Here is a 576716-nt window from a genome sequence, read left to right as displayed (position 1 = left end):
GCAATGAATGCATTGTTCAATAAATTGATATTCTTGAGAGCTCGAACCTTTGTTTCCACAGTCATTTCATCTTTCACCCACCATATTATATAAATTGTAATCACTTTTACTTTGCATCATTTCATTCAGATTCTTCTAGTATCCACTAAAATTGACCATTCCATCATTTCTTAATATTCCAATATATTTAAATGAGATAATAATTGTAAAGCACTTAACAGAATGCTTGGTACCTAGTACATACTAGAAAAAATTAGCTATTATATGCCACAATTTGTCCAGTCATTCTTGAAGAAATGGTTTCTACCTTAATTTCCAGTTTAGAGCAATTAAAAAAGATCTGTTATTAATATTTTTGTACATACAGGTCATTTTCAACTTTGTTTAATTTCTTTGGGGTATAGGTACTTCTTTGCAGTACAACTAAGTAGTCATTGGTCAAAGTGAATGTGCAGTTCAGTAACTTTGAGTTTAATTCCAACCTACTTTATAGAATGGCTAGATCAATTCACAGTACCACCAACAGTTTTCCTGTTTTCTTGTAGACCCTCCAAGATTCATCATATTCCTTTTTTGTCAAGCCAGTGAATGTGAAGTTATTTTTATTTGCATATCTCTAATTATTAGTGATTGGGAGTATTTTTATATAGTTTTGAGATTTTGGATTTATTCCTTTGAAAATCACCTATACATACCCTTTGACTATTTACTGGGAGATGGCTCTTAATCTAATAAATTTGAATTAGCTCCTCATATCTTGGATACGAGACCATTATCAGATAAATTTGCTGTAAATATCTTTCCCGTTACCTGTTTTTCTTCTCAGTTTGTGCAAAATCTTTTAATTTTAAATAATACAAGTTGTTCATTTTATCTTCTACTGATCTCATTTTCTTTTTTATTCCCATATTCAAAAGTCAATCATCCTTCCAAAAATCTTTGTTCTCCATGTTTTTATTCATTATTTTAAGAATTTCTTCCATTCTTCCTGACTTGGCTCTTCTATTTTTCCAGTCTTAATTGCAATGCATTAGCAACTGCAGTTTTGTTCTGATGTCAGAGCTTGTTTCAAACTCCATCTGTAACCTGGCTTTTCATTTTCTTGGCACCATCAAGTGGTGAAACTGTGAATCACTATTGAAAGCTTGCAGCTGGCCAGATGACTCAGATGTCTATACAGAAGTTTCACATTGAAATTTCCTCAGAATTTTTGGAAAATGTGAACATTACCCCTCCCCAAGGTGTCACAGAAATAGAATGAAGTAAAAATTATGAAACATGTGCAATTTAAGGAAACACAAGAGTGACAAAGATTAAGGAAAGTAGAATCAGTATTATAATCTATATAATGATTATAATGATATGGGAAGATTAATATCACTAAAAGCACCAGAACTCCAAAGCAATCTGGGTCCCTGAGAATGATAACTGAGGTTTCTTTCTCAATGAAGAAGAATGTGTTTGTGTGTGTGTGTATGTGTGTGCATGGTGTGTTTGTGTGTGTGTGTGTGTGTGTGTGTGTGTGTGTTGTGCATGTATGTCTATGGCAGTAGATGAAACAGCCCACCTTATGTGGTTAGCTTTGCTTAAATATTTTTCTTTATAATGAGAAAGGATTCAATGTGATAGAGAAGAGAGCATAACTTGAGGGTAGAAGGATATTAATGAGTATGGTGTAAAAATAAAAGGTGATAATAAAACTTTTTAATTATGATAAAAGAAGCTTTATGAGTTAACAGTCAGGGAAATTTATGAATCCCAGAAAATCACTTATACTTATTCTATATGGTGGAAAAAATTTCCAATTTCCATTAGAATAGTTAAATGAATAGAGTATTTGAAGCAAGTCAGATTTGGTGGGCTGCTCTATGTTTGTGGGTGTCTATATGGTTGTCTGTGTCTTCATGTGTCTTCATTACATGGAAGAATTAGAGATTTAGTTTTATAACTATCCCACAGGAACACAGCCTTGTTCCATGAATCTATGAGGGCATTATGCTAATTCAACCCACTTTCATTATCTTTCCACTTATTAAATTGATCCAGAGTTGTCCAGGAACAGCTTTTCTATTTTGTCAACTACATCCCAGCCTTGTTCTTGGATATCTCACCAGAGTTTCAAGACATAGGGGAGTGGAAGTGAGCAATGGAAAAAAAAGCTTATGAATTTTAAATGGGTTTTGAGACCGTGAGACTGTAGCTTCACACATTTGACTTCTCCGGGTGGTTGTTCTCAACCTTATTTTAGAGGATAGTGGCAGGTTAGCTCATTGGATTCTTTTTTTTTTTTTTTGAGATATTATATTTTAAAATTTATTTATTTTTTCATCATATGTACATATATATATATATTTTGACGTTACAAAATTTCTTTCTACCCCACCCCCCTTCCCTCAGCAGTGAATTGTCAGGTTAGCATTATACATACATATTTTGGATAAACATGTTTACAGATTAGTCATTTTGGTATGAGGAATTAGGATTAAGGGAAAGAGATACATAAGAGATAATTTTTATAAAGTGCTCATCAGATTCTGAAGGGTTGTTTTGTTTTTCTTCCTCTGGATGGGAACAACACTGTCCATAGCCAGTCTAATTGGTTGTCCGAGCTCTCTGAACTGCTGAGAGGAGCTGCTTCCATCAAGGTCAATCATCTCACAATGTTGTTGTTAATGTGTACATTGTTCTCTTGGTTCTGCTCCTTTCTCTCAGCATCAGAACCTGTAACTCATTCCATGTTTCTCTAGAGTCTACCTTTTATGATTTCTTAAAGAATAATAATATTCCATAAGTATTCATGTACCATACCTTCTTTAGCCATTCCCCAATTGATGGGCAGCCCCTCAATTTCCAATTCTTTGCCACTACAAAGAAGGCTGCTCTGAATATTTTGGAACATGTAGGAATTTTCTCATTTTTTATAATTTCTTCTGGAAATAGACCTAGAATTGAAATTGCTGGGTCAACAGGTATGAACAGTTTTATTGCTCTTTGGGCATAGTTCCATATTGCTCTTCATAATGCTTGGATCTGTTCACAACTCCACCAGCAATGCATCAATGACCCAATCCTCCCATAATCTCTCTAACATTGATCATTTCCCCCATTTCTCATCTTGGCCAATCTGATAGGCATGAGGTAAACAACCTCATGGTTGTTTTAATTTGCATTTCTCTAATCAATAATGATTTGGAGCATTGTTTCATATGATTATATATATATCTATATATATATATATCTTTAATTTCTTTATTTGAAAATTGTCTATTCATATCCCTTGACCATTTATCAATTGGGGAATGACTTGTAACCTTATGAATTTGTTTCAATTCTCTATATATTTTAGAAATTAGATCTTTATCAGAACTTCTGGTTGTGAAGATTGTTTCCCAGTTTTCTGCTTTTCTTTTAATTTTGGTAGCCATGATTTGATTAGTGCAAACATTTTTAAATTTAATATAGTCAAAATCATTCATTTTGTATAATATACTCTAATTCTTGTTTGGTCATAAATTTATTCCCTTTCCATGGATCTGATAATTTCTTGGTCTATTAATTTATCTACGGTGTCACCCTTTATGTCTAAATCCTGTACCCATTTTTACTTTATTTTGATATAGGGTGTGAGATGTGGGTCTATGCCTAGTTTTTGCCATACTATTTTCCAGTTTTCCCAACAATTTTTGTCAAATAGTGAGTTCTTATCCAGGAAGCTGATATCTTTAGGTTTGTCAAATAGTAGATTGCTGTTAGTCATTTACTGTGGTTTCTTTTGAACCTATCCTTATCCACTGATCCATTACTCTATTTCTTAACCAGTACAAGGAAGTTTTGATGACTGCCACTTTATAGTATAGTTTTAGATCTGGTAGAGCTAAGTCACCTTTCTTTACATTTTTTCTCATCAATTCCCTTGCTATCCTTGACCTTTTATTGCTCCAGATGAATTTTGTTACTATTTTTCCCTATCTTGGCAAAGTAGCTATTTGGTAGTTTTATTGTTATGGCACTGAATAAGTAATTTAATTTGAGTAGAATTGTCATTTTTATTATATTAGCTTGACCTAACCATGAGCAATTGACATTTTTCTAATTATTTAGATTTGACTTTATTTGGGTGAGAGCTCATTGGATTCTAATGAGACCACAGCTAGTCTTTAAATGAATCACTGTACTTGAAACAAAGGAACAATTATTCAATGGCCACAGAGAAGTCTTGCAAACCTGTGCTTTTAGTTATGCATAGATTTCATCCTGTTACTCAGTTTGAAACCCTTCGATGGCTCTCTATTGGCTTCTAAGTGTTAAGTTCTTAGCCAAGTGTTCAAAGTCCTACAAAATCTAGCATGCCCTTTTATTTCCATATCTTTGCATCTTTCATTTGTTGTCCCAGTGTCTGACATAGTCTCCTTTTCTTTAGCACTCTCCACCTCTCAACCTGTTGAATTCCTATTCCCTCCTTTAAAGTTCAGCTGAAATGCACCATTTTCCAGGAAGTCATTCCAAAAATATGTGTATAATACATTTTCAATGAAATAATCTCTCTTATAAATTAATTGAATTTGTCTATATGCAATAAAAGCATCCAATCTTAATTTTATTCTATATCCTCAATGTATTTTAGGGGGACTTTTTATAACTTTACATTAGGTGATTAATTTTGTGAGGCAATTTTTGTAAGAACTTTGAATTTTTATAGTTATTGTTATGTTTTTCTAACTTTTAGAATTTAAAAAGGCTATCTTTTATTTTTTTATATAATTTTTATTTCTAATATATCCCTCTCCTTCTCCTACCTGACAAGTTATGCACCAAAGTATTCAATTGAGTCTTATGGTATATGAAATATTCTACCCCATTGTCTGCCATCTTCACAAAGATGGAGAGAGGTCGAGAGGATTTTCTCTACATTGCTTCTTTAGAACTAAGCTCTACATTCAAAGTGTATGACTTTTTTTTTTTAAATAAGCATAGGTGGGTTAAAGTATTACCATTGATTGTAGTTATATATAGATGTAGTTGTATATATTCATTCATTTGAGTTTATATATAATGTTTTTGCTGGTGAGTTCAAATACTATATAATCTTGCAAGCATTTTGACTACTGAATTTGACCTAGGATTTCATTTTAGTATATTTTTACTGATGGTTTTATTTTTATTTTACTTAAATTTCCCTTTGTACCTTTCCTCCTCTTCCTTCCTAGAGAACCATCATACATTATAATAAAAATATGCTTTTTTCTTTTATTATCAATCTTTATTCACTTATCTTGACTTACTATGGCTAGATAATTCATTAACCCAACAGTCTGTCTCTGTGATTGTATTTCTTTACCACCCACCTCTAATTTATTAATTTTTTATTTTTAGCATTAAATTTTTTTTGAGTTTCAAATTCTCTTCTTCCTTCCATCTCCTCCCCCACTCACTGAGAAGGCAAACAATATATCAATTATCCTTGTGTACCTATTTTTTCTCATCCCATGCAGCATATGTCATTTCAGATAGCTGTTGAAGTGGTACCTCAGAGTGGTTTTAATTTATATTTCTCTAATAAATAGTGATTTAGAGAACTTTTTCATGACTTTTCACGTGATTTCTTCCCCTGAAAACTCCTTGTTCTTGTCTTTTGACTATTGATTGGAAAATGTTTATTTTTGTTTAATAAATTTGGTTCAATTTCCTACATATTTGAGAAATGAGGCCTTTATTAGAGAAAATTGCTTAAAATGCTTGGTAGTACTTCATTATTTATGGTACCTTTTGGCAAAATTAGTTTACTTCATCATATCTTTTAATTAGATCTATTCTAGGAATATATGATTGCTATTCCTGCCTTTTTTTCCTTTAGCTAAAACATTGCAGATTCTGCTCCAGTCCCTTATTTTAATTTTGTATGAGTCTTTCTGTTTCAAGTATGTCTTTAATAAACAACATATTGCTGCATTCTAATTTCCAATTCATTCTGCAATCCATTTAGTTTTTTAGGTGAGCTCATCTCATTCACATTCACAGTCTTGATTACTAACTTTGTATTTCCTTTCATCCTCTTTTCTTCTGTTCATCCTTCTCTCTCCCTCTTTATCCTGCCTCTCCTAAAAGTCTGTTTTGTTTCTGACCGCTAGCTCCTTTTATCCACTGTCCTTTTCATCATCCTTCTACCCTTTCTTGTTATCTCCTACTCCTATTTCCCTGTTGTGTAAGATAGAGTTCTATACACAACTGAGTGGACATGCATTCATACACACATATGTGTTTGTGTATATAATATGAGATAGATATTATAAATATGTGCATTATATAATATATGATATACTTCCTTCTTTGAACCAATGCAGATGAGAGTGAGGTTCAAGCATTGATCATCATCACCCTTTCCATTTTTTCTTTCCATTGTAAAAGCTCTTTCTTGCAAGCTTTTTTTCATGTGAGATAATTTTCCCCATTCTACCTCTCTCTTCCCCATTCTTTCAGTGCCTCCCTATTTTTCTTACCTTCATTTGTTTTTTTAGGTCATCCCAACATAATTCACTCATATTCATGTCCTGTCCATGAGGCTGCTTTCTAACTGCTACAATAATGTTAAAGTCCTTAGGAATTATATTTCACACATAGAAATGATAACAGTTTAATTTTGTTGAGTTCCATATTTCTTTTTCATATTTATATTTTTTCATGCTTCTCTTGAGTTTTATGTTTGAATGTCAAATTTTGTATTCTTTTTTTAATCAGGAATACTTTATTCCATTTCTTTAAATATCCATTTTTTTCCCCTGAAGAATAATACTCATTTTTACTGGGTAGATTATTCTTGGTTGGATTCCTAGCTTCTTTGTGTTCCAAAATATCTCATTCTAAGCCATTCATTCTATAATATGAAAGGTGCTATATTTTGTGTAATCTGACTGTGGCTCAGTGATATATGAATTCTTTCTTTCTGGCTGTTTGCAATATTTTCTTTTTTGACTTGGGAAATCTGCAATTTAACTGCAATATTTTTAAGTTTTCATTTTGGAATTTCTTTCAAGAGGTTATCAGTGGATTATTTCTATTTGATCCAATGGATCTAAGATATCAGGGCAATTTTCCTTTATAATTTCCTGAAAGATGATATCTAAGAGACTCTTTTTTAAAAATATTATGATTTTAGGGAGACCAATTATCTCTTTTCCATCTATTTTCCTGGTCAGTTGTTCTTCCAATGAGATATTTCACATTTTCTTTAATTTTTTTTTTATTTCTTTGACTTTGTTTTATTGTTTCTTGAAGTCTGATAGAAACATTAACTTCCACTTGCACAATTCTAATTTTTTAGGAATTATTTTCCCCAGTGAGCTTTTTTTGTCCCTTTTTTTCAATTTGGTCAGTTCTATTTTTTACATAGTTCTTTTCTTAGGTGAATTTTGTGCCTCTTTTTCCATTAGGCTAATTTTGTTTTTTAAGGTATTATTTTCTTGAGTATTTATTTTGCTCCAGTTTTAGCAAGTGTTAATTGCCCTTTAATAATTTTCTTGCATCTCTCTAATTTCTCTTCTCAATTTTTCTTCCACCACTCTTATATCTTACTTTAATGCTTCTGGGAATTTTTGTTGAGCTTGTATCCAATTAATATTTTTCTTTGAGGCTTTGGTTTATACATCGCTTTCTTCTGATTTTGTCTTGTCTTGTTTTCCCTACCTCTATAGTAGCTTTTATGGTTAATTGTATTGTTGTTGTTATTTGTTCACTTTCCCAGTCTATTTCCCAGCTAAAGTTGGACTCTGCTCACCGGTTGGAGAGGCACTGTCCCAAATCTTAGGTTTTTTAATTGCTATTTTCAGAGCTTGTTCTGGAGGTCTGCAAGTGTTCAGTGCTTCCAAGATATTATGATCTGGGAAGACATGTGATCCCTGTTCTCCTGATCTATGCTCTGATATTTTCCCAGGAAGTACTCCTATTCTTTTGAAACTGTAAGTACTAGTTCTCCGCTTGTCTCTGAAACTGTGACCAGGTCCCCTGCTTTTCTGCAGCTGCAAATGTTAATGTTCCTTCTATCTTGGAACTATGACCAGAGCCTATGCAACCACAAATGCTCTTCTCTACTCTGGAACTGTGTATGTCAATCAATACCTATGGCATCTAGTGACAACAAAGGATCTTCTGTAATCTCTTTTTGACCAGTTGTCCAATCCCCTTATCATTTCTGGGCTGAGAGGTCCCACCCAAAGTTGATATTGCTGCTATCCTTGAGGCCCCTTGCTGAAACTGCCTCCACATCTGTTGTTGCCCAGTTCCTACCATGTTTCTGATGGCCTCCTAAATTGTTTTAAGCTGAAAAAATGTCTCACTTTGACCTTCTGTTAGCACTGCTGCTTCAAAATTTAATTTGAGGCATTATTTTAAAGTTGTTGGGAAGGGGAATATTGAGAGAATTCTGTTGGGTTTTTGCCTCTATTCTAGCATATTGATTCTGCCTAAACAAGTTTTTCTTTTAAGAAAAAGAGAAAGAAGCAAAAAAAATCATTAAATCAACCAATAAGTTGGAAAAAATCTGAAAATACTTATAATGCTCATGGGGAAATATATTTTCTCATATTTCCTTTGGAACTATGTTTATATTTTGCATATTTATTTTCAAATATTTTGTGGTGGTTATTCTTTTCTTTTACATTGTTGCAGTCATGGTGCATATTATTTCCTTAGATTTGCTTCTTTTACTTTGCATCAATTTACAAATAACTTCTTATATATATCTGTATTCATCATACAATTCATTTATACAGTTTGTTTACAATTTCCTACTAGATTTTCAATCAGCAAGTTTCTGAAGTGTAAAAGAATGGTTTGTTTTTAAAAGTGAAGACAAGAATGCCATGTTAGAGATACCCTCCAAAGGAACATCATTTAAACTGGAACCATAGTGAGAATTTGAGAGGTCCTAAAAATTCTTCTTCTACTGTAATGGATCTACCTAAAATGCTCTGCTCTCCTAATTCATTTTCCCCCTAATTGCTGCATAAACCAAGCACTAGAAGATAAGTACAACTAGTCCCTATAGTAAGAACATCTAATTTAGGAACATTCTGTACATATGAATGGACAACAGAAGTCTGCTTTCTGATACCCACCACTTCTCCAGTTACCTAATAGGGTCACTGCCCTTTGATTATAATTCTAAACACCTTTTGTAAGTTGAAAATCCTCTCTTTATTGTACTTTCATTTATGTCTTTTCTTATGATGAAAGAATGAATCTGCTTAAAAAAGTCATTGTTCTTTTTAATAATAATACTGCCAATAATGCCAATAAATGTGCAACTTCCAGCTCTTTCAGAAGTCCTTGGCATTTTATGTGTGTATGTATGTATGTATGTATGTATGTATGTATCTATCTATCTATCTATCTATCTATCTATCTGTATATATGATAGTTAATAAGGAAGGAACCATTCAATGCAAATTTTGAACAAAAGTTCTAGCTTCAAAGGTCGAAAAACTAGTGTTTGGAGTTGGGAGATTTCACTCCAGTGTGGCAACATGGTAGAGGAGGAAAAAACTGGGAATTAAGAGACCTTTGTCAAAAAAACAAATTAACATGTGGCTGAGTTCTGCTACTAACTAGCTGATGTACATTCCCCTACCCCAACTTGTCCTGTTACTGCAGGGTGGGGCTAGGGTGCTGATTGAATTCTTTCTGATTTGGAGGAGATTTTGCCAAGCCAAGTTTGGAAAAATTGTGATAAAAGAGCCAGAATTGAGAACAAGTTTAATGAGTTGACCAGTTATAAGGGACAATGGCGGGAATCACAGGTCCAAATTTCTGGTTTCAAAGACTTGATACTAGCCAAGAAGAAAGGGTTTCAGCTAGATCATATGTGGAGCTGGGTGAATTTGGGAAATGACCTCATCCCTCTGTGACCTCTCAGTCTCCTCTTCTGTAAAATGAGAAAGTTCTTCAGTATCAAAATAGGGGAATGATCTCACTCTTGATTCTTTCTCTTCAAGATTGAGTTCAGTTTCTACCTCCTACCATAAAGTTTTTCCCTGGGGCTACCAGTTATTAATACTCTCTTCACTGAATTATACTTGTGCATGTAATAGAGATCTATATTTTGTATGTTTGGCATGGTTGACCACCTTTGTGGCATTTCTCATATTTTCTTGTAGCTTTTCCAAACCATTTGTATCTTCATTATCTTAGTAAGGGATGGAACTGAATACATGGGAGAGATGACAATAGTTAAAATTTGGAAAGGGTAAATGGAAGGGAGTGAGAGTGTCTCCTCTGACTTAAGAAGTCTCAGCGATAGAAACTTTGAGTTCGTAGATCATGCTATCTGAAAATCGAGAGACAAGGATGTAAGTGGAATTTAGTCATACAACTCAGCTATAACTGAAGGCTGGGGAATCTTCTGAGAAGTCTTAGATCTTCATAACTGTCCAAGCAGTCCATTTATGTGTTGAGTGGTACTGTAGTTCTAACAAAAGAGATGGACACTGGTTGATTGGGTCTGGTGGTCTTGTTTTAAAAGAACTGACATAAGCAGCTAAAATACTAGTGAGTGAATGTTGACTGAAGAGACAGTGGAGTAAGAGAAATAGGGGGTTTTAAACCTAGATGGGAATCAGAGCATGTGTAATACAAAGTTGAAAGAAGAAAGAGAAATGCTGGGTCTAGTGGCTGAAGTAATGGAGCAACAGAGCCCTAAAGGAGGAAAAAAATATGGATAAAAAAAATTCTGGACCCAAGGACTTAAGACAAGGGCTGAAATTTAAGAACAATGAGGCACAAAAGCATGAAGAGGAGATTGTTGTAAAAAAGCAGTATTTGCCAAATAGGGCAAGCTAGTCTTTAATATTGCACTGAGGGTCTGGTGCCTCAAGTGATATCTCTATGAGGAGGCTAACAGTGAGAAGATAGTATTTCTCCACATGGAGGATGATGTTTGTCAGGAAATGATAATGTGTAAGGAAAATGCCTTTGAGAGATTGCAACTGGTTCTGGTCAACCAATCACATGATGCAAAGAAAGCTTTGTCATCAGAGTCATTAAAAATGCCTGTCAGGTTCAGAGTCTTCTTTGTCCCTCAGTGTTCTTGTAGGTGCTTAACAGTAGGTGAAGGGACTTGAGTCTTTGACCTTGTGAGTCTGAAAGGTCCTGAGGATTCCTTGATATACATACAGTCTTCTGGAGGTTTCAAGATCAGAAGAGGATGAGGAGCAAAAATGACTTTTTGGAATGATCTTTAGCAACTCAGCAGTCAGCAGACTACTAAAGATGAAATTGATGGGACCAATGCCATATATAGGAATTAAATTGAGATTATGCCACCTGCTATTGAAAATATCTGTATGTTCTTGTGATGTATTTGAAATAAATGTATCTTTGTAAAAGTTAATCCAATATTAAATGGAACTGGGAGTGCCAATTGGAGGACCCAAACAAATGGAAGAATTAAGGTCAGTATAGATTGGAGCCAATAGCAGAAAACAGTGACATCCGAAACTCAGGGTGCTTGAGAACCCTAAGGGGTGAGATGTTGTTTGGCTTGAGTGCTATGACAGTATTGAAACTAACCTCTATATTTAATTGGTTTAGGAAGACTGAGGTTCCATTTGTTCATTTAGCTTCCTGGTAGATTTAGTACAAAAGTCCACCCATGAAAAGACCCTTTTGCTCTCATTGAAGTTAATGTTTATGCTAGCATTTTCAACACAGAAGAAGGGAACCTTATCAATGTAGTATCCTTGCTGATGTCCCTGACAAATACAAGCTTTATATTTAACTGGTTGTGTGAGTCATGTGGAGAAAGGGATTGATTCTCTACCATTTCTGGGTTCTTTCTCCATTTGAATGGGGATGGCAGATCAGTTCTAGGCTGATACTAATATAACTTTGGGGAAAGTGGGGCTCACTGTAGGGATGAACTGTTTGACTCTTTAGTAACCCTAAGTTTTATTTTACATAGGGATTTTCAATCACATGACAGAATCAGACTCTGGGAAAGTCACTTAAAATTATTTGTCTCAGTTTCCTCATCTGTAAAATGAACTGGAGAAGGAAATGGAAAGATTCTCAATTCACCATGTTAGTCAATACAGTATGGATAATAGTTATCCAATTAAGGTAAGCTTAATGCAATACTAATTAAAATATCAAAGAACTACTTAATAGAAGAGAAATGAAGTTGGAGAAAATCCTTACTTGAAACATTCTTAATAAAAAAAAATTCATCTCCTACATCTATGAGGAATTGACATAATTAATAATCAATGAAAAAGTCTTTTTTTTTTAAAGGTTTTTGCAAGGCAAACAGGATTAAGTGGCTTGCCCAAGGCCACACAGCTAGGTAATTATTAAGTGTCTGAGACTGTATTTGAACCCAGGTACTCCTGACTCCAGGGCCTGTGCTTTATCCACTACACCACCTAGCTGCCCTGAAAAAGTCTTTCTTAATCAATTACTATGTTCCAGGAAATAAGAATATGGTATACTCCTTAACAGAGAATTAGTTAAAGAAACAAATACTTTTCATAAGATAAACCACAGGTAACAGCACCTCAAAAACTGTTCACATTTGCTAATAATCAGAGTATTGCAAATTAAAACTCTAATATACCCTCTTGCATTTGGCAAAGATAACTTAAAAATGCTAACATTTAATAGTAGAAGAATTGTAAGCGAAACAGGCAAATAATATGCTGTTGATGGAGTTGTTTACATACTCTTTAGAGAAAGGAATATATAATTATATAAGAACTACAAAATTATTCATACCTGTTGAATCAGTGATCACACTAGGATGATGGCCTAAAATCTGTGTACAGAAATATTTCTAGTAGCTTTAACTACTAGTAACAACAAAAACTCATGTCTGGGAAATGGCTAAACAAATTATAGTTTATGAATGCAACGGAATTTTATTGCACACATAAAAAATGACAAATAGGAAGAATACAATGAAACAAATGGAAGATCTATGAAATGCTGCAGAACAAAGAGGGAAGAACCAAAATAACAATAGATACACATCTACAACAAAGTTTGGGGAAATACACAGAAGAAAAAAATTTGAAGTGATATAAAAACAAATAAGATGTTTTTTATTACTATCTCATTAATTTCAACATTTAAAAAAAGCCATCAAATATAAAATTTGCAGCAATTTATGCTCATTCATAAAACTCTATTCATTTGAATGCTTCTGTTAATGGCTACTAAGGTATATAATTTTTTTAAAGTTTTTTGCTAAAATCTCTTGTTTTTGGGGCAGCTAAATGTTGCAGGGATCAGAGAGCTGACCCTGGAGTCCAAAGAACCTGAGTTCAAGTCCAGCCTCAGATGCTTGATACTAACTCTGTGACCTTGGGCAAATCCCATTTACAAATATATCCCAATTCCTTCCTCTATACACTGAGTCATCCCTTGTAACAAAAGATAGAAGGGGAAAAAAGCAACTCAGCAAAGTTAACCAAAATGATAGAACACATTTTCTACAAGATAAAATTTAGCCTTGAAAACAAACATTTAAAGACAATCACATTTCATGACTGCAAGCTTCATTAGAAATAATTTTGAAAAGGGGAAAGCAGCAAAAGAGCAAATTAATAGGTTAACTGTGGCCCAGTCTTAGAAATTATTAATAATGAATGACAAATAAACAGGCATAAATAGACCTTATTATTAAGGCACATCAGCTAGGATTATAATTGTTATTTATCCACATTATTATTGACTACAATAACTCCTTTACAAGGTGTAGAGGTTTTGCTGATGTGCTGCAGTGGTGGTGAGTCCACTATGATGAAAGAAGTGAGAGTCATGTATCTTTGCTTGGGAACTCAGGGAGAAAAATTAGCAAATAGGAGCAAAATTATTATGTACTATTCATTTCAGTCCCAGAAGCAGAACATAACCACTAAGTTGTTTTGAAAAGGAAGAGTTAAGAACTTCCCCTCATTCAGACAATCACTCTTCTTGTTCTTCTAATTAGGAGAGGCTACAAGTACCCCTTTAATTTCCCAAACATTTAGCAAATTTAAATTGTTTTACCTATTTTGTATTGATTTGCTGCCACCTGCTGGGAGGTAGGGGTGGTCTTTGAGTTTCTTAGTGTAGGTGACTGCAAAACTTTGCTTTCCCCATAAAACAAGTCATCATAATTCTGAAAAACCCTCTACCTGGGTAACAGTTTACTGCTGGTGGAGCTGTGAAGTAGCCCAACACTTTTATGAAATAATTTGCAATTAGGCAAGAAAACTTACAAAATTGTTCTTAGCCCTTGACCCAAAGATCTAACTTCTGGGTCTGTGCCCCAAAGGTCATGATAGTGAGAAAAAACAGAGCAGCACTTGCAAAAAGTTAGAAAAAAGGAATGTTTGCACAGATTGAGGCATATGAATGTAATGGAATAGAAAACTTCAAAGAAAATATTTGAAGCCCCATAAAGGAAGCAGAATCAAAAGAATAGTATACACAAAGACATTAACCAGAAACTAAACTCTGGCTCAAAGATAGACAAAATTAGTACTAACTTATTAAAATTAAAGCACACAGCCTCCCTTTTTTTTATTCATTCCTTGATTCTTCCTTCTTTCCCCTCCCCAATGAACAAAAGAAAGAAAAAAATTTTAAAAAACAATTTCCCTTATTTGTCCTGTCCCAAGATGAATATCTTATTCTACATTTTAAGCCCATAACCTTTCTGGTAGGAAGTAGGCAATAAGCTTGATCTTTCATTGTTTTGACTTGTGGATTAGGGGTCTAAAGAAAAATTATTTTCTTATAAATTGTTCTCCTGGTTCTATTCACTTTACTCTGAGTCAATTTACATTGGTCCTTCCAGTTTTCTTAGAAAATTATCTGTTGTGACATTCATTATTCCATTACATGAATATACTACAATTTGTTCACCACCTTAGTTTCCAGTTCTTGGATAAAGCTTCCCATGTCTGTTGAAGAGTATCAATTCTCTGTCATTCCTTTTCCCCCACTTTTCCATTTTTTCTTTTTATCTTTTCCTTCATTCATCTAGGTGCTCATGAAATCCCTGTGGTCTGGACATTTTATCCCCTCATGCTCTAATTGGACTTTAGAATTTCTCTTTTCCTTTGGGTTTACCCCTTGAGCATAATCCAAGGGATACCTAGGTCTGGCTAAATAGTGAAGTGGTTGCATTATTTGAATTTACTCTGCACTTTTCCATTAGATTAGAACCAATTAGCAAAGTGGGCAATTACTTTGCATAGTGTGAATTTGAATGCATGTGACAACTTTATGGGAGTCATCTTTTGAACTAATTAGAATTTAACTTTTTTTTTTTAAGGTTTTTGCAAGGCAATGGGGTTAAGTGGCTTGCCCAAGGCCCCATAGCTAGGTAATTATTAAGTGTCTGAGGCTGGTTTTGAACTCAGGTAATCCAGACTCCAGGGCCAGTGTTTTATCCATTTTGCCACCCAGCTGCCCCTAGAATTTAACTTATTTCTTTACTGCTTTTAGCATTTCCATAGATTTACTTAAATTATCAGCCTCAGGATCTGGATTAGAGTTTTGTATTTGTGAATGGTGTTGGGCAAACCCTGACTGGTCATGAGTGTGATGTCTGTGGTATCTTCTGGGTAGTGTAAGTCCACATGCTGCTCTGGTCTTTCTCTTACAGGGAAGGGGCAACTTCTTTTACCAAAGGCAAAATTACCAAAGTGTAAATTCCAGTCACTCTTTTGTATTGTTTTATTAACTTTTCATGGGGGGATAGCACCATTCCAGTTGTGAATTTGAATACTATGTTGAAATGAAATTTATCAATTTAAAAAATTAGTTTGGAAATATTGGAATGGGGAAAAGGGAATATCAAATTTGAATGAAAGTGGATAAATTGGGATTGGTTATTCCATTTATCGAAAGTTTTACAGCAAGATTCTTGAAAATGGGAGGGAACATATGAATATTCTTACAATATTTATTCAGTGATTATTATCCACTTGATTAGAGTCAGCCAAGGGGAATGATTTGAGTTCCTGGTTCTGGAGCAAGAAAACTTAGGCTCAGTTCTGCCTCTTATGGGTCCCTAGGCAAGTAAATTTATCTCTCACTAAGAGAACTGTGGAAAAAGAAACTTTTGAGCTAAAGAACATTTATAATTGAAGGACAATTAGCCTTCTGAAATGATCATATAAATCAAGTGGAGTGGAAGAGTTGGAAATAGGTTTGTACACAAAGGACCTAGGGTAGGGCAGTAAGTGTGAGGAGAACAGTTTGGATGAGTTCATAGACAGGAATAGTGAAGGATAAATCTGAGAAGAAAACAACAATTTGTAAAGGATTTTAACTGAGGGAATCATTGAAGTGATTTGGGTCAGAACTTTGAGCAGGAGCAGAAGGCACTCCTATGCTTTAGGAAGATTATTGGGCAGTTGGTGTAGGATGGGTAGGTTAGGAAGAGATTAGAAGCAGGAAGCCAAAATCAGTAACCCAGTAAGTGATGGGGACTGTAACTAGTGTGGTGGCTTTATAATTGCAGAGGATGGAATGAGGGGGAAAGCTACTTAAAAAGCAGGCAGGTACCTCAAAGAGGCACACAGAATATAGGGAAAGGATCCATCCCCCAAAAAACATTTTATACTGACACTTTTTGGAATTTAAATGGGTATTCATCAGTTGTGGAAAGGCTGAACAAATTATGGCATGTAAATGTAATGGAATATTATTTCATCAAAAGAAGTGGTACTGGGGTGGCTAGAGCACTGGCTCTGGAGTCAGGATTACCTGAATTCAAATCTGGTCTTGGACACTTAATAATTACCTAGCTGTGTGGCCTTGGGCAAGTCACTTAACCCCATTTGCCTTGCAAAAAAAAATGAAACTTAAAAAAAAAATGGTACAACCTGAGAAGACTTATATAAACTGATACAGAGTGAAGTGAGTAGAACCAGGAGAAAAATCTGTACAATGACAACAATAATATAAAAGAAAACAATGGCCAATCACAACTCCAGAAAACTGAGCATAAATTATGCTTCCTTATTTCAGGGGGACATTAGATTAGCAAAGCAGAATGAGACACATATTTTCAGACATGGTCAGAGTATGAATGATTTTGCCTGACTATATGAAGCCAAACACTTTTCAAAGAAAAAAAGGAAATATTCTGATTTCAAGACACCCCCACTCTAAATAGTGAAGAATACATTTAGGAGAGTAGAGCTACAAGATGGATGGAAATACCTGGAGCCCCTAAGGGTAGAACTATAGTGCAGCTGGTCAAATCCAGGAGTCCTTGGGATGCATGGGGATGTCTGTCCCAAAAGAAGAGTCATTGGAATTATCCACGATGTTGACATTTTTGGTGTGAGTCTAAGGGTCAGAGTGAAGGGGGGATTTTTGGCAGGGAAGATGACATGGGTTCAATTTCAGGCCAGGAATTAAAAAGGGGAAGGGGACCTTGACAGGAAAAGTTGGGAGGGGTGGTCTGGGTAGGGGAAGGAGGAAATGGGATCTTTGTAGGTCCTAGTTCCAGATGAAGCCTTCCAATTTGGGATTTTTTTTTTTTGTTGGTTTTTTTGCAAGGCAATGGGCTTAAAGTGGCTTGCCCAAGGCCACACAGCTAGATTTTTAAGTGTCTGAGGCAGGTTTGAACTGAGGTACTCCTGACTCCAGGACTGGTGCTCTATCCACTGCACCACCTAGCCGCCCCCTATTTGGGAATGTTTTAATTTTCTGGGGAAGAGTTTGAAAGGTATTTATAATGATGATGAAAAAAGAAGGGGGAAAAAAAAGCATAGTCAATGAAACATTAAAAAAATACACAGAAGAGAACAGAACATAATTCAGAAGGAGACAAAGACAACTTTTGGAACCATTGTGATGGATTTAATATGGAACATTTCTGTCCATGTTAGCCTGGGTAATTTGAAGGACTGCTCTGGGACACTGTATATATTAAAATGACTTCAAACTCTACTTAATAAAGGTTCATTTTGAAAAATATAGTCTTTTTTCTATTCTTTATAGTGGGTATATTTATTTCTAACTTCTTAATAAAATAAAATGTATAAATAAGCATTTATTAAGTGAGTGCCAAGCCTGGAGTGAGGAAAACCTGAGTTCAAATCCAGTCTCAGATACTTAGCATCCTGTTTGCCTCAGTTTCCTCATCTATAAAATGAATTGGAGAAGGAGATGGCAAACCACTTCAGTATATGGCAAACCACTTCAGTATCTCTGCCAAGAAAAATCACAAATGGGATCAGAAAGAGTCTAGACAACAGCAATTACAGCCAAGTGCTTTTATACAGATATTCTGTCATTTGATCCTCACAACAATCCTATGAAGTATTATTATCTCTATTTTACAGATGGAGCAAATGAGACAAACAGGGTTAAGTGACTTGCCCAGGGTCACACAGCTAGTAAGTATCTTGAGACTGAATTTGAACTCAGGTCTGTCCTAACTCCAACTCCAGCTATCTACTAGCTATTTTAAAAGTAAGGAGAACTTCCTTTCTTCCCTCCCTTCTTTGTAAAGGGAAGGGACTATGAGTGTGAAATATGAAATAATGTCAGATTTAGTTGATCTAGTCTCTTTGCTGTAGAGTTGTTTCCCCTTCTTCCTTAAAAAAAATTATTTTTCTATAAGGGAGAGTTCTTTGGAAGGGAAAGGAGAAGGAATATATTGAGGAACAAAGGTGAGGTAAAAACAAAGATCAATAAAATTTTTTTTTAAAATAATAGGTGGAAAGTTCAAATCCAGAAAAATAAATCTGTCTTTGGAGGGCTTCCTAATTCCTTCTCCTGACTTGGGTTAATTCTTATTTAAATGATTAACTATAGCCTAGGGACTGTTTCTTTTTTTTTTTGAATAATGGTTTCATCCTAATCCAAGTGATTATAATAATAATATTGATTTGAAGGGAACTGGTAGTGCTTCTATGTTCCTGTGCTATCTTTGGCAAGAATCAAGGGTAAAAATTCAGGAGTGTACTATACCCTCTATATGAAGTTGAATCTTGCACGTAGGGTACCATAAAGATGTGTCTTTTCCCTCCTAGATGGTCATTGAACTCTGCTTGTTGAGAAGGGAGATTGCTGTTTATTCTCATTTGATCCTTGATGCTAACTATCTAGAGGACCCTGGTCTTTATTCATACTCTGTAGCATTTAATCCATTTAGGGAATTAAATAGGCTTTTCTCTAAATATCCTGCAGTGGTAAGTCCTGTGAGTTGATTAAATATTTCATAAGCTAGTATCCTTTTAATTATTTTTCTGTACTCCTTCATAACTTCAGTAACTGATTTAGGATGAAGGGATTCCCTAATTTAGTCTTTTTTGGCTCCTAGCTGGGCTATTTTATTCCTTTAACAATCCAAAGTTAAGGGGCAAATTCAGGACCTCTTGAACCATAAAAGCAACTAGTTTTAAAGTATAATCTACTAGCATGATCATTTGTCCTTGATTTTACTGTTCAAGTTTAAAGCATTAGTCTTAGACCCTTTAAGTGAATATGATAAAAAAAAATCACAAGTAAATCTCACATGATCCTTCTTTCCTACAACTATTATCTAATGGTGGGATCATCATCATTTAACTTAAATGTCCAAATTTTAGTAATAAATCCTGAATTTCTTGACTGAACTTAAAAGAGAAAACTGGAAGGAGGTCTCACTTAACTCTATTATTATGAGATTTAAAAATCTAAAACATATTGTAGCTAAGCCATGGAGAATGGGTCATAATTTGGTTGTTCAATCATTTTCATTTTGTATCCAACTCTTTATGATCCCATCTGTTGTGTTCTTGGCAAAGATACTAGAGTGGTTTGCCATTTCCTTCTCCAGCTCATTTCACAGAAGCAAAAACTGAGGCAAACAGGCTTAAGTAACATGTCCAGAATCGAATAGCTCCTGAGTGTTTGAGGCCACATTTGAACCCAGGTCTTCCTAACTCCAGGCTCTGCCATATATCTACTGCCCCACCTAGGTGTTTATGATTTATAATCACTATATTTAATTTGCTTTATCTTATGTGCTTCTTCTATGTCAGGTAATATATTTGTCTAATATATGCTCGATTTCTTGACTTTTTAGTTTGTATATGTTGTATATTTAATTTTCTTTATTCTTTTAGATGATACATGTACAATTATGTTAAGGATATTCTCACGTTAGTCATGTTGTTAAAAAGTATCAGAACAAAAGGGGAAACCATGAGAAAGAAAAAACAAAAAACAAAGCAAATGAAAATAGTATACTTCCATCTGCATTCAGACTCCACAATTCTTTCTCTGAATGTGAATAGCAATTTCCATCATAAGTCTTTTGGAATTATCTTGGATCATTGTATTGCTGAGAAGAACTAAGTCTATCATAGTTGATCATTGCACAATGTTGATGTTACAGTATACAATGTTCCCCTGGTCACTATGCAATTCACTCAGCATCAGTTCATCTTTCTAGATTTTTCTGAATTCAGCCTGCTCATCTGTAGAATAGTATTCTATTACATTCATATACCCAATTGATAGACATTCCTTCAATTCTTTGACACCACAAAAAGAGCTGCTACAAATATTTTTGTACATGTGTGTCCTTTTCCCTTTTTTATGATCTCTTTGGGATACAGAGCTAGTAGTGGTACTGCTGGATCAAAGGGTATGCACAGTTTGATTATCCTTTGGGTATATTTGGGTATAGTTTCAAATTACTCTCCAGAATGGTTGGATCAGTTTGAAAGTCCCCTATTTCATTGAATGTTGACCTTTTCCCCTTATTGAGTATTCTCAAATTTGCTGGGTAATTGAATCTTAGTTGTATTCCGAGTTCCTTTGCCTTCTGGAATGCATTCAAAGCCTTCCATGACTGTTTGCAGTATTTCCTTCTTGACCTGATAATTCTGGAGTTTGGCTACAATATTCTTAGAGCTTGCATTTTGGGATCTCTTTCAGCAGGTGATTACCATTTACAATTTTACTCTCTGGTTCTAGGATATTGAGGTAGCTTTCCTTGATAATTTCTTGAAAGATACTGACCATGCTCTTTTTTTTTTTAATCATGGCTTTCAGATAGTCCAATAATTCTTTTTTTTTTAATTTTTGCAAGGCAAAAGTCAAGGTCACATAGCTAAGGAAGTATTAAGTGTCTGAGGCTGGATTTGAAAGCAGGTCCTCTTGACTATAGTGCCAGTGCTCTCTATCCACTAAGCTACCTAGCTACCCACTAGGCAATAATTCTTCAATTATCTTTTCACATCTATTTTTACAGGTCAATTCCCTTTCCAATGAAACATTTTATATTTTCTCTCATTTTTTTCATTTAGAATTTTATTTTACTCATTCTCTCATAGAGTCATTCACTTTGCTCGCTCAATTCTAATTTTTAAGGAATTATTTTCATCAGTTAGCTTTTGTATCTCCTTTTCCATTGACCAATTCTACTTTTTTTTTTTTTTTTTTTAGGTTTTTCAAGACAAATGGGGTTAAGTGGCTTGCTCAAGGCCACCCAGCTAGGTAATTATTAAGTGTCTGAGGTTGGATTTGAATTCAGGTACTCCTGACTCCAGGGTTGGTGTTTTATTCACTGCACCACCTAGCTGCCCCATCCAATTCTACTTTTAAAGGAACATTTTCTTCAGTGCATTTTTTCACCCATTTGGTCAATTGTATTTTTTTTTTTTTAGGTTTTTGCAAGGCAAGTGGGGTTAAGTGGCTTGCCCAAGGCCACACAGCTAGGTAATTATTAAGTGTCTGAGACCGGATTTGAACCCAGGTACTCCTGACTCCAGGGCCGGTGCTTTATCCACTACGCCACCTAGCCACCCTTCAATTGTATTTTTTAAGGAATTTTTTTTCAGTCAGTTTTTGTTCCAAGTCTTTGTCTCTCTGTTGCATAACTCTCATTTCTTTTCCCAATTTTTCTTTTACCTCTCTTGTCTTCTTTTAAAATCTTATTTGAGCTTTCAAGAAAGTTTGAGTTTGATACCAGTTCATTTTCCCCTTTGAAGCTCTTCTGAGTTTGTGTTTTTGAACTTTCCTGTCACCATAGTTGCTTTCTAAGGTCAGGGCTCTTTTTCTAGCTTTTTGTTAAATTTTTTAAGTCTATTTTGTGACTTTTAAAGATGAGCTCCTGTGGCACAGGGGCACAAGCTTCTTACACTGAGGGTCAGGGGTCTAGTCACTGGCTTTCTGTGCTAGGGCCTCAGAAGCTGCCAGCATACCTACCATACTGAGGTGACTCAGCCTAATTGCACCAGCTGACTTGGGGTCCTGAAGCTGGCAGTTTGCCTTCTGGGCTGAGGTTGCAGCTGTCCAGTTGGCCTGCTATGGCACTGGCCTCCTGAGCCAGGACCATGGGGCTTAAGTTGCTGATTGGTGCAGTGACTAAGGGCCAGGCCAGCTTGCTTGGACCCCATCTGCACTAGGCTGGATTCCTGTTTAATACAAGTGAGACAGACTTTTTCCAAGCTCCTTCTAAATTATCTTAAGCTAGAAAATTGTTTCACTCCATCTCCATCTCCAGAATCTGTTTAGAGGCTTGATTTAATGTTGTTTCCTAGGTAAACTTGGGAGAGCTCAGGCAACTTCCTGACTTCTTCACTATCTAGGTCCTGTGTATTTATTTTTCAAAGGACATGTTTCCTGGGACAGAATTAAACTTGCTCTTCTTCCACATAGGAGGAACTTAGTAAATGTTTCTTGAATTAAAAGGGGGGCTTTATAATGCTCCTTCTCACAATATCTTGTCGATCTTGACTTTTGCATTTTTTTTTTGCAAGGTAATGGGTTAAGTGGCTTGCTCAAGGCCACACAGCTAGGTCATTATTATTAAGTGTCTGAGGCTGAATTTGAACTCAGGTACTCCTGACTCCAGGGCCGGTGATCTATCCACTGTGACACCAAGCTGCCCCTGACTTTTGCATTTTAATAATTTATGACAAGGGCAGCTAGGTGGCATTGTATCTTGTATCTGGAGTCAGGAAGATCTGAGTTCAAACCAGCCTTTGCTACTACTAGTTGTGTGAGCCTGGACAAATCACTTAACCATATTTGACTCAGCTTCTTCATGTGTGTAATATGAACTGGAGGAGGAAAGGGCAAACCTCTCCAGTATCTCTGCCAAACAGAGACACAAAGCCTTGGAAATGACTGAACACCAATAAATTCACATGATGTCATACTTAAGAGATGGAAGATAATTTAGGTATTATCTAATCAAAATCCTTAGAGATGGAAGACAATTTAAGTATTAGCTAATCAAAATCCTTCATTTTAGAGCTGAGGAAACTAAAGTCCAGAGTAAAGTGCCCGTCAAACAGGTTTATAAATATAGTAGAATGTGGATTCAGAATATGTGCATATATCAAAGGCATAATTCTTTAATATTTTATGTGTGATCTTCAGCAAATAATTTCCCTTCTGGATTCCGGTTTTTTCACCAATAAATAAGGGGTTGGAATTAGTTGACCTCAGAGGTCTTTTTTAAAAAAATGTTTTCTTTTTTTTAAAATTATTTTTCTTTTTTAAATTTTGTTATTATTATTATTAAGATTTATTATTTTTTCAATCCCTAAATCACATGGGGGCTTTAGGCATCTTGTCTGGTGTCTGCCCAGTATATTTTGGAAAGGTTTGAGTCCTGACTCTGATCTGACAAGATGACTTCACCCCAGCCTCAGTTTCTCCCCTTAAAAGGAAGTAGAGAGAATACTTGCAGACCCTCCCCCCAAGTTCTCTGGGAGCTACTTTTATCATTTTTATGTCCAAGTACAATTCACGTGGGTGTAATACTAGACAATCCTGGACAGTCTGTGCTCATATGGCACTTTAAGCCAGCTCATCGGAAGGATGGGCACCCATCACGCCCCTCTCCAGCCTTCCAGGATGGGCTGGGGGTCAGGCGGCCTCCAGCAGGAGTTAATGAGGGATTAACTCAGGCCAGAGTACTACCCAGAGCCCAGAAAGGAATTATTGGTCCCTTGGGGATGTTTGCTTCCAAAATCATTGTTCCTAGCCGCCACAGCCAAGGATAACGCACCACGCTGCTTCTTTTCCCCCGGCCGCACAGACCCTCCCTCGCCCACCAGGGGCCTGGCTCCCTCCAACCAGTCCCCGCCCCCGCGCTGCCCAAAGCCAGCCTCGGCCAGCGCGAGCTGCTTTCTGCGCATGTGCGCGCTGCCGGTGCCACGAGCCACGTCCGCAGGGACGGAGGCCACGCCCCTCTCGCCTCGCCCTCTCACCCCTCCGGCGCGCTTCGGAGGCCCCGCCCCCTCGCGGAAAGGAACTTCCCGGAGGAGTGGCGCCTGCGCCTGCGCGGAGGGGCGGGGCGGGGCGGGGCGGGGCGGAAGAGGCGCGGCTTCGGCGTCTATGACAGCTGCCCCGTGTGAGTAAAAGGGGCCGGCGGTGCGCGGGCTCTGTGGCCTCCGGGGCCGCCCTCCCCTGTCTGTGGCGGCGGGGCGCCCGCGGGTTGGGGATGGGCTTCGATTGGAAAGGGAAAGGGCCGCTCCGTGGCGCCCTCCCTCAGCCCCGGCCTTGGGGGGCGGGGGAGGTGCGCGTGCGCGCTCCGGGGCCTGGGGAAGGGGGGGGTGGGGAGAGGGGGAAAGGAAGTGGGGCCAAGGTTAGGTCACTGCCGGGCTTTCGGGCGCGGCCCCGCGGAAGGGAGACATTTTAAAGCAAACATTTAAAAAAAGCTGAAGTCCCGCCGGGGTCTTCCGGGTCGGCCCCCCCTGACCCCGGGGCACCCGCTTCGGGCCTCCGCCCCGCGAACTCTGCCCTTGGGCCTGGGCCGCGCGAGGGGCCCGGCGGGAAGAGCCGCGGCCTGGGCGGCGCCGGGGGCGGGGGCTGCGCCGGGTCGCGCCGCCGCCCTCTGCGCATGTGCGCAGGGCGGGGGGGGGGCGCCAGTCCCCTCATTCCCGACTTCCTTCCCACACGCCTTCATCATCATCATCATGAATTATAACTGTTTTTAACAGGAAAAGCTCAAATTAGGGACTTGCAGGAGTTGGATTTCAACCCGCTTCATCCATCCGTCCACATCCACCCATCCATCTGGCCTCTGGGGGGGGACACGAGGGACCCCTATGAGCAGGTACAAAGGAAGCCGGAGAGGGAGATCAGAAAAGGCTTGTGTTGTGTTCTCAGAAGGAAGCTAGGGATGGGGCGGGAGTTCGAATCCAACCTCAGACACTTGATTCTCACCAGCCCTGTGACCTTGGGCCAGTCACTTACCCCACTGCTCCCTCCAGGACCACCCCCAGCCCTTCTGAATTCTACCTGGCCCCCGACCCAGAGGAGTAAAGCGGACTCACTCCAGATGTCATGGTCTAAGAGGCAGAGGTACATTCCTGCTTTCAGACGGGTTATCCTCCCATCACAAGAGGATTAGCTTTGGGAAGAGTACTAGAACTTTTTTTTTAGGTTTTTGCAAGGCAATGGGGTTAAGTGACTGGCCCAAGGCCACACAGCTAGGTCTTTATTAAGTGAGGCCGGATGTGAACTCTGCACCACCTAGCCGCCCCTGCTTGAACTTTTTTTAATTTAATATTTATTCTCATTTTGTACAAATTTTTTTTATACATTAATAAAATATTCTTGTTTAAGAGTAAACAAAATACTCCCTCCTCCCAAAAAATATAGGCTCGCTTGAGCGATAAAGTAAAGGGGAAAGAAAAAAATATTAAAATTAAAAAAATAATAGTAATAATTGTAGGTATGGCCAGGTGGTGCAGTGGACGGAGCACCAGCCCTGGAGGCAGGAGCCCATATCTGCCCCGTACACCCGACAATTACCCAACTGTGTGACATGCAAGCCACCCCAACGCCACTGCTCTGCAAAAACCATAAAAAGAAAAAAAAAGACCTAAAATAAAATAGTAATAATAGTAGGGGCAGCTGGATGGCAGACAGAGCATTGGCCCTTGAGCCAGGAGCACCCAGATCCAAATCCGGCCTCAGACACCCAACGATTACCCTGCTATGCGGCCCCAGGCAGGCCACCCAGCCCCATTTGCCCTGCATCCTCCCCAAATAATAATAATAAAAAATGTGCTTTAGTCTGTGTTCCAACACCAATTCTGTTGCAGGTGGATCATATTCTTTATAATAAGTCAATCACAAAAGTTACTTCCATATTTTTCCACCGTTGCCATTGCTTATCGCAACTCCTTCCTTTCGTATTTCTCCACTACCATGTACTATATTTTCTCTCTCCTTTCACTCTGACTCTGCTGTAGGGTAGCTGAGTGGCGCAGCAGACAGATCCCTGGTCCTGGGGCCAAGAGGCCCCGGCCCCCATACCACCCCTTAGGCCCAACATCCACCTGGCCCTATGGTCCCAGACAGGCCATCCAACCCAGCCCCTTGCAAGAAGTAAAAAAGAAAATGTGTTATATTTGACCACTTTACCCCCATGGTCCATCCTCTCCTCCATCACTCACATCACCCACCCCTTCCCCCTGCTCCCCCCCTCCTTCTTACTCCAGATGCCTATACCCCATTGAGTATATATGCTGTTTCTTCTCCTAGCCACCTCTGATGAGAGCGAAGATTCCCTCATTCCCCCTTGGCTTCCCCCCTTCCATATCATTGCAATAGTTCATTGTAATACAGAAAAATCTTATTATATGAAATATCTTGGCCTATTCCCTCTCTCCTTTTTCTTTCTCCCATTACATTTCCCTTTTTTCTATTGACTCCATTTTTATACCATAATTTATCTTCAAATTCAGCTTTCTCCTGTGCTTCATCTATAAAAGCTTCTTCTACCTGCTCTATTAACTGAGAAGGTTCATAATGAGTATTATCAGTGTCATTCTTCTATACAGGAATACATGCAGTTCATCATCATTAAGTCCCTCATATTTTCCCCTTCTCTTCCACTCTCTATGCTTCACCTGAGTCCTGTATTTGAAGATCAAACCTTCTGTTCGTTCAGCTCTGGCCATTCCAACAGGAACATTTGAAATTCCCCTGGTTCATTGAAAGTCCATCTTTTTCCCTGGAAGAATGATTCTTGGCTGCATTCTAAGCTCTTTTGCCTTCTGCTATAATATATTCCAAGCCCTACGAGCTTCCAATGTAGTTGCTGCTAAGTCCTGTGTGATCCTGACTGCAGCTCCACGATATTTGAATTGGATATTTTCTCTTTGACTTGTGAGTTCTGGAACTTGGCTATAATATTCCTAGGGGTTGGTTTTTTGGGATCTCTTTCTCGGGGGGATCGGTGGATTCTCTCCATTTCTATTTTGCCCTCTGCTTCTAGGATATCAGGGCAATTTTCCTGTAGTAATTCTTTGAAAATGATGTCAAGGCTCTTTTCCTGATCATTACTTTCAGGTATTCCAATAACTTTTAAATTGTCTTTCCTAAATCTGTTTTCCATATCAGTTGTTTTTTCAGTGAGATGTTTCACATTTTCTTCTAATTTTTCATCCTTTTGGTTTTGAAGTAATGAGTCCTGATTTCTTGTAAATTCATCAATCTCCCTGAGTTCTATTCTTTGTCTGAAGGATTTGTTCTCCTCAGAGAGTTTTCTTATCTCTTTTTCCATCTGACCAATTCTGCTTTTTAAAGCATTTTTCTCAGTAACTTTTTGAACTCTTTTATCCATTTGACCTAAGCTGGTTTTTAGCATGCTATTTTCTTCAGCAATTTTTGGATTTCCTTGACTAAGCTGCTGACTTCATTTTCATGTTTTTCCTGCATCTCTCTCCTTTCTTTTCCCAGGTTTTCTTCCAACTCCCTTATTTGATTTTCAAAGTCTTTTTTGAGCTCTGTCATAGCCTGAGCCCAATTTCTGTTTTCCTTGGAGTCTTTAGATGCAGGAGCGTGTGCTTCCTCATCTTCAGACTGAATATTTTGATCCTTCTTGGGCTCACAGGCAAAATATTTCTCAATGGTGTTCCTCTTGTTTCTCTGCTTGCTCATTTTCCCAGACTGAGCCTGGTTTTGGGGTGCTTCCTGAGCTTTTGGGACAGCCCCACAAGGGTCTCAGTGTGTGAGGCTCTGTCCTCCCTCCTGGTCTGTGAATGACCATAAACGCCCCCCTCTGCCATGGGGCTGAGGTGGGGGAGGCCTGCTGTTCTGTGGGGGGCCTAGACTGGGATCAGGATCGGAATGTGGTCAGAGCCCCAGAGTCCTGTTCCAGAGGCAGAGGACAGAGCTCTGCAGTCTCTCTCTTCACTCCCCTCCTTCAGCTCAATGGACTCATGCCCTGGGGGCTCCTGCTTACCGCCTCCGCCTGCTTCTGTTCCTGGATCTGGGCTGTGGAAAGACTCTCTGTGTGCCCTGAGGGCTGGACTTCACATGCTCGCTCTGGCAGAGGTCCCCCGCTGTTCCCCCACTTTGTGCCTGGTGCTCCCCAGGGTGCAGCTCAGGAGACTCCCCCGCTGCTGTGACCTGGGGCTGCCTCTGGGAGGCTGAAGTTCTTTGGCTCTGGCGGGCCACCCCTCTGGCGGGCTGCCCCTCTGACCCCGGGGAGCAGAGCCTTTCTGCTCTTTTCCAGGTTACCTTGAGTAGGAGAACTGCCTCATTGGGTCCCTTTGTGGGTTCTGTCTCTCGAAAATTTAGTTAAAAATCCTTAGTTTAGAAGTTTTATGAGACAGTGCCTAAGAGAGGATCCTCTCTTGTTGCCATCTTGGCTCCACCCCTCTCCTGCCTGAACTTTAAAAGGAGCTGTTGTTCAGTCATTTCAATTGTGTCTGATGCTTTTTGAACCCATTTGGGGTTTTCTTGACAAAGATCTGAAATGCATTGCCATTTCCTTCTCTGGATCATTTTACAGATGAGGAAACTGAGGCAAACCATTATGTGACTTGCACCCCTGATCATACAAGTTTTTTGAGGAAATCTGATGACAGATTCTGTAATAGAGTGTGAAGAAAGGAGAATTTAAAATAGTTACAATTGGAAGGAAAGTCTGATGCATTCTAGCACTGCTAGGTAGAGACAAAAATGAAATTCAAAGTTCCCAAGAAGTCTACACTGTTGAGGAAGTCAATGTGTATATATGTAAACATGTGTTAAACTTATACAAAACATATGAGGTATTTTTTTTTAGTTGAGGAAGGCATCAGCTAGCTACTAGGAGGATCAGAAAAGATTTCATGGAGAACTGAGATTCTTTTTTTTTTTTTAAGGTTTTTGCAAGTCAAATGGGCTTAAGTGACTTGCCCAAAGCCACAGAGCTAGGTAATTATTAAGTGTGTGAGGCCAGATTTGAACCCAGGCACTCCTGATTCCAGGGCCAGTGCTCTGTCCACTGCACCACCTAGCTGCCCAAGAACTGAGATTCTTAATTTTTTCCTTTTTCTTTTGTGACAATAATGATGAGACTTTCAAATCTGTTCTCAAAATACTGTTGAATACTGTGCATAAAGTAAAATACATAGGATTACAAAAGAAGCCTTTAATCAAAATTATAAAAGTTCATAAGACTCTGGGTTAAGAACTCCTGATGTAAAGAGCATAAACTGAATAAGGAGAGGAAATATATGAAGATTGATAAGTGAGGAGGGATTGCCTTCCAAGCAAAACCACAAAGATGAAAGATGAAATCCGCTGTGTAGGGAACAGAAGAGAGCTTGTTTGACTGGACCATAAAGGATTGTAGGAGGAATAATGTTTAATAATTTTGGATAGACAGATTGAGGCCAAGGTATGAAAATCTTTAAAAGTCAGAGTTGGGAGCAGCTAGGTGGCACAGTAGATAGAGCACCAACCCTGGAGTCAGGAGTACCTGAGTTCAAATTGTGGCCTCAGACACTTAATAATTACCTAGCCGTGTGGCCTTGGGCAAGCCACTTAACCCCATTGGCTTGCAAAAACCTAAAAAAAAACAACTCAGAGTTGATACTAGTAGCAATAGAAAGAAATAGAAGATTATTAAGTAAAGGAATGACATGGTCAGACCTGTACAATAGAAATATACATGTACACATGTGTGTGTGTGTGTGTATATTTATATATATATGTATATATAATGTAAAGCCAATATGTCTTTTACTGTTATATGTTGTGATGTGTATATATATATCCAATTTATATTGACTTTTTAAAAAGTTGCACAATTACACAAAAACAATGAGATTATTCTATTAAGAATTAAGTATATTAAGTGTAAAAGATTATTTTGTAAAGAATAAATATTCTTTAAAGTGGAGAAATATACAGCAAATAGTAAATCCCGGTATTAGGCAATTTATCTCTAAATTGCAAGGGGTTAGCATTCAGAAATTATAACACATGATGTAAAATCATATTACCTTTGTGGATACCGCAGTTCTGTAATCATTGACCTAATGTATTGATTTTGGAAATCCCATACACTTTTTCATGCTTGAGGAGTTATTGAAATTGAGAATATTCAGTGTATCAATTTTAGTCACATATTAACAAAAAGCCAAACTAGTTTTTAAGAGAAAAATACATATCCATACATTGGCATGGAATTAACAAGTTTAAAAACATACCTTTACTAGAAAATCTAGAAAAATGTAAGTTTTTAAAACATTGATTCTGTACTTATTCTGTATGATGAAGACACCAAGCCAAGTTAAACTGTTGAGCATGTGGATATTTAAAAACAGATTCCTTCTGCCAAACCAATAGAATACTTTTGTTTAAGAGTGCTGTTTGCTAGATGAATCAAATGGAGGGGAATTTCTGTCTTGAGTTTTTCTTGATTTCACTTGTCATTTAAGAGAGCTTTAGTTTACTAGTAAAAGGATCCCAATCTCTTTAGTGAATATGAGAATAGGTTGAAGTATTCTGATTTTATAAGTGGTATACCTTTTCTGTCTTTACATAAAAAGGCAAGATACTTGTATTTGTATAACAGTTGTGTACTCCTTCTCTTTTGCATCTTTGATGATCTCATTAATTATGTCCTGCCTGTAAGCCATATGATAGGATCTAAAATTTGGAATGGCAGTACTGAACCTGTCTTTTTTTTTTTAAATGGACTCCTTTTAGGTTGATTTTGAATATGTTAAGTATTCTTGGGTATCTGCATAAACTATCATTCATTAATTACATAATAAAATGTTACTATCAAGAGGTCACTCAACATTTATTTATTTATTTAATTTTAGGTTTTTGCAAGGCAAATGGGGTTAAGTGGATTGCCCAAGGCCACACGGCTAGGTAATTATTAAGTGTCTGAGACTGGATTTGAACCCAGGTACTCCTGACTCCAGGGCCGGTGCTTTATCCACTACGCCACCTAGCCACCCCTCAACCTTTTTTTAAATGCTAGTTGCCAACATGTGATGACATGATGTAAATTAATCCTTATAATAGCCTAAGCAAAAACATAGTTAAGAATGTAGTTTTCTTCCTCCTTCAATTTATATAGCATATTTCAAATTTAAATATAAAGTAAGTTATACTGGAAAGGGTTTTGAATTTGAAATCAGAAGCCTGAGTTCATATCTTGATTTACCTACTAACCACTTCTGAACCTTGGATGAGTCATTGAACTCTCTTTGGGCTTCAGGTTCATTATTTGTAAATTTGAAGGAGATAGACATAAGATTGGATAGAGACTTGATGATTATTAAAGTAACTCTCAGCTTTAAATCATTGATCCTAGTATCCCTTTCAGTGTTTTTTAACTCTTAAATCTATATATAAATGAGTTACCATTTATGAATATGAAATGATGCTCAGAAGAGGAGGTGTAGGCTAGGCATGTGGCAAAGAGCCATATGTGGAGGAAGGCCTCTTTTTGGAATGTATACAGAAGAACAGGAATAGGAGTCATATGGATGGGTGGCAATCTTAATTGTTGAAGGAAATACCCAAATTGATGAGCTCACAGATTCCCTCCCCACTTCATTTCACATAGAATGGCTTCATCTATCCCAGGGACACATCTATGAATATTTCCCTCACTAAAAACCTTATATGTTACATTTATCCTCTTTATATTTTCCAAATATATCTACATTTGTATTTCTTAAACTCCCTATTAGAATGTAAGATCCTTGAGAATAGGTATTGGTTCATTGTTTGTATTTGTAGCCCCCTTGCCTAGCATAGGATAACTCATAGTAGATATTTACTAATTGCTTGTTGATTGATCAGTCTATTCATTGAAGCAGCTAAGTATTCAACTCTCCATACCATACTCTTACCACACTGTGTCTAAAAACCATTGAAAATACAAGATTCCAGTATGCTTACAGTTTATGGATTATAGAAAAGCATATGGTTTGGCATGGCAAAATTTCATTTAAAAAACTTTTCCTATGAGATGTCTGTCATATGCATACTAAATTCTACAAGATTCCTTGAAAGATCCAACAATGGGTGGCTAGGTGGCGTAGTGGATAAAGCACCGGCCCTGGAGTCAGGAGTACCTGGGTTCAAATCCAGTCTCAGACATTTAATAATTACCTAGCCGTGTGGCCTTGGGCAAGCCACTTAACCCCGTTTGCCTTGCAAAAATCTAAAAAAAAAAAAAAAGAAAGAAAGAAAGATCTAACAACAAAACTTTGTTTAGTGATTCTTTGATCATTAATATGAACGTAACTCACTAGAGATATTTGCTGCTGTAAGGAAAATGTTCAGTGAAAAGACCAAATGGAAGAAGGATTTTCAATGGATTGTGAGAGCCTTCATATTCTCCTGTTTGTAGATGGCATTGTATAGCATCAAGCCCTAGAATCTGTAGAGCTTTCAAGATGAGATCCATAATCACTCAAGGGAGTTTTCATAGAGGGGGAAAAAAAAGAAAACAAGCCTATCGTTCAGAACATTAATTGAAGTTAGAGGGATAGTTCTTAGAATTGGTCCATCATAGGTTTAGCTTTTTAAGGGGCCATACAGACAATCTAATCCAACACCCTCATTTTTTACAAAGAAGAAAGTGATTTACCCAAGACCATAGAATAACATAACTAAGATTTGAATGCAGGTCTTCTGCCTCAACATTTGGTATTATTTTTACTGTAGCACTTAAATCTCACTGCAGATGGATGATAAGTGGAGTCCAAAATTAATAAGAACAGAGTATGTTGGGCAGTGCTTTCAATCATCTAAAGATTCTGAAACAAAACCCTAGCTTTTAAAAACCAGTACTCTTAAAGGAATGGTATATGTCAGTAAATCAGAATACTGCAGTTTGCAAAGAATTACACCAAAAGCCCTTGGAGAGAGAGGAGTAATGGGTATGAATAGGCTGCAATATATTAGCAATGATAAATTGGTTATCAAAAGCAATATAAAAGTTATAAAAGAGATTTATGACCAAAAGACAAGATAAACTCGTCAAAATAGTGAGAGCAAGAGACAACAAATGACAAGTCTGTGTGCTTCTTTGGTACCAACATAATGTTAAGAAATCTAAAGGAAAATTCTTAACTAGATAATAGGTTCATATGATAAGAAGGCATGATGGCTGTGCCATTTATGGGAACTCTTATATCAGTGGGCTCACAAGTCTGTTGAAGTATTTTAATTTGCATCCTGACACTCTGTATGTCACTTGGGACTAGGAAGCTAGTACTCAGGAAGTAAGAGAGGAGGTTCTGGAGAGTAGAGGTAGGTAAAATATTGTGTGTAGAACTCATTCCATAATTAGTTGTATCTTCTACTCTCTTGCCTTTTAGTCTACTTTCTGATATTAAAACTCTTCAGTGACAGACCTGGAGTCAGGAAGACTCATCTTCTTGAGTTCAAATATGGCCTCAGGCACTTCATAGCTCTGTGATGCTGAGCAAGTCACATAACCCTGGTTACCTCAATTCCTTATCTATAAAATGAGCTAAAGAAGGAGATGGCAAACTATCCCAGTATCTTTGCCAAGAATACCCCAAATGGGATATGAAGAGTTGGACATGAGTGAATAACAACAACAAAGGCTCTTTAATGCCTAAAAGGGACAGTGAGGTGAAATAAAGTTTGTGGATTTTTATTAGCTTAAATGGGCATTGTATTGTGTCTACTAGTCTTGTAGTTTTGTCTGACTGCTAAATAAATTTGAGCTTGAATCTTAAATGGTGGCAGAATGCCTGGTATTCAGGAAAGTAGGAGGAATCTGGAGATGAGACCCAAAATAAAATAAGGATTCTAATTATATTTGTATCTCATTCTGCATTGTTCACATATATACAGTTTGTCATTTTGATCATAGGGGATTAACTATGGGATCAAACTGGAAGTAGACAAAAGACTGGAGTTTTCTTCAAGAAAGTATGGAAAGCAAGGAAAATTTTTTGTGTCATGTGATATACTTCTTTTTGTGCCATGTAATGCTTTTATATTTCTCAAATTCAAGTGTGTTTCTAGAAGAGAAGGTGAAAGGATTGGAGGAGCATATTTCTATTCTTTAGATTATCAAAGGAAATTTAAGTGTTCCTTGAAAGAAAGGAAGATATGCTTCAAGGCAGAAACAAGAATAAGGATAGAAAGATTTGAGGATTGAAAAATGGCAGAGAAGAAAGGGAATGATCAGGGGAGATATAATAGGTATAATAACAATAATAATAATAATAATAATAATAATAATGATGATGATGATGATGATGTAGGTATTTGGAGAAGGGGAAACTAGACTATAACTGGAGGAAGTAACTTTGTTTGGGCTCTAGAGAATGTTGATGTCCATCAAGTAAGATGTCATTCAGTAATAGAGGGAAAGTGGAGTAGTGATGGATGGAGACTCCTTGTGAAGAGTGTCTAACCAAGGAAATTGTTTGTGGACGTGATAGAAACAACAGAGATCTCTCATTCCAGGATGTAATGGATTGTAATGGAGAGCATTCTGAGAATTGCTAAACCCTATGACCATGACTTATTTTTTATGATTCGTGCAGGAAGAAATTGTGACCCCCAAAGGAACCTAAAAAGTATAGTTTAGCATTATAAAGAATTGAACAAAAAAACTAAAGCTCTTGGAGCCCAGCTGGTGTTTATATCACTACTGCTGATGTATGGCAGAGGATTCCCATAAGAAGGGAAAGCAGAAATGGGAAACGAACAGTTGACTAAGAAAACATGTGAGAACTCAATTTAGATATTTGAATCAAGACTTTTACTATTGCAAAGGTGAAGAATTGACAAGGGATGAGGTATATCTAACACATGTCAGTAAAATGTATTATCTGAATAATAAGTCTTAGAAAGCTTATTAAAAAGTATTTAAAATGAAAATGAAGTAGGGAGGGGAAAACTACTCACATATATCTGATAAGCATGTTACCAAGGAGTATCAGGTACAGTATTAGAAGGAAGAAGAAAGGTACAAGAACTAATAGACTTCTGGCCAAGATGGTGGAGAGAAGCTTGAACTATTTTAAGCTCTCCTGGTTTTTCCTCAGAGCCAACATGAATCTGCCTCTTAACAGATATTAGATTAGCAGAATCCACAAAAGAACAGAGGAGATCATTTTCCAGCAGGGTCTGTCACAGAGGGAACATGGGCATACCCAGGGCAGAGATCAGAGACCCAATGCCTGGGTGGCAAGGTGAGGTGAAGGACTAACCTGAGTGGGAGCAGAAGTCTTTGTGGATGTGTGGTGGGTGGACTGGGAGAGCTCCAGCACAGCTTCTCAGGATATCCATGCAACCAGCACAGCTGGTCTAGATGGCCCCAACCACAGAGTCCCAGTATTCCCAGAGAAGCCGCCAGCAATTCTGTGGGAGGGCCTGACTTTCTCCAGTACAAACACAGAAACAGCCCCAGGTGTTTGTACTTTTCCCCAAAGTCTGGGTATTGGTAGCAGGGCTTTACCGTCCCTGACTATCTAGAAAGACCCTCTGGCATTTCCAACCCTGAGGGCCTAGCCTAGCAACTGGGTTGTATGAGGACTGGGTTGAGTTGGCCAGCTGACATCCCCTTCACAGACAATCCAAAGAAAGCTTCTGGCATTCTTTACTGGTTGGTCCACTGTGTTACCTCCCTGGAGTTCCTAATCCCAGTGAGCAAGGCCCTCTAGGGTTCTCAGTCAAAGGTCTGTGAACCAGCTTCCCCCCCCCCCCCAACACAAGACCCTAGAGAAAGTTAACATCCCAAAATGAAAAAAAGGCCAGTGCAAAGCAAAATCTGTTGAATATTACCATGGAGATAAGGATATTAGCTCAGAAAAGGAGGACAGAAAGATGCTATATGTGAAGCTTCAGAGGAGAATATAAATTGATCTCCAGCCCAGAAAGTCTTCTCAGAAGAGATCAGAAAGTAGTTAAAAATCAAATGGAAAAATTGGGAAAAGAAATACAAGAGAAAATTAGCATCTTACAACAAAACAATTACAGAAGAAAACAAATCCTTTAAAAAATACAATTGGACAAATGCAAAAAGAAAATAATTCCTTTTAAAAATAAAATTAATTAAATGGAAAAGGAGATGCAAAAGCTAAATGGAGAAAGTATCTCTCTGAAAAATAGATCGGGATTAGTAGAAGCTAATGATTTCACGAAATAACCAAGAATATTAAATAAAATCAAAAGTTAAAAAAATAGAAAATGTAAAAAAACCTCATTGGTAAAACAGCTGACCTAGAAAATAGATCCAGGACAGACAATTTAAGAATCATAGGACTACTTGAAAACCTTGATCAAAAAAAAGAACCTGGACTCCATTCTTCTAGATTTAGTTAAGAACTTCCCTGATATTAGAACCAGAGGGCAAAATAGTTATTGAAAGAATTTATCAATCCCCTCCTGTAAGGAATCCCAAAATGAAAATACCAAGGAATATCACGACTAAACTCCAGAAGAAGCAATTCAAATACCAAGGAGCCAGAGTCAGGATTATTCAGGACCTTGCTATATCCATATTAAAAGATCAAAGGGCCTGGGAGATGATATTCCAGAGATCAAGGGAACTTGGTTTATAACCAAGAATCCACAATCCAGCAAAAATGAGCCTTTTTTCCCAGGAGAAAAGATGGACATTTAATGAAATAGGTGGCTTTCAAACTTTCCTGATGAAAGACCAAAGTTGAACAGAAAGTTTGATTTTCAAACAGGAAATTCAAAAGATACATGAAAAGGTAAATGGGAAAAGAAAAGAATGCTTTTCAATAAGATTAAACTGGTTACATCCTTACTTGGGAGGAAGATTCTAATAACTCTTCAGAATTGTAACTCTATTAAAGAGAATATACTTAGGCTGAAGGTATGGACCTTCATGTCTATGACTTTGATGGAATGATTTTTAAAAAGTGGGAGAATGCAAAGAGACTTTAGGAAGGGAGAATTTGAATAGGGTAAATTACATCACACGAAAAGGTACAAAGGACCTATTGCAGTAGAGGGAAAGAAGGGATCCTAATCTCATTGGATTTGACTCAAAGAGGAATTAACACACACACACACACTGTTGAATTTAGAAATTTATCTTACCTTTCAAGTATTAGGAGGGGGGAATTGGGGGCAGGGGAAGGAAGAAGGAGAAAAAGGCAAAGGGGAAAGAAAAGAGGGTGGTGGATAGAAGGGGGAACACATTGAGGGAGGTGGTTTGCAGAAGCAAAACATTGGGGAGGAGGGAGAAGGTGATAGAAAAATATAAATGGAAGGGAGATAGCATGGAGGGCAGTAAAGAGTAATTATAACTAACTGTGAATGGAAGGAACCAGATAGAGTGAGTTAGAAACAAGAATCCTAAAATATATGCTTACAAGAAACACATTTGAAGGAGAGAGATATACACAGAGTGAAGGTAAAAGGCTAGAGCAGAATATATTATGCTTCAGCTAAAAAGCATAAAAACAGGGGTAGCAATTCTTATCTCAGAGAAAGTAGTTGCAAAAATAGATCTCTTTAAAAGAGATAAGGAAGGAAACTATATCTACCTAAAAGATACCATTGACAGTGAGGTAATTGCAATACTAACTGTGTCTGTACCATACAGTATAGCATTCAAATTCTTAGAGGAGAAGCTTAATGAATTATGGAAGACATAGCAAAACTCTACTGGTAGGGGACCTCAACCTCCCTCTCTCAGAATTAGATAGATCTAATCATAAAATAAACAAGAAGTAAGTTAAGGAGGTGAATAGAAAGTTAGAAAATTTAGATATGATAGATTTTTGGAGAAAATTGAATGGGGATAGAAAGGAATGGGCATAAAAACCCATAAGCAAATGCAGAAAGGCAGAATCCTTTTCAGATCACAATATAATAAAAAACACATGTAATAAAGGGCCATGGAGAGTTAGACCTAAAAATAATTGGAAACTAAATGACCTCATTTTAAATAATGAGTGAATGTGAATCAAGCAACAAATTATAGAAAGAATTAATGATTTCATCCAGGACAATGACAATAATGAGACATTACCAAAACTTATGGTATACAGCCAAAGCAGTTATTAGGGGAAATATTATATCTCTCAATGTTTATATGAATAAAATAGAGAAAGAGGAGATCAATGAACTAAAAAAGAGAAAGAACAAATTAAAAATTCCCAAATAAATTCCAAATTAGAAATTCTGAAAATTAAAGGTGGAATTAATAAAATTGAAAGCAAGAAAACTGTTGTACTAATAAATAAAATGAAGAATGAATTTTGTGAAAAAACCAAGGTTTTTTTGGTTAATTTGATTTAAAAAAAGAAAGAAAAAACTAATTACTACTGTAAAAATGAAAAAAGTAAATTTGTCACTAATGAGTAGGATATTAAAGTAATAATTTAGAACTATTTTGCTGAAATGGATGAGTATTTACAAAACTATAATTTGTCCAGGTTAAAAGAAGAGGAAATTAGATACTTAAATAATCCTATCTCAGAAGAAAAAAATTGAACAAGCCATCAATGAACTCCCTAAGAAAAAATCTCCAGGGCCAGGTGGATTCACAAGAGAATTCTACCCAAATATTCAAGAACAAATAGTTTTAATTCTGTATAAACTATGTGAAAAAAATAGGTGAAGAAGTAGACCTGCCAAAATCCTTCTATGATACCAGAATGGTGCTGATACCTAAACCAGGAAGAATTAAAATAAAGAAAATTTTAAATAAAATTATTAGGAAAGTGTTTACAACAAGTTTTCACACCATGATCAAGCAGGATTTTATACCAGGAATGCAGGGTTAGTTCAATATTAGGAAAACTATTAGCATAATTGACCATTGCAAACTGAACAGAAATCATATGATTATCTAAATACATCCTGAAAAAGCTTTTGACAAAATACAGCATTCCTTCTTAAAACACTAGAGATCATGGGAATAAACGTGGAATGTTCCTTAAAATGCTAAGTGGTGTCTATCTGAAACCATCAACACGTATTATATGCAATGGGGATAGGCTAGAAGGTTTCCAGTAAGATCAGGGATGCCCATTATCATCATTATTATTCAATTTTATATTAGAAATGTTAGCTTTAGCAATAAGAGAAGAAGATTCAATTTTAAACAATAAAGAACAATTGGTTACTGAAATAGAAATGACAGGAATTTGGAAAACAAGTGACCACTCTAAAATAGAGTTCATCATTGCGTAAGAGTGAAAACCTGGGGATTGAGGGAAAGGATATGTAGCATCCAATGACTCCTAATTTTTTTGGATCATTGGATATAACCTTGGATTTGTAACAAAGAAATTGGTTTCCAGGATAGAGGGTCCTGGAAAGCTTTTAATTAAATTTTGATGATCATACATGACTCACTCCAATGAGGGAAAAAAGGGGGAAACTGGTTAAAGTGTAGACTGATAGGTAATTTAGCAAAAACTAAGATAAAAAATATTTGTAGAAGAATTTTTGTTTTATACCACCTTCATTTCCACATGTCTCCTTCTCTATGTCCCTAATAAATGAGCAGCAAAGAATAAAGAAAGAAGGGGAAAAAGTAGTTTAGCAAAATTTATCAACATATCAAATCTGAAAGTAATTTCAAGGTACCATGCTTAGAGTCAGGGCAGAGAACTGGAGCAGAAGAAACTGTTACAAGTGCTCCAGAAGGGCACCAGGAATTGACTATATTGCATATGTCTGTCTTTGTAGTCCATTGTATTTGTCATTCAATGTAAAATCAATGCATTTCAAAGAAAATAATGTACAAAATTTTGTCAATTATTGACCAAGAGAGTCTCTAATCAATAAAAACTACTCATTACACATTAAGAACAAAAGTATAATTATGAATTAATTAATTCTTTACTATTTCTTTGTCCATATCCATCCTTCCATCTACATATCTCATATTTAGTGTAGGCAAAATTTTGAGCATTGACTTGTGAACTTGTGCCATGAACTGAGCATTTCTAGGTATTTCTGACTTTATTGGAACATTTGCTTCTCAGCTTTGACAAGATGAAAACGCAGTATCATTATATATAATGACAATTTCCTGAATCATTTGTTTTTAAAATATAGCTTTTTATGAACAAAGTTGAAATTTGGGAACTTGGAGTATAATTTTATTTTTTAATAAAATATTTATATATGAGAGGATAGTATTTTACATTATAAAATGTCTTTAATAAAAATTTGTTTTCTTAAAAGGTTAAAGCAGTTTTTTTGAAGATATTTCTAATTATATTTTCATTTTTGAGTAAGATTATCAAAATTGTTATAATATGTAATATTACAATAATACTACAATATTTAAAATTCTAGTGAAATACAAGACAGTTTCAGTTTTGAGTAGGTAATTTTAAATATACAAATATATAATAAACATCGTGTTGTACAAATTTAATTGTATTTAATGTGTACAAATATACATCTTATTTAGTTTTACAAGGATTTAAATTTAAGAGGATACATTTCTTTTTCCACTTAATAACTATAATTTTGGGAAGTCAACCTCTCAGGGCCTCAGTTTCCTTATTTGTAAAATGAGGATCTTGATCTAAATAGTCTTAAAAGTTCTTTGGAAATCTAAATTTGTGATCCAATTTTCCTATGAACTAATTGTCAGTCATTCATTAATTGTCAGCTATTCACTAGATACTGGAAATACAAAGAAAAAAACAAAACTGCAGTGAGTTATAATAAATTGTGATTTTTGGCTTTAGAATTTTCTTGTGTTTAATTTTTTATATTTATAAGTTCTTTAAGAATAAACGTTTTATTCTATATTTCATTTGTATATGAGGCAGGGAATGTTTTTCTTTATTTGGTTTGTCAATATAAATCCCTTGTAAAGATTTTTACCTTGTCTGCAGCCCCTCCTCCCCCTCTTTACTTCTCTCTTTTCATTACCTGTCCCTTCTTTTTCATCATGGATAGAGGTTTTGAAATTTTTTTCTCTACTTCCCTTCTCAAGTGTGCAAAGAAGGGAATGAGGTGTATTCTCTCCATTTTTCTTTAATGCCAAGCTTGGACATTATGATTATAGCTTTCTGTTTTGATTTTAAAGACATATAAGGGACATAGAAGAAAGATTAAACTCAGGAATAAAAAAGGATAACATGATCTAATAAAAATGGCAACATATAAATATTAACTCAGACTGATCAGAAGCTGATAATAAATGCAAAGGATATGAAAATGAAATTTTTAAAAGTTTTTTTGGAGGGGAGAAAAGGATCTCAGAAAAGGCAGGATTGCTGCTTGGAAGCAGAGACTAGGAATGATGGTAAGACTGAACTACTAAACTATTTCCTTTGCTAAGTAGAGATTGTTGGGTTGAGAAGAATATATCAAAAATGGTTAGCAGGGAGTAGAAACTAAAGATATTGAGTAAGATGGCCCAGTAATATCCCACATGGGTTAATGAAACAAACACTGGGTTTTGAGTCAGAGAACCAGGGTTCAGATGCCAGCATTTCCACTTGCTAACTTTGTGACTTTGGGCAAGACTCTTAACCTCCTTCTGTAATAAGGGAGAGGGAGGAAGGACCTGTGGTTCTCAATCTAGGACCCTAATATTGATCTGTGCTTCCTCTATGTCTGGGCACCTGCCAAGAGCTGGAACACAAAGACAAAAGTGGAATAGCCCTTGTCTTCAAAGAGCATTTGGTCTATAGGGGAAACTAGTGCCCATGTGGGCAGGTGTGAATGTATATAGGAATCCAAGTCATGCAGCTGAGATGCTCTCCACCATATAGTAATGAATGAAAGGATGTGATTGCTGAGCCATTGCTAAGTGATTTTTTAAAAATCAAATGGAAGATGCTTTCCTAATGAGGGGGGAAGTGAGTAGGAAGAAAGGAGAGAATTCAAAACTTGGTTTAAAAAATGAATGTTAAAACTTTTACATGTAACTGGGGAAAAATAAAGTAAAAAGCAAAAGGAAAAGATGCTGTAGGTTTGGGGAAGGGTAATCATCAGTACTGTTTTAAACTGGGAAGAAGGTGAAGGAGCAATATGTTTGAATAACAAAAATCTTGAGTATTTTTTAAAATGATATTTTCCCATGAATGAAAATTATTGCTTCTTGTTTCCCTTCCCCCATGGGACAACAACCAAAAAAAAAAAAAGGAAAATGAGATCTTTGTAATAAATATTTATTGTCAAACATAACAAATTCCTGCATTAGTTATAGCCAAAAAATGCATGTCTCAGTCTTCATTGGAACATTTACAAGCTATTATATTATATTTAGATTTTATCAACAGTTGGCAAAATTTCTCATCCTGTGCTTTTGGGTATGATGAAGACATTATTTGTTAGATAATTATACAGTTGGATACATTAAGAACTGGTTGCATGCCAAGATCTATATATGGTAGTTATCATTGGGATAACATAATGATTTTAAGGGAGAAAATAGCCCAGAGATCTAATTTTGGCTCTGCTATGGTTAACTTTTTATTCATTGATTTGAATGAAAGCTTAGGAAGCATTTTGGTCAAATTTGCAAATGATGTGTCATGAAGAAATAGATAATGTATCGGATGACAATCTGAATGAAGCCAAACAGGGCTTCACAAACTAGAATATGGGAGTGAATGAATAAACTGAAAATTTTCAAGGATTGATGTAAAATTCTACATTGGAATACAAAAAAAAATCAACTCATAACTACAGAATGGAGGAAATGTGACTAAACTATAGGCTTCCTGGAGATTTTGAGTTTATTTGCAATAAATAGTGATATTACAGTTCTTCTAGGCTATATTAAGAGGAGAATAGTATCAAAAGGAAGAAAATATTCAGATCATAAATCATGCACGGAGTATTATTTTGAGTTCTAGGCACTCCATTTTAGGAAAGACATAGGAAGATTAGAACTTTTCCAGAAGGGATTGACCAGGACTTTGAGGTCTGAAGACCCTGCCTTATGAGGATCAGTTGAAAGAATTGTGGATGTTGAGAAGAAAAAATGTAGAAGGGATATATTGACATTCATAAGATTTTCTTGGGGGCAGCTAGGTGGCGCAGTAGATAGAGCACCTGCCCTGAAATCAAGAGGACCTGAGTTCAAATTTGACCTCAGACACTTGATAATTACCTAGCTGTGTGACCTTGGGCAAGTCACTTTGCCCCATTGTCTTGCAAAAACAAAAACAAACAAATATAAGACTTTCTTGTGGAAGGAGGGATTAGAATTGTTTGGTCTCAGAGGGCAAAACTAAGAGCAATATTGGAAATTGTAGAGGGAAGAAATTCACCTTGATTTAAGGAAAAACTTCATTATAACAATTAGGGGGGCAGCTAGGTGGCACAGTGGATAGAGCACCAACCCTGGAGTCAGGAGTACCCGAGTTCAGATGTGGCCTCAGATACTTAATAATTACCTAGCTGTGGCCTTGGGCAAGCCACTTAACCCCGTTGCCTTGCAAAAATCTAAAAAAAACCCCAACCAACCAACCAAACAAAAAAATATTAGGGAATATCAGAAAGTACATTGAACTGCCTCATTTGGGAAGTGGCTTCCTCCTCTCTGAATGTATAAAAGCAATGGTGGGGCAGCTGCTTATTGGTAATGTTGTAAAGGGTATATTTGTATGGAAGTCTAAAAAGCTTCAAAATTCTCTTCCAACTCTTAGATTCTGTGATCCTGCCCTTATCTGATAAAGAAGTGGCTTGTTAGTCTCATGTGACTGGTATTTAACAAGATTATATAATTTTATGTGAGAATCCTTTAACCCAGTTTGCTTTCAAGAAACTTGTTTTGAATGGCTTCTTAAATAACAGAAGCCAGATTAAGTGAGTGGTTTGTTTGAAATGATTGCACATTTGCTTTTTTCATATTGTGATTTACTGTGTTTAGTAAAGTAAAAAAAAAATTACCCCTCTCTCTCTCTCTCTCTTCTCTAGGAAAGTCACAAATCAAGTGGAACAAAAACTTCAGTATACTTTTCAATTCAAAGTGAAATGAAAATATCCATGTTGCTACTGTTTCCTCATCATCATTTTCTCAGGAGCTTTTCAAAAGCATCTTTCCAAAAATACCAATTCATCTTTCACTCAGGCGCTTGTTTTGGATCTGGATTCCAACGTACCCAATCACTTAATTCTGTTGGATTGTATTGTGCAAAGTGGAAGCTACCATCATGTGATTTCAAGAGAAAACTAGGCATCCAGACTACTGCAAAGCTGTACACAGAAGGACTTTCTGAAAAGGATCAAAGATTTGTGAATAAACTTTACAACGGTTTAATCCAAGGGCAAAGGGCCTCCCTAGCAGAATCTATTACTCTTATAGAGTCAACTCATATCAAGAAAAGGGAGTTAGCCCAGGTGCTGCTTCAGATGGTTTTAAACTACCACAGAGAACAAGAGCAATTAAAAGGAAAACCACTGGCATTTAGAGTGGGTCAGTCTTTTTTATCCTGTAAATAAATCTGCATTTCCTTTTATGCTATTAAAATGATCCCTAGATATTTAATCTTAATAGTAAAAAAAAAAACAACCTTTCAACTCAGAATTTTTGATGAATTTTAGATGCCTTTTCTTTGACAATCAGCTTTAGTTCATTGGATCATAGGTATTAATAAATTAAAAGATTTTGCCTTGGTCATATGAGTCATAGCTTTGCTAAAAGAATAATAAAAAAAATTTTCCTTGTTCAGAGTTAGAAGCCTAATATGTAAAATATTATTATTATTTTTTAGATTTTTCAAGGCAACGGGGTTAAGTGGCTTGCCCAAGGCCACGTGGCTAGGTAATTATTAAGTGTCTGAGGTCAGATTTGAACCCAGGTACTCCTGACTCCAAGGCCAGTGCGCTATTCACTGCGCCACCTAACCTCCCCTAAAATATTACTTTTGAGAAAAGGAATATATACTGGAAAAAATATGAACATTATTTTCTGAGAGTCCTTCATTTTCTTAAGAGCCATGAGAGGTTTGTCCAATTTCTGTTTTTGTCTTAGGTAATTACTTTTTAAGAATAACATTTTCATAGTTTCCATTTTCTTCAGCAGGCAGAGTATGTCCTTTTTGGACCCCTTCTATTACATGTGTCTGGGGCAGCTTTAAAATCTAGTCATTTTGAATTAAATACATTTTAAAGGATGTACTACCCTTTTTGTTTATCAGCTTATAACACCTGAAAAGCCTGTTTGATTTCTGGAAATAATAATTTTTTCTGAAACTGCAAAATCACTGCTTAAGTCTATATGTCTGACCAAATAAAGGAAATTAAGTCATATTTCTGACCATGTGGAATGATCAAATAATTAAAATTGTGAATAAAGCACCAAGGAATCCTGCCTTAAGTGGCCTAAAGTTACTTAAAATTTATACCATTCCATTCCATTTCATTGAAGATTTAGTTTAATGTATAATTTTTAGTTTTCAGTTTGGTAGTCATTTGATAGAGATACTTTAGAAATAATTTCTAAACAGTAACTTATCTACTGTATTTAGAATAGCCCATGATTTTTTTACTCATCTGTATCCTAATCCCAAATTGGCATATTTTACTGTTGTGTATGTAGTTATTTTGAGAGAGCACAGTGATCCATAATAATCACCTTTATATAATTAGCAGCAAACACGGTAAACTACTTATTTACAAAAGCAAATTCTAGATGAATGAAAGACTTTAGTTGTTAGACTGAATATATTTCTTAAAAAAAAAGTCCTAGAAATAATTTGTCTGAGCACAGAATCAGAACTGGTTAGCAGCTTAATCCAAGTTTTCACCTTAATCCAAGTTTGCACCTTTTTTTCCCCGATAACTTCCACTTATTTTAGTTATATTAAACCTGAGAGAGCAGTATCTCTATTGTAGAGTTCCTAGATTATCATCATCAGCATCGATATACATTGAACTACTAAGAATGGTGGGGACAGAAAAAAACTGCTTATGACTTTTACAAATCACTTTACCTTTCTTGGCCTTTATTGTCTTCATCTTTAAAAATCAGAATTGGACTGATGAACTTTAAGGTCCATTCCAGATATAAATTAATGATCATATGTATCCTTAGGGTAAAGAAGCATTTACTCTTTGTCATTGTATTCCTAGCACCTCAGCACAGTGTATAACATATAGTAGTCATTTAAATGCTTGTTTGGTCATATAAAAGGTTAATAATTAAAATGCTTGCCATAATTATTTTTGTTCAGGATAATTTTCTGGCCTTAATGGGAAAATTAGAATTTTGTTTAGTTGATGCTTTTAGACTTAGATACATTTTGTTCTTTTGAGAAATGTCTTGTAATTGTATTAGAGCATGCTTTGGTAGATTGATTCAGATATTTTAGACTGATTCAGATATTTTATATATTTTGTTATTTTGAATCAAATCTTTCTAATATGTTCTGAATTTTTGTTGTATGAAAACACTAGTGAATTTTTTTTGGGGGACTATTATTTGTATTTTGCTACTTTTGAATTTGTCTCATTTAGTTTCTTTGGTGACTGGGATTTTCTAAGAGAATCATCTTGTCATCAGCAAATGGGGATTGTTGTGTCACAGTGTGGTCTGTCATTGTGTATTTAATTTGTCTCTTATTGCTATCATTAACAATTCTAGATAATTTTAGGGAAAAGAAGCATCTTTGCTTTTTGCCTGAGTTTACCAGGAAAACTTCTAGTATTTTCTCATTGTAAATAATGCTAGCTATTGATTTTTGATATGTTCTTTTTGTCACATTAAAATGACTTTGATATACTTTGACTTTGTAGTGTTTTGAGGATTTTCAAAGACTTTTTATGCACTTTTATAATCATGTACTTTGGGGCATTTTTGTTTTTAATGTTATGTTAATTGTTTTCTTAATGTTAAACCATGTTTACACATCTGATATATAAATTCAGTTTTTTCATAGTGAATAATTTTTGAGATACATTGCTGTATCTTTTTTGATACTATTTAATTTAAAATTTTGAACTGAGACATACATTTTGAATAAAAGAAGAAGAGGGGTTGTTTTCTTAAATAAACACACTTTTTTAAAAGTACACATTTTTAAAATACACATCTTTAATTATCTGAAATGTTCAGATTTATAAGTTGTTTACCATCAGGAAGACTGAAGGCAAGCTTAGTATGACTGCTTACCATGCTTCACAGGAAATGATGGTGATGCTTATGTATTTATTTATTTGGAGTGAGAAATGGGTATAAATTTGGGGAAATCACCATTAACCACTTAGAAATTAAATGGGATTGAGTAAAAAAAGATCTATATTAGAAAAATATTTGCATATGTTTTATTGGATAATAGTATTTGATAATTATTTTAATTATTGAATTTTATTTGAAGATAATATAAAAAGTTTTATGTAATTTGTTATACAGGAATTAACCAAAGAAATCTTTCCTTTTAGTAAAGTTTGGAAGTAATAAAGTGGATAAATAGAAGTCCTAATAAATCATGAAATATAGGGGCAATATTAACGTTGGACTTAATAGAATGATGTTATTTATTGCACTGAATTATAGGGTTTCTTTGTACCCTAGGATTATCTGGTCCCCCAGGTGCTGGGAAATCAACATTTATAGAATATTTGGGGAAGATGCTTACTGGGAATGGACACAAAGTATCTGTACTGGCTGTGGACCCTTCCTCCTCTACAAGTGGTGGTAAGAATCATATTAACCTTTACATTTTAATAAAGTTGTGAATAAATACAAAAATGAAAAAAAACCTGTCAAAACTGAATATGAAGTTCTCAGTTTTTTATCCAAGTTTTGTTATCTTTGACAATACTTTCTGAGTTTCTTTTGGAAGTTAGATTTTTGCCCCTGTGAATAACCAGAAATGGGTAATAGTCCTTTGTTTTCTTAAGTCTTGGAAAGTTCTCTATTAGGCAGGAGGATTACTGTTGTGTTATGAGGGCCACAAATAGGTGGCTCACTCACTACTCTTTAGTAAGGAGACTCCACTATTCAGTATTCACTTTCACTTCCTTTGAGTCTTCTGGAAGAACCAACACAATACCAACATGATTCTGTATATCCTTCCTAGAGAACAAGCATATGCTCCTGCTTCAGAGCAGCATCTAGTTCTTTCCTCTTAGTTCTCACTGCTTAGTGATATTTCTTCCTTTTTTTTCATGTGTGTGATATTTGTCTACCTAACCTCCTTTATAGGTCAGGAATCCCTCTTTTTCTTTACATATTTTTTCTTTGTTTGATATTTCAATGCCTTTTCTTTGTTTGGTTTTAAAATAATTTTTATTGGTGGTTTTTGTTTTATATCACAGTAATTTCTGAATACATACTCCCATCTTTTCTCTTCCACTCCAACCCCATGAATTGAATCTTCTCTTATAACAAAGAAAAATGATTTGACAAAACAGCCAAAATAGTGGGCATTATCTGACAGTGTAGACAACATTTTGCCCGAGTTGATGAGAGAAAGAGAGGAGTTATACTTCATTATTTGTTCTTCTCTGGCATCATCATTGACTTTAATTACTCAGAGTTCAACTTCTTAATGTTTTTTTCATTTACATTGTCATGATTACTATTCATATTGTTCTAGTTCTGCTTATTTCTCTTTCTAGCAATTTATATAAATCTCACATATCTCTGAATTCCTCATTTGTCATTTCTTTTACTGTACAACAATAATTCATTATATTCATATACTCCAGTTTATTCAGCCATTTCCCCATTGATGGGTACTCTCTTTGTTTCCAGTTCTTTTCTACCACAAAAGAGGGCTGATTTAAGCATTTTGTTATATATTGGGCCTTTGTTTCTATCTTTGAGCTCCATTAGATATGTATTCATACCATTGTGGTATGAGCATGATCATTGGGTCAAAGGATATGGAGAGTTCAGTTACTTTTCTTGTACAATGCTGAATCGTTTTCTAGAATGGCTAGACTCATTCAGAGCTCTCTTATCAGTGCATTAGTGAGCCTGTCTCACTACTGTCCATTTAACTTTAACCATTCCCATTTGTGTCATCTTTGCCAATTTATAGTGTATGAGGTGAAACCTCAGAATTGTTTCTGTTTGCATTTCTATGATTATTCATGATTTAGAACACATTTTCATATTGTTGTTTATAGTTTACATTTAGGGCTAGTTGGTGTTTGGATGGTTCTTGTCCTTCATTATCGAAGAAGACCAAAATGATATCACTATGTTCGAGACAAATTACAGAGTGTCCAACTATGGTTGATCAGACCAATACAAGCTTGGAATGCTCTACCACAGGTTGGGCACAAATAGTCCATATGAGCACCTGGGGTGGGTACTCTAAACTTGTGTATCTCACATTTCCTTTGAGCTGCTTCAATTTTGCCTTCCTCATAGAGTGCAGCACCCTCAATGATGAGGGTATGCCTTGCTGGACAGTCCTGTGCCAGTGTCTCCCATGATGTACAATCATTTCTAAAGTTCTTCAGTGAGACCTTCAGGGTGTCTTGGTATTGCTTCTCCTGACCCCCTTGTGAGTCCTTGCACCTATGTGAGTTTTCCATAAAATAGTTTTTCTGGCAAGTGTATGTCTGGCATTCTAACAATGTGCCCAACCCATCATAGTTTTGCTCTCTGTAGTAATGTTAGAATTCCTGGCAGCTGAGCTTCCAAAAGGACCTCAGTGTTTGGTATCTTCTCCTGCCGGGTGATCTTCAGAATCTTCCTAAGATAATTTAAATGGAAGCAATTCAGTTTCCTGACATGGCACTGGTAGATAGTCCAGGTTTCACAGGCATACAGCAACGAGGTCACCACAATGGCTTGGTAGACCTTCAGTTTGGTAGTCAGTCTAATACTTCTCTCCTACATTTTCTTTTGGAGCCTCTCATACTTAGCTAGCGCAATGAGAATGTCAACCTCATTGTCAATGTGTACCTCCCTGGAAAGTCCACTGCCAAGGTAAGTGAACTTGTCCACAGTACTCAAAATTTCTCCATGTGCTATAATCAATGGTTCCACATATGGATGGTATGGTGCTGGCTGACGGAGCATCTGTGTTTTCTTAGTGTTGATTGTTAGACCAAAGTAAGCACAAGCAGAGAATCAATCCATACCTTGTTACATTTCAGCTTCAGAGGCTGCATTGAGTGGACAATCATCTGCAAATAGAAGATCATGCACCAATGTTCCCTCCACTTTGATCTTAGCTTATAGCCTTTTCAAGTGGATAGAGCACTAGGTCTGTAATCAGGAGGATCTGGGTTCAAATCTGGTCTCAGACATTACTAGTAGTATGATCCTGGGCAAGTCACTAACCTTATTTGCTTCAATTTTCTCATCTGTAAAATGATCTATAGAAGGAAATGGCAGACTGCGCTATTGTCTTGCTAAGAAAAGTCAGATATGATTGAAAATAAATGTTTGCATTTATTCTTTTGGAAACTTTTCTTATCTTTTAACTTGTTTTTTTCTTAATTTCATTTTCCTGATAACCTATGAATGGAAAAGTTATTCCTTGAGTCTCTTAACCCTCTCTTCTAAGAAGGGGCCTAGTCTGCACTTAGAGCATAGATGTCTGTGATTTGATTGGGATGGAAATGTAAAATGTCACATTCTTAAGGTATGTCCCTACAAAATTCTCCCTTTTCTCCATACTTGATAGAAGTGAGACCTTTACCCTTGCCTTTCTTACTAGTATTTCCTACTGATATTTTTGCAATTTAGTGAATATAAGTGATAGTTTAAGATTGTCTTGATTTACATTTTTTCTTATTATTGGAGAATTTTAGCGTCTTTTTAAGGAGACTTGTTTGTCTTTATTTTAAAATTTTTTTGTTCTTGTATTGCTTTAAAGATGTGTATCAATTCCTTTTGATATTTGGTTTTCTTAACTTAATTGATAGTTTTTTAAAATTTACATTTTTATTTATAAACATATTACTAAAATAGTCTTGTTATAAGAGTAAACATAATCCCCCACCCCCAACAAAAATAAAAAAAATCTCACAAGAAATTAAGTGAAGGAAAGAGGGAAAAAAATGTGCTTCAGAATATGTTCCGATACTATCAGCTCTGTTGCTAGGGTGGACCGCATTCTTTATCATAAACCCATCATAGCAGTTACTTCCATATTTTTCCACAGTTGCTATTGCTGATTGTAATTTCCTCCATCCATCCCACCCCTCTACCATTTATTATATTTTCTTTCTCCTTTCACTCTGTCCCTCTTCAAAAGTGTGCTGTGGGGTAACCGAGTGGTGCCATGGACAGAGCACTGGTCCTGGAGGCCCCAAGACTACATCCCAACCCAGAGACCTAGTAACCACCCTGCTCTGTGGTCCTAGACAGGTCACCCAATCCCACCACCTTGCAAAAAGTAAAAAAGAAAATGTGTTATATCTGACTATCCTCTCCCATGATCTACCTTCTCCTCTATCATCTACATCCCCCTCCCCTCCCATCCCCTTTGTCCCATCCCTTTTCTCTCCTTTTTCCTCTAGATTTCTATGCCCTATTATGTGTTGTTTCCTTTCTGAGCCATTTCTGATGAAAATGAAGGCTCCCTCAATTCCCCTCACCTTCCCCCCTTCCACTCCATTACAAACATCTTTTTCTTGACTCTTTTACATGAAACATCTTAGTCTATTCTACCTCTCCTTTCCCTTTCTCCCAATACATTTCCTTTTTCCCCATTGACTCCATTTTTACAATATATTATACCTTCAAATTAGGCTCTCCTGTGACTCGTCTATAAAAGCTCTTTCTAACTGTTCTATTAAATGAGAAGGTTCATATGAATATTATCAGTATCATCTTCATATGCAGAAATACATGCAGTTCATCATCAGTTCCCTCATAATTTACCCTTCTCATCACCCTCTCTATGCTTCACCTGAATCCTGTACTTGAAGATCAAACTTTCTGTTCAGCTCTGGTCTTTTCAACAGGAACATTTGGAATTCCCCTGTTTCATTGAATGTCCATCTTTTCTCCTGGAAGAGGATGCTCAGTTTTGCTGGGTGGTTGATTCTAGGTTGCATTCCAAGCTCTTTTGCCTTCCAGAATATTACATTCCAAGTCCTACAAGCCCTTAATGGGGATGCTGCCAAGTCCTGTGTGGTCCTGACTGTAGTTCCACAATATTTGAATTGTTTTTTTCTGGTACTTGTAATATTTTCTCTTTGACTTGGGAGTTCTGGAACTTGGCTATGATATTCCTGTTTTTTTTTTTTTTGGATCTCTTTCAGTAGATTGGTGGATAACTCTCAATTTCTATTTTGCCCTCTGCTTCTGGGATATCAAAACAATTTTCCTTTAGAAATTCTTTAAAAATGAAGTCAAGGTTTTTTTTTCCTGCTCATGACTTTCAGGTAGCCTAATAATTTTAAAATTATCTTTTCTAGATCTGTTTTTCCAGATCCATTGTTTTTTTCAATGAGATATTTCACGTTTTCTTCTAGTTTTTCATTCTTTTGATATTGCATTATTGTGTCTTTATTCCTCACAAAGTTATCATCTTCCTTTAGCTCCATTCTACATCTGAGGGATTTGTTTTCCTCAGAGAACTTTCTTATCTCCTTTTCCATCTGGCCAGTTTTACTTTTTAAGGTATTTTTCTCCTCATTAACTTTTTGAACTATTTTTTCCATTTGACCTAAACTGGTTTTTTAACATGTTGTTTTCTTCAGCATTTTTTGGATCTCCTTGACTAAGCTGCTGACTTGGTTTTCATATTTTTCTTGCATCTCCCTCATTTCCTTTTCCAATTTTTCCTCTACCTCTCTTACTTGATTTTCAAAATCTTTTTTGAGTTCTGAAATAGTTCGAGATCAACTCCTATATTTTTTGGAGGATTTATATGCAAAAACTGTAACTTTCTCATCTTCTGATTGTGTGTTTTGGTTCTCCATGGGGCCAAAGTAGTTGTCTATGGTCAGGTCCCTTTTTTTCTGTTTACTCATTTCCCCAGCCTGTCCCCTGGTTTTGGGGTGTTTCCTGAGCTTTTGAGTATTATTGGGACACCCTCACAAGAACTTCAGTTCCTTCTTGGTCTCATGGGAGGTTCTGACTGCTCTCCTGCCTGTGCTCTGGTCTGTGGATGACCACAAGCACACCTCTCTACCCTGGGGCTGTGAGGAGGGTCCCTGCTCTATGACAGTATGGGGGCCCAGACTGTGACTAGGGTCTGAATATGTATAAAGCCCCAAAGTCTGGTCCCAGGAACAGAGTAGACACCTGGACAGTCTTCCCCCATCTCCTTACCTTCCGTGAGCTAAGAGCTCTGGGAGTAGCCGTGGGACCTTACCCTGCTGTGGCTCTGTGGGCCTACTTCCATTTCCTGGGATCTGGACTATGCTGATGGCTGGGGCTGTGCTGACGATCAAGTTGGCCTGGGCTTCCTGCTCGCTCTGGCAGAGATTTCCCTGCTGATCTTCCAAGTTGTGCTTGATGTTCCCTGGGTTGGCAGATCAGGAAACTATGCCATGAGCAGGTGCTCCTTGGGACCCAGGTCCCTGGGCTGTTTCTGGAAGGCTGGAGCTCCTTTGCTCCGACGTGGTGATTCCTCTCCAGCCCCATGGAACAGAGCCTTCCTACGATCTTCCAGGTTACTTTGGGCTAGAGAATTTCCCTCATTGGATTTTTTTGTGGATTCTGTCTCTTGAAAATTTAGTTAGAGTCATAATTTTAATATTTTTTGAAATATTTTGGAGAGAGCTCCTAGGAAAGGCTGTTCTCATGCTGCCATTTGGCCTCTGCCCCCCTCACTGCTTTTTTTTAAAGTATAGAACAATTTTATAATTATTGCCTTATAAAACATTGAAATCTGGCAAAACGAGTTCTACTCTAGCTGTTTTTTTAAAGTTCTTTTACAGTCTTGTCTGAATAGTAATGCTTTTTAAAAACATACTTGATGCTTCCCAATGATATCCCACCCTAGAATCCTCTCTTGTAACAAAGAAGTATCGTCAAACAAAAAAGCCAACAAAATGAATATTTTTTAACCTCTGAGAGGTCCTGTGAAATTAAGATTGGTCACCACAATTAGTCACCACCAAAATTTTCCTGAATAATATAATTTTCATTGTTCTCCTGGTTCTGCTTACTTTGCTCAGCCTTCATTTCATTCAAGTCTTCCAAACTTTCAACAGATTCATATTTGTATTTTCTTATGTTATGCAACTTATATACCACAGTTCATATTTCTTCAGTCAGTGAGTTTTGCTTCTGATTTTGTCTGCTAACATAAAATGCACTGCTGTGAATATTTTTCAAGTATATTCTTTTAACTCTGTTTTTGACTTTCTTGGGATATATGATTCAAAGGGCATTTCTACAAACTAAATGATTTTAAACATAGCTTCAGCTTGTTGTTTTTTAAATTTTCTTTTGGTTTTTGAACTTAATAAACACACATGAATACTTCAGAATACAAAGAACAAAAAGGATTATATGGAACCATGAACTTCTTTTAGATGCACTTTGCTTTTTTTTAGCCTCTTTTGAAAGTTGATGCTAAATTTAATACAATTGCATAATTTGTTTATGTTCCCTTCTGAATTTTTTTGTATTTTTCTTTGTTTTATTGATTTTTTTTGCATCTTTATCACTAACCTGTGAATTCAGCTTCTCAAAAGAAACTGCTCTTATGATAAGTATAGTTGAATAAAACAAATCAATTTATTGACCATGTATGAAAACGTATGTTATTTGACATCTCTTATCCTAGGGTTTAGACTTAATGATCCAGGTACAAAAGCATCACTTACCTCAAGGCCAGGCAGTTCAGGGCTATTGACACCAAGATCTTAAAGGTTGTAACACTGAACTTTTTAATCACCTTCCTGGATTCATTCCTTAGTGGTTTAACATAATCCTCTCCCCTCTTTCACTTCCTAGTCCAGGTGTTCTGATCTCCAAATAAAGCTCCCTCCCCAACTTATGAGTCTCCTTTTGATTTCTGTTTCCATTGAACCTGTTCACTCTTCCCACTGTGCCCTCTAGAGCTTATCTTTTGTGGTAAAACATTTCATTTCACTTAAGGATTTCCTCTCTTGCTCTGTGTTTTGGCCCTCACTGAGACTTGACTTTTCCCAGGTGACACTGCTTTCCTGGTCATTCCTTCTAATTGGTTGCACCTTCTCTCGTACTCTAGTTGGAATGCTTCTTTCTTCCCACCTATACTTCCAGACTGTCCTACCACAATTACTCAGTAGCATCTCCTCCTTTGAGGCTAGGGGCCATTATCTCCTTAGCTAACCCACTATCCTCTGAAACTTTCACCTTCCTTGCTTGTGATTTCACTACACAATTCCTTGTTTTTGTTTCCACTCAAAGTCATGCTATTATCATTCTAGAAGGCGTGTGTGTGTGTGTGTGTGTGTGTGTTGATATTTCCTTAAAAACCTAATTTCCCAGTTTCTCAATCTACTCAATTTCAGATCTATACAACTTTCTCCATACTTCCTCAGCTACACAAAATAGTGTTCATCTTGTCTTTATTCACAAATGTTCCATTTTAATCTTCAAGAACTCCTTCATTAACTGATCATAATTTTTAAAACTCATTTCACATATTCCTACTCATTATATTCCTAAACCCAAGTCTGTCTTCGCTGTGCTCTCCATTTCCTCTATGCCATAGTACTTTCCCAGGTCATAACTCATGTTCTGCCTAAAACTTTTCTTCCCTATCTCTTGTTTGATCATAAATTCTTCCCTTATCCATAGAAGTGAGAGGTAAATTTTTCCATGCTCCCCTAATTCACTTGTGATATCATCTTTTATGTCTAAATAATGTACCTGTTTTGACCTTATCTTGATCTATGGTATGAGATGTTGGTCTATGCTTAGTTTCTGCCAAACTGCTTTTCAGTTTTCCCAGCAATTTTTTTCAGATGAGTTCTTATCCCAAAGCTTTCAGTTTTGGAGTTTATAAAACATTAAATTATATGGTCATTTTACTACTGTGTACCTGATCTATTCTACTGATCCACCATTCTACTTCTCAAAATGGAGTTGTGAACTAGTTCAACCATTTTGAAGAATAGCTTATACTACTCCAAAATTGTGATAAAACTCTTTGACCCAGCATCCTAGATCAGTATTCCAAAGAAATCAAAGGTAAAGGAAAATGATCTATTTGTACAAAAAATATTTTTAGGAACTCTTTGTTGTGGCAAAGAATTGGAAAGTCAAGGGCAACTCATCAGTTGGGGAATGGCTGAAATAGTTGTGATATATGATTGTGATGGAATCTTATTTTACTATAGGAAATGATGAGCAAGTTTCAGAAAAATCTAGGAAGACTTATACGAACTGATGCAGAATGAAATGAGCACAACCAGAAGAGCATTGCACATAGTAATGGTAATAGTGTAAAGATGATAAGAAATAAAATATTTAGCTACTCTGATCAATACAGTGATCAAAGACAATTCCAAAAGCCTCATGATGAAAAAGGCTATCTACTTCCAAAGGGAACTGATTGACTTTGAGTGCAGATTGAAACATACTTTTTTCATTTTATTTTTATTGCCTTTTTTTTTTTGCAACATGGCTAACATGAAAATATGTTTTGCATAACTTCACATGTATAAGTGATATCATATTGCTTACCTTTTCAATGGATGTGGTAGAGGCTGGAAGAAGGGAAAGACTTTAGAATTCAAAATTTTTTAAAAATGTTAAAAAATAAAAATTTAGGAAAAAATCATTCTGGCTTTGCTTATATTACTCTGTATTACTTTAAACAAGTTTCCTAGAATTCCTGGATCCATCATATTATTTTTTCCCCTGGTGTTGCAATGTTCCTTTAGCACATTTTGTTTAGCAGTTTGCCACTTGATGACCACCCAGTTTGTTTCCAGTTCTTTGTAATGGCAAAAAGTGCTACTTAAAAATATTTTTTTGGTGTGTGATTGTTTTTGCTATCTTTGACTTCTGTGATATAATGGTATTGCTGAATGAAAAGATATGCAGAATTTAGTGGCTTTATGGGTATTGTTTCAAATTGTTTTCCAGAAAACCGGATCACTCTACACCTCTGCCTGAAATGTATTAATGCATGTATTGTTTCACAGAACCTCCAACAATTGTAATTTTAACCTTTTGTCATCTTTGCTAATCTGGTAATTGTGAAGAGGAACCCTCAGGCTTGTTTTTATTTGCATTTCCTCTTATTATTACATATTTGGAGGATTTTATCTTATAAATAAAATATAAAAAAATAACTTTTAAAAAATTATCTTCATATCTTTTGACTCTTTTTACATTAGGGAGTGTACCTTGAAAAAATCTTGGCTTCATATGTTTGTATAAATTTGTATTTATTCCATATAAATCTTAGATATCAAATCTTTACCACAGATATTTATTGTGGTACATTGTTACAATCATTACAGTTGTTACAATTCATAGCTTATCTTTTGATTTTGTTAATTCAAAACATTGTTAACATCTTCTACTCAAAGTTGTCTTATTTTATCTTTTATAGTTGATGATGGCTCTCTTGTATGTTTAAGAATTCTCCACCTTTCCCTAGTTATAAGAGACCATCTACCATTCTCCTTTCTATATTTAATGATGGGATCTTTTACATTTAAATACCATTTACAGTTTATTGTGGTATATAATTTAGTATTGGTCCAAACCTAATTTCTTTCAAACTTTTTCTAGTTTCATTAGCAGTTCCCTTTGAATTAGGATTTTCTTAGCCAATAACTTTGTGATATTGTGTTTATTCAATACTAGACTAGACTGTTCATTAACTTCAGGTCTTGCTTACTTTATATGTATCATTGATCAATTTTTTTTCTTTTGATTTTTACAAGGTTATGGGGTTAAGTGACTTGCCCAAGGTCACACAGCTAATGAGTATTAAGTGTCTGAGGCTGGATTTGAACTCCAGGGTTGTTGCTCTATCCACTGTACCACCTTGCCTTCCCCCTATTGATCAATTTTTTAACCAGATCAAATAGTTTTGTTGATTAATGAGTTATAGTATGTTTGAGATCTAGTGATGCTAGGCTCCCTTAATTCCTACTTAAAAAAATATCTTCCTTGAAATTCTTGATCTTTTGCCTCCATTTGAATTCTGTTGTTATTTTAACTAGTTATAGTTAGTTTGGTGAAATATAGTACTAAAACTGTAAATGAATTTAGGTAGTATTCTTTTTACCTAATTAGCATAACTCAACCATTAACTATAAAATAGCTCTACAATTATTTAACTTTCTTTAACTCTGAATGAATTTGATTCTATGTAATAGTCTCTAATTCACTAACTCGCCTTTCTTAACAGACTAGATTCAGTTTTGGAAGCTTTTTAAAAATAAAACTTATGAAGTTTGTTTTGCTCCCAACGTAATATTTCCTTTGAAATATTAACACTTGACTCACATCTCTCCATAGGTACTGGTTCCTGTTAACTGAGGTTAACAAAAACAGTGTACATATATAAAACAAGTTTGTGAAAGGCAGTGTGGAACTATTTATAAAATGGCTACAACATTGTAAAGAAACAATTTTGAAAGACTTAAGAAGTCTGATCAATTCAATGACCAACTATGACTCCAGAAAACTAGAGGTAGTAGTTAGAATAAGACCTAACTGTGATTCTTGTCTTGTTTTAATTCTTTTGTGGGGAGCAGGGGGATAAGAGAAAGAAAATACAGTGATAGTATTACAAAAAGAAAAGAATGCTTAGAGCATCATGAAGCAGTTAGAATGCACAGAGAAACCAGAAGGAGGTTCAAAGGGGAACAGAGAAACAGAGAAAATTTTTATTTATCTAGCTGAAATTATTATGTACTCAAAAACAAGCCATATGTAATTCAGATTTGTGATTTCATAGATAATCCTCTTTTTCCTATTCTGTATACTTTGAAACATTCATTTTTGTTGGTACTTGTCACATTCACCATAGAAAAATGTCAAAGTGTAGCAATATTAGAGACAGACAGAAACCCCATTTTTTGAAAAAAAAGAAGGAAAGAGAGTGCTTTCAGCACATTAAAAGAATAGTGAACCTTCCTAGAACACGTTTGTGTTTATGAGTTCTGAGTAGCTAGGGAAACTTCTTGGGAAGTTTTCGGCTTCATTGAAAACAGGTTGTGGCAATAGACTAACAATTTTTTTTAAGTTAATTCAACTAAAATTGTAAATATACACTTAGCATATAAAAGCATACATACATACATACATACATATATATACATATATATATATATATATACACACTTAGATTTCAGTAAAACATCTCATAAAACTTCTCATGCGTTACTTTTGAATGTTATAGTGAGAAAGGAACTGGGCAATAACATAGGAGATTTATGAAGGAGTTAAATGGCAGAACTCAGAGAGTAGTCATTAATGGGACAATATCAACTTGGAAGGAGGCCTCTACAAGAGTGCCCCATGGAGTTTATTTTTATCCATGACTTATTTATTCATTTATTGACTGACTATACCATGTTACCTCTCAAGCTCAACTGTAGTTTTTACCTAGTATTATATTCAGTTCTGGATATTATATTTTAGGAAAGACATAGATAAACTGGAGTTTGTCCAGAAAAATCAACAAAGATGATGGGAAATACTCTATATAAAGATCAGTTAAGTGATTGTGATGGTGGATTTTTAGCTTAGAGAAGATACTTAGCTGGGACATAGCTTTCTCCAGGCATTGGAAGAGCCAACATGATAGAGATTAGATATGTCCTCTTTAATCCTTAGTACTGAACAAGGATCTATGAGTGGAAGTCAGGGAGTTATTTCTTTTTTGTGCAGAAAAACATCCCAACAATTACAGCTATATAAAAATGGAATAAGCTGCCTTAGAAGGCTCCACCTCACTTTCAGTCTTCAAACAAAGGTTGTATGACACTTTGTTGGGATTATGGGGGCCCATATAGAGGGGTTTCTTTTTTTGACCTTTGAGGTCCCTTTTAGATTCTATGTGGAAAGTAAATAACAGTAAAAGTTACAACAAGAGAGTCTATGATTGTCAAGTAAAGTGTTGTAGATTTTTGCTGTAGGAGAAAACTTTTGCTTTTACTACATAAAATGATTCCTTTCTTTATATTAAAGTCTATAGATAAATGATTTAAAGTAAAACTTGGGTAGTCTATTCAGGAAATATTTCATAGAAAAAAACAATGTTTAATTAATACTACCGACAGGTATTTGACATGGTGAAATTGGAGGGGAGATGATAAAAAAAGATGTCTCAATTTTTATCCATCTATCTGTTTATTTGCCTGTTTATCTAGCTATCTATCCATTCATCCATTCATCCACCCTGTTTCTGGAGTGTCTCTATCACCTATCAGTTTGAATCCCCAGATCAAGGCTACTACTTCCTTTAGGATTCTAAGCATAACCTGGAAGGAAGGGGGGGTTATTTTTCTCTAGTACAATACTTCATGGTCCTCAAAACAGTATATTTCTCCCATTATTGTTGCCAGTTTATGTCTCTCATAACATGTGACCAATTGACCACTTGATTTTTCCTCAGTACCAATTAGCCAATTCATATCAGTGAGCTTTTACAAAGGAATATTTATTGAGAAATAGTGAGGACAGAAATATTAAGCATCACCCAGACTGGTATACATTTTCCATTTTACATGTCCACTTGTAAGATGGGGAAAGTGGGCTCAAACTTAAAGTATCTGGTACACAGCCTTCCCTTCCCCAAGTTCACTTATGGTTCTAACCTGACTGCTAGTAGGCAGAATCTCAGCTACTAGGTTAGGTCTGGCAAGTTGCTCCTCAGGGCTGACTCTTGACTGAACTTGGCTACAGAGACTTCTATGAATCTGCAAGACTTTTAGTGGTTCTGCAACCTTCTGAAGTTCACAAGGTCATATTACAGTCCATCTAGTCTCAAATACTTCTTCACTTAAGACTATGAAAGAATAAGTACAAGAGGGACAAAACCAATATGGGCATCATGGTTTCTGGACTGCGTGGTGACTGGGGATAAGGACCTTTTCATCAGGGGACTTGGGCATCAAAAACCACTAGAAAGAGATTTTGTCTTATACTTTTTCTCATGCTCACTGACTCCTGGTTTAACTATCAATTAAATGACTTTTCATCACCACTTAGACTTTGGAGAAACACCGAATGCCTATGGATACACTATAGTTGAGAGGTGAGGAGCTGCGCAGTGGTCAGCTTCTTGTGAAGCAGGCTGATCATCCTCATGGATGCATGCTCTGAGCACTGGGCCTTCATTGGGCAGTGTCCCTAGTACATATCACCAAGCCCTCTTAAGTTAGGAATACCTGAGAACTTAGGACAGAGCTTTCCCTTGAGTGTTCAACTATCTTCAAGCTAAGAATCTAAAAGCAGACCTCAGCATCTAAGGTTAGCAAAAGTCGGTGGACTAAAGTGAAATTCCAAATTGAATTCACTTCAGCAGTGAATGCATACACTTTAATTCTTATGTTAGAGAATATGACAGTCCTTGTCCTCTAGCAGTTAAGAATTTCTTAAGGGAAATAAGACTTACAGGATAAAATATGATTACTTTCTATATCTTGAAGTGCAGCAGTATTTGTTGTACATCCAAGGCTTTATGGAAGCTATTAGACTTCATCTCATCTTTGAGGAATTCCTTGGATTTGGATAATTGGAGAGAAGTGAGCATTTCAGGTTTGAAGACAGAGAGGAAAATGAAGATGGAGTGTGTGGAAGGGTTTCTGAGATCAGCCTGATGGTTTGCTAGAGAAGAATGGAGCAGGTAGGATTGAACTGGAGGGCAGGATTATGGAAGGGTTTGAATGCAAAGTGCTTAGCTGATGTGATTTCATTAGTTTATAGAGAATTGCTGATGAGGAAACAGTTTGTCATGAAGATGAGCTTCTGGTTTGTAACTTACTGTCTTAGTTGCCTTACTTAACTGAGAAATTAAGGTGATTTTTCTGGAGTCATTCAAAGCCAGTTTGTGCCAGATCCAGGTTTTCTTATCTCTAAGACTAGCTATCTGCTCTGATATACTATGTCGTAGGGATGGAGAACTCTTCCTGTATATTTCTCTAAAGGGTAGTTTCGTGTTTGGGATGAATTGGAGCACAATCATAATGAAGGAAACGTGATTTTGAGCAAAATGTCACAAAGTAATACACTTGGGAACTGATTAGCTATTTAGTTTTTTAAATTTAGTTTTTAATTTCTGTGCAAATTTTAAAAAAATGTATATTTTAGGTTCACTTTTGGGTGATAAAACACGGATGATTGAGTTGTCAAAAGACATGAATGCATACATCAGACCATCTCCAAGTAGAGGAACTTTAGGAGGTGTGACAAGGACTACAAATGAAGCTGTTCTTCTATGTGAAGGAGGAGGATATGATATCATTCTTATTGAAACTGTAGGTAAGTACATTTTTTCTGTCTATTTTATAAAAGACAAATCTTATTAAATCTCATGTAAAGACAGGTTCTAGATAATAAAGTTATTTATATATAATTTTCTTATTTGGGCCAAGCACTGTGGAATATAAAAAAAAATCTATTAGGCATTGTTCTTGCCTTTAAGGAGCTTAAACACTAGGAGGTGCGGCTAGGTGGAACAGTGAATAGAGTCCCAGGCCTGGAGTCAGGAAGACTCATCTCTCTAAATCCAGCTTCAGTAGCTGTGTGACTCTGGGCAAGTCACTCAGCCCTGTTTGCCTCAGTTTCTTCATCTGTAAAATGATCTGGAGAAGGAAATGGCAAAATACTACAGTATCTCTGCCAAGAAAACACCAAATGGGGTCATGAGGAGTTGTACATGACTGAAATGACTGAAGAACAATATATTCTTCTTTTTTTCATCTTTTTAGGTTTTTACAAGGCAATGGGGTTGAGTGGCTTGCCCAAGGCCACACAGCTAGGTAATTATTAAGTGTCTGAGGTCGGATTTGAACTCAGGTACTCCTGATTCCAGGGCTGGTGCTCTATCCACTGTGCCACCTAGCCCCCCCCCACAGTATTCTTAATAGGCAAAATGCAACATGTTCATGAGCAACTATAACACAAACTAAGGTTATAAATATAAGTGGTTCAAGCAAAAAGGGTCATTAGAGCTGTGCTTTAAATAATAGGCATCTTTTACAAAGACTTTGATTTCCTCTTCTTGTAATATGCTAGAAAGAAATGAATGTGATTATATTGTTTGCACTGTAGGTGAAAAAAAGGAGATTTCATCAAAAGGATAGTTGAATCTTATGTAGTAGAAAGAACAATGATTTAGGAGTCAGAAGCCCAGGTTTCTAGTGTTGTTGTCCTGTGATTCTGGGAAATCACTTAATCTTTCTTAGCTTCATTTCTTTAACTATAAAATAAGAAACTTAGATTAAAATAATTTCTAAGGTCCTTTTCAGTCCAAAGATTCTGATTCTTTTATTTTTTGTCCTTTGGTCAAAAAGCAATTTTTCTTTACTATTTCTTTCCTTTTTCTTTCTTTCCTTATTACTCCCAATGAAGACTTAGCAATTCTTTCAAAACTATCCATAAAAAAAAAAAAATACAGAAAGTAAAAAGTGTGAGGACAACTTATTCATGGCTTCTTTCCCTATTATGTTCAAAGCAGTTGTTTTTTTTTCTAACTTTATTTTATTTTATTCTACCCCCCCAGTTAGTTGCAAAATCAAGTTTTAACATTCACTTCCAAAACCTCAAGTTTCAAATTCTCTCCCTTCCTCCTACCCTTTTCCTCCCTATTGAGAAAAAAGTTACTTGGTGTAGGTTAAAAATGTGTAGTTATGAAAAATATTACTACAACAGTCATGTTGTAAAAGTAAACATACTCCCCAAAAAGAAAAAGGGAAACCTTAAGAAAAATAAAATAAAAAAAAAGTATGCTTCAGGTGTATTAGACACCATCAACTCTATCTTTGGGTTGGATGATGAGTGATGATGATGATTGGAATGGATGATGATGAAGATGAAGATGAAGATGAAGATGATGATGATTGGAATGGATGATGATTGGGATGGATGATGATGATTGGGATGGATGATATGATGATTGGGATGGATGATGGTGATTGGGATAGATGATGATGATGATTGGGATGCATGATGATGATTGGAATGGATGATGATGATGATGATTGGGATGATGATGACAATGATTGGGATGGATGATGATGATGATTGGGATGGATAATGATGATTTGTCTTTAGTTCTTTTTTAAAATTAATTTATTCTTATTTTGTACAAATGATTTTTTATACATTACTAAAATATTCTTATTTAAGAGTAAATGTAATACCCCCTCCCCCCAAAAAATATAGACCCACATAAGCAATAAAGTAAAGAGAAAAATTTAATAATAATAATAATAATAATAATAATAATAATAATAATAAGTGCAGCCAGGTAGTGCAGTGGACAGAGCACCAGCCCTAGAGCCACACCTGAGCCCAAATCTGGCCCTAGACACTCAACAATCATCCAGCTGTGTGACCCCATGGAAACCACCCCAACCCCATTGCCCTGCAAAATCCAAAAAAGAAAAAGACCCAAAATAAAATAAAATTATAATAATAATCATAGTGGCCGGGTGGCACAGTGGACAGAGCACCAACCCTGGAGCCCGGAGCACCCAGGTACAAATCTGGCTCCAGACACCCAACAATCATCAAGCTGTGTGGCCCCAGGCAAGCCACCCAGCCCCATTTGCCCTGCAACCCCCTAAATAATAATAATAATAATAACAACAACAACAACAACAACAACAACAACAATAATAATAATAATAATAATAAAATAATAAAATGTGCTTCAGTCTATGTTCCAACACCTCCAGCTCTGTTGCAGGTGGATCACATTCTTTATGATAAGTCCATCACAAAAGCTACTTCCATATTTTTCCACCATTGCCATTGCTGATGGCAATTCCCTCCATTCATACTTCCCCACTACCATATACTATATTTTCTGTCTCCTTTCACTCTGTCCCTCTTCTTAAATGTGCTGTAGGGTAGCTGAGTGGTACACCAGATAGATCCCCAGCCCTGATCTCACATACCACCCCTTAGGCCCAGCATCTACCCAGCCCTATGGTCCTGGACAGGCCATCCAATCCCAGCCCCTTGCAAGAAGTAAAAAAGAAAATGAGTTATATCTGACCACTCTTCCCCCACAGTCCATCCTCTCCTCTATCACTCATATCCCTCCTCCTCCCCCTGTCCTCTTCTCTCCTTCTTACTCTAGATGTCTGTACCCTATTGAGTATATATGCTGTTTCCTCTCCTAGCCACCTCTAATGAGAGTGAAGGTTCCCTCATTCCCCCTTGCCTTCCCCCCTTCCATATCATTGCAATAGCTCTTTGTAATAAAACAATCTTATTATATGAAATATCTTAGACTATTCTACCTCTCCTTTTACTTTCTCCCATTACGTTTCCTTTTAGCCATTGACTCCATTTTTACACTATATTATGTCTTCAAATTCAGCTCTCAGTCCTGTGCTTCATCTATAAAAGCTCCTTCTACCTGCTCTATTAAATGAGCAGGTTCATATGATTATCAGTGTCATTTTTCTATGCAGGAATACATGCAGTTCATCATCATTAAGTCCCTCACATTTTCCCCTTTTTCTCCAATCTCTATGCTTCACCTGAGTCCTGTATTTGAAGATCAAACCTTCTGTTCATTCAGCTCTGGTCATTCCAACAGAAACATTTGAAATTCCCCTGGTTCATTGAAAGTCCATCTTTTTCCCTGGAAGAGGACATTCAGTTTTGCTAGGTAGTTGATTCTTGGTTGCATTCTGAGCTCTTTTGCCTTCTGGAATATTATATTCCAAGCCCTACGAGCTTTTAATATAGTTGCTACTAAGTCCTGTGTAATCCTGACTGCAACTCCACGATATTTGAATTGTGTCCTTATGTCTGCTTGTAATATTTTCTGACTTGGTAGTTCTGGAACTTGGCTGTAATATTCCTGGGGGTTGATTTATTTTGTATGTCTTTCTGGGGGAGATCGGTGGATTTTCTCAATTTCTATTTAGTCCTCTGCTTCTAGGATATCAGGGAAGTTTTCCTGTAATAATTCTTTGAAAATGATGTCAAGGCTCTTTTCCTGATCATGACTTTCCGGTATTCCCATAATTTTTAAATTATCTTTCCTAAATCTGTTTTCCATATCAGTTGTTTATTCAATGAGATGTTTCACATGTTCTCCTAATTTTTCATTCTTTTGGTTTTGAAGTATTGTGTTTGTAAAATCAGCAGCCTCCCTCAGTTCCATTCTACATCTGAAGGATTTGTTTTCCTCAGAGAGCTTTCTTATCTCTTTTTTCCATCTGGACAATTCTGCTTTTTAAAGCATTCTTCTCAATAACTTTGAACTATTTTATCCATTTGACCTAAGCTGGTTTTTTACATGGTATTTTCTTCAGCATTTGGATCTCCTTGACTAAGGTAATGACTTCTTTTTCATGTTTTTCCTGCATCTCTCTCATTTCTTTTCCCAATTTTTATCTCCCTCACTTGATTTTCAAAGTCTTTTTTGAGCTCTGCCATAGTTGGAGCCCAATTTCTGTTTTTCTTGTAGTCTTTAGAGGCAGGAGCTTGTACTTCCTCATCTTCAGATTGAGTATTTTGATTCTTCTTGGAATCATGGACAAAGTCTTTCTCAATGGTGTTCCTCTTTTTTCTCTGCTTACTCATTTTTCCAGCCTGTGCCTGGTTTTGGTGTGCTTCCTGAGCTTTTGAGTATTATTGGGACTCCCCCCCCCGCAAAGGATCTCCGTGTGTGAGGCTCTGTCTTCCCTCACAGTCTGTGAATGACCACAAGTGTACCCTTCTGCCATGGGGCTGAGATGGGGGGACCCCTGCTGTTCTATAGGGGGCCTAGACTGCGATCAGTATCTGAATGTGGTCAGAGCCCCAGAGTCCTGTTCCAGGGGCAGAGGACAGAGCTCTGCAGTCTCTCTTCACTCCCCTACCTAGGCTCAGCACTCACACCTGGGGGCTCCTGCTTACCTACTCCGACTGCTTCCATTTGCTGGATCTGGGCTGCCAAGGCCATGCTACTTGCTGAGTGCCCTGAGGGCTGGGCTTTATGAGCTTACTCTGGCAGAGGTCACCCCTGCTGATCCCCCAAGTTGTGCCCAGTGCTCCCTGGGGTGTAGGTCAGGAAACTGTCCCCGCTGCTGGGAGCCTTAGCTCCCAGCGCCCTGGGGCTGCCTCTGGAGGCTGAAGTTCCTTCACTCTGGCATGCCACCCCTCTAACCCTGTGAAGTAGAGCCTTTCCACTATTTTCCAGGTTACCTTGGGCTGGATAATTGCCTCACTGGATCCCTCTGTGGATTCTGTCTCTCAAAAATTCAGTTAGTATCATAATTTTATGAGTTTTGAGAGAGAGCACCTAAGACAATCCTCTCTTGTCACCATCTTGGCTCCACCCCTGTCCTTTGTTCTTGAGGAAGACTATGGCATTAGGGGATGTGATGCCATGACAAACATATGAATTAGATTTGAGTGAGTGGGGCACTGTGCTCACTTTTTCCTCCAGAACCATCTGGGTCCAGGGGCTCGATATAAATCAGGATGACTGGAGATGGCCCTGGATGTGAGGCAGTCAGGGTTAAGTGATTTGCCAAGGTTACACAGCTAGTAAATATCAAATGTCTCAGACCAGATTCCAACTCCTGTCCTCCTGACTCCAAGATCATTGCTCTATCATCTGCGCCACCTAGCTGCTGTGGGGTGGATAGTATTCTTTATCATAAGTCCTTCAAAGTTCTTTTGGGTCACAGCACTGCTGAGAAAAGGTGGGTCATTCACAGATGATCACCCTGCAATATTGCTATTATTTTGTATATAGTGCATTTCCCCTTGCATCATAAGTTTTTTACTGAGAGCATCCTATTTATCATTTCCCATAATAGAACAGCATTTCAACTCAATCACACACTACAATTTGTTTAGCTATTCCCTAACCACAGGGCATCCCCTCAATTTCTAACTCCCTGCCACCACAAAATAACAGCTTTAAATATCCCTATACATGTAGATTCTTTCCTTCCTATATTTCATCTCTTCTGGAATATAGCTAGCAGTAGCACTGCTGGACCAAAGGGTAGACATGATTTTATAATTCTTTGTGCTTAGTTCCAAATTGCTCTATAGAATTGTTGCATCATTTCATAACTCCTCCAGCAGTACATCAATGTCTCAATTCCCCTGCTTCCCTTCCAACATTTGTCATTTCTCCTTCTGTCCTATTAACCATTAACCAAACCTCAGAATTGTTCCAATTTGCATTTCTCCTGTCAATAGCAAATTAGGATTTTTTTAAAAAAAAATTTAAATTGATTGCATTGATAATCACATCTAAAAACTTCATATCTCTTGATCATTTATTAATTGGGAAATGGATCTTATTTTTTATAAATTTGAGTCAGTTCTGTATGTTTGAGAAGTGAGGTCTTTAATAGAGAAATTTGTTTCAATATTTTCCCCCCACAATTGTTAACGCTAACTGCATTTCCCTCCTTCCTATTCCCCTCAATCCCCATTTATTCTGTTCTCTCGCCTTTCTTCCTGTCCCTCATCAAAAGATATTTTATCTGACCACCCCCTCCCAGGATCTTCCTTCTCTTCTATCACTTATAACCCCCTTCCCTCTTCTCACCTCCTGTTTCTCTCATTCCTTTTCTCTCCTGTTTTTCTTCTAGGGTAAGATAGATTTCTATACCTAATTGAGTGTGTATGTTTTTCCCTCTCTGAGCCAGTTACAATGAGGGTAAGGCTCACTCACTCCCCCTCATCTTCCTCCTCTTCTACTCCACTGCAAAATTATCAGTATCATCCTCCCATGCAGGAATACAAGCAGTTCAACACATTAAATCCCTCATACATTGCCCTTCCTGTCTACCCTCTCTACATTTCACCTGAATCCTGTACTTGAAGATCAAACTTTCTATTCAGTTCTGGTCATTTCATCAGGAAAATTTGAAAGACCCCTGTTTCATTGAATTTTCATATTTTCCCTGAACGACTATGTTCAGTTTTTCTGGGTAGTTGATTCTTGCTTGTAATCTAAGCTCTTTGCCCTCCAGAATATCATATTCCAAGCCCTATGAACCCTTAATGCAGAAGCTGCTAAATCTTGTGTTATCTTGACTGTAGCTTCATGATATTTGAATTGTTTCCTTCTGCCTGCTTGTAATATTTTCTCCTTGACTTGGGAGTTATGGAATTTGGCTAAAATATTACTGGGAGTTTTTTTTTGAGGGATCTCTTTCAGGAGGTGATTGGTAAATTCCCTCAATTTCTATTTTCCCCTCTGCTTCGAGGATATCAGGGCAGTTTGCCTGGGGAATTTCTTGAAAAATGAGGTCTAGGCCCTCTTTTTGGTCATGACTTTCAGGTAATTCAATAATTTTTAAATTATCTCTTCTGGAGCTGTTTTCCAGTGTAGTTGTTTTTCCAAAAAGATATTTCACATGTTCTAGTTTTTCATTCTTTTGGTTTTGTTTTATCATGTCTTGATTTCTCATAAAGTCATCAACTTCCCTTTGCTCCATTCTTTGTTTTAAGGAATTATTTTCTTCAAAGAGCTTTTATATTTCATTTTCCATTTGTCCACTTCTGCTTCTTAAAGCATTCTAATCCTTATTGGTCTTTTGGACCAGTTTTTCCATTTGGCTCAAACTGGTGATAAAGATGGTATTTTCGTAAGTATTTTTTCATATCTCCTTCACCAAGCTGCTGACTCAGTTTTCATGATTTTCCTTTATCATTCTCATTTCTCTTCCCAATTTTTCCTCTACTTACTTGATTTTCAAGATCTTTTTTGGGCTCTTCCATGACCCGAGACTAACTCATATTTTTCTTGGAGACTTTGAATGCAAAAGCTTTGACTTTGTATTATTCTGAACCTCCATAGGACCAAATTGTCTTCTGTTGTATGCTCATTTCCCCAGCCTTTTGACTTGATTTTAACTCTTTTTAAGGTGGACTCTGCTTCCAGGGTGGAGGACACACTCCCAAGCTTTTGAGGGTTGTTGTAGCTGTTTTCAGGGATACTCCCCAAGGATCTGCAAGTTCTCAGTTCCTCCAAATTCTTATGAGAGGCTCTGACTTCTCTCCTGACCTATGCTCTGATTTGTGGATGACCACAAGCACTCCCCTCTGCCCTGGAACCCTGAGGAGAGTCCCGGCTCCACTTGCAGGCAATAAGCTCTGTTGTGCTTCTGCTTCTTTTCTTGAAACTGGGACCCCCCAGGTATGGGCAAAGCAACAGAATCCTGCCTCAGGGAAATCAAAGAGACTTCTGCAAGCTACCCTGACCTCCTTACCATCTGTGAACTGAGCACTCTGAAGTAGCTGCTGGAGGCTCCCCACTGAGGCCAGTACTGGACTGCCCTCCACTCCTACCCCAGTGTGGCAGAGTTTTCCTGCTGACCTTCCAAGCTGTCCTTGGCAATCCTGAGGCTGAGAGGTCTGGAAATCCCCACCGCTGCTACAGATCCAGGCTCCCTGAAGTCTGTTCCTTTATGGCTGGAGCTGGATGCTGCTGGCCCTTTCTAACTCAGAATGATTAGTTGCCTTGGGCTAGGAAATTGTTTTCACTCAGTTGTTTTGTGGATCCTAATACAATAGAATTTGGTTAGAGTCATTATTGAAAGGTATTTGGAGTGGTTTGGGAGAGAGCTCTGGGGAATCTCTACCATGTCTCCACCCAAAGCAGTTCTTTTAATTTGGTTCAGTCTTGATTATTTTCCCTCTCACCCCACATGCAATCAATTGCTAAACCTGCTGATTCTACCTCCACAGCATCTCTTTCTTTCCATTTACACAGTTGCTAACCATTCTAGTTCAGGTTCTCATCACAGACTATGCTAATATACTTGTAATAAGTCTTTCTTTTTTTGAGCTCTCCCTTCATCTGTATCATTTCTATATAACTACCAAAATTATACTCCTAAGACACAGGTGGAAACATCCCTGTGATCCAATATATTTAATGACTAACTGCTGTTTGCTTGAGGGCTCGATATGTATGTCTTAGTCTGACATTTATGGCCTTCCATGATATGGTGTCAACCTTTGCAGCCTTAGTTCATGAACTCTACAGTTCAGCCAAACTGGACTATTGACCATTCCCTTCACTCAGTACTTCATTATCCAAGGACTTTATGAATTTGAAGAAGCTATTTCACATACCTAGATTGCACCGTGTTTTCATTTTCATTTCTAGAATGCTTGATTTCATTCAAGGTTCAACTTGGGTGAGACTTCTTAAATGAAACCATTCTCCCCACACTTCCAAATTGTTAGTATTCTTTTTTCTCCATTTTGTTTGTGTATGACTAATTTGTGTATCTGTAGCTTCCATCCCAATCTCTAAGAAAATGTTGTTTTTTCTTCATTCTTGAAGAAGACCAGGTCATCAGGGAGGTGATGTCATGGTAAGCACATGATTTGGTTTTGAGAGAGGAGGTGCTGTGCTAAATCACCAACCTCAATTTTTCTTCCAGAGCCATTTGGGTCCAGTGACCAGATGTAAATCAGGACGACTGGAGACAGCCCTGGATGTGAGGCAGTCAGGGTTAAGTGACTTGCCCAAGGTTATACAGTTAGAAAGTATCTGAGATCAGATTTAAGCTTAGGGGCTCCTAACCCCAGAGTCAACACTCTATCTATAAGGGTAGTCCTAAGAGAAAACTTTCTAAAAAGCAAGGATTGTTTGCACATACATAAGGATATAGTAAGGGTTGAATTGGAAGTTAACATAGTTAACACACATTATGTAGGTCTGCTTTGTTTTATCTTTTAATCATGCATACCAGAATTATAATTTCTGCATGTATAAATTTTTTTTCAACAAACATTCATTTATTTTCTCTCCCCAGGTCCCCACTCTCAACCCCACTGAAATTAACAGAAAAACAACCCTTCTAACAAATCAGAGAACTACAAATGCCCACAATGGCCATGCCAAACGTACCTCATTCTGCATCTTGAGTGTATCAGCTTTTCTGTCAGGAGAAATGTATTAATTTTAATGAATTTCTCTGAAACTAAATAATTGAAGTTATATGTTATGGAATTTTATAGTTAGGTATGTATTTGGTTTCCTCAAACTTGACTTTCTTTATTTCAGCATAAAGACATCATGAAGTTTCCTTATGGGTTTCTGCTTTTGCTTTTAAAATAAAGTTTAAGGAACATATTTTGAATGTACACTTATGATTAACATTTTTCAGGTGTGGGCCAGTCAGAGTTTGCTGTTGCAGATATGGTTGATATGTTTGTTTTATTACTACCACCAGCAGGAGGAGATGAATTGCAGGTAATTGGTTTCTCTTTCTTAATTAGAATAATGTGGTACATATCTCTAAAATCCATATTTTCATTATTGCCTACCTAACTTTACATATTGAGTCTATAAAAGATTATAAGCAAGTTAGTGCTATAGTTTTTGTTCAGTTTTTATCTTAGGCAGTTTCTTTTAATATTTTGGGAGTTTTGTTTATAATTTATTGTAAGGTAACTTTATTGATGATAAACCTTGTAAATTAAAAATATGGTTTAAAACGATAAAAATGTGTGGGCAGAGAAGCATAGTGGGTAGAATACTTAGTAGTTTATTTTTTTGTTCATAACTTCCCTCTGTCTACTTTTTGACCTTAAAACAAATCATAAGACCTACTTTCTCCATTAAATAATGTGGGTTAAAATAGAATATCTCTGTCCAACAGGGACAGTTGAAGTCTTGCTACTTATACTATTCTTACTTCAAAACTTTTATTTGTTAGATATATATAATTCTTTAAATGAATTGATTATGTATTTTTTTGGAAACTAGAATTCTACTTTAAAAAATACAATTCTATCCTTACTTTCAGGAATCATGAATAGTTTAAATTTCTTTTTGTTATTAGTAACTATATTGCTATAGTGAATGTAAAATTATGAGCCATTAAATTTTATTAATGAAAGCTGTTTGAAAAATTGCCACTTTTTATTGTTATTTTAAAACTAGCACTTTCTCACTATTTCCCACAATTATGACCTTACACACCATTGGGTTTCCTCTTTTGACATTAACATTTCATCACCTACCATAATTTAGATCAAAAGACTGGTATGATATCTTTAAATATTTCAGACCTCAGTTTATTTTTAAATTAAATGTCTACCTATGTATATATTAGTGGAATATTTCAGAGAGGAAAGATTTCTTCTCCAGAAACATACTGTATCAACAATTATAAGTGTTAGACTTGCATAAAATAGCTACCTGGTATTAATAGTATATGAAATATCTTTCTTGGCAATATAATGATGGGCAACTGCAAATCCAAGAGAGATCCGGTATTCAGAGAACACTGATTCTGTGCCAGACACACTATGATAAATGTTGGGGATACAAATACAGAGGAGGTCAATGACAGGTTGTTCAGGGAAGGAAGCCTGAACAGAAGGGAGAATTCTTTGACTGAGCCTTGATGAGAAGGAGCACAAAGTGTGAGAACAGGAGGAGATATGTTTCAGGTATAGAAGGAGAACCTCATATGACATGGTAGTCCAGCTTGGTTAGACTATAGAAAGCAGAAAGAGAGTTAATACTTCCCCCCCCCCCATGTTCTCATTCCTAAAAAGTTCTGGGTTGGAAGTAAATTATTGGAGAGCCTTAAACAGGAACTTTGTATTTTATTCTGTGGGTAGCACAGTCACTTAAAGTTTTTGAATGGGGCTGTGACATCAGAATTGTGCATTAAGAGGCTTATTTTGGAAATTATATATGGATAAGAGAGTTGGGAGACTAGAGTCAAGGAGATAAATTACTAATTAGTCCAGTTAATGACCACACAAGTGTAAAAGGTTATGAGAGGCTATGTGATGTTGGTCCTGGGGAAGTGTAGTCTTGGCCGACTGACTATATTTTAGTGGGGAAGTGAAGTAAAAGAAGAGGGAAGAGTCAAAGAAATTCCAAGGAGTTAAATCATATGTGACTGTGAGTATCGTGGTCTTAATGGTGATACTTTCACCCACTGTCTCTCCCATTTGTCTCTTCTTCATTCATACAGCTACCACCTGAGTTTTGGTATCCATCACTTTTCACCTGCACTATTACTGTAGCCTATGAGTCTGTCTTCTTTTAACCTCTCTTTCTCCAATCCATCTTCCCCATTACTGCCAAACTGATATTTCTAAAGCATAGATATAATTATATCATTTAAATTAAATTATTAAAGTTATTAAAAATTTTGAACTTAAACATGGAAGATCTTTATTTATATAAAGGTGAATTTCAAAAGAGAATTTTTAAAAAAGTTCGTGAATTATTGGGGCAAGTAGGTAGCATAGTGGTTGGAGCACCGGCTCTAGAGTAAGGAGTACCTGAGTTCAAATCTGGCCTCAGACACTCTCTAGCTGTGTGGCCTTGGGCAAGCCACTTAACCCTATTGTCTTGCCAAAAAAAAAAAAAGTATGTGAGAACTTTAACTTGTTCTCCTAGTTCAAAACTCATCCGTTTATATGTGCTTAGTTCTAAACTTCCTTCTATTCTTCTCTAAGTACTTTTAAAGTTTTCCAGCAGGTCTCTTTTCTTCTTCTTTTGACATCACTATCCCATAGTCATACAAAATAAATCCACACAATGACCATGCTCAAAAATAATTACCTCCCTTCCACATTTTGAGACCTCTTTATCGAGTTGTGGTAGCATTTTTATCATAGGTCCTTTGGAAATGTGATTTTTCATTGCTTTGATCATAATTCTTAAGGAAGTCTTTTAAAGTTTTAGTAAAAATTGAAAGGGAAACAGGTAACTGGGGGGAAGTCTTGGCAAAAACTTGCTCAGATAAAAGTCTCATTTTCAAGATATTTAAGGAACTGATTCATATTTATAAGACTAAGAATCATTTCCCAATTAATGATCAAATAGAAAGTCAGTTTTCAGAGGAAGGAATCTCAGCTATTTATAATCATGTGAAAAAAATACTCTAAATTCCTAATAATGAGAGGAATTCACATTAAAGTAACTTTGAAATTCCACCTCATACCAATCAAACTGGCAGAGATAACAAAAGAGAAAAATGACAGCTATGGAGATGTAGGAAAATTGATCTACTATTGCCCTGTTGATGGACTGTGAATCACTTCAATCCTTCTAGAAAGCTATTTGGAACTATTCCAATAAAGTTATCAAACTTTGCATATTCTCTGACCCAGCTATCACTGCTAGGCCTGTACCCAAAGGAACTCAAAGAAATAGGAAATATCTGTAAAAATTATAACAACTTTTTTTGTGATAACCTCAAACTGGAAACCAGGAGATATCTTCCAGTTGGAGAATGTCTAAGCAAAATTTGGTATATGGATATAACAGTATTTCATCACAAATGGAATGAATAAATTCAGAAAAAACTGGGAATAGCTTTATAGACCAAAACATAGTGGAGTGAATTAGGAGAACAATTTATAAATGGCAGATATCTTCCAGTTGCTTGAGAAGAGAGATGATTATTCTTTTTCTGTTTTTTTTTTTATCCTGTACACCTTGAACAGTGGTCTGACACTGCTAGCCACTTCCTTTGTTCTGTGTCACTAGAGCCCTTGTATATGTTGTTTACCCCCAATAGAATATAAGCAATTTGAGGACAGAGACTGTTCTATTTGTATCTTCCCATAGAATATGAGCAATTTGAGGATAGAGACTGTTCTATTTGTGTCTTTCCAATGTGTCTTAAGCATTTCTCCAAATAAATAATTTTGTGTGGTATAGAATAGCATTAAGGATATAGGTACCTCACACGCAATAGTCCCTTGATAAATAAGTTTTTAATAAATGGTGTTATCAGTAATGATAAGGAATCTTAGTAGTTTGGCCATGTCAGTGAGCCATCAAGATGAAGGGATTCAGTAGATAGCTAACAGGCCTGGGGACTCCTGTATCAGTTCAGAAGAAGTCTTTAGTCTTCTGCATGGAAATGATCATTGAATCTGAGCAGAGAAGGTCAGCAAGCAAGAGAGAAAAGTCTGGGGCATAAGCTAGAGCCTGGGAGCATTTTCACATCTAAGGTGAAAGGATAAGTTAATGAAACATCTTGCCTTATGAGCAGCACAACATTGACCAGTTGGCCAATGTTAATACTTAAGTTTTATTTCCTCCTTTTTTTCTTCAGGGCATCAAACGGGGTATAATTGAAGTGGCTGATCTGGTAGCTGTAACTAAAGCTGATGGGGACTTGGTTGTGCCAGCTCGAAGGATACAAGCAGAGTATGTGAGTGCTTTAAAGTTACTCCGCAAGCGCTCAAAAGTCTGGAGACCAAAGGTGAATAATCTTGAATGGACTGTGGACCTTTTATAAGAAGGTGTAATTCTAAGCAAGACTTATAATCAATCTTAGCTTTTATGTGAAGATTAGTTTTAAAAATTATGACAAAGATAGAGTCTGTAGTAGGGATACTGAAATTATCATCAGCTTACTACATATCAAAAAGTAGATTTATAGATATTAAATGACAGATTAAGTTACTTAACTCTTGATTTTGAACATTTTGAAATGATAGATCCATCCTGAAAACACACCTATTCCCAAGATTATAGAGCTATTGATGATTAATTTCTCTACATTGTAAAAAAAGTGAAGGCTTTTATAAAAATGGTGCTTTCCTTCTTGTTCAGCATGTTATGAAGTTGGGAGCAAGAGAAGGTAGTAGTAAAAAATGATATAATCCTGTACCTATTAATGTCATAATTCTGACTTCTCCAGCTTTACTTGTAAGATTATTGCATTTTTAAAGAAAGAAACCACAGACATGAAAACTATAAGAAAGTGAAAGCATGTTTCTTAGATTCAGCTTCCAGTCCCATTCATTCCTCACTGTTTAACTATTGTGCTGACCTATTCCCCGATCAGGGATATTTACCCCTATTAAGGAGGCTGTAGTCCCTAAACCAATATGAATGTGGAAACCCTACCTAGATTTATAGTTTTTATCTTTATGACCACCTCATCCTTCTTCCCCAAGTTTGGTTTTGCATAAATTCTCAAACTGGGATTGGATCTACAATCATTTCTTGGCTCTACAGCAAATTTACTGAGTAATTGTAGTTAAGATATTCTTTATACTTATATTCTATATTTTAAAAATGCAGTTTGACTTTGTTGTTTACCCATATAATGAGACATTATGGATGAACCCCTCAAGGGAATGCTTACTATTCCTTCAATCTGAAATGAGACAGATCACTCTTCGTCTTTCCTTAGGTCGTACGGATTTCTTCCAGAACTGGAGAAGGCATCACTGAGATGTGGGACAGAATGAAAGAATTCCGGGACCTCATGCTTGCCAGTCAGGAGCTTATTGCCAGGAGACAGAAGCAGCAGAAGATCTGGATGTGGAACCTGATCCAGGAAAGTGTGTTAGAACGTTTCCGAAGCTGCTCAGCAGTGAAGGACCAAATTCCACTTCTGGAAGAAAAGGTTGCCAGGGGGGATCTGTCTCCAGGACTGGCAGCAGATATATTGTTGAAAGCTTTCCAAACCTGATCCTTCAGTATGTTAAAATAGTTTAATATTAAAATTCTCTTGTGATAGTTATACTTTGTCATTCATTTTTATGACTAAATTGATGACACACACACACCCTGGATAAACTTAAGGAGTTAGTGGAAAAGATGAGGCATTCTTACAACCCTGGAAAGTTCCTAACTCTATTCTTTGTCTGCCTTTCCTGGCACACGAAGTGACTTGACGCACTCTTGTCCACGAGTGCAGAGTTGATGTGGGCTTGGCTTTTCTCCTTAGTCAGGAACAAAGGGAACTGAAGGAGGCAGAAAGGAGATTCTGGCCCAGAAATATTTTCTTCATTCCAGGCAAAAAAAAATGTGTAGTGACCACATTTTTAAAGTTCTGTTGGTGCTAATAAAAGAGGCATTTTTGAAAACCCTAAAAGTATGATTGACATTTAGTGAGCATCAGATTCATTGAGGAACTTTTGAAATGGTTACATATGGTATAAAGTAACAAAAGAGTTGGGGAAAATATATGATGGCCAATTATAGGTCTAGCCACTCATATTTTTGAATACTAATCTCAAAAGGGTTATAGAACCATACCAAAGACCAGGAAATCCATTGTAACCTCAATGGGTCAGGTGATCCACCAGTTCCAATTAATTCCCCAAAGGACTGCCCTACCTAGATTTACTAGATTTATGGGCACTCCCCCCATGTAGCTAATCCTTAATTAGTTAAGGATTAATTATCTAATTTGTAGCAATTTACATTTTTTATTCCTTTCTCCTATTTGCCTTTTAGAAGTTAGCTACATCTGTTAGAAACTTAAAACAATATTCTATGATGTAAAGATTATTGGTAGAAAAAATTAAATTTTCAATTCTTTTTGTTTTAAAGATAACATTTGAAGTTTAGTTTTGAGATTTAAATCATCTAAGTTATTAAACATAAATGACCTTGTTTTCCTGTTTCCATTTCTTTGCTACTGTCCTTTTACTGCTGAAATAAGGCTCTCACTTCTTTCTTGTAGTTGATAAACATTTGTGGTGGTTTTTCTGTAGTTAATGCTTTGAATAGATTTTGCACAGATAGACACAGTGACACGTCATTGGAGATCCAGCTTAGTTGAGTCTGCAGAAGTGCATCACCAGAGGTTTCACCTTATGAGAAGCATTAGGAGAAGGAAGGCCCACACAAATGAAAACATGAATCTTGAAAATAATGAAGTCAGTGTGTATATTTCAGTAAGCCAATTTCTGTGACCTATAAGCTATCTTCATCACATAAATTATTTTCCCAGGAACCTCTTTGAATGTCCTATTTTCAAATCTGTTAGAATATTTAAAGCAGAATCTTACTTCCTAACTTGCTGAAGTTAATTTCTTCAAGTTTTATTTTAATCAACATTTCTTTCAAATTTTCTCAATATTAATGGTATTAGAATATCTATTTCATAAAATCATAAAGTGCAGAAGTATTTTGAAAGGTTTATCTTGCTTTTCACATTTTTTTGAGAAAAGATCAAGCTTAAACAATTCTGCCACATGGAACTCTGTTATATTTTTAAAGATACTTAGGGGGCAGCTAGTTGACACAGTGGATAGAGCACTGGCCCTGGAGTCAGTAGGACCTGAGTTCAAATCCAGAATCAGACACTTAATAGTTACATATATGTGTGAGCCTTGGCAAGTCACTTAACTCCATTGCTTGCAAAAACCAAAATTAAAAAAAAAAGATGCCTAATGTTCTTCTGTCAGAGACAGTAGAGCATATATTGAAGAAGGGTCTGGTCCTAGGGTCATGAAGACCTGAATTCAAATCCTCTCTCTGACACATCTTATAAGACAATGGTAAACTAATTAACCTCTCTGTGACCCAGACAACTTCAAGTTAGTATTAAATTAGCAGTTACTCTGTACTGGTAGAGGAAATTTCCATCAATAGCTCCTCCATAATGATGAAAACACAGATTCAGATAAAAAATTTAGTTCAAAAATCCATTTTAGAAAAATAATTTAAAAAATTAAATTATGGGACAACTAGATAGCACAGTGGAATAGAGCACCAGCTGCCCTGGAGTCAGGAGGAACTGAATTCAAATCTCACCTCAGACTTTTTATTACTTTCTAGCTGTATGACCTTGGCTAAGTCACTTAACCCTACTGCCTTGCAAAAAAGCAAAAAAAAATTATGAAAAAAATTTTTAACATCAAGCCCTTAGAGGTTGGGTTAATTTTTTGTTTTCTTCAGGTTTAGTTATGTATTCATTTTCATTTTGAAAGTTTTTTAATATTGTAAATATTCTAAAGTGTCTTTATTCTCTCCTTAACAACTTGTATCATTATTGAACTACTAGTTATATAATGGAATACTATTTAAAAGATACTTTACCTTTAATGAACTAATTTGTGAAGCTTAATCTTATATACAAACCCTTATATATGTTATTTGAATTTGTCAGTGAAATGACAATTTTTTGGTTTGTGGCACAATTAGCCATAATTTAATTTCAGACAAGTCATTGGAAATGATGGATAGTCCAAGAACAATCAGAAACAACATTTAGCCTCATTTCCCTGTTCCCCTTTTGCACTAAGGATTTCTGGTTAGTTAATTATTATAATTCATGGACAGGTCATTTTTTTTTCACTTGAAACATATACTTATAGTAGATGATAGTGAGGCATCCTCCTTCCCCAAAGTATTTGTAATTACTGTGCTAACTACTATTGTACCTTTAGAAAATAGTGCAATTTTACCATTCAAGTACTATGTTTGATAACAAAATATTATGGTGGTAAATGAATGACTTCTATGGAAAGATTTCTCAAGAGAAAAAAAATTAATTTTGAGCTGCTTTAATTCATGAAAATTTAGACAATATAAATTTTCTAAGTGAGCCATAGGACATTTAAAGTTTCTTATGAGAGCATATGATATTTATAAAACATTTGGTATATGTGAGGTCAGGGAACATCTTTTAGGATGCTATTATTTGAATCGGTGGTGATTTATAAAGGTATTGGGAATTGTGTGATTGCACAATACTTTTTTTTTTGTTAAGGCAATCGGGATTAAAGAACTTGCCCAAGGTCACACAGCTAGTAAGTATCAAGTGTCTAAGTCTGGATTTGAACTCAGTCCCAGTGCTCTATCCCCTTCAACAACTAGTTGATCTCAAGTTAGAATGATAATAAGTTGAGATTCTTAGGAGGTAAATACTTTATGTTGTGTACATGACTTTAATGCCTTGAAATTGAAATTATTTTATTTTTTCATATATTTACATCAACAATTTCAATTTATGAAATATATTTCATATATTTATTTTAGCAAACCTTATTTTATTCTTTCCAAAAGATAATTTGATAGAAAATGTTAGTCTTAGCTTAAAGGTAGAATATCTAGGTATAAGGAGAATAAGTGAATTGTATAGACTATTAGTAGAGCAACTGTTCAATTCAGAAAACATATATGCCAGTCCTTTAACTCAAGAGTCCATTCTTTTTCTCTTTGAATTTTCTGGTAAGTTTTGAGTATTATCTATTTAGAAATGTCTCAATACATTGTTAACTACAGAGATGTGTAAGTATTAAATGTATAATATACAATTATTAAATATAGCATAATATTACATTAAACCTATATTACATGTGGGCAGCTAGGTGGGACAATGGATAGAATGTTGACTCTAGAGTCAGGGAGACTTATCTTCCTGAGTTCAAATCAGGCTTCAGATTCTTACTGGTTGTGTGACCCCAGGTAAGTCACTGGACCTTGTTTGTCTTGGTTTTCTCCTCTGTAAATTGAGCTAGAGAAGGAAATGGTAAACCATCCCAGTAACTTTGTCAAGAAAACCTCAAGTAGGTTCTTAAAGAGTTAGTCAAGGTTGAAGTGAGCGAACAAAAATACACACACACACACACACACACACAGTTACAATCATCCTTGGCTTTATAACAAAGGACACTACTTAGCATTCCATTATTTGAAAGTAGTATGATGATAACAAATTATTCAAGTCTAGAGAAGTGATATTCTTATTCTTTTTGTTTTGTTTTTTTGTTTTTTTAGGTTTTTGCAAGGCAAATGGGGTTAAGTGGCTTGCCCAAGGCCACATAGCTAGGTAATTATTAAGTGTCTGAGATCAGATTTGAACCCAGGTACTACTAACTCCAAGGCTGGTGCTTTATCCACTACACCACCTAGCTGCCCCAACTTTTTTTGTTTTGTTTTTTTTGTTTTTTGATATTCTTATTCTTATGTAAGATGTCTACTGTTGGTTATAGAATTAATTATATTTCCTGTATCCAGCTTTGTAACCAGAGAAATATAGATAGTTCCCTCTCCAAATTTTCAGCTGTTTTTTTCTACATTTATTGTCAGAGATACCATATTGTGTAGGATGGAAATGGAAGCTTTGAATCAGAATGAAACTCAAATTCTTAATTTAGTCAGAATCTAATTTCTTTAGGTCACAGCTTAATTGTTGTTTATTTTCAAAGCAATGGGGTTAAGTGACTTGCCCAAGGTCACATAGCTAGTAATTAATAAGTATCTGAGGAAGGATTTGAACTCATGTTGTCTTGACTCCAGGGCCATTGCTCTATACCCTGCACCACCTAGCTGCCCCCACAACTTAATTTTTTAAAAGTGGAGCCTGGTTGTTTGTCTGTTTTAACTCTGGGCTTCTGCTAATCTTTGAGGCTTTCTTTTAATCATATAAAGATCCACAAGACTAACAATTTTATTAATAAAGGCATCCGGTTCCTGTTATCATTTAGTTAATATTGACTCTTCTTAAATTATCATAAATTTTTTTTGTATTTTTTTTAGGGTATCATTCAATTTAATATTAAAAATTCCCTGATTTGATGTCTTGGATGATAATAGATATTCATCCTACTTTTCTTTAGGTGATTGGAGATGAAAACTAATAAAATAAGCACCATGATTTCTCTCCAGTATGGTATAGTGAAATGCATTTGGGCCAAAGTTAATTTTTTCCAAATTCACACTCTGTATTTTAATTTCCTGACTAAAAATTAGAGGTATGACAAATAGAATCCCATGCTGTAGAGGACAATTGTAAGAGCACTCAAGAATCAATTTTCAAAATATTAAAAGACAGTATAAAAGAATCAAATAGAAACAATCAGAAATGGCCCTCTGTTGGCCTACTCCCCATCTTGATAAAAAAAAAAAAAAGAACAATGTAATAAACACTAGAAATTACTTGTACTACAGAGTCTTTATGAGAGAGTAGCATATGGGTCCCTCAGGTATTATAGAGTAAAACATGAGAAGGGAATAAACAAGTTTTTATATATATATATATATATATATATATATATATATATTTAATTTTAATATCATCCTTATTTCCAAATATATTTTTTCTTTTCTCACCCTTATACCTTGCTACAAAGAAATTTTTTAAAAGTGGAGTAAGTAGGGGGAGAAAAACAGATCAACCAAACTAACCAATACATTGAGTCTGATAGTAAATTCAGTGCTCTGCAGTCATAATCACCTCTCTGCCATCCCCCTATCCCAACCATCTTGAAAATAAAAGAAGAAATCATATTCTCTTATCTCTTTTTTGGACCAAGCTTGGCCATTATAATCACACAGCATTCCTTTTCTGTTTTTTATTACTGTATTTTCCATTTATAGATCATTGTTTTTGTTTAGTTTTTGCAAGGTGGTGGGGTTAAGTGATTTGTCCAAGGTCACACAGCTAGGTAATTATTAGGTATCTGAGACTGGATTTGAACTCAGGACCTCCTGACTCCAGGACTGGTGCTGTATCCACTGTGCCACCTAGCTGCCCCTAGATCATTGTTCATAGCTTTGTTTGGTTCTATTTGCTTTGTATCGGTTCATAGAAGTCTTAGCACACATCTCTGTAGTCTTTATATTCATCATCTTTTGTTGTAATACAATTTTATTACATTTGTGTATAACAATTTGTTTAACCAATCCAGAGTTGGTGGGTAGCTCCAGTGTTTTCAGTTCTTTGCTACTACCAAAATATGTGATTTTTATTTTTATCCAAAAAAAAAATTCTCAAGGAGTTCATAATTTCCAATCAGACTTCTAATTAAGAATTGTAAAGAGTGCAAGATTCTTCTCTGTTTATTGTTGAATTTCAAAAACTAATTTTAAGACTATCTTTGAAATGAGATGTTTTGAAATATATATGTTAAAGTCATGTAAACTTCTATGACAGATATGATCATGGAGACAATTCTGTTCTAGCATCCATTCAGAGTTAACATGTGAAACTAGGCTCATATAAAAGAAATGTGCTTACTTAAGTGTTTATCAACTTTATGGGAGAGAACTTTTGTAAAGTTCAAATAGATAAATTTTCTGCTTGCAAAGATCTTTAGGTGTACTTTGAAGTTTAGTGACTTGCCCATTTTTGCTCAGGGAGTACAATTAAAGTGGGATTTGAAGTCAAGACATTCTGACTACAAGTTTGGCGCCTTCTCTCGGTGTTTATATCCATAAATATATAGATATTTATAGCTCATGTGCTGTGGTTGGAAAATGACCTGGGTCCAAAATTGAATAGGAAGAGATCAGGTAGGATCAAATTTGGAAAACTGGCATTTTCTATTATCATACTCACTGCTGTGACTGACCATTTAAAAAATTTTAAAATTCAATTTTCAGTTCCAAACTCTTTCCCTCTCCTCGACTCATTGAGAAGGCAAGAAAATCACAAGACATTAGAAGTATGAAGTCATGAAGAATAGATTTCTACATTAGTCATTTAAAAAAAAAGGTGAGAAAAATATTCTTGATTCTGCACTAAGTCCATCAGTTCTCTAGAAGAATTTTTCATTATGAGTTCTTTGGAGGGTCATTATGTTCAATAGGTTCACTAAGTCTTTTACAGTTGATTATCTTTGCTGTTCATTACATCTTTTAAAGCAATATTATTTCAACAGTATTTTGTCACAGTGAATCGTAGAACCTCAATATCTCTGAAAGGTCACAATTTTCTATAACTCAAACACTAGTGGAAAGATGCAGGTCCTTGTTAGTAATATGTTATAAACCTACTTAGACCCATTCTACATGAAAGACAACATCATGGCTTTACTAGGACCAGAAAAAGAGGTGGGATAGTCATGTAGCAAGAATTTGGGTTAAGAGATGATTAACTCTTCAGAGTGTATCACTAGTATCTATGAAATATCCAAAGAATGGAAAGAAGCCCTATAATGTATTCAGTAAAATCTTGAAAGATGATTTATGGAAATCACAGATGCTAATCATAGGTGGGATGAAAGAGCCTGGAGGACTTAGTTACAACCTGTATTTGTGGAGGAAACACTCATTTAAATAATTGAAGTCTGTCTCAAAAAATAAATAACTTACATTGATACAGTTGGTTTCTTTACTAATACAAGAAAGCAAAAAAATTATTTGTGTTTTAAAATGATTATGTAAGATGTTCTGTAATTTTACTTTCCTGTCTCAGCAGCTGCTCTATGATGAACAGAGTGTCAGAGAAGTGTTGCAAGTTTATAGTCAGGCTCACAAAACATTCAAAAAGATTTTTTTTGTTGATGCCTTTTGTTTTTACATCAGTAATTTTTGGAAATACTCAGTGTCATATCCTTCCCCCTTGAAATGGAACCTTCCCTAACATGAAGGAAAGCATTTCAACAAAAAAAAAGAACATCCTTTGGAGTGGCCCTGTTGGATAATGTCTGTGATATTTTCCTCCCAAGTGGTCCTGCACCACTCTGCCAAGAGAAGGTAGGTTATGTTTTGTTATCTGTTCTTTGGGACCATTATTGATTTTTCAGTTACTTAGATTCTGGTTTCCTTTAGTGATTTTTTCCCATCATGTTGTAATCCACACACAAACAATATAGCACAGAAATATATAAGAAAGACTCATAAGTTGTTTATCATTTTTGTAAAAAATTATTTAAGACAATGGGGGTAAGTGATTTGCCCACTAGGCAATAATTGAGTGTCTGAGGCTAGATTTGAACTGAGGTCCTCCTGACTCCAGGGCTGGTGCTCTAACCACTGCACCACTTAGCTGCCCCTGTTTATCATTTTTTTTTTATAAGGCAAATGGGGTTAAGTGGCTTGCCCAAGGCCACACAGCTAGGTAATTATTATTAAGTGTCTGAGGCCAGATTTGAACTCGGGTACTCCTGACTCCAGGGTCGGTGCTCTATCCACTGCGACATCTAGCCACCCCTATCTTTTTTTTTTTTTTAAAGATCTATGACAGTATGGCTGATGTCTTGACTTCCTCATTCATTGGATTTAAGTAAGTCAGGGTTATACATAGTTGTCAGCCTCAATCTTTTGAGTCATCAAATTCCAGTGACAAGACAAAAGTAAAATAGTCTCATGGGTAGAAAAATAATGGACAATATAGTTCATTTTGAGCAAATTTGTTGTAAATTTCCTGAGACAGAAAAACCCCACAGCAACAGGTCCAACTACATCTAATGTAATTGAGTTCTACGTGTGAAGTCAGGTTTCTTAGCTTTGTGGGGTGAAATGATAAATGGGAAACTATGGGGTGGTGAGTGTATTTGCATCTCAGCATGTTTGCATTTCTCAAAATACCCTGGAAAATAGCAGAAAACTTGTGTAAATCACAAAATCAGAAATCTCTTTTTATGCATCTTGCCATAAGGAGTCAGAGTTAGAACTTGAAGTGGTGACCTAGATCATTGGTGATTTTCCTTTCTGAAAACATTTTATATCCAAAATCAGTGCACATAGAAATTTTTACCACTTATAAATTCCCTAGGATCATAACAGGACATTGAGAAATCCATCCAACTAAACCACCAGCATCAGCCTCCAACTATTGGGGAAATGACTGAAAAAATTACATATATGATGAAATATATTACATCACTTTTAGAAATTGCAAACTACTAGGCATGTGCCTCCCAAGGAATTCAAAGACAGGGAAAAAAGTTTCCATATGTACAAACATATAGGTGCATTTTTTGTGGCAGCACAGTTTTGTAAACAAAGTGGGTACCAATAGATTAAGAAATGATTAAAAATTAAAATATAGCCAAATAGAGGCAAAATAAATGATGAATATGAAGAATTTGGGGGAAACTTGGTGCCAAGGAAAAGTTCTCATATCAGCACCCTCTTTGTTCAAGTTAGATATTGGGACAAAATGAGGCACCTGAAAACAATTGAGTATTTAACACAAGGGCTAGGTGGAGTCAGGAAGATTCATATTCTGGAGTTCAAATCAGATGCATCAAATGAGAGACCCTGGGCAGGTCACTTAACCATCTTTGCCTCAATTTCCTCACCTGTAAAATGAGGTGGGAAAGGAAATGGCAAACTGTTCCAGTATTTCTGCCAAGAAAACCCAACATGCAATCATGACAAGTCGGACTGAACTGAACAAAAATAATAGCACATGTAGATGCCTCAAGAACATAGTGGCACTTGGGTGTGTCACCACCATATGGAAATGGGCTGCAGCGCTACAGAACAATGCTACTCTATGACACTGAGACCTGACTTGTCCAGTTAGTATCTGTGATTGGATTTGAACTCTAGTCCTCCTGACTCCAGGGTTGATGCTCTATCCACTGCATGAGAAAGCCATGCTATGGAAGGTAGTGCCAATTAAATTCCAGTGGCAGCTTTGTCCCAGACTTCTCCCAGGAGACTCAGGGAGAGGGTCAGATCAAAGAAGGAAAAAGCTTCATGAGAAAACCTGGGACCAATCATGTAGTTCATTCAGGTCCATGCAGTTTTTTCTTCTTTTAGCTAAAGACCCAGCCTTGTGGGTGGGAAGAAAGAGGATGTATAGGGGAAATCCCAGTCCTATCACACTTGGGAAGACAAATAAATTGAGCAAACAAAGTAATCAGACCTGGGAAAACAATGTCAATGATTATCACAATAACAAAAAGGAAAACATGGAAAGCTATCAGAATTCTGACGGATGCAATGACCAGTGCTGATGATATTATAGCCCCTCTTTATAGGGATGGAAGGCTATGGATGTGGAATGGAGCATGTATTGTCAGATAATACCAGTGATTGGTACACACCATTTTTTATTATTTGTCTTAGTTGGATTTCCTTATTACAAGGAAAGGTTCTGTTGGTGAGTGGGCAGTTGCAAGGAAGTAACAGCTTTGTAAAAAATAAAGCATAAACTCATAAATAAAACATTTAATTTAAAAGATGAATGGCAAGTACAAAGAAAACAGAGAAATATGGGAAAACATTCAAAGTGGTATAGATTGAAGGCAAAACCAAAAGTACAATCTGTACACTGTACACTGTGAATAATAAAAATAACAGCAAAGCCCATATATAAATTTGCAGAAAAGTTTAGAAGAAGACATGGAAACAAATGACAAGAACAATAGACTTGAAACCAAAAGGTCCTGGATTGAAGACCTTGGCTAAGTCACATCAGCCCTTTGGACCTCAGCTTTCTCAACCACAGAATAAGGGGAGTCTGAACAAGATGAGGAAACTGAGACAAATAGGGTTAAATGACTTGCCCTGGGTCTACCACAATTAGTAAGTGTTTGAGACTAGATTTAAATTCAGGGAGATGAGTCGACATCAGACCTGGCACTTTATCCATTGCACCATCTAACTGCCCTGGCTCAAAGAGTATGAACAGTTTCTTTTATTTATTATTATTTTTAATTTTTTTCCACATTCATCCATTTGGAAATTCATAAATTACACATGTTACCCCCTTTCCCAGTCCCCATGGCAATGAACAGCCTGATAAAACTTGTACACAATCATTTGTGTTTAACATATATACAAATTAGTCATTTTGAGTGAGAGGAATTAGGACTATGGGGAAAGAAAGAAAATCATGAGATAGGAAGGAAAAACATGAGAAGTTTCAGAAAAATAAATGATATACATAATATATAATTCAAATTCTGTGTTTTTTTCTTTTGGATGTGGATGGCAATATCCATAACAGGTCTTCTAGAGTTGTCCTTGATCTCTGAACTGCTGAGAGATGCTGCATTTTGCATTGATCAGCTCACAACGTTGTTGTTAATGTGTTCAATGTTCTCTTCGTTATGTTACCTTCACTCAGTGTCAGTTCATATTTCCAAATTGCTTTCCAGAATGATCAGATCAGTTCATAAATCCACCAACAATGCATAAAAGTAATTGTTTTCCCATAGGCCCACCAGTTGTTTTCTTTTTGGTCAGTTTGCAAGTTTTTTGAGAATTCTTTGTTCATATCTTTGACCTTGTATACATTTCCATTATTTCCTCTATGTCTTAGATAGATTCTTTTTTTGGGGGGGGGGTTATTTGCAAGGCAATGGGGTTAAGTGATTGCCCAGGGTCACACAGCTAGGTAATTATTATTAAATGTCTGAGGCTGCATTTGAACTCAGGTCCTCCTGACTCCAGGGCCGGTGCTCTATCCACTGCACCACCTAGCTGCCCCAGATAGATTCTTATTAGAAATGCTTGATATTAAGGTTCCCCCCCTCATTTTCTTTATTATCTTGGTTGCATTAATTTTGTTCATGCAAAAGCTTTTCAATCCATAGGATTGTAATAGTTAATTTTATCTCCTGTAATTGCATCCATCCCTCACTTAATTAAGAAAACACTCCCTAATCATAGCTGTGAAAAGCACTTAATCTAATTCTCTTCTAATTTTTTATGTAATGATCTTTAATATTTAGGTCATATATCCATTTTGAGTTTATTCTCTTTTGTAGTATAATATATTTATTTAAGGTTAATTTTTACCCAGTTACTTTCTAGTTTTTCAAATAAAATTCCTTCCTAGGTAATTAGTGTGTTTGTGTTTATTTGAAACTGCTTTATTGGGTTTAATTATTTGTGATTTAAGTAAAGTCAATCAATATTAAATACCGATTGGGGCAACTAGGATGTGTAGGGGATAGGCAGGAATCATAAATCAAATCATAAAACACTTAAATATTATGCAATAACAAAGTAAGGAACAGAGAAAATCAAGAAATTACAATTATTCATAGCTTTCTTCCCCACCTCCTCTTGTCTACTTCATCCCCTCACCTCTGACACAGTCTGTTTTCCTTTGATTTATCTTTATTTTTTAACTAATCAAACACTAAAAGTTATATAACACTGGGTGTCCCAAAAATCTTAGTACAATTTAAGCTCCATTGCACTATAATTTTTGCAACACTCTTTATGTCAATTTTCAACAATGCTCTAAAATCTTGCAGGGAATTATTTTTTCCTCTTTAGTTTTATTTTCCTTTTCTCTCAAGAAATTTAAGAAAAACCAAGAGTAATACCATAGAATTTCATTCAATGAAACTCCTTCATATATAAAAAAAGCTAAAAGTAAATGTTCTGGCAATTATACTACTGAGGGAACACTTTTCAGAATTGAACAAAATAATTACAAAAGTCATTTGGAAAAATAAGAATTAAAAAATAAGAAAAAAGAATATTAATGGAAACTTTTAGTGCTCAATTAGTTATAAGCTAAAGTAAAGCAGACTGAAGCTACAAAAAAAAAAGCAGTAAAATGAAACTTTCTTTTTGGACATTTCTTAACAGCTTCCTTAAATTCCATTTTCCCTCTTCTTCAACCCTTCATTCCATATCCATATCCCTGTCTACCAAAATTGGATCTTAATTAGTTGCATTCTTCAGCTACTGTATAACTTGGTTTCTGACCAGTAAATCATGTAAAATCATGTATTTTACAATTTGCCTGAATTATGTATAGGATGACCTTTCATGACTTTGGAAACCTTTGTTATCCCAGGTTCCACAAAGGGGTGTTGAATAATTGTAACTAGGCAATCATAGTGTTAGGCTCTCATGTACTTTTCTACCAAAAGACTAGACAGGAATCATAAATCAAATCATAAAACAAATTTTAAAAATGTTACACAATAGCAAAGTGAGGAACAGAGAAAATCAAGAAATTGCAGTTATTCATAACTTTCTTCACCACCTCTTCTGCCTACCTCTTCCCCTTACCTCTGACACACACAAAATCTCCCATTCTGGACAACTCCAAGGTGAAGAGGAGTTATGTCATGGGTAGAAGCAGTGGGAAGTACATTTCTTATAGCTCTGTTTCCTGGCAAACCTGTTGTGTCTCAGTGCTTCTTGGATTCTTTGCTTAGATCTATCTTGGAATGATCCTGGATTTCTCCTTACTACTACTCTTCCACTCCACTTGAGAAGGTACCACTTGCTGCTTTTTCTAGAAAATCGCCACTGCCTACTGAAGCTATCATCTGCTGCTATAGTTTGGTGTTTTTTCTTCTTGGGGGTGTGGAGAAGAATGTAATCTCTTTTGTTAAGACTACTAGGACAGTAAACACACATTTAATTTTGCGTGTGTGTGAAAATCTCTACTATTGACAAAAGGATTCTCTTAAGCAGCTGTCAAGAAATTTTTCCCTTGATTCACCCACACTGCTTCCAAACCTTGTTCCTAATTGGGGGAGGACAATTTTCCCTTTCTTCTGGCAGCTAATGTCTGGACCACATTAATAGACTTGAAGGTTTAAAAAGTATTTTTTAAATTTAGACCTGATTTTTATTTGTGTGAATCGTATTTTATGGTTGATTTCTTTTTTAAATATTTTATTTCTTTTTCCAACTACATGCAATGAGTTTTCACCAATCTTCTTTTCTTTGCAAGGTAAAAAGTATTTTTAGGGGTGGCTAGGTGACACAGCACCGGCCCTGGAGTCAGTAGTACCTGAGTTCAAATCCAGCCCTCAGAGACTTAATAATTACCTAGTTGTGTGGCCTTGGGCAAGCCACTTAACCCCATTTGCTTGCAAAATCCTACAAAAAAAAAGTATTTTTCAAATGAATATCTTTTGTTTTTACATCACCTACCCTTCCCAAAGAGCTATCCTCTGTAACCAAGAATAATTTTTCTCTTCTAAATAGTCTTTTATTTGTCTAATAACATGTAAAAATAACATGTTAAAGCATTTTATTATAACATGTTATAACATGTAATAACATTTAAGATTCATTTTTTTTATATTCCAACTTTTCCATATTTATGTTCCACATTTTCTCTCTTCCCCTTCCTAAGATGCTAAGAAATTTGATATGTTATATATGTGCAATCATGTAAAACTTTTCCATACTAGCCATGTTGTGAAAGAAAAAATAGTACAAAAGGAAAAAATATGAAAAAAATGAAAATAGTATTCTTTGATCTGTATTCAAACTCCATCAGTTCTTTCTCTGGATGTGGATAATATTTTCCAATATGAGTCAAAGAATAATTTTTAAAAGAAGAGGAAGAAGAGAAAAAGCGATCAATAAACTGATGAATACATTAAAAAGATGCTGAAATATATTAAAAGTTTCTCACCTACCAGTAGGGGAGGTATCTTTTCATGTTTCTTCATTTTGTTTGTAAATTTGCAACATTCACTTTTGATTGTTTTACAGTTATCCTGAAGTAGTAATAACTCCAGACCCTTGCCCAGCCACAATCACAAAGTTTGTTGTCCCTCTTATGTACTGTTCAGTTACTCAACATTCATTAAGCAGTAATAAATTGGCAGATCCTGCTGGTAGTACAAAGAAACTAAACATCCTTAATGAGAGAGACAAGGTACAAGTAACTTAGAACCTACAAAATATCTATGCAGTAGATAGAAGGTAATCAAAGAAACAAAGTCTCTAGTAACATGATGGAGTAAGGGTCGAGGAAAACTGGGAAAGGTCTCTTGGAGAAAGTTGGATTTGAGCTGATTCTGGAAAAGAGTCCAAGGAAACCAAGAGATAGAGGTACAGAGGTAAAGCATTCTAAGCATAGAATATTATAAGACAAAAGTTGTCAAGTCTGTATAAGCACAAAACTCAAATTTGTCCTGATTTGTCCTACAAAGCACAATCTGGAACTGCTTATGATTAGATGCTAAGATAAGATACAAATGTTGAATTATTTGGAAATTTAGGATTTTATCAAATCAAGAGATTTAAAAAAAATAACACTGGGGCAGCTAGGTGGCGCAGTGGATAGAGCACCAGCCCTGGAGTCAGGAGTACCTGAGTTCAAATGTGACTTCACTTAATTACCTAGCTGTGTGGCCTTGGGCAAATCACTTAATCCCATTTGCCTTGCAAAAACCTTAAAAAAAAATTTAAATAACATCTAGTTCTCTGTATTTATGAAATAATTGATAAAAATCACAAAGTAATCAAATCTGAGAAAAGATATATAAATAATGTAGTGAATGGGATTCCTTGCTTTTAAACATAGATTATTTTATGAATTCCACAGCTGGCAGAAGAAGAATTAGGGAAGTACTAGAGGAGCTTCTCTCTGGTGACTCCCTAAAGAGTTCCTTTCAAGAAGACAAGATGTGACTGTGTGGTAAGGAGCAGGGAGGATGTGGTGAAAGAAGGATCCGTCCTTATTCTAGAGTCTAGATAATGATCCATGATGGAACCTGGATTAAATTTTGCTGTTTGTTAGTTGATTATTCAAGTCTGACTCTTTGTGATCCTATTTGGATTTTCCTGACAAAGACACAAGGGTAGTTTGCCATTTCCTTCTTAGTTTGTTTCACAGATGAGGAAACAGAGGCAAACAGGGTGAAGTAACTTTCCCAGGGTCACACAGCTATTATGTGTCAGAGGCTGAATTTGAACTCAGGTCTTCCTGATTCTAGGACTGGCACAGTGGTGTGCCTCCTAGCTATCTCTGAATTCAATTAAACAAGACTATCCCCAATTCCTCACCTCATATCAGGTCTCACCTTTTATATTTCCTCCATTGACAAAAGTAGCAGTTACCAGTGACTGTTGCAAGTAGCATTAGAAGAATTAAGTTTGTGATGAGGCTTGTTTCAGTATTGGAGAGGGATGTCTTCTTCCAATTTGGTGTTTGGACAATATTCAATGGAGAACAATTGTGAAGCAGCTAATCAGCAAAAGTTGAGTCTCAAGGAGTCTTCTCAACTAATTGCATCCATAGTGATCAATTATTGGATTCTATTTTAATCGTTTTATAAACCTTTATGACTTAACAGTTCCTTTATCTGTGCAGGAAATAAACTATTATTCCATACTTGATTCTTGTTTGTACTCTGAATGGGTACTTCTTTTTTTTCTTCCTCAGACTTTGAGCCCATAATCATTTTAACAAATAGAAATTTTTCTAAGTAGAATATTCCCCAGGGAGCTAGGATGGGGGTCAAGAGACAATGGATATGAGAAATAGGAACTCTTCCTTTCAGGAGGAAGCCAGGTAACTCCAGAGTAGTGAATCTAGGGTAAATTTCTTTGAGAAATTAAGGATAGAGATTACCAGCCTTTGTGGTCTCAGCCAAGTTTGGTCTGGTAATCAGTATGCTTCATGACAAATCAACTTTCATCATCTTCCCTACCATATTGGCTTATCTATTTTCTGTTACATATTCCTTTTGTCCTCATACATGTTCTAAGAATTGGATACATTTTGAATCATGAGAATAATAGTTTTTAAATTTTTTTCCCACCAAATGTCTCTTTATTACCATGAAACAACGCCACATGACCTTCTTAAAATAGAGAACGCTTTTAGAGAACGCTTTGTTCTCACCTGGAAGTTTTTAAGTTGCTCAATTGTTTAGTCACATCCAACCATATGGTCCACAGGGTTTTCTTGCAAAGATACTAGAAGGATGTTGATCTTCACCCTGTCACTTCACCCTTTTTGCCTCAGTTTCCTCATCTATAAAATGAACTGAGAAGGAAATGGCAAGCCACTCCACTATCTTTGCCATGATTGAATTGATTCAGTTATTCTGGATGGCTATTTGGAGTTCCCTGTTTACACCTAAAATCCACACCAGTCTCTTTCAGAGTTGCATAGTAGGTCACATAGGACCATTCCCCACTAGAGGTGTCTTTTGGTTTAGGTTTCTGAGAGGTTATGCCTCCTTCCTGGAGTCTTCCTATAATTTGACCCTATTGTTTCTTCCCTCCTACTTCTCTCAGGCTCCTCCTATTTCAAATTGGCTAGAGAAAGCAAGGATGATATTACCTCTAACAATGAGAATGTGTCAACAACTTGCCACAGTGGCAAGATCCTTTTTCCTGAAGACCAAATGTTCTTAAGTCTTATATAAAGCTCCAAAAGGAAGGAAAATCCAAATTCTAAACACACACTATCTGCAAATCATCTTCCTCTCCACAACCTTCAAAAAGAGAACCACTGATAAGGGCAGCCTAGCTTAAAAAAATCTTTTGTCCTTAGTAGCTAGGAATTATTAGAGGGGGATGGAGATGTGAACAGTACACAAATATAAGAATCAAAACTCAAAATGCTAATTTTTTTTCTGAGCTCCCTATGATAGAAAAATGGAATGATCAATTTGAGTTAATTAAATAGAAGTGTCTTTGGGGAAAAGACATCTTCCTCATAGAAACTGAAAAGAAAACACATGTTTTACCTTTTGCATTTTCTTCAGTGGCAAGGGTCACAGCAATAGCAGAATTAGGTTTGTGAGTGATAAAACTTGCCTCAGTATTGGAGAGGGAAGCCTCCTTCCCCCTTGGTATTTGATTATGAGAAGAGGAGGTAAAAATTTATGGGCAATAAATATAGAGGACCTGGCTTTGAAGAACAGTAAGAGTTTTTACCCTCAAGGAATTCATGGTTCAGTGGGGAAAAAAAACAGAATAAACTATATACACAGAGATAGACAAGAGCTTGGGGACCCGGAAGAGTGTACCTTGTGAACTCAAGTCAATATTTCAGTTTCATTTCAATGACCAGATTTTTTTTTTTTTTTTTTTTTAGTTTTTGCAAGGCAAATGGTGTTAAGTGGCTTGCCCAAGGCCATACAGATTTGAACCCAGGTACTCCTGACTCCAAGGCCGGTGCTTTATGCACTGCACCACCTAGCCACCCCTCAATGACCAGATTTAAAGATGTCTTAGCAAAGAACTTTTCTAGATGGACAAAGATGAAATTTGGTTTGCTTAGCCTTGGGGTGGGAATTGGGGGGCATAGAACAAATGACAAAGGTAGCTAAGAGAAAGATTCCAGTTGTCTTCAAGGAAAATCTTTTTAACATTTAGAACCTTCCCAAAGAAGAATGAGTTGCTTTTGGATATAATGGATTCCTCCTTGCTCAAGGTTCTTGCTGTTTGAACATTCCTTCTGGAAGAAGAGCACATCAGGAAGGTGGTGTCATGATAAGCACATGAACTGGATTTGAGTGAGGGGGTGCTGTGCTAAATCACCAGTCTCACTTTCTCTTCTATCTGGGTCCAGTGGCCAGATATGAATCAGGATGGATTCTACTTCACTTGAAATGTGGGGCAAACAGGGTTAAAGGATTTGCACAGGGTCACATAGCCAGTGAGTGTCAAGTGTCTGAGACCAAATTTGAACTTGGGTCCTTTTGACTTAAAATTAGTAGAGGCTTCAAAAACCTTTTTTAGAGGATTTTACCTCCAAAAGTAAATGAAAGTATGGGGTGAACTAGATGATTCCAAGATCTTTTCCACCTCTAAAACAAGAGGTAATCTAAATTTCAGTTGTTTATTTTTTCTTTTATTGATTCTTTGCTTTTAAGTCACATTTATTTTTTATGTCCCTCTTCCTCCCCTAGTCATTTGCCTCTTTTAACAAAGTTTCTTTTAAAGTTAGACAAAACCAGTAAAGATAGTGATATATCAAATTATATAGATTGTCTTCTACCTCCCTAAACTACCTTGTATTTATTTATTTATTGTGTGTATATATGTGGGCATGTATGCATATTATTCCAATAATCTTTAATTACAGGTTTTGTTTTATTTTTATTTTATTATTTATTATATTCTCAATATCTAGCCAATAATAGACACTTAATGCTTGCTGATTGATGGTACCCTCAAAGTCACCCAAAAGTTACAGCACCCCTTCACTTATATCCAAATCACTTGCTTATGAAGGCATCACTTCCCTGAAGTCATGGTCTTCTTCAAGAACAAAGGATAAACATCATTAAAAGGTGAATTTTTTTCATTTCTCTTCGAAGACCAAATCTGGTCATTTAAAATTACATAATTTTCAGTTTTATTTTATTGCTCTTTTCATTGTTTACTTTGTGTTGCTTACTTCACTGTGCATCAAGTCTTTCCATATTTCTCTGAATTCATTATGTTTTGAATCTTTCCATGTAAGAATATAGCATAATTCCATTTATTTAGCAATTTCCTAATCAGTGGACACCCACTTTGTTTTTAATTTTCTGCCATCAAAAAAAAGTGCTAAATAATAATGAATATTTTGGTATATGTAGGACTTTTCTATAACTAACTTCTTTCATTTCACCTAGTTGTGTGATCTCTGGAACAAATTCCAATCTGTTTTGTCAATGATCACAACCTAATTCTAGATGAAGTTATTGTGTATTACTAAGGAACGGACAGCTAGATGGCAGAGTGGATAGAATTCCAGGCCCGGAGTCAGGAACACTCACCTTTCTTACCTCAAATCTAGCCTCAGACATTTAGTAGCTATATGATCCTGGGCAGTTCACTTAACCCTATTTGCCTCAGTTTACTCATATGTAAAATGAGCTGGCAAATCACTCCAGTATCTTTAATAACAAAATCCCAAAAGTGGTCACGAAGCGCTAGACACAATTAAACAATAAATACTAAAGGAACCAAGAATTTTAAGAATTAGTAAAGGAGCTTTGCTGCACAGCTGTGCAGATTCCAAGTATAAATGTATATACTTTTTATCTGTGATTTATAGATAGTATTTGTGTAAAAGGATGTCATCAAAGAAATATATAAGCAAAAAATGAGTTGATCACATGGCCAGAGCAAGGAATAATTCATGAAAAAATCCTCATATGGTCAAGAGAAAATGGGGAAATTTCTAGTATATTGGTAGACTCTCTGTGATGACATGACAACATAGAGACATGAACGAATGTGACAAACATCACACAGGATAGGCAGACTTCAGTGAGTTGCTAACCACATCATTGGAAAGAACATTCACATTAATGAGCTCATAGAACCCACTGAATTATTAGAGTATCAAGATGACAGATAAAGAAATTGTCTGGGAAGATGCAGTACTGAATACTAATTGGTGGAGAACCACTGTAGGAAAAAAATGATGTATGTTTTTGTTTCATTATTTTTTTCTTTTTTGCAAGGGAGGATTTCATCTGGAGGGTGGAGGTCTTGAAATGATTGTGATGCACAGACAAAAGTCACTAATTTAAAATGCATATTTAAAAATATGATTTAGGAAACTTCTCTATGGCAACAATGGTAAAGCAGTCATGTTTCAATTGTATTTTTTTTCCTCTCCCTGTGACATAGGAGATGTCATTTGAGTCAGTTACTATTGTTGACATCACAAAAGTTTCTGTTTTCATCTTCTGGACAAATAAAGGCACTAGAAGCCCCAGGTGAAACCAATACTTAGCTCTCTCTCTTTCTACCTAGTCCTTTAACCCTTTTGCTGCCACTATTTGGAGCCACTATGTAATTAATTATTTGCATTTTAAAAAACATTTGACTAAAATTTCCTTACCATGAGTATTTAATAAAGTTCTATGTGATAAGAGAGACTTATGATGTTATAGTGCTCATAAACCTCTTTCTACTTAGTGGTTTGAATTTTTTTGTTTTTTGTTTTTTTGGTGGGTGTATTACTAGCAAACTTTTTTGTGACGTGTTGCTTAGCAACTGGCATCCGTGGGAAGTGTTTGCACTCTAGTAAGATATTCTAGTTAGGGATCTCGGTGGTCATACACCCTTTGCCACTCGAAGGAAATTAATTTTTAATCATGCAAAGAACTTGAAAAGCTGCCATTGAGAAAGAGATAACTGTGGCTATGGCAGACTTTTTTTTCTTGGCTCCAGAAATAGTATTACCCTTTAGCCCACTGTCTCCTGAACAGTTCAACAAGATTAGACGTGCTGCTGAAAAATCCTGGACGAATGAAACTCGATGGTCGAATAGTTGTCCAACAACATACAAGGCCCATTACCGGAGCAAAACATTGGATGAACCCCCACGTATCCAACCGTTCTCTGAAACGAGACTAAACAAGCCTCATCCAAATGAGTAAGAATTCTTTTTCATAGCAGCTGGATATATCAGATCAATTAAATAGAAAATTTAAAAATATCAGAGTGATCAGACTTGGGAGTGATTCAGCTTTTAATATGACTTTCTAGTTTAGGGTCTTGAAAAAGCAGTCCTGCAGATGATCTTGGAGTAAAAATTAAGTCCCTCAGTCCACAGACATAGCATTGTGTTGTGGTCATTGGCACAAGCTGTGGAGAATGCTAGTGTTCTCTTTAATTAGATGCTGGAGAATTTCACTTTGTTTTCTTGTCTTATTTTCTTTGCCATTAAGGGTTTGAAAAATATACTCTGTAGAAAAAATAGGTGGCATAGTTATAGTTGGACTGAAAAAGACTTTGACCCAAACTACATAATTTGGAGGAATCCAAATTTGGAGGAATCCAAATTTGGAATTTAGAGGACTCTAGTGGGGAATGGAAATGAGCAAGAATTAATGAAATGCCTATTATATTTCATTTACTATGTAAAAGCTAAATGTTTGCAAATATCTCATCTGATTCTGAGGACAACTCTGTACTGAATTCCAAACCTATCTCTTCTACCATTTTTGCTCTATGTGACTTTGAGTAAGTCACTCCCTTAATTAGGTACTAATATTATTCCCATTTTACAATTGAGGAAAATGAGGCAGACAGTGGTTGTGACTTGCTTGATAGGTTTGAGGTTAGATTTGAACTATGTTTTCCTGATTTAAGGCCTAATATTCTAGTCATGTCTTCACCTCGATGCCTGATGATACTTGTAATCTTTCAGAATAATTGGTTAAAATTGGAAGTTGATAGATGCGAACTGGGGATGTCCTGGATGCAAGATTTCTAGTCCTCACTTTAGGTGCAATAATTCCTAATTATGCCTGTGGTAAATGATATTCCTCTCTTCCCCATCCAATATTGTCTGCATATTTCAAGTTATATATATATATATATATATATATATATATGCATATACATATATATGTATACATATACATATATATTTATATATGTGGTTAGTAGCATGTCTATTGCTAATGGCTTGACCAGGCCTGGATAAATTAGGGAAAATTATTTTGGGCACCTTAATATCACTGGCCTATCAGGAATATTGGTTCTAGCTTAACATATGAAGAATAAACAAATCCCTATCCAAATAGAAACTGACATTGTGGTCTCCCTTTCCAGAGCAAGGTTTTTAGCCTTCAAAAGTTTCTTATGAGTTAGAGTTCTGTTAGTTCTGCTTAATCTATTTACACCAAGGGCTAATAACTTGATATATGCATGGCAAATAGTAATTTTTTGAAGGGATCGTGATTGAATTGAGTTAGTTTTGAATGATCCTTACTGCCCTCCATAAATTGGGGCTAGGCTATTTGTTAATTCTTTATGCTACCACTTATAGATTATAATAGAAACATTCATTAGCATGGAAAATGAGGGGAGTTTTTGTTTTCCTTCCTATCAGGGAAAAAATAACCATACTACTGTACAAAGTACAGAATTTCCAAATTGGTTTCCTAGAGAATGATCATATCATAGGAATCATTGTACTCTAAAGTTCTTGTGACAGCCTAAACCAAAAGAAAGCAAAAAAACACTAAGGTTTAACTATTTCTAGATTCCTGGGGAAGTTAATATATTTTCCTCATATACTACCTTTTTACCACAGTGGCAAGAGACCTAGATTTCGGTGTTAAGAGAATTGGATTCAAAGCCCATCTCTTCTACTATTTTGATCTATGTGACTTTGAGAGTGTCACTCTCTAGACCTCAGCTTTCTCATCTTTAAAATGAAGAGGTTGGATTCAAAGAGTACTAAGGTCCATTCCAACTCTAAATTCTATATGATCTTGCCCTCTTGAATGTCCTCTATGCCTTCCTCCCCAGTAGAAGTTATGTCACTTTAGATTTTTCATATCACTTTGCTGGTACCCCTCCCATGCACCTATTATAATTCTTTTTGAACTATCTACTCTAAATCCTAAGAAAAAGGCCTTCAGAGTCATCTGCCTCATTTTACAGATGAAGAAACTGAGCCTGGGAGGGAAGATGACTAGTCATAGAGGTACGAAACACAGAACCAGAATTTGACCCCAAGCTCTTGGACTATAAATCTCTTACTCTTTCTACTATGCCACATTGCTCATTTGCATTTTCCCCCCTCATTATTTGATAAGTTTCTTGAGAGCAAGGTCCATGTAATTTATATCTTTATTTCCTCAACTACCTAGCATAATGTTTTTCACAGACTAAGTACTTAATAAACATGAGTGTGTAGAATCAGCTCATTTTTTTCTCTTACTTTTGCTATTCCTTGCATTTCTAAAACTGTCAAATATTGGCAAGGAAAAGGGTCGTCATTGCTTTATTCCTTTACTTATTAGGAAAAATTCTAGTGCCCCATCACATAAAATGTTAGCTTTTGACTTTAGATATATACATTTTATCATATTTTAAAAGGTTCTTTTATGTCTATGTTGTGTAGAGATTTTTGAAATGAATAGTCTTTTGTTAAATGCTTTTTCTTTGTTTTCATTCCAAAGTAAAAAATGATAATCTTTTTATTTGTTATCAGATAAAATTTTTTCCCTGGTTGACTTTAGTCCCTTAAGCAGGCTCTTTCACAAGTCTTCTTTTCTTTTACTTCATTCTTTATCCTGCTAATCTCATTCACTTCTTTAACTTCAAGTTCTGTCCCTATGCAAATGACTCTTAAAAATATAAATCCCATCCATATCTCTTCCCTGAGATCCAATCCTACATCTCCAATTGCCTCTTGGACATCACTCATACTTCAAATGAAATATGTCAAAAATGGAATCAATATTTCCCCCGCCCCAAACCTGTCTTTACTCACTATTTTGGTTTATGGCATCACTGTTTTGTTGGAAACTGAATATGGGAAGGTCAGAGTCACTTCATATTCTTCATTTCTTCTTTGACTCTTCCATTCTACCCATCCATGGCAGTTTGTACTCATTCAAGGGGATGTTTTTATATATCTTATCTTTAATTGAAATGTTGGGAGACATCAAGAAAGTCAATTTGGCAAGAGCAGAGTGTGAAGGCAAATAATATAATAATTAATACTTTGAGCCTGGGTCTGTCTCCCACATTTCATCTAAAATAAGGTTAGAAGTCTTATAGCCATTCATGGTTGGTGTGGCAGTTTTGATTTGCTCTGTTTCTGACCTGAACCAGTTTGTTCTTCCTTAGGAAACTTGGTGGAACCTTATTCATGGAAATTCACCATTTTGATTTAGGCTACTGCAGCCCAGTCAAACCATCCATCTGTCTCAACTTTCTCTAGTTGCAATGAGAGATGCATCTATAGGCATCTGGATACACATCTAGATGGATATAGATAGAGATATGCATCATGTGTGCATAACCTTTCATTTGATATTACTGGTGATAATGAAGCTACTGAAGTGATGTGATCAGATCTGTGTTGTAGCAATATCAACTTGATGGGGCAGCTAGGTGGGACAATGAATAGAGCACTGGCCCTGAAGTCAGGAGGACCTGAGGTTAAATCCAGTCCCAGACACTTAATAATTACCTAGCTGTGTGAACTTGGGCAAGTCACTTAAACCACTTTGCCTTGCAAAAATTAAAAAAAAATCCACAGTAATATTGACTTAACACCTAGGGAGATGATGGGTTGGAGAAGAGAGAGACTTGAAGTTGGGAGACCAGTGAGGAGGCTATTGCAATATTCCAGATTAAAGGTAATGAGAAACATGGACTAGAATATTTGTGTTGGTGAGTAGAAAGAAGAGATTGTGCACAAGAGATGTTCAGGAAATTGAACTGAAAAGATGACACTTTATTAGAGGAGGAAGAAAGAAAATCTGAAGTGTCATACTTCCAAGTTGGGAACCTGCTGGAGTAGAAGGATGGTGCTATTCTTTTTAGAAATAAGGACATTGGGGAAAGAGATAGGTTTGATGGGGGGGGGGATACAATAATGAAGAGGAAGAAAAATCCTTGAACCCTGTCTTTGGTTTGGGACATTTTAGTACTTTTTCTATTAGATCTTTCACTTTTGTTGTCAAGGAAAAAAGGATGAGCCCTTAGGGGGGAAAACAAAACAAAATAACAACCAAATTTCATTCATTTTTCTTAGTAAGTCTCCCTTTCTTGTTGTTTTCTTTATTTTTAACCATCTTTTCTTTGACTGATTATGAACCAGGTGTGTGAGGGTGGCAGTTAAGACTTTAGGGAGATAAAGAACTTTCATTTCTCCTTGTATTCCATATTTCTTTCAGCTTGACCTGTGGTCAACAAGGCTCTTTATTTTTCCCTCAAGGAAAAGGTTATTGGAGTTTTAAGGAAATCCTGCTCATCTCCACAGACAGCCACTCTCCACAATAGGCACAGTGTCCCTGGGGAGCTTTCCTTGAACTTTTCTCTGACTTCAGCTTGCACCCCTTGAATAACCTGCTGTGTAGTTACAATACAGCAAGATATTAACTTGTTTTTACTGACTTAGATGCTTACCATTGAGGCTACTACCATGGATTATCAGTGTTGTCCCCTTAAAGAGTTATAATGAGCCACTCTGCTTGAACAAAAAAAGCTCAGGTTTTTTTTTCTTTTTATACTTTGTATTAATTTTGTTCATTTTTTAACTCAATGCTATTGTAGTTAAGTACTTAACTAAAAATACACAGAAAATTTAAATGAGTAAAAGAAATATGAAATAATACTTTTTTTAGAAACTAAGCTTAAGTAGCTTTAAAAATCTAATTTGTTTTGTTTTATTGGTATTAAATAGAGCATTTGAGGGTTATGTGGTATTTTATGGTGCCATTGGTATTAAATGACAAGATAAATGAATAAACATTTATTAAATGCTTACCATGTACCTTCCAGTTCCTGTGCTCTCCAGGACTAATTCCTGCCCTCGAGGAGTTTACATTCCCAAAGCAGGAGAAAGAAAGGGAAAGAATGGGGAGGGATATGGCACAGTGGAAAGGGAGATGTAAAGATGCTCCTTGAATAGTCCTTGGTATGTTTAGATGGATGGTCAGATGAGATGTGAAGCATAGTCTAGGGCTGGTTAGAAACAACAGATTAGCTGTGAGCTGACAATTCAATCCTATGATGCACTTCCAAAACTGAGTGAATTGTTGTGTCGAGAAGACTATGGGACACAATTTTGCATTTCAATTGTCATTGGGGGCAGCAATAGGAATGTGTTGCAGGAGAACTAGCATCCTGTATAGTTTAGAGCTCATACTAAAGTGACAATTTGACCTAGCCTGGGTAACATATTGTTTTTCATGTAGAGACAACTTCAATTTCCATTAGCAGGGTAGTCATCTACTAGGATTTGTGGGCCATGGAGCAGGGGGGAAGAATGAATAGATTCTATGAAGCTCCACTTCCATTGAACACTGTTATCCAAGTGAAATAGGATTACAATGAATAGCAAGAAACTCATTCCTGCCTATCAATGAAAAGTTGGGGACCACGGTTCTAAAATGTCACACCTAGCATTAATGTAGGTGTTATGGCAGTAGTTTTTTGTTAACTGGTGTTTTTTTGTTTCAGGGTGTGCTTGACTGGGGAGAGGGAAGAGTATATTGGGCAGTGGCTATGGTGTAGAATATATAAGATATCAATAAAACTTTGAAAAATATAAGGTAAATATCAAAAATGAATGAAAAGGAAGGAGAGAAAACCAGCACTAAGTCCTTGAGTAATGTGTGTATGTAAGGATGTATAAGTATACATATATCACTTTTATTGTAGGGGGGGGTATGAGTTAATGGGGAGTGATAGAGAACAATAAAAATGCAATAAAACAACAAAAGAAAAAAGAATTTAGATACAGACAAAATCAAGTTGATTTTAAAATCATTTAATATACTTAAAAACCTAAAGTTCTCTATAACTAAAACTCGTACTTCCATATGCAATTCTCCTTTATATGTCGAAATGTTTGCTTTGTTGATGGCTGGTAAGTTGTAATAAAAAAAAATTTACTTTAAAAAAAAGTGTGTGTGTGTGTGTGTGTGTGTGTGTGTGTGTGTGTGTGTCGGGGGTGGGGGGGAGAGATATCAGTCAGCAACCTACCTGATAACTGAGAATTGTGGAAAGGGAGAATTTCTACTTAGGTTGTATATATGACCATAGCTGTTTTTTTAATTTTTTTATTAAAGATTTTATTTATTTTGAGTTTTACAATTTTTCCCCTAATCATACTTTCCTCCCCCCACCCCCCCCCACACCCACAGAAGGCAGTTTGTCAGTCTTTACATTGTTTCCATGGTATACACTGATTCAAATTGAATGTGATGAGAGAGAAATCATATCCTTAAGGAAGAAACATAAAGTATAAGAGATAGCAAGATCAGACAATAAGATATCAGGTTTTTTTTTTCTAAATTTAAGGTAATAGCCCTTGGTCTTTGTTCAAACTCCGCAGTTCTTTCTCTGGATACAGATGGTATTCCCCATTGCAAACAGCCCCAAATTGTCCCTGATTGTTGCACTGATGGAATGAGCAAGTCCATCAAGGTTGAACATCACCCCCATGTTGCTGTTAGGGTATACAGTGTTTTTCTGGTTCTACTCATCTCGCTCAGCATCAGTTCATGCAGATCCCTCCAGGCTTCCCTGAATTCCCATCCCTCCTGGATTCAAATAGAAAAATAGTGTTCCATGACATATACCACAGTTTGCTAAGCCATTCCCCAATTGAAGGACATTTATCGAATTTCCAATTCTTTGCCACCACAAACAGTGCTGCTATGAATATTTTTGTACAAATGATGTTTTTACCCCTTTTCATCATCTCTTCAGGGTATAGATTGAGGAGTGGTATGCTGGATCAAAGGGTATGCACATTTGTTTTACAAATAATGTTTTTTATACATTAATAAAATATTCTTGTTTAAGAGTAAACAAAATACCCCCCCCAAAATATGGACTCGCTTGAGCGATAAAGTAAAGGGGAGAGAAAAAATTAAAATTAAAAAAATAGTAATAATTGTAGGTATGGCCAAGTGGCACAATGGACGGAGCACCAGCCCCGGAGCCAGGAGCACCCAAGCCCATATCCGGCCCTATAATCCAACAATCACCCAGTTGTGTGACATGCAAGCCACCCCAACCCCACTGCCCTGCAAAAACCAAAAAAAAGAAAAAAGAAAAAAAAGACCCAAAAGAAAAATAAAATAGTGATAATAGTAGGGGTAGCCAGAGCATTGGCCCTTGAGCCAGGAGCACCCAGGTCCAAATCTAGCCTCAGACACCCAACGATCACCCTGCTATGCAGCCCTAGGCAGGCCACCCAACCCATTTGCCCTGCACCCCCCAAAAATAATATTAACAAAAAATGTGCTTCAGTCTTTGTTCCAACACCAATAACTCTGTCGCAGGTGGATCACATTCTTTATGATAAGTCTGTCACAAAAGTTACTTCCATATTTTTCCACCATTGTCATTGCTGATAGCAACTCCCTCCTTTCGTATTTCTCCACTACCATGTACTATATTTTCTCTCTCCTTTCACTCTGAGTCTGCTGTAGGGTAGCTGAGTGGCACAGCAAGCAGATCCCCAGTCCTGGGGCCAAGAGGCCCTGAGCCCCCATACCACCCCTTAGGCCCAACATCCACCTGGCCCTATGGTCCCAGACAGGCCATCCAACCCAGCCCCTTGCAAGAAGTAAAAAAGAAAATGTGGTATATCTGACCACTCTCCCCACCATGGTCCATCCTCTCCTCCATCACTCACATCCCCACCCCTTCCCCCTGCTCCCCCCCTCCTTCTTACTCCAGATGCCTATACCCCATTGAGTATATATGCTGTTTCTTCTCCTAGCCACCTCTGATGAGAGCGAAGATTCCCTCATTCCCCCTTGGCTTCCCCCCTTCCATATCATTGCAATAGTTCATTGTAATACAGAAAAATCTTATTATATGAAATATCTTGGCCTATTCCCCCTCTCCTTTTTCTTTCTCCCATTACATTTCCCTTTTTTCTATCGACTCCATTTTTACACCACATTTTATCTTCAAATTCAGCTTTCTCCTGTGCTTCAACTATAAAAGCTCCTTCTACATGCTCTATTAACTGAGAAGGTTCATATGAGTATTATCAGTGTCATTTTTCTATGCAGGAATACATGCAGTTCATCATCATTAAGTCCCTCATATTTTCCCCTTCTCCTCCACTCTCTATGCTTCACCTGAGTCCTGTATTTGAAGATCAAACCTTCTGTTCGTTCAGCTCTGGCCATTCCAACAGGAACATTTGAAATTCTCCTGGTTCATTGAAAGTCCATCTTTTTCCCTGGAAGAGGACATTCATTTTTTCCAGGTAGTTGATTCTTGGTTGCATTCTAAGCTCTTTTGCCTTCTGGTATATTATATTCCAAGCCCTACGAGCTTCCAGTGTAGTTGCTGCTAAGTCCTGTGTGATCCTAACTGCAGCTCCATGATATTTGAACTGTGTCATTCTGGCTGCTTGTAATATTTTCTCTTTGACTTGTGAGTTCTGGAATTTGGCTATAATATTCCCGGGGGTTGGTTTTTTGAGATCTCTTTCTCAGGGGAATGGGTGGATTCTCTCCATTTCTATTTTGCCCTCTGCTTCTAGGATATCAGGGAAATTTTCCTGTAGTAATTCTTTGAAAGTGATGTCAAGGCTCTTTTCCTGATCATGACTTTCAGGTATTCCAATAATTTTTGAATTATCTTTCCTAAATCTGTTTTCCATATCAGTTGTTTTTTCAATGAGATATTTCACATTTTCTTCTAATTTTTCATTTTTTTGGTTTTGAAGTAATGCGTCCTGATTTCTCGTAAATTCATCAATCTCTCTGAGTTCTATTCTTTGTCTGAAAGACTTGTTTTCCTCAGAGAGCTTTCTTATCTCTTTTCCCACCTGGCCAATTTTGCTTTTTTAAAGCATTCTTCTCCTCAATAACTTTTTGAACTGTTTTATCCATTTGACCTAAGCTGGTTTTTAGCACGCTATTTTCTTCAGCATTTTTTTGGATCTCCTTGACCAAGCTGCTGACTTCATTTTCATGTTTTTCCTGCATCTCTCTCATTTCTTTTCCCAGTTTTTCTTCTAACTCCCTCATTTGATTTTCAAAGTCTTTTTTGAGCTCTGTCATAGCCTGAGCCCAATTTCTGTTTTTCTTGGAGTCTTTAGATGCAGGAGCTTGTGCTTCCTCATCTTCTGACTGAGTATATTGATCCTTCTTGGGATCATAGATACTGTATTTCTCAATGGTGCTTCTCTTTTTTCTCTGCCTGCTCATTTTCCCAGCCTAAGCCTGTTTTGGGGGTGCTTCCTGAGCTTTTGGGACACTCCCACAAGGGTCTCAGTGTGTGAGGCTCTGTCCTCCCTCCTGGTCTGTGAATGACCATAGGTGCCCCCCATGGGGCTGAGGTGGCAGGGGCCCCACTGTTCTGTGGGGGGGCCTAGACTGTGATCAGGATCTGAATGTATTCAGAGCTCCAGAGTCCTGAGCTAGGCAGTCTCTCTCTCTCTCTCTCTCTCTCTCTCTCTCTCTCTCTCTCTCTTTCTCTTCACTCCCCTCCCTCAGCTCAATGGGCTCATGCCCTGGGGGCTCCTGCTTACTGGCTCTGACTGCTTATGTTTCCTGGATCTGGAATGCAGTGGCCAAGCTGCTCGTTGTGTGCCCTGAAGGCTGGATTTCACATGCTTACTCTGGCAGAGGTCCCCCGGCTGTTCCCCCAATTTGTGCCTGATGCTTCCTGGGGCGTAACTCAGGAAATTCCCCTGCTGCTGTGAGCTGGCTCCCAGCGCCCTGGGGCTGCCTCCGGGAGGCTGAAGTTCTTTGGCTCTGGCGGGCCAACCCTCTGGCGGGCCACCCCTCCAACCCGGGGAGCAGAGCCTTTCTGCTCTTTTCCAGGTTACCTTGAGTAGGTGAACTGCCTCACTGGGTCCCTCTGTGGGTTCTATCTCTCGAAAATTTAGTTAAAGTCCTTAGTTTAGAAGACATGATCTGCTCTTGTCACCATCTTGGCTCCACCACCTCCTTTTTAAAATTAAAAAAAAAATTTTTGGCCCAAACTGGTCCACCATAGCATAGAAAGACTTCTCCAAGACATAATCCTTTCTAGGCATGGCTCTATCCTATACAGAATGAGAATGGTTTGTCCTGCTAGATTTCACACCTGGCTCCCTGTTCAATAACTATTGAGTACTCATCTACCTGATTGTCCATATTTTTGATGGAGATGACTAGGATCTAGAATCTTCAATGAATGAACTCTGGAAATCTTCTAAGGATTAGATTCCATACCTGTTAGCATTCTCATTTCCTCCAGAAGCCCAGAACTCTATGACTAATACGATTTACATGCATTTTTAAAAGTTGATCAGGGAGACGAACATAATTACTATAATCTTTCCTGATTCATTCTGAGCACTTATCTTATTTTGAAAACTTCTCTCTAGAGAGGCACTCACAAATCCTATTGAAAATGATTATAAATTTAATGTTTGTGTCCTTCATGCAATGTTCATAAGATTACCCCACATGGCAAATGAAGGAAAAAAACCAAGTCATTAATGAGTGAATGGGAAGGTCCAACTTAGCCTGATTTATTGGGGGAAAAAATGGGAAGACATGGAAGAATATTTTTAAAAAGTTATTTGAACTCCCAGTTATATTGAAATGCTTAATCCTTCATAATTAAAAAAGACATAACTTTTGTTCCATCTTGCTTTTTCCAGATTGTTCCTAATAAACAAAATCCATTATCTCCCTGGATACTACAACTCTAGACAACCAGAACCTGAAAAAAATAAAGGTAAATGTGAACATTTCTTTTGGGGACTATCCATTTAGTCAGTAAGGTTGTATTAATATTCAGTTAAGGTGACTCCTGAATCCTCATCTGTATATCATAAAGACAACAAGGAGGAAGAAGAAGCAGTCAATATGTCCCCTTTTCTTTTAAAGCTGACAGCTATTCAATTTACTTCAATAATTATTCAATAACTATTATTAAATATTAACAGATACAAAAACAAAAGAAAGAAAAATTTCCTGTTCTCACAGATTTCTGCATTCAACTGAGAGAAAAAACATGTACAAATTTAAAAATGGACAAAAATACAGAAATATTAGGGGAAGACATTAATAACTGTGAGCACAGGAAAGACTTCATACAGAAGGTGATCCTTAGAGGGACTTAAAACCTGCCTTCCTGGAATTTATGTTTTATGGAGGGAATAGGATGTAAACCAATAAGTTTCAGTATAATTATTGGAGTGGCTCCTGGTGGGTAAAAGACAAAATAACCAAAGAAAACAATGGTTCGATCTTTCGAACATGTTGATTTATTAAGCAATGCGTGTAGCTGACTAACAAAATAGGACCAGCATAGGGAAAGATATCCTATAAGGAGGGTGATGTACGAACTAAACCTTGAAGGAATCTAGGGTCCTGAGAGGTCCAGATAATGAGAGTGCATTTCAGTCTTGGGTAATCCCATAACATAGTGGGAGCTGAGTAAAGGAACAGTAAATTTGATGGAATTTACTCATCACATATACAATATTTATTTGCATGTTTTCTACTCCCTTATATTCTATTTTTTATCTCTCCATCTCTGCCAATTGTGAGCATGAGATGGATGGTTTATTTTTCTCCACATTTTCCCCTCCAGTGGGCTATTTCTCTCAAAAACATATTCTCAACCTGTGAAGCCTTGGGAGGACCAATCCCTTAAAAATTCAAGTTAAGATTTTTTGCATTTTATGGAACCAATTATTACCTTAACTTTTAACCATCTGTTGTGCCTAGTGGTTACAGTTTAGTGTTTCTGCTTCTTGGAGGGAACAACAGTTAGACTGCTTCCCCACAGGGCTTTTGTAAATAATAGAATGATATATAAATATATTATATATATATATTTATATATATACATATATTTACATATCATGGCATTAGTCCATTTGAAATTAATGTTTTTCTGTGCTTTTTTTCAGATCATAATGAGTTAAGAGAATTGCTCAGAGAGAATCCTAGCTCTAGTGCCTGAAAGGATTGTAGAGGTCATTTGTTCTAACCCCCTTAATTTATAGATTAGTAAACTGAGGTCCTGGGGAGGTTAAATAACCTGCCCCAGGTTGCACAGGTAATAAGAATAAGTGTCAGGATTGGAGTTTGAATGGAGGTTCTCTTGACAACAGAGCCAGTGGTTTTTGAATCTTCTGTACCATTATTTTTCATTTATTGCTAAGATTGTAGCTCTCTCTGATACCAATCAGAATTAGGTAATAGAATGTGAAACCTTCTGAAAGCTTTACTTTTGGACAGCAAATCTAGTCTAGGCACCAGAAGAGTATAATCCTATTAGATTTAACATGGCTATTAGCCCAGCTAATCACCTTGGACCCGTTCTGAGGTGGGATCCTGGTGCTGATAGCAAAATAGCTTTCCCGGGAACAGGGCCAAGAATGCTCTGAGCTCTAAGAAGCAGTCACAATTGTCCAAGCAGCAATCTTCTCATTGAACTACCCTTCTTCTCTTTAACAGTAAAAATATGTTGGAAAAAGGGAAGTTGTGAAGGAATTGAATTGCATTGAATGTTTTTTGATAATAATAATAATAATAACAATAAATTTCCAATTAGTCTTCAAAGAGGCAGCGCCCAGTGACTGATACCACCACCACCACCACTACTACTACTACTACTACTACTACTACTACTACTACTACTACTACTACTACTACTACTACTACTACTACTACTACTAACTAGTAGTAGCACCACCACCATTACTATCACTACTGCTGCTACTGTTATTACTATGGCTACTGCTGCTGGTTCTGGTTCTACTACTACTACTACTACTACTACTACTACTACTACTACTACTACTACTACTACTATTACTAACTACCACCCCCACCACTTATGACCAACACCATCACTACTATCACCATTACCCTACTACTTACTCCTACTCCTACTATTACTATTACTACTACTACTATTACTACTACTTCTTCTTCTTCTACCACCACCACTTACTACTATCACCACCACCACCACCACCACTACTACTAAAACTACTATTACTACTACTATTACTACTACTATGACTGCTGCTGCTATTTCCACTACCATTACCACTACTACCTAGTTAACTGCAGAGACTCAGGGGAAATCAGGAAGACAAAATAAGTGAAGATTATAAATGTGTAATTGAAAAAGAATAAAGCAAGTTGATTAGCTATGCAATTATGAAGACCCAGCTTGGCCTCAGAAAAGTTGAGTGTCAACTAGCTAGCACACATACACACACACACACACACACACACACACACACACAAAATCTCTCTCTCTCTCTCTCTCTCTCTCTATATATATATATATATATACATATATATATATGGATGTGTATGTATATATGTATATATAAACAGCCCAGTGTACTTTTCCTTGACCCAATCATAGTTGTGGCATACAATATCATAGGGACTACATTTTAGAAGAGACGTTGACAAATAAGGACTCTATGGAAGGGCTGGAAATAGTATCATAATCAATCAATAATAAGCATTTATTAATAACCTATAGCAAGTTAAGCCCTGTACTAAGTGCTGGGGATGGAATTACAACCAACCAAACAAATGGGACCAATCCCTGTCTTCAAGATGCTTACATTCCTGACAAGAGAGATAACCTGTACATGTCTAAGTCCATATAGGATATAAATAAAATGAACGTAATGTAACTTGGAAGGAAGGACACTAAGCTATTGGGGAGACCATGAATGGCTTCAGGTGGAAGGCAGTACTTGAGTTGATAGTTGAAAGAAACCAAATTCCAAGAGCCATCTGTGAAGAGCTGGGAGCTAGCCAGAGTATGGAGATGGAAGGAAGAGTGCATGATGTGTGTATACCACAATGATAATGGGTACTGGATCACATAGTTTGTGAAAAGGAGTGCCATGTAAGAAAAGGGGGAAATGTAGGAGGAAAGAATGTTGTGAAGAGATGTTAATACCAAAGAGGCATTTTTATTTGCTCCCAGACATAACAGGGAGCATTTGGGTTTACCAAGTGTCATGATCAGACCTGTGCTTTAAGAAAATCGCTTTGAGATCTGGTTGGAGGATGGATTAGGGTGAAGAAAGACTTGAGATAGGGAGAGTGGATGAGAGTCCCGAACAGAAGTCTAAAATTAGATGGTGGCTTTGAGAGTGGAAAGGAGGAAGGTGATTCCTCATCTCTTCAAGTAAAGGAGGAAGGTGACTTTCCTTCAATTTTACTTGAGACCAAGATGGTTTTTAATAATTACATAGTTAATCAGTTTGTTTTATTGTTCTTTTTTTCAGTTACACATTTATGGTCTTTGTATATTGTGTTTTCCTAATTCTCTGCAGCTCAGCAGCTTGATTTGGTTTTGAATGATTCTCAATGATGCTACAATTTGGGCTAAATAGTAACTAATTAGAGGTTTCCTACAATTGTCAGAACACAGAAGTCACTAATTTGTTTGGTATTTTCTCCATCCTCTATCTCAGTCAACTCTTGTTCTTGCAGATCTTAGGATGAATATTATACCATTATTTTAAAAATATAAAATAAAGAGGAAACAAAGTATGAATCAAAGATAGATTTAGAGTTAATAGGTACCTCAGAAATTGTTTTTATCATATTTCCTCATTTTACATGGGGAAAAATCTGAAACTCAGAGATGTTTAATGATTTACTCAAAATAAAATCACTAAGCATTTGTAATAAGTGGCAGAACTGAGATTTTGAACCCATTTCCTCAGACTTCAGATTCATTATTTTGTTCCCCCATGCCTCATTGCCTTAATATAGGATTTGACACAAATATGACATGACAACCTTTTTTTCTCTTTTCCTCTTCTCATCCTTCACCCACCATAATTAATATCAGATGGACTAGCTATGCCAATTGAAACAGCTTTATTTTAATTTTACTTTGAAATAAAAATTTTCATCCTATCTCTATTTTCTTTTCCTTATGAATTAAAAATGCCTACTATCAAATGATACAGCTTGGTCCTTTAAGATAGGTAGTCTTAAAATTTGACCCTTCTAGAGTTAAGGTGGGATATTTTCCATGTAAAGATACAGAGACATGTTCTTGAGAATACTGAGATGGTCTATATTGTGGACCATCAATGAGATAGTCTGCTTTGGTGTTCCACCTTCAAACTCAAATTTGAAAACAGGGGAAGCAATATCCCAGTGTCTACTGGGAAAAACAATTTCTTAGCCTAAGAAATTTCAAGGTTCTAATACAAAGCTCTGCTTTTATTATGTTGAGTCTTATACATGAAAGCAAATATTTAAGAGAGCATAGATAAGAATTGCTGAGAGCAGAATGTATAAATGTCCTGAAATTTAACTTCAAAGCTACTCTTGGCCATTCTCTATCATAGGGGTTGAGGATTATAGAAGCAAAGATTAGAGCTCAAAGTAATTGGACAAATGAGGAAGGATGTGGGCATGTGTGTGTGCATACATACATGTTTTCATATATAAACATACTTGTTTAGGAATAGCAAAATAAACATCTAAGATACTCAAAGAATTAGGTCAGTACCATTTTGTTATTTTATTTTATTTATTCTAATTACACACAAAGATTCAGCATTCATCCTTTTCCAAGTTTTCAAGTTCTACATTTTTCTAACACCACCTGACTGCTCATGTTCTAACAGAATAATAGTTCTCCATCACACTCATATGCCATAATTTGTTACCATTCCCCAATTGGTGGGCATCCCCTCAATTTCCATTCTTTCCCACTATAAAAAGAGCTGCTAGGAATATTTTTTTACACATAGATCTTTCACCTGTTTTTATGATCTCTTTAGCATACAGACCTGGCAGTGGTATTGCTGGATCAAAGGGTATATACAATTTTATTGCCCTTTGGGCATGGTTTCAAATTACTTTCCAGAAAGTTTAGATCAGTTCACAACTCCATTAACAATGTCTGAGTGGTTTTTTTCCCCACATCCTTTCCAACATTGATAATTTTTCCTTTTTTGTCATTTTAGTTAATCTGATAGGTATAAGATGGTACCTCAGAGTTGTTTTAATTTGCATTTCTCTAATCAATAGTGATTCAGAGTATCTCTCATAAGATTTAATTTTTTCATCTGAAAACTGAAAACTTTGGCTATTTTTTTAATTGGCAAATGACTTATAATCTTATAAATTTTACTCAGTTCTCTATATTTTAGAAATGAGTCCTTTATCAGAAGTACTAGCTATAAAATTGTTTCCCAGCTTTCTGTATTCATTTTAATCTTGGTTGCATTGGTTTTGTTTGTACAAAACCTTTTAAATTTAATGTAATCAAAATTATCCATTTTACAATTTATGATGTTTTCTATAATTTATTTTTTTTGTCACAGAGTCCTCTCCATTCTGTACCCATTTCGACAGTATCTTGATATAGGGTGAGAGATGTCGATCCAAATATTTTTTTCCATAAAATTATTAAAGCAACACCAGAGATGAATTTTAATGATATTTTTCATTTTAAGATCAAAGATATTTTTAAAAAAGGTACACACCAAATTAATCAATCAACAAGCATTTATTAAGTATTATTATGGTACCAGGCACTGGACTAAGTAAGGAGGATATAAACACAAAGAATAAACCAAAGCACTTGTGAAATGGTACTGCCATCTTAATCTAGTCCCCTGAATTTGTTACATTCTGGATGAAATTTTTTTTGGTGGTCTGGCTGTGAAATTTGATCAACAACAAAAGCTATTCTTATCATTTTATTTTATCATTTATAAAAAAGAAAGTTACATAATAACCTGAATATTTAATATATATCCTATTTGTACATAATTGATTTGCTGTTTCATGTGCATTTTTTTCCATTCTACTATGTTATGGAAACACTGTTTTTTAAGTTCAGAATAAAATAACAAAAAACTAAAAAAAATATTTCTAAGAAAATAGTTTTTGGATTTCAAAAAGAAACCCCACCACCACCAAAAACTCCAATTTCCAGATTATCTTTGGAAGCACCATCTCATTTAACTACACTATGGCAAAACAAAAGACCTTCTGTGACACAAAACCTATGTGGTAGTCAGTGTTGATTTTTACTGTTATCAGAGTTTTATAGCATTTCCAAAAGGCTTTAGATAAAGATATATTTAGGAAGAGGGATTGGAAGAAAAGCAAAGGACTCAAGTTCCAATTTGTAATTTATTGTCTTTGTGACCTTAGGGAAGTTTCTCCAACTCTTGGAGTTCAGTTCCTTCATCTATCTATTACAGTCATATTCATATGAATTTTAAAAATAATTTTAATTGACAGTTTTTGTAATTAAATCAATATTATATCCTTCTCTCCTTTTCCTCTCAGAGGGCCTATTTTTTTTAAAAGTACTATTAATTAAAAGTACTAGTATTTTAAAGAGGAAGAAGAGGGAAAAATCAGCAAATTTGGGCAAAAGTGCATCAAAAATGTTTTCTCTCTCCTCCCCTTTTCAACTCTGCAAAGGAGCAAAGTCATCTTGAATGCATATCTTTTATCTTTTCTTTGAGGTCAAGTTTGCTCTCTCTAATTTGGCAGCATCATCATTCCTTTAGCTTTAAGGTTTGCAAAACACTTTCATGGGAACAAACTTCTTATGAGGTCAGTACTGCAAATATTATTGTCATTTTTTTTACACATGGATCTGAACAGGGTTAGATTAAATCTCCAAGGTTCATTTCAGCTCTAAATGGGAATAATACTACTCCTATTATTTGATTTACACAAGCTATTGTAGGAAAAGTGCTCTGTAAATCTTAAAAGTATTGCCCCCAAAGTTATTATATAACATTTTTATTATATAAAGCTTAAAGCAGTGCAAAGATTTTTGGGACAACCCTGTGTTAGGATTGATTGGTTTTTAATTATTTTGTGTCCTTTGCCTTGATGTGAATAAAGATAAACATGCAGGTTTTTTTTTAAGATAGAGAATAGAACAATTATGTTAACATTCAAGTTCACTGTTCTCTGATCAACTGAGGTAGAAGAACTAATATTTGGACTTGAGTTGGGAAATTTTCAACCTTAATTGCCTAGAGGAAACCCAGTGCCCAGATTTCTTCCTCTGTGTACCTTATTTGAGATCAAAAAGCACCTAATGAACGGTTAAATGTTTCAAGAAAATATTTAAGTGAAAGGTAACTGTTTCTAAATTCTCTGCAAAGACAGGACCCAGGGGAACATTGGCAGCCCCAGCTGTTATTAAGGTCACAAGACATCATCTGTTACTGTGAGCATCTTAATAGGCAAGTCTCACATGGCAGGAGAAGGGATGGGGCTTGATTCCTCTCATCCACTTGGAAGATAGAATGACAGGATGGTTTTCCTGGGCTTGTGGACTTTGCATTTCTTCAAGCCACGGGGTATATTTAAATGAACAGAAGAGAGGAGCAAGTCTTTGAAGAAAGTTCTTGGATCTGCCCTTTGGCTCTTACCCTCATTTAATTTAGGATGTTGTCTGCCAGATTCCTTTGTAGTAATAACATGTTTCCTGCATTTAGTCTTTACAGGGGATTTTGAAATAATTACCTTGAACTTGAATATTTTCTTGCAACATTTAACTATTCTTTGGATGCTTTTCTATCTCTAATAAGTTGGGTCATTGGTTTTAGTGTAGGAAGGAATGGTAGATCTGGAACCATGTCCAAACAGAGCAATTAAAACTGATCATACCCTTTGACCCAGCAATACCAAAACTAGGTCTATATCCAAAAGAAATCATAAAAAAAGTTCCACATGCTCAAAATATTTATAGCAGCTTTTTTGTAGCAAAGAATTGGAAATTGAGGGGATGCCCATCATTTGAGAATGACTGAACAAGTTAATGGTACATGAATGTTATGGTGTACTAGTATTCTAGAAGGAAGCATGAGGGGTCTGACTTTAGAGAAGCATGGAAGAATTACATGAGTTGATGCTGAGCAAAGGAAGCCAGAATCAAGAGAACATTTTATACATTAACAATATTGTGAGTTAATCAACTCTGATGGATCAACAGTTTAGAGAGCTAGAAAAACTCAGGGAGACCTGCTATGGACAATGCCATCCATTTCCAGAGGGAGAAACAAACATACCACAGAATCTGAATGCATACTTTGTTCATTTTTTTAAACACTTCTCTTTGTCTTTCCTTCCTATCTCATGGGTTTTCTTTCTTTTCTTTTAGTTCTAATTCCTCTTACACAAATGACAAATATGTAAATATGTTAAATATAAGTGTAACTTGTACAATTTTTATCAGATTGTTTGCCACCAAGGGTAGGGGGGAGGGTAGGGAGGATGGTAGAAAAATGTGTAAGTTATAAATATGCAAATAGAAAAAATTAAAATTTTAAAAAAGAAAGGTATGATAGAGATGGATATAAACTTTTTTAGAATCTGCTGTGAAAGGAGGAGAAAGGAGGAGAAAGGTGGGGAGGAAGGGTAGGGAAGAGAAAGAGAGACAGAGAGACAGAAAGGCACAGAGAGAGAAAAGAAGAAGAAGAAGAAGAAGAAGAAGAAGAAGAAGAGGAGGAGGAGGAAGAAGAAGGAAGGAGGAGGAGGAGGAAGAAGGAGAAGAAGGAGAAAAAGGAGGAGGAGAAGGAGAAGGAGAAGAAGAAGAAGAGGAGGAGGAGGAGGAGGAGGAGGAAGAGGAGGAGGAGGAGAGGAAAGAAAACTTTAATTCAGACATGGTCAAGTCTTGGGCCAATTGGCCAAGACTTTTGTCTTTTCTCATGTGCCTGGTCCACCCCTATAGAACAAACACTAAAAAAATACAACAAAAGCCTGCTTATCTTTATCTGGAGAAAAAAAATTATAAAGTGCATGCAACAATTAAGCAAAGTTTAAATAAAGTATAGAAAACTTCAGCTGGTGATGCCAGTTCATCCTGGAGCAATGACAGATGTAAGGGGGAAAGTAGAGAAGGAGACAGATTTACCAGGTCCTTGGAGCAGCAGCAGCAGTCAAGGAAACTTCATGATTCTGTCCAGGATGTTTGTTCTTTAAATGGATGGGGGAGGCAAATAAACCTCCAAGTTCTTATGGATTACGCTGCATTTCCCCTGAAATTGGCTGGTCAGTGATTTCAGTGTCCTTTTCTACTCTCCCTCCCTCACCCCACTACTTTCTATAGGACTCTAAAGTTTCCAGTCTTCCTCCATCCCAGTGATTTCTGCCTCCTGTGTTTCTTCTTTCCAGAGGAAAAACCAAGTTCCCCACCTTTCTGATAAGAAGAGACTTTATGGGACTGCATGTCTGATGAGTATATGTGTGTGTGCACACATACACATACATATATACATATATATATATATATATACATACATACACACACAGAGAAAATTCCTGAGAAGAGAGCAAGAATTCTATATAACAGAAGATTTGAGAGTGATGCCTTAATTCATTCATTTTTGGTGTATTGCAACATATCATTATCTGGTCCCAAGATTAAGTGCATTAAAAAAAAAATTAACAAAAGTTCGTTGAAATGGATCTGAAACTTGTGGAATCAGAAGTTCTTTCTAGTGATCCATATTGCAACCCATACATGCCTATCATTCCTGTCCATGTTCTTCCAAAACTTTGTCAAGAGCCAATAACCCATGTCCATTCCATGAATTATATTATTAAGTTTTGCCAAATTAACCCTCTCAAACTGCTCAAGTTACTTTAAAAATTCCTTCAAAAGTTGCCATACTTAAAGATGAATTGTGTATTTTCCTTTTATAAAAAGATGAGGGTCTCAAATTTACTGACCTTTTCTGTGAATACAAATGAATGTTAATAGTATTCTACCTAACAGATATTAAACACACACACACACACACACACACACACACACACACACACACACAAAGACAAAATGTGTTTTTTTCAAGATAAAGGTGACTTTTTAAATAAGTGAGAAAACTCCTTTTCTTTTTTTTAAAGGTTTTTTTTTTTTTTGGTTTTTGCAAGGCATTGGGGTTAAGTGGCTTGCCCAAGGTCACACAGCTAGGTAATTATTAAGTGTCTGAGGCCAGATTTGAACTCAGGTACTCCTGACTCCAAGGCTGGTGCTCTATCCACTGTGCCACCTAGCTGCCCCCAAGTAACTCCTTTTCAAAAGACATTTTCTTTGAAGAAAGCATTTTGAAAATTGATGTTTTGAAGCATTTCCATCCTCATGTAATCTTGTTGCCAGAAGAATTTGTGTCAAAGTTTCACATTTAGAAAACTTGGAAACTGAAATTTTCTAACCTGTTTAAAAATCTTCTAAATAACTTCAGTGTGATTTGCCATATCTACCAAATAGTTTTCAAGAACAATTGATTGATATTAGGGAAGAAGTTTACTAGTCCATTTTCATCAAAAACTTTTTCTATAATTGGTGGATGGGATTGTAACATGTGTTTCTTGATTTAATTTACTAAGTACAATCAATGATTTACTACTTCCATGTAGTATTTTATATAAGCTATCTTTTCAATTATAAGAACCAACCATTTAAACTAAACTTAGAACCTGATCTTAAAATTGTTGCATTGCAAAGTATGAAACCAAAATTGTTTTAAAAAAATGAAGCATAGTCAATCATGTTGCTCTCATAAAAGTATCTCTGGACCATATTGCCTCCTCTCTGTACTTCATTCCTACCTACTCTCCCCTGGAGACTTGGATTCAGCTCTTAGGGGCTATGATCTTATGTTGCAAGGATCAAAGCTTTTATTTCATTCTCAGAGCATCTCCAGATCATGTAATCTCTACACTGGCCTTTATCACAACTGGCCAATTGGATTGAACCCCTGGTCTTTCCCTGGGCTCTGTCCCAGAAGGGTGAGTCTTTTCCTTATCTTGCTTGAATCCAGCCCCTTACCTCATTCTCTAGTTATCTCCACATATGATCTCCATTTATTGGCTTACTTTTTGGGGGGAGGCAATTGCCTAGGGTCACATAGCTTTCTGAGACTGGATTTGAACTCCGGTCCTCTTGACTCCAGGGCAATGCTCAATCTACTGTACCACCTATCTGTCCCCTATTGCTTACTTTTAAAATAAGTAAGTACAAAATAAATTTTTTTCCAACAAAGCTTTTATTTCATTTTTCCTAATGTGTTAAATATCGTCTTCAACATTCATCCTTTTGCAAGTTTTTGAGTTCACATTTTTCTACCATCTTCCCTTTCCTTCTCCCTCTCCCCCTGCCATGGCAGTGAGCAATTTGATTTTGGTTGTACATGTATAATTGTTTAACATATTTCCATATTAATCAGTACATAATAAATTTGACATTTATTTTCAAAGCTATTCTTCTTGTCTGTGCTTCCTTCTGAACTTCTCTTCTGTGCTTTTTTAAAAAAAAGTTATGGCATTTCCCCCCATCATTATTGTGTCCCTCTTCCCCTGAAGTCCCCATATTCCAAATAAAAAAAATAAAATTTAAAAATCCTTGCAACAAATTAAAATTCTGTAAGTTTCTTTGATAAGTTTCATTTTCAATATACAAAAAGAATTTATTCAAAATTGTAAGAACAAAATCTATTCCCCAGTTAACAAATGACCAAAGGATGTGAATATGTAGTTTTCTAAGGGGAAAAAAATCCAAGTTATTATTAACCAAATGGAAAAATTCCCCAAATCAGATAAAGTAACTTTCGGGCTCCACCACACACCCTTCAGGTTAGCAAATATGACAGAAAAGGTAAATGATAAATGTTGAAAGGCCTGAGGGAAAAGCACATAAATAAAGCACTGCTGGTGAAACTCTAAACTGATCTAATCATTCTAAATAGTATTTTACAACTATTCTAAAAGAATAAATGAGCTGTGTGTGCTATTTGCCCCATTTGACTAGCATTAGGTTTATATCCCAAGAAGATCAAAAGAAGAGATCAAAGATATGTGTACAAAAATATTTATAGTAGCTCTTTTTTGGATGTCAATGAACTGGAAACAGAGAGGCTGCTCATCAACTGGGTCATGGGTGAATAAATTATGGTACATGAATATACTGTAATATTACTTTACTGTAAGAAACTGAGAAATAGATGCATTTGGAGAAACTTCAGAAGACTTGTCTGAAGTGGTGCTGAATGACATTAACAGAGTAGTGGGCAATTTATACAATAAAAACAGTATAAAGGCAAACAATTTTGAAAGACTTAAGAACACTTTTTTAAATTTAATATTTATTCTCATTTTGTGCAAAAATTTTTTTATATATTAATAAAATATTCTTGTTTAAGAGCAAACAAAATACTCCCTCCCCCCATAAATATAGACTCACTTGAGTGATAAAGTAAAGGGGAGAGAAAAAAAATTAAAATTAAAAACAATAATAGTAATAATTGTAGGTATGGCCAAGTGGTGCAATGGATGGAGCACCAGCCCTGGAGCCATGAGCACCCGAGCCCACATCTGGCCCCGTACACCCAACATTCACCCAGACGTGTGACCTGCAAGCCACTTGAACCCCACTGCCCTGCAAAAAAACAAAAAAAAAAAGAAAAGAAAAAAGACCCAAAATAAAATAATGTAGTAATAATGGTAGGGGTGGTTGGGTGGCGGACAGAGCATTGGCCCTTGAGCCAGGAGCACCCAGGTCCAAATCCAGCCTCAGACACCCAACGATCACCCTGCTATGTGGCCACAGGCAGGCCACCCAGCCCCATTTGCCCTGCACCCCCCCAAAAAAAATAATATTAATAAAAAATGTTCTTGAGTCTTTGTTCCAACACCAACAACTCTGTTGTGGGTGGATCACATTCTTTATGATAAGTCCATCACCAACATTACTTCCATATTTTTCCACCATTGCCATTACTGATAGCAACTCCCTCTTTTTGTATTTCTCCACTACCATGTACTATATTTTCTCTCTCCTTTCACTCTGAGTCTGCTGTAGGGTAGCTGAGTGGCACAGCAGACAGATCCCTGGCCCTGGGGCCAAGAGGCCCTGAGCCCCCCTACCACCCCTTAGGCCCAACATCCACCTGGCCCTATGGTCCCAGACAGGCCATCCAATCCCAGCCCCTTGCAAGGAGTAGAAAAAGAAAATGTGGTATATCTGACCACTCTCCCCCATGGTCCATCCTCTCCTCCATCACTCACATCCCCCCCTTCCTCCTGTTCCCCCTCTCTCCTTCTTACTCCAGGTGCCTAAACCCCATTGAGTATATATGCTGTTTCCTCTCCTAACCACCTCTGATGAGAGCAAAGATTCCCTCATTCCCCCTTGCCTTCCCCCCTTCCATATCATTGCAATAGCTCATTGTAATAAAGAAAAATCTTATTATATGAAATATCTTGGCCTATCCCCCCCCTCTCCTTTTTCTTTCTTCCATTACATTTCCCTTTTTTTCTATTGTCTCCATTTTTACACCATATTTTATCTTCAAATTCAGCTTTCTCCTGTCCTTCAGCTATAAAAGCTCTCTCTACCTATTCTATTAACTGAGAAGGTTAATATGAGTATTATCAGTGTCATTTTTCTATGCAGGAATACATGCAATTCATCCTCATTAAGTCCCTCATATTTCCCCCCCTCCTCCAATCTCCATGCTTCACCTGAGTCCTGTATTTGAAGATCAAAACTTCTGTTCATCTCTGGCCATTCCAAAAGGAACATTTGAAAGTCCATCTTTTTCCCTGGAAGAGGACATTCAGCCTTGCTGGGTAGTTGATCCTTGGCTGCATTCTAAGCTCTTTTGTGTTCCGGTATATTATATTCCAAGTCCTACGAGCTTCCAGTGTAGTTGCTGTTAAGTCCTATGTGATCCTGACTGCAGCTCCACGATATTTGAACTGGGTCCTTCTGGCTGCTTGTAATATTTTCTCTTTGGCTTGGGAGTTCTAGAATTTGGCTATAATATTCCTAGGGGTTGGTTTTTTGGGATCTCTTTCTCGGGGGGATGGGTGGATTCTCTCCATTTCTATTTTGCCCTCTGTTTGTAGAATATCAGGGCAATTTTCCTGTAGTAATTCTTTGAAAATGATGTCAAGGCTCTTTTCCTGATCATGACTTTCAGTTATTCCAATAATTTTTAAATTATCTTTCCTAAATCTGTTTTCCATATCAGTTGTTTTTTCAATGAGATGTTTCACATTTTCTTCGAATTTTTCATTTTTTTGGTTTTCGAAGTATTGAGTCCTAGTTTCTCATAAATTCATCAATCTCTCTGAGTTCTATTCTTTGTCTGAAGGATTTGTTTCCCTCAGAGAGCTTTCTTATCTCTTTTTCCATCTGGCCAATTTTGCTTTTTAAAGCATTCTTTTCCTCAATAATATTTTGAACTGTTTTATCCAATTTGACCTAAGCTGGTTTTTAGCATGCTATTTTCTTCAGCATTTTTTTTTGATTTCCTTGACTAGGCTGCTGACTTCATTTTCATGTTTTTCCTGCATCTCTCTCATTTCTTTTCCCAGTTTTTCTTCTAACCCCCTCATTTGATTTTCAAAGTCTTTTTTGAGCTCTGTCATAGCCTGAGCCCAATTTCTGTTTTTCTTGGAGTCTTTAGATATAGGAACTTGTGCTTCCTCATCTTCAGACTGAGTATTTTGATCCTTCTTGGGCTCATATGCAAAATATTTCTCAATGGTGTTCCTCTTGTTTCTCTGCTTGCTCATTTTACCAGCCTGAGCCCGGTTTTGGGGGTGCTTCCTGAGCTTTTGGGACACTCCCACAAGGGTCTCAGTGTGTGAGGCTCTGTCCTCCCTCCTGGTCTGTGAATGACCATATGTGCCCCCTTCTGCCATGGGGCTGAGGTGGGGGGGGGGCTCTGTTGTTCTATGGGGGGGGCCTAGACTGGGATCAGGATCTGAATGTGGTCAGAACCACAGAGTCCTGTTCCAGGGACAGAGCTTGGCAGTCTCTCTCTTCACTCCCCTACCTAGGTGCAATGGGCTCATGCCCTGGGGGCTCCTGCTTACTGGCTCTGCCTGCTTCTGTTTTCTGGAACTCAGCTGCGCTGGAAATGCTACTTGCTGTGTGCCCTGAGGACTGGACTTCACATGCTCGCTCTGGCAGAGGTCCCCGGGCTGTTCCCCCAATTTGTGCCTGGTGCTCCTTGGGTAGTAGCTCAGGAAACTCTTCTGCTGCTGTGAGACACAGCTCCCAGTGCTCTGGGGCTGCCTCCGGGAGGCTGAAGTTCTTTCGCTCTGGTGAGCCCCCCCTCTGGTGGGCCTCCCCTCCAACCCCAGGCAATAGAGCCTTTCTGCTCTTTTCCATGTTACCTTGAGTAGGAGAACTGCCTCATTGGGTCCCTCTGTTGGTTCTGTCTCTCAAAATTTTAGTTAGAGTCCTTAGCTTATAAGTTTTATGAGAGAGCGCCTAAGACATGATCCGTTCTTGTTGCCATCTTGGCTCTGCCTCCGACTTAATAACTCTTTAGAACACAATGACTAACCATGATTATAGTGGTTCAGTGATTAAAATGCTACCCACTACCTGATTGTGTATAATGTGCTCTTGGTTCTGCTCATTTCACTCAAGATCAGTTCATGCAAATCTTTCCTTGCTTCTCTAAAATCTATCCACTCACAGAACAATAGTGTTCCATCACATTCATATATCATAACTTGGTCAACCATTCCCCAATTGATGGGTATCCCCTCAATTTCCAATTCTTTGCCACTACAAAAAGAGCTGCTATAAATATTTTTGAAAATGTGAGACTTTTTAAAAATGTTTTTAATGTTTTTTAATGATCTCTTTGGGATATAGACCTAATAGTGGTATTGCTGGATCAAAGAGTTTGCACAATTTTATTGCCCTTTGGGCATATTTCCAACTTGCTTTCCAGAATGGTTGGCTCGGTTTGCAACTCCTACATTCATCCTTTTCATCACTGATCATTTTCCTTGATCGTAATTTTAGGCAATCTGATTGGTATGAGGTGGTATCTCAAAGATGTTCTGATTTGCATTTCTCTAATCAATAGTAATTTAGACTATTTGGCTATTTATTTGACTATTAATATCTTTAATTTCTTTTTTTTAGGTTTTTTTTTTTGCAAGGCAAATGGGGTTAAGTGGCTTGCCCAAGGCCACACAGCTAGGTAATTATTAAGTGTCTGAGACCGGATTTGACTCCAGGGCCGGTGCTTTATCCACTATGCCACCTAGCTGCCCCTTTAATTTCTTTATCTGAAAACTGATTGTTCATATCCTTTGACCATTTATAAATTGGAGAATGACTTATAATCTTATATATTTGACTCAATTCTTTCTATATTTTAGAAATGAGTCCTTCATCAGAAACACTAGTTGTGAAAATTATTTCCTAGCATTCTGCATTCCTTCTAATCTTGGCATTTGTTTTATTTGTACAAAATCTTTTCAATTTAATATAGTCAGAATCATTCATTTTGCAATTTGTAAGGTTCTCTATCTCATTTGGTCATAAATTTCTCCTTTCTCCATAGATCTGATAGAGTATTTCTTGTTTTCTCAATTTTGATTCTAAATCCTGTACCCATGCTGACTTTATTTTAGGGTGTGAAATCTAAGACTATTCCTAGTTTTTCCCATACTATTTTCCAGAGTTTCCAGCAGTTTTTGTCAAATAGTGTCAGCTCTGGTCTTTTCACCAGAAATACATAAACTTCTTCTTTCCCTTAAAGGTCCATCTTTTCATCTGTGGGATTTCTCTTCATTTTTTTAGGTTGTTATTCTTAGTTGTATACCCATAACTTTGGTGCTTTAGATTATTGTATTTCAAGATCTCTCATTTATAGTGAAAGACAATTAAAGTCATTCACAAGCATTTATAAAGTGCTATTGTGTGCTAAATATTGAGGATATATAGAAAGGCAACAAATAAGCTCCTCAAGGAGCTCACAGTCTAATGGAGGAGACAACAGATAAATTATGTATATACAAGATATATTCAAAATTAATCAAGTTGAGGAAAGGCTTCTTGGAGAAGATAAGACTTTAATTAAGACTTGAATAAAGCTAAGGAAGCTAAAAGATAGAAAGTGGAACAAAGTTAAAAAATTTTTATGAAGACTTGGAGTCCCTTATCATCAATGTACCAAAAGAGTCAGCAATTCTGGGTGACTTTAATGCTAGAGTAGGTTCAGATTACTGGACATGGCAGGGAGTCCTTGAGAGGAATGGAGCTGGAAACAGCTATAGTAATGGTCACCTCCTGAAGGTGCATCTGCTGAAGACTTGAACATCTCATGACCTTCTCATCACAAACAGTCTTCCATTTACCTAAATGCAAGGAATCTTCCTGGATGTGTCCCCATAACAAACACTGACATCTTTTAGACTATGATTATAAGAGAGGAGACAGACAGGAAGTGAGAATGACAAAGGGAATGTGTGGTGCAGAGTACTGGGACTGATCACACACTCATTCTTTCTAAGCTAAATATTCATATTTAACCAAAGCAGTGGTCCCAAGGCAAAATGAATACTAGAAAAATTAATGTCAAGAGATTAGAGTGTCTCTCTGAGTGGGAACAGTTTGCTGGGCCAACACCCAGTTGATTCTGTCAAGCAGAAAATGAGTGGGTAGCTTTCATAGATCTGGTGTATAACACTGCATTTGCTCATCTGGGCCAGAACACTCACAAACACCAAGACTAGTTTGATGAAAATGATGGGGGAAATACTGAAGCTGCTAAATGAAAAACAAGAACTCCACAACGTTTGCCAGCAGGATAGTTCATCCATTTCTAAGAAGGCAGCATTTAATTCCATTAAATGTAAAGTCCAAGGGAAGTTTAGAAAGATGCAGGACTCCTGGCTCAGTAAGAAGGCAGATGAAGGTCAATTTTATGCAGATAGTAACAAACAAAATGCTTTATGATGACCTGAAGGCTACTTATGGGCCAAAGACTATGGTGCATCTCAACTACTCAGTGCTGATGGATCCACATTGATTAACAATAGGGACTTGATCCTAGAGAGATGGGCTGAACACTTCCATAATGTTTTTAATAGACCATCATCAATTAATTCAGAAGCCTTTGACCACTTACCTCAAGTTGAAGTCAATCAGTCCCTAGCTGAAGTTCCAATTGAAGAAGTAGTTTTGAATGCCATTAGTCTCCTTTCAAGTGGCAAAGTACCTGGTGCTGATTCTATTCCAACTGAGATTTACAAGGTGGGAGATCCATTGCTCATCCAAAATCTGACTAAAATTTTTCAGATTATGTGGTTTGAAGAGGTTATCCCCCAAGTATTCAAGGATGCCATCTCTATAAATGTAAAGGGAATAGATTGTCCTTTGACAATCATAGTGGTATTTTTTTGGTTATTACTGGTAAGATTCTTGTCAGAGTTCTTCTCAATAGGTTGATACTTGACCTGGAAGTTGGTCACCTTCCTGAGAGCCAGTGTGGCATCAGAAAGGGTAGAGGAACAGTGGATATGGTGTTTGCTGCTCAACAACTCCAGGAAAATTGCCAGGAACAGAGCAGAGATCTATATACAACATTTGTAGATCTGACCCAGGCCTTTGATACTGTCAGTCATGAGGGTTATGGAAAAATTATGTCAGAATTTGGTTGCCCAGAGAAGTTCAGCAGTATTGAATGTCACTTTAAATCAGCATGCTTGCCTGTGTTCAGAATAGTGGGCAATGCTCTCGAGATTTCTCAGTCACCAATAGAATAAAACAAGTATATAACTTTGCTCCAAAAGCATGGTTTTTCAAGTCATGTTATCAAATGCCTTCAATGGGAAGAAGTAGGACCTCAAAGTCAGCTACCACACTGATGGCAAATTCTTTAACTTGAAAAGGCTATAAGCCTAGACCAAAGTGGAGGGAGTGTTGGAGCATGTTCTTCTGTTTGCAGATGACTCTGTAGCTGAGATGCAACAAAGTATGGATGGATTCTCTGCTACTTGTGCTCATTTTGACCTAACAATTAACACCAAGAAAGCACTGGTGCTCCATCAACCAGAACCACACTATCTATATGTGGAACCAAGTTTCTAGTATTGTGGACAAGTTCATTTACCTTGGCAGTGTCCTTTCCAGGGATGTACACATTGATAATGAGATTGACACTTGCATTGCCAGAGCTAGCTCAGTATTTGGGAGGCTCTGAAAGTGTGGGAGAGAAGAGGTATTAGACTGACTACCAAACTGAAGTTCTATAACCATTATGCTCATCTCATTGCTATATGCCTGTGAAATCTGGACACTCTATCAGTGCCATGTAAGGAACCATTTAGACAGGAATTTTTGTCAGCATTTATCAGTTTTACATCTTCCATTTTTTTCAGTCTTTTGGTTTTGTTCTCATATTTCTTGCTGTCTCGTGGAATATTTGATATATTTCTATTTGATTTCTTCTAGTAGTTTCTTCATCAAGGATCCTGTTACTTGGGTAAAATTTTCCACTTTCTCTTCTAAGCTACTTAATTCTCTTTCAAATTATTTCCTCCAAACCTTTGCTTTGATTTTTAAAAATGATCTTTCATTTCCTTTAAATCACTATTTGCAGTTAAATGATTACCCTCTCCATCTTTCTGGGAATTTCTAAATCTATAACAATTTTTAATAATAGTGTTCTTTGGTTTAGTCATATCTCCACTTTAAGTTTTTGAGCTGGGCCTTTGTGCCTCAGGCCAAGTCTAAATCTTTCTGTGTTTGGGGTAAAAGTGCTTGACTATGCTTGCTTTCACCCCAGTCTGCTTCAGTTCCTATACTGACCTCTACCTACCAACATGCTACCAACAACCAGACTGCTGGATCTTGAGGCTTCTCTGACATCTCAGGACAGAATGCTAGAGACCTTACATTCCTTGGCCTCTTTTAAGCTGTCTTATTCTGAGCTCTGCAGGGAGGCTCTTGCTGTTACCATTCCCAAAGGTTTTCAAGGTCTTCCTTTTGGGGCTTTCCAACTCTCCACCCACTCCCATTCCCAGAGTTTTGTGGTCTCCCTAGCTCTTTCTCAGGGAAATCTTTCACTCTCACTGCCTCTGGAATGTCATTCCTGTTGGCATCCTCTTTGTGTATCTCTGATTAAAGATGCTTTAGAGTTATTTGTGCTCTCATTGACTTTTCTGGAAGGCTTTCTTTCTTGAATATGTGTATTTCTGGCTAACTTTTCATGAAGTTCTAGAGTGGAAGAATCATTTACTGTAATTTTTATTGGCTATCTTGGCCATTATTTGTAGTATGAGTTTCAGATCTTTCCTGGAGCGGGTATATGGAACCTGAATAGTTTGTCTCCTGTTGAGACAGTCATCTTGTGTTGCCTTTGATAGCTTGCTTGATAGTATATGAATATAATTTATAAAATCACAAATATTTTGGAGTATATGTATAAAGATCTTTTATGATAGAGGCATATAATCAAAAGAGTTTGAAGACATCTCTGCTCAAATGAATTAGGGTGTAATAGATCTACAACAGAATGTATAATGTAGGAGGACCTAGGAAAGAGGTCATTCCTGTCTCTGGGGAGTGGCATGAGGAAGGTCATACACGATTTCCAGGAGGAGGTGAAATTGGAATTAGGCTTTAAAGGACAATCTCTTATTTTTACAGATGAGGTAAGTGAGATCCAAAGAAATGAAGGGTTATACAAACAAGATTACGGAATTTTAGAGTTGGCACTCAGAGGTAACTTAGATTAGTCTTTATCTAAATTGTAAATCACTTAACTTTCGTTGTTGTTCAGTCATTTCATTCAGAGACTCTGTGAGACCTCATTTGAGGTCATCTTGGCAGAGATACTGGAGTATCTGAGAATGGGTTTGAGCTCAGATACTCCTGATTCTAGGGACTCCATTCACTCCAATATTCAGCTGTCCCTCCCCTTTGCTTTGGGGAATACATAAAATCACAATAAAGTTATTGCCTACACAGAATTTGAACCTGAGCGTCTTCTGACTTACTTTCAGTGGTCTTTTAGAATGTTGCAGTCCTTAGGTATATTCTTTGGCTTTTGCATATTTCTTCTGTTCATTCAAGACATACAGTGTTTCTCTGAAATCCTCATATTTATCATTCTGTACTACACATTACAGTTCTATGCCACAGCTTGTTTAGCCATTCCCAATGGATTGGCTCCCTCCCACTGCACCTCTACTCTACCCTAATCCCCAGCCCTACTTTGATCTCTATTTTCAGCTCTTGGCTACTACAAAAAGTGCTGCTATGAAAATGTGCTTTATTGTGAAAGACCTTTAAAGAAAAGAGATTTTTTACAACCTTCCTTAGTAAACTGTCCCAAGGGTTGTTAACAACTCTTACTCTAAAGCAGGTCCACTTTTAATGTCTTCTCTCAATTCTCTCCCACTTACAAATGAAACTCATTTCTCTTGTCTATTCCCCCAAAGAGGAAGAAAAGAACTAGTCCCTATCCTCCAATAATCAACTTTTGGGAATTACTTATTATTCTTGCAGAGTCTCTTTCCAAGGAGTTCAAAGCTGATCCCTAAGAAAAAGGGAAAAGTTAGAGAATATGATCCTTATTTTCTAAAATTATTATTTTTAATTTATGGACTAAAATAAGCATTTCCATAACAGAGTGTAACAAAATTGATTGTACATGAAACTGCAAATCTATAGGGTACAACTTTCTATTCTTTTTAAATATAAAATCATTATGTAAATTTCTTTCTTTTTTCTTCTCTCCCCTGACCCACCCTAATGATAGGTATGATTAGACACAACTATGTTTATATCTGTAAAATCATTCTATATATCCTTCTATTTATCCATTCTTTCTTTGGATGGTGTCTTCTTTTATATTTCTGTTGTAGTTAAGTTCAGTACTTCACTTTATCATTGCAAAATATCTGTTTCCTTGGTTAAAAGAGTTGGAATTCAGGAAGGGGAAGGGGAAAGGTCTCATATTTATATCATATGAAGATTTGTTTGGAAGAACTGGTATTTTTCACTTGAAGAAGAGAAGACTTTGGAAGAAGACTTGAGAGTTGACTCAAGGATGTTCATATGGAGGAGGAAAACAGGAACCAAAGAACTTGCAAAGAGGATAATTCAGGATTAAAGTTTGCAAAAAAAATTCCAAAGTAAAACTGTGCAAAAACGGAATGATTCATCTCTAGAAAGAGTGAATTCATACTCATTAGAATTCTCCAAGTTGAGAGAGTGGATGAGGTCTTGTCAGGTATACTATAGTGGAACTAGAGTGGAAGTATTGAATTGGATGGCCATGAAGGTCATGTCCAGTTCTCAAATTCTATGATTCTGTGATTTTGAATCCTGGTTCTGCTACGTAATCCCACTGTGCATTGAGCAAATTGTTTAACATCTCTAGGCAGTGTTTCTTTATCAGTACATTGAGATTAGTTGGATTTGGTGGTATCTAAAACTGACCCTATATCATCCTTAAAGATGTAGTAAATTATACTTGATGATTCCTCCTTCAGAAGTATCATAAAGTATTTCTGGAATGCACATTATCTACAAAATAGGTGGATCAGTTATGTCGCACAAATTGAGGGAAAGCAGATAGAAACTTCCATGCTATACTCATATCCAAGAATTATTGAAAGAACCAGGTGAAGGACTCCAGGGTCTTGGGTGGATCATCTATAGAAAGACAAGATTAGAAACCATGAATTGTGCGAAGGGGTGGATGGAGCCTAATCAGAGCTTGTGGAGGAAGTAGTCAGAAGTTCAAGACCTCATTGAAATACTGGAATAGTGCCATCTTTATTATATGTGCAATACTTTCTATTTTCATGAATGATGTCAGCCAATCTTATTTCTGTTCTTGGACTGGAAAGTGGAAGAAGGGAGGTAGAGAAATGCCAGTGTATTACATAAAATCTCATAAAAAAACCCACATAAAATGTCCTTAATGAAAAGCAAACTGAAATAAGGATACTTTTCAGGAAGACAACATTGAAGCTTTATTTTGGAAGCTGAATTTTTGAAGGAAAATTTTTTGTTAAAACACTAAATCTACTGGACAACCAAGTGATAGAGTAGGTAAAATGTTGGACTGAGTTCAAATCTAACCTTAAGTACTTACTAGCTATGTGACCCAATATTTTACTAGCTATGTGACACTTAATCTGCCTCAGTGTCCTCTTTTATAAAATGAGAATAATAATAATAATAGCATCTATCTTCAAGGACTGCCATGAGATAATACTTATAAAGTGCTTTGTAAACTTTAAAATGCTATCAAATACCAGTTATCATCATCATCTTCAACTTCATCATCATTGGTAATCAGGCAATTATGAACTCACTCTTTCTGGAAAAGTACTGAGCAAAAGGAGAGACAGTGAATTTGTCTTTTACTAGCTCTTTTGGAGAAATGACCAAGTTTGGTATATAGAAGGACCCAGACACCCAGACATTTAAATTCCCATTGTTCTTTTCAACTTGAGCCTGAGCACAAAATTGACAGTGAGAGTAGCAAGTTATTTCTGCCTTTCAGACCCATCTTAGAATCATTGCACTTACTGAATATTTCCTTATTGTTAGAATTTCCTAATGAAAATCTAGTTATCTAGGGAGTGTATTATTAGCTACATTTCACAGATAAAGGTGAAGAGATTTATCTAATGTCCTACAAACATTAAGTGTCTGAACTAGAATTTGGATCTAGACTGCTTGATTTCAATCTAATCAGTCAGCAAACATTTATTAAGTACCCACTATATATATCAGGCAAGTGCTAAGTGCTGGAAATACAAAGAAAGTGAAAAATTCATGAAGCTCACAGTCTTAATGGTAGAGACAACATTGACTAATGTACAAAAAAATCTGTATACAGGATAAATTGGAGATAATCAATAGAGAAAAGGTATTGTTAAGGAAGATTTGGAAAGGTTTCTTTTAGTGGGGTCCTACTGAAGGAAGTCAGGGAAGATAGGGGTGGAGGGAAGGAGAAGAGAGCATTACAGGCATTGTGGGCGGGGGAGGGGAACAAAATGTCCTGAGTTGAAACTGGAGTGCATCAGGAAGGAGATGTGTCATTGGAATGAAGAGTACCAGGCAATATATAAGGTGTAAGAAGACTGGAAAGGTGAATTGGAGTAGAGGGAGAAGATTTTGAAGGACTTTGAATGCCAGATGGAAAATTTTATATTTAATTCTGGAAATGCTCAAATAATTCAACATTAATTAATTAAAGATATGAAATGTGATGATAGTTCTTGAGGGAAACACAAATTTTAGATTAAATCATAGAGAAAATTTTAAATTAAATCATGGAGCAGCTTACATAGATTTCAAATGGCTATATGATCTCCTTCCCCAAATATAGATTCCCTATAAAGGGGAGTTTCTATTTAAGTTAGATTTTAAAGAATTGGTAGAAATGCCTAATCCCTTCCTGCCTATCCATCAATACTTATCTACACATATATGTTTGCAAATATGTATGTATATGTATACAGACATATGCACTATATGTATATGTATATATGTGTGTATCTATCTGTATCTATCATTTTTGTTTTGTTGAAATTGAATGGATAGTCATATCTCACATGCAGAATATCTATAATTCATATCATGCATACACATATATGTATGTGTAAATATGCACACACATATATAATATATAAAACATGTGTGTATATGTAAAAGTGGGAACACAAAATCTGTTATATAGCATGTGTTCTGTAAGTACTGTATATGTGGAGTTTACTAAACTCTACAAGCATCCCATTCCATTGCATGTCATAATCTCCATGTCACAATTCTGCATTCACTTATTTTTATCTGTGTCAGTAGTTGGTGGGAAATCATGAAATATCAACATTATAATATAATATGACACAATAAACTCATTAAGTTATCACAAAACAAATTCTTAGTGAAGTTAGAGGGAGAAAACTGGTACTGACCAGAGGGATGAGGAAGGCTACATGGGGAAGGGGGTTTGATTTGACCTTTAAATAACTGGAAGAATTCAGCAGGTGAAGATGATCAAGATTGAGTGGGGACATGGGTGGGGGGAAGGGTATATATCATGCATGGGGAACAATATTAATAAAGATGGAGGGAAAGCAGTGTTTGGGGGCAGAAAGTGATCTCTTTTTTATCTGAATCATGAAATTAGTGCTGGAGAGTAATTTATGAACATGCTAGAAAGACTGGAAAAGCTGGCTGTTGCCATGCTTTGGACCCTGAACACCAGGGAAGGGAGTTTGAACTTTCATTCATAAACAATAGAGATCTGCTGGTGAATTTGAGGCAGCTTGACTTATCAGTTGGTCAATGTGCATTAAAGAAGTTCTCCTGCCTCAGACACTTTGTAGCTGTGTGACCTTGCACAATTCATTCAACTTCTCTCATTTAGTTTCTTCTAATAATAATAATAATAACTACTTCCCAGGATTGTTGTAAAGATGGAACAGACCAAATAATCTATACATACACATACATATATATATATATATATATATATATATATATATATAAACACTTTACAACATTAAAGTGCTAAATAAACCCTAATTATCATTCTAAGGGGGGTGACAGCTTATAAATATATAGATTTATGCAAGATATATTCAGAGTTGATAAAGGTCATCTGAAAGGGGAAGGTATTAACTGCTGGAGAGGAAATCTATCTAGAAAGATCTTCTACAGAAGGTAAAGATTTGAGCTATGTCTTGGAGAAAGCCTGGGAAGTGAAGGGATAGAGTATGTCAGACATGACATGAGCCAGAAAGACATATTCTGAAGAAAGGATAGAGTATTTATAAGAAAAATGATTCTGGCAGTTATATAAAGGATGGTTTGGACATGGGAAAGAGTATAAAGGAGTTCAAAAAGTTATTGCAATAATCTAGGAAGGCACATTCTTTAGGTGGCAATGGAAACCAGAAGGGAGGAATACACAAGATAGGAACAAATGTGAAATCATAGAATCTAATACTTGATGGGATATGAAGGCTGAAGGTGAAGAAAGAACGTAAGAGCAGACCAACCCCCTTTCCCCCAAGGTTATGGACGTGGGAGATTGCGTGAAGACAAAAACAGGAGTCAGAAAGAAGAGCACGTAATTTTAGGGGGAAGATGAATTCAGTTGTGAATATGCTGCTTTGGCCCAGGGAGCATCCAGGGAAAGATGTCCTATAGGTGGTTGGAGATTTGGACTGGAGCCTCAGGGGAGAGGGTCACTACTTTAGAAATTGTGCTGCTCTGTTTCATGTTTTTCTATAGTAGAGTGATAAGCTAGTTAAAACATCTGCCAGTGCAGTGGAGCACGAGAGTCTTCTAATTCTTGAAAGATTGGATTGGAAAGCTGGAGGCCGCACTCATTGGAATCATGTGTAAATATGTTTTTTCCTTTGAATTTTTCAGATAATTGTGTCAGGCCTTCATCACCTTGACTAACGATAACTGGAAAAAAAATATTTTTTTCCCTTAATGAATAGAAAAAATTAAGAAAAAGGCAGAGAGTTGTAATAAAATTATAGGTGCTGTTCAATTTATATTCATTATTTTATTCACTGAAGATTGATTATATACCGACTATGTGGGCAGTACTGTCCTAGGCAATGGGCTGGGAAGAATCAATATTTACATAAGACACAGTCCTTTCTCTAATGGGTTTTATAGTGTAAAAAGGGAATAAGATGAAAACACATGCAATTATAATACCACAGTAGTGAAGAGTCACTACCCCATTTCCCTGACTCTTCTTACAGAAGTTTCTTCAGTGTTTGTCTTCACTTGCCCTCAATCCTTTTAATCATCTGACTCTCACCTTCAAAGCTGTGGTAGCATTCCAAATATCTTAAATCAGGAAGGTGGGATGTTCTAGTGGATAGCATGGGGGATTTGAAGTCAGGAAGACCTTTGTTCAGATTCTGCCTATGAGTCTTAGCAATGTTGCTGTGGGCAAATTCCTTTCCTCTCTAGGTTTCAGTTTCCTCACCCACTAAATGAAGGCTTTGAACCAGATTGCCTCTAAGGTTCCCCTCCTTCCAACTCTTAAATCTATGCTCCAATGACCTCAAAGCTTTCTCCCATTGATTCTAAGAATACAACTGAGGTGCAAGCTCTCAATATATCATTCATGTTAGAAGTTGGGCAATAATGTAATGCAAAGAGCAAAAACAAAATAGTGGAAACTTAATGTCACAAAACTATAATAAATCTTGGTCTGAAAGAAAGGATGTGCGAAGGCTTCTCCCCTTGTTCTTTGCAGGGCTGGTGGTTGATTATGGAATATAATGGCATTTTTTTAATACATTGGTTAGTTTTGCTTAACTTTTTTTTGCTCTCCTTTTTATTCATTTTTATGGGGAATGGCTCTCTGGGAGGGGGGAAAGGAAGAAAGATACATTGAAAAAAGTGACAAAAGCAAAATACAACAATAAAATTTGATTTAAAAAATGTCTATCATGGAATCACCTATTAGAATTTTTCTCTCCTTGGATTGTTAAGAGTTACACCAGAGTTTGTCATAAAAATATTTACCCTTTTTTCCTGCATCTTGTTTATCTTACAAAACCAATCATGTCTTTTGGTGATTATACCTTAAAACAGGGCAAATACTATGTAACACTAATTGGGAGGAGTCTCCGGGGGAACACTGGGCTTCATTGCCAGCCTCCTTTTTTCTTTTTTCATTTGTCTTCTAGTTCCCTATCCTGAGATTACGAGTTTCTTTAAAGATTCAATGAATATTAAACACCGAGTGGTAAGTGAAGCATTTTGTTACTCATTCTTTATGGGACAAATTAGAGAAGGAGCAGCCCCCCCCCAATTCTTTAATTGATTCAAGTGCTTGAAAAGAATATTGGAGGTATTTGTTGCTTTATGGGTATCAAGACTGGGTAGTTATTGAACTTATAATTTCATTGATATGGGGAACTCCAAGGTAAGGAAATCCCTTCTACCAACATAGATCAGTAACTTCTTTGCAATTTGTAGTCCCAGAGAGGTGCCTAGAGCATTGAAGTTAGGTGATTTATCCAATATCACCCAGCCAACATTTGCCAGAAGTTGAACTTCGAACCGAAGTCATCTCAGCCATTACCCCATGTTGCTTTTTTTGCTCATTTGATATGACAAAGAAAAAAATCTAATTTGATATGACAAAGAAAAAATCCAAACCAACATTCCAACCAAACCCAAACAACTTTAAGTATTAGAAGAGCATTTATTTTCATATTTTTTCTACTTTCTTAGTCTTCCTCTTCTTTCCATTCATACTAGGATATATCTGTGACATTTTCCATATAAATACTCCTGATCCTTTGGGAGTTTTATCTATGACTTCCAGTGAATCTTCCAAAGACCCTACATAGCAATGGTTCTGTCCAAACTAGTGGCAGTGGTTTGGAGCCTTAATAGCTTGATTCAACACAGCCCATGATTTGTTTTCTCAGTCTTTCTCTCAATGTTTTCTGGAACTATAACAACAAAGAATCAGCCATCTGCTAACTTTATTATCAACAAAAAATATTTATAACTTGGATTTTTTTATTTCAGTTCATTTCTTTAAGTATTTTTAAAAGCACTACCCTGTAATAGGAATGGCAATAGGTGCTAGGAATATAGAAACAAAAATAAAAACAAACAAAAGACCATCCTCCTCAAGGATCATATATTCTATTTGAGGGTGGTAAGGGTTTACAACATATACACAGATGAATACATGCAAAAATATATACAAATAAACAATAGGGGGTTTTATTGAGGGGGAGGTAGCAGGGAACACTGGTAGATGGGGGATCCTAAACAAAGCAAATGTCTACTGATAAAGGTAGTCTCCCTAGACATTACCCCATATTGGTTTTCTTAACATTTGATATGACTTTTTTTCATTTTTGTGGGGCAGTGGGGTTAAGTGACTTGCCCAAGATCACATAGCTTAGTATCTGAGGCTGGATTTGAATTCAGGTCCTCCTGACTCTAGAACCAGTGCTCTATTCACTAAGCCACCTAGCTGTCCATGATATGGTATTTTATATGATTTTCTTTATTTGATATGACAAAAATAAAAAAATCCAAACCCAACCAACTTTAAGTATCAGAAGAAATGTATTTTCAGATATTTTCCCCACTTTCTTGGTCCTCTTTTCTTTTCCATTCATATTTGGATGCATCTGTGACATTTTCTATATAAATACTCCTGCTCCTGTGTGAGTCTTATCCATGACCTTCAGTGAATCATGGAATTTCATGTTTATACAAGGAAAGGCTGAAGCAAATGATCCCTTAGTCAAGAAGGACTTCTTGGTGTGGTGGGTGATTTCCAGAGTTATACCTAGAATGCTGGTAGGACTTTGAAGGGTGATATCAGTTTGATCAGAAGGATGGGAAGCACTAAGTTTCCAAGAGAGGGTAAAGGACATAGAATGGTGATTAACTACTGATATTTAGAGTGTGAATGGAAGGAAATAAGTGAGGGAAATAAAATACTCTGGAGTAATTAGAGAAGACCTCTGAAGCAGAGAAACATTAGCCTAATGGGAAGAGCATTGGAATGGGTTTTAGAATATCAAGGTATTTATCCCAACTGTGGCACTGACTGTAAGTCACTTTCCTCTTTAATTCTCAATCTCCTCCTTTGTTAAATGAGGAAAACATTCTAGATGACCTTTAGAACCCTATTCTAGTTCTCAATCCTAGGATAAATTTGGATCTGGTACACAGAAGGACCTTGAGGTAAGGCAAACATAAGCGAAGATCTGCAAAGGTCATTCTGGTCAATTCAAATGGAATTCAAACTCATTCCTTTAGAGGATGATAAAAAAGGATGCTAATAGCTACTCTCATTTTACTTTAAAATGTGGTTTAAATCATTTTAATATTAATAAAACAACTGCTAAATAAGTTTGTAGAAGAAAATAAGATGATAAATAGAGTCAGTGTGTACTCATCAACCAAAACTAATTTGCTTATTTTTTTTCCTGTGATGGAAAAACAAATTCAGTGAGTAAAGAATTATAGCATGATTTATTTTGTATTAAATTTGATTTTTCTCAATTAACAAACATTTATTTTTTCTCTCTCACTTCTATACTGAAAGAAAAAAATGCACAAAAATAATTGTAAAACAAAAACAAAGCAGCACAAATTCTCTCTTTGGCCATCCAAAAATATGTGTCTCATTCATTGCAGTATAATTTGACATCAAGAGGTATGACATGACATTCTCACAAATACACTGGATCTATCTATCTATCTATCTATCTATCTATCTATCTATCTATCTATAGTACATAGATCAATATCATTCTAAGTTGAATTTTCAACTAGTTAAAACCAAATCCTAAGCCAACCTAATTATTACTGATTTAGTATCAGCTCAAGAGGAATGATTGAATGAATCTAATAATGACTTGGAAATTGAGTGAAGAGTCTTCTCATCAAATTCTGATCTTATTCTAAATTGAGAGACAAGATGGAAAATATTTTGGAGCTAGGTTCAAAAGGCATAAGAACTTGATGATATCTTTTGGGTTAAGATATTTTAGACAGCACAAAGGACACAGTTTTAAACATCTTCTAATATAGAACTGGGCTTCTTCATTTCTTTCTTTTTCCCTTTGCTGTGTCTCAGTCTTATTTCTCTAGAAGAAATGACAAAGAGTATAATTATGTAGCACTTTGCTACTTGGAAGGAACTCAAAAAGACTTCAGGCTCAATATCTTATTTTGCCTCTTGGTGCCCTTTTGAGATAGGTAGGAAGAGGAGATTATTCTCCCAAATATACGTGCAGAGAAATGGAAGCCCTTAGAGGTTAAGTGATTTACCCAAGGTCCAAGAACATTTTCACTTCAGACTCAGTTAAGCATTTCTAACAAAAACATTTATATTATTGCTCAGTAAAAGAAGTCTTTAGAGACTACAAGAATTTGAACAGAAATATTCCTTAAGGGTATTCTGGTCTAATCTCCTTACTTGGTAGATAAAAAAACAGGGGCTGTACAATATTTGCTGACCCAACTAGACTAAAGATTTCTTGACTTTGCCTTTTATTTGCAATGAGATTTCTTTTTTTAAAAAATTTATTTTTTTAAACAATGAATATCTGCCTTGTCTTCTCACTACTCTCAAGAAAGTGAAATAAAGTTCCTCTTCTAAAATATATGCAATAAAGCAAAACTAATTCCCTCACTGACTATGATCAAATATTGTCTTAACCTGCACTCTGAATGCATCACCTCTCTGTCAGGAAGTGGGTAACACAGTAGTAATATTTTAATTAGCTACAATGGTAAATGGCCAATTCAGGGCAACTGAATTTTCTGATTAATTGAAATACTTTTTTTTCCCCTACCTTGGATGTTGAACATCTCTTTGTTCTCATTCCCAATTTCCTTCCTATTCTTGGGGGTGGGATGGGGGCAGGGCTACAGGTAATCCAGATCCTCCCATAATCATGACCCATTGGAGATATCAAATGGACAGAAACAGTCTCTGTTCTAAGGTTTAAGAACCCTATTAAGTTTTGACCTATCCAGTCACTTTGTTTTATCTTTAGACTCATTTCTATGTCCTCCTTCAAAACCTTTATAGTTTTCTTGTTGCTATCGCCAAATCACAGAATCTCAGCTGTCGGAGAGGCCTCACTTGTTACTGAATTCCTTTTGTATAAATCCCCTAATATAATGCAAATTTCTCAGGGACAGTTATTGTCTCATTTTTGTCTTCATATTCCCAAATTTTTTTAGGGCTTTTTTTTTTTTTTTTTGCAAGGCAATGGGGTTAACTGGCTTGCCCAAGGCCACACAGCTAGGTAATTAAGTGTCTGAGTCTGGATTTGAACTCAGGTCCTCCTGATTCCAGGACTGATGCTCTAGCCACTGTGCTACCTAGTTACCCCCATATTTCCAAATTCTAACATAGTACCTGGTAGACCTTTATTGAATGTTTTCTGAATTGTAGTGAATTGCATCCCTAGCATCTGATAATTTAACCTTTTGCTTAGAAACCTATAATGAGAGGGAATCTACTATTTTCCAAGATGAGCCATTACATTTTTGAACACATAGGTGTTCACAGCACAGCTCAAAATCCTGAGTTCGTATCTGGCACTTACTGTGTGACCTTGGGCAAGTTCCTTCACCCTATTTAACTCAGTTTCCTCATCTGTAACATGAACTGAAGAAGGAAATGGCAAACCACTCCATTATCATTGCCAAAAAATCTCCAAATGGTGTCTTAAAGAGCTGGATATGACTGAAAAACAATGTTGAAAATTGTTTAGAAATCTTTTGTGACAAGAAAACATCTGCTTTCTTTGTAACTTGCACTGATTCCTCCTAATTTTCATTTCTCTATCATGGTTGATACCTTCACATATCTGAAGGCAGCTATAAAGTGGACCTAATAGAGATAATAATTTAACTCACAGGAGCTTAACAGGTTACCAAGGGAGAATGTGTAGAGAGAGAGAAAAGAAGATGGCTCAGGACAGAGCCTGAGGGTAACTTCTATCAGGAATGTTCTTTTTAAAATGAGAAATTGATGGAATAGGAATATGTAAGGTTTTCTTTCTGAGTTGGAATCCTTAAAGATTTTTATTCCTTTTTCCCTAGATGCACCAAGTTATAAATCCTGATAAAACCATTCCTGAACATGGGAGAGATTGGGGTAAGCTCAGACCTCAGACTTGACCATCTATTTCATTAGCATTCTCTGCTTTAATTTTAAGAATCACCTCAATTATTCTTTTATGCCTTTCATGACTGAGAATTCAGAAGTCGATCATTTATTTTAGGGGTAGTCTGGGACTTTCACTTTACTTCTTGTTCTTTCCTGTTGCCTGTCTTATAGCCCAAGGCTTATATCTAGGGTAGGAAGTCAGAGTTTATCCTTTGAGCTGAATTTTGTGATTGCCAATAACATTTGCAAATAACATCAACAAAGTAGAAAAACAACTAATTGACCAAGAATAATTCGTGTAGAATTCCACTAAATGGCACAGAATTCTTGCCTTCCCAACATTTTCACCCTGCACTACACGGATACTTCCTCAGTCAGGTGCCTGATTATTGCTGTTTCTGAGGAAAGTCTGGGAGAATTTAGGAAAGTTCTTTTGCCATTTTAGCTCCTCCTTCCACTCAGTCTAGTCCCATTACAAGTTCCTCCGAGGTTATGCTTTTAAAGGCTTTCCCAGGGCATAATTTGTGGAACTTGTCTAAGGGGCAAGACTTGTTATAACATTACATCTCAGGGTGGCTAGTGGAACAGAGGATAGAGCACTGGCCTTGGAGTCAGGAGTACCTGGGTTCAAATCGGACCTCAGACACTTAATAATTACCTAGCTGTGTGGCCTTGGACAAGCCACTTAACCCATTTGCTTTGCAAAACCTAAAAAACAAAATATTACATCTCTTCTTCCAGTAGACATGAGTGTTATGAATAAAAGTTTTGGGGGGAGGAAGTTTCATATTCATTAACTTCGTGGGAGAGGCAGTGTAAGTAGGGTGGAAAGAATTTGAATTCAACACCAGTTATAATCTGGGTTCTGCTATTTGCTCTAGCTTTGGGCAAATCATTCCCTATTCTATGAATCAGTTTTCCTCATATAAAATGGGAATGTTAATACACTATGTCCCTGCAAGGGCTGATGTGAGGATAAAATAGATATAATAGGCTCAACGTGCTTCATAACCTAGAAAGCAGAAATACTTGATGAAATCAAATTTTGGGTCCTGCATAGATTCCATTTGCTCATACAATTTCTGAATGTTTTCATAATAAATAGTCACATTTTATCTCCATTCTAGAAATACAATCAAGATCGGGAAGCTCAGTTAACAGATTGGGAAGCTCGTTTCCAAGAAATCAGGATTTTCCAAGCCAAGTAGGAATCCTTTCCTAGTCATGCTGTAATGTTTGAAGGTAGAAGGGGGGAATGTGGAAAAGGAGAAGAGGGGAGAGAGGTAATATGTGAACTAATCAAGGAGAAATTTGTGTCATCCTGCCTGAGCAATCAATCAACCAACCATAAGCATTTCTTAATTCCTTACTCTGGGCCAAGAATTTTGGTAAGGATTGACAATACAAATTAAAACTAATCCCTGCCTGCAAGAAACTTACTTTCTAATAATGGCATTGTAGGTCATTTCCCCATAAATCTTTAAAAAAAATTTATAGCTACCTTTATTTTTGTCATCTATATTTATTTCCCAATATAGTCTACCCTCTCCCATTCCTCCTAGGGAAGCCCTCCTTTATAACAAAGAATAAAAAGGAAGGGAAAAGACCAGTTTAGCAAAACTAACCATCATATCAAAAAAGTTTGAAACTATTGGAAGTTTCCATACCCCTAGGTCCTCACCTTAGCAGAGACTGGAGGGTGGTCCTTCTGATAATTTTTCTTTGGGAGAGAATCTTAAATCTTCTGATTTTCCAGAAATGAGGAATATAACATTTTAAATTTGTGATTATTAAAATGTCTATTATCCTGACAAAATTATTTTCATTCAGTGACTTCTTTGAGAGTTGTCTCATCGTCAACAGCATCTTAAAGTTGTGTTTTCGTTTTTTCCTATAATTAATTTTTCCAATTACATGCAAAGATAATGTTCAATATTCATTTTTGTACAATTTTATCCCTTCTATCTTTTCCCTCTCCTTGACCTAAGAAAGCAAGTAATCTGATATATATATATATATTATATAAACAAAAATCCTGCTACACATATTTCCATATGTAGACATGCTGTGAAGAATCAGAACAAAAAGAAAAAAACCTCAAGAAAGAAAAAACAAAAAAAAATTTTTAAGTGAAAATAGGTTGTTTTGATATGTATTCAAACTTCATAGTTCTTTATCTGTATATTAATGGCATTTTCACATCATTTAGAATTGTTTTTGATCACTGTATCACTGAGGAAAACTAAGTCTATCATAGTTGATCATCATACAATGTTGATGTTTCTATATACAATGTTGTCCTGGTTATGCTCACTTTATTCAACATCAGTTCATATAAGTGTTTCCAGGATTTTTAAAAATCTGCCTGCTCATCATTTCTTATAGAACAATCATATTCCATTACATTCATTATCATTACTTTTATATATGATATTATATTTATATATATTATATCATATATATCATAATCCAGCCATTTCTCAAGTGATGGGCATGCCTTCAATTACTAATTCTTTGCCATCACAAAAGAGTTGCTATGAATATTTTTGTATATGTGGTTCCTTTTACCATTTTTATAATCTCTTTGGGTAGTAGTGATTTTGCTGGATCAAAGGGCATACACAGTTTTTTAGCCCTTTGGGCAAAGTTGCAAATTACTCTCCAGAATGATGGGATTGGTTCACCACTCCATCAATAATGCACTAGTGTCTCAGTTTTCCCAAATTCTCTCCAACATTTATCATTTCCCTTATTAGTCAATCAAGTACATGTGAGGGGGTCACTCAGAAATGTTTTAATTTGCATAAAATAACATTTTCAGGATGTAAAACATCTAATTTGAGAAATTAATCAGTGATAATGTGCTAGTAAGAGAGGTTTTATTCAGTCTCTTTCTGGTCTCAGATAACAAGCGAATTTTTTCACAATTACTTTTTAGAGACAATATACCCATCTTTGAGTTCAAGTAGATAATTTTTTTCATGAGAAATTCAGCTTCAATTGGGAGTACAATATCATTGGTACTTGATAGAAAAAATGATTTGGAGCTTTTAACACTCTGCCTTGGTTCTCAAATCACAATACATAGGTGGCCACTTGCCTTGCTTGCTTGTAGGTCTGATATGGTTCATAGGGAGAAGAGAAGATTCTCCCAAAATAGTTATAATATTAGTATTCAGTGTGAGCTTTCTAGAGAAAGCTGGATCTAAAAATCCAATCTTAAAGGATGTTATTATATTGTTCCCTTACTTTGTAATAATATATTCCTGTTGATTATTTTTATTGATATTTATATATGTAAATACATATATTATATGTGTATAGATATATTTGGAAGAGAGCAAATAGATCATAATCTTCCACTTCTTTAGCATTAATAATATTGAGAAGTATGTCTTGAGAAAGGAATTTCTTCATTCATCATCACCATCACCACGATCATCATTAGCATTTGTGTAGGTCCCCATTATCTTTGTTTTTATTTTCTGGCCTGTAACTTTTGATTTTTCCTGGTGTAGGGATCTTGAAGGAACTTTTTTCTCTGATTCAGATAGTATGTCCCCATAACTTAGAGAGTTGCCTGGAAAGTTAAACAACTTGTTCACATACCTAATATATGTCAGAGGCAAGACTCTTTTCTTACATTCTTTTCTGGTCTTTAATTTATTGTATGATAATTTTGTTCTGTGTCTATCTACATCTACCATATCTCTTTCCATCACCTTTTGAATGATCTAAAATTTTGATTCTTAGAGACTGAGACATTCTATGATTCATAGATATAATGAATTACCCAGGATCATATTTTTATTAAAAGGTTGCCTTTTAGGGGTGGCTAGGTAGCACAGTAGATAGGGCACAGGCCCTGGAGTCAGGAGTACCTGAGTTCAAATCTGGTCTCAGACACTTAATAATTACCTAGCTGTGTGGCCTTGGGCAAGTCACTTAACCCCGAATGCCTTGCAAAAACCTAAAAAATAAAAAGCTTGTCTTTTTTGGGGGGGCTAGGTGGCTTAGTGGATAGAGCAGTGGCCCTGAAGGCAGGAGGACTTGAGTTCAAATCTGTCATCAGACACTTAATACTTAATTATGTGACCTTGGCCAAGTCATGAAACCCCATTACCTTGAAAAAATTAAAAAAAAAATAAGGGGATGCCTTTTGTTTCATGGAAAAGTTGGGAATCATTGAAAATTTGGCACAAGTTCTCAAAGATAACCCAGCCTCTCTCTTGATTCAGTTCATTATTTTCTTATAGTTCTGACATACCAATAGACTCCACTGAACTTTTTTTTTTAGTTTTTTTAAGTGATTTGCCCAAGATCATACAGCTAGGTAATTATTAAGTGTCCGAGGCTAGATTTGAACTCAGGTCCTCCTGACTCCAGGGCAGGTGCTCTATCCACTGTACCACCTTAGCTGCCCTCAACTCCATTGAACTTAATGATACAATTTGAACAGAAGATGCTCTTCATTCATTAGTGTTTTTTCTATGTGGATAGGTCAGAATCTTGAATAATATGGAATATCATTATTAGCTATAGTATAGTATAGTATAGTATAGTATAGTATAGTATAGTATAGTATAGTATAGTATAGTATAGCATGGTATAGTATAACATAACATAATATAACATAACATAATATAACATAATATAATATAATATAATATAAGATAATATAATATAATCTATGTATACATATATATTATCTATATAGAAAATCTCTATAATACCCCAAGGGTTGACACAGTATCATCCCCAAACAAGAGTCATACATTTTCAAATATTCTTGTGTTGATGATCCCTTAGGTCTTCTCATAATGACTTGTAGACTCTTTTGAGATTAACATTTTTAAAGGTATAAAATAAAATGAGTAAAATTACAAAATATGTCAACTATATTGAATGCAAATATCAAAATATTACATAAAACATTAGGAACAATTGAGCTTCCTACTCATAAGGTCAGGGTGTCAATGTCATTTTGGAATAGCATTTTAGAATCCAGGATCACCTCTGTACCATAATAAGGTATGGGAATAGTATTTTGTCTCAATAAAAATGTTGAAAACAATGGTGTTAATAATGATCATAGCTGAAAATTTTAAACTATTTTAGAGTTTTCCAAGAACATTACATAATTCATTTCAATTTTACAAAGTATCTCCTTTTTTCAGGATACTGTTTCTAGGTGCCTATATTCTAGGATTATAAAGGTAAAAATCAGTCCCTGCTAGCTTACATTCTGCTCAGGTATCTAACAAAATCAGAAGAATATAAGATAATTTGTGAAGTGAAAGAGAATTAACAAATGGAGAATTTGAATAAAACTTTAGAAGTGGAGCCCGAGGAAGCTTTCCTTGAGGAAAGCTAAGGAATCTTAGAAGAAAGATATGAGGAAGGAGTATATTTCAGCAATTGGGGACAATCTGTGCAAAGGCATGAAGGCAGGAAATAGAATACTGAGTTTGGGGAACAAGTTGTCAGGCTAACTGTAATGTTTTGCTGGGATCCAGTATCAAGAAGACAATCTTTTTTATGTTTTCTTTGATTATTAGTGAAGTTAAACTATTTTTTTCAAGGTTTCTTTCTGAGTTCTTTTTCCTTTTTCTCTAGGCCCATCTTCCATAAGTTTTACTCTTTGAACACTCAAAACTAGATATTGCCTTTGCAGAATACTATCAATTCATTTAGATTTTGAACTTTAGCTGACATTTTTTGTCACTTTCAGTCTATTAATTTTCTTATATCATAATGATCATTAATATTATTTTTTCACTGTAAAGAATTTTTAAAAAAATTATATGACCAAGTATTTCCATCTTGTTCCCAGTGATTTTTTTTTTTCATTTGAACTATAGACAAGAATTTCTGTCTCTTCCGCATTTGGGATAAATGGAATATAACAGTCTCTTTTTCTTTATGAACTTTGTGGAACTGAAAGCATGAAAAAAATCATATGCCATCTTAGATAGATTTGGGGTTCCTCTTTCAGGACTGTTCAGATGAATTTCTTGTAAACCAGACAATCTAATTGTTCCCTTCACTTAGCATGGTTTCAATTAAGATTTCTCCTCATATCACACATCAGATACAGAGGACTTTCTGCATGTGCCCCTCCCCCCAAACACCCTTGGCCCCAACTCTTACAGAGTCTCAGGCAGAGATATGAAACCTTATTCTTAATCGGTCACAGAGCTCAGTGTTAGACTGAGTGGTAATCAATCACCCTTTTCTAACCACAACCTTTCACATGCTCAGGAACGTGTCTGATCCTGCAAAGAAAATAAAGTCACAATGTTGAGGATAATTATTGGTTCATTCATTTGCCCAATCCCAATATCCAATAGATACTTATTGAGCCTCTGCTATTTACAAATTCTACCTCTGCAACTAAACTCTAGTCATAGTTTCAAGAAATCACTATTAATCACATCAATTTTAATGATCAATCTTAGTCTCAGAGAAAAGATAATTAAACACAATTCCCTTCTCTCAGTAGAGAAGTGGGTAGGTGGGTGGTCTGTAGGAGTGGAAGACTGCATATGCTATAAAATGAGGTAATTTTGATTTTGCTTAAACAGTTTTTCCTCAATAGACTATGTGAGGGGAGGGCAAGTCAGAAAATGATAGTGGTTATAAAAAACAAATGGTATCAATATAACTTTTTAAAAAGGGAGATCTCTGTTAAGAGATGTTAATTTTTGAATTTGGCCTTTATGGTCATTTTTCAGGACTATGTAGATAAATACAGGATTTATTTTTCCTTTGAAAAATATATTCATTGAGTATGAGCATATTGGAATGATTAATTTAAAATATTATTTGAGAAATAAAAATAACATAAATTTTCAACTTTCAGATGACATTTCTTATTTCAGCTACATATGATAAAACAATCTTTTAAAAATAGTTTTTAGCTTGTGAACCAAGAAACAAGAAATCTCCTAAAGAGTGCCTATTCCTTTCTCATAGAATCAGAGCTGGCACACAAATCTATAGAATCCCACCTCCTTATTTTACAGATAAGGAAACTGATGGCCCTGAAAGGTTAAGTGACTTTCCCTTATGGTCATACAGCTAGTAAGGAAAGATTTGAACTCTGGTTAGTCCTACTTAAAGGCCAGTGTCCTCAGCACTGAGGCATACAGCTTCTTAAATCGTATTTCCTAATTTGCGATGGGCAAGCCCACTACTCAAGATTTTATTTAAGACTTAGGAATTTTGTCCAAATTTCTATTCTAGAGGACTAAAAGGATTTCATTACTATTAGTCTGATTTATTTGTAATGTGTCTTCTCTTCTCTATTATCCCCTTTGTATCACTCTTCACTTTCTGTGCATTCACAGAAATACACACAATCCTTCTCCTTTCTTTCTAATTGAATTTTTTTCTCTTTGCTGGATGAGTTCCCACCCAACACCTCATCTTTCCCCTCCTATCTGGTAATGAGGTTTAGATGCCACATGGCATTTGGTTTTGCATCTTCCTGTACTATGGATCATTGTGTGTTAAGGATCCATTTGTTTCTCATTCCCCTACTGGACAATAAAAACTGTGATAGCAGAGATTTTTTTTTGTCTTTCCTAAAGTTTTTGTCTCATCAGAGCCCAGTGAAGTGTCTTACTCACAACTAATAAATGTATCTTACAGTAAAGTGAGTGTCTTACTCACAAATAAATGTTTGTTGAATGAATGAATCTAAGAATCTTTCATAATAACAGCTGACATTGATAGACAGCTTCGTTGTTTTGCAGTGAGGTCATAATGGAAAGAGAAGTGAATTTGGAGTGAGAGGACATCATTTGGAATCCTGGCTCTGACTTACAGCTTCTATGACCTCATTTAATCCTCACATCAACTCTGTGTAAAGGCACTCACAACACTTAGAATTGTCATTCTTATATTTTATTTTGAATTTTTTTGAAGGTAACAAGCATTTCTTTTCAATCTTTTCTACCACCCCAATTTGAAAGAAAAAGATGGAAAAAAAAGGAAAAGGAAAAGAAAAACAAACCACCTTCAGCAAATAAGGATAGTTAAAACAAATTCCTGTATTGTCCATGTCCAAAAGTATACAAATATTCTGCATTTTGAATTCATCATCTCTTAGCAGGAGATGGGTAGTCTAGAGCATCATGGGTTCTCTCATGCATGGTCACTGAATTGATGAGGAATCTGGGGTTCTTCAAATATCTTTGCAGTATTATCACTCTCCATTTGTGGGTGTGGAAACTGAGCCTGAGAGCTTAGATGGTTTGTGTGAGCTTATATACCTAATGGTTGTCAGAAATGGTGTTTGAACCCAAGACTTGATTCCAAGTCCAGCATTCTTTCTAGGAAAACTAGTGTAGATCCAGGCAATACTGAAACGGCCCTAGATGGAACTAAAATGTGCTCTATTCCATTAAAGTTGGTCAATTAATTCTTCTTACTCTGTCCATTAGGCCACACTGTTTCAAGAGATGTAGTAACCGCTTTTTACTTTATTTTTTTTATTCCTTCTCTAACCTAGACTCAGTCCATTTTTGGCTTCTTTTGTTGCTGGTTTTTGGCTCCCTGCTCCTTTTCCCCTCCCGGCCATAAGATTTAATTTGGGCTTTAAACTGAAACCAGGTGCTGCCTATAACAAAGGCAAAGTATTAATCAGGAGAGGCTGTGCAGCCCCTGTGGAATGTGCTGGGTTCATGACTCAGGCTCTCCTGGCAAAGACAGCTCACTGAGCAAATCACAGAAGTAGGCGGCAAAGAGCCCAGACCTAGCTGGTTTGGCCTTACCAGGCCAGACAGAGCTTGTTCTTCCGGGGGTGGGGAGGAGGGTAGCAAAGGGGGCTGATTGAAATAGACTAATTCAGCCTATATACCTGAAGCCTCACAGAGTTTGGAGTTTTTTGGTTCAATGCTGTTTATTCAGTTTTTAAAAATATATAATTTATTTTTCCCTAATTACATTTTTTTAACGATTCAACTAACAAGAATTTATTTTCACCCTTTCCTCGTCACCCCCAATTTAAAGGAAAAAAAAGAAAAGGAAAACCACTGTAGCAAAAATATGTAGTCAGAGTAAATTCCCAGTTGATCATGTCTAAAAAGGGCTGTCTCATTCTACATCTTTAATCCTTCACCTTTCTGTCAGGTTGAAGGGAGCAGAGTTCATTATCTGACCTCTGGAACTGGAATTGGTCACTGCCTCGAGCAGAGTTCTGAAGTCTTTCAAAATAGTCTGTCTTTACCATGTTCAAAGTAACTTTTGCTAAGTGGTCCTATTGCTTCCTTCCTGCCTGACTTCCCCTTCTTTCCTTCCTCCTTTCTTTCCTTTCTCCTCTTCCTCTCTCCCTTTCTTCCTTCTTCACTCTCCCTCCATCCTTCCATCCTCCCAATCTTTTCTTACTTCCTCCCTCCCTTCCTTCATCCTTTCTTTCTTCTCTCCCTCCTTCCCTTCCTTCCTTCCTGTCTCCCTATCTGCATGTCTTTTTGCCTTCTTCATTTCACTCTGCATCAATTTATACAAGTCCTTCCAGGTTTTTCTGAACCTATTCCATTCATCATTTATTATAGCACAATAGTATTACTTTACACAATTTATTCAACCATTCTCCAGCTGATGGGTACCTGCCAGTTAATTTTCATTTCTTTGTCACTACAAAAAAGAGTGATTATACTACAATATTTGAAATATGTTTTATACCTATGAGTCTGATAATTTTTGAAGGAAAAAATCCATTAGACTTATTCTGCTTTATCCTAAAGCTGTTACCACAGCTGGAACAAGGGGTAGAAGTGATAAAGAGATCCCTTCAGTCTTGATGTAAGAAAATCTTCCTAACAATCAGAATTGTCCCAAAGTGTCCTAGGAGGGCAGTAGCTTTCCCAGCATTGGAAGTCTTCCAGCAGTCTTTTGTCCTGATCACTTGACAAATGCATCATAGATTTATTGATTCTGGGTTGTACAAAATGGTTGGCTGTTGAGATCTATTCCTACAATGAGATTCTTTAATTTGATGACTCTAGGCTTAATAACTTAGCCAATTCAGTCTAATGCCCACCCAGGGGATGATTGGAAGAGAAAACTAGACATTAATGATAGTTCAAGAGACCAGGAAGGGGTGGAGAAGCCATTTTGATGAATTTTCCAAAGAATGAATAACATTATGTTATATGGAAAGTAACATGCAAATTAGCACCTATTTTTGAGACAACAGTTGGACATTTCTCTTAAATAGTCCTGGATATGGAATCAGAGAATTTAGCTCACAGTGTGATTTTGCTGTGGCACTTCTGGTGAGAGGGCTTGCCAAGGGGTTCTCAAGGCTGCTCATCCACCTTTGGTGTCTATTTGACACTCTATATGTGGCTCCAAGAAGCTGTAGCATGTGTAGAGGCCACTGTCTCAGCAGATGGACTTAATCAGGTTGAGTTTTGTAAACAGAGGACTTCATATTCGTTGGTGAGTTTGTGAGGTGTCTACTCCAAGCATGGGAAGAGTCCCCTTGACAGAAAAAGAGAATGAGAATAATTTGTTCCATTGACAACAGAAGCAGGTGCTATGGAATGCCTAGAGCTTGGTCAGACACCTTAAGACACCAAGGTCATTCACTACATCTGAGTTTTCCTGACTTTTGTCCTGCTACTGGACTTCAATGAAAAAGAGAGGGTGAAGCTGACAACTTTGTGCAATGCTGCCTCACTTGAATCCAATTCACAAAGGAGTCAAGACAATGCTCCCTGAATACCATCAATGGTTTTCAAAGATGAAGGACAAAGAACAATACTTTCAGAAGGAAAATGAATCTTAAATGGCATAAATGACTTCTCCACTGGGCAGATTTCTCCACTCCCCTTTTCCTTTTCTTATAATATCTGTTTGAAAAAAATCCTCTCCTATTGCCTATACCTCCCTTCCAACTGCTGTAACTATCCCTTAATTGCAGGAAAGTCTCTGCTTAACTTTTTCATTAACTTCTACTTATGTGGAAAAATGTGGTCTTTGAAGGTCTCATGACTTCATAAAGATTTATAATGTGAACAGGCAGCCCCCTGGTTATGGAAGAGAATGAACTCATTCAGTTTTTATTTATGACGAGCCATTTGTGTGAATGACACAAGTCATTGGGGTCTGCCTCACCCTTAGCTTGACTGTAGCAGGTTTGGAACAAATTCATGCCTGCCAACTAAACTGAGTTTTCTTTCTATACCCTTATCTCCAGATCCAACCTCTAAATTCTACAAAGCAAAATCCATCATCTTGTGACCTAAGAGCTTTCAGATCTGCTTCTCCATTCTTCTGTCTTTCCTGAACTCATTAGATTCTAAGGGTTCAATTAACAGGTTTATGCAAATGTCTCATAGACTTCTATACCCAACTTTAGTCAATCATCCAACTGCCAGTCCTGAATCAGCAACTGCCTACTCCTTGGATACCTTCATGTCCCAGAGGTATCATAAATGATCTATTCAAAATGGAAGTCATTCTCTTTCCCCTAACTTTCCAATTATTGTTAAAGGTATTCACATTCTTTCTATTACACAGATTTGAAACCTTGCAGTGACTCTTAGACTTTTCCCCTCTCTTTCCTTTCCTCCCTCCCTCCAATCCCATTCAATCTGTTGTCAAGTCCTATTGTTTCTGCCTCCATATCTCTTGTATCTGTTGCCTTCTGTCCACTCCATGGATAGGCTACCTCTGCTATCCAGGTCCTCATTGCATCTCACCTGAGTCATTGTAATAAACCTTAGGATTGTTTTTTCTTTTCTAGTTTATTTCTGATTCATCTCCAAATAGTTGCTAATTTGATATCCTTGTCACTGGTCATAATATGTCATTCCTCAAGAAATTCCAGAAATTCTTCAGTTGGATTCTTCATAATCTGTCTTTTGTTAGACACTTTTAGCTTTACTCTTCCCTAATGCACTCTATGATCCCAAACTGACCTACTAGCTCTCTTACATGCTATTCCTTCTTCCATATCCTTGCCTTTGAATAATCTGTCATTCATGCCTGGATAGTCTTCTCTCTTTACTTCAATGTTTTGCAATCCTTCACTTACTTGAAATCTTGACTCAATCATCGCATCCTACAGAGGTCTATTTGGTTCTCCAGTATTCCTTTCAAATTGACAGCACAAACTGTATTATAGATGAGGAAATAGGTTCTGAAATAGCAACTGTCTTGTGTAACCAGCTAACAAATATCAATTCTATGGTACTGTTGTTGTTGTTCAGTCATTTTGGTCATGTCTGACCCTTTGTGGTCCATTTAAGTGACTTGCTCAGGGTCACATAGCTAGTACATGTTTGAAGCCAGACTTGAACTCAAGGAGATGTCTCCCTGACTCCAAGTTTGGTGCTGTATCCATTATTTCACCTAGCTGCATTGGCTTACAAAGCTGATTCCTCACAGCTACCAGCAAGGTATAGGATCAAGGGACCTTCCAAACTATGAGGTTGGGACAAGTCACTTAGCCTCTCTGATGAGGAGTTGGATTAGTTGACTTCAAGGGACACCTTACAGATTTAAATTTATGATTTGGCTCTATGAGGAAAGTAGAAGTATCCTTAATCCCAATTTGCAAGTAGTATTAGTAAAGTTGGAGGACAATTAAAACAGAAGAAAACACTGAAGCTTTCACAGTTCCCTCTCTCCAGTCCAGTGAACCAATCAGACTAGTAGGGGTTTTGCTCATTGATAATAAGCATGGGATTTGAGTGATTGGTAGAGCAGACCCATGGAAGACTTCCTTAGGGTATTGTTACCATTGATCTATCATCTCATAGTTTCCTGTCTGGTCCTATATTTTGTGGGACTCAGGGTAAATGAGCTGGAATGGACTGAGGCTGTTGGTTAACTATATCTTGTAGTCTCCTGTCAGGTCCTATGTTTTGTGGGACTCAGGGTAAATGTGCTGTAATGGACTGTGAGAGGTTGGGGGTTAAACCTGGGTCAGAGTTTCTGATAGGTGATAGGTCATATGTGAGAGCTAGAAAGGATCTGAGTATCACTTAGCTTGAGTCCCTCATGTCACAGATGAGAAAACCCAGTTCCAGATTGATAATTTTCTTGCTCAAGAACACAGATGTAGTTAGTCTGAATTAAATTCAGGACCGTGGTTTTAAAAACAATATTTATTTCCCTGCTCTCCTTGGCTCTCTCCTCTCTCTGAATACTCTACCTGTGACCCAATGAGGAAAGGGGACGAGCCTGTCTGACAACCACCCTTTCATCAGCTGACTGGTTGTGGTAGAGGGCCACAATCTGCCTCCTTGTCTTTATAGCCCACTCAGGTCCAATGCAGGCCATGCTAGGCCAAGATGAGACCCATTGGGCCTCACTGCTTGGCTCGGATCGGCTTGGCCACCTACTGTTTATCCTGAGCAGTGGTAGGGCCTGGCACTGAGGCCTGAGTTTCTGCCAGCTCTTTATTTTTAGAGACAGGAAAACGTCTGCTTTTTGGCAGCGGCACTCTCTTGGCAAGCACTCGGGGGAAAAAAGTTCAAGTGAGAGATTCCAAGTCTTAAATTCATGGCATATGACATAGGCAATAGCTCTGTGAGCCTCTCAGTTGAATTCATGATGGAGTCTAAAACCTTTGAGCCACTGGTCCCTCTGCCGAGATTTGTGATTCTCCTGCCCTGGGGCTCTCCTTCATCTTCACACCAGTCCTCTCATTGGCTAAGAAATCTCAGGCAGGTTCCTTTGGAAGTCTGACCGCTCAGCAGGGCTGGATTCTCAGTCTTTGCATCCATCTGTCTGCCTGTCTACTGAACTATCTATTTATCTCAACTCTGTAGGCAGGGTAAAAAAAAACCCACTCTGCCAGAATTGTTGCTAGCCCACAACATTTCAGCAGCTCTCCTCAAACTGACTGGAGTCGTCATAGTGATGATAGGTGCCAGGCAGTGAGCATCTGGAGCTTAAAGACAGTTTTGTGTACTGTGTTATCAAGTTTTATTAGAAAGATCACTTGCTATACCAGCTTAATAATATGCTTTTATTTCATTTTTAAATGTTAATGTCTCTTATTTTTACATCACAGTTAATCTCCATCAAATTCTTTTAACAAAGAGAAGCAGTTAAGCAAACCAATTTTTGTCTTCTCTTTATTGATATTCAGACCTTGATTTTTGTTCTCTTACATTAGTTTTTATATCTATTTTTTAGGATTGTGGCAAATAAAAGTAGAGAGAAGAGGATATTTTTGTTTTATCCCTGTTTGTACTGGGAAAGCTTCTATAATTCTCCCTTGTAGGCAACACCAAGTTCTTGGTTTAAATATATGCTTTTGATCATATAGAAATTAGGTTCTTCCATGTCTATACTTCCTTTTCTAGAACAAAAATTGCTGGGGTGGGGTGGGCTGGAGAAGATTGTCTTTTGGTCTAGAACTTCTGGGTAAACTGTAAAGGAATGTAATAGCATGTATAATGTAGAATTAAAAGTACTTATGGTATGATTAATCTAAAATGGTCAATCTAAAATCATAAGTTTTGTGCAAATTGGACTACTTGGGAGAAACTTATGGGATTCACTTGTGGTACCCATGGAAGATCCATCCCTAACTCTGTATCAGATAGACTTACAAAAATAACAAAACCAAATAAATGCCTAATCTACCAGCCGAGGAGAAATTTCCTTCATTTTCATAAGGTTCTTAATCTTTACTGCTTATTACTTCTGCTTATCACCTTGATAATCTTTTAGTAAAGCAGCACCATCAGGTTTTTGATCTCCTAGGGAAACATTATTACTTTGCATCTTTTCCATCTTGTGCCTTGTATTAGGTGCTAGATGATGAGCCCTCTACTTTTATCCAGAACCCCTTGTTTCCCAAACTCTTATCATTATTAGTTGACATCAAACCTGAGACAAGACTCAGGGGCAGCAAATTTCTTTTTATAAAAATAGGAATAGGGGCAGCTAGGTGGCGTAGTGGATAAAGCACCAGCCCTGGAGTCAGGAGTACCTGGGTTCAAATCCGGTCTCAGACACTTAATAATTACCTAGTTGTGTGGCCTTGGGCAAGCCACTTAACCCCGTTTGCCTTGCAAAAACCGAAAAAAAAATAGGAATAAGCAGGAGCAGCAAGGGGATCAGCAGAAAATGAAGGGGCTAAAGTGTTTTCAGTTGGTTAGAAATAACAGCAGCTAATGATAAATGTTTTTGCTGCAATGACAGGACTGACTTTCCTGCTCTATCTCTTTCTTCTTTGTGGAGAAGAGAGCAAAGGGATTTTGGATGAATAGCTTAGTTAAAGGGGCAATATCCTTCCCAACTCTAAGACAAGTAGAGAATAACAGAGTCTGACTCATCTAATCATCATTCAGTCTGAGACTGGGTTTCAGCATGGTCAGGATCCTAAACCTGCCATTCTAGTAATCATGGTTTTGTGCAGTAGCTACCAGTTTTTGTAGATAGAGGCAGAGGAGTACAACTGTCTGCTATCTTCAGATGAACCCCCTTGACTCAGATTACTTTCTCCTTATATCTCATTGTTCCTAAACCTAGTCTCCATTTTTCACTATAACTTCACCTCTTCTTTCCTTCTTGCTGTCCCAGGCCATCATCTCTGCTCACTTTTCTTCCCTTCAAAATCTTGACCCTATAGTCAAGAAGTTCAGCTTTATTACCTTTCTTTGAGTATCATAGTCCCTTGTTCCTTGGTACTATTATTCCATATCTTGAATCTTTCACCTATCTGTACCCTTCATTATTGATCCTGTGGACCCATGGTTAGTCATTACATTGGAAAGAGTTCCTAAGTCTTCATAAATTATTTTTTCTAATAATATTGCTATTATATAAATTATTCTCTTGGTTCTATTCACTGTTCCAGTATATAGAAGTCTATCCAGTTTTCTTCGAACCCATCCCTTACATTATTTCTTATAGCCCATGTTACATGTATATAGCATAATTTGGCCAGTCATTCTCCTTTTGATGAACATCCTCTTAATTTCTTCTTTCCCCAATTTTTGACCTCTCCTTATCCAGTGCTTCTTTTCCTTCTCTTATAAGCCCCAAACTCTCTGGATCTCAGTTTCTGTTCTGTGAAATGAGGAAAGGGGCTTGGATTTGCCCTTTCAATTTCCTTTCAGATCTACATCTATGAATCTATGATGCTAAGCTCAGATTTCTTTTTTAAAGACAAACAAAAAAAACTCTACAAAAAACCCTTTAACTCTGCCATATTCAGTTATTATGCATTACTGGTTTTTTTCTCTGTTCCATAGTCAAACATTTGGAATAAGCTTCAGATTACTTGTTTATGTACTGCTTACTAACTTCTCAACCACTTGTTGCTATTCAGCTTCTGTTCTCATCACTCAACTGAAACTGCTTTTGTCAAGGTTACCAGTGATGATCTCATTGCCAAATCCAGGGACTTTCTCAAGAAGCTGCATTGGCTGCCTCTTGCTGCTAGTGAATACAAATTTTTTTCTGCATAGTTTCTAAAGCCCATCCTAATTTGGCCCTTAGCAAATTTCTTGCATGCTACTTTATGGCTACAGCCAAACTGTATTACTTGCTGCTTCCTCTATCTTCCAACTCCATGACTTTGATTGGGCTTCCTGGAATGTCCTTGCTTTCCACTTAAAATTTCTTCTTGTTTCAGTCGTGTCTGAATCTTTATGACCTGATCTGAGTCTTTCTTGGCAAAGATACTAGAATGGTTTGTCATTTTTCTCTCCAGCTTATTATATACATGGGGAAACTGAGGCAAACCAGGGTTAAGTGACTCATCCAGGGATGCACAGCTAATAAGTGCCTAAGGTCAGATTTGAACTCAGGACAATGAGTTTTCCTGACTCTAGACTCTATCCACTGTGCCATCTAGCTAGTTCCCTAGTTCATACTAAAGCTCAGTTTAACCAATTTTTCCCATCAGAAGCATTTCCTAGTTCTCCCAATGTCTATTTGTGTACATTTTGTATTGACCTTTTGGGGGCACATTTGCTTCCAATAGAACATAAGCACGTGACATTTGTGGCTGGTACATTAACACTTTCCACTTAACCTTTGCAAAATCATGAATATTTCTGGGCTTCAATTCTCTCATATATAAAGTGAAAGTTTGGGGATCAAATAGTGATACTAATTTCTCCCAAATTTTCCCTATGAGCTGAAAGAAGACTGTAAGTTCCCTGAAGGCAGGTATCTTGTTGTATAAACTTTATGTCTTACCATACAGTAGAGAAAGCATTGATTTGGCATCATTCATAGCCTCTAATCAAGCTTCTGGCTCTTTATAATTATCTCATTTGACCCCCCCAAAATAAATTTTTTTGGTTTTGGTTTTTACTTAGGTAAGTGACTTGCCCAAGGTCACACAGCATCTGAGATCAAATTTGAATTCAGGTCTCCTGACTCCGGATTTGGTGCCCTATTCACTGAAACACCTAGTTGCTTCACTTTGAAACAATTCTTGAAGCTAGCTGCTATTATTATTATCCCCATTTTACAGATGAGGAAAAATGGCTTGTCTAAGTTCCGCTAATATGTATCTAAGACTGGATTTGAACTTATCTTCCTGATTCTAGACCTGACCCTCTATTACCTGTTGTATGGCTTCACTGCCTGGTTGTGTGATCTTGAGCCAATCATTTAATCTGTTTTTTCATCTGTAAGACAAAGTTGTTGTTCTACATGGACTCTGACATTCCATCTAGCTCTAGCTCTATGACCTCATGCCTGAGCCTAAATCCTTTGCCTCTGACCTCATCAATATTTAATTAATGTTTGTTGAATTAAATGGCAGGCCTTAGTATAGACTTTCATAAATTTTCTCAATTTAAAAATTTAAAATTTAAAAATATTGATAATTTTAATTTGATTAAAAATTTAAAAAAACATGGTTCAGATACAGAGTAAAGTAAACAGAAGGCAGAAAAACATATATACAATGACACCAATAATGTAAGTGAAAAAAACTAAGTCCAACATTTGATAATTTTTAAAAAATTAATTTAATTTTTACAATGAATAAAAAAAATCTATTTTCTCTCCATCCGCCCTTCCATTGGGGAAAAAAAGACAAAATCCTTGAAATAAATGTCCATAGTCAAGGAAAATAAATTCCTACATTGTCATCATTTCTCTTGAAAAGTAGTTGATCATAGCTTTATCAAAGTTCTTTGAACTTATAATATTGCTGGTTTTAAAAAAAATTCTAAACTCATATTTTCTGAATGGAATGCTACATTTTGTGGAAAAAGTGAAGCTGTTCTCCCACTCAGAAATCCACATCCCAAACCTGGTGACCTTCACTTTAACTTGATTTGTTGCCTCAGTGTAATATCAAAAGATCATAGGTCTAGTGTGGAAAGGAGCCCCAGAGGACATCTACTTCAGCTTCTGTATTTTACAAATGAGAAAACTTAGACCTAGGGAGGTTAAGTTACTTGCCTACTCCAACACAGGAATTTAAGCACAAAGTCTTTGACTGTGGAGTAAATGTGTTCTTTTTCCTTTGTCCAATCCAAATTGCCTTCCTAGTTTTATCCCTATAGTTTATGCAGCCACCTCCATAAACTCCATCATAATGTGGCCTCTGAGTCTCCTCCAGATGGTCTTTGGGTGGTCTTCCCCAGGACAAATGCATTTAAGATGACAGCATTTATATTTTGTTTCTGGAATGAATTAATAATTTACTTATGAATCTTAATAAAAAACAGACATTATTTGGGCATCTCTTTCAATATTAGTGCCAGTGATTATTAGGAAGGACTGGAGGGGGGCACTGTTTTCTTGTGTGTGTGTGTGTGTGTGTGTGTGTGTGTGTGTGTGTGTGCACATGTGTGGTTGTGTGGATGGGTAAGTGGTTGTGCTAGATTGGTTTTTGCCTATTGAAATCGGTATCTGCTCACTGGAAAAAACTGAGAACTATTGCCCTATAGAAAACCACAAAATAGACTCCAACCCACAGTCTGAATTTTCATCTTGTTTTCATTTAAATCTGACTTTTCTAGAGGAGCTTTTTTAGTAGAATCAATTTTTTTGTTTTGTTTTGTTTTTTATTATATAAATATTTTATTTGTTTTCCAATTATATACAATAGCAGCTTCTACTTATCTTTTTGTGGGTAAGGTTTTGAATTTTATACTACCCCCCCCATCCTCCCTTCCCTCTCCCTCCCCCACCACACACAAGACAATCTAATAATCTTTACATTGTTTCCATTGCATTGATCGAAATTGAATGTTTCCTTGAGTAAAAGATAAAATATTAGAGATAGCAAAATTATGTAGTACATAAGATTCTATTTTTTAAAATATTAAAGGTAAACTACTGGCTCTATACCCTGAAGAGATGATGAAAATGGGTAAAAACATCACTTGTACAAAAATATTCATAGCAGCCCTGTTCGTAGTGGCAAAGAATTGGAAATCAAGTAAATGTCCTTCAGTTGGGGAATGGCTTAGCAAACTGTGGTATATGTATGTCATGGAACACTATTGTTCTATTAGAAACCAGGAGGGACAGGAATTCAGGGAAGCCTGGAGGGATTTGCATGAACTGATGCTGAGTGAGATGAGCAGAATCAGAAAAACACTGTACACCCTAACAGCAACACGGGGGTGATGGTCAACCTTGATGGACTCACTCATTCCATCAGTGCAACAATCAGGGACAATTTGGAGCTGTCTGTGATGGAGAATACCATCTGTATCCAGAGAAATAACTGGAGTTTGAATAAAGACCAAGGACTATTTACCTTTAATTTAGGAAAAAAACGTATCTTATTGTATGATATTGTTATCTCTTATACGTTATATTTCTTCCTTAAGGATATGATTTCTCTCTCATCCCATTCAATTTGGATCAATGTATACCATGGAAACAATGTAAAGACTGGTAAATTGCCTTTTGTGGGGGGTGGGGTGGGGGAGGGAAGTAAGGGAAAATTGTAAAACTCAAATAAAATCTTTAAAAAAAATTAAAGGTAATAAATAATCTTTAGTTTTTTAGATGATTTTTTTATCTGCAAAGAGTGAGAGAGTTTTGTTTCTTCGTTCCCAACTCTAATTTCTTCAATTTCCTTTTCTTCTCTTATTGCTAAAGCTAACATTTCTAATATAATATTGAATAATAGTGGTGATAACAGGTATCCTTGTTTCACCTATGATCTTATTGGGAATGCCACTAGCTTATCCCCATTGCATATAATGCTTGTTGTTGGTTTCAGATAGATACTGCTTATTGTTCTAAGGAACAATCCATTTATTCCTGTGCTCTCTAGTGTTTTTTGGTAGGAATGGGTGCTGTATTTTGTCAAACGCTTTTTCAGTATCTGTTGAGATACTCATATGATTTCTGTTAGGTTTGTTATTGATATAGTCAGTTATGCTGACAGTTTTCCTAATACTGAACCAACCCTGAATTCTTGGGATAAATCCTGCTTGGTCATAATGTATTATCCTAGTAATAACTTGTTGTAATTGATTTTCTAAGATTTTATTTAAGATTTTTGCATCCATATAGGGAAATTGGCCTATAATTTTCTTTCTCTATTTTAACCCTTCCTGGTTTAGGTATCAGCACCATATTGATGTTATAGAAGGTATTAGACAGAGTTCTGTCTTCACCTATTTTTCCAAAAAATGTTTATGTAGAGTTGGAACCAGTTGTTCCTTAATTCATTTGTGAATCCATCTGGCCATGGAAATTTTTTTTAAAGATTTTATTTATTTTGAGTTTTACAATTTGCCCCTGATCTTACTTCCCTCTCCCCACCCCCCACAGAAGTCAATTTATCAGTCTTGTTTCCATGGTATACATTGATCCAAATTGAATGGGATGAGAGAGAAATCATATCCTTAAGGGAGAAACAAAGTATAAGAGATAGCAAGATCAGACAATAAGCTATCAGGTTTTCCCCCCTAAATTAAAGGTAAATAGCCCTTGGTCTTTGTTCAAACTCCACAGTTCCTTCTCTGGATACAGATGGTATTCTCCATTGCAGACAGCCCCAAATTGTCCCTGATTGTTGCACTGATGTAATGAATGAGTCCATCAAGGTTGATCATCGCCCTCATGTTGCTGTTAGTATGTAAAGTGGTTCTGCTCATCTCACTCAGCATCAGTTCATGCAAATCCCTCCAGGCTTCTCTGAATTTCCATCCCTCATGGAGATTTTTTTTAGGGAGTTCAGTGATGACTTGTTGAATTTCTTTTTCTGAGATAGGGTTATTTAGGTATTTAATTTCCTCTTTATTTAACCTGGGCAACTTATATTTTTGTAAATATTCATTCATTTCACTTAGATTATCAAATTTTTTGGCATGCAGTTGGGCAAAATAATTCTGAATTATTACTTTAATTTCCTTCTTATTGGTGGGGAGTTCACCTTTTTCATTTATGATACTAGAAATTTGTTTTCTTTTTTCTTTTTTAATCAGATTAATCAAAGATTTATCTGTTTTATTTTTTTCATAAAACCAACTCTTGCTTTTATTAGTTCAATAGTTTTCTTGCATTTGATTTTATTAATTTCTCCTTTAATTTTTAGAATATCTAATTTGATATTTAATTAGGGGTCAATTTGTTCTTTCTCTAATTTTTTTAGTTGCATACTTAGTTCATTAATTTCCTCTTTCTCTATTTTATTCATGTAAGCATTAATAATAAGTCCCCTAATAAATTCCTTGTCTGTATCCCATAAGTTTTGGTATGTTGTCTCATTATTGTCATTGTTTAGGATGAAATCATTAATTCTATCTATAATTTGTTGTTTGATCCATTTATTCTTTAAAATAAGGCTATTTAGTTTCCAATTAGTTTTAGGTTCATCTCTCCATGGCCCATTATTGCATGTTATTTTTATTGCATTATGGTGTGAGAAGGAAGTATTCACTATTTCTGCCTTTCTGCATTTGATTATGAGGTTTTTATGCCCTAATACATGGTCAATCTTTGTGTAGGTGCCATGTACTGCAGAAAAAAAAGTGTATTCCTTTCTATCCCCATTAAATTTTCTCCAAATGTCTATCATGTCTAGCTTTTCTAACATTCTATTTACCTCCTTAACTTCCTTCTTGTTTATTTTATGGTTAGATTTATCTAATTCTGAGAGAGGCAAGTTGAGGTCTCTCATCAGCAGAGTTTTGTTGTCTATGCCTTCCTGCAACTCATTCAGCTTCTTCTCTAAGAATTTGGATGCTATAGTTCTTGGTGCATACATATTTAGTATTTAAATTACTGCATTGTCTATAGTACCATTTAGGAGGATATAGTTTCCTACCTTATGTCTTTTAATGAGACCTAATTTTGAAGCTGCTTTTGTCTGAGATAAGGATTGCTACCCCTGCCTTTTTCACTTCAGCTGAAGCATAATATAATTCTGCTCCAACCTTTTACCTTTACTCTATATGTGTCTCTCTCCTTCAAATGAGTTTGTATAAGCAGCATATCATAGGATTCTGTTTTTTTAATCCACTTTGCTATTTGCTTACCTTTTATGGAAGAGTTCATCCCATTCACATTCAAACTTATTGCCCTCCATGCTATCTTCCCTCTGTTGGTATTTTCCCCCTTTTCCCCCTTATCCATATTCCCCAGTATTTTGCTTCTAATTACCACCTCTTTCAGTGTGTTTGCCCCCTTATATCCTCTATAGTAGTGTTTCAATTCTCAAGAGTTATGAGAATCTTTTTCCCAGATGGGAATATAGCCAGTTTCATTTTATTGGATGGCAGTTTTTTCTTTTCCCTTTTTTCCTTTTTCTTGTATCTCTTGAGTCTCCTATTTAAAGTCCAACTATTTAACTCTGGTCTTTTCATCAAGAAAAGTTGGAAGTCTACTCTTTGCTTAAATGTTCATCTACTCCCCTGGAACAGAAGGCTCAGTTTTGTCAGATAGTGAATTCTTGACTGCATTCCAAGCTTCCTTGCTCTTTGGAATATCATATTCCAGGCAGCTTTGATCCCTTCAATGTAGCAGGTCCTGTGTAATACTTACTGTGGCTCCTTGGTATCTAGATTGTTTCTTTCTGGCTGTTTGCAGGATTTTCTTTTATCTGATAGCTCTGGAAGTTGGCCACAATGTTCCTTGGTGTTTTCATTTTGGGATCTCTTTCAGGAGGGGATCTCTGGTTCCATGCTATCAGGGGAGTTCTCCTTCATTATATCCTGAAGTATCTATCCAGACTTTTAAAAAAATCCTCAATTATTTCAGGAATCCCAATGATTATTAGGTTGTCTCTCTTGGATCTATTGTCCAGGTCAGTTTTGCTGATGAGATATTTTACATTTCTATTTTTAAAATTTTGTTGAACAGATTTTTTATGTCTCAGGAAGTCATTATTTTCCACGAAGAATTTTCTTCATTTTCCTTTTGCAACTCCTTTTCCAATTGATCAATTCTGTTTATTGAAGGAGTTTTCCATTTGCCCAATTGTGGTTTTGAGAGAATTAATTTCTTTTTGTACTTTTCCATTTTTATTTTCATTTTCTTGTTGCAAGATGATAATTTTCTCTTGTGTTTCTTTTCCCAGTTTTTCCAATTGATTTTTAAACTCTTTCCTGATTTCTTCTAAGAAGTCTTTCTGGGCTGGAGACCAATTCATATTCACCTCAGAAATTCTAGATCTCTCAGTTAGGATCTTGGTCTTTAAGGTAGCTTTTCAATGGACCCCCTTTTCTACTAGGATCTTGTGGGTGGGGAGGGTCTGGATCACAGATCTTTGGTGTTGAAATCCCCAGAGGCTTTGCTCACTAGGCTTGGTAACACCAACTGGGCCTATCAGTTGGGGGATGCTTAGATACTTTCTCTGGAGTGTCAGTGACCTTGATTATGTCTCCTTAATCCTCACTCAGCAGTGAGGGAGATATATTGCCCACACCTGAGCCTGGGATGTGGAGTGGTAGCTACTGTGTTTGTTGTGGGAAGTCACTTTCTCCCACAGGCCCGGGGTGGGGAGTACTTAACTGAAATACAGGAACTCCACTGAAAATATGGAGCTTGAATCCCTGGTCTTCCAAACCAGCTGAGCAACTTTCCTGCTTCTTGCTGCACTGGAACTCTCCCTCCAGCCTTGCTGGAACTCTCCTACTCACCATGCACACAGTCAAATCTTCTGCAGCTGATCTCAGGTTAGTTCCTTGCCCTCACCTCACTGCTCCTTCACTAGCTCTCTGCTCTCTGCTCCCAACTTGCCCACACTCCCCTGAGACAGACCTGTGGTAGATGCTATTCTCCTTCATTCTTCTCTGGGTTCTGTGGATCCAAAATCTGTTAAGAGGCTTGACTCATGTTAGTTCTTAGGGAAAGCCAGGAGAATTTAGGGCAATGCCTGGCTTCTCTCCACTGTCTTGGTCAGAAGTTGTGAATGAATTGTTCTAAAGTTGCTAGCTTCCTCGAATTTCATATGACAATAAAGTAGAAAATAGAAATTACTAGAGATTTAGAATTCATCCAACCTTCAAATCCCACTTCTGACAATTAGCTGCATGACTTTGGGCAAGTTATTTAGGCTCCCAGAGCCTTGATTTTCTCCCCATCTGTAAAATTAAGGGATTTGGAATAGTATGATTGAAATGTGATGAATGTCATCACTGTCTCAAGTAGCTTCAGGGTTGAGAGTTGTCTACAGAAGTAGGTGCCTCAATTCCATTCTTTCATCCTTTCTTACTTGTGCCTCATATCCAACCTCCAGTGGAAGAAGTACCTAGTTGGATATGTCAAGGATCAATCTATACTGACTTTGGAGAATGGAACCAAGGGTTGTCTGGGGGAAAGCCTCTCTGACACCCATTTCAATATACAATTCAATATATAATATACTATTCTTGATACATCTCTGGCTTTCTTGACCAAGCTATTATAAATCTTTGGATTTAGTTTAACCTACATTATCTATCTATCTATCCTATGTACTGAGGTGGGAGGAAGGGAGAAAGTGTGAAATTCAAAGTTTTGGAAGCAAATGTTGAAACTTACTCTTGCAGGTAGCTAGAGTTAAAAAAAATAAAACAAAATAGCTATCTCATGTACAAATAAAAATATCACCTGTGATATCATTGGTACTTTTAAAAAATGAAGGATGAACAACATTATCTATTGATCTATCTAGCTATTTGCATATATTTTTGTTTGTGCCATCTCATCAATATGAATTCAATAAATTGACTATACTGAGATCTTTAAACATTTTTAAAGATTAAATTGATGCAATGATACTTTTCAGCATTCATCCTTTTGCAATTTTTTGGAGTTCCACATTTTTCTAACTCTCCCTTCCCTCCCCTCTCCCCATGACAGAGAGCAATATTTCCATAGTAGTAATATTCTGAAAGAGGAATTAGAACTAAGGGATGAAAAAAACCAAGAAAATGAAAGAAAAAAACATAAAAGAAATTTTAAAGAATGAATGTGCTTTGCTCTACATTCAGACTCCATAGTTTTTCCCCCAATATGGATGACATTTTCCATAACAGATTCTCATGTTTTCCCTTGATCATTGAAATGATCCATCATAGTTGGTCATTTCACAATGTTGATGTTAATGTGTGCAATGTTATCATGGTTCTACTCTCCTCACTCAGTGTCAATTCATGAAATTCTTTCTATGCTTTTCTAAAGTCTAACTGTTCATGATTTCTTATAGAACAATAGTCCTCCATCACATTCATATGCCACAACTTGTTCAGTCATTCCCCAATTCAAGGACATCTGTTCAATTTCCACTTTTTGCCACTATAAAAAGTGCTGCTAGAAATATGTTTGTACATGTGAGTCTTTCTCCCTTTTTTATGATCTCTTTGGGATATAGGCCTAGTAGTAGTATTGCTAGATCCAAGGGTATGGAGTTTTATTGTCCTTTAGGGAGAGTTCAAAATTGCTCTCCAGAGTGGTTGAACCCATTCATAATTCCAATAGTTCATTAGCGACCCAATTTTCTCACATCCTCTCCCACATTAATCATTCTCCTTATTGTCATTTTACCAATCTGATAGGTGTGTGGTGTTACCTCAGAGTTTTTTAATGTGTATTTCTCTAATTAATAATTATTTGGAGCATTTTTATGATTACAGATAACTTTAATTTCTTCATCTGAAAATTGCCTGTTCATATCCTTTGACCATTTATCAATTGGAGAATGGCTTGTATTCTTATAAATATGACTGTTTTAGATATATTTTAGAAATGAATCCTTTATCAGAAACACTAGCTGTGAAAATTGCTTCTCAGCTTTCTGTATTCCTTCTAATCTTGGTTGCATTGCTTTTTTGGTGGAAAATCTTTTCAGTTTAATGTCATTGAAATTATCACTTTGCAATTTAAAATGTTTTCCATCTCTTGTTTGGTTATAAAATTCTCCCCTTTCCATAGATATGACGAACAACCTGTTCCTTGCTCTCCTAATTGACTTGTTGGTATCACCCTTTATATCTAAATCCTGAACCCATTTTGGCCTTATCTTGGTTTAGAGTGTGAGATGTTGGTTCATGCCTAATTTTTGCCATTATTATTTTCAAATTTTCCCAGTCAAATAGTGAGTTCTTATCTCAGAAGCTGGAATCTTTGGATTTAGAAAACAATGGTTTACTATAGTCATTTACTACTGTTTCTTTTATGCCTAATCTATTGTATTGATCCAGACAGTTTTGATAGCTACTACTTAATAATATAATTTTATATTTAGTATAGCTGGATCATATTCCTTTATAATTTTTTTCATTCATTCCCTTTATATTCTTGATCTTTTGTTGCTCCAGATGAATTTTGTTACTATTTTTTAGCTCTGTAAAAGAGTTTTTGGTAGTTTGATTGGTATGCCACTGAATAGGTAAATTGATATGGGTTGAATTGTCATTTGTATTTTATTAGTTTGGCCTAATTGTGAGCAACTGATATTTTTTCTCATTATTTAGATCTGACTTTATTTGATGAATAGTGTTTTGTAATTGTATTTATATAGTTTCTGGGTTTGTCTTGGGAGGTAGATTCCCAAGAGTTTTATGTGGTCTACTGTTACTTTAAATGGAATCCCTCTATCTTTTGCTGTTGGGCTTTGTTGGTCATATATAGAAAAACTGATAATTTATGTGGGTTTATTTTATATCCTGCTATTTTGCTAATGATGTTAATTGTTTCAGATTTTTTAGTTGATTTTCTAGGGTTCTGTTTAGTGTACCATCATCTACAAAGAGTGAGAATGTCTTTTTCTCATTGCCTATTTTAATTCCTTCCATTTCTCTTTCTTTTCTTATTGCTAAATCTAATATTTCTAATATAATATAATATCAAATAATAGAACTGATAATGGACATCCTTGTTTCAACCCTCATCTTACCCTATGATGCTTTTAGTTTATCCCCATTGCATACAATTCTTTTGATGGTTTTAGATAGAAACTAGTTATCAACTTAAGAAATATTCCATTTATTCCTATTAAAAAAACTTTAGAGAACATAGCAGAACATAGGTACTGTATTTTGTTAAAAGTTTTTCCAGCATCTGTTGAAATAATCATATGCTTTCTGTTAGGTTTGTTATTGATATGGTCAATTATGCTGATTGTTTTCCTAATATTGAACCAACCCTGCATACTTAGTATTAACCTTGTTGTAACTGGCTGTAATCCTTTTGCCAAATTAAAAAAAATTATATTAAAATTCATAGGGAGATTGGTTTATAAATTCGTTTGTTTAGATTTTCTGGTACATATGCACCATGTTGGGGTCATAAAAGGAATTTGGCAGAACTCCACCTAATTTTTCAAATAGTTTATGCATAATTGGATGCAATTGTATTTCAAATGTTTAGTAGAATTCATTTATAAATGCATCTGACCCCAGAGATTTTTTTCTTAGGGAGTTTATTGATGACTTGTTCAATATCTTTTTCCAAAATGGAGTTACTTAAGTATTTTATTTCCTCTTCTGTTTATCTTGGTAGATTATATATTTGTAATTATATTTCACTTATATTGTCAGATTCATTGGCATACAGTTGGGCAAAATAATTCCAAATTATTACTTTAATTTCCTCTTCATTGGTGGGGTGAGTTCATCCTTTTTTTGATACTAATAATTCAGTTTTCTTCCTTAAAATCAGATTAACCAATAGCATTACTTAGGCAGAGGGTGTGGGTAGAAAATTGACTGTGATATGATCAAACTTTTAACTGTAGAGATTGTATTTCTGTTGGAGATTCTTGGAAAGGTACTTAGAAATAGAGGATGGGTATAAATTGATTATAATTTTATCATGCATATATAATATGATGATGCTTCATTGTTTTTCATGGTACAGTTGAGGGGAGGGTACTTGGACAGAGGATGTTGGTATGGATTATGATATAATACTTATAAATAAAACAATCAATAAATTAAAAAGTCTTCTATTTTCCTGAAAAAAAAGTACTGAATTTTGCAATGTAGTTGATTCTTGGTTGTAATCCAAGCTCCTTTGCCCTCCAGAATATCATATTCCAGGCTCTCTGATTTTTTAATGTTGAAACTGATAAGTTTTGCATAATCCTGACAGTGGCTCCCTGGCATTTGAATTGCTTTGTTTTGACTTCTTGCAGTATTTTCTCTTTTAGCTGAGAATTATGAAATTTGATTGCCTTTTTTTGGAAGTTTTAATTTGGAATATCTTTCTGGAGGTGATTGATGGATTCTTTCAAGAACTATTTAATTTTCTTGATCTAGGATATTAGGGCAGTTTTTCATGATAATTTCCTAGAAGATAATTGATCAGGTTCTTTTTCTGATCATTACTTTCAGGTAGACCTATAATTCATAAATTATCTCTCCTGGATATATTTTCCAAGTCAGGCATTTCCCCCAAAATGTACTTTTAAGTTTTCTTCTATTTTTTTCAGCCTTTTGGTTTTATTTGATAGAAGTTTGGTGCCCCATAGATAGAGTCATTAGTTTCCCTTTGTTCATTTCTAATTTTTAGGGTTTTATTTTCTTTGGTTAACTTCACATTTACTTTTCCAGTTTGTAAATTTTACTTTTAGATGAGTTTATTTCTTTTTCCAATTGGTCAATTTTACTTTTAAAGCTGTTTTCTTCATTCAATTTTTCATAATTCTACATGACTCTCATTTACTTTATCAATTTTTCTTCTTCCTCTCTTTTTGGTTTTTAAAATCCTTTTCAAGCTCTTCCAAGAGGTCTTTTTGGATTTGAGACCCAATTAATAAACCTCTTTGAGACTTCATATGTAGACCTTTTTCACCACTTTCCTCGTCTGACATGATGGTTTTTATGACCTATCAGAATAAGGCAGGGACTTCATCATTACTTTGTATCTACAATGCTTTGTACAGAGTTGAACAGAGTTGTTAATAAAATAACAAAAATTCTTCATATACCACTTGTCTGGTTCTCTACCCTGGACCAGGAGTGCTGGCATAATCCAGAGGAAAAATTCCCATTGGTCCTTCCCTGCCCCCTAGGACAAGGTCAAATCAGGCCATTCCCCCAAGGTATATTAGAATAGCCAACTCAACCTCTATCCTCACTTGTGTTGCTTTCCTTTCCCTTTTTGAAGGGCAAGTATCTGGAACAATATATTTATGATAGAATGATCTTTCCAATTATTTTAGCTTCCATGTGTACAGTGCTTTGAAGTTTATAAAACAATTTCCTGTGAGGTTGGTAGTGTAGGTATTATTCTTTGTTTTTGACAGAAGAGGAAACAGAGCCAAGTGGCTTGCCAGGATTGGATATGACAGCCAAATAAGGGAATGTAATTTTAAGCTGTATTAAGAGAGACAGAGTGCTCAAGAATAGGGAGATGCTAGTTTTATTCTTCTCTCACCTGATCAGAACCTATATGGAGTCTGGTTAATTAGGGACTCAAAAGATATTGATAAGGAAAAGAGTTCCAAATTTCGACATCCAAAAAGGTAAAGGGTTTGAGTTGATGTCATGTGAGTTTGGCTTGCAGAAAGCAGGAGTGTTTAGACTAGGGAATAGAAAACTTAGGCAGGAAGTAATAAGTGTCTGAGTATTTGAAAGTCTATCAAAATGAAGAGGGATTACATTTCTTTTGCTTGACCTCAAGGTATAACTAGGAAAAATGGGTGAAAGTTACAAAGAGACAAATTTGTGCTTGATATTGGGACACACTTCCTAATTGAATTATACCCCAAGTGCAAAAAGTTGACTTTTCAAGGTAGTGGCTTTCCCCTTTAATGAAGTTCCATAAACCAAGATTGGATGACCACTTCTCAATATATTGTAAGGAGGTTTCTTTTTTATGTAAATCTGGACTTAGATGGCCACTGAAATAACATCTGATGCTGAAATCCTATTATTCTATCTCTTGAGACTAGGTTGTTTCATTTGATGTCTACTGCTATATCATGCTGCCTTCTTTGGTATGTTCAGGATTTTGTTAGCCTAGAGCCCTCAGTACATTGGGTCATTATCATAAGGGAAAAAATTTACAATGAATGGATTACTAGTTCAGATCTAATCTCATTATGAGGGTAAGTATTTAGAAAAGAGAGATGTAACATACAGAAGGCTTCATGAAGGAGTTATGACTTAAAATGAATCTTCAAGGGTGATAAGTATTTGAATAAGCAGAAAGAGGGAAGGGAATGAAGGAAGAGTAGCTTGAGGGAAGGGAAGGTAGGAGTCTTAAAATGAACCCCCGAGGTCATCTATTTCAGCTCTCTCATTTTATAGATGTGAAAATGAAACCCAGAAATGGGAAGTAACTTGAAAGAAAACAAGAATGAACAAGAGGAGTGGGAGGGACAACAAGGAGACAAACTTGATTGGAATAGAGAATTCATATGGGAATAAAAACTGGAGAGGCATGGTGACGTCAAATGATGGGAAACATTTTTAATAAGACGGTAGTTTAGATAATACCCAAAGGTAATGGGAAGTTGTAGATAATACCAAAAGTTGGAGAATCATAGAATTGTTGAGTGTTAGAGCTGGAAATGGCTTTAGAGATCACCTAGCATAACCATCTCAATTTACAGATAAGAAAACTATGGCTCACTGAGTTTAAGATCAATCACAAGCTTGAGAGAGAGAGAGAGAAAGAAACTTTCTTCATTCCAAGCTTGGTACTTATTCCTTTATACTGATGAACCAATCAAAAAACAATCATTTACTAAGCCTCACCTATGTGCCAGGCACTGTCCTAGAGCCCTGTTCTCAAGGAGCTTGCTTTCTTAGCCATTTTATAGCAATGTTATAGGTTATAGAAAACTTCATCTGACAGTAGCATTCAGGATGCCCTGAGCTTGGAAAACTGGATGTCTCCTAAAAGTAAAATAGAGAGAATAAAAAGAGGGGAGTGGTCTTGGCATGGGAATCTGGCAAAAAGAAGGAAGGAAAGAAGAAAGGAAAGAAGGGAAGAAAGTGAAAGATGGAGGAAGGAATGAAACTAAAAGTTCTAATATACAAGAATGGGTAGCTTTATTGGCAAGTTAATCATTACATTAAAGTAACATAATCTGATAATGCCATTGAGAACAAGTATAAATAAAGTAGAGAAATTTGGAAAGACTTTTATGAAATAAGATACAATGAAAAGGTGGAAGTAGATGCATCACACATACATGCACTTGTATAAATTCATATATAAATATATAAATTCAGACATGTATAAATTTAGACACATATGTGTATGCCTATGTATATAGATATATAAACATACATATACATATATGCATAGATATTCCTTTATACTGGTTAATATATATATATATAATGAAAATATTGGTTATAGTGAGAGAAAATGAAAAATCTGGATAAGGACAGAAAGAGCAACTGAAAAGTTCTTAAAATACTTAATATGTTGATAAAAATTGATTTAAATTTAAATAGTTACTAAGCAAGTTTAGCAAGCAAAGAAGCTAGGTGAACAATGGATAGCATGCTGGATTCAGACTCAGAAAGAGCAGAGTTAAAATCCTATCTCAGATATTGACTCCTGTGTGACTCTGAGAAACCACTTGACCATTCTCAGCCTGTTTCCTCATTTATCAGATGGACCTTGTAGCACTGTATTGATTAGTTGGATGCAATGATGCTCAATGTTTTTTTTTTTTAAGAAACATTTAATTTTTTAAAAAGATGATTCTAAGAGTTTTGATTCTGGAAGCTTGGAAGTATAGTGATGTCAATGATAGAAATGGAGAAGCTCAGGGTGGCTAGGTGGCGTAGTGGATAAAGCACTGGCCCTGGAGTCAGGAGTACCAGGGTTCAAATCCGGTCTCAGACACTTAATAATTACCTAGCTGTGTGGCCTTGGGCAAGCCACTTAACCCTGTTTGCCTTGCAAAAACCTAAAAAAAAAAAAAAGAAAAAGAAAAGAAATGGAGAAGCTGGAAAAGAAAATCAATTATGAGGGTGATAAGGAAGAGTGAAAAAATTGAGTTTAATTTTAGACATTATGAGTCTGAGGTAATAATGGAACACTCAAATAGAAATATCCTTAGGTGGGAAATATGAGATTGGAGCTTTGCTAAGAGGTTGTAGGTTTGGGATGCATCATCTTGGGAGTGACAAGAATTGAGATCAGCAGGAACCATAATTTCTCTAAAGCAGGCATTCCCAAAGTATGATCTGAGGACTTCTGAGGGACCAAGAGGTCAACTCTATTTTCCTCATAATATTGATGAGACTTTTACTTTCTAATTAGTACCCACATAAGACAGAGATCCTTGGAGTCCTCAATAATTTTTAATAGTATAAAAAGGTGCTGAGACTAAGACCTGCTCTTAAGGTTGAGTCTGAAGAGTGATAATCAAAGAGCCAAAGATTGTGTCTAGAAATGGAAAGAACTAGGAGAGGTTTTCAAAGAAAGGAGGTCAGAGAGGTAGAAGCTGATCCAAGGTAACATAAAAGTTAGATTTTCAAGAAGAGATTCAAAGGGAAGTGAGCAAAAACAAGAGAATGTTTTGCATAATGGCAGCAACGTTATGTTACCATCAACTATGAGTGACTTAGCTCTTCTCAGTCATACAATGGGCCAAGATGCTTCCACAAAGGACTCTAGACAGAAAATGTTATCCACCTCTAGAGAAAGAACTGATGAAATCTGAATCCGAATCAAAGCATACAATTTTCACTTTATTTTTTATTGTTTTTCTTATTTTAGACTGTTTCTTCTCTCACAGCATAACTAATATGAAATATATCCTACATGATTGCACATATATAATCTATAATAAATTGCTTACCATTTTAGGGAAGGAGGAGAGGGAGAAATTTTGGAACTCAAGATTATGAAAAATTAGTATCAAAAATACATTTTATTGAAAAATAAAATTCTATTTAAAAAGAATGAAAAGCTGGGTGAAATGATGAGAATTTGCAAACAGCTAGATTTTAATTATGCTTGAATTGTTAATCATTCCCATTGATTTGGAGCATATCCTAATGTATTTAAAAAACTAACTTCTAACCATTATAAAAAAAAGAAACAGAGGAGTGAGTTGCCTTAACAAATGTTGAAAAGAAATCAACAGAGGGAGAGTCTGATTTTGTTCAAACATGAGGCACAGGAGGAGAGTAATGGTGGTGATGAGTTTGGGAACATAAAGCTGAGTAGGATATGAACTCCAAAGATATGAGGTAACAAAGGTGAGAAGGGAAGGTATGGAGAACAACAAGAGAAAGAAATACTCAGGGATAGGTGAGAAAAAATGGTCTAGAAAATGTTCCTGTTACACTAAGACACAGTAAATCATTATTATCAATGATTTTTAAAATTTATCATCAATATTATTTCTTTACTTCCTTTCATGACCTCCACGATCCAGTATCGCTGGTCTCCTTGCCATTCTTCATACAGGACATGTCATCTCCTGCCCATTTTTCTTGGGCTTGCTCTCCTCATCTCTGTTTTTCCTGCCTTCTTTGACTTCCAATTCCCTTCTTTTGAAAAAACCTTCATTCCAATTTTCCTTTATTATAGTGCCTTTCTTCTTAGACTACCTCCAATTTATCCTGTATAACGGGATACATAGTTTTTTTGCATATTGTCTCTACACCTTCACTGGGAGCTCCTTGAGAGTGGGGACTGTCTTTTGCTTTTCTTTTTATCCCTAGCATTTAATAAGTCTGGCACATATTAGGCAAGTAATAAATAAATAAATACCATCCTCATCTTCATAGACATTTATAGAGCACTTTAAAGTTTGCAAAATGCTTTACATGAACAATAGCATAATATTTGATTCTCATAATAACTACATAAAGTAATAATGTTGAGTCAGATATCATTATCCCCTTTATTTATATGAGGAAGCTAAAGCAGAGAATGGCTTATAGTCTTGTCCAGGGTCTCATACTGATGTATATAATTTCTCACCCATAGACCCTAAAATTCTTTATCTAGAGGAAATGTTTATTTGACCATTTTGTAACAGAGAAATTTTGAAGCACAACTAGGGCAATAATACTGATGAATTATAAAATAGCCTAAAGAAAATCAAAAGCAAATCATATCTGATATCCTTCATATCCCACTGGAAGTTCATTGTCTCTCTTCTGAAAAGAGAGAGAAATAGTTTACATCATTAGTCCTCTGGAGTAAAGATTGGTCACTGACTTAGTAAATGGTTATTGAAATTGAAACTGGAGTAAAGCCATTCTGGAATCAGGGTGAAAATATCCAATTCTAAGATTATACTTAACAATCCAAAGAGTTCAAAGAGTCACCAACCTCTTAGCAAAGCTCCAATCTCCTATTTCCCACCTAAGGATATTTCTATTTGAATGTTCCATTATTACCTCAGCAGTACTAGAATAAACTAGATCTGGCAGTCTTAGATCTCAAGACACTGTAGGTCATAGTGAATGGTCTTGGTATCAGGAATACCAGACCCAAAGCCTACCTGTAGTGCTTATTAACTGTGTAATCCTGGGCAAGACACCTATTTTCTCTAAACCTCACCTGTTTCATCTTTTAAATGGGAATGATAATGCCCATAATACCAGTCTCACAAAGGTAGCAAAAGGCAAAATAAGTTGAAGTACATCATGTACTTGGCTGACTTTAAAGTGCCATACAAATGTGAGTTATTATTGCTATTGTCATGATCCTGGGGGTCATACCTTCCTGCTCACAACTCTTATAACATTCTTTGTATCTTCCATTCTTCCAGATGGGAGAGATTGTGAAATGGTCCTCCAGCTCGGAGGACAGCCAGAGCTCAACTCAGAGGAACCAAGAATAACCTCAGACCCTGTGGGTATAAGAACATGTACCAAGAATGTCAAGTTTATCAACTTCATTTTAACTTGAATTTAATATAGGATATCTATCCACAAGACATGTTTGTGGGGATTTGTTTCAAGCGCAAATGACGTTTTTCCACCCTTAAAATGACCACACTTTTCTCTAGGACCCATCTCCACTAAAGATCGTACTAAACTAAAAGTCATCTTCAGTCTTAGAGGAAACATGGAAGAAATCCTATAACAATAGCACTTATGTATAGAGCATTTTTAAGATTTGAAAAGCTCTTTACATGTTATCTCATTTGATACTCTTATAAATAGGACTTAAACCTGAAAGGGTATTATGTTCTCCCATGACTTTGATCATGGATGCTCAATTTCTATTTGAGGAGCTTCCAATCTTGTTTCCTTTGTCAGCCAGAAATTTGAGTTCAACCAATGACTTTGAGAAGAGATGTTGTCCCAGTCTTTCCTTCCATGCCTCCTTGCCATTTTGGGGTTTTTGCCCTGACTGATAACAGCATAGGATGAGATGCTGGGTGTAGTGGAAAGAAAACCGGTCTTAATATCACATGCTTTCAATTGTAATCTTGGCTTCATTCTTACTAGCTGTATTGTATGAATAGGGCAACTGCATGTCTTTGCAAACCTTAAAGCATTCTGCATAGAGATGAAATTTTATTATAATCTGTGTAAACAGAAAGAACATTGACAGGCTGGGTAGGTCTGGTGGAGATTGACCAGCAGGGTGAGGGAGATGATAGATGCTGAAGGAATTAAGAATATTCAACCTTCCTAAAAGATATGGGTGGTTCATGAATAGAGGTTTGCAAGGATCTGAAAGGCTGTCATGCTGATATCCTGGGTAGCTAGGGTCACAGTGGAGAGAAAGGGCTCTGGATCTAGAGTCAATTAAGATCTCAGTTAAAATCACCTCAGATCTTTAATAGCTGTGTGATCCTAGGGAAACCATTCTACCTCTAGCTACTTCCATTTCCTCATCTGTAAAATGGGAATGATAATAACAGAACCTTCCTCCCAGGTGGTGAGGGTAAAATGAGATCTTACTTGTCTAGCTATTATTAGTTCTGTAGGTCATAGAATCATTATTCAGCACCAGAAGGGACCTTGAGGTCATCTACCAAATTCAAACCTCTCATTTTATAGGTGTAGAAATTGAGGCCCAGATTAAATGAGTTACCCAAGGTTACATGACTAGCCAGTGGGTAGAATTAGGCATTGAATCCTGTTCTTCTAGAGAAAAGAGTGGTCAGTCTCCTAAGGGTTTATGCTGTGTAAGTGTTCCCAACTCTAGTCTTTGGTTATGTAATTCATCCCTCTCCATGCTCTTCCTTAATGCCTCCTGCCTTGCTTCACCATAATATTTCCTAGCCCTTATGTAAGCCTCTATATCCAATCCTCCTTTCCACTATTGGTCTTTGTATTTTATTTATTGCTTTTCCCCTTAACTGTAATTATTAAAGTGTTTTGCCATCTTATTCCCATTGCCAGTGGTCTTTCTCAGTGCATACCCAAAGAACCAACTGTGCCTTCCCCTGTTTCATGATTTCATACATTAATGATCAATTCAGCTATCTTAACCAAGCCCAAGTTCTTGGAGGAGAGGACATAAAGTCAGCTCTTGAATGGCATAAGTTATGGCAGCATTGTGCCAGTAGCACCCTTTGATGAGGACTTCAGTTGTGCCTTTTAGAGAAGACTTCATAGTCCTTGAGTTGCCTTTCACACCAATCTTATATACTCTGCCTGATCCTCACCTGGGGTGGTTAAAAGAATGCTGAGGTTGGGGTTAGAAATCCTGGGTTTGAGTCCTGACCTACTACTTATGTCATTACTTTGGGAAAGTCAGCCCATCTCTGTAAGCCTCAATTCTTTATCAGTAAAATGAAGGGGGTTGAACTCAGTGACCACTGAAGGTTCCTTTTAGTTCTAAATCTATGCTCCCATGTACCTTTTCTACTCCTGAGCATTGGCAAAGAACTGAATACCTTCCTCAAAATTCCATGACTAATGGACAAAGTCAGACATGAAAGTCAGGGCTGTAGATTCTCCCAATGCACAGAGAACAGATCTCTAGAGGAAAAAATCCATCAAACCCCCAAATCCATCAAATCCCAGAGCTTACTGCGAAGAAAGAAAAAAACTACTTGAAAGGGATTGGAAGAAATGGGTAGAGAAGGTGAGAGATGTGCTTTCCTAAATTAAATTATGCCCTTCACTTTGACAAGGGGTGTATATGTGTGTTTGTGTGTATATATGTCGGGGTGGAGGGGAAGTAGTTCTGCTAAAATTGATGATTTTACTGTCTCTCATCTCTAGAGCTTAGCACTGTCCTGGTATAGTAGGTGTCTAATAAATGTTTCTTGACCTAATTTGATTCCTTTGAGCTATTTTTAAAAGAAGCAGCATAACTTTTAGAAATTTAAAGGTGCTTAGAGATGATCAGATCCAACCAACATTTTCATTTTATGAATGAGGAAACTGAGACCCAGAGAGGTCATGCAACTTAAAGTGACCTTTGGGTAATTTTTATAGGAGGTAAAATGGAATGTGTCTATATACCAATGTTCCAATAGTGCAATTTGTCTCTGAAGTAGATATTATGCCTAGGCAGCTCATAACAGCTGCAGTCTTAGATAGGAGGGTGAGAGCCCTATGCATCCATCCATTCATCCAGGGACATTAAAGAATATTGAGGAGGGTTGTCTGAGCAAAGCCCCTTTGACCTCATGGCTTAGGCAAGGCAGCCTTTAAGACTAGCTTCTGCAAACTCAAAATTGACCTTACTAATTGATAGAAAAGCAGGAGCACATCAAATCTTTAGTCTGGGAGGATGTTTTTGGTCTGCTGTCCATAGGGAATGAACTTTGAATAATGATTTCCCAGTAGTAGCAATGGATTTGTGTTTAAGGCAGAGATGAGTCTTTTATTAGCTGGCACTGTAGAGGTCATTTAGTTCAATCCCTTTATTTAAAAAAAAATATTCTGAACTTAAACACCAAAAAAAGCATTTCCATACACATAGAGCACAAAAGCAGCTTCATATGAAACTGTGAATTTCCATTTCCTACTGCTAGCTTTATATATATATATATATATATATATATATATATATATATTATATATATATATATATATATATATATATATATATATATACACACACACACAATATAAAATTCTATACTCCAACTCTTTTTATTTTATGGATAAACTGAAGGCTAGATAACTTCTTTTTATGATCATTTTTGAGGTGGTCACAAAAGGTGAATTTGTGGTCAAAGAATAGAATTGATTTTATTAATATAATTTTTACTTAGTTACCACAAAGCAGTTACAGAAAGACTTGGGTCTTAAGTCTTCTATGAAAATTCACCTAAGATGACTGAGGAAAAAAGGAGATTTTCTTAGATCTAAAATAGACAACCTTAACAGAGAGTACTCCATTAGGAGGGACAAATCAGGATTCTCAAGTAAAAATACAAAGGTATGAGAAGTTGATCTATCAGCTGTAAGCTATTCACCAACCCTTCCTAAGATTTCATCTTAACACATGGAAGTGTAGCATCCATGGATGATTAATGTTAAAAAAAATAGGCCGTCCATGTACTTTTTCTTTCTGGTTCTTCTGAATCAAGGGAAAATGTAATCTAGTTTGTAGAGCCTAAGAAAATACCTGTTAAGGTCTGTCTGCATTTTATTATTTTGTGTATGTCAATTCACACTTACTAGTTACTATATGATTCTGGGCTAATCACTTATCCCTTATTTGCCTCAGTTTCCTCATCTGTAAAATGGTGATAACCTACCTCCCAGGGTTGTTGCAAATATTAAATGAAACAATGATTGTAATGCTCGGTGTGTAACAGAGCTATAGAAATGTCATCACTGTCATTTTTTACTTGTTATTTCTATATTAATATTTGTTTTAAGGGGTGGCTAGGTGGTGCAGTGGATAGAGCACCTGCCCTGGGGTCAGGAGAACCTGAGTTCAAATCCTGCCTCAGACACTTAATAATTACCTAGCTGTGTGGCTTTGGGCAAGCCACTTAACCCCATTTGCCTTGCAAAAAAAAAAAAGGAAAAAAATATTTGTTTTAAATATTTCCTTTCAGTAGGTGGTACAGTAGATAAAAGAATGGACATGGATAATGCTCAGATCTACCTATTCTGCCCCAGTCTCTCTGCTGACCTCCAATTTCACTTCTCCAACTACCTTTCAGACACCTTGAACTGAACGTCCAGTAGACATCAACTCAACATCTAAAACATCTTTGCCCCCCAATTTTTCCCTCTCCTTCCTTATTGTTGTTGAGGGTAACACCTTCCTCCTAGTGCCTCAGACTCACAGCTTGGATATCCCACTATCTCTTACCCCGCCATATCCAGGCTAGTTGTAGCTAAGAGCTGTCAATTTTACCTTTGCATTCTCTCTCCAATATGCCCCCTTCTCTTCTCTGATATGGTCACCATCTTGGTAAAGACCTTCATCCCCTCCACATGGATTATCCCAATAGCTGCTGGTGGGTTTGCCTGGCCCAAGTCACTCCTTACTCCAATCCATCCTCCATTCAGCTACCAAAGTGATCTTTCTAAAGTGCAGGTCTGATTGTATCACCCTCTACTTAATAAATTCTTGGGATTCCATTGTCTTCAGGAGCAAATATTCATTGATATTCAGTGTCCTTCAAAACATAACCTCCTTCTTCCTTTCTAATCACCTCACTCCCCAATGTTTACTTCTCAGTCCAGTGATGCCAGCCTCTAAACAAGACCTCTTCTCTTTGGTTCTCCCCATTCCTGGAATGCTTTCCCCACAATGACCTCTCTCTCTGGTTTCTTTTAAATTTTAACTAAAATCTCACATTCTACAAAGTCTTCAACACTTAATTCTAGTGTCTTCCTGTTAATCATCTCCTAGTTGTTCCATATATAGCTTACTTTGTATGATTTGTTTGCATATAATTTCCTCCGTTAGATGGTGAGTCCTTGATGGAAGTGATTGCATGTTGACTCTTTTTGTATCCCCAAGTCTTAGCACAATCCTAAAGACAGTAGGTGCTCAAAGTTTATTGATGGATAGTTATTGGAATGTACTAAGTGGGGGAGTAACATGGTCAGATCTGCTTTTATCAAGATCATTTTGGCAGCTGGGGGGAGGGTAGCCTGGAGTGGGAGAAAGTCTCACTGTCTTGTCTTCCAGGCAGGGGCCAGTCCAACTGGCTTACTTGCCACTCCTTGAAGGAGGCATTCATTCCGTCTCCTGCCTTCATTCCTTTGCCCAGGTTCTTCCTGTAGGAAGGCAGTCATCAGCTGGCTTTGTTTGCATGTTCTCTGCCCCTTAGATAGGAAGCTCCTTGAGGGCAAGGGCTCTTTTCTCTTTTTTTTTTTAAATTCCAGCCTGTTCATAATAGGCAGTTTAAAAATTCATTGATTAGACTCAGGAAGACCAAGGTCATATCTAGCTTCAGACACTTTAACAGTTGTGTGACCTTGGGCAAGTTACAACCTGTTTGCCTCAGTTTCCCCATCTGTTAAATGGGGATGATACCACCTCTTTCTCAGAGCTATTGTATGGATCAAATAAGATACTTTTAAAGCTCTTAGCCCACTGCTTTGCAATTGCTTACTATTTTTATTTAATAGTAGTAAAATAATTTATTTAATAGTAAATGCTACTATTATTAGTACAATTAGAGACTATAAGAAACCAAAATTAATCTATGGCCCAAATGAAAGTGATTGGTATAAGATGTGTGAAAAGTAACTATTTATCTGCTCAGTGATAAAAACCTCTTGCCTTACATTTCAAAGAATCATAAAATACCACATGGTAAGGCCAGATCCATCCAAGCAGAGACCATCAAGTGCAATAGGAACATGACCAAGAATTCTGGCTACACCATAGGATACAGGTGCTCAAGGCAGCTTGCCTCCAAGGGTGACCTTAGAGGCCATTCCATCTGTCCTCTCATTGTACAAATACAGGTGGCATCAGAGATAGGATTTGAATAACTTACCCAGATTCTGGACATCAAGCCCAAATTGTCACTTTGGAGCACTTACCATTTGAGGTTATATAGAATATAATTAATTCTTTTACATGATAGCCCTCAAAATGTTTGAAAACATCAAACATCTCAATATCTACCCCCCTCAAGCCTCTTTCAGGCTAAATAATCCTAATTTATTCAAGTACTTCTCATTGAAATGACTTCCTCTGGATATCTCCTAGCTTATTCTTGTATTTTCAGAGTGCTTTAATATTTGTGATCTCATTTGAGAAAACTGTTCATTTTTGAAATGGAAATATTTCCATCATTTGCTTTGACAAGAGGACAAAATTTAATATACTTGTGTGCTTCTAAATCAAGGTCACTTGGTTAAAAAATGAATGTCTTCTCTTGATTTCCAGAGTAATCACCAATAGACCTAGATCTGCAGGTTCTAACTGTAGTGCCCTTCAAAACACTAGATTTATGGATTTGTGGCATTCTAATACACATTTCCTAAAAAGCTATGGGCTTGAACTCCCATTTTCTAATTTTTTCCCTCAGGTATATGATACTATAGTTTGAATTTAGCTGTTTAGTCATTTTCAGTCATGTCTGATTCTTTTGGGATTTTCTTAGCAAAGATACTAGAGAGGTTTGCCATTCTTTCTCCTGCTCATTTTATACTTCAAGAAATTGAAGGCCAAAATTTAAACAGCTTGCCCTAGTTCAAGAAGATTCTGATTCCAAATCTAACATCCTATATACTACACTGTATACTACAGTTATTATGCCATAAGGGGTTGTTTGTACTTTGTTTTTGAAGAGGACCAGTGATGGTGTCTTGACATGAATTGGATTTAAGTGGGGCAGAGTTGCACAAAATTTTCACCCTCACTCTCTCTTCCTGAGTCATCAAAGTTCAGTGGCAAGACAAAAATCAGGACTGGTAATGACTTGGGATGCAGTGGATGTCCCTTGGTGTCTTTTGATACCTGAAGAAACTCTAAGCGGTCCACAGAACCTGTTTCACACACCTTTGTGGTTATTGGAACATTTTGTTCTCATCTACCCATTCTTCTGAAGAAAGTCTCGCATGCTTGGGATAGATACCCTCCTAACTCATCAAAGGGTTTTACACCTGTTGGTTAGCTCAGTCTGGCTTAGCCAATCTGCCAAGGTGGTTTCCCAGCGTGCAGTGTAATGTGGAGGCAAGGTACCAAGATTCAGACTAAAAGGACCTTTCCCTGAGAAAGTCTGCAAAGTGAGGGGATTTATAGAGTAAGACCTAAAATGGTCCCTCTGTCAGGGGGTAGAGGAGAGGGAGGAAAAAAGGGAATGATAGCAAACAAGCATTTAAGTGTCTACCATGTTCCAGCCACCCTGTTTAAGTGCTTTATGAACTTTAGGAAATTTTAAATTTTGAAATATCAAAAAGGGTAAAATTTTCAAACAAAATTAAGATATTGTAGAATACCAAAATTGTTGAAATTTTGGTTATTTCTGCATTATATATTTTTAAAAGGTACCAGGCACTGAATTCAAGACCCTTATTCAACATCCATCAAAATTTCTTTCCAGTTTTAAATTTAGGATTCCCTAATTCTTCCAAATAACTAAAAAGTTCAAGTCAAGGATTAGAAGAACCTAAGAAAGAAAAAGAAGCCAGAATATAGCCAACCTTTTTTAATTAGAGTATATTGTACTTCCAAACTGGATACACTATAAATTGGCAATGCAACATAAGATGCAACGTAGGAATATACCAGTTACTGTCAAAATGACCCTGTACAGCCTTAGAATGCAAAAAGCTTTATACAATACAAATTTTCAGCAATGTACACAAACCTCGACAGCGTGATCTTTTGAACATAATACAAGTTAAAAAAGGACTGAAGGAAGAAAGAAAGTGCTGAGAACTTTAACTGCATTACCGTATGGAAAAATAAGTTAGCCTTCATCAAAGAATGCATAGTGAAAACAGGGATGACATTAGTTGGTGGTTGGATTCCTCCCAAAAATGTTAGTGTTTTTGTTTTGCTTTTAATTTTTGTTTTGTTTTTTAATAGGGAAAGGATTCTCTGTGGGGACACAGCCTTCCCTGAGCTTCAAAATGCAAATCAAATCATGGGACGGCTCATCTAGGCGAATCCTGAAAATTTCTGTAAATACTCTCCTTTACTAATGATAACGACAACAATAACAATAACAATAATAATAATAATTAATAATAATAATATAAAAAACCAAACAAACTCCAAACACACCTTTTTTTTTTCTCACTCAGAAAACTTTTATAATTTATCAGAAATGGGTGGGGGAAATCTTTCCAAAGTGCTAGACAGAGTTGCCCAATTACATTAAGCATGACTAGGCCATTCAAAAATATGGGTTCCGTGGCAAATAGAGAAATGCACGGCATTCGAGTGTTGAGGTTGTCTCCTTCCCTTAGAGCTCTGCTCTGGCTATGCCTCTCGGCCTGATTTTCTTCTGCCCAACTGGGGTACCTGCTCCTAATGATCCCCACTAGCCGAGTCTACCCTTTTCAGGGTGTCCCTGATCTACCTCTGTGGAAAGGTCTCGGGCATGACCCATCCCTCTCTTATTAGCCTTGGCCATTGAATGGGGTCACTTTGAAAGCAGACTACTGCCCAGTGACAAGTTCTCCTCCATTAAATGGGGAATTCAAAGAATTGCTTCTTAAAAATAAGGCTTCCTCCACCTTCCTCCCTGCCCCCCACCCCCACCCAGCTCCCTGCCCCAGCACCCCGGGATTTCTTGGAGTGTATGTACTGCATCTTTGACTGAGAAACATCGCCCTGGCAAGGTCGAATTCCAGGCCTCCAATGACCACTTGCTAAGAACAAACTCTGAGGGAAATTGGTTGGGAGAAGTGGGGGGGGGGGGAGAGAAGCAGACAGGAACCTCCTCCTCCTTACCTTCTGAAGCCCTCCCTACTGCCCCTGTCCACCTTTCTCCTTAGTGTAAACAGGCTCATCTAGTGCACAGAACAGGCTTACCCCCTAGGGGAGTGGAACATGCCTGCCGGGGGTGGAAAAAGGTAAGAGATTGGGGAAGGGGAAGCCTACAGTGAGGATTAGACAGTACAGTCATCTGGCTCCCTGTAGAACTGTACCAAGTTCAAGGTGGCATTCAGGAAAGGGCATTGCCTGGAGGAGGAAAAATTAGAGCTACTTTATTTTTCCTGGTGAAACAGATGAAAAAACAAACAAACAAACCCAAACCAAGTCCCAATTCTAGGCTAGCACACTATGGGAAAACAGCAACACAATAAGAAAGCATCCCTCCTGTACATTAGCTCCTTTCAAGAGATAAATTATATATATATATATATATATATATATATATATATATATATATATAAAAATTCATTTTCTAGACTTCCCATTACTATACAAAGCACATTTCTTTCCTGCTCTTTAGGCCTGTTTCACACTGGAAATCCTGTTGTCTTAAAAATACAAAAGCAATGAAAATACTCAGCCAAAGATTTTCTTTTAAAATCACCCGTTGCCTTCCCAGATCAACAAAGGGTTCTGCAACCAATCCACATCTGCTTCTTGCTACAATAAAGTGCTGCGTATAAGTTTGTCATTTTAATGACCACAAAATAAGAGCTTTAAATAAGTCTAAAGTTAGCTTCCTAGCAGGGTAGACCTACCAGGTGTTAACAAAATGGAATACAGTTTTTACTGATAACATGGAGGAGAATATAAATACAGCCAGAAGGTCTGCAAATAGAACTGAGACTTTTTTTTTTTTGCTAGGGTTGGGGTGGGGAGGGACATAGAACTGAACAGTATGTTCAAACAGCACCTTTTGTTGTCTTTATAGTTTAAAGAAGTTGTAAATGAACTTTTCTAACATACACCGTTCATTTCAGAGAAGAGGTCCATTTTTTTCCCTTTCTTATCCTTTTCTTTTCTTTCCTTTTTCAGATGAGGAACTCAAGCTAGTGCAAGTCTAAAAGCACTGTGCAAACCTGCCTTTTTTTTTTAGTCTGAGCATTTGTACCCAGAATTTATCCAAACCCCATTTTACTCCCCTTGACTGGTTTTAACCAACATCCAATTTTTCATCAGATTAACGGTTCCTGCAAACAAAAAGATAACCATTGCATTAATGTGGGATGCATCTGATCGGTCCTTTCAAAAAGGTGCCCTCCCTGGAGCCCTGACCATAAAGATTGTGGACATGAGTGTCTGCCCGCGGGTGTGTGGGGGCACACCCCCGGGCAGTGCTCTGGGGTTCATCGGCCCCATCCCCTCACCCTCACACCCGGTGAAGATAAGAGGATAAGACTCGATGCTCCCTTAGAAATCTCAGGCAATTATTGAAGAGGTCGGCCATCCCTCTGTTGACTCAAGACCCCCCAACCCTATAGTTCTGTTGCTCAGAACCATAGAGGGAAAGATGTCGGAAGTAACTGGGAGGGTTACTGGGGAGGGCAATGTACCAACCCAGAGAGGAAAACGAGCTCTTCCTCAGGAAATAAGCCAGGACAAAGAACGGGCACCAGAACTGGCATGGCCCAGGAGCCAACACATTCTCTCTTTGCCAACAAGCTCTCACACTCACTCACGCGGCCAACTCACCCAAACAAAATGAAAATGCACCAGTACGTCGCCTTACAAGTGCTGATTGCCATTGAGGACACTCTCGTTAGGCTTTGACTAACGAGGCAAAATTTCTTCAAGATAAAAGCATGGGGCGAGGAAGGGGTGGGGTGGGGGGAAGACATGCCTCTGAAGGGAGAAGAATGCAACAGGTCACCTCTCTGAAGGCTGAGCCAAGCAGCTTCCACATCAATGTAATAAATACACTCAGAGAGCTACTTCTCTAAACCTCACGAATGACCGACAGTACACACGGTGCAGACCCTGGTCTGTCTCTGGGTTTTGCAGCAACATATATACCTGCTGGAGCTGTGTTTCGAGTGTGTGTGTGTGTGTGTGTGTGTGTGTGTGTGTGTGTGTGTGTGTGTGTTGGTTTTTGGTACAGAAACAAGGCTGCCCTCAGACAGTCTCTGCCCTTTCTGTTAATCCGAGATAGGCTAGGAAGGAGTGTTTGGGCGAGGTGATGCTAGGAGGTGCAGTCTGAGGTCGGGGAGGGTGGAATGTGAGATCCGAGTGGTTCTTGGGGTAAAGCATCGTCAAGGGAATAAGATGGGCAAAATCCGAGTTCCGATACTTATCAAAGCGCAAAGAGGAGCCATTGACGGCCAAGGCCTTGAACGCCAGATTGGGTTCTGAGCTGCTGCCGTGGGCAGCTGACAGTGCCACCGTTTGCAAGGCCTGCGAGGCGGACATGATCGAGAGGGGAGACAAAAGGTTCCGTGCCCTCCCCACCACGAGGAGGGGGCCCCCAGGAGCCGTCTCCTTGGGGGCTGGGCTCTGGCCCTTCTTCTCCTCCTCGAGGCAGTCCCCCCCACTCTGGTGTTTCTTCACGTGGCGGCTGAAGACAAAGGGGTGGGTGGTCTTGAACAGGCACTCGTCGCAGCTGAAGGTCTGGCGTGGGGCGTGTTTCAGCTTCTTGTGCAGGTTGAGATTGTCTTTGCGCTTGCAGCTGTAGCTGCACTGGTCACAGTGGAAGGGCCGCTCGCCGGTGTGGACGCGCACATGCTCAATGAGCTTGTTGGCTGTCTTGGACAGGTAGCCACACTGGTCGCACTTGTAGTGGTTGCCAAGGCGATGCTCCCGAATGTGCATCTCCAGCTCCAGCTGGTTGGCCTTGACCATCTGGCAGATCCGGCACTTGTACTCCATCTTGTAGTGGGTCTTCAGGTGGCACTCCATGGCTGCGGGGCGGTTGGTGGAGTAAATGCAGAATGGACACCTGCAAGGCATGAGATGACAGGGGAGGGTCAGCTCGGGACTGCCCCCACCTCCAGACCTCCCCAGCCTTTTTCTATAGACCCCCTTCCAGCCCCTTCAGCCCAGACCAGCTGTGTCTTGGGGAGAACTGTCTTTGGCTCCCTCTCTTCCTCTCTTCAACTTTCTCTGCAAATAAAGAAGCCCCTGACCTAGGAAAGTCAGCCTTAGTTGGGCCTCTTGGTTGGGTCACCCTCACCATCATGGTGGAGGGGGGAGAAAAGGAAGCACTGAAAATGGATGCAGGTAGCTTCCCTCCCTCACCTCTTCTCTGCTCTCCCCAAGCCCACCCCCCACAACAGGTGTCTTGACCCTCCTGCCCTTCTAGGTGGGGGGAATAACACAATATCGACTCATCATGCACCACACCAAGCACATAGAGGAGGGGACAGCTCGCAGCGGGAAAAGCTACTTCTAGCATTCCAAAAAGTCACACAAGGGCAGAATCGTGCTTATTACAGGGACAGTTAGAAGCAGAACGCTTTCTCTGAGCGTGCTCACAAAAACTCATGGGTTAGAGCCACAGCGTTCTCACAAGAAAGGAAGAGAAAAGAAGCAAGAAGTCTGGGAGGAAGGAGGAAAGAAGGGGAGCTGCCCTCTGCCCTGAGGGCTTGGGAGCCAAGAGGCAAACCTGCTGCTTGGGAAAATGTCAGCTAGACTGGGAGCTTTCCCAGGGCAGGGACCATAGATAATTTTTTAACTTCTTCAGTCTTTCCTTGCCTTGCCTTTCCACCCCAACAGATCTGACCATAGAGAAGTTACTATATATGTATATATGTATAGGTATCTATGTCTCTCATACACATATATATTCATATATATATATATGCAGAAAGGGGTCCCTGAAACCCTTTGACCTGGATGCTGGGAGAGAGAGATGAGATCCATGTCCTGAGATGTTATTTTCTATTCTCTGCAGATGTTTCCATTCTGTGTCTTGGCTTCCTCATCCTTTAAAACAGGTGTGTTCAACCCACAGCCCACGGATTACATGTGGCCCTCAAAGTCCATTCATGTGGTGGTATTATTATTACTCATTGGTAATATGGATTATATGACAATCATAAGTAAACTATAAACTTACTGTAATCATAGATAAATTTATGTGACCCTTGACAAGTTTTTGTTGGGCCACACAGCCCAAAAGAGCCAAAAAGTTGGACACCCATGCTTTAAAGTGAAGATCCTACCTGCTCCGACTCCTGCCTCTCTCCAAGAGACTCTACCTCACTGAGGGCTGAAGCCATGGTGAGGGCATCCTTTTATTCCCTCCTTTCAAATCTGCTGTGGGCAGTGAATGGTTTCTATGGCTGTATGGGATCAAACAAGATTTCAGAGATGAAGCCCAGAGTGTCATGTCTTGGACTTCTCATAGAAAATACAGCTAGTCAGTCTCTGCTCTGAGAAGTAAGTGGCATCAGGGGAATGGAAGCATCCTGAAGGCAGAGACTCTCTTGCTTTTGCCTTTGTATTCCCCAGTACTAGCACAATAAAAGAAAAGTCTATTCCACACTGAGGGGTCCATGTGATCCACATAGAACCACAGGAGCTAGAAACTCAGCATTGTTCTGAACTAGGTCCCTGCCCCTCTAAGAAAGGAATATCCTCAAATTTGATCTGTAAAAGTAATAAAATAATCTTATTGGATCTGTAACATGAATAACAGAAGACAGCAGCCCCATTTCTGAAAAAAACAATTTCAATGTTTGTATTATATTTTATCTTAAGGACGTTTCTATGACCTATAGCTCAATCTTTCTTTTGCAGCTCAAGCAAAGTAGTAAGGTTTTTAGAATTTTTTTTTCCTTCTGTGCTCCCATAATTAATTTTAAAGACTCCCTTCTCAGGCAAATTAATTCTCTGGCATGGCAAGGAAAAAAACAAAACAAAACAAAACCAAACAGAGACTCACTGTATAGCCAGAAGGCATTAGCAATTTTTTCAAAGAATTCTTCTACTTGGTCATCCTAGAACATAAACTATTACACAGGGGATTGTTAGCACCGCCTGGGAAGTGTCTGTACAACAGAAGAATCAAAACTGATTGTGCATTCTCCCCCATCAGATCCAGAGGCTCCTGATTTCTAGGCCTTTCTAAGAAGGCCAACTGGCAAAGCCACAAATATCAGGTGCCAACATGTTAATATGTATGATAGGGCTACTGAGAGAGGGCAGTGAACACTAACAGAAAAAAAGAGAAAGAGGAAAAAAAATTTTAAAAATTACTTGCATACCATATATATATATATGTATACTTACATATAAACGTGAGATGTGTATATGTGTATGCAAATGAAGGTCAATCCCTAGGCAAGCCTTGGGTAGAATCCTGCCAAGATGGCCAACCCATTCAACCCCCCACCAACTCTCTTGAAACATAAAATAAACTCAGAGTCCCTTTAAAATAACCCTCCCAACACCTCTCCCTCCCCAACTTCCTTCCCCATTCCAGCTTCAACACCCACCCCCACTGTAACAAAATCTTGCTTGAGAAAAAGCAAAAAAAAACATTGCACATCTTATGTGCTAACAGACAGGTGAGGTAACTGCTGAGAAGAAATAAGTTATTTATCCCAGGTTCTGCTTGAGCCATCCAGGCAGGTAAGAGAAAAGTCCCAAGTGTATGTGGAAAAGTGTGTACATGGGTATATGCCTGTGGGCAGGTGGGCAGAGCTCTGCTTGACCACTGATTCCCAACCTCACCAGGCCCCTTCTGTTCACCTGCTCTGCTCTTTATTCCTTCCTTTATACAATGAATCAATGGAGTCAGGTTGAATTTCAAAGAATGGTGGATTTTTTTTGTTGTTGTTGTGTGTTGTCACTTAAACCTTTTCCTAGGTTGTTTTCTAATTTGGGAGCATCATATGGGCAGGAACTATGTTTTTAGTATCAAAGTATAGATTTAGACCTTCTGATTCTAAGATGAGGGCTATCAATAGTCAGAATTTCTATGCCTTATTTCAGCAGCATTTGGCCCACTACAGGAAGGTCAGTCACATAGAAGACCTCAGAGTTATTTCTTGGTTTGACTGGCACACAGGAAATTATGGTTAATGATGATACATCTGACCAAGAACCCTTGGGAGGATGTGCCTGGAAGCAACCTCTCTTTGAATGCTTAAATCTCTAGACTTTTCTTTTCTTGGGGAAGGGTTGCAGAAATGTTATAATTGAATTTTATATTCATATACATATAATATACATACATTTATCTATATACACATATATTTAATTATTTCTTTAATAGATAATGACAGGAGAGATGCATTTAGGGATGGGACATGTGTGTGTGTGTGTGTGTGTGTGTGTGTGTGTGTGTGTGTGTGTCTGTGCGTGTGAATGTGTGATGATGAGATAGATAAGGTTGCTCACTGTCAGAAATGGGTAGGGGGGACTCTGCATCCTATAATCACTAAAATTTGATCCAAATAAAACTCCAGTAGGATAAGAGAGGCAGCTGGAGAATGACAAGGGCGTTGGATTTGGCATTGGAAAACCTGAACTGTCATCTCAGTTTTGCCTATAGGGTGATTGATCCTCTCTGGATCTCAGTTTCCTCATTGGTCAAATGGGAAGGGTTGGATTAGATGACCTCTGATGTTCCTTCCAGCTCTAAGTTAATGATTCTCTCAATGATTTCATTCTCATGAATGAAGGTCTGAAACAATCTCCCATACCTGCCCTGTCCAGCTATCCCTCATCTATCTGGCTGTAGGCTGAAATGGCCTCCCATAACTGTCCTGCCACTTTGCCCCTCATCTTTCTGGCTGTGGGCTGAAATGATCTAATATGCCTGTCCCTCTGTTCCTCATCTGGCCTGATCCTGGGACTTCTGCAGAAGCAAGACATTCAAAGGGGCCTCTGGCCACCTAGGGCCCCTCAGAGGACAGTCCCACCACCACCACCCACCACCAGGAAGAAAGGGCAGTGGGACCTGCTGCTGCCTCCCCTCTAGCCCTGTCTCTGCCCCCAGGGGAGGGGATTGAACAACGCAGTAAAAGGTTCGGTACTTGCTTTCCTTACTTGAGCCCACCAGTGGGGACAGTGTGGCATTTCTTGTGCTCCAGCAGCTGCTCGGGGGTCTTCATAAACTTGTGGCACACGTCACACTCAAACATCCGTGTGATCAGGTGGATCTGCAGGTGCCGTTCAAACATGTTCTTCGTCTTGCAGACGAAGTTGCAGAAAACACATTCGAACCCTAAAAGGACCAACGTGTGTGTAGGTCGGGGGGAGGTGCAGAGGGGTGGAGAGGAGAGCATGAGAAGGGTCTGGTCCCCCTATTATCCCCCCCAGCATCCCTCCTCCTGCCTGCTCTACACTGCCACCTCCACTTATACCTCCCTAGGTCACCAGACTGAGAGATGACTGTCATAAGCATGAACATTCTCCCTTGCCCTCAGACATTAGCTCACATAAGCATCAACCCAATTAGTAATTTTTAAAAACCCCAAAATAGTTCAAAACTGACTCTCAGAGCTGGAAAGGAATGAATTTGGAGGCCATCTATTCCGACCTGCTATTGGCCATTCAGCCTCCCAGGCCTGCTGCCTCTGCCCTAGGCCAGGCCTTATTTTCAAGTCTCTATTAATCTGCCAGATGGTGGTTGACAACAACAGGATGGGGAGAGAGAGGGCTCAGGGTGTCCCATCTCCCTTTACCTTTCTCTGACTTTTCTTCTGTGTTCAATAAGGGCTGACTTCCAGGCACGACGGAAATGACCAGTAGGTTGTTCCCTCCCTTGTTTTTCTGGGTGACATCCGAGTCATCTTTGCTGTTAGCTGAATCACTAAGTGCCGACAGAGAAGATGAAGAAGGACTGTTGGATTCACTGGGAGTCTTCCTCTCTTCCCCTGAAGGATAAGAAAAGCAGATCTATACTCACTCCTAGCTCACTACTGAAGATAAAAATGAGGCTGCATTTTGACTCTCATTGTTTCTTGTTTCTATCATATACATTGGTATTCATTTTTAACTCTGAACTTCACAAACACCAGCTGCCCAAAATGAATATTTTCAAATTCAAAGGAACACACAAAAAAGAGTATTATTTATGACATCACGAATTTTCACTCTGTACATAGTTTTTAAAAAGGATATAATAAATTCAACATATTACATTCAAAATTGATTCCTTTTGAACTTTTTCTCTTCTCTTCTCTTCTGTATAGATCTATGTATAAAAATAAGCTTTGTTGTTGTCTTTTGTTTTCCCTTCAGATAATTACTTCTAGATTATACACTCAGTCCATCTCAGTCCTACCAACAAGAGCTAAAACAAGAAAACCAAAAACAAACAAAAACCAGTTAAACAGAAGTAATGAATACCAAAACTGATCATGGAGGCAATGTTTCAAACCTGCATTCCCTTCCCCCACCCCTTTTTAACCATAACTTCTCTGATTCTCAATTCAGTAACTACTAGAGCATCTTGGGCCAGTCACATTAATCAGGGTTCATGAATGATAACTGATGGACTTTTGATCCAAGGAAATTGTGACTTGGGGCTTTTTTAAAGTATAGCTGTCCTCCCTCATGGGTCTTCTGGGCTTCTGGACTCCATTTTGCCCAATTAAAAACTTGTCAAGGGCTGCATATAGAATTTAATATTTATTTATGACTACACTGTAACTCATATTACTAATGAATATAATAAGAAAATGCAACAATGTTGCATGAATGGGCCTTGAAGGCTACAATCATTTGTTCTAAAGAATTACCCAAACTATATTTTCCAATGACAGAAGAAAGCATAGCTGGCATTTTAATTTTTAAAATTGGTTTCTATACTTTTGTTCTATTAGGAATCATAAGAGGGCAGATTTCAGAAAAAACCTAGAAAAACTTACATGAACTGAAGTTGAGTTAAGTGAGAAGAACCTTGTAAACATTAATAGCACATTATGTGATGATCAACTGTGACACTTAGCTCTTCTCAGATTACAGGGATCAAAAACAATTCCATAGGACTTGTTATAAAAGATACCATCCATATCCAGGGAAGAACTATGGACTCTGAATGCAGACCAACATACTATTTTCACTTAATTTTTTTGTTCTTTTCTTTCTCATGTTTTTCCCTTTTATGTCCTAGTACACGGTCAATTTTTGTATAAGTTCCATGTACTGCAGAGAAAAAGGTATATTCCTTTCTATCCCCATTCAATTTCCTCCACAAGTCTACCATATCTAGTTTTTCTAACAATCTATTTACCTCCTTAATCTGCTTTCTTGTTTATTTTATGATTCAATTTATCTAGATCTGAGAGCGGGAGGTTGAGGTCTCCCACTAGTAGAGTTTTAATTTGGGTGCTGTCCCACTGGGTGCATATATATTCAGTATGAAATAACTTTATTGTCTATGGTACCTTTTAGGAGGATAAAGTTTCCTTCCTTATCTCTTTTAACAACACTATCTATTTTTGCTGCTGCTTTGTCTGAGATAAGGAGCTACCCCTGCTTTTTTTACTTCAGGCTAAGCAAAATATATTTTGCTCCAACCTTTTACATGATTTTCCCTTTTATTCTGATTCTTCTTTCACAATAATGATTAATATGGAAATATGTTTAACTTGACTGTGTATGTATAGCCTAATCAGATTATTTGCTATATTGGGGAGGGAAGAGGGAAGGGGGGAGGGAGGGAGAAAAATTTAGAACTCAAAATCTTAGAAAAATGAATATTGAAAACTATCCTAACATGTAATTGGAAAAAAAATACAATTAACTAAAAGAAAGTTTCTAGAAATCTCCATTCCAGGCAAAATATTAGAAAACATGCCTTGTAGGAAGAGTGAGAAATGATGAATGGATGATGTAAATGTTGTGTAATAGCCACAACATTCAAGAGAACCCCAAGGAAGGTTTCCAATGCATTGAGTAGATAATCTATAAAGGATGTGGTTAAGAATCACATGTGTGAGGTACAGTAATAGTGATAACAAGTTAGCATTTAACTAGAAATGCACTTTACTTATATTATTTCATTTGTTCTTCACAAGAACCCCAAGAGGTGCTACTATTCCCATTTTATAGATAAAGAGACAGACTAGGAGAGAGGTTAAGTGATCAAAGTCCTAAAGTTCACTGTATAACCAAGATATGATTTGAACTCAGCTGTTTTGGCTTCAAGTCTACTTCTCTATCTGAGGGAGTATCCACAATATTGAGATCATAGATCCATGGAAGAACTAAATTGAAGTATGTTAAAGTTCAATTATTTGGTAACTTTCTGCAAGATGGTTTTCTCTTTAGTTTTCTTTCTGATATTCTGGATTAGACTAAGACTAAATTGTTCAATAGGAAACAAGGCTTCGGACTTGTCAGAATTCTCTAACAAAGTACCAATTGAGGGTGTGCTGTCCTCATAGGCTTTCTATTTCTGTTGGGATCTCTTTCCACTTCTTTCTCCTGGCCCCCTTGACTCCCATAATAACTTACCCTTCCTATAGTGTTTTTTTCTGCTGTAGAGTCTGATATTAGAAGGGTACTGTTTTCCTAGACACTCTTCCTATGAAGCATGGTGCATTAACAGGGAACCCTTGGAAATACCAAGGAGTAAAATCAATGGTGCTAAGCCAGGTACTGTGGTCAGCTGGTGAAAAAGTTATATGGGCCTATGAATTTATTAAGATCTCCTGAATCATACTACATTCAAGTGAGGGTAGTTTGGATGCTTTGTGGCAGCTCTGTGACAACGAAAATGTATTTTCATATTCTTAGGTACTTTGCAGTTCTGTTATAACATTATAACCTCAACCATTGACAGACAATGAGAAAGGGTAATTCCAAGGGACCTCTGATGCCGAATGAGGGCTTTTCCCAATGATCCTGATTGCCATCAATTCCTGCTCATCCCTCCTGTTGGACACGTGATGAATAAGAGGAAGAGATGGATAAGAGTTACACCCAACATGTTCCTCAGTCTTTTTTTTTTTTTTTGCCTTCTCCAGGAATCTTGAGGACACCAGTAAAACCCACAGCTGGTCATCTCTCAATCTTGCCATGGGCTAGTCTATCTTCTTTTTGGATCATTCAGTTCTTCTCTGTAGTTCCTTCTTTGTAATGAGTTACAGCCTGCTCACACCACAAATGAAACTCTTCCTTGTCCTCTGAGTGATATTCAATATTAATTCTTTGGAGAGTCTAGTATTATATTATATAGTCATTTACTAGCACTATTGGCCTTTCTTTAGATTCATTTCCATCTTTCAAAATACCAAGAATGTTCTAACTTTTTGTAAGATACTAGAGGAGGGGCCAGCTAGGTGGCACAGTAGCTAGAGAACCGGTCCTGGAATCAGTAGGACCTAAGTTCAAATCTGGTCTCACTTAATAATTACCTAGCTGTGTGATCTTGGGCTAGTCACTTAACCCCACTTCCTTGCAAAAACCAACAAAAAAAAACATACTAGAGGGGGCTCTAGGGTGATTTAAAAGCTAACTAATGTAATTTCAGTATTGCTAATCTATTATGGATTTTGTACTCTGAATTATGGATTCTGTATACTATTATATATATTTCTGTATTTTAGAAATGAACAGAATATTTTTTGTGAGGTGCTGAATGCATCTATAGAATTATTTTGCTAAATCCATTTTTTTGAAGCTAGCTTATCCAACAGGGCACAATGAATGATTAATTTAAATTGCTTTTGAGAACTAACTTTTTTTAACATTCCAATTACCATATTTAAAAATAGGTCAATATACCCTAAAACTTATTGACATTAGACACAGATACTAAATGATAACAAATCAATAAATATATAAAAATGCTGAGGCTAAATGTTATCAAAAGAAGGGAAAAGAATCCAGATTTTCCTTTTTCTTAACTCAATGAATCATTTTAATAGTTCTTTATGATTTATAAGGCTCTTTCTTCACAATCCTGGGAGGGAGATAGGATGAATATGATTTTCCCCATCTAATAGATGAGAATGCTGATTTTTGTTAAGTTAAATAATTAAATAATTGACCTCAGACTGGGTAGACATCAAGTGTTAGAACTCAAATCCAGAGCTTCCAAGAGCTTCTGATTCAAAACTGAATGTTTTTTCTTCAATGCTTTCATTTGTCAGGGGCAGATTTAAAGAGGAAGTCACATTTTAGTATATCCTTTAAAGTGGCACAATGTCTTAAGATCCTGCTATTCAGTTTGTAACTCACTGAATGCTGACCGTGTGCCAGGAAAGAGAGGGTGCTTAATGCCAACTAACCTCTTCCTTCTAAGCCAGCAGTGATATGTCACATCATTTCAGAGTGTAGGTATTATTCAGCACATGAGTCAGCGCCACCAAATATAAATTTGTATAATCAATCAACAAGAGCTTATTGAATGCCTTCTATGTACTGGACCAGAGATATAAAGACAAAAGTGAAGCAATCCTTGCCCTCAAGGTGCTTACATTAAAAAAAAAAAAGAGACAGGATCATAAGTACAGAATATACTTGTATGTATGTATGTATGTATGTATGTATGTATGTATGTACCTACATATAAATAGAATATATAGTGTTAGCATTTCAATTGAGGTCCTTGTTCCAAATGCAAGACTTTCTGCTTCACCATGCTGGTGAAAGTTTCTTTTTCTTTAAAATGCAGAGAATAAAGACAGCTCCAGTACCCACATCAGAGTAAAGTATTTTGTAAAAATCTTACAAGAACCAAATATATCTGTGTTGCCATTGAGAATACTGGTAGAGGTAACAGAAAATGACAATCATAAAGCCCCTGCTCAGTCAACAATACTACTGCCCCTTAATATCCTCCCTGAAGTGGGAGGCAGGGCTGAGAGAGATAGGGGAATGGGAGGGTTGGGACTTGGTGCTCAGGAAATGACCACATTTAAAACTGGTCACTGGTTGGTGACAGATGTCCTTTGTGGAGACAGGTTAAATTTGAAGCCAACTTTTCCTAAATACGTATCCTAGCCATAACAGATGGTAGGGTCCCCTGGGAGGTACATCCTGCTGGGTACAGTCATATTTGTGTGAGGGTACAAAAGAGGATGGAGAGAGGGCGACGAGCTGAAGAAAGGAAGCTGGGATGTTTAAGAGGCCCATTGCCAAGGAGAAAGTCTGGCTTTCTTCCACCAACACAGAAATGCTCACTTTAGTTTTCACACGGACATCCCAGCTCACTTGCTGTGCACAATACTAACATGGTTATGGTCAGAAAACTGCTTGAAAAGAATGACTCTCTCTCTGTCCACCCTATCCCTCCTACTCTCTCTTGCTCCCCTGTCTTCCTTCCTCTTGCATTTGTCTCTCCTTCCCCATCCCCTTTCCTGTATCTGTCTCTTGCTATCTCTCATGTATCTCTCCTCTCCCTCCCACTCTATCTTGTCTCTCCCTCTCCCTCCTGTATTTCTTTCTCTCTCCCCTAACCATCTCTCCCTCTTCCGATATCCTCCCCCTCCCCCACATTGCCCTCTGTCCTAGCTGTTTCTTCCTCTCCCTCCTCTCTTCTTTATCTTTCTGGGACTCCAAGTTTTATCTGCTCAATTTACTACCACAAATAAGCCTTTATTACCATTGCCACCATGGAGCCCATGTGGCCTCAGAAGCACAAGACAGATTCTTCTTGGCTCCACACATCATCTGCACAGCAATCAGGGAAATTCCAGCTCCAGGGTCTCCCTGATCCAGATGATGGGAACTAAAGGGGCTGACCCAAACCAGAAGGCCAGCAGTTAGCAAAATCGGGTTGTAGTGTGTGAACATTTCAAATGTGAGGGGAGATCATCTTCCTTCTCCCTTAATGACTTCCACGTCTGTGTCATTTGTTACCATCACTTCAGAGATGGTAATTGCATTGTGGAGTCAAAATGTTAAGATCATTAAATGGAGGAAGTTAAGCAGACTGGTAAGAGAGAAATGAAAGGCTATCTCTTTCTGGCCAACTCTTTGCCATGGCCTGCAGAGAAACAGAACAGTTACAGGAGGTTTGGGGTTTTCTTCTCCAACCCCTGACCTCACTGGCTTCATTAGAGGAAAGACTGCAGACAACACGGCTGACAATTCAGAGGGGAGGAGCAGGATGTCTCAGAACTAGAAGAAGCAGAACCGCAGAAACCTCAAAACAAGGAGTTTTGAACTCACCACTGACTGGAAGATTTCATATGAGCCTTAGCCAGCAAAGACCAGCCTGAGAGGAGGTCAGCAGCCTGGGAGCTGCTCTCCACCCAGGCTGGGCCTGGCGGCTTCTTTGACTTAACCATCTTTCAAACCAGCAAGGGGCAATGCATGCCTGGCAAGCAGCCCCTGGCTGCTGAAGTCACTTCTGCAAGGGGGTGGCAGTGAACTTGTCCTTCAAGCTTGTCATAGGGAACATGCAACATGACCCTTGACTTGGCATCTGGAGAGGTGAAGGCATTCAAGAGGAAGCAAATGCCAGTCTCTGGTGGAGAAGGGAAGGGCACAGCTGAAAAGTCAGAGGGGTCTGGTTTCCCCTTCATGAGATGAGAAGAGACTGGAGATGAGAGGGAAGAGACCCCCAGGGAAAGAAAAGAAGGAATTGCTTGGGATGTCAATTGGCAACTTTGCAATACTTGGTAGAAAGGTAGTAGACTACAGGTGAGGAATGAGGCATACTCATTTTTCAGATATGGCCATTACATTGCTTTGTTTCCCTTACTTGTACTTCTTTGTTCTATGAGAGTTCTATAAGGAAGGATGGGAGGTCATTGTGAAGTGATAGATATTTTAAAAAGAAAACATAAATAAAACAGTTTGGGGAGGAAAAAAATCAATGGTCACCTGTGTGCTTGGTGCTGATGTGAGCCTTAATATCCGCTTCTTCCATGGTGACAAAGTCGCAGGCAGTGCAGCAGATTGAAAACATCCACTGTTCCTTGTCCACGTGGAGGGACATGTGGCTGACAAACTGAACGTTGAGTTCAGTCTCAAAGCCACACACATGACAACTAAAGAGAGAATCAAAAAGAAGGGAGAGGAAGAGAGAAGACAGCAGGGAAAAAATAGAAAGAAGAGAGTAAGAAAAATCAATTTTTAAAGAACACATTCTCAATAAATCTTTTTTGTTTTTACATCACCTATATTTATTTGGCATTTGTCCCTTTTAGGTCAGTGATGGGAGTGGCCCTGTGATTTCAATGGTAGAGATAACTGTCAGAAGAGGAACCTCCCTCTGCCCATGCAAGCTGGTCACTTCTCTAAGACTTACAGAGAGCTGACCGTACAGGGACGTGAGGTACAGGGACGTGACCAGGGTCAAACAGTTACTAGGTGCTCAGGGTGAGTCTTGACCCCATCTCTTCCTGGTCTGAGACTCTTTCGCTGTCCACTACATTATGCTGCTCTCTTACCTTACAATGAAAAGTAAAAAAGGAAGAAAAAACAGAGTTTGTAAAAACTGATGTGTTAAAAAAAAATGCCTAAAGATATTACAAGCAGCATTCTACCCTGGGGCTCCTGATTTTAAGGAGTTGCTTTCTCACAGTTTTTCTTTGGGGCCAAACCTGACCATAATTTTGCAGCAGTGGATTTCTCTTGTTTTGTGGGGCTGCTCCACATGGTGTTGTGTTAACAAGAGCATCAGTTTCCATTTAGTGTGCTCAGAAGGTCCTGACTTTACAAATGACTTTTCTCCAAAAAAGATTTGAATTTTTCCACTGGAAACATTCTTTTTTTCTTCTCCACTGAAATGTCTCTGAAAAAGCAGTCACCCTGCCAAATGGATTACGTGCTGGTATAATACAACAATCCCATACATGCTATAATAACGCTAAATAATCATAAAGTTAATTAAAAAGTACAGATTCCAGATGCTGCCCATCACCTAGCAGATTCCTCTGGGCTGGAAGATATACGATAACCCTGCCAAGATGCTGAGCAGGGTGGGTATCCTGAGCAACCTGGAGGCCTGTGCCAGCCCCAGGAGCCTGCCCTGGTTCTGGACAGCTCCCCTGCGGCAGGATAGCATGCAGATCTGCACAGTGGGCCTCTCACGCCAACTAGGTCCATTATAGGACAACCACTCAGCTGTGAAAATTACTGGGAAAAAGACCTAGGGGCAGCCAGGTTCTTTGGTCTCCTCCCAGGGTTAAACGGAGAGAGGAAGGATCCAGAGACGTTGGTTTTGTCATAACCCAACTATCTGCCAGCTCCTGGACCTCTGTGAGCTTCCTTAGTGAGCATCCTCTCCTTAAGGGAGTATTTTTTGAGTTCCTGCTATGTGACAAGCTTGACAAACATTACCTCCACAATCTTGGGAGGCAGAGGATATTATTATCTCCATTTCAAAGTAGAGCAAACTGAGGCAGACAGAGGTGAAGCGACTTGGCCAAGGTCACACTAGGAGGTATCTAAGACCAAAAGTGATCTGAGATCTTCCTGACTTTAGTCCAAATGGATCACCTTGTTGCCTCTCTCAGTCTTAAGTGGGCTCAACTAAGAACCAAAGAGGAAAGTAAGATTGTACATGACATCCTCTCCTTTATCTGAGGATTTCAAGAATTATTTTTGCTAAGTGTTCTTCCCTCCCAACCTTAGAAGAAAAATCAAAATTGTCTTCAGCTCCACAGAGCTCCCACTTCATCACAAAGTCCTTGGAGTTTCTTCTTCCCCCAGGGCTTACTCTGGCTGCAATCCCTTAAAGCCAAAGTCTGGTACAGGTAGCCCCTTGGGGCTGACAGATCCCTCCTCTAACTCATCATTAGGTTGGCACATGGTTTTCCAGACAAGGAGAGAGGGCTCTATTTCTGGTGCTCACCTGTAATAATAAGGGTGCTTCCTGCCGTCGCTGCCTTCTGAGGTGACAGCGCTGACAATGTCCTCGGTGTCGGTGCTCACCAGCTTCACGGCATGGACAGTCAGGTGCTGGTTCAGGTTTGCGCGACATTTTGCCGCATAGGGGCACAAGTGGCATTTGAATTTTCTCTCCTCTGCAGGACAAGGAGCACAAAGAAAGCAGCCCCCCATCAGAAACTTAATCGCATCACCTTGAATGCCTTCCTACTAGAGTGAGCCCAAGGGAGAGCTTAAGTGTTGGTTCAAAGAAGAAACCAGAGCCCCCCCCCCCCCAATGGTGAATTTCTGAGAGTGCTGTGGAACAGGTAGACACAAGGGCATGGAAAGGAAGCACCGGGGCTCATAGATGAGCCATTTTTGTAGTCCTTTGGGACATTGCCTGGGCAGAATTTTGGTGGGGATGAGAATGGGGTGGGGATCTGGCTTCCTCGGTCACTCAGAGTATTATTTATGGCCATGCTTCTTAAGCTTAAAAGCCGAGGAAGGGGTAGAAAGGAAGGGTCAGTGCCTGCAGAGTAACAAACAACATAGGGCCAAGCTGGGTCATTTTCCAAGCTCTAGCTTAGGTCAGCCAAGAGAAATCGACATTGAATGGTATTAAAATAAAATGGCCTAATTTGTGGAACAATTTTATTTAAAATTTCCATTTTTCTTTTTCATTTTAAATATATAACGTAGTGGACAGAGAAAGAGTCTCAGACCAGGAAGAGATGGGGTCAAGACTCACCCTATATATAAATATATAAATGTATAAAATGCATAAAATGCAACATTTCAGTTGGTTTCTTAAAGGAGACCAGTATGTAAGAGGCAAAGGCTCCAGGCATGGGGAGGGTCATTCTGGATTCATTATTTCATCAAGCATCTGACAATGAAAATGATCCATTTGACTATCCCAAGGTTCAGAATAAAGTGTGCCTGAAGTGCAATTAAAGAACAAAGCCTTTCTTGAATTCTCCCCTTCTCCAACAGGTAAATCGGTGGATCTAACCAAGGAGAAAGTTCTGGCATTACTTGATTCTTAGGAGTGCCCAGTAAGTTGACAGAGGGAAAAAGTACTCTGAAAATCCTGGATGATTTATGCTTTCCATTATGGTTTCTAGAAGACTATCCCTGATTTAGAACTGGAAGGGATCTTAGAAGCCATTAGGTCGTAGTCCCTCATCTTACAGATAAGGAAACTGAGGCTAAGAAGTAGCAAGTATCTGGGGCAGAATTCAATCAGGTCTTCTGATGCTAAGTCCAGAACACTAGCTACTGAGACTATTAACATGAATAGAGAGGCAGCATGCAGATAGAGAGCTGGCCTGGAATCCAGGAAGATCAGGCTTTGAGCTGTACCTGTGACACAATACATTTCATCTCTTATTGTTCTAGGCAGCTTGGTTCTCTGTGTTGCATTGGTAGGAGTGCTTCCTGAAGGAAATCACTAGTTGAGATCCCTTCCCTATTTCTAATCTTACCAGCACTACAATGGTCCTGTAGGTGCCTCATTTACTTGTGGGGCATGTGCTCTGTTCTTTTTTGTTTGTTTGTTTGTTTTTTGTTTTCTTTGCAAGGCAATGGGCTTAAGTGGCTTGCTCAAGGTCTCACAGCTAGGTAATTATTAAGTGTCTGAGGCAAGATTTGAACTCAGGTTGTCCTGCCTTCAGGGCTGGTGCTCTATTCAATGAGCCACCTAACTGCTCTTCTGATTCACTTATATAGCATTGTCCCAAGGAAACTTGTCCAGGTGAATCTGGTTCACAAACCAACCTGTCCAACTAATGCACTGTACTAACAGAAACACAGAACTTAAGCTCCACATTTCACAGTGTTTCTATGGAAAAATGAACCAAAAATTTCTAATTCAGGACAATAGGAGAACTCATCTCCCCTGGATATAAAATTGTGGAACTAGGAGGTCTGGTGTCCAGAGACATAACCCCTGCAAAGTAGGAACCTGGAGATCAAGGATGAAGAGAAATGGGAATTCTATGGAAAATGAGGAAGGACTGTGGTCTAATGGGATTAATTCTCCCTTCCTCCCTCCCTGTCCTTGCCTCTCTTTTTCATTCTTCAGAGGATCTTGGGACAAAGAGATAAAAGGGAATTTAGAGATAATGTGCTCCAATCCTTTTAATTTTATTATTAAGAGAACTGAGGTCTCAAGAAAACAAGCCATTTATCCAAAATCAGAGCATAATTAGTTTTATCTACTAGGCCATAATTGTTTTCCTTAGCTGTTTCCTTCTCTACTGTCTCAAAGTTTTAGAAAAGTAGATGAAGGCTGAAGGTAAATTCTCTATCACTTAAAGTGGGTAAGGAAAAAAGGGGCTGGAAAGATAGAGGAGTGAGTCTAAGGTGATTCCATGGGAATAATGGAAGGAAGTGGTTTTTACTTTTTTGTTCTTCATTTCTTTCCAGTTTTATTCCCTTCCTATTCCTCTGTACCTGATGAACAGTTCCAAGTGTACTTGACTTTGATAGGATTGGGATGTTCTCTTATTCCTCTCTTCTCTCTAGCAACTAGGAAGTGAAAAACAATGACAGAAACTCCCCAACTCCTTCCTCTTGCAGTCCCTAGGGATTTAAATCTAAATGGGAAAACCTACAAAGAATAGAGCTGGGTCTTTGTTGTGATAACATTTCTCCTAGTCAAATCCATTGAATTTGATTCTGAGGTGGAACCCAAAGTATCCAGAAGAAAGAGGAATCCTTCAAAATAAGGCATAGATCATTTAGCTCTTTTAGTACCTTGTCCAAAAAATAATTAATTCCAAATGAGAAAGATGGGACATAGAAAATGAAAATGGGCTTTCATCAATTTTCCTAATTTATCCTGAAGAAATATGGTGCTAGAGTTTGGGGACAATGGAATGGCTTCAATAGGGACTGGAGTGGTGGTGATGGTGAGCATATGGGAGAAAAGCTCAAGGGATTCACTTTACCTGTGTGCAGCGAGAGATGGCGGGACAACGTCTGCTGTCGGCCAAACACCTTCCCACATACATCGCAGGGAAAAAGCTGGTCATTAAATTTCCAAGATGGTAATCCGTTTCCTGCCTCCAGTCCTATCTTTTCTGTTTCTGGGCCACAACATGAAACACAACAACAAACAAACAAAAACAACATAGAACAAATTCCATTTTAGTAACATTTAAGGCTTTGCAAAGAGTTCATCTTCTGGAAATATGATCAGGGATTTAGAGAACCACTGTCCCAAACCTATTCTATAGGACTATTTTCTACAAATGAAACCACTCCTGAAAGCAGATTTAATATTAAATCTATGTGAATTCCTAGTTGGATATAGGATCCACAACTGGAATGTAGGTTTGCTCAAAGGAAAAAAAAACTACTACTGTTCTTATAGGGGAATGGGTTCTGTCTTGGGAGGAAACAGGGTATTCTTTCAATGGAGGCCTTCAGACACTGAAAGAATGACTATCAGGCATCTTATACATGGATTCTTTTCCTAGAATGATTAGCATTATCTGGCTACTGAGGTGCCATATTGATTCTGAAATTTAGGGATCCTCTAAAATAGTTGGATAAATTAACCTTTTTTGTCTCAAGGAACCCTTTGGCAGTCTGATGAAGACAATAGACTCCTCAGAATCAAGTTTTTAAATGCATAAAATATAAAGGATTAGAAAAGAAAATTATATTGAAATATAAATTCATGAATCCATTCTTATATCATTTTATTATATTTATATATATTATTAATATTCTATATTAAAGAATTAAGTTTTTGTCTGTTTTTTTGTATTCAGATACCATCAGTTCTGTCTTTGGAATGGATAGCATTCTTTATCATAAGTCCATCATAGTAGTTGCTTCAATATTTTTTTCCACAGTTGCTATTGCCAGCTATATTTCCCTCCATCCTATTTCTCCCCAAGCCTATTTATTTTATTCTCTCTTTCTCTTTCCATCCTATCCCTCCTCAAAAATGAGCTGCATCTGATTATGCTCTCTCATAATCTTTCCTCTATTCTATCACCTACACCCCTCCTACCTTCCCTCTGTCCCCTTTCTCCCATCCCTTTCCTCTCCTTTTTTCCCTCTAGGGTAAGACAGATTTTTATACCCTATTGAGTGTATGTTATTCCCTCTTTTGAGTCACTTCTGATGAGAATGAAGGTTCACTCATTCCCCCTCAACCTTCCCCCACTTCCATTCCATTCCATTCCACTGCCTCTTTTTGTATAAAATATCTTAGTCCATTTTCTCTCTCCCTTTCTCCCGAGGACATTCTTTTCTTGCTCATTAATTACATATTTATAATATATTGTACCTCCATATTCAGCTCACTCTTGTGCCTTTCTATTTATTCTCCTTTTATCTCCCCTAATACATGAGAAGGTTCATATGAGTTATCAGTATCATCTTCCCATGCAGGAATACAAACAATTCAACATCATTAAGTCCCTCATACTTTGCCCTTATCATCCACCCTCTCTAAGTTTCACCTGAGTCCTATATTTGAAGATCAAACTTTCTGTTCAGTTCTGATTGTTTCAACAGAAAGTTTGAAAGTCCCCTGTTTCATTAAATAATTATCTTTTCCCCTGAACAAGTATATTCAGTTTTGTTGGGTAGTTGATTCTCAGTTGTAATCCAAGTATTTTTACCTTCAGGATCATATTCCAAGTCCTACAAAATCTTAACATAGACACTGTCAAATCCTGTGTAATCCTGACTGTAGCTTCATGATATTTTTAAATTGCTTGTTTCTGACTTTTTGTAATATTTTCTCTTTGACTTGGAAATTTTGGAATTTGGCTATAATATTCTTGGGAGTTTTTATTTTGGGATCTCTTTCAGGAGGTGATCAATAGATTCCCTCAATTTCTATTTTACCCTCAGCTTCTAGGATATCAGGGTAATTTTCCTGGAGAATTTCTTGAAAAATGAAATCTAGGCTCTTTTTCTGGTCATGATGTTCAGGTAGCCCAATAATTTTTTAATTATTTCTCCTGAATCTGTTTTCCAGTTCAATTATTTTTCAATGAGATATTTCACATTTTCTTCTAGTTTTTCATTCTTTTTCTTTGGTTTCCTGATTTCTCACAAAGTCATCAGCTTCCCTTAGCTCCATTCTACATTTGAAGGAATTATTTTCTTCAGCAAATTTTCTTATCTCCTTTTCATCTTTCCATTCTTCTCTTCATTGACCTTTTGGATTTTTATCATTTGACCTAAACTGGTTTTAAAGACGTAACTTTGAATAAAGTATTTTTGGTGTCTCATTCACCAAGCTGCTGACTTTGTTTTCATGATTTTCCTACATTGCTGTCATTTCTTTTCCTGAGCTTTTCTCTACCTCCCTTACTTGATTTTCAAAATCTCTTTTGAGTTCTTCCACATCCTGAGATCAATTCCTTTTTTTCTTGGAGGCTTAAGATACAGAATCTTTGACTTTGTCATCTTCTAAGCATGTTTTGATCCTCCACGAGACCAAAGTAATTGTTTATGGTCAGATTCTTTTTCTTTTAGTTGTTTACTCATTTCCCCAGTCTATGAGTTGATTTTAACTCTTTGGTAAGGTGGGGGCTCTACTTCCAGGGTGGAGGAAGCTCTTTCTCAAGCTTTTGAGGGGTTTTGCAGCTATTTTCAGGGACAGAGACCTCAATTCCTTCAAGATCTTATGAGAGGCTCTGACTGCTCTCCTGTCCTGTGCTCTGGCTATGGATGACCTCTGCTCTGGAACTATGGAGTTCCCTACTCTACTATGGAAGTGTGAGATCCCAGACTGTGACCTGGATCTGAGTATGGGCAAAGTAATAGAGTCTGCCCCAGGGATAGTGGAGAGACCTTTGCGTCTCCCTCAATTGTACATGTACTGAGCACTCTGGAAGCAACTTTTGGGTGGCTCTGCAGGCCTGCTTCTGGTTCTCAGGGTCAGAGCTGCACTGAGGTCTGCACTGACCTGGGCTCCACACTCACTCTAATAATGCAGAGTTTTCCTGCTGACCTTCCAACTTATCCTTGGCAACGGCTGTACTGAGAGGTCTGGAAACTGTCTCTGCTGCAATGCACCCAGGCTCCCCATTGGCTGTTTCTGGATTACTGGAGCTGAAGGCATTTGGAGGGGGTCTAGGGGAGAGCTTCTGGGATTTCCTGCCTCCATTCTGCCATCTTGGAATCCACCATCTGGGTTTTCTTATGCCAAATTCTGGGTACTGTGTTCTATACCATGCTGAATTTCTTTTCTTTGGCTCAAGGTCAATCGACCAACTCCTTACCCAATAGATATGCAGTGAATGAAAGAAGGCGCAGAGGGCTGTCAAAGCCCAGGTTCCCAATGGTGCCTCCAGAGAGCAATTCAACAAAAAAGTTATTAAACATTTATTGTATATAAGGCAGTGCTCTAGGGGATCAGAATCAAATGACAAAAATAAACTCTTCACTATCTCAAGAAACTTACATTCTATTAGTAAGAGAATTCAAAGGGATGACAAATCTCAAGTCCTAAGTTGCAATAAAGTGGTGACATGTCTAAAGGCAGCCTCATATATGAAAGCAGTGGAATAGACCAGATGGTCTTTAGTCCCTTCTAGTCCTAAGAGAATCTTTATCATTTTTTTTTTCTTTTTCATGATCTCCTGTCTTGGTACGCAGAGAGTAACCTAAATAATTTTGGACAAACATCCCTTCACTTCCCAAAGCCTCAGTTTCCTCCTATATTATACTAGTGGATAGGATCAGTCCTAAATTATATGAGTACTAAGTATCCAGAAATATAGGAAAGCTAAATAAGATAGTGAATAAAGCACTGGAGTCAGGAAGAATCATCTTTCTGAGTTCAAATCTGACTTCATATACTATCTGCATGACCACAGTCAAATCACTTAACCCTGTTTGCCTCAGTTTCATCTTCTGTAAATGAGTTGGAGAAGGAAATGGCAAACCACTCCAGTATCTTTGCCAAGAAAACTCTGAATGAGGTCACAAAAAATTAGACATGGCCAAAAAACAAATGAACAAAGAGAAGAATAGGGGCATCAGAGCGGACAAGAAACAAAGAATCACAAAGATTCACCAAGAGTTTTGTTTAGACTTTTAGGTTTTTGGACATTTATATCCAAAAATGCAGAGATGCTGTAACTGAGCAAAGAAGAAAACGACAGTGAATTGGGAGAATAGGTAATGTCACAATAGTGTTTGTGACTGGGCACCTATGACAACTTGCAAAACATATTTATTGATGTTGAACATGATTTTCAGGTTCCAGCCTGATGTGGTGACTCTCCCTTTATTAGACAAAGACTGAACAGCCAAAGAACTCCAAACTGCAGAGAGGAGCAAAGAGAGGGGTGTCCCTCCTTCACCCACTGGCCGGGGACAAACGGTATTGAGCTGTTTGTGACATTACTACACTCGAGTTCAAGCAGTGGGCATTTTAGCTGTGCTGTGATGAGAGATATTGTAGTGGTTCCTTTTAAGTATGTAATCAAAACACAGCTTCAAAGGAAGAATATGGTAATAATTATACGAGAAGGTCAAGAGGGTCCAGGGTCCTCCAATACACTCACAACAAGAATGAATTAATTGGGTCACATACCAAACTAGTCGACACAATTAAAAGTAAATAAGTCTTTTAACAATTCCTCTAAGTATTAGTCATTCAAGCTCTTCTGTGCACTCCAGAAATTGGAATGTTGCAAGAGAAAAGAAAAAGGTCTGATTTCCTTTACTGAACTCAGAAAAAAACAGCAGCACTATAAGACACCAATCTACCACAAAATAGTAAGGATAAAGTAGAAGCAAGCAGGAGACAAACAAGAGAAAACCAACTTGACTTTCAATTCTTCCACTGGACTCTTATGTAAACTGGCACAAATTACACACTCTCTCTATGCTTTCTGAAGACCTCAGTTCAAATTTGACTTCAGATACTTACCAGCTGAATGACCCTGGATAAGTCACTTAACATCTATCTGCTTCAGTTTCTCAAATGTAAAATGGGTATAATAGCAGCACACAATAATACAGAATAATAATAATAGTTTCAAGGGTTGTTATGGGATCAAATGTGGTATCTATAAAACATAACACAGTGCCTGTCTCTACAAGTGTCCTTGGAGTACATTCATCACAACCACATTTCATTTGATACGTAAGGATCCAAGTGTACAAGGGTAGTAATGGACAGAGGAAGGATCTGAACCTGGGTCCTCTTATGCTAGATCATCCAGTGCCTGTCCTGCTGTACCACACTTCCTCTTGTAGAGAAAGGTCAGTTATGATTCATGATTATTGGACATGATCTCTTCAAACTTCCCATTAACTCTTTCACCAGAATCTCTCCTTCATACTCAGTTCAGTTTCCCCTGGACAACACTGGAGTTATTGGTGAACTTATCTTTTGCCCACTGGAATGTAAGGAATCTCTTCCTAATTACCTGAGATGATGATTTAAAAATCATTTAAATCTTAATCATTTAAACTTAAAAGTTTAAAAAAAACCCAAAATGTCATAGAATTGGGTTCCTTTTACTCAAATTTAGAAACCATCAACTTAACAAACATCAGGGAAACACAGGGGAATAAGAAATGGAAATACATTGACAAAATTAGTACTGTGGCAATAGATTCTCCTCAACTCTGGGTCTGGAGAAAGGAAGTGATGATTCTTCCCCAGCTATTTAATCCTGGGAAAAGTATGCTGAGACTGCTTCAGAAAGGGAGAAAAGAACAAGCTTGCTATTAAGCACTTACTAGATCCCATGGTGGAAGAAGGAGAGCAGAGCACACACTAAAGTCAAAGCTTTTGTTTTGATTATGAATGAATTCCAATAGCATACACCTGAGATCAGGAGGAAATAGGCATTATTCCCATTTTACAATTAGAGAGACTGAGGTTTGGTGACCCAGTTATGGTTGAAATAAGAGTTGTCTAATTCACAAATGACTGTCTTTGCTCTAGTCTAGATAACAGCTTTGGTTTGTTGGGTTTTTTAAAAAAGCAAAAACAAATCATTTTGGGTTATGGTAATTCCTGTAGAGCCCCTGCTTCTTCTCTGTACCAGGGTGACCTTTTCACTCAAGAGAAGTCCTCTCTTGATAATTCTTTACTGTTATTTATTAAAGCTCTTGTTTTCCAGTTGACTTGCCTCACAAACTTCAGAATCCTATGATGAAAACTCCACTTTGGTTAAATGTCATCAAAGAATGCCCTACCAACTTGAACACATTCACTTCAGTGATATGCATCAAACTCTGAACATAAAGCAAAGACATCATTTCCATTTATCCCTTCTTTCCTTACTATTTTTTCTCAAAATTTTTTTTCTTCCCCACATAAAAGTGTTATAAAGGTTCATAAATTTAGAACTGGAATTAGAATTAGAATTTAGATGTAGTCCAATTCTCCCATTTTTCAGATGAGGAAGCTGAAGCCTGAGAGTACCATATTCAAGGGAATATGGTAGAAGTAATGATTAGAAGCTAGTTCTTTCTCCTCCAAATCTGGTACTCCATCCACTGCCTCATGCTGCTTTTCCTGTTTCATTTTTTTCCTTATTTTTCCAAGTGCATGTAATAGTAGTTTTCGACAATCATTTTTTCCCATTTCATCCTATCAATTTCATTACAAATCTCATTTCTAATATAAATCTCACACAATAAAAAACTTATATTTGGATAACATTTTATACTTTGTTCCCACTCAAAAGCAAGTTCTCCCACAGAGCTTTAATTTCTTTTCTTAAGTTCTTTTTCTTTACTTTTGAGATACTCAGAACTTGTTCCTACGAACTGTCTCCTGAACAGGCTATTAATCAGATTTTTTTCAACCTTCCTCTCTATTATTGTCCTTTGAATTGTATGTGAATTTTTCTCATATCTTTGTCCTACAATAGTACACACATGTGTACTTGTTCTGATGTTAACAAGTACACAGAGGGAAGTATATTTGATCTTTATTTTACAGAAGGGCAAATGGGCACTAAGAAGGTCATGCTTTGCCCAAGGACACAGCTAGATAGTAGCAGAGCTAAGCTGAGAACTTAGGCCTGGCCTAGCACTTTTCAAAAGACCCTAACCTGGCTTCTCATCTGTTCAGGTAGTCAAGTTCCTTGGTCAATCTTCTTAGAGAATTGTAATGGGTGCTAAATTTGGAATCAGGACTTGAGTTGGCACCCCAGCTTTGCCAAGCTATGTAATGGTCAGTTTGCTATCTCTTAAATAAGAGGGTTGATCTCTGAGGTACCACCTCACACCTCTCAGACTGGCCAATATGATCAGAAAGGACAATGATCAATGTTGGAAGGGATGTAGGAAATCTGGGACACCAATGCATTGTTGGTGGAGGTGTGAACTCATCCAACCTTTCTGGAGATCAATAAATATGCCCAAAAGGCAATAAAAATGTGCATACTCTTTGATCCAACAATACCACCACTGGGTCTATACCCTGAAGATATCATGAAAAAGGGTAAAAACAAAACAGCATTTGTACAAAAATATTCACAGCAGCCCTGTTTGTGGTGGCAAAGAATTGGAAATTGAGTGAATGTCCATCAACTGGGGAATGGCTGAAAAAATTGTGATATATGTACATTATGGGACACTATTGTTCTATTAGAAATCAGGAGAGATGGGATTCAGAGAAGCCTGGAAAGATTTGCATGAAGTAATGCTGAGTGAGCAATGAGCAGAACCAGAAGAACACTGTACACCCTAACAGCAACATGAGGGTGATGATTAACCTTGATGGACTTGCTTATTCCATCAATGCAACAAACAGGGACAATTTTAGAGTACCTGTGATGGAGAATGCCATCTGTATCCAGAGAAAGAACTGTGGAGTTAAAACAGAGACCAAAGACTACTGCCTTCAATTAAAAAAAAAAGTTGTCTTATGTACTTATTGAATTTTGCTATCTCTAATAATTTTTTTTCCTCAAGGATATGTTGTTTCAACACATTCAGTTTTGATCAATGTATAGCATAGAAGCAATGTAAGGATTATCAGACTGCCTTCTCTAGGGCAGGGCAAGGAGAGGGAAGGGAAGCTGGGGGGGAAATTGTAAAATTCAAGACCTTACAAAAATGATATAAACTACTATTGTATATAATTGGAAAACAAAATATTTTAAGAGGGTTGAAGTAGGTCACCTCTAGGGTCCCTGCTAGTTTCGTAAATATGTTCACTGAAGGGAATCCAAAGAACCTTATTCTGATGGTCCTAAAGGAAAGGCTAATGACTCAGATAAAATTAATCATTCTGCTTCTGTAGTCCAGGAAGGGAAGGTTCATTTTATAGAAAGAATTCAAGCCTCTCCTCTTCTACTCAATAGCCATATAGCCATGGACAAATCATGTAACTTCTCTCAGCATAGACACATACAACTTCTTTTTACCTTTTTTAAATTTAAATATTGTATTTATTTTTCCAACAACAAGCAACAGTACTTTTCAACAATCATTTCTTTTGCTAGGTTTTGAGTTTTACATTTTTTTCTCCCTCCCTCCTTTCCCTCCCCCACAGAAAGCAGTCTAATACAATCTAATATAGACTCTACATGTATAATCATGATAAAACAACTTCTCTCAAATCTGTCCCCTTCTCTCCCTTTCTTTTTTGTACTACAATCCTTCTAATTTAGATTCGAATGACCTTTTGTTTAGATGAGACATTTATTTCATTATCTTTCTAATCCAACCTTGATCCACAGTGTGTATGTGTGTGTGTGTGTGGGGGGCGGGGGTTCTGGCTAAAATAAAGAACTGCCTACTATTCCGCAGACTTAGAATTCCATCTCTACCTTCATCCCTTTGTACTCCAAGCCTGAAGATATAGTCTTTCCTCTGATCAGTCTCTTAGAATCCCTGATTGCCTCAGCTCATAGGTCAGTCCAAATAAGAAGCCTTCCTTTTCTTCCTAGTTTTTAGTGTTCCCCCCCCCCCCATCCTTAAAGTATCATGTATATTCACTTCTTGAGGGGAGGGAGTAATTTTTGTTTTAACTTCGTAACCCCAGGGGTGAGGATAGTGTCTTGACTATATTAGATACTTGATGCTTGTGGGATCGGAACAATGAATTATTAAAATTGAAAATCTTTGAAAATGAAATAACAAATGAACTTTAAAAATTGTTTATTAGCGAAAAAAAATCACTTGGAGAAGCTTTATACCTAATCGCTTTTTGAATTGCTGTAAGAGACTATTTGGCAGCAAGAAAATAAAAGCAAAAAAAATCAGTTGGTGTCTGGTCCAAGTCCTCTGGGGATGCAAAAGAACGTCCATGGTCACACTGATTAGATTTAATTCCTATGTTTTTATAAGATAATTATCATCATGCATTTCACAAAGCATTTCTCCTCCTTGGATGATCTGAACTGGATGGTTGCAGGGGTCCCTTCCATCTCTCACATTCTGTAGCTGATTCTGTGCCCATTCTTCAAAAGGACAGGATGGGGAAAAGACTGTGCTGGCATGGGTATAGGGAATGAGTTAGATGAAGAAAACCACTCTGTAAATACAGGGCAGTATTTTTTCTGCAACCTGGTCCTAGAAAGGCCTGGGTCATCGAGATGTTAAATGACATAGCCAGGATCATATGCCCAGAGGAAGGATTTGAAGCCAAGTCTTCTTGGCACAAAGGCCAACTTTCTTTCCCCTCTATTGCTTTGCCTCTCTTATCTTTAAATAAAATTTCTAAATATAGACTTGTATTTTAATTCATTGATAACAATGGATAGAGATTTTAAATGTCTTTGCAGTGATTTAGAATTTAATAAGCATAATTTAAATGATGAGCCTGTCACTTAACTGCTATGAGCTTTGGTAACTCTGAGATATAGTCCAATCCTCTTTGAGATTCTCTCTCTCTTTTCCAACCTTCCTCCCTCTGTCCCTCCTTCCACTCTTCTCCCTTTCTCTCACATAATTGCTTGCATGTGGTCCCTACCTTTTAGATGGTGAACTCCTTGAGGACAGGCTATTTTTACCTTTCTTTATATCCTCAACATTTAGTATAATGTCTGATCCAACTTGTGTTTAGGAGGAGCTGGGTGGCACAGTGAATAGAACACCCACCCTAAAGTCAGGAGGACCTGAGTCCAATTTGCATTTAATAAATACTTGCTAATTTTGTGTTGATGACACACAGATGAAATTAGAGATCTTTGAAATTTTGAGGCAATATTTATATGTATATAAATATCCACACAATTGTGGTAGTCTATTTGAATTTTTCTCATTATTTTATTTGACTATTATCCTCCTTCCAGTTTCAACCATGTTTAGATACCTTTGGCTGGTTTAGTTATATCTTTTATAATGCCTTTTCTTTTTCTTTATTCCCTCATTCATTTCAAATTTGCTGTTTAAAAATTGCTTTAAATTCTCTCTCCCCCCTTCCTATTGATAAGGCAAGCAATATGACATAAATTATAGTATATGAAATCATGACAAACATATTTCCATATTTGCTATGTCCTGCCCTGAAAAGAATGAAAAATAAAGTAAAAAATTATGCTTTAATTTGTATTCTAGTTCATGAGTTCTCTTCATGGAGGTGGATAAAATTTTTTTTTCCATCACGAGCGAGACCTATGAAATTGTCTTGGACCATTGTATTGATCACAGCAGTTAAATATTTCACAGTTGATTATCATTACAGTATTTCCTCCTTCTGATGCTTTTCCTCCCAGTCTTGGATCTCTTGCTCTGTGTTTGCAGTGAATTCATCCCTTTCCTCCTGGGACTTCTTGTTCAGTTGTAATGGTTATTCCTTTGCCTCCTAGGTTCCTTCTGGTTCTGGTGAAAAAGGCTGCTGAAGTCTGGACTCCATCACCTCAGAGGATGCCTTTTCTTTCCCCTGGCCTTGTTTACTAAGGTGGATCAGAAGCCTATGAGCATTTGGATGGCACAATGGATAGAGCACTGGCCTTTGAATCAGGAGGACAGAAGTTCAAATCTAACCTCAAATACTTGAACTTATTAGCTGAGTGACCTTGAGCAAGTCACAACCCTGATTGTCTCACATCCAGGGCATCTCCAATCATCCTTATTCAAATCCAGCTACTGGACTCAGATGACTCTGGAGGAGAAAGTGAGACCTGTAACATAGCACAACCTAATCCAATTCATGTGCTTGTCATGGCATCACCCCGATATCATGGTCTTCTTCAAGTACAAATGAGAAACATCACCATCGTTACAATATTGCTTTTATGGTGCACAATTTTTTCCTGGTTGTGCTCACTTCACTTTGCATCAATTACCACCTTCTCCTCATCATTTCTTATGGCACAATAGGACTCCATCAAAATTATATTCCACAACTTGTTTAGCCATTATCCAGATGATGGATATTGCCTCAATTTCCAGTTCTCTGACACCACAAAAAAAATTTTTTGTACTTATAAGTCCTTTTCCTTTTGATTTGATCTCTTTTCTTTGAATCTGGAGTAGTGCTGGGTCAAAAAGTATGTAGCTTTATAGCCCTTTGAGTATAGATCCAAATTGCTCTCCAGAATGGTGTGACCGGTCAGTGCATCAGTATCCTCTTTTTCCAAATCTGCTCCAGAATTTGTCTTTTCTTTTTTCTTTTTGTTTGGTCAGTCTGATAGACATGATTTGGTACAATACAGTTAAAGGATTTTAAAATGTAACTGTAGATAACTTTGATTTTTTTCCTTCTGAAAAATGATTCTTCCTGTTCATATCTTTTGACCAGTTATCAATTGGGGATTGATTTATTTCTATAAATTTGACTCAGTTCCCCATATATTTGAGAAAGAAGGCCTTTATCAGAGAAACCATGTAAATTTTTTTTATATTACTACATTGTCTATGATATCTTTTAGTATTACTAATTATCTCTTTTTAACTAGGTCAGTTTTTATTTGTGCTTTGTTTAATATTATGATTGCTACCTTTGTCTTTTTTTAACCTCATCTGAAGTATAACAGACCCTATTCCAGCCCCTTATTTTAACACTGCTTTTCAAGTATGTTTCTTGTAAACAACATATTTTTGTATTTTGGTTTCTAATCCATACTGCTATCAACTTCTCTTTTATGAGTGAACTCAGCTAATTCATATTCACTATGTGATCACTAATTGTGCATTTCTCTCCATTCTATTTTTTTCTATTTATTCTTCTCTCCTTTTACCCTATTCCTTCTCAAAAAATAAGTTTTGCTTCTGACCTCTGTCTCCCTTAATCTGCCCTGCCCTTATAAACCTTTCCCCCTTTCTCTTAGTCCCCTCCCCTCCTATTTCCTTGTTGGGTAAGAGATTTCTATACACAATTGAGGATTCATATATATATTCTTCCCACTTTGAATCAATCCCAGTGAGAGATTTTAGCATTATCTGCCACTCTTCCCCCCCCATAAAAGTTATTTTCCCATTCTTCCTCCTTCTTCCCCCTTCTCTCAGTGCATCCCACTTTCTCATACTTTTATTTTTTGAGATCACTCCAACAATAATTGACTCAATTGTCTATGTAGACTCCTTCTACCTGCTCTAATCATACAAGTTCTTAGAAGTTACATGTGTCTTCTTCCTAAAACAGGAATATAAACAGTTCAATCTTTTTGAGTCCCTTAAGTTTTCTCTTTCATTTTTATGCTTTTCTTGAATCTTGTGTTTGAATATCTAGATTTCTATTCAACTTAAGACATTTCATCAGGAATGCCTGAAAATCTTCTATTTCATTAAATATCCATCCCCCCCCCCGACCTAAGGGGTTATATACTCAGTTTTTCAGAGTAGTCTTTTCTTGGTTATAATCCTACAGTTTTGTCCTCATATACCAAAGCTCTCCATTCCTTTAACATTGAAGATGATAAATCTTCTGTAATCCTAACTGTGGTTCTACAATCTTGAATGGCATCTTTCTGTCTACTTGCAATAACTTTTTTCTTGACCTAGTAACTATGAATTTTGGCTAAATTATTTCTGAGAATTTTCATTTTGGTATCTCAGGATAAGATCAGTCTATTCTTTTCATTTCTATTTTATCCTCTGGTTCTAAGACATTGGGGGGGTTTCCTTTCTAATTTCTGGAAATATGATGTCTAAGTTTTTCAAAAAATTTTGAAAAATTCATGGTTTTCAAGTAGTTCAATAATTTAAAAATTATCTTCCTTAATATATTTCCCAAATAATTTTTTTCTGATAGGATATTTCATATTTTCTCATTTTTTTATTCCTTGACTGTTTTATTGTTTCTTAATGTCTCATGGAGTCATTAACTTCTATTTTCTATTTTTAAGAAATTATTTTCTTCAGTGAATCTTTGTGTTACTTTTCCCCTTTGGCTCATTTAGCTTTTTAGAGAGTCCTTATCTTCAGTGAATTTTTGTGCCATTTCTTTTTTTTTTTAAGGTATTATTTTCTTCAGTTATTTTTTGTGCCTCTTTTTACCAATCTTTAATTATCTCTTCATAATTTTCTTGTAGCACTTTTCTCAATTTTTCTTTTTCTCAATTTCTTCTCAATTTTTCCTCTTCCACTGTTACATCTTTAATTCATCCAGGAATTCTTATTAGACTTGTGTCCAATTTGCATGTTCCCCCTTTGAGGCTTTGCTAGTAGCTGTTTTTCTTTTACTGTCTCCAGTCTTGGTCTTCTCTGCCACCATAGTAGCTTTTTATGGTCAGGTTCTTTTTTGGTTGTTTACTCGATTTCCAACCTAAATTTAGACTTTCAACGTTAAGTTAAAATTGGACTCTATTCTCTTGAGGGTGAGAAAGCATGGTCCAAAGTTTCAGAATTTTTTGTGTTGCTGTTTTCAGAATTAGTTCTGGGGGTCTGCAAGCTTCCAAGATCATGTTATCCTGGGAGATGTGTGATGGTCACTGTCTTCTAGTTTACACTCTGCTCTTTAGCTAGAAAGAGTTCCTGTTGCCCTTCAATAGCAACTGCTAGTGCCCCTTTCTGCCCAGGAACTGTGACCAGGGCTCCTGCTTCCTTATTGACTGAAAGCACTCTTCTTCACCCTGGAACTACAACTAAGAACTGCCTATGGGCAATGGACAAGGCCAAAGAGAGCTGTATCCAGTATCAGCTCAGGGTCCCCTTTAATCTCTTTCTGACCAGATCATCTGCCCCCCCACCATCATCTCTGGGCTGAGAGTTCCTGAAGCTCTTGCTGCTATTTCTACTGCCTCCAAAGCCCATAGATGATATTCCAGCTCTGAACTGGCCCCCATCCTAGTGTCATAGACCTTTCCTTCTGACCTCCTAATTTGTCTCAGGTTGAAAAAAGTCTCACCCTGACCTTTTGTTGACTCTGCTACTGCAGAATTCTATTTGAGGAACTATTTTAAAGTTGTTTGAAAGGGAATGTTCAGACAGTTCAGTTGGGTTGTTTCCTCTACTTCATCATCTTGACTCCACCCTGGTAGTCTATGTTAGAAAACTGAGTTACTTTATCAATTCACAATACAGCAAGATCTATCTTCCCTAATTTACAGATAAGAAAAGTGGGTCAGATAGTTTAATGTCTTGTCTAAGGTCACACAGGTAATAGTAGAGTTTGGATGAGATTACAGGTATTATTTCAAGTCCTTCCCATCTTTCCTGAATATGGATAAATCTATAGTAAACCTTCTATGCCAACATAAAAAAAGGAATTTTTCCTCTCTTCACTTTTTTTCTCTATTGTAGATTTTTAATCCTGTTAGTTAAAAGAGGGCATAATTGGGGCGGCTAGGTGGTGCAGTGGATAGAGCACCGGCCCTGGAGTCAGGAGTACCTGAGTTCAAATCCAGCCTCAGACACTTAATAATTAACCTAGCTGTGTGGCCTTGGGCAAGCCACTTAACCCCATTGCCTTGCAAACAAAAAAATCTAAAAAAAAAGGGCATAATCTATCTTTGTTGCATAATTTTTAGAATACCTTTTAAAATCTCTTTCTGGTGACCAGTTCCAAGAGGTTTCATGCTAATAATCCAGGATCTGGGTTCAAATGTGATACATACTGGCTAGATGGCTTTGAGCAATTCACTTAAATCTCTCATTTAATCAGTTTCCTTATGTGTAAAAAAGGGAGCAATGGGGTTAGCACTGGATTACCTCTAAGTCTGTAATCTTAGGAGAGGGAAAAATAGGAAGAAGCTGATACAGTACAATCTCAAAAAGTTAGCACTCAATGGTACTTGTTTTATGTATTATTGGGAACTGTTCTCTGTAACTTTTCCAAATGATTGATATTTGGTAGTAGACAATTGGAATCAGAAGGAGGATATGGTTGAACTAAAGTTTTTCTTTTCTGAGGCTTGTGGAATTTGAATGATTTTTAACCTTTCTTCTGAAGCTGTTTGTATGCAGGATAGGTATATATGGCACAAGGTTTTCTGATTTGGGTTTTTCAACTTCAAATCAGTGTAGTTTGTCCTGAGAACAAATATTTCACCTTTGACTGCCAGAAAATGCCTTCACATCAGCCCCCCTCAACTTAACTTCAGCCCCAGAAATGCTGAATGAGGACACTTGATTTGGTAGAAGCTATAAGCAAAGATGAGGACAAAGTGTGACCCGAATACATAAATAACTGAGCAGATTCACTAAATCAGCATTAAAATTGCCAGCAGGTCAGTAAAGAGGATGCTCCAAAGAAAAGTAGCCTTTAGATTATGACACATGAGATACTGACTATTTTCCTCCTCTACCAAGCCTTGAGAGATTCAAGGAACAACTCAGGGATAGGCCTTTGCGTTTTTAAGAGGAGATATCCCAATGGTGATCACTGTGCACATACAGAAGTGTGACTCCTGACTCTGATGTGCTACTCCTCATCTTCCAGAGGGATGGTCATCATATTGGGTTTGTGTGAGGGAACTGGGGAGGCTTAGCCTGGAGAAGGCTCAAGGCGCATAGGATAATTATGCTCCAGTTTTTGAGGACCAGTCAGATGGAAGCAGGACAAATCTCTTCTGTTTGTCTTCAGAAAGCTGAAGCAGGAGCAAAGAATGGGAAATTGAAAATTTAGACTTATAGTTCTTTGACATGGGAAAAAAAAAATCTTCCTAGCAATTAAAGTTGTCCCAAAATGGAACAGACTTCCTTGAATAGTGCTGAGGTTTCCTCCTTGGAAGTCTTTAAGTGGAAACTGGATAATTATTTTTAATTTTTTTCAGTTAAAACAAGCATTTTTCCCTCTCTCCAGCCCCTCTCCCCCAGCTAGAAAAAAGTCACAAAACCCTTTTAACAAATATGCATAATCAAATAAAACCAAATGCCTATATTGGCCATGTCCAAAAACTGTTCATTCTGCAAATTTAGCCAGATGATAGTTTCTTAGATGTATTAGAATGGGAATTTCTTTAGGATAAGGCTTGGACTCCATGACCACAGTGATCTCTTCTAACACTAACATTCTGTGATTCTGCTTTCCAAGCACCAGCCCAGCTTGACAACTCAGAGATGAATTCTTTGACCATGGCAACCCATCCCTCAATGTCACATAATCATTAAAAGTCAGGGGCTCAATCTGACTTCTTTTTCTCTATTTTCCCCACCTACTCAAGAAAGAACTGAGGCCCCAGGGGTGAATTGACATAGCTGAATAGTGTCAAAATTGAGATTAGAACCCAGGTCTCCTAAATACCAAGCCAGGCCTTTCCTCCCCATGCCAGGCTGTACATTGGATATTTAGAATTGCAGAATGTTTTTGAGAATTAACAGGGACAATAGAATCCTCCCTATTGATCCTTCAGCAGATGTGCTCAGTCAGCCCTTCTGAAAGAACTCCTATGAGGGAGGAACTACTACTCCAGAGGCAGTCTTTCAATCACTTCTAATTAGGAGGAAGTTTTTCCTGCATCAAGGCTAAAGTGACCTCTAGGCAAAATAAAGGGAATCCAAACCCTTATCTATGAGTATCTCTCCCTTATCTATCCCTAATCCTTGGCTAACCATTCTTTGTAAATCCCTTTACTGCTGGTTCTACTCTTCAACCTCTTCACTCAAAATAAATCACCACTTCTCCCATGGCTGATCCTGGATTACAATGTCCTTGTGGGAAAGAGCTCTCCCAATATGTCCTAGCAAGCCATTTGTTAGCTGAACAGGACACACTGACCCTCTGTTTGTTTGTGGAAAGGGTGTGAAATGCATGATGAAATTTTCAGTGATAGTGTTTGGTTATGTCAGACTCCTTGTGCTCCCTATTGGGGATTTTCTTAGTGAAGATACTAGAGTGGGTTGCTCTTTCCTTCTCCAGCTCATTTTTCATATGAAGAAACTGAAGCAAATTGAGCAAAGTGACTTGCCCAGTGTCATAAAATGAGTCAGTGTCTGGGGTGGAATTTGAACAATGGAAGATGGGTTTTCCTGATTTCAAACATAGCACTTTGTCTACTGAGCTGCTGCTAGTGGCTCAAAGAGAGCCTGTTAATCTGGGTAAACTCTCAGTAGCTACTCAGCTCACCCTGTGGCTACCTGTGAGCAATGAAGGAGACTGTCCTAAGGAATACTGGACTCTGATCTGACCAGTATGAGTATAAACACGAATATTTTCCCCAAAGTCATTGCCAGCCCAATGACCCCGAACTAAGCACTCTAGGATTCAAGGATTCTTCCAGTTCAATAGCTCCTTGTGGCTACCATTGCCAGGCAATGGTGACAAATGGTTCTGAGGAGGAGCTTGGAACCAAGTCTACAGTGGTTTTTCTTCATCCTAAAAGGTCCTCTGGCTTTTTTTAGGAAAAACTTTCCTAGATGGGAGAGATGGAGGTCATTAGATCAGCCCTTCCTCTCTTCTCTGACAACAGTGTTCTCTAGGGGTTAATATATTTTTGCAGCACTGCTTTGTTAGAGTAGTGCATATTGGAAAACCAGGGTTTGAATTTTGTCTCAGATATAAATTTTGTGACCATAGGCAAGGTACTTAATTAGAAGTCTGCAATATTAACCTCTTTGGGCCTCAGTTTCCTCATCTGTTAAAAGAAGTAATAAAACCTTCAGAGGCTATCTTACAGGGCAGCTAGGTGGTCCATAGTGCAGGGTCTACAGTCAGGGCCACCTTGGGCAAGTTACAAACTTTATTTTCTTCAATTCACTATAGAAGAAAAGGATAATCTACTCTGGTATCTTTACAGACAATACTGGTATTCTGTGGTCCATGGGGTCACAAGACTCAGACACAACCAAATGACTGAACAACCACCACCTGCCTCATGAGGCTAAAAGGAGATCACTTATAAAAAGTACTTTGCAAATTTTAAAGGGCTACATAAATACTGAATAGCATTATTATTATTATTACTTGTTGGTTTATATCTCACTAATTTAGCTTTGCCTAGCAATGGCTATTAGGAAGGTCCACCATCATTTGTTCTTCTCATACTTCCAGCCCAGGTCACTCACTGAAAAAGTTCTATGAATGTTCCCATTTCTTTTATCTGATGTTTTATTATCTCATATTTTTTTCCCCTGTTTCATGATTCCCTGTAGTCAGCAACCATCAAGGAGAAGTTTCTGTGCTCATACAGCCTCAAAGGTGACCTTGCAGGGCAAAGCTAGGAGACCAGATGTTAGGTCTGACTGAGAGGTACCTTCAGAGTCCCCATTTTAAGGATGGCAACACTGAGGCTTACAGAGATGACTGAGGTGATGTACTTAGAGGCAGATCAGGGGTCAGGGCTCCTGAATGCCTCTAAACTGCTCTGGGTAGAAGGGCCCTGATGCTGACAGCTCCTATCTTGGCTCTCTGCCCTTTTTCCTTTCTTGTCTTTCTATGGGAGTCCCTTCAGGGGAGAGCCACAGAACAAACTCATGAACGCCAGCTGTGTCCATTTTAATCAGAGATGCCAGCTTCACTCAACGCCCCCCCACAGGCCCCCCTAGAAACTTGTTGGAGTTATCCATATACCTAGGAATAATCATAAAAGAGCTATACATAGGCATCTTTATCATAAAGATCTAAAAAATGTAGAAAAATTGAAGAAAAAATTTATAGATAGTTTCTGAGATAAAGTAACAGTAGTAACAGCATTTCTCCCTCAGGTGGATGAGTTGACTTGTGAGAAGCAGCTCACAGACAGAAAGAAAGCTGGTCTCTCACTCTCATTCTCACATTTTCTGTTTGTCTGTCTCTCACTCAGGAAGACCCAGGTTCAAATCCTTCCTTGGAACATGTACCTGCTGTCTAGACACAAGCAAATCCTTCCCCCAATTCTCTGAGCCTGCGTTTCCTCATCAGTAAAAAAGGGCTAAGGATACCCAAAGTCCCTCTCCACTAAGGTGGTTGTGAGGTCAGAGGAGAATCACACGAACAAGGGTTTCAAGCTGGAGGAGGTCTGGGAGGTTATTTAGCTCAAGTTCCTCATTCTAACAACTGAGGAAGCAGTGGAGAGACTGGCCTTCGGACAGTTGAGGAGGAATCAATCGTCCAGAGGTCCTTTGACTCCAAATCCAGATGCCAATAAGTTAAAGAATTTTGCATTCGTTAAATTACTCTGCCAAGAGTTAATATTACTAGAAGAGGCCTCTCCCTCCTCACATTTCGCTTAGTATATTATTACCCCAGCCTCTCCTTTGTGTTTATCTTGCTCTGAAGAGCTGCTTGTGATAGGAATGCTAGATCATTCCTATCAGACTGTAAGTTCCTTGAGAGCAAATATGACCAGGCCTTAGTCTAAGGAGTTTTTAATCTGATCTTTGATTTAATATTCTAATAATATATTTCCATGTATCTGTATCATTTCTGCTGTGGAATTTCCAGGGCCTTGCTCCCAATAAGTGCTTAATGAATGTTGTGAATTGAATAGAAGCAGCACCTGAAGAAAAGATATAATACTTATCCTTGTTGTCTTGGCAACCGGATGAAAGGCCTCCAAGTCCACACTGGGACAGTTGCCTTTTTTAAAATCAGAGAGCTTTAAGACATTAACACTCCAATAGCAATACACTGCATATTCCATGCCAAGGACTATTGTGGAATCAACTGACATTAATTGTTTTCTCTCACAGAAATCACAACCATCCTTTCCCAGGTCAATACCAGGAAAAATTTTGGTTTCCTTTACACAGACATGGATTTTAGCAATTATTTTTGTCCCCAGTGCTTACAGACAAACCTTGATGTTATCACATACTTCTGCATTTTTTCACTATTCTAAATTTTCTTAAAGCTCTTATCAGCTCCCAACTACTGTAATATTCATGTGACTACACATTCAGCCTTAAATCTTTGGTCCATTCCTTAGTCTTCTCTTGCCTATCTCCTTCCTCTGGTTCTATTTTACTCAATTCTATATTAATTCCTTCTAATAGCTCTTTCTACCTTTCCCTTCACCCTCATGTTTGACATGTGGCTGTCTATGGAGGGCTTAAAACTGGAGACAACTTCATTAATAAACACTCCTGTGCTCAACGTTCTTCCACTCAATAAAATAAAAATTACCAGTTTGTAGAATTCAACTTAAGCAGATGCACCAATACATTATTTTGGCTAATGGGCTTATGTGGAAGGTGCCGAGAGGTACTCTAATTGTGTCTATTGTGGGGAAAAAGGATGGCATTGGAAGTGAGGTTCTAGTCTGATCTTTGCCACCCACTGACTGTGTGACCAGTTATTTGAGGACCCAGGACCCAAAGCAGCACTAACTTAAGGCTTCAAATTGTGACACAGTTGCTACACTGACAAAAGGAATTTTCTTCACTGGGTTGCTATGAAATACCCATGAAATCATAACAGTTCCTCATCCAAATCAATCAATCTTTGCTCCTTTCTGGGCTCAGTCTAATGATCCACAGCTGCCTGGGCTCACTTGGTAGGATATGGTCTTAAAAAAGAACCTTTGAGGGCTTTAATTCTTATACATCCTAGTTAGTGTCACTGGGTTCCAAGGTTAGAGACTATTTTTCTATCATAATAAACTTTCTTGCAAATGCATGACATGGTTGATGGCATGGAAAAGTGTTTAAGACCCAGAGGCCTTCGTTATTATTAAACAAATCATTGCATCAGAAGATTTATCTTATATCTGGTAGATGGCAGTGCCATTGTGGATCCCCAAAGGATCCCTTTGAAGGACTGAATGATCCCTTCCTCTTAAATGAACCTCTTGCATTTGTGTAGATAGCTTAGTAAGGTAAGCCCTAGGGAGTGAAGTACACAAAGTTCTTCCTGACTCCTAGTTCCTTTATCCAGTGATCCTCTATGCCAAACACATGTTTGTACATGCACACACATGCATACACGTATTTGTCAGGAAAACCTGGTTCAAATCCCATCTCTGACCCTTACTAGTTATGAGGGCGGCACTGGTTCATTTGCCTTCTGTGGGCATTACTAAGTTAAGAAAAGAATGCTATTTGTATAAATGAAAGAAGTTTCCATACTCGGAGTTATCCATATACCTAGGAATAGTCATAAAAGAGCTATACATAGGAATCTTTATCATAAAGATCCAAAAAAAGGTAGAAAAATTGGGGAAAAAATTTATTTATTCTGAGATAAAGCTCTTATATAAAGAAGCTTGTAAAATCTATAAGAATACAAGTTATTAACCAATTGATAAAAGTCAAAGATAGAACGGGAAGTTTTCCAATGAAGAAATAAAAACAACTTATAATCATATCAAAAAAATGCTCTAAATTATTTTTGATTCACAAAATGCAAATTAAAACAACCTTGAGATATTTTACACCTATCAGTTTAGCTAAAATAATTGAAAGGAAAAGTGAAAAGTGAAAATTGGGACACTAATTTGCTAATGGTGGAGCTGAGAACTGATCCAACTATTTTGGAGAGCAATCTGGCATTATGCCCTAAGAGTTATTAAATTGCCTATTCCCCTTGACTAGATCTATTTCCAAAGGAAAATAACCTATATTTTCTAAAATATATGGAGAAATTGTCTTTATGATGACCTGGAAATTTCAGGGATGACTGTCAATTGAGAAATGGCTGAAAGAGCTATGGTATATGACTGTGATGAAATATTACTGTACAATATGAAATGATGAGCTCAATAATCTTAGAAAAAATAGAAATGAACATTGTGAGAACATTGTATACAATAAACAACAATATTGTTTCAAGAACAACTTTGAATAAGTCATTTCAACTATATAAATATACAAATTAACTACAAAGGAAGAAGTTATCTGCATCCAGAGAATGAACTGATAAATAGAAGTATATAGAATAATTTTACATATACATATTTGTGTCTAAAGGTAGCTATCTCTGGTATGGGGGGGAATGACATTAACTTAATTATATATTAAAAAGGAATAGCAAGTTTTATATAATGAATCTGTAGTTTCATGTGCAGTTATTTTCTTTTTACTTTACTATATTATGGAAATGCTTGTATTATTTCATAAATTAAAAAAGAAAAATCCTTCTGTAATAAGATTATTTTTAATGAGATTATTTTTCAGTTCTCAAAAAAAGAATGCTAACCCCCCCCCATTAAAAGTGGGTCTAGATAGGAGAGCATGTTGAGTTCTTATAATAGAGAATTACTCTATGATAGGAAAAAATCCAGTTTCCATGTATAATAAAATCTCTAAGTTTTAAAGAATATTTAAAAACATAAATAGTAATAGCTTTCACCTACGTATAAGTTATTTACCTGAAAAACTAATGACTATTTCCAGGTCTACAGAACATGGGAAAGATTACTAGTCCTCCAGATAGATCTGCTGACAAAGCCAGAAAGCAACCTAATGAGAAAGGGAGCACCCAAGATGACAGTATTTTCTTGAGGTCTATGGAGATCCACCTTCCCTGGTATGAAATGGGGAAATAGGGAATGTTAATGGTAGAGTAATGCTCTTTAAAATTCTCAGAACTTAGAGACAATGATACCACTCCATAGTGGATGAGGAGTGGGAAAGAAAATGTGAGCAGAAAGAAATTGTCCTTTCCCCTCACTTATACAAACCAGAAAAGAAATCAAGCACATTAAAATATCAAAATGTCAATGTAACATTTTAGTTACATATTGAACAATGAAAAAATCAAATCATAAATTTGTAAATACAAATTACCTTTGATCTGTGCTGAAAATGAAAAACAGCAGCTCTGGGAGTTCTGTTATCACTGTTTGGTTGTTTGGATGGGAGGTAGCAATGAAGAGAAAGCCAGCAGTGTGAACTTTGGCAAGTCACTTGATCTGACATGTCTGTCTTCCCATACAAACTATTTTAGGATTATGTTGAAGAACAGCAATTGTTCTGCACTGGTAGAGGGAGTTTCCTTAAATCAATGCAATCCCAGGTCTAGATTCTTTCCCTCCACAGCAAAAAAAAAAGTTTATTTGGATAGATGTATTTAAGGTATAGATTTCTCCATCATGTATTCAAACTCCCCAATGACCAATTTCTCCTCTTTCAATTAAGAGATATTGCACCAGGGGCAGCTAGGTGGCACAGTGGATAGAGCTCTGGCCCTGGGTCAGGACCTGAGTTCAAATTTGACCTCAGACACTTAATAATCACCTAGCTGTGTGATCTTGGGCAAGTCACTTAGCCCCAATGCTTTATAAAGAGAGAGAGAGAGAGAGATGTTGCACCAGCAGGCTCTTAATACATCTGCTAATGAGAAAAATTTTATTAAAGTCTAAGGAAAAAGGAGATGATTCATGCACAGTGGTACAAATCATTTGTATAATTTCAGGACATTATGCTATGTCATTCTCTCCTACCATTACCTTTATAACCAAAAGGTTCAATATACTTTAGATATATTATCTCTAATATTTACCTCCCTTCCTCATAGGTGGGGGTGAAGGTGGTATAATTACTTCTAGTTGCCAAAGAACTCAAAAGACATATAAGGAGGTACACTGCCTTCCTGAGAGGAGAAGCCCAGAAAGAATGTTGGAATTTGATGGAGAAGACTTGGGATTCCAGCTCTGGTAATGCCATTTATCAAATCACAGAATATCAGCTCTGAAAAGGACCTACCTCAATGTTCCTTCAGACCTAGTACTTGAAAGAGACTGAAGAGAATGCCTTCTACAACCCATGTGACAAGTAGTCTTAGAACAGTCCACTTCACTTTGAGGGAGTAGCTCTACTTCACTGTTAGGAAGTTTTTCCTCTCATCAAGTGTGATCAGCTTCTCTGCAACCACCAGCTCCCTGTTCCTCCTTCTGCTCTCTTGTTAGTTGCTCTGCCTTAAGAATACCACTTAATCTACCTCATCAGTTCACCAGTTTGATCAATGAAGACTAAATTCTACTGCAGCTCTAACGATCAATACTTCTGTATTTTAAGTCTCCATAGCGTTTAGCTTAGTCCTTTTCCAGCTCATTTCATAGATGAGGAAACTGAGATTAAAAAGGCTTAAATGTCTTGCCCAGGGTCACACAGTTATTATCCAAGGCTGGATCTGAACTCAAGTCTTCTTGACTGCGGGAATAGCACTCTCTCCACTGCATCACCAAAAGTGTCTTACTGTTTACCATATTCCAGTTCTGGGCAAGGACAAAATAAATATACTAGCTTAAAGAGGTGGCATGCCCAAATATTTCTGCATTTAATATTAATATGGATGATCACAATTCATTCTTCTAGCATTAAAATACTTCCACATTCTTATTTCAACAGCATACACTGCTCAAGGTCCTTTGAGTCTATCGTGATTAGAAATTGTAGTCACGTTCTAATCTTACAGGAGATAAAGTCAGGTAATACTCTTAAAGAGATGTATATACATTTTTTCATTTACAAATATACACACATATATGACACCCCCTTAAAGGTCAGTGGAAAAGTTCTTTATTTGCCAAGACCCAATTCAAGTGTCTTTTTCAACACCTGTTAATGATATCAATAACACCAAGGCTGAACAAGGAACTGAATACCAAATCTCAAAGACTGGACCTGGCGAGTGATCAAGTATAGAAAAAGGAAAAAAAATATATTTTTTTCAATGATCAACTTTACAAAAAGATCATTCACTCTTGCTTGGATTATTACAATAAATTTCTATTTTCCATATCTCTCATCTTCTCCACCCTCACTCCCCACATTGGTCTATAAATCTAGATAAATGAACCTTCCTAAAGAACAGCTCTGATCATGTCACACCCCTTACTCTAAATCTTTAATGGTTACCTGCTGTCTATTATGGAAAAAGTCAAAACGCAGAATCCTTCCACATTTTAGTGTGGGCAAATCTCCTACTCTGTCCTTACACCCTACCATCTATCCAGCCAGACTCCAACTCACCCTTCCATAAACAATACCATAATATAAGAACCAAACAAAAGTTCTCATGAATTCATATTCATTATATGTGGCAACATAACTATGACTTCATCAATATTTGCACTCTTTTCACTAGTACTGATTGAAACCAATTCACACCTCCTCATCCACTTAAGTTCTCATAAATCCTCTGTGGAGGATCAGCCCAACATGCTCCAGGGCAAGTCTTCACCTGACCCTTTTATATTATCAAAGATAACAGCATAGCTCCTATTTGTTCACTTGATGGTCCTTCATATTGGTCTTTTACATAATAGTGTTTTCCATCACCACATTCACAGTCCTATGCCATGTCATGGTGGGAAGATAACTCTTACATTCTCACATGCCACACCAATGAAACCCAGACACTGGTACTTCCTAAGAAGCTGGAAAGACTTGAGTTTGAATCCTAACTCTTACAATCATTGCCTGGGTAATGTCAAGTGAGTCTCTTCACCTCATGGAGTCTCAGTTTTCTCAACTATAAAAATGAAGGATTTGGACTAGATGTGTTCTGAGATCCATTTAAGAGCTAAATTTTATGTGATCTTATAATACTAAATACAGTCTTAAAGACAGATTGCTTCCAGAGATAGGTCCAGCTAAGTACAGGAAGGAAGCTTACCACTAAAAAGGTTGACCACCCCATCAGGGGAATGAAAGTCTTTAGGCAAGAAGACCCATGAAACAGATTAATTTAGTAAGCCCATAATATGGCAAGTAATTGTACGTTCAAATTTAATGCTACTAAAGAATTTCATTCTTCTTGACTTGAATAAATACATTTTTGAATTAAATTTTAAATTCAATAGGTGGCTCAGTGAATAGAGTTATGAACCTGGAGTCAGGAAGACTCCTTTTCGTGAGTTCAAATCTGACCTCGAAAATACTTACTAGCTGTGTGACTCTGGGCAGGAGTCACTCTTTGCCTCAGTTTCCTCATTTGTAATTGGCACACCATTCCAGTATCTGTCTAGAAAATCCCAAATGGGGTCCTGAAGAGTAGGACATGACTAAAAAAAAGAACTCAACAAATTTTAAATTATGCTTCAGAAGAAGCAGAGTGGAAAGAGCACTTATTCTTGTGTCAGGAGTACTGGGTTCAAGTTTCCCTCTTGCACCAATGACCAGTGAGACCTGAGCACATCACTTACTTCCTGAGACCTCAGCTTTCTCAATTACAGAATGGAGGAGCAAGATTAAATGGTCACAGAGGGCTCTTTCTGCTCCAGCTCTATGATCCTAGGATGAGAACTTTGAACGTGTCACTTTCTCAATCAGTCAAAAACCATTTATTGGAAAAAGTTTGTTGCTTACACAAGGTTTTATATCTCTTGTGCCAAGGTATTAATTCCCTTTACAATTCTTTTATAGTTTTCATTTCTTTTCCAATTTCTTCCTCAAGCAGTCTTATTCCATTTATAAAAGACATTTTAACTTTTTAAAATACTCCTGCTTCATCTCTTCCAGAAATTCTAGTGGTGCTTGCTCTAGTGGTCCAAACTACTGTTATTGTTTTTTTCCCCCTTCAGAGGCATTGCTTGTAGATGTCTTAGAGTCATTATTTTCTTCTGTTTGTGTTTTTGCATCTCTACCACTGCAATAGTGCCTTAGGGTGAGGTTCTTTTCTTGTTTGTCTATTCTTCCAGATTTCTTGCGGACTTCAGACTTAATGTTAGGATTAGGTTTTGCCTAACTTCTGAAGGGAAAAATCTAGGCTAGTCCTGTTGGTGCTTTCTAAGGGTATTGGGAGTTGTATTATTCTAGGATCTTAAGGCAACTTGGTAACCAACATGCCTTCAGGACTCCCAAAGAGGTCTCTGATCTAGGGCAAAGTCTGACTGCTTCCCCTGCTCTGAGTTCTGTTAGGAACCTATTCTGGGTTTGGATCTATGCAAGAGTGGACTAGTACTCGACAGCCCTCCTCCGCTTGGTTGAGTGGCAGAATGGAAGGATTTCCTTTGGCCAAGATTCTTGATTTGGATATTCTTTTGCAGACTGGGCTCAATGCTGGAAGTGAGAGACTGCTCTGAGTCTAGGTTCTGATATAGACCACTCATGCTGGCTTCTGTACTTCCTTCTTTCTTGGCACACACTCCAGAAACCCCCTCCCCATACCATCACCCTTGTACTCACATCTCCCTCTCGATCTACTCTGGATATGTACCCACAAGTGGATAATGAGTGACAATGTCCCAATACCCTGGTCTTGTGGGGGGGTATGACCCCATCTAGGTCTAGGCCACATGAGATACTAGCCTCTTCCCAGGGGCTGGAGAGTTTAGTATGTTCCTGTTCTCATCTGGCCACGGCCTCCAAGACCCTCCCTTTCTCTCTCCCTCCCTGGGTAGAGGACTCATTCTAACTTTTCTCAATTTCCCCATCAGTATTCAGTCTTATATATTTTCTAGATCTAATTGGAGGAGTTAGTATTCAGATGCTTACCACATCGCTTCTGAGCAGCTCAATAAGCATTTATGAAGCATCTACTTATACATGCTCAGCACTGTTCAGAAGCATGTGTACATATGAGGTAGCCTAGTGGGGAAATATGACAGTAATTCACAAACTTTTGCCAGGCAAAACACCTTTTAAAGTCAGAATTTCAGAACCTTTGATTGATCCTAATCCTTTCTTCTTCTTCTAGTTTCATGGTGTTGTTCAATTGTAGCTATTCTTTGGAGTTGCTGACTCAGTCTTTTCCCTGGGCCTGGAATGCCATCAAGTCAACCCAGGGACTCTCTTCCAATCTCTGATGAAATCCTGACCAATTTTCAAGGCACATCTCAAGCATTATTTTCTGAAGTTTCTCCTAGTTCCCCACCTGGAGGTGACCTTTCTCTGTCCTCGTAAATCCCAACACGATCATGGCTATTTGGGTATGTCTTCTTCTACTTTGATTCTGAGGTCTCATTAAGGAACAGGGGCTAAGAGCTGTGAAATAAAACATAGTTGATAGCAATCATACTTTCTAAAATTACATGGCACCTTTTCTTCTCACACCTGGGCTCTTTGATGACATGGTCAATGATACACGTTGTGCTAGCCCCGAATGTCAGAAGGTATTAGACTAAAATCTCTAGGGTGTTGTAGATGTTTTGTTAATCCATAATTGCAGCAGGACCACTACCTACCAGGTTCTACATTCTCTTCCCCTATACAGTTCAGACTTGGTGGATATTCCAAGGTCACATGTTCTACCACATCCTGACCTGCTCCTCAGATAGTAAAGAGACAAAGGGCCAGGCTTATCATAGATCAGTATTGAATCTTTGCAAAGTTAACCTCATTTTATTAGCTGTGGAATGATCTATGAGGGTCTCATGTAATCATAATATTGAACCTAAACTACTAGAGACTGGCCTTAGGTTATCTTATTTGTAAAACCCACTAAAATGGTTTTTCTTTTACAAATAAGTTATGTTTTATACAGATTGTTCTTTTTTGCTCTTCTTAAGATCTGTGGACAGAGATGATAAATATTAGATAAACAACATGTCTGCAAGACCAAAATTAAAATGTAATGGAAGGGAAGCAGCTAGGTGAATATAGCACCAACCCTGGAGTCGGGAGGACCTGAGTTCAAATTCATCCTTAGACACTTAATAATTACCTAGGTGTGTGACCTTGGGCAAGTCACTTAACCCTACTGCCTTGCCAAAAAAAAAATGTAATGGTAAATAGTAATAAAATAAATAAAATATAATAGAACATAGATAATATTATGATATTTTCTAAATCAATATGCATTCCATAATGATCCTTCTATATACAGTGTAGTAGTTCCTATTTTTATCTGAGTTTGACAGTACTGCTGCAGGGTATAGACTAACTAATTTTCCATGGCTTTAACAGAGTTTGAACATTTTTTTCAAGGAATTACTTATAATTTGTGCTTTTGCTTTTGAGAACTGCCTGTTCATAGCCTTTGAACATTTAGCCACTGGGGAAGGAACATTATGCTCATAAGTGTGAGTCAAGTCTTAATAAATTTTGGTTGTCATATTTTTCCTCAACTATATTTGCCAGAAAGACTTTTCCTCCATGTTTTTTTTTCTCTCTCCTGTATAATTTTTTGTTGTTTCTATGAAAAAACTTATTTTTATAAAATGAAAACTTTTCATTTTATCTCTTATAATTGCTCAACCTTTTGTGTGAGGTGATATTGCTCATAATTTTCTGTTATTTTCCTCTGCAATGCTTTGCAAATTAACTTGTACTCTACTCTAAAGCTGCCCTAGCCTGACATGTCTTGTTTCTTGGCAAAGACATCAACTATTTGCAGATCAGGTAGGCTGTGGGTGCTTAAAAAAATCCCCCTTTCCACTTCATTTTTTTTTTTGCAAATTTAATGACCAATGATAATGCAGAACACAAGAATAAAAATATTGTACATGAAACAATAAGCTTCTTATTTATTGTTTGATTGCAAATTATAAATTAACTATCATAAAGTAGCAATAGAATCCCCAATCATCCCCACTTTTAAACTTTTTTTCCTCTGAATGTTTTTCCTGGATTTTTTGCTGCTTTTATGTACAGAGCAGTAGCCAATGTATATATTTTTGTTTTTTTAATCCATATTACAAGATGTATTTCCTAATTACATATATCCCCAATCATTGAACACTTGGATTTTTTGCTATTACAAATGATAACAGTAGGAATATTTTTGTACAGATGGCTTTCTTTTTCCCTACCCGGCTTCCCCAAACAATAACTTCTTTAGTGGATTATATAATATACTCCTTGCCAAGAAGATTCATAATTCTATCAGCAAAGTTATAATGTACCTGGCTATGCTGTTTAAACTTCTCTAAGTAATGCTCATAATCAAAGTCAGTCTTGACTTTTATACATTTTTCAATTAACAGCTTATATATGAGGTTTATATAAAAAACTTTCTATAAAATATAAATATATTTATATAAAAGGTTAGTTTGAGGCTTTTAATTATAATATCTGCACATTTCTATCTTTTCTTTGTCTCTTTGAGGAGAATCCATAAGTTATCTTTCCATTTAATTGTAGAGCCTTTGTATCTACAGGTTTCTTTTGAAATGATGATGTCAATATGAATCAGTTCCTTTAGTAGTATACTAACTCTCATTAAGATGTGGTATTAAGAGTATAAACAATTGAGAATCAGTGTATTGCAATGAAAAAACTGCCAGATTTGGAATTTGGGGATCTAGTTTTACCACTTTCTACTTTATAACCTTGAACAAGTTATGACCAGTGTGGGACTTAGTTTCCTCATTTATAAAATGAAGGGGGATACTAAGTTCACTTCAAGCTCTAGCTTTCTAATGTCTTTAATTAAAATTAATGTTTATAAAGGATGTAAATCAAATATTTGTATACATAAAAAGATGGGCTGGTCACATGAGGAGAATAAAAGATAATCAATGAATAGCTCACAAGTTACAGCAATATCCTGAGATCAAGTGAAAGTGAGAAAGGTTTATACTGATTGCCCCAGGTTTCCCTGAATCCATCATTTTCAAAATTTGTTATGACACAATAATATTCTATTACATTCATACACTACAATTTGTTTAGTTGTTCTCCAATGAATGGAAACCAAATTTGTTTCCAGGACTACATTATAATAAAAAGTACTGCTAAAATAAAATTTAATTCTCTAAATAGTTCTTTCCCTCTGTCATTGACCTCTGTGGTATATGCCTGGTAGTGACATTTTTGGGTCAAAGGTATTCACAGTTCATTGACTTTTGTAGCATAGTTCCAAACTGATTCCCAGAATGGTTGAACCAGTTTACAGCTTCACCCACAGAGCATTAGTGTGCCTGTCCTACAGCCAAGTGTCTCCTTTTCTTTGTGTCTTTGCCAATTCAGTGGTTATGAGGTAGAACTGCAGAACTATTTACATTTTTATTCTTATTTATTAATCAGGAGTGTTACCATGTATGGTTATTAAGAGGATTGGATTTGGGGGACCTGAAGTTAGAGGACCTGAAGTAAAAATTGTAAGCTTTGTCATTTACTTCATGTTATAGATGGTCAATCACTTCCCTTCTCTGAGCCTCTATTTCTTTCTCTGTAAAATGAAGAAATTTAACAAGAGAGCTGCTAAGGTCACATCTAGCTTGCCATTTATGAGCATGTACCTCAGGGATCAGTGACTTGCAGCTCAATGATTCTGGAACCACCGAGCTCCTCTTGTTTGGGCTAGGGAGCATGCAATCTTTTCCTACAGAAATGATGAGTATTGGAGACAGTCCAGGGAAAGAACCAGAGAGGAGCACCCTTGCACTAGAGAAAAGGTGTTCCAAGAGAATGACATACAGTTTAGCAATCTGACTCTAAAACCTTTCACCAGTCAAATTTTATTCCAAAGCAGAGAGTTTATTTTTGAAAGCTTTGTGCTGACCTTTAAAGAAACTTCCTGTAGTGCAACTAATATAAGAATGGAAAGAGCTTTGTGTTGTATCAAATTACAACTGTCTGCCCAAAGTGCTGGAACATTTGACTAATACTTTGAATATGGTACTCAGTCAATGTATGGCTGGTCAATTGGGAGATGTGATATTTCTGTCATCCTTGTCCACTCCCAGATTATCCTTATTCCCCACTTCTCCCCACGCTGTCTTTTTGGAAACATGCTTTCATCACCTTGCCAGGGTGCCTGCTCACCAAGATGAGGTTATGAGTCTCCTTTTTCTATCTATGCCCTTGCAATTTCCATTAGTTTTATTTTTTAGATTAGAATCTTTCTTTTCTTTCACCAAGAACATTGTAGTTCAATTCAAGAAACATTTATTTATTGACTTCCATGAATTGTTCACTGGTGATACAGCCAAAATAAAACAGTCCCTGTCCTGATGGACTCCATGTTCTTTCTGAAGGATGCAAAATGTGCACAGAGAATGAAATATAAATTAATTTCAAGAGGAAAAGAACTAAGAGCTGTAGAGGATATGGGAGATCAGGAAAGGTCTCATAGAGGAGATGGCACCTAAAGTTTGTTTTGATAGGAGCTCCTGGGGATTCAAAGAACCAGACATGGTGGAACCATCCATTTAATGTTATGAAGACAAGAAATTGAATGTCACACATGGGGAAAACTAAGCAGACCAGTTTGATCAGAGTAGAGAATAAGGAAAGGGAACAAAAGGTGGGAATCAGACTGTGGAGGGCATCAGTGCCAGGTATATGAAGGGAAACAGGGAACAATGGAAGATTTTTGAATAGATGAGTGATCTGATCATAGGTATGTTTTAGGAATAATAATTAGATGTCAATGTGGAGGATCGGTTGTAGAGGGGAAGACTAGAAGCAAGAAGATCACTTTTAAAGACTATTGAAATGTCCAGGTTAAGATTGAGAAAATTTTGAATTAAGGAAGAGACTTGAGAGATATGGAGGGAAAAATCAACAAGACTTGGCAACTGAATAGATGTGGGAGCTGAGTGAAGGCTGAGGTATCACAGCAGTTTTGGGAGCTTGAGTTTGTGATCTTTCCTAATTCTCCAGATGCTATACCTCCCATGCTCTTCCCAGTTATGCTGCTTTTGTTTAGTATTTATTTATATAATATGTTTCTCCTCTAATAAAGGGACTATTACACTTTTATTTTTGTATCTTTAGTTTCTAGCACTGTGCCTGGTATGAAATCTGAAGTTGATAAATGCTTAGAGATTGATTAATTAGGAGACTAGAAAGACCATGGCACAGTCATGAGCCTGGCATCAGGAAGATGAGTTCAAATCTGGCCTCAGACACTACCTCTGTGATCCTGAGCAAGTCACTTAACAGTGTTTGCCTCAATTTCCTTATTTGTCAAATGTATTGGAGAAGAAAATGGCAGCATTTTTAAGAAAACCCCCAAATTGGGTCATGAATGGTTAGACATGACTGAAATGACTGAACAACAACAGAAAGATAATGGTACCCTTAAGAGGAACAGAAATGTTTGGAGAAGGGATAGTTCTTTGTGTGTGTGGGGGGGGTATTTCAAGACTTGTTTCTTAGGACAGATTTTTGCAAAACAGGACCTTTTGGAGCAGGAATGAAAATTATTTTTTCTGAGTATCTTTATGATGCTATTGTTAAATTAACATTTTACAGAAACATGATCTCTAATCCTGATTAAAATTTTAGCCAGGCTGGCAACTATTTTATAACATGTTATTCTAAGTTATATCTAATTAATTTCTAAATTTTTTCTAATTAATAATCTAAGTTATATCTAATTAATTTCATGTAAATCACAGAATCATAATCTTGTGACTTCTTTGTTTTATAACTTTCTAAAGCTAATATGGTAAAATAAGGAATGCTAGAATGAGTCACCATTGTTCAAACCCACTAGGTATAAGATGAGGTAGGAGTCACACTATTAATTATAATGTCCTAAGAATAGAGAGCTCTAGAAAAGGAGAGTGAGAGAACTCATGAATTTTACTAGAATTTTAAAAGTGATATGTGAACTTTTACTATATAATTGCATCCAACTTGATGCAGTGGATGGAGCTCAGAATTTGGAATCAGGAAAACCTTGAGTACAAATCCTATTGCAAACAGTTGCTATCTGCATGACCCTAGCCAAGTCATTTAATCTCTCTGTATTTCAAGTATCTCTTCTTTAAAATGGGGATCCTCATAGCACCTGCTTTCCTAACCTACTATTAGGATTAATATTTAAATATACAATAATATGTAAAGCATTTGAAAGCCTTAGAATGCTAAATAAATATTAGCTACTGACTCTGTCTTTACAGATTATTTTGTATCTAAAGAAGTTCCTTACATGATTCTGTCTACACTGAATGTGGAAACTACATTATGATGATTCTTGTCATATTTTTTTTTTTGAGCTGGAAGAAATATTAGACATCAGTTAGCCCAATCCCTCTTTTTTATAAATGAAGGAACTGAGACCTTGGGGGGTGAAGTCACATGGATATTAAATAGCAAATCTGGGATTTGAACCCAGATTCAATGCCTGCCACCTCATCCAGCATTCTTTCCATTCTCCTATGTGGTCTTTCATCCTATCATTTACTGTTTTCTAAATTTTGGGATTAGACCTATGAAGGAACATATGAGATTTGAGAAGTGAGATGACACAATAAACACTTCTGTATGATATAATCATGCTTTCTCTAGGATGAAAATTCCTTAAAAAGAGGGATAGTTTTATTCTGTATATTTGTATCCCCAACATCTGTCAAATGGTAGATTCTTAATAAATGCTTGTTGATTGATTACAATTTATTTTTATGCATATTTTACATGTTTTTAATGCAACTGTAGAGGGCATATTGCATTTAAATTTGTTTGATGTTTCATTCATATACATCTTATCTATCTCCTTTCAAAATTACTAAATCCTAAAACCAAATCTCTCTTACCCTCACTCTTCCTATCTCATACTTGTATTGCATTTCCAGTGCAGAATTACACAGTAGAAGCTTAAGAAATACTTTCTATGGTCTACTCTGAAGACTTGAGTTCTTTGTATATCACTTGGGGTCATCTTAGCCTGTAGAAATACTATCTTCAAAGACTCATTCCCCTGATAAGAGTGGAAAAGAGGAGTTCTTCACCCCCCCACCCCCCCCGTCAGGGCCATCACCTGTTTGGAGATGTGGTGCCATGGGTGAGGGATCTGTCAACTCCAATTCATTTCAGATCACTTCACTTGCTTGGGAAGGTCCTCAGCACCTTTGCCATAATTAATGACTTTCAAGGAGTGGGAGGCCAATCAATACCATGTTAATTTTCATCAATGCAGCAGAAGTAATGCCCCAGGGGTGGGATGGAAATTACATTATGTCTTAATGGAGAGAATTCTGTTGTTGCGATTTCTTGAGTGGGTGGAATCTATGACAAGGTTTCCTTCTCTCTCAACACATAAGCTTTTAAAATCTTAACTGATCACTGAAGACAGAGGTGAAAGTAATCTGTCATTTTTAAATAAGCAAAAAACCATTATTTCAATCCCTGAGTTCCATAATTCAGAGAAGAAAAACTTCCAACTATTCATAGGATGAGACCACATTATGTGATGCAAATCAAAGATGACACATGCTCAGGGGGGTCATCTTGTTCTTTATCAAATACATGGAATTGAAGTGGAGAGGCTGATGTTGGTGAATTGTTCTTTTCAGCTATACTTAGACATATAAGACATCACGGAGTCAAGAACATAATCTTTAGATACTAACAATGTCAAATGATCACAAAAGACAGACTTGAGAATTTTTGTTTCCATTTCCTCTTATGTAAGTCCATTTGGTCCTTATTTTGAAATTCTAAGAAGTAATTCAGAGGCATTTCCACTTTTAGAAGTTATGCTCAGAAAAATATACATCACTGTTTTACCCCTCACTTTGAGCTAAACAATGGGCTTATTTTTCAGGACTGGGAGAGAAGTATTTATCTCATTTGGTTGTATTTGTATTCTATAAAGTTAGTTGTTTTGTTTCAAGAATATTTTTCAGCAATGATAGACACACGGGAAGTAACATGAATGTTGCTGAGGAAATATAAGCTCAGAAAAGGAGATAAGCTAGTCATTCAGGAAGTCAGGAAGATAAAAGATGAGTAGTCTAAGTATTATACTGGTACCTATGATGAATAAAAAGAACAAATGAAGCCCCCTAACATACTGACAGAGCATCACTGGAAGCTCATTGAGAATGGGATAGGGGAAAAGATGGTACAGGATGAGAAAGAAAGCATGAATAGATTGCAATCTGCCCAGTTGGAGGAAATGACCACATTAATGAAACAACCCTTCCCCCTCAATGTAGTCACTGTATCACAGGATTATAATTTAAAGTTAGAAAGAAACTTAATGGTCATCCAGGCCAATACCTTCAATTTACAGATAAGGAAAGTGAGGTCCAGATATTTAGTGACTTGCCTTATAATAGTAGTAAACTATAGAGCTAGGTCCTCTGATTTCAGATGCAGCATGCTTTTTCATTGTACCTCTCTGAGGTTGCATGACATGCCAGATACTATTCTGTGTTCCAGGAATTCCCATTCAAAAAATAAATAGTTCTATTTGTGAGGGGTTTACCTGAGGGAGTTAAATATAAGGCACGGTTTGTCACTGTTTAAAAGGAGTTTAGTTTACATGGTCTCAGTCATTTTAGAGGGAAAGTAATCTGGTTCCAGAGAATTCCCAAGGAGTCGGGGGTAAACTATTTGGTAGAAATGACAGTTTCCCTTTCACAGCTGAATAGATGATTAGGAAAAAAAAAATAAGTCTTGGGAAGAAGAGAGGAGGAGCTAAGTGACTTGACTGATGACATTCCAAGACTGGTATCAGTATGAGAACCTGAATTTAAGCTCCAAATTTCTTTCTTTATGTAATAGCAAATCTAACCTTCTTCATTGGAGTAAGGGGATTTAAGATGCAGAGTACATCTATAAGAAGTAGTATCTTTTCCAAAGGCTGCTTTTCAAGTCTCTTCAGAGACTTTTCTTTGCACTTATGAAACTCAGGATTATAAAAATGTCACCTTAATGGTTCAACAAGGGGGGAGGAGAGTCATCTTTTTTGGGTGGAAAACTGTCATTTATCAGTATCATTCCTAGTTCTTCAATTGGCTCAAATAAAAGCAGGCCCAGTGAAAGGCAGCTATTTGAAAAAGTCTTAGAAAGACCATGGCAAGCTTTAAAAAAGAGTGGGTTAATATCAGCATCCTGATAACCATAGTCTGACCAGTCTGTGAATTGCTCATCTCCTCCTCTGCCCTCACTCGGAAAACACTTGAAAAGATTTTCAAATTGATCAGCAAGAAGTTTTTTATGAATCAATACATATAATAACACCCTCTACTTCAAGTACTTAATAGAGTCAGCAATATAATTTAGGTTGAGCAAGTCAAGTGATTTCCCAAAGGCATAACTGCTGGTTTACTTCAGTTAACCAATAAAAATACATTAAATACATTCAGTATGCTCTAAATATGCAGGGATGTCTTTGTTGGGCTATTTATGAGGACCCAAAACTCATCTCTGAGAAATAAGTTGTAGTACTACTTAGATTTATTTATCTTTGTTGCAATTTGCTTTAATAGATGTTGATTTTTTGAACAAAACTCAGTCAAAATTATATCACAGTGAGGTAAATGACAGAAAGTCCCCTTGGTCTCTAGTATATTAAAATATAAGCCCATTGCTTATAACATAGCTAAATAAACTATAGAATATAAATGTAGCAAAATAGTATTCCACTATTAAGTGGTAAATTGGAGGAATTCAGAGAAACATAGGAAAATCTGGATAAACTGAGGCATGATGATGAGAACAGAACTGGAAGAACAATACTCATAATGCTAAGTAAACTAGTGTATTGAAAGGTCCTTGAGAGCAGGTCCTTGAGGGCTTGTTTTTGTGGTTTTTCTATAACTAGTATATATACAAGAAATACTTGAATGACTTCAGTAATGTGAGAATGTGAGTGATACAATGGAAAAAAAATACTGGTAGAATTGAAGAATCAAGGTTCAAGTCCCCACCTTGATGTTTACTATCCATGGAACCATGAACAAATTATTCCACTTTTCTGGGACTCTATTTCCTCATTTGTAAAATTGTTGCCACTGGGATTTGGGGATCACCAATTAAAGATAAAATTTAAGTTCGAGAAATCCAGGGCCACTGAAAAGGATGAAAGAATTCGCACACTCTCTGGGATGTTATAACTGCTCAAGATTTTATTATGAAATATAGTAAAGTAAACTGGTTAACAAACTTTTCCTCTGGAAAGGGCAATAAGCACTTTAAGACAGGGTGAATAACAAAAGGCTAGGCATGGTTGCTTTGTAGACAAGAGGCTGAGATTGAGAGAGGGAAAAAGGTAAAGAGAGACAGAGATAAGGAACAGTCAAGCAGAGCTGATTGTCTGGGGGGGGGGTGCACCAGCTCCAATTGGAGGTTCAGTTCAGGTTTTATAGCTTTGCTCCTAGTCTGGGCACTGAGGGCAAAAGGAGAAATCCCTCCCCCGCCCCCCACCCTTGGGTAACTAAAACCAGGTGGAAGGTTGGAAGCTAGGAGTTGGGAAGGAGGAGACAGGATATAAATCCTACATTAAACAATGAAATAATAGGAATCAATTTACATCTTATTTATATCTTAAGAGCAAAGACCCTCTACCCATTTAACAAGATTTAACAGCATTTAAGATTACAGAATTTGTTTCCCTTACATTCACAATTATTTATATCAAAATGAGGTATTTTTAATAGTTTATTTATGTGTAATTTTATAAAACATTTTCCTATTAATCATGTCATGAAAGAAAAAAACAAAAAAAATCATGAAAAAACTGAAATGAACAATAGTATGCTTCAATCTCTATTTAAACTTCAGTTCTTTCTCTGGAAAAGTTTGAAGGTGAGTAACATTTTGCATCATTGATCCTTTGGAATTGTCTTGGATCATTGTATTACAATTTATCATCCTTACAATATTGCTGTGACCTGTGTACATTGTTCTCCTGGTTCTGCTCACTTCACTTTGAAACAGTTCGTGTAAGTCTTTTCAGATGAAAAATGAAGTATTAGTAGTCTCTGAAGTCCTCTCTAGCACCAGAGCTATAATTCTCTAAGTTATGTTATGAAATAATACTTAACTAAAAGATATCTGAACTTAGATGAAATGCAATGACCAAGACTGGTTCAGGATAGATAGCTCCTTCAGTTTTTAAAGGGTGAAGGGCTGTGGATGTAGATTTTACTTACCCTAACAATTGGGATCATTCTTTTTGCCAATATCTTTTCTTTATTATTAAGGGGGCTTCTTTAGGGGCAGTGGGTGAGGGTGTGGTGAAAAACAAAACTATAAGAATGGCATCAATGAAACCAACAAATCAGAAAAGTTTCATCAATGGAGAGCTGAGAGCTGCTACAGGACAAGCATTGATTTAGCCAAGCAAGGAATTTATGGTATTTATATGGAGTTTTTCTAAAAAGAAAAGATGTGAACTCCAAAGTCTTTTTTTTGAGATCAGGATCAGTTGGTTCTCAGAGACTCAAAGGAAATAGGACACAGAGGAGTGAAGGGAGTGTTGAGCTGGACCTGGTTAGTATTTTTCTTTCCTGTACCCCTCCTTGTACCTCCTCCCATCCCATTCTGGTAGTCTCATCCTATAGGCCAGATTTCTTATCTAGTTTCCATGTTAAGTGGTCAGCCTCATAGCTTGCCAACAAGGAATGACTTTTCTATTTTATCACTTAAATGCATTATCTCACCCCCTGACTATCTCAACAAACACTCAACCTCAGGCTGCCTGATCTGCTTAGTTCTAGTAAGATACAGTAATGAGTATAAACCAGACCACTCCATTCTACTGTAAAGCTACTTTGGAAAATGCCTACAAAAAGTTCTCACCTGTAACCAAGCAATGTCATGATATGATCAGGGATATGCCAAATCTCTGCTTCATTTCCATGGACTGAGCATGTTAAGCTGTCTCAAAGATTGCAAGAGTGTGTCTAATTAAACACATACATGGGGTGGCTAGGTGGTGTAGTGGATAAAGCACCAGCCCTGGAGTCAGGAGTACCTGGGTTCAAATCTGGTCTCAGACACTTAATAATTACCTAGCTGTGTGGCCTTGGGCAAGCCACTTAACCCCATTTGCCTTGTAAAAGAAAAAACCTAAAAAAAAATCAAATCATAAACACATACAAAAGTGATTTCAGTAAGGTTACTGGTTGGCAGGTCAGGAGGCAGTGGACTCAGGCCAAATGTTTCCTATGAACTTATGACTATTGTTGTTTATCCTCTAATTTAGCCTGGCAATTGATTGTTTGATACACTAGTCTGGACAGTCAGAAGTGTCAAACATCTGGGCATCAGAGACCAAGACATTTGCAAAGGTTCTACTCAAAACAATAAAAATCATATACCAACAAGTGCAGGACCTGGTGATCATCTTGCAAAATAGAAAGCAAGCATACCCAAAGATCATGTGATTTCATCTGTATAGGGAAATCCCTCTACCAAAGTAGACTGCAATAAATGCAGATATGAAAAGCATCCATAATTTCATCCTAGATGTGAAAAGCCCCTCCACTATCCACTAAAGTATGTAATTTTAGGATAAGGGAATCAAAAATAAAGCTAGAAGATCATCTGGTTCACTCCCTTCATTTAATTGTCGGAAAAAACTAAGGCCAATACAGTTAAGAAACTTGCCCAGGTCACACAGGACAGTAGCAGAATTGAGATTCAGATGCAGGATCTTTGGTTCCAAGGGAAGAGTTCTTTACCCTAGAATATAATTGAGCAGATAAATACTAAAGACCTATTTAAAATGCATGGGGATTAAGTGAATTGCCCAGGGCTACAACCTAGGGTCTTCCTATGGTCAGGCCCAGCAATCAAATCTGCAGCACCTTGTCTCATTTATAAGAGGCCATTCCGAGAAATTTTGGCATTGTAATCATTTTTTCCTACTAGTAGTGGCAGAAGACCCAAGACACACCAACAGCATAGTATCTAGGTTATTTTTGGGCTGCACTTGTACATTCAGTCATAGTTTTAAGTGGAATTTCCATTCTATGGTTCTTTATCAAGACTTGGCAATTATAATATGCAGATAAATGCACCTCTTTTTGCATTCATCCTCTTCTCAAATAATGGAATGTTCTTGGAATGTAGATCCTGATTTCATAGACTTTCATTTTCTGGGCCTTTTCAATTTTTTGAAATGAGCTATTTAGGTGCTTTACATATGTTGGAATGGTGTTGGCTTGATGAGACCTAAAAATTCTCAATTTCTACCAAAGTAAGTAAATACAATTCAGCCTTTATAACTTAATGGTAAGAAGCAGGATAGTATAATAGATGGTCTTTGAATCAGCACTATCTGGGGTTCAAATCCTAACTTTGATACACATTAACTGTAACCATGGGCAAATCCCTTAATCTCTCATGGGATGCCCCAGGCATCTTCTAAGACTAAAAGTTACAGATGAGTGGAAGGTCTGAATTAGCAGGGGGAATATTCACACTATGCGTTCCCTATATTGATGAAATCACAGGGTCAGATCTCCAAACAAAAAAAAAAAATTAATGGAAGGAAAAAATAATAAAGTAGGTAAAATCTTGGCTAGAATTCAATCAACATCAATAATGAAAGAATTATTAGATGGACCAGTACAAATTTCTGCTACTGATAATGCCTACAGAATAGAATTTATATTCCTTACTTTTGCTGTCTTTAGACATCCTTGTATCTATTAAATCAGTGGAGATATTTTATTAGGAATTTAAAGGTTAAAAAAAAGCCAGATTAACTTTCTTCCCATCTCAAATGGGGGTACATTTCATGGTCTTTCCCTCCCCCATATTGATCTTTTCCTTTTTAAGCCTTCTACTTTATAGCCTTTCAATAAATTCTGTAATTAATAGAGGTGAGGTAGAAGCACAATCCAAGGAAAAAATCTAACAAACTTGTATTTAGACATGAAAATAACTCCACTGATGTCTTCAGCCTAGGAAATGAAATGCAATAGAAATCAGTGTCCTTTAATGTTCTGGATATTACTATACTATATGGCTCCTAGCAGTAGCTAATGGGTATCTAATTACACAGAAGTGAGTGATACATAAGACTCTACAGTAATAGTGACTGATAATTCAATAGCAAAATAAGCTTTACAAAGCACACAATCCACAGCAGCCCTAGGAGGCAAATAACATAAGCATTATTACTCTCATTTTATAGAGGAGGGAATTGAAGTCCAGAGAGCTACTGAGTTTCATGATTGGGTTCCCTGGTTTCACATTTAGGCCTCATCCTGATACACTTTTGCTACCTATTATTAATAATTATCCAGAAGTAAATGATATGTGAAATTAAGCAGTAAAATGCTATTCAAGAACACAACTACTTGCTCTACTAAAAACTATGGGATTGATGCTCAAATCGAATAAAATATACTTTATTTCCTTAGACTAATCTGTGTCTCCTAAACATTTCTTAATTGTCCAGTTTCTGAGACCAAATTCCCAAATTCAAGAATGCCTTGGTTAAAATAAACAACTGTCTGACAATGAATGTGGTCACCACAAATTAACTGAGTTTTGACAGGTGATGGAGTCTAAAAACAATAAAAACTTAGAAAAAGTTTGCAAACAAAAGAGGACATTCTCTCCCAAGAATGTCACCAAGGCAGCATGGTACAATGGAAGACTATTGGATTTTGATTTTGATTCCTGGTTCTACCTCTTGAGAGACCCTGGTCAAGTCATATCCTCTCTTTGGAGGTTGGTTTAGAAGATCTCTGAGGTCCTTTCTCAATCTACATGTATGATGCTGGGAAGAGAACTTGGATTTCTTGACTCCTTATCTTGTGCTGGTCCATTGTACCAGTTTTGTTTATTTTTCACTTTTCAGAGCACAGAAAACCTTTTCTGAGTCCCTTCCAAGTACTGTCTTATTTCCCAAATATTCCAGGGCAGATAAAAGTATCTTACCCTCAACAAACTGCACTGATATGCCAATGAGGAGGTCCGAAATATTGCATTTTATTTCTATGAGAAACCAAAACAAACTTTGAGGTTTGAGAATTCTGAGGGAGGTCAAAAGCATTTTAAAAATTGCTAGCATTTTTTTCATAAAAAGTTCAAAAATCCTTCTCACTTTTAAACTACTTATGATTTCATCAGTGGAGGAACTTCTGCCAATTGTTGTTATGTTTCAGTCTTGTCTAACTCTTCATAATTCCATTTGGGGTTTTCTTGGTAGAGAAAGTTGAGTGATTTGTCATTTCCTTTTGCATTTTATGTTACAGATGAGGTCTGAGGCTGGGTTTGAACTTGAGAAAATGCCATTTTCCTGACACTAGGAACATCTCTCCATCCACTGTCCCATCTAGAGACCCCCTTGACTTTAAGGTTGACCACTAAATCATCCTGCCTCTCTTTTCTAAAAGTTGTAGCATCCAACAATGGCTTTCAGACACTGAAGGCATTTCTATAAGATAGACATATTTATGAGAATACTGAATTTTAAAAATATAAATGTGTGGGGTTTCCCCCTGTTGATATTATCTCTGGGACAGCTAGCTGGTACAGTGGTTAGAGCACTGGCCTTGGATTCAGGAGGACAGGAGTTCGAATCCGGTCTCAGACACTTGCCACTCCCTAGAAGTATGGCCTTGGGCAAGTCAATTAACCCCGATTGCCTTGCATCAAAGACCATCTCCGGTCATCCTGATTCACATCTGGCCACTGGACCCAGATGGCTCCAAAGGAGAAAGGGAGGCTGGTGACTTAGCACAGCCTTCCTCACTCAAATCCAATTCATGTGCTTGTCATGGCATCACCTGCCTGATGTGATGTCATGGTCTTCTTTGAAAATGAAAGACAAACCTTATAATATCTCTGACACAGATAAGTTATGTGAAGAAACAAATGACATACCTGGGTTACTTTATCTTTATGAATCAAACAATTCACAAATGTACACAATCCCTTTCTTGCTCCCCTTCTAGAAGCTATGATGGATGGTCACCATTTTAATCTAAGCATCTAACAAGGTTCTCTGTCACTTGCTTGGTCCTCCTCCAATTTTAGGTAAGAGGAGAGTCTTCCTAATATATCAATTCCTTTACAAATCTCATGGTGGATCTTCTATCTCTTCTGGGTCACTGTGCCTCAATCCTTCTTGTGCTTGCTTAGTCAGCCCCTGGGGGCTGAGTTTCTCTGAGTGGGTCATGATGTTAAGACCCAATCTCAAGGATTTATCCCAAAGCAATGTGCAAAGGTGCAAAGTAATGCTATACTTGGCCAAGGATTGCTCAACATCTTCACTGTTGGGGAAAAAAACTTCAGGTAGGCATACAGGAGCAAACTGGAAATTCAGGGCTGGTGGTAGTAAGCAAAGAAAGGACCAGGCCAGGCAGCATTAATTAGAAGAGGAGCATTAGGCATTCAGAAAGTTCAGAGGAAAATGATCACAGGTAGCAATGAAAAAATAAACATGGTGATTCATGAGTTGATAGAAAGCTACTCAAAATGTGGGATGAGGATGAGAGATAAGAGAAAAAGCCAGCTGCTTCTGCTGCTGAGCAATGCCCTTAAGGTGGACATCTTGGTACACAGTAGCTAGTTAATAAATGCCTGTTGAGGGGCAGGCAGCTAGGTGGCACAGTGGATAGAGCACCGGCCCTGAAGTCAGGAGTACCTGAGTTCAAATCCGGTCTCAGACACTTAATAATGACCTAGCTGTGTGGCCTTGGGCAAGCCACTTAACCCCATTGCCTTGCAAAAACCTTTAAAAAAAAGAATACTAATAAATGCCTGTTGTTAGGAGGTACCATCTCACACCCTTCAGATTGGCTAAGATGACAAAAAAGGAAAATAATGTTGGAGAGGTTGTGGGAGGATTACAACATTAATGCATTGCTGGTGAAGTTGTGAAAGAATGCAACCATTCTGGAGAGCAATATGGAACTATGTCCAAAGAGCAATAAAACTGATCATCCCCTTTGACCCAGAAATTACAATTCTAGGCTATACCCAGAAGAAATCATAAAAAATGGGAAAAATCTCACATGTTCAAAAATATTTATAGTAGTTTTTGTAGTGGCAAAGAATTTGGAAATTGAGGGGATATCTGTGAATTAGGGAATGGATGAACAAGTCATGGTATAGGAATGTTCTGGGGTACTACTGTAAGAAATCATGAATAGTTGGACTTTAAAGAGATCTGGAAAGAATGACACAAATTAATGCTGACTGCAGTGAGCAGACCCAAGAGAACATTGTGCACATTAACAGCAACATTGTGGTGGACACAGTTCTTCTCAACAGTTCAGAGATCAGTGTGAAAACAGGGGACCTGCTCTGGTCAATACCATCCACATCAAGGGGGGGGGGGAGAACCCACCATGGAATCTGAATGTATACTATATTCACTTTTTTAAAACTTCTCCTAATGTTTTTCCTTCCTATCTTAAGGTAGTCTTTCTTTCCTTTTAGCCTTAGTTCCTCTTAGACAAAATGACTAATATGTAAATATATTAAACCCAAATGTACATGTATAACTTTTACCAAACTGTCTGCTGACAAGGGGAGGGGGAAGGGAAAGGAGGCTGGTAGAAAAATGTGAAACTCATAAATTTGCAAATGGCTGAATGTTGAAAAACTATCATAGCATGTAATTGGAAAAATAAAATATCAATTTTTTAAACATGCTTGTTGTTGCGGTTGTTATTATTGGTGGTGGTGGTGGTAATGGTGGTGACATCTTTTTCAGAGCCTCTCAACAGAAACTTAGCAAGTAACATAGTATATAGAGAACTGTGGTCTCACTATTAGAAAGAGATGAGTTTAAATTGTATGGCCCTGGACAAGACATTTAATCTTTCTCAGATTTAGTTTCTTCACGGAAAATGAGGATAATAATGGTGCCTTTCTTACTGCTGTGAGGATTCAATACACAAAGTGCCTTGCAAGCATCAAAGCACTATATAAATGTTGATTTTTATTAGCAGTAGAAGTAAGCAGTAACTACAACAATAACAATGATGGTAGTAATAAAAAATAATAATGAGGAGGAGAATAGTGATGACGATGATGATGTGCCAGGAAGAAGGCCAGATGCAAGAAATAAAAAAGCTAAGTAGTAATAAGCCCTCGATTTCAGGATACTTACAATCTAACAGATTTCAGGCTAACTAGTCCAATGAAAATGTGCTTCACTCAAATGAGTTACCTAACAAAGAGAGATGTGAGAAGTGCAGGCCTCCCCAGCATCTTGCTGCAGTCTGAAGTGGTCAGAGCTAACCCGTGTTTACCCCCAGGTAAAATCCTGGATATACAGGCTGAATGGACATTAGAGCACTTGGTTACTTTGATAGAGAGTGACCGTGAATGGCATTTCCTGAGTAATATCGAGTTTTTCTAGAGTATGGAGCAGTGGAATAAACACTGGTCTCCAAAGGCCTGGGTTTGATCCTTTGGATCTCAGGTCCGCTCAGAGTGTGTTTCTCAGTTGTAAAATAGAAATGAGTGAATTTTGTATCACTGAAAGTTTTGTGAACCAAGTCCTGTGTACATCTTGAAACCCCGTTTGAACCAGTCAGTTCACATGCTGTAACAAGTACTGGGATCAGTGCTGGAGATACAGAGAAGGGCAACAGCAGCCCTCGCCCTCGAGAAGCTTGCAGGCTACTGAGGAAAGAAGATGAGTGTAACCAAGCACATGGAAGATGTCCACAAAATAGGTGGTCGGTAGTCTTGGAGAGGGAAGCACTAAAAACTGGGGAGACCAGGACAGTCTTCCTGCAGAATGCAAGAGCTGAGCTGAGTCTTAAAGAAAGCCAGGGCAGGTGGGGAGGGGGAGCACAGCAAGGATGGGGGCAGTCGGTGACAAGGCTGGGGGGGGCATGTGGTGCACAAGGATGCACAGGTAGGTCAATAGGGCTAGTTGGAGATGTTGCATCTGAATGGAGATGAGCGGGATCCAGGCACATCTATACTGGAGGCATAGATGCCACTTTGTCAGATGAGTGGAGAATGGATTAGAAAGAGGAGCGACAGGGAAACTAGTTAGAAGGTTGTTGCAATAGTCCAGGAGAGAGGTGAAGGGAGCCTGAGCAAAGACTGTGGCTGGTGAGTACAGACGAAGGAATGTAGCTATATAGGGGAAATGTTGTGAAGGTAGAAATAATAGGACTAAGCAACAGACTGGATATGTGGATGAGTGAGAATGAGGCATTAGGGAGAATACCATGTAAAATTTTTTACCTTTTTTCTCATTAAAAAAGTTTTATGTCTTTTTCTCTTTAAAAAGTGTATCATTTCTGGGAATACTCATTTCTTGTTCTTTGTTCCTCTGCTCTCAGGAAAAAATATTTAAGAAAAAATCTTATCTGATATGTACAAATCATTCTGTCCCACTAGAACCTCACTGTTTTAGAGAGGAAGATGGATAGAGATTATCATCTATTGTGAGATTTTTGCTTCAGGTTTCTTTTTCTTTTTACTGCTGTTGCAAATCTCCAATTTGTTGCCTAGGAATGCTATATAGTATCTATGCTTTGAGTGGATTATAATTAATTTAAGAAATTTAAAAACAAATATTTCTCAACAAACTTTGAAATAACTAGTACAAGTAGTATACTAAAACCAGGTTGAGAAATCATCACTTTTGAATTCTAATGCACTAAGAATGTGGGGAAATACATGATACTTGACTCATCATCTTTCTTCCCTCCATCTACTCCCAAATATCCTCTTTTTCTTGACTTCTCTCTGTCAGCTTCCCCAATATTACCACCATGCTCCCAGCACCCAGGATGGGAACTTCAGAGTCAGCTTTGACACTTCCTTCATTCAATTAAGCAGCTACAACCTCTTCATTTAACTTTAAATCCACAGTTGCATTTGCTACCATACAAACATAGGCTTTCAAAGCTTCTTGCCTGGACCACTGGACCTCCTACCTAGTTTCTCTCTTTCCAGTCTTTTGACCATTGCAATCCTGCCTACACAAGGACGTCAGATTAATTGGGTCCTCTTCCTGTGAACACTCCATAGTTCATAAATCTTCTATGGCTCCCCACTGAATACTAAAACAAATTCCAAACTCCTTAGTAGCTGAAGGACTGGCTCCAATAGGATCCTAATAAATATTTGTTGAGCAACTCACTTCTTTTCAGAAAGCTCCAAATCATGTTTTCAAGTGGTCACATACCTTTTCCTCTTTCAGATTCTACATGATTCTTTGAAGTAAGAGCTCTTTGTATGTCACTTTGACATAAGACTAGAAAGAGAGATTCTAACCTTTAAAGATCTCTCTCTCTCTCTCTCTCTCTCTCTCTCTCTCTCTCTCTCTCTCTGACACTCTCTCTTTCTGTGTCTGTCTCTTTCACCTTAGGAACTGACCAGATCTTGGGAGAGTCTTACCAGCTATTACACCCATCCTTGTCATTGCCTGGAAAATGTCTGGCAGGTGATTTCAGAAATTGTTGTGGCTGAGCTCTCACTTATAGGAGTCATTCACTGAGGGGAAATTGCTTTATATTATCTCTGCTAGAAAACTATGTTATGTTCAGTTGAAGGGTGTTTTCATTTTCAAATGTGAAGATAGAAAGTGATTTCTCCACATACACAAAGCATAGCTTTCCAGAAAAATAGTAAAGTTTTTTTTAATCGATTTTTAAAAAATTTCTTCTAATTGCTCTTGGTACAATGGGAAAAGTGTCAGCTCTGGGGTTAGAGAACCCTCTTCTTAGTCCTGCCTCTAATGATACTCCCTGGGTGACTTGGGCAGGTCCTTCCACCTCTTGACTCTCTATTTCCTCCCATGTAAAATGTCAGATTTGGACTTGGGGGCTGCAGATGTGACTTCTGGTTCTGGATCTATGGTCCTTTGATGCCCTGATTCTTAATAACATGCCTCCACCAAAGCTTTGCTTGGTTTTCTCAAACATCAAGCTTTTTGACAGGATAAGATCACCAGAAATCTTGGCACCCTGGAGATGGCTTTTGCTTTGGTGTCAACATCTCAGTCTCCTCTGATTACAGGGCTAGAGGGTGGACCAAAAAGCTCCTCCCAAAGTCTCCTTTTCTAAAGGATTCAGAGTTCTCTTTCAACTCTTCAAATTATTCACCAGAGGCTCTACTTGGTTTTGACTCCCTGAACACCATGCCTGCATAGTGTCCTCTCTCTCTCCCTTCCCTCCCTCCCTCTCTCCCTCCCTCCCTCCCTCCCTCCCAGTATTAGATTGTAGACTCCTTAAAGGCAAAGACTGTCTTTCTTTTTTCTTATTTGTATATATAGAGAGAGCTTAATCTGGGGCTTAGCAGGTGTTTAATAAATGGTGATTGATTACTGACTTTTGAGTCTATTTCAATGTGGGGGGGGCAGGGGGAGGCATAGAAGTGATCCTGGGTTCTTAGATATGCCAGAGGAGTCCAAGCTCTATATGGTCCTACCCAACTCAGCTGGAAAGACTTTTAGGATGAATCCAGTATAATGTGTCATTTGTGACTATTACACATGGAGTGTAATGTGTCATTTATTTGACAACCAAGAGAATTGCAGAACCTCAGGTACCATCTAGTATTCTATCCCCATCCTAGATAAGTACAGAGTGACTCATTACCAAGTCAGGATGGACCACCATGTAATACATTTATTTTGATCCATATTCAAGTATGGTCTCTGACTGATACTAGCTGTGTAACCTAAACACAGTCAATAAACTTCTTAGTGTCCCCCGGCTACTCTAAAGCTCTAAATTACAGAGGTGCTGCTGCATCATTACAGGGAGTTTTCACACTGATGAAATAAAAAGATCTTAAATTTTTGCATTGTTCCAGGCAGTATATATTTTATCCTGTCCTCACAACTACTCAGTGAGATGGTTAGTGAAGATAACTATGATCTCCAATTTCGTATGGAGAAACTGAAGTTCAAAATGCTCACATCTAGTAAGAAATTAAATCTTTCTTTCCTTATTTATAATCCTGGACATGGCATCACTAAGTCTACACTGGGTGTTACTTTTGCAAATCAATTGTCTAACCAAATATACTTTAAAGCCCTTTTAGCATTTGCAATTTTTTTGGTTGCAAACCCCATGTACTTAAATTTCTTTCAAGTACTGCCAATTTCTCTTGGGTCTCATTCTGCTCTAGTTAATCTATTAATTTAAAGCTTCAGTCTTATTATACAAGGCACTTTCAGTAGGTTGTGGGCAGTATGATTTTGATGAAATGAGTTCTAGGAATTTGCCTGACATCTCTTTATTAAAGAGATGGCAGCTTCTCTTAAGAGACAGTGGGCTAGGGTAGTTAGATGACACAGTGGATAGAGCACTAGCCCTGGAGTCAGGAGGAACTGAGTTCAAATTTGGTCTCAGGCACTTATTAGATATATGACCCTGGGCAAGTCACTTAACCTTGTTTGCCTCATTTTTAAAAAAATGCAGTGGGCTAGTGAAGGGAATTGGACCAGTTAACCCCCAAACTACATGAAGAATGGCAGAGAGAAAATGCTGCTACTTTTTTCAATAGTTACTAGTTCTCAAGACTATTTACTCCCATTTTTGTGGATGAGGTCCAGTGTTTTGCAAAAGTAAAAACAATATGATAAGAGAAAGAGAAGACCAGACTCTCCCTCAAACAATATGATCAAAGAAGAATCAGTTCTCTGTCTGATTTAATGTGTCTTTCCACATGGGCATGGACTCACTTGTTCTAGATGTAGGAAGAGAGTATAGACAGGTTTGAATGGAACTAGGGAGGTTTATGAGTAAAATGACTTAAAACTAATACCTTGTTACCTGAGGACATTTGCTGCCCTGGAAATGAATAAATATAGAAGAGGAATTAAAAGAACTGAGATGAGATGTATGTTTTACAATAAGGAGAGTAATAGCTCAGTATATAAAGGAGGAAGGCCTGGCAGAATCAATTAACCCTCCCCAGATGGGGACTAGGGTTACTATCTTGTGATTTCCAAACAAACATTTTTCATCAGTTATTATGCAATGAAAGAATTTGGCCTTTAAAGTCCCATTCATTTTCATGATATTGATTTAGTCACAAGCATTGCAAAGACCCTGGACATGCTGCTTGGGGCTTCTGAATAGGCTCCACACTTTTGTATATTAGCATCACTCTACTAAGAGGAAGGGCATCGATCAAGTTAAACACTGGTCAAGGCAGCAAGGTTACTTCACCTGAAAAGTCAAGTCCAAAGTTGAATTTAAAAGGAATCCTCCCTTCCATCTTTATCATTTCTAATGAAATAGTTGTGATAGAGGGCAGATTCCTCTTACTTGCTGAATGAGCTGGGCAACTTACTTTGTTCCTCTGGGTAACTATTAAACTACAGAGGGTGGAAATTCAATCATGAAATTAGGGAACCCACCAAGGCATGGACTAGAAAATGTTGATTACTCCTTGTAGTCTCAAGTTATCTGCTCATGAGTATTCTAGAATGGCAGAATCACAATTTAGGAGGGACCTCAGAAGACACCTGGTAGAATAGGGCAGCCAAGCAGAGACACCCTCTACAAAATTTCTGACAAGGTGTCAGCAGCCTTTACTCAAAGATCTCTGATAATGGGTTTGGGAGAGGGGTCATTATTGCTAATTTCATTTTGGGATGGCTTTTAACTATATGGCGTATATGGCCGAGAAGCATGGAGCCAAATATTCAAACTTCTAAATCATTCTTCTTTTTTCTTTTGACTATATGGGTTTATTTTTTTAGGTTTTTGCAAGGCAAATGGGGTTAAGTGGCTTGCCCCAAGGCCACACAGCTAGGTAATTATTAAGTGTCTGAGACCGGATTTGAACCCAGGTGCTCCTGACTCCAAGGCCAGTGCTTTATCTACTACACCACCTAGCCGCCCCTACTATATAGGTTTTTATCAGTAATACTTCAGGTTAAAGCATCTAAACCATCTAAATCTCCTTTTATTTTGGAAAGAATGGCAAAGCTTTTTGCTTTTATTTTAGACAGTAAAGTTAGCCTTTATTTTCTAAAGACTTGGAAGTGTGGAGACCTGGTTAGCTATATTTGTGGTAATGGATAATTAGGTCACAAAATCAGAACAAGTTAATATGAAGACAAAAAAGGTCATTTACTTAGAGTTGGCTGGGATTATAGAAGTCCCAGAACCATAAATCTGGAGCTGGAAGGGACAAAGGGTCTTAGTCTCATTCCCTCATTTTACAAAGGAAACTGAGACCTACAGAGGTTAACTGGACCAAAGTCATACAAGTAGTAAGAGTCAGATGTGAGATTTGAATTCATAATTTGGAATACAGCATCCTTTCCATTCTATCACTCTTGATTCCCATAAAAAAGTTTTTAGGGAATCCACTCCCTTGGGAGCATGGTTCTACTGACAATGAATCCTTGTTTTCTTTTTTTCTTTGTTTTTAGGTGTTTTGCAAGGCAATGGGGTTAAGTGGCTTGCCCAAGGCCACATAGCTAGTTAATTATTAAGTGTCTGAGGCTGGATTTGAACTCAGGTCCTCCTGACTCCAGGGCTGGTGCTCTATCCACTGTGTCACCTAGCTGCCCCCAATGAATCCTTGTTAAGCAGTTATGAACAAACTAGACAATACGAACAAAACCAAAGGACCCATATCACTGGCAGTGATATCATGGAACTTGGGGAGTTTCCAGTAACATCAATGGGGCCATGGAAGCCAATCAAATGAAGCTTTTTCAGTCTCTGTTTATTAATAGGGAAGAATCTGGTCATCCCATCCACAATCTCTTAGGAGAGGCTATGAAGGATAACTGTAGAATTTGAAAAATGCTCCAGAAAGAAAACAGACCCAGATGTCTGGTAGACCAAGACAAGGTGGCAGTTACTAGCAATCATGGCTACAAGTGTACTCCAGATGATGGGTCAGATGGGCTCCAAGTCTACAAAAGAGAGAGGGGAGGACGCAGGGTTATACTGCTTCCCATCACACACCAGAACGTCCACCCTGTCATGTTTAACAGTCCTGGTCTATCCAAAGTAGTCACCTCCTCTGTATGCAGGTAAGGCATACCTTTAAGTACAATAACTTCATATGAGAATCAGAGACAGTGTGGAATAGTCAACAGAATTCAACAAAGACTTAAGAGTTGGGAATCCCACTTGGGATATTTACTGGCTGGACAAGAAGTCACTCAATGCTCTAGTCATAGAAAGCAAACCTATACATGCATGCAGCAAACATATATGTAATGTGTATGATGCCATATATATGTATGTGTATATGTGCATACACAAATCAGGATGTGTATAAGTAATTTCATAAATCTAGGGGATGCCAGCTCTACAAACTTCTATCTTGTATGTAATCAGAAGGCATGTAACTTCTATTCTTTGAGAGCTGCTCGAAGTAGAATCAAATATGTGGCCCTCACGTCAAACATAGCTCTCAACATTCCTGAGTGTTGTCCAAGACTCGTTAAATGTGATTCAGGAATATATAATGAAATAAATATAAATTCAATACAATATGAATAATGTTAATCTGTGGTTTTTCTAAGTCATTATGATGCCTGCAAGGATGTTTCTATTTGAGTTTGTCATCATCAGGTTGTCCATGGTCTCACAATTAATGTAGATCAGATTTCAACCTAGGTTTTCCTGACTCAAAGGCTGGACCTTCTCTCAACTATCTGTGCTATCTTTTATACAGAAATAGAATGAAACATTATTGTTTCTTAAATGACAGCAAATATGAAGGATTCAGAGAAAAAGGAATTCTTATAGGAATGGATGAAAAGTGAAAAAAAAAAAGCAAAACCCAAAGAACTATACTCACAATGACTCTAATAGGAAAGATCAAAGAAAAGTTCAAAAAATTAATGGTCAATGTTGCTTCAGAATCATGTAAGGGAAAATACACATCCTTCCTTTTCACCAACAGATGGTAAATCACAAAATAGAAAGTAACTTGGATGACTGTTTGCAACTGTATTAGGCAATTTTTATTGGAAAGATTGTTGGAGTGAGTAGGGGGGGAAAGAATAGAAAGGCTCTGAAATGCCAAAATAAAATATATCAAAAAAACTATCCCATAAGAAGATAAGAAGTTCATGCATGAGCAATTGGTAGACAACAAAAATGTCACTAACCCTATATTATAATATATTATATTTATTATATTATAAAACTGTGAACCTTACATATTCAGATGCCACAATGAGGACATGTAAACAACACATACATTTATATTGTATTTTGAAAGATATTCATTGAGCATGTTGACTTGATTTATGTAGAATAAAATGAACTGAGGCAGAGTTAATAAATCAAGATATGTAAGGACTTTAATGAATATGAATATTAGGAAAAGATAAGAAACAAACTAAAGAAAGTGAATATCAGTTTAGAAATACTTCACTGATATCTTATCTTTAGAAATTAACTAACCTCAGAATGGTACTTCCATTTTTTAATCTTTAAATAAGAGGAAATAAGGCATTATTAACAAACATTATGAATTCAATAGCTATGAATCATTTTCCGTCTCTCACATAGTTGCAGTCTTTTTCTAAAACAATAACCACTACGATAATATAGAATTAAATTCACTAACTTATTTAGGTTACATTTTCTAGACATGCTACCATCCTTCTTCATCTATAATCCACTACCTGCTCCAGCAAAGAGGCTATGGTAGCTATATTAGAGATTTTGGCATCCTATCTCTTGAAAGACTTCATAGTAAGTGACAACATGGCAATATTGTCCAGCAGTGCTTTACGGATTCAGAGACACCAATGTTGTTAGGAACAACTCTTCAGAAGCACTAGAGAAAGCCAGCGAGCTGACATACTGAAGCTCTGTACTTTATACTGTCTCTAGGATGGCAATGGGTATCCAGAACTGGGTTACTCTGGATTTCATCATAATCTATATCCTCCACTAACTCAACTCATTGAGTAATTTCTTCTACTTTCTTCCTCACATTACCATTGTTATTATTTGGCCACAATTTAAGACAACTGTGTCTTCCAACTAAACAGGCTCTTTGGTTATTCTATACATTCTATTTCCAGGCTTTTTGCTATTCCACAAAGCATCCCACTTCACTGCAATGGAATCCCTGGCTCTCTCAAAACTCAGCTTGTGTATCTTTTCATGATCATAGTCTTCTCTCTCTCCTGAAATCACTTTGTGTTATTTTGCATTGATTTCACTGTTTATGTGTCTGTTCTTTCCTCCAGTAGAATGAAAGTCCTTGGACAGAAGGGACTCTTTCCTTTTTATCAAGTAGTAGGTAGTCACTAAGCAGTGAGGAATGAATGAATCTTATTCATTGAAATTATTCAAATACAGAACTCCTTGTCCATTGAGATTTGTTTATTCCAACTTAATCCTACTTTAATTTGTTTTAAGAATATTTTACTTCACAAAGGATACCCCCAAGTAATCTAGGGACCTTATCCAAAGTCCTTTTGAAAATAGAGTTTCATTCATAATTTTTTTCATTGCTGAAATGATATCATAGTTCTAGTATTTATTCCAATATGAGTAAGCATGGGACTTCTTCAACCCCAGAACATGACCCAAAAAAACCTCATTAATTGCAGTCTTCTCTAACTGGAAATTTGTGATAATGCCCTAGGATGAAGTTTACATTTGCATTATCTGTATAAGGAAATAGTCTGCTAAGTAACTAAGATTTTAGCAAAAAATCTTTAAACTACTTAACAGAATTATTTTTAAGTCCACCAGAAGCATCCATTAACACACAAATTAATCCTCCACAAAGGGCATACTCAACATCTGTAAAATTCTTATATATTTCAGTTGGCTTGTCCCTCCTCTCAACTGCTTCTTTTGTGGTTGATGCTGTTGTCAATGGATATTTCAGTCTTGACTTTCTTCTTTTGATATCATGTACTATTCTCATTGCCACCATCCTTCACAGTCTGGACATTTGTAACAACCTCCTAACTTGGCTTACTTCTTATCACTTTCTTCTCCATTCCTCTAAGCACACTCCTACCTGATTTTCTTCCTAAAATTATATTAAGACTTTATAAATAACTCCCTCCTTACTTCCCAAAAAGATGATAAGCTATTCAATGGTAGGGATCATATCTTCTATTTTTTTAAACCTATGGGTAGACCCCTATGGCGTTTTAATGCTTTCTGAATGATGAATGATCTACAGGGTAATACTAAACAGCCTTGAAAATTTAACAGCAGATTTCTTTAGATGCTTTCTGTTATTTCAGACCTTTCATTGATTCAGTGACATTTACCACAATTAGTCCAAGGAGTGAACTTTCTATCTATGTAGTTCCTATGCCTTAGTACCTTGCACATATGATAAAATTTCAAAGTGTCTGCCTAACAGTACCATTATAGTTTCCAATTTTAAGCTCCATTCTCCAAGACATTTCTATTTGTTAAACAAACTGAAACAAAACAGAACAAGACAACTTTTTCGTTTCCTTTTGCTATTTATAGAAGTATAAGTATAATTTCCTACTAGGTTATCAAAGTTCAAACTCTGGTGGGTCCCATCCATTTGGAAGGCCTGTTAAGTATGTTTGAGGGATATTATGTCTATCATCTGAAGATCTGCCCAGCCACACTCAGGGAAGCTTAGAATCACTTTGGTCATCAGGTGCCGAACTTTTTTGGCCAGAGCAATTCATGGAGATAATCAAGAAAAGACACCATCAGTGAATGGTGTATCCAGACTGAAGTATTCATTTGTCCTTGAACTCAATAATATATAATCAGTAATTTTAAAAAAATACATAATTTTTTTCAAAAGATAGCAAGTAAAGGATCCTAAACTTAGGAGAATTTATATTAAAAAAAATCTAAACAGATAAAAAACAAACAAAACCTGAGTCAATCTTTCATCCAATTCATAGCTCAAGTCCATCGAGTAACCCAGAAAGATGTGGATTCTGTATGCATGGCAACAAACATTCTGATATTCCACTTGGAGGTCTTGTTTTAACTTAACTAGTAAACAGCATCCATTAAATAGTGCCAGAACAAACACTGATGCAAGCCAAGTAATGTTTGCATGTATATATCATGTGGCTAGGCAGTATGGGTCATAGCACTACTGACAAACAATTCCTAAGCATTACTTTGACATTAGGAAGTCACAATCCATCAATTTAACAGCAGAGCAATAATCCTGGGAGTGCTGGGGGAGCTGGCCATTCAGAACTAAGTTGTGCGAAGAAGACAGCAGTTCAAATAGCCTCCCTTTGAAAATAAAGGCACAAACTAAGCAAAAATTCCTGTACACTTCTATAACAAGTTCAGAGAATCTATTTTCTCAGAGAGAGGCTCATCTGAAGTGTGTAAAATAGGGGAGAATATGGGAACTATCTGAAAAGCTAAAAGAACAACCAAGTAAATATACTTTGAGTCAAAGTTTCTTTGGCTTCTAATCCAGATGTCTGGGGAAAGAAGGTGCTTAATAACAGTTTAGAATTCAACTGAATTAAATAGTTGCCTCTTCCTTAGTGCTTGGTGAAAATTCCACTGCCTTCACTATCCATTCTGCTGCACTGCCCCACCCAACCCTGAACATTTTAGAAGGGGTCACTTTATTCTTTGTAAACTGCAAAATAACCCCGTCCAGTAAATCTAGAGTGCCATGAAGCTACTGAAGCACATGGGGAACTTGTAAATGCCTCCTAAAGGGACCAAAACTCGGGGGGGGGGGTAGTCCTGAACTGTGATTTTGTCATTCCAGGGCATTCTCCAAGGCAGCAGATTGGCAAAGTGCTTTTAAACTTGAAGCCTTAGAAAACAGTCCATGATCCTGAGAGGTTTATTGATTTACCCAGAGTTACAGTCAGTAGGATAACTAGACTGCAAATGGATAGAACACTGGGACCAGAGACAGGAAGACCTGAGTTCAAAAACAGCCTCAAATACTTAACTAGTTCTGTGACCCCAGGCAAATCACTTAACCCTGTTTGCCTCAGTTTCCTCTTATATAAAATGAGTTGGAGAAGAAAATGGCAAACTACTCCAGTATCTCTGCAAAAAAAAAACAAACCAAAACTTCAAATAGGATGATATAAAACTGGATATAACTGACCAATGACTCAACAAAGATAATATGTTCAGAGGCAGGATTTGAATCCAGGTTTTCCTAACTCTAAACATGGTCTTCCATTCCATTATGCTTTGAGACCAAGGTCATATGATCAATGAATGTTCAATTCAGGGGGTCTAGTAAAATCTACTTGCCTGGGATTCAGGAGCCTTTGATTCTGCTCTTGGCTCTACCAGCTATGTGACCTCTGATAAGACTCTCAATCTCTCTGAAAAATTACGAGCTTGTCCTTGCTGATCTCAAGTTTCCTTTCTAATTCTCAGAGTTTCCAGTTCTACATGGGGAGTTCTCAGGAATGTAGAAGACTTAGATAAAGTGGGTACTTCAGGAATATTCAGAGTTTCCTAGAACCTTTAATGTCATTGGTTAGATTTTTTTAAGTATTCCTTGTCAGGAAGTGAACCCTAAATTAGAAGCTTGGTGATTCTGCATCAGGACCATACAGTGATGTTGGTTTGATCTCCAGGAGGACCTGCCACTTGCTATTACTTTATACATTCCAAAGTGGTTTCCTCCTGTTTTGTATGTCCTGAGTCTTAGCATCTCCCTCTCCCATTCTCAAGCCTCATAGGGACAACTAGGGCATTAATCACAATTATGAATATATAGAAATGAGGCTTCAAACCTTCAAATACCTTCCCAAATCCCCAAACCAATGGTGATATCTCTTCTTGATTTTCTGCGCTCCTAGAGAATGAAATTGAGGTGCTGGTGCAGGGGAACCTGGACAAGACTTGACTGTCAGAAAATGCCATTATTAGACAGGTGGGATAATGGTCCTCAAGCTTTTCATTTAACTTCTTAGTGGAAGCTAAAAGAGAGACTTGATCTCAGTTTCCAAATCTACCAAATTGGAGAGTTAGACCAGATGACCTCTATGGTTACTTCTGACTCAGTATCTATCCTTCCCTGAGAGGCCTCATGGCACCTTGGATAGAGGGCTAGCCTCATTATCATGAAGTTTTGGGCTTAAGTCTTATCTAATACCTTAAATACACCTCTGGCAACTCTCTAAAACTACAAACACAAATGAGTTACTAATCTATGTTGATGGAGAAAGTTCTCCATGCCAAGGAAATTTCTCCAAAAGAAGAAATGGCTTCTACTGTCCCTTCGCACACATGGAACCATCCATATATTGCAGAGTCAGATTTCCATTTTTTGATCTGCTAGAAAGGTAAATCAGCACCTAGGCTTTGCTTTATTTCAGAGAGGAGAACTCAAGAGAATGGGATGGACTGGGAAGGCTTCTGATCTAGTCAATCTCTTTACTGTAAAACTTTCCATTGTTCCCTATTGTCTACCAAAATGAATTACAAACTCCTCAGTCTGGCATTTAAGGCTCTCCTCAACATGGTCCCAATTCATTTTGCCAACAGTATCTTCCTCTGCTTCTCAAAGAGGTCTCCATTGCTCCAGCTAGACTGGACTGCTCACTGTTTTCCAAGTACTCAGGATACTCTCCTGAGTTACAAATCTCTCTGGAATATGCTGTCACACCACTTGTGAAATTCCAACTCCAGTTATACCTTATACATCATGGGGGCTGGCGGCACATGTTGTCTGCAACGTCTGCAAAACTCCTCCAATATTCCCATTTAATTTCTTATATGGACCTGAGATAATCAAAACCATGATTCCCATCATGGGAAAGTTGCAGTGTAGAAGGGATAATTGTACTCTTCAAGGACCAGCTTATCAAATGTTACTTCTTTCAAGAGGCCTTTGCCAAAAATCATTTCTCTGACCACTAAATCAATCCCCTAAGCCTTTGCCCCTACTTCTTACTGCATAAACTAGATGTCAAACCCTTTGAAAAGACAGACTCACTTCTGTGTCCCCTTCCCCAGGAAATTAGTATAGTGATTCAATTAATATATGCCCAAGATATATTTTGATAAGAGGAACTGAATCATAAGTCCAGTAAATGAATCCAGTAAATGAAAGCCTTTTTAGAGGTAGTTGGCTTTTGGTTGGTTTTTATTTTTGATATTTCCAGCACCTCGTACATAGTACATTTTTCCTAATAAATAATTGTTTAATAAATATTTGTTGTGCTGAATTGAAGTAGGGATGAGGTAGTAAAGGGGGTAGATAGGCCAGGAAGTGAATAAATTTCATGGTGAGAAGGAAGGAAAATGGTGGTGAGAATGATGGAACAAGAAGGCAAGGTTCAGTGAATTACATGGGGGGTAAACACCCAACACTTTTCATCCCTTGGGACTGACCTGCTCAATAGCCTTGAGGAAGCCATCACCTTTCCCCATCAGGTCAACAACCCACCCAAAGTCATCACAATGGAAAGCATTTCTTTTTTTCTGCTTTGTGGCAAGTTATCTTTAAGGAAAGAGGAATTCACAGAAATGGATCATAGAGTAAAGAAAATGAATCATTGGGAATGGAAAAAAGGAGAGATGGCATTTCCTGAATTTTGTTTCATTAAGCTTTTGTGAGTATTTGCAGTTATTTTGTTTTGTCTGTGTGAGCCAGTGTATTTTGTTCTGAATCTGGCTAAGAGAAGCACTCCCCCCACCCCAATCAAGTGAACTACAAAGGATGACAGCGGCTGATAATCCTCACACCACAGAAGTCATTTCCCAAACAAACAATAGAAGCAAAGTTAAGACTGTTTCATACCTGGGGTAGATGTTCTGGTGTGGAGCACAGACTCGCTGGGCAGCAGATCTTTTGAATTGGAGGTGAATGGTGATTGTCTAAATGAATCTTCCGAAAAGAAAGGGCTGGGAGGGGGGAAAAAAAAGTAAGCTTTTGTAAATGGAGGTTGCTAGCAAATAAATGCAAAATGTGGTCCCAGACACATGCATAAACTTTGGTCAATGGGTTTGGAGGAGATGGCATTCCAGAGTATAGCAGGAAACCAGGTTCTGGGGCAGATAAATGACTGAAGTAAGTTTCATCAGGCAGACACCTCAAATAGGTAAATATAGTATATCCCCCAAAAGTCCAATGGTATGGTGCTCTCCTCATGGGTGGAGATCAATGCCCTATACTTGCATAATGGTCAAAGTAGAGTTAGAGTGGGAGAGAGAACTCCATTTCTTTCAGACTCCTTAAGTCTCTTCAAGTATTTTTAGTGTTTTGAATATTTTTCAAATATCTTGAGTTTTCTTTAGACTCTGCAGGTCACTTCAGCTACTTCTGGTTTTTAGTTTTGAGAGAAAAGATGGATGACATTAACACCATTTCAGGTAGTTGAAGGAAAAATAAAACTCTGGGAAGTAGTTGATGAGATGTGATAAGACTAAAGAAATTGAATTTTCACTCTTTCCCACTCTCACAAACTCTGCCTCATTCCCCATGCAGGCAGATGACATTTATCAACACCAATGAGGAGTGGGCTTTGGAATTTGGGTAACAATAGGTAATATCTATTCTGAAGTGTCTTCTTTAGCATGATATACTAAGTTACATGCTGGGACTATCTGTTTCTTTTTTGTGCAAAAAAATTTCACTTTTCCTTAGGATAAGTAGACAATTCTATCAAAGAACACATACTTTATTTTCTTCCCAGTGATGATGAATTTGTCCTGATTCACGTAGATTGGCACCTGATTCCTCTTGTGAGCAACAGACACACGAAAGATGGCTGAGTAGGGTCAGGGGTGGAATGTGCAGCCTTGGAGCTGAGGGAAACCAACTGATGTCCACAAAGCCTGAAAACATAGCCCTGGAACCTCTAGATAGCTGAACTGACTGGACATAACTAACAGAAAAGAGTGAGATCCTCTTTAATGAGAGAATTTTGATATAACTTTACCTTAAAGTTTATTGGAGCCAAGAGAATCTCAAGTTCATTACTAGACTCAAAAGATATTATTTTTAAGCTTGTCACATTATTTCTAGTTAGCAGAAGAAGACAGCAAAGGTGAAACTAGGTGAGGTCACATTCAAATTAATTTTTATAATTGGTGATGGGGAGAGAGCAATGATTTCATCAAAGTAGGAAATTGCCAGAATATAAAACTTCTTTCTATCCAGACTGACACCTCATCTGTAACTTGCATTCTTTGAGAGTTACCTGGGAGAGAGAATTACCTGGGGCAACAGAGATGACACAATCACAAGAATATGATGAGTCAGGGCTGTGGAAGAGAGGTCTTCCAAAGCTGACCAATTACTTTTCCCACTCCATCCCCACCCCCCCCCCGCCTTTCCATGAGTATAGTCATTTAATTATGAAATTTTGAGTATTATTAATACATAAAATATAAAATGCTACTTTTAAAAGTTTGAGTTAAAAGACTGGATATCAGTATATTTAAAAATTTTTATTAGCTGGAAGATTGATTTTTGAATACATTTATATGGGCAGAGGACTTCCTTATGTCAAAAAGATCCTAAAAATTATGTGGCTAACTTTTTCTGTAGGGAAGTTAAGCATTTCATTTGAGAGAGGATGGAAAGAGGGATTCTCTGGAATCAGAAAGGAGCAATTTTTCTCACCAGATGTGATAAATACACTTTTGGTGCAGAATAAGAGAATTTTCAAGTTAGAAGGCACCATACAGATAATATGGCACAAACCCATCATTTCACAGATGAGGATGCTGTGGCCCAGCGGGTTAAGTAATTTGCCTGAGGTCATCTATCTAGTTCTTTCCACAATTCTATCCTTTCTCCTTTGAGAGAGATCAGAAGAGATCTGCATCTTCAGACTCTGCAAGTATGGAGTAATAAAGTGTCACCCTAAGCTTCTGGGTGGGCATTTACCATGAGGATTACAAATTGTTAGCCTCGTGCATGACTGGCCACTCACCAGGTATTAGACAGATGCTAGCAATTAGTTCTGCCAGTGTTCCCTGGTGGGAAGAATTAAGCCTCATTCTTAAGGAGGGAGGAGAGAATGGAACTGGTGACTAAAATATGTGGTGGTGTCTTCCCTTTTGGCCAGGACAGGATTAATATGGAGCCCCTACCTCTCCAGGGACAGATTAGAAGAGAAGCATTTCTTACCTTGCCTCAATTCTATAGAAAATAGTAAAGGCATGGTAGATGTTAAAATGCTATATTTAAAAAAACAACGAAAAGAAATAGAGGAGTACAGAAATAAGAACTACCGATGACTAAGAGAAAATAGGAAATAAATGGTTGCTTAAAGATAATATCTGATCATGGATTTTTAATTTAAAAATCAAGGCTTAAGGGGGCAGCTGGGTGGATAGAGTACCAGCCCTGGAGTCAGGAGGACCTGAGTTCAAATGTGACCTCAGACACTCATGATTGCCTAGCTGTGAGACCTTGGACAAGTCACTTAACCTTATTGACTTAAATAAAAAAAATAAAATTTTAAAAATCAAGGCTTAGAATTAAGTATGAAAGGGTCTTCTTGGCCTGCCAGAGGGTGGGAAAAAAATTCTGGACTATTGCAAATATTATCAAAATTGCCCTATGTTTTAAGGAAGCAGAGGGTGGAATCTACCTACATCTATCTATCAAGCTAGGTATTAAGACAGTAGGCATAGAGATTATGATAGAGTATCATTAAAGATACTCAGATATTAATGGGATACCAAAAAGGAAGTGGCAACAAATCTCAAGGCCAACATATCTATACACAAATAAATAAAGATTGGGGGGATACTAAAGCAAGGAGTCAAATTTGAGCTCATGGGTATTTTGGAAACTTGGATCCAAGACTTTTAGAAAAGAAAGGAGTGATTTTGTGTGTGTGTGTGTGTGTGTGTGTGTGTGTGTGTGTGTGTGTGATAGCTAAAGGGAAGACAGATAGGTATGCAGACCAGCACTATATAATAAGAACATATTCTCATGTAACAACTTTCAGAAACCAGAGAGACAATGCATGGTGGAAAGCATTAAAGTGAGGAACAATAGGGGCGGCTAGGTGGCATAGTGGATAAAGCACAGGGCCTGGAGTCAGGAGTACCTGGGTTCAAATCCAGTGTCAGACACTTAATAATTACCTAGGTGTGGCCTTGGGCAAGCCACTTAACCCTGTTTGTCTTGAAAAAAAAACCCTAAAGTGAGGAACAATGGAGACAGTAGAAACTAATGTTATTAACTGAATACTAAAGACTGTTTGGCCAGAAGGAGGCCATAAAAGAAGAGTTGTGGAAATAGCATGAAGTTCAACAGAGAGACATGATATTGATATAAATATATATATGTGTGTGTGTGTGTGTGTGTGTATACATATATATATTGAGATATAACTATATATATGCTAATTTTTCAGACATCTGCAGGAACATGTTTGACTTGGCTAATATTTTTCAACTTGCCTTAAAGATATTTTGAGTCTTTAGAAGGTGGGAGAAACAGTGAGTGTAGGGAAATATTATGGATTGCTTTTGAGCAAAAGGAAGAAATAGATGCTGAAACTTGTGATAGAGGTGAGAAAAATCAGGCATAATGATATTCCACCCCTCCCCTCAACCATTACCAAAAAAAAATCCCGAGAGATAAGAAATTCTCAAGAATCAAATTCTGAAGACACAGTCAATTCTGATAAGAAGGAAAAGGGGAACTTGTCTCTAAAGAGAATGATATGAAAAAACAGGAAGACTATGGAGGTAATGTGGTCCAATGGAAAGCAATTAAATCTAGAATGAGTTAGGGGACCTAGATTTATATCTCACAGATATTACTTAATTTGTGTGAGTGGCTTTGGATGTGCTACTTCAACTCTTTAGACCTCAGTTTCCTCATCTGCAAAATGAAGGAATTAGAACCGATGACCTATGAGGTCCTTTACATCTCTAGCTCTATAATCAATAACCAATTTATATTTTTAAAAAAAGACAAGTACAGAAGTTGGAAGCCAGCACATGTTACCAGAATAGAGGGCTACAGGCTCTAGAATGAGGGTAGTGATATTTCACTTTCATATCACTCTGGTAAGATCACATTTAGATTCTGTATTTGGTTCTGGGTGTTACATTTTTGGAGAGATACTTTTAACTTCTTAAATTTCAGGAGGGTAATCAATGAGTATGCCAAAAGACTTAAGGATTATACCCTATGAAAATTAGGCAAGTTAAATGGGGATGCTTAATTTTATAAAAGACTTCTGCAGTATATGATAGCTATTTTCACATGCTTGTAGGGTTCTCGCATGGAAAAATAATTAAACCTATTCTAACTACCCTCAGAAGATTTCCAAGAGACAATGGAAGGCAAATATGCTGATGTTCACCTGGGGGGGGTGTTCTCTTTTACTTGAGGTCTCAAACCTGTCTTTAATGCATGTTCTGTCTCATATACAGTGACAATATCATAATGATGATCAACTGTGAAAGACTTAGCTGATGATTACAATGATTCATGACACTTCCAAAGGACTTATGATGAAAAATGCTATCCATCTCCAGAGAGAGAGAGAGAGAGAGAGAGAGAGAGCTGATGGACTCTTAAATGCAGATTGGAGCACATTTTGTTGTACTTTATTTTTCTTCCCCCTCTTTTGCATAACTTTACATGTATAATGAATATCATATTGCAATTCTCAATGGTGGGGGAAGGAGAGAATTTGGAACTCAAAATTTAAAAAAATAGTGTTCTGGTGCTCCTACAGTTTGGACTAGATGCCTACTCAAGTTAGAAGTTTTAAAGATAACTCTAAAGTTGCTAGAAGAGAATGTTTACGATACATACTAAGAATACTTCTTCAATATATTAATGACTTTTGATTTCATTGTTCTTTGTAGTCCTTTTAATAACACCGATAGTGACCTTTGAGAGTTATTGTGATAGAAAAATTTATCACCCTGTGGTCAAAGTGATGAATCTCTTTGAGCTTACCAAGGCTTGTCCTTAGATAGCAGACCATCACTGTGCATGTTTTAGTTTGATAGAACCTGGCAGAGCCTCTGCTCTACTGGCATAGCCTATATGAACCTAAGGTAAGAACCTCATTGTGATGCGATATTAAGGGTTGATCTTGACAGGAAAACATACTAGGGATAGTTCCTGGGAATAACTTATTTTTTTTTCATTTAATTGGCAAATAGGAATAGTATCCTCTAATAATTTATTTAAACCCAATATCCTCCTACCTTGCACTCAGATCCTTATTCTTAGCTACCCACAGGGTATCGTCTATGATGATCTGCTAGTGCAACAAACTAAACACATCTAAATCCAATCAGAATATCTTTCCCCCAATATCTGTCTTTTTTTTGTTCACTGGCACTGCTCAGTGGCACTTTGCTTTTTACCTCAATTACTAAGTCCAGTCAGTTCTAACTCAGCAATCTCTCTTTTATCTTCTTCTTTCTCCTGAGTTGTTCCTGACTTCATTCTCCTTGTCTTTTTACACCAGACTTATCTTCCTTATGGATGTATCTGGCCTATTACTCCTTTGCTCAGTTTTCAATGAGAATATGTAGCTAAAGTTCCAATTGTACAGAATGGCATCCAAGGACCCATCTAAACCAAAAGACTTTCCATCTTGATGCTTTTGTCCAAACTATTCCTTATATTTGGAATGCTACTTCCCTTTCTTCTGCCTATAGGATTCTTACTCAAGATGCAAATAAAACATACTTTCTTGGACATGGCTGATGTAAGAGTTTGTTTTGGCCAACTATGAATACTTCTTACATGGATTTTCTTTTTTTCTAATTGGGAGTGGAGAGAGAGAAAACAAATGTTTGTTAATTTTAAAAAGGTCAAAAACAATTCCTTCTCATGCCTTAAAACCAAATTTAAACACCATCTTTTCTCCATGAATCTTTTCTGATCTCTCCCTCATTTGGTAATAATCTTTCCCTGCTTCCTTCCAGCCCTGAACAGAACATTAGTTTGTACTTCCTTTGTACATATATCCATCATAGTAAGTGATGTATGTGTTATATTTTTCTTCTAGGCAGTAAGCTCCATGAGCACAGGAACCAAGTCTTGTATTCTCCAGTACTGGCATTGTGCTATGTACAAGGTAAGCACAGGAAAATGCTTACTGAATTACAAAGCAGATATTCTTTTTTAACTGATGTAAGAAACATGTTTTCTCTGAAATGATCAGGATAGATACTTTAAAAGGATTAATTGTTATATGAGGTTAAAATTTTGAAGAATAGAAATAAGATTTAAAAGGAGACATATATTCTGAAGATGCATCATGACAAAAGGGCCACCAATGTTCTATGTGGCTGAGAGTCAATGGGGAAAATTCCAGAAGCCCAGGAAGGCTTGAGTCTGACGTAAGGACACTCAGCACATCAGGGGATGATTAACAGAGCACCAGACAAGGCAAACCACTATATTCTGTCTTGTCAGAACCTTCTCCATCTGCTTCAAGTCTTTTACTATTGATGAAATCATAGACTTTATAGCATACAGAGTATTTCAGAGTCATTTGGTATCTGAAATAAATTCACCAAGGGAAAGGGGAAAATGTAGCTACTAGTGTGCTACCAATTAGGAAGCTATTCTGGACCCCTAATTGTTAGCAGTGTTCTCTCCCCATTCTATCATGTTCATAACTAGCTATAGACATGTTTTTTGCCCAAAAAAGAATATATGCTTCTTGAGGGCAGGGCTTTCTTTTTGGGGGGAGCTTTGTAGCCCCAGTTCCCAAGAAGTTTATAAATATTTACCAAATGCTCATTGGAATAGAGTAAATCAAAACTTTGCTACTTTGGAAATTTCATTATATAGGGGTAACCAGGTGGCACCACTGTGAGATAAACAGAGATACAGATAGATAGAGATTGGCCCTGGAGTCAGGAGGGCCTGAGTCCAAATCTGACCTCAGACACTTAATATTTACTTAACTGTGTGACCTTGGACAAATCACCTAACCCCACTGCTTTGCAAACCCCCCCCCAAAAAATTCATTTATATATATATATATTACATATATATATAATATATATATATATAAAATCTCCCTAGTAAATAATTCCTAGGATCTGGGCATTCTAGAGTGGTGTATTTCTAGACCAGGCCCTCTGCTATGGTTAAATCCATTCACAAACCTAATGGTAGACTGTCATTGATTCATGGATAGAGATAAGAGAGCATACTACCCAAAGCATTGAGCTCAAGGGAAGACAAGCAAACAAGAATGATGATTTCAGAAGGTCTATTTAGTGGTAATAATAGTAGTAGTAGTAGTAGTAGTAGTAGTAGTAGTAGTAGTAGTAGTAGTAGTAGTAGTAGTAGTAGTAGTAGGAAGAGGAGTAGGAATAGTAGTAGTAGTAGTAGTAGTACTCCTTAAGTATGGAAAAAGACCATGCATGGCACTAGAAAAGTGATATGACTTGCACATAAGATTGAATAAAATGAGGGGGCATCATACAAAGCTGCCATTCTTACTATCCCATATAAACCTAGTGGCCTGACATAGATCAGGGCTGTTTGGTGAACAGTGGAGACCTTGACATTTTACTATCAGGTCTTTTCCATATCACTGAGACTCCTTAGCAGCACAGTTATGGTCTCTCAAAGATCTAATCTTAGGCAGTGAAATATTAAGGCTGAGGCCCTTGAGGAAATTGAGGGTTTGAGGAGATTAGGACAGCAAGTGGTCAAATGTGGTTATTGAGGGAGACTGACTGATACAAGGAGTTTTCTCACAGCTGCACCATCTCAAGCAGCCCAAATGTCTTATCTGAAACTGGTCCCATATTGATCAATCAGTTTCTATTCCCATGTTTCTCTGACACTTTGGGGTAATGGGACACTGATTTTTCTGAATTCAAGGAATTTTTCCTTGCTATCCCTCTTCCAACTTGAAAAGTCCCTTTCATCCAATTAGAAATTAGATCATCTATTGTTGTTTTGTATCCTTTAAATTAATTGGCATTATTTGATTATTTGTAAAAGTCTGTTCCCCCTAAATAGTATAGCAGGGATCTAGGTTTAAGTTGAGAAGGTCTCATCTCTGTTCAGAAGCTGCCGTACATTGCTTAATAAATTGGGAATGCTCAGAAGATGGAAAATTTTTTTCCTTAATCATTTCATCTTTCACTCATCATACTCTCCATGGTCCATTTCTGGGGAGATGTTTCCTGTCCCCATTTTGAGCATGCCTATACTCATTTGATGACTGCATGCTAGGGTTAAATCTAAAGGAACTTTGGTTATCACGACCTGTGTTCATGTTTTGAGGGATCAGAAAAGGCTAACCTAACAATTCTGATATCAGATTAGCAATACCAGGCAATTTGACTTTTAAGATGATGTAGCAACATTTCTTAATCCTTTCTCCTTTTCACCTTCTAAGATATTGGGTATGATCTAGGAGGAAACACTTTTCAGTCTGTTCCAACCTTCAGAAATATTCTACATTCCATTTTCTAGAAGCAGGTTTAAAACTAGAACTTTTGCACCTGGAGCAAACAGGCATAAAAAAAGGGCTGGGAAACAGGAGACATATTCCAGTACAGCAGGGTGAGGTTACTGCTGGGACAGCTATGGTGGGGGGGCGAAGGGGAGGATGGATGGGAGGAGAGGGGAGGATCTCACTCCAAGCCTACCCCTGGTTTGCTTCCTATTTCAACTAATTGTTCTGTTGTTTTTTACATATTATTGCTTTTATTATGTTGAGGGGTGGTGAATGCTGTTAGCATCCTCCAAACTCAGTGGCCTGGACAAGGGTCCAGTCACTCTGCCCAAACTGTGACTCTACACAAAAGTTCTGATAGAGTTCTTCCCTTATTCAGGTCTTCACAGTGATGACCAGAAACAGAAGCAATACTGCCAGACGACAAGGTCAAATCAGCTTTGCAAATAACAGGGAAAGAATCAATGAATTAACTCAATATATGTTCACCAAAACACATGTGGACCATGTTCTGAAAAAACTGCAGGATTCCTCTGGAGGACTCAGATGATCCTGCCAATAGGCAAATTCAACTTTAAATTATCAAAAGAAAGCTTATCCATTGTCCTTGTTCTTTTACCCTTTAATTTTGTTTGTTGGTCATTTTCTTGTTAAAAGGAACTCCTTCCTAAATGTGAGTAAAAGAAAATGATAAAGGCGAAGAGTAAATCTACCAACTGAGATGCTCAGTAAAAGCTTTGGAAAAAAAAATTAAAAGGGTTAGGGGGGCAATGATGTTTATAACCAGGCACTTTCACACTTCTAGTTATAGATCTTAGTAAATAAAATCAACACTCAAAATCTTGGATTTTCCTTGACCCTGGACTATGGCTACCTGTAAGATTGAGTTAATTGGCATAAAAACTAGTCAATAATAAACAGTCCCTTCAAGCCATAGGGCTTCACCTTGGGCTCTCACCTCTCCTCTCTCTCTCTCTCTCTCTCTATCTATCTCTCTCTCTCTCTCTCTCTCCTTACTCTCCTCCATTCTCTTCTCCCTCCTCTCTTTTCAATTTGTCTTATATAAAACTCCTAACAATACGGAAATGCTTCTCGACAGGCTTATTTACTAATATTGATGGGAAATCTTTGTACATTTATCTGAAAAATTCTTGGTCACTATAGAATGCTGACTACAGGATCAGCAGATTTCAGTGATGTGAATGGAAAGAATTTATGACATTAAATAACAAAATGGTTTATAAGAGATCATAGCAAAATGAATCACTATTTTTTCCAAGTAGGACACATATAAGTGCCCTTTACCATGTAAATGCCCATATATATAATATATATATATGCATATATATATATATATATATATATGTATATATGTGTGTGTGTGTATGTATATATATGTATGTATGTATGTATGTATGTATGTCAGCCTTTTGTAGCCCTCTCTGCCCAAATGGAATTGTCTCATTCAACATACACCCCTGAACATACCCACAGTATGCAGACTGCTCCACTTGGTGATGGGAAAGGGGCAGTGTAAAATTTAGTTGAGATCTGATGCCTGCCCTCATAAAAGTTATGACCTAGTTGGGGGACATGACACAAGTGTAAAGAAAAAGAATAAAAATGACAAACATGAAGAAGAGCCTCTACTATATTCTTCCCCATATATTATAAATTCTACTTGTACTTTATAGAGCCCAGTTCCATCACTTTTTAAGGGACAAATCTGAACAAAATCAATATTTTTTTCCTTTCTAAAGATGACAACTTTCAGCAAAGTCTTAGTTTGATGGATATGAAGATGAAAAAAGTATTTATTTTTTATATTTTTCTATTTATTTCCTGACATACAGTTTAGGTTTAAGGAATGGTAGAAACCAAAGGCTTGTTTAGTGCTTAGGAAAAACACAACTGTATATTATGAAATCTTTCTTAAGGAAGAAGTTTGGAAGACTTCTTTGAACATGTTGAACACCAGATACAACAAAATATGAAATTGAATATATCTTAATGGATAGAAAATGCTGTTATCTAACATGGTTGTACATGTATAGCCTATATTGGAATGCTTGCTGTCAGGGGGAGGGGGAAAGAAGGAGAAAGATGTGGAGCTCAAGGTCTTACAAAAAAATAAATGTTGAAAACTATCTTTGCATATAGTTGGATAAAAATAATACTTAAAAAAAAGAAAATACTGCTATCAATGTGATATGAATAGAAGAATCAGTTATCTTGGTAAAGTTAGATCATTAAATAATCAGAACAAATGTCAAAATCAATATGACTGGAAAACAAGATAGGGACTAGAAGAAGACATCATGGGATAATTGCCATTGTGTTACCCAACCTATTAAAACAAGCTGTTGATGCTGAAAAATAGGAAACCAAAAAAGGAGAAATATTGATCCTGATCATTATCATTTCCTACAAAAGTTCAACTGATATAAATAAGTGTCCTGACAATTGATATTCATGCCAAGCAGAGGCACAATGGCAGTCAAGGATAACAAGGATTTAAAATACAAACTTATAAACACTACCACCTCATCAAAATATTGAAAAACAGTAAGGGGGGGGAAAAACGAGCTTATAGTAAGCTTGAGACGAGTTTCAACTAAAATACATTAACTCAAGAACATTCATAAGTGAAAATGGAATGATAGCAAGCATCTGCAACCCCCTTGATGACTACATGTATGAAGATATCCAGGGAATGTGATCACAAAAGGAGGTATAGTGATGATATAGCAAAAACTAGGGATAACAGTAAGACAGTCCAAAGTATATTGGGACCCATAGCATGTTTAGGATTTTTTTTTTTTGCAAGGCAAATGGGGTTAAGTGGCTTGCCCAAGGCCACACAGCTAGGTAATTATTAAGTGGCTGAGACCAGATTTGAACTCAGGTACTCCTGACTCCTGGGCCGGTGCTTTATCCACTACACCACCTAGCTGCCCCCCATAGCATGTTAAAGACCTAGAGAGAGGGCTCTGGCATGTTGGATAGGAGTAGAGGATCTATGAGATGGCATGAACAAGAAAGGCAAAAAGACATAGCTGGCTGGCAAACTGCACACACAGGTGGAAGGAATGTCTCCAGTGAGATCAAAAGTCTCTTGGGGTTTTTAACTATAAAAGACATCTATTATTCAACTGGCTACCCCAGGGTTGGGACATGATGGAGACACAGGTTTCAACCAGCAAAGTAGGATTAAAACTGATAGGAGGAGGGGGGAAGCAAAATGAAACTTGCATTTTAATCAATTTTTGTTTAACTCTAACATATTTTTGTTCAAGTCTGCCATGGTCTAGAATGTAGTATAAATCTATTGCAAGGAAGAGCTCAAGATGAGTGGTTTCTGCTACCTTTTAAGGCAAATCATCTAGAAATAATACACTAGTTTCTGACTGTTTTATCCACCAACAAAGCCCCCTTTCTCCTTTTTTTTATAGTAAGTGGAAAATTGGAAAATGATCTCTCTCATCTGGTGGGAGTAGCTGCTATCTTTCCATTTTAAACATATACACCAAATAATATACCTCAGCAGAGTCTCTCATACGTTTCAAATAGCTGGAGAAAATACAGGGATGGGGAAGGTAGTTTTATAGTATTAATTTAGGGAAGCTGCATTTGAAAAGAAAGAGAGAGAGAGAGAGAGAGAGAGAGAGAGAGAGAGAGAGAGAGAGAAGAAAGGAAGGAAAGATAGATAGAAAGAAAGAAAGAAAGAAAGAAAGAAAGAGAAAGGAAGGAACGAAAGGAAGAAAGAGAGAAAGAAAGAAAGAAAGAAAGAGAAAGGAAGGAAGAAAGAGAAAGAGAGAAAGGAGGAAAAGAAAGGAAGAAAGAGAAAGAAGGAAAGAAAGAGAAGGAGAAAAAGGAAGAAAGAAAGAAAGAGAAAGAGAAAGAGAGAGAGGAAGGAAGAAAGAAAGAAAGAGAAAGAGAGAAAGGAAGAAAGAGAGAAAGAGAAAGAAGGAAAGAAAGAGAAAGAGAGAAAGGAAGAAAGAAAGAAAGAAAGAGAAAGAGAGAAAGGAAGAAAAGAAAGGAAGAAAGAGAGAAAGGAAGAAAGAAAGAGAGAGAAAGAGAAAGGAAGGAAGAAAGAAAGAAAGGAAGACAGACAGGAAGAAAGAAAGAAAGGAAGACAGACAGAAAGAAAGAAAGGAAGGAAGAAAGAAAGAAAGAGAAGAAAGAAAAAGAGAGAAAGAGAGAGAAAGAAAGAAGGAGAAAGAAAGAAAGAAAGAAAGAAAGAAAGAAAGAAAGAAAGAAAGAAAGAAAGAAAGAAAGTGAGCTGATGCAGCTTTGTCTGTTTTTCCAAAAAGGAAGTGGCAGACCCAAGTTGGTGGTGGGAGCATTCCGTGATGGCTGCTCAGCCCTTCTTAATAGCTCCTTCCAGGGCGGCTGGGTGGCTCAGTGGATAGAGCACCGGCCCTGGAGTCAGGAGGACCTGAGTTCAAATCCAACCTCAGACACTTAATAATGACCTAGCCGTGTGGCCTTGGGCAAGTCACTTAACCCCATTGCCTTGCAAAAAAAAAAAGAACCCAATAGTTCTGTCCCTTCTAATTTTTTTCCAACTTAAATTGAGGGAGAGGAAGATACATTCAATAAAATAAGAGGAAAGCGACTACTATGGCCACTTTTTCCGAACTCCAAGGAGATTGGAGGATAAAGGGTCGGTGGGTACTTTGGTGTGGGAGTGAAGAAGGTCACAGAATAGGAGCAACTATGAACTCGGAAAAGCATGGGTCTGAGTCGGCCTGGCCAGACAATGCAGAGGTGGGAAGGGCCTCGGAAGTCCAGAGTTGTGACTTGTCCATGTTTGTCCTTGGTTTTTTTGGAAGAAGAAGACCACAACATGGGGGGGGGGGGTGATGCCCTGACAAGCACATGAACTGGATTTGAGTGGGGGGGGGGGGCTGTGGTAGGCCGCCGGCCTCCCTCTGGGGTTCGGGGACCAGATATCAGGCAGGGTTAAGTGACTTGTCCAGGGTCTCCGGGCTAGGAGTGTCTGAGGCTGGCTTGGAACTCCTATCCTGAGCCCAAGGCTGGTGCTGCCACGCGGCATCCTCCCGCGGGTTCTCCTCTGATGGTCTCAAGAGGTGGGGAAGGCAAGAGGCCGAGGGGGCCAGGAACTCCCGGTGTGGGGCTGCCCTCCCGGCCCGGGTCTTCCACATTTCCATTTGGCTGTTGGGGCCTTCTACTGGAGTGGAGACTGGGTCTCCCCTCTTCTTTTTTTTAGTTTCAATTGATTTTTTTAAAATTTATTTTACATTTTTATTCATTTATTCATCTATTTATTTGTTTGTTTGTTTGTTTGTTTATTTATTTGCAAGGCAAGTGCCCAAGGCCACACAGCTAGGGCACTGTTAAGTGTCGGAGGCCGGATTTGAACTCTTGGTACTCTTGAGGGAGTCGGGGCCTCCCCTTTAAGGAGGCGGTGGGTGACCTATGACCCCGGGCCAAGCCCTCCTCCCGGCCCGGGGGCGCGGCGCGGAGGGGGAGGGGCGCCTGGCGGCGGTTCCGCGGCGCGCCGCTGGGGGGCGGGCTCCCGGCGCCGTTTTCCTTCTGGAATCTTCGGCGGGCGGCCGGGGCAGGGGCGCCTGGCTTTTCTCTTTTCCTCCCGCTGACGTGGGAGGGAGGGAGGGAGGGAGGACGCTCAAACAGTGCGCGCATTTTTGTTGTTGTTGTTGTTGTTTTTAAAGAAAATAAGACGTTTTTTAAAAAAAATAAGCCTAATTTGCATTTAGGGCCTGCGAGCCCGCCCCCGCCGCTTCCGGCCCGCGCCGCGGGGGGAGGGGCGCGCCGCGGGGGGAGGGGCGCGCAGGTGGCGGCCAGGCCCGGGCCGGGCCCCGCTTCCGCGGGCGGCGAGGGGCAGGAGCAGGAGGAGCTTCACACGCCCCCACCAGGGGCCCGGGCCCGGGCACGGGCACGGGCGCGGACGGGGCGGCTGGCACCAGCCGGGGGCAGAGAACCGGCCTCCGGCGAGGGACGCCGCGCACCGGCCGGGGCGCCCTCCCTCCGGCCGCAGAAGCCACGGGCCTCATCCAAAACATGAGCAGGTCGGGGCTGGGTCGGCCCCCGGCCCCCGAGGGGCTTGGAGGAGAAGAGTGGGGGGCCGCGGCGCACCCCGCAGAGCAGGCGCGCTGTGCCGGGGCCACTTCTCTGGCTAGCACCGAGGCCCTTCGGGTCAGTCCCCATGCAATTAGTTGTGGGACCTCCAAAGAGAGAAGAGTCTCTAGTTCATAGAGACATAAATACAGAAGAAACAAAAATGTACGCGGCATAAGTTTGGATTCTTTTTACAAGTTAATAAAAGGAACTTCACTTTTAAACCTACCTCATTCATTTTTTTCTTAATTCTTTTTTTTTTTGAATTCAGTATCCACTACTGATTTCATTTTATCTTTCTCCACACCTCACCCCTACACTTTTCCTTTGTAGAAAGAATACAGAGATTTATTAACTACCTTAATCCTTACAACTTCCTTATTTTCCCCACTCAGGTAAAGTGCTAGAATCACTGTTCCTTCTACTTCCTAAGAGTATAAAGTGCACTTTATCAATTTCTTCTAGAACCACAATTGGTTACTTCATTTTTTTTTTCTTCTTTTAGGTTTTGGCAAAGCAAATGGGGTTAAGTGGCTTGCCCAAGGCCACACCAGCTAGGTAATTATTATGATTTGAACTCAGGTACTCCTGACTTCAGGGCTGGTTACTTCATTTTCAATTGAACATTTTTGACTCATAAGAAAATGAATCTGGAGAGAGAAATTGTCGCTCAAGATCTGTCCAATTCCAAAATTCTGCATCTGTGAATTAGACATTTTTTTTTTTTACCTTATTATCAGCATTAGAAAAGCTCAATCGAATCTAGGCCAGAGGAAGACATCATGGTTTGACCATCTCTCAGAAAATATTGACTTTTGATAATGTAGAGAGTATTATCCAAAGCTCAGAAAAACATTTTCTACTTCATTTTCTACAAATTGAGTAATTTAAATTTTGGTCTACAAAGTATAACACTTATTGATTTCTCCTTAACTGAACTATTTCCTTCATCTAACTGTACAGAGAAAAAAGAATCAGACAAACACCTAAGAGCTTAAGAAAAAAGCCAGCTAGGTGTGATAAGTTTTCTTAGAGGAATGCAATCTTATACACAAATTAATTGAATTATTAATGGGGAAAACGAAAACAAGTAACAAAGAGAGGGTTTTTGGCAGCCATCACTAGCTGTTCACAGTGTTACTCAACACTGTGCATGTCCATTCACCCGCCAGCAGCTATCTGATCGTATACTTACTCTAGAGTTCCATTTTCCTATTCTGATCTTATCCAGCATCTGCCTGGGTGATGGTCCATTTTTAAAAACTGTAGAACTTTTTATGACATCATCATATCATGTATTTCATCTATAATCCAACATAGGGTCTAGGCTTACATTGGGAAAGGAAACAAATTCAAGATGTGCTGATAGCCCTAAATTATGGACTTTGTTGGTGGTTTTCACTACAATAATTTCTCACTCCACCCCACCCTATCTCATTTGTCAGATAGAATGGCCTTATGGACACTCATCCTATTAACTCTAGCCTGTATAGTGTCTCAAAGGAAACTTGACTTTCTTTCTATTTGATTGGATTTTCTGGGCACTGACGTCAACTAGCAAAGGTTTTCACATTTACAGTGAGATCCTGACTAAATGGTTATTTCAGCTGTTGTGCCCCTTACCGGAACAAGAACATGGTGTTCTTGTACAGTATCACACATTTCAGTGATTCTTGTTGTTTGACTGACTTTATCACTCACTTGAGTGGTTCACTTTGCTCCTTTACTTTCAGTGAGGGAATCCTGTTTCTGCAAAAACTTTTCAAGGAGCAAAAAACCAGAATTTTTCAAAAGCAGTTCTCAGAACACTGTCCATTGAAAATGATGTACAACCAAATCAATTATCTGTGCTTAGAGAAGCCAGGAGTAAATAAAAGTCAAAGGTAATCCCTAAACTTAGTAGTTAATGGTTTCAATCTTCATCACTGCCAATATTAAAAAAGTAATTAAATCAAAGCTGTTATCAAGCAAGAGAATGAAACATTGGAATGAATTTCTTTTAACCTTTTCTCTAAGTGATGCTGGTGTTAATAAGCTACAAAATGGGAAGAGGGGAAGATCATCAGGAAGAGAAAAGATATAATGAAATGGACCATTTAAACAGTCCTCTTTTGAGCCTTCTTGTATCCCTGATGCCTGAATATGGAACTACAAAATGGGAAGAGGGGAAGATCATCAGGAAGAGAAAAGATATAATGAAATCAGAGGTGTGGTTGATCAACCCTTGGACAATGGACCATTTAAACAGCCCTCTTTTGAGCCTTCTTGTATCCCTTATGCCTGAATATGGAACTCCCTGGAGTTCTACTACTTTCAACCTAAACCATGTAACTTTGGACAATTCAGTTCAACTTTCTGAGCTTCAATTTCCTTATCTGTAAAATGAAGAAAATGTTAAACTTTTAAAAAAATGTTTTATAGATGCTTTGTTATAACAACTCAATGATTTCTAGATATAACCTCTTCAACTGCTCAGTGACCCTTCCAGTTAAGCAAAAATAACCAACACAGTGATTGGGTTTCACAAGGTATGTGTCATCCTAGAATTATAATCTTCCATATTAGCCTAGTACATTTTCTTTTCTTTTCTCAGGGAATGAGATTGGTTGTTAAAATATTAAGTGTTTTGCTTTGTTTTAATACTTGTTGAATTCAAGAGAGTTGGACCAGATGACCCAAAATGTGTCTTCCCGCTTTAAATCCTATGATCCTATGAAATCATTAGCACTTTGGTCATACTTCAGTATGACATCAATGGAAGACCAAGCTATGCACTGCACCATAAATTATTTCTTGTTCTTTTTTGGGGTGGCTAGAATAATAGGACAGTGCTAAACAATTGTAGAGGAAGAGAAATATTTATTAAGGTAGAAGGGAAAGATGCTCTGTCTTTTTTCAAAGACCCTTCTCATTTATACTCTTCCACATTTGGATTAAGAATTTACTAAAGCAAAGTTCAAGGTTTAACATCTTGTCAGGTTTTTGGACTCTGTTGAAGTCAAATTTCAGGGATTCACCTTAAAAACTACTCTCAAAATTTCATCTAGGAAATCTAATAACAAAATGGAAATCAAAACTAAATTACCAACTACCCCTGGGCAGTATTTCTAAACAGCTTCTTCTGAGAAACTGGAAAAAAAGAAGCCCTTTACCCAATCATTGGATTAAACACTGAAAAAAGTCAAGACATGGAAATTCTGATATTTGCTCAAGGTTCTTTTGGAAGGAATTATAAACTGTCCCTTAAGAGCTGGCATAGTCTAGTCAAGTGACAATCCCTGATCTTGATCAGAAATTGCGCGCAAAAGGCCCTCAGAATATCCCTACTTTTAATGACTGAGGCAAGATACTGTAAGGAACTTTTTTTTTCTTTGCTGATATTAGTTGACACAGGATAAAGAAAGCTTTTTGGTAGGGAGTGGCCTAATTATTCCATGTGGAAAAAAAAGGTGAAAATAAAGGAAGAGTATGAATGATGAGGGAGGAGAGAGAGTTCTGGGAATCAATTTAGCAATTAAAAGAAAAGTTGTAAAATGATTTTAAAAATGTACTGAAGATGTTGAGAAGTCAGTTCAATTCATTTATTGAGTCTTTCATATGTGTCAGAAGAGAGGTAATGTGGTATGGCAGATATGGTGGAATTAGACACCTGAGTTCAAGTCTAGTTTCTCATACATAAGAACTGCATGACCAGGCAAGTCATTTGAACTCTCAGTAATCCAAGTAATTCTTTAAGCCTGTAAGTTACAGAAGAGTTGCTGATTTGCATCAATGTATGAAATTTCCAAATTGGAGGAGGCCCCATGCACATAGGGAAAATCACATATCTGACCATATGTAAGGCTCACTGGATCAAGAATTCAGCTACATTTGAAATTTAAATCTGCTAGGTTTTCCCTTTTCTTTATTAGAATCTTTGGGGAAATGGATACTTTAGAGATACTCCTTATTCATAAACTTCTAGCAACAAAAGAATTTAAAGATTTCCTCAGCTTTGCAAACAAAAAAAAAGTCTAAAAAATATCTCTGGCAGCCCCAGGCAAAGCAATTCATTATATGGAGCTTATAGCATCTTCTCAGGGCCATTTACAGCTCCTTCTTTCCTTCCCCCAGGAGACATTCATTCCAATAACCATAAAACTGCACTGAGCTTTATGAATATCATGGTGCAGAGATATCAATAGTGCATGAATATCAGCAAATATGATTACAGAGTGAGGATGTAATCTTCCAGAATCATATGTAGGCAAATTAAAAGTAATTTTTTCTCCACTTGATCAACCAGTCTGGATAATTCCTTTGTTCTTTGGAGCTTATTTATCAGGAAGCTTTGAGATTGGGGGGGGGAAATGGCAGCTCATGGTGGCAAAGTGCCAGGTAGGAGCCTATTTACCATCCTCATCTTCCAACTACACATGATGACTAGTACCAGAACTATCTTTCACATGTGTGCTTCTCTACTGGAAATAGGCCATCACTATACTTTTATTGCATTAATACCTGGTTCTTTGCCCTGAAAAGCCCTGTGTTGTGCAAGTTGATTATGCTTTATTTGATTAGTTATCAAGTATCTGTTATTTAATACTAATCAAAAATTCCAATTAAAAGAAGAAAAAATAGAACATGAGCCAAGGCTTTTGAAAGAATACTAACCAACTTATTACCTGGGTGACCTTGACTGAGCAAACCCCATCTTTCTAGGCCTGTTTCCTAAAAGAGGGAGTTATATGAGATGACCTCATGTCCTTTTCAGCTCACAATCAACAAATGAACTTTTGTTGAGCACCTACTGTGTGCCAGCATTGTGTTAGGTGCCAGAGATACAAAGATGAAAACAGCATCTATGATGCCAGAGGACCTATGGGAAAAAGTATCATTCTCCAATCTGCCCTTCTTGAGAAAGGGAAGTTCATCTTTTCTTCCTGCTTGTTTACAGTTATGATGCTTGTACCTGGTTTTCAAAGAAGACCATGACTTCATGTTACTTCAAGTGTCTGAGAAGGAGACTTCTGGGTATTGTGAGAAAGAAGGGAGAGATTGGGACATTTTCTTTTAGCTTATTGACCTCCCAGTCTTCTCTCCAAAACAGAAACTGTGCACCAAAGATAAAGAAACTTCAGCTGTTCTTGATTTGGGACATCTTGGAATCCCTAAAAACTAAAAAACAAACCCACCAATCCATGAACTGACTTCTACAGGAAACTCACTTAGAACCCTTTCCCCACTCTACACTACATTCCCCATAAGGAAGCTGCCATTAACCCACCCACATGAGTCTGAAACAAAATTCAACCCTACACATCATCTCCTCTACCACTTTGCAGGGCCATGGGGATCTGCTTGGGCCAGCACAGATGTTCAACAGGCCTCTGCAGCCCTACAGACTAGGGGTGCTCACTTGGACCACCTAGCTAGCCCTGTGGTTTACAATGCTATGGGAGAGCCAGGAACTGAGTGGAAGAGGCAGGATGTGTGTACGGACTGGAAATAGAGCTCCCCACCATATCCCATTTCTGCTATTTTCATCCCTCTCAACCTCAGAGAACCAAACTATAAAAATCAGCACAACAATTAATGTAGAATTCTCTGAACTGCAAATCCTGGACCAAAGAACTGAAGAACACAGGGACACCTAGACAAGATACAGTGTATGGGGCGGGGGGAGGGTGAAGTGGTGCCACTATGTGGTACCCCACTAAACATGAGAGAAAACATTCAGCATCTAGTTGCAACCAATTCTGTCCACCCAAAAACCAAAGATCTAGGCTGGTCTTCTATGAATTGTCCACCATGGGGAAAAGGCTGAGGTGCTTGGAGATTTGGGGAGAGTCAAAGACTCAGATGGTGAGTAATTGGAGAAAATAAGGAAAAAAAAGTACTAAAATTACTAAAGATCTCAAGAAGAAGAAAACTCAAAGATCTTGAATAGAAGCAAATAAATCACCGAGGAAATCATTAAAGCAGAAAGAATAAATACTGCAAAACAAAAGAAAAGCATACAACACTTGAAGAGACAGGAAAAGTGGAATTTGAGGAGAACATGGAACCACAATACACTGTTAGAAATGGTGCAAAATAGAAATGAGAAGTGTAAGATTGGAATTTATGGCCTACATAGCAAAAATATCAGAAAAAAATGTAGAATAGAAAAACTGGAATTTGCAATAGCAAGTCTCTCCTAAAAAAACAAAATAGAAGAATACATTGGGTATGCAAATTTACAGAAGTGAAGGACAATCTAGAAGAAGAAGAAAAGAAAAAACAAGATTAGAAGAAAATATGTTTATTGTATAAGCAAAATATATTGATCTCAAAGATAGGATGCAGAGAGAAAACTAAAGGAAAATGAACCCCCAAGAATATCATGACAGGACAAAAACATTCCTATGATAAAACATGAAATAATATAAGAGAATTGTCTAGAACTTGTGAACATAGAAAATGAAATATCAATTTAAAAAATTTCATAGATTATTACCAAGAAAAGCCAAAGCCAAAACCAAAACCAAAACCAAGGCCTCAAACTCCAAGATACATAGTGCCCAAATTTAACAATTCAATTAAAAAATGACAAGTTCTTGCAGGCTATCAGAAGAAAAACCTTCAACTACAAATGAAAGGAAATTCAAGTAATATAGGACTATTCTGCACTCACCAAAAAATGTAGGAGGAAATGGAATGTGTTCTTAAGAGCAATTGAGCTCAGGCTACAACCCACGGTGATCTACTTGCAAGTGTGATCTCAACTAGAAGTGAAAAAAGAGATGTTGAGTGATAAAGAAGTGTTTGCAACATTTTTAAAAAGAAACCAGATCTGTAGAGATTATTTGTTTCTCAAACACCCCAAACCTCAGAAATTCAGGCAGAATGAAAACAGTAGCTGAGGACAGCTACAAGAATAGTAACAACAGAGAGAAGAAGAAACATGTTTCTAAATGTATACAGGGATAACAGGACAAGAGGTGACAGTGAAGAAGTAGGCCTGAAGTATCATGTACAGAACTGGGCAACACTCTGCCTAAAGGTGAATCCATGTTTTGTTTTGTTTATGATATGGGAGTATATATAAAAGGGAACCCAAGGGAGAAAAGGGACAGGGAGGAATGTGATGTGATGGGTCAAATTGAGGAACAACAGTGAAGAGAAGGTGACCAGCAAGGAATTAGAGGAAGAAGAAGGGGGGGAGGGGAAGACTGAAAAAAGGAAGAAATAAAGGGGAATTTGCTTTGGTGGTGGGAGGGAGTCCTATTAATGAATGCTCCTATAAATGAGAAGAGCTGATTTGTCAAGGGGAACTGGGGACCTTGGGGTTTGAGGCATTTGGTGCTTGAAAAGTCCACTTATCCTACCTTAAGAGGAAGGGAGGTAGAACTCGGGAGGGCAACTGGTAGTTACAGAATAAGAGGGGATGGACCCTGAGAAAGAAAGATCTTGAGGGAAATGGGGGAAAAAAGTAATGGGGGAAGGTAAAGATCGGAGGAGGGATACATAATTTGGGATATGGTAGAAAATAATCAGTACTGTTTTGAGAGTAAGACATAACAGAAAGGGAGAATCCATAGGGCAAACTCTAGAAGACTGGCAGAACATGGAGGAGAGGGTTTAGAAGGAATATCTTGAAAGTTTTGATTCCATGAGGAATACAGAAAATAGAGTCTAGATAATTATTGGAGTTATGAGTCAGAGAATGAGGACTTCTGAGAGGACCAATAATGAAGAGGTGAGAGAAATCCTTTTGGGAAAGTGGCACAAACAATTAATTAAAAAAACAAACTAGGGGTGGCTAGGTGGCGCAGTGGATAGAGCACTGGCCCTGGAGTCAGGAGTACCTGAGTTCAAATCCATCCTAAGACACCTAATAATTACCTAGCTGTGTGGCCTTGGGCAAGCCACTTTAACCCTATTTCCTTGCAAAACAAAACAAAACAAACAAAAAAAACCTAATGAACTGCATTAGTTAATGGAGAAAATAGGAAGAGGAAATCAACTTGATTGAGAAGGGCAAAAATGGGGAAGAATTCTATAACTAGATAAAAACAAGAAAGAAAAATGAATAAGTAAAACCTCAAAGGGAAAGAGTTTATAAATAATAGGAGGGAATCAGAGGTGAAAAAGAAGAGAACCAGTGGGAATGGGGTCACTTTAAAAAAAAAAAGATTAGGGCAAAGTAACATAAAATAGTACTGAAAGGGGGAAAAGTCATAATTAGAAAAAACTCTAATATTAAAGATGAATAGAAGGAAATATAAAGCTAACTTTCTTATCTTTAAAAGTGAATTGATTGAATAATCCAAAAAACCAGAAAAGTGTGATGGATTACTTAAAAAAAACCCCCAACAAAATGCTACAATATGTTACTCATAAGAAACACATTTAAAAAACAAAGATGGGGGTAAATCCAAGATGGTTTGGAAGTACAAGCAGCAAATCATCTAAACTCTCCCAATACTTCCCTACAAACAATTTTAAAACAGCTCTTTGAATCAAATTTTGGAGAGGCAAAACCAATAAAAGGTCAGAGTGAGACACTTTTCCAGCATAAGAAAATTTAGGAGGTTGGCAGGCAATGTTTGTGAAACTGGGGTGGGAGCCGTCCCACAGTATAGTAGGAATTGCCAGTAGTGGGGCTTGGAGGTGGCAGCTACATTGGTGGCAGCTTAGGAAGCTCTCAACTTAGAGATGGTAAGGAAATTAAAAATCTGCTCAGAAAGAAATTACAGGACTTTCTCAGCACTGGGGACAGCTACTGTGGATTGGCAATTCTATTGCCCACAAACAGTTCTGGGTCCCAGTTCCAGATTGGAGAAGAGTAACTGAGCTCAGGCTAACAACTCAGGGTTGGTAACAAGGGAGCAGGGGCCCTGATAGTTCCAATGTAGAGAGGAACACTAGCTTTATGATTGCAGGAGAGCAAGAAACCTGGTCACAGTTTCAGGATCAACAAGTGTGCTAACTGTTAGGACCACAAGGGAGCAGGGCCTTTCCTGGGTAAACACTAGAGTTCAAGACCTGGAAAGACCAGTATCCACACCCAACCTTTAATTACACCAGCTTGGAAGCACTGAAAACTTGAAGAACCCCAGAATGAACTCTGAAAACAGCAATACAAAGAAGTCTAATGCTTGGAACAATGCTACCCCACCCAGGGTAAGCAGAGCCCAACTTAACACAAAGTTCAAAGTCGATAACTAGTTTGGAAAAAAAGAGCAACCAAGAAAAAGACCCTGACCATGATAGTCACTAAAGTGACAGGGAAGATCAAGACATACCCAGGAGAAGACAATAATATGATAATAGTTACAAGCAAAATTCTCAAAGAAAAATGCCAATAGGACCCAAGCTCAATAAGAATTCCTAAAGACCTAAGAATGGTAAAGGAAAGATTGATAAAAGAAATGAGAATGATGCAAGAAAATTATGAAACAAAAATTAAAAGAGACACAAAAATACTAAAGAAAATAACACTTTAAATTGGCCTAATAGTTGAGGCACAAAAATTCACCGATGAAAAGATTTCTTAAATAGCAGAATTGGACAAATGGAAAAAAGAGGTACAAAAGTTCATTGAAGAAAATACTTCCTAAAAATTAGAATGGAGCAAGAGGAAACTAATGACTTCAGGAGACATCAAGAAACAATAAAAGAAAGGGAAAAAATGGGGGGGGGGGGGAGAAGAAAATGTGAACTATCACATCAGAAAAACAACTGACCTAGAAAAAAGATCCAAAAAACATGCACATCACATTTCAAGAAATTTTAAAGAAAAACTGCCAGGATGTCTTACACCCCAGAGTGTAAAACAGAAATGAAAAGAAGTCATGAATCACTTCCCTAATTGATAAATGGTCAAAGGATATAAATAGGCAGTTTTCAGAAGAAATCAAAGTTATCTATAGTTAAATACACACACACACACATACATACATATGAAAAACGCTCTAAATCACTATTAATTGGAGAAATGTAAATTAAAACAACTCTGAGATATCACCTCACTCCTATGCTGGAAGGGATGAGGGAAAAATAGGTATACAAATAAACTGTTGGTGAAATTATGAGTTGATTCAACCATTCTGTAGAACAATTTGTAACTCTGCTCAAGAGGCTATAAAATTATGCATGCAGTTTTTTTTTGTTTTTTTTTTTAGAATTTTACAAGGCAAATGGGGTTAAGTGGCTTGCCCAAGACCACAGGGTTAGGTAACTATTAAGTGTCTAAGGCCAGATTTGAACTCAGGTACTCTTGACTCCAAGGGCTGGTGCTCTATCCACACTGTGACACCTAGCCACCCCTATGCATGCATTTTGATCTGGCAATGTCACCTCTTGGTCTATATCTCAAAGTTATAAAAAAATTAAAAAAAAGGAAAAGTACAAAAATATAACTCTTTTTATGGTGGCAAAGAATTGGTAATCATAGGGATGCTCATCATTTGGGGATGGTTTCAGGAAAAACATGGCAAGATCTCTATGAAGAGCTGCAAAATAAAGTGAGAAGAAGCCAGATATATACAGTAACAGTAATGAGTAGTAATGATTAAATTAAAGAGTTAGTTACTCTGATCAAGACAATGATACAAGACAGTTCTTAAGGACTCTTGATCAAAAATTATACTTCCAGAGAGAATTGATGAACTCTGATTAAAAGTATATATTTTTACTTGATCTTTTTATTTTGCTTTTTTGTTTTATAGCTAATGTGGAAAGATTTTAGCATGATTTCACATGTATAATTATATCATTTTGCTTGACTTCCCAGTGGGTGAGGGAGGGTTGAAAGGAAGGGAGAGAATTTGGAACTCAACTAAAACAATGTTATAACATAAATAAATAATATTTTGGAAAACCAAAGATAAAACATACAATAAATTGAGATGATGGGAAAAAAATTTATGTGTATCCAAAAAAGTAGAAGTTTCAATCATGCAAAAACAAACTGAAAAAATAAACAAGGAAACAACATTATTCCAAAAGGAACTATAGACATCAAACTATCAGTAATAAACATTTGTACCCCAAATACCTTAGCATCCAAAATCATGAAGAAAACATCTGAGCTACAAGAAGACATAGACAGTAACACAACAATAACAAGTGACTTCAATATCCCTTTCTCAGTTTTGAATAAATTTAAAACAAAAAAGAAAGATCTCAAAAAGGAAAATATGGAACTGAGCAAATTGCTGGAGAAACTAGAATTAAAAAGATTTATAGCACCTTCTAGGTAAGGTAGCAAAAGTACATATGTGTGTATATATATATATATATATATATATATATATATATATATATACATACATATATATACATATATATGTCTATTTCTGAGCTCTACATGAAACTTTTATAAAACTTGATCATATACTAGGGTACAAAGATATGGCAAACAAATGTGAAAAGGCAGAAATAGTTAATACATCCTTTGCAGACCATTAACACAATAAAAATAATAATTAGTTCAGAGTTCACAAACAAAAGATACAGACCCAAATGGAGAGTTAACCATGAAATCCTATATAATGAGTAGGTCAAAGAACAAATCAAGGAATTAATTAAAGAAAATGAGTGATGGAACAACATATCAAAATTTCTGGGATGCACACAAAGCAAGCTTTAGGTGAAAAACTCAATGTGGCTGTGATCTTTTTTGTTAAGGAGCTCCCGTTCCTGGTACAGACCTCAACTCACCTATGTCTTCCAAGCCTTGTTGCCCAGTGCCATTTTTATCAATATCATTCCATTAAATTCTCCACAACTGCACTGGAGGCTTTCCTCCAGGTCACATAGTATTTTTTGGATACAGTGCAGCACTTGGAGTATACATCTGTTGTATTCCACTGTCACTGGGATATTAGCTATCTCTTTTCCCAGTTATACATGTTTCTGATGATGTATTTGATGATATAAAATTTTGATGATGTAAAATATGGAACCCACAATACTCCCAAGGGCAGTCCAAACCAGATTAAAATGTAATTGGGAAATATTTTTTTAAATAAAAGATAATAAAACAGATAGTATTACATTTTAAAACTAAGTGAATGTATAACCATGAGATGTTTATATTTGATAAGTGGCCCTAGTTTGATTTTAAGTTGGGTAAAACTTTTATACCATTTCTTTTGATTAGATCATCATTTATAATATGTATAGTCCCATTAAGACCAACAGTACATGTTTGTTATTACCCTCTGAACCATATATTATTTTGACTTTTCAGAGATCACAGTGCTCCATGATTTAGGTCATATCACATCAGTAAGAGGATGATCTCACTGATATGGATGTTTCTAAATTATCTAGAAGACTGTTTTCAGTTCTGCAAAGATTCAAAGAAGGAATATGAAGAGGATGAAGGGACTTGTGTCTACAATGTATAAGAATTCTGTAAAGGAACCTAACATGTTTAGCTTAGAGAAAAGAAGTCTCAAAAGGTATAGATGAGTTGTGTTCTAGTATTAGAAGGCTTTTATATGAAGGAATTAGACTTGTACTTTAAGCTCTAGAGGGTAGAACCAAGAGAAGTAGGTAGTTGTGAAGAGGAAAATTTTGACATGATTTCAGGAAAAAAATCCTACCATTTTATGGACTGCCTTGAGAGATGGTTAGACTCTCCAACTTTGGAGGTCTTCAGAGACTGGAAGACTACTGATTGGGCATACTAGCATGGAAATTCTTTTATATTTGAGTTAGACTAAATGACATAAAATCATATCTCTCTTTAAAGTTTGCTATAGGTAGCCTATCTAATGTGGTAAGGGTCTTCCTTGCTTTTCCCTTGATGTTGCAAGAATAGTGGAAAATGGACTGACCATCAGATAGCATTTACTTTCATCGTATGCTTAGAGCAGCATTGCTTTATATTAAATATTCCTTTGAAGCTATACTTTACTTGTGCTGGTTATAACTAGTCTTGAATCACTGCAGTCTCTTAAATAAAACCAGTGATCACTCAAAAGAGTCTAGGCCTTACAAATTATATAGGGAAATCCAAGTGGATGATTACCTAGTAGATTATGAAGTACAATGAGATGTATATGTGTAAATATATAAGTATATATATAAGTATATATATATATATATAATCCAGCATATATGTATGTGTGTATATACATCTCACTGTAAAGTTTAAAATATATATATATATATATATATATATATATATATATATATATATATATACATCTATCTGTCTATATACATCATCTATATATTTATATATGGCAGCAAGAGAATACTGGTATTAAGATGAAAGAAAATTGTTAGGATCATTGAAAGTGCTACAGTAATTTTCCAAAAGTGATCTAGCACTTTCTGATTGTATTTAGAAAAACAAATCCATTACTCCTGAGTGGCTTGGCTTATGGTCAGCTTCATTTGTTTTTGGCGCTTATTCCTATTTTAAATCAAGTTATCTTATGCCAATTTAGAAATTAGTGGGTTGATGTCAAGAATCAAATGGGCTTCTGGTTCAGTTTTCCATGGAGGCTTGTAGTAGTGCCTTCAGGAGGATTCTGCTTCCTTGCTTCCCTTGCTTCCTTCCTTCAAGTCTTACATTTTTAAGAAGCATTTCACAGTGTTCCTAAATCTTACTTCCTTCCCTCTGAGACTATAATAATTTATCTTGAATATGTCATATATATATATATATATATATATATATATATATATAATACACATACACACACAAATATATATATACATATATATATATATATATGTATATAATTATATATTTATATACTCTTCCTCCAGAATTGTTTAATGTTAGCCTCCATTAGACTGTTATCTCTGTAAGGTTAGTGGCTGTATTTTGCTTTTCTTTTTATTTCCAACCCTTAGTTCATTGCCCAGCATATAGTAGTCACCTAATGAATGATAGGTGAAAGTTTCCAGTGTTCAGGAACTAAATATATGTCCTATCTGTATGTAACTAGGCAATGAGGTAAAGGAAAATGACAGAAGCCCAACACCATTAGCTTCTTGATAGCTTGATGACTGCATGACAAAAGATCTCCACCTTTCCAGGAGATAGACTTAATTTGACACTGAATGAATTCCTCAAAGTTGAATATGACCTACATGAAGCCCCTGTCTCCAGAATTATTCATGATGATGACAATAATTCATTTGTAGTTATCTGCTTTCTGTGAGACAGGTCATTTTGGGTACAGGGCTAGTCTTGGAGTCAGGTAGGACATTGAGAAGCTGGAAAACAACAATGATGCAGCATAGCCTTAAGTCCTAGTCCCATGAAGGCTAACTGAAGGAACTGGGCATGTTTACTTTGACAAGAGAAGAGTCAAGGACATCATATTTTCAAATTTTTGAAAGAACATCACATGGAGAGTCTTTGTCTTTGTTCTCTTTGGTTCCAGAGGGCAGAACAAGGAAAGAAGCTAAGTGAAGTCTGGGAAAAGTTTCTAACAATTACATTGTCTAAAAGTGAGTTTCTTTTCCTTATAGGCCTTTAACCAGAGGTTGAACTTTTTCTGAGTATGTAATAATGGAGATTCCTTTCAAGTAAGCTGAGGAAGTCCCTTCCAAATCTCTGATTCTGCATTCAAGTCCCACAGCTGACATATTCATCTCTCAGTGACTCAAGTTTAGTCTCCCTCATCACCAAAACTACATTGAATTAGTTTTATATTTATTTAGTGTTTATTTTCTTTTTTTTCCCCTCCCATAGAGGACTGCAAGTTGTTTGAATGAAAGGACTACTCTCCCTAGGTCTGGCACAAAGCCTGGTAGGCACTGTATATCTGCCTGTTAAATTGAATTGAGGTGAAGTACCAGCCCTGAGGCCATGGCCCTGGACCTTGGTAGAGCAGTATTACAAGCACAATTCTTTAGACCTTTATTGCTCTGCTCTTTTCATCAGACTCCAGCACTGGTACTCAGACACAGCCTTAGATGTGGTAGGATAGAAGATTAATAATTAACCAGGGACCAGAGGGTTGGGCTACAACTGACATAAGAATCAAATGCTTAAATAAGCTAGCCATGGTCAGATGGGTATTGCCCCTGTGGGTAACCTACCTGGTGGTGGTCTGGATGGTGTTTTCCTTAGTATGATTGTGCTCTTTGCTCACCTTTTCTGTAAGAAGAAAGAGTGAGATAATTTTTTTTAAAAGAGTTTAACTCATTTTTTCCTCCTAGCCTTAGACAAAAATAAGAACGAAGTGTCCTGTTATCATAGTTCAGAACTGAAGGTGTCCTCAGACTATTTTGACCCACCACTCATTTTAAGATCAGAAAAACTAAGGCTGGGGAGGGATTTAGTAAGTTGCTTAGGGTTACAAAACTGATTTTAATGACAAAACTGGGATTTGAACCTAAGTCTTCTGATTTTAAATGCTCCACTATATCCACTAGACTATGACTGCTTCCCATATTGTCTTTTTTTGGTCATTTAAAAAAAATTCTTAAATACAGAATGAGAAAAGAAAAAGAAATTGTCATGTACATAGCAGATCATAAGAGAGGATTCAATATAAACAATATATTTTCCATTTCAAGTAAATCTATATAATAAATGCTATATACTGTTTTCAAAGTTGCTCAGCTTTTCTCTGCTTCCTTGTTGGTATTCTTTTGCTCTCTCTGCTATTCATTTTTTACTTGATGTTTCCCCAAGAAGGCTATGGGTAGATATATAAATCTATATAAAATGCATGAATATGTATATATGTATGTATGTAAGGATATTTATATATAGCTATCTATAATCATAAGTACGTACACATATACAAATATACACTCTTAATCATAATGTAAGACTGCATCATGTTTATTTCCTCCTATCTTTTGTTTCTCTGAAGGTGGATAGCATCTTCCTTTAGAAATCCAAGTATTTTCATGTTTTTCTAAATCAAATAACTCATTATTTCCTGTACCACAGCAATATTTCTTTCTGCATTCAAACAGTATTTTCCTCCATAGAATCGCTGAGGTTAATTTATGTTTTGCTAAGAATCAAAATGACTTGCTTGCTCAAAAATATTCTTAAAACAATACTATTGTTACCGTATACAATGTTCTCTTGGTTCTGCTCATTTTTGCTCTTCATCATTTCATAGTGTTCTCTCCATGCTTTTCTAAAATCATTGAGCTCATCATTTCTTATAGCAGAGTAATATTCCACCATGAACATACACCATTATTTGGTTAGCCATTCTCTAAATGACAGGCATCCCTGCAATTTCCAGTTCTTTGCCACCACAAAGAGAATTACTATAAATATTTTAGAATATGAAGGTTGTTTTCCATTTTCCCTAATTGTCTTAGGAAACAGACCTCATAGTGGTATTGCTGGATGAAAGGGTATAGACAGTTTAATAACTCTTTGGGCATAATTCCAAAACTCTCTCTAAAATGGTTGGATCAACTCACAGATCCACCAACAATGAATTAAGGGCTTAATTTTTCCATATCCCCTTCTATCATTTTAGCCAATCTGAAAGGTATAAAATGATGTCTCAAGCTTATTTTTAATTTCTCAAAGATTTAGAGCATTTTTTTCTCATATGAATTGTTTTGATTTCTTCATTGGAAAGTTGACTGTTCATATCCTTTGATAATTTATCGACTGGGGAATGACTTATTTTCTTATAGTTTTGACTAAGTTCTTTTTATATTTTAGATATGAGAATTTTATCTCTTTGTGAGATCTTTTCTATAAAAGTTATTCCCAGTTTTCTGCTTTTATCTGAGAAACTTTTGATAAAAGTTTTCTCTGGTTTTCTGCTTTCCTTCTGATCTTGGCGATATTAGTTTTATTTGTACAAAAATTTTAAAATTTAATGTAATCAAAATTATTCAATTTAAATCTCATAATACTCTCTAATTCCTATTTGTTCAGAAATTGTTCAACTATCTATAAAATATTACAGGCCATATGTTTGAATTTTCTTGTAATATTTCCTTTTATATCTAGGTCATGTACCTATTTTTACCTTTTTTTATGATTTTGGTAAATGGTGTTAAGATTCTGTCAGACATCTTTTCAACTTTCCCCATAATTTTTTTACCAAATAATAAATTCTTATTGCCAAAACTTAAGTCTTTACACTTGTCAAACACTGGGTAACTATATTTGTTTGCTGCTTCAGATTGCACATCTACTTTGTTCTGCTGATCTACCTTTTTATTTCATAGCCAGTACTAAATAGTTTTGATTATAATATAATTTAAAATCTGGTACTGCTTAGCCTCTTTCCTTTACATTTTTCCCCATTAGTTCCTTTTATTCTTGTCCTTTTGTTCTTTCAAATGAATTTTACTATTATATTTTTCTAGTTCCAAAAATAATTTTTTTGTAATTTAACTGGGATGCATGGATTGATTTTGGTAAAAATTGTCATTATCTTTTGACCCTGTCTATCCATGAACAATTAATATTTCTCCATTTAGTTAAATGTTTTTATTTATGCACAATTTTTTATGGTTTTGTTCATATAGATCCTGGGTTTGTTTTGATAGGTGTATTCCCAAGTATTTTATACTATCTAGAGTTATTTTAAATGGGGTAACTCTAGTTATCTTTTCTAGTAGGATCCTGTTGCTAAAAAGAGGAATGCTGATGGATTTATGTGGATTTACTTTATATCCTGCTACTTTGCTGAAATTATTTCAATTAACTTTTTAGTTGAATCTTTAGGATTTTCTGAGTATATCATCATCATATAAACTTCAAAAAAAGATAGTTTTATTATCCATTTCCTATTCTGATTCCCCTATTTCTTTTTCTTTTCTTATTGCTGTTCCTAGGATTTCCACTACAATATTGAATAATATTGGTAACAGTGGACATCCTGTCCTGATCCTACAGGGAGAGGCTTTTCCCCATAAACAAATCTAAAGCAGCAAACAGGCTTTTCCCCATAAACAAATAATGCTTGCTAATGGTTTTAGGTAAATGATTTTTATCAATTTAAGTCAAAGTCAATTTATATCAATACTTTCAAGTGTTTTCAATAAAAATGAGTGTTATACTTAAATGCTTTTTCTTCATTTTATATTATCAATATTATATTTTATTACTTTTATTAATGATAAAGTCAATTATTTAAAAGTTTTCTTTATGTTAAGCCATCCCTGTATTCCTGGTGTGAATTCTACTTGGTCATTATATATAATTTTTGCAATATATTGTTGTAATCTTTTAGACAGTATTTAATTTAGAATTTTTATATCCATATTCATTAATGAAATTGGTCTATAATTTTCTTTCTCTGTTTTTACTTTTCTTGTTTTAGGTATCTGTATCATATTTGTTTGGTAGGACCCATTCTTTGCCCATTATTCCAAATAATTTATTTAATATTGGAAGTAGCTGGTCTTTAAATGTTTGATACCATCATATATTAATGGTATCTCCACTGTCAGTGATGTCTGTAATTGGGAGGTACCACAGTCTGTTCTTTTTAAACACATGAATATATTATCCTGATAGGTTGACATGTCAATAGTCAAATAAAGTCAGAAACTAGCAGCCTAAACACACTCCCTTGAAAACCAAATCCAAAGGTAACAAAGAGCTTGTTTTAAAAAAAAAAAATTGGGGGGGGGCAGTGGAGAAACTCCACAATTTCATCTTAGGCAGATAAGGATGGTTTTGGCTAAATTTTTCTGGTTGAACATTTCTCAAATTGCTCTGATTCAGCAGGAAAATTGCCTTGGTAGCAACCCTTTCAGCACCAGACTTCAATGACTACAACCTTTAAGCATTCTGTATTGTCAGCCCTCTTTTGAGAGGGGATTTATTAAAAACAACAATCAAACCCCCCTAAAAAACAACAAAAATAAAACCAGCTACAAGACCTCTCGATGCTGTAGCCAAAGAGTGCTTATTCTAATAAATGTCACATGTGACAAAAAATAGCATTAGACAAGAAGGGGGTAAACCCTCCCTTACTTTGTCTTGAGGTCTGTATCTAGTGGCTGTCAGAAATTATTTAATTAGCTCTCTGGAACACAAAAGTTGAACTCTAGCCTTTCCAATCCAGTTCAAATGTTTGACCCCTGCCCCTACTTGTCACAGTATTCAATAGCTTCGTGGAAGTATCTATAGAAATTTCAGCTCATTCTATTAGGATTGCAAATTTCAAATGTAAAGCAAATTGAAAGTTGATCATTTTGTGAAATTTTCTATCACTTAAATAAAGATTTAGAATATCTGCCCCTCATTTATACAATGCTAGTCTGAAGATGCTGCTCCCCTGTTGACAAGTTTAATTCTGGCTGTTCAGCATGACAAGCAGGGAATTTAGCTTTTGGAACTCAGGGCTACTAGTTCTTTTAGAGAGGGGAAAAAAGTGAGGGGGACTAACTTGCTTGGGGTCACAGGGGCAAGTCTACATTAGAATTCATGGCCAGAGCTCCTAGTGACTGTTGGGAAACTGAAAACATTTATACACATACCAAGTATGAAAGATAAAATATAATGCATCACCTTTTATTTGCAGGTTTATATTGCTATTAAATCTTTGTCTTTTGGGGACAGGTCATTTTTTGTATGTGTGCTTGAAAAATACTTCTGTGTATGCAAGATCAATATTCTTTATTAGATTCTATTAAGGTTAAGTGAATTAACTAATTTTTCCTTAGCCAAGTGAATCTGTGAAAGTATAAGCTCTATTTGAGAGGACAAGTGGTAAACCTTTCAAGAGACTTTGATACTCACAGAACCATGGTTTGAGTAGCTGTGTCAGCGACCCATGAATTCCTTGGCTTTAGCTCTTCCCCCACCCTGACCCCTGCCTTGATTTCCCTCTTTGTCTCTCTTCTTTCCTCCCCTCTCCCCTCCTCTTTCTCTCTCTGCCTGTCTTTCTGTCTCTGTCTCTGGTTCTCTTGCTCTCTCTCAACCTCTCTCTCTCTCAACCTCTCTCTCTCTCTCTCTCTCTCTCTCTCTCTCTCTCTCTCTCTCTCTCTCTCTCTCTGTCTCTCTCTCCCCCCTCCCCCACTTCCCTCTCTCTCCTCCCAACAGGAAGGTTGGGAAGGAAAGGATAAGGAAAACTTCAGCAACATGGCTTGCTTTAAAATGGTCCCCTGAACAAACCACAATATAACTAACTTAAACACAGTGGCCAATGTGGATTTGAATTCTTCAGCCACTATGCTTGTATTTGTTTGAAAGGGCATTATCTGTTTAATGTGCGCAGGGTGTCCATACGAGGAAGAGTCTGCTGTGTTTATTTCTGGGCAAATCTGTGCCTCTTAGCACAGATGCTGTGTATCACACCATAATATGTGGCTGGGGTTCATATGCATACATGGGATTCAGTGAAGCTTTCTGTCTTGGAAAGGATATTAATTTCAGGGCAATTTTTTACTTCTATGTGGTAACTTTAGCTTGTGGTTCACAAGAGTTAACAATGCTTCCTTAAGATCTGACTTGTAACAAATGGCTATTGAAGGTTTGGGAGGATTATTTTTAATTTTTTTATATCCCCAACATTTAACAAAGTAACTGACACATAGAAGAAATTTAAAATAATGCTTAAAATAATTGGTTCATGGAAAGCAAGGTTTGTCTTTGGAGGCAGTTAAGCATGGTAGTGGACAGATCATTGTTCTGGAAGACCTGAGTTCAACTGTGGCCTCAGACATTTAATAGATCTTTGGCAAGTTACTTAAACTATTTACCAATTTCCTGATTTATAAAATGGAATAATAATAGCAATTACCTCCCAGGATTGTTGTAAGGATTAAATGAAATAACACTGTAAAATCCTTTGGAAAGTTTAAAGCACTGCATAAATACTAGCTATTATTGAATTTAACATTTTGTTCATTTTTAGATTAGATTTATGATTTCACTAGGATAGAGAACCCCATCTATCAAAACAGATTATCACCTGCTCTGAAGACTTAGGGTCTGCAGAGTTGCCTGACAACCCTCTGCCTGGAATTCCCATCCTGCCCCCCCCACCCCCCAGATGGAAGAGGAAAGACTTGTATTCTGAGGCTAGCTCTGTCCACTATATCATATGGTCTCTATTTTATTTTAAAAATTATTCGGTAACACTCTGCCTCTCCCCAACCTCCCCTCATTTTCCAAAGTATCATTAAATATCATTAATTCTGATCCTGGGAATTCAGACCTCATGGCACATTGTAACAGGAGACCAGGAACCATTTTCCATTCTGTCTTTGTACCCTTACAGTCTGACATGAGTGCTTAATAGACAATTCTTGCATTTGGGCTGATATCTTAAACTCTAAGCCAGGCTAGGCTGAAGCTGATTTTTACATTATCTATGAAGGAGAAAAAATGGTTTGTTGAGTTAACAAAGAGCATGAACCAGATTAAAAATAGGATGGTTAGCCTGTTCGCAAAGCAGTGATGTTTGCAAGGGAATAATTAATATTCTAATTTCAAATGATTCCTAACTATTAATTATAGTGATTTTGGCTAGACTTCTACTTGGCAAGACTTGTTAGCTGTTAGCCTGGGTCATTGAAAGGACCCAAAGTAATAAAACTGTGTAAAAATATTAGATAATTCAAAGTCTTCTCTGTTTGACTGGCTTTCTCCCAATTATTCTAGATCAGTGAGATTCCCCAGCAATGTATTGGCAGGAGTATTAAACATTTTTACCTGATAGTTGGAAGAGGAGTTCTGAAGCCATCTTCACAGAGATGTCCTGACTGAAGAGGTTTCTTTCGGGGCCCATTCTACCCTCTGGCAACTTTTGTAAGGGTTCAGTTTTCTCTCGCCCTAATAAAGTGCTATAGCCAACATTCCGGTTCGGTGATATTGAGGCCCTGGAGTCATGGATGTCAACTTCCATGGGTTCCTCTTTGATCTTCACTGCCTGTGTTTCCTTGTAGCTTTCAGCTACAAGAAAAAAAAGAAAGAAAAACAAAAACAGCACAATCTTGTAAATCTGAATGAGGTCCATTTTCTCATCACAGAGTCAGAATAGTCAAGGCTAGGGACCAGGACCATGAATCAAAACAAAGCTTCACAAGGGAGATTGGGTGCATTACTGTTAGCAGGACAAATCTAGGCATCCTTTAGCTTAACTTCTAAGGCTCAGATTATTGCCAAAAGATGCAGTGGAAAGAGGACTGACTTTGGAGTCAGAAGCTGAGTGTTTAAGTCTTGCCTTTGATATTACAGCTGTAATGACTTCAAGAAGTCACTTAATCTCCTTGGATTCAATTTCCTCATTTATATGATGAGGGAGCTTGGTGACATCTATATAACTCCTTTCTATATAGCTTATAATACTTTAACTGTGACCAATATCTCCACCAAAGGCACCCCAAACTCTTAAAGCATCAGTAATGTATTCCTCTTCCCTTTTTAAAAAAAAAAGACTTTATATAGGGTCTCCTCAAATTATCTTTGGAAGGCAGAGATGAAAACAGCTTCCTCAGATCTCTACTCCTCAGTGTCTTCTTCAGATTCTTACCAGCAATGACAGGAGGAACCTTCTCTCTAACTTCTCCCAAAATCTGACCCTCTCATGAAATCCCTCTCCATAGTTTAGCAAGTAAATCCTCGTAGATGTCAAAATGCATTTAACTCTTCAGAAAAAAGTAAAGCATGCATAGTACAAATTCTTCCTAGATCCTCATAGAAACATCTTCTTCTTGACTCCATTGAGAGACACATATTTCATATAATCTTTTTCAACTGTCATTCCCAACCACAAAGCCCACATTCCCCCAACATTCTATAGACTTTGAAAACCTCCCAACAGAAATATCTGTCATTCTATGATACTTTGTCTAAACAAGGATTAAATATATATACTTTAAAATAATTTGGGAAGGGAAGAGGGGGAGTTATAGACCTTTTGAGGACTTGGGGAAAATCCCTAAACTATTATTGAAAAGAAAAATTAATCCTTTGTCCATAATCCAAACCTGATTCTTCTCTGCATTTGAACACATCTTTTTAGCATGACATCATTTTATTTCTTGAGTTGGGAATGTAATATAAACAGCCACCAATAAAATGAGAGTCCTAAATTTTAAACTCCAGTGATCTCAAATCTGATCAGAATTGCGGACTCTTAGAAATTTAGGACTAGAAGGTACCTTGATACAAGTACCTGATTCAGTAAAGTGGCCTAAAGGACTTGTTCCTGATCATCTAATTAGGAGGAAGGCAGAATTGCAATACTCAAGTGCTCTGTCTATAATACCATGTAGCTTTAATATTTAACTCAAGTTATGGCAATGACCCCTTAACTGTTTCTGAACTCAATTTAGAACATATGCATGCATATACATATACAGTCATACATATATGTGTGTGTATATATATTTGGTATATATACAAATTTACATACATATAGATTTAGATATAAAACACTGTCTTCTCTTCACCTATTTAAATCCCATCTCTAGTTTGCAAATGGGCTCTAACAACTGAAGAAGCACAGTCCAGTTGAAACTATCTTTAATGAGAGATGGCTTGAAGAGGACCACAATACTGGTAACAGGCGAGGTGGTAGGTAACCTTTTTGGATTTGTGACAAGTGTAGAGAAGAGCTGGAACATAAGGAAGGCAGTGCCTATGAGTAGTAGAGTGGGGGGGGGGGGGAGAGGCAGGAGTAGCGAAGAAGGGTATGTTTTGGTAGGGATCCCTAGGCATTTGAATGTGCTTTTGAATCCTTTGGATAGAGATCCTCAGAGATTTTATAATTCATAGGATTTAGAAATGGAAAGAATCTTAGTCATATAATCCAGTTATATAGGCAAGAGGAATATGAGAAACTCAAGGAGGAAGTCACTTGTTTAAGTGGTAGAAAGCCATTTGGGTGATGTCTTAGACTGACTACCAGACTTAAGGTCTACAGAGCCATTGTGCTGACCTATTTGTTGTATGTCCTTGAAACCTAGACAGTCTACCAGCACCATGCCAGGAAACTGAATTGCTTCCATTTGAATTGTCTTAGGAAGATTCTGAAGATCACCTGGCAGGAGAAGATACCAGACACTGAGTTCCTTTCTTGAGCTAAACTACCAAGCACTCAAATGTTACTATAGAGAGCACAACTACAATGGACTGGCCTTGTACTTAGAATGCCAATGTTTGCTTGCCAAAAAGACTGTTTTATGGAGGCAAGCACTCAAAGCAGATCAGAAGTGATTCAGGGACACTCCAGAGGTCTCTCTTAAAACTTTTAGAATTAAAAAGAAAAAAAAAACAAAAAACAACATGGGAGACACTGGCATAACACCACCCAGTGTGGCATGCCCTCATCAGAGAGGGTGCTATTCTCTATGAGCAAGGCAGAATTGAATCAGCTCAAGAAAATGAGAAATGCTACCCTAGGTGCTCACAGGGGCTATCTGTGCCCAACCTGTGGTAGAGTATTACAAACTCCTACTGATCTGATCAGTCACACCGTAACTCATCTCTAACATAGTGATGTCATTTTGGTCTTTGATAATGAACCATGCAACCAATTCCAACCTAGGTCTTCTGACTCCAAACCCAGAAACCCTGTTTCTATACCCCACTGGAATGACCCTTCCAGTGAACTTCCATTTAGGGAATGACTCAGTCCTTCTGAGGAGATAAGCATCTTTTTCTTAGCTCGCAAGAATGAGGGCCCTTGGGTCCTAATGCTGATAGAGTGATTCTAGCAGTTAGGATGATGATGATGATGATGATGATGATGATGATGATGATGATGATGATGATGATGATAATAATAATAATAACTGGCATATGTAGGGTTTTAAAGCTTGAAAAATATTTTACATTTGTAATCTCATTTTATTTTTGCAACAACCCTGAGAGGTCGGTACTGTTATTGTCCTCAGTTTATGGATGAGTTTATGAATTACCCAGGAATCATAAAGCTAGTAACAGTATGAGTCAAGACTTATTCTCAGGAAGTCCAGTTCTCCCTACCATGCCACCCCTTAACTGACAAAGTCCTGGCATGTTTGAGACATTCAAGTGGCATAGTTCTGATTGTTTAGTAATCTCCAAATAAGCAAAGAATGTTTGGGTAGGACTCAAAACTGGAGGAGTTTCTGATCATATATGTGTGTGAATGTGCGTGCATAAGGTTTTGTGTTACTGTGCTTAAGATCTAAAAGGCAAGGAAGTCCATCACCTTATAGTAGTGTTACAATCAAATTCATCAGAGACAAGAATATTCTATTGGTAGTTAAGAATCTGAGCTCCAAGACCACCTAGAGCAAAATAAAGTGCAGGAGAGAGAGATTAATACTTGAAAAGACAATAATTATATACATTAATGTTGCAATTTGCTGCATATTTTCCCCTCAGCTAAGTATATTAGGGGTTTGGTCTTTAATCATGCACACATATGCACATATACATATATATATATATTTATTTATGCACATATGTTTATATATTTATATGTGTATATAAGGGACATATGTATATATTAAGCAGGATCAAAATCCAGATATATATATATATATATATATAGATATGTATATATATCTGTGTGTATGTGCTTAAGTGTGTATGTCTATATCTGGAAAAATTATACATGGTAGAACAATCAATGCATTCCTTTTTTTTTTTTAGGTGTTTTTTTTTTTGTAAGGCAAATGGGGTTAAGTGGCTTGCCCAAGGCCGTACAGCTAGGTAATTATTAAGTGTCTGAGACCGGATTTGAACCCAGGTACTCCTGGTTCCAGGGCCGGTGCTTTATCCACTACGCCACCTAGCCACCCCTCAATGCGTTCCTAAACTAGGAATCCTGGGTCCTGTTTTTAATCATATTTTAAGAAGCAGTAAGGTGTAGAAGGTAGGAGGGTCTAGTCTTAGAAATCTGAATCTCACCCCAAGAAGATTATAATGTTTGTGCTAGGTATCTCATAGGGTTATAGCAAAATTGAAGGTGGATCATTAATAAGATCGCTTGGTTTCAAGTCCACAAACATTTAAAAAATGCTTATTGCACACCTAGCACCTGTGCCAGAAATAATGTGGCAAGCATTTGGAGTAGAGTGAATTTTATGGAACAAGGAATTTAAAATTTGTTGGGAAGACATGAGGCAGTTGGGGGTGGGAAGAGAATAAACACTTGAATTGTATCTACTGTGTTATGTGCTTTACAAATATGGTACTGGGTGGTATAGAAGAGGAAACTGAGGTTAGAAGGATATAACTATCTTGACCAAGGCCATACAGATAGAATTTGACCACAGGTCATCCAACTTCAAACTCAGAACTCTTGGCCATCAAGGGAGGCTAACTCCCTAAGCATGAAGTAACTACAGTGGCCCCTTCAGATTCATCCTTAGAGAGCTGATAAAATGTCAATGATTCTTCTGAACCCTAGTTTGATTGTCAGTGGAAGTCTAGCCACCATGCTGGTTCTTCTTATGCATCTTCCCTTAAATTATTTAATATTTAAGGGAATAAACAACAGAAGCTTTTATCACAGAGCACTTAAATGATGTCATAGGATCCTGCATTATCCAGTCTTTATATGGCCCATGCAGAAATCTAAAGTATAGAGGGAAAGGGAATCATTTGATATATAATACAAAATCTCCCCCAAGTCAAAGAGTAAGACAGCAAAATGCCTTACCATTTGACTCTCTCTCTCTCTTTTTCTGTTTCCATTTCCTTTCCCCAGTTTTTTCCTATCTCGATGAAAAAGCACTCCTAGGTTTTGCTATTTGAAGCACGGCAAGACATGAAGCTAGCCTTAAAAGCTACTTGGGATGATTCCAAGAACGATTTACATGAAGTGCTTTCTGTCCTCTCTTATAACAACTCTTGACCTTTAAAAAAAAAAAGTACAAACACCGATAAAAATCTTCACCATTCACATTCTACCTGATTTAGTCCAGGCTCAAGAAAAGGGTTTTTCTATGATTGACTCAAAGAGCAAGTTGGACCTATTGCATTCTAAAAGCTTTCTCCACTCCAACCAGCAACCACGCCTTGATGGCCAGCCCCTTCCCTCTCCCCCTTTCCTCAAAGTTCTGGCCAAGATCTTATTATCGCCCAAAGAGTGTAGAATCAACATCAAAGGGGAGAAGAAAGAAAGCATTTCCTGTTAGTGTTGAGTCCGACCATTTCCAGAGGACTGCTCTAGGATCAGTGTGAATCTCAGGTGGTGGCCTATGGAGCAAGGAGTTCTGTCGCCCATCCCCCAGTTAGCCATCCAGCTCTGGAACAGGCCCCAAATTTAGGATTAGAGTCAGGCTGACCTTTGCTGCTCTGCCTTTTGTCTCAAACCTTCTATTTCTGTTTAAACTCTACCCCTCCCACTTAATCCTGCATCCTCCTGCCTCCTCCTTGCTTGGGCCAAGCTGACATAAGCTATGGTTGAATTAAGTCAGCTGTGTTACTACTCATTTACTCTCTCAGTTGAGGCTCCCACACCCCTAGGGTCACATCTACACATCCAGGGCCAGTTTGTTCTTTTCCCCTTATAAAAAACAAAAACAAATGAGTTCTTTTTTTTTAAAATAAATCAATCTTCTAAGAACTTCCTCTTGATTTTTAGGGGAAAAGAAAAAAAAAGAATTGCTATAACATAACCTGGTATAGGATTAAATATGCATGTAGAAAAGGATAGTGCAACAGAGAGTTTTCAAAAGACGAAACACAGATTGTTAATAATCACTTGAAAAAAAATTTAACCTCACTAAGAATTAAAGAAATGAAAACTAAAATAATCCAGAGGTAACTCACCACTCACCAATCAAATTGGCAAAAATAGTTAAAAGCAAAGAAAATCAATATTTACTGGAAGAGATACGGAAAAATTGTACATTCATTCATTGTTTGTGAAATTGGAAAATTGCAGAATCATTTTAAGAGCCATCTGGCAGTATCACATGGTAAAGGTTACAAAAATAATCATACCCTTTGAACTAATCATTTCATTGTTAGGAACTACTCTGAAAGGGTTATTATCAAAAACAAACAAACAAAAAATGGTCATCTGTTCAAAACTTTTCACAGGAGTTTTATTTGTAATTGCAAAGAAGTTGAAGCAACTTAAATGTGATAATAGAGGAATGGTTGAATAAACTGGAGCAAGTTAAAGTAATGGAATATTACAATACAATTAAGACCAACACATAAAGAAATCTAGAAAGACCTTTATCAAACAATGCCATATGGAAAAATCAGAGGCAGAAATATAGAGCACACCCAAGAATCATTGCAAAGATTTATAGTCAGTGCTTGAAAAGTTGGGAGGGCATTGCAGATATTCAAATTAATTGATTAAAATACAAATAATGAAAATAGCTAGCATTTACAAGGCACTCAAAGATTTGCAAAGTATTTTGCAAATTTTATCATTCAATCCTCACAACAACATTGGGAAGTAGATGCTATTTTACAGATGAGTAAACTGAGAGAGACATGAAATGACTTGCCCAGGATTATTTATGTAACCAGCACTAGAGGCTGAATTTTTATCTCATTTGATCTATACAGCGACCTTGAGAGGTAGGTGCTAATATTGTTCCTATTCTACAGTTAAGGAAATCGAGGTAAACAGAAGTTAAGTGATTTGTCCAGAGTTACTCAGCTAGTCAGTGTCATATAGTTCTTTAACCACTGTGCAACCTAGTCATCTCTCAATAAATCAAAGGTATGTTCAATTAGTTGTACTGTTTAATTTTAAGTCTGTTTTAAAGAAAAGGAATCAAGATTTAAGATAGTGATATGTAATGAAGTTTGGAAATACAATTTAATGCCACGGTTTCTTTGAAATAAGTAGTTTTGTGAGTCACAGACCCTATCTGATTTAAAAATCATCATCACCTCCAAGAAAAAAATAATATGAGGCTGCTTTAATAATGTTTTTCTCTCTTTATATGAACAAGAAAGTAAAAACTCATTAGACTACAAGTTCTCTAAGGAATTTCTTATTTTGTTCTTATATTCACTTAACAAATAAATATTCACGTACTATTAGAAATGAATTTTGCACTGTGTGGCATCATCATAGAGTTATATTTAACAGAGGATAAAAAGATAAAAGTGTTGCTGAAAATTAAATTCAATTCTGAATAAGTGGACAAACAGCAATAATATTGGACAGATTAGATATACCATAAGAGAAGTATAAATAAATCATTATAAAGAAAGATTATAGTCAAATGGTTTGGGAGAGGTGCCTTCTCCTACCTCTTCTTTGGGGTCAAGCTTTGCCCATTCTGATTGTTTTGTCCATATTTTATTTCCATGTAAAATGGCCCTAATCCTTGTGAATATTAACTTCTTGCTTCTGCTTATTCATAGTGCATCAGTTCATATAAATTTTCAACATGGAAAAACCTTGAAGATCTTCCAGGAAGGCTATCAATGAACTATTGCCATCTCAAGGGTAATCAGGGGCTGGAGAACACACTTGGCAAGGCTTCATAAAGCAGGTAACATTTGAGGTGGATCTTAAAATAGCTAAGATTTTGATGGTATTAGGACAGAGTGAAAAATAAACCAAATCCTAGAACTCAGATAGAGATACTTCTCACTTTTGTCACCCACTATGATCTATCCGATAAGCAGAAATTAGGGCACATGGTATTCCAATAGAAGAAACAAAACAGAGGAGACAAGAAAGTACAGGATGTGTTCAAGGAAGGAAGGGCAAGAAGTTCAATTCAACTGGAACAGAGTGGCTGGAAGAAGTAGAAAAATCAGTGAGAAAGAGTTGTAATGGTCAGAGTTGATATTATGTCATGATGAGGAATGCAAAGAGTGGGTGGTCAAAAAGGTATTATACAGCCCCTTGGGATAAAAGAGCCATTCCATAAATACTTCCAGAGAGAGTAAAGCATTTGAAATAGTAGGGAAGGACACCACAGTCGTTGTTCAGTCATTTCTATTTTTTCTGACTTTGTGAACCCATGTGAGGTTTTCTTATTGGGATGGTTTGGCATTTCCTTCTCCAGCTCATTTTAGAGAAGAGGAAACTGAGGCAAACAGAGCTAAGCTTGCCCAAGGTTACATAGTTATTAAGTGTCTGAGATCAGATTTAAATTCATATCTTCCTGATTCCAGACGAGGTATTCTATCCATTGCACCACCTAGCTAGCCCAGGAGACAACAGAGGGGGTGGTCTAAGCCCCAAAGAAATAATTCTCATTGTGAAATTGTAGAGAAACAGTATCCTGCGAAGTTGTATTTCTGATTGGGGAAAGTTTTTTTCTTTATCTTTTTTTTCCTTAGAAAATTTTAAAATGTCTTTTGCTTTTAAATCATCCCTATTTCCCAATTCATCCTTCCTTTTCCTCCTAAGGAGAACCAATCCTTTTAAATCAAAGAATAAAAATGTGTTCATCAAAAAAGTCAGGCCTTATAATTCAGTGTTTATACCCACAATCTTCTGGACCTCTGCAAGAAGCAGAAGTTCTTGGGAGGTCCTTTCTCCTATCTCTTGTTTGGGGCCAAGTTTTGTCCATTTTGACTGCTTTGTTCCTATTTTATTTCCAGTTAAATGACCATAATCCTTAGGAATATTGTCTTTCTGGTTCTGCTTATTCATCTGCTTTTTCACACATCAGTTCATATAAGTGCTCATCAGAAACCTTGAAAGATTTCTAGGTAAGCTATTGATGAACTATTATTGTCTTAGTAATCAGCTTTTTACTTGGATGACCTCAAAACCCTGAATATCCAATATGCCATCCCAGGAGACAATACAATTCTACATCAGACCCAGAAGGACTTTGCAGTATGAAACCTGATTCCTTCAGGTGTCTGAGTCACTGAATACTTAAAACTTACAGAGCAGCACTTATACATTAGAACCACTAGAATCACTGGAAATCAGACAGAAAGACTTCTAACTTTCATCATCCATCATGATACAAAAATTCAGTTGGACCGTGTGACTTCAGCTTAGGGGACTAATCCCCACCTCAACCCTGATCAGTTTCCCACAAAAATCATCATGTGGAAAATGGCAAGAACTTGTGGAAATCAATATAGGTTTCCAGTATGTTAGTAGCTTTTCCATTGTGAATCTTCCTGTTTCAGCAATCTATAAGTCCAAAGGTGTACAAAGTGTTTTCTTGGGAATTTGGCTACTGAAATCCTCAACTAGTCCTTTTGCCTTCCTAAAGGCAAAAGACATAAAAATCCTTCAGTTCTCACTGAAAAACCATTTATTTCTTAAGCTCAAACAACATGGAAGACACTGTTCTCTGGAGTTACAAAATTTTAAAAAAGAAAGGAAAAAAAGTCCTCCATGATGTGCAATTCTTGAATCAAAATAAGCAGATGAGGAAACTGAGGGAAACAGGGTTAAGTGACTTGCCCTAGTAAGTATTTGAATAAGGATTTGACTTCAGGTCTTCCTGACTCCAGGTCTGGTGCTCTAGCCATTATCCACTACCATAGATAGATAGATAGATAGATAGATAGATAGATAGATAGATAGATAGATAGATCGATACATACATACATACATACATACATACATCTCAAAGATCATGACATCAGGGAAGTGATATCATGACAAGTCCATGAATTGAATTTGAATGAGGGAATGCTCTGCTAAGTTACCAGCCTCACTTTCTCCTCTAGTCACCTGGGCCCAGTGGCCAGATATGAATCAGGATGACTGGAGATGGCTCTGAATGTGGCACAGTCAGGGTTAATTGACTTGCCCAAGGTCATACAGCTAGTGTCAATTGTCTGAGGCTGGATTCAAATTCCCATGCCAAACTCCAAGGACAGTGCTTTATTCACTACACCACCTTAATGGATAGATAGATAATGTCTTGTTCTGGTTATATTTAACGTATTTCCTAAAAAGCAGACTATGTTCAATAATTCATAATTTCTCGTGTAATTTTCTTTTTTTTCTTCTGTATATACTAAAATGGTTATTTGTTGATGATTTTAAGCTCCCCATAAAAAAGAAAATATAAAAATTATTTTTTAAAAGTGCTGTTGAGGGGCGGTTAGGTGGCATAATGGATAAAGCAACGGCCTTGGAGTCAGGAGTACCTGGGTCCAAATCTGGTCTCAGACACTTAATAATTACCTAGCTGTGTAGCCTTGGGCAAGTCACTTAACCCCATTTGCCTTGCAAAAAAAAAGTGCTGTTGATTTTTCTGCCCTTATGAAAAAAAAATTTGTTTTCATATGTGATCACCTTATATAGACAAAACTTACCAAAGCTGATTTCAAGCAGACTATTCTCCAATATGGAGGGGGTGGAGGGGAAGTAAATGAAAGGGGGTGGAGAGGAAGTGAACATATAGAAAGAGCTGTGTGTCCAATATGGACCAATGTGAGAAACAGGGGCAAAAACAATGGTATTGATTAAAGAGCACACTATTGGAAGTTGAGGAACTTGGTTCAGCTCTGACATTAACTAACTGACTGACTTTAAGTAAGTTACTCAAGTCTTTTAAGAGCCTGTTTCCTATTCTGTAAAAAAAGAAAGGGTTAACTTGATGACCTATAAGATCCCTTCCAGTGCTAACATTTTATGGCATTCTAAGTACAAAAAAAAATTCCCAACCAACCATGCAAAACTCAACCAACCCCAGAAGGTCAGAACAGAATTTCTGCCTCAAAGCAAATATTCAAAAAGAGAATTTGAAAGTGAAATATGTCTTCATAATAGTATGATCATGTTAAGATTTTTTTCTATAAAGACAAGCTGGTGTTTCCTTGACCCTACATTTATTTAAAAGGTAATTTACTATGTTTTAAAAGGTAATTTATTATGTTTTTCTAATATGATCAAAATTGTGAGTTATTTTCTCAAGGGAAAGGAAATAGGGAGAAAGGAAGAGAGAATGAAGGCCAAAAGGAAGAAAGGAACAAAGAAAAAAGGAAAATGAAGAAAAAAGAAAAGGAATGAGAGAAGAAAGCAATGAAAAAAGGAAAGAAAAAGGAAAGGAAAAGGAATTTGGAAGAAAAGCAAAGGAAGGGATAACAAAGAAAGGAATAGATGGAAGAAGAGAGGCAGGAAAAGAGGAAGGAAAAAAGAAAAGAAAAAGAGGAAAAGAGAGATAGAGAGAGAGAGGACACAGAGACAGAGACAGAGAGAGAGAGAGAGAGAGAGAGAAGAATATATTGAAAAGTAAGAAAAATTATTTTGTTCAGAGAACTTTACAAATGAAATAAACAGGCGTCAACTCCAAACCAAAAAAACCCAATTCAACCACAAAACCTCCTCCATGGGGAGAATCAGGTGTTTTGATATGGTTAATTCTTGGATTTGCCAAGACTGAATATGTCCCAAACTAGTTTAGCAAAAAATCTTAAAAGTAGATAACAGTTAGTGAGCCCTGGAGGTTCAACTTCCCAATCATAAGTAGTAACATATGATGTCCCCTAAGGCAATGTGATGGTTGCTTTAGTCTTCTCTATTTCTTTTTTTTTTAATTCCACTATTCCATGCATGATGAATGGAATTGAGTCAATAATAAATGCAACAGGTTTTTGCTAAAAAGAACTAAATTGGGTAATTGCTAATGTATTCTGCCCACAGAGTACCATGTTATTGCTGCAAGTTTGCCACTAGACCAAATACATGGATGCTGGCTTTGGATTCCAAGGAACCATGTTAAAATTCTGACTGTTCCATTTACAAATTTACATTGACCCAAATTTAAAATTCACTTTCCTCATCTGTGAATTGAAGAGATTGGTGTTGCCCAATGATGATCCAAGTGAGGCATGTAGGATGATCTACTTGGGGTGTGTGCATGAGGGGGATGGTGGTACTGTTAGCATTTTTAATTAAGTTTACTTTTTATTTAAAAAGGGAAAAAATTAATTTAACATAAAAATTGACAATAGGCAGTTTTCATTTCAGATGGTCATGTGTCATATGTACAACAGGAGTTCCAAAATATGGAGGTTAATACTTTCAGTATACTGCGACTTACTATACTTTACCTGTGCTTAGTCAAGTATTGTAAATAACATGTGTTATGTGTTATATGTGTTATCTAATTTTAACCAAGAAAACCTACCCAAAATGGACATGTGGCTTACATTTTGATGAAATTTCAAAATTAAAATCAATTTAAAATTTGAGTTTCAACAACAAAAAGTTTTTTTAATAAAATCAAAAACTGAAGAGAATATCAATAATGCCAAGCAAAAATAAACAAGAAAAATGACAACTCTACTTCTAGAATGAGCTTGTCCTCATCTATATTATAAAGCAAAAGATAATGATGATTGTATTTAATCTGGTATTTTATGACCTACACTAAAATTAATGACACATTTTTAGGAGCTCTTTTCAGATTTCTTAACAGCTAAAGACAAAAGGTCACATACATAGCATTGGAAAAACACTTGTTTGTCCAACCATAGCAAAAAAAAGCTGCAAAAGAAACTAAATGCATTCCTTTGTCAACAAACATCAGAAAGGGTAAAAACATCACTTGTACAAAGATATTCATAGCAGCCCTGTTTGTGGTGGCAAAGAATTGGAAATCAAGTAAATGTCCTTCAATTAAGGAATGGCTTAGCAAATTGTGGTATGTGTATGTCATGGAACACTATTGTTCTATTAGAAACAGGAGGGATGGGAACTCAGGGAAGCCTGGAGGGATTTGCATGAACTGATGCTGAGTGAGATGAGCAAAATCAGAAAAATACTGCACACCCTAACAGCAGCATGGGAGTGATGATTAACCTTGATGGGCTTGCTCATTCCATCAGTACAACATTCAGGGACAATTTGGGGCTGTCTGCGATGGAGAATACCATCAGTATGCAGAGAAAGATCTGTGAAGTTTGAACAAAGACCAAGAACTATTACCTTTAATTTAGGGGAAAAAAACCTAATATCTTATTGTCTGATCTTCCTATCTCTTTTACTTTTATGTTTCTTCCTTAAAGATGTGATTTCTCTCTCATCACATTCAATTTGGATCAATGTATACCATGGAAACAATTAAAGACTAGCAAATTGCCTTCTGTGGGGGGTGAGAGGGAGGGAAGTAAGATTAGGGGGAAAAACTGTAAAACTCAAAATAAATAAAATCTTAAAAAGCTCCAAATATCAGCACACACATAAAATGCTACTGAATATTTGAAGATAAAAATATTAGAAAAAATACACAATGTGAGAGGGTTGCTATAGAATTGTATGAAAATACAGATGTTTCTAACTTGTCTCAGTTTATGTTATTTGTTATATTCTGTTGCAGTAATGAAACAGATGCACATAAAACAATTTTTTTGTGAGCTGTTAAAGAATAGATGTCCTGGAGAAGATGTATTCTCAGTATTAAGTAGTTTCTTCAATAAAAATGATATTTTATGGAAAAACTCTACAAATCTATGTAAGCCGCTGATGGGAGTGGCAGCTTTGAATAGAATTTTATAAAAAGGATTATGCAAAACCTTAGTGAGATAGCACTAGCTATGAAATTCATTCATTGGAGGCAGCTGATGGCATGGTTAATAGAATACAGGACCTGGAGTCAAGGAAGAGTTGTATTCAAATTCAGCCTCAGATACTTACTACACACACACACACACACACACACACACACACACACACACACACACACACCTCTGTTTCCTCAGTTTCCTCACCTGCAAAATGTAGATAATGATAGCCTACTTTTCAGGGTTGTCATGACATCAAAGGAGATGTTTGTAAAATGCTTAGCACAGTTTCTGGAACATTAACAGACTTTTAATAAATTCTTGTTCTGCTTTGTCTTCCCTCTTCCTTTACTGTCACTCATAGAGAAAACATTGTGGGAACAAGTTGGAGACAGAGACATACAAGTGCCACAGGATGTCATCAAAGCGAGACCTTTAAGAAGCAGAATCTTTATAGTACTTTGTAGTGAGATGAGGACTAACCATGAAAGGTTTTATACCACAGAGACTCATTAGTCATCCTGTGGGAAAGTGCTTAGAAGAGCTGTTAAATGTGAAGAAGTTTTTTACAAGTTACTTTAAAAGAAAAAAGGAGAGAGAGAGAGAGAGAGAGAGAGAGAGAAAGAAAGAAGAAAGAAAGAAAGAAAGAAAGAAAGAAAGAAAGAAAGAAAGAAAGAAAGAAAGAAAGAAAGAAAGAAAGGTGGGCCAAACTTGCTGACCTTTATCTGGAGTGACAGACAGCTGTCAGCAGTATATTATTTAGTGAACAGTTTTTTTTTTTAAATCAACATACTTGATCTGTCTCTTCAAAGTAAAGGTGATTCTTTAACAATGAGTAAGAAAGAAATTGATCTTGGTTGTGGAAAGGATATTTTGAAAGTGGATATTGGAAACATTGCCATTGTTGCATGACTTTGTTGATGTCAATGATGTTAATATACTCCTATAGCTGTAAACTTTAAAAACTTGGAAACTGAGTATTCCAACCTGTTGAAAAAGAATTCCAAATAAAGAATTTCAAAAGAATTTTGAACTCATTTGTTAAAAACATAAACTTTTGGAGTATTTAGCATAAACTGAATGAAGGAAAAAAGGGAAATTTATTAATCAAATGGTAACAAAAATATTTGTATAATTGGTGGATGGTATTGAAAAATGATTGTGACTTAGTAAGCAGAGTACTTTCTTCCATTTGGATCAATGTGTCTTTTTCACCTATCATCACTAAAATAAAGACCTACAATAAATTTAGCTTAAAACCCAAAACTTTAAAATTACTGTATCATAAAATATTAAACAAAGATTTTAAAAATAGGAAGCACATTCAATTATAAAATGTTTTAGGAAGGGTAAAACATTTTTGAGTCATTAACAAAATAAAATAACATTTAAAAACATGGGGTGGCTAGGTGGCACAGTGGATAGAGCACTGGCCCTGAGTCAGGAGTACTTGAGTTCAAATCTGGCCTCAGAAACTTAATAATTACCTAGCTGTGTGGCCTTGGGCAGGCCACTTAACCCCACTGCCTAGCAAAAACCTAAAAAAAAAAAATCTTTATTTTTGTTTCATTTATTAAAATCTTTTTTGTGGATTTTTACTATATATAAAAAAAAGAAGGAAATATGTAGATAAAATTCACAAATAAATAGAGACTATTAGGATGAGCTCAAAATAATTTTACTGATTAGAAATGTATAATTAAGAAAGTTTAGGGTAGCTAGGTGGCACAGTGTCAGGAGTACCTGAGTTCAAATACGGCCTTAGACACTTAATAATTACCTATCTGTGTGGCCTTGGGCAAGCCACTTAACCCCATTGCCTTGAAAAAACCAAAAAAAAAAGTTTAGAAGTCACATTTATGAATGGGGTGAAACAAGATTAAAATTAATTGCGAAATATTCTAAAAATAAGGGAAAGTACAATACAATATATGTTATATTAAATTATAGTTTTCTAAGTCAATATGCAGCCAGCCAGCAGGAATCTCTATTTGAGTTTGATACAACTGGCCTTAATAACATCTAAGATGTCTTAATAATTCTATGTACTAGAATTAAATATTAAACGAAGAACCCAATGACCAGAGTTATAAAGATAAATCAAATTAAGTTTTGTCCAGGAGTATGGCATGAATTTGGAGGCAGGAAGACCTCATTGAAAATCTGACCCTTCCTGGTTAAGTGTCCCCTAGAAAAGTCAAAACCTATGTGAGTCTGCTTCTCCTCTTTAATAAGGGGACAATAGAGGTAGTGACTACTTCACAGTTTGTCATAAGACAAAAATAATATAATGTCTACATCATGCTTTGCATATGAGCTAGAGATAGAGGAATGGTGGCCTCGGGGTGAGGCAGACCTGGGTCTGTCTGTTTCTGACTAATAAAATGATTGTGAGACTCCATGCCTATCACTTAACTTTTCTGTCCTCCAGACAACTCTCTATGATCACAGGTTGCAGAGAAGATGTTTCCTGGTAGAATCAGTCCCTTCCTAGGAACACTCACTACCAAAGCAATCATAAATCCAATTATACAAAGTATTATATAAATGTCAGTTATTATTACTGTTATTATTATTTATATGGCTAAGTATAAGCTAAGTAGTGTATTTTATTGACTTGAAGATACAGATTCAGAGCTCTCAAATAACACCTCATTTTATAGATGAGAAAACAACAGTCAAGTGACCAACATCACTCTCTCAATGAGTGGGAAAGTAAGAATTTGGACTAGAATTACACAGAAGCTGAGAGTCCATGGGTGCAATTTATGCCCAATGCAGCTCCAAAGAGCTCCTTCCTGTAACCATCATAGTATATTTGACAAATGGCTCTTCCATTTCAACTTCCAATGAGAGAGAACCCAACCCTTCCCAAGGTAGTCCATTCTACTTTTGAACAGTTCCAGAGGTTAGAAACATTTTCCTAACATCAACCTAAATTTACTACTTTTCAGCTTTCATTTGTTTTTCCTGGATCTACTCTCTAGGGCCTAACACAACAAATTTAATCTCTCCTCCACACGACCATCTCTGAAGATGTTTGAAGATAACTATCTCCCTCTCCCCACCCCATATTTTCTTGTCTTTAGGCTAAACATTCCCAGTTCCCACAACCAATTCCTTCACATGACATGCACTCAAGGTACTTTTTCATCCTAGTCTTCGCCTTCTGGACATTTCCCAATTTATTAATGTCCTTTTTAAACTGTGGTCCACAGAACTGTATTGAATACTCCAAATATGGTCTGACCAGGGCAAAGGATATCTCTGGATGTCCTCATCTCTGGAAATGGGCAGCTCTAGATCCCATTAGAGAAACTAGGTGCCTTCACTCCGAGTCTAACATTCTTTCCACCACAGCACACTAATTAATGAAGATTATATTGGTTACTTCAGGAAGCTCCCCTTCCATTATTGTTTCACCTATAAATAATAAACTGTCAATTTCAAATAAATGAATGGATATACAAAGAAACCTCCAAAGTCGCCCGGGAAATTCTTGTTCTGTGGATTATCTTAAAGTAACACATGCTAGGGAATTTTGATGGTAGGATAGTAATTCAGTCCTCATCAGTTGTGAGTCTGAGTATCTTGCTGTTAATTTAAAATCTTAGCCAAGCATTTTGCTTTCTTTTCACTTACTGATTTCATTGGAAATTAGCTATGGAGATTCATTTAAACAGTAAATATGCCATTTGGTGTTATTCCAAATGAGCTCATTTTAAAAATTAACCTGCTTTTCATCTGATGGCTAAAGTATAGTGTTCTTGTCTTACATTAGAAGAAAAAAAAAGAGAAAAGGTCAATTAAAGCATCTGATCTAACCTTAAAGTGATTCACCATTTATTACCCTTTAGCATCCAATAAATCTCAGCTTCCCTCACTGTCACTTCGTTGTGATTAATGGGCCTTCACAAATCCTTCTATGGACCTGGCCATTATTTTCTTCCTCTAGTGCCTGTAGGCCTCTGAACAATTCCTGCTGATCTCACAAACTCCGGAAAGGCAAGGAAAACTAAGAACTACTTCTGTCAGGAGGTTTAGGAGGCAGGGATCTAGCTCAGCAGTCCCCAAACTGTTCTCCAAATAATGTGACAAGGGGATTGGTAAAGAAATGGTAATGCTAGCTATATTTCCCCTTCAAAAATATTAGATGTGAAATGATGTATATATCTAAAAAATTACTTACTATGGCTGACAAATTTTCTATTGGAAAATAAGCTTAATTTCCTTAAAAATGTTCTTAGGCTTCCTTTGTCCCAAAAGTCTTCAACCCTGCCCCTTTTCTCCACACTAGCATTTACTGGTTCTGTCAAAAGGGTTTTTGCCTAAGCTGCTCTGAGGTCACTTGGCTAATCTAACAAGACAGAATGAAGAGAAAATGCTGGAAGTGGAACCAGATCTAGGTTTGAATTTTGTCTCTGCCATGTATTTACTGTTGTGATCCTGAGCTAGTTACTTAATCTAATTTTTTTTTCCACCCATAAAATAAGGTGAACTAGATGGCCTCCAAGGCTACTTTTGGCTCTGAATTCATGATCTTTCATAGATTCTCCTAATTCCTGTGAAGGAAGGAAGGAATGAAAAGAGGAAAGAAGGAAGGGATGGAAGGAGACATACATTAGTTTCACATTCCCCAAAATAAGACACAAATTTGGAGTCCAAGAAATTTAAAGTTTTAGTTTGAGGGGTAGCACAAAGTGCAGTCCCTCCTGCAGAGGACCTCCATGATCAAAACTATTTTAATAAGACATTTTAATTGTCAACAGATAACATTATCAATAGATGCAATTCATAAACAAAAGTTATTTGTTGTGGGGGCATGGGGTAGTTCACAAACATTTTTAGAGTATAAAAGGGCCATGCGATCAAGAACTTAATAATCATAGATAAAGTAGATAGAGCTGGATGTGGGGTTAGTAAGAACTGAGTTTTAAATCCTATCTTAGACACCATAAACTGGGCATCCATGGAAATTTACTTACCTTAGTTTTCCCATCTGTGAGATGGGTATAAGAATAGCACCTATCTCACTGGATTACTGTGAGAATCAAAATAGATAAATGTTTATAAAAATGATATAAAACCTTTAAGTTCTATCAATTTGTCAACAAGAATTAAGTCCCTGCTTTGTGCTAGGCTTTGAGAGATATGAGTAAACTAAAGCAATTCTAACCTATGGTAGACTTATTTTTTAATGGGAGAAGCAAATATGTCCAAAATATATGCAGTATCTTCTTTTTTAAAAAAATCTATTTTATTGGGGAGGCTAGGTGGCACAGTGGATAGAGCACTAGCCCTGGAGTCAGGAGGATCTGAGTTCAAATCTGGCCTCAGACACTTAATAATTATCTAGCTGTGTGGCCTTGGGCAAGCCACTTAACCCCATTGCCTCACAAAAAACAAAAAAAATATACATATATATGTATATATATTATTTGGGATGGCTATCTGAAAGGGGCAAGTGGGCTGGATAGAAAAATTTAGGCAGTATTAAAACAAAAGATTAATATAATTAAAAAGATATAATGTAAATATAACATGAATATGTAAATACAAGGGAGTATGAGAGGGAGGACATTTAGAGGGAGATTAGGAGAGGGCTTTGATTAAAAGCTATATAAATGTGTTTGTAATGATAATTATAAGTATTTCAGGACCAGGTCATTGCTGCCAGAAATTACAAAAGGGTTATCTCTAAAGAATTCAAACTCAGTGATCAATGTGGATTTTTCAAGGAAATGAGATATATATCATTGAAGGATATAAAACTGTAGCACCTGTTAAATACCTGGCATGGCAAGCCCTGAGAGCTACAATGATACATGAGAAGGTATCCCTTTTTTCCCATTCAATAAACATTTATTAAATACTTACTATGTATTAGACACTGTGCTAAGCTCTGGGGATAAAAAAAGGGGATCCAGAGTGTCAGGGTATGTCGAGGTGGGTTGCAAGATGTCCTGAAAGTATTCAGTCTAGGCTATCTTCAAGTTCAAATGAAGGCATTTATCAGGGGGAATCCCATTCCCCAAGAGCGGGATAGACTCCCAAAGGTAGACAATCAGAAGCTCACTTTCTTTAATGGACTAACAAGTCAGAAATATCATTGTTAAACCTTTACTATTTGCTAGGCACTGTGAAGAGTACTGGGGATACAAAGAAAGGTAACAAACAAAGGAGCAAGGTAATCCCTACCATAATTAATAACTAAGATAACATGCAAACAATTATGTAAGAAATAGTTTGGTGTTGAACTACAGCACTATCATAGACCAAATTGCTGCCCAAAATCCCTGGGGCATAACACTGATCCACAAAAAACCAAGAGTAGTGGTTATAGATGTTTCAATGACAAACACATATAGTGTACAAGAGGTGATGAATGAAAATCTTTCAAAATATAGAATTCTCACAGAATAAATCAAAAACAAGTGGGGGTACATGTTGAGATGCACAAATGAACTGTGGTCAAGTCCCAATGATTTTGCCTCTGTAACATGTTTTGCATATTTTTCCTTTTCTCTTGACAGTCAAGTGGCACAGTGGATACAGGGCTAAACCTGGAGTCAGTAAGACCCGAGTTCCAATCAAGTCTCAGATACTCACTAGTTGTGTGACCTTGATCATATCACATAACTTTTGCCTACTTCAGTTTCCTTGACTGCAAAATGGAGATAACAACGCCTGCCACATAGAATTGTTGTAAGGATTTTTCTGGCATATAATAGACACTTAATTATTATTTCCATCTCTTCCCTCCTCTCATACTGCCACCATTCTAATGCTGGCCCTCATTTCAGCAATCTGCTTCAAATCTCAGACCATTCCAGGTCATCCAGTTACCAAAATGATCTTCCTAAAGTGAAGAATTCTGACCATATCATATTCCTCACCTCCTCCTAATCTCTACCTCAATATTTAACAAATATCAGGGGCTTGCTACTTGAGATTTGCTATGTTGCTATTGCCAAGATGCAATTTAAAATCCTATGTATGACTTTTAAAGTCCTCCATAACCTTGCCCCTTCCTTCTTACTCCCCCATGAAGTACTCCATGATCCAGTGACTTGGTTTTCCCTGCTCTTCCTCAAATAAGACACTCCACATCCTGATGCCAAGTGTTTCAACTGGCTGTCTGCCATGCTTGGAATGCTCTCCCTTCTCATTTCCACCTTCAGGTTTCTCTGACTTCCTTCAAGTCTTGGTCAAAATTTCACCTTCTACAAGAAGTTTTTCCTGGTCTCCCCAATGTGAGTCCCTTCCCTTTGAGACTACTTCCAATTTACCCCATATTTATCTTATCTGAACACAATTATTTACATGTAATCTCCACCATTCAAATACAAGTTCTTCAAGGGCAGGGGAGTTCCCCCCCCACAATATTCCCTTAATACAAGACTTGCCACATAGGAAATGCCTAAAAAATACTTGTTATTCTACTTCTTATAGAGGATTAGAAATAATCTCCAACAGGACTAAGAGAATATGAGAAGAAAATATGGGAAGAGAAAGCACAGAAAGAGGTTAGCAAAGAAATAGGTAAGGTCAGAAGCACAGGAAAGATGGGGGCAAGCCTTTCTCCACTACGTAATTGTGTTTCCTTATGTATATCCTTCCTCAACGAAAAGCAGTTAACAGCAAACACTCATAAAGCATTCACTGAGTTTCTAGAATCAGACCCAGATATCATGAGTTTGGGACCCTGGACCATTTTATATATAACCAAACTGTGGGAGATCACTGTCCTTATTTTTGATGCTAGGTTAATCTCCTCCTTTAAAATTTTAGAGAAATTCCAATTTCCCATATTACTCAGGGACAAGAAAACCACAGATTTCCCAAATATCATTTCAACATAGTTTCAATCTTCCTCATACCTTTTCATTTCAAAGCCTACAAAGCAGTCCAAGTGACTAATTGGGGTTTTCCCTTCCTCTTCTCACCTCTGTTATTTTCTCTGCAATAGGTGTGAATAAGAAAGGGATTTATAAATCAGCCAGCAGGAGGAAGGCATAGGGAGTAATGCCCAAAGCAGCTCCTGAATAATTGAGAATCGGTTTCTCTACCTGCTGGACTGATCTTTCAGTTTTGGGTGTCTCAGTAAATTGAGAATGAGATGGGCATCTTACTGTCCAACAACATCAGCAACACCTAAGTAGCACACATTTCAACGGGGCTGGGATAATGTGGCCAAAAGGACATACACCCGGACCACAGGAAGTTGGTAGTGAACTTGTATGGAAAGTTTGGCATTCACAGGCCCCTCTGAACTTCCCTCTTGGCCCGAAGAAGTTCATTTCTGCCCGAGAGAAAAGTGAAGCCACTTTGGTGGGGATAAAAAAGATATGGGGAGGAAGAGAGAAGAAAGTAGGCTAACCATTTTTCTTTTTATCACAGCAATGCTGCCACCTGATTCTGACCCTGGAATGAAACGAGAGGGTCACTCAGCAAAGCCCCTCATGTATTTTCCAGCTGGGCCAGTGACACAAAGCAACGAGGAATTCCACAGGAAACCAGGAAATGTGCTTGAACCCAGCTGCTCCCCTTATTTAGAAAGAAAAGGAAATAAATCAACATAAAAAACAAACCAGAGATGGTTTAGATGTGGAAAAAATTCTACATGGAAAAAAAAAAAGATTCTTTTTAAACCTTTTGAAGACAAAGGTTCATTCTGTGAGAATGTCAGGAGCCTACACAGGGATGAAAAGAGAGGCAGTTTGCAAGCATGAAGATCTTCCTGTAATAACAATAGAAGCCAGGGATAGAAATAATTCTTTTCATATAAAGAGGTTTATCCTTTGACTTGATTTTGAAATTTTCATTGCTGTGAGTGAAACAACAGCATGAAAATGGATGTGGTCATCTCTCGGTTATCTGTGCCCTGATTGTTCATCTTGGGGATCCCCAACATAAACTGGGAGCCTTGCCCTGCAGCTGAGTTAAACCAGGGAGACCTAGATGAGGAAGAGCTGGATTCAAGTCCAACCTCTGAAGGGCCTTGACCCTGAGACCTGGAAAAGCTATTTAATCTCTTAATGCCCCAAGGAAACAATCTGAGCCTCTAAGAAGCAGAACCGCCTGCTGCTTGATGGATGTTGGCAGAGGGAGTTTTCTCTACTCCAATGAAATCACAGGATAGGATAGAGGTTCTATTCCAACATTCTGTACCCTTAGAGACTTAATAATTTTTTTATGGTACCTCTAGGCAAAAAATGAAATCAAAAACCCAGGAAAAAAAAACCTCCTAATAGTTCTGTTCCTTAAGTTGCTGTTGAGGCATTCTGGTTGTGTCAGACTCTCTGTCGACTCCATTTAGGGTTTTCTTGGGACCGATACTAGAGTGGTTTGTCATTTCCTTCTTCAGTTCATTTTACAGTTGAGCAAACAGGCAACCAGAGATAAAAGACTTGCCAAGGTCATACAGATTTGAACTCAGATCTTTCTGACTCTCTTCAGTGCTATCTAACTAACCCATTCAATCAGTAGTTAATTGAAAATTTTAAGTGCCATTACCAGCTTAAAATTTAAAATTTCCTGAAAAGTCCTTCTATACTAACATGGGACAGTTTGGAAACTATGGTTTTGGTAAAAAAAAAGTGTCCAAAATAGAGTTATGTGGTAGGAATATAAATGCAGAAGAAACGATAAGCCCTGCCTTCCCAGAGACCACATTCTCCAGAGGGATGTAGCATGTAAATTGTTAAGTAGAGGCAAGAGAATTTCATGAAGGGGAGAACAGTAATTAAGGAGGCAGTATAGTAGCTGGCCATTCCAAGAGGCAGAGGTGAGGAGGGACCCAGGCAAGTAGCCCATTGTGGCCATGGTCCAGAGGGCATGGAGGCAGGATGGAGAAGTGGAATGTAAAAGAAATCTGGAAAGGTGGGCTGGACTCAGAATCTAAAGGCCCTTGCAAGCTGAAGGAATAGTCAGATTTATGCTCCAGATGAGGGACATGCTGACCAATAAGGGGAGATGGGGCAGTAAGAAAGCAGTTCTTTAATCAGTCCTATATTCCCTTCAACAAAGTCAACTAAGAGAGATAGCAGCATATACCCAGATGTCTGGAAAGGGTATGACACCATGCATCAAATGTTCCTCTTTCTTAGCACAGATCAGTGAAATAGAATTCTGGGAATTCAGGGATAATTATGACTCTGAGTCATTGCATTTGATAGATAATGGTCTTATCCTTCCTCATAAGGATATAACTAAAAGTTAAGAAATAACTAATAAGGAGGGGGAAGATTTTAAAGATTTGAAATATTTTAAGAAATTTTAATGAAATGATATCTAGGTGATACAGTGGATAGAGTCCCAGGCCTAAAATCAGAAAGACTCCTCTTCCAGAGTTCAAATCTGTTCTTAGAAACTCACTAGCTATGTGACTGGACAAGTCACTTAACCCTGTCTGCCTCAGTTTCCTCATATGTAAAATGAGCTGGAAAAAGAAATGGCAAACCACTCTAGTGTCTCTGCCAAGAAAACCCCAAATGGGGTCATGAAGAGTTAGACATAATTGAAAATGATGGAATAATAGAAATTCTAATGAAAAGACAGGATCCATGGTTTATATTCAGAGGGAAGTCTGTTTTATGAGCAAAAAATCTGAGTAGAATGTCTGGTCACTTTCTGACATGACATCTGAATGTCTCTGGGGGTAAAAGTTCTTCATAGTATTGTTTAATAATATTAATTGATAACCTATTTTTATAGTATTATTTGAGGTAAATATCTGTAGTAATATACATTTAACATAGATGATAGTTAAATGTAGTGAGACAGATAATGAAGGGGTAGATAGATGAAACATTTATTAAGAATTTACTATGTGTCTGGCACTGTGCCAAGCACTGAAGATTCAAATAAAAATAACACAGTCTCTGCTCTCAAGGAACTTCCTTCTAACTGAAGAAGAAAACACATATAAAGAGAAGCTGTAAGGGAAGGGAAGGAGAGTTCATATGTGGTGACATAACTGGAAACATCCACGAAGTACAGTGAAAGCCTAGAACTGAGTCCAAACTGTCCTATCAAAGCACAGGGTGTCTCTGGAGACCAAGACCCATTTTCAGGTGGGGAATGAGTGAAGATGATGAGGTCAGATAGCATGTTGTGAGAGATACAAGAAAAGAGAAAAATATGTAAGAAGTAGAATCAACTTCAGGAAGTACTCAGTAAGTGTCTATTGTCTGCAATCACTATATTCATACTTTAATGCTTAAAAGGTTCTGAAATATCATTGATGTGTACCCACCCTTCAGCAAAGGCAGACTGGAACCCATCTTGTTTAGCGTCTCCTGTCCATCCTCTACAGGGGGAACATCAAACAAGTTGATCTCCTTCTAGTTCCCCTGATCTTACATGAACACCAGTGGAACATAAAATACAGTTTTAGTTCATTCATTTTAGCCTTGCCCAACTCTTCATGAACCCATTAAGGATTTTCTTGGCAAAAACACTAGAGTGGTTTACCATTTCCTTCACCAACCCATTTAAAGATAAGAAATCTTGGGGCGGCTAGGTGGCCCAGTGGATAGTGCACCGGCCCTGGAGTCAGGAGGACCTGAGTTCAAATCTGGCCTCAGACACTTAATAATTACCTAGCTGTATGGCCTTGGGCAAAACCCCATTTGCCTTGCCAAAAAAAAAGCCAAATAAACAAACAAACAAACAAACAAACAAACAAACAAATACATAAAGATAAGGAATCTGAGACAAGCAGAGCTAAGTGACTTGTCCAGGGACACAAACTAGTGTCTGAGTCAACTTTGAACTTAGGTATTTAAGACTTCAGGTCCAGCACTATCCACTCTTCTCAATGACCAGTTCACCACACAGCTCTCTGATGGCATCCTTTGTTAGGATATTTCTCTTGCACAATTTTTTTTAGGTAATCTATTACAACCATCTCAAGCCCACCAAGATCTGTTCTGCCAATGCAACTCCCCATCTTCATTTTCCTGAGTGCCATTTTCCTCATTCTTTTACTCCATTGAGTGGCTAGTAGGGGGGTATTGGAGGCTTTTCTCACTGAAAGTAATCTCTCCTCCCGGCCAGTAGGGGATGATAGACACTCTGTAAGTCCCAGACTGTTAGTCCCCACGGCCAGGCCTCCCCACTCTCAAGTGGTTCCCACAGCCAAGTGCTCCCCACAGCACGCTGATTTAGATTAGTCCCGCTCTTGCCCCTTCCCCCAGCTGTCAGCACTCTGCACTCATCACACCCCTGATCCCCAAAGACAGACCTTGAGGTCCATGTTGTTCTCCTCACTTCTCTTTCTGGGTTTTGTCCATTGGATTTCCATTAAGAGATTTGTTTCATATTTTTTTATGAGGGAAGATCAGGAGACCTTAGCACAGGACCTGGCTTCTCTATGCCATCTTGACTGGAAGTCCTTCCTCATTCTTTTTTTTTTTTTTTTTTTTTAGCTTTTGCAAGGCAGTGGGTTTAAGTGACTTGCCCAAGGCCACACAGCTAATTATTAAATGTCTGTGAGGTCAGATTTGAACTCAGGTCCTCCTGACTCCAGGGCCAGTGCTCTATTCACTGCACCACCTAGCCATCCCTCTTCCTCATTCTTTTAAAAGGGGAGAACATATCTTCATACTATTGGACCAAAAGAGAGGGAACAAAGGGAAAAAAACAAGTCTTTCAGATTCCTTTTGGGATTCCTTGGTGTGGTCTCTGAAAAATAGACTTGGACCCATTTTTAACAGCCATGTTCCCACATGCTCATAAAGAACATCGAGCTCTGATGGACTTTGAATGGGGCAGGACAGAGGGATAGAGCAAAGAGGTAAGAGGCAAAGGGTCCTTTGAGATGTGAGAGGTCAGAAAGAAGACAGGATCTGAGTTTGAAGGGATCTTGGAGGTCAACTGGTCCCTTCCTTCCTTTAGAATTTACCTTCTAGGGGCAGCTAGGTGGTGCAGTGGACAGAGCCCTGGCCCTAGAGTCAGAAGTACCTGAGTTCAAATGCGGCCTCAGACACTTAATAATTACCTAGCTGTGTGGCCTTGGGCAAATCACTTAACCCCATTGCCTTGCCACAAAAAAAAACCCTAAAAAAAAAAGAATTTGCCTTCTATCTACACACTAGATATCTGTTTTGTATATACATAGTTGTTTCTGTTATTTACCCCATTAGACTGTGATTCCCTAAGAAGAAAAGCTGTTTTTGACTTTTCTTTACCTTTCCTCATATTCCCAGGGCTTAGCACAGTGCCTGCTGCATGATAAGCAATTAGTTAAGTTCTTGTTGACCTCCTCATTTTTACAAATTTGGAAATGAGCTCAGAGAAGGAAGGGAACCCTAGAACCACATACTCCAAGAGCCGTCATTGTACAGCTGTGGAAACTGAGTGGCTAAATGACCTGCCAGTCACACAGGTAGTAAGGGGTAGAAGTGCAGTCCTCTGACTCCCAATCTGGTATGATTTCCACTACTCCATGTAGTCTGGCATCCCCGCTTTGACTACTTTGCCAATGTGAGGGTGGGAGCCGGGGAGAAGTTCCTTAGATAGAGAGGCCTCAGGAGTGGATCAGCATTCACTTTTTATAGATAATATTCATCAATAAGTCACTGCTTGGCCATATGTATGTAGTTAAAAAAATGAAGGAGAAATTAAACTTGAGGAGTGTACCATGCAATAAAATAAAATAAACTGATGCCAGTGATTCTACCCCAAACAAGATCACCCTCGCTGTTGGGAAAGGGCAACCCTTCAAAGGTTGCATGTGAAGGCAAAACCCAGGTGGTCACTCAGTTCTCTCAATTTATGACTTTGCCACTGTGTATAGTCTTTCCTTTTAAAGGCAAGTTTATAAGTCCCTACATCCTCTGACTTTATATTAAGAAATCTTGACATTCACGGAGAAGACTCCCATGGGTGTGTGAGCATGCCAACCTTTCATTTCCTTCAAGAACTTGTATCTCAGGACTATGCTGTTATAGAACAGGATGAATATTCTAGGGGTGAGCATGTTAGATAACCTCTATTTTTTAACCTTTGAGTTTTCAGGTTGCAGAGAGGGAGCAGAACTTCTTAATTAGGATTACTTTTCTCTCCCTAATAAATTGTAAGCTGGTTGAAGGTAAGGACTGTTTGTACCCTCCAGTGCCCAGCAGATAGTGGGTACTTATTGAGCATTTGTTGATTCATTGATTAATTACAGATTGTCTTACTTCAGTTTTAGGGATCTATCTAACTGCTTAGTTATCTATCTATGTATCTATCTACCTACCTACCTATCTATGTATCAATCATAATAGAGTTATTAGTGAGAAAATGGAGGATCAGGAAGGTGATGGTGGCTAACCCAAGATCATGCAATGAATTAATGGTAAAATAAGCCAGGACTAAAATCCAGGGACTGTGATTGTGTAAGTACTATTTCTTTGACATCAATGATATCAAGGAAGCTGAATGGTGTAGTAGATAGAGTACCAGTACAGCAGTCAAGAAAACCTGAGCTCAAATATGGCCTCAGATACTTACTAGCTATATGACCCTTGGTAAGTCATTTAAATCTATCTGCTTCAGTTTCTTCATCTATAAAATAATCTGGAGAAGGAAATGATAAACCACTCTCATCTCTTTGCTAAGAAACTCCAGATGGGTCACAAAGAGTCAGGAATAACTGAAATAACTAAACAACAATACATTAAGGAATGTGACATAGCTCTTCATTGACTGTACCTCCATTGCCTTTTTTTTGCAGGACAGTGAGGTTAAGTGACTTGCCCAAGGTCACACAGCCAGGTAATTAAGTGTCTGAGACTGGATTTGAACTCAGGTCCTCCTGACTTCAGCACCAGTATTCTATCCACTGCGCAACCTAGTTGCCCCCTCCATTGTCTTTTAAGTTGCTCAAGAGTCATGCCATTACAGAAATAACTCTGTCATGACCATTTTCTGGTCATTTCTTGAAGCATACTATTTGTAGAAGTCACAGAATGCAATAGAGCTCTTATTTTATATTACAAAATTAATAAAGGCCATTAATGTGGGTTGATTATTACTGTATAATTAGATGACATGCTTCTTTTTCAGATTGATTATATGGGTTTTTGACTGAAAAAGAAGAATAGAAAATTTCCATCCTTAAAGATTTCCCATGGAGTCTTAATAAGTTTTCAAGGTGTCTGTTTTTTTAAGGTTAAAAAAATGCACGACAGAAAAATGGACAAAATAGTTCTATCTCGGAATCATCAAGCTGGAAATTCTAGTTCAGCTCAATAAACTTTGAAAAGATTATAATAGCATCTTCATCTGGAGATGCATATGAATCAAGAAGCCAAATTCTCATGTTACAGAAACTCCTTCCCCTAGTTAGGTACTAGAGTCATCATTAACTCTGAAGAAACTACATCTTCCCAACATGCTTTGTAATCAGAAACTACCTTTGAAAGTGTAGGAGACCTTTAGACTGAATTAGGATTGCACTCTAGCATGTTAGGAAAGAGTTTGGTATAGTATGAAAATAAACTCATATGGAGTAGTAATCCCAACACATACAACTTGGCAGAGACAGCTTAGAAATAATGGGGAAAGAAATTAATGGTGAGGTGGTGGAATGTTGAAAGGTCCAACTATTCTCCAGTAAGGAAGTTATAATAAGGGAAAAGGAAGGCGATATAGAGAAGGGACCTGTCAGACTTTTTCAATGACTGAACAATGCATAATTTTTCCAACTCTGAAAATTTTTCCTCAAGGGATTAGTTACTGTAGATGAAGGAAGATCTGAGTTTAAATCAGGTCTCAGATATTTACTTAGTTGTGGGACCCTGGGCAAATCACTTCACTCTATTTACCTCAGTTTCCTCATCTGTCAAATGAATTGGGGAAGGAAATGGCAAACTACTCAGGTATCTCTACCAAGAAAACTCCAAATTGGGTCATGAAGAGTTGGACACGACTGAAAATGACTAAATGACAACAAAAACAACAGACTAAAGAAAATTTCTTCCCCCCAAAATGGGGTCCACACAAAGTTCTGAATCAGACTATGGGCAATGTAATATTAGAGGGCTAACTGTCTTGTCCCACTTCCCCTATGTGATTTGTCTAACTTACTCAGGTGATTAAGTGGCAGAGCAGAATTTGAACACAGGTCCCCAGATGTAAAACTAGAGTATTTTTATAATTTGCAAAAACATTTCCCCAGGAGATCCACCTAAGGAAACTAGATAGATACTTTTGCATATGAATAGACTGAAATTTAAGTCTTTAGTAAGTGTTCTTTCAAAAAAATATATTTTTGAGTACTTCCCCATACAAATCAAAACAGGTCATCGACTTATTTAATATACATTTGGTCTCAATTCTATCACATCTTCAGGAGGAAGATAAAGGTGGTCAAGATTTCAAGGCTTGACTTCCTGGTAGTCATTTACAAAGCTTAGTTGAAAAATCACTTCTGAAGAGTTAATAATCCTTTTTTTTAAAATAGCCACAAAGGAGCATAGCAGAGTGACTTCATGAACTCTGAAAAGAGAAAGGAGGTTCAATATAGGGAAGAGCAGAATGCAAAAGGAGTAGATTGGGGACCCTGGGGACACTGAAGATAAATGAGTCATATCCTGATTGGTTAGTGAGAGATTAGAAAGAAAGACATCGGGTTCTTGGAGGGAAGAGAGGAGGAAGTAGGGACAGGCGTCTGTAAAACGTTACATAGCATAAGAATGGGAATAGACACCAGATCTGTAATTCCATTGTTATAAGGAAATCTTCTCCAGCACTGCAGGGTTGGCACCTTCTCTGCAATTTATAGATTTAGTATGTAAGATACTTAAATATAGGAGGGATTAGAGAGTCCATGAAATCCAACCCCTTCATTTCACAGATGAAACACTAAGGCTTTAGAGAGATTTCGTTCAAGGTCATATGGCTATTAAATGCCCAGAACAGAATTTGAACCTAGGTCTTCCTGACTTTCAATCTTGAGCTCAATAGTTTATATTATACTGCCTAACCTTAGAGATTCTACATAGTTTATGAATATTTGATTTTTACATAGCCTACTTTGCTCTCAAAATCTTTATCAATCCAACACTATAATATATGCTCTGTAGATATATAAAAGTTTACAAAGTCCTCTCCCCCTGAGAACCTGGGGAACACAGGAACTTCTGGTATTCTTCCCATTTTAAAAAGGTAGAAACAAGTTTAGAGAAAGATTAAGTGACACAAAGTAGGAAGTATTAAAATCTTATTTCAGGTCTACCAACTATAGACTCAGCACTCTTTCTAATATACTGTACTAAGTTCATGAAGTTTTCCAAATTTCCCCTGGAGTCTATGAAATTGATTTCTTTCATCTCTTCCTATTTCCTTTCCTTTCACCCTTCCTTCCTTCCTTTTTTCTTTTTAATATTTCAATAACCATATTTTAATATATTTGATCGCCTTCATATCCTATACATTTTATTTTGTCCATTTAAAAACATGATTCCAAGAAAGGATCAATCCTGTCCAAGACAGCCATGATACTTAAAAGATGAAGAATGTCTTCTGTATGGAGAGGCATTAGAGAAATCATAAACATGATATGTAATAATGGGTAAGTAGAAGTCAATTTGTTAAAAGGAAATTTTTAAGAAGTTTGACCACAGAAACATAAAAACAAAATAGAAATCCTAACTGTCCAGAGGCTAGGTGTTGAGCTTTGGGGATCAGAGGGGAAAATATCCCTAGGCCCACTGTGACAACGATTCACTTAAAACCAATTTTGTTGATTGGATCCCCCAAACCCAAGCCCTCTGCTACATACTACCTATTTCCTACTTAGCTTTAGAGTTTCAAGAAAGCAAAAATTTAAAAAGAAAAGGGCATGGGAAATATCAATAGTAATGAAAAACAAAAGGCAAGAGAACATCAACAAAACAATTAAAAAATAGTCAGAAGAAAGCAGAAAGAAGTTCAGCAGGGAAAGCAGGGCTATGTTGGTACCAACCTCATAAATACAAGGTGGACTTAAAAGAAAATCCAACTTTATGGAAGAGATTCATGCTTTCCCACACAATTCTCTTTCTAGATTTTGTACATAGAAATGTTCTTGATGATTTTCTAGCTCATGTCTTTTTTTTTTAAGAAAGTAGTTATTAAAAAAAAGTAGTTATACAGCTCCATCTAAGAAAATCTTATTTGAAAGTCTCTTACTTATTCTTATTTTCTTTTAATTCATCATTGCAACAGAGATAAGAAACACTCTGTAGACTTAGGTGCCTGCCCCACATCTCATTTTGGGCCTTTATTGACCAAGAGGAACAGCAGGATCGGTTTAATCAATTAAACAGACTTTTAATAGGTATCTCCTGTATGCTGAGTGCTCCAGCATGTTATTAAGTACCGACCTTGTGCCAGCTCAGGGAAGCTAGGTGGCACAGTGGGTAGAGTGCCAGGTTTGGAGTCAGGAAGACTGATCTTCCTGAGTTCAAATCTGGCCTCAAACACTTACTAGTATGTGACCCTGGGCAAGTCACTTCACCCTTTTTGCCTCTGTTTTCTCTTCTTTAAAATGAGCTGGAGAAGAAAACAGCCAACCATTCTAGTATCTATATCAAGAAGACCTCAGATGTGGTTATGAAGAGGCAGCTATGAGTTAACAACAAAATATGGCAGGTTACAAAGAAAGGCAAAAAACAGTCCCTCCTCAAGGAACTTTAAGTCTATCAGTGACAGTCCATTAAATTTGGACTACAAATATATACAATACACACATATAGGGTAGAGGAAAGGCAAACTCAAAGGGGGAGGAACTAACAACTAGAAATGATCTGAAAAGGCCTCCTGAATAATTTGGCATAAAAGCTGAGTCTTAAAGGAAGCCAGGAGATGGAGGTGAAGGGGCAAAGCCAAAAGCAAGACTCCTCAAAAACTGGAAATGGAGTATTCTGTGTGAAGAACAGCAAGTTAGTCAGGGTGTGTGAACCATAAAGTTCATGAAGGAGAGTCATGTGTAAGAAACTTAGAAAAGTAGGATGATGATCTGCTTTGAAGAGTTTTAAATGTCAGACAACTTGATATTTGATCCAGAAGAGAAAAGAAACCACTGGAATGGGTGCAGACTTGTGCTTTAGGAAAATCCTTCTGTTAGCTGAGGGGAAGAAGGTTTGGTGAGGGGAGAAACTTGAGGCAAGGAGACCAGTTGGAAGGTTATCACCATAGTTCAGGTGCAAGAATGGGGGGGGGGGGGCTACAGGAGAGCTGTGGCTATGTGGGCAGAGACAACAAAAACCATGTCCTAGAAGGTGAAGTACAAATGAAGATTTTGGAACAGATCGTAGATGTGGGTGGGTGAGGATAAAAGGGTAAGGGGAACACAGAGGTTTACAACTCTATGGTACCTGGGAGGATGATAGTGTCTTCATCACAGTTGAAGATACAGGATGATAGAGGACTCCATCAGCCAAGGCACTGACAGAAGACAAAAGAGGATTTGATTCTTTGCCTTGGGGTGAATTCTCCATTTTTATTATTTCATTTTCTTGCCTCAATTTGCCAGGCACTAAATAACTACCCCAATTCCAACTAATGTCTCCTTTAACTTTCCTCATAAAGCCATTTAACTCCCAGCTTAAGCTCCCTCCACCAAAGCTGGTTCTTACTGTTATTGTTCTAGGATTTGATCAGTGTAGAAATTCTCTCCAATAGCCAATGACCTGATTTGACTGATTTTCAGAGGGAAAAGCCAGCAAAGAATTGTGTCAGTTTTCTCATCTGTAAGAGGGGGAATCATAATGCTTACAAACTATTTGCCTCATAGGGTTGTACTTAAGGTAAATACTTTCACAAACTGGAACTCATCCCTTGTATCTTGGGGAAGCATTATGATAAAGGAAAGAGCACTGGCTTAGAGTCAGAATCTGAGTTCAAATCCCACGTCAGAAATTTACTGCCCTTAATACTGGTTCTTATTTTAACCTCTGTGAACTCAGTCAAAAGACTTAACCTTTTGGTTAAGTTTCCTGCTCTATAAATGAGGAAATTGGTCTTGGTGGCATCAAAGGTGCTTTCCAGCTCTAAAGTTATTATCCTAACCTGTATAGTTTTACAAAGAATCCTCAGGCACTGGGGTTAAGTGACTTACCCAAGGTCACACAGGTGCTAAGTTCAGAGGTAGCATTTGGACCCTGATTCCAAGACTGGCCATTTATTTGCTATCATACACTGTCCTCTCTTCCACAGAGTCTCTGATTCTAAATGTCTCCTATTTAAAACCCTTTCACTTCCTTACAGAGTCCTGAGTGACCTCCCTAATACTTATGCCAGTAATAACCGAGACTTCACAAGGACGAAAGTGATGCAGTACTTCCTATTAAGCCCCAAAGGAAAAGGGCAAATGGACTTGATTCAAAAGAATACCCAATGTGAAATTTTCTGATCAAGTTTGACAATTTAAAATATTTCACTTTTCATTTTTATTTTGATATCTGACTTTCTCAGCTACCAACTTTTATAGAATAGTCCATTACTTCGAAAGACTTGTCACTAGATCTTCCTAGGATCTAGGAGCTAACACATACTCCTGCAGAGGGTCTACAAAGGTGCCTCTCCCCACTAGGACATATCATGTCCCCCAATATTATGAGCTGATCATGTGTAATTCACAATCCGTTTTCACATTAAAACAAAGATTTAAAATGGAAGTTAGGTCTGCAGGTTACCACAAAACTCCCTTCAAATTCATATCCTAGGGGCAGCTAGGTGGCGTAGTGGATAAAGCACTGGACCTGGAGTCCAGTACCTGGATTCAAATCTGGTCTCAGACACTTAATAATTACTTAGCTGGGTGGCCTTGGGCAAGCCACTTAACCCCATTTGCCTTGCAAAAACCTAAAAAAATAACAAAACAACAAAACCCTAATATATACTCTAATGCCCTCCCACCCCACACAGAGGTACACAGAGACATCATGATCTTAATTGAATCATGTCTTCAATCCAAAATCTCATTCCTTTCCTGTAACTCTCATTATCTTTAGGGAAAAGTAAATGGAGTATACTAATTCACATCAATGTGACTGATTGTGACTACTTAACCAAAAGATCACATATTTAGATTTAGAAGAAACTTTAGAGATAGTGCAGCTGAGCAGTTCTTAATCTTTATGTCATGTACCCTTTAGGCAGTTTGAGGAAGCCTGTAGACCCTTTTTCAGAATAATATTTTTAGATGAATAAAATAAAATATACAGGATGGCAAAGGGAACTAAATTATACTGAAATTATTAAGATATTAATTATGAAATAAAAATATTGAGATATACAAGTTTGTATAGTCCAGATAAAGAAATTCTGAATTCTAGTTCAACTCTCTGACTTTATAGATTAAGAAACTGAAGTATAGCAAGGTAAAATGACATACTTCAGGTCATAATAAGTGGCAGGACTAGAATTTGAACCCAGTTCTTTGGATTCTAGGTTGAGCATTTGTTTTCAAGGAACTGTGCTCCCTCCCAGAGGTATATGTCTTTCAAAACTTCCATAGGGATTTCAAGCAAAGGCAATAATGAACTTAAAAAGCCAGATTGAAACAGATGACCTTTGAGGGTCACATTCAATTCTGAGAATCTGAGTCAGTGTAGGGGAAGATACTTTGGGACCACTATTAATAGAGAGGAGAGCCCTACAGGGAGTCTGCCCTAGAGCTGCTGCGATCTTAAGCTAGTCCTGCTTTTATTAATTTCTCCTCTTCCTCTTCTGAACTCACAAGGTCTCTAAAAGCTCACCTGGATTTTTCTATAATGGCTCCTGAGCAGCTGCCCATGGGCAGGGGGCAGGGCTTTAATAAGGTGAAGAGTGACTGTATTACTTAATAACCTCCAGGGACACATCTTCTGATGCTTTCTAGAGATAGAATTATGTCTGAGGGGCAAGTTCAGAGGAGATAGTAATTTCTCCCATTTTCCACAGAGATAACATACATTGGTTTCGAAAGGATGAACTGGAGATATTTGCTCTTAGAAGCTTCTTATGAGGCTGGGTCAAGTGACTATAATCTCTGTCACCCTTAGCCCAACTTAGAATAATACATCTAGTTCATTACTTCAAAAGAGGCTCAACTATCCCAATGACTAAGCCCTGGGCTACAAGAACCATATTTGTTGTCTAAAGCAGCAGGTAATGGTGTATATTCTTTATATTGGACTCTGGGAATTCATTTCTCAAAACTATGAGGATTCTCTTTGACGACTGAGAGCTAGGAAATGCCTTGTTAACTTGGCTGGGAGTGGGCTCAAATACTTCTAGGTTGCATCTGAAGCTTGCATCCCTGTAGAGAGAAGGGTGTTTTGCCCTGATCCAAGTCATTTCTTGACTAAACTTCCCAGCATCTGAAACTTTAAAACCATGGTGGATTTTTCTGAAAATACAGTGGAAAATTCAAGCTTTTATGTCATTTGTGCTTTACCAGAAAAACACTAATTTTAACTTGGAAAATTACATACCTGTATAGATTTCTCCACATAAAATATTTCCACATTATATTTGACTGGGGTATGTGCCAAATAACAGCCCTGGAAGGCATACACACATAAACTGATTTAAATTTGGCCAAGGACAAGTAAAAATGTGTTGAATAGGCTCCTTCTGTTCCCTAAGATGGCTCAATGAAAGGTTGGAAAGAACCTTAAACAGCTGGAGAGTTTGCTTTCTTTCTTTCTTTCTTTTTTAATTGAAGAACTAAGAAAATAGTAGGCAGAAAACCATTTTATTCCAATTTTTTTTTATTCCATTCATTTCCTATTTATCATGTACCTACTATGTTCCAAGAGCTATGCTGGACACTGAAGATACAAAAAGAAAACAAAAGTGTCCCTAAATTCTGGAGTTTGGGGGGGGGGGGAAAGAAGTTTGGGGATGAAAGGGAGAATGCACACCAACCTTTCCATGGGTCTCATTGCTACTAAAAAAAAATATTATAATACTTGGTACATCCTTTTCTTCCCTAACCCTTTCCAGCCAAAAGGATTTCTTCCCACGTGATAAAGAAGACTGTAAATGAAAATTAACAAGGCAGGTGGCATAGGAGACTAAAATGTACAAGAAATGCCTGCAGCAAGACACTGGGAGCACTCACGCCGAGGAGCGCAGTGCGCCACTTGGATAACCTAGTTAGACACATTGGGAGATGAATTGCTATTATTCTCTATGGAGGGACAGATATGATTGTGGAGAGAATGGTCTGGCTTCAGTGAGAGGGCCTTTATTTGGATCTCTCAGGACTTTGGTGGAACACCAGTGCAGGAATATCAGTGTTTCCATGAATTACACTAGGATTTGTGGGAAGATAGCATAGGACAGGTCTCACCCAGTACCCTTTTTACATAAGGCCATTGCTAATCCATGATTTTGCTTTGTTTTTTTTTAATGGTAGTAGATATATCTGCCAATTCAGATACCATCTCCTCAGTGAATAAGTCTTCTCTGACTTCCCCCAGCAAAAGTTCACAAGATTCCAGTTTTAGAGTTGAAAGGGATTTTAAAGGTCATCCACAGCATAAGGTCAGAGTTAATAGAGGCAGCTGGATTGCACAGTGCATAGGCTATTGATCCTGGGGTCAAGAAGACCTGAGTTCAAATCTGCCCTGAGTACTTACTAACTGTGTGAGCCTGAGTAAGTCATTTAACTTTTGTTTGCCTCAGTTTTCTCATGTGTAAAATGGCAAAATAATAGCCCCTATTTCCCAGGCTTGTTGTGAGGAGCAAATGGGATAATAAGTGCTTAGCATAGTGTCTGGTACATAAGTACTCTATAAATGTTAGCTATTATTATGCCTATTATTATTTACTTATATGTTTAGTATTTATTCTTTTTGTGTGGTTTATCTATTTATTATATCTGCTATTGATCTCTATATCTACTATTTATCTATATGCTATTGCTCTACTTATATCTGCTATTTATTTCTATATATGCTATTGATCTATTTATTATATATGCTATTAAACTATTATATTGCTATTATTTCTCTATATATGCTATTTATCTCTGTAGGTGCTATTTATGATATATATCTATTTATCTTTGTATATGCACTTTTTATCTATTTATTGTCTATGCTCTCTTTTTCTGAATGTACTATTCACCTCAAGAGCCTTAAGGGCAGGAAGCATTTTCATTTTTGTCTTGTATCCTCAGGGTCTGTTACCAGGTAAATGATAAAATAAACAAAAAAATTCTTATTGAATTGAATCAAAGAATTGCTCCTGAACAATATATAGGGATTAAAACATTTCTTTTAATGTTAAAAACACATCCCTATTCTGATCACTTAAAAAAAAAAAGAATCTCTCTCATTTTACTTCACCTATCAAATTGCCCTTTTTGCAATGTATGTCTACAGTATTCTAGAAAAGAATAAAACACAGTTGGAAGTGCCAGGAGGAAGTTTAAATGGATTCAAATCAATGCAAATATGAAAATCTCTTTGGGATGGAAAGTCATATATATGAACATGATAAGAAGAAGCATAAGGATATCACAAAATACAGGGAGATCAGAGGAAAAAGACATCATTTTCAGTATATAAAGGAAGGACTCACAATACAGGTAGCATTTGAGCTGGGCATTGAAGGATGGATCAGGTGTGAACAATAAGAGATGGAGGAGATGGGATTCCTGATTGTTTCAAATCTTTTTGCCCCCCCCAAATCCCACCATTCTCAGGGGCTTGAGAATAAACTGATGACTGAGAGAAGATAGGGAGAAAAGTGCCCCAGGGTATCACCTCAGAAATACAAAGTGATTTCAGTGGGTCCCTTGAAGGAAGAGGATAATAAGAAGGCATCAAGTAAGGCATCAGCTAACTTGCATTTGTGAAGCACCTAATGCATGTTGAACATTATGTAGTGGACTAAAGAAGATACATAGTTTAGAAAAGACACTATTCCAATATTTGCTAAGTTTATAGGCTAACATATATAAGACATTGTAGACATGTGAAGGGTGGAATAAAGGGAAAAGATTTCTCTGACTATTGTTTCCTCTGCAACAGAGATACACCTCAGACTTTTAAGTCAATTGTAATTGTAAATTTCTAATTCAAGGAATTCTTTCATTCAGTAAACATTTCACTCTTTACTAAGCAGAGCACATCATGTGGGGGGGAGAGATACAAAGATGAATGAGATAATACCATAGTGATTAGGATTTGTGAGTTTATGGTAGAGAGGTTGGGATGGTGGTAGGATGAGGGAGATTGCATTTGTGGGTAAGATGAGGGAAGGCTTCATTTAGGAAGGATTCCTTTATACTGACCAATACAGTCCTAGGTGATTCCTAAGCTGAAAGAGCAGACTCTGATAGACCCCCTCTTAGAATATGTTATTAACTACATAAAAATACAATACATGGGATTAAAAATTATATTGAAGTTATGGTACATGAATTCTATGGAATATTATTTTCTATAAGAAACCCTAAATGGTCAGACCAAACATGGAATGACTTAAGGGATCTGATGCTGAGTGAAGGGAATAGAGCCAAGAGAACATCAACAACATTATGAGATGAACAACCTTGATGGAAACAACTCCTCTCAATAGTCCAGAGAGCTAGGACAACTGTATTAGACTGGCAATGGTCTATATTATCCCCAACCAGAGAAAGAAAAACAAAACAGAACAAAACAAAGCACACAGAAAAAAAAACGCCTCTACCAAATCTGATGAACACTATAAAAATTATTTCTTATGCATCTCTTTCCCTTAATCCTAATTCCTCATGCCAAAAATTACTAATTTGTAAATATGTTTAACAAAATATGTATGTAAAATGCTAACCTGACTGTTCCTACTGGGAGATGGGAAGGAAGGGTAGAGGTAAATTTTGTAACTTGGAAATCTACATGTATGAATGGTTAAAAATTTAAAAATTAAATTAAAAAAGAAATACAATTATGAAAAAAATTATTTTTTTAAAATTCCCCAGCCCTGGATTAAGAACCCCCTGGTCTAGAGTGGAGAACTTTATAAAGTTATGAAACTTTATAAACTTTATAAAGAGACTGAATGAACCTAGTTTGTTTTACAGATAAAGAAAAGGAGACTTTGAAAAGCTAAATGATTGGCCCAAAGTCTCAAACATGGCAGAATCATGCTCAGAATCCAGGACAGACCACTTTGCCTTTATATTATGCTTCCTCCCTTGTAGGTTATCTGCTTAAATGCAGCCCAAATCTAACAGAAATGATTCTAAAACTGTGGTTTGTTTTAGGAAACAGACTATATTTCTCATGCTATTGTGCAGCAACCTCATATACTGAGCAAAAGACCTTTGAGGCAGAAGGGGGAGTATCTAATGAAGATTAGCTGGGTCCTGAATTTCAGAGCTGGTCTGAGGTACTACTACCTCAGACTTATCAGATCAGCTAATAAGAGAAAGAAAAGGAAAATGCCAAGTGCTGGATGGGATGTGGGAAAATAGGGACATAAATGGAGTTGCAAACTAGTCCAGCCATTCTGGAGAAGCATTTGGAACTTTGTCCAAAGGGCTATAAAACTGTGCATACCCTTTGACTCAGCAATACTATTACCAGGTCTATATCCTAAAGAAATCAAAGAAAAGGGGATTTTATTTGTACAAACATATTTATAGCAGCTCTTTAGGTAATGACAAAGAATAAGAAATCAAGAGGATGCCCATCAATTAGGGAAGGACTGAACAAGCTGTGGTGTTGTTTGTGAAAGAATACTATTGTTCTATAAAAAATTTATATCTTATGTATATGTGTGTATGTATATGTATGTGTGTGTGTGTGTGTGTGTGTGTGTGTGTGTATAAATGATGAGCTAGATAGTTTCAGAAAAATCTAGAAAGATTTACATGAACTCATGCAAAATGAAGTGAGCAGAACCAGGAGAAAACTGGACACAAGTAACAGCAATGCTGTAACAATAACCAGCAGTGAAATACTTAGCTACTCTGATCAATACAATGATCAAAGACAATTCCAAAGAACCCGTGATAAAAAATATTATCCAATGATTTCTCTCTCAACACATTCAATTTTGATTAATGTATAGCATGGAAACAATATAAAGACTATCAGACTGTGGAGAGTGGGGGGAAGGAAGCAAATTAGGGGAAAATTGTAAAATTGAAAAAACAATAAAAAAAAATTATCCACTTCCAGAGAGAAAACTGATAAACTCTGAGTGCAGATTTAAGCATACTTTTTTCACTTTATTTTTCTTCCTTTTTTTTTTGCTTTTTTTCCTTACAACATGGTTAATATGGAAATAATTTGTAGGACTTCACATAATTATCTCCTATTGTTTGCCTTCTCAATGTGTGGGAAAGGGAGAGAGAAAATTTGGAATTCTGGATTTAAATTTTTTTAAATGGATGTCAAAATGAAAAAAAGAAAAAGTTAAAATAATTGTACTTCACAAAAAGTGGGGTGGGGGGAGAATCTCAGAGTTAGAAAATGAGAGGCCATCTTGCACAAATTGCAAATGAACAAAATTTACAATATATCCAGGAAGTGGGCACCTAGGCTTTGCTCAAAAATTTCAAGTGGTACAAACAGAATATGTCAAGAATGTGGATTCTGAATGAATGAATGCACTGCGAGGTTTTAGAAGCTGTATGGTCAGCAAGGAAGAAGTTACAATAAGAATTTTTAAATAAAACTGTTGATCGTGTGTGCGTGTGTGTGTGTGTGTGTGTGTGTGTGTGTATGTGTGTATGTGTGTGGGTCTGTGTGCCTGTGTCTGTAGTGTGTATTGTGTGTGTGTGTGTGTGTGTGTGTGTGTGTGTGTGTGTGTGCCTGTGTGTATGTGAAAGAGAGAGAAAGAAAGAAAGAGAGAAAGAGAGCTTTTTAATCCCAGAGAAAGTGCCAAGTGGACAGATTTGGCAACTGTCTATGAAAGGGTCAGCAACTACTTAGGGATTTCATGACTGGGACTGAAGATAGGGAGAAAAATAATAGATATTTTACTACAGTGATAAAGAAATCGGTCAGTATTCCCAGCGGAAATTTGGTTAAAGGATAGGAATACAGAATCACAGAATGTGAGAACTGGAAGAGACTGCAAAGTCATCTAGTCCTACCCATGCCCAGATGTACTTGTCTATACAACATCTCTGACATCACATATCTATCACATACTGACAGTCATCATCTAGCCTCTGCTTAGGGCTCCAAAGAGGGGAAACCCACCACCTCTCAAGAAAATCCATTATATTTGGGCATAGCTCTAATCACTGAGAAGTTTTTCCTAATATCCTGCCTAATTTTGCCTCTTTGCACTTCTCCCAATTTTACCCTCTGAGGTTTAATAAAATACATTTCACACATGACAGTCCTTCAAGATGGTGTCAGATCAACCTCCTTTTCAGGCTAAATATTCTCATTTCCTTTAAGTAATCTTCATATGACATAGACTCAATACTTTTACTATTCTCATTGTCCTCTAAATACTTGCCAGTTTACCAATGCTCTTCTGAATTAACAAACCCTTCCAGAAGTCAACACAGTCCTCTAGATGAGATCTGATGAGGGTACAAGGTACAAGGGTGATTTCAAGAAGCTATGTCTCCCCTGTAGCCAAAGATGACATTAGGGGTTGCTTATTGGTGTTATTATTTTGGCTACTATTCAACCTGCTGACACATATTGAACTTGGGATCCACGAAAACCTCCAGATTTTTTTTCCAGGAAATCTGCCATGTCTCCCCCATCTAACAGACTTGAAATTGATTTTGGAAGTATTCTTTAATGGATGCTTTTTGGAGAACTCCCTGGAAGTACACTATAAGATATTTTTTTTATTCCCCCAACCTAGAAGAATATGTTCCCATTAGAATGTGAGTTCCATGAAGGGAAGAATTGTGATGTACTTTTTCAAACCACAGTGCTGAAAGCAGAATTTACCTAGTTAGTAACTGCTTCCATTACTGATACTATTAGGGAACTCGCTGTCCTCCAAAGCTTCTTACCTTTCTCAGTGTTCTCCTTGTTGGCATCCGAGCAGTTTTGAAGTTGAAATTAAGTAGTCCTCGGCTATGATACTATGAGTTCCCAGAGGGCATGAAGTTATCTTAAGAGTACTCTCTGGGGGTGGCTAGGTGGCTAGGTGGCACAGTGTATAGAGCACCGGCCTTGAAGTCAGGAGTACCTGGGTTCAAATCCAACCTCAGACACTTAATAATTACCTAGCTGTGTGGCCTTGGGCAAGCCACTTAACCCCACTGCCTTGAAAAATCTTAAAAAAAAAAAAGTACTCTCTGGCACACAGGAGGCATATGGTAAATGTGACTTAATAAGACTGACTGACTTATTCATTCTTTTATAAGGAAAAATACTTTGAAAATGTTACCTAAGAGAAAGAAAAAAATCCCTGTACAAAGACAGTAGCATTATTTGCAATCATAAAACTCTGGAAACAACCCAAATGTCCAACTGTTAGGGAATGGCTGAACAAACTATAGCATGGTAATGTTTTGTCAGAAAATATAGATTTAGAGCTAGAAAGACCTTGGAGATCATCTAGCCCAACCTCCTCATTTTACTGATCTTGAATTGGGCTTCACAAGGTAAACTGAGCTGCCCAAGGTCACAGCAAAAGTAAACAGCAGAATCGAGGTTCTCTGCTTCCAAGCCCAGCAGTCCCTCCAATGCAATTAAAAAGGACAAATAATGAGGAGATGTATAAGAAATAATGTGAAGTAAAGATAATACAACAAGAAGGCTGGTATATGTACCAATCACATAAAAGGAAAGCATGGGAACAAATTCAGAGGTGACTGACTAAACAAAGACAATGGAAGGGAATGGAGAGCAAGGGAGGGAGTTGTAAGTGATAGGTTCTTCTAAATCTCTACATATTGGAGGCCAACTTTTTAAGTTTAAAAATAGCTACAAATGAAAGCTTAATTGGTTTTGTTATTGTTTAAAGTTATGATTGTAATAAATTACTCATTTAAGAAAAAAAAAACAACATGGAAACTGTTCAGCAGACCAAGATGACCCAGGACAAGGCTGTACCTACTGAGACATTCCTCATGAAGTGAAAGGCTGAATGGATGGATTTCAGGGCCACATAGATATCTATCAATTCTCCACCAACACCATAATGGATCTAGCATTGAGTACTCTGGGAAAAGTCATCTCCTTCTATGTTATTCCCTGTCATCCCATACTTTATAGTAGAGAATTAAGGACCTGGGATTTATCAAATTAGGTATTTTCTTTTATCAGTATTGTTGTTTTCATAAGTGATATTGTTAGGGGACATTCTGCTCCCCCTCCATCCCTCAAAGCTTCTCAGTTTTCTCAGTGTGCTCCTTGTTGGCAATTGAGCAGTTTTGAAAAAGTTTAAAATAAGTGTTTCGAGGCTGTGGGGGTTCTCAGCAGACCAAGAAGTTATTTTAAGGATATTCCCAAACACAAGTGCACCAAACATTGAGATTTGTACAAGATCATTGCTTGAGAATTGCAAAGGATCTTTAAGTCTTCTAATTCACTCTCTACCCTTTCCTGTGGTGGTTGTTGTTGAAATGTTTTAGTTACAATGTTTGTCCGTCATTTTTGTAGAAGACCACAACATCAGGGAAGTGATACTAGGACAAGCAAGTGAACTGGATTTGACTGAGAGAGTCACCAGCCTCATTTTCTCCTCCAGAATCATCTGGGTCCAGTAGCTAGAAATGAATTAGAATGAGTGGAGATGGATCTGGATGGGAGGCAGTCAGCATTAAGTGACTGGCCCAAAGTCACACAGCTAGTGAGTAACAAGTGTCTGAGGCCAGATTCAAATTCCTGTCCTCCTGACTCTAAGGCCAGTGCTCTATCCACTGCACCATCTAGCCACTCCTTGTTCTCATTATATCTAACTTTCTGTGACCCCATTTGGGGTTTTCTTGGCTGTCAGACTGGAGTGGTTTTCCATTTCCTTCTCCAAATCATTTTATAAATGAGGAAACTGAGGTAAACCAGGTAAAGTGACTTGCCCTGGATCACTCAGCAAGTAAGTGTCTAAGACTGGATTTGGTCTCAGGTCATCTTGACTCCAGCATCAGCCCTCTATCCACTATGTCATCTAGCTGTCTCTCCTCCTATTGCAGATAAGTATACTGAAGCCCGGAGAAGTCAATTAACTTGTCCAGAATCCCACAGCTGATAAGTTTCAGAAACAATATTTGAACCAAATTCTTCCTGATTTCAAACCCAGCATTCTATCCATTATGCTAAACTGCTCCTTTAGTTCTAATACATTATATATGAGAATCATTTTAATGCATCTTACACTAATTATATAGTCTATTTTAATTTTTAACTTTTATATAAATGCTATTGCATTTAATAATACAAATGTACTAAAAAAAAGCCTCACTCAAATCAGAGTAGTATTTTGCTCTTAAATATTTTCTGAATCATTAAAGACCACTACCATTGTGTGGGGATCTGTGAAATGTTTTGATGTTAAAATAGGTTGAATCTGGCACTCATAAGTGGTTACTGTGCTTCTCTGACCAACAGGTATGGGGCCATATTGTCTCTTGCAAGAAGGGTGGCATCTGAAAACTACTCTTTTGGCTTTTAAGTTGTATTGAGAAATTTCAAACCCTAGTGCACTACAATACTTTTCTTTAAGAGGTCTATAAATCTGCAATACTGAGAACACCTGATATTTAGAGTAAATGGGAACAGTTGTCCTGTTCAGAATGATTTAGGATGCCCTAGAAGAATACATCTCTTAGATACATGTCCTTATACTGTGAAAGTTGCAATCTGGAATTTTTGTAAGTTAGATGTATCTTGGATTTGGGACTTAATGGACAAAAGCCTCATTTCAGTGTTTTGTCATAAGTGTTATAAGCTAAGTTGCCAATTTTTAATATCAGCGTATTTTATTATTTGAAAAGTACTTTATAATAAGCACCATCAATATTAAGCAGTTGCATAAATTTATAAGCATCTTTTTTGGGATAACTTTCCCATAGAAATTTGCAGAAAGTCATGGACAGAAACCATCCAGAATAAAAAATGAAGTCACTGGGTATGGTATACAGATATGAAGACCAACTCATGTTAGTCTGTAAAAGTTTTACATTTGTTATCTTATTAAAGTCTCAGAGCTAACTCATAAAGTAGCTGTAAGGTATTAGTGTGTCCACTTCAGAAATTATGAAAATCAGACTTAGGTGGGTTGAATGACTTATCCATAGTCATATATCCAAGAGTCTTTGAAGCATCATTCAAATACAGCTGTTCCCAGCTACTATTCCAGTGCTGGAACTACTATAAATTGCTGGAAAATGAGCTGGAGAGGAGATAAACTCAATTTTCCTCAACTACTTTCTAAAAACATTTTGTTTGCTGCCATATTTATCTCAGTATGACAATGACCAGTGGCTTCAACTTTTGCGATCCTGCAATATCTAATACCCTCCATTACCTCATCTTTAAAAGATAAACAGTCCACATTTCCATTCTGTCAGAAGGGAAAGTTTTATCAGGTTGGGGTTTTTTTGGTTTTCTTTACTTGTTAAGTTTAAGGATTAGGCTCTTGACTGCTATCTATGATTCATGAGAGAATCAAACTAGGGAAAAATTATAGCAATACAAAGGGGGGTAGAGGACAAGGTTTTTATTGGGGGAATTAAGGGGATCTGGAGGGAGAAAAGAACTAAAAGAAGCTAGCAGTAAGGTATATGTTGCTCCAGTTATTGAAGATTCATTGTCCTAATGAGCTACATTTGGCCTCCAAAAGGTTATGATGTCTGCTGAGAGAAAAACTAAAATAAAGTATTATTATTCTGAGGAGTTCAAATGGTCAATAAAATACACCTAAATATAAAGACCTTGCTCTGACTGGTTTTAGGTATGGTATAATTTTATTTTGATGGAATCTCAAGAGAGGCAGAATAATACAATGAGTAAGAAACCAGTCTTGGGAGTTAGAAGACTTCTCTCATACTTGCTGGATGACCCTGGACAAGTGACTTCATCTTTTGGTGCCCAAGCAAATGTTGCAGAATGGATAGAGATCTGTGTTGCTAGAGAGTTCTTCATCAGGGATTCCTCATATCTGTTCATCAGCCAAGTAATAAGTATTTATTAAGAACCTAGTATACATCAGTTTCTTCTTTCAATGAGTTTAGATTCTATTAAAGTCTGGGCAAAAAAAAAAAAGAAAATAGATTCCAGGTCATATGTCTACACTCTTCACCTCTCCCATTGAATATCTATAACATCCGATCCTTACTGTGCTCTCATATCTAAAGCAGCAATTCTGGGGTCCTATGGAGGTAGAAAGCCATAATTTCTGGGAAGATAGGGTTCTTTCCTCAAGTCATTATTCCTTTCCATGTGGTGGAAGCAGAAGGACTGTTGTTTCTGTAAAGATATGACCCAACTAATGCAAATCTTGGCTACCATCCAATATCACAACATGAAATATTTAGAAGTATCATCACCATCCTCTAATATTACTCAGTATACACAATTTAAATCAACTCAATTAAGCAGCCATCTATTATGGGCCTACATCAAGCCAAATATGGAGCTAGGCACAAAGGATACAAAAATGGGAAGAAAAAAGAAAGACCCAATCCCTGCCTTCAAGGACTTTCCTGCCTAGCTGGAAAAATACACTAAGCCCTACAACTTTTATGTGGTGGGATAAAGAGTACTGGACTTGTAGTCAGTTGACTGGTATTTAAATTGGAATCCCATCCCCTGTGTCACTGGAGAAGTCTCTTAACCTCTAGGGGCCTCAATTTCCTTATTTACTAAATGAAAAAGTAAGACTCAATGATCTTTAAGATTCCTTCCAATAATAAATGTGCACTATGTATAAGATAAGGTAGATTGTAAGAGAATTTAAGATCTTCAGCTAAACCCTTTAGGTAAACTTGATAGAAAAACTGCAATCAGTTGGGGTATGACTATGCTACCATGGAGATTGACTAAGAATTGATTAAAGGAAACTTTTCATATCTTTCAGTCTCAAGAAAATTTTAGGAGCAGCTAAGTAGCAGCCCTGGAGTCAGGAGGACTTAAGTTCAAATCCAACCTCAGACACTTAATAATTGCCTAGCTGTGTGACCTTGGCAAGTCACTTAACCCCATTGCCTTGCAAAAAAAACTAAAAAAAGAAAAAAGAAAAAAGATTTTAAAGAGTCTGTTAAGTGAGTCATCACTCATTTTAATGCAAACTTATTTTTTTCCAGTGTATTATTTATTTTTAATATTACTTTCTTTTAAAATTTTGTTCCAGAGACAGCTAGGTGGCACAGTAGATAGAGCACTGGCCCTGGAATCAGGAGGACCTGAGTTCAAACCCACCTCAGACAATAATTACCTAGCTGTGTGACTTTGGGCAAGTCACTTAACCTTGTTGCCTAGCAAAAGAACAAAAAAAAATTTGGTTCCAAATTTCCTCTCCCTCATTCCCATTTTACTTTCTCCCCCACACTGAAAATATAAGTAATATATCAATTATATTTGTGAAATCATGCAAAACATATTTCTGTACTAGCCATATTTATTTTTAAAAACAAGAAAATTAATACTTCAATTTAATGTGCCTCATTTTTGCATATTGTCTTTAAAACTGTACATACATATTTGGTTAAAGGTCAAATTTGGAAATGGAAATACTCAACACTAACACCAACAAACCCTTATTATAATATAATCCTAAGGACTGCAATGAGTTTTTCATGCATTGTCTCACCTGATCTTCATAATGACCCTAAGCAGCAAGACCAGTTACTATTCCCATTTTATAGAGATTAAACATTTGCCCAGGGTCACACAGGTCTTAAGTATCTGAAGTGTGATTCTAATCCAGGTTTCCTGACACCAAGTCCAGCACTACTTTATTAGCCTTGATTGTCTTAGAAAGTCAGAAAAGGGAGGGATGTACAAATGTTTCAGGGTCCCAGTCTGTCTACACAATGGGTGAAAAGGTGAGAGATTCTTCTTATCCATGGAACTATTATGGAAAAATCAAAGCAGATTTTTCTGGGTGACAGAACCTTCTGGTTACTAACATTTAGTTTCAAAATCATCTTTCTATTTTTTAAACATTTTAATCTCTCTTAGATGAATTCAGTCCTTCCAGACTTTCTACAGTGCTTTGCATAAAAGAGTTTGAAATGCTTTTTAGGAGGTTAAATTAAAACAGAGAACCAACAGAGCTGTACATAAAAGACAAAATTCCAAGTTGCAACAAAGCATTCAACGGAGACATTCTTGTGTGTGCTGTTACCATCAAGAGAAGGGAAGCCTTAGATAACCCAACCCACTGGCAAACAAAGGAACTCCAAATGTCTGGGCACACTATCCAACAAGTAAATCACTATTCATTTCTTCTTTGTAACCTATTGATCTGCTGGAAACACAGTCAGAATTGCTGATGGAATGACAGATCCCAGTAAGGGAGCTTGATTCATTCATTCCTCAGGACCAATTAAAGTTCCAAAGTGGAAGCTGTTTTACATTTGTGTAAGCATTTTAAAAATCACAAGATACTAAAAGACAACATACAGGGACTTCTTCCTCCAACCATCAATGACTCACTAGATAAATCTAGAGAGTTACTAGAGAGTAATAGGGAAATTCATAGATTTGCTCAAGATTCCTCAAGGTGGTTGGTTAGTAGATGAGACAGGATTTGAACCAAGTCTCCCTGACTCCTTCCCCAAAATTTTAATGTTATGCATTTTACATATGGAATCTAAAAATCTTCTCTCAATAACAGTGTATTATGATTGTTGTCATAAACCTGATGAGTATTTTTGTGTTTTTTTTAACCAGTTTGAATTTTCATTCATAATTTCAGAAGAAGGCAAAGAGATATTTGGGGTAAAATTAAGTAAGTTCAGTTAAATGTTTGTATGTAAGATGAACAAACTCCTGGGGTATGCATTTCACTTCAAGTTACTAAGATTTTGTTCTTGCATTTGCCAATAATTCTGTAATTCTGATATTTAAAACATACTACACATTCAGGTTGATAAAGAAATTTGTCTAGGCAGGTAATATCCATAAGGATATGGACAGATTAGTACAATGTCCCATGATATGATTTTCCATTCAGAAAATACCTTTTCTCTCCTTTGTTGGTGATTACTTAGGATTCTAGGTCTCAATATGGAAGTGACCATATAAGTTATTTCATCTACTACTCTAATTTTGGTAAATCATAACAGGTAAGACCAGGAAGGTTGTTACCCAAAGTCACAAAGGTAATTAGTATCAGTGACAGAATTTAAATTCAGCTTGTTTTCAGAGTATAAATTTTCAATGACCTTTTCCCCATTATGCTGACTGAGTCAAAAGATACTATTAAATAATTTAAAGAGGTAGCATGGCAGAGTATATAGAAGACTGGTTGTAGAGCCATGAAGACCTGGGTTCAAGTTCTGACTCAGATTCTCTGTAACATACAGGCTCTGTGAAGAATGCTAAGCTCTTAGTGTACTAAACTGCTCTCTGACATTAATGCTGAAGATATGTTAATAAGCATTCAGATTGGCAAAGAGACTTGTCACATCAGACACTTAGTGATTTAGAAAAAAGAAGAAAAAAGAAAGGAGGAAGGAAGAGATGGAGGAAAGAAGGAAAAGAGAGAGAGATGAAGGATGGAAGAAATGAAAAAAGGAAGGAAGGAAAGAAGGAAAAAAATGAAATAAAATAAGGAAAGAAAGAAGGAAATATTTAAATGCAAAATCCCCCAAATAAAAAAATAAAAGACTTTTTAAAAACAATGACTGATTTAAGTCCTTTGTTTGCAATTGGAATCCTAGTTCAGTTTCTAGTCATTTTCTCAAAGAGCAAACTTGTACACTGTACAAATATGCCTAGAACTGCATCAGCCTATACTGAGAACAACCCAAGAGCATATCCAAGTGAATATACATACACATCTCAAAGAGGAAAATGAAGGCAGTAATGGGATCATTCCTGAACCAAATACTACAATGTGATAATGAAGTGGCTGTTGAGCTAAATATAACTAATGCAGGAAGTTGATTTATTAGTTTAAATGTATGTATATGCATGTATGTATGCATGTATATATACATACCTGTAGTATGTGAAAGTAGATATATATTCATATATATACATATATACATATATATATATATATATATAAAACATACATATATGTATGATTAATTGTTGTTCTTTCTCAAAAAAGAAGCAAAATGACATCACTATGTCAGGGTCAAGGTACATCTTGCTCAGTTGTGATTGATCAGACCAATATGGAGCTCAGAAGGTCCTATTACAGTTTGAGCCCAAATAGTCCACATATATGCACATATATATATAATATATATTATGTATATATGTATAAATATATCTATATCTATATATCAGAATGTGATTATTTCAGACTAAATCAGATACCTGATAACTTCATAAGAAGCTCTGATGCTGCTTTGACAGACATATCCCTCCTCAGCCCTTCCTGTGACTTCATCGTGTCCTCGGGGAGGCTAGGGGCTGACACTTCAGATCCCGGCATGAATACATAACTGGACTGAGGCAACGTCGAACTTAGAACTTCCTCATCCTTGGGCTCCTCTTTCACTTTCAGTGTAAGAGTCATGGGTTCCTTCTGATTTGCCGCTGTCAAAGAAAAGGAGGAAAGTAAAGCCAACAAGTAAACACATAAAAAGGAAATCCTAGAACTGAATGGGTTGCAGAAAGTCTAAACATAGAGCAGTGAGGAACATTTGTTCAGGCACAAATAGATGAAACATTCCATTAATGAAGAGAAGTGAGGAGTGAGAGTGTTTTTTCATTCTTTGCTGATTTCCTAATTCCAGAAGTGTTGCCCACTCAAAACATATAGAAAAATTCTCTTTGGGACTCCAAATGGCTTCTTTCCTATGTATGCTATTAGACTTCCTTCTGGCTCTAACAGTCTAAATCTAGAAGTCAAAGACCATGTAGACAATAGTCCACACAAGCTGTTGTCTGCCTTAAAACATCTTAATGTATTAATGAAGAAGCATTACTACCAGCTACAAAGGGGAGGAGGGTAGTGACAGGATAGAATGATGAATAAATTAGCCAAACAGAAAAGGCAAAAGAAAACATTGTCTTTCTAAATCAGCAATAGGTCATACAGAATATGAACTGTTCTTCCAGAAGTCATGTTGGGATCTATTTCTCTGACTTGGGCCACTTTGTAGACAATAAAGATTTTCAAGATATTTGGCTAGGAAAAGTCTCATTACTCAAATGTATAGCCATTTCCCAACTGATAAATAGCCATGGAATAAGAATTGGCAGTTTTCAGAAGAAGAAACCAAAGCCATCAAATGCTGTAAAAGTATATATCATTATTGCTTAAAGAAATGCAACTTAACACAACTCTGAGGTATCACCTCACATTATCACCCTGTTGGCAAACATGACAGAAAAAGAAAATGACAAATAATAGATAAGTTGTGGAAGTATAGAATCACTAATTCACTGTTGATGGATTTATGAACTGGTCCAACCATTCTGGAGAACAATTTGGAATGATTCATACCCAGCAATACCCCACCAGATCTGAACACCAAAGAAATCAAAGAAAAGAGGATAAGATTTATATGAACAAATGAATTTACAGCAACTCTTTTTATTGTGTCAAAGAATTAGAGACTGATAGGATGTATATCAATTGAGGAATGGCTAAACAAATTGTGGTATTATGTTTGTCAGAATGTATACTATTGTGCTATAAAAAATGATGAGCAGGATGGCATCAGAAAAAACCAAGAAGACTTACATGAACTTTCACAAAGTGAAATGAGAAGAACCAGGAAAAGAACAAAAGTAAGTGAATAACTGAATGTGGCTCTGTAGTGTCAGAAATTCACCAACAGTCAATCTCAAACAGATTTTTAAAAGGAAAAAAAGGGTGAACAGATGAAATGCTAACAAATCTCTTTTAAACCTCATAATATCACAATATTTTCTTTTTTTCTTTTTTAAAGCTTTTGCAAGGCAATGGGGTTAGGGTCATGCCCAAGGCCACATAGCTAGGTAATTATTAAGTGCCTGAGGCTGGATTTGAACTCAAGTACTCCTTACTCCAGGACTGTGCAACCCAGGCAGCCCAATATCACATTATTTTATGGTTGGAAGTGAGGAAGATCTGACATAATGAATGAAAGGCCAGACTTAGAATAAATCAGACTTGTATCTAAATCCTTATTCTGACAAATAATAACTGCAGGATCATGAGCAAATCATCTTTGTACCAAATCTTACTACCTAGGCAACTCCCTAAGAATCTAAATTAATGAGAAGTTATCAATCTACTTTAATTAGGGAGTTTTCGTACTGAGACATCATAGGTCTGAACCTCCCAATTCCATCCCAAACACTTAAAATAGCTGTCAGATAATGTAGAAGCGACCTAGTCTAACTTGTGAGCATAAATATCCTTGATGATATCCCTGATAAGTGGTCAATTAGTTCCTGCTTGACTGACCCCTTGCTACATCAAAGATCCTTAAAACATCCCTGATGAGTTTTTAACTTCAATAGGGCTTGGTTTATTTTATTTTTTGAGGAAGAGGATTTTGATTTATTAAGACTTTGTTAGTTCCTGGTAGAATATTATCTAAGAGTCCCATTCCAGTTTAACAAATTAAGTAAATCATAAAAATGTTTTTTTAAGTCAGAAAGGGAAACAAACCCCTTTCTCAACCCCTAAAGTCTAAAGACAGGTCTGCAAACTTCTCTTTCTAGTTCCCTCTCCCAGACTCCCAACACACAGGAACAGAATGAATGTTTGTTAACTATCTACTTCTTAAGACCAGAGTTTCATGAAATAAATTTATTATCCTGAATGAAATATGAGTAACAGATTTCCAATCCTCCTGCAGGCAAATTCTGAAGATAACCTGAAACAACCAATGTATCATAGCAAGGATCATTGCAAATTTGTGGGGATGCCACTCTGGACATGATCAAAACTTTCATGAGAGGATCTTTCAAGATTAAGTTTGAAGTTTTGCAATGATGGACAACATAGGACACAACTCAACTGTCTTTGAAGCAACCACATTTCCCATTAGGTTATATTACTGCTAAAAGAAAAGATGCCAAGGAGGATGTACAGGCAATAATGTTATCAGGGACAGGACTAGAGGGAGCAATGTGTCCACGGAGATCAATCCTATATCTCTCAGAGGGGAGTGTTCCTTTTGCAGTTACTTTCTTTCTTGGCATTTTTGTTTTTTTGTCATGTAAAACTTCCAGCCTTTGTCAAAGAAAGTAACAACAATAACAATAACAATAGCTGGCATTTATTATATACTTAGCATTTTTATTAATTCATTTGATCCTCATAAAAAACTGGGGATAAGGGGCTATAATGATCTCCATATGAGGAAACTGAGGCAAACAGAAATTAAGTGACTTACCCAAGGTCACACAGCTAATAAATGTCTATGGTCATATCTGAATTCAGGTCTTCCTGATTCTGTATCTGGAACTTCATCCACTGTGCTACATAGCTAACTGACTACTACAATTTAGTACAGCAAATAGGGGACTGAGTCCAATATTCAAAGAACTTGAAATTGAAACCCAATTCTGTTACGTACTTATTGGTGTGACATTGGGCAAATCACTCAACCTCTCTGGGCCTTAGTTTTCTCAACTGTAAATTCAGGATGCTGGACTAGATGGTCTCGAGCATTCATTCCTTCTAGCTATAAATTCCTTCTAGCTAAAGCCATTACTTGGGTGAAGCATGACACATTCTATCTTAGGTTTTCCTTCTAAAATGGGATCTAGAGCTGGAAAGAACCTCCCTGCTAAGTCAGTCTGTCAATCAACAAGAATTAAGTGTTTACTATGTGTTGGACTCTGTACTAAGGGCTAGAGATATAAAGCAAAAACAGTCCTTGCCTTTGAGCTTACATTCTACTGGGGAAGACAATATAGTATACAAGCAAGATACACACAATGTAGACGGCAGGCATCCAGTATACCCCCTTCATTTTAGAAATGAGGAAACAGAGGAATGTATTGCTCAAAAAAACCAAAGCTCATATTTGCCTCCAAACTCATTGTCTTAAAAGTCAATATACTTTTAACTTGAATAACCTGCTTTTCCTAGTTCCTTCAAACTTTAGTAGAATTCCAATGAGTTAACTCTTAAAGGTAGAATGAAAATGCTTAAAATGAATATGTACTTTTATACTGTCACTTTATCTCACTCTTGGGGAAAGGGGTGGAGAAGAATAGTGGGAATAGGGAAAAGATAATATGTAACTTCAAGTCTAAACTCTGCTGTTTACTAGCTAGGTGACTGGTTAGGTTTTCCTTCTATGACCTAAGAAAGCTAGCAGTCCCAGAAAAATCTTTATTTCTTGTCTTGCATTTCTAAAAGTCATTTAGAGTCATTATACAATTCTGAACCTCATTTTAAAAAACAATAAAATTAACATTTTCATTTTTCTAGTTTCTATAACAACTTGATGTGGAGGTAATGTGGTGGTAAGAGAAGATCAACACTGAAACCTCTCAAGAAAGGCAATTTGTTTTTGGTTTTTGTTTGTTTGCCATATTTACCTAAAATTGGAGGAAACAATTTGTATCTAAGTACAAATCTTAGTAGAAGTTGGAAGTGTTGTACATCTGGGGAAACACTTCAACAACTAGATTTTTTAACTACTTAGGTCACTGTCATCATCAATCAATCACCCAGCACTTACTGTGTTCTAAACACTGTGCTAACTGAAGGGAAAGAAAGTCAAAATAAAAGTAAAATTGATCCTGCAGGGGCAGCTAGGTGGCGCAGTGGATAGAGCACCGGCCCTGGAGTCAGGAAGACCTAAGTTCAAATCCGACCTTACACACTTAATAATTACCTAGCTGGGTGGCCTTGGGCAAGCCACTTAACTCCATTTGCCTTGCAAAAACCTAAAAAAAAAAACCGCTACTGCCCCCAAGGAACTAACATTCTAACAAGGTAGACAACATATAAAATCAGTCATACAAGATACATTTGGATAGATGTTGGATAACCTTAGAGAGGATGGGACTAGCACCTGGAAGGACCAGAAAAGGCTTGCTGATGGGAAAATGCTTGAGTTGAGTCTGAAAGCAAGCTGAGGATCCTAAAAGTTGGATTGAGTGAGAACACTCCAACCATAGGAAAATGGCCAGTGCAAAGTCATCAAGATGAGGAAATGGAGCTTTGTAGGCAAAACCTCCCAAGTAGACTGATAGCATTCCTTTAAAGACTACAATACCCAGAGGAGGAAGTTTCTTGGATAAGGTAATAGAACAAAACTGGTCAAATTGTAAATTTGGAAGGCAGGAAGTACCTGGTTTTCATTCTGATCTGTCAAAGAATCCCCAGGCATAAAACTAGCAACCTACAGAAGAATGTATCTCATGATATATCAAGGAAGCATGCTGGTGACTTTTATTTGTCCAGCCTTTTTGCATTTAATTCACAATTAAAAGACTAGATGGAAAGTATGAAAATGCACATCTGAAGGCTACCATGCCTGCAAATAGATCTCTAAGTGATCAGAAATATTTGTACTGACAGCAGCACTATGAAACCAACACTTTAAAATTAATGACATGATTGCATAATTGTCAGCATTTTATTATCCTAGTGTAAAAAAATTCAAAAATCCAGAGATGCATAAATATGTGAACTGAAGAGCAATTTTCTCTATTTTTTCAGAATTTATGGAAATAGCTATAGACTGTAGCTCACTGAAACCGAACATTTCATTTATTCTTACAAATAACCCCCTCCCAATTCTTTAAGATGGTTAAAGATTGGTTGATAAGAGCACCTTAGAGCAGCTGCTTTGAGCAATTCCAGAGAGGATGGGAGGGGAGAGGTGTTCTCTCTCATCAAGAGAGGTTCCATTTTGCCATCTTTCCCCTACTTACTGAGCCAGATCCTCACAGCATTGAAAGCATTCTCTGGTCATAAATTGGGAAAATCACTAAGGCAGAACTACCATCTTAAAGAATAAGAATCAACTTTTTAAAATTATGGGAAGTTGTGCTAAAATAACAGGAGAATAAAAAATGGTGTAAAAGTTGGGAAAGGGGTATGGAGGAGAAAAATATTCCTTTTTTTTCAATTCTAAGAGGCTAATTAGTTGTAATTAAGAGACAAATAGACCCTACTTGCTACCATTTGTCACACTGTCCCTGGACACCAAACTCTTTAAGCTCTCTGTGAGGAAATCCCTGTAAACCTTGTTGAAAAACTGTTCTTTTTGCTCAGATGTGGTTTTTTGATTCCATTACAAAGCAGATTCTAACACTGAAGGACTGAGCAAAGAAGTAATTCAATGCTAACTGAGCACAGATAAAAGCATTGGGGGATAGGGGGTGAAGTTGAGGGAGTTGGTAAGTTGGTTGCTAAGGTAACTTCTTCCTGAAGGAAATAATCATTGGGTGACTGCAAACTTTACTGAAAGGAGGAGGGAGAAATGGAATAAAAGAACTGTGGCATGATTTCTTTTTCTCTATTTTTTTTAATAATATTTCTGACCTGGACTAGGAAAGAGCAAGGAATAAGAAATGAAGGGAAGTCTTCCTTGAGATGAACAAAGTAATTCTCATTGAGAAGAAATACCTATTTAGAAAGAATTAAGTATGAAGTAACTGTTCTATCAATAGTTCTGTCCATCTGGTGTCAATAGATGGTGAAGACTCCTATCACTCAAACTGAAGGCAGTTTTTTTTTTAATTCTCCCATATTTTTTTTTAAGGGTAGGTCAAGAGCCAAAGACTTGTTCGACACTTGAATGTGGTTTTTAGATGACAGAAAGTAAAAGGTCTCTCAGAATAGAAAAGTAAATCAAGATTTAATTAAGATTGGTAAAAGTTAAACAATAAAAAACAAAAGTTCCTTTCAAGTTGTACCTAGTTTTTTAATTTCTTTAAAAATCTTGCTTCATATTGTATTTTTCTTTTACTGTATTTATAATAATTAATGTTTAGTTAGATAACATGTTATTTTGATTTAAAATTATGGAAAAACCTAAGAAGTTAAATAGAAAGCCTTATCTTTTCTCTTTTTTTTAAAAAAAATCTTGCCTTACATTGAATTTGTCCTTTACTGTATTTATAATAAATAATGAATGTTTAGTTAGATAACATGCTATTTTGATTTAAAATCATAGAAAACCTAAGAAGCTAAATCGAAAGCCTTATCTTTTTTCTTTCAATAATTCATAATTAGGGTCAATCTTACTTGGGGTGATGGGAGGAGGAGGGCATCTATGAAATAAAACCTATAACATTCCAGATCACCAATAGTAGTTATCAGATAGACAAACTGCCAAGAGACAATGTGACTTCATGAGGCTGGCCTTCCATTTTTCAGACTTACAAAATGAAGACAAGTACACTTTAAAGGCTTGGGGTGGGGTCTGTAAAATGATTTCTATCAGGGAAAAAAAAGGGGGGAGAGCTCAAAGAATATTTGAAGACCAGGGAGCAGACTAATGTGGCTGAAGTTGAAATTGCATGTTAGGAAATAGTGGAAAAGAAGTTGGATAGGGATGGATTGGATTAGAGATAGGCTCAAAAAAACCCCCAAAAGACAGGCAGAAGAGTCTGGACTTGATCCCTATAGTTTGGGGCAAGGAAATAACAATGATAAGACTTTCAGGTAGACATAATATGGTGGTAGTATACAAGATTGATTGAAGTGGGTCTTCCCATTCCAATTAAGGTGTGAAAGGATTACTAGCACAGTAGTGGGAGGAACAGTTGGTATGAATTTGAGATAGGATTTGCAGGGAAAAAAGTAATAGGATTTAGTGACTGACTGGGAGAAATGAATCAAAATTGAGCCTGAGTAAAAAGGAGAATGAATATTAAACAAAAGGTGGGGGTAGGGGTGAAGAGGAAATCAGAATTAAATTTTATTTTATTCTGCCTTTTTAAATTAAACACAGCTGAGGGGCAGCTAGGTGGCGTAGTGGATAAAGCACTGGCCCTGGAGTCAGAAGTACCCGGGTTCAAATCAGGTCTCAGACACTTAATAATTACCTAGGTGTGTGGCCTTGGGCAAGCCACTTAACCCCCCCGTTTGCCTTGCAAAAAAAAAAAACCTAAAAAAAATTAAACACAGCTAAGATAAATAATTATTTTTCCTTCTTTTAAGTCTACTTTTCTTATTTAACAGGCTCATCTCATTGTCAGATCATCTCAGGAGGGACCTCACACTTGTCTGCTCCTAAGAGGAAGTTTTCCTGATCCTCTATACCGCCCCCCCCCCATTATCTGATATCTCAGGACTAAATATACAAATTGCAGTCAAGGGTGATTTTTCTTTTATTTTTGCATTCCCATTGAAGCTAGGTGGCACAAAGATTAGATAAGTGGAAGTAAGGAAGATCTGAATTCAAGTCTGACCTCAGGCCCTTATTAGTTCCATAACCTTGAGCTAGTCACTTAATCTGTCTCAATTACTTCAACTGAAAAAGAGGAATAATAACAGCATCTGCCTTCTAGGGTTGTTGAGAGGATCAAATGGAATGTTTGTAAAGTGACTGGGAGAGAGTGGTTCTCCATAAATGCTGGCTCCTTCCTGCTCAGTGGCTTGCATGTTGTCTTGTATGCAGGAGGTATGAGAGGCAGTGGAAAGAAGGGATGGATTTAAAACCTGAGGAAATGGGAGTGTCATTTAATTTCTCTTCAACTCAGTTTTTTAACTATAAAATGAGGGGCTCATGTGAAATTCATTAGACGAACATCAAGGTCCTTTCATGTCTAACTCCATGATCAAAAGTGATTAATCATTTGAATTATAAGATATTTCTATTCAGAAAACATACAAATAACTTAAAGAAAGTCAACAGATATTTTAAATACCTCTCTGGGGAGAAGAAGCAGCAACCTCCAGTTCTTTGCTCTATATTGGTATTTGAATGGATGATTGTATTTTGGACCTCACCTAGGTAAAAAGGTCCCAGAGAAGGGGAACTATGTACTTTTAAGGTGAAGGGCTACCCATGCTTGCAACTTAGAAATGTACAGAGCACAGAGAAGTTAAGTGACCTATTCAGGGTCACACAGCCAGGATATAGCAAGACTCACACCCGGGTCTTCCTGATTCAGAGAGCAGTTGTAGGGACAAAGATAGATTGCCTGCTGGACAGGACACATTATTAGCAAAATCCCTAGTAGCCCTAAAAGCATCCATGATGTTCTGAACCAAACAATATCAAAGAGGGTGCCTGCAAAATCTGCCTGGCTTTGTAACAACAGACCAAACAGCCAGAGCCAGAGCTCTGTTTACATGTTCTGCTCCTCCTTTGCTCTGGGAGTCTGGGAAAGGTGACAAAGATTCCATTCAACTCAGGTGTATAACTCCCACTTCACTCTCTATTTTAATTACCTCTGGCCCTGTATGCCTCAGCTGAGAGCCTTCTTCTTTGTGTTTCCCACTGTACTAGTACAGGGCTGATGCTTACACATAGCTGATGCTTAGAAAATCTTTGTTCAGTGAATGAATGAAATGTAGTATGATGTCTGTTGGGCAACTATGATACACTTCCCTGTGGGGAAGACTAAGAGAATGTTATAAATTCCTATTTTTAGGATATTTCAAAGGAAACTTAAAGGATCATAGATTAATTAATTAATCAGAGATTATAAAAGCAGCTAGCTGGTACAGTGAGTATTGGACTTGGAGTCTGAAGATCTGAGTTCAAGTTCAGCCTCAGATATTTACTAGTACAGGGAACCTGGACAAGTCATTTAACTTCTTCCTTGCCTCAGTTTCCTTAATTGCATAGATGCCGGCCTATAGTAGGTGTTTAATAAATTGTTGTTTCTTTCTGTTCTTCCTAGAGTTGGAAAAGATTTCATTTTATAGATGAAGAAAATGAGGCCCAGACTAGTTAAGTGCTTTGCTCAGGGTCACAAAGCCACTAAGTGTCTCAATCCGAATTTGAACTCAGACCTTCCTGACTCTAAGCCCAGCACACTACAACATGTATACTACATCATGCCACCTACACTGATAAAGTCACTAAATGCATTTTCTCACATCTTTTAGCCCTGTCATCAGCAAATGGCTATTACAGAACAGCCTCCTTCAGGAGAGCTGATCCATAGAAAGCCAGAGCATTTCATTGGTCAGCCAGATAGTGAATATTGTTTAATGAACCCATGGTGACATGACCACAATTTTGTGGGGGTTCTCTCTCTCTCTCTCTCTCTCTCTCTCTCTCTCTCTCTCTCTCTCGCTCTCTCTCCCCTCTAACACCCAAACCAAAGAAAAACCAAGATACTGGTATAGCCATATGCAGATTGATACTATTTTAAACTTTGAATTTAGATGTCTTTGAATTCTAGAAGGAAGAAATTCAAATGAAAGATGTATGTTCCACTCAAAGATTTCTGCATGGAACAAATACATTCAAAAAGGCCCACTAACTCTGAGTAAAGCTATAGCTGTGTTTAAAATTTAGCTAAATAGTTAAATTTTCCATTCAAGCAAAAAAAAATCTAATTTCCCAGCACAAGTTGGAGGAGGTCTGTCTAGGCAGCATCTGGTCTGATTTTAGTGGACCACAAACTCAATGACTCAACAACGTAACATGGTTGGGGAAAAAAAACAACCCAACTAATGTGATATTTGACTCCTCCATCACATGAAACAGTGTCCAGCATAAGGAAGGTCACAAGACCAGGGCAGTGCTCTGCCCTACAGGGTTACACTACATCTGGATTATTGTGATCACTTGGAGATCCAGAATTTAAGGAAAGTATTAAGCAAGAGAGCAGTCAGGGAATGGCTACCAAGATGGCAAGACAGCTAAGGGTATGAGGTAATGCTACAGTGAGGAAGTCCTCATAACAGTCAGTGTGGAGAAGCAAAAAAAAAAAGTTTATGGTGGATATTACTGTTACCTTAAGGCATCTGAAGGGCTCTCTTGTCAAACAGGTAGTAGATCTGTTCTGTTGGCTCTAGAGCGCCAAACAAGGAACAATGGATAAAAGACACAGAGGGGCTAATTTAGGCAAGGCATCAGGAAAAACTTCCTAACATTCATGATATCCCAAAATGGAAAGGAATGCCTCAGAAGGCAAGTCCCCTGGAGCAAGCAGAGCTAAATAGCCAATTGTTGCATCTTGTATGGGTACAAATTGTATTAAAAAGTTTCTTATTTGCTTTCCAATTCTAAAATTCTCTAACCGCCATTTTGCCAAGTCCTCGTTTATTTTGGAGTTGGGTTATATTGTTATTCTTGTTTTAAGAGACCTGTGATTTTCTTACTCCCCAGAACAACCTGAGGTTGGGGCAGTAGGAGCTACATGACTAACCCAGGGACACAGGGGTTTTGGACTTGAACAAGGTCTTCTGATATCCAAGGGCAATACTTTATTCCATAATACTCTAATCATTTGCTTTGAAAACACCTTGTTGCGGTTGAGTAATCAAATGTTTGCCCAAAAGAAAAAAGCCATCTTCCCAAATTAAGAAGATTTGGGTTTTCATTTTGTCAAAAACACACAACCTGGAAGATTCATTTTTTTTTCTTTGTGCCACTTTCCAGATTTAAAATAGCTGAAATCATTTGTAGCTTTCATTTCAGAAAACTGGGAACTAAAAAGTCATTCCAGCCTGACAGTTAATGTGCCAAGATTCTGTCAACTGCAATGATACAATTTGGAGAGTGAGAATAAAATTTTATGTCTTGAAAAGCACAGTTAACAAAAAAAGAGAGATGATAGAAGGTTTTCCAAACACAGTTCTAAATTGACCTCTGGTGATGCACTCAACAATTAGGATGCATTTCTCTACATCTTTTGAACTTTAAAAGCTCTTGAAGCTTATGATGGACCTTATAGTATCTGACATTTTCCTGAAGTCCATCCATGTTCTTCGAGCGTGTCTGGCCCAAGTTCATGCTTCTTGTCCCCCTAGACTCACTTTCATATGCATCAGCCTCACTAGACATCGCCCTGGCCTCTCCTTCAGTTGGGGATAGGGGACAGAAAAAAGCAGAACTGAATACACTATACTGTAAGAGTAATGGAAATATATAGGGCTTAGAAAGTAGAGCTTCCATTGCACTATTGGTAAAAACAGCAAATGATTTGGCCCTAGAAAGCACTGAGATTGAAGAATGGAGATGGAAATCAAACCTATTGATGACATTTCAAGAATGATGTAGTTATGGAATATTCTAGGCTCAAAGATAGGTTGGGGAAATTTTCAAGCAAAATAGAGAAAATGAAGTCCATTTTCATACTCAAAGTTGGCCATATCTACCAAATATATTTTCCTATTTAATATCTTACTGTAGAGGAGAAAATAACTAGAAGCACAGAAAGATTTCTTCAGAGACTTCATTCACATGAATGCTATGAACTAGTAAAGAAAACATTGCTTTACAAGAAAGAGCAGAAGCGTTTGGGTAGCAAAAAACTATGGTAATGACTTGCTTTAAATCTAACCAGTCACTCACCTCAGGGAGAAGTCTCTTCCTACCTTGTCCTTGCTCTTGTGCTCCTAAGGTAGATTCCAGATGAAGTAGATGGGAAGACAGTGTTGAATTAGTAAGACAGGTCAAAAATCTCAAAGACTCCAACCCTTATTTCAAGCCAACAGTTCAATTTTCCCCAAACCTAGAGAACTGGGGGTGGGGGAAGGGCAGCAATGTGGTGCATCATCAATTCTAACAAACACCATTCCTCTTCCAAGGATGCAAGAAGATTAAAAGGAAAATAACTCCATGGGGGTCCAGTTGGAAGAAAGGGGAACTGATGCTGATATTCAGGGAAGGAATTTGTCTTGTCACTGAAGCTAAGAAATCTAAAAACATGGGAGTCTGGGATCAATTTGGAACAGCTTCCCATGGTGCAATTTTAACCTTATGTGCCATCATTAGGTGATTTTTTCTTTTTTGACTTCAGTTTACATCTGAGGAATAAGATTTCTGCTAATTACGAGAGATCCTCTCCCTTTGGTTCTGGGGTGCTCCTCCTCTCACACCCTTTTAATGGAACAAGTAGGTATCCGCATGTTTGAATTTGTCACTGTTTTCCACTGTGCACGGACAGTGGTCTGACTGGCACAGCCACTCACAGACTTCGGGCAAGCAAACAGCTGCACCCTATCGTCGCAGCAGGTGCACTGGGGGAGCCCAGCTGAAAATTCGGCAGGAGAACAATAGTGCCGTTATGAGGCCAAGAGATGGGGCCCCTGCAGAAGGAACAAGCAGTCTACTACTTCTGATGGCAGGAAGAGCTGAAGACTTGGGCGGTGAGCCAGGGAAATTTAGCCTCCCGGTCTGGGAAACAGACATTCACAGAAACTGCCAGGTACCACTCACTGCATTCCACACCTCAATCAAAGCCCTATCGGGAGGCAAAGCACCACCAACTATGTGGCTGGATGCAAATCCCTCCAGAAAAAACATATTCCTTTCCTTTTAAAGGAACACCACCTCCCCTGGGTAGCACTGCCACATTCACCAAGTTTCCATTTACATCCAAATATGCGCAAGAAAAAAAATATTACAGATGCATCTCACTCCCCCAGTGACTTTATAACATGTTGCTAGGTAACAGTGCATACAAGTCAGGTTCCTGGACCTCTAGAAAGTCACCATAAAAGAATTGCATGGGTCTTTTGCATAAATAGTGAGGATTTCTATCTGTTTTCTGGTGCCAATAGATCAGTGGCTGCCAAACTGTAAACAGCTCCTGGTCTGCTACTAATCAAACAACATTAGCACAGGATACGGAGGTTTGGTAACAGCTCTTCCCCTTCTCCTTCCCCTTGCCTCCTTCTCTTCTGACTTCATGGAGGCTGCTTCCCCTTCTGAATCTTGCCACTTAAGTCTATGCTCCAAGCAGCCATAACAAGCCCTCTTATCGGCTGTTGGCCCCAGCCGAGGTCTGGAGCCACTTATGGCATGACGTCGTGGAGCACCTCTTTGAGAAAAACATAGCTCAGCTCAGTCTGAGCATCACTATGCATCAGTTTTTCATTTCTAGGGATTAGGCCTCCCAAATATAACTCTGCCTTTCATGGAGTTAGCCACCCCTAAATTTTTTACTCTTTCATCTTTGGTCTCAGGCCCCATGGAGTCTTCTAAGAAAAGCAAATTTTTGCCTTTTTTTCTATGTTGAATGGATAAAAAGGTATTTTCATCAGAATCAATGTTAGTCCAGCTTTTTTTTTTATGGGTGAAAAAACTGAAGTCAAGGTAGGGTTAAATGGCATGCAGGATTAACAGATTTCTGAAGGAGGGTTTGAATCCAAATCCTCAAATCCAATGCTCTCTGGATTTGTACCAGTGGGGTCAAACTCAGATAGAAACAGAGAGAAACAAGAGGCATATGAATTTAGAAAATCACAAACTGACATTATTCATATCTTATTGTATTTTAATTTATTTTGTTAAACAGTTCACAATAATTCTTTAATCTGATTCTTAACATCTAATGTGATATACTTGACATCTGTGTGACATATCTCTCTATCTTTCCCTTGGAATTAGACTAAGTGAAACCAAAGAGAAACCCTTCTCATGTTTCATCAAGTGAGATTATTGAATTGGAAAACTGGATCTTCTGGGGTGGGGGAGTTGATAGAGCAACCAGAGAAGACTATAAAAGAAGGGCATAACAGAGAGGTATAAAAAAATGACTACAAAAATAATGGCTAAGATTCTGACCTTGGAATGAGGATTGGAATGAGGAAGATCTATGTTCGAGTCCTTCCTCTGACACATACTAGTTGTAGTTCTATGAATATTTAATCTCTCAATGTTCCAGAAAATAAAGATTAAATTATATGGTGATCCACATCAGTGGTGTGAACTTCCATACCAGGAATTACAAACACTGATGAAAACACAGGTCTAGGCACCCTCCCCACCAAAAAAAAAAAGATACTACTCTTTTCAAATCTGGATGAATTAAAACAGCATAGCCTTTTTTTTTTTGGTTTGTTTTTGCAAGGCAGTAGGGTTAAATGACTTGCCCAAGGTCACACAGCTAGGTAATTATAAGTGTCTGAGGTCGGATTTGAAGGTCCTCCTGACTCCAGGGCTGACAGCCTTTTAAACAGTACAGCAACTGATTTTTTTTAATTCTCTGAGAAGATTTTATGATATTAAAAGACTACAAACAGAACAAAGTAATATATCTGCCTTCATTTACTTTCTTCAACTTTCTTCAACACCTTATACTCTATCTCCCACATCTTCTCATTCCTTTCAGGGTAATCTCAGCACCCCTTTATGAGCAAAGATCAGCAGCCATGAAGACAAGAAGGCATTTCACAAAAACTGACTAAAGTCTCAATGAGCAAAGGGACGAGCAGGTGAAACAGAACCTCAAATTCACCTGGCAGTGACATTTAGTGAAATGCAAGTCACATCCTGCCTAAAGGAAGGCGGTGACCAATTATTCTCCACTTAAAAGGGTATTGTCAATCTCCAAAGAGCTGGAGTGGCATTTGGAAATCATCTTGGGGACTGCCATCTTCCTTGAAAGACAGAACCAATTCTCAGTCGACCTTTCCCCACCCTCCACATTGCCTTTAAAATTTAAAATCCTACTTAAAAAAAAAACAACAACTTCCTAAGCTGCCAAGAAACCCCACCACGTGTTCCATTGAACCAACGATGTAGTCAGCAAAAATACTCCCCCTTTCTCCATCTTGGTGCCACTGCTTAACCTCTGAATAATCACAAAAACAGGCTGAAGGGGAGAAAAAAAAAGATGGTGACAAAGAGAAAAAGAAACCCTTGTATAACTGCTACAGGCCAAGGGAGTCAACAAAAAAAAAGAGTTACATACTCTCAGAATTTCTTTGGAATCCTTTCTGGTGTAACCACATTTAAAAAAAAAATCTACGCTACCTAACACTAATCTGTGTTTCTTTGTCCTAAGATGCCTTTAAAACTGAGATAGCAAAGAACAGATGAAATCAGATACATTCCACCCAGGCATTTTAGAGAACCCAAAGCAGGGAGAAGGTAAATGGGAAACCCAAGGTCACAATGAGCATCTGGCAAGGGACCAAGGCAAAGCTTTGACTCCAATGTCATTATGTTCACCTGAAATACATATGCACAAATACATATATACACACATCAAGAACAGATAAAGAACATACAAAAAGGAAAGAAAAATGGAAAGAGAAACTAAACCCTTTCATTACCTGACTAGGTCCAAACAACTGGAGCACATAGAAGGGAGAGCATCTCAGAAAGGAGGGAGGAAGAGAGAAAGAGGATGAGCACCACCCTACCCACTTACCTGACAGCTTCATGAGAAAGTCTGATGCCATCTTCACAGAGATGTCTTGGCTGAACAAGGCTGATGCAGTGTTGGCTACATAGTCTGAGGTGTCTTTCAACTTCGTGTTGTTCATGGGTCTCTCAGCAACATTCAAGGTAAAAGAAGGGGACAGGCTATTATCATCCTTGGGCTCTTCCTTGACCAACAAGGGTGGAATACCAGCACTGCTCTGGCTAGTTCTTTCTGGAGTTCTAGACATGATTGGTGTCCCCACTAACTCTGTGCCTGCTCCTTCTCTTTGCTGTCCCAGACAGATGCTCTCACTGAGCTGTGGTGACCCCTTCACGTCCGTTTCTGGGATCTCCTCCTTCACTTTGGCTTCTGTCCTCAGGAAGTGCTGATGGCATCGCATGTGGAGCTTCAGGCTAAAGTGACGGGAGGAGGTAAAAGGGCATAGCTGGCACTGGAAGGTCTCACCTCGGTCCTGGTGTTGATGAACCTAAGGAATGGGAGTAGGGAGGAAACACCCAAGACACATTTATAAACTAGGTCTCATTGCATATTTCTAAAACATCTATAAATCATTTTTCTACAGTAGAATCAGGAAGAGAAAAACCTGAAGCATGTCATAGCTATGATCTTAAAAAGAACAATAATCCCTAAGTATAAAGTGAGCCCATAGAAGTTATAGAGCTCTTTCATATAGTCTCGGGGATAGGTTTTCAGCAAACAATTCATTAGGAGAAGCACCTTATTGTTCAGTCATTTCATTCAAGTTCAACTCTTCATGACCCCAATTGGGTTTTCTTGGCAAAGATACTTGAATGATTTGCCATTTCCTTCTCCAGCTCATTTAACAGATGAGGAAACTAAGGTAAATAGGTTAACTGACTTGCCCAGGGTCACACAGGTAGTTAAGTGGTTCAGGTTAGATCTGAATTCCTGATTCCAGGTCCAGTTCTCTAGCCCCTGAGTCACCTAGCTGCCCTAGAAGTACAATGAAATAGTGGAAAAAACCTTGGATTTAAAATCCAGTGACCTGAGTTCAAAGGATCATAAGATTTAGAAGTGAAGGAACCTCAATCTGTTCAGTTTTCAGATGAGAAAACTGATGACTAAAGAGATTAAGAGACTTATTCAAGGTAATACAGGTTAGTAACATCAGAAGTATTTGAACTAAGGTCTTCACCTAATTCAGGAACAAGTATATATACATATTCTCCATCTCTCTGATTAAATTCCAATCTGCCACTATATGACCTTGGACAAGTAACTCATCTGTAAGATGAAGAAGTTGGGCTAAATTATTTCTAAGGTTCTTTATAGTTTCAAATCTACTGTTTTAAATCCCACCCTTTTTCAACTAGATCTGCTCAACCTTCTAATCAACTAATCCCAGTTGATAATCTTAAAGCAATAAATAATCATAAATCCAACAAACTATCCAATTTGCATAATAATTATGTAGGGTCAACATAGGTACCTTGTCAATTAATTTCCCTGACAACAATAATACTTTGCATTTATGAAATACCTTTCACCTAGAGACTAATGTGTACTATGCAAATATAGTCTCATCAATTTTCAAAACATTGCTCATAGTTAACAGCATTGGACCAGAGTTAAAAGAGCTAGGTTCTAGCCCCAGTTCCCTCCCTAGCTTTTCACAGTTCCATAGGTAAATCACTTTATGTGTCTGGGAGTCCACTTTTGCTTCTATAAAATCAAGGAGTTTAAAAATTCTGTTAAAAGGGAAAGAATTTGTTGGAAATAAGTAAATGCAAAAGGCATCAATTAAACTTTAAATAAAATAAAAATAAATTAAAGATCCAGATTAGATGATAAATGACCTTAAAGCAATCTACAGGAAAATGAAGTAGGCAAGTCACTAAACCTATGAAGGAACTTTCCATAACTTGAAGAGGAGGGAGGGAAGAAAGGAAAGAGAAGGGAGGAAGGGAAGGAAAGAAGAGAAGGGAAATAAGGAAGAAAAAAGGAAGAAAGAAAAGAAAAAAGAGCCTCAGTTTCTTCACATGTAAAATGAGGAATTGGAGTAGATGGTCTTCTAGTCTTAAATTTCTGAGTCTATGATCTATCACACCTTTCAAGGATATGAAAAAGAGAAGCAACACAGTATGGAGGATGGAGAGAACAGCCCATGAGTTAAGAACATCTGGGTTCAAGTACTGACATGTATGACCATGGACAAATTACTAAAGTGTCCTGGGTAGCTCTGGGTGACTTTAAGTCACTCATTAAGTGTCAATCTGCAGGATCTATAAAAGAACTTTTTCCATACCTTTATTTCTCCATTTGGAGGAAGGAAGGAAGGAAGGAAGGAAGGAAGGGAGGGAAGGAGGGACAGAGGGAGAAATGAAGGAAAGAAGGAAAAGAGGGGAGGGAGGAGAAATTCAGACACTAACACTAGTGTTTTACACCAAAATTACTCACACAAAAATCCATGAAGAATGAAACTAAAAAACTGGGATTTCTGACTCAGTCTGTCTCTATCCATTTATTTCAAATCTCTCCCAGAAGCAGACTTTTCCAAATGGAATAGAACTAAGTCTCAGACTGCAATGTATGGCATATGAATAGAATGTAAACGGCTGAATCTGATTCTCATCCACCATGCATATACCTGCAAAGATTCCAGGGAACTTTCCCCTCCCTCTTGTTGTGGATAAATTTAGTGCTTGAGAAAGTGAGGAAATAATTGCATTGGCCTGAACCAGGCTTAATGCTGGCAGGTGCCATGTAAGCTTGTAGGCTGCCCCATTCATCTTTGCCAATGTACTTCAGTCCTGACCTGTAACACCCTTGCTATTTCAGTACTGGCCCTCCCTTGAGCAGAAACTGCCAATCGTGGAGATTTGGGCCAAATTGTTTGGGTAGTTGTGTGATCTAGACAAACAAGCAATAGATTGGAATTCAAAAAAAAAAACACCAAACCCAAACCAAAACAAAAAAATAACCCAAAACCCTTTTATTTTAAATTTCTGAGCAAAAGGGATTTGAACTTGGGTTTGCAAAGGTTAAAGGCTTGTTCATTAACCCACTCCACTACCTGGCCCCTCTGCAGAGATTTTCTTTCCAAGAGGGCAAGTTTTACTACAGCTGTTTACACATTCTGAATGCAGTCCAAAAGCATTATTCACCAGCCAAAACATACTTCTAAATAATGTTAAATGACCAACAAAAGCAAAGGAATTAAAAGTTAATGGTGAGATCCTGTCGCTACAGCACCCCACTGTGGCTTTTGGAAAAAAACAGCGGAGGACGCCCAAGTTCCCCCAAACAGGAGTTTAATAACAGAAATAACCCATCAACAGCCATCACCGGTAGTAGCAATGTTCTGCTAATTAAATGACAGACTTTTTCAAGCCCCCCCCCCAGCCTTTTTTTTTTGGTGGGAGGGGCAGCAGCATCTGTCAGAGGCTGTTCAAACCATCTCTCTTTTATTTTGTGACAATGAACACTAAATCCCGATAATTTCCATTTGGTGTCTAACAACGTCTTGAGAATCCAATTCAATTTTCTCCACCTCATTCTTGCTGCACCATCCTCCTCTGAGGCCCCTCAGAACCGCCCCCCAAAGGGCTCTGACAAAGACTGCTAGAATCAGGGCCTGAAACCAAGTGGTTAAAGGTCAGGCCACAGAAAGCTCGCAGCCCCCGGGGGAGTGCCCAGTGGGGCAGATTCCATTGCAGCCGCGTCCGGAGGAGAGGAAAGGAGAAGTGAGCTAATGCAGGAACCCAGCTCCGAAATCTGCTTCGAGTTGAGGGGAAAACAATCTAGAATATAGAGCTGCTGCAGGTTGGGAAGGCTGGACTGAAAATAGCCAGAGGATATGCATTTTCTAAAAATGGGCTCTTGAGTTTCCGAAGTATAAGCCACGTTTTGCCTTCCTCTACTCAGACTTGGAAAATAAATGTGTGACTTAGTATGACTTCAGTGAATTGCTGGTTAAAAAAAAAAACTGAAACAAAACAACTGTCCTTGCCATGGAGAGGTGGAAGACCACAGATGTGGAATGAGGCATGCCCTCTGTTAGGTTTAGCCCTACCTCTCTTCCAAGAGAGGGTTCGATTACCAGAGAGCAAGAGCCATGGATATGAAAAATGGGGTGTCCATAAAGCACTCATTTAATGATTTGACCAAGGGAATGCCTTCTAAAAAGTGTGAAGAAAATACAACTGATACTGCTTTGACTTTCTGAGCTGCCTATAGTCACTTATTAAGCCTTTCATTCCTTCTTGAACTAGCTTTGTATTATTCTGTACCTTTGTATTATTCTATGCTACTTCCCTGTGTCCACGTTTTATTTCTTTCTCAAGCTCTCCGCCACAGAAGGCAAGTTCTTGGAGTGCTCTTGGGAGCTCCATCATTTGGCCTAGGGCCATCACTCACTAGGTAGAAGCTGGCTGGGCTGAACTTCTCCCAAAGTGGGGGGGAACAGAGAAGGGTGGGGTCAGGGAGCCCAGATAGTGCTTGGCCTTTGACGTAAAGGAATAGCTCACTGCTTCTAAAGCTCTCTAAGCTTGTCGCTGCAAAGCAGAGCCTAACGAAAACTCTTTTCTTCCTACTGACTCACTACGTACAGCCTCTTTTTCTTTCTTCAGTTTGCTGGTCATTTTTCTGAACAGCAAATACCACACATCAAAAGGGGTTAGGAACAAGAGAGACCTCTGCAATCAATGAGTCCACCTCCTGGCCAAGACACGGCTTCATAGCTTTCAGCTGCTATGGCCAGAGACTCATACAGTGGGAAAGTTGAAAGGGACCTCGGAGATCATCTAATCCAACTGCCTCGTTTTACCAGTGAGGAAAACTGACATATGGAGAGGTTAAGTGACTGTGACTTTGCTTGGCCATAAAGGCTGTCTATCTTCAAGTGCCTAAAGAGCCATAGCGTGAAAAGAAATTGGATGTGTTCTGGGCTCTGGGATGATGAAGTTGTAATAACATCAAGAATAACAACTCATGTTCGCAGATTGTTTTAGAACTTACAAACACATTAACTCAGTTGATTTTCACAGCATACTATTATCCCCATTTTATAGATTTAAAGGAAACAAAGACTCAGAGGAGTAAAATTACTTACTCAGGGTCAAACTGCTAGTTTGGTGACAGAGCTAAGTCTAGAATTCAGTTCTGACTTCCAGTTCAGTGTTCTCCTCATTAGACCAAAGGACAGTCTGAAACAGTAGCTAGGGTACTAGAGTCAGAGATGTGGGATCTAGCCTGCCTCATGTACTAGGTAACTTGCTTACCCACTCTGCCTCCGTTTTCTCATCTGCAAAATGAGGGCTGAAAATGACTCCTCTATCTCAGAGAGGTGATATGGGGGAGAAAATCCATGCTTGCTACTTTTCAAATCTTAGCTTGAGATACATACATATATATACATATATATATACATACATATACACACACAAACATATATACATGCACACAAACATATATGAAACTAGGATTTTCTCTACAGCTCTCCCCTTATTGGGTTCAGCTCTGACTTAGGTGACAAACAAGTTGCTTCCTTCAAGTTCATTCATCTAGAAAATTGTAAAAACATTTAATGAAGATAGGAAATAGCCCCAGACAACTAGAAATATTATTTAATATATATATATATATATATATATATATATATATATATATATATATATTTCAAAAACTGGTCAGGAGAGGGATAGAAGGCAGGGGAAGGAAAGAGTGTCCCATTTTAGAAAGGTAAATTTGCATATCCTTATATGTAAGCTTTACCAAAAGCCTATAGAAGTTGTAGCCTAATATGGTAAGAGACCATAAGATGGAATAAACTAGTGGTTTCAACAACTGCTTTACTGTACTTTATTGTACCAGTTTATTGATTTGTTCTGAGAGCATTCTGAATCTCCATGACCTACACAAACCCTGCTGCTCCCATCCACAACTTAAGCCATAGCCTAGAGTCCATCTTGGATCATCAAGGCGTCCAACACATCTTTCTTTAATTTCAGGGTCAATAGTCCTTTCTTATAAAACTCTGGCTTTATAAATAGGCTAGTTAAGTGACCTTAGACTGAGATAAGACTCCCAGGTTGCTGGGCCAGAGTCAAGCTTCCTGCATAACCAATGCTTTAAATTAGTTGGCTCTCACTTCTAAGTCCAACATACTATCATATCTAAAAGGAGTTTTGGGGATAACAGGCCCTTCTTTCAAGCCAGTTCTTTCTAAGTCAATCCTCATTATGTAATTAAAAATCTGAGCTCTACTGCTCCTAAGAGAGAGGGGATCTGGACTATGAGGTACAGTACAAGTTCACTTCTACTCAGAGCCTTCTATTAACCAAATGTGGGGGGGGAGCACCTCGCTTTTAGGAGAAAGTAGTAAGAGGTTAAAAAAACAAGTTCCCATTTGGGGTTCAGTGCTTAGAACAACTGCTTCCAGAGTATGTCACAAAATTTCAGAATCTCAGGGTTGGAAGAGACTATCTCAGACACTATCTAGTGCAAAGTATCTAAATCTCATAGGTGTCCCAGATTCCCTGGGCAGTCTGGTGAAGCCTATGGATCCCTTCTTGATATAATGCTTTTAAATAATTGAAGTAAATATTAAATTTCAATTGGAGGTCAGTGAAAACAAAGATGGAATTTTTTTCTACCACTCAAGTTCCTGAAACCACTGAAAGTTCTTGGAGGAGTCCCTGACTCAATGCAACTGGGCTAGAGAATCTCCTCTCAAACAGATCAAATAATGACTGACATGAAGACCTCACTTGAAGGAGGATCCCACAACTTCCCAAGGCAGTCCATTCCACTTATCTATTTAAGGCCAAGGAGAACAAGATTATTCTCTGTTCCACTTGAAAACCCTGCAGTTATTTGAAAATAATTCTCATGCCTAGTCTCCCTAAGTTTTCTCTTCCAAGGCACATAAACTCAATTTGATTAAATTTGATTCAAAAGGCAATAAGACACCTACTATGCATTAGAGACATTAAAAAAAATGAATCAGTCCCATCACCAAGGATCTTAAATACTCCTGAAATTATTCCTCTAATTAATCTTCAAACAGCATGTTCTTGAGACCCTTCAATATCCTGCCATCCTCTGAAAAGTATTCAGACATATTATCAATAGTCTTCTTAGTGTATGTTCTACCTTACTCCATATATGATCTGACCAGTGGGAACATCACCACTTTAGTCCTGGATAGTATGATTTTTCTTATTAACAGAGTAGGGTCATATCATATTATTGACTTATGTTGAGCCAAAAATTCACTAAACCCAGATCCTTTTCTCAGGAACTGCTTTCTAACCTCATCTCCTCCAACTTCTATTTGTCAGGATTTTTTTGGACCTGGACTCTGTCGTTTATCCATTAGCAGTGCCTCCAAGTTAGGTATTATCAGCAAATTTGATGAGCCTGCCACCCATACTTTTATCTAAAGCACCAGTAAAATTGTTAAATTGCTTTGGACAATAATGGATATTTGGAAAACTTCAATGAAGTCTTCCTCCCAAACTTCTTCCCAAATGTATGAAACCATTAACATTGAACTTTGAAATGGCTTTCCAAATTTACCTATCTTTAGTATGGGGGTCCACCAGAAGCTTATCAAATACTTGACTAAAAAGCTTGATACACTATTCCTATATACAGGGGCTCCCATATGTCATATTCTAATATACTATGCTTACTGAGGTAGGGCAGTTCATTAAAGAATTTAGGAAAGACATCCAAGAAAAGTATGAAACACAGAGATTTTCTGGCAATAAAGGATCCAGGAAGACCCTTAGAGATTGTCCCATCTCTTCCCCTTGATTTTTAGGAAACTGAGGTTCTAAAGTTAAGAAATTTCAGTTGGAATTAGAACCCAGGTCTCTTCATTCTTAGCTCAGAACTCTTTTTACCTTACACCACACTATCATTGAGATATCCAGAAAATTAATGAAGCACTACATTCCTAAGCAGCTTAGACAAAAAAAAAGTGTAGCCATATCCCCATTATCAGGAGAACTATGAACGATCCAAGTTGGATTTAACTCTAACTACTTAACTAGCCTTTCTAAATCTTGTACCTGGAGTAGAACAAGACTGAATTCAGTTCTCTGCAGCCTTATCAAGGGCACCATAATAGAATCATAATACCTTGTGACTAGACAAACTCCATTAGAACATGAGCACCTTGTGGGAGCCACTTAGCAAAACTGTGTACCCAAGCATCTGAAAAATGTTGATTATGGTGGTTATGGTTACTAATGGATCCCAAAGCTATGATCATTACGAAATCTCACTTTTCACACTGAAAAAAAGCAAGCAAACTATACTTCCATAGTCTCATCTCCAATGTTCAGTCCAATGAACATGTCAAATGTTCAATCGACTTTTTTGCCATGTCCAACTTTTCATGATCCTATTTGGGGTTTTCTGGGCAAAAATGCTAGCATGGTTTGCCACTTCCCTCACCAGTTCATTTTACATATGAGGAAACTGAGGTAAACAGGGTTAGGTAACTTGCCCAGGGTCACAAAGTTAGAAAGAATGTGAGGTTGGATCTGAACTTAGGAAGATGAGTCCTCTTGACTTTCAGCTCAGCACCCCATGTCACCAAGGTGCCCCCAAAACTGTTGTTTCTTAGTCATGATTATGTGTTTTGTGGAGGAAGGGGAGAGAAGGAGAGAGGGAGGAGGGAGGGAGAGAGAGAGACAGACCAACTCTGTGGATTCTAGCACACCTTGTAAGGGGTCTCTTGGCAAAGATAATGGCGTGATCTGTCACTTCTTTTTACAGTGAATTAAAGCAAACAACTTAAATGTCTTGCCCAGGGTCACACAGCTAGTAAATAATTATGCTAGATTTGAACTCAGATCTTTCTGACTCCAGGTTCAGCAACTAACAATTGAGCAATCTGGCTGCTTCTTCTGTCCAGGATGAAATCTTTTAAAGGATAATAGCAATAGGTAAAACTAGTAATCATAATCACAGCTTTCCTCTTAAGCCACAAGTGAAAAATTCTCTCTTTAATCCTCCACTGAGGGAATTCTTGAATTTGGACTGGCTGATTCCCTGTTTCCTTAGGGTTCTTTATGACTCTGCTTCTTGCCTGTTCTTTCTCAACTTTGCCCGGCCCAGTGCTTCAGTTGTCTCTCAGACCACCCTTCCTATGAAATAGGGCAATTTGGGACCACTGTCCCTGTCATGGGAAAAGGTCCACATGATGTGAGTTGCATATAGAAAGTTATTCTTGCCTTGGACATTTTGGCTTTAAAATTGATTTTATCTCCTTTAAAGACATAAAGAATTTGACCTTCAGGGGTGGCTAGGTGGCGCAGTGGATAGAGCACCAGCCCTGGAGTCAGGACCTGAGTTCAAATCCGACCTCAAGACATTTAATAATTACCTAGCTGTGTGACCTTGGGCAAGTCACTTAACCCCCATTTACCTTGCAAAATCCTAAAAAAAAAGAATTTGACCTTCCTTATTTTTTTCCTATTTCACCATTTTATGTTGTTTGTTATAACATATCTGGTCTACTTTGCATGTACTCCTGAAGCAAGACTTATTTCCCATGATTAATATGAAGGCAATGAGATGGGTTAATGGATAGAGTGCCAGGCCTGGAGTCAGGAGGATTCATATCTTTGAGTTCAAGTCTGGCCTTAGACACTAGCTGTGTGACCTTGGGCAAGTCATTTAACCCTGTTTGCCTCAGTTTCTTTACTCCTAAAAGGAATTAGATAAGAAAATGGAAAGTCACTTAAGTATCTTTGACAAGAAAACCCTGATGAGGTCATGAAGAGTCAGACATGACTGAAACAAATGAATAATAGCAAACATAGTTAACCTATTATAGAGGATCTGATGCATGAGAGTTCTTGGGGATTTCTCCCACCACTCCTCCACCCTGTGGTCCTATTAAGGGAGGGCTTACCTTCATATGGGATTTGAGATTGTCCTTGCGGGCACACCGGAATGGACAGAGAGGGCACTGGTGACTTTTTAAACCGGTGTGAATCACCATGTGCCGCTTCCAGTAACTCTTCCGTTTTATAACCAAACCACATATCGGGCACTGGAAAGGTTTTCCTCCTTCTTCTTCTGGGGCTTAGAAGAGGGAGAAAGAAAAAAAAATGATGGGTGAATAAATTAAATGCATTCAATGCTGGTCCACTTTCAGTGAGTTGCAAATAAAAAAACCCAAATGAATTGTTCTTTTTTTGCCATTTCATAAACTTTATCTGTGATGAGATTTCATCATGGATTATTTTGGTGCATTCATTCAGTGGCATCCTGTCAGGTTCCATCTCCTCAACCTATGATCTCCCTAACTTTATGAAAAAATCCCTCCCCCACATCTGACCCCCAAGGACCATCAGTAGCTATGTTAACTAGCTAGGAGCATAGGCAAGGTGCCTGCCCTTGACCCCTGCCCAGTGATCTACATGAATCTGGAGATTCTCAAAGTCTACAGCTTAGCCCCCAGAGCTCTGTAAATGTATCCACACAGAGAAAACAGGTGTTTCAGAGGCTACATTCAAATTCTTCTATAAGGATAATGGAGAAAGAGAATAAAAATCAGATTGAACCCACAAGATCATCCACAGTTCCTTTGCACAGCAAAACATGAGGCATCACCAGCCTTGCATGCTGCACTCCAGTGGAGAAGGACTCCAGACCCTGCTTGTTTGGGTAAGGCTGGAGCAGATGCTGTCACCACGTCAGCTGTCAGGGGCTCCCAGGGTCTGGCCTTGCCTCCCCCTTCTTTCTGTTCCTTCATTTGCCCCTGATGAAGATGGGCTGCCCTCCCAGTCCTGTGGACTGGCCGTTCAAGCCCCCTTTAGGAGAGGAGGCACCTAACCCTGTCCTTTGGCCTACACCAGCCGCTTGATAAGCATCTGTGGAATGTTCAAATGAAGAGTTATGCAAGGCAAGTGGTGAATGCTTCCATGTCCTGGGAAGAACTAACTGCCTCAGTGGGACAAAAATAGGAAAAATTCTCCCCCAAAAAGAAAAAAAAAAAGAGTATGCCTACCATTGCTTCATTCAGCTAAATACCAGTCACTTCAAATCATGGTGTCCAATGTAGTTAGCTGACCTTGCATTATTAGGATACAGAAAATGAAAAAAATCCCTAGCTGAGGACTCTGAGTTTTCTCTGTTAATTACTAGGAATCAGTAATATTTCCCAATTGTCTAATTATAAATTACCTCATTACTTATTTATTATCTTCTTAGCCATTAGTCTCTACCTAAGAAGAACTATTCAAATTGTAAAGTCTCCAGTGAAAGAAAAGGAGCTGATAAGAGCTCAAAGATAATGCAGAAACATTCCAAAATACTGTGCAGTATTTTGGCTGTATGGAGATGCCAGTATTTGTGCCTTTTCAGATGTAAGTGGGGTGGCTTTGGTTAGGTCACCCACTAGACAGCAAGTGGACTTTCTAAGAGTGTGCTGATCAAGATTGCCCTGACTTCTGCACCTGGGCCACTTGCTGCTAAAGATGTGACTTGAGACAATAGCCAAGTTATTATCACTCACAAAAATTAAACATTGGACAAGAGACCTTTACAGAAAGTTTACTTTAATCCAGTCTTTCTTTTTCTTCCCAGTTCCTCTTCCCTTGCTTTCTCCTATCTACCTCCATGGAGAGTTCTGCTTCATGGTCTCATTGAGGTAAAGAGAGGACCCAGAGTACTCTAGGGCTATGCTTAGGGAAAACAGTCTCTGCAAAGTTCCACTGTCCTGGGAAAAAAATTGAGTATGGACCTAGTCCTGGCAGGCATGAGAGGGTTTGTTCAATCCTTTCATTTTAAAAATGAGGAAATTGAAACTCAGAGGCTATGTCACTTGCCCAATAGATGATGATGATGATAACATTTATATGGTGCCTTAAGGCATTATATAAAAATAAAATATATATATATATTAATTAATATAATTAAAAATATAGCATATAAATACAATCTAAATATAAAATCATTTAAAAAATATTATCTCATTAAATTCTCTCAGCAACCCTAGGAAGTTGGTGTTATTAATACTATTTTACTAAAATAATATATTTCACCTACCTACCCCACAGATTATTATGTATCTATTATCAAAGCTCCAGACTCATTCAATACAGAGTTTCATTACCTGATTTTGGGGTCCAGAGAACATAAAAGACCATCCAGTAAAGCATGAAAGAGTTAAAAATGGCATTTATATAATGAAAACAAGGATTTTTTAAAAAAAAATTATTAAAGGATTTGTATACTAATTATTCTGGCAGAATTTTAAAAACCTGAATCTCACCTATTTTTTATTCTACATTGAGGCTGGCAAGAGCTATAAGACTGAACTTCAGGGTACACCTTCAGAATGATATAAAACAAGCCCCTTCAAGTGGCCCAGGGGCTAGGGAGCTAAGCCTGGGGTTAGCTCAGAGTTCTGGCCTCAGAACTCACAGCTGTGTCACTCTGAGTTAGTCACTTAATTTTCATTGACCTTCATTCACCTGTAAAAAAAAAAGGATCTCAGTTTCCTAATCTAAACATGTAAGTTAAACAATTTGTAGGGACTCTTCTGGTCCCACATTTATGTTGTATATGACCCCTTTTCTCCCCCTTGACTTTTTAATAATCTATTCAAGATTTCACATGCATCATATCTGAACACAACTAAATTTACTTTAACTTCCACAATTTAGGGAGGGACACGTGAATTCCATTTAAAATAAAGTGTGCCTATAGTCCACATACTAGATTATGTCTTGAGAGTCTGGGTAGTTTTAATGGAGAGGAACTTCTTTCCAACACCAAAGTAAGGTCAGGCTCTATAGGATAACATTGTCCAACACAGCAAGACCAAAACGGAAGGTAACAACGTCTAGATCAATAAAGGTTAAGGATGCAATGATCTGAGTCAGAGTTTGATATGCATATGAATTCTTCTAGAAGATTTGAGGTTTTAGCTTGCAAAAGCTAGTTCTGAGGGCAAAGGACCAGTTAATCTATTCATGTCATTAATTCTTCCAGCACCCAGAACTGCTCTTGGTGTTTACTTCCTACTATGTCCTGAGCCTGAGGCAACATGACCACTTCTTCAAAAGTGACGTTTGTTCTGGATCTTGGGTATCTGAAGTTGGCAGTGGATGTTCATTTAAAAAAAATAAGACTGATAGGTGGTTTACCACGTTGAACAAGTACTTAAAACATTCTGTTCCCTAGGAGGTTTCATTAAACTGGATCATTACATAGTAGAGAGGGAAGTCTGGACTCCAACATTTACTAAGCTATATGTCATCATAGACTGGCATAGGAATGTCAGTCTCCAAATTAAAGCGATTTTCTGAAAGGCAGATCTAACCAAGTTAGCCCTCCCTCCACCCATAAACTCCCATGGCTTCCTATTTCTTCTAGGATCAAATATAAACTCTTCTCTCTTTGGCATTTAAAGCTATTTCAAACTATCTTTCTATTCCATCCCACCTTCCTTTACTTTACTTCCATTACTTGCCTTATAGACTCTTCTATCCAGTCATACTGGATGTTACTCCATTTCCCATTTCTATGCTTTTGCACTGGCTTTATGCATGCTCTTTGTTGCCTCTTGAATTACCTAGTTTCAAATTCAGTTCAAAGGTTCCCTGCTTTGTGAGGGTTTTCCTGGTGCCTCCAGTAGCTAATGCCATCCCCCTAGTGTTATTTTGCATTTGCTCTGCATTTCTGGGGTGTAGGGGTGTATCAGTATATAAACACACAGACACACACACACACACACACACACACACATATATATATATAGTGAGATAGATTTTGTTTTGCATATTACATAAATAAATTTTATCTTTATAAATTTATATGTACACATATATAAATATAAATATTTATATATGTACATGTTGTCTGCCCCATTAGAATGTAAGCTCCCCGAGAATAGGGACTGTCCCACTTTTGCTCATTTATCTCTAGACAAAGATAAGATAGGTGCTTATTCGTTTCAAGCCTGTTAAGATGGAGCCTTGGTTTCTTCATTTGTGAAATGAGGTAAATAAAACCCATAGTATCCATGTCCTGGGTTGTTGCGAAGTGCAAATTTGATAACGTTCACAAAATCTAATTCAATTCAGCAAATGTTCATTAAGCGTCCAATAGCTGAGGGAAGTATAAAAAGAAACAGAGAAATAGTACAATAAAATAAGAGGAAACGTTTCCTTCCTTTAATGAGCTTACATCCTACTCACTGAGAGGATAAGGTATGTACACACACACACACACACACATATATATGGCTATACAATACTTATAATAAGAAAAAAAGTTAAAGAGCTAAAAACTACTATAATTGGAGGGCTCAGTAAAGGCCTCACTGCAGGGACATGGTGGTTGAACTGGGTTTTGAAGGATGTTAACAGATTGACTCTGAGAGATAGTTGTGGTAAGGAGAGTATGAAAGCCCTTTGCTAACTATAAAGGGTGCTATAAACATCTATCATCATCATCATCATCATCATCATCATCATCATCATCATCATCACCAGTGTTTTGTCAAGCCAGATTCTGTCAAAAAAAAAGAAAATGTGTGTGTGTGTGTGTGTGTGTGTGTGTGTATGTGCATAGTTACACACATGTCCTCAAATAGCCCTGACCTGGATGGCTCCACCTGGATGGTAAAAGCTGACCTGCAGCACCAGCCTGGTCCTGGATCCCAGAGCAGAACACTCATCATAACAACAGAGCAGACCTGACACTGGCCGTAAGTCATCCTTTGCCCCATCACTATAAGGCGCCCCTTTACATGCTACATTTAAGGTCCACAAGACTTCCCTCACAACAACTTGGTGAGGGCTAATAATCTTTCTCTTTTTACAGAAGAGGGGACTGTCTCAGCTGGGAGGACTGAGTGTTAGGTTCAAATCTCAAACATCGGCCTTCTGATAATGAATCTGGGGCTTATTGTACCATTCAGCATCTTGTATCAGATGGACACTAGAATGAAAGGGCTAAGAGAGTATGGTATAGGAAAAAGCACACTATCTCTAGAAACTGAGGAAGTAAATTCAAACCTCCCTGAATTACTCCAATTATTTCTGAGACTTCAGGCCAGAAGCTTTGTCTCTCTTGGATTCACTTGTCTTCTCTATAAAATAAGGGGGTTGGACACTATATAAAGTCTCTGAGGTGCCTTCCAGCTCTAAATGTAGGATCTTGAGAAGTCAAGGATAAAAGTGGTAGACACAATTAATCACTTAGGTTAGGGAGAGCTCCCTTCAGCCAATACTAAGGCAGAAGTCAATGGTTTTGGAGAAGAAAGCCTCAGAGTTTAGACCTGGCAGGGAGATGGGAAGGAGGGAGGAGAAAAGGTCTCTCCAATCTATTCCTGTTTGGCTGTCAAAGTGATATTCCCTAAACTCAGGTCTGACCACATCACTCTCCCCCTTTCCCATCCATCATCCCACCCCATCCCCGTCACCCCCCCCCCCACACACACACACTCAATAAATTCCAGTGGTTCCAGGTTACTTCCAGGATCACGTATAAAAATCATCTGCTTGGCATTCAAACCCTTCATTGTCTACCCTTTGCCAGCCTCCACCTTTCTAGTCTTCTCACACTTCAGCTTGAGATCTAGTGACATTGACTGCCTTGTTCCTCAAATGAGACACTATCACCCAATTTCAGGTTTTCCCTGGTCATCCCTCCTACCTGGAATACTCTCCTTCCTCAGCTCCATCTCCTCGCTTCCCAGGCTTCCTTTAAGACAAAAAATTAAAATTCCACCTTTTACCCCAAAGCCTTTTCTGATGCCCCATCATTCTAGAACCTTCCCCTCTGTTGATTATTTGCAACTTATCCTCTATAGATCTTATTTCTACCAAGTTGTCTGCATGTTCTCTCTTCTACTGGAAGGTGAGCTCCTCAAAAGAAGGGACTCTTTTGTCTTTTTTGTATTCCCCAGAAGAGGTCTATCACAAGGTAGAGGGGTGCTAATTAGGTATTCACTGACTGCCAAAAGAATGCAGTTTCTAGTAGGAGGGAATGGGTCAGGTTTGTCAAAAGGGAAAACAGCATGGTTTGGTGAAAGAATACTGGACCTTGGGGCAGGAGACCCAGTTCCATATCTGACTGCCATTTTACCTGTTTTGAGTGTGACTGTGGTCAAGTCACTCGCACCCTGAGACTCAGGGTTCTCTTTTCAAAGCTGTAGATAATATTTTGTACTATTTACTTCCCAGGATTTATTCTGAGAAAAGCACTTTATACATTTTCACTCATTTTCTAATAATAAAAAATTATTAAAATGTTATAGTAAATATGTTACAGAAATATTAAAATAAACTTAGAATTATAAATGAAGGAAGAATGTTAACAGTTTGATAAATCTGAGAAAGAGTGAGAATGCCAACAAAAGTGCACAATACTGTATGTGAAACAAACTTATGTTACCACCCACAAAAAGAACCCAACCTGTTTGCACACTGGCAGATAGGACTTGCCTACACACAGAAAGAAATTTGATTCACAGTTTAAGGAGGCATTTTTTAAAAGTGCTTTTACTAGGGTTCAAAAAACAGTTAAATTCCTTTAAAAAACATTTTTACTGAATTAGTGGACAGTGAATTGTAAAGCAATGTGTCAATAATTGTGATGATGTAAATGGAAGTTCAAAAAACTGAAATTGGATGTCTGTAATTATAAGGACCAACAATCTCATCCCTGAAGCAGTCAAGGAAATGTACCTTCTTTCCTCCTTCTTTAGGAGTATTTCCCTCGTCAAAATATGACCTGGGGGGCAGCTACATGGTGCATGGGGTGGCTAGGTGGAGCAGTGATACAGCTCCGGCCCTGGAGTCAGGAGTACCTGAGTTCAAATACGGCCTCAGACACTTAATAATTACCTAGCTGTGTGCCTTTGGGCAAGCCACTTAATCCCATTGCCTTGCAAAAAAAAAAAATGTGACCTGGGCTGTCTAAGTTCATCACCAGTGCTTAGCATACAGTAAGCACTTAATTAATGCTTTTCCAGTCCATTAACAAAAGAAAAGGGGAGGGAGGAGGCCCTATAAGTGATGAGTGTGGAATGCTTTATATCTGCAAGAGTCAGGTGATATATTGGTTGTTTTTTTTGGAAATGAAGGTGATAGAATAACAAAAGACAATAATACTTTTTTTTTTTAAGCAAGGTATGATCATAGAAGAAGAAAACTAAATGAGGATGAATGGATTCAGAGTGGCTAAAAAGTTATTATGATGCATCATACATTGAAATACATTTAAATGTAAACAATTAGTAAGCAAGTTGAGTTAACTGGATTCATATTCCACAAGGGATTTGGGAGTGGGTAGGATGGACTTTTGGTCTACACTTAGGATTCCATCCATGTAGAGAATTCCAGAACTATTTCTCCCAATGCAAATCAGTGCCTGTTGTGTCATCTAAAATCCTAGAATTGCCTGGGTCACTAAGAGGTTGAAAGATTTGCCAGGGTTACCAAGCACAATATGAAGCTACCACTTCTTGACTCTGGGGACCAGTTCTCTTTCCCATGGTGCTTCTCCAATACTGGTTTTCACAAAATATGTTTTGGGGGAGGAAACTGTATAAACTGGGATGAAAGAACCATGGGATTTAGAGCTAAAAGGGACTTCAGAGATCTTTGAGTTCAATCCCTTTGTTTTACAGAAAAGGAAACTAAGGCCCAGGGAAGGAATGTGATCTTTGCAAAATGAAACAGGAATAACAGATTTAGATTTTAACTCAGGTCTTGTGTCCATTCTTACTTTACAGACAGATAAGTAATGTTCCAAATAAGGGAAGCTAGGTGGTACAGTGGGTGGAAGTCAAGAAGACTCATCTTTGTGACTTCAAATCTAAGCTCAGATACTTACTAGCTTTGAGACTCTGGGTAAGTCACTTAACACCATTTACCCCTCACTTCCTCATCTCTAAAATGAGTTGGAAAAGGAAATGGCAAACCATTATCTTTGTCCAGTATCTTTGCCAAGAAAACCCCAATGGGATGATAAAGAGCTGGATATGACTGATGAATGACTAAATGACAAGATTCAGTGACTTCCCCAAAGTCCTCTAGGTTGCTTAATGGTAGGTGAGCCAGTTTCTAATCCTAACGCCCACTCTAGTGGTTTTTCCATTACATAAAGTATGAGCTTATATTTATATAATGCTTTAAGATTTGCAAGACAATTTCCTTGCAATACTCTGAGGCAGGCAGTGCAAGTAATTTTGTGTCTATTTTCCAGACTGGAAAATAGAGAATGAGAAGGTCAACAAATAAGCAAAAAAAGGCAACTTTTGAACCCAGTCTCTCTTGACAAGTGCAACTCACTTTCTGCTAAAGCACACAGACAAACCACTTTCACTGAATATACATACACTTTTTATTAATAAGTATTTTAATTCATCAGTTTTTAAATCAATAAGCATTTTTCCCAATATGGCATACCTACAATTTATTTTTAATGCCTGATTTCAATTTTTCTTTGTATTTGAAGATGCCTCATCTTCTTTAGGTAGCTGCAGGGGGTGAGGTTAATACTACCTCACAGAGCTATTGTGGAAATCAGGAGAGATAATATAGGTAGTGTTTATCAAACCTTAAAATACTATCTACATGTTACCTGCTATTACTGTTTATTTTTCCAGAAGGTCAAAACCAAATGAGTATTTTCTGCATAAAAGTACTAATACATACAGGGAGACTTAGAAACCCAAGTTCCAGGCTGCCTTTACTCTGCAGCATTGATCTATAATATATGTTGCTCCCTCCATTCGCATCATGTAATTTTCTGGAGCTATTATGAATGGAAAGAACAATGGATATAGAGTCACAAGAGGCCAGTTTAAGGAACTTAAAGATAATTTGATTCAAACATTTTCCAGAAGAAACTGAGGCCTTAGAGAAGTAACATTTCCCAATCCCTGGAAAGATCTCCCTGTTTACCTTCATCTCTTATGGTTTCATTCCTTCAAGGCTCACACCCAATTCTCCCTCCTACAGGGAATGATTAGTCCTCCTAAAAATTCTGCCCCCTCCCCCCACACTGAGGCAACCAGTTGGCTTAATGGATAGAACAATCTGGCTGCTGGGGCTGGAGACAGGAAGAACTGAGTTCAAATCCAGACTCCATCAGTCCAATACTGACTAGATGTGTAACTTTGGAAAAGTCACTTTGCTTCTGCCTAATTCAGTTTTCTCAGTTGTAAAATACGAATAATATTATCACCTATGTCACAGGCCTATCAGGAAGAACAAATGAGTTAATATTTGTAAAGTGCTGACACATAGTAGTGCAAGCACATTGCTTGATAAATATACGTTTCCTTTTCTCCTTTCTCCCTTCCTCTATGCTAGGAAATTATGCCATATTTACTTTGCTTAGAATTTGTACTTATTTGTATAAATTCTCCCCCCCCCCCACATAAGCTCATTTATGACATAGTTCATCTTCCTTTTTGTATCATCTCTCCCCATCATGGCCCAGTGTGATGTGTTTAAAAATGATTTTTGAGTCCATTTCAATAGAATTGTATTGTTCCAGGTCACATTGGTCACAAGAACAGAAAGATTGCGCCTCGGTTCTCCTCAGACCCAGAGCTCTTTCCAGTACCCTTGAGCTGCCAAGAATCTGAGTCCCCATTCTATCGCTTACTATGGCAAAAGGACAAAGTCGTGTCACAGCCTGGAGGTTCAGTTTTCTCATCTATAAAATGGTATGAGAGAAAGTGGGAGCTGGATTTGGATAACATCTGGGATCTTATTATTCTAAAATGAGGATTGGGGGTTTTAGAGCTAGAAGGGACCATGGAAATTATCAAGCTCACATCCCTATCAATTTACAAATATCCAATAACTTTTCAATCCTATCCAACTCTTCGTGACCCCATTTGGGGTTTGACTGGTAAAGATACTGAGGTAATTTGTTGTTTCCTTCTCTAGTTCATTTTCAGATGAGGAAACTGAGGCAAAACTCAGGGTCACATAGCCTAGTATCTGAGTTTGATTTTGAACTCAGGAGGATGAGTCTTCCTGACTCTAAGACCTGACTCTAGCCCCCATCCATTGTGCCAAGAGGCTGCCCATTTTACAAATGAAAGAACTATCATTAACCCAGGCGGATTTTTAAATCCAGTGCCCTTTCCCACTCCATCACACTACTTCCATTACCCACCCCCACCATAGTGTTATTGAGAGGTCAGAACTTTGTAAGTAATAAAGTGCTATCTAAAGTGAGCTCCTATTTTTCCAGTAATCAGAGATGGCAATTGCAGAAACCAGAAGGATCAAAAAAGGAATAGGATCCCTGTTTAGAAAGATGGGAGAAGGGGGGCCACTAGGTGGCACAGTGGATAGAGCACAGCCCTGGAGTCAGGAGGACCCGAGTTCAAATCCGGCCTCCGACACTTAATAATTACCTAGCTGTGTGACCTTGGGCAAGCCATTTAACCCCATTGCCTTGCCCCCCTCCCCCCAAAAAAAGAAAAGAAAAATGGGAGGATGACAGACAATTGAAAGAAAGTCAAATTATTCAACTTCTATTTTGTTTCCATTTCTCAGTCAAAGAAAATAATTCTTAAGACAAAAAAAGATGGGGGGGGGATTGTGATCCCAGGTTAAAAGTCCAAGATTAGTAGTGAGATAGAAAGAAAGCACCAGTTGCTCTTGATGAGTCCAGGCCCAGACAAACTGCCCTCCAGAGCAATGAATGAATGGGCTCAGATGAGACTGCTGAATTACTCCAAGTGATACTAAGGCAAATATTATCCCATTTTTTTTTTAGAAAAGAAATAAAGCAGAATTTGCAAACTTAGAGGTTAATGAGTTTGACTTTGATTTATGAAAGAGATGGTTAATCAGCCTCTAGGAAAGAAAAATCGGTGATCACAAACCATGAGCACAGCACCATCATTAGAAAGTAAACTTGTCGAGAGTAGGGACTGTTTCATCCTCTTGAGCTTGGATCCTGGGTCCCTTGACACATAGCAGATGCTTCCTAAATACATATTGACTGATGGATCAAACAATAGATTATGTCAGTCTATCATCACTTCCTTCTTTTACAAGATTATTAGACTAGTAGACTAATAATTTGTCAAGATTTTGATAAAAAACCTCATGCTATCCTTGCAGATAGGGTAAAGAGAGGTAGAATAGAAAGAGGTAAATTTAGGTGGAGTGGATAAGGGCTGAATGACTTATGCCAAAGAAATAGTCATTATAATATTTGGATAGCAATACAGAAACTGTTCTCTAATAAAGCAAGGAAGGTTGGTGGATAGAGTGGAGAGAGCGCCTGGCCTGAATCTTGAAGACTCATTTTCCTGAATTCAAATCCAACCTCAGACTTACTAGCTGTGTGATCCTGAGCAAGTCACTTAATCCTGTTTGCCTTAGTTTCCTTATCTGTAAAATGAACTAGAGAAGGAAATGACAAATCACTCCAGTATCTTTGCCAAGAAAACCCCAAATGGATGCAACTAAAAAAAATGATTGAACAACAACAATCCTAGTGGAGTAACCCAGGATTCTGTTCTTGGTCCTATGTTGTCTCAACTTTTTTTTTTTTTAAATCAATGACTCAGATTAAGGTACAGATAACAGGTTTATCCAATTTGCAAGTGATACAAAGTGGTAAGGGACAGCTAATATGTTGGACCACAGGGTCAGGATCCAAAATGATAGTGAAAATCTAGAAGGTTGTGCTGAACATAAGGATAAAATGTAAAGTCTTACACTCGGGTTTAAAAAATCAATGGGGGAGGCATGGGTAGAAGAGAGAGTAGTTCATCTGAAAAAAGAGCTGAATAATTTAATGGACTATAGACTCAACATGAAGCAGTAGAATTATATGGTATCCAAAATCTAAAAGAATCTTAAACTATAATAAGAAAGGTTTATTAATAGAAGTAGTCTGCCGAACTTTGCCCTGGTCAGACCACATCAGGAGTCTGGGGAAATCAAATTTTGGAAAGGCCACAGATAAACTGGTGAGTTTCAGAAGAGGGTCACCAGTGAAGAGTCTCATGTCATGCTGTATGAGAATCAGTTGAAGAAACCAAGGATGCCTGGAGAAGATTTATGAGAGGGAAGATAGTGGTTATTTTTAAGCATATTAAGGACTATCCCATGAACAAGAAACTAGTCTTTTTCAGCCTGGTCCTATACAAATGGGTAAAATTTATAAAGAACTAAGTTTAGGTTTCAACTAAGGAAAAATTTCTAAAGATGGACTGAAATGGAATGGACCACCACAGAGTATAATGACTTTCACCTCACTTGGGATCTGTAAGAAAAAATGGAATAATGAAAAGTTGTGGGAGAGGCTATGGTTCTTGGTCAGGCCATGACATAACATGAGAGCTGCCTTCCACTCTGATATTCTATGATTCTCTTTGATGTTTCAGTAGAGTTATTAAGAATATCTCTCTTGCCCTTCTCTGATGATTTTACTGTGAAGGTAGAAGAATCCTGGGTCCCCTCAGGATTTAGAGAAGGAATGAAAGCTCTAACAGGTCCTACCCATATTGAAAGGATTTGAGGACCAGTGAGAGATTGCCCAAATATTTATGGACTGAGAAATGGCCTGACTAAATTTAGAGTTTCATCACCAAACTGGCCACAGGGGCAGCTAGGTGGCGCAGTGGATAGAGCACCAGCCCTGGAGTCAGGAGTACCTGAGTTCAAATCAGACCTCAGACACTTAATAATTACCTAGCTGTGTGGCCTTGGGCAACCCACTTTAACCCCATTTGCCTTGCAAAAACCTAAAAAACAAAAACAAAAAACCAAACTGGCCACCAAGTATTAGAGAATTATCTAATCATCATCATCATTAATGCTAGCATTTATATAGGACTAAATGTTAAGCACTTCAAAATTTTTATCTCATTTGATCCTCACTACAATCCTAGCAGGCAGGTGCCATTATATTTCCCATTTTACAGATGAGTAAACTGAGGCAAACAGAGATCAAGTAATTTGCCCAGGTCATCCAACTAGTCAGAGTCTGAAGCTAGATTTGAACTCCACACTCAGTGTTCTATCCACAGTGCTACCTAGCTACTCCAAATTTATGAAGATCACCTACTCTGATGTGGAGGGTGATGCAATATATTTGGGCAAAGAATGAAATATTCATACATTCTTTAAGTAGTCAGGTTATTTGATATATTCAAATCACACCTTTCCCTTGTAGGTTTGTTGAATAATTTTTTTTTCCTTTTTTCCTTTTTATGTTTTTGCAAGGCAACCCAAATGGCTTGGCCAAGGCCACACAGCTAGGCAATTATTAAGTGTCTGAGGCCGGATTTGAACCCAGGTACTCCTGACTCCAGGGCCGGTGTTCTATCCACTGTGCCACCTAGCCACCCCAGTTGAAGAATTTTATAACTAATCACTATAAGGAAATGCTTTTATCTAGGTCTGGATCAGTGATTTCACTAATGAATGGAACATCCCATGTATAAACTCTCTACACCAGTGCGGATCAATAAGTTATCTGTAATTTACCATTCTAGAGCATTCTTAGGAGCATAGAGCAGAGCATAGAGCAGAGCATAGAGCAGAGCATAGAGCAGAGCATAGAGCAGAGCGAGAGGTGGAAGGAGACTTAGAGGTCATTTTACAGACTAAGAAAATAAGGCTTGGAGGCATTAAGTATCCTGCCCCTGCTCTTACCAGAGACAAGTGGCAAACCGCAAGAGAACTTAGGTCTGCAGATTTTAAACTCAGCACTTTTCATTCTGAACAAGAATTTAAGCTAACAAAGGGAGCATTTACAAAGTTAAAGAAACCTGATTGCTTAACCTGCCACCTTAAAGGCCTAGGTGTCTAAACCTTTCTAGGGCTTAATCTTTAGGAATTCCTTCTTGTTCAACTAACTGAAACCCTACTTCTAGATCTCATCTCTAGAAATGAATCAGCAGAACTAACTTCATCTGGACTAGATGGTAGAACAAGAACAAAGGTTGAAAAAAGAGTCTTGAAAGCAAGGTTAACCCTATATTGGGCAGCTAGGTGTCACAACAGATGGAGTGCTGGGCCTGGAATTAGGAAAATTCATTTTCCTGGATTCAGTTCTAGTCTCAGGAACTTCCTAGCTGTGAGACTCTGATCAAGTCCCTTCACTCTGTTTGCCTCAGTTTCCTCATCTGTCAAATGAGCTGGAGAAGGAAGTGGCTAACCACTCCAGTATATTTGCCGAGAAAAATCCAAAAGGAGTCATGAAAGTCAAACACCACCAGAAACAAATGAGTAACAAATATCCCTCCCTCAGCACTTCTAAAATCCGATTCTCCAGTCTGAGCTCCAGGCATGTTGAGTCTCTAGCTTAAGTTCTCATCCTGACCAACATCTACCTCCAAGTTCAAGAAACAGGTCTTCTCCCCAGGGCCATGTAATGACTTCCCTTGCCCTCTGTCTTACTCAGTGACTAGAGACCTTACATAACCTACTTCCAAAACGATAGCAAACAGTGTTATTGGCAGCTCTACACAGGTTGATTTAAAAGCCTATCTGAAGCTACACAACAGTTTCACTTTAAAGTTTACGAATCCACAAACTCATAGTGAAACTTCAGGGTTAAACTATAAAGATCTAGAAATAAGATACACACAACTAATATTTGTTCAGTTATACTTAGCCAGGGATATAATACTGGTGGAAAGGTCAAAGGATAATAGGAGAATAGATTTAGACCTGGAAGGGATGTGAGAGATCATCTAGCCCAAGTCCCTTATTTTGTAGTCAAGGAAATTAAGAGCCAAAGAATTAAATGATTTTCCTATGGTCGCATGGGTATGGAAGGCGAAGCCAGAATTCAAACCCATGTGTCTGACTTCAAATTCAGCATTATGTGTATCATTCAGTGAGCAGGGAATTTGAATTCTTACCTAAAAGAACATTTGGGAACCAATTCAGAGGATCAGAACTCAGAAGGAACTTTCTAAGTCATTAAATCTCAGATTTAGGAGAAATCTCATGGCTCATCTTTTCCAACTTTCCACCTGAAGACCTCTCCAGAAAGGAAGCAAAGTGACCCATTCCACTTTTGGAGATTTTGTGAGGAAGCTTTCCCTTATATTAAGTCCAAACCTCCCTTTCCATAGCTCCTGGTTCAGTCCCTTGGGGCCAATGAAAACAAATCTAATCTCACTTCCTATAGAGAGTCCTTCAAAAAACTGGATCTGCCTATCCTATCTAATCTTCTCTAGACTAGAAAGCTTCTGAAGCAGGAAAGTAAAACAGTTATCTAGTACTGCCCAAACTTTACTATCTAGTAAAGTTATCTAGTACTACCGAAAACATATTCTTCCATCCAGTGACACTGGCCTCCAGTCATTCCATGAACAAGACACTCCATCTCTTGACTCTGGTTTGGAATGATCTCCCTCCTCATCCCTGACTACTGACCTCCCTAGTTTCCTTTAAGTCACTACTAATAAGCCCACCTTCTACAGGAAGCCTTCCCAACCCCTTCTAATTCCAGTGTTGTCTCTCTTTTCATTATCTCTGATTTATCCTATATTAGGATATATCTTGTAGATCCCAAATAGTCTTCTGCAACTATATTTGTATGTTGTTTCTCCCTTTAGATTATAAAGCCCTTGAGGATAGGGACTGTCTTTTTGATATATTATTGTCATTGTTCATGGGCTTCAGTTATTTCAGTCAAGACCCCATTTGGGGTTTTCTTGGCAATGATTCTAGAGTGGTTTGACATTTTCTTCTTCAGTTCATTTTACAACTGAGAGGCCAACAGGGGTAAGTGACTTGCCCACGGTCACACAGCTACTGTCTGAGTATTTAATAAATATTTAATTTTACAGATGTGGAAATGGGACCCAGAGATGTGATATGACTTGACCTAAGTCACAGAGGGGGCAAAATGGTAGAACCCAAGATTCAAATCTAGGTCTCAACTCCACAATCTTGTTCAGTATCCTGTTCACTATATAAAAACAATACTACCTAGCACTGAGAGCACTTTAAGGTTTACTAATAGTATCTCATCTGAGCCTCATGCCAACCCATGAAGTTGGTGCTATTAATATAGAGTCCTATAGATCTATTTTATCTACTGTGCTACTTAGCTGCCCAAGATAAGGTAAAATCTTGCCTTAAAGACTCTTCTTCAGCCTTTCCCCCTAATATATCCTATTATTATAATACCCATTTTCCAGATGAAGTACCTGAAGCAAAAGAATCACAGTGCCACAAAGCTTGTGTCAGAGGATAGATTTGAACTGATATCTTCCTGACTACAGATCCAGTGCTTTCTCCACCCAGCTTTCCCAGGAGTCCTATCATTCCCATTTTCAGAATCCAGTAACTGAAGACTTAACAGTAACAGAGGAGGACACTTCAATTCTTGAACTTAAAAGTACTTGTCTTGGAACAGCCTGGGTTAATACTCCTTTCATGGGACAGAAAGTTTAAGGTATATATTAGGGAAAAAGCCAACTTGGGGAGGCGGATGGTAATTCCCTGCAATCCTGTTGCCTTCAGGGCCCACTCAGTAACCAGGTATCCTGAAAAGTTTACAAGCCTTTTTTCCATAGTTCAAACCTGCCACTGAATTTTTTAAAAAATCTTCCATTTATATTCTTAAGTTTCCACAGAATAGCAGGTTCAAAGAGAACTGAGTCAATGTGTGACATTTCTCTGTAGAGCAAACAGACATAATCTTCCCAACCCCATCAACTTTTAGAGGAATGGGCTGGCAGACTCTGGGAACTCAAGATGACATTAAAGTAGCCTCTCCTATAAGGGGTTCAGCTCTTGGTAGAAGAGAAAGGGGGGAGGTCTCAAAGTTGCAGAGGCTTCAAACAAAATTAAAAACCTGACGACATGGCAAACATGAGTCATGTTCCAGAGTCCAAATGGACTAAAAATCATTTTCTTTTCTTTTTCCTGCTATGAACCTCCTTTGACCTCCAAAAGGTAAAAAGGTCATGGAGCTGCTTCAGTCTAAATGACCAGGCCCAAGGTCAGCTTATTCCCAGCCTGTCCCACACTGGCTGTAACTCTTTCAGACTTCCTTTACATGTTTTCTGTAACATTTAAATAAATACCTCAAAAATTCTAACTCGCATGCCTCATCCTAATGGTTCATTGCCTCTCTCTGGGTTTTGTGTTGTTGCTGTTATTGTTGCTTGTTTTTTAAGGGGGATGTGGGAGACAAATGAATTTCTCCCTGCTGGCTGCCCATCATTATCTTGAACAATCTGGACAGGCAGGGCCAAGTTTGCAAACAAGGAAGCAGGTATGCTTGGGGCCAAAGAAAGGTAGCCTACCGGAGAGGAAGAATCCTAAAGTTGGAGCCCAGACAGATCCAGGTTCAAGTTTCACCCCTGACATTTGACGGTGCTTTCACTGGCGACAGGTAGTTACTTTAAATATCATCTGACCACTCTGAGCCTCAACTCTCCTATGCAATGTGAAGATCATCAAACTGGTGCTAATTATCTCATGGGATTATGAAGTTCAAATGAAAAGAGGCATATGAAGATTGTTGTAATGTAAAATTCTAAAATACTGTAGTTATTATTACTATTCTCAGAGATTAGAATCTAAGAAGCAATGAGAGGTTTATCATAACAATAATAATAGAAACTAAACTCTGCTTTAAGGTTTACAAAGTCCATTGGAAATTTACTATGTAACAGAAAATGTGCTAAATGCTTTACAATTATTATCTCATTTGATCCTCATAACAATCCTGGGAGGTAGATACTATTATAATTTCTATTTACAGATGAGGAAACCAAGGCTAACAGAAGTTAAGTGATTTGCCCAGGATCATATAGTGATATTAATGTTTGAGGCTTGGTTTCAAATTCTGGTCTCAGAGTTAAGAAACCTGGCATTTAAATCTTGAATCAAATACACATTAGCTACTGGGGCTAATGGTTAAGTCACTCAATTGCATGTTCCAAACACACTAAGATTACTGCAGTTACTGAGGAATTCTTAATCTGCATCTGGGTTTGGAGAAGTTTCCACATTCAAGATTCCCTATATGGATAGTATCATTAACCTTCCAACACCTTCTCCCCAAAAGTTAATTAAAAAAAAACTACCACGTTGAATCGGACCAATAACTAAGGTTTTCCCACAAGTTATATTTTATTTGAGAATGAATTGATACCATGGTTGAACAAAATGAAGAGAGAGTCCCCTCTCCACTCCCCCTCCCCAAAGTTCTTCTCTCATCTGGCTTATGATTACTGAGGTCCTTGGCCAAAAGTGGTGTCATTTCTATCATAACCATTTTATACCTCTGTCTTATGAAGATGAGTAACTAAAATTAAATGTGTTCTTGCCTGGGGTTTGATGGGCTACCAAGTCAGGGGAAAACAGGGAGGAAAGAGCTTGATTTCAAAGAAAATACCCTCGAAACTCTTTCTTATTATTCTGGGTCAGATTGGATGCCCTCTTTCTTATTATTCTGGGTCAGATTGGATGCCCTCATGAGATAGTTTGAACTCACTAAACAAATTGATCAAAGTTGCAATTCAGGCTGACTACACAGGCAAGGCAAAATGAGGAATTTATTGTTAAGGGAAATAGGTCATTGAGTTGTCCATGTTTTGTTCCTCCAGTAATTTTTCTTTTTTTTAATTTTCTTTTTATTTATTTAAGGCAATGGGGTTAAGTGATTTGCCCAAGGCCACACAGCTAGGCAATTATTAAGTGTCTGAGTTCACATTTGAACTCAGGTCCTCCTGATTCCAGGACCAGTGCTCTCTCTACTACACCACCTAGCTGCCCCATCCAACAATCTTTCCCTTCAAGTTTTCTCATAAAGATGTTCCCTCAGGTCCTACAGTTACAGACACAGGGCAAAGTAGGAGAAAGGTCTCCCCACATTTAGTGCTGGAGGTTCAAGATTCAAATCCTGATGGATTATTATTTCTACCTGTTTATTAATCATAGACATCATCTAACCTAAGAAGACCTAAGTTTCCTCATCAGAAAAATGTGAGGTTAGGAAAAGGTGGCATCCAGAGCATCCTTCCTGCTCTAAATCTTGGTCCCATGATCTTTCCAAGTACACATTTTAATAACTTGTCAATAGAACACTTTAGTAAAAATTTGGTTAGGAAAAGAGAGTTGGAAAAGTTAGATATGAATAAGAAACAACTGTTGTATGGTACAATGGATTTTCAGCTTGAAAACCTCTTCACATTTTCAACTGGAGATTCTTTTTTTCTTAATTATATTTAATTTAAAGTTTTATTAAGACTTTAATATTGAATATTAATATGAGCAACTAAATTTGGTTAGTAAGTATATCTAATTTAATTAATTTCATAAAAATATGATATTTTTTCCACCACTCCTATTGAAGAACTCTTATTTTTTGGGGGGTGGCAAGAAGACTGGATTTCACTTTTAAAAACAGATTTTCTCTGACTCTTTCATGTTAAAGTTTTCTCACATGCCTGCTGGACTGCTAGCATGGCCAATATATATGTATTTATAAATGCAAAGGACACACCCTTTGGCTATGGCAGTTTCTTGTTAAAGCAAGATCAAGATCGAGAGAGAGACAGAGAGAAGAAAGCAACCCTGCACTCAGAAGGCCTGTTTTTGACTCTAATTTATAATCTTAAGGTAGATTGATTCACTTGAGAAGTAGAATGAGAATCTTCTATTTAATAGTGTCTATTTATTCTGAGGCAGCTCAGTGATACAGTAGAGAGAGAGAGTCCTGGGTCTAGGGTTAGGAGGAACTGAGTTCAAATGCAGCCTTAAACTCTTAGTAGAGACATGACTCTGGACACAAACCTGTTTGTCTAAATTTCCTCATCTGTAAAATAAAGATAATAGTACTTACCTCCTGGGGATATTGTGAAGATCAGATGAGATAAAACTGTAAAACAGTAACATGGAATCTGGCAAATTGCTGTTGTTCAGTCATTAGTCAGGTCCAATTTGCTTTGGGACCCCCAAGGACCATCGTCTATGGAGCTTTATTGGCAAAGATACTTGAGGGATTTGCCATTTCCTTCTCCACTGTTTTAAGACATATAAGAGGAGAAGGTAGGTGGCATAGTGTATAAAGCACTGGCCCTGGAGTCAGGGGTACCTGGGTTCAAATCCAGTCTCAGACACTTAATAATTACCTAGCTGTGTGGCCCTGGGCAAGCCACTTAACCCCGTTTGCCTTGCAAACCCCCCCCCCCAAAAAAAGACATATAGGAGTTAAGTGACTTGCCCAGGGGCACACTATTATTGTAGTTGTTGCTTGTCCATCCTTCTCAAAGAAGAACACACCAGGGAGAAGCTTCTATGAGTTGTAAGTGATTTGGACTTGAATGGGGGACAGGGGTGGGGGTAGAGATCTGTGCTAAATCACCAGCCTCACTTTCTCCTCCGGAGCCATCTGGGTTCAGTGGCTAGATATGAATTAGGATGTCTAGCTACTAAGTGTCTGAGGCTGCATTTAAACTTAGGATTTCCTGACTCCTGACTCAATTGCTCTATCCACTGAGTCACCTAGCTGCCTCCTACCTGTCTACTATATGTATATATACATATAGCCTTTATTGTGATTCCCTCTAAAGCATCTAATACCATTCAAGCTTTTCTGTAAACCTTTAGCAAAGTGGAGTTTATTATGACCAATAGGCAGTTTCTTTATCTAAGGTTTATCAAAATGAATTTTAACATAACTCTCAATTGCCTATTGCATTCAGAAAATTGAAAACAGGGGTACAATCCAGCCTCTGACAGTGACCATGGGCAAGATACCTACTTTCTCTCCAGACTACTTGCTCTTCCTAGCTCTCTGAACCTGTTTCCACAACAGTAAAACGGGACTTTTTTTACAACCTTAGAGTCGATTGTGAGGCCCAAATGAGAATAGAGAATGCTTCACAACATTTAAAATATTGCATGGGAATTAGCTATTAACAGGAGCAAAATTAGCAGCTGGGGCAGTACTGTACTTTCTTCCTTATTCTTTTCAACCATTTTCTGCCCAACCACAAATTATTCAGAAGATGAATGCAATATGCAAAATTGATTATCTATCATAGCTAGTTGGATGAGGAAGATCTGAATTTGAATTCTGCTTCTAATACTAATTATGTAAGCCTGAGAAAATCACTTAAACCTCCATTTATCTCAGTATTTTCATGTATAAAACTGCAACCCACTTACCAGGGTTTTTTCTGAGGATCAAATGAAATAATATTTGACAAAAAAAAAAGGACTGTATAAATGTTATTTTTATCATCCAGGATCTACAGTTTTTCTTTCTGACTTGCTTGAATTTTTGTACTTCCCTCACAATAAGATCATAGATTTAGAATAAGAAAGGACCTTAGAGGTCATTGAGTCCAATACACTAACTTTACAGATAAGGAAACAGAGGCCCAGAGAGACTAAGTAGTAAACTGCCCACAGTCACAGAGGGACCACATGGTTGAGCCAGGTTTCACCCTCAGGTTCTGTGACTCCAAGTTCAGGGCTCTTTCCACCGTGCCATAACCTTATTTTATCAGACAGTAGGTAAGAAAAGGAAAAGAAATGAAAATAATTCCATTCACCTCAGATGTGGCTATCTGAGGATTAAACACACACACACACACACACACACACACACACACACACACAGACATTAAAAAAAAGACTGAAGAGTGCATGTGTCTATTTCTCTCCTTTCATCTTCACATTGTGTGGATACACAGATTTGAAAATAATTACAAACCAGCACATAAGTCAAAAAGTAGCAGAAACAACAATAATGAATAGGCAGCAGCATTGGTGAGGAGGAGTTAGTCATGATTCTGAATAATCTACATGAATTATTTCTCCAAATCACCAAAAGGAAACTAGCCAAACAAAAAGCTGATTTGATAATGAGGAAGATATCCCACTTGTGTTTCCCAAAGTTTTGTTCTCCAGAAAGGCTATGTTGGATTAGTGTAAAAAATCATTCATTTAAGGAAGAAGCTTAGTCACTGCTATGACAAGGTGGCCATATCATCACTTTTCTTGCTTATGGGAATATATATATATATATAGAACTTGTGGTTTTTTGGTCAAGAATATTTCTTGGGTCACATCTTCATTGAAATTATATTTTTTTTGTACAAAGTTCCCCTACACATACACACACACACACACACACACACACACACACACACACACACACAGAACACATGAGTCTCTGTCTCTATCTCTGCCTTTGTCTCTGTTTTTCTCTTTGTCTCTGTCTTTCTTGGTGTGTGTCTCTCTCTCTGTTTTTCTCTCAGTCTTTCTCTTTATGTCTCTGTCTCTCTGTCTCTTTCTCTCTCTCTCTCTCTCTGTCTCTCTCTCTCTCTCTCTCTCTGTCTCTCCACCTCCCAGAGGCATAATTCACAACTTGGATATGACTTCTGGGAATTTCATTGCTCCCAGTTTGTTGCATCTACTTTAACATATTATCTGAGACTAAGGAATGGGGTCAAGTTGATCCAAGACTCTAACAGATTTCTCAATTGGCCACTTAACAAGTATATCAGGATAATGATAGTCATGTTTTCATTGTAAGGGTCCCATGACTACTGACAACATTGGGTCCCATGACTACTGACAACATTACCTCTACCCACTACCCCGACCCTCCCAACTAAGGCTTCTGTAGAAAATAGGGAAGACCCCCCCCCCCAAAGATAATAGGATGACTGACTGAGAGTTGGAAGGGCTCTTACAGTCACCAGGATCAATTCTTTCATTTTGAAAATGAGGCAATTGAATTCCAAAGAAGCTCAATAGGTAGAATTCAAAGTCAGGTCTTCCTGACTTCCACACTGATACTTTCCCCATCAGAATGGGAGCTAGTTGAGAGCAGGACCTTTGGGCTTTCCCTTTTTATACTCCTTTCCTTTGTGCAATACTTTTTTTTTATTCATTCCTCAATCTGTGCAGTCACTGTGCATATGAAATTAAAGCTGGATCTTGATTTAGGCAGAGAATAAAGAGAATTTGGGGGGGGCAATCATTCACTACATTAGACTTCTCAACTAATGTCTGGGACCACCTGCCACTAATGTTATCAGCCTGTCCTTTGGTGTTCTCTGAGCTTAAACCCTCAGGTCTCTTGCAGTGTGTCCCAATACACTAGAATTTCACAGGATGCACACTAAAGCCCTCCATAAACACCAGAATCCCCAGAGCTGCACTGATTTGCCCCCAGAGGTTTGTCTTGTGTCTGTTACTATCCATCTGGTCACCAGATTCATCGCACTCATAGGACCCAAGTCACCTTACCAGCCCCCAGGCTCCCTGTTTTTATATGCTGGCAGTCTCAGAGGAGTAGAAAGGCTGGTTCTCTCACTGGGGCTGCTGGCAGCTGATTCTTCCTTGGCGGGGTGGGGGGGCAACTCAACTTCCTGCTTCCTTGACTATGTAACCGCCAAGAACTCTGAGTGCGCGCATTCTAAAGAAGCCCAACTGAGGGATCACTCCTGAAGGGTTTTCTCTAAAGAACTCAGGAGTGTGTATACAGTTGTTCCTTATTAAGAGCATGAGCACAGTTGGCTTTTGATCTCCAAGGACATCACTTCTAATACATGCTTCTTCACACCTTTGCTCAATTTACCCAAGCTACTTGAAGGGGGCCATCTCCATCATCTTGACTTATCTTGCCATGGACTCTGATGACTGGAAGAGAGAGTGAAGCTAATGACTTTGCACAACCCTATCTCACTTAAATCCAATTCATGTGCAAGTTCAGACATCACTTCCATGATGTTACTGGTCCCGCTTAAGAAAAATGACAGCAGCAACTTCCTTCTCTAGTTTGTTAGAATAGTCTTGACCAAAAAAGACTTAAGTTCCATATGTACTCTCATGGAAACCTGAGTATACAGTTCATGCCATTTGTAAACAAAACCGGAAGAGAGATGATATGGTCACCCTGAGGTCACATCAGTGATTAAACTTTCTCTTAAATGAATGATTCTTCCCAGGGAAAAAAACCCTAGATTGTTAATTTTCCATATGAAACTTCTTTTAATTAAGTCACCTAGGAAGATAGAGGATTGGCAAGAACATGGCTTGAAGAGACAGACAGAGACAGAAAAAGAGAAAGACAGAGAGATAGAAAAAGGGACAAACAATAAGAAAAGGAGAGAAAGGGAGAGGAATATATAGAGAGATAGTATTTACTAACTAATGATGGAAAATATCTAAAATCAGTTTCCTTTTTCTTAAGGAATTATGTAGGAATCAACTGAAATAGATTCATGTTTTATAATGTAACAAAAAGTGGAAACATCATAGTATATTCTGTGGCAAATTAGGCCAGAGCAAGCAGCTGATTATACAAAAGTCCATTTGTGATGAAGGCAGCAGGATGCAGAGTTCTCCCTTGACCAATATTTCAAAAGCACTGGTTTTCACATGTTCAGTGATGCCATGCGCTCCCTGACAGTAATCCTTTGATCTTCCCCATTAAATATATTTTGTATGGACCTAGCCTGAACTTGGTGAAGGAAAAAAATTTCATTTGTTTGAAGGGGGGGAGGAGGGAGGATGTATTTTAGAACTAAAAGAAGTTTCATTACCTATTCAATATAAAGGCTTTGTTTGACACAAACATGAAAAACCAACATACTGCTTATTTAAAGCATTTTGTTTTCCTCTTTATATATACATACATACATATATATACATATATATGTACATATACATATACATATATGTATATGTATATATGCATATATATGTGTGTGTGTGTATATATATATATATATATATATATATATATATATATATATCTATTGGCCCCTACCCCAAATTGGAAGGGAAACAAAAAAATAAACAGAACCTTAGGAAACCTGACAAGCAAACCCAGATGTCTTGAGTGGGATGGCTAAAATCAAAGATTCCTTACCTGGATTAGTGGGTTTTGAAATCCTTCCCTTGGGTACAGGGAGCAACAATAACTCCAAGGACTGGGGTGGGGTTCCTTTTTCTTGTTTTTTCTCCAAAGGCTGAGGTGGCGAAGGATCTTCAGGCACCAGTGAAGACTTCTCGGCCAGAAGACTCCCAGCAGCTCTTGCAGCAACCTCTTTCAGAAGAGCTGCTGAGGAGGTCATAGAAGCCAGAGAGAGAAAAGAACTGGCAGGGGGAGGGTGCTCTTGCCCAGGGGTCAAGCTTCTCTCACTCACTTTCTTGGATAAAGCTGCCAAAGTGGAACTGGCAGACTGGGAGCTGAAGGGTGAAGGGAAGGATTCAAACCGCATTGTCTCCTCAGTCCGTGTGAGAGATTTGTCCTGGAGTACAGCATTGGCTGCTGCTTTCAACTTGAGGATGGCAGAATCGGGTGACAAGCCACAGGTGGTGGTTGAGTTTGGTAGCCATTTGCCTTGATTCCATATAAAGCGGTTACCAGCAATGTATTGGTCATTCTGTTCTTGCTTCTCGGCCAGCTTCCTGGCAAGAACACTTAGTTGCTGGGCATGATGAGATGGTGGAGAAAAGGAGAGATTTGAGCCAAGGTTGACTGGAGACTCTACCCGGCCATTGGCTGTAACTGTGGTATCTAGCTTGAGGGAACCAGCCTCCAACAGCCTCCTCAGATTGCTGCTCAGGGGCTTGTTTGAGCCAGGGGGGTCATCATCACACAAAGAAGATACACCAGGAGAAAGGTGACCTTGACACTGTAATGGATCTCGCAGGGCCTCACTTTCCAGAGCTATCAGCTCCAAGGTATTGCTACTGGGGGTCGCACTTCCCAAGGAAGTGTCTGGGGAAGTAGATTGCTCTTGGATTCTGTCCTCAAGAGACAGTTTATAATTCTCCTGAACTTCTCCATAGGATGCTTCTGATGGGGTCTCTGAAGAGTTTCCAAACCAATGTTCTTCCTCACTAAGTTCTCCTTCTGGGTCTTCCTGTCTACTACCATCTGGAGGAATGAAGAATATCAAATTTACTTCTAATGAGCAATACATGTCTAAAGACATTTAAAATGAATTGCCAATATGCACCATGGTCTTCCCTTCCACCCAAGAACCAACTGTGATGAGGGAAATCATTTTAATTAGTTGGCTGAATGAGTAAATCCAATTTAATAGATATTTATTGAGTACATACTAATAATGTCAGACACTGTTCTAACTGTTAGTTGACTGAAATGGCATAAAAATCTTTTAATGATGCTCTGATTGTACTCACAATCTGACTCTGCAAACAAGACTTCCTTCTCTGGTCACCACTTCACCTTATGTAGTGTCTTCTCCCATTAGACTATAAGCTCTTTAAGGGAAGACTTTTATATTTCCAATGCCTAGCCAATGTCGGTCAGATAGAAGGCACTTAAATTTAAAAAAAAAAAGCTCTTCCTTTCTTTCTTCTTTCTTTTCTTTGTTCCCCCCTCTTTTTCCATCCTTTCTAACTTCCTTCTTTCATTTCTTCCTTCCATTCATAACCATGAAACTATCTTTACCTCTTATGGAGTTTATATTTTTCTGGAAAGACAAAACACATATACCAAGTGATCTCAAGTGGGAAAAAATACTAAGGAGGTGATGAGGTTGGGGAGAAGAGAGAGAGAAAGGCTAGTAGGAAAAGATAAATGAAGAAAGAAGAATCTAAGCTGAGCAAATGTGGAGCAAAGGAAGGCCTACATTCAAGGAATGGGAGACAGACTCTACAAAATACAGAGTCAGTACAGATGACAACTAGTAGGACAGGTTAGATGGAATATACATAACCTAAAAGGGAATAAATCTGGAAAATAAATAAATCTGGAAAGGTAGGTGGATGACTTCATCATGTGCATTTATTCTAAGGAGGTCAAAGCCAGAAAAATCCTTCAATCACCCAATACCTGAAATGTTTGTGTTATGCCAAAAGTTAAGGGCTAGATAAAATGCAATTATTATTGCACTAAGAAATTATGTATGTAAGGAATTCAGAAAAGCCTTGGGAAGGATTGTATGAACTGATGCAAAGTAAAGAAGGCAGAATTGTACTATTACAGATAATGATTAGAATAATTTGAATGAAAATAGTAAAATATAGTTGGACAAAGATTAAAGACAATGAATATTATTGACTCGGAATATTTCATCACTCTGGGTCAGTAAGTGGAGAGTTATGGCTGCCAAATTTTGTATATGTGCCTGCCACGTTGGTAAATTTTGCTTAAGATCTTTGTGGGGCAGCTAGGTGGCATAGTGGATACAGCACCGGCCTTGAAGTCAGGAGTACCTGGGTTCAAATCGGTCTCAGACACTTAATAATTACTTGGCTGTGTGGCCTTGGGCAAGCCACTTAACCCCATTTGCCTTGCAAAAACCTAACCAAAAAAAAAAGATATTTCTTTGTGACAAGAGAGAGTTATATGAGAGAAATGGAGAGGAAAATTCTGGGACATAAAAAAATACCACAAATAAAACTTTTAAAAAAATAATAAAGGCAATGCCTAAAAAAAGAGAGTTGTTAGTTTCTTTACATAAATAATACTGTTCTTCATTTTATTTTTTCTTTTCTTTTTTTCGTTTTCCATTTTAGAAAAAGAAAAAGAAAAATGGGCCCCAACTTGTGGAATGTCTCAGCCAGACTGTTGAGTATTTTTTTCTCTCAATAATAAGCCACTCAAGATTTTTGAGTCTTAGGAATAGCAAGTATTCAGGAATATGGAATAGTCAAAGTTTAGAGCATTCTAATATCCCACAATAATTTTCAATCTGTCTTAATGTCATTTTAGAATAAATTTAAATGGAAAGTAGATTGTTTCAGAAGTACAAGAAACTAGAACAGAAATAAATTAATGTTAACAGAGTTATTGCATGGAAAGAGCTTTTGGTAAATCCTGATATGTTATATGAATATGAGCTATGAAGTTGGTGATGAGGAAGACCATGTACTTAAAAAAAAAGAGTGCTGCTTTTAGTTTCATTTCAAAATTGAAGAGGCAGCCCATAGTGGGAATAGCACTGATAGTTAGAAGGCCTAGTTTCAAGTCCCAATTCAGCTACTTAGTGACCTTAAATGGCCTCAGACAAGTGAGAGGATCACAAATCTAGAGCTGGGAAGAACTTTAGAGATCATCTAGTCCATCCTCCTCCTTACATGGAAGAAGAACCTGGGACAAGCCTAAAAAAGGTCAAGTGATTTAGCCAAGTCACATTGTCAATGAAACTTAGCTGCTCATGTGTGAATTGAGGACCCCCCTCCCCACCCCCACACATCAGATCTGTCTCACATGCTTTACAATGTTGCTGCAAGGACATGACAGAACATATATCCAAGGCCTATGAAAATTACACAATGCTATGCAGATGTAGAGAAATTGTATTATCATTATTCAGGGAGTCATCTAAAGCCAGAACTGAAAGAGTCTTTGTAAAACAAAACATTAGCCCTGGAAGGAACCTTAGAATACAAGACATCATCAGATCTGGAAAACTAACCTTAAAACATAAAATGTTAGTATATAAAACTTCAGGGCTGGATTTCAACTTGGCACTAGATTTCTGAGCTAAAAGATATTTAGCTCAACTTAGGGGAAAGGGAATATAAGCCATAATTACTTCAAGTAACTTGAAAAATATCACCTCCATAGTTATTCACATTGATTTACTTATGGTTCCCCAATCTGACACTGAAGAGATGTGTGGTTATAAGACAATCACTTAACCCTTCTGTGCCTCAGTGTCCTTTTCTGTAAAATGAGAGTGTTGGATTTGAAGGCCTGTATCATCCTTTCCAGCTCTAAATCTACTATCCTACAGATAAATGCTATAGACAGCTACTTGTTTCCCATCCATGGTACAAAACTTCTCTTCAGTTATTTTCATATCCACTCAATTCTCCATTGGACCCTATTTGCTGTATAACATGATGTTTCTTTTTCAAATAGCTAGGATTAGTAACGCATGATCTACAAACTAATGCATTGATCTCCCATGCTATTTAGAGAAGAAATGCCACAAAAGACAAATTCTTTCACTAGGCTAAAGTTCTGCAACTATTCCCTGAGATCTTTTATTAAGTTATAAAGGAAATGTAAAATATCAAATGGAATTTGTGGGGGGAAAGCCAAATGGAATTAAATTTTCTGTTTAAAAAAAATCCTGGGTTTTTATGATTCACCACAAATCTCTTTTTTTTAACTTGATTTCAACATATTTACTACTTTCTTAAGTCTGTGGCTACCCTGTTCATCTTCACAGTATTTTCTCAGAAAGAACACTCTTGCTGAAGAGAGAAGTCAAGGAGAATTAAAAAACAAATCAACAAAGGTTAATTTTATGTTACTTAGAAGATACCTTTCTTGATTTTGAATGGAATCTCTCATCCTTTTTGAAAAAATCAGAGAGAGTGATCCTATAAATAGGTAGAAAAAATACAACATGACTGTACTTGGTAGGAATGCTTGGGTGCTTATTGAGAAATACTGTTTGTGTCAAATAGAAGATATTATCAATATTATCAAACAGTGTTATTGAGAGAACATGGCATCTGCACTGAGTAAGTCTTTTCTCTTCCCTAGTCCTCATACTTTTCAATTAAATAAAAGCTCACTATCAAGATTAAGATGAAAAAATGGAAGACAAATACCTGAATGGGCATCAAATCAATTTATAACTCACACCTAAATATACTCAAGTTGTCTCTGGAGCCAAGACTCACTGATATACAGAAAAGAGCAGAGTTTCCATGGAAGCACATAATGTTAGTATTGGAAGGAATTTAGAGCACATCTAGTCCAATCTTTTTTATCTAATAGATGAGGGAATGAGGCCTATAGAGGTTGTGACTTGCCCAAGGTCATTTAGGTAGGGAAGGCCGGAACTAAAAAGGACCCCCCATCTCCTGACTCCTGATCTTGTGTACTTTCCTAGAGTTCTTAATGTCTCCTCTGCTGGACACAAGATTGCTGTTATTGCCCATTTGGTCTCCCAAGACTTCCTTCCTCCCAAACCATAAGCCAGTCTGGGGATCACTTCAGATAAGCAGGAGGTAGTCTTTTTATTTTAAATGCAGTTGGGAACCACAGCCTCAATTTCATCTTTATATTTATTTCATTTTTTTCATCGTCTTCTTCATAATCACCATTTATTAAAAAGGTGATGTCTGAATGAGTAGATTTACCTCTAGCACTAGAGCACGGGGGGGTCAAAGCAGATACAAAGCTCTACCTCTAAGTATAACCAGGTAGCGAATTAACATACTGCCATAGTATTTTTAAAAGTTGGGAAACCTATGACAAAGAGAGTAAAATTATCATCTGGGAAATCCAATAATGTAGACAGAATCTGAACTTCACACAAAAAATATTTTTAAAAAGAGTAACTTTGGGGGCAGCTAGGTGGCATAGTGGATAAAGCACCGGCCCTGGAGTCAGGAGCACCTGGGTTCAAATCCGGTCTCAGACACTTAATAATTACCTAGCTGTGTGGCCTTGGGCAAGCCACTTAACCCCGTTTGCCTTGCAAAAACCTAAAAAAAAAGAGTAACTTTAGTAGCACAGTATATTTCACTTGAAATATTTAGATCATCATCAATTCTCCATTTCCCCACTCAGTGTAGACATCATCACAAGAAGAGTTAAAAGGGACTTTTTTAGCACCATAAATCTAGAAGTCATCTAGTGTAACCTGCAAGAGAATTACCAAGGTCATACAAGTAGTAACCAGTAGACATGGACACACCCTCAGATGGGTTGATTACAAGGAAAATCAAATGCATAAAGAACATTTTTTTAACTTATAATGCACTATTAATAGCCTTTCCAAAGATGCTTGGTACTGAAATTGAGGTTATTCAAGTGATAAACCACAAAATAATTTTAATGCATGGCCTAGAAAGAACAAGTATAGAAACCTGAGAAGAATCAGATCTGACATTATTTTGGTATCACCTGGGATCAAATGTAAGGTGACCAGAAGCTTTCAGAGGAACCATGACAAGGCAATAGTGATGCTTAGAGGTGGGGAGAGGGGGGAATCATGAAAATGTCAACTTTTGTTTCATAAGACTGAGGAGACAAGAATATTTTCCTGCAAATATTTTATCATAATTATTACTATTACTATTACTTTATTCATTTATTTATTATATCATTATTATTCTATATTCGTTTTTATTTTCACCCAAAGTATCACCAAAGAGGTGAGTCCTTCAAGGTTGAGGCATATTAGCAGAGTTATCTCTAAGTTTACACTGCAGTTGCAATAAGAACTCTCTTCCCAGGATTCCAGTGCAACCAGCCCCTCTCACTTACTCTGAATTCACTTTTAAAATACTTTTTAAAAAAGAAAAAATATACCACTCTCTCATCAGGAATCACAAAACAAAGCATTCCTGCAGTCCAGAAGATTAATTTGCTTGACACCACAAACTTTAGAACAAACAAGGTTTGACATTTGACTCTCTTTCTAAATCCGAAATGCCCATGGGCAGCAAGACACCTTCATTTTCCTGTCTGTCAACCAGCAAGGAATCATCACACTTCATCATACAACACAGCAGATAAAACAGACCAGGAAATTCTTCACATGGCAGGATGACCCCAAGCTTCATGACTTTCTTAACTAAAGCTTCCCAAGGAAACCTGTAAAGAGCCAATGTAAATAATTTCCTTGTAAATACATTTTTAAACTCCGGGAGAAAAATATGAAGAGAAAAAAAAGATGATTTCCATTGCTAATTTTACAACCTGAATTCATCTGTGATTGTCAGATTCTTGTGAATCCTTGTCAAGTTCATACCACAGTATGGTATAAAAATCAGGAGTCAGAAGAATTGAGAATGGAGGCAGTACAATTACAGAATGTGGGGAAAATGCTGGGTAAATGTTGTTTCAATGTAGCTGATATTTCTCCTTTGGGGAAAAAAAAAGACTAAAAAGTCCACTACCTAACACATTTATTTATAATTCAGTTCTCAAAGTAGTAACTCAGTAACTTAAGATTGACAACTCTTGCTACATTCTTAGAAGAGAAAGCCTATTGCTTTTTCATGTTGCAACTTCCTTTATGGTTGACAGCCTCAATCAACTAGAGGACAACTATACATTTCAGACAGCTCATATTTAACTCAGAGAATTCTAGTCCAGGAGAAACAGAAACTCATGGATTTCACAAAAGATTAAAGGGGAAAACAAATAGAGATAGCTTTTGGCCATTTACATTTTATCCCTACACTAACCTACAAATTGTTTTCCTCAGTTGAGTTTTGTTCATCTCAAAAACCAGTTGTGAAGAGAGAACATGTCCTCAGAGGAATAAGAATAACCATAATAATAGCTATCACATATAATAATTCTATAATAATAATAGCATTCATATGATGCTTTAAGATTTACAAAGTATTTTTCATATATCATTTCATTTTGTTCTCACAACAATCCTGGAAAGTGCTATCCTCTCTATTTTATGTTTTAGGAAACTGATGCTGAAATTATATGAATTGCTTAGGGTAACACAGCTGGTAAGCATTTGAAGCTAGATTTGAACACATTTTCCTACCTCTGGATTCAATGCTCTATCCACCTAAGGTCCTAGTGGTTTGGTATCACTTATGTAAAGCAGGTTAAAGAACCAATCTATAGTATTCTGTTGTTTGACTCCAACTTTTTCATTTTCATCTGATACCTTTTAATTGAGTTATTAATTCACCTTCTAGTACATCAATACCAGAATATTTACTATGCTGGCTTTCCTACCTAAAAGCAGAGAATATATGCTTGGTCCATATTCTGATCTCAGCCTGTTGTAAGACAGTTCTCATTCCAGTTATCTGAAAACAGCTTATGATAAGTTTTTTTAAAGAGAGAAATAATGTTTAGAATCTCTCTCTCTCTCTCTCTCTCTCTCTCTCTCTCTCTCTATATATATATATATATATATATATATACACACACACACACACACACACACACACACACACACACATGAAAATAAATTAACCCTTTCCTCAAGAAAAGGGGGAAAGAAAAGAAAATTAAGTTAATAAAGTTTAATCAACTAGTTTTAACTTAAAATTAAGTTAGTAAAACAATGACTTCATTTCCCTGCTAGATTTTACACTCCTTGAGGACAGTGTGTAACCATGTAATTAATTTAGTGTTAATACACCTAGATTAACTCTGTACAATGTCTAGCACAGTTTTATAAAGTGACTCAATAAAGACCTAATGAATGAAATTCATGGAAAGTTCCTTGAAATTGATTTAATTACTTAAATTGGTGATTTCCAGCAAGTGAGACAAATAATATTTATTGCAAGGGGACATGCATTCATAGGCACCTTCATAAGCAATTTCATAGAACACAAAAACAACTGAAATTTAAATAGTACTTTAATGTTTGCAAAACTGCTTTGCATGATCTCATCTGAACATTAAGTTTAAATATTATTATACAATATTCTTGCAATCATTTGGGTAGTATTATTTTAGAAAAGTATTATTATTATTCCCATTTTATAGATATTATTAATAGATGGGAAAATTGAGACTCAAAGAGGTTAAGTTGTCTATCGTTACACAGCTATGAAATAACAGAAGTGTGACTAGAACCCAGTTCTTCCTGACTCCTAACCTAACATTCTAACCCAAAGAACAGTTTGGTTTAATGGAACTTTCATATGACAGGTCTTTAAAGGGACTTTTGACACATAGCTTCTCTGGGTTCCCAAAATGACGAAATAAAGTTGTGGATTTCAAGTACCTTAGCTTTTTACCTATGACATACATTTGTGAATGGTGGATTTTCTCAACTTGTTATATTGAAATGCCCAAACAATCTGAAGGTGGAACTAGAACAAAGATTGACAGTTTCTTTGATTGAACCAGACTTCTAATCCCTAAAAAATAGCACAACAGCCCCAGCAGGCTCATTATGTAATTCCATATAATAAATAAGCAAACATACCTTCTGTCAACTGAATAAGAGATGTAGCAGAGATAGAAAGGCATTAGTATTTCTAAATGTTATGAAGATTAATAAAATATAATCTATAAACTGAAGAAAGATGAACTACATTTATTAAGCATCCATTGTTTTCCAGGAACTATGCCAAAATCTTTACAAATATTATTTAATTTGATCCTCATATCAACCCCATGAGGTGAAGGTTATTATGCCAATTTTATAGTGAGGAAACTGAGGCAGACAGAGGTGAAGTGACTTGTCCACAGTCACATCTAATAAATGCTGAGGCTGGATTTGAACTAAAGTCTTCCTGACTCTAGGCCTAGGAATCTATGGTTTATCTCAACTAGCTAAGGAACAGACTTCAGAGGCTCTCTGTTTCTATCCCCTTCTATAGATGAGGAAAGTCATGCAATTATTAAACGTAGGAGCTAAGAACTGAATATAGGTATCCCAGATAAGTCAGCTCTTTCTATTGGACTATAGAAATTCATAGCAGCCTTTTGGGCATTATATAGTTCCTTTTTTTTTTTTAGGTTTTTGTAAGACAATGGGGTCAAGTGGCTTGCTACTCCTGACTCCAGGGCCAGTGCTCTATCCACTGCACCACCTAGCCACACCTCATTATATAGTTTCTTAATCAATAAATACTAATAGCACAACTATGATCATGTCTAGTCTTCCATTTTTTGACAATAAAGAAAGGTTCTCCATACTAAAAATGATCAGAAACAACTGGCTTAACTGACTGCCTTATTATATCCTTAATTTTATTTAAACTCCTTGATCTTGAAGTCAAACAGATTATTTTTTGAAATTTTATTTTAAGAACAAAATTCAGTTTTTCTTTGTTCCCCCTTAGCTATCAAGTTAAAGGCCCCCATTTTTAACACATGGGCTTCATTAACAGATTCTCCAAGCTGGCACCCAATGTGCTCCTTTCTGAAACCAAAAGGCTGTTCATGCTCTTTGGGTTCCAGCCACCATCTCAGGTATGCAAGTACTTGCATTACAATCTGCTCCACAGTTCAGAGCAACAGTCTTGGGTGGCATGCTGAGGCTAGAGATTACTGAGACATCAGTGCCCAGTGCTGCCAGGGAAGACCGCTAGTTATTTAAAACTGCCAGGGTCATCACAACAACCAATTTTCTGTCACCTCTCCAGGTGGGGAAAAAAAGGTGCCATCAGAGCACTGAGGCTAGATAAAAAGTAAGTCGATTGAAGACAAATGATCAGGGCTAGAAAGGAGAAATGGATATCTAAGACAGGGTGAGTACCATAAACCCTGTCCTGCCATACACCAGTATTTGTGTTTTAAGATTTTTGAAGTCTCTGATTATAATAAAAGCAACAATAAAATTTAATACAGTATGCACTCTTTATAATGATGAGCTGTAAACATTGGTTAAGATATTCTCATCATCATCATCATCAAATTTATATACCACTTTGAAGTTGGCAAAGTACCTTGATATGTTGTCTTATTAGATTCTAATAACCCTGAGTTAAGGGTTATTTTCCAGGTAAAGGAAAATGAGAATGATAGAGGAAAGGTGACTTACTTGGGGTCATATAGTAAATATCAAGAACAGGCTTCAATCCCAGGTCTTCATGATTCCATTATATCACATGAGGACTGCACAAAGACAATGGAAGAAGTCAAACCTGGAAAGAAGATCTTGGGTGGGGAGGGGGAATCCACAAATGTCTTCAGGTATATGAGAAAAAGATTGGATTTGTTGTGTTTCTCCTCAAAAGGAAGAAATATGATCAACATGTGGACATTGCAGAGACAGATTGTGACAAGGTAAAGGAATTTTTCCTAACAATTTGAGCTCTATATTCCAAAGTAGAATGCGCTACCTTGGAAAGCTTTCAAGCAAAGGCCAAAGAGACATGTGTCAGGGATATAATAAAGAGGATTCTTGTTTAGGTCTATCTGCACTGGATTTGATGGACCCTTCAGACTTATGAGAATCTGTGATTCTGGGTGGATGAAAATGTTCAACACTTCCCCATGTGAGATAAGTCCAACACTCACCTAAAAGCAGAAAATATCACCAAAGTGAGGCCCAGAGACAATATTGTTGCTCTCTCTAAGACCAAGTAACTAAACTTAGATTGGAAACCAGGGTTTTTGACTAAAAGATATTAATGTATAATCCTGCTTTCAAATTCCTTTAGGAACAAAAATCTTATCTCCAGACTTTTCCATCCATTAAATATTAGGTTGAAAACTGATATTCAATAAATATTTGGTGATTGATGGTCAATCACAATGGTGTGAAGAGAAAAGTCTCAAATTTGAAGTTAGGAAACATGATTTTCCATTCCTGGATCTGTCATTTACTAATTCACACTGATCTTCTAAAATAAAGTATTTTATTATATAATTATATATAATATAAAATATCATTAAATATATTTTAATTAATATAATTAAATTTTCTTCTATATATAACTTAGGGTCATCATGAGAAGCATAATTATCATACTCTGCTTTAGCATAATAATGCCTTCTCTAGTTACCAAGATTTGGAGGCTTATTTACTACTAAATTAAGTGGCCCTAGACTGCAGAACTTTGGGTTCTTGTTATTGTTTTTTTATTACTTTTCTGACTTCATCCTTGTAACAACAACTTTTTTACTGCTATTAGAATAAATACCTTTAAGCACCCCCATCACTGCCTCTGTGGACCTGACAACCAGATAACTGTGTCTGGTAGAACTGAGAATAAGAGAAGGGTGCCAAGGAAAAGGAGATAAGCTCCAAGAGAGGGATGAGGGGGGTTTTCAATCAGAAAAGCAAGTTTGGGTATGTAAGCTCTATGATAAATATTTAAGGACTTCCCCCGGGTTATCCATTTCTTCATTTCCCAAATGACAGAACTCTTCTGGATTTTTACACTATACATCCCTCTCTTTCCCCTCTCTTTTCTGCTTCCTTTATGTATTGTCTTCTTCCCATAAGATTGTAAGTTCCTCAAGGGAAGGGACTGTCTTTTTTTTTTAAATTCTCAGCACTTAGCACAGTATTTGGACCATAGGAGGAAATTAATGTTTATTGATTGATTTTTTTTTTTTTTGGCTGCTTGGGGCCTTGTTTTCAGGTTCTTAAGTGAAATGAACTGTACAGTGTTCTGGACTAGAGATCACACTGACAATCAACATAATTCATTGGGTACAGTGAGAATTGTCCTCAGACAGCACTGTACTAGTGCTGTTTAATGGTTTACAGTATCTTTCCTGCCTGAAGCCTTAGAACCTAACTGTTCTTGAGATTCATCTCTGTACTTTAAGCAAACTTTTAAGACAAAAGATTTTTTTTCCTAAGCAATATATAAAACAGGGGATGTCCTCTAATCCTAAATTGACTATGAAGACTCCAGAACCTTATTCTCCTCCCTTTTGGGAAAAAAAATCAGCACTAAAATAGAATGTTCTGGTTAAGGGATCAACAGTAAGAAATGACTTAAAGCACAGTCTAAGCATACTGCTTGCCAAAAGGCCAGTCTAGGACCCAAAGTAACACTGGTTAATCTACAGATTGATTTCTGCTCCTTCACCCATTCACTTGAAAGTACTGCCCTTCCATGTTGCATACAGCACATAGGATCTGTCCCCTTAAGCAATCAGAAGTAAATTTACCATGGCTACCACATCATTATCAGAAAAATTGTCTGCTAAGGTTGATAAATCGGTCGATTATCTGCTTCCTTGACTTTTATTTCTTCTTGTATAAATGTTTTCATCTCACCATTGCCAATACCTGTTGCAAGTTGGACCATTCATTCTCAAACTATTTAAATTTTCAAGAGCTCCTTTAACAGATTCAAGCAGAACTGAAAAATATCAAAACAACAACATTTTAAAAAACCAACCCAATAAAGTCTACTCATTCAAACTGTAGTCTAGGAAACAGTAAGGGGCCTCTAGCTTCTGGCTGAAATGAAAACTCCTATATGCATACACTGACTTCATGTGCCATGTAATGAAACATGTTATAGTCAAAAATAAACTGCCTGCCAAAAAAAAAGAAAAGAAGCCACACACAGTAAGTCCTTTATTTACTAAAAATACATAAGGATGAGGAGAGGAAGTGGCCTTAGGGCAGTTAAGACTTTAAAGGATCTTTTCCTGATTTTTGTTTAGGATTAAAATGAAATCCCAACAGAAAGTAAAGCCGGAATAGGCATCTTTCCTCCCTCACCAAGGACACTAATGATGTCTGCTTCCTTGTTGGACTCCTGGGGGGGGGGGGGGAAGACCTGCCAGTCTTTTCAGGATAAACCAGCTTCATGGCTCACCCACCCTTCCAATTATCCATGATAATGAGAGACCAGGATCTCTCTGAAAAATGAAAATTCGAAGACAATCTAAAAAACCCAAATCAATATCTTAAGCTTACTCAAATACCAAACTTTTGACCAAAGCTGCTAATAAGTAGTCAAATCAACTTTTTCAAGGAGCATCTCTTTATTTTTTTCCTTTGCTCACCTCCTGGCAAAAAAAACATTATTGAGGAATAAAAAAGCCCTAAAGGCAAATTGAAATATGAAGGTCCTAGGTAATTCACAAGCTAGAACAACATTGCTTCTTAGATTGTAAACCTGACTGATTTCCCACATTTTTAGTGTCCTAGTAAGGAAATCCCTTTCAACTAAGTATAAAAGGAAGTTTGTTGAGATTTCCATCTGGGAGAAACTCAATAGATTTGTCCTTCAGTGGTGATGTTCCAATAGTGTAGGTACTCTATTTCACATCCATAATAAGAATGAACAGCAATATGAAATAATTACAATGAAAATAGGTTGAAAATAAGTGATGGGTGCCACAGGAGAAAGATTTCTTTTTGAACAATTCTTACTTCACAGATGATTCATGAAGAACTTTACACAGAGAAGTAGACATTTAGGGTGGGCTGGAAACTTTGATTAGACAAATGTTCTATACTGATATTTACAAATCTATTGAAAAAGTAAATTATTAGAGACCCACTCTCCAAAAGAAAACAATCAGTCTCCTGGATTATGACTGTTTCTTATATTTATAATACCTTCATTTACACCACTTTTATTGTCTTACTTAAATCCTATCTCCTTGTCAAGGCATTTTGAGAGCATGTAAAAAACTGAATTTTTATTGAATACAGGCATGGTTCATTGACTGTAAAGATTTTTTTAATTGATTAACTTATACTATAATTTAATTAATTCACACCGAATTTGGAATAAGAAGAGCTGAGTATGAGCCCCCAGATCTGCCATATACTACCACCTAGGTAACTTTGGATCAATCACTTGCCCTCAATGGTGCCAGATTCCTTATCTATAAAATGATGGATTTGGGACTAGAAGGTCTCTAAGGTACCTTCAGGCCCTGGATGTACCTAGTCTTATAATAAATTTTGAAACTATTACTAATGAATAAGAAGAAAGAGCAGGATTTGTAATCAGAAAACAGGGATTCAAATCCTCTGAGATCACTGGTTCTCTGGATCTCAGTTTACTCATCTGTCAAATGGGGATTGTGATTCTTGCTACATCACAGTTTTAGTGTGAGAAAGTCATATGAACTCATATACAGTATTGTATTCAAACCCATCTCATGTAGAAAGATAATATTGTAGAGTAGGAAAGGCAGTGGATCTGGAGTAGAGAGAAGTCTGGGCTGAAATCCACATCCCTGGCATTCATTTAGAATGGGAACCAGAGCAATTTAACCATTTACTCTATACCAGCTACAAGGAATTTCTGAGTCTCTCATCCCCTCTAAAATGAGAATAACATGCACATATTATTTGTATAACAAAATGCTTGGAAGGAAAGCGCTTTTAAACCCTAAGACTCATGTGAGCCACAAATGAAACCCTAAGTCAGGACTAACCATCTCCTTCTCCTTCCCCACCAAAGAAATTCAAGTTGATCTGTAGAACTTGGCAAAGGTGAAGGAGCATCCTAGTTTTAGAGTTCCATGTCTAAGTGACTCCCACTTCTGGCACATACTGGGTGAGTCACTTCCCCTGGAGAATCACTTTCCTCTTCTGTAGAATGAGGAATGTAATGACCACCCATAAGGCCTTCCCCTGTCTACCTTCCTAGGCTGTTATAAGGACTGTCCAAGAGGACAGTAGCAACATTTTAAATGCTAGTCACGGCAGCTCAAGCAACTATGGGTGAGTCACTGAAATGTCTCTGAGCCTCCATTTCCTCATTTTCAAGAGTAACAAGCCAAAATGAAATTAGGAAAAAGGGTAAGATGATGAACTCTAAAGTCCCTTCCAATGATAAGTTGGGCTATTCAGAGCCAATGGGGAGTTTGTACTTTTAGAAAAGGTGAGGAAAATCATTTTAAACATCAATTTCACTTTAAAATACATAGATCTAGAGAAGGAAGAGCCACATCGTAGCTCCAGAACTGGATGGGTCCTCAGAAGCCTTCTAGAAACAAAAGAAAGGGCGATTGATCTCATTTGACTAGACCTTGTAGTGCTTAATTCTCTTTAACATCCACAAGGTGGTAAAATTAGGTAAGTTCTCAGGCCCTAAAAGTGCACTCCATAAACATTTGCTGACTAGTTAGCAGTGAAGGTCAAGTTTAATTCTATGTCTAATTGGCTTGGGTCTACTTTCCAACACTACAGGTATCCAACTTTCTAAGAAAATGCAATATACAGAACTCTAAGCTTAAGGATTGTTACAAACATGGGAATGCATTTGTTTTATGTGGCCTGAAGCCTTAAATCTAAGGGCTCTTCAGCCTAGAGCAATTTTAGATGGCAGGACCTAGAAATGATAGATCTGGCTGCCCAACTCTATTAAATGCTATAACTATCCATATAAAAAAGGGGAGGGAGTTCAGTTCTGATTATAATCATGTAATCTTGAGTCAGAGAAACTTGTGAATGTGAAATTACAATTTGGGCAGGTCTAGAGGAAAGATAAGAGAACAATGAATGGCAAGACATAAGGGACTAGATTTCAAAACATTGCATCAAATCTGTGAATGACCCAACTCAATCTCATCTAGCCATTTAATAAATTTTTTGTTCTTGTCCTTCACACTCACAAATACACATATACATAAATGTAACATACTCTATATGTGTATATGCAAACATATTTGTGTGCATGAATGTATTCATGTGTATCCATGTTTGTATACTAATTTTCTAAGGAACTTGTAAAATTCCAATAGCTTCAAATATCACTGGTATGCAGATATCATGCTACTATCACTAGGACTGATCACTCAGACACACTACTATGGTGGAAAGACCTCTGGATTTTGTGTCAGAAGATGTAAAGTTCGAACTCTGGCTTAGTTACTTCCAACCCATGTGACTGAATAAATTGCTTTCCCTCTCTGTGCCTCAGTGCCATCATCTGTAAACTGAGAGGGCTGAACTTGGCGATCTCTTTGTTAAACACTGGTTCTCTTCCATCTCTAAAGCATAAGAACCTGTACTTACTTACCTAGTAGATTGGAATGAATTTTGACTTTGAGTCAAAGTTCAAATATTAAGTCTAATACTAAATAGCAAACTATTAGTACCCTGGGTAAGGAATCTCACCTTCTCTGAACCTCATTGTTTTATTTGCTAAATGAGAATACTAGTATTCACACAATCAATCTCACAGGGTTGTGAAAGTGTTTTTTAGACCCTTTTTAAGCACAGCAGAAATATGAGTTGTGATTTCTGAGCACTCAAAGAATGCATGTTGGCTGGGGTTGGTTGATCTATAAAGATATCTCAGTGAGGGGCAGGTATGTGGTGCAATGGATGGAGCACCGGCCCTGGAGACAAAAGAACTTGAGTTCAAATTCAGCCTCAGATATTTGATAATTGCCTAGCTGTGTGACCTTGGGTAAGTCACTTAGCCCCATTGCCTTAAATAAATATTTAAAAAAAAGATACGTCAGAGAACTGGAAGTCCATCTAGTCCAACTCTGATTTAATAGAGTTAAGGAAACTGAGGCATAGGAAAACTAAATGACTTGTCCCAAGTCACACAGGGTAAAGAATTTCCAGGGTCAGAATTTGAATTAAGGTCCTCAAATTCCAGATCTAGGTTCCTTTCCTCTTGAACCGAATTTGTATACTTTCATTGGAAAACACTATTTCTCCTTAGAAAGTATGTGTGTGTGTGTGTGTATACATATATTTTTTTAAATAAGCCAATCTCTTGTCATTTTAGGAAGTATTAGGTCAGTGTTCCCAGACCTGATCACCCTTGGCTAAGCAGAACATCAAGATTCTAGACATCACAGGAGCAGGGAAACTTGACTCTGAACTGTTGATAGGGGTGGTGAACTTGAACTGATGCCTAATGTGCAATATTTGATTCTTCTTCTTTTCACCTTTCTTCCCTAACCTTATTTATGGTTCTAGACTCTTTCACACCACATATCCAATCAAACCACCAAACCTTTCTGGTTCTTCTGGAAACTATCTCTAGAATTCACTTTCCTCCCCCCAGTATACTCATTTCTACCACTATCACCCTCATCCAGGTTTTCATCACCTCCCACCTAGGCTGGTCCTCCCAACTTGAATGCTTTCTAACTTAATTCATCTCACAGACAACTAGCTTGCAAAAAATTAATTAATTAATTGATTGAAAATAATTAATTTAAAATTTTTTTTCCCAGAGTCACAGGACTTCCAGTCCACTGCCTAGCTCTAATAAAATGCAAGGAGGTGAGAGGGGAGTGTCCCAGCACCTCCCCAGGCAGTTCTTTTACTTTAAGATAACAAACATTTTTTCAAATTTTCCTTTTATTCTTACTTTAACCATCAACTATAAGCTCAAACCATTTAAAAAATACAAAGAAAAAGAGGACCATGCCTGAACCAAGAAACTTTTGCTAAAGTAAGTTTTTTTAAAGTGCGTATTAAATTTTAAAAGGTAGTAATAAAACTGCCCTGTTTGTGTCCCCTCTAATATTTTTCATCTTCTGTATATTTTAGTTTTATTGATACCTTACTCACATTTTGGAGAGGATCTTTATATCACTACTCATTTCTTTTACACCCTTCAAAAATGTACATTCTCTCCTCTCTCCTTTTCTCTCTCCCTCCTCCTCCTCCCTCTCCCCTCCCCCTTCCCCTCCTCCTCCTCTCTCTCTCCCCCCTTCTCTCTCTCTCTCTCTTCCCTTTCTCCTCTCTGTCTGTCTGTCTGTCTGTCTGTCTGTCTGTCTGTCTGTCTGTCTCTCTCTCTCTCTCTTTCTCTCATAGCAGCTGGATCTGATTTTGGATGTCTCTGCTCTAATACTATGAAAGAACCTACCAGCTCAGGCAGCCTGATACCTATCAAATTAAATCTATAGACTTTTTCTGTAAAAGTTCTCCCCCCTTAATTTGTCTTCCTCTCCCCAAACAAAAAGATTTTTCACCCTCCTCTTTTATTTTCATCATCAACCCAACCTCTTTATCAAGCCAAGCCAACTCTCTTATTAAATCTTACTAAAACACATTTTGCTCCTGACATTTCCTCAGCCTGGAATATCCTCACTCCTTTTTTTGTATCACCCTATGTCTGTCAGTTCTTTCAAGACCTAGCTGAAAGTTTATTTTCTCTAAAAAAGCCTTTTCCCTAAAAAAGCCTTCCCCTTACTTTTTAAGTTCATATACACTCATTTCCTCCTTCCTCTCTCCAAATAGACCAAAAAAACCCCTAATTTTGTGAATAGAGTATCAGCAAATGCTTAAGGAAGGAATGAATACTAAGTAAGGATGACAACATCAGTGTTAATGATATGTGTCCATTCTATAAATGAGACATCTCTAGTTCATGCCCCTTTAACTTTTCACAATGTAGAGAGCACATCAATTCTCCCATAAAAGAAAATGCTTCATTTGTTCATATATTCATTAAAAATAGTTTATTACATCCCTACTATGTGCCAACCACTTATTCCCACTGATTCCCAGAAATTTAGTAGATTCAGACAACAAGGTTTAGGTGGTATTTCTATTTCTGTTTCATGGAATTTCCCTTATCATATAAATGTCAGAAACAAGCCAATTCTATTTTGATTCTCCTTTTTCTTGAGGCCAGATCAGAACTCAAAAAAATATTGTTTGTTGTTTCTTTGTCACTAGAAAGGAGGAATTATGGTAGCATATTAAAAGTGAAGCTTATTTAAGCCTTGGTTCTGCCACAATTTGTTTCTTACCAAAGACAGCTGTTTTCTGTGGCCCAGAGAGGATTGCTCGGGGTTAACAAGCAGGGCCAAATGAGCAAGGATTAGAAAACTACTCATAATTCTAGGCCATTATAGAAAGGCAGTTCTCTCCACATGGAGTAGATATTTCTGACCCCTGAATGTGTCATTGGACATGGACCCATTTTGTTACCCTTTGCCTGGTCTGCTGTCAAAGTTCCTGGTCTCAAATCCCCAAGAGAAACAAAATACTATTGGCTGGCAGGGGAGGTTCTCGTAGATTACTCTACCCAAATGCTTCACCTATGAAGTGATTGTTTTACTCTTAGGCATGAGATATAATGGATCACAGGACCATGACAAGGGATTTTTAAGTATCAAAAGCCTGATTTTCTAGGAATAATATCACAATTCCACTGACCCCAAACTATGAAGCTATTGGGAGTCATATCATATTTTATTGGTTCTAATCACCCCAGTGATGACTTCACTCCTTTCCTGAAAGAAAGCAGGTCATTCCTGCTATCTATACTATAACCCTGCTAAATCATTATTACAGGATCCAGATATATTAGAGATCAAATCATTTCATCCCAAACACTGCTACACAATAAAAGACTGCTATAATATGATTAGTTTATAATGAAGTCATTTGTTAATCTATACTTTAGAACACATTATATAATGTCTATGACATACCTATATATTATATACATTTACATATACATATATAAATGTATACACACATATAGTTTTAATAGCATAAAATACATGAAAACTACTTTTGGAATACATATACACACATAGACACCACCATGTGTGATAGAAGGTGAAAACAATATGATAGAGGACCCACCTTAGGGTCAGGAAGTCTTGAGCACAAGAACTGCCTCTGACATGTACTTGCAGTGTGATTATGGTCAAATCACTTAAAATTCTCAGTGTCCTAGACAATTCTCTAAAACTGTAAGATACAGATGAGTTGCTGGTCTATATCTATCTAAGTGAAGACAGTGTCCACTTTGGGAGTTCTTCCCAGACTATTGCAATCGACTACTGGTTGTTATATCTGGGACATCTCTCCACACTATAGTCTATTCTCCAGTCAACTGTCCAAGTCAACTGCCTCCCTTCTCAACAGATTCCAGAGGCTGCTTATCTCCTCTAGGAACAAATATAAAATGGTGGTCAAAGCCCTTCCTAACATGCTCATTCTCAGACACACACACACACACACACACACACACACACAAATCTAGTATCCCTGACCTTTTTGCTACTCCCTCTCACACACACAGGATACCAGGATACTCCATCTCCCAAATGCAGGGATTTTCTCTAGCTGTCCCCCATGCCTGGAATGTTCTTCCTCATCATTGCCTCCTGACTTCCCTGAAGACCCTGCTAAAATACCATTTTCTACAGAAAGCCTTTCCCAATCCTTCTTAATTCTAGTACCTTCTCTCTTTTAATTGTTTCCAATTTATCCCTTATATTTGTACATAGCATTTATTCATCATGTGGTCTCCCCATTAGATGGTGAGTTTCTTGAAGGTGGAGACCGTCTCTTCCTTTTCTTTGTCTACCTGATGTTCAGCACAGGGTCTAGAAGATAGTAGGCATTTAATAAATATTTATCAATAAGCCTGACTTTACAAAAAATGAAATTGTAAGTCTAGGCCAAAAAATAATATATATTTATTAACTGTGGCAGCCTGGCACAATGTAAAATTTAATGCTTTAGGTAGATAAGTCTGGGTTCAAAAAGAACCTTTGATTCTTAATAGTTGGGTGATTCTAGGCAAATTATTTCACTTTTGTTTGCTTCAGACATTTACTAGGACCTAACTACAAAAATCACAAACCTAGTAGATTTTGTTAACTTTATCAGTTATCACTACAATAATATTATAAAAGAATTAGAATCATAGCTTTAGAGCTGAAAGGAAACTACAGAGATTCTAATATAAATACTGAATTTCAGAGAGATTAAAGTGATTGACCCAAGGTCACATAGTTATTCCAGTCTAATCTATTGTTACATTACACAGATTAATGGAATACAAAACATAACAACAAAAAACTGCATACCTATAAGCATACAAACCACAATGTAGGTAAGGACTACTTAAAAACTAATGGCAAAATGGATTATGATACTGAATTAAAACTTAATGTGCACTTAAAGCATATGTTAGTTCTACATTGTTACTTTAGTATTATGCTATTGGGCAGACACACCAAAGCATCTCACTAAGACAGACTTTGCATAGTTTGAGAAAATGTATCACCTTTCACTAACTAGTCTAGTAGCTCCTTCAAAAAGCCAGATAAAGCACTGATCAATAGTGGAAAAGACTTTTTTTCCCCCCTGATTTTTGGGTCATCTTTGAATGGGGGGTTGTGTGTGTGTGTGTGTGTGTGTGTGTGTGTGTGTGTGTGTGTGTCTCTCTCTATCTCACTAGTTCTCTCTCCCCACAAAATAGTTATCTAACCTATCTAGGGAATATATTGAAAGGAATGGGAATAGGACGTTATTTTAGGGTCTGTTTTTTTTAAGCCCTAGCCTCATAGGAAAGTACATACTCCCTACTCCCTCATACTGCCCACCCAGTTCATAAATTCAAGTTGAATCAGATAAAGATGAGAGAGAGTGAGAAAGAGAAAGAGAAAGAGAGAAAGAGAGAGAGAGAAAGGTAAAGACTGGATAACCCTAACCAGTCATTTAAGAGTTAGTCCATTCCTGAATTATAATGTGGTAATATTTTTAAAAGAGGGGTGGGGGATCTGCAAACAATATCCTTTTTAGGAAGGGCAGTATCTGCTGTATTTAATATAACCCTGAATTAGTCTGCAAAAGGCCAGAGCTGCAAAAGGCCACATTCTGATCTCAGACCCACTGGTGGGTGTGTATCACTGTACATTTTATAAAATTAGATACAGTCCAGCATGGGTGTGTGTGTATATGAATATGGGGGTGTTTTCACAAGATATCCAGCAATATGTGCCCATGCATCTTAGGATCAGTTTCAAGCCCTGAGGCTGGCTTTTAATTTATGAAATGCCATTATAGCTGCAGAAAGTCTACCTAAAAGGTAGGCCTTGGGGAATGATAACAGTCACCTTATAGGACCTCTCTCCTCCAGCATCTAGGCGGGTTCTATACTTTAATATCGTAAAAATGTAATTTACCAACATGGGATGAAAATACCAGGCTTGCCCATAAAAAGGAGAGAAAAGAGAGAGACTGAAAACTTGAGTCCATCATGGACTGTTAGCTATTTTTGAAGTCTGCCCTTTGTACATCATTTTCTTATAAAATATGACAGTAGATATTTCGGTTTCTACGCACTCTGAAGTATTTTGTACACTTAGCCCTAAATGGTATGAATTACCAGACTACACCTGGCAAACTAGGTGACAGAAAATAGCATATCAGAAACAGGGCATGGGATCATTATTTACAAAATACACACCTCGATGGAGTGAGACTCCAGAGAGGCTTAACTAAGCTGCAATCCTAAAGAGATTCTAGGCATTAGCTATCAGAATGAGGCTTGGGTCTAGGTTCTTTTCAATGAAAGGTAGAGAACCAAATAGATGGCTCCCTGCCCCACAGTGCATGGTCCTGGGAAAAATTCAGGTTAGAAAGCCTTTAACTCCCCAAAAGTCCTATTTTGTAGGTCATCCTCTCATTATCTTGTTCTGGTATCTGGTCTGATTAAATTATAGAAAATTACTAATATATTACTCAGAACAAATAGATCGGCTCCTGCCTGTTATGTTTATTTTGTCCCATCTTCTATTGCCACAACTAAATGCAGAGAAAGGGAAAACAGGAGATAGAGAGTGATTTTTCAGAAAGAGAGGCGCTGCAATTATTTCCCTATATACAATTAAAGAAAGAAATGCCTTCCTTCAGGAGGAGGAGGTCCTCCACAGTCAAAGACAACATCAGTGACCACCACTGGGAGGATAAGTCAATGGGATTTTTCCAGCAGGAGAAACTTTGTCCAGAGCCATTACCCACAACCTCACACCAGGTCTCCTTTGTGACCAAAGGAACAATTAGGCTAGCCAGGATTACTAGTCAAACTCTGGACAAGGAACAGAACTGTCCTCTTGGTGAAACTGGTCCATATAAGGATTCAACCCATGTCACTGATCTCATCCACTGCCTGCTCAACCATCTGAGCTATCCAGCTCTGCCGGACAGACATTTATTCATTCTCTTTTATATCAGTATGCCCTTGCCCACCAGTGTCTGCCATACAGTAGGTGTTTATAATGAAAGTGACTCATATTAGTATTTTAAACAAATTTGTAATCTCAGAAAATGCCTGTTTGATCACTCTGCTGACTCAGGACAGGTCTTAGGTGTAGGGGGTGTTTTTTCCAGGCCATTCATCTAATTTCACATGCCTCTAGAGATGGAGCTTTTCCACCACCCTTGGAAATCTACTAATAGATGTCATTCAAAGCTTCTAAAATCCTAAATGGCACCATGAGCTTTAGCACTGGCCTAGGGCTGTCCAATTTATGCTTTACTAGTGTGATTTATTAGCATTTTGTACAGAGAGACATATCAACTCACACCAACAGTGTGATACTCAGGGTGTGATGACTGAAACCAGGTAAGAAATTAGAAATCCATCTTTTTATTAGAAATTATCTTGAAGTATTAGGAGGGCTGTGACTATGAGTTGCTTCTCTCATTTCATCTTGAAAGTTTTGCTGTCTCTGTTATGTTTTTAAACAGAAAGAAAATATGAATATCCTCTTAGGAGGAGAACCCATAGTTCTAGTCTAGTGCCTGTGAGATCACAGTGAGTTGCTGTGAGATCACCGGAGATGACACAACACATTTTTGCTCTGTTAAGATTCAAATTCAACATTTCTTGCCAATCTCATTCAGTTTCAATAGTACTATGTGTCTATAACTTATTTTGGATTTGTGATTTCATCAGTTTGGGGAATTCAGTTGTATCCTAAGAGAACTATCTGGACCAGTGAGAGGAGAAGACACTATTATGAATCAATGACAAAAATTATGTAAAAAAAATTAAAAAATGAATGACAGCACTCAAACCCAGGTCTTCCTGTCAAGATTTCATACAAGTATGTTTCTCTATTCTTAAATAGGGTCTCATTTTATTTCTAAGTCTTTTGACTTCCTAGTTTGCCTTAGGTCCTTTGAAAGATAAGAAGAGCTCTCTTAGAAGTCCCCAAAGCATATTAAATATCCTGTACCAAGACCGAATAAACAACACAAGAATATTTTAAAACTTGTATAGTTATTTTTCTCAAATTAACTTTCCCATCTTGTTCTCTACCAGGAACAGGTATGAGACAAAACTGTGGGAGGAAAGATAACAATGATAAAAGTTTAAGTGAAAGAAGGAGCCTTCAAAGGTCCATGTATTCTATAATAAGTGAGACTCAGAGAAGTCAATTGACCAAGGTCACACATTGAACAGTTGTGTTGGAGCTAGGACTCAAACTCAACTCCTCAGTCTCCAAATTCAGTTTTCAAAGTGCTGAGATAAGGAAAAAAGATAGAAATGCTATTAAACGTAAGGAGAAAAAACTGGCTTCATCACTACCCACCTTAATCAATCAACATGCATTTACTAAGCACCTACTATGTGGCAAGCACTGTGTTTAGATATTGGATGTGGAATTTTTTTTTAAAAAATCTCTATTCTCATGGTAGAATAACAGGTGGACTGGCATTTTTGAAGCCTTTGGTTTGGAGATGGGAGGTAAGGGACTGTCCTAGGTTACCAAAGTGAGAATTTAGTAGACTGGGAAGAAGATAAGAACTTTCCTAGGCCAAAAATGCTACCAGCAGTAACACCATTCTATTCATATTAAAAAATTACTGCTCTAGGTCAAATCTAGCCTAGAGAAAAACAGACTTAACTCCAAGTAGAATTTTTAAAAGCTACCACCAAACAGTAAGGACAGGCCAAACTCCCTTTGTCCTTAAGTTTTACCAAATGCTTTAGAAACAGGAGGAATGAATCACCATTAAATTTTGGGGGTGCCTGCTTTGTTCTCAGTGGTATACTAGGCCTATATCCTGAAGCCAAAACAAGTCATTTCAGGAGCCCAGGAGTGAATAATTGCCCTAATATATAAACCAGAAGTATAACAATTAGGTTAGGGGGAGGGAGGGAAGAGGTAGAAGAGAGCCAATCACAAAAGCTTCTGACTTAGACTCAGTCCCCATGGGTGTAGATCTGGATGAGAGTGGCATCCAACATATGGAAGCAGGTCCCTGATTAAGTGAATTCTTGGGAGTCTGAGGGTCAGTTCCAACTCCAGTTCAGGGAATGAGGTCCACATTCAATGAAAGTTACCTAAAGGCTAACCTAATCTTGGCTTCCAAGGACCATATCCAGGTTTGTTAACTGTCTGTCCCAAACTGCACATCCCAGCCCCGGCATCTTACAGACAAGATCACAAGTAAATAATGTAATATTTGCACACAGAACTTTGCAGACTGAAACACTGAGATTTCTGTAATCCTTAGAACTGTTCCTAGAAACAGATTCAACAAGTAAGGTACTAGTAATACAGAGACAAATTTACATAACGTTTAAGATTTGAAAAGGGCTTAGAAGCAATTGTCTCCTACACTCCATCTTCGTTCAAAAATGCTTCTTTCCCAAATGAACAACCTCGCTACCTTTTCATCTTATCAGGTTTTTAAAATTCAATTTAGGATTTTTTGGGGGGTTGGGGAAGGGAGAGGAAAGCGAGATTTTTCTGTCTTCTCTCTGGTTGTAATGCTTTCTTTTGTTTGTATTGAGATTTTCTTGCTTCTTGATCTTAGTGATTCCTAACCCCCCAAAAAAGTCCAAGAAGGACTCAGAAGAATTAGGAAATCCCTTCAGACAATCCTGAACCCCCCCCCCCAACACACACACTTAAGAGTCAAATTGAAAATTTGTGCTGCCCTCAATAACGTCTCGAAAATTTGGAATATGAATTCTACCGGCACTGCTTTAATTAGTGGGCTAGCCATAACTTTCCCTTAACTTTGGATATAGTCCACCAGAATTGTTTATTTAGGGGATTAAAAGCCAGATTACTTCCTCCACCCAGGAATCAATTTTAGCATTAGGAAAGGACCTGAGATTCACAAGGTTTCACATTAAATGCACATCAACACTCATTTTTACCAACGTCGATATTTATGATATCCCCACACTGCTGCAACAGTTTCTTTCCCAGGCATCACTGAACCCTCAGCAGCGGTTTACAATAGAGAGTGAATTGCAGAATACAACCATTTGCCTAGAAATACCTCTTAGTCCAACAGCAAATTGCTCCTAAACGTGTATAAACCTCCACTAAGAAAGTAGCAACAAAAACCCATTCCAAGAAAAGGTAAGTGGGAAAGCGTTGCAAATTAAGCCTTCCCTTTAAGAAAGGGACGCGGGTGGGGGGGGGGGGGAGCTGAACGAGCTAGTATTTTTAAAGCGAGTGGATCCCCGGATTCATTAAGGATCAGGGTGCGAGAGGCAACTCCCCCAGGCTAACAATCAGCAGCCACAAAGGCACAGGAGAGAGAGAGGCCCACCGTGAGCGAGTTAAAATGGAGACTGAATTTCCTCTCAGTCCTCAGAGACTGAGGGTAGTCGCACCGGGTCAGGGTCAAGGTCACTAGCGGGGCAGTCTGCAGCTGCCTGAATGCGTGCTGCTGCCTTTGCAGCTCGGTCAGGGGACGGACAGAGAAATCTCTTCTCCTCTCCCACTCACCCCCCCCTCAAAAAAGGGGGAGTGTGTGGGGGGACCCAATCCCCCGCCCCCGCCCCATCTTTCTCTTCACACACAAGTTCATCAAAGCTCCCGAAGTTAACAAGCAAGAGGGAATTTTGCAAGGAAGCCCCAAGTGGGCCGGGGATTCAAACTCTCCTCCCTCCCACCTAGAGACACCCACACCCCCTCCCACTGGTTCCTTCAAAACTAGGGAACTGGAGAAAGGCAGCCATGTGCAAACACACTTCCCTGCGCTCTGGCTGCGGCGGCTGGGGCTGCAACTTCTCCGCGAGGAATGAGTGCCCGCCGACAAAACTCTCTTTCTCCCTCTCCCTCCCTCCCTCCTCTTCCCCAGGACACAAAAATATGCACACGCCGAATTTTCCTACACACTCACACACTCACTCACACACAGGGCTGCCTGTGGGTTGAGTTTTCTGTGCATATAGATGACATATGTGATATTATACTCGGAACCTCTAGCGGGCAGACGGAGAAAGGACTGCACAGGGGCAATTTTATTTATTTTATTTTTTTCCAAGGAAGGGGGGATAAAAAAGCACAAGCCTGAGCCCTGTGCGCCGACTCGGGCGTACGGGGAAGGAGAAAGAAAGGGAAATATTTGTGGAGCGCCTGGGCCGGCCGGCGGGCTGGAGGGCGGCCGGGGGGGCTGTCTCTGCACTCTGGGCTCTGACCTGGGGGCCCCGGGGGAGGGGGCCCCCCTCAGACACCAACCCCACCGGTTCGCGAGGGGGTGATCGATCGCTCTCCCGGTCTGCAGCGGAAACACACGCGCGCGCACACACACTCACACACACACTCACACACACTCCCTGGCTCGGCCTGGGCTCCAGACACCATAACCTTAACCCTTCCCCCACCCTCCATGAACTTCAGGTGACCGACCACGTCTCCCTGACACAGGGCCACAGGGCTCGGCCCCGGGGGCTTCTCCCCAGAGCTCGGGGCTGCCCAGGGGAGGGCAGCGACCCCGCGCTCTGCCCGGAGGGGTTGGGGGGCGGGGGGGGGGAAGGAGGGCACAAATGACCCTTCCCCCCCGACCCCTCCCTCCGGCTCCTCCCGAGTCCCCTCCTCCCCTCCCTCCCAGTCACCCCGCCCCACGCCTTTCCCCCTGCCCCCTCCTTCCCTACATTCACGAAGCCCGGCGGCCGCCCCGGGGGGGATATTTTTAGTTGCTTCTCCCTCCTTCACTTTTAGCATCTCCTAGCACTTAAATGCAAAAGCCAAGAAAGATGGGGGGGGGGAGTTGGGAAGAGGAGAAAGCCAGGGATGGAGGGGCGCGAGTGGGGGGAAGTTACAGTGTTTCAAAGAAAAGGGGAGGGGGAGGAAGGGCGGGAGGGGGAAGGGGGGGCCGGGTCGTGTCAGGGAGGGGAGTGTGTGGCCGCCTCGCCCGCAGGCGCTGGAGGTTGGGATGCACTTTAGTCCTGGACTCTGCTCCAGCCTGGGGCGGGGGGGGGGGGGGGGGGGGGCGCAGCACTAAAAGCCCGACTCCAGGCAGGCTCAGTCTGATCCGACTGACCCTGCATTTTATTGCGGCCAGGATCCCTGCCTCCCTCGGCACCCCCGCCTCCCCTCCTCCTTCCACCGGGCTCTGCTCTGCAGGGACCTGGCGTGCCACGATCCGCCGGGTTCGCTCCCCCCCGGCCCCTCCGGCTGCGCCCACCACCTACCACCTTCACCCCTGGCACCAGCCAGACCTCCGCGCCCCCCCCCCCAACCTTAGGCAGCCACCCCCACCCCTGCCACCTCCACCTCCGGCCACACACCGCCACAGCAGCCGCCCCGGCGGGGTGTGTGTGCCTCTGTGTGCGCGGGGTGCCCCCACACCCTCTCCAGCCGCCCTCCCCCTGACTCCCTTCTTCCTCCTCCTCCTCCTCCTGCCGCCGCCGCCCGCGGCTCCGGGGCCGACCAACCCAGGCGCAACCTTTAGCCGGAGACGGACCTCGCGATTGATTCTGTACCAGACGAGACCGACCGCGCTGCTGCCCCCCCCTCCACCCCCCCAGCGCCATCCCTGCCCCCTGCCCCCCTCTGCGCTCCGCCCTGCCCCAGCGCCCCGAGACCCTAGGCACCCGCGAGAGACACCAGGAATTTTTTTTAAAGACTCCAACCTTTCCCACCCCCCCCCCAAAGAAAGAATGCCCCCTCCTCCGGCATCCACAGGGCTCCCCCTTCCTGCTCTTGCCCCCTCCCACCCGCTACCCGGGGCCAGGAGGGGCAGAGAGAAGGGAAAAGGGGGGGGGGGGGGGGAGAACACGATCGCCAGGGGAAAAAAAAAAGAGGGGGGCGAGAGAAAGAAAAAAAGAGAGAATAGAAAGGGCACAGGGCTGATCATCACCAACATGGCTGCCTCAGCACAGACCTAAGAGAGGAATAACCCAGGCTGTGTCTTTGTCAGCTTCACCTCTGTAACCCTAAACTAATGCAGAAAACAACGGAGGAGGCTGCAGAGGGGAGGGGGGGCAGAAAATGGCACGGGAGGAGGTGGGGAAGGGATGACTTACGTGAGGGTAGGCGCTTGGGCTGCTCCTGCTTCCTCCTGGGCATTTTCCCCCTTTTCTCACATTCTCCTCCTTGGGTAATGGGAGATCAAATAAAAGCCCCGTGGGGGCACCGAGGCAGACCCGGGCAGCGGCGGGCGAGGCAGGCAGGGAGCCGGGAGAGAGCAAGAGCAGAGCAGGGGGAATCCCTTCTCGCAGACCTGGCCAGTGGCTTGAAGCTGGTCTCCTGAAGCCAGAAGAGGGGTTTTCTTCTTTTCTTTCTTTTTTTTTTCCTTTCCAACCTCTCCCCACCTCCTCCTTTTTTTTTTTTTTGGTCGTGCACCTGGCTTGTCCCCGATCGTATAGATTCTTCAATGGATCTGCTTAGTGGTGTCTGTGTGTGTGTATGTGTGGGTCCTATGCCTGTGTGTTATGTGTGGGGTAGATAATGAGCCCTGGTGCGGCGGTGTCTATGGCCGCTCTCTGTGTGTCTCCAAGCCCCTAACACTAATGCTGGGGATCAAAGGGCAGCAGCGGCAGCAGCCGAGCTCACAGCTCACAGCTCACAGCTCGCTCTCGCTCTCGCTCTCTCTCTCTCTCTCTCTCTCTCTCTCTCTCTCTCTCTCCCCTCTCCTTTCTCTCCTCTTCTCTCTCTCTCTCTCTCTCTCTCTCTCTCTCTCTCTCTCTCTCTCTCTCTCTCTCTCTCTCCCTCTCTCTCTCTCTCTCTCCTCTCTCTCTAGCATAGGCTGAGAGGGAGAAAGAGGGCGAAAGCAAGAAGCACACTCACACACACACACACTCACATACACTCACACACACTCACTCATGATCTCGGAGGCAGAGCAAAGAGGAAGGTGCCCCCCAGGCTCCCAGGGCGTACTTAGACACCGATTTGCAAGCGCCCTGCTGAAAAGAACGAGGGGTAAGGAGGTGCTTGCGGGGGTAGGATGTGCTTCTGATTTATCCCGCTATTCACCGATCTGAAAGGAGAAGAAAAAAAGTTTTCCCCCCCACTCTTTTATTTAAAACAACGATTAATTCATTCTTACTAGTACAGTTTTTTTTAAAAATAGAAATTGATTTTTTTTCTCTCTAACTTAGGTCTATAAAACTACCAGATACATTGCCTTTCCCAATATTTGAGGATCTTGGCATCCCTGAAAAAATCGCCATAAAATTCTTGGGGTTACCACCTTTCACCCACCCTAAAAAAAACCGCAGTAAAAAAAATAATAAAATTAAGGAAAAACAAAATAGATGGTGAAATAAATCACTATGTGGCCAGGATAAGTGTCCAGTTTTGAAATCCCCAGTGGAGTTAAAAACTGAAAAATGCTGCCCAAATGGAAATTATAAGTCCTTGACAAAGGGGAAAAATAAGATTAGGTCACCCCTAATGGCTGCTTTAACTGCTACATGATAGTTCTACAGAGCACACAGCAATCCTGACTTGGGAAATTTACTTTTTTTCCTGTTCTAATGCAGGTATAGGAAGCTATACCCTGAAGCAATTCCAGAGTGCATTATGAACCCAATATAGCAGTTTTCATTAACTGATACATACTTTCATTACTTTACAAATCACATATCTTTCTTCAAAGACAGACATAAAGGGGAAAAAGAGAAAAGAACTGGGTCTCACCAAGGCACAAAAGGCACTTGGTGAAAGGGAAGTGTTCTCTTTGTGACTTGCAGTCATTTGGATAAAAGTTCACTCAGAGGTTGTTAATGATTTAAACTCCAAAACCTGGTACTACAATTGAAGTAAAACGTTGGAGAAGAGTTGTTTCATAAAACTCCCTTTGTGAGGGGAAACTTTGAACTTAGTAGAATACATAATCTGTCGTGAGTCAGATGTGACTAAAAAAAATAAGGTGCATTATTTAGCTATATATTCCTTTTTTGATTTTTTCTCTGACTCATCATCTCATTATGTTAAATATTTTCCTACCAACTTTGAAAGAGTCACTTCATCAAAGTAGCTACACTCAGTGTGTATGCTGTCATTAAAAAGCTAATCTATAACCATAAAGGGGTAACTAATACCTTTCTGAGATAGCAGTTTAATTCACACAATTACAGTAGTTAATAAGAGTCATGAGTTAAAAACTGTACACATCATTGTAAAAATAGCAAGGACTTGATATTGAGTATTTTATTAGAGCCTCTACATCCAGAATACTTCCCCAAAAGATGTTTCCCAGTGAGAATAAAATTTCCATATAAATTCTCACTTATAACTTCCCAGTGCCTGGTACTTACCAGTGATGAATCTGTATTCCTTGATCCTTCCTTGAGTATACTTGCTTGAACATGCTCCAAAGACACCTCTAAAGGTAGTTGTTTTAAATAAGACATAGTCATTTGATCAGTCCTAGGTTGGTGGTTGATCTAAGAAACTTGACAATTGGGCTTTCTTGCATTATCATTGGAGATAGAAAGACAGAGAATACAAGAATAATTCAACCAGCTATAACTTTAAGAGTCCTCAGTTCCCCTTATCCTGAAATGAATGTACAAATGCTAATCAGAGTCCTTCTGTTGCCTATATGTGAACCCATTGGCTCAAGTCAGTAGATCCTTTCTGCCCAATACATTGTAAACAGAATGATGCCAGCAGTTTAGCCCTGAACCTTTGGAAGCCTTGGCTAGAATGTTGAAAATTATACCATCCTATCTTGACATTTGAATTCATATTTGCCCCATTTACTTCTAGCCTTTGCAAAGCCTAGTATACCATATTTGAAGAGATGCTTTTATCTATTGAAATTAAGTCTCCTAGATGAAAGAGAAATTTAAGATGGCGTTAAATTTCTCCTTTCTTTAAAATGACATGTATGTCCCTGGGGGCCCTTTAGATTCCTTCAAGAAAGATACTGTAAATTCTAAATTACCTAGGTGTGGATAGTCAACAACATCCTATCTAATTCTTGACTACTTCTTCAGCTATTAATTAATTTATAGCCAGAGAATGATAGGTAGTTTTCATAATAGATGAATCCAGATTTTAAAGGCAAATCTGTTGAAAACAACTAAGTTGCATCTCAACGCCAAACATGGATACTTGCTGTTTTGGAAAGAATACTGAAGAAAATTAGTTTTACATTCTGCCTTGAAACAACTGATTGAACTGGTAGCTATCAGACCTTAGATTAACCATCTGACCTCTATGAACCTCAGGTTCCTTATCTTTAAAATGAGAGGACAAATCCTTACACAGAATGATGCCTTGGATAGAATGCTGATATTGGAATCACAGGACTTGAATTCATAGCCTAATTCTGCCACCTGTGTGAACTTGAAGAAATCACTCACCTTCCTAGGCCTCAGTTTCCTCTTGTGTAAAATAAAAAGGTTGAACTAGATAACCTCCATAGTCCATCCCAGCTCTAAATTTATGATCTAACCACCTGACTTACAGTATTGTTATAGGGAGAATGCTTTATAAATCTTAAAGTGCTAGAATAATAGGAGTTATTCAATTCAATTGAACAATGATTCATTAAATATCTCCCATGCTTCAGGCAATGGGTTAGGTCCTAGGAATAAAAAAAAAATTAAATAGTCCCTCCCCTCACCTACATTCTGTTCATGGGAAGCAATATGTATATTAAGTACAAAGTATATGCAAGGTATTTGAGAGAGAAGAGGACTTAGGAAGACTCTAGAAGCTGAAGTAATCCAGTTAGACTTCAGGTAGGAAGCAGCTCTTGCAATGGACATTAGAGTTAAAGATTCTAGAAGGTAGAGGGAATGCATTCCAGGCATTGGGAATTGAGTGGAGAAATGAGAAGAGTGAGTATTTAAGTGGATTCTGTTTGATTTCTGCATATAGACTACAATGAAAGTATGCCTTACCGTATTGTGTGTGTGTGTGTGTGTGTGTGTGTGTGTGTATAAAATCTGAATGTATGAGTATGTATATATATATATATGTATATATATATATCAGTTATTTAGGTTTTCTAAATGTTGTATATTGATATATATATACATATATGTGTTCTATATCCATATGGATATGTGGATATCTCTGTGTGTATGTGTTTGTGTGTCTGTATTTGTGATTTTTGGAAAACTTCCCATATAACAGAAATAATGTGTATATATGAGTGCCTGTGTGTAAGTGTGTGTGTATGTGTGTGTGTGTGCACATATCTTTACCCAAAAGAATACTACAAAAAAGAGAGTTCCAAAAAAATAGCACAGTCTGTAAAGTTGCTACCTAAACAACCTGCTACACAGGAATAAATATTGTTCTGAGAGTAAGCAAGGAAGAGGAGAAAGGAAGGCACCAGTTTCCCTTGAAGATCTATTTTGTCAAGGGAAAGGAGACTTTTCAGATTTTTGCTTGGGGTTCTAGAATCTAGGAATCACAGAATAGCTAATGGATAGAGAGCCCTTCCTCAGAGTCATGAAGACCTGAGTTCAAGTCTTGCCTCTGAATTTAATATCTCAGTGCTCTGCTATTCAGTTTAAGAACTCTTTAAGACTATAAATTGCAGAAAAGATGTTGACTTGGCTCAGTAAAGGGAGCATTCCCATTCAAAATTTTGAATGTCTGGGAAATCTTAGTTACTATAGTATCTCTACCTTATCCCAAAATCTAAACAAAACAGGATAGGGTCCCCACAGGATTTAAAAATTGACAGTTGTTGCTCTGGGGATGCTTCCTGATAACTCCATGAACTTCAATCTAACTAGAGCAAAGTAGGCCTGGATGGTGGGAAGATCTGGGCCTCCCATCAATGAGATGGTTTGAAGTACTGGCCTTGGAGAGGACCTAATTTGGGGCTCCAAGTTGTATCAGAAGTCCATGGGAAACTGATCCCTATGGAACAGAAGCCCTGTTGAATCCATCCTTTGATGTTTCCCAATCACAAATCCAAAAAAACAAAAACAAAACATCCAGGGACTTTGTCATTTTTTGTTACATCTGAATTTCCTCCTTTTTTTTCCTCTTTACTTTTGCTACTTTAAGGTTTACAAAATGTTTTTCTCCCAGCAATCCTGTGAAGTCAAGAATATGTGTCTTATTCCCATTTTATAAATGGAAAGAAAGGCAAAGTTCTGAGTGCCTGAGAGATTTCCTAAGGTCACATGAGAAAGTGATAGAGATAGATTTGAACTTGTGTGCTGTAGCACTGAAGTCAGTGCTCTCTCCACTGTCCTGCATAGAATCCAAAAAGATTATTTATTTTATATTACCTTGTTATGTTATATCATGTTATTATATAAAACATTATTATTATAATACATAAAGACAATAGATTATCTTCTTTCTTCTTTTGTTTCTACCTCTACTTCTTTTTCTTCTACATCTCTCTACCTCTCTCTATTTTTCCCATCTCTTAAAAACAATTTCTGTCTCTGTTAACTGTGTGTGGCTTTTACACTATTTGAATGACCTGTATATGTGATTTCATGGTTGTGGTGAATATTGGTATGGAAACTCTTTTCACTGTTATAAATAGGCAATGTGCTTCCTGAGGGCTCTGACTCTATCATCATATAAGTAGCATGTCTTTCTGACTCCAAGGTTAGTATCCTATAGCCCTATGCATTATTCTCACAATGTATATATAAAAGGATTTGTGTGGGATGTATTTAGTAGCCAGGATACCCTCCTCTCGTATATGGAACACTCAGAATTGCTACCTTAAGTTCAAGGTACTCTCTGAGTTCATATCCATTCAAAAGGAGGATTCAGGAACTCCTACCAGTGCATTTCTTTCTTTTTTTAGTTAGCCAGAAGAAGCATTATAAATGAATTCATTAAGTTATTCTTTAAGTTAACAATTCAAATTATATATGAAATTCAAAACAAAGGCATTTTCCTCAATATAAATAGTAAGATTTGAAAAAGAACATTTTCTTCCCTTCCAACTCCATAATCTTAGGGCATACTATTCCACAAATATATGCACCATGAAGGGAGAAAATTGAGCATACCTAGGGATCCTGATGTTTGAGGGACTCATATGTAAGAAGTATCGTGAAGGGACAACCCGGAGCACCAGGGAGATGTCTTTGGCAATATTATTATATTACTGATCTGAGATGGTAGAGTCTGCTCCAGGATGCACAGCACATTCATGCTGGTCTTTGCTGAGTGAGACTGTGGTTGTACCTCAACTACTGGGCCCTAGTCTCTTCTACTATTTTCTGGGCTCATCTTGGTTAGGTTAGACAAAACATCAATCTGTTAGACTATAATGGCTCTTCCTGAATCTTAGTCATGATTCAGGCTAAGGTGAACAGCTCTTTATTTAGAACCTCTACCCAGCTAAGAAAACCAGGCAGAAAAGAGAACAAAGCCTTCCATTTCAGAGAGGTGGCTAATTTGGGGGTAGAGTCTCCATAATATCTTCTTGGACTTTGCTATAAATGAATCTGAGCCAAGAGCAAAAGGTAAGCTAGGGACATCGGGTCAGAGTTTTCCCCTCATATGGCTGGCATTCCTGTCTTTGATGTGCATACCTGTCAGCAGCAAAGTCTGGTTGCTTTGCCACAGTATTTGGGTCAATAAAAAAGTCTTGGCTCTGGAGTTAGGAAGACCTGAGTTCAAGTTTGACTTTTGACATTGACTCTGTGACCATGAGCTAGTTACATAATTAACCTCTCTATGTCCCAGACAATACTAATAATACAAGTTATGGTTGAATAGTTGATGCACATTCATGGTGGGAGCTTCTAGAGTAGAGTTCCTGGATCCAAGTGGACTATCTAGTCCCAACAATCAATGAAGTCAAATTAGGCTGTTTGCTGACCATGACTTTTCATCCTCTACCTTCATGTCTTTTAAGTGTCTGGAATGTGCTCCCTCTTATTCTCTACCTCTTAGACCCCCCCCAAGGTTCCTCCAAAATGCAGCTCATCTACATAAAGCCTTTCTAGATGAGACCCCAATTTCACTATACATACCATATACATCCAAATCCATTTGCATTTATTTGCTTATTCCTCAACAGTACTCTTTGATTTTGTCTTTGTAAAATCAATGGTTCCTATGATAGCATAGGAAGCAATCTATTAAACAATACATATTTATTAAACACCAACTATGCTCAGGCACTCTGCTAAGCAAGGAGTATACAAATACAGAAACAAGGTATGTTTTCATGCCTCTATATATGGACCAGACCTAGGGTCTCATTGGTAAAAGAAAACTCCATGAGGAAACTCTCTCTTGGCCTTTCTTCTGTGATTTAGAGTTGAGGATAGCTATCTGAGAACTCAAGTGATTTGTCCAAGGTCAGGGGTGTGTCAGAGGTGGGCCTTGATCCCCACTCTTCCTGACTCACACCTAGGTTCTTTAGTCTGTGTAGGGCAGCATGTTGATTCAGTAAATGGAGGGCTAGACTTTGAAATCAAGAAGACTAAAGTCCTGAGTTCTAATCCCATCTCAGATGCTTACTAACCTCTTTCAGCTTCAATTTTCTCATTTGTAAAATGGGATGATAATAATAATATCTACCTTGCAGGTTTGTTGTATCACATGAAATAATATGTATAGTACATTAAAGATATGTTATTAGTATTCCAGTGTTGCCTTTCTTATATATGTATATATATTTATATAATATATATATATATATATATGTATATAGCCAAATACATGCATACACATATCCTAAGGATGATTACCCTGATAGATTCCCTCTAAGGTTCAAGTTCCAGAACAACAGGGTTTGTTCACCCCTTGGCCTCTCTCTTGAGTTTAATTTGTTAGAAATGATGATTTAGATAAAAGGCAAGGCTCTCTTTTCTGAAAAGGAACACTGGCCATAGCCTACCCTACCCTGTGGTCCTCCAAAAAAAGCAAAGAACACAGCTATTCCCCAGAATGGTTCCTTTGGGACTGGGCTGCTTGTCTTAGCTGTGGCCTCAAGCTTGCAATAGGGCAAGGATACTCTCAACTCCCAAGCATTCCAAGCTTTAACAGAACCAACATGCTAAGGCTGGCACTATTTTGGAGATCATGAGTGAATGTCACAAAATAGTCTTTTTGATGTCTGGCCTCTGTCCTTGCTTGGGTCAGCAGTTCCTGAAAACAATAGCAAACTTTGATATAATGCTTTAAAGTTTTGCAGAATGCTATTCACATTTTCACATCTGATTCTGTTTATTTCTTGTGATGAGAATCTATAATATCATTTAAGTGATGATGATTTTGAGGGGGCATGATTTATTTATGTATTCTTAACAGACTAATCCTCCATTCAAGCTTCCTCTGCTGCTCCAGCAGGTCATATAGGTGAACCTGGGTTCCCAGAACCTATGCCCAAAGAAAGTAAGTCTGATGGAGCCTGCCAAACTAGAAATACTTCAAGTATTTTCTAAATTCCTCAAATTAGCTAAAGTTTAGGAGGATCAACATCAGCTTGAGTGGAGGGTGATGTTTTACTTGGTCATAGAATCTCTCAAAGATCCCCAAGTATAAAGTACCAAGGGATTTTGATTGGTATGGATAGGGAATATATCCCAGCTAACAAAATTACATGTCCTGACTAATAGATGACAAATGATGTTAATCTGGGACCTGATAGGTTTGTCATAATTTAAATCAATGTTGTCTTCATTATAGCAAAAGTTTATATCAGAGTCAAACATAGCACCCTCTAGCTGCTTCTAGCTAGGGACTCATAAACACTTGAGTGTGTCCTGAATCAGACTAAAATATAACTGGAAAATATTTAACCAAATCAACAAAAATACAACAGAAAACAGATGATATTAATATGCAGTTTTCAAAGTCTAAATGAAATCTGGAGGGGTCCTGTTAAATAATTTTTTAACTCCCTATTAAAATAAAACACAAATTCCTTTTCTCCTCCTCCCTTTCCCTAACTTATTTAATGTTATTATTATTATTAACTTATTATTTTACTTTTCCATCTTTATTTCCCAGAGAAATATGTCTTCAGGACACGATTCCTTGATCTTTCTTATCCACTTTTAGTTTCTTTTTTTTTTTAGGTTTTTTTGCAAGGCAAATGGGGTTAAGTGGCTTGCCCAAGGCCACACAGCTAGGTAATTATTGTCTTCGACCAGATTTGAACCCAGGTACTCCTGACTCCAGGGCCAGTGCTTTATCCACTGCACCACCTAGCCGCCCCCCACCCTTAGTTTCATGCCTTTGTGAAAGCCATAGCTTGTGTGTGTAGAATGGACTATTCCATATCTCTGCCTGCCAAAATCCATGTCTTTCTTATGTAAGGAGAAAATAATTCCCTGGATTACCCCCTTACATTATATGTCAAACTCAAGTCCTTCTTTCTTCCATGAATCCATCCCTGCTCTAGCTACTGGAAATGATCTCTCATTTTAAATTTCTTTTGGTTCTTTGTCTGGATCCTAAATTCACTTATTTTGCCTTGTAGAATTCCATTGGATACATATATTGTTCACCCCATTAAGGTGTTTGGCAATGGGGACTATATCCTTCCTCTTTGCATTGCCAGTCTTAATTGAGTACTTTCCATAATATAGTAAGCATTTAATTAATGTTTGTTATAGGGAATTGTGTTGAAAAATAAGTATACATAAAGCCCAACTTGTACAATAATTATTCAAGTTCTAGTGAGCTAAGGCTAAAATCCATCTACCTTTGTGGAGAGAGCTTTTTGTTTGTTTGATTTGTTTGTTGCTGTTGTTTATTGAATATTATTAAGTCATGTGATGCATTCCTTTCAATTTATCAAACTGTCAAAAAAATCTTTAAATGTGTACATAGTCAAATAGCATTTTTGGTAAATAGACAAGGAATGAACAAGGAAACTAAACTCCTATGCATTTCCTCCCATTTTTCTTTCTCCATCTGTCTTCTGCACCACTGGTTCCTCATCTGACTTCCCCATTCCAATTTGTAAAGGCAACTATATGGCACAGTGGATAGAGCCCTGGAGCTGGACTCAGGAAAAGCCTTGGGTTCAAATTGTACCCCAGACATTTAATATCTTCATGACTCTATATGATTTCTTTATGCCTCAGTTTCTTCATTTTTACAATGATATATACCTTACAGGATTGTTGTGAGGATCAAATGAGATAATATTTGTAAAGTATTTTGTAAGTCTTAAAGCATTGTATAAATATTAACCATTGTTATTATTATTATTATTATTATTATTATTATTATTATAGCTATTTCTCTTCAGTTTCAGGCTTGCTAGCAAACCTTGAAATCTATCACCATTACTTAAAAAAAAAACCCCATACATTTTTTAGGCACGAATTTGCCTAATATTTTTGCAGAATATTTTGTCCCCAACTGGTGTGCATGGTTTTTGACATGGTCTATTTAGGATAGATAGATAGACATGGTTACAATATGACATTTTTCTATACTTTATTTCTGAGTAGGAAATTTATAGATGATGATGTTCGTCCTTTATTCTCAAAGAAGACCTTGATATCAGGGAGGTGATACTTTGAACAAGAACAGATTTGAGAGAGAAGGTGCTATGCTAACTCATCAGCTTCACTTTTCTCCTCCAGAAAAATCTGGGTTCAATTGCCAGTTATGAATCATGAAAACTGGAGATGGCTCTAGATGTGAGGCAATCAGTGATAAATGACTTGCCCAAGGTCACACAGCTAGTAAGAATGAAATGTTTGAGGCTGAAGATTCAAACTCCCATTCTCCAGGGAAGGAAACTACTTAAAAACAGAGATTTTTTTAAAGTGGGAGAAACCAACAATGGGACAAGAAAAGATCGACATTTTCTTATCCCTTCCTTTTTCTTTACACTCACTGTTTCTTTTGATCCTCTAACAGTCTTATAATGAAGGTGATCTGTGTATTATTATTCCTATTTTACAAATTAGGAAATAGGTCAAAGGAGGTTAAATGATTTCCTCAAGGTCACCCACTGGCAAGTAGGATTCAAATCTGGTTCTATCAGGCTCCAAGTCCTATTTTCTTTCTATTATGCTTCCATCCCCCCACCCCCCCCACACACAGAAGATTTGGATTTCATTTCCATCTCTGCCACTGATGAAGTCTCTCTGATTCCCCCCCCCCGCCTCAGTTTCCTTTTTTTAATAGAATCAGAGAGTTGTACTAAATGTTCCTTCTAGTTCTAACATTTTAGGGATTTTATTTAGATAAGCATCAATTGATTTGTGCCAGAATACACACCCAGTCCATTTAGTTGCTAGTTCCAGTGATTAACCATGATATACCTTTTCACTGAACCACAAATATTTCATATAAGAAATCAAATGGTAATGATCTAGACATTATATTATTCATTCTATTATTCTATTTTCCTTTCTTCAGTCACTTAAACTTACATTTCATCATTTCTAAAAGAAAGAAAAATTGAAAACTCCAAGCTAAAGAAATTATATTCCAGCTAGAAGAAATCTCAAGGACCATTCAATCCAAACTGAGAAACTGAGGCACAAAGAAGGAATATGTCCTGCTCAATGTTTCAGAGACAGTGACAGAACCTGGACCAGAAAGTGCCAGAAAGTAGTTCTCCTGAATCCAGTGCTCTTTCAATATGTGTTATGCAATTTAAAGATTAAAATTTAAACAATAAGGATGTATATTTGTGCATACTGATGGCTTTGAACAATCCAATTCTGCAAACTAAAATTAAAATGTCAATCAAATTTCTATATATTAACATATAAATATAAGTGACTAAGTTTTTAAAAATAGTTTATATTGTAAAAATTCATTTGGATATAATATTGTTTTACTGGTCTCTGGAAAGTTTTTAAATATGAATGATAGATATGAGAGAAAACAGGAAAATAAAATTTTCAAAGAAAATCTCATTTATTTCATTAGCCTTATTTAATTTAAATTCATAAATAAAATAACTTATTTCATTTAAATTCATAAATTAAAATCATTTATTCAATAAGTATAACATTATGCTCAATTTTGTAATAGAATAATATTTGACAATTTAGAAACAGAAAGCAGTTTTTAAAAAATTTGGATACAAAGCCAACACAGAAACCTGTATCACATGTATCAGAATAGTTTTAAAAGCAATATACAAAATCCATTCCCTAAAGCGTTTCTCTTAGAATATGTATTTAGCGAACTAAATAAGTTTATTGTTGCATAATCTGGGATTCAGGAGTCACAATCCTAACTCTTCTACCACTAGTTAAGGAACTAACAGCCATATAGGGACCTGATTTCATGATGGTTCAATTTGCCAAAGAATAGAATGAAACATATTGGCAAATACAGACTCTAAACACAGCCTGACTTCGCTGGGAATTGTCCTGCAAATGTTTGCAGCTGTTTATAAAAGGGACAGTGTTAAAAAGGTTGTTACATTAATGCAAATTTATCACTGTTACTAGAAAAACAGCTTCTATTTCTTAAGCACCTATTATTTATTTGCAGGACATTGTGCCCATAATTGGGTGAGATTGTTTATTCATCCTACAGGAAGGACAGACAACTTAGAGACAATCTGACAATCTTCTGTACTCTTATTTCTGAGTAGACAGTAGATAGTAGGAGAAAGGAGTTGCTTGAAAACAGATTTTTTATAAACTACTTAATCAAAATAGATGGCAGGGACAAAATGGATACCTAATAGACCCATATACCTGGGATCTAATCTACTACTGGTGCAAGAGGCCCTTCAATAAACAAAACCTGGACAAATGGATTAACAAGTCATTATGGAGTTAAACTACTATAGAGGACTCATACATAGAAATTTGATTATGTAGAGATATCATTGAGGGAAGGCTTCTTTTGCATGCTACTCATTCCCATAGATACAATACATGGGGTTGACTGTAATACAATACTTATAAAAAAAATCATGAAAAGCAGCCATAATGAATTCATAATAGCTACATTTAAATTCCTGAATGCCAACAGTCAATGGTTCTAGAAATTTAGGAGACCAGGAGATGCAAATTTCATTTATACCAGGTTGCAGCTCTAGAGAAAGATAAGGTTACAGGCTATAATTTCAATATATTGTAACTATTTTAAGATTTACTTGACCCCTGATTTTCTAGATTGATTTTGCAATCCTGCTCAAATGCAATTTTCTTTCTCTTCCCTATCTACACCCTTGCAGAGTCAGACTTTCTCACTGGTTTTCTCCTACTGTCTTTCATATGTTTCTTACTCAGAAATAAGAATACAGAAGATTGTCAGATTGTCACTAAGTTGTCAGTCCCTCTTCTAGGATGAATAAATAATCTTCCCCCAGTTTGGGGCACAATGTTCTGCAAACAATAGGTGCTTAAGAAATGTATTACATACATACATACATATATACATATATACATATTATATATATACATATATAATATTTCCCTAGAACCTACATCCCTAGAATGTAGACTTTGTAGACAGAAGCCTTTTCTTTTTGTCTTTGTATCTTCAGCCCCTAGTTCATAGTAGGTTGAATTGTTTTTCTGAAATCGTGCCTTCCTGTCTCACCTATGTTGAAAGGCCACCTATGTTGGAAGGCCACCTGCCATTCACTAAACAGTTCTAGTTCTAGTTCTGATCCGTTCAGAAGTTTTAACCTGCTTTGTCTATCTGACTTGCACCAATTTGCTTCTCCCTAGACAGAGTTCCTGGGGACTCATCATATTGATGCTGACTTAGTATTGACATGCTTGATCACTTGTCCACCTTACTGTAGCACAGAGCTCCTGAATTCCAGTTGATCCCGAGGACCAGTCTCATTCTTCCCCAGCAGCAGGGACTAGAGGTGTGCCCCTGGCCTTGAATTGTGGAAATGAATCTTTATCTGCTTGTAGAGAGAAATTTTATTGAACTTACAAATAGAACCAGTGTACCACTACATAACTGTGCTCCCTCACTCCAAATCTACATTTTTTTTAGGTTTTTGCAAGTTAAATGGGGTTAAGTGGCTTGCCCAAGGCCACACAGCTAGGTAATTATTAAGTGTCTGAGAGCAGATTTGAACCCAGGTACTCCTGACTCCAGGGCCGGTGCTTTATCCACTGCGCCACCTAGCCACCTAGCCACCCCTCTACACTGTTTTCTAAAGAAAACTAAATCGAAATATATTCTTGGTAAAGACAAAGAAGCAAGGTTAATAATTTGCTTTTATAAAAAAAAAATAGTTCCAGGAGATTCAAAACAGAACTTTTAAAACAATTAATTTTGTTGGCATTTTTCTGAGGAGGCAGGATATATATCTTTCTTTCTTACGTTGCTGGGGGGGGGGGGTGGAGAAACAGAGGCACTAAGAGCTAAGAATTTGCCCAAGGCCACAATATGAGACCATATTTGCCTAGGGCTACAGATGAGAGTAAAGTCGAAATTCAAATAAGAAGACTGGTGTATCACTTCAACAATAGCTAGGGACCCCAGGCAGACTAAAGCCTTATGAATAGATGGGTCGGGCAATGTGCTCCAGAAACACAAGCTTTGATCTAACAGAAAAGTGGTCAGTTCAGAGACCCCTGGAAATAATCTGTCACCAGTTCCCTGAATGTCAAATTCAAGGAATCCTAATGGAAAATCCCAAATAGTTCTCAACTATTCCATTGTCTATTTAGAGCAAAGCCATCTTTAAATATGGCTAGAGGACAACCACAAAGAGACATAAATGAAAATCTCTTTTGAATTAGCATACTACCTCATTTTGCACACTACTATGCGATCATTTTAGTTAGAGCCCTTCATCACAATGTTCCTGGAAGGCTGATATTATTATCATTCAAATTAAATTAAAGCAGAGATGCATAGGGTTACCAAGAACTATGGTCACAGGAAGCAAGACTTTGTGAAAGTGTTAAACAGCTTCAAGCATGATGCAGAACACAAAGTCTTCATAGTAATGCTGTTGATTGGTTGATAAAAGAAAATAGCAGAATTGGTGTAAATGGTTTGCTTTCAGATATTCACCATAGTTGAACTGTGACCTTCAGGGTGCTATACTATATCAGTTCCAAATCCAGAGGCAGAATGGGACTGTGGAAAGAAAAATAGCTCTAGAGTTAGATAATCTGAGATAAAATCCCACCTCTGATTCCATGTGACCATGGGACAGCCATATAACCTCTTTGGGTCTCAGTTTCCTGATCTGTTAAATGAGGAAGGTGGATTAGATGACTGCTAAGGTCCCTTACAGTTCGGTATCTATGATTCCATGGCCAAGGTTGAATTGGAAAGTCATTTTTTTAAATTGGATAAGACTATATAGTACAGGTAGTTTGGCTTTGGGGCTCTTATGGAAACTTTGAAGATTGGAGGTTGGACCTTTTAGGGATGATTTGCTTTGGAGATGCTTCTAGTCATGTAGTGATTCAGTGGCTAAAAGAACCTGTTGCGTTTGTATGACATAGAAAACCTTGAGTGACCTTTGATCCTCTGTCTGCCACAGAGTGGAACGAAGAGATAGAATGATATATCAGATAAAAGGTGAAAGCTTCTGAGAGCCTTTCTCTTCTATTTTCCAGGTGGAATCATGTAACTAAAATGCATTGTGAAGGTTGGAGGACTGGCTGGCCCTTCCTAATCCTAGTATCATGGCAATTGATCTAACCAGAATTGGGAGTCTCTTCACTAGGTAAACCCACACCTGGACCTTTGACTGCCTTTTCTGATTTGCAATTTCTTTTTTTGAGAAAGCAAATGAACATTCACCTCAAGGTGAACATGCTCAGTTTTTGAGAAAACCTTTTGAGTTAGAGAGGTGCAGAGATCCTGGGTCAAATAAGTAAAACTGTCTGGTAGCAAGAGGGGATGTTTTCATCAGAGAGACCACACCCCTTGTCTGATTTGCTAAAAGACATGAACTTTGAGGGAGAGTGCAGGACTGAAGTAAAATAGAAAATTCTTAAATAGCAGACAACTGCTTTATGTTATGATGAGGCACAAGTGTCAGACTCAAGCCTACTGTAACAGTAACTATAAGTCGTTACTGAATTCTGTTTTGAGTCATTCTGTCAATGTGTGTTATAATTCTTTTATGCTTATTGTTTCTTTTGTGTGTAGAAATAATTGTTTCAAACATGAATAATACCGTATTTCCAGTGTCAAATCCTAGACATGAACTCCAACCCTAATAATCTAATAATGAAAGGATTTCTTCCTAGAGGTTAGGATGATATATATGGTGTGTGTGTGTGGGGTAGAATTAACAAACTGAGAAAAGAAAGTCTCTTTCTCATTAGGGGCCAGGATTTCTCAATTTCTCAGGTCTGAATCCAGATGGACTCTGGGGGTGTATGTGTGTGTGTGTGTGTGTGTGTGTGTGTGTGTGCATGTGTGTGCGCATGTGTGTCTTAGGTCCACTACTGACCAACCAACCCTTCAGGGAGAAGGGATGGGGAGAGATTGTCCCTGTTTCCCTGGGCTTAGCTATCCTATCACCTGAGCTGGGTTAGCATAAAGGAAAATTTCAACACAGTGAGAATGTTGGATTTGAAGTCTGGGAACCTGATTTCAAGTCCTAGTTTTGGTGTTCACTAGCTATATAATTTTGAACAAATCACTTCATATCTCTAAGCCTGTTTTCATCATCTGTAAAATGGGCAGAGTAATATTTGTACATAAAATGTTATGAGGAAAACAGGCAAAAAGATATGTGAGGGTCATTTTTTCCCCTGTGGGTTTCTTGCCCTCTACCCTTTGAACTGATTTTTTAGAGCTGTTATTCAGTTGTGTCCAACTTTTCATAACTCCATTTGAGATTTTCTTGGCAAAGATACTGAAGTGGTTTGACATTTCCTTTTCCAGCTCATTTTACAAATGAGGAACTTAGAGGAAGAGTGAAGTGACTTACCTAGGGTCACACAACTAGTGAGGTCAGATTTGAATTTAGGAAGATGAGTCTTCCAGATTCCAGGCCCAGCTCTCTCTCCACTATGCCACCTAGCTGTCCATAGTAACAGTGCACTGATCATAGTAGAGCAAAACAAAATCCAGAAAATAAAACCACGATAAGCTAAGAATAATTTTCACCAAAAATGTAGACAGGAAACCAAAGCTTAAATGCATTACATTGCCTTGTAATTTGTCCTTTTAAAATGGACATTTCAAAGTTTTATTGATACCTCTTGTACTTTCAGTCATTATCCAGTATACTTTGCTCTTCCTCAGTGCCTTCTCTCTTTTAACAAAGAAAAAGTTAAGCAAACCTAATAATCCCTGAAATATTCCACTCCCATAGCCCCCCACCTCTTCACAAAAAAGGAGAGGAATGTGATTTCATCATCCATTCTCCTACACCAAGACTTGACCCATCTCTTTTTGGCAAGCACAGGGAAAATGCTGGGAAATATATCCTCAGATGGTACAGAAATGAATTAGATCTAATGTCTTTTTCTCTATTTACCTCCTCCACTATCCCCCCAAACCATTAAACTAGACTTGAATATAAATCCCCCAAAATTACCAGCCTAGTATAGAGTTTTTATGCCTTCATTTGTTTTTAAACCCATCCCTCCTCCCCGCCAGTAGGTACAACAAAATAAATGACCTCAGCATTCTCTGCCATTTCCCTGGCATCAATCATAACCACTACCCCCACCAGGGGAAAAGGCAATTTAATAGAATCACTGACTGTCAGAGTTAGTAGGAACCTTAGAGACCAGCCAGTCCAACTTACTCATTTTACAGACAGGGAAACTGAGGAAAAGTAATTACTACATTAAAACTCTGAAAGCAAGGATAATTCCAAATGAGAATGTGGGAAGAAGCCTTTGATAACTGCCTCCTTGCCCTCCCCTCCATATAAATATAAAAAAAAATTATAGGCATACAGACAGACATGCAGATTTCTCAAATCTAGGATGAGGGTCTTATCTCTGAGAGGACTAAAGACAAGACAAATCTGTGCATTCTTTCATTTTGCTTTGAATAATGGTTTTAATCACACAGTGTCACAACTTGTCAGTCATAATCTTAAACTGTTGAATTGAACTCAGTGTGAAAATTTACTCATTTTTTTTAAATGTAGAAGGTTGATCAAATTATTATATTTAAAGGGAGAATGTAGACATCAGGATTATTACCTTCTTGGGAATGCTCAGTATGGATTCCTGAATATTTATTTACCCATTGCACCTTATTAAGAAGGAGTGATTAAATCTTGTTTCTTTGAATAATTTGATTGACTTAGACTACTGTGGATGGAGTTACCCCTTTGAACTTACCTATAAAAGCAATTTTTTTTTCTGGGGGGAGCATTTAAGGAGTATGATGCAATCAAGAGAGAGACTCAAAGCAGAATCAAGAACAAACTTGAAGGACTGGGAGAGGAAAGGCATTAGCACAGCCATCCCATGGGAAGCAACTAATGGCAGCCTTGGAGAAGCAGGAGAAGAACAATAATTGAATTTACTATTGCCCTCATGACCCAAAGAGGTCAAAGAGAGAAGCAATGGAAGAATCTATCATGTGATCTTAGGAGAGGGTAGCATCACATGACAGTGAAGAGAGGTAAGATTTTGCAAATAATATAGAATTTCTGAATTATATGAACTTAGCTTTCTGAATAGGATAGAGGAGATTTCCAGGACCAAACTTCTAAAGAGAGAAGGATGAGTTTCTGCTCAATTAAAGCTGCTACTTATAGCCTCTTGTCTCTAGAAATGAAGAGGATTAAATTCATGGAGTTGCAAGAGCAGCAGAATTGAGTCACAGTACAGAAAGACAAATACCTGGACATTGCCGTCCCCTTTCACTGTGATTTATTTAGACCATATGCTTGATGAGAAAGAGGAATCTAAATACTTAAGTGTGGCATTATGTAATTGAGGTCTATATAGGTCTCTGGAGTGAAGGTGGAGGCTCATAAGAATGTGAGTCCTTATCTCTTTAGCAACCCCACATTTGTTTTCCTTCCAAAGAGAATTCAAATCTTCAGCATACTACTATAAGATTGGAGGACTATAAGATGTCCCTGGGGTAGAAGGTGGGACTTAACAAAAAGGGGGAAAACTTATATTGACTGTTTAGACTCTGGTGAGTCTTCTATTTTGTATTCTCTGTGGGATGAAATGAAGACTACACTTGTATGCACAATATACATTACTAATTTGAGTGCTTGCACAGGGACTTCCTCATACCAGAATAGCCAAAGATATAGATTATATTGTGAGTTTCCCAGAAGAAATTATGGGTAGGAGCAAAATGAGCTAAAGAGTTATGATTTTTTGAGAGACTTCCAGTATTTAAATCTGGCTGTGTAAACCCACAGCTTGGAGTTCTGGGTTATAGCTTATATATAAATAAAAATAATGTTAGTTGTATATAGATCATAAATAATATCCTCAATGTGTCACAATAGTTTCTGCGAGAAGTTCCCCTACAGTGGTACCACATAGCTTCTTATACTTGGTCTGTACTGTTGGCAGATACTTATGTTCCCAAAAAAGACCATGTGAACATTAGAGAAAATAATAGATGGTAATTACTGTCTCATGTTTTAGAGGCCTCTGTCCAAAAGGTCTTAATGTCTTAATAAAAGATGTCCAAACATACAAATAGTCCAAAATGCATAATTAGTTATAATTAAGCAGCTTGTTGGATGGACCTATGAGTTTAAATTTACATAAGTACAAAACTCCTCTCTGCAAATGCACCAAATAACAACAATGAGAATTGGGAAACTTGGTTTCTAATAGAACATGAAAAACCTATTTTGAGCTATTTTGTTAGTTCAGTGTAGACACCAAGCGTGGTGGTTCAATGGCAGAATTCTTCCCTGCAGTGAGAGGCCAACATTCTTAGTCTATTAGGAAAGCATGTGGCATAATGGAAAGAACAATGGCTTTGGAGTTATAGGGTCTGGGTTCAAATACACCTCTGTCAGTCACTTAATACCTGTCTGACCTGGAGTAAATCAATCACCTTTAGTAGTTTCCTTCTCAACAAAAATGGGGTTGATTTGGGGAACTCTGATGTCCCTTCTACCTCTAGACTAAGGGTTCTTAACCTGGGGAAATAGACTTACATCTTTATTTCAACAGAATTGGATTCCTTCTGCATGAAGTCATTACCTATACTGTTTAATGCTAGTATCTTCCTTCTCAGATCATCTCCAATTTATTATGTATCTATCTTGTTTCTCCTTAGATACTTGCATGTTGGAACTTTCCTTAGAGTTCCTTTCTTTATATCCCTAGGGCTTAACACAATGTCTGGCACATAGTAGACAATTAATAAATGTTGATTGACTTGCCTCTGCAATCCTATGAATTTTACCTTGTACATTTAAATATTTTATGTACTTAAAAGTATTATCCTCAAAAGGTATCCACTTCACCAAGTTACCAAGGGGAACCATGACACAAAAGAGGTTAAGAACTGCTGCTCCAGATCAATGAATCAAAAAAGTCAGATTGAAATTTTCTTTTTTATACTGGGCTACACAATTTTTTTTTGATTTTTCAAGACAATGGGGTTAAGTGACTTGTCCAAGGCCACACAGCTAGGTAATTATTAAGTGTCTGAGGCGGGATTTGAACTCAGGTACTCCTGACTCCAAGACCAGGGCTCTATCCACTGCACCACCTAGCCGCTCCTCTACACAATTTTCAATATGTCTTTCCCTAGTTTTCTCACTATTTACACCATAAGATGTTGGGCACCAGCAGCTAGAACACACACACACACACAGCAGTAGCTGTGTGACTTATCCATTTCATTTGCTTTCTTTCTCATATTTTAGCTCTGGTCCAGGGTTAGGCTGTTATAGACTACTGCCATTTCAAAGACTGGTCCCATCCAAAGGGAAAACATATAGAGAGGCAATAGTGCAGAGTCCACTAGATTTGGAGCCAGTAAGAATCAGGTTCAGATCCTACCTCACTGTGTGATTCATTAGGAAATACGAAGTAGTTAAATGCTACAAAAAGATTCTCCCTCATTCATTCAGCTATGGGTCAGTAACTCACATACACAGAATTTTGGAAGTAGAAAGGACTCAAAGATCATTTTAGTTCAACTGATACCTGAACAGGAATCCACTACAAAAAAGCCTTTTCCTCCTCCCCCAAAAGCCTTTGTTTTTAAAGGCCTCTGGTGATAGGACCCCTCCTAAGGCAGTCCTTTCCACTTTGGGACAACTCATTGTTAGAACGTTTTTCTTTACAACAAACTTAAATCCAACTTCCTGTAACTTCCACCCTTTGTTCCTTGTTCTGCCCTTGGAGGCCAAGCAGAACAAATTTAATCCTTACACTAGACAATCCTTCAAATACTTAAAGACAGATGTCTCCCTGAAGCTAAGAGAGCCATGAATAGAACTTTTCTCTTCCTCCAGTTTGATTCCCTACCCTTCTTTAATTAGGAAAATCAATCAATCAATAAACATTTATTGAGCACTAATTGTGCCAGATACTATGCTAAATGCTAGGGATATGGAAGCAGCAAAAGATAGTCCTTACTTTTGAGGGGTTTACAATCTAATGTAGGAGAAAACATGCAAACAAATATATACAAGGCAAGTTTTATATAGGATAAATAAGAAATAATAGAGGGAAGGTACTAGAATTAAGATGGATTAAGGAAAGTTTTCAGTAAAAGAATAAATTTTAATTGGGACTGAAAGGAAGCCTACAAAGTCAGTAGGTAAGCTGAGAAAGGATAGCATTCCAGGTCTAGGGGACAGTCAAGAAAATGCCTGGTGCTGAGAGATGAAATGTCTTATTCATGGAACATCTAGGAGGCTGGTGTCATTGGAATAAGAAGTGCATTGGTGAATAAGATGTAAGAATGGAAAGGAAGGAGGGGATTAGCTTATAAAAGTCTTTGACAGTGGAGTTTGAGTAGGGAGTTGGGGTTGACATGAATTGGACCCATGCTTTAGGAAAATCATTTTAGTGGCTGAATGGAGTCTGGATTGGAGTGGGGAGTGAATTAGGGGAGGGAGACCCGCTAATAGGCTATTGTAATAATAATCCAGGTATAAGGAGATGAAGACCAGGTCTAGAATGGTGGTAGGGTCAGAGGAGAGGAGCGGGAGAATTGAAATTGATAGACTAGGCAACAGATTGGTTATGGGAGGGCAGGGGAAAGACAGAGAGGAATTCAGGCTAACTCATAAATTGTGAGTCTGAGGGATTGAGAAGATAGTGTTACCTTCTACAGTAATAGGGAAGGTAGGAATAGGGGAGGGTTCCAGGGAAAGATGAGTTTAGTTTTGAGTTAAAGTTGTCTTCTGGACATTCAGTTCAAGATATCTGAAAGGCAGCTTTAGATGCAGGGATTGGAGGGAAAGATTGAGGAGATCACCATGTAAATATCGTATTATAAATATAAACTGCTTCAAAAGATTAAATTTGAGGGTTTTATACATATAAACTAATATTTAAACAAAGCTTTAAGCAAAGTGTTTTATAGAGATTATCTCATTTGATCTTCACAACAACCCTATGAAGAAGATACCATTATTATCCCCATTTGCCAGGTGAGGAAAAGGACAAAAACATAGATTAAATGATTTACCCAGAGTTATATACTATGTAAGTGTCTGAGACGGGATTTGAACTTTGAAATTTCAAGTCCACTAGATCAAATATCCACTTAATATCCAAATGGTTTCCTTCTTTCCATTTTCCATTGGTTTCTTCCTATAATTCAAGGTAAGCGTGGTGACTCGTTTATACCTGTAGGAAGGGACTTCCTTCTTGAATTGTGCCATTAAAAATAAAGTCCTCAATAACCCCAAATGCAATTCAATCCAAGGAGCATTTATTAAGGGTCTATGATATATTAGGCCCATCAAAACTGACAAATTCTTTTGTTCTTATGGATATTCCCAAGTGTATCTTCCCCTATGTGAGCCAGAAGAACAAAAGAAAGAGGAAAAGATTGCTTACTTCCTCAAAGGGTTGTCCTCCCTGAAAGTGTTAAAGGAGCTAATGAATTGCCGGGAAATCCAAGCTTCTCATTCAGGGCTCTGCACTCTACTGGGTCTTGTTATAGGTAGGCTTACACAGAGGAGGATGCAGACTGACCTCAATTGTCTCAACAGGATGTAGGACAGCAAGAGGTGATCTTGCAAGTACTTCAGGCCTATGTTATTAAGGGCTTTAAATATCAGTGTTATTAGTAAATGAGCAGCTCCTGACAGTGCCATAAACTTTATGAGTTCACAACACAGTGTGACAAACCCTTCTTGAAATATTGGTTGTGGATGAGAGACTCCTGATTGCGTTTAGGTATGGTCCAAAGGAAGGGAGCTGGGAGGAAAGGTCATTTGTCTCTAAGCCAAAGTCCATCGATGGACAGAGGCACTATTACTTATAGTTATTAACAATAATGACAACAATAAGCATTTTTATGGCACTTTTGATTTGCAAAGTGCTTTATAATCCCTCTTGTTTGTCATTCCCCACAACAACATTGCATGGCAGGATAAACGGCAAACTCAGATTCCACTGGGCTTGTTGTTTCAAATTTGGAGGATCACTTTGTAATCTGAAAAGTTAAATGAAAAGTCATTCTTCTTATTGGTTAAATGAAAATGATTAATAATTTAATTAAATTAAAAACTGAAAGTATGCCATCATGCCTGAAAGCCACCAGAAACTTTGAAGTGTTCTGACATGGAGCTAATTCCTTCCTCGTAACTACATGACTTTGCATTAGAGATACAGGGAAATAGAACTTCACTATTCTTCCCTTTGTGGTCTAAGAGAAGTTGGGCAAAGTAATCAGGAGGGAGTACCTGGAAATCGAAGTGCATTTGAATGTGGCAAGGTACTTGAGAGGGATACAAAAGGACATTACATTAGATGGCATAGAAATTATTAGGAAGACTTCTGATAAGTGTAGAAAGAGGACTGATGGGGGATATTTTCGGAGGGGGATAAGGAGAGAATCAGTTCAAATGACATAGGGGAGAATCAAAAGAGTATCACACACAAAAAAAAAGAGTATTGCATGATACCACTGCCAAAGTATCTAGACTGATGCTTGGCTTCCGGAAGAATGCATAATGGATTGGTTTGGCATGAACAGCCTGGACATGGAGCTAAGAGGGTGCCAGGGGAAGTATGTTAAGTATTGGATACACCAGGGATTATAAGAAAAGATCAGAGGCATTAGCAAATGCACAGGAAGATTAGAGACTATCCTTTGCCCACAACTTTCCGTTGTAATGTTGTTTTCATGAAATGTGTATGGGGGGGGGTGCAAGGAAAGAGAGTTGGTTTCATTTTGTTGAAATTTTAAAGAACAATTCAAATAGGGATATATTTCTATCACATCGTTATTTTGAAATATGGAGGAGGTTAAAGTAGGGAAGAGAAGGAAGGGTTTTATTTTCTTTCAAAAGGAAAGAAACATTGAATAGTAGAGAAGGTCAAATGTCAGAATGATGATGGGATTTGATTTTCACCTCTGCTACTGATGGGCATTAATAATAGGAGCAAAAGACATTTTATTTTGTGATTTACAAAACACTCTATATACATTACCTTATTTAATTTTCAATAGACTCCTTGCACATTGGCCTTCCAGTATTATATCTCCATTTTGCAGATCAGGAAACGGAGGTTTAGAGAGATTATGTGATTTGCCTGGCATCATACTCCTAATAAATATAAGAGGCATGATTCAAATCTCATAACATTCCAGTCCTGCCCTCTTTCCAGGACACTACAGACACCACATTGCCTTCTTTCTATGCCTCACAGGAGTAATATAGTAGAAAATACAAGCTGGGAAGGGGATGCCCTTTTCCCCATTCAGTTTCCTAACAGGTATAGGAGGGAGCAGGAGATATTTGGGCAGATAGATGCCTTCTTTCAATCAGGATACATTAAGAACCATAAGCTAATGGAGACACAAAGGGATCCCTCAGCACCAAAGGTTCACCCACATTAGAGGTATATTCTCTTTCTCTTCCAACACACTTCAATGGGTGCTGAGGAAGCATCCTCTGGAGACCTACACAATCCTTTTTGGCTGATTGGGAAACTGCAGAATGCATCAAACCAGCTATGACTCTGTAAGGATGATAATAATGATGATGATGTCAATGATGATAATTATAATAATAACTAACATATATAGAGAAATTCCTATCTATTGGTCATCATTTTACAATTATTATTTCATTTGACTCCCCAACAACCCTGAGAGATAGGGGTTTTTATCCTTATTTTACAGATGAGGAAATAGAAGCAAACAGGGGTTAAATGACTTGCCCAGAGTCAGACAGTTAGTGAGTGTCTGAGACTGGATTTGAACTTGGGTCTTCTTAACTTCAGGCCCAAGAGGAGGTCAGGTCCACAAGGAGGTCAGTTCCACTATTCCTTCACCTTTTCTTTTCACAAACAGCTGTATGACTCCTTGGATTTCAGGAAGAGAAGAAGGGAGACAGAAGGAGGGAAAAGTATTTTCAGTGATAGTATTATTATTCTTATCCCTAAAAATCAAAAGATAGAAATAGCATAGAATAGAAAGACTAATCACATGACTTTTCATACTTTCATAACTTTCTTTTCCTTTTCGTAGATGACTGCTTTTATCTCATCTCTGGATTGTTATTATTTTCTCATCTCTTTTTTATAATTTTTCTCTAAATGTAAATTTACTCCCTTATTCTTTGATCTCTTCTCCCCCCCAAATGTCTTCCATCCTCCCTCAGTAGAATGGAAAGAGTGTTGGCTAAGGAGTCAGAGGCCCTAGATTCAAATCCTGTTTATGCTGTTTAATGGTCAGCTAGGTGGCAGCTATAATGCAAAATGTGCTGAACCTGGAGTCAGGGAGACTCATCTTGTTCAATCAAATCTCACCTCGGACTCTTACTAGCTGTATGATCCTGGGCAAGTCACTTAACCCTGTTTGCCTCCATTCTCTCATCTGTAAAATGAATTAAAGGAGGAAATGGCAAGCCACTCCTATATCATCACCAAGAAAACCCCAAATGGGGTCATGAAGGGTTAGAACAACTAAACAACAACAAATCATTTGATTTTCCTAGACTTCAGTTTTCTCATCCATCAAATGAGGGAAATTGACAAGATGCCCTCTGGGGTCCCTTCTAGTTCTAAAACTATAATTTTATGACTTTCTTGTTCCTTATTATACCTTATTCTTTTCCACATCAGCATTCAAACTTTTCTCTTGACCAACTTGCAAAGTGGCACAAAATATTAGACTTAGAAGGAGATATAGCATCATCTCTTCAAAACCCTTCAAACTCCAGAGAAGAAAACAGGCCCAAAGAGTCTTGGTGATGAGAACCCTATCAAAATAGAATAAATATTTAAGCTCAGAAAAGGGAGTTTATCAAATTACTTCATAACAAGGGTAGAAATAGAGATCAGATTTAGGATTTTCCTTGTTATATGGAACTTTGTGAGGAAACTTTCTCTTCAAGTGAAGGTCAGCACCTTCTCTATTGCCTAGAGCAGTGTGCCCCACCTCTCAAAAAAAAAAGAAAAAGAAAAAAAGAATTCCTGCCAGCTACATATTGGCTTAGAAAAACCACAAATTAGCATTAGATAAGTTTTATTGTATTTCTATTTATTTTGTTAAACATTCCCAATTGCATGTTGATCTAGTTCAGGTACCGAGAGTTTAATGTTAGAATCTAACATGTGACCAAGAGTTTGACACTTCTGGTCCAGTGCAGTGAGAAGTAAAATACCATGACCAGGGTGACACAGCTCAGTACATGGTTGAAGCAATTCTTGAACCTGAACTTAGGTCCTCCATGCTCCAAGGCCAGATCCCTATCCATTTATCCCACTATGCACTCACCAGCTTCAGTAATACTTTTTTCTTTTTGGTCTGGCCCCATGATTTAATGAGCATAGTGAATTTATGATGTGGAAACTCCTCACACAGATGCAGATCAGTGACTGGGCTATAATTTATCATCTTAAAGAGTTTCTTGGGAGCACTGATAATTTAAGAGTCAGGGTTGAACCCAGGGTTTTAGGTCAGCTCTTTATTCACTATACCACATATTCCCTCCTTAAGATCATAGATTTAAAGTTATGAGACTTTAGCAGTTATCTAGTCTAAGCTTAAAGATGGGGAAACTGAGGTAGAAAATAGGAGAGTTGGACTTGGAACTCAGGTATTGTGTGAGCACAATGGCAGAATTGGATTAGATAAACTCTAATGTCCCTTTATATCTATGATCCTATGTTCCAGAATCAGTGTTTTTATCCCCATATGTTATCACTTCAAGTCTTACCTTTCCCCAACCTAGAATGACACCTTGGTGCTAACACATCTTCTATCTTAACCACATGGAACTTATGAGGAAAGTTGCTCACCTATTAGAATCTGACCGCTCATGTTTATAAAAGTAGAAACATCTGTGATCTCTGCAATGCACTTATTTTGAAAGCTTTTTTGCTGATCATCTTCCTACTCAGCTACTGCTCCTCTCAACATCTATTCCAGGTATCTACCTTTCCCCTACTCTTAGTCTCTGAGCAGATGACTTCATCTCCCAATTAATTGAAAAAATCTTGGCATTCAAGTGTAAACTCCCTCATCTCCTTTCTCTTTACTTCTAAACCCAAACTATATGACATCCACACATTTTTCTGCTTTGCTCTAGGATGTGCAAAGACTAGTCTCTTGTCAAGGCACACTCTCTCCCTGTGCTCTTAATCCTATCTTGTATCAGCGATGAGCACATTGCTTTCATCTCCAATCTTTTCCTTTCTCTCAGTTCCTTCTATGTTGACTTAAAAAATGTCCAGTTCTCTACTATTCTAAAAAACAAAACAAATCAAAAAACTCTCAAACCACAACTTTATTAAACCCCAGAACCTTCTCATGCTACTATTCTATTATTATTTTATCCCACTTCACTGCCAAGCTTCTTAAAAAAGTTGTTTATTTTCAGTTGCTGACACTACTTACAACCTATTCACTTTTCAACTCTCTGCAATATAGTCCAATTGGAACCACCCTACGAACCTGCTATTTTCAAATTGAACAACCTTCTCTTACTTGCTAAGTCCAAAGGACACAATCCCATTCTTGTTCTTTCCTCCTTTGGCTTCTATGACATTGTTCTTACTTGGCTCTTATCCTACCTATCTGATTACTTCTTTACAGCTTACTTTGCTGATTTATTATCTGTCTCACTACAAAAGCAATGTATACCTCAAAGCGTTGTCTAGGGCCCTCTTCTCATTTGACACTTTCTCCCTTGATGGTCTAATTAGTTTCTACTAGTTCAGTGCTCAACTGTGAGCAGAGGACTCATCTCTTTCTTTCTCTCTCTCTCTCTCTCTCTCTCTCTCTCTCTCTCTCTCTCTCTCTCTCTCCTCTTTCTCCTCCCCTCCTCTCTCTCTGTTTCTTTCTCTCTCCCTGAATATACACATTCAAACATACAAGCATACATAGATACATATATACATGTAGAATTCTTTCTCTGTGTTTGTTTTCCCTTAAGTAACTCTAATGCCATATCACTAACTGCCTACTAGGCATTTCCATTTGTTTATTCCATCAGCATCTTAAGCTCAAGTTATCCATAATGGAACTAATAATGCTTCCTAAATCTCAGAATCTAAGGAGGTCCAGAGAGTGTGATGTTTCAGAAATTGAGGAAGGACAAATTACCTAGTAAGAGGGAGTGGTCTACTATGCAGAATTCAGGAGTCCATTTAAAGAAGGGGGAAACTTGAAAAAAAAGAAAACTAAAATTAATGATTAAGTCATTGGTGACCTTTAAGAGAGTAATTTCAGTAAAATGAAGGACAGAAGTGATTTTTTTATTTTTTAAAATAAAATTTTATTAATATCTTTTGTCACCTATATTCTCCAGTATATTCCTTTTCTTTCCCCACTGCCCAAGTCATCTATGATAACAGAATTTTAAAAAGGAAATAAGAACATTTCATCAAGACTAACCAATACATTTAGAGTTTGACATTAAATGTAGAGTTCTGCATCCATAGATTCCCACCTCTGCAAAGAAAACTGGAAAAGTGCCTTCTTATAGCTCTTCTTTGGGACTTATTATTTCACAACTTTCAGTTTCAGTAGTTTTGTTCTTTCCATTTATATTGTGGTCATGGTGCATATTGTTTTCTTGGTTCTGCTTATTTCACTTCAAGTCAGTTTATATAACTGCAGAAGTGAAATTCAAGGGTTGAAGAGAAGGTAGGTAATGAGGAAGTAGAGATACTGGGCATAAAACTTTTTTTTTTCCCCAAGAAGTTTAGCAATTAAAGGGGAGGAGAAATAAAGTAGAAGCTTTAACAAAAGGTTTAGGGAACTTGAGAATGTCTAAAGATATATATGGAAGGAATCAATGGCAATATAGATCTAAATTATTCCAGAGGAATGAAGGCCTGCTTGAGCCAGGAGGGGGAAGGAAATGGATTCAAGGGTCTGACTGGGGTGTGGGGTGGAAATAGGATATTAACTTTGGTATAGAGTAGGTTTTTTTTTTTGTTTTTTTTTTTTGCAAGGCAATGGGGTTAATTGGCTTGCCCAAGGCCACACAGCTAGGTAATTATTAAGTGTCTGAGGCGGGATTTGAACTCAGGTATTCCTGACTCCAGGGCCATTGCTCTATCCACTGTGCCACCTAGCTGCCCCATTTGGTATAGAGTAAGAAGACATCTTTTTTTTTATGATCAGAGAGGAGGAGAAGTGGGCAATGAGGCTTTAAAATGGAGGAATGAAGACGGGCCCTGAAGGAATTCATGGCAGATGCCCTCAGCCTTCTCAGTAAAGTAGGAAGTCGTCCCCTGCTGTAAAGGAGGAGGTTGGGAGAACAGTTGAAGGAAGAGCAAATATTTTGGACATATACTATTGGGAATGAGATGTGGAATTGCTCACCTAAGGGCGATCAAGGAGATAAGGTATAATTAGAGAAGGAGAGAACCAGAAGAATATTGGGTTTCTAAAGCAAAGAAGGAGAATGTCCAAACACTGGACTCTCAGTCAAGAATACACCTGGATTCAAGTCCCAAGTGTGACTTATGTGACCTTAGGCCAATCATATAATCTCTTAGTTTCCTTATTTGCAGAATGGTTACCAATTGGTCAGTCACCGACGATTAAGTATCTACTATTTAGGCAACTAGTGAGTGAAAGATAAAGTGCCAGTCCTGAAGTCAGCAATTGAGTTCAAATCCAGCCATGGACACTTGTGACCTTGGACAAGTTGCTTAATCCTGCTTGTCTCAGTTTCCTCATCTGTAAAATGATCTGGACAAGGAAAGGGAAGTTTCTTAAGTATTTTTGCCAAGAAAACCCCAAATGAAGTCACAGAGTCATACACAATTGAAATGACTGCAATAACAACACTACTTGTAAAAATAATATTTACATTGTCTGCCTCACAGGATGGTTATGAAAAAAGCATTTCGTAAGGTTTAAAACACTATTATACAAGTATAAGTTATTATCTTATCATAGCCATTAAATTATATTGTGTGTGAAATATAACCATAAACATTACATAGTTGTGTTATTATTGTGAATGGAAATGGGAGAGAGGGTCCTGAGTTCTGATCCCATTTCTGTCCCAAATCAGTGTTGTGATCTCAGACAAGTTTCAACCTCACTGTATCTCAATTTCTTTATCTATAATCTGAAGGAATTGGAATGGATGATCTCTAGGGCCTCTTCTAGCTCTAAATTCTAGTTCAATAAATTCTATGTCTTGAGACATATGGGTTATTACCCATTTGCAAGCAGTGATGAAGAACAGCCAAGAAGAGAATCCTTTTCACTTAAGAGTCAGTCACATAAAGTTTCAAACATAGAACAGAGACTTTTGGTTCAAAAATCACTGGCTCTTCCTGATGGACAATCTAAAGAACCAGGACTCAGGGTACTCCAAATTGGTAAACTCAGAGCTTGGTTTGATGCCTTAATTACTAGACTGTGTTAATTGATCTAAAGGGAACCTAACACAAGATGTGACATGCTTCAGGGTATCACATATACACTGAGACAGATGACACTCCACAGTTTCAATGGTTAAGGAGCATAGGATGGTATGTTCCAACTTCCCTTTAAGAGGAAATCAAATGTTTACTCTATAGAAACAGGGACATTGTTTCATTTTTTCTTTCAAAGTCCTTTACCACTTGTTACACAAGACCTTTCTTGATTTACCACACTTGTTAGTACACTCTTCCTCCTGAAATTATTAGAGAGCACAAATATATTTTCTATATGTAACTTGTATAAGTTTATATATACTTTATATTTATGTAACTGTGCATAAATTGTATTCCAGTAGAATGTAAGCTCTCTGAGGAAGGAACTTTTTTATTTTCATCTTAACTAGAAATAGAATGGATAAATTAAACAGTTGAATTGAAGTGATTTCCCACAAAACTTAACAAACATTTGCATGTGCCTGGCATACAAAGTTGGCTCAATAAATATTTATTGAATTTCATCTTTAAGTCTTTTCTTTGCAGTTGCATCAATAGTAATTTAGGGTTGGGTTATAAGAATTACTATTAGAATGTTTCTTAATATCATAGGGTCCTTTCTGAAGTTACTTTCTCAACAAGGCATTTATCATCTCGGGCTAGGATCTTCAATAGAGACAACTGAGTACTAGATCAAAAAGTATGCATGGTTTTATTGCCTTTTGGGCGAGGCCACCATTTTTGACAAGGGATGAGTGGAGATCAAACAGAGAAATGCATTTGTATGCTTAGGATAGAGCTTGACAAGAGTAGACATTTCATGGATGCTTGTTGACTGACTGAATAGAGAACTGTGTGGAGAGGAATTAATAAAGTGTAAGGTCAAGAAAGGAAAGGAGTGAAAATGAAGCTACAAGTTCTCAGTGACTTAAGAATAGGACTGCAGAGGACAAAGATTGAAACTTATAAGGAGGATAAGGAATAGGTTTAGGTCATAGGGAAAGAAGGATTTATGGTCAAACAAAGGAATTCCTGAGTCTTTGATTAAGAAAGTAGAGCAGTAGTAGGAAATGGTGAGATATAGATGTGGATCATTGCTATACATGGCTGAGGTGCAATGGAAGAGTTGGTCATGGCATGTGAGGATATTGAGGCATTGTGTATGTATTTGTGGTAGGGGTGTTAGACAGTTTGAGGAAGCAGCAATATGAATGTTAATGAAGTCCCCTGGGATAAAGGTAAGAGTTGAGTAAGAGAGGAAGATGTTGATACAGGTACTAGTGTCCTTGAAAAAGGAGAAGAATATCCCAGGGATTGGGACAGAATGATCATGATCCGTTTAGGAGTTTCAGGTATGCAACTCATTTAACCTCTCAGTATTCTAGGCAAGTCTCTTTAAGGCAATAAACCACTAAGAAGGTGACAACCTATATTCTTGGAGGAAGGTTTCTTATCTGTGAATTACTTTTATCAGTGAAGTCACAAGTTTAGTCCCTAGCACTTGCAGTTAATATCTGCAGATATTCTAAAAACAACGTGATTCTGAATGTGGTTGTAAAACTTTTCTTTTAGTTTGCTGACATCAGTGAAGAAGAATTACTCAAATTTATAAAGCCTTTAAAGTTTACTAATAAAGTTTAAAAATATTATCTTATTTTATCCTCTCTGGTGAAGTGGATGCTATTGTTATCTTCCATTTTGCAGATGAGAAAACTGAGCAGAATTTTTAAGTGACTTCCCCAGGTCACAAGCTAGCATGTGAATGAGATTAGATTTGAACTCAAGGTCCTGATCAAGAACTATACATTGTACCACCTAGCAGAAGTGGAAAGGAGATTGTACCAGACTGGGATGAGAAACAGGTCTTGATAACTTGACTCATGGGTGTCTCCAAGAGAGCATCTCACCCTGAGACAGCATTCTCAGAAAATAGAACAGAGCTTATCCTTCCTGGGATTCTTAATGTGTCACAGATACCTTTGGCAGTCTACTGCAACTTTTGGACTCCTTCTTAGAATGATAATTTTAAATGTATAAGACAAAATGCATAGGATAACAAAGGAAATCAGTTATTTTGAAATACAATTATCAAAAATATCAAAGAACCAACTTCAAGGACCACCAGGTTATGAACCTTTGATTAGAGAGAAGGAAGTTGTAGGGAAGCAATAAATTCCTGGTGGACAATTTTGACAACGGAGTGAAGTCAAGATGAAGAAGAATTACTATTATAACTATTTGTATGGAATAGAGTAGCAGATATTTCTCTTTCAGACCTAGTTTTGATTACATTCTCCAAGGTACCTTCTAGTTCTCAGATTCTAAGATTCTCTGGTGGCACTGAAAAAGGTAAGGATGTACTACTCTGGGGTCTCATTGAATTGAAGTTGTTAGTCCCACTATGTTCTTGATATTATGGGTGACTATCTGGTAGAAGAAATGGATGTATGAAGAGATATTGAAGCTAGGATTTTGAAAGGAAGAAAGAGCAAATAAATGCATATACTCATTATTACTTTCAGCAAGAACAAATACTTTTTGAGCACCTATTATGTAAAATTCACTATGCTCTTTAGGAGTTTATCATCGAGCAGGGAAAGTAAGGCATTTATTCAGGTTATGTGTTCATACATAATATGTGTTTATCAACATGTATATATACTTTGACATGTAAATGTCTATCTGTGGTGTATTATGCTTTTTTCTGGAATGCACATATGTATTACATATGCATGTATAAGTATCAACATGCATCAACATATATTAGTTTGCATAAATATGCATTTTTATATCTATCTTCTATGAAAGATTCATGACTTCTGGTGGAGCTGGACAAACTGTGCATATGTGTGGGTACATTATCAATCTATCTGTCTGTCTATCTATCTATCTATCTATCTATCTATCTATCTATCTATCTATCATCTATCTCTCTACAACATAGAAACCAAAGGATACTTTGAGGAAAGGATACTTAATAGTCATACACACACACACACACACACACACACACACACCTTTCTAGAATTCTTCCCCCCCTTAATTTTACATAGTAACTATCTTGGACTTAAGAGAAAAGTTTCTACCTAGTAGACTATTGGAAGTCAAGGAGTGTTAATGGTAATGCCTCATTTTTTTTCTTAAAACATATATCTATATCTATATCTATATCTATATCTATATCTATATCTATATATCATCTATCTATCTATCTATCTATCTATCTATCTATCTATCTATCTATCTATCTGTGTGTGTATGTGTGTATGTATGTATACATGCCCATATACAGAATATGGAGAAGGCAAGATTTTAGAGACCTTTCTCATCAGGGGATGAATTAGAACTGTCTCTAACAAACTTTTTTTTATCTACAGTTCTGCCCACTCAGCCCACTACTCACTGATTACTATCATGCCTCTCCATCTTTATTTCCAGTCCCAACCTCTCTCCTGAACCCTAGTTCACTGTCTCTTCCTGTCTGAGGAATGTCCATACACCAAAGTTGTAACTTTCCCTCAGAAATCTCTCTCCCTCCTTCCACTTTCTACTTTGCAGTTGGTGGTACCATTGTCCTCTCAGTCACCTCAAAATTCCCAAGCTACCTTTGACACTTCCTTCTTTCCTGGTATCCAGTCAATGCTATACTTTCTACTCCTAAAAGTTCCTCCATGCATGCCCTTATTACTTTAGTTCAGGATCCCATCACCTCTCATCTGGATTAAGGTAATAAGCTCGTAACTGGTCCTATTGAATCCATCCTTTATATAGTCATCAAAATACTCTTTCCCAATGCACAAATAGAAACCCATGATCCCTTTCTTTAAAAACAACCAATGGCCACTTGCTACAAGGACAAGAAATAGTATTATATCTTAGCCTAGGATTCAAGGCTCATTATAATTTAGTTCAGCTTTCCCTTAAGCTACTTGCCTTAATACAGGCTACATTTTAACCAAACTGGACTATTTGCAAAGCTAGCTGCTCCTTCCTAATCTTACTCTGCCCTAAAAGTTTTTAGGCCCCAGCCTAGAACAGTCTTATCCCTTACCCTGTCATCTCTTGACAAACTTCTTGAAGGCCTAGAGCAAAACTATCTCCTCCATGCCCTATCTCTCAGGCCACTATATTTGACCTTTTCTATGTGCTCATTTTTTAGATTATATTAAGGTGTTTTGGAGAAACACCTCTTTTGCTAGGCTATTGATTGGCTATCTTCCAGGCTTTAGAATGCTATCTCACTTTCCTTATGGCTTTAGCATTTAAGTTGCAATCCTCTTTATATTGGCCTTCCAAGTTGGTCATTATTCTCAGTGACTGGTTGAATATGGTGTGTGGAGAAGAGAAAAAGAAACCAATAAAAAGTTAGTAGTTTCAACCCAAGGTGTCCAGGAGATTATGAGTGCCAGATCTAGAGGCACTCATCTAAACATAGCTATGGAGAAAAACAAAACAAAACAAAATCAAAAAGGGCAGCTAGGTGGTTCAGTGGATAAAGCATCAGCCCTGGAGCCAGGAGGATCTGAATTCAAATTTGGTCTCAGACACTTTCCACTTCTTAACTGTATGACTCTGGGTTAGTCACTTAACCCTGAATGCCTTGCCTTCCCCTTCCTCCTTAAATAAACATAGCCTTGGGAAATGTTAAGCATCTTGGACTTTTGGTCTTAAGAACAGATTTTCTATCCAGTGGAACTAGTGGAGGGCAAAGTCTGGAAGTGAGCCTTCTTCATTCCTGATGCTTGCATTAAAAACTGAAGATTCCTAGAATTCCCTTTCAACAACTTCAGCTGCTAACTGTTCCTCACAGCTTCCCTGGATATAGAGGGGTGGCGGGAGAGGGAATGGAATGACAGAAGATGATAAGTTTGATTTTAAATGTGTTGAGCTTGAGATGATAGTGAAACATGAAAGTGGAAATATCCAGGATACAGTTGAAAATGCAGAATTGGACCTTGGGAGAGAGGTCAAGGCTGAGAGTCATTTGTGAGAAGTTATAATTAAAACCATGAAACTGTCTAAGAGAAAAAATGCAGGGAGAGGGGTAGAAGGTTTAGGACAGATCTTATTCTGTTCATATCTAGGGGCAACAGAAATCTGAACAGAAAGAAATAGGAAAAATATCCAACAACTTGAGAAGTAAGAGTGAAACCAGGTTAGATTGCTGACATAAAAACCAAGGAAATATACTGTTCTTTTGAAGAAAGGGTGTTAACAATTTTTTTAATGTTTTGTTTTTTAAAATTTGAAATTCACAAATATGATATAAAATGAATCTTTTGTATACACCATAAAACTGAAATAGAGGGTTACACATGAAACACATTTTTATGTTGCTTGATTACTATTGTTCTATAGTGAACACTTAAAAAAATACACCTATTTCCTTTCCTTTTTTTTTTTGAGTGGGGAATGGCAACCCTATTCTTAACCTTCCTCATACTGTCATCCTCTCCTACCTAAATTTTAAAAAGTTAGTCAAGCAAAATGAATTTCCATACTATCCAAGTCTCAACTTCTATCATCTTTCATTCAGAGGGTACTTAATAGTGTTAAATTATGAGGAGAGGTCAAGGAGAATGAGGTCTAAGAAAAAAAAACTGCCATTGTGTTTGGTGATTAGGGGGACCACTGGTGACTTTCCATTATGCAGTTTCTATGGTATGAAAGGCAGAAGTCAGATTGCTAGGGGTAATGGAGAGGATATGTAGTGATAAAATGGAGAACATGTTTTGACTACATTTTTGAGCGGTTAGACTGTGAAAGGAATGAGAGAAACATAATGATAGCTAAAAGGGGCAGCAGGGTCAAGTGAAGGTTTTGTGTTTTGTTTTTTTAAATAGGGTAAATCTGTGCTCACTTGAAAGCAAAGGAGAGAATCAGAGGAGAGGAAGAGACTAAAGATGCTATGGAGAATAAGCCTGTAAATGAGAGAGCAATGTCCTAGGGATGAGTAGGCAGATGTATGCTGGTAAATGTTTAACAACTGGCTCTCGCCTGTAAGTTTAATTTGCATTATTAATACTTTCTCTTTCATTTTCTTTTGTTTAGATGACCAACACAACAATAAATCAAGCCCTAATTTATAGTATTTGCCAGTTTCTGAGATCTAAATGCACACACTTAAAATTTAACAATTAGCTCTTGGGAGAAATATAGCTACTTCTGTGAATGAGGAACAAGTAAATGGCAGGGTAATACAATGGAAAGAACACTTGGCTCTGGAGTGAAAGGATCTGTATTCTAATTCTGCATATTTTCCTTTCAGTATAACCTTGAGCAAGTCACTTAACTCCATAGGATAGCCTCAGTTTCATTATTTGTAAAATGAGAGGATTGGACTATGTAAACTTTGAAGTTCTTTCTAGCCTTTAATTTATGATCTTATCATCCAATGATTGGCCTTAGAAATGAAAGACATGTTTTCCTCCTTCTGCATAGGAAGAAAAGGAAGAAATGAGACAGTGACAATGAGTAAGTTCACAATTGGCTTTCATCTCCATTAAGTGAGTTCATTTGCATATACTTTTCCTATAAATCAACAGTGGTTTTGGAGGTAAGAGATGAAGGATCTCTAAGTCTGTACTAAATCCTTTTGCATAACACATAATATTAAGTCTAATTTTAAAATTATTTTATTTGGTATTCAGTAACAAAATTTTTCACTCCTATTTTTTTTTAAGGTTTTTGCAAGGCAAATGGGGTTAAGTGACTTGTCCAAGACCACACAGCTAGGTAATTATTAAGTGTCTGAGACTGGATTTGAACCCAGGTACTCCTGACTCTAAGGCTGGTGCTTTATCCACTACACCACCTAGCCACACCCACTTCTATTTTCTATAAAACTTTTTTCATTTTATTTATTTATTTTATTTATTTAATATTTCTTTTCATTTTGTACAAATATTTGTTTATACATTAATAAAATATTCTTGTTTAAGAGTAAGTGAAATACCCCTCCCCCCATAAATATAGACTCATTTGAGTGATAAAGTAAAGGGGAGAGAAAAAAATTAAAATTAAAAAAATAGTAATAGTAATAATTGTAGGTATGGCCAGGTGGCACAATGGACGGAACACCAGCCCTGGAGCCAGGAGCACCCGAGCCCACATCCAGCTCCATACACCCAACAATCACCCAGCTGTGTGACATGCAAGCCACCTGAAACCCACTGCGCTGCAAAAACCAAAAAAAAAAAAAAAAAGAAAAAAGAAGACCCAAAATAAAGTAAAATAATAATAATAGTAGGGGTGGCTGGGTAGTGGACAGAGCATTGGCCCTTGAGCCAGGAGCACCTGGGGCCAAATTCGGCCTCAGACACCCAATAATCACCCTGCTATGCGGCCCCAGGCAGGCCACCCAGCCCCACTTGCCCTGAACCCCCCCCCAAATAATAATAATAAAAAGTGTTCTTGAGTCTTTGTTCCAACACCAACAACTCTGTCGTGGGTGGATCACATTCTTTATGATAAGTCCATCACAAAAGTTACTTCCATATTTCTCCCCTGTTGCCATTGCTGATCGCAACTCCCTCCTTTTGTATTTCTCCACTACCATGTACTATATTTTCTCTCTCCTTTCACTCTGACTTTGCTGTAGGGTAGCTGAGTGGCACAGCAGACAGATCCCTGGCTCTGGGGTCAAGAGGCCCCGAGCCCACATACCACCCCTTAGGCCCAGCATCCACCTGGCCTTATGGTCCCAGACAGGCCATCCAATCCCAGCCCCTTGCAAGAAGTAAAAAAGAAAGTGTGTTATATCTGACCACTCTCCCCACACCCTGGTCCATCCTCTCCTTCATCACTCACATCACCCCCCTTCCCCCTGTACCCCCCCTCTGCTTCTTACTCCAGATGTCTATACCCCATTGAGTATATATGCTGTTTCCTCTCCTAGCCACCTCTGATGAGAGCGAAGATTCTCTCATTCCCCCTTGCCTTCCCCCTTTCCATACCATTGGAATAGCTCATTGTAAGAAAGAAAAATCTTATTATATGAAATATCTTGGCCTATTCCCCTTCTCCTTTTTCTTTCTCCCATTACATTTCCTTTTTTCCTATTGACTCCATTTTTTACACCATATTTTATCTTCAAATACAGCTTTCTCCTGTGCTTCAACTAAAAAAGCTCCCTCTACCTGTTCTATTAACTGAGAAGGTTCATATGAGTATTATCAGTGTCATTTTTCTATGCAGGAATACATGCAGTTCATCATCATTAAGTCCTTCATATTTTCCACCTCTCCTCCAATCTCCATGCTTCACCTGAGTCCTGTATCTGAAGTTCAAAACTTCTGTTCAGCTCTGGCCATTCTAACAGGAACATTTGAATTCCCCTGGTTCATTGAAAGTCCATCTTTTTCCCTGGAAGAGGACATTCAGCCTTGCTGGGTAAGTTGATTCTTGGCTGCATTCTAAGCTCTTTTGCTTTCCAGTATATTATATTCCAAGCCCTACGAGCTTCCAATGTAGTTGCTGCTAAGTCCTGTGTGATCCTGACTGCAGTTCCACAATATTTGAACTGTGTCCTTCTGGCTGTTTGTAATATTTTCTCTTTGACTTGGGAGTTCTGGAACTTGGCTATAATATTCCTAGGGGTTGGTTTTTGGGATCTCTTTCTCGGGGTGGATTCTCTCCATTTCTATTTTGCCCTCTGCTTCTAGAATATCAGGACAATTTTCCTGTAGTAATTCTTTGAAAATGATGTCAAGGCTCTTTTCCAGATCATGACTTTCAGGTATTCCAGTAATTTTTAAATTATCTTTCCTAAGTCTGTTTTCCATATCAGTTGTTTTTTTCAATGAGATGTTTCACATTTTCTTTTAATTTTTCATTTTTTTTTTGGTTTTGAAGTATTGAGTCCTGGTTTCTCATAAATTCATCAATCTCCCTGAGTTCTATTCTTTGTCTGAAGGATTTGTTCTCCTCAGAGAGTTTTCTTATCTCTTTTTCCATCTGTCCAATTTTGCTTTTTAAAGCATTCTTCTCCTCACTAACTTTTTGAACTGTTTCATCCATTTGACCTAAGCTGTTTTTTAGCATGCTATTTTCTTCAGTATTTTTTTTTTGATTTCCTTGACTAGGCTGCTGACTTCATTTTTCATGTTTTTCCTACAGCTCTCTCATTTCTTTTCCCAGTTTTTCCTTCTAAGTCACTCATTTGATTTTCAAAGTCTTTTTTGAGCTCTGTCATAGCCTGAGCCCAATTTCTGTTTTTCTTGGAGTCTTTAGATGCAGGAGTTTGTGCTTCCTCATCTTCACACTGAGTGTTTTGATCCTTCTTGGGCTCATATGCAAAATATTTCTCAATGGTGTTCCTCTTGTTTCTCTGCTTGTTCATTTTCCCAGCCTGAGCCTGGTTTTGGGGTGCTTCCTGAGCTTTTGGGACACTCCCACAAGGATCTCAGTGTGTGAGGCTCTGTCCTCCCTCCTGGTCTGTGAATGACCATATGCGCCCCCCTCTGCCACGGGGCTGAGGTGGGGGGGAGGGCTGCTCTTCTATGGTGGGGCCTAGACTGCTACCAGGATCTGAATGTGGTCAGAGCCCCAGAGTCCTGTTCCAGGGGCAGAGGACAGAGCTCTGCAGTCTCTCTTCACTCCCCTCCCTAGGTTCAATGGGCTCATGCCCTGGGGGCTCCTGCTTACCGGCTCCACCTACTTCTGTTTCCTGGATCTGGAATGTAGTGGCCAGGCTGCTCCCTGTGTGCCCTGAGGGCTGGGCTCCACGTGCTCGCTCTGGCAGAGGTCCCCCTGCTGTTCCCCCACTTTGTGCCCGGTGCTCCCCGGGGTGTAGCTCAGGAGACTCCCCCCGCTGCTGTGAGCCGCAGCTCCCAGCACCCTGGTGCTGCCTCCGGGAGGCTGATGTTCTTTCGCTCTGGCGGGCCAACCCTCCGACCCGGGGAGCAGAGCCTTTCTGCTCTTTTCCAGGTTACCTGGAGTAGGAGAACTGCCTCATTGGATCTCTCTGTGGGTTCTGTCTCTCGAAAATTTAGTTAGAGTCTTTAGCTTATGTGTTTTATGAGAGAGCGCCTAAGACATGATCCATTCTTGTCGCCATTTTGGCTCCGCCCCCTCTGCAAAACTTTCTACAGAAACAAGTTGTCACTTTTCAATAGTTACTTGACTACTTCAACAAACTGCTAGAACATGTTAAACCACAAAGTGTTATGTGACCTGTATTCCCCAGAAGGGAATCACAGTATCAGTTAGACTACCCCAGAGAGCATCAAATGAGTGTCTTATTGGTTATGGATGGAAAGAGGATGGGGGAGGGAGAAGAACTGAAAGGAAATAACAATAACAAATTGCCAAGCTTCACTTTTACTTGACCTTTAATCTGACCTCCTAGTGACATCTTGGAAGCCCAGACTACTGAAGTTGTACACCTGGAAATTCTACCCTTTGGAAGAAGTGCAGCCTAGTAACTAGGTATCTGAAGAATTTGCCTGTTTTTCTGGGTAAAGGTAGTACTATAATTGTTGTCCAGAGTGTAATGTATAAAGAAAATAACATGTGACCTGGAGCATAGAGCGTAGCTGTCAAATTATAACATGAAATGGAAAAAAAAGGCATATACTATACTTTGAATGCCTCAGAAGTGGTAGCTATGATCTATATTTCTTAGAATTGTTTTGAAACCATATTCTGTAGTTTCACTATTTTACAGCTCTTTATTAGTTGCTTATTTATTATTATTATTTTAAAAGACTATTATGCCAGTTTATTGCAGGAAAAAAGTGTGCATTTTTGGCATTTTTTTAGGGTTTTTGCAAGGTAATGGGGTTAAGTGACTTGTCCAAGGTCACACAGCTAGGTAATTATTAAGTGTCTGAAGCTGGATTTGAACTCAGGTACTCCTGACTCCAGGGCCTCTTTCGGTATTATTTTGAAGACCCTTGTGTTAAGTGACCCCTTTACAGTCTTGTAACTAGAAAGTAGAAAAAAGTTGGTCATTATGTGTTTCTTTGTGTTTTTGTATGAGTGTGAGAGACTGAGAGATGTAAAGACAGGAAGAAAGAGATAGAGACAGAAAGAGATAGAGGATTATATGTATTCCATATTGAGTTTGCACAGCATGTGATCAGACTTGTCTTCTAATTAAAATATTTGCCTTTCTTATTTTAGTCTTAGGTCCATTTGAAGTGGTCTGCCAAATTTTGTGTGTACCATTCCATTCCCAAAATGGTGGTCTGGATGATTCAAACATAAGAAATTGTAGAGAATATATAGTCTTCCCTTGTTGGTACATACTGGGACTGGTTTGGGGATTGGCAGGGGAGGGGGAAGGCTGCTCCTGTCCTAATTTCGTTTCCCTTCTGAAAGCTAAAGTTTGCTTTTCTGTTCAGTTTCCTTTGTTTCTCATCAAAGTAAGCAGTCTAAACAGTGCTTGCTTGGGATTTCAGAGTATAAAGTTTACCTCCAGCACAATTCCATTGATGGTAGCAGCATTTGACTCAAAAAGAAAAGATGTTTGCATTCTTGATACATAGATAGGTAAGTCTAAATATCATATACTGGCCTTTTTTTCTTCAATATCCTCTTGTGACAGGAACACAATGATAAGATGAGATTGAAATGATCTTCCTCTTAACCCTGAACTTAGTGCTTGCCTTTTAGGTAGCAATAGAGTCTATCTTCACATTGTTGTCTGAGATTCCTAAATGAACACTAGTCAGGAATTTGAGCATGTGAATCATGCTAACTTTGAGAGATTTGTGGTAGTCACTTCTTATTATGTTGTGGACTGCAGCTATGTCAATATGAGTACCTCCTTCCCTGGAACTGCTCTCTTAAACAAGGCAATATTTCAAACTGCTTTGGCTATCTAAGGTACAGTTTGAATCTACTAGGTTTCTTCTGCTTCTGTAGGTCATGCTGAGGATCTGAACTCCACTCAGAATTCTTCCTCCATTTTAGTGCCTTCTCTAAGATGTCATTCATGGTGACCTCTGCATTATTGAATAAGGAAGAATTCACAAGCAGCATCATTTCTAGCAAAAAGAGCCCTTATTTGACTGCAGTACCAGAAGCTGAATAGTTTTTAACTAAGTCCAAGGTATTAAAAACCAAATTTCTGATTGGGTTCATTGGAATTGACAGGATTGAAATTGCCATTGCCTTTGACAATATGGAGGCATAAGCAATGAGGTTGTCTTTGAGCTGTCCTTCACTAGTATACTGTCAACAGATGAGGCCAATTGAACCATGAACTCCAATGGCAAGTGCTATGCTCATGACTGTCATAGGCAGCAGAATGTCTTGGTTTGTGTGAGATGGGAGGTAAGAATTCATTTCTTTTTTGTAGCGATGGTCTCTACTTGATTCTTATGATAAAATTTTGAATATTCATTGGAAGGTTTATTCCTTTGGTGTGAGCACTCTTCTTTCTAGGTTTACAGAGAGAATCATTTGCTTCCTCAGGCTGAGCATCTTGACTTTGAAAGGCTTTTTATTTTAATCACAGAGTGAGCTAAATTCCTTTACAGAGTGACAATTTTTTTTTTTTACTTTTGCTTCTTTTTTTAATCTCATCTTTGAGCTTCTTGAGATACTAAAGTCCAAAGTTGAGGTATTTTTAATGAACCAACAGGCATAGGAAAAAAACCCGAGTCTCCACATTGCTTCCTGGCGCAGCCAATCATCAAAGGTGGGTGAAACTTTTCTAGATCTAAATTATGATTAATCAAAACCAAAATCACATCGATGTATTATGTGTCCAGCATGATCAGGTTGAAGATAGTCCTCTTGCTTCAGAAAGAAAATTTATCTACATTCAGCTAAATATGCTTTTGTGAGTATTTAGGAAAGAGAATTAACTATGGTCAGTCTGTCATTTACTTTTGATATTGAGAGGATTGTCAATGACTTGGTTTTCATGTATTTTGGGAAACGGTCTCTTTGCCCATTTGCCATCTTTGGAGATTAGGGAAGGAACAATTGACTATTTAGTTAATATATACCAAAATGTGGGACATAAAACAGATAGTTTCCTTGATCCACTGGTTACTTGGAATTGCCAGATAAGAGTTAAGATGATGGGTTATCCAGGAAGGCCAACCTTTATGAAGGCCAATTTCCTTTTTCTTCTCTTTATAGTGTTCCATGGGATCACTAGAATTCTTGGGTAAGGGGACTTAAGGCATCAGTATCTGAATTGGGAACACCTTTTAGGATCTTTCTGGGGCTCACCTCCTGCCCCTTGTCCCCTCCATCCCCAGGAAGACCCCTGTTCCAATGCTTCTGCTGGTTTATCCATGACATTCATGCTCAGGTCTACTTATTTATTAAACAGTTGTTTTTTATCCTGTACTCACAAGAAGATTTTAGACAACATCTCTATCTTTAGTATAGTAAACAGTAATACTAAAAGAAATAATGCATTGTAACTTCTCTGGATTCATCACAGCCTGAACGAATCTATTTGGAACCCATAATTTACTATGGTGTAAAATGAGCACTGAACTTAACAGTCCAAAAGTCTGTCACTTATTAAATATATAACCTTGGACCTTTACTACTTTATTTTATTTTTTTAGGGTTTTTTTTGCAAGGCCAATGGGATTAAGTAGCTTGCCCAAGGCCACACAGCTAGGTAATTAATTATTAAGTGTCTGAGACCGGATTTGAACCCAGGTACTCCTGACTCCAAGGCAGGTGCTTTATCCACTGTGCCACCTAGCCAACCCAAACCTTTACTACTTTAAACCTTAGATTCTTTATCCATAGAAATAAGAAGATTGGCATAGGTGATCTCCATCAGTTCTAACTTTTTAAAGACTATTTTTCCTACTGTTTAAAGGAATTAAGCAAAATCAATTTCAAAGAAATGCTCAGATAAAGGCATTAAAACCCTATAATTTGACATTCCTTTAAGTGAACATGAATATTGTTTTCTCAGTAAATCTATCTATGACTTTCACACCATAAGCATCAGACACTTTAGTGAATTATCCATGGTGCTCCTCCTACTGATGTAAATCATAACTTTTCTATATCTTCTTAGAGTGACCACATTGGATGAATAGAATGCTGGCCTAGGATTTAGGAGGATCTTCAAATTGTTCTTCTGACATCTTTTAGGTATGTGACACTGGATAAATAACTTAATCTCTTTTGACTCCAGTTTGCTCATCTGTAAAATGAGGATAATAATATTTTACAAGGTCATTGTGAAACTCAAATGAATAATTTATATGAAGTATATTTTAAAACTTTATAAATATCAATTATTGCCATGTTATACTATTTTTGTCCTTGTTTTTCCATAAATATTCCACAATGTTTCTATCCATCCACCTGGGAATTCTCCTGTTTCTTTTAAATACAGCAATATACCACCTTGGGTATCTGTTATTTGTTTCTCATTGTTGCTAAATGATAATGATAGTAATAGTTGACATGTAGAGCATTAAGATTTCCAAAGTTCTTTGCATACATCATCTTATTTGAACCTTAAAACATCCCAATGAGATTGGTATAATAGTTTTTTAAATAATCATTTTACAGATGAGAAAAGTAAAGTTGAGATCAAGGATGATGTTTGATCCCAAAGACAATAAGGAACTAGTGGAACTTATTTAAGAAAAGGCATTATGGTATAGTGGATAGTGAGCTGAACTTGGAATCATGAAGACCTGGGGTCACAAGTCCCATTTCTTTTTTTTTTTTTGATGGACATACAGCTTTTATTTATTTTGTGTTTTACAATTTTCCTCCTACTCTTGTTCGGCCCCCCCCCCCCCCCCCCCCCAGCCACAGAAGGCAATTTGCCAGTCTTTACATCTTTACATTGCTTCTATGGTATACATTGTTCCAAATTGAATGTGATGACAGAGGAATCATATCCTTAAGGAAGAAAAATAAAGTATAAGAGATAGCAAGGTTACATAATATCAGTTTTTTTCTAAATTAAAGGTAAGAGTCCTTGGTCTTTGTTCAGATGCCACAACTCTTTCTCTGGATACAGATGGTATTCTTCATTGCTGATAGCCCCAAATTGTCCCAAATTGTTGCACTGATGGAATGAGCAAGTCCATCAAGGTTGAACATCACCCCCATGTTGTTGTTAGGGTGTACAATGGTCTTCTGGTTCTGCTCATCTCACTCAGCAATATATATATATATATATATATATATATATATATATATATATATATATATATATATTTACACCACAGTTTGTTAAGCCATTCCCCAGCTGAAGGACATTTACTTGATTTCCAATTTTTTGCCACCACAAACAGGGCTGCTATGAATATTTTTGTATAAGTGATGTTTTTACCCTTTTTCATTATCTCTTCAGGGTATAGACCCAGAAGTGGTATTGCTGGATCAAAGGGCGTGCACATTTTTGTTGCCCTTTGGGTGTAATTCCAAATTGTTCTCCAGAAAGGATGAATGAGTTCACAGCTCCACCAACAATGTAATAGTGTCCCATATTTCCTACATCCTTTCCAACATTGATCATTGTCCTTTCTGGTCATATTGGCCAGTCTGAGAGGTGTGAGGTGATACCTCAGAGAAGCTTTAATTTGCATTTCTCTAATAAGTAATGATTTAGAGCAATTTTTCATATGACTATGGATCACTTTGATTTCCTCATCTGTAAATAGCCTTTACACATCCTTTAACCATCACAAGTCTCATTTCAGATATTTCCTAGCTGTTTAACACTGGGTAAGTCAGAAAGCTAATGTGTCACAAGTGCAAGTTGAACTTCGATGTCCCTGACTATAATTTCAGGATTCAACTTTTTATATCATGTAGCTTCTCTATGACAACTTATTTCTTTTTGTAATCTTACATGACTTCAATAATGTATTTCATGTCAATTTTTATAGTGTTATATTATTACTAAATAAAATTATATAGTTTGAGAAAAGAAAAAAATCACAAATAATTCGAAGTTATTGGAGAGATTGATGGTGAACATAAGCAGTGGAAGCATGGTATTGACAATAGCATTAATATCATTTTTTTTACATCAGTCAGTAACTATCTGGCATTACTTCTCAATATGTAAATACTACTTTTACCCATTAGGATATTTACAAAAATCAAAACTTTCAACCAGATGTTTTCTGAATACTGCCATTGTTAGTGCATGAATACCCCATTTTCTCAGAAAGCAATCAGAAACATTAATTATTTGAATTTTAATATAGCCAGAATCTACTCTCTGGATAAGTAAATCTACAAGACTTAACTCTTACTCCATTGTTAAGGTCACATTTATCAGGGAACACATTTGGTATCCATATGGATCATTTAAAAAACTAAGTCCGTCTTTCTCCATTATTGTCCATTTGGAAGACTACTCCTTCCAACTTTCTTCCAAGAGTTTGTGGTTTTTTGAGTTATTTATCACTCTTAATCTTAGATCTTTGGGTTTTTCAAGTCTTTGATAAGTAATTGATGGCATCATAGGATTTAGATCTGGAAGAGAAAACAAAGATCATCTAGTCTAATTCCCTCATTAGTAGCAATTAGAGTTGGGTTTCAAAGCCAGGACTTCTGACTTCAAGTTTAGTTTCTCTTTATCCCTTTTTCTTCATTGCCAGAAATAACGATAGGCTCCATAGTAATGAGTCCAGATGCCTTTTGCAGACTAGTCCTCACGGAATGGCTAAGCCTCAATAAGGTCTAGAATCTGGTCCTCATTTTGGGGAGGATCAACAACTTCATTAGTTTATTCAGGGGTAATTATGTTTTAATGGGCTGACTCACACAAACTAAACCTCAGAAGGAACTAATTTATAAATCAAAATGCCAATTAATTTATAATAGAAGATATAGTTGGTCCAAGAACTAGGACAGGTTATCTGTGCAGAGCCCCCTGTTGCTGGTGGATAGGTCCCCTCGAGACACCAAATTAAGATCAGAAAGTTGCTTAGGGAGCATAGTGCAAAGGAGTCAAATAAATTGAAGGGATATTTCTCTCAAAAGACAGTGAACTGAAGAGTTGCTTTGTCAATTCTGGGGAGATGTTTGCAAAAGAACCAGGAACTGCTGTCTAAAATCATATTACCCACTTCCCTAAGGAAATACTGACATTTTAAGTAAATTTTTTATAGGTCTATGCCAATCACTATATTTTAGTTGGTAGCGGCCATTACAATACCAGCTTTCATCATGTCAATACATGGGTAAGGATCAAATAGAATAAAGAGCTCTGAATGGGTTGTGAGTTGCATTAGTGGGGTTAGTACTTACACTGATGTGTCCCTATGAATATGGACCCATAGAATGAAATATCAAAGTAGTCCTAATATTTTCCACCATTGGGAGATGCTGTTGACTCCTTGTTAGTGACTTTTGTTCATAGACCATCAGGAAGTTACTTCAGTGGTTGTGACCTTTGTTTTTGTTCCAAGTTAGTGTCAAATGTGATTCAATACCTTTAAAGCAAAAACAAAACAAAACTAGGTTAATCTATGTAGACTAGGACCTTAGGGAAAAACATATATGGAATGGAGAATAATATGTACGGTGGAAAAGCTACACAATGCACTATTCAGATTTGTCTTATTAACTCAGAAAAAAGTAAATCACAATTCTGAAGGTTCTATCATCTCATAGACCAATTAGCTTCTGAAAGAGAAAGCCCTCTGTTTCTCAGGCACATATTGTTCCTTTGAACCCAAGTTCCCATCTGACTTAAAAATATACACCATTAGTTACAATGATGACCAAGTAAGTATGGTTGGATCAGAGCTCAACTATAGCCGTTATTGGAAAAACCACTCAGTGCTCATGTCTTATTGACAACGGATCAGTAGTATTGCCTTTGTAGATAATAATAACATAATTCACTTTTTTAATATAGTGCTTTACAGCTTACGTAGTATATTATAAACATCTTCTCATTTGATCCTTATGATAACCCTGGGAGGAAGCCAGGACCCAAATTCACATCAGCTGATTCCAAGTCATAAGAGTGTTCCACTAAATGATCCTTCTAAAGCATATGATGTGTGTGTGTGTGTGTGTGTGTGTGTGTGTGTGTGTGTGTGTGTGTGTGTAAGTATTAAGGGATGCCTAGGGCTGGGATGGTAGTTAAAGAATGTAACTCCCTGAGATTCACATAAGCTTAGTCTTAGGTTTTGTGACTGTGCCCCATATATCTTATATTGGTGAGACATTCCTCTAAAAGACTTCTGACCTTCAATACACATTGTGTAGTAATAAAGAAAGAATCTAATGCAACTTGAGTACACAGTTTGAGAGTGAAGTACACACATATCTTGGTTTCCAACATCATGAACAAAAAGAAATTAAGTTGAGACAAAAAGCTAATGAACAAAAGATTGCAACATGGCAATCAGTGGCATCTGTTGCAATTCTAGGCAGCAATAATAAAATGAACAATACCAATTTAGGAAAGGCAGCACAGGATGGTGGAAGGAGTTACAGACTTGGAATTGAGAGATTTGGGTTCTAGTTTAACAATTTGTGGTAGGAGTCATTCTTATTTTGTGTTGGGGGCTGCTGCCAGGGAGGGAGAGGCAGCAGGCTTGGCACGCCTGCTCACTATTGAGGGCAGGATTGCATGTGTGGTCTGCTATGGACCGCAGCAGACCCTTTTCTCATTTTTCCTTTTGCTTTCTACCCCCTTGATCTCATTTCTTGACAGCTTCTCCCAGTGCTTTACACATCAGCATGGAAGTATCCCAGACACAGCTCTGGAAGAAAGTTCTAGACTGGTTTTTTTAAAGGGGAAGGGAGGCTACATTAGTTTGAGGGAGATGAACTAGACCTAAAATAGGGGGAATGGCCATAAACTGCTTCACCTGTTCATCTCTTGCTGCACTCTGAGAAATATTTTCCTAATCTAGCTGATTGCTATGCTTATTCTGCAGGAGAAGGCATGTTTTATGTTGATCTTTTAAATGGGGTTTTGAAAATCCAGCATTAGTAAGCTTGGTTTAGTTGCATTTTATAAATTACAAGTACGTCCTCATTAGATTTTAACTCTTATGCCTGAAGTGAACAGACAGTCCTAGCTTAAGCCTAATCCAGAATACAACTTTACTTGTATATTAGTGTTGTTCAGTTGTTTTTCATTTGTGACCATTTTTTTTGGCAAATGCAAGGGAGTAATTTGACATTTTCTTCTCCAGATCATTTTACAGATGAGGAAACTGAAGCAAATAGGAGTGAACCAACTTGCCCAGAGTCACAAAGCTAATAAGAATCTGAGACTGAATTTGAACTCAGGTCTTTCTGACTCCTGACTGGGTGCTCTATGCATTCTGGCACCTCCTAGGTATCTTTTAGTTCCATGACTATGGGTAATATACCACTTAGGGAACCTGTGGTAGGGGTGGAGATTAAAAAAAGTTTCATAGAGAATCTGAGATCTGAATTGAAGGAAGGTAATTTTTCTGAATGGCTAAAATGAAGCAGGGACTTTCAGGATTGGGTTTGGAGGTGGGGGAAGTTAATTTAAGGGAGCAAAGGTTGTTTATGTAATATCTTGCATATGCACAGGACTTCAAGATTTGCAATGTAGTTTACATCCTCTCAACAATCCCATGAAATAGGTACAATTGTCATCCCATATTACAGATGGGGAAAGTAAGGTTGAGAGAGTCTAAGTAACTTGTCCAGAGTCACAAAACTAAGTAAGTATCTGAAGGAGATTTGACCTCAGATATTACTAACTCAATTGAACCCTTTTATTCACTGTTCTGCATACTCATACAGGATTAGAAACATCAAGTTTGGTATTGGGAAATATAAATTGGGATGGATTGGGAAATAAAGCTGGAAGCTAAGCTGGAACCAAATTGGTTGGATGGTCAAAGGAGAATGGGGCATGGAGTTCCACTCTCTCATTTTATAGATGAGAAAATTGAGACACAGAGAGGTTTGTCCACTATCAAAAAGCTAGTAAATATCTGGTCTTCAAGACTTCAAGTTCAGCATTCTATCCACTAGCTTCTTAGGGTGAGGGGGAAAATGTCTAGGAAAATCCCAGATGCAACAGGGAGCAAGTAACTAAAAACTTTTTAGTATATAAATGACGTTATCATACCTCTGCCCTAAGAAGATTATCCTGGCAGTTTTATGGAAGTTTAGAGAGGGGAGATATTGGAAGCAAGAAGACTAATTAGGATGCTGTTATAAAAGTGTCAAAATGTAATGAAGAAGGCCTGAAATACAGCATTAGCAATGTGAGTGGAGAGAGAAAGAAATGGAAATCAGAGATGGCATGGAGGAGGCATTACCAAAAGGATTTGGCAAGTAGGAAAAGAGGGAAGTAAATGGTAAAACTAAAGTTAGGAACTCAGGTAACTGGGTGGAGACTAATGAGAGAAGGGAAAAGGATAAAGCCTCTACTCTTTGCCAGGCATTGAGCTAAGTACTTTTTTTTTTACAACTTTTTTTTTTAGGCGAGCTAAGTACTTTTAAAATATCTCATCTGTCCCTCACAACAACCTTAGGGAGTAGTTATTGTTATTTCTATCACCTCCATTTTGTAGTTGAGGAAACTAAGGCAAAAGTGACTGTTGAGAGGCCACACAGTTAATATGCCAAATAGTGGTGTCCTCCCTAGGGTCAATGAGGTTTGGAGGGAAGATGAGTTTGTAGAGGGAATGGAATCAATTAATTCTTTTTTGGATGTGTTGGGTTTTTGAAGCTAATGGGACATCCAGGTAGAGATATCCAGCAATATCTTTGTAGAGATAATACTTAAACCCACAAAAATAGATGAGATTACTAAGGGGAAGAACGTAGGAGACAAATAGAGGGGTCCTGGGAGGAAGGGGTGGTACCTGGATCATGATCTAGCAAAAAATGCTGAGAATACACAATGGGACAGGTGGGATGAGTCGAAGGAAGGAAACCAGTATTTATGAAGTGTCAACTATATTCAAAGCACTGTACTAAGTACTTTACCACTTTTATCTTGTTTGAATATCCTAAAAACTTTGGAGAAGTAGGTGGTATTGTTATTACGATGTTCCTGTTAAGGATATTAGAATGATTTGCCCAGGATCACACAATTAGTAAGTATCTGAGGCCAAATTTGAATTTAACTTCTTAACTGCAGGTCCAGCTTTCCAATTAATTATGCAATAGAGGAGAAAGGAGACAACCAGGAGGAAATGATAGTGGCTAGCATCAAAAAACAATAGAGATCATAGAAGATCAGACAAGGAAAATCCACTGAGTTTAGCAATTAAGAGATTGTTGGTAACTTCAGACAGAAAAAAATGAGTAGAATAATGGGCCTGGAAGCCAGGTTGAGGGATTGTGAAGTGAAAGAATGGTGAGGAAAGGGGAAGATAAATGGAGATGGCTTTTTTAAAGATATTTGACATTAAAAGGGAAGAGAAACATTCTACATCTGGAAATAAATGACATGGTTTTGAATCTGAGTTCTGCCACTAATTATTTGTGTGACCTTGAAGGAGGCATTTGACCTCCCTGAACCTCAGTTTCCTCAATGGCAAAATGAAGGGGTTGGGTTACCTAATCTCAGATATCCCTCCTAGTTAGAAATCTATGCTACTCTGAGTCTATAAAGGGGATGAAAGTTTAAGATTTCAGGGTCAAGTACAAGTTTTAGAATGGGTAGATCTAAGCGTGTTTAGAGGTAATGACATAGGAACTGATAGATAGGGAGGAGATTGGAGGTGAGAGTGAGATAAAGAATGATAAAAAGATCCCAGAGATGTTGGGTGACTGGGGCCAGTAGAGCTGAAGATAGGGAAGGAAAGAGGAAACTATTTTATACCTATATAGTTGCATATAATAAATAAATATAAAGTGCCTATAGAGCATTTATAAATTTATATAGTACCTACTATGTGCTACATGCTTTAAAATATTGCATTTGATTCAAATGTCTTTGAAAAGATGAAGAGTCATTTTTTCTTCTTGAAGTAAGGAGGAGAGAATGAGCACAAATTTAAAGGAGTTTTGATATATAGAGCAGGATCTAGGAGAGAGCTTATGACCAAAATAAAACTCAATTCAATGAAATAGACTTGAAGCTTTTTTGTGGTAGCCAAGAAGCAGAAACAAAGTGTACACTCACTCATTTATTGGAAAATGGTTGAACAAATGATGGCATATGAATATAATGGAATATGATTGCATGGTAAGAAATAACAAATATGAGAAATTCAGAGAACCATAGGAAGATTTGTATGAACTGATACAGACAGCAAAGAAAGCAGAACTCCCATGGGAAGTTCTAGTCACATGACTATGAGAAAGTCACTATACCATTCTGGGTCTCAGTTTCTTCACTTATAAATTGAAGCAGTTGATTAGACTATAGTAGGGATTTATAAATGGAGAGGGGGAGGGTCTCTGAAATTTAAAAACATTGATAAATATATTTTAATATACTATCTACAATGATAAATTTCATCACCCTTTTATGTCTTGCTAGATTTTTATGAGTTTCCATGTCAATACTACTGCTAATAAAGATGATAATGATGATGGCGATGATGATCATAATCACCTTGTAACTGAACCATAGAGTTGAGCCTCTCCTAACTTAGCTAGTCTGGTCCTCAAGTGATAGGCACAACTGAAAGATCTTGAACTTAGAGCTTTGAAGAACATAGGATTATCTCAGTGCCAAAAGGACACATCAGTCTGAATATATACAAAAGTATTTAACTTTTATAAAAGTCAGTTAAACTGTGACTATCATGCTTTTAGTGACTGGAGTTGAAAGTATAGGAAAGACATTGTTTGGTTCATGAGAAGATGAGATTTTTATCACTACTAAATCTAAAAAGCAATCATCAACCTAAGAATTTTGATTTATTTTAACTTGGCTCAGCTCCTTTAGATGTATGCCTGAAGCTCACCAATATATATCTGTATAGTCTGCATGTCTCATTCCTTAATTAGGGCACTATTATTCTCTTATCCAATTTAGAAAACCCTGCGGAATGGACTATAATATGCTTTTTAAGCCTCAGATTTACAAAACATTTTTTATGTTGTTTAACATAAATGAATTCAACTGTAAAAATGAAATTTTCAGGCTTTTCAGATGTGGTAACCTCCCTTCCAATAACCAAATCAATATGGATTCTTTAATAAGTAATAAATAATAAAAAAATTAAAAATTAGGATACATTAAATTCAGGACAACAACTTATCAAAAAAAGCTATATTAGACAAATATAGAGAGGTATACATATAAGAGATCATTTAATCCAAAGTACTATACATGAATAAGTTTATTTTATCCTTACAATGTCCTCCTGTCTTATTCTAGCTCTGAAACTTACTTGATGTGTAATCCTGGACAAGCCACTTAATTGCTCATATTCTTCATCTGTAAAATGGAACTCATAAACCTCACACCTCCTACCTTTTTTAAAATTTCAATTGTTGTAATTGGCACAATAGCTGACATATGTGTATAAAATATTAATGCTTATGCACATATAATCTCATTTTATAACTTACAAGACTCTTTACATGCCTATTCTCATGTGAACCATATCGAAAAGCATCATGGCTGTTATTATCATCTCCATTTCCATGAGGAAATGAGGCCCATGGTCAAATAGCTAATAGGTATCAGAGACAGAACTTAAGCTCAGGTCTCCTGACCAATATGCCAAGCTGTCTTTTCCTATTTGTTACTCAAGTGTTAGTTATTGGGTAGAGCAAGCATTTTTGCAAAGGTTTAATGTTAAAATTCAGGACTACAATGAAGCAAGTATAATCTTGGTGACTATCATCAGATAGTCTTGGAAGGCTATCATTTTCATGAATAAGGATAAAAGGGACCTATCGCCTCAAGAAAGATTCAGTCTAGAATTTTAAATTGAAGGCAGGATAATCTTTGTTCCCCCCCCCCCCCCAAAGAATCCTCCCTTGTAACAAAGAATTATGCAGATAAACAGAAAAATCAACATATGCCTCATTTTACAGTTGTAGACTACCACCTCACTGTGTCAGCAAGAGGGCATTACCCTTCACTCAAAATAAAATAGGTAAATTCAAAGAATAAAGTTAAGATTAGTCATCATATTGAGTTCTGATGTCTTTTGTTATTGTTTTCCTCACCTTATTGTGGTCATTATATAAATTATTCACTGGCTTTTCTGACTTCATTTTGCATCAGTTAGTGCAAGTCTTCCCAGTTCCTGAATTTTTCATACTTTTTGCTTCTTATACCACATTCCATAACATTCCTGAAACTGCATTCATCAGTTTGGTTCAGTGATTTGCCAGTTGATGGGCACCTTCTTCTAGTCCCCTCAGTCTTTGACTTCTTTAGTATATATTTATCAATAAATCAATACACATTTGTTCAGCATATAGCACTATGTACCAGGAACTATACAAAAAGAGAGAAAAGATAGTCCCTGCCTTCAAGAAGCTTATAATCTAATGGGATTTATAATCTCTATGTCTAGTAGTATCATTCTTCAATCAGGGTGTGTATAATTTACTGACTTTTCTACTATCCAAATTTTCCCATATTGTTTTCTAGAACTGTCAGTCAAATTCCTAGCTTAACTAATAGTGCATTAATGTATCTGTCTTATCATGGTCCATCTGACATTTGCCATTTTCATCTTTCATTATCTTTGTTAAACTGACAGGTGTGTGGTGAAACCTTAGAGTTGCTTTAATCTGTATCTCTCTGAAGGTCTCTCATAAGAACTTTGGAATATTGTTCAGCATGAGAGACACAGGCGCAGGACCACCCAGCATGGCATGCCCTCATCAGAGAGGAGGCTGCACTCTATGAGGAAGGCAGATTGGAAGCAATTCAAAGGAAAAGTGAGATAAGTAAATTTAGAGAACCTGCTCCAGGTGTCCACATGGACTATTTGTCCCAGACCTGTGGTAGAGCATTTCAAGCTCATATTAGTCTTGATCAGTCACTATAATTCATCTTTAAAGAATGATTTCATTTTGTTTTTCCAGAACAAAGCACAAGAACCAACCATTAGTGATAATTAGATGTGGTTGGTCATTGCCTCATTTTTGTCAAACTTCCATCTAGTTTCACCTAATGTCCTTGAATAAGAGGAATCCTTAGCCAGTCATCCTAATTTTTATTTTGTATTTGGGTTCAATAGTAATTATCTAGAACCATGTTCATTTGTTCTGTTGTCTTGCTGGCTTATTCTGTTTCAATGATCATTTTTTCTGTTGTTTAACGGGTATCAACTATTTTAATGTTTGCTTTGTAATGCTTTGATATCTAGATTTCCATTGAATTCAGCAAATATTTTTAACCACCTTGTGAGCTTTAAAAGGTGATGAATAAATATTTGTTGAATTCATTTAAAATCCAGATAATTTATTAAGATGACTTAGCAAGGCACAGTGCTAAGTATTGGGAATACAAAGAAAAAAACAAAAACAAAATAGTTTCTGCCTTCAGGAAGTCTGCATCCAGCTAGGGGATACATCATACTGACTAGGAAGTAAGGACAATATGGAGAAATGTCCAATGGAGAGATTTTTGTCTTACAGAGGATAGAGAGCCTCAAGTTAGGACCACTTGGGTTAAAGTCCTATTTCTGAAATACTGGTTGTTGGATGCTGGGCAAGTTGCTTAACCTCATAGTATCCTAGACACCTCTAGGACTAAAAGTTATTGAGAAGGAAAAAAGTAACATCTATAAGAGTTTACTAATTAGGGAACTCTATATCAATGAAATCACAAATCTTGACCTAATCCTAGAAGGAGAAAAAGGCACTAGATTTATTAATTAATAGACTTTTGATATATTTTTTTTACTTAAACTGTTTTCTTCTTTCCTTCCTTTCTTCCCTCCCTCCCTCCCTCTCTGGCCCCAAAGATATCTTTGGAATGTGTGAAAATTGATATATCCTTCAACTTGACTTAACTGTAGATTTTTAAAGTGGTGGTGTAAACAATTTTGTAGTCAAAAAAGAAGTGGAGGTAGGGAGTTTAGACAGCCCTTTCTAGGAATTTGATAGTGAAAGGGAGAAGAGATATGTGATGATAGCAAGTGAGGGGTAGGTAGCCCAGTGATACAGTGGATATGTATACTGAGCCTGGAGTCAGGTAGACCTGACACTTAACAAGCTGTGTGACCTTGGGTAAGCCATGCAACTCTGTTTGTCTCAGTTCCTCATCTATAAAGTGATCTGGAGAAAGAAATGGCAAACTACTCCAGTATATTTGCCATGATCCCAAATGGGGTCATGAAAAATTATATGTGACTGAAAACAACTGAATTTGAATGTCAAATGAAGTGTTTTTAGGGAGAGGTAGAACTGAAAATATTCTTGGCAGTGGGAAAGGAGCCAGCAGATAAGGAGAAATTAAGTGTGTGTGAGTGTGTGTGTGTGTGTGTGTGTGTGTGTGTGTGAGAGAGAGAGAGAGAGAGAGAGAGAGAGAGAGAGAGAGACAGAGACAGAGACAGAGACAGAGAGAGACAGAGAAAGAGAGAAAGAGGGAGGGAGGGAGGGAGGGAGGGAGGGAGAGACAGAGAGAGAGAGACAGACAGACAGACAGACAGAGAGACAGAGAAAGAGAGAAAGAGGGAGGGAGGGAGAGACAGAGAGAGAGAGAGAGAGAGAGAGAGAGAGAGAGAGAGAGAGAGAGAGAGACAGACAGAGAGACAGAGAGAGACAGAGAGAGAGAGAGACACACACACACACACACACACACAGTTACAGAGGTGAAGATCCAGATAGAGATAGAGACAAAAATGTACCTCTTGGAGAGGGTTGAGATGGAGGACACATGTAGAAGGGCTGTCTCAGAGAAGAATGATGATTTGAACTCACATGTGTAGAATGCTATCTTTATATGGTTGGTAATATAAAACAAGAAAGAGAAGGAAGAAAGAAAGGGAGTCAGGATAAAGAAGGAATGGGGAGAGGATAGAATAGAGGAAATTGAAATTTGGTGGGATAAGATTGGGAAGTGAATTCAGGAAGGGTAGGAGAGAGGGATCTAGGATTCAGGATATGGATTATGTGGAGGAATATACCTTTTTAAATTTGATACTCTTAGAGTACAAGCCTTTTAAACCTAAGACAAACACCCATCCTGAGTAAAGAGCTTTGTTATTTGATTGTAAAATTGCTTACACCATCACTTTAAAGATCTACAGTTAAATCAAGCTGAAGGATATATCAAATTTCACACATTCCAAAGATAGCTTTGCCAGTCTTTGCCACCTGAGGCATCACCCACCTGCAGTCAGCATACTTAGGTGACATATTAAAGAACATTTTCTAGGAAATTGCTTCAAGTAACAAGTACCTTCCATTGCCACCATTAACACTGGTAGCTAGATGTGACGAAATAGCAGGGCATCAGGAGTTGGCCACCTCTGGTAGCTAACATTTTAATAGTGAACATAAACTGCATTTTTGAGCTTTGAAAGCCCAGGAATTTAAGACCTATATCTGAACCTCCACAGAAGTGGAAGGAAATCTGCTTATCAACTCCCCCCACTCCCCGTTTCAAAAATCTGCCTCTTGCCTCCCCATTTCAGAAATCCAATGTGCAGGGCTAAAATGCAGAATATTTATATTATCACAGGATCATTATAAAGGACAAATGAGATAGCCAATTTGTAACCATAATTCATTATTGTTATAGGATGTGGCAAGCTCTGATCACCACCTAAATGAATAAAATGAATAAACCTTATATTAGCAGTTAGAAAATGGTTGGTTACCATCATATCAGAATTACCTATCTATCCAGTTATACTTATGCCATTGACTGGTAATCTTAAAGGTCAATATCAAATTAAAAGAAAGGAAAGGGGGGTGGCTAGGTGGCGCAGCGGGGCGGCTAGGTGGCACAGTGGATAAAGCACTGGCCCTGGAGTCAGGAGTACCCCTGGTCTCAGACACTTAATAATTACCTAGCTGTGTGGCCTTGGGCAAGCCACTTAACTCCATTTGCCTTGCAAAAACCTTAAAAAAAAAAAAGGAAAGCTTTAAGAAGGTACTACATAGTAGCCTTGTTCAACCTATTTAAATAATCTCTTCATTGGGGTGGTGGGGGGGAGAAAGAAAAATGGATAAAAATAAAGACATGTACCCTGAGTATCATTTCTTATTGCCAACCTGAAATCAATATAAAGTAATTGCCAAGAAGAAAAAAACCAAGATTTAAGAAATGACCTCAGTATTTCAATACTGACCTTTAATAGCTAATTCTCTGTGGGAGGAAGTCTAACACTTGGTAAAACAGTTAAAAAAAAAGCTGGACCTGATATGAAGAAATCTGGGCTATATGACATTTTAAAAACTGCTCAAGGATCAATTTTCAAGATTTCAAAGAAGGAGAACATTCCTAAAATAATGAAAAAATCATAAGCGGCAATATTTTTTTAAAAGCAACATATCAGCAACCACTGTGGTTTATGCATGGATAAAGGATAATCTTAATGAAAACATAAGAAGGGAGGAGACCAGCTGGTATATGGATTTGGAGTCTGGAAATCTGAATTCATAGAATTCATATCTCCGCTCTTCCACTTACCACCAGAAATGCCTTGTATAAGTCAACCTCTTAAAAGACATAGGGTTAAATGACTCTGAGGGTTCCTTTCAGCTGTGATCCTTTGATTCTGTGTGAACTCTTCATCTTTATAATTACATAAGTGACTGAAGTGTAGAGAATGTAATATTAATTCATATATGCTGAAGCAGCTAGAATGCAGAACTTGGAAGTCAAGAAGACCTGGGTTCAAATCTTGCCTCTGGCAATGGGAGTAAAGACATGGAAGTAATAAATCAGATGGTTCAGCCAGAAGATAGAATAATTAAGTTTATTGGAAGTATAGATCAGAATATTATGAGGTAAGTTTGGGAAGATATTGTGGACCCAGAATGTGGAATCTCTTGAATGCCAACTAATGGAAGTTGACCTTTACTTGATAAATAATTAGGGAGTCATTGAGGATTTTTGAGTAAATGAGGAACTAGATTTTTTGCAGTGTGTTATATCTAGTTCCACAAGTAGTATGATGTAGTGGGAAAAAAATAGTAAACCTGAAACAGGAGAGACCTATTTTGAAACCCTCTTTCTCTACCACCAATCCATCTTCAACACTGAGTACATTCAAGGTAAATTGTTTAACTTATCTGCATTTTAGTTTCTTCATCTCTAATATTAGATGAATACCTTTAAGGACTATGAAAATTATTCTGGCAAAGTTAAGAAAGATGAGGAGGAAGAGGGCAAAGGTGGAAAGACTTGTTAGGCAGCTATTGCAATGGTCTTAGGCACATGGTAATGAGAGCCTTTTGATGGGGCGGGACAGGGAGAAGAGAGCAGGGAAAAGGTACAAGAGGAAATGAAGTAAGGGATTAGTCAGCAGAGGTGAGGGGAAAGGAAAAGGTGAATCCAAAAGCAAAGATCTGAATATTCTACTAGGTGACAGGAGATAGCAATGACAGAAAGTAACCTGAGGAAGAAAAGAGCATGTTTGAGTGGGGAGAGATATGTGTTGCATTTGTATAGACTGAATTTTAGGGACTCCTGGAACTTCCAGGTGGTGGTACTCTAGATACAGATGGAAATGCAAGCTCAAAGGAGATATCATGGTTATGAACATGAATTTGGGAGCAATTTGCAAGCAGGTCATTGAAGGCATGAAGATGAATGAGACTTCCTTGATTTAGAATTTAGGGGGAAGAGAAAATAAACAATAGCAATCCCTTGAAGAATGCCAGCCTGAAAGACTTGAAAGAGAATATAGACCCTGCAAAAGAGGCAGAGAAGGAATGGTCAGAGAGACTGAAAAAGGACCAATAAAATGTGTTTTCTGAAACTAAAAGGGAAGAGAGTAAGAGGAGATTTTCAATAACACCAATGCTGCAGAGAAATCAAGAAGGATGAAAAATCTAGAGTTGATACCTAGCAGGTTACCTAGCAGAAGGTTTGAAAAAACAGTTCTACTAAATTAGTTGGAATGAGGTTGGAGTGGGGAAAAGAGAGGCAAAAGGCTGAAGACAGAATGTGCTGTAAAGAAAGTAAATGCATAGGACACAGACAACTTTTAAAAAAATTTTTTTTTATTTTATTTTTTATTCTGAAATTAATGAACAACAAATAAAAGAAACATTCCTATGTACTATTTCTACACTGTCAAACAGAAAAAGAGAACTATGCATGAAACTGTAAATATATAGTTTCATTTTTTTAATATACATATAAATATATGAAAATGCAGTTTTTAAAAGCTGCCTTGCTTGTCTAAGATTCTTTCTGGCCATCATTCTATTATCTTACATGCATTTAAGAATGCTTCTGAGACATTTTCTTTGTTTTTTTTTAAAAGAGATGTTAAGGTTTTGATTATAGATTTAGGAGACATTTGCAAGCAGGAGGTCAATGGGAGATATGGGAATGAATGAGATTTTTCTTGAACAAGAGTTTAAAGAGAAGAAGAGAAAAGAGACAAGGACAATTCCTTGGGGAATACCAACTTTTTAAACAATTTTATTTTTGGTTTATCTACCAGCTTCTCCTATCTCCTTCTCCTCCTTGCATTAAAAACAGGAAAATAAAACTTAAAGCAAATATGTATAGTCAAACAAAATAAATCTTGATATTGGCCATTTCCTAAAACATTTGTCTGAATTTACATCTTTAATCCATCACTTCTCTGCCAGAAGTGGGATCTCCTGTTTCATAATTCATCCTCTGCAATCATGGTTGGAAATGGTATTGATTAGAATTCTTAGTTGTTTGTCTTTATAATATTGTTATCATTATATTTTATGAACATATAATTTTTTATGAACATATAATTTTAGAGGGTCCTATTCACTTCACTTTGCATCAATTCATATGGATCTTCTCAGGTTTCCTACAATGGATTAATATTACATTCATATAATATAGTTCATTTAGCTACTTACCAATTGATGAGTATCCCTTTAGTTTCTAGTTTTTTGATATAACAACAAACCTGTTACAAATATATTTTATAGCTAATTTTTGTTTTGAACTTCACAAACACCAAACAAAATGGGTATTTCCATAGACATAGTAGAATAACAACAAAAGATATAAAACTGTAGACTGCCTATATTATTTTTTTGTTTTTGCAAAGCAATGGGGTTAAGTGACTTGCCCAAAGTCACACAGCTAGGTAATTATTAAGTCTCTTTTAATTAATCTGAGAAGTTGGATTAATGTTTTTCATACCTACTTACAGCATAGTTACAGAGGATCAAATGAGAAAATGTTTGTAAAGTGCTTTGCAAATCTTATAAAACTTTATAGAAATATCAGCTATTATTCCAAATGTGATATGAGATCCTTCAAGAATCATTGGAGGTTATTAACCTCAATCTAATAATAAAACTCAAATTCTTTATTGGATCTTCTCTTTTATTTGTGACTATTAGAGCATATTTAAGGTAAAATTCTTCTTTAATGGGGTTGATAGAGATGAACTTTCATAATAAAGTCAGACCAAAGAACTTCTACAAGAAAGCTTAGCCCAGAGAAAATTTCTTTGGCTGAGTTAGGAATATACTATATATATTTAATTTTATTGATAGAAAAATGTAAATTAAAACAACTGAAGTACATCTCACACCTATTGGATTGGCTAAAATGACATAAAAGGAAAATGATCAATGTTGGAGGGATATGGGAAAACTGGGACACTAATGCATTGTTGGTGGAATTGTGAACTGATCCAACCATTCTGGAGAGCAATTTGGAACTATATCATTTGAAAACATATTTTCTTTTCTTCTTTTTAAAATTTCTAACAGTATTTTTAAAAATTACATGGTATTTTATTTTTCAATTGTGTGCAAAGATAGTTCTCAATGTTCTTCTTTTTGTAAGATTTTGAGTTCCATATTTTTCTGCCTCCCTCTATCCTCTACCTCTCTGCAAAACAGCAAGTAATCTGACATAGGTTATACATGCACAATCATGTTTCACATATTTTCATATTAGTCATGTTGCAAAAGAAAAATCAGAATTTAAAGGGAAAATATGAGAAAGAAAAATACATAAAATAAGTTTTAAAAAGTGAAAATAGTATGATTTCTGCTGCATTCAAACTCCATAGTTTTTTCCTGGAAGTCTCTTAGAATTATTCTTGATCAGGGAATTGCTGAGAGAAGCTAAGTCCATCATAGTTGATTCTCATATAATGTTACTATTAATGTGTACAATGTTCTCCTGATTCTGTTTTACTTCTCTTGGAATCAGTTCATTCAAGTCTTTTCAGGTTTTTTTGAAGCCCATCTGCACTTGATTTCTTACAGAACAAAAGTACTCCATCATATTCATATATCACAGTTTGTTCATCCACTTCTCAAATTATGGGCATCCCCTCAATTTCTTGTTTTTTGCCTCCACAAGAGTTACTATGAATATTTTTGTACATGTGGATCTTTTCCAAAATTTTAATGATCCCGTTGGGATACAGACCTGGATCAGAAAGTATGTACAGTTTTATTGCCCTATAGGTGTAGTTACAAATTGCTCTCCATAATGGTTGGATCAGTTCACAACTCCAGCAACAGTGCATTAGTGTCTCAGTTTTCTCACATCCCCTTCAACATTGATCATTTTCCTTTTATGTCATTTTAGTCAATCTGATAGGTGTGACATGGTAACTCAGTTGTTTTAATTTGTATTTCTCTTTCAATAAGATTAAATGTAAAGATAGTTTAACATTCTTTTTTTTGTAAGTTTTTGAGTTCTAAAATTTTTCCCGTCTCCCTTTGTCCTCCCCCTTCCCAAATCAACAAGTAATTCGACTTAGGTTATACATGAACAATAATGTCAAACATATCTCCATAATAGTCAAAGACAACATAGAACCATAGATATATGTATAACTACCCCAAGGATGACATGCAAATATTCTGAAATACTTTTATATGTAAATGCATCTTTCTGAGGAAGAGAAAATCACTTTGATATTTTAGAAATCTATTTAGTTTCTGAGTATCATATTTGGTGAGGGAGACCTTGGGAAGTTTTGTAAACTGTCTTTAACTTGCAATCAAATAGGATTGTATTTATAATTTCAACTTATTCTTCAGTTTTGTACATTGAGTAAGTATTGTTTCAATGGACCTCACTGTGTCAAGCTGTTACTGCTGGCATTTAAATGCAAGTGTGAGGTCAAGAAGAATAGAAAACACAAAATAAAATTCTCAGCAGGAATTCCTTCTATCCTCCTCTCTAGTCCTAACATTTGATTTCCTGAGGAAATCTTTCTAGGCAGATGCTATAGCTTGAAATTTGCTCTCGTTTCTGATGTAACTTCAAGAATACTCTGTTAATGTTCTATTCAGTAGTATCCATTCCATGTATTTAAGAGAACTTTTGCTTGGTAAATGTTCTTTTGCAATACTTTCTTTTAATGGGTCAATGGATTTGTGATCTTAGAGTGCAATTCCTCCAGTAGTGCAACCCTTCTCATATAAACCTTGATCCTGTTCATAAATTCTCCATAAGGGGGAGGGGGTAGTCTAGCTAATGTGCTGATTTTTTTAAAGCATTTATTTCATGCATCCCAATATAAAACCTGGGCTGTTCAGTCATTTTTCATTCATGTCCAACTCTTCATGACCCCATTTAGTGTTTTCTTGGAGAGGGCACTGGAATGGTTTAGCATTTTCTTCTCCAACTTATTTTATGGATAAGAAAACTGAAGTAAACAGAGTTAAGTGACTTCCCAAGGTCATACAACTAGTAAGTCTCAGAGGCCAGATTTGAACTCAGGAAGATGAGTCTTTCCAATTTCAGATGCACTACCCACTGCACCACCTAGCTGCATGAGAAACTTGAACAATTTATGAGCTTTCCTTCATTTCCATTACATATGTGACTCACCCACTTTTCCCATCATAAAGTACTAAGAAGGGGCAGCTAGGTGGCGCAGTGGATAGAGCACTGGCCCTGGAGTCAGGAGTACCTGAATTCAAATTGGCCTCAAACACTTAAGAATTACCTAGCTGTGTGGCCTTCGGAAAGCCACTTAACCCCACTACCTTGCAAAAACCTAAAAAAAAAAAAATAAAGTACTTAGATCTTTAATGCTATCTCTTATGCACAAACCATTATTAGAAAAAGCTTGCAACTACTTATGCCCATCATATATTTTGCTCATCATTGCCCTCTGCATCACCCACAATTTTGATTCTTTGGAGATTGTAGCATTTTGTGATTCACAGACATATAGCATCACCAGAGGGAATATTAGTATTTAAAAGTGACTTACTACATGGAAGTGCCAAAGTACTTATGTGAAATAAGCTACTTAATAGTAGCACTATGGCTCCCATGGACTTAATGAAAATCTTTGTCCTTGGCTTAACCATGGAGAGGAAGTCTACAGTGAAAAGTGTTAAATCTTGAGCTTTCATTTCATTCTGGGTCTTCATTAGAGAACTTTTTTTCAGAACAAAATCTGTCAGAGACATCACTGTTCTGTGCTCTCATTTCCACCATCCTTTTTTGAACTTGGGTACCTGGATGTCATTAGAAGGAATGAATCACCACAATATGCAAAACAGTGTGCAGTAGTCTGATAGTTTTCATCTTTGGGTGATCTAACATTGCAAAAATAAATTGTTTATATGGTGCTGAAAATGGAGGTTGGGATTAAATTGGCTTCAGGTTAATGATAGGATGAAGATCAACTGCCATATAGTAAAGGATACTTGTTGCCTTAGCAATAATTAATACTGAACAATGAGTAGAATTCATGTTATTGTAATAAGATATGATATGGTTTTTGGCTTATCCAAAGGCCAATGTTAGGTAGTTTTATATGGTTAGAAGTAAATAAGTAGGCTTCCCTAATAAAATTGATGCAACTAGATACAATATGGGCATTTTTGTGACCCAGGGTTAATGATAGACACCATCATTACATATAAAGATTTTATAGAGTAGGTAGCAACCAATGTTTTACAAATCTGACATAATGTAGTGGAAAGAACTAGAATAAGATGACCTTGCCTTGAATGCTGGCTCTACTACTACCTATATGGCCTTTGGTGAATCAAGGAACCTCTTTAACTCTCAAGTTTTCTGTTAAATGATCTGTTAAATAAGGGGGATGAACTAATTGATCTATGAGGTCACTTCAAGCCTTCAATGTTAAGGTACTCTGAAATGGTTCAAAAATGACACCATGGAGGTACTAATCATTTAGCTCCAGGGCTTCTTCCTTTAGAAAAGACAAGCAGTTTCCCTAATCCCTGGATGTTGGCTATTATTATTATTAACTGTACATAAACCCTTCTTTTGCAGAATGGTATCATCCTTTGTGCACTATATCATTCATTTGCCTCATTCTGATAATGTATTACATTAATATATCATTAGAGCAACAGATGTATTAGAGTAATACATTATGAGGACAAAGCATTGTGATAGGGTTATATTTCTCAAAAGATGGCATCACCCATGGCAGAACAAGCCTAGAAACACAGGCAACTGAATAGGACAAAAGATAAGCTGGAACCACACTGCTTACCAGTATAAGTAGAGATACCTGATTTTTGGGGGCTCTTGATACATCATTTTCATCCCCCTATTTCCTGGAAATTTCCTATCTGAAAAGAGATTGGATAGAAAGGAACTATCATGTGAGTGGACAAGACTTGCAGAGAGTAAGTTTTTTTTTCCTCTTTCTCTCTCTGTCTGTCTCTATCGCTGTCTGTCTTTGTCTCCGTCTGTCTCTGTCTGTCTCTATCTCTGTCTCTGTGTGTCTCTGTCTCTCTCTTTCCTACGATATTTCTGGGAAGGTGATCCTCTGTGGCTAAACTTCAGTCCCATTGTACAAAGTGATAGTTGAGAAAGGACCCAGGACATAATGGCAGCTGAAGTGACTTTAATAATTGGTCCCCACTACAAGTATCGCAATTTTCTCAACACCTGACAAAGTGCTCAGATTTTAGGACAAGTAAAATCTAATTTTTAGAAAGATGTAAGCATTTAGAGAAAATACTAAAGGAAAATCAGCACATGTATATGTTTGTGTGTTCCTATGTCTTGCCTTTCAGATAAAAATCTAACTCCTGGGTTTGGCATTTAAAACCAATCACAATCTGACCTCAGTTTTTCTTTCCACATTTATTACATAGTGCTCCTCTTCGTACACTCTATGTTCCAGGCAAGATGACAAACTTGCTGTTCATACATTGCAATCCCTTCTCTGTGACTGCCCTTTCTTGTGCATTCCCACTTTCCCCCTCATTCATTGAATATCCATCTCTAGTCAAGGTTCAATTCATGGCTTTCCTAACTGGATGTCTCAGAGAAATCTCAAACTCCACATTTCCAAATCACAGCTCATTGCCTGTGACTACTTTGGAGCAAAAGGGAAAGTGAGAAATCTGCATGTTTATACCTTAGGGGTGGTCTTACAAAGAATTCCTCTCCTCTGCACAGATTGATTTCTTCTACTTCATTGTTGGAAGAGTAATGACATACATGTTCTTAATTAGTTAATTTTGCCAGGCATGGTGTTGCACATCTATAATACCTTCTGTTAGGGAAGATGGATTGATTGAGTTTTAGATTTCTAAGCTGGTGTGGGTCTAAAGTTAATCACCAAGAAGGTGAGGCCCTAGATGTAGAGGGTCACCAAACTGTCAAGGAGGAGTGAACCAGTGAAAAATTGGAAAAATGAAACATTTAAGCTTCTGTGCATATCAGCATTGGAACTGATCAGTGAGTGGTCATTGGATTTCCAGCCTAAACAAACTAAAGATACTTAAAAAGCATTTCATTTCATTCCTTCCCCTTGCAACAAACATTTATTTTCTCTCCTTTTTACTTCTGCTCTCAAAAGTCAAAAAACAAACAGAAAAATGAAAATAAAACTCTCTTAACAAAAAGGCATAGTTGAGCAAAGCAAATTCCCACAATGATCATGCCCAACAATCAATGTCTCACTCTGCAATTAGGTCCATCACCTCTTTGTCAAGAGGTGGGTGGCATCTGCATTTGTTGTTTTATTGACCAAAATTCTCAAGAATTTAAAAGTTGTTTTTCTTTATAATTTTGTTGTTGTCACATAAATTGCTCTCCTGGTTTTGCTCACTTTATTTTGCATTTTAATTTCATTGAAACCTTCTGAATTTCCTCAGAAAGTGTTCATTTCAGCATTTTTTTAATTGTACCATAACATTCCATTACATTCATATGCCATAATTTGCTCAATCATTTCCCTACAAGTAGGCACTCTCTTGGTTTCCAGATTTTTCTTACTATAAAAATGGGTTGCTATAAATATGTTTATATATAGGAGTTGCTTTCTTTGATGCCCTTGGGGATATAGACATCCAAATACAGTAGCCATTTAATAAGTACCTATGATCTTTAAGCCTCTATGCTAGGTGCTGAGGGTACAAAGGCAGAACTAGAGGAGGGGAAAGCTATTTCTCCCTCAAGAAGCTTACGTTCCACTGGGGAAAAATAGCTGATATTTAGTCTTGTAAATTGTGTAAAGTACTTTACATAGTTCTCATTTGAGCTTCACAACAATCTGTGAAGTCAGTACTGAAAAGTCTTCTAGCCCTAAATCTATGACCCTGTAATTCCTTATGAATTGCCATCCCTTTGTAGTCATCAGTTTTCCCTGAAAAAAAAAAAGGATCCAGGGAAAAAAAGAAGTGGGAGTTTCTAATTAGCAAAGATAGGATAGACAAGAGTTGTTGCTGAAGATTCCAATAATAATTAAGTGGAAGGAGTAGAGTCAAGGTCAAAGCCTAAGTAAGCTCTTAGAGCTTAGAGATCCTGAGAGAAAGGATTGGAAATTTAAAAAAAAAATAACATATCTATACTTGTAGCAATCAGCAGGCTGGGAAACTACTCCCTACTGGAATTGGGAACATTCTCTCTCTCTCTCTCTCTCTCTCTTGTGATTACAAAGGCTGTTTGGGAGCAGTAGTGAGTTTGGACCCATAAATATGGTTGAACTTTATAAGTGCTAAAACTACTGGGTTGTGAGTCATATACTACTTTCTTTCCATTTCTGGTATGGGTTGCTTATCTTTTAAATGAACATTTTTCATCAAAGGAAATTCCATAAAAAGATGACAAAGTATTCCAAGAGAGAGAGAGAGAATAGATTTTTCCCCTCTTTGAACCCCACCTCTGAGATGGTGATCAGAATATATGCCAAATTAATTTCAGTCTTAATGGCCCCTCTCTTTCTTATGGGGTTCATAGAAAAGTACTGCCAACCTCAAACAACACACGCAGTAAATAGCTGCGTGAGATTATAGAATTATCTCACAGAGAAACTCAGGTCCCAGCCTGAGTGTATGCCCAGAGAAGAGAAACAATAGAGTCCGAGAACATGGTTCTCTCCTGGAGGCTTTCAAGGGGGAAAAGGGAGGTGCCCCTTTCAAGCTCAGAGCATTTTCAAGATTCCCTGCCAATCTGTCCTTCATCTCAAAGAGTTCAGCATTAGGTAAGAGGGCCAGTGTTCATATTTCAGCATTGTAGCCCCAGCTCCCTGGAGGGGCACAGACATGTCTATCCCCTGTAGTGCCATTATTTACTTCATTGATTTTTTAATATTTCATAAAATGTGCCCATCTTGATGCTGGGAGCGTACATCCATCAATTAAAAATTAAACAACAGAGGCAATGCTAGCCATAGAAAGAATTCAGCTCAACATCATCCATTACTCAGGCCAAGCCCATAAACTGAAGTCCAGGGGAAAGATAAATAACTTGCACTAGTTCCTAAAGCACTGTGTGGAGCATCCCACTTAAAAAAAAAGCCTAAAAGCATTTATTTTATTTTAAAATACATTTTATTGATGCTCTTTGTTTTTACATCATGATCATTTCTGGAACTATTCCCACCCCACTACTGCTGTCTGAATAGAATCTTCCCCTTCATTACAGAAAAAATAGTTAAGCAAAAAACTCCCAACAATGATCAAATTTGACAATGCATGGGATATTTTGCCCAACTGGTCCCTTATCCTTCTCTGTCTCCTGGCATCACTGGCTTCCTTCAAATCTCAGTTTGAATTTCACGTTCCTCTAAAAGAGGCTTTCCCCCTTATTGCTAATGTTTCCCCCTTTGTTGATTATCTCCAATTTAGACTAATATGGAAATGTTTTCCTTGATTGCACATGGATAACCTATATCAGATTGCTTAGTGTCTCAGGAGTAGAGGAGGGAGGGAAGGATAGAATTTGGAACTCAAAGTTTTAAAAAAATGAATGTTAAAATTGTTTTAGATGTAATTGAGGGAAAATAAGGTATTATTTAAAAAAATAACTACCATCTCTAAATTATCCTGTATGTATCTTGTTTGTATTTAAGCTTGATTTTTTTGCATGTTCTCTTCCTCATTAGAGTATAAAATTTTTGAGAGAAGGGACTATTTTTCCTTCCTTTGTGTCTTCAAGGTTTACCACAGGGCCTGGCAGGCACACAGTAGGTATTTAAAAAATTTTGTTGACTGAATGAATAGGGGAAGCAATTAATCAAAAATTTTTATTAAATGCCTACTATGTGCCAGCACTATGCCAAGTGCTGGGGATACAAAGAAAGATAAAAGACATTGCCTGTCTTCAAGGAGCTTATAGTCTAATGGGGGAGACAACTTGTAAACAACTATGTATAAACAAATTATATTAAGACATATAGAAAATAAGAGAAAGAAGGGACTGCAATTAAAAGGGAATGTGAAGGATTTCCTATAAAAATTGGGAAGTATGCTTTATTATCTACTCTCATTATTGGTTTTCCAATTATTTAGAGTCTCTTTTAGTGACCCTTTCATGATCATTTCATTGACATTGTTGCAATCATTGTGCATACTGTCCTTTTTCAATTAATTTTACTTGCCATCAGTTCAGATAAATCTTCCCAAGTTTCTTCAAATATCCTCATATTTGCCATCATTGCATGATAATATTGTCACATAAATATACTATAATTTTTTTCCTCCGTTCCTAAATTAATTAACCATTTTGTTTCCAGTGCTTTGCTACACAAAAAGTGGTGTTGTGAATCTGTTGGTATATGTTAAAGTATAAGGAAATACTAGAATTGGAAGTACATCTAGTTCATCTAGTCTTAGTAGAACATTTCTACATACTAAAGAAATTCCTATTGTAACCTAGGCAATTCAGTGAATAGAGTTCTTGGTCTGGAGTCAAGAAGACCAAATTCAAATCCAGTCTCAGACATTTACTAGCTGTGTGGCCCTGGACAAATCATTTAAATCTTTGCTTGACCCAATATACTGGAGAAGGAAATGGCAACCCACTCCAATATTTTTCCCAAGAAAATCCCATGGACTGTATGGTCTATAGGGTCATGAAGAATAAGAAGTGACTGAACAACTGAACTATTACAACAATTGTAATAACAAACAAGTGACTGTGAAGTCTCTGCTCAAAGATCTCCAAGGTGGGGAAACTATAACCCATTTCTATTTTCAACAACTCTATTTTTTCCCTATCAATCATAAAGTGGCTGTTTTGTGACTTCTATCTATGGCTCCTGGTTCTTTCTCTGTGATTAAGTCAAATACTCCTTCTTTAAGGTTTAAATCTCTTCAAATAATGGAACACCACTATCATGTCTTCTCTTCTCCCTTCCAGTCTTCCCATCTCTAGGCTAGCCATATCCAATTCCTTCAATTCATCCTGGGATGTCATAGACTCAAGGTCCTTCCCCATCCTGGTTGTTTTCTTCTGCATACTCTCCAGTTTACCAATGTTTTTTCTTTATTGTAACATCTAGAATAGAATCCAATGCTTTAGATGAGGTCTGAAGAGTGTAGTGTATTTTTCTCTTAGAGTAACCTAAGATTTCACATGTTTCTTGGCTTCCACATTATCTGGCTGACTCATATTAAGCTTCCAGCCACCTAAAATCCATAGATCTTTTTCAGAACTGCTTCTGTTTATCCATGCCTCCCTCATCTTATATAACCCATGGCTTAGACCTAATTATTTACCTAAGGTTTTATCAGCCAGGTGGCACAATTGAGAAGGTCAACCCTGGAGACAGGAAGGTCTGAGCTCAAATCCAGCTTCAAACTTTTATTAGTTGTAAGACCTTAGGAAAGTCATTTAACCCTATTTGTCTCAGTTTCCTCACCTGTAAAATAAACTAGAGAAGGAAATGTCAACATACTCTAGTATCTTTGCCAAGAATATCCCAGATGGGGGTCACAAAGAGACAGACATGATTAAAAAGATTGAACAACAAATATACTTTGATAGAAAGAATGATTATTTGATGCTTCTTGCCTTGGGAAGGAAAGTTTTTCTTCCTTTCCCCCCCACCTTGTCCTCCACTTTCAAGAGAGGTCTCACTCTGCTCTAAGCTTTCATCAGCCCTGGAGGGAGAGAAAGATTCTGGGAAGAAGCCAGCATATAGAAGAGCTGGTACCTTGAGCATATTGCTGTTTCCAGTTTACTGAACTAGAGGCTTCAGGGAATTTCCTGCAGGGTGAGCTTAGGGATTCTCTAAGTTGAGCTGAGATACTTTACTCCCAGTGGGAGAGTTCATTCATACTGTGCATTGTCTGGTATATTCTAATCTGTATAACTTCTCTGATTTCCATTTTCTTTGGTTTGGATAAATGGGCTTATTCATTATTCACCATGTGTGATGGTCTTTTGTGTAAGTGGCATTTGGTGGAAAAGAAATCCAACCCTTGGATATAGTTTGGGAAACTCCTTTTCCATTATGGAAGAGTGACTAAAAAATGTGGCTTGAAAAATAAAAATTACTTCCTTAAATTCTTTTGGGCAGATAGACATAATTCTAGTCTTTTATTCCTTCTCTGAGGAGAACCATGCAGATCAGCCTTGTGGTTTCATTCTGTTGTTCCCCTCTGGCATAAATCAAAACCTTCCCTAGAGAGGAGTAGAAGAGACTCTATTAACACCTCCTTGTGGCTTATATCTAGACATACATACATACATGTAACTTTCATAGGCAACAGCACTCCTACCCTACACTCATCTAGTAGAGCTGTTTTTGACTTTGTTTTTTAAATCTACCTGCAAGTACTTTTACATTTATTCCTTTAGGATTTCACCTAATTTTATTCAGCCAAATGTTCTAGCCTGTTAAAATTCTTTTGGATTCTGATGTCATCCACAGCCTCCCAGCTTTGTGTCATTTGTGAATTTGAAGAGTTTGCTTTCTATTTTTCCCCCTTTAGTCATCTTAGAGTTCTAAGTCTAAAGCATTTATTAAAAGGATCTATCTTCATGGAATAGTTTACCTAGATTTTTATAGATATGCTATCTTCTGCCCGCTAGGTACTTAACATCTAAGACAGACAATCAGCTATTACCATTAACCCTAAGGGATTTTAGGCTCTAAAGTCTACTTTATAATGATAGAAAAAAAATTTAAAAAACTATATAGATTCCTCTAACTTTTTCAGTTTCTCTTACCTGTAAATCTTCTTGTGAGTACTTTCATTGTAAAACATTTTTTTTCTCTTTTATATCAGTACTGTCTTGAACAAATTGAAAAAATGGAAATTTTCAATTTTCAAAAATGGAAAATTTTATTTAGATAACAGTGGTTATTAATAAGTCTCACAGAAGGGAAATTAAGCTATGTAAGAGGGAAGAGTGGCAGATATAGAGGGAGGGATTCATGAATGATCTTAAGAGAACTAAAAATGCCATTGGTTGAATTGAAAAGTTATATGTACAAAACGCGGAGGCCTTTTCTGCTTCCTAGTCTGTTTTCAACAAATTAAAGTGATAGGTATTATATAATATTTTTTTTGAAGTCACCTCACAATTGAATCAAATAAACACAAAATTTTTAGAAAGTAGGTCTGCAAACAGAAACTACTATACCCAAAGGTTTTGCGTGGAATCCTTAAAGGGCTAAAGAAAAGATGGATAGTTACAACAAAGTCAGCATTGTGGGATATAGGTTAAAAAATTAAAAAAGAGGTGATCATGGCAGGAAGCTATGTAGTATAAAGTACTGTCAGGTACAAAAGAGGAAGTCTATAAAGCTTGAAGCAAAAACTCTGTCTCAAGTTCCTTCATAAGTCAAAAATCTTTTTATCCAATCATAGAGGTCAGGGAATGACCAAAATGACAGTTTAAAGTTATGCAGCATACAGACAAGTGTGACTACTACTCTTAACTCTTGGTTCTGCTTTGAGAAATCTTATTGATTCAAGAAGGGATAGAATTTCTTTAAAAAAATATTAGATACTTAAGAAAAATTCTTTATTTTTTTCTATTTTAGATTTTTTTGTTCACAAGGTGGTTGCTTTGTGTGTGTTTTGTGTGTGTGTGTGTGTGTGTGTGTGTGTGTGTGTGTGTGTGTGTGTGAAAATGTCTTTTGTTTCCATGGTTAGTATGATTCCAACAGAAAAGTTAGTTGTTCCTTGAAGTGGTTATTTTATTCCCCACTCCATTCTCCATTGTAGTGGTGCTTGGAAACTGAAGGTTCATAGACTACTATGACCAGCATACCATTCTTGTCCAAAAACTTAGCAGTAAACTCCAGTTTCTTCTGTTGCTTTCTTCACTAGCTGGTGAAAGTCACTTTCAGAGTGTAGTTGTCATCATATTGTTTAAGACCGAGAGAGCTTGCCAAACACCATCAGGATTCATTCCTAATGTATTTTTTTCTATGCCCTTCAAAGAAAATACTTTTCTCAAATGAGTTGTAGATAGTTAATATCCTTATCATGATGAAATAGTATATGATGCAGATGGCAAGGACCAGTTTAAAGGCTGGAAAGACCAAAGGTAGCCTGAGACCAATGCCATAATGGCAAAGAAACAGGAGATATTAGAGATGTGAGATGATCATTAAATCAGATCAGAATTTTCCAGATACTTCTATTTTTTCCAAATGTACCTTTTTGGCCAAAATGTCCAAAAAAATTTTCAATGCAGATCATCTCATCTGTTATTTTTACAGATTTATCAATGACCTACTTTTCCAACATTCTGCTTTTTGTTGCTGCTAACTTGTCCCACAGGTTGAAATAGTAGGGTTGATGTCCTCATTCAAGGCTGAAGTTTCCACAGCCTTAGTCATAATCTCATACCCCACTCCTATTAAAGTCAAAGAACCATCTTATCTCTTTATCACTGATGAGGACTTTGCCTGGGGATTGATGATATCTAATTTTTCTGCTCTCCTCCCTAATCCATGGCCTTTAAAGGCCATACATTGATGGAATTCATGGAATTGCCCATGAATCAATGTGATACTATTGGGGCAACCTAAGAAGAAATTCAAGATTTATCAAGAAACCATCATTGACATCAGAGCAGTCTTCCTCAGTGCGGTAAGTGAAGAACTAGGACAATGTTTTAACTTTTTCAACTAGAAAAAAAGAAAAGCAGAAAGAAGGAAGTAAAGAAAGAAAGAAAAAGGTAAAAAAGAAAATGAAAAGAATATACTATGACATTCCTTTAAATTGTTGACATTTAAATGTGACAATTTAGATCACACAAAGTTTTCTAGAAATAAATATGCATATATATGTGTGTGTGTGTCATAGAAAGGAAGATAAACATACTTTTTTTCCTAAGGATTCCTATAATAATATTGTATTATCATATCATTGTGGATAAATGGAAAGTTTATGAAAAACTAAGTTTGTCAGAACACATTTTGAGCAAGAAACATAAAGACAATACCAGTCTTACTATCTACTATTTAACATGGTAAAATCAATGGCAATGAATCCTAAATATGTCCAACAAAACCCATATTATGTTGAGACATTTGTACTTTAATCCTTGCTCTAACTTCTACTAAAAAACTAGTGATTAAATGCAATTGGGTTACTAATCACTAAAGGGTACTGTTGATTTAAGATAGGTACTAACTGTAACTGGTGATTGATATTGGGGTAGAACACACTAGAATGGAGGCTTGAACTGACAGCCTTAGAGAAAAATTACTTTGACCATGAGGGTGATGCCCTAGAACATTAAGGGGGATATAGATTTGCTGAGACCTGATTCTGTACAAGTGAGAGTTGGATTAATAATCTTCAGAGTTTATAAAAGCTACATATAGAAATACAATGATTTAAAATAACAATGAAGGATCAAACCACTACCACCAGAAATTATGGAAAGATTATGTTTAAAGATGTTGGATTTACTGATCAAAACAGGTTCTCTAATGAAGATATGGGAATTGCGGAACTTTTCACTCACTGCATGGCAAAAATTTCTCATCTACTACATGGGTTCATAATGTCCATGACTTTTTATTTTTTAAGAAATACTTTAATAACTATATTTCAAAATAATTGGTTTCCTTTGTCATTCTATGTATCTTATTTTATGTATTTTAAAACATTCTTCTGAAAAATGTTTGCTAGGCTTCACTAGATTGACAGAGGGTTCTATGACACAAAAAGGTTAAGAATACTTTGTCTATTAAATTCCTAAAAAGGCATGATCAGGTGGCTAGAATTATACATGAGAAGACTGCTATTTTTTATAAACTAACAGACAATAAATCCTTGTTAATTGAAGTACAAACACCAACCATCCTCAGAAATTCAACAAATGAACTGTGCTTAATAAATGCTTGTACTATGACTTGACATGCCTGGCCTTGGTCAATAGTTCTACCTGTAATGATGCTGTGGATTTAGTTTTAATCTCTACATCCAAATCACTATATTTTGAAGATTTTTCATTCCAGGTAGTTAGTGTTGAGATTATACCACATTTGGTATACCAACATCTATGAAAAATGCTACTCCTAAACTTTTATGGATCAGTATACTATCTGGCTGATTTTCTTCATTCCTCTCCCAGCTGTACTTCTGACTCTCCAGATTCTCATGCCATGACTTAGTGCCTGCTTACCTTAGGACATCCCTCCACTCCATATCATCCTCTCTTTGGTGAGGTCCTTCCAAGTGGACTCCATCCATGAGATGAACCAGTCCAGTCATCCTTCATTTACCTCCTAGTCCTTCTTTTTCTTTCCAGACTTCTCAATCATAGGTTGGCATGATTCCTTCTCCCTACCTCCCCCCCCCCACTTTTCAGAACCCATTTATGTATTGTCTTCCTCATTAGAATATAAGCTCTTTGAGGACAGGGACTGAATTTTTGCCTGTTTTTGTATCCTCAAGTTCAAAATAGTGTCTGGCATTTCAAGGCACAGTACAAGCATTTATTAAGAGATTAAAACCATGTGGCCACAGAATGAAGTACAAGCCATCCTGTCTGCTACTAGAAAGCTTTTCAGGATTAATATTTAATGTTTGTCCTTCATTTTTGAAGAAGATCATGGTATCAGGGAGGTGATGTCTCGACAAGCACATGATTTGGATTTGAGTCTCTTCTCCAGAGTCATCTGGGACCGGTGGCCAGAGATGAATCAGGATGACTGGAGATGGCCCTGGACGTGAGGCAATCAGGGTTAAGTGACTTGCCCAAGGTCATACAGCTAGGAAGAATCAAGTGTCTGGGGCTGAATTCGAACTCCAGTCCTCCTGACTCCTGACTCTCCACTGTGCCACCTAGCTTCCCTAGAAAGCTTTTCAGTATGTCTATAGAAGAGCTAACATTAAAATACAAAAAGCAATTTATTTCATCCTTCTGTGTAATAGTTGGCAGAAAATTAATTACAAAAGAATATCAGTGGGATAGCAACCTATTCTACGATCACCTCTCTCTGAATCCCATAAAAAGTGGGAGGAAGGAGATAATTGTGAAAAAATAACGTTTTACATTTATGCAGGTGATACCAAAAGTCTGAGGACAGTTTTAAACATTAAAGTTTAAAACTGCCCTAAGATTTTTTTTTTTGTGATGGTGCTAGGGGACATAAGCATTTATTAAGTGTCTACTTCATATAATTTGAGGCAATTAGATGACATAGTAGATTCAGTGCTTGGAGTCAGAAAGACCTGATTTCAAATCCTGATTAAATTAATCCTGTGTGACCCTAGGCAAATCATTTAACTCTGTTTGCCTCAGTTTCCTCATCCACAAAATGATCTGAAAAAGGAAATGGCAAACCACTCCAGTATCTTTAGCAAAAAAGCCCCAAATGGGATCACAAAGAATCAGACACAATTGAATAACAAGAGCGAACTTTACAAATATTTTGTCACTTGAGCCTCACAACAATCTTGTGAGGTGTATTATATTTATAGATGAGGAAATGAGGCAGACAAAGAAGTCAGTATTGCACATCTAGGAAATAACTGAAGTTGAATTTTTAACTAAAGTTTTCCTGACTCCAGGCCCAGTTCCCTCTCCTGTATGGTGCTTTAACATTTGCAAAGTGCTTTACAAACATTTTTATTTGATCCAAAAATATCACATCTGAAACATTTACTAAAATAGTCAAATTTGAAATTTATTCTTTTATATACACTTCCTCTTCCCTTTTCCCTTCCTCACCTCACTAGCAATTTACTCCTTTTCCTTCTAGAGATGCTTTTTTTGGCTTGCCAGAATCTCGGAGTACAAAGTGTACAAGGGGTCCAATTTACTAATTTTTTTGATTGGAATTTTATCCCTTTATTCTATGACTAGAGTCGCAAATCAAATTAATCACTTCCAGGTTGATGCCACCAATTGCTTTGCTGCTATCTGTGGAGAAGACATTGCCCCCCCCCCCCATTTGCAGGAAGTACTCACTGACACAATATTCTTGATTAAAGACAGGATCATTGGCATTGGTTGTCTCTTGAAGCAGCCATGCTTCTGGGAAGGTGATCGTGATCTGACTCTGCTGCCTGAGAAATGCCTTCATGGTTCTGGTAGAAGTTGAAACCTTGTAGTGTGGTTGCCTGCATTGCCAGCCTTAAACCTGATGGTTGCGATAAGATTTTGAGAAAACTGGTAAAATATAAACTCTTAGCTAATGAATGAACTTAAACCATCCAAGGTTATCAATTGACAAATGAGGGTTATGATTGCTTCTTTTCGAAAGCACTTTCAAGAAAAATGGTTGACTCTCTTGGAAATCAGATAGGTGTTGACAAAGAATTGAATATTTACGTTGTTATAAACAAAGAGGAGAAATAGTTTTCTTTTTTTTTTTTTTTGTAGTTTTTTTGCAAGGCAATGGGGTTAAGTGGCTTGCCCAAGGCCACACAGCTAGGTAATTATTAAGTGTCTGAGGTCGGATTTGAACTCAGGTATTCCTGACTCCAGGGACAATATACTATCCACTGCACCACCTAGCTGCCCCTGAGAAACAGTTTTCAATAAAAACTTCACAGACTAGGAAAGAGTTCATTTGTAATTTGAAAAACAAATGTGAACATCACAAGCACAGACAGAAGATGTCATAACTTTATGAAGGCGTTCTGTGAAATTTTCAGTTCCAAAACTAATCAATTCTAATTGATATGCAGCAGTTATAGAACTCATAGATGGTTATTCTGTGGGCCAGATCCACCAATGAAGATCTTGCTGCAATATAAAATGAAACTGTTGAACTAACTATTAAACTTGCCAATCATGGACTAATTCATGGTGATTTCAATGAATTCAATCTAATTTTGGCTAAAGATGACCAGAAAATCATGATTGACTTTGCACAAATGGTTTCAACATCTCATCCAAAAGCCAAATGGTATTGCCAGAAATGTTAAAGGCAATAGAGATTTCTTCATAAGATATTTCAGTTATGAGCATGAATTTTATCCAACCTTTGGAGATATCATGAGGGAAGACTTTCTTGATGCAGAAATTTCTTCCAGTGAATATACAAAGAAAATGTAGGAAATTGATGAATTGACAGTCTTGATACAGATAAAAGATTTCAATGTCCTTTATCATTTGAAAAACTGTCAGAGAGGGTAAAAATGACTAAGTTGGAAAATGAAAGAAGCTTCATAGATAAATCAGATGATGAGTGTAAAATGAACACTTCTGAAGATCTAGTACAAAGGAATACAGATGTACTGTTCAAGGATGTGTATCATGCATGATTTTGAAGTAAATGAATTCAGTTATTCATTAGGAGAAATTCAGGGAGAGATTGTTGATGGAAAAAAGAGAAGTTGCATAAAACATTCTGCAACTGATTTTCAAGAAGAGGAAAACAGTACTGAAAATATCACCAACTCAGAGGATCAAATGTATGAAAGAGAAATTTTTGCTGATTCTCAGGAATATGAAGATGAATGCCCTGATCTGGTTAACTTGTCAGCATTAAACAAAGAACTCATGCCTTTCAGGGATGAAAACTTGGAACAAATTAATGAACATAGAATAAGAACTGAGAGTGTTACTTCTTTTAGCAATTTTGTAGGTTGTTCCACAATTCCTCTGAAACTGGTGAAACAGAAGGTGAAACATCAATTGACCAAAAACCAAAAAACTATGGTGAGATGATAGTTACTGAAGGAGGAGGCAACTAACTATTCATGCCAAGCAGTGGAGAGAAAACACATGCAACATTATGTCAAGCTTAGAAGCAGCTAGTTTTGGGACTTAATGATTATGACTTCTTCTAAAAGTATAGTTTATAAAGTGTTGGGGAGAAAGTGTATTCTCCTGAGGACCCTCTTTTTCTGTAATTTTGGCTTTGTAAATGTGTATATATGTAGAGCCAGTTACTCTTTTAAAATAGGAAAATGTCTATTTTGAAGTAATTGTTTTCTCTTTTTCAAGAGAACACATAAACATTTTTGCTAGCTTAATGAATGGAAACTTTCAAAAAGGCATTTGGGGCAATATTACATACACTGAACTTATTTTTGATCTTCTGGTAACTAGAACATTTCAATCCTGTGGAAATTTGACAAACAAAATATATTCTAAGTAACCAATTGTAATATACCATTAGAGTAATAGAATCAATGACTCTTCAGAGTAGAAGAGTTTATCTAGTCTAACTTGGATCCTAAAAAAGTCATTCAGCATCTACTTGGACCTACTGGGACCTAACATAATCACAGAAACTTCCCAAGTTACACTTTCTTTGAAATTGTTTGCAATTATAATCTTCTATGTAAGTATGGCCTGAGAATAAATAATTTTCTATCAGTTTATATAGTAAAAATATTAGTAAAAATATTTTCTGCTTTAGCTTATATAGTTATATATATACATAGTTGATATAAGTTTATATACACACATCGAGTAAGGGTTTATATCATCAACACTTATTTACTGAGTGCATATGTAGATGATATAGCATTAAATACTTGGAAATGTCAATCAACAAACACCAACTTTTTGTTGGCATTATGGTAGGCCCTGAGGATTATTGAAGGCTTAAGACCCTGAACCATCATCCTGGGAAATAAGGAGATATAGCCTGGAAATTGCTGAGTAAAAAAAGTTCTTTGGCATTATCACAAACTGCTATTTTTATCACTGTAAGTTACATTAAAAGAGAGACAATACCATCTGTATTGTCATACCTTGAAGACCATGGGACCTTTAAATCTGACTTGCAAATGAAATCTTCCATATGTGTTAAATATATGTCCTATTAGAATGTGAGTTGCTCCTTGAGAACAGGAAGTGTCTTTTCTATTTGTATCCCGGGAACTTAACACAGAACTTTTCTCATAAAAATTCCTTGATAATTGCTTCTGCAAAAAAAAAAAAATAAGAAAAGAGATAATCCCTGTAAGTATGTGGATAGATGCTAAATTAAATACATTTGAATTTGATGACCTACCTTGCCTTATAGTCAAGGAAGAGTGGGAGGAGCTGCCAACAAAATGACCATCAATTGACAATATCATTTAGTTTCCTTAATTATTGACAGGATAATTTTATGGTGAAATTTTCTTACTATAACCACAAAATTTTAATTGTAATATAGATGAAAGTAAATATTTTTGAAAATATGTAATACAACTGCCAATAATACATTAAATATGACCTCATAAAAACAAAAACAACAGGATCAATATTCTTTTTTTCTACTAGAAATATATAGAATATTGGCAGTCTATTGTTTTTGTACAGAAAAGAGAGCTGATCTTTTGGTCAATAAGTAAATTAGAGCAATGTGATATAAATCTCAGGGCTTGGTGAGCAAAGGAAGGAAAGCTGAATTTTTCTTCAAATACCATAAGACAAAGGACTACTATTGGAGTTTTAGAAAGAGGGGAAATTGGTACAATCTCTGTCAGGGACCCAGTGTTGGTCAAATTCTGAAAGCATTCATTTAAGTAGGACAAATTTTGAGCAAGGCAATTGGGCTGGGCATTGGGATCTGAAGACAAAAACTTCCAAACCATTCATACTCTTCCTACCTGCTCTCAAGGAGCTTGCATCCTACTGAGTGATACAACAAGAAAATTACTACAAAGTGACTTGAGGAGGGAGAGGACAATATTATCTAGGGCCTTGAGAAAAGGCATGGTGTCAGCGCAGGAGGCATCTGAGATCTTTGAAGGAAGTTAAAGAGAGTCTTTCCATGAGGCAATGATGAGGAAAAGCATCCTAGGCTTTGGCAGTCTCAGAAAGCTTGAGTAAAGATGAGATAACAAGAATTAGAATGTCTAATGTGGTTTCAGAAGGTCTCTTCAAACCTTATTCCCCCCCCCCCCATGTTGCTTTAGAAAGAACATTTTCTAGATTTATTCTCTAGTATAGGACTCTGCAACTTTTTATTGATTTTTTTTTAGAAACAAGTTTTATTTGGTTTGTTTTTATATCATAGTCATATCTCAAGAGGAAACATATATAGTGGAGAGAGCACTGGATTTGGGGTCAGGAATTTAAAATACACTTCAAGCACTTACTGGTTGCATGACCCTGGGCAACTCACTTAATCTTTATGAGCTTCCATTTCCTCATGTGAAGGGAAGCAAGGAAAAAAAAACCACAAACATTTTCCAAATACCTAGTATGTTCTGGGTCCTCATGCCAAGCACTTTACAAATAATTTTTCATTTGATTTTTATAATCTTGGGAAATAGGTGTGATTACTATCCTCATTTTACAGTTGAGGAAACTGAGGCAGAAAGATGTGAAGTGTCTTGTCCAGAGTCACACAACTAGGAAGTGTTTGGATTTGAATGCAAGTCTTCCTGATCCTGGATGTGGCACTCAGTTTGTTATACCACCCAGTTGACTCAATGTAAATTAGTGTTGGACTCTAAGACTTCTAGATTGCACTCCAAACACATACACACATACATATAAGCATATGTGTATGTAAGGAGACAGACAAGCAGGCAGGCAGGGAGGCAGAGACAAAGAGCCTGCGATTCCTCTACCCTTGTGCAAATGAATATATTCCTAGTCAGAGAAAAAACAGTGAAGAAAAAGCAATGGACGTGATTACCTTATTTGAAGATATATGTAACAATTTGCACCCACAGTCTTTTCCTCCTCTCTACCCAAATCAGAGAGGTATTTCCTCATCTCTTCCAGGAGATCAAGACTGGTCATCAAAATTACACAGCATTTGGCTCTATAATAGGGATTTGATCAAATTTTGAATGAATTCCTTAAATCATCTCTCTTATATAATAATATAAGTGAAAAGAACACTATTTTCTCCTCATTAAGACAAGAGCATATTTAAACTCCATGCTGTAGTCTTTCTATTTCACCTGATTACTTCTCTCCCCCTATGCCTTCTCCTTCTATTTCATGATAAAAAGGAAACATCATTATCTTGCATTCTTGGATGACAGATTTTGAACTGGAGGTCTTTTAGTCTAGACTCTTCCATCTGTAAGATTAGGAAACTGAGGCATACAGAAGTTATTGCCCACAGATACTGAGGGAGTGATATGTGATGAATATTTATTTCTGGAAAACTTTGTGTTACCAGATGACCTTGATCAAGTCATTTAAACTTTCTGAGTTTAAGTTTCTTCAACTATAAAATGGAAATAATATATGTATTATCTAACTCACATGGATGTTCTGAAGATCAAATGAAATAATGTATGTGTAGTGCTTTGCAAATCTTTAGGTGTTATATAAATCTCTATTATTGTTATAGAAAGTTTACCTGATTTTCCTAGCTATTAGTTCTCTCTCCCTCCATTATCTTTTATTTATCTATTTGCACTGTATCTCCCAGTGGAAATCAAGCTCCTGGAAAGCAGGTAAAATCTTTTTTTAAAAAAGGTTTTTTAAAAACCTTTCTTACCCCAATACCAAGCAAAAAACTTTACTCACAGTTTTTATTTTTTAAGTGAATGCTGAATTGTTGATCATCCATAAGGGCTCTCTATTTGGTAAAAAGTTGCTGGAAAAACTGGACAGTGGTTTGGCAGGTTTGGGGAGGAGGAGACAGGTCCTTGGAGAATGACAGCTGTGTGAAAATATAAGAGAACATAAATAAAACACTTAAAAAAATAAAGTATATCGATCACAATCCCAGCAGCATTCCTTTAAAGAGATGTATAGGTCCTCCAGCTCCATATAGACTTGGATATGTTAGTTTGTAATATCATTTCCCTAAACCAAATTGTGATTGTGATACCATATTCTTTCTACTTCTTCTCTCCCAGTGAGAACAGTTGTTTCTTATAACCAGGGTCATCCCAAGGTGGAGTTTGCCTTGCTAACGTACACTGTCTTGTGCTCTTAATAAATGATACCGTTAGTCTCAGGACCTCTTGTGCTATAGCTCACCTTTTTTCATGCTCAAGATACCACACATGGTGAGAAGGGTAAGAATGAATGAATAACTGAAAGAGTGAATAAAGCATCCATTTGTCACTGGGCTAAACCCTGGTGTCACAAAGAGAAAAACAAGATTGTCCCTGCTCTCAAGGAACTCCCATTTTTAATGGAGGAGACAACACACAGGTAAAGTTGCAGTCAGATGGAAAGATCTCCATGGTCCTTAGGGTGAGGGAACAGATGGTGATATCTCTTATTGAATGTCATTTCCACTGAAAAATCTTAATTTCTGATGCTGAACCACTGGACAATGCAAAAGACTGTTTACAAGAACTATTTTTTTTCATTAGATGAACCTTTTTTTAGTTGGAGAGTGGCCAGAGGATTTGCACACATGCATGCCCATACAGGCAGGAGCACCAAAATATTGAAAGGTAAACTGTGGGAAGCTGGAGTGGGTAAGAAGACTTTCAATTGTGTCAAATAAAAATGAGAAACTGAGTGTTATAGAAAAATACAAGCCCCTCAAAACAAATCATTGGGACCAGAATCTTTCATTAATGATTGCCATTTTGTCATTGTGGGCTTGGGTAAAGACTGGGATCCCACAAATCACAGCTCTGAGGATTTGTTATTTAGCCTATAACAATGCAAAAAATCTAAAATCCAACCAAAATATATCTGCCTTTCTTTGTCCCCCACAAGGGGGACCCTGCCTTTCCTTGTTTCCCCCACCTACAGCATAGAAATGTTGCTAAGGGCAAACGAGATCATATCATATATGAACCTGCAAGTGAATTTGCTTATATCATTGAAGTTTTCTTTTTTGCAAAACTGAAGGAAAAGAAAGCAACTAAATTCCAAAGTATATTCTAAGTAATTAGAAACTTTCCTTCCACTCATTTCCTAGTCTGGCCCCTGGTAAAATGCCTTGTTTTTATAAGAACAGAATGATAGTTTGTAATACCACAATTAGGAATTCAGGGACTCAAGACAAATTTCACTGGGCGAAAAAGTGTGTATTAAAGTCCAGGAGACTGTGTTCCCAGGACCTCCCTCCCTTTGGGCTGCCTAGGAACTGTACCCTCTCTCAGGTGTGACCTGGTGTAGTGAAGTACATTTTTTTTCTTTTTTTTTGCCATAGAGCAGCCTTCTCTGTGTCCCTGAAATGAACTTGTCTATGGGCAGAAAGTGCTAAGAGACATCCTCCAAGAATCACTATGCCTAAGCAAGTTTCCTCCTTTACTGGAGCAGCTCTACGTCTATCCCCAGAGAAATCAGGGCTCTGAAATACCCATATACAAAGAATGATCACAGCTGAGGAACAGATTCCCTGCCTGCTGCTTCTTCCCAAACTGAATGAGATCTGGAAAAGTATGCTCCCTCTCTAGAGAATAGAGATCCCTGAAGGACCTCTTCTCCACTGAAGGAAAATAGTTCAGGAGACCATACTCTTGTGCACTGCTCATTTCCAGGCTTTTTATAGGTTTTTGCTTTCCTTCTGACCAGGGCTATGTCTGACCTAGATGAATCATATCTCTGTGGTATACCATACTCTCACTTGGACTGGTGCTCCCCATCCAAGAATTCATCTACAGGGAACTATAGTCTCCTTATCCTCCACGGGGGTAGGAAATCAACAGAAGAAATAAAGAAATAAAAGGGAAAAATCCTCATTCTAGCACCCTGGGACAATGATTTGGTAGTCCTATTCATGTCTTTGGTGTAACCACAGAGAAACCAGAGAAACTGCTGGTTCATTACAAGCACAGTCCTATGGCATGCCACCAATGACATTCTTCCACATTACCCTTTCCCCTTTAAAGTGAAATTTTAGCTACCCTGTTCCCTACCCAACCACACCCAATGAATGGGAAAACAGGTTTAATATATAACTAGGTACATATTCTAAGGATTCATAAACCAAGTTTGGTCTTTGTCAGTAAACTAATGGCAAATATGCAGCCCTTGAGTCAGAGTGGCTGGATCCTTTTCCATTTAAGGATGAAGCAGTTCTAGAATTGCAAAGAGATTTTCTTCTTCACCACAGGGACATTCATTCATTGCTTGTAGCTAAAAAGGTGTCCTGCTTTGATTGATTCAGAGGTGAAATTGATAGAGCACAAAGGATATCAGGATAATGTTAGGTAGCCTGAAGAATTCTTCCACCCTCCCTTCTTATTGGCCCCAACCAGACTAAGTTCATGGACAAAAACTTCACTATTAAAGTGTTATTTCAAAAGAACGAAACCCATAATGAACTCTAAACCCTGTCTCCTATGCCATTCATAGACTCAATACATTTTATTTCCCCATCTTAGTTTCAAACAAATCTTAGTTTTAAACAAAAATTTCCATAAGAACCAAGTTTTGTAAGTTTCTAACATAACACTAGATTAAAACAAGAATTACTATCTTTAAAGTAATGAATAAAACAAGAATTACCATCTTTAGTTTTCAGTGTTAAGTCAACAGGTAGGAGGGGCTATGCAGATTTGCAAAAAGAGTAAGAAAATATTAGTCACACACACACTCACACACATACATTCAAAATAAAAATAACTCTCAGTGGAACAGATACTGCAGTCAATGTGATCTGACTTCTGTTCAGATGCTTTGTGACACCTTAGAACAGTTCCAAGGCGTCACCGACAGAGCTGTTAATGAAGAGATGTCTGAGAGCACACCTTGACCTTGTTCTTACAGAGAGAGTAAAAGGAGGCTCATAAACAGAGGATAAAGTCATGATCTGTGTGTGGCAGGGTCATATTTTAGATACTAGAATAAACCACAAATGGAGGATCCCTTAGAGGATAAAACAGATTCCTTCTCATTCTGGAAGACAACCAAGTATTCAACTAGAAATATGTATCAGGCATAGTTATATCAATAGTGGAAAGAGTCAATAGATCTGGGTTTGAATCTCAGTTCTTATGTTTATGGACTGGGTGACATTGGTCAAGTCTCTTAGCTACTTGAAGTACCAGTTTTTTTATCTTTTAACTAGAAATAATAATATTTGTACTACTTACTGTAGGATCTCAGAAGATGGAGGAGATTTGGAAAGTAAACAACTCATTTAGAAGATGCAGGTCAGTCTAGCAGAAGCAGTGGAGCAACCCTGAGGCAGAGACAGAAAGCAGTGTGTACTTTTTACAAATATTTTCTCAATTGCCTTCATAACAACCCTATAAGTAGGTACTACTATTATTCCCAAAGTTGAAGAAATTGAAGCAAACAGTTGTTAAATGATTTTCCCAGGATCACAGAGTTAAAAAGGGTCTAAGATCTGATTTGAACTCAGGTCTTTATATGCCCATATACAAATATACCATCTATAGGTAGAAAGGAGGATAAACTAGAGATGTTAAAGCTAGGAGGCCAATGTGACCTCCCTGGTTTTAAATGACAGTTGATGGGATGGGTCCCAGGGCTTAAGCATGGCTTCAGAAAGGTGATGAACTAAAGAGATTTGCATGGAATAGTTTTGTATGTAAGATGATATAATTATAGGGAGGATAGGTGTCCCAGTGTATAAAGCACCAACCCTGGAGTCAAGATGACTTGAGTTCAAATCTTACCTCAGACATATATTAAGCTATGTGATCATGGGAAAGTCACTTAATCCTGATTGCCTCAAAAAATAATAAAAAAATGATACTGTTATACGAGTAAATCTAGGAACTGAAGGAAGAGTAATCATGGAGAAGATTGTTGAAAAGTGAAACAAAATCATTGTTATTATTGGTATATTCTAAGTTAGGCAGAAAGAAAGATGCATTTGAATTTGGGAAACATCACAGGGATGGTTCCACCTCTCATGATCATTTGTTAGATCATTCTTGATCCCAAAAGCAGAGTAGCTAATAATTGCTCAACCTGTCTCAATGATAATTTCAACCTATAAAATCATCGAAGAATCAAAGAGGATAGTTGTATTATTTTGGTTACAGTTCCTATCTAAAGGAGGAATTAGTAGCTGAAGGAGAATTAGTGGGAAGCTTGGGCTGTAAGTGGGTACAGGACAGGGAAGTGAACTCTCACCACTCACCAAGGTTCCTTCCATTTCTCCTTCAGTATTAGTTACTCTTTTTTTTTTAGTTTTTTTTTCAAGGCAGTGGTGTTCAGTGGCTTGCCCAAGGCCATACAACTAGGTAATCATTAAGTGTCTGAGGTCGGATTTGAACTCAGGTAGTCCAGACTCCAGGGCCAGTGCTTTATCCACTGCGCCACCTAGCCGCCCTAATAGTTACTCTTTTTGATGAGAATCAGAGGAAGAATTTTTTTTTCCATAGGAAAATGAGAGTAAAGCTGGACATTGTCTGTCCTGTATGCTAGATTTGGGAGGAGCAAATTTCAAAGGGTCCAGAGAAAATATAAATGGAATCCATAGAACTAAAATTTTGCAAGGAAGTCAATTTAAAAGGGATGGAGAGTTCTCCAGGATGAAATTCTGGAGACACAAAGAAAAGCAATTCTAATGAGATATATGAGGAGAATCATCTGAGAGCAGTACGGATGCATTTTGAAATCATTGATCGATTGAAATTTTTAGAAAGACATGCACAGAAGGTTCAATATGATCAGGGGCACTATAACTAAAAAAAAAACTGAGAACAGAGAAGAATTCAAAAACAGGTGAAAATTGTTTTAAATGAAATTGTGGAAAAGGAGGGAATTAAAGGTGAGATACAACCATTTCTTGGAATGGATGAGAAGATGATAATCAAAGATAAAAAGAAGGCAGAATATGTAACTTACTTTGTTTTTCTGCCAAGGAGAATAATAATTTAACTGGAAAGAGCATAAGAAAGATGACTAAAAGTGAGTTGAAACTAAAGATAAATGGGGAGATAGTAAAAGAATACCAACTAGATCAGTGAGATAAAGTCATTAACTTCAGATGAATAACATCCTTAGGGACTGAAAGAACTGACAAATATGATAGCTGAACCACTCTTGAAAGACCATTGAGAAACAGAGAAAGGTGAATTTTTCCCAATTTATTTTAAAAAGGCAAGAAGATGAGTTTGACTTTTATTTCTGGCAAAATACTATAAAAATTATTAAATGAATGGTTAATAAACATTTAGAAAGAAGAGATCCCAGAGTCAGCATGGTGACATTAAGAACATGCTATACCAGAACAACCTCATTTTCTTTTTTTTTTTTTGCAGTTATTAAATTGGTAGTTTGGAAGGACTGCTATAGATATAAGCAATCAGATGGCCCAAGTAGATAGAACATTGTATTTAGAATCAGAAAGTCCTGAGTTCAAATAATGCCTCAGATACTTATTAGCTATGTGATCCTGGGCAAGTCACTTAACTTCAGTTCCCTCATTTATAAAATGGAGATAATAAGTGTTTATTTAACAGAATTGTTATGGAGATCAACAGCATGTGTAAAGTGCTTTGTAAACCATAAAGTACTCAATTTATGCTTCTTTGGCAAAGCATTTGATATCTCATGCTATATTTGTAGAAAAGATGGGCTAGTTGATAACATGGTTTGGTGAATTGAGTATGGGGTGTCCACTCAACCTCATCCATTCAACAAGTATATATTGAGTACTAGGGTCCTCACTCTACAAGGTAGAGTGTCAACTCTGAAGTTAGGAGACTGAGTCAAAATCCAGCCTCAGATACTTGCTAGTTGTATGACCTTGGGCAAGTCACTTAATCCTGATTGCCTCGCATGCATAGCTATGTCTAATCATCCTGATTCATATCTGGAGGAGAAAGGGAAGCTGATGACTTAGCACTACTCCTTACTCAAATCCAATTCACATGCATGTCATGGTATCACCTCCCTGATGTCATGGTCGTCTTCAAAAATGGAGGACAAAATCATCATCACTGTGTGCCCACACATGCAACAAATGTACCATATTAAGTATTAAGTATGAAAAAATAGAAATCATGCATTCTTTGACTTCTTGAAGTTCTGGGGGCATGATGGTGGCATGCTCCTTGGATTTTCATTTTTTATTGATGACTTGTATGAAGACATAGATGACATGCTCATAAAATTTGGTGGAAATATGGTAGAAAGTAAAGAAGGTACTAAAACCCATGGTAAATGACAGAATAAAGTTTCTGAAGGACCAATATGTTTAAACAATAGATTAAATTGAACACAATCATGTTGAATAGGGACACATGTAAATTTTTACACTTGGGATTCAAAAAATTGACTTTTGGAGAGGGAGTCTAGATAGCAGTTTGTCTGGGGAAAAAAAGAAAGATCTAGGTGTCCATGGCCGGGAAGCTCAATTAAAGCTAATGAAATGATATGTAATATTCATTTATTTATTTGTTTGTTTATTTTTTTATTTTTTTATTAGGTTTTTGCGAGGCAATGGGGTTAAGTGACTTGCTCAAGGCCACACAGCTAGGTTAATTATTAAGTGTCTGAGGCCAGATTTGAACTCAGGTACTCCTGACTCCAGGGCCGGTGCTCTATCCACTACGCCACCTAGCCGCCCCTGTAATATTCTTTTAAACTGTATTAAGAAAAGCATACTGTCTAGGGCTGGCTAGGTGGCGTAGTGGATAGAGCACCGGCCCTGGAGTCAGGAGTACCTGAGTTCAAATCTGGCCTCAGACACTTAATAATTACCTAGCTGTGTGACCTTGGGCAAGCCAGTTAACCTCATTTGCCTTGCCAAAAAAAAACCATCTAAAAAAAAGCATGCTGTCTAGACTAGGAAGGTGATAGTTTTTCCGTATACAAGCTGAACTATGTACAGATTGTTGTGTTGAGTTCTGGGATTCACATTTTAGAAAAGGCATTGATAAAGCAGGACAGTATCCAGAGGAGGGTAATCAGGATGGTAAAGACCTTCTAGAGTGTGACACAGGAGAATTATTTGCAAGAACTGCCATTGTTCAATGCATGGAAGAATAGAATGGGCAGGGACAGAATATGTGAAGAACACTTTGTTGTCTTCAAGTATTTTGAAAGAACTTGTGATTCTTGGTCCTGGAAACTACAAATTAAGAACAATGGATGTAAATTAGAGAGGGTCAGATTGCGGTCAAAGAGTCTATCTAGGTAAATCCTCAATGGAGAACTTCAAATAAAAACTAGATGGCCCACCTGCCTGAGGGGGTATAGTTCAGATCCAGATTAAATTAAATGGTCTTTGAGGTTTTCTCCAAATAACCTAGGAGGCAACAGCTTTCTGTGAGGTAAGGAAAGTGCTTAAAGTATTCAAATGTGAATTGTTACTTTTAGAAGCTCACTGATGAAAAGGTACAGAAAAAATTCAGCTCCTTGAAACATCATTTTCTAAACCAGTGGCTTCCAAATATTTGGGCATCTGGAGACAGAACCATTCTTTTTTTGGTTGGAAATAACCAATAGGTTTGAGGAGGATTTAAGATGTCTCAGTTCAGCCACCCCCAAATAAACACATGAATCTATTGTTAGATGGTTCACTTCTGGGTCCCCAGCAAACATTTCAGACAAAGCTCCTCAGGCAACAGGCATACATTCCATCTATTTCCAGGATTGTGTTCTAAGCCTTTTCAGCTTGGTCCAATATAACAGGACATGTGTTCCCTGGTGTAACTTCATCTTCCTCCCTTTCCCATCTCCATCTCCATCCCCTTTCCCTTTCCCCCACTTCCATCGACCTTTTTAAAAAAGGATTTCAGTAAAGGTCTTGAGTCTGCAATCCCTTTTAGTCAACAGAGAAGTAACCACTAACAGAAAGAGATGGCTTCAAGTCCTGTCTTTGATATATCTATCTGACTGTGGGACCCTGGAAAGCCCCTTCATCCCTTAGTAGCTCAAGCAACTTTTCATGATCATAAATTACAAGGCAAGTGTCCATTTTGGGGATTAGAAGAAACTCCTCACTAAGAGCTCCCAATATTGATGAGCTTTCATAGATTCAGTAAAAAACAAAACAAAAATATAGCTGATATTATTTTAAGTAGGTTTGTAAAAACATCTAAAACACAACTGTCTCTTCACAACAACTCTTCTTGCTCTTGTAACAAAAAGGTGAAGTTAAACAAAATAATCCCACACATAACAATGTATGTTTCATTCTGCACCCATGATCTACCACCTGCCAAGATAACAGGAGATATCAGTCAGTCTTTGAGAACTTAGGGTCACTTCTGCTACAGTAAAGCATAAGATCAGGACTTTAGTAGAGAACTATTTAAAAACTCCCCAAATAGATGCATGATATTCCAGAACATTATTAGATCCATGAAGTATGATATTTTTATACATCTCCTACTTTGATCAAGGAAGAGGAATTTTAAATTATTTAAATTATGTAGACTGTAGACTAAAGGGAGACTTCCTGGTTTTCTCTTTTCTTGAGGATCCAAAATTTAACCTTATATCATAAAGCTATTATTTTTATTTGGAAAGTCTAGTCAGTAACTCTTCCTCTCTTCTTTTTTCTTCACAGTTGTTTTTATTAATGGTTCCTTAAAGTCAGCCTTGAAGACACTTTGGAGAAGTAGCCACATGACCACAGGAGTGCCCCGGGGGGTCACTGCCTCGGGGATACCTAGTCAGGCAGCTCCAGTCCCAAGCCGTCCAATCCAGTTATATAGAGATCAGATACCAGAAAATATTGTCAGACAGTGCTACCTATCCATCCCCCTTCATATCTCCCCACCCAAGTCTCTTTTCTCTTTCATTAAATACGACATCTTTCAAAGGTCTATTCTCTAGCTTTTCCCTGCCCATGCTTTCTTGCTATTTCTCTATAATATGATGTCTGACCAAATGTGGTTACCCAAGAGACTCTCCAGCTCCAAATGTGTCACAGACAATGTAGACAACTGCAAATGAGTCACAGATTGCAAGGAGTTGGGAGTGGGAAGCTGCCTTAGAATACAAACTGTCTATCAGTATCCATCCTTGGGTCAGAGGACCTTGTGAGAAATAGGGACTCTACTGGGTTGGAAAGCAGAAAAAAAAATTCAAATTGCTGACATGTTGAATTTCCTCTAGTCATTGATTATTTTCTTTCTGAAGTGTTATCAATTTCTTTCTTGTTTAAGTTATTTTGCTTTTCAATCCCTCCAACCCTTTCGGAAGGAGACATCTTTGGTGGATTTATCAGTAACATTTATGTTACTCAACAACATTAACTCCTTGACTATATGTATCCATGAAGAGAGTTTCTATCCCAGAAATTACCCAACCATATGAAATCAAAGATCTGGACCACACATGAGGACACACACACACACACACACACACACACATACACAAACTCCATTAACTTTGTGGCTCACAAGGAATGCACCTATTCTCATGAGATGTCATTGCATCTGATTATCCAAACCCTGCACTGGAGTCAGAGACAAGAGAAGAGAAGGAAGAAGAAAAAGAAAAAAGAAAGAAAAAAATTTTCAACTCATCAACATAATCCTCTCCTCCTCAATTCAGTCTAGTAATTACAGTACTTTCTCCATGTACACATTTAAGCTAATTACATGTTTATATATCTTGGCTCCCCCTAGATCATAAACTCTATAAACTTCTGTCTGTTCTTTATTATGTATCCTGACTGCCCAGTTCTTTGTGATACTTACCTACAGGCACTCAAATAAAATTCATCAACTGATTTATCTTTATTATTGCAAGTAGAAAACCAAATGAGAAAAGTCAGATATCTAATCACATAATGGATTTAATCAGTAATTTTTAATTTAATCACGGAATGTCATTCTTATTGGTATAAGATTAAGCTTGCAGAACAATAGAAGAGAGAAAAAAATTGAAGCCTTAGTGACATAAAAAACCAATAGCCATTTTCTCAATAGTATTTTTCAATAGAAAAGCTTTGTTAAATAAATAAAAATTAAAACAAAAAATCTAAAATCTTCTAGCTCATTTTTAAAGCACCACAAATATTTGGGGACATTAAAACCAACTTGTTTTATGAATGAGAAATTGGAGTCCCTGAAAGGATAGGTGATTTGCCCAGGGTCATATGATATAGTGATAGATCCAAAATTGGAAGCTGAATTTTCTGACTCTGTTTCATTTGTACAAGCAAGAACCAATGTGGAGACTCCTTCTGTCCATGAAGATTTTGGGCTTACAGTTTTTTTCTTTAGGTTTTTGCAAGACAAATGGAGTTTAGTGGCTTGCCCAAGGTCACACAGCTAGGTAATTATTAAGTGTCTGAGGCTGGATTTGAACTCAGGTACTCCTGACTCCAGGGCTGGTGCTCTATCCACTATGCCTACGCCACCCAGCCTCCCCTTTGGCTTACAATTTTACAGAATTTCCAGGGAATTGGTCCATTAAGCCTGGTGAATAAATCTGGATATGACCAAGGAAACTAACCAGAATCATTCCTTTCTGAATCATTCTGCTACTGAATGATGGTGGGAGCAGACAGATTTGACTACACTAATCATATCTACTGATAATCTTCAATCTCTAAAATTAACTTCAGACTTCTTGCCTTTATTGACTATACTTGATAGCAGCATGTCTCAGAAGTAGGAAAACCTTAGGTTTTCCTGAATCCAAAGGCAACAACCTATCCATTGCTGCACCCTTTGTTTTGCCCTGATATACAGGGAAAGGCAAGGAGAAAAGCATGTAATAGAATCAGAGACTCTCGGTATCAGAAGCACCTTTGGAGAGCACTGGTGCTTGTGTGGCACCAGTGAAGGAGAACTTACTTAGGAGCAAATCCTTCCTTGATAACATGTAAAAGTTAGTTATAAGTAAGAGTTAACAGGAAAGTTAATATTTGTTTTAATTTGAAATTTAGAAAAACGGGCAGAAATTCAATTTCCTTCATTTTTACTCTTTTCCCATGGATTTGTATGGTGTTTGAACTCTGACTTAGCAGCCTTTGTCAAGGAGTTGGCTAGATTATCTTAAAGATACATTGACACTCCATTCCATCTTAGTGAGTCTGAGTTGATATAATTTACCATTCAGCAAACTATTGTATAGAACAACACCAGAATTAAAATAATTCTGAAAAGTCCCTTCTAATTTCCCAGAACAACAGCTGTTGGTACTATGACTCTTAGACATGCCTGAGGCTTATATCATTTCCATATGAACTAAGAAACATGCTTTTGGATGTTATGATTTCAGCTTGTGTCTGTGGAATAGTATTTACATAAAGTGGATCTGGGCTCTAGAGGGATCAGACTTTGACCTTGATCTTATTAGCAGCATGCCTGGGTTTAAAAGGGGAACTGGGTGGGAGAATGTAGATGACTCAGTGTAATCTATCAACACTACTAGAAAACACGCCATGTGGTGATCCTTTGAAGGAACTGGGCATATTTATAGGATCATAGATTTAGAACTAGAAGGGACCTTAGAGGTCATTTAATCTAACCCCCTCATTCTACAGATGGAGAAACCATGGCACAGAGAGGGGAAGTCAGGGAATCAGTGTTTAATACCTGGTCCTATGCTGTGCTAAATACTGGGGAATACAAAGGGAGGCAAAAATATTGACCTGCCTAAAAGAATTACATATTTTAGTCCATCTGTCTGTCTATCAGAAGCTAGGTGACTCAACTGGAATCAAAAAGCTTCAATTTCCTTAGTTCAAATCTGGCCTCAGACACATATTTGCTGTGAGGCCTATGCAAGTCACTTAACCTGTTTGCCTCAGTTTCCACAATTTTAAAATAAGTTAGAAAAGGAATGGCAAATCATTCTAGTGTACCAGCTATGAAAACTCCAAGTGGGATCATGAAGAGTTGAACATAAATGAAATGAAGGGGTGTGTGTTTGTGTGTGTGTGTGTGTGTGTGTGTGTGTGTGTGTGTGTGTGTGTGTTTAACAAATGCATATAATATGCAGTTAGGCTAGATAAATTATAGATTATAGGTCAAGAACTTAGAAGAGTACAGGGCTGCAGATATTAAACACTAAATAAATATTTATTGACTGAATGACAGACAGACACACACAGACACGCACATAATTATGTATAAAAAATAAACAAAGCATATAGAAGGTAAGCTGAGAGTGAAGGCAATTAGGGGAAAAGAGATCAGAAAAGGCCTAATGTAGAATCAAAGGTGTGATTGGACCTGAATTTTGAAGGAAACTGGGAAACCTTGGCATTCTAGGTATGTTTGGGGGAACAGGGTAGAGTCAGGGCAAACACATAGCTGATGAGTGTCCTGTTTGAAAAACAGTAAGCTAACCAGTCTGAGAAACAGCAAGCTGACCAGTGTAATTAAATCTGTTCCATGCATGGAAGGGAAGGAAGTGAAAGATCCGGAGACTGAAGAGGTAGTAAAGGACCAGATTGTGAATGGCTTTAAATACTAAGCTAAAGACTTCTCTTCATTCTTGGAAGTAATAGGGAGTCATCAGAGTTTACTAGGCAAAAGGGTAGTGTGGTCAGACCAGTACTTTAGGAAATACAACTCTGGTCATTGAGTGGATGATAGACTGGAGTACCATCCAGTAGAGAAATGATGAAGACCTGAATTAGAATGGTGGCTGTGTGAGTGGAGAAAATCAGACATAGATAAAAGATGATAAGCTTTGATAACAGATTGAATATATTGATCTGGTTATCCATGTCTTTTGCAGGTGATCATCATTACAATATTATTGTTATGTACACCATGATCTTCTGGTTCGTCTTACTTCATTTTGATCAATTCATAGAAGTCTTGCCACGTTTTTCTGAAACCACTCCTCCCCATCATTTCCCACAGAAGAATAGTACTGAATCACAACCATATGCCACAACTTGTTCAGCCTTTCCCCAATTGATGAGTATTCCCTCAATTTCTAATTCTTTACCCTTTCAAAAAAGAGCTGTTATAAATATTTTTGTTTAGAAAGTCTTTTTTTCTTTGATCTCCTTGAGATCCAGACCAATTGCCCTTGGAGTATGGTTGCAAATTGTTCTCCAGAAAAGTTGGACACAATGAAGTTCACAACTTCAAAAGTTCATTAATGTACCTATTTCTCCCCACTTTCCTCCAGTATTTGTCATTTCTAATATGTGTGCAGTGGTACCCCAGAGTTGTTGTAATTTGCATTTCTCTAATCAAGAGTGATTTTGAACATTTTTCATGACCACAGATAGCTTTGATTTCTTCTAAAAACTGCATCTTTATATCTTTTGAACATTTATCAATGGAGGAATTATTTATTTTCTCTAAATATTTGAGAAATGAGGTCTTTATTAGAGAAATTTATAAAAATATTTTGGATATTAATTCATTTTCTGTGGTTTTTGCTATCATTCAGTCATGTCCAACTCTCTGTGAACCCATTTGGGTTTTCTTAGCAAGGATTTGGAGTAGTTTGCCATTTGCTTCACCAATTCATTTTGCAGATAAAGAAAATGAGGCAAACAGGGTTAAGTGACTTGGCCAGGGTCACAGAGCAAATAAGTGTCTGAAGACAAATTTGAACTCAGGAATATGAAGTTTTCTGATTCCAGGCTCAACCTTCTATCTACTGAACCATCTAGCTGTCCATATGGCACCTTATCTATGATACCATTTAGCTAAATGAAGTTTTCCTGATATTTCTTTTACTTAGGTCTATTTTTGCTTTTGCTTTGTCTGAGATCATTGTTTATCCTACCTTTTATACTTCAACTGAAGCATATTAGATTTTGACCCTGTCCTTTATGATTCTTATAAACAACATATTATAGAATTCTGATTTCTGTTCTATTCTGCGATCTGCTTCCCTTTTGTGGATGAGTTCATCCCATTCACAGTTACGATTATTGTATATTTACCCCTATCCTATTTTTCTTCTCTTTATTCTCCCCTCTTTCTCTTTTTCTCCTGTTCTTCAAAATTCTTAGGTGTGTCTAACCTGTAGCCTGTGGACCTCAATCCTTAAAGTCCATTCATGTGACTTATTACATTTTATTATTATACTCATTGATTATATAGATTACACTGTAGCCATAAATAAATATTAAATTCTACATGTGGCTCTTGACAAGTTTTTATTGGGTGATGCAGCCCAGAAGAGTTTAAAGGTTGGACACCCATGTAGAGGATGATGTAAAAGGACAATTAGGCATGAAGGAGAGTTTAGGGAAGCAGATAATGAGTTTTGTTTCTGACATCTTGAATGTGATAAGTCCATGGAACATCCACTTGGAGATATCCAAAAGTGAGGACAAAGAACACGGTGCGGCGGCAGCTAGGTGGTATATGGAGTACTGAGTCTAGAATCAGGAAGACTCAACTTCTCAAGTGGCAAGTCAGTGTTAAGATCCTGGGAAATAAGGTCAAGAAGCAGGCAATGGCAAGCAGCCGGTAGAGTGAACTGCTTGAAGAGGTCCCTGGGAGTAAGAATGGAAGCCAGGAGGTGACATGATATTCCCAAAGTCACACAAGAAATAAGTAGAAGAGTCAAAATTCAAACTTAAATCCTCCAACTTCAAATCAAGTTTCCTTTCCTCTGCACCATGCATGGTGGACAGATATCTGGTTTTTGTCTTTGTGTTACTTTTATCTGGTATGGTGCCTGTTAGTTAAAAAGAAAAAAATATTTAAATTATTTTCTGTGTGATATACATTGTGCTAAGTGGTAGGGATACAAAGAAAGGCAAAAACTGTCATGGTTCTCAAGGTTTATGATCTAATGGAGGAGGCAACATGCAAAGAAATAGGTAATATAAGACACATAATAAGCAATTAATAAATGTTTGTTGAAGGAACTGTTGAGAAGACTGAACTAAGAACAATAGTTGGAAATTGTAGAAAGCATATTTCCACTTGATACAAGACAAAACTTTCTAAGAGAGAGCTACCTACAAATAGACTAGACTGCTGAGCTGGTCAAGAGCTCCTTACTGGAAGTCTTTAGTGAGACTGGATCACCACTGATGGAGAATATTGGAGGGAATTCCTACTCTAAGATGAGTTGGAATAGATGGCCTTACAGGCTGCTTCCAATTCTGACTTCTGTGATCAATGGCTGTTGATAGGATTGTTTTTGTAAGCTAAGCAACACTTTTTTTCCTGTGACTCTAAATCCAAGGATACCATTTCCAGAAATTATTTCACTTATTTATAAAACTTTAAAAACTGGTATAGGGTATGTCAGCTACATAGTGCAGTGGATTGAGCATTGATCCTGGAGTCAAGAGGACCAGATTTCAAATCCAGCCTCTGACACTTAATAATTGCTTAGCTGTGTGACCTTGGGCAAGTCACTTAACCCCATTGTCTTAAATAAATAAAATTCTAAAAATAGAAAAAAAATTACTGGTGTGGGCCTCATAAAGGAAGAATTCTTCTAACCTGGTGAGTTTTCTCTCATTTTTCATTCCCCCCCCCACACCCAGTTAGGGCAGAAACAACCAAGTCACCTTTGAATTGTAAAGCAATTGCCCTTGGGGAAATCTAAGAAGCAGCTTCCAACTTTCATTCAGAATGCCGATAATTGAGTTAAGAATTACCTAGAGTGGAATAATAAATAGAAAATATAACACTTAGAGTCAGAAAGAAAAGGATTGCCTCCTATCTCACACAGTTATTAGCTGTGTGACTGTGGTTCAGTGGAAAGAACACTTGCTCTAGAACTGAAAGTTCAGATTCTGGCTTTTGAAAACCTTTCCCCCCCCTTTTCTTAGTTCTAATATTTTCTCCTTTTCTTTTAAATTTTACATTTGCATTTACATTTACATGTAAAAATAGTTTTCAGCAGTCATATTTTTGTAAGATTTTAAGTTCCGCGTTTTTCTCCCTCTCTCTCCCCTGCCACCCCAAGACAGCAAAGAAACTGATATAAGTTATATATACGATTATGTCAAACTTATTTCCATATTAGTTATGTTATGAAAAAAGAATCAGAACAAAAAGAAAAAAGCATGAGAAAGAAAAAATAAGAAACCAAATTTTTTGTTTGGTCTGCATTCAGACTCCATAATTCTTTCTTTGGATGTGGATGGCATTTCCCATTACAAGTCTTTTGAAATTATCTTTGGTCACTGTATTGTTAGGAAGAGCTACATCTATCATAGTTGACTATCATGCAATGTTATGTGTGCAATGTTCTCCTGCTTCTGCTTACTTTACTCAGCATCAATTCATGTTAAAGTCTTTCTCGTTTTTTTTGAAACCTGTCTGCTCATTATTTCTTTTTTTATTAAAGCTTTTATTTATTTTGAGTTTTACAATTTTCCCCCAATCTTACTTCCCCCCCCCCCACAGAAAGCAATTTGTCAGTATTTATTTACATCGTTTCCATGTTGTACATTGATCCAAATTGAGTGTGATGAGAGAGAAATCATATCCTTAAGGAAGAGACAAGAAGTCTAAGAGGTAACAAGATCAGACAATAAGATATCAGTTGTTTTTCTAAATTAAAGGGAATAGTCCTTGAACTTTGTTCAAACTCCACTGCTCTTTATCTGGATACAGATGGTATTCTCCACTGCAGACAGCCCAAAATTGTGCCTGATTGTTGCACTGATGGAATGAGCAAGTCCATCAAGGTTAATCATCACACCCATGTTGCTGTTAGGGTGTACAGTGTTCTTCTGGTTCTGCTCATCTCACTCAGCATCAGTTCATGCAAATCCCTCCAGGCTTCCCTGAAATCCCCTCCCTTCTGGTTTCTAATAGAACAATAGTGTTCCATACATATACCACAGTTTGCTAAGCCATTCCCGAATTGAAGGACATTTACTTGATTTCCAATTCTTTGCCACCACAAACAGGGCTGCTATGAATATTTTTGTACAAGGGATGTTTTTACCCTTTTTCATCATCTCTTCAGGATATAGACCCAGTAGTGGTATTGCTGGGTCAAAGGGTATACACATTTTTGTTGCTCTTTGGATGTAGTTCCAAATTTCTCTCTAGAATGGTTGGATGAGTTCACAGCTCCACCAACAATGTAATAGTGTCCCAGATTTCCCACATCCCTTCCAACAATGATCATTATCCTTTCTGGTCATATTGGCCAGTCTGAGAGGTGTGAGGTAGTACCTCAGAGAAGCTTTAATTTGCATTTCTCTAATAAGTAATGATTTAGAGCAATTTTTCATATGACATGGATTGCTTTGATCTCCTCATCTGTAAATTGCCTTTGCATATCCTTTGACCATTTGTCAATTGGGGAATGGCTTTTTTTTTAAAATATGACTCAGTTCTCTGTATATTTTAGAAATGAGTCCTTTGTCAGAAACATTAGCTGTAAAGATTGTTTCTCAGTTTACTACTGCTCATTATTTCTTATACAATATTAGTTTTCCATCATATTCATATACCACAACTTGTTCAGTCATTCTACAGTTGATGGGTATCTCTTCATTTTTCAATTCCTATCTACCACAAAAAGAGCTGCTATAAATATTTTTGTACATGTGGGTCCTTTTCCCTTTTTTATGATATCTTTGGGATATAGACCTAGTAGAGGTTTTGCTAGGTCAAAGGATATGCATATTTTTTATAGTCTTTTGGGCAGTGCTTACTATCTGTATCAATTTACCCTTCTGGGTTTCAATTTCCTCATTCGCAAAATAAGGGAGTTAGATTAGATGGCCTCAAATGTGTCTTGCTGATATAGATCTATCAAGTCAGTATGACAGTTGCAATTAATCTTTTAAAATGATGGGTTATTTCCTAAGAAATTTTTATTAAGTCATAGGTCAGTCAATGGAAGAAAGAATTTCTGCATGGAAAATTCTTCACTGATGGAATCAGAAATTGGGTAAATCTGGGAAGAATATATCTCCTCTTCCAAGCTTTCAAAAACAATCCTACCTCTCTCACAGACAAACAGTAGTTGAATTATCATTCAATTTCTGTGCCAAGCACAGAGGGCAAATATTCAATTAATTTCTGACATTTCTTTTATCATCCATCATCAAGTACATATTAGGCATATCTGAACAAAAGTTCAGAGAAAAGCAAGAAAACATTCAAGTCCCTTGGATTGTTGCTAAGAATGTAGCGATTAATATGGTCCCTGCACAGGAGGACTTTGGGATTCATTAGGATTTGGTTATGCTATTGTTGTGCAAAGGGTGAGGCCATCAAGATTTGAAAAGTGAATATTAGCCAGGGCAGATTATTAAAAAATGGGCCCTGAGTAAGAGACAACTGAAAAAGAAATAATAAAACCAAGTTCTGAAACAATAGCTAGACATAGAACATAAGGAACTTTGTGCTAGACTCCTTATCAAGTCATACATAGGAATGCATTAGGTAACCTCAGGTTGCCTGTAGCTCTTAAAAGCACTTAAAAGTCAAGAGAAGTATGAACAGGCAGAAAAGATAGTCACCCAAAGAGGAGGGGACTGAGGTTTAGGGGATAGTAGAGATACCAGGAGAGCTGGAGCTTAAATCCCAGCTCTGTCACTTGTTACCTGTGTGACCTTGGGAAAATTATTTAACATCAGTTTCTGAATCAAGGTCAAAATATCTGATTCTATGTTGCAAGACACTCTGCTAGGGATACAAAGACAAATAAATTAGTTCTCACCCTCAAGGAACTTCTAGTCTACTGGGGGAACAATATGCAGATAATAAGAAGGGGGAAATAGGGACTAGATCTGTTATTTCATTGATAGAGGAGACTTTCTGATGAAATCAGAAGGTCAGTCTCTGCAATGTATAGTTGAAGTGACTTGGTCTGGGTTATCCAGCCAGTACACGTTAGAGGCAGGATTTACACCTAGGTCTTCTTGAGTAAGAGGTTACCTTGCTGCCCTGATGTATAAAAGTAAGGAAATAAAAATATACACAAAGGAATTCTAAGTAGGAGAGAATACTAATAACTGGGTGTGGTGAGGAGCTGCGGAAAGGCATCAAGAAAGACCTCTTGGAGCCTCAACTATACTTTCAGATAATGTAATTCTTAACCCAATTAAAATGCACATGTCTCTTTATTCATTCACATATTTATTAAGTACTTACTATGCGCAAAGCAATGTGCCAGAGAATTATGAAGTTCAGACAAGACACAAGCTTTTCCACCATGGAGTCTAACAGGGGCAAAGGTATAAACACAAATGGCTATGGCATTTACATGGCAAATTTATTAGGGGTTTGCTGAAATAAAATTGATCAACAAACTTTAAAAATTTTTAAAACATTTTATTTATTTTGAATTTTACAATTTTCCCCCAATCTTGTTTCCCTCCCCACCTCTCACAGAAGGCAATTTGCCAGTCTTTAGATTGTTTCCATGATATACATTGAACTAAGTTGAATGTGATGAGAGAGAAATCATATCCTTAAGGAAGAAACATAAAGTATAAAAATAGCAAAATTACATAATAAGATAATTTTTTTTTAAATTAAAGGTAATAGTCTTTAGTATTTGTTCAAACTCCACCACTCTTCATCTGGATACAGATGGTATTCTCCATTGCAGAAAACCCAAAATTGTGCCTGACTGTTGCACTGATGGAATGAGCAAGTCCATCAAGGTTAATCATCACTCCCATGTTGCTGTTAGGGTGTACAATGTTCTTCTGGTTCTGCTCATCTCATTCAGCATCAGTTCATGCAAATCCTTCCAGGCTTCCCTGAATTCCCATCCCTCCTGGTTTCTAATACAACAATAGTGTTCCATCACACACACACACACACACACACACACACACACACACACACACATACACACACACATATGTACCATAGTTTGTTAAGCCATTCCCCAAATGAAGGACATTTACTTGATTTCCAGTTCTTTGCCATCACAAACAGGGTTGCTATGAATATTTTTGTACAAGTGATGTTTTTACCCTTTTTCATCATCTCTTCAGGGTATAGACCCAGTAGTGGTATTGCTGGATCAAAGGGTATACACATTTTTCTTGCCCTTTGGGCACAATTCCAAATTGCTCTCCAGAAAGGTTGGATTATTCACATCTCCACCAACAATGTATTAGTGTCCCAGATTTCCTACATCCCTTCCAACATTGATCATTGTCCTTTCTCATCATACTGGCCAGTCTGAGAGGTGCAAGGTGGTACTTCAGAACTACTTTAATTTACATTTCTCTAATAATTAGTGATTTAGAGCAATTTTTCATATGACTATGGATCGCTTTGATTTCCTCACCTGTAAATTGCCTTTGCATATCCTTTGAACACTTCTCAAATGGGGAATGGTTTGTCTTTTTAAAAATTTGACCTGGTTCTCTGTATATTTTAGAAATGAGTCCTTTGTCAGAAATACTAGTTGTGGGGCAACTAGGTGATGCAGTGGATAGAGCACCAGCCCTGGAGTCAGGAGTACCTGAGTTCAAATTTGGCTTCAGTCACTTAATAATTACCTATCTGTGTGGCCTTGGGCAAGTCACTTAACCCTATTTGCCTTGGAAAAAACCTGAAAAAAAAAACTAGTTGTAAAAATTGTTTCCTAACTTACTACATTTCTTTTGATCTTGGTTACAGTGGTTTTGTCTGTGCAAAAGTTTTTTAACTTAATGTAGTCAAAAATTGTCTAGTTTATTTTTAATGATGTTCTCCACCTCTTCCTTGGTGATAAGCTGCTTTCCTTTCCATAGATCTAATAGGTAGATTATTCCTTGATCTCCTAGATTGCTTATAATATTGTTTTTTATGTCTAAATCCTGTATCCATTTTGAACTTGGTATAGGGTGTGAGGTGTTGGTCTAATCCCTGTTTCTGCCATACTGACTTCCAATTTTTCCTGACAGTTTTTATCAAAGAGAGAGTTTTTATCCCAATAGCTGGGCTCTTTGGGTTTATCAAACAGCAGATTACTATAATCAATTCCTGCTATTGCACCTAGTCTATTCCACTGATCTGCCACTCTATTTCTTAGCCAATACCAGACAGTTTTGATGACTGATGCTTTATGATATAATTTTAGATCTGGTAGGGCTAAGCCACCTTCTTTTGCACTTTTTCCCATTAAATCCCTGGAGATTCTTTACTTTTTATTTCTCCATATGAATTTACTTACACTTTTTTTTCTAACTCATTAAAGTAATTTATTGGAATTTTGATTGGTAGGGTACTAAACAAGTAGTTTAATTTTGGTAGAATTGTCATTTTTATTATATTTGCTAGGCATATCCATGAGCAGTTGATATTTGCCCAAGTTTTTAAATCTGATTGTATTTGTGTGAGAAGTGCTTTGTAATTGTTTTCATAGTTTCTGAGTCTGTCTTGGCAGGTAGACTCCCAGATATTTTATATTGTCTGAAGTTATTTTGAATGAGATTTCTCTTTCTAGCTGTTTCTGGGTTTATTTCTATCTTGCTAGTCATATATAGAAATGTCGAAGATTTATGAGGGTTTATTTTATATCCTGTGACTTTGCTAAAGTTGTTAATTGTTTCTAGTAGTTTTTAAGATGAGTTTTTGGCATTCTCTAGGTAGACAATCATGTCATTCTTAAAGAGTAAGAGTTTTGTTTCTTCCTTCCCAATTCTAATTCCTTTGATTTCTTTTTCTTCTCTTATTGCTGAAGCTAACATTTCTAATACAATATTGAATAGTAGTGGTAATAATAGGCATCCTTGTTTCACCCCTGATCTTATTGGGAATGCCTCTAGCCTATCCCCATAATGCTTGTTGATGGTTTCAGATAGATACTACTTATCATTCTGATTTATTCCTACATATTTATTCCTACATTCTAGTGTTTTTAGTGGGAATGGGTGCTGTATTTTGTCAAAAGTTTTTCAGTAACTATTGATATAATCATATGATTTCTGATAGATTTGTTATTGATATATTTAATTATACTGACAGTTTTCCTAATATTGAACTAGCCCTGAATTCCTGAGATAAATCCTACTTGATCATAATGTATTATCCTAGTGATAACTTGTTGTAGTCATTTTGCTAAAATTTTATTTAAGATTTTTGTATCTATATTCATCAGGTAGATAGGTCTATAATTTTCTTTCTCTGTTTTAACTCTTCCTGGTTTAGGCATTAGCACCATATTGTTGTCATAGAAAGAGTTAGGCAGAGTTCCCTCTTCACCTATTTTCCCAAAGAGTTTATATAGAATTGGAACCAGTTGTTCCTTAAATGTTTGATAGAATTCACTTGTGAATCCATCTGGCCCTGGAGATTTTTTCTTAGGGAGTTCAATTAATGACTTGTTGAATTTCTTTTTCCAAGACAGGATTATTTAGGTATTTAATTTCCTCTTCATTTAACCTGGGCAACTTATATTTTTGTAAATATTCAGCCATTTCACTTAGATTATCAAATTTATTGGCATAGAGTTGGGCAAAATAATTCTGAATTATTACTTTAATTTCCTCCTCTTTGGTGGCGAGTTCTCCCCTTTTCATTTATGATACTAGCAATTTGTTTTTCTTATTTCTTTTTTAAATCAAATTGACCAGAGGTTTATCAATTTTATTGGTTTTTTTTTTCACAAAACCAACTCTTGGTTTTATTTATTAGTTCGATAGTTTTCTTGCTTTCAATTTTTATTAATTTCTTCTTTAACAAACTTTTAAAAAATTCCTGCTATTTGTCAGAAACTGTTCTAAGTGCTGAGAATGTGAGGAAAGACAAATGCAAAGCTAGGTAGCACACTGTAGATAGTGCACACAGGGCCTGAAGTCAGGAAGACCTGAGTTCAAATCCAACCTCAGACACTTGTTAGCTATGTGACTCTGGGCAAATCACTTAACTTGTTTCCCTCAGTTTCTTCATCTGTAAAATGAACTGGAGAAGAACATGGCAATCCATTCCAGTATTTTTGCCAAGTAAACACCTGATGAGGTCACATCAGACAAAAATAAACAAGCTCTCAAGGAGCTCACATTCTAATAGAAGAGAAAAGATGCACTTAATTGATCTTACAAGATATATATATATATATATATATATATATATATATATATATATATATATATATATGTATATATATATAAATATATACAGTAAAAATAAAAGCTACCTCTGAGGAGAAAAGGTTAGAACTGACAGGGGTGTAATTAGATGAATATATCAGTAGGGCTTAGCTTAATCTTTGGGACTATGCATTTGATATCAAGAAGAGGAGAGAACAGACCCTCTCCTCTACCCAGAGGGATGGGGCAGTCAGGGAGTTGGTTGGTTCTTCTCCTTCATTATAGAGGAAGACTAAAATGACATCACTATGTCTGAGACAAATTACAGTGTATTCAACTGTGTCTGATCAGACTGCTCTGCCACAGGTTGGATACAAATAGTTCATGTGAACACTAGGAGTGGGTACTCTAAACTTCTGCATCTCACATTTCCTTTGAGTTGCTTCCATTCTGCCCTCCTCATAGAGTACAGCACCCTCTCTGATGAGGGCCATGTTGGGCAGTCTTCTATCAGTGTCTCCCATGCTGTACACTCAATTCTAGTGTTCTTAAGAGAGACCTTCCGGTGTCCTGGTATTTCTTCTTCTGACCCCCTTGTGAGCACTTGCCCTGTGTGAGTTTTCCATCAAATAGTCATTTTGGCAAGTTACTTCTGGCACTCTAACAACATAACCAGTCCATCATAGTTGCACTCTCTGTAGTAATGTTGAAATGCTAGGTAGTTTAGCTTGAGAAAAAATCTCAGTGTCTGGTATCTTCTCCTGCCACATGCTCTTCAGAATCCTTCTAAGACAATTTAAATGGAAGTGATTCAGTTTCCTGCCATGGTGCTGGTAGATTGTCCAGCTTTCACGGTCATATACAGCAATGATTTCAGCACAACAGCTCTGTAGACCTTCATTTTGGTTGTCTGACATCTCTTTTCTTCCACACTTTCTTTCGGAGCCTTCCAAATATTGGCTTAGCTCTGGCAATGTGTCTATCAATCTCATTGTCAATATGTACCTCCCTGGAAAGGAAACTCCCAGACAGTACTCAAAATTTCTCCATTTGCTGTAATTGAAGGTACCAAATATGAGTGGTGTGGTTCTGGTTGTTGGAGCACCCAGGTTTTCTTGTTAGATCAAAATTAACACAAGCAGCAGAGAATTGATCTGTACTCTGTTGCATCTCAGTTTCAGAGGCTGCATTGAGGTTGCAAACAGAAGATCATGTACCAGCACTCCCTCCACTTTGATATTGACTTGTAGCATTTTCAAGTTGAAGGATTTGATATCAGTGCAGAGGCTGACTTTGAGACCATGTTTATTCTCAGTGGAGGTGTTTGATAACATGGCTGAAAACATCATGCTAAAAAGCATGGAGCAAGGATACATCCTTATTTTACTCCATTGATGACTGGGAAATCTCCAGATCATTGTCTGCTATCCAGAACATGGGTGAGCATGCTGTCTTGGAACTGACATACAATACTGATGAACTTCTCCAGGCAACTAAATTTTGACATAATTTTCTTTTTTTAATTAATTTTTATTAAAGATATTATTTGAGTTTTATGATTTTCACTGCAATCTTACTCCCCCCCACAAAGAAAACAGTCTGTCAGTCTTTACTTTGTTTCCATGTTGTACCTTGATCTAAAATGGATGTGATGTGAGAGAAACCATATCCTTAGAGAAGAGACAAGAAGTCTAAGAGGTAACATGATCAGACAGTAAGATACATGTGTTTTTCTAAATTGAAGGGACTAGTCCTTGAACTTTGTTCAAACTACACAGCTCCTTTGTGGATACAGATGGCACTCTCCTTTGCAGACAGCCCAAAATTGCTTCTGATTGTTGCACTGATGGAATGAGCAAGTCCTTCAAGGTTGAACATCACTCCCATGTTGCTGTTAGGATATACAGTGTTTCTCTGGTTCTGCTCATCTCACTCAGCATCAGTTCATGCAAATCCCTCCAGGCTTCCCTGAAATCCCATCCCTCCTGGTTTCTAATAGAACAATAGTGTTCCATGACATACATATACCACAGTTTGCTAAGCCATTCCCGAATTGAAGGACATTTACTTGATTTCCAATTCTTTGCCACCACAAACAGGGCTGCTATAAATATTTTTGTACAAGTAATGTTTGTACCCTTTTTCATCATCTCTTCAGGATATAGACCCAGTAGTGGTATTGCTGGGTCAAAGGGTATGCACATTTTTGTTGCCCTTTGGGTGTAGTTCCAAATAGCTCTCCAGAAAGGTTGGATGAGTTCACAGCTCCACCAACAGTGTAACAGTGTCCCAGATTTCCCACAACCCTTCCAACAATGATCATCATCCTTTCTGGTCATATTGGCCAATCTGAGAGGTATGAGGTGGTACCTCAGAGAAGCTTTAATTTGCATTTCTCTAATAAGTAATGATTTAGAGCATTTTTTTCATGTGGCTATGAATTGCTTTGATCTCCTCATCTGTAAATTTCCTTTGCATATCCTTTGGCCATTTGTCAATTGGGGAATGACTTTTTGTTTTAAAAATATGACTCAGTTCTCTGTATATTTTAGAAATGAGTCCTTTGTCAGAATCATTAGTTGTAAAGATTGTTTCCCAATTTACTATATTTCTTTTGATCTTGGTTACAGTGGTTATATCTGTGCAAAAGCTTTTTAATTTAATGTAATCGAAATCATCCAATTGGTTTTTGGTGGTGTTCTCCAACTCTTCCTTAGTCATAAACTGCTCCCCTTTCCATAGATCTGACAGGTAAACTAGTCCTTGATCTTCTAATTTGGTTATAGTATTGTTTTTTATGTCTAAGTCCTGTAACCATTTGGATCTTATCCTCGTAAAGCGTGTTAGGTGTTGGTTTAATCTAAGTTTCTTCCATACTAACTTCCAATTATCCCGGCAGTTTTTATCAAAGAGGGAGCTTTTATCCCAATGGCTGGACTCTTTGGGTTTATCAAACAGCAGATTACTATAATCATCTCCTGCTTTTACACCTAGTCTATTCCACTGGTCTACCACTCTATTTCTTAGCCAATACCAAACAGTTTTGATGACTGATGCTTTATAGTATAATTTTAGATCTGGTAGGGCTAAGCCACCTTCTTTTGCACTTTTTCCCATTAAATCCCTGGAGATTCTTTACTTTTTATTTCTCCATATGAATTTACTTACACTTTTTTTCTAACTCATTAAAGTAATTTTTTGGAATTTTAACTGGTAGGGCACTAAACAGATAGTTTAGTTTTGGTAGAATTGTCATTTTTATTATATTAGCTCTACCTATCCATGAGCAGTTGATATTTGCCCAGTTATTTAAATCTGATTTAATTTGTGTGAGAAGTGTTTTATAATTATTTTCACAAAGATTCTGAGTCTGTCTTGGCAAATAGACTCCCAAGTATTTTATATTGTCTGAGGTTACTTTGAATGGGATTTCTCCTTCTAGCTCTTCCTGCTGTATCTTGCTAAGACATATATAGAAAATTTGAGGATTTATGAGGGTTTATTTTATAACCTGCAACTTTGCTAAAATTGCTAATTGTTTCCAGTAGTTTTTTTTTGGATGATTTCTTGGGATTCTCTAGGAAGGCCATCATGTCATCTGCAAAGAGTGAGAGTTTTGTCTCTTCCTTCCCAATTCTAATTCATTCAATTTCCTTTTCTTCTCTAATTGCTGACTCTAACATTTTTAATACAATATTGAATAGTAGTGGTGATAATGGGCACTGTTGTTTCATCCCTGATCTTATGGGGAATGCCTCTAGCCTCTCCCCAGTGAATATAATGCTTGTTGATGGTTTCAGATAGATACTAATTATTTTAAGGAACAGTCCATTTATTCCTACACTCTCTAGTGTTTTTAATAGGAATGGATGCTGTATTTTGTCAAAAGCTTTTTCAGCATCTATTGATATGATCATATGATTTCTGATAGGTTTGTTGTTGATATAATTGAGTATATTAACAGTTTCCTAATATTGAACCAACCCTGCATTCCTGAAATAAATCCTACTTGATCATAATGTATTATCCTAGTGATAACTTGTAATCATTTTGATAAGATTTTATTTAAGATTTTTGCATCTATATTCATCAGGGAAATAGGTCTATAATTTTCTTTCTCTGTTTTAACACTTCCTGGTTTAGGTAACAGCACCATATTGGTTTCATAGAAAGAGTTAGGCAGAGTTCCATCTTTCCCTATTTTTCCAAAGAGTTTATATATAATTGTAACCAACTGTTCCTTAAATGTTTGGTAGAATTCACTTGTGAATCCATCAGGCCCTGGAGTTTTGTTTTTTTTTTAGGGAGTTCAATGATTGCTTGTTGAATTTCTTTTTCTGAGATAGGGTTGTTTAGGTATTTAATCTCTTCTTCATTTAACCTGGGCAACTTATATTTTTGTAAATATTTATCCATTTCACTTAGATTATTAAATTATTGGCATAGATTTGGGCAAAATAATTTTGAATTATTACTTTAATTTCTTCCTCATTGATGGTGAGTTCACCTTTTACATTTATGATACTAGAAATTTGGTTTTCTTCTTTCTTTTTTTTTTTAATCAAATTGACCAGAGGTTTATCAATTTTATTGGTTTTTTTCATAATACCAACTTTTGGTTTTATTTATTAATTCAATAGTTTTTTTGCTTTTGCTTTTATTAATTTCTCCTTTAATTTTTAGAATTTCTAATTTGGTATTTAATTGGGGATTTTTGATTTGTTCTTTCTCTAATTCTTTTAGTTGTATGTTTAGTTCATTGATTTCCTCTTTCTGTAATTTATTCATATAAGCATTTAGAGCTATAATACATCCCCTGAGAGTCACCTTGAATGAATCCCATAGGTTTTTGTATGTTGTTTCATTATTATCATTATCTAGGATAAAATGGTTAATTCTTTCTATAATTTGTGTTTTGGTACACTCATTTTTTAAAATGAGGTTATTCAGTTTCCAATTTGTTCTGGGTCTATATCTCCTTGGCCAAGTATTGCATATGACTTTTATTGCATTGTGATCCAAGAAAGATGTATTCACTATTTCTGCCTTTCTGCAGTTGATCATTAGGTTTTTATGTCCTAGTACATGGTCAATTTTTGTATAAATTCCATGTACTGCAGAGAAAAAGGTATATTACCTTCTATCCTCATTCAATTTCCTCCATAAGTCTACCATATCTAATTTTTCTAATCCATTTACCTCCTTAACTTCTTTCTTGTTTATTTTATAATTCAATTTATCTAGATCTGAGAGCTGGATGTTGAGGTCTCCCACTAGTAGAGTTTTTCTGTCTATGTCTTCCTGTAGTTCTTTCAGCTTCTCTTCTAAGAATTTGGGTGCTGTCCCACTTGGTGCATATGTATTCAATATTGAAATGACTTTATTGTCTATGGTACCTTTTAGGAGGATAAAGTTTCCTTCCTTATCTCTTTTAATGCTATCTATTTTTGCTGCTACTTTGTCTGAGATAAGGATTGCTACCCCTGCTTTTTTTTACTTCAGCTGAAGCAAAATATATTTTGCTCCAACCTTTTACCTTTAGTCTATATGTATCTCTCTGCTTCAAATGAATTTCTTGTAAGCAGCATATTGTAGGATTTTGGTTTTTAATCCACTCTGCTATTTGCTTACATTTTAAGGGAGAGTTCATCCCATTCACATTCAAAGTTATGATTACTAATTCTTTATTGCCCTCCATGCTATCTTCCCTCTGTTTGTATTTTCCCCCTTTCCCCACCCCTTTATCCATATTCCAGAGTATTTTGTTTCTGAATACCACCTCCTTCAGTGTGTTTGCCCTCCTATATCATACCCTCTCCTTTCTTTCCCCTTTCCCTTTTCCCTTTTCCCTTTTCCCTTCCCTTCCTTTTGTTATTCCCCCCTTTTCCCCCACTCCTCTTCCCTTTTCCCCTTTTAATACTTGAAAAGTTAGATGTTTTATAAGTTAACTGAGTATGCGTAGGTTGACTTTAAGCCAAGTCTGATGAGAAGAAGATTCAGGTGTTTCTCATCCGCTCCCTTCTTCCCCTCTATTACCATAGGTTTTTTTGTACCTCTTAGTGTAATGAGATTTACCCCATTCAATCCCCTCCCTCCTCCCATCTCTTTCCTGTCCCCCTTTTTAAGGAGGTAGTGTTTTTTAGATCATTCTATCTAAGTCATAGAAAATTCTGAGTGTCTGGCCCTTCTAATTCCGTATATTCTATTGAATAGAGTCAAAATTCCTGAGAGTTATTAGGGTCTTTCTCCCAAGTGGGGTTAAAACCAGTTATATCTCTTTAGATAGCAGTCTCATAGATAGGTCATAAATGTCCATCACTTCTGGCTAGGTATATTCTCTCTGTTAGTCACAATTCTCAAGATTTATGAGAATCTTTTTCCCCATGCTGGGATATAGCCAGTGTCAACTTACTGGATAGCATTTTTTTTTCCTTTTACCGCCCTACCCCCCTTTTTTACCTTTTCATGTGTCTCTTGAACCTGCTGTTTGATGTCCAAATTTTCTCTTTAGCTCTGGTCTTTTCATCAGAAATTTTTGGAATTCTTCCATTTCATTAAATGTCCATCTTTTTCCCTGGAAGAGAAGGCTAAGCTTTGCAGGAAAGTAGATTCTTGGCTGCATTCCAAGCTCCCTTGCTCTTTGAAATATCTTGTCCAGGCCCTTCAGTCCCTTAATGTTGATGCAGCCAGGTCCTGCATGATCCTTACTGTGGCTCCTTGATATTTAAATTGTTTCTTTCTGGCTGCTTGCAGGATTTTCTCTTTTATCTGATAGTTCTGGAATTTGGCCACAACATTCCTTGGTTTTTTTATTTTAGGATCTTTTTTCTGGTGGGGATCGATGTACTCTTTCAATAACTACTTTGCCCTCCGAGATCCTGTAATATTAAGTCTGGGCTTTTTTTCTCTTCAGTGTTTTCAGGAAGTCCTATAATTTTCATGTTGCCCCTCCTCAATCTATTCTTGAGGTCAGTGGTTTTGTTGATGAGGTATTTTACATTTCCTTCTATTTTTTCGATTTTTAAAATTTTGTTTAACTGACTCTTGCTGTCTCATAGAGTCATTAGTTTCTGTAGACTCCATTCTTTTTTTGGGGGGTGGAGTTTTCTTCATTAACTTTTTGCAAGTCCTTTTCCAATTGGTCAATTCTACTTTTGAAAGAGCTTTCCATTTGACCAATTGAGGTTTTGAGAGAATTATTTTCTTTTTGCATTTGCCCAATTGAGGACCTGAGAGAATTATTCTTATTTTGTATTTGTCCAATTGATGATGTGAGAGATTTATTCTCATTTTGTAATTGTCCAATTGAGGATCTGAGAGATTTATTCTCCTTTTGTATTTGTCCAATTGTACTTTCTAAGGTTTTGTTTTCTTGTTGCAAGGTATTAATTGTCTCTCCCAAATTTTTAAGCTCCTTCCTTATATCTTCAAGGAAGTCTTTCTGTGCTGAAGACCAGATTGTATTCTCAGAGGTTCTAGGTCTTTCTGAGTTAGGGTCTTTCCCTTCCAAGAATTTTTCTATGGATCCTCCTTTCCACTCACCCTTCTTCATTTTGCTAAGACCTTGAGTTGGGGAGGGCTGGTCCACAGGGGCTTGGGATAGCTAAAGTCTTTACCCAGAATCCAAATTCTCTGGCTGGCCAGTAGGAGGTGTTGGTTGCTTTCTCTGGAGTGTCTGTGACCTTGATTGAGGCCTTCTCCCTTTGCTTGAAGGGAGGAGTTGGAGCCATTGAATTCTTTTGCCTTCACTCAACGGTGGGCTTTACCCTGGCCTGAGGTCATTCACTCTCAATTTTCTGCTAGGCTGGTTCTTGTACTCACACACCTGGGCCTGAGGCAGAAATAGTTTGCATTTGTTTTTTCAGGGAAGAGGTCTGAGCTGTAATGAGACTCTGCTTTCCTCAGACCAGAGGAGCCCAGGGATGGTGTCAGCAGCTCTCTTGCACCGGAACCCTTCCCCCAGCCCTGTCTGCAAGCTCCCAGGGGACAGCACCAACACCAGTGCCTCTGCTCCCTAGTTGATTCAAGTCCCTGTCATCTAGGCCCACTGCTGATCTAGCAGGTCCGGCTCTCGGGCCCTCAGACTCTTGATTCCAATTCAACTGTTAATCTGGTTGATGGGGCTGATCCTCCCTCTGAGCCCAGACTCCCCTGCCCGAATTCAGCCAATGCTGCTGCTGGAGACAAATCCTGACGTAGATGTTCTTTCTCCTGGCTTTTCTTTCTAGGTTTTGTGGGTCGGATTTCTTTTAAGAGGTTTGTTTCATGTGATAGATGGGGGAAAGATCAGGAGACTTTAGAACTGTGCCTGTCTTCTCTCCACCATCTTGGCCAGAAGTCCCTTGACATAATTTTCCAGAAAACCCTCACAACTAAGGGTATCAAAGGCCTTGGTCAGATCTACAAATATTGTATACAGACCTCTGTTCTGTTCCTGGTATTTTTTCTGGAGCTGTTGGGCAGCAAACACCATATTGACTATTCCTCAATCCTTTCTGAAGCCACACTGGCTCTCAGGGAGGTGACTATCTTCGGGGTGAAGGATCAGTCTGTTGAGGATTTTGGCAAGAATCTTATCAGCAATGACTAAAAGAGAAATACTCCTTGATTGTCACAGGACATTCTATTCCCTTCATCTTTATAGAGATGGACTATGGAGGTATCCTTGAATTTTTGGGGAATGACTTCTTCATGCCATATAATCTGGAAAATTTCAGTCAGCTTTTGGATGAACATGGACCTCCCACCTTGTAGATGATCTCAGCTGGAATAGAATCAGCACCAAGAGCTTTGTTACATGAAAGGAGTCTAATAGTATTCAAGACCTCTTACTCAGTTGGAACTTCAGCTAGGGACTAATTGACTTCAACTTGAGGTAAGCAGTCAGTGGCTTCTGCATTGATTGATGATGGTCTATTAAGAACACTAAGAAAATGTTCAACTCACCTCTCTAGGATCATGTCCCTATCATTGATCAATGTGGATTTATCGGCACCGAGGAGATGAAGTGTACCATAGGTCTTTGATCCATAAAAATACTTCAGGGCATCATAAAAACACTTTGCTTTGTTACTATCTGCATAAAACTGATCTTCATCTGCCTTCTAACTGAGCTGCATCTCTCTAAGCTTCATTTGTACTTTACTTTTGATGAAATTAAATGTTGCTTTCTTAGAAATGGATGAACTATCTTACTAGTAAACCCTGTGGAGTTCTCATTTTTCATTTAGCAGCTTCTGTTTTTTCCCCCCATCATTTTTATCAAACCAGTCTTGATGTTTGTGAGTGTTCTGGCCCAGATGAACAAATGCAGTACTGTACACCAAATCTCTGAAAGCTGCCCACTCTTTTTCTGCTCCATTGTTGCCAATTATGTGTTGGCTTAGTTTTCCCTCCAAGTTACAAACAAACTATTCCCCTCGGAGAGACGCACGCACTCTAATTTCTTGACACTAATTTATCTAGTATTCATTTTGCCTTGGGGTCACTGCTTTGGTTGAATATGAATATTTAGCTTAGAGAAGATGAGTCTGTGATCAGTCCAGCACTCTGCACCATACATTGCCTTTGTCATTTTCACATCCTGTATGTTTCTTCTCCTTACAATTACATAATCTATTAGATGTCAATGTTTGATATGAGAGTACAAGAAGTTTTATTGTTTTTAGGTAAATGGAAGACAGTGTTTGTGATGAGATCTTGAGATTGGCTCGTTTTCAGTAATAGGTGACCACTGCTGCTACTGTTTCCATTTTGCCCAAGGACTCCCTACCAGTATGTCAGGTAATCTGAGCCTACTTCAGCATTAAAATAACCCAGAATCGTAAGTTTATCCTCTTCTGGTACATTGACTATAGGGGTCTTCAGATCTTCATAAAATTTTTCTTTGATTTCATCATGATTTGTTATGGTGGGAGTACAGGTACTGCTAATAGTGGCATGGCATTTTCCTGGAAATAGCACTCTCATTGTCATAAGCCTGTTCAAGTCTTTTGGTAGGCTTTCAAGTTTGTTAACTAGATTAGATTTGACTACAAAACCCACCCCAACTTCACAACACTCTCCTTCACTGCAACCACAACAGAAAAATGTGTATCCAGCTCCGTCTTCAGTAAGCTAGCCTTCATTTGCCAGTCTTGTTTCACTCAGAGCTGCTGTTTGGATATGAAACCTGCTGAGTTCTCTTGCAATAAGTGTTGTTCATCTTTAAGGTCTTTTGGATCTTGTGCTATCTATGAGTGTACACACATTCCATGCAATGATGGTGAATGGAATCTTCTTTAAGGAAATTTTTGTAGATTTTATTTGTGTTTCAACCACACTGGGGGATCCCTGCCTGTCATGGTAATTAGGCCAGGATTAAGTAAGCCCACAATTTTTAGGGCACTTTTTCTAGCCTCTTCCTCATATCAGGAGGCAAGCAGTGAGATCCTTAAAAGGGCTACTCAGTCACCCACTGCTGCTTTCAGTGGAGAAATGACCCTATGGCCTGGGTCACCTGAGTGCAGGGTTGTGACCACAGCTCCTAGTGTATCTGCACCTGCTGTTTCATCATTTGCCTGTTTCCACAGGACTTTGAGGAATGGTAAAGTATGGGTGATGTCTTTTGGTGTGAGCATAAATTGGATTTAAGTGAGATAGGGCTACAAGAAATCATCTGCCTCATTCTCTCCTCCAAAGTCATCATTGTCCAGTGGAAAGACAGAGTCAAGATAACTGGAGATGAGTCTAGATGCAGTGGATGACCTTTACATCTTCAATATCTAACCAAGTTCTAAATGCTCCACAGTACCTGCTTCAGCTGACTTCAAGGCTGTTGGAACAAAGTTTTCTCATCTACCCATTCCACTAGTGGAAGACTTCAAATACTTGGGGTAGGGACCCTCCACCACCCTCACCAAGACTCCCTTGGTGGGGTTTACTGGGGTATGGCTGCTATACCTATTATAGCTTCTTTGGAGCCACAGGTTAGAGCTAGAAGGCTTAAATGGACACCAAAAGGTAGAAATCAGCCCTGAAAAAGACTTGGTAGTTCTCACACTAGGGGTACTAGTCTTCCTTGTACACAACCTACAGCCCAGGGAGTACCAAAGGGAGGTACACCAGGAATGGACAAAGGAAATCATCAAAGTCAAGTTTGACCCAGATAAAGCTACAACATGGGACCTAGATTTAGAGCTGTAAAGAATCCCAGAGGTCACCTAGTCCAACCCCCACATTTTATAGCTGAGGAAAATGAGACTCATAGTTGAAAAGATTTGCCCATACTTTTATAGGCTGAGCTGGGTTCTGAAGCCAAATCCACTTTACTCCAAATTCAAAGTTCTTTTCATGGCACCATGTTGCCTCTTTTAACTAAAATAATAATCTCCACAGTTCAACCAAAATTCATCAACTTTCATTCCCTTCCACAAAATGACCAGACAAACTGGAGTCTCATCTCTAAGTCTCTTTGGTCTTTTAAAAAAAAATCTTGAAAAAGCAATTTCATCCAATGGGCAGGAAGTTCATTCTTTTTTTTCCTATCTGAGGTTGGCAAATATGAAGCCAGATTCTCAGGAAAATCACTCTGAATCAATGCCTGAATCTTGATAAACAGCTTTTAATATTAAATGCCAAATATCTCTGTCTGGGGATGTGACAAAACCAGATGGTTGGAGTTGTTCTTTTCTTCCTCCCCAGATTCAAAAGAAAATGTTCCCATCTTGGGCCCCATTTTGCTCAGGCTCCTAGGTCTATCCTGGAGCCAGACATTAGGACCATTTTCCTGAAAGGAATCCCTCACCCTCTGAGGGTTGATCTTTTATGCTGGTCCTTAATTGCCACTTGGTCTCCAGATGGAACAGCCCTTGTCCTTAACTGTTTTAGACCTGGTTTCACATTCCTGAATTTAGTCTGGCATGACAGATGGAGTTTATGTAAGAAACCAACACCTTTAATCAGTAGTGCCTATTCAACCACTCATTCAGTTAATGCTGTTGTTTGCCTTACAGAGGCAAAACTTTGTATAATCATTTTGGGTAAGATTGAATGATTTAATTGACCAGTTGTCTTTATTGTCCCAGGCAACACTATACTGGAACTTGGTCTTCCCCTTTAGAAAGAGTTCCTATTATGTAGTGGGAAAAAAAAACTTTTTGAAATGAGAGGCAGCATGGTGTAGTAGCTAGTGTTGGAATCAGGAAGGCCTAAATTCAAGTATTAAATTAATGGACATTATTAACAATGCACTCCTGGTAAAGTTATTTGTTATCTTTCAATACCCCTAGACAATCTAAAAGACAAAGTTAGACCTTCTTGAGAAGGTGCCAAAAGGTATTTAGATTGTAAGCTCCTTGAGAGCAGAAACTGGTTTTTTTGCTTCTTTTGCATCCCCATAGTATTTATTAAGTAGGTTTTAAATAAATATTTATTGACTGACATTAGGAAAGAAGTTTTTCACCATCCATAGTAAGGCCTTAATAATGGTTTATTGACTTATATACTACACCAAAGAAATAAATAAGGGTCAAATGAGACAACTTTTTAAAAACACTCTAGAAATGTCTGTCACGTGGGCTTTCTTCTACATATGACTAATCTGGCAACATGCAAGAAATGGTTTCTAGAAAACTTGCTTTTATAAATTGGAACTTAGGAAACCTAAAGGACAGTACTAGTTTGGCCTCCTTTATTATCCTATGAGGCTTGTCTTCTTCCCACCTTCCTCTGCTTCCTCATTTGCCGGAGTCGGGAAACAGTGATCTTTCAAGGGAAACTTCTTGGAATAGTGGCAAAGTATTAGGAAGATGCAAGAACTCAACAATCTGTTTTCTGGGGCAACATTTTAGAACAAAACATTCTGTTCCAAATCTCCCAATTAGAGGGGAATACTGTGGTGCTTCAGTCAAATATAAGTGCATTGAGGGCAGAAATGGTTTCATTTTGTCTTTAAATCCTCACACATTTGATATACTTAACAAGTTTTGATGAATTTCATTGAATTAATGAGCATGGAGATTCCATCCCAGAGTTAAAAAGAAAAGAAAAGAAAGGAAAAAACTCACAAAGTTTCTCAGGAATCTTTCCTAAGTCTATATGGTACCATTAGCCAGGAGACTTGGAAAATGGAAATGGGAAGTTAAAGGAAGCTAGATTCAATTATTTGCATATTTCTGGGGAATGTAATGATTTGAGGCAGGGGTTGACATCCTGTTGCTTTTTATTTAGCTTTCTTTAATTACCCTAAAAGTTCCCTGAAGCTCTTCATTATAAGGCTGGATTCACAGAAGAGCAGCCAGTCTTGAAGTCCTTTTAAATTGCTTCAGTTTCTCTGGTACAAACGGGTCCAGTCGCCAAGGAGAGAGCAATTGCAAGACTTCCATGTTGTTTGAGAAAACAATTTTCATACTTTGTAATGCTGCAAGTGTCCATTGCCAAAATCCATTTGCTTAGATGTTCCATTTTATACCAGGGGATACAAATGGCATGATAATCTCGGGAATTTCTTAACCCCTCAGGGTCCTGGTGTTCCGGAGAAAAAGGACACCAGCAGCCAAGAGGGAAGCCTGACTTTGCACCCCAGAGGCAGGAACCACATTGGAATGTTGTAGCCCAGGCCTACATCTTGGCCAGATTTGAGCTCTACTGGCAGACGCCTAACATTTGAGCTGTGGAAAGCATCCATTACAGGAGAGAATAATTACTATAAGGAACCACAGATTCTTCCACCATTCTGAAGAAACAGGGGGAAAACGAGGACTCTTTTGCCTAAGAAAGCAAAATGATATTGGTAAAACTGTTCCAGAGGATTAGCTTTAGGAGAATTTGGTCAAAAGTAGAATTCAAAAAAATCCTATTTTGAGGAAATGGGACAAAAAAGTTAAAGACTGCATTATACTGTGAATAGAGAGTGGATAAAATAAATAGGTTGAGGTAGATGATGGCTTCTAAGGTCCAATCTAGCACTATATGGATACTTGGAACCAGCAAGACATCAATTCAGGTCCTAAATTGGAGACTGAGAGCTACTAGTTGCATGACTGCGCAAATTCTTTAACTTTTTTTTAAACCTCAATATGCATCCTAGATCACCATTCCCCTTTATGTGTCCTCTTAGAAGGTTAACTTCTTGGGAGCAGGGAAATCTTCACATTTTTATTTGCATTCCTAGTACTTAGCATAGCATTTGACACATAGTAAGCATTTAATAAATCCTTTTCATTCATTCATTTGTTCATTCATTCTATGATCTTGACAATTCTGTAAGACTATAAATTTCAAAGAAGGTACTTACCTGCAAGAATAAAGAATTTCCACACCTGGTAGTTCACTATGCTAATAATATCATAGTTCCAATTCCTATCTTCATGCCCAATATTTTAACTATTGCTAAAAAATGGAGGTCATAGCTTGGTGTCCAAAATGATTATATCTCATCTTTTAACTATATTATTATTAATAATAGTAATAGCTAATAATGGTCCCATGGGTGTAATTTTTTAAAGAAAAGTTTTCTTAGAAACTTGGCCAATTACAATCAATCTTTTAAATAAAATGTATTAGGAAGAAAATTGCACTTAAGGAAATGATGATAGGAACTATAATTTACTTAACTGAAAATTTGGAAGAAGATAAGGTAAATGAATTTTAATGTGATACCATATCTTAGCAGGACAGAGAACCATTTCTCTTCATCTTCATCATCATCAACAACATCAACTTTAATTGTTAAAGTTCATTGAAGGGTTCTATGGCTAAGTAATGGACTTGGTGTAGGATCACAGATTTGTAAGATCACATAGAAGTGACCTTGGGGTCATCTAGCCCAATCCCCTCATTTCATAGATGAATTGAAACTGACCTGGTTAGTTTTGGTGAAAGTCAACGAAGTCAGTAAATGGTAGATTTGGAACTCTAGGCTCCAAATCCAGAACTCTTTCCATTACCTTAGTTGATAGGAGTGTGAGAACATATGACCCTGGCTTTGATACAATCTATTTGGAGAACTAGGGCACACATATATATTAAAAATATAAATAACAACATAAGGGAATATATGTCAAGTGCAAAAAGGACGATAAGAAACAATAGGTATTAGTTTCATTTTATAAATTAATAATAGATATTTATTGAATGACAGCCAATGGTTAGAATGAATTAATGTAGTTTAAAGGAGGGAGGATAGATTAGAAGGGGAAAAGAATTATTAAGAGAGAGTCAAGTCAGGACATTATTACAAAAGTCTAAGTAAGTGTGAAGTGATGGGGTCCTGAACCTGGATGATGGCCAGAGGAATGGAAATGAAGACAACAATATGGAAAGAAGAGTTGACAGAACTTGGTGATGATATTTGGAAAGATGAGGAAGATGATTCTGAAGTATTGAGCATAAGTGATAGAAAGTAGTAACAATAAAGATCAGAAGAGTTATTGATTCATGGGGAAAGACAGTGAAATATTTTGCATTTGAGGGACCAGTAAAGACTCGGATTCAAAATTGTTCCCACACCTTTACTAGCTGTGTGAACCATAGATTTTCTGAATTTATTTCCTCATCTGTAGAATAAATAGGTCGGGGTAGATGATGGCTTCTAAGATCCCATCTAGCATTAAATCTCTGGTCCTCTGATTTTTTCCTAGTCATGTAGAGCAATTCCAATAAAACACTTGTATTATGTTATATTTTAAGTATTTTTATTCTTAATCAGAATGTTAATCCTCTTTTCTTGCAATTTATTTCAAAAGATTGTTGCCTACTCTAAGGTGCTTTTAATTATATCTTGGGGGGAAATTATTTCCATGTGGCATCATCTCCATTATTATTACAGGCACCAATGGGGGAAATATTCAGTGATACTTAGTTTATATCTATCAAATGGGGGTACTATACCCTTCTTCTTTCGCAGGGTAGCTGCAGGAAAAGCCTTCTGCAAACCTTATAACCCTATAAAAAGACTAACTTATCACTATTGGTCAAGTATATTCATGTGCCGTAACTGTGGCATTTATAAAGGGTCTACTAGATGCCAAACACTGTGCTAGAAATGGTTGGTATAGTGGGAAGAGTCCTGATTCAACAATCAGAGGCAGCAATTATGGCACTTGGGACAATTGCTGACTGTGGCAAACGGTAGCAGCTGGGCTAGTGGCTCTAAAACATGGGCAAGCAGCAAGACAAATATTCTGAAATCAAGTTTATAACGGGTAAGGAGCCTGGAAAGTGCCCTGGAGTCAGAGGAGCTAGTTTCTAATCTCAGCTTTGTCACTTACTACCTGTGAGACCTTTGCCATTGCCCTTTTCAGGTCCTCATTCCCTCTTATCTGCACTATTGTAATAGTCTTTCAATTGATCTCTTTACTTTATTTCTTTCCCCACACTAACTTGTCCTTCATTCAACTGCCAGAATAATTTCTCTAAAGTGCAGTCATTCCCTACTCAATAAATCCCATAGGTTTCCTATTACCTATAAGCTCAAAAATAATTTCCTGTCATTTAAAGCCTTTCACAATTGGATTTAATCTACCTTTTTAGCCTTATTATACATTAATTACTCTCTGGACCAGCTAAACTGACCTTCCTGTTATGTTCTTCATGCATACAAAACACAACTAAAATATTCTTGCACAAATAGGAAATTAAGGTATGATACCATCTATTAAGCAGAACCACATAATGAAAGAAGAGATTTCTATTAAAAACCCTACTGAGTTGAAATCAGAGATAATTCACTTTTGTTTGTTTTTGTATTGTGTATGGTGACTATCTCCAGAGAAACATGACTCCATTGAGTATAATGGCCCATTACTTGATTTTTGTATTGTGTTTCTTTTCATTAAAAATAAAAAAGGTATACCCATATGACATATTGACATTACTCATTAAGTACCTACTATATGCTGAGCACTGCACTAAAGACATATTTATTTAAAAATGAAGAAATTGCTTGGTTACATAGATCAAATTAATTGAATAATTGATTACTAATTAACAAAGATTTTTTGCTTGTTTTTTACAAGTACACCCTCAGGACATACATAGGGATACTTAAAATACATTTTTTACTTTAAAAATTATTTTAATGCTGATTGCAAGAAACAGCAAATAAAGTGGGGCATCTCCACATAGATGACAAAATACAATAGAATTTTATATAAAACTGCAGCTCTCTAGCTTGCTTTTTTTCTTTAAATACATAAAATGCTCAACTAGTAGTTTTCAAAGTTGTCCTATTTGTCTGTGTTTTTTCTGGTTTGCTTTCTATCCTCAGAATTTATATCAATGAATATCTTTTTTTTTTGCTACCCTATTTCTCCTTTATCCTTCCCTCACTCCTTCAAGAGTATAAAATTTTTTCAACCATTAATAAAGAAAATAAAAATATTTTAATATCATATTTTTAATTTTTACCTCATTCTTTAAACTTTCTCAGGTATGTTTTATGAGAATGATATATTAGTAAAAGTATATGCACATAATATAAAAATAAGCAAATATATACATTTTGGGAGTACACACTCAAAACATTTTGATTGATCAAAAAAAGTTTGGTTAAGACTGATCTAATGAGACCCTGGGAAGTTACCATCCACACCACAGGAGGAAAGGCAGCACTCAGATTTCTACTTTTTGGGGAGGGGAGATGAGGTACAGAACAGAGACTGATACTCCTTGAGAGGAAAGAAGGAAGGAGACAGGACAAGATGAGTTGATTCAGAGGGAGAGAGAGAAACGAATAGGTAACAGTCAGTTGTCCATAGCTGCACAGAAATCAAACCTCCTCATCCCTCTGTTTGACCAGTGCTGTATCTCTTCTACCTTCTAAATTTCTTCCCCAAGGCAAAGCCATATTCGTATTTATAGATATATGGCTCTGGTCAGAGGCCATGGGGTTGAATTTTGGGTTTGTTCTTCCCCCATCCAAATATAAAAGAAAATTATTGTCTGTTGATTGCTCTTCTGTGTTGCTCCTTATTTTCCATTTCTGCTATTTCAAAAAAATGTTTCACTTTGGGTGGTATAATAATTTCTTCACATAACATCCTTTGTCTATCTTTGACCTAATAAATTATTTATCCTTTAATAAATAACCCTTGAGTTGCAAATTCCATTTGGTAATTTTTTTGGCCAGATAATTAAAGAAATGAGGCAGGCACATAGAAGTAGCTAAGTGAATAGATACACAATGGATAGAGCACTGGGCCTCAAGCTGGGATGTCTACTAACTGTGTCAACTTCAACACAAGTCACTTAACCTTTGGTTGCCTCTGTTTCTTCATGAACCTCAAGCACCCAATGTGTCCTCCTTGTTCATCATCAATTCTTCTTGCCTCCTGCTGAACCATCTTTGTGAACACAGGAATTCCAATGGCCCTTTGCATTTCCATCCATCTCTTCAATTCCCTCTCTAATCCAGCCATTTGGCTGACTTGCCTTTCATGGCCTTCTGCTGGGCCATTTTCAGGAGGGTTTCTTCCTATAGCCAGTCTGGATGGTTTTCTCAATTGGAGGAGGACTAGACTGATGTTCAGCAGTACTATTTCCATTCCCGTTTGCAAATTGGATCACTTTGAACTTGAATCCAGCACTGGATGAAAATCTTTTCTGAGCCATTTCTGGGCAGAACATGGCAAAATGTAACCTAATATGCCAGTGACAAATGCGAAACAATAAGCACAAAGACAAAAGTATGAAAAAGCAGGAAATGCAAGTAAAATCTACAACCACTGTAGAAGATGCTCCCAGTTTTTAGACCCCAAATTTTTCAAAAATGGGTGTGTTTTATACATGGGGAAATTTACAATGGAGTATTTACAATAGATTAAGAATGCAAGCTTGGAAGATAGATCCTGCTGCCATTCTAAAGATTTTAATGGGAAAAACAATATATAAATTAGAGCAGTAAGAAGGCTACCTATGCCTTAGAAGGCCCAATATATGGGATTCAAGTGGAGACCTGGTTCTGGGAAACATAAGGCAAAAGGTCACTACTTGTGTGACCCTGGGTCTCCATGATCCCCTCAGAAGGGGTTGGTCTAGACCAGTGGGGTCAAACTTAGAGAGTGATGAAGACCACTAATCTCAAGAATAAGGGCCACGTATGGACTTAGTTTGAAAATGGTATGTTATCTTTGTTTTAATATATTTTTCTCTATTTTGTCAAATATTTTTCAATGGCATTTGAATTTAGTTCTGGCAGCACTCAGGAACTTTGCCAGCTGGATGAGGCCAACAATTTCAACAAGGTTAATGTTGTGACATGACAATTCAGGTTGGTGTTCTTCATTCACACAGTAATAGCTTTGTACATTAATAAGATAGGTTTACATTTCATTCATGACAAGAGCATAACCAATATGGCACCCTCTACGAACATACAGGACTGGGAGGGGTTGGTCCAAGCCTGCTACTAGTATCCCATATCACCTCCAAAGCTATAATGAGTAGTTTTGTAAGTTGGGCAAGGGGCACAAAATTTGACTTAAATCTCTGATGCTGAAGAGTGGAAGCTGGATGTTAAAAGTGGAAAAATCAGGGTTGAGCTGGGCCAGGATACATAAATTAGTGACTGATGTCTTCCTATTTCAAGTAATTGATCTTGCTCACTGTGTGCCTTAATCAGTTTTTTCTAAACTGACCTTCTAAATATCCATGATATGGGACAAAGTCCTAGAGACTGTCTAATCTCTGCCCCCCCCCCCCTTCCCACCCAACTTTGTAGATTCCTTAAGCTTTTCTCCCTCATGCTCACCAAGGACTCAGCAATCTGGGACACTGGTCTTCTGGCTGACCTCAAAGAACTCAGTCTGTCCCCAGATTGGACATTTTCATTGGTTGTCTCCCAAAACTTGAATTCTCTCCCTCATCTTCACTTCCTGGCTTTCCTGGCTTTGAAGCTTAGGTCCCAGCTAAAATCGATCTTTCTATAAGAAATATTTCTTAATCTCCCTTAATTCTAGTGTATTCCCTCTATTGCTTCTCACCAACTTATCATTTATATGTATAATTATATGCATGTATATTATATAAATATGTGTGTTATATATTATATATCTATTATATATTTATACATACAGATAGACAGACAGCTATGTGGTTCAGTGGATGGAACACTAGACCTGGAATCAGGATGACATCCTCCTGAGTTCAAATCTGACCTCAGACACTTACGGGCTGTGTGACCCTGGGCAAGTCACTTAACCTTATTTACATCAGCTTCCTCGTCTATAAAATGATCTGGAAAAGGAAATGGCAAACCTCTCCAGCATCTTTGCCAGGAAAACCCAGAAAATGGGTCATGCAGAATCAGACATGACTGAAACAACTCAACAGGTATCTATCTATATCTACATTTAGATATAGATATAGATATATAACACACACATATATGCCTTGTTTGCACTTGTTTTTATATTGTCTTCCCCATTAGACTGTAAAAGTAGAGACTGTCTTATGGTTCTCTTTGAAATCTCAAAACTTAACATGGTGTCTGGTACATAGTAGTCATTTAATAAATGTTGGGCTGATTGATTAATCAGCTCCCCTGCCTCATACTCCATCTATCACATACAACTCACCCACAAGCACTGCATTACCACCATGCAGCAGGTTCTGCTATAAAACCCTACAAATAGAAAGAAAAATGAAGCAAGTCTATGTACTCAAGGAGCTTACAGACTCCAGGAGAGACAACATGCACTTGCCCAAGTGTATATATAGAAGAAATATAAAGAGAATAAGTACAAATAAAGTATTTAAATACAAGTTAATTAAGAAGAGAGGGCATTCGAAATTAAGAGTTCAGAAAAGGCATCCTGGGGTGTATGTGCTTGAGTTTCACATGGAAGAAGAGAGGAATTCTATGAAATAATGAGAAGGGAAGGAAAAAGGAATACACATAAATTAAGGGTGTGCCAAGTGCTCTCATTTGATCCTCATAATAGCCTCCTGTTATTTCCATTTTACAAACTGAGGTGATCAGGTTAAGTGACTTTGCTTAGGGGTCACTCAGCTAGTAGAATTTTACAGATGAGGAAACTGAGGCAAATAGAGTACAAAATTATCTGACCATGGTCAATTACTAGAAAGTGAGACCGGGTTTGAATTGGGGTCTTCCTGATTTCAGGGCCAGTGATCTGCCTACTGCACCCCCCAGCTGCCTCTAGAGGTGAGGTAAGAGCCCAGTCTGGCCCTAGCCATGCCAACCACTTCCTTTACAATTATGGTACTTGACTGAGAAGAATGGACAAATGAAGGAGAATGGCCCAAGTGTGCCAAGAGTTCACCCAGGCCCTGATTCTATTGACAGTGTCTTTCACCAAGCCTCCATCTTTAGATCACATTTTGTTCTGACTGCTCTCTAAGCTCCCCCTCACACTTGGCTGGCCATTGCATTGCTGCTGCCTTCTGAGTTGCTTTCTATTTATCTTTATTAAACTCACTTTATTGACCTCTTCTCTTTCTTCAATTTGTCATGATTTTATGAATTTTAATTCTGCTCCTTATGGTATTTGTGATCCCTCTAGCATCAGACCATCCTCACATTTTATTAATATGGTCTCTTCTCCATCCTCCAAGTAGCTAGTTATTATTATTATGTGATGTTAATGAAGCTATTTAATAATATTGGACTACTGCAGCACCTCATTTGAAAAAAAGTCGTCTTACCTCGACACTGAGTCATTAATAACCACTTTTATGTCTGATTTTTCTCCCAACCAATTTGGTATCCATTTTATAGTGGTTTGCATGATCTACATATCTCATGTTTTCCTCAGAGTGTCATGTAAAAGCAAATTCCTTTCCAGCATGGTGGTATAATACCGTGATAGGCTTTCTTGTTACATGGCCTTTCCTTTACCTACCAAGTGTTTTATTTCATCAAATAGATAAATTTTCAACTTTTCTTCACCTTCATCAGAGTTTTGTTTTTTTAAGAAGAAAGAAATTCAAGGCAGCATTAAAATAATATAAAAGCTATGACATAAAACTACAAAATCCAAGACATTTATAGTTAATGCTGATACTACATCCTAAATTCATTGGACTATATCTAGATACTGCCATTAATATGGAATTTTCAACTGCCCCCCAAAGAGCTGCTTATCACCTTAGGACACCTAGTGAACAGATATAGAGTGGGATAAACTAAATTAGGGACAAGAAGCTATCACTGTGCCAGAATTCCTTAGCAGTTTCAGTCAAAAGATTAATTTCTGAATGAACTCTCATAATATAGTTATACTGACCAATGCATCAATACTGATACTTTGGACATCTGTAATAAACCTTCTATCCAAATTTCCAGCTCTTTTAGAATCATTCATTAAACTTTAAGCTCTTATAGTAAAAATGTTAGGTAAGGTTAGTTTCTCTTGCAAATGAATAAACTGAAAAGTAATCTCTGAAACATGAGCTTTTTAGAATTGGAATGAAAAATGTGATTAGTCCAAATCACCATAGCTTCTCTGCCAGTGGCACTGACCTCCTTGTTGTTCCTTATATAAGTCATTCTATCTCCCATCTCGAGGATGTTTCACTGGTAACCCCATGCCTGAAATATTATCCCTCCTCATCTTTGTTTCTTGGTCTCCCGGCTTCCTTCAAGTTCCAGCTAAAAATCCCACCAAACCTTTCCCAGTCTCTTTTAATGCTAAAGGCTTCCTTCTGCTGTTCATTTCCAGTCTATCTTATGTTGATCTATTTTTACGTAGTGGTCTTCATGTTGTCTTCCTCATTAGATTATGAGCTTCTTAAAAGCAAGGACCATCTTTTGCCTTTCTTTATGTCTTCAGTACTTTGCATAATTCCGACACATAGCAGGTGTTTAATAAATGCTTATTGACTCAACTGACTGACACCATGGAGCTATGATAGTTGCACAGTCTCAGAAAATCTTGGTCCCTTTTTAATGTGATATTAAGGTGATCTCTCAGGCAATGGAACTAGCTCTTCCCCAATATCCAGGTTTATATAGGACAAGAAAGTCAGGAAGTAAACAAACATTTATTGAGAACTTACTCTAAAGGAACCAACATTCTAGAGGTGTGAGAAGGCAACACATAAAAGTAGACTGGAGAGGAGGTGTCTGCATAAGTATGAAGAAGTCAAGAGAATGAAAGATCTGGGTCCAATCTCCAAATGGAGGTTCAGGAGGAATTCATCACTGGGAGAAGGGATTTATCAGAGGGAAAACACAGCCAAGACAAAGATTTGAAAAATTCTTTTGCTCCCATAAATATCTTGTTGATATGCTAATACAGAGTTGGAAAGATCCACTCCTAAACTTCTGGTGTTTCTGAGGCAGTATTTTGAAGATAATATTTCTACACTGAATATAATTCAGTAAACATTTATTAAGAATCCATATTATGGTTTTGCTGGGCTAGATACTTCTAGACAACACAAAATGAAAAAAATGCATGTCCTCAAGTAGTTTATTTTTTATTGGAAGATGCAGCATTTAAATAGAGAAATAAATACAATATGTGTGATGTGAAAACACCAGTGTCATGTAAAAACAAAAAGCATAAATAAAACTTTTAAGGCAAAATAGGAAGTTAGGAAAATATGTAAATATTGCAAGAAAAACGTCATTAAACCAGTTGAATTCGGGGAAAAAAGTTTTGTTTTATGTGACAATGTTTTCAAAGAATGTCACTTCAATGCTGATTTCTTTTGGATTTTTTTTTTTTTTTTGCTTTATGTATGTCCCTTTTTTGAAATGCTTTGTACTGATTAACTAAAGGATTTCTTGCACTGTGCCCTGAGGCTTTTTCCACAAAGGATACAACTATATTCTTTTTAAAGGAATATGTTTATTTTAAATATTCTTTTCTTTTTAAAATTTGAGTTCTCTTCCTCCTTTCCTACCACACTGCCCCCATCCGTTGAAAAGGCAAAAGAATATCAATTGTCTATATGAAATCCAGCAAAACATTTCCATATTAGCCATATCACAAAAAAGGAAGAAAAATAAAGAAAGCAAGGCAATTATACTTCAGTTTGCACTCAGGTTCATTAGTTCTCACTCCAGAGGTTGATATCATTTTTTTCAATCATGACTCCTTTGAAATTGTCTGATCATTTTATTGATCAGAATAGCCAAGTCATTCACAGTTGATCATTATTACAGTATTGGATTTTGGGTTTTTTTTTTGTTTTTTTTGCAAGGCAATGGGGCTGTGTGGCTTGCCCAAGGCCACACGGCTAGGTAATTATTAAGTGTCTGAGGCCAGACTTGAACTCAGGTACTCCTGACTCCAGGGCGGGTGCTCTATCCACTGTACCACCTAGCCGCTCCCAGTATTGTTTTTACTGTGCACAATGTTCTCAGTTTTTTTCACTTCACTTTGCATCAGTTCATAGAAGTGATGTCATATTTGTTTGTTTTTTCCCTGAAACCATTTCTTGTTGCACAATAGTACTCCATCACAATCTTCTATCATAACTTGTTCAATCATTCCTCAATTGATGGGCAACCTCTCAATTTCCAATTCCTTGCCACCTCAAAGAGAGCTTCCGTAAATATTTTCAAATATATAGGCCTTTTAACTTTTTTTTTCTTCTTTGGGGTACAAATCTAGTAGCAATATTTTTAGGTAAAAGGGTAAGAACAATTTTAATGCTTTTGGTATAGTTTCAAATCGTTCTTCATAATAATTGGGTCAGTTCACAACTCTACCAACAGTTTATTTATCTACCCATTTCCCTCATCCCCTCCAACATTTGTCATTTCTGATTATGAGGTAGTATACCTCAGAATTGTTTTAATTTGCATCCTCTAATAAATGGTGATTTGAGAAGGAAAGGTCAATCATTTTAGCATCTTTGCCAAGACAAACCCAATAGAATCATGAAGTGTTCAATACTCCTGAAACAACTGAACAACAATGCAATATTTATTTAAAGCAATTTTCCATAATACTATAGATAACTTTGTTATCTTCCCTTGAAAACTTTCTCTATTTGTTCATATCCTTTGATCATTTATCAATTGAGGAATAGCTCTTATTTTAAAAAATTTGACAAAGATCATATATATAAGAGAAATAAGAACTTTATCAGAGAAATTTATTTCAATATTACTTTATTATCAATGCTATCTTTTAGCAAAATGTATTTTCTCTGATTATTCTTTTAAACCAGGTCTATTTTTGCTTTTGCTTTGTCTGAGATCATGATCACTATCCATGACTCTTTACTTTAGGTGAAGCATACCCTCTTTGAACCAATTCTGATGAGAGTGAGGATCAAGCATTGACTGTAATTCCACTCCCATTTCTCCTTAAGCATTAACTGTCATTCCATCCCCATTTCTCCTCCAACCAAAAAAGTTCTTTGAGCACAGATTTTATGTGAGAAAAAATTTCCCCATTCTATGCTTCCCTTCCCTTTTCTTTCAGTGCCTCTCTCTTTCTCACCCCTTTATTTGGTTGTTGTTGTTGTTGTTTGGGGTTTTTTTTGGAAGAACATTCCAAGATATTTAACATATACCTAAGCCCTCTGTCTATGTAAATTCCTTTTAACTTCTCCAATAGTGATAAAGTTCTTAGGCGTTCAATGTATCATTTTCCTATATAGACCTTTGCTCCTCTAATGTGAAAGATGTTAAATTTTATATGATCCTGATTGTGCCTCTATAGTATTTGAATAGTTTCATTCTGACTGCTTGCAATATTTTCTCTTTAACCTGGGAGCTTTGGAATTAGAGTATAATATTTTGAGAGTTTTCATTTCTCTTTCAGGAAATGGTTGATGGAATATTATACTTTCTATTTTACCCGTTACTTCTAAGATATCAAGGTAATTTCCCCTATAATTTCTTGAAATATGATATGTAGGTAACATTTTTTAAAAAAACATTAATTATTTAATTATTGGTCATCCAATCATCCTTAAGTTATCTCTCCTCAATATATTTTCCAGATTACTTGTTTTGCCAATGAAATATTTCGATTATTTCCTAATTTTTTTCATTCCTTTAATGTTGTTTTGTTGTTCCTTGATATCTCAGGGGGTTTTATAGCTTCTGATTTTTTTTTAAAGAATTTTGATGAATTTTAGTGTGACTTACAATTCAGCCAATTCTTTTTAAGGTACTTTTTTCTTTAGTGTTTTTTTTTGTGTGTGTCTCTTTTGCCATGCTGTTAATTTTCTTTTCATCATTTTCTTATATTATTTTCATTTCTTTTACCAATTTTTACTCTGCCACTCTTAATTCTTTCTTTAAATCTTCTAGGAATTCTAGTTGGTTGTTGTGGTTGTTTAGTCATTCAGTTGTGTTGACTCTTTGTGATTCTATGGACCATATGGAACATTAAGACCTTCTATTCTGCACTATATCTTGAAGTCTATGCATGTTCATGTTTGTTAGTTCTATAGTACTATTTATCCATTTCATCCTTTGCTGTTCCCTTTTCCTTTTGCCTTCAATCTTTCCCAATATCAATGTGTTTTTCCTTCTCATTATGGGGCCATCTTCACTATTTGAGCTTTCAGCAAATAATCTGAATTAATTTCTTTAATTTTTGTTGGGTTTGAGTCCAATTAGCATCTTATAGTTTTTTTCCACATTATTGTCTTCTTCTGACCATAATAGTTTTTTAGTGGTCATGTCCTTTTTTGTTGCTGTTTATTTGCTGTTGCCCATTTCCTGGTTTTGATCATTATGTTGAAGTTAGACTCTGCTCATCCTGGTTGGGAAGGTGCTGTCCCAAACTTAAGGTTTTTTTTTTTTTCATGCTGTAGTTTTTAGAGCCAGTTCTGGGGTGGTGGGGGTCTGCTAGTTTTTCTGCTTCAAGGTGGTGTGATCCAAAGATAAGTGGGGTCACTACTCTCCTGGTCTGTTTTCTGATCTTTGTCCTTTTCCCTGGAGTCACAAGGGTTAGTAGAACTCTTTTTGCACTGGAATTGCAACCAGGTCTCTTGTTCTTTGTGACTGAATATAAACTGTCCTCTCCCCCCCTAGATCTGTGATGCAGAACTGTATATGGGTAATAGAGCTGCCATTCAGTGCTAGTCAAAGGTTCCCTGTAATCTATTTCTGATTAGTTATCTAGCCTCTAGACTCTGGACTGAGATCTCACAAAGCTGTTGTTACTGTTGTCCCTCCCCTGTGGTAGCTACCAAGACCCATGATGGGGGCTGCTGCCCAGCTCTGGGCTTACTTCCACCCCAGAGCTACATACAGATCTCTCTTACAATCTCCTAAATTGTCTTAGACTGGAAAACTGCCTCACTCTGACCTTTTGTTGGCTCTGCCTCTAAAAATTTGATTTGGGGAGTTATTTTAAAGGTTTTTAGAGGGTAACATTGAGAGAGTTTGACTGGGTGCTGTCACTAATCCATCATCGTGCTCCACCTACAACTATATACTTTTAACAAAAAAGCAAACAAGGTTGATATTGACATGTGGAGCATCTCAAATGTCAATCATTTAGATGAATTTCTAATGTGGAAAGTAGATATGCCACAAAAATATTATCATTAGCACTTATTATATATTTTGTCTTTGTATCCTCAGGGCATAGCATAGTACCTGGCCCATAATAGGCACTTAACAAATACTTATTGAAATGAATGGTCTAAAAGTGTTTAGATCAAAACACTGGGGGGAGAAATACAAGCACATATCATGATAGAAGTGCACATGATTCTGAACAGATTGTCTTTTATTAGACAGGGGAGACTATGGGTGAAAAGGATAATATAATACATGTTAGATATGGCTGTTGTGTCAATTCTATTTTAACTTTTTTGTTACATGAGAATTCAATGATCAGGGAACATTTATGAGGAAATGGCTGGTATAGAAAAAAAGCTCTAATAAAATATTTGTAAACTAGACTCATCATCTTAGATGAGCATAAACTGGTTTGCCATGTTTTTGTTTAAGTAAAGATTAACTTGCCTTACTTTCTAGTAGCTTTTTTCTTATTTTATTTCAGTGCTAGGACAAATATGTCTGGAAAGTTCAGAATGTGGGTTGTTTAGAATTTTGTGGTCAAACAGGTTATTTCACAATCCTGACCTTCTTTGAATTATGGGTGGTAGTGCTTTAAAATATGGTGGATATTGTTTCAAGGAATGAAGGTAGAGTCCAGGGAAGTTAATTGACTTGAACTGCTAGACATTTGTGGCTACATTAGTCTATATATTGAAGTTTACAAATCATGCCATCTCTACACACCCCTTAAACTGAGGTTTCTTCAATCATTTTGAACAAAGGCTTGTGGAGGCAGAGAGACATTGGACCAACTGCAAAGAACAGAAATCAGAGTTACTCTTTCATAGAAATCTATAATACACTGATAGACCTCTTGTTATGGTTATCCTTTGGACTTGGGCTATATCTTGGGAACAAAAAAATTTCCAGGAGAAATGATCTTTCTAGGAATAATAAATTAGCATATATGTCCAAAATCATGTGCATTTATAGTTCTTTCAATTTGCCAAGACACTATTATGAAAGAATAAATCACAAGATCATGGACTTGAATCTGGAAAAGACCATAAAAGTCATCTAAACCAACCATCTCATTTTACAGATGAGAATCCTGAAGCCTAGAAAGGTTAAGTGACAGCTCACAGGATAACAGATCTAGAGTTAGAAGCAACTTTATAGGTCATTTAGGACAACTTCCTTATTTAATAAAATTAAATGACTTACCCATCTGAGGTCTGAAGATGACCATTTCACATTCCAAACTGAAGGTATGTTGTGTTTGTTTGTTTGATTGATTGGTTTTATGCTTCCCCACTTTGCCTGTGATAGTCATTGAAAAGGTTAGGATTTGAACCTTGGTTTTTGATTTTCAATCACATTTTTTTTTCTACTGTACTGCTGGAATTCTTTTCTTTAGTGTCTATTCTTCCTTTTTACACTTTCAGCTAAATCAGTATTAAAGAATCTATCTTTAAAATAAAAATGTAGAAAAGATACTTGTTACAGTCAATTTATTTTAATAAAGGATATGATTATAACCAACAGCTTACATAGTTTGTGAAGGAAATTAAATGACATGACAGACATAATTATTCAGTATTTTGAACCTCAGTTAAAAATTGATATGCAAAATTCTCAAGAAATATCTGGTAGCTAGATAGTTAGTCAGACCTTGCCATTTGTTATTTTTATGATAACCAAGTCTTAAACAGATCCACACATAATAGAAGTGCTGGTGGATATAAAACACTAGAAATACGGATCCTTGGAAGTTTGCCTCATGATGATAGTTTGGTTAAAATACAAAGGTAAACTATTCAGGAAAAAACCAACTTGCCATTTCGACGTGTGTAATTTCAATATACCTATACATGGTGGTTTTCACTTAATTTGTTTTCTTCATATTGTTTTATTTGAGGACATCTTTTTCCTCTAGACATCCAAGCACTGTGGAGGAGAGGCGACCTAGTATTAAATGATTCACTAGAAATACTAATGGAAAGTGTTAATTGTCTGACTCAGACACTAGGGTGAAGCCTCCAGTTCCTGACCACCTAGCTTCACTCATGGAAATTGGAAATTAAAGACAAATTAGACTAAACCTTTCTTTTTACATAAAACTGAGCCTTTTAATTTATTCTTTCCATAACTATTTCATTTCTATATCTCTTCTCTATAATGTGGTAGGAGTAAGTATAGATTTAGAAGGAGAGGATATGGTCTTGAACCCTGCCTTTATTATGCTGTGACCTTTAAAAAATCAGTTCTCTTTGAGTCTCAATTTCCTCCTATAATTTCCTTCTCTGGAAAATCAAGGATTTAGACTACAGACCAAATGAGGTACATTTGGTAAGATTGGACAAGATAGCCATTGAGGTCCCATCCAACTCAAAAATTCTGTGATTCTAGTATTAAAAGAACTCTAAGATTCTTGCCACCTTGAAGGGCTATGAAGGTCAAATGAGATAATATTTGAAAAGTACAGTTCAGGGTCTAACATGTAATAAACATAACCTTATGTAAATGTTTATTCCTTTATCTTTTCCCCTTCTTTTTCTAGTTCTGAATCTACTGCTTTCATGAAGATCAATACCCTGGAGGGAACTATCTCCAATTAATGCATATTCAACATGCTAGTGACATAGAAGATGAGTTCTAGGGAGTTTCATGAAATACATATAGGCTCAATGACATGCTCAGATACATACAACTAGTAAATAGAAGCAACAGATTTGAACCCTGTTCCTTCTGAATCCAGTCTCAAGGTTCCATCTGTTTTCTTATTTTTATGTTCTCTTGGAGTCTTTAAATCCTCTGATTTTTATCCCTAGTTAGAATTTTAGAATTACTGTATTTAGAATTGGAAGAGACTATACTAATTTTTGCTGCAATCCCCAGTTGAAATTAACCAATGAGAATTCTTTATGTGTAAGGTCTTATGCTATGCCCTGAACATAGAAATACAATGAATCAAGTCTTATTCACAATGAGCTTTTATGTACCTGACAAGCCTTACAGATCTCCAATAAGAAAGAATTTTAAAAATTTACTTTATTACTTTTTTATTATTAATATTCATTTTAAAAAATTAGAGTTCCAAATTTTCTCCCTTAAGTCCTCTCACATTTTTGAAAAGGCAAGCAATATTATACCCATTATATATGTGAAATCATATAAAAAATTTCATATTAGCCATGCTGATAAAAAAGGAAGGAAATTAATGAAAATGAAAAAAAATTTATCCTTAAATTTGTACTGAGAGTTCATCAATCTATCTGCCTGTCTGTCTCCTTCAGAGTAGTCTTGGATCATTGTATTGATCAAAGTAGTCTTTTACATTGATTATCATCATTACAAAAGTGCTGTTACTTTGTGCAATGATCTCTTGGTTTTGCTCATTTCACTTAGCATCAGTTCATTCTGCTCATCAATCCGTATGGCAAAACCCCAGCTTGTTCATTTATGCCCTTATTAATGGGCATCCCCTCAATTTCTAATTCTTTGCTACCACAAAAAGATATTATAAATATAATTTTGCACAAATATGTCTCTTTTCCCCCCTTTTATTTTTCTTTGGGACACAAACCTAGTAGAGAGTGAAAGAGTATACACCAGCTGTTTAGCCCTTAGGACAAAGTTCTGAATTGTCCTTCAGAACAGCTGAACACATTCAGAACTCCTCCAACAGTGCATTTCTATATTTATTTTTCCACATCACTTCCGGCATTTGCCATTTTCCTTTTCTCTCATGTAAGTCAATCTGATGTAAGGTGGTACCTTAGAGTTGTTTTAAATTGCATTTTTCTCCCTCTCTTTTTTCTTTTTGTTTTTGCAAGACAATGAGGTTAAGTGGCTTGCCCAAGATCACACAGTTAGGTAATCATTAAGTGTCTGAGAGTGAATTTGAACTCAGGTCCTCCTGATTCCAAGGCTAGTGCTCTATCTACTGTGCCACCTAGCTGCCCCTTAAATTGCATTTCTCTAATCAATAGTGATTTAAAGCATTTTTTTCATATGGCAATAGATAAGTTTGACTTCTAAAAACTTCCTGCTTATATCCTTTGACCATTTAGCAACCAGGGAATGGCTCTTATTTTTATAAATTTAATGCCATTTCCTATATTTTTTAAGAAGTGAAGCCTTTATCAGAGAAATTTGCTATAAAAATTTCTCAGTTTCCTGTTTCTCTTCTAATTTTGACTACATTGATTTTGATTTCTACAAAATTTTTAAATTTCATATAATCAAAGTTAGCCATGTTACTTATTAACATCTTTTTTAAAAAATCTTTTATTAGGTCATAAACTCTTGCATTACCTATAGATCCAACAAATGCTCCTTTAATTTGCTTTTGTTTCTATATTTCCCCATGTATTAAAACACACCTTAATTTTGGAGTCCAAAATTTGAAAAAAGATATATTACATAAAGTTACTTAACTCAAGGATTATTTATCATGAAATTCAAGGACCTTCTGCTCATCACTTCCAGGCATCTTTTGGGCAAGTCTAGTGCATGGATGCATGCTTAGTCCATTCCATTTCATGAACTTGAAACACCAGTTGTGTTCTCCTTGGAAATTAGTCACTCCTTTTTCATCAGCAGTTCTTCTGGCCTCCTGCTGAATCATCTTTGTGGACATGAGAATTCTATTTGCCCTTTACTCTACAATCCATATCCTCAGTACCCTGTCTAACTCATGCCATTTGGCTGCCTCAACTGGCCCTCTTCTGCCAGGGTGTTTTCAATCCATTTTCTTTTTCCAGTAGCCAGTCTCCGATTGTGTTCTCAGCAGCAGGAAGACCAAACTGACATTCAGCAGCACGATTTCCATTTGCTTTTGCAAACTGTATCACTTTGAACTTGAATTCAGAAAATCTTTTCTGAGCCATTTTTGGACAGAACATGGTAAAATATACAGGTTGCAAATGTGAAACAATGAGTGCAAAGACAGTGAGCATGAAAAAGCAGGAAATGCAAGTAAAAATATCTACAACCACCATAAAAGACACTGTTAGTTTTTAGACCCCAAATTTTTCAAAAAAGAGTGTGTCTTATACATGAGGAAATATAGTACTTTTTATTTTTAAATCACAGAGCAATTTTAATCTTATGTTGATATACAGTATAAGATATTGGTCCATGTCTAGTTTATGCCAAACTACAATTTTGTGAAGTAGTGAGCTTTTGTCCTAAAAGCTTAAATCTTTGAGTTTATCAAATACTAGATTTCTATGGTCAGTTACTGCTGTGTATTGTGCACCTAACCTATTTCACTCTATTTCTGGGCCACTCCCTGATTGTTCTGATGATGACGTAATCTACTGGTACCTCTAGGTCTCCTTCACATTTTTTCTCGCGGATTCCTTTCATATTCTTGATCCTTTGTTTTTTCAAAGGAATTTTGGTGCTTTTTTCCCTAGATATATAAAATAATTCTTTAGTAGTTTGATTATTATGAGACTGAATAAGTAAATTAATGTGGGCAGAATTGTCATTTTTATTATATTGACTTGGCCTACCCATGAGGAATTAATGTTTAAATTTAAATTTAACTCCAACTGTTTAAGTCTGTCCGAATTTGTATGAAAAGTGTTTTGTAATTACGTTCTATGGGTTTGTTTTGGCAAATAGACTCAAGATTTTCTGCAGTTATTTTAAATGGAATTTCTTTTCCTTTTGCTACTGGGTTGATTTTGTTTTTTGATAGTGTATAGAAATGTAGATGATTTGGGTGGGTTTACATTATATCCTGCAGCTTTGTTGAAGTTGTGGATTGTTTCAATTAGTTTTTTTGGCTGATTCTCTGGGGTTTTCCAAGTATAACATCATATATCTGCAAAGAACAGTAGTTTTTATTCCTCATTACCTTTTCTTATTCCTTCAATTTTTTACTTGTCTTATTACTGTAGATAGTATTTCTAGTATAATATTAAATAATAGTGATAATGAACATCTTTGCTCCATTCCTGATCTTATTTCCATTCCATATACAATGCTTACTTTTGGTTTTAGATAGGTCCCACATTTTTTTTCTTAGGTTTTTTTGCAAGGCAAATGGGGTTAAGTGGCTTGCCCAAGGCCACACAGCTAGGTAATTATTAAGTGTCTGAGACAGGATTTGAACCCAGGTACTCCTGACTCCAAGGCCGGTGCTTTATTCACTATGCCACCTAGCTGCCCCTGGTCCCACATATTTTAAGAAAGGCTCCTTTTTTCCTATTTTCTCTCTCTCTAGTATTTAAAATTTTTTTTTCTTTTTAAATGGGTATTATATTTTGTCAAAACATCTTTTACATCTATTGAGATAATCATAACTTTTATTTTTGTTATAGCTATGATCAATTATGCTGATACTTTTCTTATTATTGAACTAGCTCTGCATTCCTGCTAGACATCTCATTTGGTCATAGTGTATGACCTTTGTGATATATTGCTATGATCTCCTTGATAATATTTTATTTAAAATTTTTACTTTGATATTGGCCTGCAGTTTTCTTTCTGTTTTTACTCTACCTGGTTTAGGAAACTAACTATATTTGTCTCATAAAAGAAATTTAGTAGGACTCCTTTGTTTACTTTAAAAATAATTTATGTAATTTTAGAATTATTTGTTCTTTAAAGTTTGATAGAGTTCACTTACAAATCCATCGGGTCCTGGGGAGCTTTTGCTTAGAGAGCTCATTTATGACTGTTCCATTTCCCTTTCTAAGAGAGGGTAATTTAAGTAATCCATTTCTTCTCATATCCTGGGTAATTAGTGTTTTTGTAAATATTCATAAATTTAACTTAGATTTATTATTAATTGTATTGGTAGGTAGTTGAGCAAAATAACTTCATAATAGCTTTAGTTTCATCTTCATTGATGACATATTTAACCCTTTTAATTTTTGATTTGGTAATCTGGTTCTCTTCTTTTAAAAAATCAAATTAACCAATGGTTAATCTATTTTAAAGGTTTTCCCACAAAATCATCTCTTAGTTTTAGTTATTAATTCAATATTTTTAGCTTTTTAAAATTTTCAGTTTAATTCATCTCCCCTTTGATTTTCAGGATTTTTATTTTGGTATTTAATTGAGAATATTAAATTAGTTATTTTTCTAGTGCTTTTAATTGCATGCCCAATTCATTGATCTACTCTGTTTTTTAAAATTTATATATATATATATACATATATATATATATATATATATATGTATATATATTTAGAGATATAAAATTTCCCCTAAGTACTACTTTGGCTACATTCCACAAATTTTGGCACTTTGTCTCATTGTTGTTATTATATTTAGTGAAATTATTGATTGCTTCTATGATTTGTTCTCTGATCCACTCATTCTTTAGGATTAGATTATTTATTTTCCAATTAATCTATGCCTCTATGGCTCTTTATTGGATATAATTTTTTTGCATTAAATCCTGAAAAGTGTTTAATATTCTTCTTTTCTGCATTTATTTGTGAGATTTTTATATCTTAATATATAGTCAATTTTTGCAAAGGTGCTGTGTATAGCTGAGAAAAATATATATTCTTTTCTATTCCATTCAGTGTTCTCCAGAGTTCTATCACATTTAAGGTTCTTAAAATTCTTTTCATCTCTGTACTTGTTCTTTATTTTGTGGTTATATGTATTTCTCATATTTCCTTATGTATAAATCGCACCCTTTTTCAAAAAATTTGTGGTCCCAAAACTGGGAACATCTTATATAGTGGTTGCAGATTTGCATTTTCTGCTTTATTGCACTTAGTTTTTGCACTCATTTTGCATTTGTCACTGGTATATTAAATATTAATATTAATATTACATTTTGTTACATTCTGCCAAGAAATGACTCAGAAAAGATTTTTGTCTAGTGCTGAATTCAAGTTCAAAGTGATCCAGTTTGCAAAAGTGAATGGAAATCATGCTGCTGAACATCAGTCTGGTCCTTCTCCAACTGAGAAAACAATCCAGACTGGCTAAGGAAAGAAGAAACCTTCCTGAAAACAGCCAGGCAGAAGAAGGCCATGAGAGGTAAGGCAGCCAAATGGCCTGAGTTAGAGAAGGAATCAAAGAGATGGACTGAAGGGCAAAGGGCCCTTGAAATCCTTGTGTCCACAGAAATGGTTCAGTAGGAG

At 37.3% G+C, this 576716-nt stretch overlaps 4 protein-coding genes, 1 long non-coding RNA gene and 2 pseudogenes across 22 annotated transcripts in view; 4 read left to right on the top strand and 3 right to left on the bottom strand.

Annotated features, from left to right (window-relative positions):
* The window catches only part of ANAPC10 (anaphase promoting complex subunit 10), a 694704-nt gene extending 667823 nt beyond the window's left edge, over positions 1 to 26881 (bottom strand). For all 10 annotated transcript variants that reach the window (XM_074229216.1, XM_074229212.1, XM_074229215.1 and 7 more), the window contains exon 1: positions 26862 to 26881. The gene's annotated coding sequence lies outside the window, so the exon portion shown is untranslated. The remainder of the gene's footprint in view (positions 1 to 26861) is intronic.
* On the top strand, positions 24291 to 77703 carry MMAA (metabolism of cobalamin associated A). 3 transcript variants are annotated; one of them, XM_074229210.1, is made up of 7 exons: positions 24331 to 24350; positions 44125 to 44623; positions 47723 to 47845; positions 62348 to 62518; positions 72355 to 72440; positions 76282 to 76431; positions 77371 to 77703. In XM_074229210.1, the coding sequence occupies exons 2-7, from the start codon at positions 44182 to 44184 to the stop codon at positions 77650 to 77652; spliced, it is 1254 nt and encodes a 417-aa protein (XP_074085311.1). In that variant the 5' UTR covers positions 24331 to 24350; positions 44125 to 44181; the 3' UTR covers positions 77653 to 77703. The 3 variants fall into 3 exon arrangements, with proteins under 3 accessions (XP_074085312.1, XP_074085311.1, XP_074085309.1); XM_074229208.1 differs by lacking the exon at positions 24331 to 24350 and adding an exon at positions 24867 to 25057; XM_074229211.1 differs by lacking the exon at positions 62348 to 62518 and having other exon boundaries at positions 24291 to 24352.
* A 20347-nt stretch (positions 77704 to 98050) lies between these two features.
* C3H4orf51 (chromosome 3 C4orf51 homolog) lies at positions 98051 to 177508 on the top strand. The gene is made up of 6 exons (XM_074227436.1): positions 98051 to 98706; positions 109432 to 109508; positions 137273 to 137331; positions 142185 to 142239; positions 143379 to 143455; positions 177341 to 177508. The coding sequence occupies exons 1-6, from the start codon at positions 98474 to 98476 to the stop codon at positions 177410 to 177412; spliced, it is 573 nt and encodes a 190-aa protein (XP_074083537.1). The 5' UTR covers positions 98051 to 98473; the 3' UTR covers positions 177413 to 177508.
* Positions 177509 to 185101: 7593 nt separating this feature from the next.
* Positions 185102 to 434669, bottom strand: ZNF827 (zinc finger protein 827). 7 transcript variants are annotated; one of them, XM_074229198.1, is made up of 16 exons: positions 434092 to 434667; positions 404636 to 405649; positions 385433 to 385480; positions 379674 to 379846; positions 369770 to 370250; positions 353888 to 354109; positions 302811 to 303050; positions 296249 to 296306; positions 266479 to 266582; positions 206025 to 206162; positions 203057 to 203228; positions 201082 to 201248; positions 193983 to 194174; positions 193345 to 193522; positions 190512 to 190631; positions 189199 to 189286 (listed from the first exon to the last, which is right to left on the bottom strand). In XM_074229198.1, exons 1-15 carry the CDS (start codon positions 434132 to 434134, stop codon positions 190544 to 190546), a joined length of 3318 nt encoding a protein of 1105 aa, XP_074085299.1. In that variant the 5' UTR covers positions 434135 to 434667; the 3' UTR covers positions 189199 to 189286; positions 190512 to 190543. The 7 variants fall into 7 exon arrangements, with proteins under 7 accessions (XP_074085297.1, XP_074085298.1, XP_074085299.1 ...); XM_074229199.1 differs by lacking the exon at positions 190512 to 190631 and adding an exon at positions 191234 to 191300 and having other exon boundaries at positions 189210 to 189286; positions 434092 to 434666; XM_074229196.1 differs by lacking the exon at positions 190512 to 190631 and having other exon boundaries at positions 185102 to 189286; positions 434092 to 434669.
* Positions 303288 to 317117, top strand: LOC141517818 (uncharacterized). Its single transcript, XR_012477001.1, has 4 exons — positions 303288 to 303711; positions 304574 to 304676; positions 310437 to 310567; positions 316876 to 317117. It is a non-coding gene; the product is annotated as an uncharacterized LOC141517818 (long non-coding RNA).
* Positions 434670 to 508244: 73575 nt separating the features above from the next.
* Positions 508245 to 508748, bottom strand: LOC141519197 (signal peptidase complex subunit 2 pseudogene; annotated as a pseudogene).
* Positions 508749 to 509908: 1160 nt separating this feature from the next.
* LOC141519196 (serine/threonine-protein kinase RIO2 pseudogene) lies at positions 509909 to 514292 on the top strand (annotated as a pseudogene).
* The last annotated feature ends 62424 nt before the right edge of the window (positions 514293 to 576716 follow it).

This window comes from Macrotis lagotis, chromosome 3 (genome assembly GCF_037893015.1).
Source record: "Macrotis lagotis isolate mMagLag1 chromosome 3, bilby.v1.9.chrom.fasta, whole genome shotgun sequence".
NCBI classification, from domain to species: Eukaryota; Metazoa; Chordata; class Mammalia; order Peramelemorphia; family Peramelidae; genus Macrotis; species Macrotis lagotis.
The sequence above is the reverse complement of the archived record's forward strand: the minus strand, read 5'-3'. Positions and strand labels throughout refer to the sequence as shown.

What these genes read in the sequence shown, in the direction of transcription:
- C3H4orf51 (XM_074227436.1), top strand. Translation starts at nt 98,474, where the DNA reads ATGGCAGACTTTTTTTTCTTGGCTCCAGAAATAGTATTACCCTTTAGC. An exon ending in AACAAGCCTCATCCAAATGA is followed by an intron (nt 98,707 to 109,431) that starts GTAAGAATTCTT and finishes TGCTTTTTCCAG; the next exon opens with ATTGTTCCTAATAAACAAAA. An exon ending in TGAATATTAAACACCGAGTG is followed by an intron (nt 137,332 to 142,184) that starts GTAAGTGAAGCA and finishes CTTTTTCCCTAG; the next exon opens with ATGCACCAAGTTATAAATCC.
- MMAA (XM_074229210.1), top strand. Translation starts at nt 44,182, where the DNA reads ATGAAAATATCCATGTTGCTACTGTTTCCTCATCATCATTTTCTCAGG. An exon ending in ACCACTGGCATTTAGAGTGG is followed by an intron (nt 44,624 to 47,722) that starts GTCAGTCTTTTT and finishes TTTGTACCCTAG; the next exon opens with GATTATCTGGTCCCCCAGGT. An exon ending in CAAAAGTCTGGAGACCAAAG is followed by an intron (nt 76,432 to 77,370) that starts GTGAATAATCTT and finishes GTCTTTCCTTAG; the next exon opens with GTCGTACGGATTTCTTCCAG.
- ZNF827 (XM_074229196.1), bottom strand. Translation starts at nt 434,134, where the DNA reads ATGCCCAGGAGGAAGCAGGAGCAGCCCAAGCGCCTACCCTCAC. An exon ending in GAGGAAGGAGAGTATTCCAG is followed by an intron (nt 379,847 to 385,432) that starts GTAGGAGGGATG and finishes CCCTCTTCTAAG; the next exon opens with CCCCAGAAGAAGAAGGAGGA. An exon ending in GTCCCCACTGGTGGGCTCAA is followed by an intron (nt 189,287 to 193,344) that starts GTAAGGAAAGCA and finishes CATGCCTTGCAG; the next exon opens with GTGTCCATTCTGCATTTACT.